Genomic DNA, 487587 nt, shown 5'->3' on the forward strand with positions numbered 1-487587 from the left:
TTTGGTCCAATGCATCTTGCTGCTATTGCTATTGGTTTATTGTCAACTCAGGCTTATATGTACAGCAATTTATTTGTCTTACCTCTTTTCAGTTTTCAATGCCCTGATTTTCAGTTCATGCCTATTCATTAGTGCTTTTCCCCCATTAAAAATCCACTTTTTTTTTTTTTTTTTTTTTTTTTTTTTTTTTTTTTTTTTTTTTTTGTGTGTGTGTGTGTGTGTGTGCCTGTGTATGTTTTTTGGTAACTTTTATTGGCCCTCCATAAAGAAGGTTCTGCTTTTTACATTTCCTCCAGGCCTGACTTTCTACTATTTCTGGCAGCAATGACTGAGCATGTGACACTGCCTTTGTGTGACTGATGGATGTTGTGTGACACAGGTACGAGGCAGAAGTGAAAGGGGAAGGAAACAGAGAGAAATATTTCTCTTCTCTGTTTAATACCTGCACACAACAGAGTCACAGGATGTAGCAGAAAGAGTGGACCCCTGCACCTCTCCACCATTATCTCTGGGAGAAGCTTAAGTACAGATCTGCCATTCATTTACCCTGCTCCCACTCTTGTTTAATTGCAATCCTAGATTATGTGCAGCACACTTGCCTGAATAATTTGTGGAAAACAAAAGCTAATGAAAGCTAGATGAGAAAAAACACAAGTGTCGGGGGAAAAAATTGCATGGTGGGAATAAAACCATCTGTTTAGAAAAATTAAAAGAAATAAATGCCAAAATGGCTCAGTTCCATCGTCAAATGGATATATGTTAACTAGACTTCAGCACTTGTTCAAACTTCTCATTGCAGCAAATGTTAGGTAACATGATGTGCCAGTTAAGTGGCACAATAGTTTCTGCAGGCTGAGAATATCTCTTCTGGACAGCCACCGTGGCTAAACTGCTGCAGAGTAACTTTTGCAATGATAGCAATCTTACGTTGAACCTGACCTGTTAAGTTTATTCAACACAAAATATTAAAAAACACAATTTGTGCAGCAAAAAGTTTCATTGCTGGGTGGTGAAAGGAAAGAGGTCTAAAAGCTCTTCTGACAGGTCACCAGATGGAGTGGGGACACTCTGAGCCAGGGCTGTGCTGCATCCTCACACGGTAACTGAGAGGGACAGCTAAATGATAGATGCCTTGGCTGAGCATCAGGATGAGCCGTTGTTCTCTCAGAAGATCAACAAGAGACCATCATGCATTCTCTGACAGTGGAAGCTGCATGATCAAAATGCAGTTTAAGATGTTAATCAGAAAATGGAACAATAAACCAAAGTGCAGCCGTTCCTTTCACTCCTGCTGCCTCTGCAGCCTACAAGAGTTTTGCCTCTGATTTCAAAGGGAGCAAAGCCAGGTAATTATAATGCTTGTGGCTTACAAAGCCCTCTACCTTGATCAGCAAAGCTCCTCCTCAAAGTGAAGCACTTCAGGGACTTTTCTACTGTCTCCTTCTACAAAAGAATTTATTTTAGAGCATTGGAACATTTTCTATTAAAAACCCCCAAAAAACAAACCAACAAAAAACCCCCACGAACCATGAAAATGAAAAAAATCAAAAACAAACATTTCAAGGACCTGAAATAACTTTATACTAGTCTGTAAAGCTTCTTCACAGCAGCAACAGGGAAATTGCCCCTTTTAAATGATAGCATCATCTTATAAATAGCCCTGCGGTTAGAAAGTGAGTCAGAGATGTAAAAAAGACTTCTTAAAATTTTCTGGTTTAATTATTATTCTACAAAGGACCTTACTCAGAGAAGCCTTTAAGTAGAAGAGATTCTTCAGGTTAAGAATAAGTTTCATCTTTGACTTGAACAGAAACTAAAGAGATTCCTAAAGTTAACTGTGATCTTAAGCACTGTCTTAAATTAGTGGTCAATGAAACACTGTCTCTGTTTAGAGATTTTTTTCCTGGTTCTGTTCCAAATCCAAGATGTATACAGGCACCTATGTGTCAGCATATACATTAGGCATAACAGACTTGGGACATTCTAAAAGGCTTCAAAAACTCAGGTCAATTTGATAACGCAGGCAAAACCTGTAACACAGGTAAACCTGGCTTTACTCATGTCAGGATATTTAAGAAAAAATTGCTGACAATATGGGCAAAAGAGTGCTATTGGAAAAAAATAAAAATAAAATAAAATAAAAAATTCACAAAACAGTGAAATCCTGTGCTTGCATTTTGCCAATCTCAGACAAAGGCAAAAGCCAGTTTTGAGACTGTAAATCCAAGAAAATCAGCAATGTTTTTATTTAAATTCTACATCTACTGGTCAGTTTGAACTTTTTCTCTCCCCAGGGACTACACAGGCTATAGCAATATGACATTCCCTGAATTTTCCTCTTTTGCCAAATAAGAGGAGATGAGAGAGCAAAGACTGAATGGAGCTACAGAAAAATTTAGAATAGATGACCTGGAGACCCCTCCTCGGGTGGATTCAACACCTGAGAGTTCCACACAGGGATTTTAATGATGCAGCAACACAGGTGGTTTCATTTCCAGAAGGGAGATGGGTTACCCCAAGTAGGAAACAAAACCCTGCAAAAATCCAGCATTCTTGTGGTGTACCTCTCATATTTTCTACTCCTTTGTGTCCTGCATCAAATAACTTTGAATATCCAGGTCTCTGAAAAACAATAAATTAGGTTTCTGGGAACCTGTCTGGATAATGCACACACTTAGAACTGAGAAAACTGCCAGCCAGAGGGACCTCGCTGAAAGGCTGAATTTAGGACTGAATTTGTAGAGGGACTCAAGTGAAGACAGCGGAGCAATTTCCGGGTTCGATGCCATATTGTATGCGGATACATCCAAAATCCTTCATTAGCTATAAAATATACGTCAGAATAATCTGTGCAAAATTACAGCCCTGGTAGAAAGGGATGAAATGTGGGTAAGTGTTCGTAAATCAGATGTAGAAATGAAAATTAAAATTGTAAATTTTGACCTGGCACATCCTGGATTTACAAAAGCTATCAAAATACAGCCATCTCTTTTCATTGGGCTGGTTTAACTGTGTACCTTTAAAGGCAGGAAGAAATGATGCAAGTACATTTCTCTTTAGGGTTTACTTAAATTAATATAGCAACCTCTATATCTACATACTTATATTTGTAATTTACTACAAAATTCCTTAATTTCTCATTACTACAAGCATGAATGTGAAAATAAATATTAATATCCCAAAAAGAGTTTCAGACCGGATGTAATGGTTCCTGTGGAGCCATTAAGTTTCATCATTTCCATAAATTCAGTCTCCATGCAATGAGCACTTTATGAAAGGGCATTTAATTGCTTGATAAGATATAGTGGCTCCTCTGCATCAATAATAAAGTCAATAATCTGCATTTTTTAAACCTCTCTAAATATCCACTGATGCAATAGGTTGTTGCAGGATTAGAGTTCTCCAGGCCCACTGGATCACTAATAAAAAATGTTAGAAGCCATTAAATATACATTTAACATGATAGAATTTTATGAGTCTATTGGAGGTCAATGCTGTAAAATTATACACCTAAAAATCCTCCTCAGAAAGTAATTTATGGCATAAAATATGTTTATTAAAAGTCCCTGACTACAGATTTATGTGATTTTATGTGAAGACTGCAATTGAATATGCTTGGGGACCAGTCCTGAGAACACTTTCCATGAAGTTCAGAGCTTATTACCCTACATAATCCCTCCTGGAGTTAATTGAAATACTCCCAAGATTAAAGTTACTCATAGTCAAGAGTATTTGTGGCTTCATGCCCTTAAACTTGTTTCCACAGCTCTCCCTCTGATTCACTGTGTGATCTAGCAAGTCATTAGATTAGCAGGGCTTATCTGAGAAAGGGAACCATTTAATGGGTAAAAGGTAAGATAAAACATATGTTTGCAATGTACTGAGGGGCACAGCACTGCTGGTGCTAATTGTTGCTGTTTTTGCAGCTCCAGTTCATTCAACTATGACAGTGGTAGTGACCAATTAAAAAGGAGGAAAAATGTTCTCAGGTGAAATAGGATATCGAAATTTCTTTGGATCACACCTCAAAAAACTTAAAATTCATCCCAACTCATGCCCTAAACATCTTCCTGAGCTGAAAAAAGGAGAAAAATTTAGTCATGCAAGGCTATTTCTAGAATGTTTTCAGTGCAATGCAGTATTTATGAAAAAGTACTGAATTTCTGCTGAAAATAGTTGTAAAAATTCTCCCGCCTTCTCTGTATCCCTGTAAAAAATGTCCCAAAAGTCCCTCCTTCTGTGCCACTGGGGCAGCTGGTAAATACAGCACACAGCAAAAGCCATTAATGAACAGCTTAATACTGCTTTAGTTTATGGGCTTGTATAAAGGTGGAAAGGAAATGGATAATTTTTAAGTTAATTTAAGAAGCAGCTTGGAGAGTGTACTAAGGAACTGAAACATTCCCACCACCATGGCATGGGAGAAAGTTGACCTCCCAGTAAATTAATGAAGAGTTTATCAGCAGCAGCTAATTTTGCAAGCTGGTTAAGGAGGTGCAGTTTGGCACCCAGGCAGGGAATGGTGCCACTTGGTCGTGTGTGAACATCACTGAAAACATTTTCAGAAGGATGATCAACACTCCTAATGGAGGGCTGCTCATCTCCTAACCTCCCTCCCACTTGTGGCTCAAGAAAACTCCTTAAAGGTGAAGCTTTGGGAAAGAAATAAATCTGGCTGGGTCTCCCCACTGTAACAGTAGAGGATTTGCATATCTGTGTAGGCTTTTCCTCATTCTAAAATTAAATTCTTCTGTGATACAAGAATTTATGTTCTAAGGCCTATCTGCATGGCTTGCCAGTGCATTAGCAGAATGATATAATGGATATCAGGATGATGAAGAGATTTTTGAGCTCATTTAAAGCGAGTACAAAGATACACATTTTTCTTATATTTCTCAATATCTGTCTTGAACAATATCACTATGCTGCCAGTACTTAGGTGTTAACTTATTAAAGACCCGCCAAAGAAAAAAACAAGACAAAAACACAATGAACTCTCAGTACATCATACTTTAGTAACAAGATTTTTGCCACTGAAGAAAAGCAGCTGTGAATCTTGCTCGTCCTGGACTCCTGAATATGTATTTATTTACTACATTTTTGGGGGCTGCCAGTCGCCAGGCAGCAACAACAAAAACATCACACTCAGCAAGGTGAAGCTGAGCCAAGTGTTGGTTAGAACAAGAAAACTTGGTTTTGATAACGTGGTGTTCTCACAAACATTTTGAAGTTTCCTCTCTAAATGAGTATGACTTTTTCCCATGTGCAGCGTGCGAATAAGAGATTTTGGAAGAATAATGCTGCAGACCTGAAGAGCAGGTTTTATTTTGATATAGACAAAAGCCTTCCAGTGAGGTGCTTGGCAGAGCTGTGTTGAGTTCAGCTGATTCCCAGCACAGTCTCTGGACTCTCCCGTCCTGACAGTGCAGGTGGGATGTGGGTTATCCTGGAGGATGTGCTGCCACCTCCAACCTGCACAGAGTGACAGCAGCTCTTGGCCCTCCCCTGAGCCTCTTTGACACTGAATTTTATAGAAGGAATATCTAATTAATGCCCCCACAAAATCTCCAATCTTTTCTGTATTCATAGCTGATCCTTCACCTCAAAGCCGTTGGCAAAGTCTCGAGTGGGTTCATCATAAAACAGAACACATTACCACAAGTTAGAAAAGGATTTTCAAAGGACTTGTGCTGTCACCTGACAAAGGATTTGGGAGACTATAAATTTTACCTCATTCATGTAACATGCTGGGCAGGAGGAGCTGGGTTAACACACAGTTCGGCATGGGCAGGTACCATAATGAATTATTCACCTTTAGGCAAAGACAACAACTACAGGGGGACATTCAAGGATTAAATTGCTCCAGTCACAAGCCAGCATCTGTTATGATTAGGAGTACAGATTTTACTAGAGCAACCAAAGTGCTTATTTTAAAAAAATCATATTTTACTTTTAAGTCAAAGCTAAAATGGAAAATGAGTTATTCAGCAATGTAGGAGCAACCTCTTAGGTGTGAAGACATTGCTGTAGATGACAGCAGGAGCTGCTGAGCTTCCTTCATTTCCAACATTTTCTTATGGTTCTGCTTTGAGGGGTGAAGTTGTAGAGGAGAGGGATTTTCAATTATTGCAGATTTATCATGTGGTTGTCCAGCACTTAGAATAAACGTGGGTCTAACTGCTATACAATATATATATATATATATATACAGTGACTATGCCCAACCCAGGCCTTGGACACCTGACAGATTTCTGACTGCACATCCAGAATGGAGAATGGCACTCCAGAGCACTTGTTAAGAAGGCACTTACTTTAAAGCTGCTATAAATTTTCCCATAAACCCAGTTGTGCTCTGTACATGGATCTCAGTAGATCCACGTGCAAGAAAGATTGCACTCTGCTCTTTGGCACGTGAGCCTTGGAACGTGTTCAGTGCCAAATGTGATTGAGCTTTCTGGGAACAAGATTTACTGTTGCGACTAGGAGGAGAAAAACACAGTATCAGTGGCTGAAATCCCATCCTTCCCCCCCCCTCTAATCCCTGTGTTATTTTCCAGAATTGAGAAATCTTATAATAGGAAGGTATTAAATTTATATATTGTATACCTGGTCTTATATTACTTACTTGTGAAATTTATTAATTCTTATATTAAAGTCACAAAGCTACATCTACACATAGGAATCTAAGGCACAAACCTTGTGAAATATGGTGAGAGGTTTTTTGTTTAACTTTTCTCTTTAACTGTCCCAATACCCTGTCTCTGGGTGCCTGAGGAACAAGTGGTCTTGCCCCCGATTGGTTTTATACCCTTAAGGAACTGAAAATGGGAGCAGGTAGCACCTTCTTGGGTATGATCATGTTGAAATTCAAAGAAATTCCTCTCAGAGAATGAAATCCCCCTTTAGGGAAACAAGTGATTTATTCCTGCATCAGTTAGGAGAAACTAAGAGCACCAAAAACAACAGAAGAAGAAACAACTCACAGTCCCATGGGGACTTTCGAAATTTCTGAACTTTCATGCATTATTTTGGTGGCAAAAATTTTTTTCCTGTGAAAATAGGGCACAGGAAATGGCACAATACAACACCAATTTCCTGGCACTGTGATCTTGCCCCTTGGGTAGGGCTCTTTCATTCCTTTCTGCAGCTCTGTACTAATTTTATACACACACTGAGATGCAAAGAAACTAAGAAATCTATATTTTTCTGCTGTCTCATGTGTTGGAAATGTTGGAACACGGATTTTTGTATTTTTTTAATGGTATTTATTGCATCTAAAATTTTGCTGGAAGCAAAGCTAGGAATAAAGCAAATACAGGGCTTGATCCTTTTTTTACTTGCATTGATAAAACAAAATGTTTAATTTCCTTGACTTCAGAAAAGCTGTTACTTCTTTACATTGACATAAAAGGGAAGAGAACTATGATCACAATAATGGGCAGAATCTGTATTGACAACTAGCAAATAAAAGAGCTCAGCAGTGCAGGACAATCATTTCTCACAAAAATGAAGATAAGAATCACAGTAATTGGGAATGTGTTAAGATTTTGCTTTTTTCACAGAATTTTGGAGCTCAGCAAAGCTGCTGATCAGCACTGATGGCAGAGCAGTGACAAAGTCAGCCTTATTACTTGTGATCTGAGCAAACCTCTGCTCTGCCCACAACTCCTCTGTTCCCTGGGAACAAAGACATTGTTGCATCACAGCCTGCTCCGATGTAAATTACAATTTACACCCATTTACTGTGCAGCAGTTGGTACAAATTTAGGGGTTTTTTTAAGGAGCAGAACCAGAATGGAAAACGTTTTCAACACATTGGAGTTTTGTCAGGAAATGCCTCTCACTGAACACCAAACATTTTGCCCAACATTTCTCTCTTTCTCTCTGAGATTCACAGGCGCCATCGGCTGAATTCCTGACAGGCTGCTGGAGAGCCCAGGACTTCCACGCTGTGCAATGCCAGGGGTGAGTTAAACACACTCTCACACATTCTCTGAGATGGAGCTGACAGATTGAGGTCACCCAAGCCAACCTTCATGCCAGGGACACGAGGACAGAGGGCACGGACCTTTAGCCTTACAGTGGAGTTCAAAAATACAGATATAAACAGATAGAGAAGTAAAGTATAAAGTATATAAACACATACTCAAAGTATATTTTATAACTTCTAAGGGCTTATAAATAAACATGCACTGCAATGCTTGCGTTATGGTGCACATTTACTGAGTTATTTATACAGGAGAATCCTAAGTAAACCACAGCAGAGCTAACGAACAGCAAAATAATCATATGTGTAAATAATGAAGCTGTAGTATAGGCTTAGTAGAAAGGTGTTGAAATGTTATCCCCCTCTCCATCTCTCACAGCACTTTAAGGTTTTGTTTTTTTTTTTAACAACTAAGCATTTCTGAAAAAAATCAAATATTCCTTAAACAAAATAATTTTTCTGATATGGAAAAATGCCTTCCCAGGACCTACAGCTGGAAAGGATGTCAGTTCTGTACAGCATCTTTTGGGAGTCCTAGGATACTCAGCAGGTGTTTTCCCAGGATCCTGAGAGAGTAAAGATGAGTTGCTAAAAACAAATGTTAACTCTGCTTTCTATTCTTATTCTTTACACCCGTGGAAAAGACTTAAACATCTTTTTATTTGTACCCTAAGAGGTGGGTTTAGTGGTTCTGTTCAATCTCTTTGACCAATTGCTGTAGGAATATATAATATCAAATTGAGCCAACCCCTCCTCAGCAGCAGCTTTTAGTGGGTGTCGCTGCCTTGGCCCCACTCTACAAGTCCCAGATTTTCCCCGTGAGCTGACACACGGGGAGCCCCGGACTGGCCTCTCCTTTAGATGTGCCCTTGCCTGAATGAGGCATGCCTTTAAAGAGTTAAGATTTTAGCTAAGGGTTAGAAGCAATTTATATTGATCAAGATGTAAGTTAGGTTAGTAAATGGTAGGTTAATGATTATTAGATGCCCAAGCTAGAGCTAACTGTTATGAGCTTGTTTATAGAAAAAGTGGAGTAAGTGAACCGTCATAAGAACCGGTTGAAACCACTAAGAGCAATGGCCAACACCTGGACTTGGTACCAATCAATCACGAAGCAGGGGACCTTGGATCGTGCCAGAGGGTCACAGAGACCTGAAGAAGACTCTCCTGACTTCATCCTTTGAGACCACTGACCCAATTCGAGACCACCGACCCAATTCAACAGAAGAACTGCGCACACGTGAAGGACTGATACCCTCATTTTAATACAGAGCGGGGATGGGAGGTGCTGGGGTTATGCATATGTACTGTATGTAACAGCTTGGAAAATAAATAGAGAGCAAAGAGCCTTGTTCGGGGCGGCCACGCCTTTCGGAGATGACTCCCGTGCCACCCGCCGGTGAATAAACACACCACTGTCTAACTTTAATTAGTTCGAGGGTCTTTGTCCGTGACTATATCGGTTTTCAATGACTCATGAAGCCACTCATCCTTTGTGCCCACTCCCTGTCAACAAACAAGCAACCACCTCTGAAGAAAACAAGTTTTCACTCTGGTTTCTCTGAGTGCTTTCCAATCCGCGCATCGCCAGCGCCGCTGCCCCGAATTCCGCGTGTGCATCTCCCTGAACCAGCACATCCCTGTGACAAGAACACACTCAGCTGTAAGCACAGGCTGCAGCTGGAAAGAAATGTGTGTTTTGCAGATTTCCTGGCCTGACTCTGAGTTCACTCACCCAGGATGGGGCACACGGTGTGGTTAGGGAGAGCTGACCAGCATAAGCAGCCAAAATGAGATCAGATTCTCAGGGAACCCAGCTGATAGGAACAGTAACAAAGATGCATCCGCTGCATTTTAAAATGGTATATCTCCTCATGGATATTCTGCAGAATAAAGGATTTGGAAGCATCTTGCTTGGGTATGTAGTGAAAGGACAAGGGGAAATTGCTTTAAACTGAAAGAGGGTAAATTTAGATTAAATATTAGGAAGAAAATCTTCCCTGTGAGGGTGGTGAGATCCTGGCAGAGGCTGCCCAGAGAAGCTGTGGCTGTCCCATCCCTGGAAGCTTCCAAGGCCCGCCTGGACAGGGCTTGGGGCAGCCTGGAGTAGTGGAAGGTTTCCCTGCCATGGCAGGGGGGGAGGGGATGATGAGGTCTCAATCGATCCCATGATTTTATGATCAATTTTTAATGTTTAAAGCTTAGATAGAGAGGCAAGGAACAGAGTTGGTACCACCATTGCATCTCGGACTGCTGAGGGTACTGTGGTGGTACAGGGCAGCTGGAATTGCACCTTTAACTGATCTAAGGAAATCCTAGAGCAACGCATTTCCCTTGATCTCTTTATCAATCTGTGAAAATATAATCACACTGATACCCCTCTGTAGGTAGGAGTAATTTCAGCAGATTTGAATCTATTTTTTCCTAATAAACCCCCATGAATCGTTTGAGAAACTGAATTCTGCATCCTCTAATTAATTCTGATTTATTCAAGAAATGTTCTGAAATCAACAGGAACCATTTTTAAGTGATTAGAATGAAGATCTGTTAGACCAGTGAAACGCTGAATATTCAACAATGACCATGGTAGGAAACACCAGCAACCATAAGAAAATGAACCCTAAAACTAGAATATTAAGCAAATTTTGGGAACACTAGCACTGGGAAGAGTTAACACATGGTAAGTTCTCCCTTGTACTTCACCAGGCTGCTTCACTTGAGACGCTCAGATTATGACTGTATTGCTGCCTGCAATGAATGTTACACTCAACTGAGAATATTTTTACTCTGTAGTTGTATGAGACATTAGTGACTGTAATTGATTTGGCATTAGTCTTGCCCAGTTGCTTTTGTTTAACAGATTGCACTGAGCATCGTAAGTACTTGCAAGTAGACATATAGACTTCTTTAAAATGCTGACTTGAGCTGGCTCAGCATGAGATAATTGTTACATTCCTTTACTGTATTGTCTAATTGAAATAATTTTCATGTCTATATAATTCCCAAGTTTTCATGAAGAGGAGATTAATATTAATTTTCCAGTATCCTTAATTTTACTGAAACATGTTTACTTGTTCATTTATTGCTGAGAGTGACACAGAGATAGGACCCAACAAGTCTTTCTCCAACAAAAAGAGATTGGAAATAATCTGAAGAAGCAATGGTCAGTGAAGTGTGTAAAGCCAAGTCTCCTGAAACTGGTAAAGAAAGTTAAGGATGAGATTTGGCTTTGTGGACAGGTCAATATGGGGGTAAGCCTGGATATAATAGGTAGAAATCCCTCACAAAAGCATCTTTCACCTTTCTTGCAATAGGAGTGTTTTCCAATAAGGTGACAAGAGCCTGGAGTGGGAGCAAGGATTGGGGGAATTGATACAAAACCCTTGTGGCCAGATTCAAGAGGCACTGAGTGGCTGTGGCTCCAACTTTTAGGATATACCAGTGAATTGAGCTGCTTTTATACCCACCTGCTTACTGACTGGACTAATAACTTCCTAAAAATAAGATTTCTCCAGATTTTGATACTATTTTTTTTTTTTTTTCATGGTGTTGCAAGTTCTCCCTTTTATTTTTAGGACAAAGCAAAAGATTACAAGACTACCTATGCTTCTGCTGTACTTCTTGGCCTATTTAGATTTTAATCAGGAAATTAAAATAGTGATTAAAAAACGCATGTCATGACTAAAAAGCATAGAATATTATCAAGGGACTACAAAGGCTGATACAATGGAGGGATGAGCTAAAAAAAAAATATCCTGAGAAGTCAAAACTGGCTCTGAATGAAGTTTTCAGAGCAAGGAAATAAGAACAATAAAGTCTCCTTCAGGTGTATAAAGTGGAGTGAAGCTGACAAGAGAAGACATTAGACCATGGCAGGATATTTGAAGGAAGTTAATAAAGAAGGAGGGTAATACAGCTGCAGAATTTAATGAGGTCCCTGTAGTGTTTGCAAGAGGATCTGGAGTTGGAAAGCAAGCAATAATCAGCACGCCTAAGTTTTTCAGAAAGTATTGTGCCTAAAGGCCATCAGGTTAATGTTCAGATTTAATGAAAAAACATACATGCACACACCAGAGGGGTAAAGCACACATCAGATCTCTTCCCACAGATTTCAGTCCCTGCTCAGGGGGAGGGGAAGGAAACTCTCTCAAATCTAAAAACTCGATCAAACAATGCATGAGAAGATGAGATGAAAGAAAGTAAAAACTATGTCTCCTCTTAATAGAATGTACACTTTGATTATAATTTTTTTAAAACAAGTTTCCTTGACTGGTTTAAAAATACCCAACTTTTTTAGGGAGTTCTAATACTTTGAAGAAAATTATTTGGAGTGTAAAAAGACTTGACATTTATATTAATGAAGTTTTATGCTGTGTCTGGGTCTAATCTTCCAGGCTTACCCTCAAAGAAATCAGCCTCAGGAAGAGGAACCCAAGGCTCCTGCAGGCTGTAACACCACAGAGGGAGCTGCAGCTCTCCAAAAGCCCTGGGACTTCCTCTCCAGGGCTCCAAGAATTCTCAGGAGCTGGGGGGAGCTGGACAGGTGAGATGGAAAAAGGATTTCTCTCTCAGGCAGAGGTTAATTGAAGAGGCAGACTGCTGAAAAATATTTGGATTCACAGAAATTCCAAGGCTCTATCTGACAAAGTAAATGCCACCAGAATATTTCTGTCTAGCTTTAATAGGCAGTCCATTTCCTCATATATTAAGACTACTAAAATTACTAAGCCAACACCACATATTATGAATAAATACCTGGATTCAGAGTCCCTGAAATCAATGAGCATTCACTGACAACTGTGGGCTTTAGATTATAAACCCTTAAGGAGACATTGCCTTTTCAAATGACCTCTTATTATGCAGTTAAAAGCAACCAGAGATAAGACATTTTTGGAGCTGATAAAAAGCCTCCAGAGCAATGGTTCTCAAAATTAGAGTTGCAGCCTCAGGTCGAGGTATGAAGAGTTTTTGCAGCAGAGTCACAGCACACTCAACAAACTTAAGATCTCATTGTAAAGAAAATTACTTCCAGCTCTTCTGCTAACAAAGATAACCTTCTGAATGTAAATATCTGAAGCAGTTTGGTTTACTTAATATAGAATTATAGGGAATACCCAGTTCATGATGCTTTCTACAAGAATAAGGGTTTTCTTTCCATTCTGGTGATATAAATAGTAATAATAAAAGAATTGCAAGTGTTAAATATAGGTAACCAAGAAATCAGGAAGTATTTCAGCTCTGTGCCTTTGGTTGACACAGCCCCAAATTTCTGACACAACTCAGAGCACAGAAATGCTGTGAAAGATTACATGATGGGAATGGCTGGAATTCAGGGTTGTCTAAAGAAAATTGACTTTAAGTTTCAAAATGCAGTCTTTGATCAAGGAAGAAAAGGTTTAGATAGGGAAGATGAGATCCTGACACTGGTTTGAAGCTGTGACGCAAAGAAGCACCAAGGTAGTCACAGAGGTGTTTTCTAGGACATTGGGGCTCACTGAAGACAGGTTAAAAACCACAAACTCAATCCTTCACCAAAAACAAGCCTGGGTTCATCTGTGACCATCCTGCTCCCCAGGATAAAGTTTCACTACATATAGGAAGATATCCTTTTAGGTGACTGGTAATATACCTCAAGGACTCAACTGCATAAGCACTGAGCAGTCTATATAGCTATAACACAAGAACTAGAATTCCAACTCAAAAGCATTGGCCTTGGACAAAAGGTATCAGATGATCCAGTCCTTGTTTTCATCCAAAATCTGACGCTTAGTGAAGTTGAAAGATTTTACTCATCCACTGTTTTCACATTATAGAAAATTAATTTATTGGATTTTAAAGGCATAAAAAACAAAATACCTGAATTCTCAGTGCTGCAATGGAAATTCATACACAGAACTCAATATTTTCAGAGGTTTAGACTTTCTTCTGCTGTAGTTCAAGCACTTGTTGCTTAGAAGGTCATTGTTCCCTGGCTTGCAGGGGTCTCATTTACATAGAAATGGAACTGGCATTAAAAGGGAATAAGAGGTGAATTTTTGAGAAAAAGCCATTCTACAGGGAAAATAAAAGAAAAATATATGGAGAAACAAGCAGTTTCTGTGCCCAAATCTGTGCCCAAAGCACTGAGTAACACACTCAGATTTCAACACTTCCCATCAGTCAAGCATTTGGTCCAATATCACTGAACTAAGCTATTGTCATAAAACATAGAAAGGAATTTAAGAGAAATTAGGGAGAGCTGTAAAGAAACAAGGGGAGTAAAGAGACAAACACTTCTGTGAAAAGGGGATGAGCCTGACGAGCAAGTACCCTTACCCTATTCCGCAGATTTTCCAAGACTAAACCTATTTAAGGAATAAAATTATTGCAAATCTGTCCCTACAGTTACTATAGTGATAATGAAAACCATTAAAATGAATATTTGATAAATGAATAAATGAATAAAAATGCAGGGAATAAATGAATGGTAAATGAATGTAAATACTAAATGGCAAAAATTAAATGAATAATTCTCTTAAATGAATAAGTCCGCTGTGCTTCAGTTTGTTAGTGCTCTATACAGATTAAATTCCTCTTAAATGTCATCTTGAAAGGAGTTTACATTGCACCACAATGGCTCTATATACTGGGGGTTGCCAGGATAATGGAAAGTAAACATCTGCGTGTGTGACTTTTCTTGGCTTCTTAAGCACACACCAAAACTGACAATTTAGTTCTTAGTTACATTTTGCAGTCAGTGCAGCCAGTGGCTGGGCAGAGGCAGCAGTATCTTGATTTTTTCCTGAGCTATTTATTTCTCTTATAGCAACTGAGCCTTTCCCATACTGACATTTATTAAACACTGATATTCTTAGCATTGTACAAGGCCCAAATATCAGCATCTCCAGCAGCACAGTCTAGAAGAGGAGGATGAGAGTTGAAGACAGGGATCTAGGAAGATGGTTCAACAAGACTTTGAAGTAGGTCTTCAAAGAAAGAGAGAGGAAGAAGAATTAACAGAGCAAATACTGCGTCTACAAGGGGAGAAATATTCCAGAGCTATATGGATTGCAGACAGAAGAAAAGGAATAAACACACAGGGTGAGGGGAATAAGTGAAAGATGGAACCACATGGTCAGAAAGAAAACAAACATTTGTCCGTGGTCAGCATAACTAAACCAGAAAAGAGTTCCCCAATTCACAGTGCTGACACTGAGAAGTTTCCTCTCTGGAAGTTTCCTCTCTGGAAGCTCATTCAGCCCAGACCCCCAGCTACTCTGGCTGCAATTAGCAACAACAAACTGCTACCTGATCTTTGCTCTTGCATTGGCATCAATATTTTTCTGCAACTGCCCCCTTCATTCCTTATTTAAATATTTATAATGTGAACCTGCTGCTAAAAGAGAAAGCAGAAGTTTGACTAGGGTCCTTGCAGAATCTACCAACTGTAGCTTAATTTTTTTGTTGTTCTTTAAAAGAAAAATGCAACAAAACTCTATTGGGAGATTTTTAATCATTTTTAGCTGGGGAAAATTAAACTGTCCTTATGCTGTACAAGATGTTCCCCTTCTTCCACTCCCCCGCTGTTAAATTCTGAGCATTCTGCAGAAGCACAGGCCCCAGTAATTGAGGAACATGACAGTCAATACAAATAAAACCCCAAAATATACATTAGTAGATACCCCTGAACAGATGAAATAAAGAATTGCCTCAGTTCCTCTCTTTTCAAACCAAAATTCCACCTCTCTGTAAACCAAGCAATGTAAATTCTCCTCCAGAGTCACATAAATCTCAAGATAAAGCTACATACCTGGAACCATGCAAAAAAGGGTGAAACATCCGTCCTACTTTGAAGTGTTGCTGGAAGTTTTAGTTCAATTCTCCTCTCGTCCACTGGAGGAAATGCAGTAAGGAAAGATACTCAGAAAAAAGTCAAAATCATCATGTGTTTCTGATTTAAGCACACCCTGCTTTGGGATTAGCTCTGCACAGCTGCTGTCAGTTGGCCAGTAAAGTAATTTTTTCTGTAAAATTAGTAAAATTAGGTCTCACTGGGGAGTTAAGTTTGTCTTTTTGGTAGCTAAAACCTGTAAACTTTAGTCAGTAACTTTTCTCATGAGGAGATCCTTGTATTTTGGACTTGTTTTTCTCATTCCAGAAAGTGATTCTTTGCCTTGGTGCTTATTTAACTGAATTTTATAACCCAACAGAAGTAATTTGTCATTTGATAATTCCTTCCTATTGATATATTTTGCAGTTTCTGTTCCTCGGTTCTGAAATCAATGCATATTCTATACATTACAACACACAATTCCAGATACAAAATGCAGCATAAAAGCAAGAAAGCAGCCTTATGATGGGTTAACATCTCCTTGTTACGCTGTGAAAGAGTCAGTGCATCCCTGCATTTCTTAGACTTGATGTTTAAAATAGAATTACCAGTTAAAAACAAGATGCTAACTTAACCAGAGCAACTAATAGGATGCTCAAAATCCATTGAACATAAAACATGCTTTTCCCTGTTTCCCTTGTTTCCTTTATCTGCCTCCTAAACTTGGATATAACCAGTAAAACTTGGTATCTGTTTCTCCCTTTCACGATTTATCCACAGAACTAAACTTACACTGCATTTCATACCTTTCAGAATAAATATTAATCCTTCAGCAGCAGTTTTATTTGATTGGTTACCTTGGCATTGAAGCAAAACTGGGAAAGGCATTTTAATAGTTTTAATTCTCTGCACTGCATTGAAACACATTTTGCCCATTATCTTTGCTATCATTCTATTGTTTGCCAATCCCCAAACCTGTTGATATGCCTCAAACAGTTCAACTCCTTCAGTTAAAAAAAAGACTGATTAGCAAAAAATTGTGAAATACGAAGCTCGGTGGGATTGTATTTACTCATTAAATGCCAAAGAGCCATTTCATGCTCCTCGCTCCCTTTCATAGCTATTGACTGAAATGTTGCATCAGTATCAATTATAGGGATTTGAAATGGTGAGAATAGTGGAGAAGCAAGGAATGAGATTTCATGATCACATCAAAGCCATAAATACTGTCATTCTTACTGTCTAATGTCCCTTAAGCTTCATTTAATGGTTAATTGATTGCTAAAAAATCTTTCAGGTTCATTTAATTTTCAAGAATGTGGCCTGGTTAGCACGTTGGCAGAACCTTTTTTTTTTTTTTTTTTTTAACAGCAAAGTTCTACATTATGTGGCATGAATTATAAAGCAGTTGTCATGGAGATGTTGCTAAAGCAGGAGCCTATATGCTGTGTACTTTTTGCAAACTGCAATGCCTGTGTGTCTGCAAGCACCTTTCCTGAATGCCTTGCAACTGGTGCTTGGGGGAGCACCTGGATGGTTCCTTGGCATCCAGGATGTGTGGATGCTCTCGCGCTGCTACAGGCAGGTACCTCCTGCTTCACAACTTCCCCGGCGTGAAAATGGAAATTTTTGTGGTATTCAAAGCCTGCAACGAGGCACTGAACTGAAATATATTGAATTGTTCTGAAGCTGATGTCTTATCAAAGAAATGTATCCTGACACAGAAATGAAACAGGTCATCTTACAAGCTTGGGATCTAGGTCTACTTTTGCTGCTTTGATATATCAATATTAATTAATTTAGCTACAAAGAAGCAGGCACAAAAAAGCAATGTTAACGAACCAGTGCTTGCAATCTGGTGGCTCAAGATTTGCTTACCTCTGTAAGATTTTGGTAAGTAGGTTACAGAACTGTTTCCCTCTGTTTGCACAGCTGTGAAATGGGGACATTTATGCCTAATTATCTTTATAAACTGCTTTAGAGCTTTCAAGATTGAAAACACCATTTGGGTGTTAGAAAAAAAAAACCCACAACACTTCTATCTCATAAGTTTTTCAAAAGTTTGTATTCACTTGTCTCTCTTAAGAGTTGTGCTTTATTTTATATGTTTATCATGTGTGCAGTGGTATCAATCTCAAGCAACTTTTATTCTTGAAGGATCACATTCCATCCTTGAGAATCAGTTTGACAATGTTTTTGCTTGCATGTTTCCAAACAGCACAGACTGGCACGCAGACTTTTTTCTGTAAGACAAGTAGCTCTGGAGGAAGGCTCGCAGTGTTACAGGAACTCGTAACAGATCTTGCTATCATTTGTGGAAGTGCCTGCAGAAGATTCTGGGTTTTCTGACAGGGAAAGCAAGATACAGACTTACTTAAAATTGCTAAGTGGATTGCACATTAAGCATCGAGTTCACTCTTTCGTATTTTCATAAATATGTAGAAAATCACGACGCCTTGCAAAATGAAACTAAAGAGACCAGTTCATGAAAAAATTATATGCTCCATTTACTCTGGCCTCCTATGTACTTTATTTCTTATTAACTCACTTATCCTTTTTTATACAGGAGACCAATGTCTCTAATCTGCACTTCAGTGGGGTGGGCAGCAGGATGGGGGGGGGAGTTGGCCAAAACAGGTATTCGCATTTTCAGCACAGAAAGCACATTCAGAAATTCACCCCACATTAGAAAAGAAATGAACCACACAGAGTTCTGTTGGTTTTTTGTTGTTCTGGATATTTTTCTTTCAGTCTTCTTGAATGAAGAGAACCTCCTTCCTCACCACCTCCACCAAGAAAAAAGAGTATAGAGGGGACAATCCTTCTAAATGGCTTTTGTGGGCAGCAACAGGGAATTTACATGCCCGAAAACATTTTACTGATGCCTTTGCTACTTTTAGAGAGAAGATAAAATTACAATTAAACAATAAACAAGATGAGGTTAATCAACTTTTTTTCCCCGGCAAAAAGCAGAATAAGTTAGAAATGGAGCTGTCAACAAAGGAAGCACAACACCAACTAATGAAATGCTGCCAATTCACCACTAAGGATGAAGAAGGAAAAGTCAACAACTACTGTTGGAACACAGGGGTTTTTTTAGTCTAATTTCTCATCCTACAAAATGATACTTGGAAATAATTGGTGATCTTTCTGTGCTTTGTCATTCACAGTACCCAAAAATGATCCTCATGGCAAATTATGATGTCCTGTTTTCCACATTTGGTTGCAATTTAGGGCACGGTTTCATCTCTATAATGAAATGACCTGGGGTTTATGATTAGAGAGGTGCGCGTTAAAGTACCTGAGCTTTAATTAGGAAACCATGGGACAAAAGTTATTTCAGTGATCTTAAATGAAGTTTAATATCCCCAGTTTGGGCTTACTGTTTGCTGATTTCAGAAGATGTTGACAACTCCATTTGCCAAAATAAATAAGGACACTTCCTCTACTTTCTCTCCTCTGCTCCTAATGAAGACCAACAGACTGGCTGAGAACTGTCAGGAAGCTCAGTAGCAACTTCATCTGCTCTGCAATATTTAGTCTCAAACCGAAGGGTAGTCACAGAATACCAAAGTATATCTTCATTAGAAGTTTAGTTTAATGCCCCAGTGCAATTTTTGTGTTCAGCCTGTTAAAACATTGGTTACAATTTCATTGCACATCTATAATGGAAATTTTATTCTCTAGGTGTGAGAGCAAGAGCTGAACTAAATCAGAGAGAGCCAGGAAACTGTGTTACCTGATGAGCCCTGATAATTACCACAGTTTGAACAGTTGGGCTGGCATAGATCCTCTTGACAGCAGAGCAAGAGAGACACCAACTTCCATAAATTTAATTTCATTTTGTTAGTAGTGCCTCATGCAGATTAGAATGCAATGCTCTGGAATTACTGTTAGGAACTAAGTAAATTTTTAAGCAAAGCTAGCCATTGAGGGTGGGCCCTACTCTTCATCCTTCAAGGCCTTGTTTGTTCCCCCTGTGTCTCTTCAAAAGGATGTGTACAGAACTGGAAAAACAATAAAGTTATTCCTACCATGTGACTGTGAGAGTGAATCATGGTCCTTGTTCCTATTGTGCAGCAGAAAATGGGAGTGTGGGAATGTGTAGAGACATTCAAATAATCATTAATCCTTTTCTACTTGTCAATCAAAGATGTTGTACTCTTGGGGTGAGAATATGTTTGGCTGAGAACAAGCTTTTAGTAAAATAGATTTGGCAGATGCATATTTGCAGATGCTCATGAAAGATGAATCATGACATTTCCTGACAACAAACCAAAATGTCTGTTTTGCTACTTTCTTTCCCTTTGGGTATTGCATCAGCAATATATATAATATATGTATGTGTTTGTGTATAAATCAATTATGGACTAAGAAAGAAAATTCTTGGCTTTCTACATCAGAACACAACCATACCGTAACAATATCCTGGTCACAAGAAAAATGGTGAAGACATCTGAAATAATTGAATAGCTTCTTTTGGTTTGGTTTGATTTGGGTTAGTTTTTTTGGGTTTTTTCCTTAATATTTTCCTTTGAATTAATTGGCCTTGTAAGGAGGATGACTCTGGCTATCCCCAAACTCCCTGTTTTTGTAATATCTACCCATTAAAATTCTAGTAAGCCTTTGAAGTTGAATGCTGCTACCTGCACACTGCGAGCTGTGGCCTCCCAGGTGATATCTACACGAGATCCATCTAGTCTGACCTGTTGCAAACCCAGAGCATCAAATCAATATCAGTGAGACTCACAGAGGCCCTCTAAACAAGGAGGCTACTAATGCAACAAAGGTAGAAATAAATTTGTCATTGAAGGCTTCAGTCTGTTACTAAATTTTATACTACCTTTCTTCACAAGAAAGGATTTTCCCCTAAAAATAAATGTAAGGGTATCAATTAGTTCTTTAAAATGGGTTTAATAGCAAATAACAGCAATGCACCAGGGTAGTTCTTTACTCACAGATGGAGCACAATAGTTACATTTGTCCAAATATTATCTTCCAGGCAGCATCCAGCCTTGGCATGAAGAAATCCACAGCGGCTGTTCCTCTTGACTGCATTGTTCCAGCAAAACATTTATGAAGCCAGTTTTGCCCCACTTTGAAAAGTTCAGCTGCATCTCCCAGAGGAAGCTGTCCTGGTATTTATCGTTTCCCCACCCAGATTAGGGAGAACTGCCACAATCACTGGGGAGAGCACACAGCACCTTGCAAAAATGACAAACCCTTGGTTTGAGCATGGAAAGTATTTCATCAGCGGGGCTTTAAACAGACTGTGTTTGCTTGCCATCACTCACTGTTTTTGTATTCAAATAGTCAGGGCAATCACTGCTCTTTGCAGATGTAATCAAGCTGCAGTGCAGGATTCTGTTTCTGGCTAAGGATGTTTATCTGTTATTAAGTATAATATATTGAAAGTCACAGCAGCGCTGATGGGTCAGCGCAGACGCCTTCCATCATGAGTTACCGAGATGCATTTCTTCAAAAAAAACCTCATAGATGAAATGTTTTCAGCTAGCTGAGGTTAATAAAGATAGGTCCTTCATCATCTCAAGGAATGGAGCCAATAATGAGTAACAGAAATAATACCATAAATCATTCTTTATATAGTAGGATTGACTATTATTTGCTAAAATGCCTTTCATGGTGGATTTGCATGCTCTTGCTCATTGAATGACAATAAGAAAGCAAGGAAGAAAGGTCACAGGGGATGCAAGGAGGTAAGATACTGCCGTGCACTACTGTATTTTATGGCAAGGTATTGATTTACAGGATAAACTACCAGATTGTCCTGCCTACAGGATCAGGGGATGTGGCCAGCACGGGAGTCTGTTCACGTAAGGAACAATCCCCGATCCTGGCGTTTGAACAGGCACAAAGACCTGGGCACTCCTGAAAGGCAGCTGCAATAGAAATGCGTGTTTTATTGCTGCTGGATCCCTCCTGGATGTGCAGGGGTGGGCTTTGCTCACAAGATGGCACTGTTGATTATTGCACACTCCTCGGGAGCCTTCCCCAGCCCGGGCAGCCTCCCAGGAGAAACCACACAGGGTGGACCTCCCTCGGGAGCTGCGTCCCCACCCCTGCGGATCCCCTGCTGCATCACAGGGCTTCTCCAATACCAGAAACCGTCGGGATGAAATGCACAACTCTCCTCTAAATCCCAATATCCAAAAATGTCAGTCTTTATTTTCCTGTTCTTATTAATCTAATGTCAATAGAAAGTATTTATTTTTTTTTTTTTCTTCCATCTTTACAGATGGCTTTTCCCCCGTAGAAAGCAGATACTCTCTAGACTGGTAGGATTCTAAGTGTCCAGCCTCTGCTGCATTTTCTTTAGCAGCCAAATATTCCACATTATTAACAGGAATGGTTATCAATGGCTGTTTGCAATGCAGATATGCTCGGGTAGTTTTGGAGACTGTATTGAGCAATATTCAAACCTTATAGGACCTTTCTCTCTGTGTCCCAGAGATTGCATCCGACCAGACACACTCACAACAGGTAAGAACTGAGGAATTTTCTGTTCAAATTCAGCAGTGATCCCTTGATTACCAGCAGCACCCATAAAAATCGGACAAGTTCACAGGACTTTCACACAGCTCTTACTCAGAGAGTGAGAAGTAAAAGGTTTATCATTGCCACTGAAGATTATGACGTATTCTGAGAATTGCTTAACTGCAGGAAAGCAAAAGAACCTGGGACTCACTAATTTTGTCCAAGTCCAGAATAAGAGACAAGGATTTTTAATGAACATTGACAACTAGGGGAGATTTGTGTCAGTCAATGAGAAAATAAAACATTCCAGAAAGGGAAAATCACATATTTTTCTAACAGCAAGCCTAAGTTAACTTCAAAGACAAAGCAAAATGAGCAACCATGCCAGAAACAGGGAAACAAACCACAGCTGCCAAGACGAGTTAACAGAGCTTTTGGCTGCAGGTGTTCTGACCAACTACAGCGATCAGGGCATGGAGAAACACCCAGGATGAGCTGAGACAAAACTGGCACATTCCCATTATGTAAGAAATGAAGATCAGGAATGCTTCTTTCAAAACAAGAGCATTAAAGACTCTTATTTACCTGCTGTAAAACTGAAAAATGCTTACCCATGCGTTGCTACTGGGTTGTATCCAATAACAAAACCCAATCTTAAGTAAATAAAATTTGCTGTGTTTGCTCTTGAGCGTCACATGCAAGATGAAGCTTTTCTTAAAGATTTGCTGGATGTCCAAGGAGACAATATTTCCTTTGGACATTTAGCAGATGCATTTAACATTATAATAATAGTAAGGATCCATTTCAGTTCCAAAAATCCTCAATATCCCAACAGTCCTTCAATCCCAAGAGTCCAAAAAATCCTCTATAGTCCTCTTCTAGTCCAAATCCTGGCTGAGACAGCATCTGTAATGCAGCCAGCTTTGCTTACACATTGCAGTTCTGACTGCGCCCACAGCTGCAGATCACTCAGGTTTGGTGTCACCTGTGATCTAACACAATATGTGAATACTAAGATACATAGATATAATCTTAAACTTGCCATTTCCTGCCTTGCATGGTTAGTTAAAAATTTGCTGCTAACTTTAGTAAAGAATTTGTATTAAATTGATTTTTTTTCCCCCTGCACAACACAGATTTTGGAGATATGGAAGATTTTTGAAGGACAAGGGAGCAATTTCAATGTTAAATTTTCTCAGCTTGGTGGTAAAGCTATCACAGAACTCTTGTGGTTGATCAAGTGCAAGGATGCTTTTTCTCCCCTCCATTGTCCACCATGTAGCTCTTTCTCCAACACTTTTTCTCATTAAATTATTTTTAACAGAGCAGAGTGCTCTGAATCCGTCTGGGCCAGTGGCCCTGCCTTGATTTTCGTTATTCTCTCTTTTCTTCCCCCTGTTCAGTCACCAAGGCTGCCAAACCATCAGCTATGCCCTTGCCCTGTGAGCATGACAAGGCGTTTTGACCTTGATTTCCTTTCCTTTCTCATTCCTAGAGGTATCTCTAGCCAAAACCACAAATTTGACTGGTGCCTTGGAAACACACTTTTCTACTCCAGACCCTTCTCATCTGGCCAAATGGAAATATGAAGTGATAAACATTCTGGGACCAGGAGGATGGTGTGTGTGTGTGGTTATGCATGGCATGCGCTCTGTCTCCTTGCATAATTAATCATGTTTAGTGATGCTAATAAATCCCACCATAACAGAACATGAGTTGGATGTTCTAGTGCCCAGGAACAGGCTAGCCTCTCTTTAATGGCTTGCTACCACCTCGATTTTATTAGTGTTTCTTTCCCACTCGCCAGATGATTTTCCTTTTCCCTCCTTGCGCAGTCTGTACCCCAGCTCAGGCTGGGTTCCTGCTGCCATCCGTGAGGAGCCTGAACACAGACCCTGCAAGGGAGGTCTGAGGTGCACTGTGGGAGGAACTTGCCCTTGGCTGCTGCATGCAAGACCCACTACCACTGATATTTCAGATGCCCCAGATTATGACCTACTTTACTGTGTATTACTCAGAACGAATGAGTAAGACATTTCTGAGGATGATAGAAACCCGGTATTTTGTGTGGTAGCAGGGAAGAAATTCTTTCTTAAACATTAGATCAATTTTGGAATTCTTGTATCAATGATTAAAATTCCCTGGGGTTCGCCAGGCAGTCTGCTGAAGTACTGAATTGATTTTCATAGGTTACAAATCACATCTGGGGGCTTTAACTGAAATGCAAGGTGCGTGTTCCCATACATATGGGATTGTCTAACTGCTGAAAGACCGAATAGCCTCCATAAATAGATTTACTGTTTGGCAAAATTACAGCATTTGTGGGTAATTCATCCAGTACTGGCACCAGAAATTGAGTTTCCAGCCTATTCTGCAAGCCTTGTGTGGAACAGGCCTGTGAGTGAGACAATCATTGAAGCATGTCCCTGAGTGCTTGGCTGCTATAGCATCAGAGATCCACTGAAGGCACTGGAGCCTTCTCCTGACTTTTATGGGCTTTTCATAACATCTTCTATGAATCAGTTTTCCAGGTGTAAGAGGAGAATATGAATAAGAGCTCTTTCCTCCTGTAATATGTCAGGTCTGTTTAGACTGGAGACCCTTTTATGGCAGATCTGTCTTTCATCTGCAGGCCCCATGCACAGAACGGTTGTTCCCTGCCCTGGAGGGCAGCTAAGAACTACCACAATGTTGTGCTCCAGGTCAAATCACTCTTAATTTATGGAAGCTCAAATGTGAGGATTTGCACTCCCGTGTAGATTAAACTTGCCACTTGAGAAGCAAGTCCTGAAAGAGCAGTGGCTCAGATTCTGAAAAAAAGTTTTGAAAAATGAAATAAATAGGTCAGTGTGTGGAATCAGTTCTTGCAGTAGCTGCATGGCAACTTCATGGACTCAACACTCTTCATTTAAATCTGCATTCATCCATTATTATTTTTTAGTTAATTATGTGACTGCATTAATCTTAGAAGATATCTGAACCCAATGAAATTTCTTATTATTCCCTTTAACACTGGCCTCTTTTTAGCCATATACTGCAATATAATACCAACATCAGAATGGTAACTTCATGAAAGATCAGCACCTTGATCTCTAACGCTCCTGGAGCAAAAAAAATACCATAACTTAAAAAAAACCCCAAAAAACAACAAACCCCCCCCACCCCACCCCACTATGTTCTGTTGCCTTTTTAATCTACAAATGAAAGGCTGAGATGACACCCAAGCAGGAAAAAACACAAAATAAGCATGCTTACCATGCAAATAAACTTCATTAATAGAGAAGACAGACACTTCTCTGGACCACTCAAAATGTTCCATGTGAGTAGATTTTTCTGCTGTTAGAAATAAGGTTTTCTAATGCAATCAGCATTACATAAAGTCATTGGCACCTCCTGGATTGTTTATCAATATATGTGTAAATGAACAGTAGATGTAGAGATTAAAAGTTTTAGCCTATTTTAATTATGCTAAGGTTTAAAACATGGAATATAAAAAGATATATTCAGGCTACCTCATCAACTTAAAATTATGGTTACGTTTCTTACTATCTATGTTTTCCATTTTTTGTGTTAATTAAATGGCCTTCCCCAACCTGTATTTTATATCCATGATTTTAAATTTCAACTGGTGGTAGGAATACAACATTCTAATCGGAATAATAAAAAAAAATCTATATAGTTAGAATACTCAATCAAATAAAGAAGACCAATTAGAAGTTTCCTATCCTAGTTCACTACCAAATACTTGTACCTAAATACTGGATTTAGCTTTGCCCTTGGGGTTTGTATCCATGCCTTCAACAACCTCAAATAGTGAGTTCTGCTAAAATATCTGCAGTATATCTAACAGCCTTGGCTGTAAAATTCTATTTTGGGCCAGAACAAAAATGGGAAGGGGCTTCACAAGGATTGCAGAATGTCAACACACTGTAGTAGCTACTCACAGCTTGGCAGTTTTGCAAAATTTCAGCACCCGGTCCTTTCAAGACTTGCTTGTGGAATGGGAAATGTAATTACAAAATTGAAAGAAGCAAAAGTTTTGCCTAAACCTTATTGTAGTCTATTTCTAATAGAAAAAAATTAAAAATACTTTTTTTTTTTTCCCCCAGAAAACTTTCATCTTGCATGGCACACCTTTCTTGTCCTTATGTTCATTGACGGTACTTTGACATAAAAGTGGCTGACCATATTTGCAGTGAGAATTAGCAGGAGGTTAAGAGAGAAAACAGAGCTCCAAGTCCTTACTGCCTCTACTACCACTGCTCTGGCTGCTGCTAGGAAGGTATGGGGCAGTATATGGATTTTCAGGGCTAGTCCAGAAATTATCCAGCTCTATGGAACTTCCTCTGCTGCCAGAACGTGATCTTAAAAGGCAAAAAAAATCCCCAATTGATATGCTCAGGTTTTGAGAATCACATAATATTTTTACTCTGAAAATAATTAGAAAGTGAGGACTCATGATAAACTCAAGTCTCTGAAGAGCTGATTCTCACTAATCTAAGTATAAATAAAAGTGGCATACAAAATCACTTGATCACCAACGATGTGACTGCAGTTGCCCACCTCTGCCTCAGTATCATGCTAAAAAGGATCCTTTTATAATCTGCTCTTCAAAAATCAGAGAAACCATTAAATAGACACACACACGGGCACACATGCAGCAATCCTACATGGATTATTATTTTTTTTTGCACTTGAACACATGTTCTATGCTCCATCTAACTTGTAAACAATCCAAACTACTCTAAACTTCTACAAGTGTGGGTTTTTGCAGTCTGCTTTCATTTAGCAATAGATCTTTTACAGTAATTGTTACTAATTTCTTTGTACTGTACATAAATACTTTAATGCTTACAAATGAGGCAACAAAGAAAACCAATTTGACATTTAATGTTCCACACAGAAATCACAGACACATTGTCAAGGAATTAATTAAAATTACAGTTACATGATAATGACACCAACAATAAACACTCATATACAGGTAATAAATTAACTCATTAATTCAGCCACAACACAGTTGTAAATAACTATATAAAAATAGCAAACATATTATATCAGAGCTATAAATGTTCCCTGTTTTTAATTCTGCGTTTGCTTCTTTGGTTGTTTCCAAATAATTAGGCTTTAATGGGATGTTAAAATGTAAATTTATTAACGAATCTGTAATAAATTGGTTGGAAATGTCCTAAAAACACTTCAAAAGGCTTCACAGGCTTTTTCAAGGTCTGTCTTACTCGTGAAAACAAGAATCACAAAATAAAAGCATTGGATGTGCATGTATATATATAAATATTTATATATATATGTGCATATATATATATATAAATATATGGAGGCACACACAAATTATAGACATGTATATCTGCAGGTTCAAATGTCTTTCTGCCAAATACATTTCACTGAGGGAAGCAAGAGCAACAAATCCTTCAAACACTTGTAGCAAAAAATAGGCCATGCACGTGAACTGTTTGAATTCTAATTAGCAGTAATTCTCCGGTTTTTATCAGAAACTTTGGGACTGTACTGCAGCCCTTCAGAGGCAAAACCCCCAGCACAGGGCAGCAGCAGATCCCTGATACCAGCTTGCCACAGGAGAACATCCCAAGAGCATCTGGTGTCATTTTGGGTTGCCGTGGTTTTCTGTCAGAAAGAAACCCCATCAATTCATCCTTATGAGACACAAGTCAGGAAGCCCAAGGACATCTGCCCTTTACTCAGTGGCATATAAACACCTTGTTTTGTTTCTCCTGGAGCTGTTTCCGTGGTGTAGTTTTGGAAAACAGAGCTGACTGATGTAGGCAGGAGGTGCTGCAGGTATCCTGCTGCTAAAGCTGGTGACTTTTCCTGCTGCTGATAAAGGAGTATCACCCACAAGCCCACACAACACCTGGATGCTTTATAATCTGATCATTTTAATCCTGCAGCGTTTTCAGTAAAATAAATTTTGTAGGCACGATGTGAATTTGATTTACTGATCCAGTCTTTGATAGGGAACTTAATCAGAGATTTCACTACAGAGCAGAGCAGGATCACATCTGCAGTGGCAAAACCCGTGGCGTGCTCCCAAGCTACCAGTCAGCAATGGTTTTACTCCCCACACACTTATTTATTACAAATGACTCACTGGGTTTTTAAAATGGTATCTAAAATGAAATAGGATATCACTAAGCCATATAAGGGAGATTTAGATTGTCCAGTATCTTTCAATGTAGACCACAAATTTCTTGAAACAACCTGCCCTAGTTTATGCTTAATGTTAGAATAGGCCTGTTAAAATGTTAAAATAAAGCAATGCTTCAAAGTTTAATATTTGGAGCACATACACAGTTTCTTCACAAATATCTTATTTCCCACCTCGTAGTAAAAGTGTGCTACTCCTTAGTAGGACTGACACATTCTTCACTTAAACCATAACCAACTTTTTTCAGTTTTTATTAATCTATAAATTGTCCAGGCTATGCTTTCCTCATAATAAAATGTATTCTGAGCAAGTTAACTATCTCAAACTGCAAAATATGAGCTAGTTTATTGCCATTTCTATGATAAGTATAGAAATCAGTTTGGTACTCGTGAGTTTGGTAGAACAGGTTCATTACAAGAATAGTAAAGTGCACAGCAAGTAAGGATGTGCCATTCTTCCCCTGGGCCTTGTTCTGAAAAACCCACTACTGGATGGTCATAAAGTATTCCAAGGGCGTTTAAAAACAAAAATTAGATTCTGCTTAAAATTGCATTTACTTTGGCTATTCTGCCTGCATGTTTATGTAATAAAAATGTATCTCAAAACCAATAACATACTGTTTTTAATACTAAACTTACCATTTCATTGACAAGAATGACAAGACCATAACAACAGTAAATTTACATGTATGTCTTGTGTCCAACAATGGCTACATTCTTTACAAAAATTGCAAAGTTCACAAAGTTATCAATTACAGATGAATTGGTGTCCAGCTTTTTTACAGCTTTTTTTCTCTCTGAGTATCTCAAAAGGTAACAGTATCAGCTGAAACATAAAAGGACATTTCAATTGTTTTCCCATCTAAATTTGCCATTGTACCATGCCAGCATCCAATACTATACGTGCGTGCAACAGAATCAGAAACAGTGGGTACAGGCATGATTTTTTGCCATTAGTTTGAAAAAGTATTCTAAAACTAATGTATTTCCAGGGGAAAAAAACTCAAAAATGGTATCCGAGAGGATAAGGAGCAATTTTCAAGCTACGCAAATAATTTTCTGTTGATCAATAAGGCTAAAATGATTCCTCTAAATCGAGGAATTTGCCAGTGAATTGTCTTTAAGTGCTCTCCTGATGGAGGCGATGGAAGGGGAAATCCAAAAAACAACATAGATGCCTTTTATCCATAGCAGGGGAAGGGAACCAGAGAGCCAAGCCAGGCTGATAGACTCCCTCATAATTTGCTATTTCAGGTGAAGGGAACCAATGAGCTGGATAGGCCTTAACATAATATTGTCCCAGAGTAGCAGAGAGGGGATCATTAAAGACAAGATGGGCCTTGGCGTGATTTTTGCCAACCCTGTGAAAATACACTTGGCATTACTTGTGGTGAGACAGGAGCTAACCAAATTGCTGATTTTGCATAATTTTAAGGCCCGGGAATATCTACAAACTGCAGCAGAACTGCTGAACTAACAAATGGCTGATTTAACACAATAAATAGCACATAGGAAAAATAATGCAGGAACAGCATCGTAAGGACAGCTGCAGAATGAGGGGGAGAGGAATTATTTGAAAGGAACTTTGCCTCTGGAATATGGAATACTAAAATGGGAAAATATGGGAGTTGGTTTCAGGAAAGCAGTTTCCCAAAGAAACCAGACAACCTCTGTCCTGGGAAAGTGACTCAGCACAAACAGTGAGTGTCAGCTTGGGAAACTGAGGAAGCAGGGAAGAGAAAGCCAGAGGTTCTGGACTCTTGAGGGGATGAAAGAAAACTCAGAAAAATTCCAAGGTGGGACCAGCAGAAGCAGAGCAGCATTAAAACCCCTTGCTGGTAGGAGACAATTGCCATGGAAGCGATACCTTCTTCAGGAAGAGCGTGGTGTGAGTGTGGAGCCCCGAGCTGTGAGCGTGGACTCCAAGGACCAACAGCAGGGTCTGCTGGGCTGGCACAGCTCAAGGAGTCGGGAATGCTTGTCACAGCCACGACTGTGCCTTTCACATTGCTGTGGCTGGATGCTGAGCAGTTTGCTACAGCTGCCCATTACCATTATCATCATTAGAGTTCTCTCGTGAGGCTATTAGAGCCATTTGCCATCCACTGGCAGTCTCTTAATTACCTGCGTATCCTGATTGTCTGTTGTTATTGATCAATGATGGCTTATCCGTCTCACAGTTAAATATTGATAAATCATAGCTGCATTTGGTACTGCCTTGCTTAAATTTATACAAGCTAGTAATCAGGGTAAGTTTTTAAAAGCTCTCCTATATATTTCATACAGTCAGTCTCTTTATTCTCTGTGTGATATGTTGGGCAATCCTTTCTTTCTCCATTTACAGGTCAAATTAGGCAAAACCATTTGCCCCTGTGTATGGAAATCAACCCACACAGATGCTCTTCACAAGAAAGATCCATTCCCAGCTAAAGAGATTGTGATCAAAATTAGAGTTCATTCAGGAAACAGAGAAAGAGAAAGGAAGTGTGAAATACAACTGTAAGAGTCACTGTATATTTCTCAAAGCTCTGGTCCCACTGAGCACTCAATGAGTCAAGAGTTCAGCCCCCATTCCCCACTCACTGTGTTGTTTCAATTTGTGTCATTTTCTCTCACTATCCAATTCTATTTTAATTGGTAATATATTAATTTTCCCCAAGTTGAGTCTATTTTGTTTGGGACAATCATAGTTAGGTGATCTTCCTGCCTTTATCTTGATCCACAATTTTTTCTCCTCTCTTTCCCTGTGATGAGGGGAGACCTCATTGGGGTCTCCAGCTTCCTGATGAGGGGGAGAGGAGGGACAGCCACTGATCTCTGCTCCATGGTGACAGTGGCAGGACCTGAGGGAACAGCCTGAAGTTGTGTCAGGGGAGGTTTAGACTGGATTTTAGGAAAAGATTTTTCACCCAGAGAGTGGCTGGGCGCTGGAACAGCTCCCCAGGGAAGTGGTCACAGCCCCGAGCCTGACAGAGTCCAAGGAATGTTTGGACAATGCTCTCAGGCACAGGGTTGTGAGTGATTCTCGGGGGTGTTCCCTGCAGAGCCAGAGGCACACTTGATCCTCCTGGGCCCTTCCAGTTCAGGATATTCTGTGGTTCTGTGGTTCCTCCCCATCCTGCTGAGGAGGGAGAGGGCTGCGGGTTTGACCACAGCTCAAGGCCAACCCACCCCCAAAACCCCCAAGAGCTGTAGTGAGAGAGTCCTGTTGCTGTGGCTGTGAAGGAAAGGCTTGGATGAGACTTAGCCATCACCTTGAGCCAGATAGCCAAGCTTACTGTAACAACTGACCTTCACCCACTGGCTGACAGCGAATCCATCCAATACTTCAACTAAAAGAAGGACGAATTTTATTTCCACTCACAGGAAATTCTACTGCAAAAGTGCGACTTCTTTTCTGGAAAAAAAATCCTTTGAACTGTTAGACTACTTTTTCCACATTTGCATCCAAACCAATTTCCTTTAGGACAGGAAATCTTGGAACTACAACAAAGAGAAATCAGAGGTTTTTTAATAGTCTACCACTTAGAACAGCTGTATAATATTAAGTACAATTGACACAAAGCATGTCTTGAGAGCAGCTGAAAACACTCAGTGCAGAGAAAATACCACTTTTCTGCCATGCCTTGGTCTCTTTTTTAAATTTGCTTTCAGTCTGCAGGAGAAAGAAGAGAAAAGATTAGAAAAAAATGAGGAGAAAGATTAGAAAAAAAAAAACTGACCTGGTCTGTGGTTTGTCCTATACTTGTGTTATTTCACCAGCCAGCCCTGACTCACCTCTCACTTAGTGAGAAGCTGCTCACTAAGGACCAAATTCCCTCAATAAGTAGCACGGCACTCACACACTGGGCAAGGCGTTCTTGCAGCCATGGTGACAGAGGGCAGCAGCTGAAGATTCTGGGGAATGAATGCTCCTTTTACCTCATGTTTAACTCAATTCGTCTCTTCCCCGAATGCTAGTGGTGAGAACTACAAGCAAGGCATGGGGTGGGATTCTCTGATCAACAGAGGAAGAAGTACTGTCATTAAAGGCCACTGGAATCATTGACTCCCTCCCTGCAGAGTTCCAAGTGGAACTTCATTAAATCTGTAGCTTTGACTACCTTGGCTGGAAATTACAATGCAGGGTTTATTACCTACTGTAGTCCTCTGATGTACATTTCACTTATCATGGATTATGAATTAATAGAGGCATGATTTTAGATAAAGGGATGGAAGGTAAATGTCAGCAGATGATAATATTCTCTGTATCAACATAACTTTTCATGTTGACTCTGTAGAACCTTCCCTTGAGGCTCAATCTGGCAGCTTGTGATTTATGAAACAGTTTAAGTTGTATATTTGATAATCAACTAACCCAATTACTTCAGTCATTATCAATCTTCTTGATAATTTTGGTTTCATTCCAATACCTCTTGGTGCTTATGAGAAGGCTCTGTTGCTATCAAGGGAAAGTAGGTCACATTTCAGTCTGACTGGGCTGCAATATCTGACACTGGATCATCTGCAAGAAGCAGAAAGTTATCAGCACTGGAAAACTAAGAACACAGTCTTTAATCTGTGTTTGGGGCTTTTTGTTTGTTTTCTTTTCCCTCCTCCAGACATCCCCAAGTGATGATGCTATTGAAACCTGGCCCATCTAATAATCTTTCTGGCCATCTGAGTATTTATCATGGCACTCAGTCTTGAGGATGGGCTTGAATTCAAGTTTGCTAAACCTGACAATTTTATTCTAGTTTCTGCAAATAATAATGACAACAGCAATTTTTTTTTTTTTTTTTTTTTTTTTTTTTTTTTTTGGTACAATTTATTATTACTGTCGGGCTTTGTGTCTATGCTGCTTCAAAAAAAAAAAAAATCTTTTTATGTCTTTCTTATTTTTATATTAACAATTTCTTCTTTTACCAGATGCAAACCATTTGATGTTGCTAAGCTTACACACAGCCATTGTTATTATTATCAGTATTAGTAATGAAATCATTATCATTCTCATCACTAAAAGCGAGCTCATTATCTGATAAGTCAAAATTTCCTCCCAAAGATCTTGAGGTATTTTATTTTCCTCATTTATATTCTCAGAAGTCATTTCTTCCTCACTTGCTGGAGATGAAAATGCACCCTCCATAAATAAGCTGCCATTCTGCTCATTATGCAGCTTTGATTATTAATTTTTCTCATCTCCTTTGCAGCCCAAGAATGATTGCATCTTTAACTGGTTTGTGGCTCCCAAAGGATTGCCTGTAAAAAGCAGCTTTTGGGGTTAAGTTGTGGGTTTGTGGGTTTGTACAATGCTGACCCAGCTCCTGAAATCCAAGGGCGCTGGCAAGACTGACAGCTGAGCCAAGACCTTGGGGAAGAATTGATAATAATGACACCAGTGATGAGCTGGCCTTTCCCTAGGGCAAAAGAAAGGTTTCCCATCTTCACACAAGGGCAGATTGTGGGGCTCTTTGGGATGTCCACAGGCCAGGATTTGGGCTTTGATGATCCTTGTGCATCCCTTGACACTCAGAGTATTTTATGGCTTTATGATTCTCCCATGGGCCAGGTGAGCTGCTACACCTCAGACTGGCTTTTCAATGTTCACAATGTTCACTGTGCAAGTGGGTGGCTCTTCTGTAAATCCCAGTTCTGCACAAATACCTGCTAAATCCTTCCCCTGTGCAGAACAGCAACTCCAAGGCTGCTCCTAATCCTCACCAGCCAAATGTTCTAGTGTAGAATACTGACTGTCATCACACTATCTGCAGGATGAGGTTATAGTTTGACTTTCCCTCATCAGGTTTTGTTTCATCCCTCTCTAATTTCTTCTTGACACTACACAGATGATGAGATTTTGGTTGTTTTTGATTTTTTTTCCCCCCAGATCTGTTTATTTGACCTGGGAATCTTTTTCTCCTACACTCTTCTGAAATGCCACTTCATTGTGTACCTGGGGTCAGGAACGGACTTGCCCAACAAGAAGTGCCAGCACATGGAGAGCAGAATATTTGGGAGTAAAATATAATTAGTCTGGGACAGAGGTGGAGTTGCTTTGGTTTTGTTGTTCTGTTTTTGTTCTGCTTTTCGCTCACAAAGAAATATTTCTGATGATGTGGTAGAAAACTACCTGATGTGTGAGCTGTAAGTGGCCTTTTAAAATTCAATTAACTTTATTTAATGGGTTTCATGCATTTGTAATATCAAGGAGTCACATTACTGAAAATTAGTTTCAGTAATGTTCTTCTGATATTACTGCACAGCTATTTGTTGCCAAATGGAAAGAAAGCTCATTACTGGACTTAGTTTCTCACAGAGATATTGCTTTACCCATCTTCCCTCACACGACATAAGATTATGTATTCATGCGTGCAGCTAAATAATATTTTTAATCTGAGATTATCTTGACCCCTATAGAAAACTGAGTTCTTCTGTTTGTTTAGTCAGGAACTTTCACAGCCAGGGAAAGAATTTACATTCTTCATTTCCATTTAATGCACAGTTTAAATTCTCAAATTCTCATTTTTTACTCAAATTATGCCTAGAGAGCGGCATAACAAGGTGCTTTCGCCTGCACCATCCTGACATCAGCCACTTAACCAGGCTGTGGCACTAAGCAAATTTTTCTAACAGCTTCATATCAAGCACTCACCATTTCTTCCCAATGTACTGGGCAAAGATCACTTAGTATTTAATTCAGCCAGACTTTTGGAGGAGAAATCCAGATTGAAGCCATGTCTTGAAAGCTTTCAACTTTGCTTCCTCCTAGAAATAACACAATATTGAAAGGATCTGGAATTTTCATGCAGATCTTATAGGTTATTATTCAGTTCGGAAAAAAAAAAAAGTGGCTTTAAAATGTCACATAAGTATTTTGCCAACAACAGAAATGTCAGCACTATATAAGTAAACTTGCTAAAAATAAATTTAATGCATGGGAACAAAATGAATCCATTTCAAGGCCACTGTTTCAGCAGAAAGATGGAAACCAAGGAGAGATAATTTTTAAGGGTATATGGCAAATATGTTTCATCATCACTGACTGAACCAAACCTGGGAATTCATATTTTCTCTGTGTTTTGCTATTAATTGCAGGCTGGTCAAAACTAAAAAAAAAAAAATATTAAACACAGAAAAAACTATGGCAATTTAACTTTGAATTTATACCTGCTTTAAGTAGAAAGACTGCATTTGGTATGTTATGAATCTTGGTTCATTTCAGACAGCACTGTAGCATTTTATAGATTTTCCATAAAATAAATCATATTTTATATAAAAATATATAACTTTTGCAGTACTTATCTATTTTTCTGTGATGATTAACCTAGGGAGCAAACTATGCTGGCTAAATTAGATACATTGCTTGAAAGCAATCAGAAACAACAACAAAAAAATCAAACCAAACAAAGCTATTTTCTTTTATTCCTTCTCTCACTTTAATTTTCTGGCTTCTCTGGTACCTAGCAGAGAAATTTCTAAGGTTTCTAATTTTTAATCTTACATTAAATTTAATACTACTGTAATATTATAGTTAAAGTCCCAACCAATAAACAAGCAACAACTTGCATTTGTACATTTTCATGACTTTCATGGAAAAAAACATCTGGAAAACTTAAAAACTTTATACTTTATATGAACTATACATACATATTTGTCATGGGAACTCCAATTAAGCATCATCAGCCAGCTCTTCCCTGGAATTTGGATGACTTAACTCATCCCAAGTCAGCTGATGCTTTATTTCCTACTCACATTCATTCACACCAGAATTTCTATGAGGTCAGAAAATATTTAAAGTGACAAAGAAATTTAATTATGAAATAAGGCACAGAGAGGATTATAATTTTTGATTCCTTATCCAAAATAATGGAGAAACTAATCCAAGCTGTTAATTTCCCCTTTTCTCCTGAGACAGACCAAAACAAATTACCAGGGTTTCTACTTATATTGTGATTATAGATTGCAAAAAGTTCTCACCTGCATATACTCACAGCATGGTTTAAGAAATACAAAAATGTCTTTTTTGTTAACAACTGAATCCCCTGCAGGTGATTGAAAAGTTCTTGAAAATGCCGAATTTAGAGACCTTTAAGAGTGATATCTTTACAATAAAAAAACCTTGATATATTTCCTAAATAATTACAATAAACAATGTCAGAAAATTACAAACATTCTTCCCCTAACAGTGGCAATATAGCTTTAGCAGAATTTTAGTTATGTGATATTCTTTTTACCAGTGCAACATGGAAGATTTTTTAGCTATTTATCTGAGTTAGAAATTGTCCAGAACAATTCTTATAAAGAGACAGAGGTTTTGTTAGTGTTATTGAACTTACCACAGGGAACAATATGATAAAAACTCAGAGGTAGGCACAGGAGACTTTGCTCTATTTTATTTGGCACAGTCATATCATGGACATGAGTCTATTACCTTTTGGGAGAAAAGTTGAAAAATATGATACCTTCATAATCCAGGGAGGTGATGGAGTCACCACCCCTGGAAGTGTTCAAGAAATGACTGGATGGGAAACGACTGGGTTCTATGATCAATGAAGACAATCAATAAATTGTATGGCAAGAGCTACAAGTAAACTAGGATAAAAAATGTAAAAAACCAAACGTTTATGCCAAGCAAAACAGTAAACCAATTGTAAGAGGTCATAATTTCACCCACAGGACAGGGAAATACAACCATGGCAAGCATGGCGGAGGAACCCCAACCCAGCAAAAATGCAGTAGTTTTTCTTCCCTATGGAAGAACCACACCAACAAAAACTGTGAGCATTCCCACAGTGGGCTAGGATTGTTTTGGGTACCACTTCTCTTTGTTCCGTTCCTCAGGCTCTGTGGAGCCTCACAGTAACTCCATGGTTACGTGGGGGCTCTGCCTTTGAGGGCAGAGCACAGCAGGCATCTTCCTGCTGGTTTAAAGAGTTTCTTTGCCTTCCACAGGCCACCCTGGCTCATGCAGAAAAGCAGTTTCCTACTGAATACAACAGTGGACTGTAGATCTTGGAGGGTTATTTCCTGAATTCTCATGAACAGCTCTGGGCATTGCATTAATGCCTAATTTCCCTGAACATACACTGGAAAAATTATACTTGCTGCACAGAATAAAGCACTTACCCAGCCTAAAATTCTGAACAGATCTTTGTGGCCTTCCAGCTGCTCCAGATATTATTCCTCTGTGCTCTTCCTGTTCTGCTTTGATATATGATGCTGCACAAGTTTCAGACTTTCAAGTATCATTGATAGATTCAGCCACTTTTAGTTTTTAAATGGCTTTTCTGTCCTTCATTTAAAGGGGCCAAAAAAAAAAAAAAAATCTTGTAACACTCAACACGTGCTAGAATTGCCAGGAGATAAATTGTCTCTGATTTTAAATGTGTATTAATGGGTCAATATTCTCCTTTCTTGCTATATACAGATCTCTCATTAATTACATTGTCACTATAGCTGCAGAATGAATTTGACCTTATTCGTTGAGCACCATGTTTTAGTATTAATAGTTTTTGTTCTTAACAGCAATTGGGAAATACAGCCAGACATGGTGATTGATATATTCCGATTTTTATAGCATGGTTCTACTCATTCAAAAGATGCAATATGGAAGAGGGAATCAATAACAATTTCTTTCTTTAAAAAAGATTTCTTTTTTCTTTAAAAAACCAAACCAACAAACAACCCCCCACATGCGCTTGGTCCTGGGTTTATATAAATTTAATACTGACCTGTAAAACTGATTTCCTGTATGTGTCAAATACAATAGAAAAGACCTGAATTTGAACCATCATGCATCTCTGGGCTGGGGTCATCAGCATAGGCATTTGTTCAATTTGGAAAGTTTTTTCAATAAAAAGATAAAATAAATATATAGCTAAGTGTGTCCAAGTAAAAAAATGTATCAAGCTAAAGGGTAATTTTTTAGAAAGCATAATGCCTTCAGTTCTAAGCAAACAGGGCTCTGGTCTGAAGTCCTGGTGTGGAAAAATAGCACCAATTAACTCATTTTAGTTAGTTGGTGAAATATTTTTTATCAGGAAGAAAGGGAGCACAATAGGAATATTCTGCAACGGATAAAATATGAATGAACTGGAATGTAGACACACATTTTCTCAGGTAATACAACCTTGGTTCACCAAGACATTCCCAGGCATTGATGAAAAGAATACCACAAGGAAAGGCTTTAGGCTGGAGAAAGTAATCACAAGATAATAGTAAAGCTTAACTTGACAATATTACAGAAATGTTTTATTCAGGCAAACCCAATGGAGTTTTATCAGGAATTTCATTCAAGCTGGATAATAATATCAGTGTAACACTTCATTTGAATGGGAGAGAAAAAGAAACAAGGGAAGGTGTCACTAGAATCGTGTCAGTCTGCAGTGTCCTTGGAACCAATTAGGAATCTTCTGCAGGAATTTCAATGACACCAGAAGAGAAATCTATGTGCAACGAGTTACCACACAGACAAACAAACAGTCTAACTTTGAGCAAATTATTTGTCTCTCCTGCTTAAAACAAAGCAGAATTCAGGATAAGGTGAGGATCTGTACCAAGGGGCAGTTCATGCAGGATGACATACAGCATTCAAATCTAAGGCTCAAGGCTGCAGAGAAACTGCTTTCTCTCCAAGAGTGAGTCCTGCTGGCTATTTCCTGCTGTGGCAAAATCAGTGTGTTGCTCTCTTATCCCACATTCTTTAGGAATTGCTAAATGACTGTGTTAGTACTGGCAGCCACTGCCCTACTCTTCCTTTAGGGTCATTATGTGTAAAGGAAATCATGATTGGCAGGGCAGAAGAATTTAAATGGAACAGAAACAGTTTTTTGGTGGTTTTTTTTTTTTTTGTGTGTGGTACTTATATTAGTAGGCTGAATTTATCTTTAAAACTATTAAATTGATTAAAATGTTTATTCCTATACAGCTCATGGTCTTTTTAAGAACTGTGATATAAGGAAACTACACTACATACAAAAAAGCACTACATGCCTTGAGCTAATGTATTTCTGATTTATGCTATTGTCTAAAGCACAATCAGAGAGCAAAGAAATGAGACATTTTTAAGGCTGCTGAGCACTGGAGATGTGCAAACAGCTCTAGGTTATTTAGCACAGTTTTCTAGATTGATATGTAGGGGAAACACACTGTTCAAGGAGTCTGCAGCTCCCACTCATAATTATAACATTTGGTGGGCTACTCTGTTTATTGTAATAAAACAGTCTGCAATCTAAAAAGCCAAAACCAAAGTGAAGCCTCACCCAGCTCCTCTGTGAACAAACCTCTGCCAGCTACCTTAAAGTCCATTTCTTTTCTAGAGTATTATTGTCTTTTGCTTGCATATGTATGCAGGTTCATTGATACATAAAATGCTGATTTCAGCTATTTTCACAATTAAGTATTTCCAGCTCTGTTAGTTAAAAACAAATAGAAGAATTCCAAAAGTGTCACTGTATTAGCATCCTGCATGGGTTTCAGTTCCACATGTTGATAAAGGCCCCCAATCACTTTGAGAACTGCAAAGAAGCTGAAAATTCTACCAAACAGAATGAAGATTAATTTTGACAAATTGCTTTAGTTTGCTTAATGTAAGAATAAAGGAATAGACACTTATTTGAATAATGCTGTGTCCTGAGGACACTTAAGCACATGGAAAAATGTAAATTAGTTTGAAGGACCTGCTTTGCCTTACCTGGAGTGGGGTAGTATTTCCTCTTATAATTGTTATTCCACAACAAACGTTGCCAGGGCTGCAACAGAACACGAGGAAGGTTTTGTTCCCTTTTATGAGGAAAGGCTTTGCAAGGATCAGATGTTGCTGGGACCATGGATACCTAGCTGGGAAATGAAATACTCTTGCATCTCGTGCTATTTAACAGAACAGTGCCCTGTCCCAAAGATGCTGCCCTCAAGGACACTTCAGGGAGGAATAGGTACATTGAAATGAAATTCCAATGGTAACACAGGCAAAAACATTAACTGTAAATCAAGGAATCTGGGTAGTTCAGCCTGCCAGGGGGTCTGACTGGTCTGAAATTTTGTGTCATCTTACCAGATTTATAATTATATGACTGCATACAGAGCCTGACTTGCCATCTTGGATCCATTAAAATATTCAGGGGCAGGATTTTCAACTTTAGAAGTCCAAGTGCCCTCTTTCAGAGTCAAATTTATCCCTAATGGTGCAAACTCCAGAGTGATTCTGCTGACTGACTTGTAGAGCCTTTTCCCAATTGCTCTATTGTAACTGGAATGACTGTGACTTTAAAACTAGTGTAATTGGGAGTAAAACTTGGCTTTTTAAGTCTACTTCTATTTTTAAAATCTTCTCTGTCAAGTTTCATGAGGTCAGATGTGAAGATGAATTTGTTGTTTAAGCTTCTTCCTCCTGCAGGCAAAAAGCTTAATCTTTTTTTTTTTTCTACTGACCTTGTCATGTCTAAAGATGAGTCAATGAATCAAGTTATGAATGATATATCATGAATTAATGATTTATGCCGGGTCAGATCAAATATGATGTATTACTTAGGTCCTTGAGTATTATTGCATATAAAGATTTATCCAAAGTGTCATACAATTGGTCAGGGAGAAAATTCCTAAGTCTTTTTACATCCTCTTGGAAAAAAAGCAACACGAAAAACCCTCCAGTACAGAACTGTTTTCTGACTAGAGAAATCTATCTTGGCAAAACATCTCTGTCTTTGACAAAGACATAAGAAAGAGAGTCCAGCAGTCACAGTTCTCTGCTGGAATGCAGGAGCCCCCCAGCATCCCTGCATTGCTCTTTCTTAGCAATCTCCCTTTGCCTTAGTCCTACTATCTACAGCAGAGGAAAATAGAAAACCTTTAGGTCATAAGGGTGCTGTGTCACTGGCCAGCTGAGAGCCCTCAGGGCCATCATACAACACAGCAATTTATTTTCATGTAAAATTTACAAGAGTGAGCTTTTCCCTCATAAATTTACTTATGGGTCCAGAACAAGTTTCAGCCTTAGCCTTCATTATATTGGTTACTCATTATGGATTCCTAAAAGTACCGGAATGACAAACACCTTCTCTGACACGTTTCTGCAAAAAGGATTGCACTGCAGCAGCAGCCAGTGTCCCCTCTTAAGAGATTTTATTAAAGTAATTACCAGCTTGGAAATAGCTCCTTACATGGGCTGGGCTGGAGATCCCTGGAGTGTGCTGGCTGAGGCCTGGCCATAACTCTCTGCAAAGAAAACTGGTGCAGAAAAGCTGTTAAAAAAAACTTACTAAAATATTATGACAGAAACAAATGTTCCATTAGCCCTCTCAACTTGCTGCTGCTCCCATTCTTGCTCTGTAAATCTGATGGTTTGTGGTTTCTCTTTCCCAGTGTCCTTAACTCTCCTTCCCAGTTACCATTACTAATTCCAACACTACCAGTACTGGGAAGGACGTTCTAACTTCCACCAGGATCACACCTGATGATGTCACCTGTTACTCAGTGAGTTACCCATCATGGTCAGTTATTTATTTTCATTTACTGTACAATTATAAAGTGATGGGCACCAGCAAATGCAACCTGAAGAAAATTAACGTATTCTGAACAGGCTTTTTTTCTGAGAAATGCTAACAGATGACAGAAGAGTTAGGTAAATGTGATTATTCTGACAAGAAAGAGTTTGTCTTATCCTGACCAGTTTGTAATTGCACATGGATGGTGAGGGTCTTATGGAAATAAGAGAAAAAAACCATGAGAAATGAATCATCTGTCAAATCTTTTGGACTGCATTGTGACCAGAAAGAAGTACCTGCAGTCACTTTACAAAGCTGCATCAAATTGCACAGCCTAGAAGCAGTTCCTTTGATGGCCAGCAAAGTAAGTGAGGCAGAATTCTGCCAATCTAAAAATGCACAGTTAGGAGGTACAAAGCTGGTTTAAAAAAAACCCCTATGATGTTGCGACCAGTCACTGAAAATTGTTGCAACTACATCTAAGAATGAAGCATCAGCAAAGTGTGCCATGGAACATCAAGTTAAATTCTTCATAAATTAATAAAAATGTTACATGCCACGAATTTATGCATTGAGTTTTCTTACTGTAAAAAGAATTATTTTAAAAGATGCCTTTTTATTTCAACTGCTACTTTCCCTGCTATTTTATAATAGTGAATGATAATGAAGTTGTCATTTTACATGCAGGATAATAAATTTCCTTGCTATGAATACAAGGCTATTGCTCTCTCACAGGGCCCTGATTATGTTGTGCTAGGAGAGCATGACAACTGCTTTGTGAATGGCACAGTCCTGAAAGTGAACTCAGCCAGTGCTCATTTGAGGGTCACCCTCCTAGAATTTGAAAAAGTGAACTTCATGCGTGGGGGTATTCTCTAATTTTTCACACTCACTGTATAAGTAGCATCTGCACATCAAGGTCTCCCAGCATCTTCATTTCAGTTAAAGCAGTGATCTTTCACTTTAGGAAAAGCAGTGACACATGACATATGTGGAAACTTACTCACATAATTTGACCATCTTTCATACGCAGTCCCACGCTGACAAACACCTGCCTGTCACCCCAGCTGGAGACAAATCCACCCCTACGAACTCCTGCACTCGAGTCTTTGATTATTCAGAGGAAAAACACAGAATTACTGTTAGAAATGTCAACTTGTTTGTGATAGATGCAGATGGCAATCTTTTTTTTTTGTCCTTGTTTCTCTGGATGCCCTATTCCAGTCTGGAATATAACAGCTCATTTCTGATGGGTATTTTTACATTTCAGTGTCTTAACAGTCACAGGGCAGTGACCTTCTCTCACATTACAACCTGCACATATCCATGCAGCTTGGACTGAGGGCAGTTTCTAAACCTAAGTTTCTCCCTGCGTGCTATGTAACAATCTCCACAGGTTTATAATATTAAAGCAAAAGCTTTTCTCACTCATTTTTAGTCTTCAATATTGACACAATATTTATCCACTTTCTTTCACTCCAGATACTAGTTCTTAAACTTCCATTCTAAATTGCATAACCAGGTGAACACTTCTGCTGTTTTAATGTTTTATATCCCTGTATTTTCAGCTTTCATAACTCATTTCTGCCTATTCTTTCCTCTTCATGCAGAAGACACAGAGTTCTGATGGGGCACTGTACTCATCATCTTCCTCTCCCATCAGAGCTGGGGGACACAGGGCACTGTATGAAACTGATCTGTAATATAGAAAGGAAAAACAGGCAACTGTGCAAGGGAGCAGTCCAATTTAAAGTTCAATGCTCGCTGTTAAAGCAACACATGTTCAAATGAAACAGGCATTGGCTTGGCATTAGTACTGATGCATGTTCTTTTTCGGGCAGGAAAACTAACCCCGGACCCGATGGGGTAATTCCTCTCTGGAATTACTTCACTCAAATCCAGCAGAGATGAGTTGGAGGCAGTGACTAAAAACCTTCCTGGATTCCTCCCTGTCCTAGGCTGACTTTATGATGCTCATATCCGCAATCTTCTGTTCTGTTTGTGCTGTATGTTGAGTTGTGTGCCTTTAAGACTGGTTCTGGGAGCAAAGGAGGAGCGAGAAGAAGCGCCGAGTTGGTTTTGAAAGCAGCGTTCACTCCTCTGCATTCCCGCTCCAGACTCTGTGTTCGGCTGAGGCTCGGACAGACTGCGGCACACAGATCTGCTTTGCTCTTAGTTAGTTTTAGCTAGCTGAGACAGAAAAGCTGTCTGGACAGTTTTTTTTTCTTTTTCTTGGGACTCTTTAAACTTGCTGTGGACTGAAAAACCCGGGGGAGCACTGGGGCCTGCACCTGCGGCCCACTGGGGCCTGGACCTCGGCATCTCACTCCAGAATGAGAGGTTTTATTGTTTCATATTATTCATTCTTTATGCTTGTGGGTACTTTGTTGAATAAATAGTTTTTTCCACTTTTCTCCAAGGAAGTTCTTTACCAGACCAGTTGTGGCAGGGGCTGTTTGGGTTTGCTCCCCAAAGGGGCCCCATTCAGGGGTTTTCTCCCAGATTTGCTCTAAACCAGGACACTCTTGAGGTGAGATAGTCAAACAGTGTCAGAAACACTTCCCCTTGTTTGAGCTGAGCTCCAGGCAGTGATCAGCTCTTCCCCTGATGTGAGCTGACAGCCTCAAAGGAGTGATCTGGTGCACAACATGAGATACAGCCCAGAGCCTCTGCACCCAGAGCATGCCCAGCAGCACACAGACACTGAAGCTGAGTAGAAATAAGGTCAATGGACTCTTCAAGGTCACTGTACTGAGAGAAATCTTTGCTTTGGTGCCTTTGGGCATCTGCCTCAACAAAGGCTTTAAGGCTTTTTAAGTTCAGGTATTTACACCCAGCTTACCTGAGAGCATCCATTCCTGTTCTCACCTTTTGGAAGGAAATGGTGATCCAGTTTGCACTAAGGATCCCAGAATCCATGGGGCTCCCAGCACCTCTCTCATCTGCTGGTATGAACTGCTGGAGCTGGTCAGCGGTGCACGCAGAGCAGATTCAGAGCAGGGCAAACAGGCACCAGAGTTGTTTGGGAGAGAGCCAGTCCTCCCTCCTGTACTTCTGGTGCATCAGAACCGCCCTACCAACACTGCCTTTCCCAGTGCCCACCCACTTCTGGCACTGGGGACTTCCAGCCCACTGCTGGTCCCACCAGAACCTGGCCAGAACCTCCCTTAGAGCTCACCAGCCAGGTGCAGAAACACTTCACTGTGACAGCGTCAAATTATTCATCACTTCACTCTTGTGGTTACCAAACCTGCACTTCATGTAAAAAAGCAAATGCCTTCATAATTACATGACCCTATATACCTGAATCCCACATGGATCTCTGTGCTACGGCTGGATGAGAAATACATTTCCTAATGCCATGGCAATCTCAAGGTTAAAGAAATCAGTGAAAAAGATTGGATATATACAGCTCCATTCTCTTGAGAAATTCTCTGTTCTATACCAAGCCTGACTACTTGGAATGCTCAGGTGTTAAATATATTTTTTTAAAAATTTCCTGTTTAGATAGGTCCTTGGTGAGAGGATAATGGTCCCATCTCTTAATCAGAGCCAGAGGAAGATAATCTGTACCCAGGAAAAAACCATTTTGTTTCAATGCCATTTTTCATTACTATTGACTTCCACAGATCTATCAGCAGGAATTGAAAATCAGGGACTTACCTAAAATTGCTGATGTACAAGTGGCTTTTCACAGGTCTACATGGCTTAAAGGAAACATATATTGAAGGAATATTTTTCACAAATTAGTCTTTAACATTACATGAGTTATTCCAGTCAGAGCTGCACTTTATAGGGAATTAGTTTATCAAATTAGGTTAACTATCTAGCCATATTAACAAGGTATTCCTTTTATTTTTCCTTTCAATATGGTGAAAAGGAAAGCAGTTTCAAAACCAAAACCCTACACAAATTGGAAATAAAATTTAAAAATACACATTCTTTTGCAATGGCACTATTTCATTGCATCTCTCAATTGCACTGTAAGCACACAAAAGCCTCCAAGTTCTCATATACTATAAGCAAAAAATGGGATTCATATTTTCATGAGCTAAAATCCACCTTTTAATCTCTAGACCTCTGAACTACAGGAATAAGCCTGATCATCTCAATTTCATATAATCTGAATATCACATACAATCAAGATTTTCAGAATGGACTGGTTTCTTTCTTCAGATAACAATGAGGCTGTTCAGTAACTTTCTTTTATATATTTTAGGAGTCTCACCCTGAATACTGTGCATTTGACCCAAAGTCTCTGACTAGTTTTCAAAATCTATGCTCTCAAAAAAATACAGGGACTATTGCTTCCCACCTGAAAGACCAATTACCTGAATATCTGGCCTTACTATATACCAGCACCTAAAAATGTGGATAATTCAAAATTTGCCTGTCAGTAAATTATCCTATCCCAGCTTCTGAGGTTCTGTCTAGCTGTTTTTTTTCCTTCCTTGCCTTTTTCCTTCCCATTATGCTTTAATGCCCTGGGATACCCATTACTGAATCTGCAGCTTGAGAGGCATATGCTACAGCTTACTGGCAGAACCAATTACAAATAAGAAAGAAAAGCTAACAAAAAAGAAAATGAATATAATTCCAAGCCATTCAGTGCAATGTACATTATACACATCTTCGTATTCCAGTTTAATTTCTGGCAACAATGTAACTGGGGGGGGGGGGGGGGAAGTCTCACTCTGCTTGCACAAAATGCCTCTTACTGAATTCCAGCCCACAGTGACTTCTGTACAAACACTCTCACAAAACTCCAAAAATCATATTCAGAGCACAAACAAATAAAATGTGCTTCTTAATCAAAGTATGTAGAATCTACTTACATTAATGGCCAACGTTCTCTTTTTACTGCACTGTGCTATAAAAATACAAATTGATGCAAAGTAAACTAATTTTGCAAATAAGCTCTTTTATTCAGACTCAACATTCTATAAAGCGTTATAAAAATCAACCTTTCATTGCACATTTCCACATAACATGATATTTATTGGTTTCCAGAAATCACTGCATCAAGTTTATATTATTTCATGGCCCAAAAAAAAAAAAAAAAAAAAAAAAAGGTAGTTACTTAATATTCTGCATTGACTAGCTACCATTTTTGGCAATGTGATTTTAGGACGTGAAAATGTATAAGTAGATGGAATGACAGAGTCATCACTCAGGCGTCTCAAATTCTGTGCCAAGGCTTGATAAAGGTAACACAACTTGACAGCTGCTCTTTTGCATACAAAAGGCAGAAATACTTGCATATTCCATCTGAGGAGGTAAACTCTGCAAGGTGCTACTGCCTAAAAAATACTTTGTATTGAGACCGGCACGGACACTGATAACAGCACTTGAGCATTAATCTCACAGGAACAGCAATGAGGACACACAATACATTAACACACACCTGGCTATGAATGCAATGCTAAAATCTGCCCTGACACAGAAGAATATTATTTTCCACACCTTGCTAAAACCCCCAAAAGAATCTGTTTCAAGTACCTTAACTTGTGCTTGCTCACCCTATATGCAGCCTTGGTTGTGAAGCATTCCCTGAATTCAATAGAGTTCCTCTAGATAGGGAATCACATTCATTTTCTTTTTGTCTCAGAATACCAAATCACAGGATGTGTGATAAGAGTATGTTGCACATTAACTCATGCAAACTGCAAATGGAAAACACAGGGAACTTGTGTTCATCGTATTTGCTCTAAGTATAAAATATTAAGGATCTCCTTATTTCCCCTCTAGTGGATTCATATACTACAAGGTGTTTCAGTTGCTGAGAACATGAAATGAGACTGCATGAAAAAAAAAACCCAAGCAGTATCCAAAACTATTTCAGAATCCTCAGCGTACAGGCTGAAAACACCAAATGTTTGGGAAGTCCTTGCCAAGTATTTTATTTACTTTTTTTAAGGATAGGGCATCAGCAGTTTCTGTAGCAAGTTCACCAAAAATTCAGACCCGTCCACCTCTCCTTGGGTCACCCACACTGGTATCAGGACTGTGCTACACAAAGGCAATGTGGGGCTACAAGGGACACCAATTAAAAACTGGAAATGCTCTGAAAGTTCAGACAAACCCTCAGCATGCCATGTACATGTGCTAAGAGCACTTGGTACTGCATTGCTCAGCATGGGCAGGGGAGTACAGCCGCAAATGGGGGGAAATTGACAGGTCTCTGCAAAACAACTGAAAAAAAATAAAAATTCTCTTAAATTAGTGCCTCAAAGCATCACACTGCACACCTACAGCACTGCATGGTAAAGGCAGCCACTCTAGTATATAATATCACATATATACAGTAACAGTCAGTAAAGGACCTTCTTCCAATGACCATGCTTTGAAATTCCACTCAATCCTATCAAATAATCCAAGAGTTATCAGACAAGGTGCTGTTACAATGTCTGAACACTTGAGAATTGTTCCATAAACATTAAAGGCAGCACATATTTAAAAGGAAAAGAAAGACCAAGACTTCATTTTCAAAGGCTTGCTGAAAAGCAAATCAGAGAGAAACAGTTTAAATAAAACCTTTTTTTTTTTTTAACCAAATGGATTAGGCAGATGAGGAAGCATATACTACAATTACACAGCAAAACTGTTGTTCCATGCCTTTATTCTGATTAAATTTCTTAAAGTAAGCCCTTGTATTACTTCCAACCTGTGAAGGTTTATAAAAGTATGTCTGCATTAATCCAACATTCGTAATAGGTATAAAGTTAATTCTAGATTATAATTCTAGATTACATACTTGAACATACACATTCATATTCTGCCCTGTGGGCTTACTGTATGCTGACTGAGAGACTCTTCCCAGTTAAAAACAAACAAACAAACCAACCAACCAACCAACCACCAAAAAACCAAGCATACAATCTTGCTTGTATATAATCTATGTTGAGAGATTAAAGAAGATAGACTAAAAAGAAATAATTGATCTTCTGATACCAAATCTTTTGGGAAATTCCATGAATAGTGGCCAAACTCTGCTGACCTTGCTTCTGTGGAATAGTACCCTGATAAATAATTATGGTAAAGTCAACTCTGTTGAAAAAAACAGTCCAGTAAGGTCAGTAAGAATAAGGAGAAACATTTTCTTTTTTGCAAATCCATGCAGGTCTACATTTCCTCCAGTTATGACAAGTATGTATGAGCAATAGCAGAAATAACCAGCAGCAGTGAGATTATAATTAGGAAAAAACCAAAGGTTTAACAGCACCATAGCTTTAGTAAACATGCAGTATTATTTAGATATTTTTAAAGCCTGTGCTTCCCCGATGAGTATTCATTATTCTTAGGCACTTTCTAGGCTGAAATATGCATGTTCAAGTACAGGTTTGTGCATGTAGCTTTAGTCCCTGTCATCCTTAATAAAGTAAAGCACTGTAGGACAGCATAATCACACACACAAGTTTGGTATGTAGCCAACATGTAGAGAATGCTGGATGGCTCCTGCAAGGAAAGAGAAATTCTGTTATTAGGCAGTGCCTGTTGTATTTTGTAGACAGGTAATACCAATTCAGATCCTTTGTCTATAATTTCTTAGCCATCCAACTTCAAAACTGGATTCAAATAAACTTCAAAAATTTATTTCAAAACTTTCAAGATTATCACCTTTCTATGCTGCTACTTTTGAGGGCACTTCCTGGTCCAGACTTTAGGGTGAAAAAAGATAGGAAAAAAAATCTGTTTCCATTCAGTCAAGCTATAACTGAAAACCTGCTGCTTGCATGTACTCAGAAGTGAATACTTTGAATTTAACAGATGACGTCTCCTTACACTTTATCCATCTGGATCTGAGCAGGACTTTTACACCACTTTGAGCTCTTTATTATGGTCAGCTGTACCAGGAATAATAATTTAAACTCAAGGGAGGGGAGCTGAGAACTGAATGGGGAACAAAAGGCATGACTGAGATCAGAGAGAGAAAAGAGGGGGATTAACTTGGTTGGCAAATTAAAGGGGAGTTTAAGAAATGCTAAGAAAGTAGACTAGAGACAGAAAATCTGTGGGAATGGCTGAGAAAAAGGTGGTGAGGGATGGGAAATATCATCATATTGCAGAGAGATATGAGAGAAGGTGAATGCAGGAGATTGGAGAAGATGGTGTTAAAGAGAGAAAAAACAGCCAAATGGTTACAGCCACCCACACTATCACTGCATTGGTATCCAAGTAATTTTTATCATTATTATAACATGTAACAGGCCACAAATATGTCTGTATTCTATATTTGAGACGTTTACTTGTGCTGCTGGAGACCCTGTCTCAAATTTCGTAGATTCAGAACTCCAAAAGACGACACCTTACTTTGTTTTGAACACTAATAGTGCTGTACAAGGCTGTTTTCCAAACTCAAGGTCCCAGGCACCATTTGTTCCCTATCACCCACTTTTCTGGGGCTGGTGTGACACTGAAAAAATGTTACAGTGGCAAAGGGAAAGAAAAAAAAATCTCCCACGCTGAATTTGCTTGCTGAGACAGTGACACAGAGGTGCCCACCTCTGAGTGACACGGACAACAGGGCCTGCCAGGGAAATCTGAACTGCTCCTTGGACAACACAGACCAGACATTTTTATAGCATCTAACAGCTTTTAAAGCCAGAATGAGCCATACAGTTATCTTGCCTTCCTTTCCACTCAACACAAGCCACAGTGAGCCCCCAAAGTTTGGGTAAACTTAAAAACTTGGTAAAAAGTCAATGAATTTATAGCTAGACATGTGCTGATGGGCGATTTCCCTCCCTGCATTTTCTAATGCATCTTTTGTTCTCCATCAGCCTCCTAAAGTATAGAGAAATCCCATGACTGGGGAGCAGGGACTGTACAAAAGACCTCAAAAGATGAGGACATTAGTTTCTATGACTTAAAAAAACCCCTCAACTTTATGGCTTGAAGGACAAATCCCTTCATACAAACTTTCCAACATATTATACCTGTAAAGTCCTAGAGATTGTGTCTCAGAGTTTTCGCTAAATGAAATGATGGTTACCTTTTGAATGTTTGTAATTAAACGAATTACAATAATTTAACAACTCAGAAACAGAGGGAGAAATTTGGAGGAGCTGTTTCCATGGAAGAATGAAACACTTTCCCTGTGAGGGTGACCATGCACTGGCACAGACTGCCCAGAGAAGTTGAGGAATCTCTACCCCTGGAAGGTATTCAACAATAATCTGAACACAGCCCCTCATGGGAGGCTTTTTTAGCTGACCCTGCTGGAACAGAGAGGTTGGAATAGATGACCTCCAGTGCTTCCTTCCGTAATACCTGATATTTAACCTTTCCCCACCTCCTGTTGCAAGAACTGAGGTCAGCTGTAGTGCATCATTTCACATCTCTAGACTGAAATACCTTCCTAAAAGGCAAGTGAGGCAGAGCAAAGTGTTTGCTAATTTTCTCACGTAATTATTTACATCTGTGTTTATGCAGATGTATCACTGCAAGTAAATTAATGTTTGCACAACCTTTTGAAGACATAAGGCATTGGTGTGTTTGCATATTCGCACAGGTACTATCTTTCTTGGATGATAAAAACAATTCACTGCCTTTTTTAAGGTTAGTACTCAAAATCCAGCTCCCATGTACTTTCTATTCATCTGACTTGATTGTACTTTAGCTTTTTTATGGACTCTTTGAAATACATACTAATAAAACCTTATTGGCTTTTTATTATCAACTGCCTCAACAGACAAATACTGCAGGCTGCAGGGATTTTCTGGTCACTGTGAGCATGACTCTAGATTAAGTAGCAATCAATGCATTTGTTATACTGTCTCTGGCAATTGATGCTTCTAAAAAGCCAACACATTTTTAGTATCATTCAGGCAATCTGCAAACATACTTCTGCCTTTACACTTTGTGCAACACAGGAATGAAGTCCATCCGGGTATGCTGCTATGATTTACTAACACCTTCCTTTAGCTGATGTTCCACAGGTGGTTGGGCAAAAACTCTTCTGTTAGAAGCACACCAGGTGCTTGGGACCTTAACTTGCTATAAATTCCTTGAAGTCAATAGGTTGGATTTAAAAATAAATGGAAAGATATGGCTCAAAAGTGCTTTTTTTTCCAAAGCTATAATGGTACAAATATTATCACTGAGCACTCACTTATATGTAAGATGTGAACATTGAAATAAAAGCCTACAATCATCTGATTCATCTCACCAACAAGAACATCTGATTGTCTCTGGAATAGACAGACATTTACAATAGCAGTGCTTTTCTGGTGGAGTACTTTGGAGTCTGCTATTTTAGAAGTGGTTACAGAAGGACATCAGCGAGAAAACAAGATAAATATTTTATTTTGGAATTACAGGGTTGAGAAACCATCCATGAGGGATGCTGCTCCCACCAGATTTCACTGATTTTGCTGAGTACACTTTGCTTGCATTAGAGGTGGCTTTGGTGGAACATTCTAAGCATGAGAAAGCAGTTATTAAATTACCTGGTAGAGTTAACGAAAGCATTAATCTCTCTTTTTGGTCTCCTAACGGCACCTGACCCTTTATCATTTAATACCATTGAAGAGGTAGCACTGTAAAGAAATTGCCACTTAATGAACTGTTAGAAGATTGGTCCCTGTCACAAACACAATTCAAGCGTTGCATGCACAGTACACCCCCAAGTCCCCAAAATAAACACACAATTCAAGTGTGGATATTCCAACCACTTGAATCTTATAATAATAAAATCTACACAAACAAGGGGGTGAACCTACAACATAAACAATGTTACTCTCCACAAGTCAAATTCTCCCTCTCTGCACTAAACGGAACTGGTGCCAGCATTAGCAAAAGAATCATCAACTTTTGCTGATCAGATGCCACAGAAAGCTGGGAGATAATGATGTCTGAGCCCATGCAGTGCCACTGAGTGGTGCTGAACAAATTCCCACTGCAAAGGCTGCTGTACAACAGCACAGCTCTGCCTCTGGTCAGGCCTGGGGAGCTTTTGCCCATTATTCAACCATAACTTGTGAAGAAATGTAGCAACAGCACAGCTGTGTGTACCCAGTCCTGGGCCATTGCTTGGAGAGACCCCTTTGCTAAGGACTTTGGAAACAGAAACCCAGATCTGCAAACAGCTCACTTCTTGCTATGTGAACTTTAAAAAGTTTTTCACCAAATTGTGCACTCAGAAATTTTCCTGAAGGCAATTTTTAAACATTAATACGGATACTTTTTCCATTTTTATTGCAACCTGAAATGTTTCCTGTAATGTTTACATGGCAAACTGAGTAACAATACATTTAACATTTCCATCAAATAAATTATATTTAAATTCTAAGGTATCTATATAAAATTAATTATTTAAGCTCCAAACCTAGAATCATTTGAGACTGTAAAACCCAAATAGGGCTTAACAATTTCAACTCTTTATATTATTAAGACCTGCAGTCCTCAAATGTGTATAGCATCCCCTCGGAGGACACTGAACCTTTCACTCAGAGATTACTTTGGCCAAGAGGCAATGGTGTGATTAGAGCCTTCCACCAATGGAAAAACAGATCTGCATTTTAGCTCTGCAATATGCTTCACCAGCTTGTGCATCCACACTTGAATTCCTGGTTCTACAGCAGGGAATGTATGTTTTCCTTGTGATTTTTTGACAACGATCCAGGTCCTATATGCCAGGCCTGATGGAATGATCAAGCCTGGAATAGAGGGTGGTGTGGCAAAGAGGGATGGAATCCCAAAACCTTTCCCAGGACTTGGAGGTCTTGCTTCTATTTACAGCTCTCTGGAAATTTAGAGCTTGAAGTTTTGGGAATGTTTGGTGAAAATCTGTAAGGCCTGTAGCCTTATGAAGACTAGGAAGTTCTTTCATTTAGCATAAACATTCAATGCATTTTTGTACAAGCGTAATTACCAATTCACAGTTTTCAAATAATTTGAAATAATCACAAAAATTTCCTCTCCAAGAAGCATTAGCGAAAACAACTCTTTATTTTCATACAGAAATGGAAGAATCAAAGTTTATCTGTATTCTCAGAACTGAGGTATTTATTGTTCCACAGGAGTAAAGGTGTTCTGTGCATTTCCACACCGGTGCTGGATACCCATGGAAACACCACATCCTTCAACTACTTACTCTGAATAGAGTAAGGAAGAAGATGAGCTTGCTGAAAACATTAAGAAACTTGAGTTTTCTGACCGAGAAAATCTCCCCTGTGTGCACATCTCAGAACCAGGGCTTCAGCACATGGCAGGATGTGCTTGGTACTTCGCAAGATTGAGCTCTTAGTGATAAAAACATATTTTGCATATAAAAATACAGCAGATGTCCTTCCAAAAATCATCTCTGAAGTGTTATTCCCTCTCTTTAGGTTTCATACATTCAGGAGCAGATATTTGAGATATATTGTGAACAGTGCAAAATAGTGTTTTACATTTCTTAAACCACGTGTTGCAGTACCTTTAAGCGCCAGCTGAAGGAAAGGCTGAGAAAGGTTTGATCCTCAGAGCAATTCTGGTCCAACTTGAACTTTTGTTTAGCGAGTTGTAAACAAATGCCTTAGAATGCAGAGAATCCTCTCATTTCTTTCCAGCTAAGGTAGTCTCAAACACATCAAGTCCTGCTTTGAAGTAAACCTGAGCTGAATTGATGCTGTTCAGCACCTCTGACAAGGCTGCTTGAATAGTCTCATTTGACTGATGTAGTTTGCAGCGCTCCAGTGCATCCAGCAGTACTGAAAAGTGGCTGGTCCTGTCATCCAGTCTGTAAAGGATATTTCTGAAAGAGACCAATGGAGAGAATGGTAAAATTTTTACTCAAAAACAGTCCATCAGATGCCATCAAGAAACCCTGAAAGTATCAGCCACAGTTTACAGATGATACATATTCTGCACAGTGAAGCTGACCCATGGCAAATCGAGAGACAAATGCGTATTTATTATGCCTCTATAAACTGAATCTATTCACTGAACTGTATGTACTTACATTGGAGCAGTTACTAAATCCATCACAGAAATCTCACATTCCTCTTTGACCATTCAAGATTTTATTCAAAAGCATGGGCCTAGACCTATCACAGACCTCATGAAGGATTTTGTGTGTCAGATGAATTCCATTTATTGCCATCTGAGAAGAGTTTGGTTATTGCTGTGAACCCTCAGCGCAGGTTTGTTTTTGTTTTTCCTATCTGCTCACGTTATTTATTTCACACTTCAGAGGTGAAATTCCAGCTGCATTGAAGCCAATGGTAAAACTCTCCTTGCCTTCAGCAGAGACTTTATTTCATCAATAATCCTCTGTGGTTTCAGAACAAGAGTAACCCATCTTTAATATCCCATACTAGGGGAAAGAAATAGCACACACAGCTAAACCCCTGTGAAACAAAATCTGTCCTTTACAGTAATATCTGCAAAAAAATTTTAATGGTTTGTAGAAAAACAGATGCAAGAGTATTGTGTGATCCCTTGGAAATGTTACCTGTATGAGGCGTGGAAAGCTCAGAATTCAAAACTAGTCCGTGATTTTAATGGGAATCTTTGAAGCAGGCTATAAATGCTATCCAAAACCAGGTGTAATCATTATACTAATTAGGAGAGCATATAAATACCATAAATCTCCACCCAGGAGCTCCTTTGATTGCAAACATAAGTGAAGGAAATTTGAAACAGGAAAGCTACAGTGATTTGATTCAGGACCTTATCCTTAAATACAGGACAGGTGTTCAGGGCAGGGGAGAAGCTGTTTCATGGAGAACCCAGCAAGAAACAGGACAGCTCACACACTTTGTTAGCAACCTAATGGCACGACAGAACAGGCCAAATGGCAACTCCAAATTAGTAATAAAACTGCCACAGTTATTTACAGAAGACAGATGAACACAAAAGTGCACCTTATCATTCTGTGAATCACCTAACTGCAACTCTGCCTGGGGGAAAGGCAACAAAGCAGCCCAATAAATGACACCACAGAATACCCACAATATTTTGCCATGTTTTTCAGCTTTAAAAAAATGTTTTGAATGAGAGGTAATTTTATTTTTCCAAAGATATGAAATAACTCCTATCCTCATAAAGCAACTTATAAGTCTATGTTTTTACGCCCCCCCCCCCCCCCCAATATTGGGTGTACATCCAAACCCAGCGGTGTGCAGAAGGAAAGATGAGTTTTTCAGCCCCTGACAGCAATACATTCAGACAGTTCGAGGGGTCTGCAATGCAATGCATTGGAGATCTAAAGAGAGGGAAAGGGTTTTAATTCCACAATCCAGACAGTTCAAGGGGTCTGCAATGCCATGCATTGGAGATCTAAACAGAGGAGGGAGAGGGTTTGAATCCCACACTGCAGCAGAAAGACAGTTTAAACAACACGTCATCACTGACATCGACCATTTAGACAGAAACAGGTTAGGAGTACATGCAAGAACAGCTCAGTGGGGACAGAAAGCCCCATCCTGAGGGCAGGAACAGGAAGATGTGGCAATAACTTCCTCAGCTTGCGCTGCAGTAGCCACAGGACAAGCCCCTGTACCCTAACTATGGTGCAGCTCACACTCAAAGGTGTCTCAAGTTATCTCGTGGACTGTCCCAAAGCAGTCTCTGTGATACAGTAAATGAAAACTGTGTATGCTGAGAGCCAGATAAATTCTTGGTTGGTTGCATTTTAAGGATGTGCAATGGGAAAATACTGCATTTTTCAAAGCAGGGATTGATTTTGCTGCCTCAGTTCAGGGACTCCTGCTGAGATCAGTGCAAGCAGAACCAGGCTTTTGAAGAACTCTCCTCTATAGTTCCTGTAGTTCACAGGGAGAAAGAAACCTGCTCACAGCCCCTCCAACACCTCCAACAGCAAGGACAGTGCTAGAGATAATCACATTTCTTTCTACCCTCAGGAGAGATCTGGTTGCTGGTGGCTGGGAGAGTTTGACTGAGCTGGAATTCTACTCCAAATGCCTACAACACTGGCACCCTGATCTGCATTAGGATCCTGCTATTCCTTTAGGTCAACTTATAAAAACATCTTAAGACAGCAACCATCAGCAGAGCAACTTAGAAATTACTTAGAACTGACTTAGAACACTGCCAGAAACAACTCTAGAGAAAGAATTGTCTGAACATTGGAACATCTGGGGACTGCTAAGACAATGTTTGTGGTGGATAGGAACAGACCTCATGTCCCATCATCAGAAGTGCTCCAAACAAGGTACACAAGCTAAAAAAGATAGTTTACCCTGACCCTGATAAGGTTTAATACAGTTTAAATCTAATGCTGTGATTTTTGGAATCACTGGTGATTCCACAGTAAATATATAGGCATGTGATCCAAGTAAAACCAAGTCTTGCTAGTCCACTCCACCTGAATGCAGGGCAAATTAGTGTCTGATGGCAGCTTAGCTGTTTGATGAATGAGACAAGCAGTCCACTGTCTTAATTTTAAAATAATATCTCAGCTTCTGAAATAGTAACATGACTTCAGATTACATAGTACAACAGAACCTCATTTAAATTTTTATGTATGCAAATAATAATAAGTAACATAATACAGCACCTGTTTGTTTCAAATTTTCTGCTAGTTCTCACTGGGATCTTGTATTTTCCAATTACTTATCTTTGCTTGGCAAGCCATGCCACCCCTTTGTTGCATAAAATGATTTCCCTCTTTATACACATTCATAAGAGTCAATTTATATGAGTTTACTTCTTATCTCTGTTGAAGCTTCATCAAATGAAAAAAATGGTCAGTTCAGTTTATTACTTCCACGCCTTTACAAGTCAGAAAAGTGTTTTCATTAAAGATTACACAGGGACTGAAAAATAAACCCCAGCCATTTCATTGACACAAGGTATCACCATGTGCCCACGACAGGCAGAATGATAGCAAGAGATTTTAATTTACACTGTGAAATTCAATTACTTAAACATTCCTTAACACAAATTGGTTTTGTAGCCTACACCCTTGAAACAACAGTTCCAGCCTCTGGCCTAATTGCTTAAGTATCTACCTTCATCTTTAACTATTTATTCTTATAATTCACACAGTCAGCCTGACCCCCACAAAACAGAAAGACACTCCTAAACAGAAAACTGCAATACATTATTGATGACACTGATGAAATTACAACACACATCATTCATCCTAATGGGCTTCTTTCTATGACACATCCCAGTGACCTGAAAAGTGCAACGCTGAGGTAGGAAACCTAATTAATAACTACAGGCAACAACACTGAAAGAGATAAAAGGGCTACAAACAAAACAAACAGCCTCAGCAAAGTAAAGAAACTATAAACAGAGCATCTCCTATAACTTTTATAAATCCTTGGCAGGCCTAGGAACACAAGCATTCCTGATCAAAATAATGCTATTAAATTCTGTTCTACATAACCACAAATAAGGAGGCACTGTAACACCCACCAGCACAGAAGGAATTTAACGAATTCTTGAATGACAGATCACACTAGAAATATATTGACTTTAACACAACTTCAATATTAGAGCAACTGGACAGTACAAGATGAAACAAGATTACCTCATTATTCGTGTCACGAAAAACAATTTTTTAGCTTACAAGAAAATTTTGTCTGTAGGTAATGTACAACACAAGATGAATTATTCAGGCACTTACAAACAGACTCCTATCTAACAGCCCACATCTGAGATTTTGAAAAGCAATTATTAAATCATTAGGACATGATGGTAAATCTACTGTCCCACATGAAAATGAGTGCAGGTTTTCTCTGTGGAATCACAGTAAAATTGTTTAGAGATAAACGTGAGGGCAGCCTCTGTCTATTCCAGTTATAACACAATGTGCTACGACTTCAATATCCTCACAAACTCAATTTTAGAATTCCCTGAATTGTTTTTTCTTGTACTACCCAAGGAAGAAAAAAAAAAAAAAAAAAAAAAAAAAAAAAAAAAAAAAAAAAAAAAAAAAAGGCACACAAGAACAAGGATTCTCTGAATTTCCCTTTCTCCCGATACATAAAAATATCACAAAATCTTCTCAGGAAACAGAGCAAGGGGATTTATAGTGGTTTATTTACACAAGTTTGCACCTCAAAATTTTGCAGTGAACATGCAGAAAAGTTTCCTTTTTTCCTCTGGGATCCTTATCTTTTGATCTCCAATGGGTTCTTCTCCTTCTCTTACTTTGTAAACCCTTTTGGCACCCACATGCATTTTTGTTATCTTACCTATTTTATTTCACAGCAGCATTGTGGCAGGAGGTTTATAATTATAAAGTTACAGCTGCTGGCCATGTAAGATTAGCTCTTATCAGGAGGAAATATACACCCTGGTGTAGTGTCATTACATGTCATCAGGGCTGATCCAGAGGAACCCTTTTTTTGTTGTTGTTTTCCAACAATGCTTGTTCCCTGCAGGACTCAAGGATGGAAGTCACTGGCTCTGGGACCACGGGATGGAACAACACACATGGCCAGGGAAGATGGGCATGTGGCACCCAACCACTCAGGGCAACTCAGCTGTAAATGTCACCACTCCTTCACTGCCCCAAGTCCCCCAAAACCCAGTGAGACATCTTTAAGGATCTTCTGTTTGTAATATGTCGTTCCTAACTTTTGTTTCCTACACATCCTCTCCTTTCACCTTCCCTTAGTGCCCTCGTTTACAGGCTGCAAATGGCTCTACCAATACATATTCCAGAAAGTGATACATTTAAAATCATGTACACTCAGAGGCGAGTGTCTGCCTGAAAGGGATGTATTTGCATGTTATCAGCAGCTGATAAGCTGCAGGTAATCGAGATAACCAAACCCAAATAAAATCTAACCAACTGAAAGGCAATTCAAAGGCACTGTTATGTGACGGTGGTAAACCAGATAAACTGCCCCCTGCTAGATACAAATTTATTTTGAATAAAAACCAGGCATTAGGACACCTCTAATAGAGTCAATTTTAGCAAATGGAGGTTGTGGAAAGTGTGCATGGACAGAATCCTGTTGGGACATTGGACCACAAGGAGGTAATTATTCCAGGTTGAGTACATTTCTGAGAGGTGAGATTTAAACAGGACTTCTTAAAAAAAATTAATGATGATTTTGGCAACTCTGTGAAGTGTCTTGATGCTTGGCTTGACTGCTTGCCAAATAAACAAAGGAAAAAAGAGAGGCCAAACTGGAAGAGTGGTGAGTTACAAGATACATTATCTTTTATTTCCCTACAGTTCTCTCTGATTGCAGTACTTTTGGAAGGTAAGGGATTCACTGTCCTGAAAAACACTAATCTCTCACTGAAGCATCACTAAAGCCTAACCTAACCCTAACTCTAGTCTGAGTTTCAGCTTGATGCACCTTGACAATTTTAAATCTTTGCAAGGGCCTTGAGTGCACCCATAGCCGATTCCAAAGCACATGTGCGAGCAGACTCCTAATGAGAAAGCAAAAAGTCTATTAAAGAATTTAAGCCAAGAAAGGTGGCTTGAGGACTTTTTTATGACCAAAACTCAAGATTCACGGAAAATATTCACTTTCATTTCTGTTCTGAAAGATGTACAAGGAAAGAATTCTTATGATAGTTAAATATCTTCTTTCAACAGAAAAGATTGACATAAAATAAAGCTAACAATGCTGAGCTTGATTTTCTGATAATAGGACTGTGTTCTGCAATGGCTGAGAAAAAAATGAAATACTGAATCTATGGTAACTAAACTTTGTCACTTTTGTTAAATAAACAGTAATTACATCACTTCCTAATTTTTGTGACTTTTGATAGCAAACACTGTCTAGTATAATATATAATATATAATAACCATGAACAAATGGAAGCTGGCAACTTGAGGCAAGTAGCAGATCACAGGAGGACTGATGTTCTGGAACAGCCTAAAATAAGAATAATGGAGCTAAGAAGCCTGACTAGCTTAAAGACTGAGTTTGAGTAAAATCAGGCTGCAATGAAGTATCTTTTTGCCAGTGCTGAACATCAGCATTGCCGGGCACTCACAGGTTTTTTTTTTCCTGGTGAAAATTTGCTGAGTTTAGGAGCTGATTTCTTTCTGGCTTTGGAGTAAACAGGATCAGTAGGTAAGGAGAATCCAATCTACATCTTCAACAGTACAGAATGACTTCACAGAAGTGAAATAAAAAATATAAATAGGATGCATTTGTTCTTCAGAAGTTGAAAGCCACTATTTATCACTACTAAAGAGCAATCCTCTTATTAGGCATTATTTTCCCTAGGGTTTTACAGAAATGAATTAAGCAACTTTATGCAGAAATTCCTGAAGAAGCCACAGAACCCTTTGCCACACAGCTTCCAAATCCTGTATGCAGCTGATGAGAGAATGATGTATACCCCATGGAGATGTAAAAATTCCTTGAAAATCCACCAGTAGTTTCTTTGTGGTTCCTCAGAACAAGGATTTGCATTTATATTTGAAAGAGAGATGATGCATTGAACAAAACTGATATAACTGTATTTTAAAATGTTATTTGCTGGCAGCAACTGGTATAAAGTATTCGTTGTTAAATTTCAAATAATGTAGCTGTTGGTAACAAATGTAAGCATGTTGTTCTTTGAATGATTTATGCTATACTTGCTTTTCAAGTAAAGGAAACATATGCTTGTGTGAATAATTTGGAGGAGACTCTCTCTCTGTATTTTAAGGATGTCTCAGTCTGAAACACCCAAATGCAAAGCAGATGTGCTACTATTTTGAAGAACTTGAGGGAAGTGAATTAATAAAATTATTTCCAAATGGCTCACAGCTGATGTTCTGATGACTTCATAGGGCTTTTTTATTTAGAAATCATGTAAAACATCCTCTTCCTAAGGAGGAATCCCGTCCCCAAACAAAGCAGCATGCAGTGTCCAGTGCTTAATGCAGGAAACTGGCTTGACCTTCATCTCCAGTTCTGATCCTCGCTGGGTTTATCACCCTAAACAACTCGGTGCCACATCACATGAGACCATTACCACAGGTCATTATTGTAAGAGTTAACGAGGGATAAAAGATTATGTCATCATACATAATGCATCTTTAAAGAAATGCCTGAAGTTATATCATTATTACCTTCAGTGGCAGGTACACACCCAAAATTAACACTACTTTTAAGTCCCAGTTAAGGTAATTTTCCTGTTAATGATCTCATCAACACATTTCTAAGCTCTATTGCCTGGGTAATATGTTAGTGGGGGAATATGGCATATTAACTATTAGCCCAATGAATTCCATTTATTTTTGTACTATATTCAAGAGATCTTGGTTAATATTTCAACCATACACGAGTGGTTCCTATCTGTCATGATCAAAAATGTGGATTCATATATTTCTTGGATCTAAAAAAATGTTACCAGTCCTACTGTTTATAATAAAGGTAAAATAATGTATTAAATATTAAGTTTCTGTCATATTTAATAAATGAATCAGAATCTAATACTTTGCATAGCTTCCTGAGATCACGGCAGATTTTTATTTTTTTTCTGGAACTAAATATTCTTGCCCTATTTAGCACCGTAAGTGCAGATCAAGCAAGATCTGCCAGCAAGGGACATGGAGTGGAGCTGCATCCTAACCACAAGACTTGCTGGAGGTTGGCATGAGAGCTCTGCACTGAGCTCACACAACAGCTGTGGCAGGGCTTTTACAGTCAGCATAACAACTGCTGTGAAATGGGCTAGAGCATCCAGTAAGGACACGTATTAAAATAAATGTCCTTTTACCAGAAAAAAAACAACTTTTTTTTTTTTTTTTTTTTTTTTTTTCTTCTCTGCAAGGCCAAGACTATGAACATTCATGGCAAGCATGAGGAATATTATTTCCTGACACATTCTTGTCTTCAGGACAAATGATGTTGGGTTAAATTACAATGTAATAGTATTTACTGGATCACAAACATAATGGGTCTGATGTATTGTACAGAGAGAACTCTGCAAGTGTACAAATCAACCTAATTAAAAAGATGGAAGAAAATTCATGGGAAGTATGCAGAGGAAAAATAAATGAATATATGTAAAACCAGGTTTCCCTTCATATCAGGGAAGTGAGAAATCTGTTTTCAAGCCATGACATAACCCCTGATTACAGAGGTTTTCTGCTTTTGCAGGTGTAATGAAAAGATGTTCATGTTCCCTGTTTAAATAAGCTTTAAAGTCTGCCATAATTACAGCTCTGCAGATGGCTAATTCAGTAGTATTTATGCAGCAAATGCTCTTTAAATAGTAAAAATTTACAAGACAACAAATACAGTCATTAATTCGTGGCCATTACATGTATCAGTGATTCCAAAGGAAAAAACATCTCAATTGCCACTCAGATGGATCAGGTGTTTTGAGTGTGACTATCACTCACTTTATTGCATCTCCTCAGCATTAAGAAAGGGCATAATTCAACATCGTTATCAGTGATGAGAAAAATAATAACCATAGCAGGAATTTTTAAGAGCATTATCAGCCAAGTAAATGCTACTGGTGTGTGCTAGGATAAATGTACTGCTCCACACTTACAATTGTAAAAACCACAACCACACTGCTCAAACACTGTAAAATTCAAAGGAATAAGGCAGAAGAAAAAGGGAAGGCATTTTGGGTGTAAAAATTACATTTGGACAAATGCTCCTCAGCGAGAAGGGAGCTAAACAACAACTGCAGAACTGAGAAACACCAGAGAAGGATTAGACAGGGAAACAAGTAATGCCACCGCTCGTAAGTCCATTTACAAGCTGTGAAAAAAATCACAGATGAAAGGAGTTGCAAATTTTGAAAGATGCAAAATATGGGGGTCAAAAGTCAGGTAGGAAATCATTGCTGTGTCGGAAGACAAAAATGCATTTATTCCAAATGAATGGCAAAATCTGAGGGACGCTGTTCTACAACCAGCACACAATTCTTTCCTTCTCCCCCAACATAATTCTAGCATTGTATTTACAAATTGCACATGGCAGGTAATAGAACATTATCTACTGCTGCCAGTGAAACATGAATTATTTCAGCATTTCCCCCACTAAGGATCATCGACACCGTATCAAATCACTCTGCTCCACATAATACAAAGCAGAACAATAAAAATACTCCATGAATTTGGGTTCAGGTCAGTCAAAAAACATCTCAAATATTACTACAAAGGAGACAGGAATGTTTTCTACTTGAAGTCATAAGTGAAGAATTCAAAATGAAAAAAATCTCCAGAGTTTATACAATGAGACAGAACTACTGTCATCAGTAGAAACTCTGGGCTAGGGTTTTGTTTTATTTTGCAGGTGACATTGTACTCCATGTTTACCCACATTACTGTTTAAGATTAGCAGGATATTTGCATCTTTAATGCTTGTCCTCTGTAAATCCAATGAGCAGCTTGTTTACAAATGGAGATATAATAAAGTCTTTAATTTTCCTACTAAACATATCTCTAGAAACTAGACTCTTAGGGCACGTGCACTTTGAAACCTCAGAATCTGCTGCAGTTCACCAGCAAAGCAGAAATAAATCTTGTGGAATATATGCATTGAATACACATGTCAGGAATGTACATAACAAATCTCAATCTGAAAGGAAAATATTTGTTCTGGTGAACAGCACACACTTGAGTGGCACGAGTTCAGCAGTGATGCAAGTTGCCTTTTTTTGAATGGTACTAAAAAATCTTTTGATCTTTCTTTCATTTTATTATGTCAAACTGAGGGTGCACCATTTATCTTTGCTTACTGCCAGTATTTTGTTCAGTGCATTAAAATGTAGCCATTCGTTGTAATTCTTTAGTCCAATGAAGTGTTAATGTCACACTTGGATATCCGTGATGAAAAGAAGCAAAGTGACTAAGTTTAACTGGTACAAATGAGCAATAAAAACTGCTGGAGGTCTTTGCTGAAGACAGAGATTTCTTTCAAAATCCTTGCTTTTCACCTGCTTACTACTCAATTCACTCAATTACATCTATTAGACAAAGCACAATCACCCCTGTAACAATTCCATAAATAGTGGTGGCAGATGCTTACAGCCTTAATGGACAGGATAAACATGGTGTGCAAGATAAAACTTTTAAAAGAAAGATTTTACACAAGTTGACTTTGATTCTTTTATAAAACTGTTCAAAGAACTGTCAGTCAGGACATAATTGATCCTTAGGCAAAGGTCCATTAAGAAAAAATGCACCTAACTGGAGCAGAAATGACAACCTGAGCCCTTGTACACCTCTTTTTGGCTTTAATTTTAAATACTGAAGGCACAAACTGTGATTTTAATGACTCTTTTAGGTTTGAAAATCTTGGGGGAGCATTCCAGGGGATTCTACAAAACCCTGCATACTTACTACTGGATCCATCTGGTATCAACAGCACCCATCACAGCTGAAAATTGGACCAGGACCTGAAGAAATGTGACATTTTCACTGAGAGTGCAGATCCCCCTGCACTGTGTACCATGCCTGATACTCCATGAAGTTTGCTTTATTATCTCTTTTTTTTTTTCCAATTATTCTTGTGCATTGAAGGGCTCTGCCTTTCAACACAGGGAGAGGCTCTCTGTGAGTACCTAAGAAGTGCACACACAGACTTGACAGATGGATCAGCAAATATAAGAAGCACAACAAAATATACAAGGAACAGGGAGAACGCTCTCACTGAGCCCTGGCAAACACAAGAGTTGAAGTCGGAATTTATGAAATGACCAGCAGGAAGATCCATGCTGTCTTGCTATCCCTGATATCAGTGTTTTGGTCAGTGTTTCTGTAGAGGGGAAGAGCACGCAAAAGGATGACGTGATTAATATTTATGGAACCTTTCTATGGCTCTGGTGAGGCTGACCATCTCATGGAGAGGACAATATGCTTGAATTTTTTTTTTTCCCCTTGTACAGTGCCTAAAGTAACAAAGCCTCTGGTCTTACATTAACCTTGTAGATGCCACTGCTCTGTAGTGTATGATGATCATCAGAAAACACACAGAAGTGCTCCACACAAATATACACTGCCAGAGTGTAAAGCAAGAAATGGCTAAAGGTAAGAAACAAATGGATTTCTACTGATTATTCCATTAAAATAATGGCAAATTATAAATCCAATTAATTATGAGTATTATGATCACATTATGAGGAACAGAGATAAATGAAAAATACCGACAGCAGTCCTATTTTATTCCTAGACATTTATTCTGGAAATAGAAAATCTACCCAGGGTTACCACTGGGAATCAAAGAAATATTTCAGGTACAATAAAATCCAGCAATTTTCTCCTAACCCCAAATCAAGTCCCAGGGTAACTTTTGCAAAGCAGGATATTCCTCAACCTATTATTTTTCATTCTGCCTAAATTTCTGGATAAGACTAAAATACCCTGATTAAAGCTGTACTTGTGTATTTCCAGCTCAGTTGGAAATAGAGATCATGGGGAACACGTGCTGTTGTCAAATTTGCAGTTCAGTGTCAGGAAGTTCAGTTAAGAGAGATGAGAATCAAAACTACAGCATTTACTGCATTGAACAACCTGCCAATGTCAATAATGATTACTTATATTTAGTCAAACATCCTAGTCCAACTATTAAAAAAATTTTAATTTTCCTAGTCAGTTTGATTATATTACTTCTCATTATAGATGCATAATGTATCAATTATGCCCAAATACTGCCCTATGACATTGAGTGGAATGAGGCATTTATTTTTTTTTAAGTACCTACATACAGTGAGAGACTATAGCTATGGGAATGTGTGTGTAAAGTAGAAAAAAAATATATATATATATATATAAAAGATGTATCAGTTCCCCTGTAGTGGAGAAGCACAGGAAGGTGGCAACACTCCTGCAATAAAGAAAAAATCCACCTTTCTTTTTAATTCAAGTTCTAGGACAGAAAACATAGTATAGAACCAGAGAGCTGTGAATTAGGACAAACACAAGGCTAAAAATGATGCCTAAAACTTCAGCAAATTTGTCAAGTGCTTTGATTGAGGTTGAGAATATGAGTCCAAATGGGTATACAGGAAGCAATCATTTTTTCATGAAGAATACGTCCTTTACTGTGCACACAAATTCTTCCTTCAGAAGGCTGTAAATTACAGTATTTATGGAATCTTAATGATCTAAACACAGTTGGAGCCTGAAGGTCAAGGCTGCAAACTGCATCCTAAATTTCTGTTTACAGATGAAGCACAGTATTTATTGCTGTACTGCTTGTGCTGCTGCAGTTAAAGGGCTGCCAGCATTTCCATTATAAACCACTATTTCAGGGCTTTATAACTTGCCTATCAATCTTCTGACTGGGATGAAACATGGCATACAAGGTCCTGGCTGTGAGACTGATTTTTTTGTATGTTTTCTTTACCAAATGACAAAAAGAATAAGCTTAGAGTTTTATACAAGAAAAAAAAAAAAAAAAAAAAAAAGGTGCATCAGGTTTTTCAAGTATTTCTAGTGTTCTCAAGACACAATTACAGCTTCAGAATACAAAACACATTCACATAACTTCATCAACTAACAGAAGGACCTTCAATCCCCAAAAATGAAAAATAATCTAAAGATTTATAGTTAGATGCTCCTTATTTTTTTATTATGCAAACATACTTCAGGATTTAAATGACAGCAAAGGACATCAGCAATCTAAAGGTGTCCTTGATTCTGTTTATCTGTGCAGATTTACCATTAAAGGTAACAATTACACACCTTGGCACCGTACAAAGGTTGTATTCTTTTTAAATGAACATCTAAATGGTGATACACAAGGTGTCCTTTACTGTTGTATATTCCAGATGATGTCAGGTAAAATTATTCAGAGTAAAGTCAAAGCCAATGTTTTCTCCTAGACTTTGAAATCTTGCAGTTAAATGTATCAAATTTAATTACATTGGAGGGCAACAAGTACAACATTTTCACTTCCACAGTGTCTACTCTGCCAGTGTGAAAGCACTTGTGTTCTGTACTAAATACTGTGGAGAGCAGATGAAAAATTTGTTACGTTATGTTTGCATATCTAGTAATTGCATTTTGGTAAATAACAAACATTAATGCAGGCACTGCAAGAATTGAAACATTAGAAGACCTCAAAACCTTCTCCTTATAATCTTAAATTTTGATATAATTTATTTTTACAAATAAAGAACCGGGCCAGATTCAACAATGTTGAATGTTGCTGCTGCAATGCCACACACACATATTACATTATTATTATTAAAGAGTTTTATGTCTCCTTTGCAACACCATACCAGTTTAGACAAGACAGACAACACTGCTAAACATGAAATATTACACTTTATCTAATCCCATTTCGGCTTACTGCTTTATGTTATAAATCCAGTCACAGCAGGAAGGAAGTAAATTAGCCCCTCCCCAAATGCAATTATTCTATTTTCTTTATTACAGCTGGAGGGCTTTCATTCATTGACAGTTTTGAGTTACCCATAACTACCTTGCTTTTTTCTCCCCTTTGCTTTTGTTAAAAGATGACTGCATTTGTTTTATACCATTGCTGCTAACTGGAAGGATCCCTCCTGTGGCTGGAGCTTTCTGCTTTCCTTCCCCACCTCTACCACCTGTCTGTTTGATGTCCACTTTACACGTTCATTTGCGTGAGACACTGGATAATTTTTCCCATCACCTTAAATCAAAGTATGGTTTTGCTGCTTTAGTTGATTCTAAGGAGAGACAGAGACCTGCAGACCTCTTAGAAAGTAAAACATGGGATGACTACGACATCTTAAAACCAACCTGGGTAGTGCAGTTGAATACATAGCAGAGGATAATTCCAAGCAGAGACAAGATGTTACGAACAGTGACTGACTCAGGCCTCCTCATTAACTGAAGAGTACTGCCTTTGACTCGCTGAAACGCATCCAAGAACACTGCTATATAATTAAATATGTTAAATAATGCTACGGAGGATCTTGTACAATTCTGAATCTTCAATGAACTGTACAGAGTTTTAAATAAAAGAGAGGTGGAGCTTGTCAAGCAGTATTAGACTTCAAAATATTTTCTTCTTCTTCTGAAAGCTTCCTGTACCATGACACGTGTTTCTGTCACACTGCCTGGGCTGCCATCACACCGCGAGTCTTGTTAGCAGCGATGTCATGACAGAAATGCTACAGTGCTGCATTCTAATGACCCCTTGCATTGTAATGAGCTAATGTTTTCTGCAGAAAGGATGTGATAGGAAAAAAAAATAGCTTTAATTTTGGGCTTTTAAGGACAGTTCTGCAAACCGAGCAGCGGTGAACTCCATTTCAGCTCGGGCACAGAACGTGTGGAACGCCACGTGCCGTACCTGTAAAGCCCTGGAGGAGCTCGACGGACCAGGAAGCTTTTCTCCAAGCCTTGCAGCACATCGTTGAGCATCCTGACTCTGACAGGAGCTCGCTCCCGGGGGTCATTGGCCGGGCGCATCTCGTCTGACTGGAACAGCTCCGCCGTGTCCCTCAGCCGTGCCGCCACTGCCAGCAGCTGAGAGACTCCTGCCTCATCACCTGGGAACAGGGACAGCAAGACAGTCACCAGTGATTCACACACCACTTGTTACTCAAAATTAATTGCCCAATTAAAATCTGAGCCTTTTTCTCCCCTGTGAGCAGCATGGAACAGGTCAAGGGAAGCCATAGATCACTCTGTGTAACCTCTGATCTGTTTCTCAAAGATCAATTTGGGCTCTGGTGCTTTAGAATCTAATAAGCTGTGAGGAATGATTTTTGGGGTGCAGCTGGAAATCTAGCATTGGAAAAAGCGGCATGCAGGAAGCAATGGTTATAAATCAAGAACTACAACTTTTCCTTCTGAGAGTGAATTTATTCAATGCCATTGGGGGCTGTTGCTCTTGAGTCTGAAAGCCTGTGCTTGGATTCCATAACGACTGCTCTATAGAATACTGTAAAATGCAGAGTTTAATTGAATTTGATTCAACATTTTATAACCTTAGAGGTTAACAGCAATTGTGGAGGGTATGTGAAATTGCTCCTCTTAATCACTTAAGTCATATGCCAATGAGCCAACTTTAATTGATATCCTAATGCATACTCTAATCCAGTCAATAGTTTCAAAACTTTTTTAAACTTGGAGTGTAAACTATTGCTTTGTTAGAAACCCCACTCAGACAGCAAAAGAATAGAAGCCTGCAGCACCCAGGAGCACACCACGATTTCAGTATTTCCCTGCTCATAGTGCAGGAACAGAAATGTGAATTCGAGTACTGTGAATGCACAGCCTCCTCCCACCTGCAGTGCAGGTGAAGGGTGTGGCCTCCTTTTCCAGTGTGTGCTTCATCTTTACAAGCACATGGAAAGAGAAAGCAGAGTCTGAACTTGATAGAAAGTCAAAAGTAGTATCAGGCAGCACAAACATTTCCAGGATGCAGAATTTTTTTTTAAGATTCACTTCGCCTATTGACAAGAAATCCAACTATCCTTAGATCTTTCAAATAATGCCTTAATCAACATAAACCATGCACCTCTACATGAATGTGCAAACCTCAGGGAGTTTTGTACCTTAGTGACTGAGATAATTAAGCCAAGAAAGTGGTTCAGAACTCAAGTTCAATTAATTTTCAACTTCCTTGTCTAAGATACACGTAGAAAAAAATCACAAACAGCAATTGGGGAACACTGACATGGTTTAGCCTCAGCTGGCAAGGAATACCATGCAGCTGCTCACTCACACCCACTGGCTTCCCTGATGGAACAAGGAGAAGAAACAAAAAGTTAAAACCAATGGGTTGAGATTAGAAGAGTTTAATAATTGATATATAATGATGATGACCATAATAATAACAGTAAAAATATAGCATCAAAAAGGGAGAAAACCAAGAGAGAGACCTAAAAGCCAAGACAGACAAGTGCTGAGCAATTTTATTGGGCTGACCACGTTCAGCCTGGCCCCAGCAGCAATCGGCCTCCTTCACCACCTCAGTTTAAAGTGAGCATGATGTTCTCTGGTATGAAACATTCCTTTGGCCAGTTCAGGTCAGCTCTCCTGGCCATGCTCCCTCCCAGCTTCCTGTTATCCCTATCTGGCAAAACATGGGAAATGGGAAAGTCCTCGGGGTAAACACTACTAAGCAACAACTGAAACATCAGTGAATTACCAACCTTCATCTCATCCTAAATCCAAAACACAGTATCAGCTACTAGGAAGAAAATTAACTCTATTCTAGTTAAAATCAGGACAAACACCAACCCATTTCTCAAATGATTCATGGCTGGAGTCTGAAAGGTGAGCACATAATAGGAATGGAAAAGCAAGCAGGTATAACTAAGAAATCCAAGGAAGTGCCTGAATATAACATAATCTCCCTCTCATATGGAAAAAGAGATTTGATATTGGATACATTCCAGCAAAGGAAAAGGAGTTCATAGATCCCATACACTCCTGTCGTTCAGCTGACGAGCACATTCCAATCTGGCAAAACATGAAATGATCCAGAATACACAGAGAGACAAGATGCTGGTGGGAGAGAAACTGTCAGATTTCCTGAGACATCAAGATGAATTTCAACAAGGAACAGAAGCTCCCTGGGGGAGCAGGAGTGAGAGAAGATGGTTTATGTCTGGCCTGGTTTGGGACAAGGTTCCTTTGCCAATGACACTTGACCAATCCACCTTTCCCTAAGCAAAATGGATATCAGGCGTGCTGGTATCTTGATATAAAGGGCTGATATCTCTCTGAGTCTGCAGTAATTGAAATTCTGATCAAGTTAGGTTGATGCCTCAGGAAAATTATTCTTCAAGCATATAAGCTTACCACATTTAAGATACTTGCGAAATATCATTATCCTTAATTTTGTATCTCCAGCAAACATCCTGTGCAGCTGAAGGACTTCCCATTCTCATGTATATAATACAGGCAATGTGCATACCTTACCCTGGGACTCGTGTCCATATGGAAATGTTTAAATTCACCCTGTTAGAGAGAATCCTTTGGTTTCAGCAAAGCACTTCGTATTCTGAGTAACATAAAACTTTTATAGTTTTTATTCTGAATCATATATAAACAGTTGCAAATGTCAGCTTTGCCTTTTCAATAGGGAAGGTGAGATAAAAGGAAAATCCATCTTTCTGCATTTGGAAATGGAGCCAACCAGACCATCCTTTTAAACATAAAAATTCCTGTAAATGCTCTCCCTTGTTCTCCACAGCCCCTAAACCAACTCTGTTTTACACTCTAAACCAGCACTTGCTAGAAAACACACATCCAGGCCCTCTTCTGTGCTTCAGTACAAAACCTGCAAGCATGGGCAGTGTTACCTCAGCCAGCTAAGGACAGAACAGGCATCACAACACACTGAACTGCACCACCAAGGGAAAGTGATTTACACTTTTCTCAGGCTGAGGAGATGGGAATGGAAGGGCAAATAATTCTTCAAGGAAACCCTGCATTAACTAATAATGTCTTAAGCACCTTGTGGTGCTTTTACAGAGAAAATCAAGCACAAGTGTTACCTCGTTTAAGAGAATACAATGCCACATTATTGTATTTTGTGTTCTTTGTCCTTTTGTTTCCAGTGTGAATCATGATGAATCATCTAAGCTAGTTGTTTAGCTGCTATAAAAATAAAATTGCAAACACGGGAAAGTGACTCAAGAGCATGAGCACTCTTGATCAGGGAATTACACTGTTGACTTTCATTGCATTTGCTAAATGTAACTGGATCCTACTCCGAAACAAGTTGCACCAAACAGATATTTTTATAGACACTGAATACAAGAGCCTTTCCTGTGTAACTGATTGCTCTTATGAAAAGCACAGCTAGAGATATAACATTTTTAAATTGTGTTTGTGCCCTCTGTTATGAAAGCACCTACCTACAAGTACTTATAGGAAAGGGAGCACAGACAAATCAGCATTTAAAGGCATGATGCTTGCTTACCATATATGTGAACATGTGTTTCCATGTAAGAGAAAAGGGAAATTGCTTCAGGTTTGGCTTGCAAATTCTGAATCAGCTATGATGTGCTGCTGTATTCACTAGGGAATTTTTCATGGTCTGCAAAACAGGATAAGCGGACCTGGCAGTAGAAAATCTGAATGGGAAAGCTTTTTAGGAAGCACCCTAAAGGGGCAGAAACACAAATCCACAGACATCCTTCGTGCAAAGAATATGTTGCCATAAGCTTCAATTTTGCTACCATGACTGCTAGAGCCCAAGTAAACTAATCTGGTGTTGCTCCAAGTCTTTTTTCAAAGAAGTTATGTTTCAAGAGGAATGTTGTGACATTTTACTGTGTGCATGTCAATACAGGAGCCTGGAGAAGAGCAGGCTCCAGGGAGACTTTATTGTGGTCTTCCAGTACTGCAAAGGGCTTTTATAAAGAAAATCTGGGACAAACTTTTGAAACAGGACAAGGGGTAAGGGTTGTAAACCAAAAGATTAAATTTAGACTCGGTGTAAGGAAGAGATTTTTTTACAATGAGGATGGTGAAACACTGGGTTGCCCAGGGAGGTGGCAGATACAAACATTCAGTGCCAGGCTGGATGAGGCCCTGAGCAGCTGCATCTACTGGAAGATTTCCCTGCTCACTGGGGACTAGATGACATTTAAAAGGTCCCTTCCAACCCAAACTATTCTATGCGTCTATGAAGTTATCAATAACTTTGTACAGAGGTGCTGAAACTTATGGCCTACTAACAGAAAAGAGATGCTCATCCTTGCCCTTCAGAACTAAATGTTCATCCATGGAAAATGCATTTTTCCGTGACTGTTTTTTTAAAGGCTGAAGAAAGGTGGTAATACATATTACCCTTGAATAGATACTGAAGACAAGATGCCCAGTGTCTCATGACAAAAGAGGTTTTTCTGTCTTATGTACAAATCTGTACAGATTTGTAGCATTTTTCATCTCTGTCGCAGTCAAGAATAAAGGGTGGGAACAGTAAAGAGGGAAATTTTCTGAACATTGCAGACAGGAGGGAAGAGTAACTCTGAAAAGCACCCAAAATGATCAGGGAAATACAGTCAAGCAGGTAAAATGATGCCAAGATGAAGAGCAGCAGATAGCTGTAGGCAATGAGCATGCATCCATCAAGTAAATGAGAGAGATATGGTTCTCTATTGATTTTTCTAAGGACAGAGAGTTTAGCCCGATGTTTTGGAATGTATGGGTAGAGACAGGGCTGTGGAAAGTCACAGAGACTTCCCCGGGAACAACTTATTGCAAACCAGATTATTTTAAACTTCTGCTGGTGCTGCCTACTATTATCACCCCAAGTACTTCAGCTGCTGTAACATCTGTAAAACATCCATTCTGGGGAGAAGAAAGGGCCTAACTGATAGGAAGCCACACACAGCTGACACTGCGTCAGCCAAAGAGCTTTAAATCATAGTTCTTGCACTTCTGGAAAACCAGAAAATCTCATCCACCCTTAATTTGTCTTCATAAGCCTCTCCCTCTCAGCCAGTGCCTATCAGAGATGGCTACAAGCTGCTCCAGCAGCCTGTGCTGACAGCCACAAGTGGGGGTCTCACCTCGCCTGCCTGGTGCTGCACAGCCACGATTCACAGCTGGGGCACAGACACCGCTCTAGAAAGGTTTGCACGAGTCCGAGTGACTGGCAATAATAAATGACGTCAGCTTCTACAGCACCCAACAGAGGGACACCGCCAACCTGGCTGAGCTAATTTTTGTAAACTGTGTGGCTGAACTTGTTACTGCTGGGACAGTCAGGTGCAAAGGTACAGAAACGCTTTTAATCCTGATGAGACGCCTGAGAGTCTCCGATATCAACCCTCGACACTTGCTGTAACATACACTACAAGGAGCACAAGTGCTAAGAGCTTTCAGCAGAAAATACAAATATGTTCTGGATAAAAAATGCTTGTATACATAGAAAACACTTCTATACAAATGATTGTGCATTTTTACTTGCATATACAAACAAAGCACTTCTACAGGAGCGCTTAAAAGCACTGTTGGTATCATTCACACACCAGATTTGACATCTTGCCTGCACCCTACCTCAAGAGATAAATTGGATTTTCATAGGATGCAAGGCCAGCAATATATTCATGTATTTGATTCAAGTTAAAATGGGTCTTGATTTTAAATGTATGGAAGGCACAAATCCCACACAACTGCAAGGTGTAGCTACAGAGGATTTTCTAAGCAGCCACTTATTTCTGCATTTGTCTAAAATATCACATCTGTGAGTAGACAGGCAACAGCCTGACTAGCCCTGGGGACCTGGATTTCAGTCTTGGAACCCCCACCTCCCATCATTTATGACCACAAGGTTTCCTGTTAAACAGCAGGCCAAAAGCACAGGCAAAAAAAGAAATCTCTGCAGCCTCAATCCTTCCTTTCAGATAAACCCAAAAGCAGTGGTTTGTATCCAGGAGTTCAGGTGTGTGCAAGGGGAGAGAACACATGTCACTTAACAGCCTCTCCCCATCTTTCTGAGGAACAGGCCAGAGCCATATGAACGTGCTGAGGATGACACAAGTTGCCATCCACACTATCCTGAATGTAAGAAATGGTCTGTGAAGTGCTGAGTAATATCCCTGGGAATTTAGCAGAGTTAATTGTAGACACCCACCACATTACAGAGTTAAATCCCTTAGAAATGCAAATAAATGCAGTATTAACAAGTATCAAGGTATACACAACTTTTTGCTAGTATATCCAGGAGATTGCGAACAGTGACTCAAATATTTACACAAAATTTAACTTGGAGCATGTGAGAAAACCCAACGGGTAGTAAAATCTGTCTTCAAGGAATTGGCTGAGCCAGATCCCAGAGGCACAAAATTAAGCCTAATGAACAAATATTTTCCATGTCATGCTGATTTACCTTCACCTTTTCTACATTTACAGTTTGCATTGAGTTGGAGAAGGAAACAACTTACTAAGGTATTCCAACTTTGAACTGGAAAATTTGGACAACGTAAAATCTTTTGAAGAATGAATAAACTCATGAGCCACATAAAAAAGGACAACTTCTCATTCAAGTAACTGAAAAAGGACCATTGTCTTAACGCTTTACAACATGAAAATAAACTGTTCTTTTATACAAGTCAGAGACAGACAAGACATGAAAGCCACGAGAAAAATCATTAAACAAAACTCCAAAAGTGAACAGCTGGGAGAAAATTTACCCTGCTGGCCCTACAGCATAGGAAATAATTTTCTCTCCCCTGAAGTGGTAGAGATAAATGATTTAACTGAAGTTAGAGAAAAAAAGTCAGTTTAAATCACCGTTTCCTGTTACTCAAAATAAAGACAGAGGATGAACAATAGACAGTATCTCGTGTTCAGCTGAGGGAATACCAGCTGAGGCACACTCTTCATTTCATGATCATCCCTTGCTGTGTTTAGGCTGAACTAAACCAATGTTTACGTGGCAAAACAGAGCTAAAATTACTTGTCTCTTTAGATGCTCAGTGATTCCAGTCCAATACTTGCCTACTGACTCCTACATCTTTGGAACGATGGATGGCAAAGATTAAAGAAAAGGTATCATACTCCTATGAGTATGTGTTACAGAAAAGTGGTGCTTTATAGTGCAGGGAGTGAATGAAATGCAGGGGTAGCACCTCAAGATTGCAAAAAGTCATTACATTTGAGATATGATCTTACAATCAGCTGAAGGATATGTGAAGTTTGGGTGTGATTTTAAAGAACTTATTTCTCTATTTAACAGATCAACTTGAGAGTTTCATATACCTGTAAACAGAAATATTTTTCAAAGGCCTTAGGACACTACAGGTAACCTGTGTTGCTTAATTGACAAAGTAACATCAGAAGAAATCTAAAAACTTTATGGCTTTCTTTAGCAACAAAACCTGCATTTTATTCAGCATTATGTAATGACACTATTTAACTAGTAAAATCACTGGCTATTATTTCAAGTATTGAAAATAATGTATCAGGGATTAGATGATGCTTTTTGACCCCTGTATTAATGGAGAACAATATTCCTCTAATGAAAATTACCTTTCAGACTGTTCTGGACTTCCAACGCGATGTCGAGGGCATTGAACGGCAAAACCGGGTCAGTGGCAATTTGCAAAGTCACTTGTCCTGTTAGCTGAAAAATACAAAAAGACCCCAAACCCAGTCAAATTATTTCCATCAGATTTAATAGCCAGCAGTTGTTTTGGATTAGCACATGTTTTCATTGCACTGGATTTTCAGGGAAATGTGATTAAAACCCCTTAAGCACATATTTATGAAAAGGAATACAACCAGGGCCAGTATCTTCCTATACAACATTACAAAATGTTCAGAGAATACAATTTATGACCACACACAAGAATTCTGTGTGTCTTCTCTGGACTCAGGATGCTGCAGGATTCTCTGAAGGACCTTTTTGCTTTGTTTTCAAATAAAATATCTCAATACTCTAAACATGGGAACGAAGTTTACAGTTTTACTCAGTTTTCTGGTCTTAGCTGTTGGATTTTGAGAGTTTTCATGACTAAAATAAAGCATCACAGACATTAATGGTCAGAAGATCAAGCCTAGGGATAAATGCAAGCTGACCTGAAAACCCACTGCCTTTTGAAGTGTTACGTGACAACTCGAAGCACGCAGATGTACAACTTCCAGGCTGGACAGAACACTGCTCTCCCTCAGGAACAGAAATTCCCCAAAGAGAACTCTCAGTCCACTCCAGACTAGACGACAGCATCTGTCACAAAAACTCAGCGGCATGAATGCTTCTTTTTGAACAGCTCACAGATAAGGCAGGGGCTGAGTGGCCTGAGAGCTTTTTTCTGCTTACAGAAGGTCAGTTCTGCAGCTCGGGGCTTAGACATGCTACAGGGGCTGTGTATAGAAATACATCTTTCTGCTGAACTACACCTAGCTGTGATTAAACAGAGGATTTCAGTCTCCAGGCTGCCAAGTCCATCACTGTTCATGGGAGCTGTAAAAACACACTGACAAAAACATGCAAGAAACTTCCATTCATCTTTTTCATATCTTGATATTGCAAAAAGGGAAAAAATACCTGTAAGGCTGTGCTCTAAAATGGAATGATGGCTGCAGGTGACGGTGACCATGTTGATAAAAATGCAGACTGAATAGAATCGTATTGTACAATTCTTTCCAAGGTGTTGAGGGAGCAAGAGTAATATCTACCCTTCAAAAGCAATATGACAGATTCTGTGCCAAAAGTAGCATTTTAATTTTACAATAGAAAGTAGTGGGAAAAGACAACAAGCCTCAGTAATATTAAAAACAATAGCGGAGCAATTGCAAAGGAAAACCATCTCCCAGGAAAGTGGATGAAAGCAGGGTAATATCAGAAATACAAGTTTTTTGGAGAAAGATTAATAGAGCCTCACAACATTTCTCAGAAAGCACCGAAGAAATGACCTGGCCACAGACTGGTTTGAGGGAACATGCTGTGTATCAGACTGCAGCCCACACCTGAGCACAGGTGTGCTGTGAAGCTATGGACATTTACCTCTAGAGAAAACAGTATCACAGAAGGCACGAAGTAAAAAAACTCTACCGTATATAGACAGAGAAAATACAGGCAGGAATAATGTTATGTCAGGCCACTGTCAGGAAAAACAAAAGAACTAAGAGTGAACTTAAAGATAAAAAATACTATGTCTGGACAGCTGTGTTGAAGTATTACACAGTAACTTCTTATGAAGAAACTTCCCAATTCCTCAGGCCATCAATGCTCAAAGGCCATTACATTATCTATCAGTGATTATACACAAAAAGTGTAGAAAGTACTAAAAAACAATGGTCTAAGAGACATCAGAGAGGTATTAAGGAAAGACAAAAAAATAGAACTGTTAGGGCAAACTAAAACCTGTACAAGACTGTACCTAAACCAGGTCCATATAATCCAGGCATAAGCAACTGTAAAAAAACCTGGTTCTAAATATCCAAATACCACACAAAATCCTTCCATGTCCTGGATGGAACTCTTGCAAGATGTACTACCCAGAGCATGGACACCCTGTGACAACCCTGTGATAAGGTTCCTACAGATAAACGACTGTGACACTGAAATAACATCCCAATGAAAAGCAGGTGTTCTACACAGACCCCACTGATACCCAGGACAGCTCTAGAGCACACAAAACACTTAAATTCTTCCTTGACAACCCATTTCTGCTACAGCTTTCACTAAATGGTAACACACATATATATATATTCAAAGGTATTTTAGGAAGAGACATCAACAGTTAAACCTTGCTGCTGATACTATACAATCTGTTACCACAACGTTTAAGAACACAAAAGCAAGGGGAAAATGCTTCTTTTGTGAAGCAAGAAAGTAGCATTTAACGAGGACAATAACCTACTAAGCAACTTTCCTTTTTATCATTATCTCCTGTAGAATCTGGCTTCATTTTTATAAATTCTTGCCTTATTTGTGTTTTTTCCAAGGAATTTTAGTTTGCTTTCAACTAAGGCAAACCAAATCAGTTTTCTTTTTCCTATTTCAATAAAGTGATACCATTCAAAACTTATGACTGACTGAAGCACTTTTAGAAATTTTACAGTCTCTGTCTAACACTGCAGACATCTGTGTGTTAGCAAACAGGCAGCAGTGGTGTTTATTAAATCACGTACTTCGTGGGCTAATCTGGAAGAAATCAATCATGTAAAGGAAAGCTCGGAGCATTGATTTGAACAGAGTAAGTAATAATGCTGCAGAGGCATATATCAAACCCACATAAGGCAGCAAGACAGAAAAGGCTACTGATTTCTTATTTATAGTCTTATTTTTGGATATACCATTCCCCTGAGCGCAACACTGAATATACATGGAAAATAAAGACAAGCTTTGGCCCCCTCTTCCCAGGTGAAAAATGCATCAGACTGACTACTGAATTATTAAATGCAAGAATAATTTAGCAAAGAGTAAAGACAACCATTTTCTCATGAAGTGAAAAGTTAAAGCAGCATGATTGGTTCTATTCCCCTACTGAAGTGGTTAAAACACTAATGACAACTTCTCGAATAGCATTTATACACACATCATACACACACTAACTGATGTAACATTTACACAGTTATAAAGTCTAAGAAAAGCTCTTGGAGTTCAAATGCTAATTTAGCCCAAAATTATTTTCTTATTTAAAAAAAAAAAAAAAAAAATGAGTAACATTTCCACTGCAGTTGGCTGTGGGAAAGGTGCTTTTCGGTAAATGAAAATTTATTTGATGAACTTCCAATTACTTTAAAAATAAGCACTAATGTAAAATGTAACAATAATTGTAGAGTTATACTGTATTTGTTCCCTCTGAGGGTGGGCAGGCCCTGGCACAGGGTGCCCAGAGAAGCTGTGGCTGCCCCTGGATCCCTGGAAGAGTCCAAGGCCAGGCTGGATTTGTCCTGGAGCAGCCTCGGACAGTGGAAGGTGTCACTGCCCATGGCAAAGCTCAAAGATTAGTTTTAAGCTCCCTTCCAACTCAAACTATTCTGTGATTCTATGCGTGCTGCAAAACAAATCTGAATATTTAAAATAGGTTTATACAAAAGTAACATTATTTCAAGGTTTTTTATTTTAAGGCATAAACATCTTTGTAGAAAGGAAATAACTGCTGTCCCTGCCTTTACTTCTCTGACACTGTGTAGATCCCAAAAGATAAAAAGAAAAACCCCAAATTTCAAAAAAATGCTGGTGTTATGTTGCGTCGTGTGGATGATTCAGTATCACGTGACATTTCCAAATGATGTTGTATGTTCTTTTTCCAGAGTTTTACAAACTATTCCTTCAGGAACTATGTACTCTTGCAATTCCACCTATCTGTGAGCCTAATTTGACTATAAAAGCCAATTTTCAGGAACATCAGGTGGATCCACAATACTTTCTAAAGGTTGGTGACATAAAAGAAATACCTGGATTAAACACACCCAATATGTTCCTCTATATAAATTATTAATATACTTTACAGTTTTAGCAGTTTTACAACGCAAATAAGGAAATGAAATAAAGTGGAGTTTGGGGGGATTCATCACAGGTTTGGTTGGGTTTCTTTGCATGCCACAGCTGTTTTCTCAGGGAGTTAAACTCAGTGCTCAAGACAACTTTCCTCCTCAAACATCCAAGCTAGCAACATAAAGCACGTCTACTGGCATACAAATTTTATTTATTTATTATTTTTTTTAACCAGGAATACTTGAAGGCCAGGCTAGATAAATGTGAAAGGCTCTCACACATCCAGTTTTGCTTTGGGGACTGAGCCTGCCTTGCAGGGACAGCAGAGCTGTCTGGTTTTACTGACAAGGCAGGGACGGCCACCCATCCTCCACTCTGCCCCAGCAGCGGAAACTTGCGTGAATAAAATTAAAACAGATTTAGTGGGTATGAAGAGATGAAAATATTATGCGTGGAGAGAGATCAGTCTGCTAGAATAAACATCAGCGTGCAGGCAGTTTCTGTAACGCTGAAGTTTACACGCCAGTCTTGAGGGGTCTTTTTTGGGGTGTTTTTTGTTTAGTGGAATTTGAAACTGTGCCAGCCTGTTCTGTGCAAACCTCAGTGGGTGGAAGTGCTGAGCCTTTAGGACATTTTTAGTTACATTAGGAGCGTTGAAAATCTAAACAGACATCTCGGATCTCTTCATATGGCAAGTTACTAACAACATAACTTAAAAAATCAGGTAAACTGCCACGTTTATCCTTCTGTAAACACTGTCTTCAGCAGTGCCACACTCCAGTTCTACCTGTTGGAAAGAATTAGGCTCAGCTTCTTGAAACCTGAGTTTTTTGAAGCAGCAACTCCTTTGAATTTCAAGCCGCATGCCTCTGCAACATACTTTTAAAATTTTATCCCATGCATGTTAACAACACTTTACTGACATCTGTGCACTTCCAGAGGAAAGCAGCACACACACACGGCAGCTAATCCACCAAAACCTGGACAAACCACGTGAAAGGAGAGGTAATTTAACACAGCAGTGTGGTAGACCTGTGCAGATTCTCAGCTACAGACTCAACATCCCCCTGGTCCCTACGACTGCCCACTACAGATCCAAACAATCCTGGGTTTTTTTCAAGTCATGTTTGCCCTCACACCTGACACTTCTCCCTCCATACATTACCCCTGGGGTTCATGGATGAGGAAAGAAACCGGCAAAATTCTGTGCTGTTTAGGGGGATCAGTAACACTGTGCTGAAAATAACACTTTTTCCCTCTTTTCCCTTCCCTGAGGTGAGTGGAAAGGTTTAACTTTCATGACTGGCTGTTGCACTGTCGAATCTCAGCTTTGGAGAGTTCTTTTGCATCAAGGGTCTCTCTTCCCACACATACTGATGAGCAGAGTGACCTGCTGAGATCTTCTGACATTAAACCAATTATAAACAACAGCTTCAGCCTCCACACCCATGTAAATAAGGAATGAATATCTGCACATATTAACAGCCCCCCTCAGAACCAGTTTTAGTAATCTCAAATGTTAAAATAATCAGCCTTCCTCACCTTCTCCCCGCATCGAAACTGAAGAAATATTTTTATTAATACAGGCAAATTTCATGAAGATGCTTTCTTCTGGTTCCCCCTATCTGCTCAACTTCCTTAATGTTATCAGACTTCCTTAATTAAACATGAGAAATTGAGTCTATTTAAAGGAAATCTGTAATTCCCTGGCAATAACAATTTCAGCACCTAGTGTTACCAGATGAATGGCAGCAGTCGTGAGACTCATGATAATAATGAGCATTTTTAATGGTGGGATCTCAATTTACTGCAGAAAAATTTCCTGCAGGATCAGTCTACACAGCAGGTTTTTTATATTCATCACCTTCCAAAAAAGTTAACTGAGTCATACAAGAAAAATCAGAGGCAGGAACACGAGAAAACAACCAGTTCTTTGACCCTCTATCTTTCTGAAAATGACATTCCCATGATAAGGCAAAGAAATAGAAATCTGGCCATAAACATGCTTGTTTTGCATTAAAGCTGTCAAACTTCAAAAATTCATTTTTTTAACATATTCAGTAATACCATGTGGCTTTGTTTTTTTAATTTTTTTCTTCTTTCCCCTTACTGAAATTTACCTTGGCAGCAGGACGTGTATTCACACCACAGATCAAATGATATTTTGGGGCACCAGACACTGAATGGAACACACTGCATTTTAGGACAGTAGAGGGCTCTCTGAGAAAGGACTGTGGAGAGTCTGTGCTACAGTAGGTGAACCAGAGCACAGTAATTCATAAGAAATACCTATTTCTGAGCAAGGAAAGTGTGAGGTCTTGCAAATATTAAATACTTTATTTCAACACACCCCCCCTGCCCTGGTCCCAAAATAATTTAATATTGTTTTATTTACTCTTAGCACAGAAAATATTGATTAGGAAATAAAAGTGATTGTGAATAAAACATGGACTTTCCCTCCCTTCAGGTATCCAGTGCACAGCAAGCAGGACTTGACTGTTTGTATGAGGGTGGCACACAGCACTAGGCATCCCCAAAATTACACATGAAGATAATCCAGAACTATGGTAGCTTGGGCTGGCTCTGGAATACAGATCTCTATTTACATGATCATACACTATCATTTCTACATGATTCATGATGAGGTTCTGAGGCACTGATAAATCAAGGTCAAAAGCATCCTTTTAAGTGATTAATTTGCTTAAAATCTAATTTGTTGGCTAATTTAGTAATATACAGCACAAAGAGCAGTGAAAGTACATTTTGTATGGATTTCATTCACAGCTGGGAGTGATCATCCATCCCACTACTTTCAGTTTCTTGCACAAAAAAGGAACTCCTACTGATCTCTGCTTTGCTTTTTTTGGGTACATGTTGAAATTACTGCTTTTCAAATTATAAGTATGTGGAGATATATATATTTTTGTGAATCCAAATGCAGTTATGTGAAATTCTGGCTATCATGGTGTGATTGATGGGGTGGTCCCAGGAGTTGGACTTTGATGATCCTTGTAGATCCCTTCCAACTCAGGATTTTATACTATTCTATTAAAAAAAAATATTTTAAATTGCATTAACTTATAGTAAGGAATGATTCCCCATGCTCTAGGTTGTAACTCCTTGGTATTATCCAGAGTTTCTTTCCACTCCTACCTTCCATCCACGTCATGCTGCTCCTCACACAGTCAGAGCCTGGCCCATTTTTGGCAGTTCTCGTGCTCTTGTTACCGCAGGGGCAGAGGAGAGGGATGATTAACTCACTTCCAAGACAATGGCTTTATTGAGTTAGGCTTGGCACTGTGTACATGAACCTGTGTTCAACCCAGTTTGTTTGGAGCTGAGGCAGAGGCACTTTCTGTCTGCACAGGTTACTGCTTACACAGCGAGCCATGAAGTCAGCCGTGGAGCACATGAATGTAAGCAGCAATAATCTCGAGGTGATTTTCTAACCATCTATTTCATATTTATGCATGTCAAATTCTCGTGGAATCTGCATGCAAAGATGTGTTGAATCGACTTCTAGAAGGGCTGCCAGATTAAAACCTTAGGAAAAGGAGTTAGTCAGAGTTTTCCCCAGCATGCAAGGTTGTGAGCATGCAAAAAGATGGAGCAGAATGGTCTTTGCAACTCTTGAGCTCTGGCTGAGGAGGCCACACCCTGACAATACAGATCTTTACATCTTTACAAACCTTCATGCTGGATTTCTTATAGAGAATTTTTAAAATCTGCTCCAGTGTTAATTCTCTTTTAGCTCCAGTGTTAAAGCCAGGTTGCTCTGGTTACCAGCTGTGGACTCTGAGGGTGACAAATACTGAAAAGTTTGCTTTAAAGTATAATGATCTGCACGGAGCATTCCCATAAACCCAGATACCATCACTGCACAGGAAATGACCTCTTAGATTCTTTCATTCTCTGCCCATCTTCAGGTTTGGAAGAGGAGAGGGAAGCAGGGCTGGATCCTTTTTAAAGAAGCAATGTTAGCTGCCTGGAGCTGGCTACAGGCAGTCCTGAGGAAACAGATTTAGCTATTGTTCTGGCACAAAGAGAAACATATAATGAAATATGAAGCAAAATTTATCTCCATAGATCAGTGAAAGATCTCCAATGACAATGATCATGTACAGAAATTGCATCTTGGACAGATGTTAACTAAGAGATGTAAACTTAAACCAAAACTACATCGCTTGCTTTTCTTTATTTGCATGTGTAATAAAGACATCTGCAGGGTAAAACATGCAGCTAGCTATCAGTGCACATGCCTGAGCACAAGAAAATGCATCTTATTCTTGTTATAAAGGGAAGTTTGAAGTACAGAAAGTAAAAGTCCTCTCAGAGCAACAGATGAGAGGCGTCAGTGCAGATTCCTGTGGACTGGTATGAAAACACAAACCAGGCTGTGATTAAGAGCCTGGACACCATGATCTCCTATGCTACCAGACAGCCTTCCCTGAGTTTGCTCCCAGCTAATGAGCATCATTCCCTTTCCCTGCCTTCTGTGTGTGCTTAGGACACCAATCAGGATGTTGGCACAACCAGCCCTCCTCACCCACAGGATAATCGAAGCACAGGATGATGGGACTCAACAAGATAATTGATAATTTTGTTAAATTTCCAGACAGTTGGCTGGGCCCTGCTGGTCTCGGAGCCTTCCAAGGCAGACAGTAATGACTTAAAGATAAAAAAAGCAGCAGTGCAAGTCTGCATTTAATCACCCAGGTTCATAAGGGTTCTACACAGAGATCAGCCCAGAAAACTCTATGTTGCCACAAAGCCCTAATTAATCAGAGCATCTCCTCACACTCTTCAAGATACATGCATGAACCAAGAGTCTTCCTGAACTGGAAAAAATCCCAGGATCACACAGACAAGGACATCCAAGAACTTCCCAAGTTTCTATTTGATCTGTGAAGCCACTTCTTCCACTGCATCTACAGGACTCGGTCTGAAACTTGTGGCATTGTTAAAAACTAGACAATAGTCATCAAAGGAGTGTAATAATAAAGAAATCTGCAATAGGAAGCTTCAACCACAGACTTCAGTTTAGACCTTGATATCATCTTTTTAATCATTCTTCTCTTACAGAAATGGATTTGATTTAATTGAACTCCAAATAAAATGTCTCTAATCATACTTCATCAGCATGCAATTATTATTCAAGGGAAACCATATGTACTATTAAGCACTCTTAATTAAAATAATGCATATAATCTACTTCAGCATGGAACAGTCATTCTCCTTGATGTTCATTATTATTTTTCTTCTATTATTGTGACAATACATTTTTTTCCCTACTTTTCCTCTTCCATCTCAATTTCATTTATACACTTCTCCAACATTAAGGATCACGATATCAGGGCACTGAGATGCAGTAATATACCACCATCCTTAAATTTGGCATCACATGACCTTCAAAATGAGTCAGACCTGACTACGGAGATTGTGAGATGAGGATGAGGAAATGCTGTCAGAGGAGCCTCAAACTACACTCTGTTTAGCCCAAACTTTATCTGCAATTATGTCTTCTAAGTGGCCATACTGAAAGAAGAATCTATGCTAGGCAGCAGCCAGTCCTTAGACAGAATTTAAGGAGAACCAGGGACAAAGAAAGAAACTGAATTCAGAAATTGAAACACCTGAAGAAAATCATCCACAATGGGTTAAGGAAATAGCTCCTTGAGAAACTTGTCAAACTTGGACAGTCAATTCAGCATACTCAACAGAATAAACAACATGGAAAGAATAATGACATTATGTATTAAAGTCTCACTACCCTCTCAAGCTCAGAAAAGCTGAGATATCTAATAGGTACACACAGAAAATATTGCTCTTTTCTCTCTTGCCATCCCTTGATGCAAAGGTACAACAAATTTTTTCTCTTAGGTCACTCTAATCAGTCAGGATTGGAGCCCTGGCAGTTCATTAAACACGACAGACAGTCCCTGAGGGAGAGACACCAGTGAACCACAGTGCTGAGCATCCCAGAGAAGCTGAAAATACATCATGCTGCACTACAGAGCTCATAGAAAAGATCCATCAACATGAAAAGGCACATTCTACCTCAGGGGAGAATTCACTGGGGCTACCCCCAGACACCAACATTTGCTGCAACTTTCACAAAGAGGCTTAATTTCCGTCTTAGGCAATTACTTCAGTTAGGGTTAGAATCTGGTCTTGGATTTACTTGCATAGGATTTACCACGACAGAAAAGTATTTAAGCTTCTTACTAGCATGAGAATTCAAAGGCGGAATTTCTGTGTATTTTTTCCCCACTGTTTTTCCTATCTGAAAATTCAGTCTTCAATGTAACTAAAATAAGAAGTAATCAGCTGACTTACAGTAATAATTTTACATTTAAACCTCAACAAGAGCTCTGTAATTAAACAGTATAACTTCACAAATAAAGGTGGGGAAAGGTTGCTTGTTGTATTTTAACAAGAAAACATTAATTAAAGATGAATGTGTCTGGGCCTGAGCAACCTCCCCTCAGGCCTGGGGGAAATGCCAAGTCTGACAAACTCTTTGAGTCTTAGGAAATCCCAGGTCAGTTTGATGAACTTACTAAGGTATTTTATAATTAGCTGGCACGTTCCTGATACTACCTTTTTATCTGAAAAAGAAACTCCCTCATCTTTCTAACTTGTCCCTTAAAAACACTGATTAAAGATGCAATAAATAATCTTTCCCATTACAGAATATTTATAGAAAACAGAAAAAACTCGGATCACAGAACGGCCCTTAAAATTCATAAGGAACCCTAGCTGTAAAACTCCAGGTATCTGAAGGTAAAATTGAGATTTATTAGCACATCTGGGTCTGTAATTATACACCTGTAACTAAAATCATTAAATTATGATGGCCATTTCATTCCACTGTATCTGCAGGTGGGTTCTGTATTAAAGGGGCAAAAGGCAGCATGATCTGATGGAAACAGCAAATATTGCACAGAGAAGCACTTTTTAAAAGAATACGATCTGCAGGAAATGTTACTACTTGCTATTCCAAATACAAGGACAACAAGGGTGAAGATCGGATCACTTTCGTGAAGGTTAAGATGGAAAGGAAGTAGTGGAGGAGTCTGAAGAGTGAAAGAGATGGAGTCTGAAAAAAGCGAACTATGTAGAAAAAAATCAAGTTGGAATTTGCTGCACAACATCAACAGGAACCTGGGCAATGTCTGAAAGAGGAGAAGGCAAGATTAAAAGCACAGCTGAGGAACATCATTTTGACATAACACTATAGATGGATTACAGGAGGAAAAAAGACTTGCAAGGCAAATATGCCAAATGAGAGACAATTACAATGCAGAGAAATGGTTTGATCATGAGGCCAGGGAAAAAAGGACAGAATTAAAAAAATGCTATAGAATGAAAATGTATCAGAATCCTAAAATGTCCTTTAGCATGCTGTAATGAGTGTGCACTCGGCATAGTTCCCCCATATTATGCAAAATTCCAAATAAATTGACCCCCAAAGTGAAAAAATGCTGTGGAATATGGCCCAGAGTGAGCAAATAACTTAGTGGGAGCATCCATAGTGATCTAGGCATGCACGTGTATAAGTGAATTACTCTAAATTCTGCTGTTTTTCAGCACTGAGGGTCACAGTCAGGGCTGTCCCAAGGGAGTCTGGAGGCACCGCTGTGTCCATCCATTCCCAAATCTTTAAATTTTCCAGAGAACAGCAGACTCCAGACACAATATTAGATTAGACCACTATATTATGCTGATTTATTAATATTTATTTTACCTCCAGTCCTCCAGCAATTCTCTGCACAAAACCCTACATCCCTGAGACAGAGGTTAAACTTCACTGAAGACAGAGTTAATTTTCTGCTTACTCTGTTTAAGTAACAACTGACATTTGCAAAAGAGGGGATATGAAGGGGGGCACAAGAACCATCTAAGTTGAAGGGTTTATTTGTGCAGAATATTACACTAAGGGAGCCCAGTAGCTATTAGTGATTATTAATCTTCATTTACAATAATAGCCATATTTAACAAAAAAAGAATAGGCTATGCTGCAAGTCATGCAAAAGCCTTTTTAATTGTCAGCCCTGCTAGTCTAAAAAAGCCCTCACCCTATTCATTCAGTTATCATTCTGTAGCTTATAATTAAAGTGCTAATGTATATCAGAATTCTTTGATCTCAAAATAAAGGATTCTTTTACCAAAGAAATTAAGAACACAGTAGTTACAGGAAATTCAAGTTTCCAAGTAAAAATTAAAAGAAACAACCAAAAGTGATGTAATTAAGGGAAAACTATTTCAATTTAACAAGAGAAGGAAAACTTTGCAAGAAGTAATTTTGGATTGTGGAACAGTTCATCAAATAAAGCAGCAGAAGACTTTTCTCTTTGTAGTTAAATGCAACCTGGAAAGAAAGGAAGTGAGCATATTGTACCAGCACAAATGGACTAAACGACCTCAAAGTTCTTTAGTTTAATCTAATGAGCAGAGATAATTCATAAATCCTGAAATCTAACTTCAATTAGCATGAGTTATCATAATGGTTCACAGTATCTCATCCATGGTATTTTATTTTCATTCTGAATTCACATTTGAGGGGAAAGAAAGTCAGCAGCATGTCACAAAGTCTGTCTAGACAAAAGCAAATAAAAAAATCTATGTGTACTCATCTGCACTACCTACAAGCATCACTCTAAACACTGAAGGTCAGCAGAACTCTTTCCACAGTCTTGTGTTTTACTGCTCAGTGTGACCAAAACTTGACTTGAAAAAAAAACCCCAAAAAATCTAGAACTAATTTTGGGTTTCAGTCCGCTAAAAAGAATCCTCTTGCATTACTGGGGATGTTAACGGCAGTATGTGTTTCCCCACCTCAGGTTAGCTGGCAGGTTCTAAATAAAGCTGGTAACTAAAAGGGATAGACTGAGCAAGAACCCACACTGCTTATCTGCCAGTGCCACCAGTCCCTCTGAAAATGGATGTTGAGCTTTGAAATAACCTTTCAAAAGCAACTATTAGCTCAAAGACATGCACAGGCACCAGGAAACCTTGGCTCTTAGTTCTGCTATTGTCATCCCTTCCCTCACTATCTCAGGGACCGTCTCCGGAAAAGTGATCTTATTTAACTTACAAGGGTTAAAAAAAAAAACCAAAAACCTCACCAAAGCCTAATTACATCCCACTGCTATCAAGCTGCATTCAGCTTCCATGAGCTTTGGATTAGGCAGCTCAATACATTTTCTAAACATATTACTGTGGTTGTTTAGCAGTGTAAAGGATGTGTTTTGCATTTTTCTCTTCATTACCTTCTTTGAATTAAAACCACTAAGCCTAGCAAGAAAAGCAACACAACTCAGTGGACTAAACCAACCAAACTGAAAGTGAGAAAGAGCTTCCTGCTTAACATTAAAAATCTCCCTATTAAACCACATAGCTCAAGATCATCTTAAGTGTTGCCTGCATGGACAATAAAAGCAAGATTCCTAGGCTGCCTTTTGAGACACTTTGAAAACTAAGATTATTGGAACAGGCAGTAAATTTAAACTTATTAGTTGCTCATTCTCAAAGTCACACTTCAATAATTTTATTACCTACCTAGTCGTTCATACAAGAACGGAACCTTGAAAATCCACTCCAACTTAGGCAATTATGGTAAAAATAGTCCAAGAAACACAATTATGGATTAGAAGAGACTGCAGGATTTTTCAACAGTATACACACTACCCAATGATTTGCTGTGTTTTTCAGAAAATAAAGGAAAATCATACATCCAAAAATTACAAGTTTATAGAACTTTGCTACTGAGTTGCTTAGCTTAAGTTCAAGTAGCTTTGAAATGTTCATGCAAAGAGTGAGAAGAATGAATGGTCACTTTATTTTTTTTCTTCTCTAATTAAGAAACATTTCAATGAATGAATAAGGCTCAAAGTCAGGTTACAAAAACAATTTCCTTGTGTAAGTCCTAAAGATTGCTTAGTTTCCCTCCAAAAGGGTTGTATTACTTCATGTGTTCAAATAAAACTCAAAAGTTGGTATAAATAGTTAGCTTAATAACAAGAACGTGTTTAATACAGTTTCTATGAAAATTCAGGGAAGTGTCCAAGCTGAGAATAGAAATTTTTAAAAAGTACTCTCCTCAACTCTTACAACCTTTGGTTTTCTTTGCCTCTTCATGAAAATAACAAGTGCCAGCCTGTAAATCAAAGGACCCTATTTCTTTCTGTTTACTTTCCAATTTTTCATGACTGCTTCCATATTTCTCCTATGAGTGACAGACAAGACCTGTGTTCTGATGGAGAAAAAGCTGAGCTCTAAAGTAGAGTTCTCAGGTTAATACCCTGCCAACAGCCTCCAACAGAAATGCACGGAGTACCTGGAAAAGACTGTGGACAAACAAACCCCAAACAAAAAAAGAAAAAGCAAGCTTGCACCTTAAACTGTTTACAGAGAAATTAAATTTCCACCTTAAGCTGTTTACAAGGAAATTAAATTAAAACAATCTTTCACAGTGTGGGGCTATTTTGGAGGGAGTTCTTTATGTGTTAGGTCCCTTTGAAGTTGCTGTTTAAAAATTAAGGTCAGACTATCTGAGGGTCCGGAACACAACTTGCAAGTAATGTCCTGAAGACAAACGTCATTATGCAAGGTATTATATACTGCAACCCTCTGAAAGCAATTTACACACCTTCAACTGATTACACTTGACAATACGAAAGTAGGAAGAAATAAAGGGGAATAAGAATATGGAAAATGCTCATTAGCACCTTCTTGAGAGTTCTGTTACAGGGCACCCTCAGGCACAACCAAGGAGCCCAGCTCCGGGCCTGACAGTGGAGATGTTCTGCAGTGTCACAGAACATTCACAGCCAGTACGAGATGCTGTAGGCAAGCAAATAAAAAAGACAGGCAGTACAACCAAGTTACAACATCTGAAGTCCCCAAACATGAATTTGGAGATTCAGTCTCCAGTAATATGTACGGTGATTTCAGTCTAATTCATGTGTAATAGTGAACTGCCTTTCCTGGGATGTTTAGGACGTATATCCAGCAAATGATCACTGCCAAGGTTTGTAGACTAATGCTGGATAGCAGTGGGGACTGGGACAGTGGTAATTTGGCCAATTACATCCTTTCCTTAGAAAAGCTCTAAAATGTTCCACTAAAATCCCCCTTTCTTAAATATGATAAAAGGCATGAGGATATAAATAGCTTTCAAGGAGATACCAGAGAGTCATGACAAGGGTGCATTTTAAGGTAAAGGAATAGCTTTTGTTGTTCCTACAGTATTCCCACAAGACCAGATCTACCTCTTTGATTTACATCAGGGAAGCAATTCAAGCAGAAATACACAAAACTTGAAGGTTTTTAATTAAATGAAACATATTTCAGAAGCATATGTCACAGCTTTTCTGAGTGATACACTAAGGTTGCATTCATTCTCCATTGATTCAATGCAAGTTTTTCATTTTATATATGCTCATAATTATCTTTAATTTAGATGTAAGCCTTAATAGTAACTAAAACAAAGAAAGCACAAGCAGCAATACAATCATCCTGCTTCCAATAGTGACACCATGAACATGATAGAATATGAAGAAAGAGACTACAAGTCTTTAAAAAATGTTTCTTGATGACATCTAAAAAAGAGCAAAAAACCAAAACCCACCCAGCTGCATGCCCATTAGGTTTATTTAATAGTTTCTTACTGAGCAGCAGAATTATCCCTAACCCAAGACTAGGCTACTGGATAAAATGTCTCTACAGAAGCGAGACAACTGAGAACCCGTTCTACTGAAAAAGCATGAAATTTTTGCTATCATTTCTGCTTCCTTTTCTCTCCTCCAAATGACAGAGCAGAATAAAAGTACATAGCTGAACTATAAGCAGGGGGAAAAGAGAAAATATTGAACGTACTGATCAAACCCACACGTCTCCTTTTTTTGAGCTCCTCACCAAAACTCTCACTTTCTTGTTTTGGCTTCTGATCCAATTTGGAATATATTGGGAAACAACTTTATGCACTGTAGTATTTTCTAAGGGCTTTCTATTTTAAAAACTTCATATAAATTTGCAAGAATTGATCTCCGTTCTTAAAAGCCCACCACGAAATCCTACCAGCAATTTACTGCGGATTGAAACAGAAGATGAAAAGTAGATCATTAACAACAACATATCACCTGTTTCTGGTGAATGCACAGGATATTAAATGGGACACAGATTTATATCTCTTTATTTTGGAACTAGAGCTCAGTTTTTAAAACCACGCCACTGCCTTACGTAATCGCAACACAACTGTCCAAAGCTTGTCAGCATTTGGGTGCTCCTGCCAACATAAGAACCTGCTTTCTTAGGCAAGCAAGAAATTCATTTCTTTTGTCAGGACACGAGTGCTGAGTGAGACCACAGTCAAGGCCTTCCCGTTCACAGGACACATCTGCCAGCAGGACATTTATGGGGGCTGGAGGGTACCAGCCAAGCACCTTTATCAAGGCCTTCACTCTCCTGCCCTATGGCCTGAAAAATGGTGGCTGTAGAGGCACCAAGAGCAGAAAAATTGCAACTTTCAGAGTTTTGCTTAAAAAAACCAAAAAAACAAAAGACCCAAAAAAACCCCAAACCAAACCAACGAAAAAAAACCAGGCTGAATTTCTTTTGTGACACCTAGTCAATGAGAGACTGATAATTTTTAATAACTCTAAGAGATAAAAGCATTTGCTGTGGATTCAGATATCGGCCGTACCCAAGTATCTCAAGGATTATTTTTCTTTGCTTCTGTTTAACTAAGAAATACAAATGGCTCTGGAGTATCCTGGCCCTTCTCCAGCAAATACAGATCAATTAAAAAATATGCCAAATAACAGGAAACAAAACTTGAAATTGAATTTTCCCATTAGAAATGTAAATACCCGTTAATTGCACTCTGTAATCTGGAAAAAAAAGTAACCTCTCCAAGGTAGACTATAATCAAATATGTTGTAGAGTTCATCTTGTAACACCCCATGCCATGGGCAGGGGCACCTTCCATTATTCCAGGCTGCTCCAAGCCCCATCCAACCTGGCCTGGGACACTTCCAGGGATCCAGGGGCAGCCACAGCTTCTCTGGGCACCCTGTGCCAGGGCCTCCCCACCCTCCCAGGGAACAATTCCTTCCCAATATCCAATCCCAACCTCATCTCTTCCAGCTGACACGCTCTTGCTTCCTTCTTTGCTGCTATGACCGTGTTTTGTGTTTGTTTACTTCTGACACATAGAGAAGAATGCTGCAGTATTTCTGTCCAGGGTTTCCTCGTTTCAAACCTCCAGATGTAAGCAGGAGTGAGCCAATTTTCAACAGAAAATCAGCGGAAGAGGAGCCTTTCAAAGAAATACAGCAGTATTCTTAGTGGGGTAAAGAACAGTCGTGCCAGCATTGCACTGCCTGTTTACCATAACGAGGCCAAATGGGAAGTTTTGAAAACAAATTTTCAAAATTTTTTTTTTTTTTAATTGAATCATATAAAATTTTCCAGTGAAGGATGTTTTGAAGTTTTGAAGTAAGTGAAATTACTAGGTTTTTGGTTTTTGGTTTTTTTTTTTTTAATTTGCTACTGTAGCAAAATCTACTTCATATTTGGACTACTTAGTTTGGGGTTTTTTTCACATTCAGCTGTTTTTTAATGTGGGTTTCACTGATATAGTAGTGCTGTCTGGAGCAGCAAATAACCTACTAATTTAGGATCAGGCTTATTTTAAAATGAAGTGATATAAATGAAGCATTTAAAATGCAGTTTCTAATAAGCTGGTTTAGATAAGAACTTGAAAAAATATCTATATCATACTTTATCTGGAAAAAGAAATTGTTAACTTAGAACACAATTAGAAATAGTTCCATATTGCCATATAATTGGTTCTCCCCTCTCCAGTGAGATTTTACTGTGGACAGAGATTTTCTTCCTGCAAAAGAAGGGGAACACAATGCAAGATTCCCAACCTCATGTGGAAAAGCAAAAAAAGAGATGAGGCAGAAGAGTTTTGATTAACTCGTTTCCTCAACATTCAGCATTCAGTCCACTACATTATGCAAAACACCTATTGAGTTACAAGGAAGATTTTAGATTTTTTATCTTTGGTGGTTTGTTTTTTTTTTTTTTTTGAAACCATGATACAATGTCATTACAGTTTTGGCACTTCAGCATAAAAAGAAATGTTTCATTCTCTTTGCCTCATTAGGATCTCATATGAGATCCTGTCAGCTGCAAGTTTGTTCAGTTTATCTCAAGAAGAAAGGAAGAAAAAAGCTTTAAATTTCCCTTAGATATGTCAATCAAAAGCAATGTACTGGCTGGAACTCCAAGTTCAGAAGAATATTGTTCATGTCAGTAGAGACAGAATCTTTCTGTGGGCCCATTTTCTTCATCACTTTTAGAAAAGATGATATTTATGTAGAGGCCCAACCTCGCTTTGCAATTACCCCAAAATCAAACTGTGCTGTATAGAGGAGTTCAGTCAATGATTCCATCACGTATTTCTCATTATGTGCTCTTTTCCTGGCTGAGAAGTATTTTTTCTAGGACCACAGTTTCACAAAAGATAAATAGTATTCAAATTTGAACTGCCCAGGGAGACCAGATATTCAATCTTAAAGCATTTTTTGGCTATGTGAAAATTATTAATTCCAAAACTTCTGTGATTTAACTCAGGATATTCTGCAGGCTGTGTTCATTTAAATTCAAATTTAATCCTTCCTTTCCAGTCATGTAGTAAAGACACACTCCTGTTCTTGTTCTTTCATGCAGCTCTGTTTTTATTGTATTTGCAGCAGTTGCTAAACAGCTCCTCAATATCAGATCTTCGATTCCAACAGACATACCTGCCTTGATGTGCTCATATAATTTTATAATCTCTTATTCATCATCATGTTGCGCTTTTTATATTACAATAGAGCTGTTAGGAATGGCAACTGTTAATACTGGAGACTGCATGAGTTATTAGTTTTTATGCCAAGATAGAAGTATTGATTGAGGGCAGAGCACTGCTGTAGGATCAAGGCTCTTTCTTCCAGAAGGAAGTTCCCATGAACTAGCTGAAGAGGAATGCAGAAATTCCCCGGAATTTTGCAGCACTGTGTACTATGCTTTCACCTTTTCATGCAATGTGACCTCTGACATAGCAAACTAACTGCATTTCACTCTGCTGCCATTTTAAATAAAAGCTAGTGATGAAGCAGATATACAAAATGTTTTTTTCTCACTCTGAGTTCAACCCTTCTGCTTTGTATAATCTGCTTAGTGCTGATGCTTGGAACAGGTGAACTTCTGGAGTCAATTATTAAAAACATGTTCTGTGTGCTGGGTAACCAAATTATAAACCACTAGACTTCACAGAACTGGGCATAAAGCTCATTTTCAAACCTTTCCAGGCTCATGAATAGTGTTAAAGAAAAAGCCTAGCAGAAGGCATCCACAGAGAACAGAATGGAATTGACTGTTCCAGCTGGAAAGGACCGACAAGGATCATTGTGTGTGACTGCCTGGCCAACTCAAAGCTGACCAGGGTGAAGAACGTTTTTAACGAGATTGTACAGATGCCTTTGAAACACTGACAGGCTTGGGGGAGCAAGCACCCCTCTAGGAAGCCTGTTTCAAAGCCTCACAACTCTATTGGTAAAGAAATGCTTTCTAATATCCAGTGTAAACCTCCTCTGGCACAGCTCAGCACCATTCCCACAGCTCCTATCACTGGAGGTTCCCTTCAGCCTCCTTTTCTCCCAAAAAGACAGCCCCAAAGCCCTCAGCTGCTCCTCAGAGGACCTGTGTTCCAGCCCTTCCACCAGCTTTGTCCTCCTGGGGACAGTCCTTGTCTTGAATACCCAGAAGGGGAAAACAAAACCCTTTAAATGGCTGTTTAGAACAATCTCTTCTTTGTACCTGATCACCTGGCTATAGAGAATTATCATCTGGCAGTGCCATTCTAACCAAAACAATGCACTCCTGAATGCACAGCTTTCTGTTAAAAAAAATAAATATTAATTTCTCTTTCATTTATTCATGTAATTTCGCCAATTACATAAACTGTGATTATTTAACTACAGCTTGTGGCAAGTCACACAGTTTGCAAAAACTGAAAAGCACATAACAAAAACACTGGAGTCTGAGTAACTAAAGAGCAAACCACGCTACAAGTCAGCCTTGACTAGATTTGTGTTTAACTCTGAAAAGGAGCTTTCTTAAACATAACAGCACAGGAACTATTTTTTCTTGAAGTACTGAGCAACACTAAAGCTGCGTTATGAAACCAGTTCATTAGTGCTAAATAAAAACAGTGGTTCCCTAATAAAACTGGGAGATGCAAATCTGCTTTCATAGAGCTCAGTTTTCAATAACTCATCATAAAGATTGCCAGAACTAAAACAGGAAAGCATTTTTAGGAATTTCACTAAAGCACATACTTCCCTAAATGCCAAGTAATGCATATCCCTTAGGTTTTCAGCAAATATTGTCCAAATGGATTTACTAATCTGAAAGCGTATTTACAAACCCCACAACAGATTTATACAAACCATAACAGATATGTAAATCATACCAATAAAACCTAAATAAAGTTTTGATTAGTTTTTGATTTTTCCCTGCACTTTGCCAGTACAACCAATAGATTTAGTTCTAAATCACAGTTTTGGGGCTCAGATGTTAGCATCAGAATTTAAAATTACACACACAGCCCTTACACATTAACTCTTAATCATGTTCTATAAATTCCAATCAGAATTTCTACAGTGAGTTCTTGAAGTCCAGATGTAATAATGAGTTTCATAAAAGGCTCTGTAATCTGTTTCTCATGTTCTCCTTCAAAGTTCAAAATAAATCATATTCCGTCCTCCTCAGTTGTTGGGTTTTTTTTGGAAAAACAGCAATTCGTCATTATATGGAATGTTTAGCCACAAGTCTTCTACAATTCTACTGGAATAACATCAACAACAGATGCAGGAAGGACTATTTAAATTTAAGGCATGCATTTTAAGTAGATCTAGGAATCAACCTGCCATAGAACTGGTGTGCAAAGAACTAACCCTCCTCAGGCCAATTTTAACACCCTTTCAGTTCAGATTTCAGAGCCTAACAGGAATTCTGCTGCGGCAGGAATAACCCCTGTGCCACGTTCCACATGCACTTCTCACTGTCATCCTTCCACAGGCACCAGAGCTCGTGTGGCAAATCAGACCTGAGAGCTGAAAAAAAACCAAAGCCTGGGGCAAAACCAACAGCAAACCCAAATGATTACTCTTCTGTCAGGTGGAACCCAACGCTGCTCACTCCGTGGCAGCATCCAGCTTGGCTCAGGGGAACTGGGAAACCACAGAGTCAGCAGCGTTCAACTGATGGAGAGGTCTGGTGATCTTAATTATCACATTAGCTTCAAAACCTTTGGAAAATCCAATACAACAGCAGGTGTTAAAACTTGGCATTCAGCTGGGAATTTGATGGGATATAGGTGACAGGAAGGGAAGAGGCAAGGAAACAGAAGTGATGTAGCAAAGACAGGTGGAAGAAAGTAGTTCTTGTTACTTTAAGAATTCCTTACTCTTCCCGAGACACTTCTAAAAAGCAGGAAAAAAGTTGAACCGACAACTTAAATTCCAAAAATGTTCCTCCATGGTAAGATCAATAGATTATATTAAAAACACAATACGTAACAGTGAAAATTGCTACATTTTCTTTAAGTACTTATATAAATTGCTTTACTTCAACAGTATTTATATAATTCCTTATATTACATACAGGCTTCCTATTAAAAACTCATTTGCTAAATCATCTCATGACAGAGCAGTACCCAAAAATGAAAGGTCATAGTGTGCTGAGCCCCAGGCTTTGCCCATCCAAGGGAATGTTCTCCTTATTTGAAGTGAAAATAAAGAAAAGAAAAAGGAACTTTTTCTCCATATTGATTCAATCAATTTTGCTTTTTAATGACACTTAAAACTTCTGTAGCAGAGCACTTATTCCACTAAGTCTAATCAAGTTTTTCAGCTGCATAAATCCAAGTATTTAGCCTTTTGTCTGCAGAGTGCTCCTCTGCATCCTTTTAAGCCTTGGGACTGAATTCCTGTCTCAAGCACGGCACAGAGCTGGGGGACTACTAACAGCATCCAGAATATGGTTTATAATTGAATTCCCAACAGGTCTGGCATTCACAAAGCCAAAAATAGACATTTTATTCTGAAATATAAAGAGCTGGATCTGCAGCTGCTGCCTCCCAGTTTGGACCTGAAAATCCAAGAGTGCATCTGCACTTAACAAGCTCAAACACTTCATGAGCAGATAAAAAAACTGACAAATAATTTTTATATGGACCCTTCATGTCGACCATTGTCTGCTGTACTGGGTGAAGCCAGAGTGAACTTCACTGAAGTACAAAGAACCAGGACCATAATCGAATTTTTGGGCTCATCTGTTTATGTCAGGTGCATTTATCTAACAGAGGGCACCAGTCAGTAGTTTTAAAAAGGGGAAATCTGAATGATTAAGAAATGCTGGCACCTTGTCAGATGCCACAATGTTATTAAAAATAGATTCCTCAAAATGGTATCTCAATTAAACACCTTAGAGAGGAAAGTAAAAAAAAAAAAAAAAGTAAAAATTACACTATCTTCACCTTTGTGTTTTAAAACTGTTATTAAAAATTAGTAATACAACCCTTTAGAATCATGATATGTTGCAAAAATGAGCTAATTTGAGAAGATGGTGAAATTTTTGTTGTTTTGGATGCTTTGCAAAGCTGTGATTAAATGTCTGCCAGTTTGCCAGAGTCTACAACTGTCCGTACTCTCTTCATTAATTTAAAAAATAAACTGTGTTACATTTAACATATCTTATAGAAATACAGGAAACATCACTGAGTAGATCATCTTTAGTAATATCTTTTTCCAAGTATTTCAATTTCATGAAGTCTGTGTGTATACACAGCTCAAATAAGCAAGCAGAATAACTTTGCCAATTAACTGCTTTGAATAAATTGCAAAAAAATACCCCAGTCAGATGGAAATGTGTTGCTATTTACTTGGCCATTTAGGACTTTGAACTGTTTTGTCACAAGAAAATTAATGTTATCTATTCAGAGTTTGACTGTTCTAAAGAAGGAAGCACCAAGTGTGGATGGATCACATCTGATGGTAGCAAAGTGGAGATTATTTTGCTGCTAAATTATCTGTGATAATTCAGAACAGATTAAGTAGAACTTTGGCACTCTCAGAATATCATCCAATATCCAATATCACCTATTACTGATATATCTCAGCAGCAAAATAAATGGGCTATTCTTTCATCTAAGGAAAAGACAAGCGCTCTCTGAGACTGAAGAATTATCACATAGCTAAGAAAAAACTACTTTTTTATGAATGACTTCTCAAAGTAAGCACCATTCAGGACATACAGTTTTATTGATAACCTGATTTTGAAGAAATTTCTCTCTATTTCTACAGTCATATCAGTTTTAGATGAGGAAAAGGCTGCAGCATACTAGAATATACTATTCCATTACCCCAGAACAACTTCTATCCTTCTTCCCTTCTATCCTTCTGAAATGTTGTTTTTCATTTATTGGCTACTGGATTCTTGTCCTGAAACACTTTAGGTTGAAATGCAGTACTTTGTAATATTAGTTTAAATTTTGAACTAAAATTATTTCAATAGATGATACAGATGCTGCACATTTTAAAATCAATATTATATGTGCATGGCTGGAATTAGGCTGCAATTTATGAAACTCCCAGCCATTAGTTTTACAAGAAGGTATTAAAATAAAAGATAGCTTCATAGCTAGCATATGATCTCTGCTTATGAAATAGAAATACCATTTCCACTGTGGGAAGGTATATCTTTTATACTGCTTTGGTTTCATGGTTAGCTTGCTACAGGCAAACCCCAGCCCCTGGCCCAAGGAACTGCTGGTGGGTGGGGTGATCACTCCTGTTGGTTATTAAATCTCATTAATGGTAACGCACAGGCCTGAATCTCTTCTGTTGGACTCCAAGGGAAAATGGGATTGTACTTGAGCATGTGAGTCCTGAAGGCTAAACTGACCCTGCTCAAGAGGAGTCTGATTTATTTATCCCTCCTCGTTATCCCGGTGGGAATACTCTTCTCTGCTGTGACTCTGGAAGCCTCCAGGCCCACTCAGCGACCTTCAGTAGGAATGGACTCAAGAACGTGGGTGTTGCTTTTCTGCACCACATCCTTAAATTCTTTCAGTGTTGTTAACACCTCCTGTCTGGGGTAGAGGGTGAAGTGCTTTTCCAACACCATCAAACAGAAATCCAGGGAAACGGAGACAGACTATTCCCTACTGCTCAGCAGAGCCTTTCTCTTCTCAAAGGTGTTGAACAGATCCAAAACCAAACCCTGATGCTATTGCAGGATGATCTCTTCCCTTGTCCCTACTCAGTTTAACCATCCCCACTCTTTCTGACGCATGGTCTTCAGCCCACAGTTCTCCGAAAGCCACTTCTAATTTTGTAATTCTAATTTAATGTTCATCATCTGTTCTGAAACTAACATTAAAAATACTTGAGTGTCTCAGCAAACTGGCAACACTCTCTTATTGACTTCACTTGTAACAAAACCAGCTCTACAAACAAGATGTTCTTGCTGGGATTTTGTAGTACCTTCATGTACATTGTTTTTTGACTCATAATAAACTTTTTAAGTATAGGCTAGTTTTGTCTGACAACTTCTACACTTGACAAAATTTTCTCATGTTGTCCAGCTGTATTTGAAAAGACAGCCTTCATGCTAATTTTGCAATCCTTCATTTCATGAGATCTATTTAAAAACATGTAATCTTGCTTTTTAGTGATACCCAGTTGAACTGCCTGCATATCAACATATTAGGAGACAGAATAAAAAAAAATAAAGGACAAGGGCAGAGTACAATTTCATGGCCAGGATTATGATACAAAATCATTTTTAGGATTTTTATGACTGAGAATACACCAGGCTTGTCACACACAACCAGTTAAAAAATCATTTAGAGTAAGAATTTCAAATAAAGATTATCTGCCACTAGGATCAGCACATCTGATGCTGTGTTCACAGCACATCTGCAATGAAGGCATCGAAGAGCAGAGATCTGAACCAGGCCCAGCCACTCCTACTGGTGCCACACAAAATGAAATGCAAGTAGAGAATTTCATGGTGCTGCACATTGAAATCTGAAGTTTCAGCTGTTTCTGGTGGCACTTGACCAGGATTTAAGGGCTAAACTTAAAAAAGGGCAGACATGAGTTTGTGCTTAATTTATACTTTAAGGTTCCTTCAGGAATCCCATCCTTCAGCTCAGGAGATAATATGTGTGTTCTTAGGAGTTTTTTCCCTAGACACACATTTCTTATGCACTGTCTAGATGTTTAATTTTTTAATTTCTTATCCTTCCCCTTCTGGATGGCTACAATCCCAAGAAATGCTCAGCATCAGGAGCACGGTTGCAGAAAAGTTCAGCCATCACTTGGATGCCAAAACAGGTGTCCACATTTAAAGACATGATTAAAACCACTCTGGATTGGGCTAAGTCTCCTAAGGAAATCTGTTGTTTTAAAATTCCTTAAGACAACCCAAAGTCTTGAAAATTTGGTTTTGAATGCAGGACTGAGCCCATGAAGCAAAATTCAGTATCTGTAAGCTTCAGCATCTGCAATGTGATCGTAGCTATGTAAAGGGACGATATAAAGAAAAACATCTCGAATACACTGTACAACTGTGAGCCAGAGGAAGTTATAAGTATGGTCTAAAAACTAAAACAAACAAAGAAACATCCACTTGAGCAGCTGTATTTCCCCAGGTCTTCCTGCAATTTGTGTGCAAAACCAGCTAATTAACTCTTAGTACAAAAGCAGCTATTTCCATCCCTTGTCACTTGAGCATATACTAAAGTTCCACTGACTTTACCTCACATTCACTCAAATGCAAACTGGAATACACTAAATTAAAAAAAAAAAAAAAAAAGAAAGAAAGAAAAAAGAAAGTAGTTCTTACATTACTGTTAGTAGAAACTTCATGTTTTAAGAGGCATGCACTGGGGAAAAGAACTGTCTGATTTGACATCTTTGTCAAAAGATCTGTAGACAGAAAAGAGAGCTGCTACAACAGACAAGGTACTTTTAGAGCACCCAGAGGAACTATTCCTCTAGAATGTTGGCAACTTCTTTAAAGAGAAATTCATCTTCCTTGTAAAGCCACCAATTCAGTACACGTGTGTCAGTAACAAATGCCTACGGTAGTAGTGATGCTAAAGAATGGATTAATAAAATCAGAGTCTGATGAATTCCGTAACTAACTGTGTGAAGAACAGGATAGTGGGAAACAGGGGAATATTCAAATAACCCCAGGCATACTCCTACCTATTAGAAAAGCAAGCTTCGAATTTGTTTTTTTAAATTTGTTCAGATTTAAAGTTGTTGGATTTAAGTGGTTGAATACAAATAAAATTATTCTATGATTCCATAAACATATGTGTGGACTTTCCTTCAAAAATGCACGCACTTGTCCAATTGTTTGACATCCGTCATAGCAAATGTGTATTTTTTGAAATAAAAGCAAAGGATGTACAGTAGATTTTTCTCATTACACAATAAAAATACACTATTGGACAAACCGAAAACAATAATTTGACTTGTGCAGTAAATATAAAGTGGCTTCTTTGTACAGTCAAGATCACCAACCAGCAGACAAAACCTCCCCTCAAAAATAAGACATCTCTCACCAATTCAGATAGAGCTGCAGTCAGATCTGAACCAAAACAAGGCACAGCAAGGGTAGGAATTGCTGTGAAAAATGTAACTTCTTTCCAAGGCAGGTAAGTCCCACTAACACAGGCACTCATGTGGCCTCAGTACAGAAAAAAGAAGAAAAGTTCGGTTGGTCACAGCCAGTAGCTGAAATTTCAGCAAATCCCAAATATTTGTTGTATTGCACCTTCAGAAGTCTAGCTACAGCTTCAAAATGTTCCAGTCTTTGTCTACAGCATCAAACAAATCAGATTTTACAAGTTCATTCTGTATTCAGGTGAGGAAGTGGTTACTCAGTTACTGTAAGCACCGTTTTTGACTCATTTTCCTGTATATAAAATAGGGATTAAAGAATGCTTCCTCTCACTCCTACCTATCTTCTTTTGCTTATTCAGATTGCTGTAATTTGCAGTAAAAAGTGTGTTCCATGAGATGCACAAACAACATCAATCTTGGCTTTCTATCCTAAGATTTAGGATGATACATTATGTATCAGCTTATGTGTTTATCCTGTGGTTTGATTGGATCAGATTGAGCTGACATATTTGCTTCTTTCACTTAAATTCCAACTCTAGTTTGAAAAATGATGATTTCTTTTTTCCCCTTTTACTGACAGTTGGCAGAAAAATCTTGAGAGTAACCAAGTACAATTTAGGTCTGAAAGAGGACTTCAGAAACTAATGGTTTTGAAGAGCAAGCTGGCTAAGAAACATTCTAGCAGATGCCAATGATAACTTTTTTAAAGAACATACAGTCTTATTGCAACATCAAAAATACGTAAGGAATGTAGAAATAATTCTCTGTTTTCAGTCAGAGAACTGAACAGGTAAGAAAGTTCACAGACAATCCACGGGGATAGTTTCTACACATGCCATGCTACTAATGGCTGCTATATTTTTTTGTTGATTTTTCTCTTGTTCATTGAAACCACAGTTCCTGGTGGTTGTGATATTTTCACAGTTGTCAGAGTTCTCTAAGCTGAAAGCATTACATTCCAGTGACTCAAAAAAAAAAGAAAAAAGAAAAAAGCCCAGAAACAATCTTGTAATACCGGAGCCTTGACATCTTCCCACAACCTCACATGATATGTCACAGGAGGAAATGTAATTAGTTCTGTCCTGTAATAATTCTTCCATTTTGAAGGAAGCATATTAGCATATCAGCAGAAAAGATATGGACAATTTCAGAGGGTCGGGGAATAGAGCTGTTTTTTAATACCTGACTTAACCAAGTGGTGTTGTGCTGGATGGTACAGCTGGTTCATCAAATTTTTACCAGGGGTTCTGCAATTTCAGTTTATTTTTATTACCTAGTCTTTATCCATCAGAGCTCAAGTATAAAGTGCAAGAGTCCTTGAGGCTACTGGCTTTTAGGAACAAAGAGCTACTGAAAAATTCCAAGCATATCTCCCCAAACTAGGCTGGAGCAGATAGAGAACATGCTGTCTGGCCAAACACAGTATGACTGTCTGTCAGAAAACCTCCTGTCTTTAGCAGCAAAGCCACCTCTCTCACATCTAATGATGAGAAAATCCCCAGAGAACTTTTTTTTTTTCCCCCTTTTGAATGTTGTTTACATCCCTATTCACCACAATTAATAGAACATCTCCTAAGTTCCTGTGCCAGGTTGTATCACCAGATTTGCTCTTGTTTTTATTGCTGCTGACAATAGCCACAGAATAAAATGCACACAGGTAGAAGGGAGTTTTCAGCAGGTTTGTATTTATCCTCTGCTTGAACTGGATTATATGTTCTGTCATGCACAAAGGCTAAAGGTAAAACAAAGAGTCTCACTTGTGTGCTTAAGAGCATATGAGCTAAAGCAAACCACTCCTATGAAATAAGGGTCCCTGTGCTGCTTTGCAGGAAAACACAAAGTTTGGGTTTGTTTGTGTTCATAGTGTCACCACAGACAATAGAGTTGTGCTTTGAACAGCTCAAACACCATCAAACCATAAATACCAGTAAGATTCTCAGAGCCAGTATATGAGATGTTGGTCAGAAAAAAAAAATAAAGGCAAATTATTTAACTTAGGGAGGAACTACAGCAACTGGCACATTACACTGTACCTATGCTGCTCCATCACCTTGGAGCAGATTAGAGCTTCAAAAAAACCATGAATTGCTGCCAGCTGTGGGAGGAAAAAGAGAAAAATTAAGATGCCCCAGGTCATAGTGCAATTTCTCAGCCCAAAACCCATGTTTTCACGTGTGACAGAGCACACAAATGGTACCCTAGACATTTCTGGTAGATGCACAGCAAGGTCAAACTCCACATCTAAAAATTCAGTATCAACAGTAGATTGTGAAATATGGATATTGGTCAGGCCCCCACCTTGGTCCTCACTTCATACACTGAGACCTGTTCTTCTGCTTTAACCTCATTCAGCATCTGTCACCTACCACAGTCCACAGTCCTGCTCGTTAACTGGGGGCTTGAACAAGTCATTTTGAAAGAAGAAAATCATAACATAATTCACCTCCAAAAAGACATGAGAGTTCTGCTGGTCTGTGCAGAACTCATGCCTTTGATGAAGAGACTGAGAGATGATGGGCAAGTCTGGCACACGCGGCTGAAGACAGGAATTTTAAAAATTACATCGAACAGAATACATCACTGAAGAAAGCTAACTGGAGAAATTACCTGTGAAAATTGACACTCCAAAGTGCCACATTTTCGTGATGGAAATCAGAGCACACGGGAAAAGATTTCCAGATAGCACTCCACACAGGGATGGGGGAAGGCTCCCATATATCTGCCTGGACCTTGCAAGGACAAAGGGTTTTCTGGGCTGGGCTTGCATATGAGACATTTTCAGGAGCATCACACTCTGCTCAGTATTTCAGATGAGTTCTGTACACATGAAACAAACTCTTTAACATTTTAGGTGCTGTAACTCTTGATTGGTGTAAAATTGTGTCTCTGCTGCTCAAACTATTCTGCCAAATCCTTTGTCTCTACACAGAGGCAATTTCTAAATGGAAACAGAAAACACCTCAATGGAAAGTGCAGCTGTAGAAATGCCTCGATGCAGAAGCTATTGGCATGCCCAGGCACAACGCCACAGAGCTTTTTCAAGAATGATCTGATTCCCAAAAGAGCGCAATATAGCAGGGATAACACAGGAATATGAATGTACTCTGTTGAAATATCTACACCAGGAGAAATACACTGTTAGAAATGCCTCTGATAAAAACTCTGCCACACAGACATTCTGTTCACAGTACTAGTCTACTGTTTCAAAATCTGCAAAATCCCAAAAGTCTTTTGGATTTTAAGAGTTTGAGACCCTCATGTTAATTGAGATATGTTGCATTATCTTGGCATACAAAAAAACCCCCAAAAAACAACCAACCAACCTACAAAACAAACACCCAACAATGGCTTCCCCCCCAAAAACAAACTAACAACTAACAAAAAAACCCAAATAACCAAGCTCATTTGCATCCACCATGCAGGAAGATTAAAATACTTGGCAGAGGTAGCATGCACCAAACCACAGATTTTCATTTTTAGAGAGATTACAGAGAAAGAAACTACCAAAGTTATGGACACCACAGCAATTCCAATTTGAATGAGTGTTAGCTCATTGTATTAGAGAACTAAAGGGACTAAACAACAGGTAAATGGGAATATATATCCCTTCCATGCTTCAAGGGAACAGAACAGTATGATCCTGTCAGAAAATGCCTCAAGTCAACATTCTTGTGCCGCACCTGGTCAAAATGTGAATTTCATTTACCAACAGTCCATCAGTCTCTTCATTCTATTTGCATATTTTTCATTCCATCTGCTTCAGGAAGAGAACCTGCCTGTCATCTCCTTGGAAGTGTTTATATTTAAAAAAAAAATTGAAATATCACAGTATGTTACACAAAACCCCCTTACTTCCTCTTGAAATGGAAACACTCCCCCCACCTTGCTGTTTTGTTTAATGTTTAGAAGTAATTGCATTAGAGTAGTTCTTCTTTATGCAATTCCATAATTGGAGTGTAGAATAATCAGGTTCACTAATAATTTTCTCAAGAGTTATCTGTCAGCACCCATAACTCATCATAAAACCAATCACGTCGCTTCTGGCGTGGCTTTCATGACTTTGGTGCCTGACAGAGTAAAAATCTGACAGAGTAAAATTATTATTAATAATAATAATAACAATAATAATGAGATTATTTAATGGCTGGTCCTGGGTAAGTGGCTCCAGTGGCAGCCCCTGTCTCAGGGGCTCAGACCTGCACGATCCCAGCCTTACAAGGATGCTCTGGTGAGCACACAGTGGACATAAAAGCATTTTCCAACTGGTTAACCACTGAATTGACTGGTTACCACGAAACACTGCGCTGAGTAACAGGGATGAAATTTATTAAAAAATAGCACATACTTTTCTGAGTGTGCATTTGATCAAAAGGGAGTTTAATCTGACTTCTGGTCAGGTGGGAAAATCCCTTTTCTGCCACACAGTCCTCCATTTTAATACTGGATATTATGTACATTAATATATTGCAATCACAAGGTCTGTAAATCTCACATAAGATACCAAGTTTTGTGCTGCATCACACTACTCTCCTGAATGTTTCAGTTCTTTGCCACTAGGAAGCTTACAGATTTTTCTCTCTTTGAATGCTTCAGATCAGCATGGCTCCTACAGCAACCCACCCTAAATCCACCTTTTCAGTGCCAAGATCTGAATATGAATTGTTCTGACAAATTAGATCTTCTAAGCACTCAGATTACAGATCCATCTATTTAATAGCTGCATTTCTCTCATTCATTTTTTTCTGCCACATTCAGCAATCTCTTCCTTTTCAAAATGTCCATGAAATTAGGGCACCCACTGGTGTCAGAGAGCACAAGGCACAGTTAGCTGATAATTTGTATTTACACCAAAACTCGTGTAAAAAATGACATTGAAACTTTTACACTGTTATTTAGTATCAAGCCATATAAAAGGATAAAACCTAAGAAGCACTAAAATCCTATTTCCCTAATGGGGATGAAGGGCTTCAAACCAACATAAGTTTTTCCAGCACCTGAGTGGCCATACAAGCAAAGCAGATTGCAATTGATATGCAGTGAAAAAAAGAACAAAAAGTTATCGTTTCAAATGTTTTTATAAGCCATTTCTGAAAAAAAAAAAGCCAATTAAAATTACCAAATGTTAAACTTACTATATTTCAATATTTAATTTCTCTTAACATAAAAACCCCACAGTTTTGTGTGAAAAGTCTTTTGAAATTAAAAGATAAAATTTCTGAAGCAGGTATGACACCTGCTTTACTTGCAAATGCAGTTGGGTATATAAAAAGTCCTTCGGCAGGCACCCACTGAGGAGCATTAACTTCTAGCTGAGGACTGGAAATTCTAACTACAAGATAATTTCTCACTAGTTTTGGCTTGGGTTTTTTGGTGGGTTACTTTTTTTTTGTTTTGTTGTTTTAGTTTTGTTTTGTTTTTCCCCCAAAAATGATTAATGTTTTATAAAGCTAGAGATTTATAACCTTGTGAAAAAATAACTTGGTCCCATCTATCACAAGAAAATATGGAGATTTCAGACTAAAGAATAGAATTAACAGTGCTTAGTTAACTAACTAAATTATAGCATTTCCCTTAAATGCTGAGGATGTCACTCCACTGCTACATATACCAACCATCTTTATAAAAGCTTCCTGGTCTGAAAAGCAAAAGGGAAATCCAGTCATATCCTACTGCATCAATCTCCATCAAGTTTTATCAACGAAAATTGTAAAGCTCAATGACACTATTTAAAATAATATGAAATTATTTAAACAGAAACAAAATAATTCAAGTCAAGTATCTAATAAATATTTTTCTGCGTTGATCAACAGTATAGAGCAAATACTAAATTACAGATTATCTGGATTACACGTGGTTCATCACACACTATTTTAGTAAATCACAAATTAACTATGCAGTAAATAGTCACACAACTATTTCCCTCAGACTCTGAAAAGAGATTTGATGACTCTTTTCAGCCACTTTGCTATCACGGACGGCAATTCCATTAAAAGGGCTTCAGAGAAGACTCTTTGTCTGGTGCTTGCACCTTAAATGTCACATTCTGATAGGCTGTAAAATCATGTCTAAGATTTTGTGCCCTTTTTTTTTTTAATAATCAAGCAAACAGACTACAATTTAAAACAAACAAAGATCAAGAAACCCCACCACAACCCCAAGACCATTCAGCGTCTGTTTTGCCAAAGATGCTGAGCCACCTACATGTTACATATACACGTGGCTGATCTTTGTGAATTTACTTTTGTTGTGACCAGAAGAAATGATTCAACAGCAGCTGCTTTTTCAAAAGCAGCTTTGAATAAAGAAGGAAATCTGTGAGGCCTGTGGTTTGTAAGAAGTTGCTGGAAGTGTATGAACCCATTAAGTTGTGTTCATTTGTAGAAACAGTGCTGAGCTGACAGAAGCAGCAGCACTTTGGAGCAAGGAGTAATTGTGATTGTGTAATAACTAACACAGAGGGAGCATCCCACTGGAGCATGGCAGGGGAGTCAGAAAACGTCAATTCTGGGGGCATCCCCACCATAGGGAACTCTCCAGAATCACAGGACGGGTCCCCTTTGCCATGGGAACACCACAGTGACAGCTCACAAAACCAAGGACCTGTGTGGGAAGGTGCCCTCAGAGTGCCCTCCCCACTGACAAAATACACTGCAACAGATGTGCTATTTCCTGCTATCAGCTGGGGCTCAGTGCCCTGCTCTCGTGCCAGGGAGTTGAATGTGAAACATGAAAAACACAACTGAATCACACAAAAAGCAGCATTTGAACGTGGAACTGCTTTGATCGCACAAGTCGACCAATGGAAAGAATATTCCCAATGTGGATCCCAGTGAAGAGAACTCCACAAATTTTACCTATGTTCAAAGGGTTCACAGGAAAAGAAAAACAGATTATATTTCAAAATTATTAGCAAATTAAACAGGGAAGTATGTGTAAATGAGATCTCCATTCCTCTTACCTTTGCAATGGTCTCGTGCAGGCTGAAGGAGGGATCCAGCTCTTCAGTTTTTGTTGCATGTACAGGATAAAGGGCTTCAGAGAGAAAGCTGGAGTTCTGTGAGAAAGAAGTAAGGGGCTTTTTAGGATTCCACACTGCTTTCCTTCTTCAACTGGTTATTGAATTTTGTTGGTAGATTGAAATATCCTTCAAATATTTCTTAAATTTTGAGGATTATGAAACTTATTTCACTGATCTCAATAACAGATTCCAAGCTCCCGAAAAAGGCAAAGACCTCCGAAGTCTTATGACTTTATTTCTGGAATGGCAGTTGTCTCTGTAATTATGCTTCCTAAAGCAGCTAAAATTTTGCCTGCGGGGAGAAAAAAAAAATATCCGCACAGCTTTATCCTGAGCTAAGCAGCAATCAGACATTTTATTAACTACATTATGATTTAAGTCTTCAGAAGAAATGCAAGAAATGCACAATAATCAAGGAATACTCTTTTATCTTCTGCACCCATCCTACTTCTCTATTCAGTAATACCATCTACATAATAAGGAATTTTTGTCAATTCCCTAAAATTATACACTTTAGGTTGACCACTCTTTTAACACCAGACAATCTTAATATATTGTCTGTACAGAATGTTCATCTCTTCTTGTACTGTAAAAAAGCAAGACATTATTTGCATATTTGTTGTCACAAGGAAACAAAAAAAACAATACCAAGGAGTGGACTGGAAAAAAGGCAAAGCATTATAAAATAAACCTCTAAAGGTGTCCAGATGCCTAAAACAGGAATTATATTACATTGCTGGTAAATTTGCTTGTTAAATTTTTCTACAAATTAATGCCTTCATGATCAATGTTCTATCAGTATTTCCATGCATTTCTAGGAGATTATTTCTGGTAGCAAACTCCCACCACTTTCTTAAAAATATATATATATATAATTAGCACTGCACCATATAAATTTTTGTGCTTGGTGATGCATCTGTGTGTTGCATAACTTGTGACAGAAGCATCACAAAAATAAATGAAGTAATTTTTTTCTTTCAGAATTTTTTTTTTTTTTTTTTTTAAGATCTCAAGGAGAAGATGCACAAAGCCATTTATCACAAAGATAAAATACACACTTCAGCATTAACTCATAACTATTCATCTTTGTTCCAAGCCTGCACACCAGTTTACAGAGCTGTGTCACCTGACTGGGGGGCTGCTGAGGAACACCCTCCTTCTGCTGTGGTGGTGGTGCTAATGCTGCTCATCATCAGTCGCATAAATACAATCCATAACTTAGAGAGAACTACATTATTTATACTCAATGTTGAGTATCTCACTGTGAATCAGTGCAGGGAGCGACTACCAAATTAGATTTGCGACACAAGGTCAGATTATTGCTCTGTCTAGACAAATATCTCTTTTTTTTTTTTTTTTTTTTAAATCTAAAGCCTGGTGGATCAGCTGCCTGGGAAGCTGGGCCAGGTAAACCAGCACCTCTGCCTTTGGGAGAACTCATCACAGACAGGCAACGATCAGCAAATGAGTCAGAACAACTTGGACAAGTCACGAGCTGTTTTGGTCGTGAAGGAATCAAGACCCTGCTCACAAAGATCTTGAAAAGGATTGCTGTTTGAAATAACTTGCTGACATCTGAAATCATCTTGCTGTGCACTTGTAAAAGCAAATGTTTAAAACAGCTGTGGCCGCTTTTTTTATTTTTTTTCCCTCATGAAAGGCTCCTCCATAAAGAACTGCCAGAAAGGCCAACTTTGGTTCTCTTGCCTTCTGTTGTTTTTCGAGCACCATGCTCACCAGAGGAAGCTGCATGAGCTTTCCAACTAACAGAAGCCCACTCAATCCAGGGAGCACAGGGCAGAGAGATGAGTCCAGATGATGTTCCAAGAGCACCTCTCAGCATTTAACAGCAAGAACAACACCTTCCAAGAGCTGGCAACAGAACCACGCTTCTCTGTCATCCTTTCACCAAGCTCACAACAGATGAGTGCTTCATTTTGGCTCTTTTTTGAACCTAAGCAAATTTCTAGTAAATCACACCATAAGAAAGACTTGCTAATCCAAAAACATTAAAACCAACTGTATTATTCTTGTCTGCTTTTCAGCCACAGTAGGAGGTACAGCTGCAGCTGCTGTCCTCGTTCCCTCCCACACTCGCCTCCTAAACACAAACCATCACCTCTGCCCCAGCCAGGCAATAATATCACCCCAACCTCGTACAGAGTCCTCAATGTATTGAGAAGATGGCACCAAATTATAGAAAAACCTTTTCAAGGTCAGACCACTGTGCAACATCCTAAAATTTAGGAGGCCCAACTTCCACGAGTGCTTTGAAAATTTTCTCCTTTGCTTTTCATTGTGTTCTGTTAATTCTCCTTTAAGTTCATGGCTATCCAAATGGATTAAGAGCATTTTCCCTTCTGATATGAAGTTATGCTTTCATCAAATGAACTTTACAATCTGCAAAGGATCACCCCAATAATCCTTGAATTCCCAATGAAATAATTTGTATCTCTGTGAGCTCTTCAGAAGAGAAATGAACAAGCAAAACATGCATTTGGAAGTGAGTTTCCGAACCATCCCTTTGTCTCACGTTCCTTTTTGAATGATCAGTTAACCTGGTCTTTTCAATACTCATTTAATGAAGCATTCTGTGAAATTAGAACGACATTGATGTTCCACTTTTCAAATAATGGGTCACTTCTGATTAAACTTCGATTGAACATTCAACTTTCAATCTTAAAACAAATTGCCTCCTTCTCTTTTTAATTTGAACCCAATTTCCTGCTGCCCTCAGGTCTTGTGACAGTAATTAATTGATTTATGAATCAATTAAATGGAGATCGAAAATGTAGGCAAAATCTCTTAAAACCCCAAATCTGGCTTACTCTTGCTTATTTATGATGGACATTGCACTAAAATTCACTTCAGATTTTCTACACTCATTTTTCTAACTTAACTTAACCTTCCTCAACTAATTAAGTGAACAAAATGTTCTACCTTCTAAAGGTACTAAATTTGCCATCCCTTGTGTACTGTCTTATAACATACCTTCAATTTATATGCCAACTTTCAACCAATGCATTTTAAATCACGAATAAAATCCCACAGCACTTCTGGTGATTTAATGTAAAACAATAAATACCAAGACAGGCTTTAGAGATTTATTTTGCTGTCATTAAATAAAAAAGTTTAAAAAATATCAAATTTTGTCACACATTGTCTTAGAAGTGGAATTATTTCTGTAAATACATATGATTATTTTTTACTAGGCCAGGACAATGATGAATTCACAAGAAATTCTGTTTTCTTGACTATTACTTGAGAAACAGTAAAATTACCAGTTAGAGAAATTGTGAATTTATGTACTCAAATTATGCAAGTAATAATTCCTTAATATGCTCTCATTCCATATCCAAACCCACTGTTCCTAACCTGGTGGATAATACACAAATATCTCTAGAATTAATTTATTTTTTTTTGGGGGGGGTGGGCGGCGGGGATGGGGATGAGGGGAGGATTTTTTCTTGTTTGTTTGTTTTGAAAGTAACAGGCAGGGGAGATTTCTCCACTCAGCAATAAAGATGCTCAATCTGAAAAAACAACCTTTAGATTAAAGTTCTTTATCCAGTTTGACTTCACCCTTTTTAACACTTGTCAGAACTGTCCATACTCAGGCCATCATTGCCCTTCAGCACTTCACAATATTCATGGCATCAATTTTATATTGCACAGGAGCCAGAAGAAGGCACCAGGAAAGGTACAAACAGAGAGGAAGCAAGTGAGAGCAGAAATCCTCCTGAAATTTGTACAGGTAGGCAAGAGGTATAAATGTGCTAATCTTACACTGCTAAAGCCTGCAAGGCAAATACACAAAAGAAGGATGGGAGCCAAGAGGAAAAATGTTTATTTTCTTCATACAGACCAAAGAATAATGTCTAGAAGGTGAGAATTTAGGGGTTGCTTTTGCTGTATCAGGACTGACACTATGCACTGTTACCTGTCCGATATAAATACATGCCAAGTGTGTTCCATGAGCTATTAACCTGTTTCTTTCTGTCCTTCTGCTTTTTTGTAATACAACAGCACAAAAAGTAGAATTGCAGAAAACTGAAGGATACACACAAACATGCAGTGTCTGGCCACCGAAACACAAAGTAGACACTGCACATCTTCAGAATCAGCCTGGGCACAGGTTCAGCTGGGAGGCTGAAGTCACAGAAGGCACGCTCTGAAGTTGTGCACTGCCCAGAACTATTACCCAGAAACCCAGGGGCTTCGCAACTGCATCAGGACTCGTCTGCATCTGGATTCAACACCAGTGCCAGAAAATTGTCATAGCATGATGGAGAAAGCCCAGTCAGGAGAAAAGATAAAGAGAGAGCAGCAAGGAGAACAAAAACTCCTCTGAAATCTGCACTGCAGGCTCTCACTAATTCCTTCTTCCATTTTCCCTAAGTCAAGCAATTGGTGTCCTGGCAGAAAATATACAATTGCATTTCTTTGTGAAAGAGTTGTTTCACCTCACCTAGGCTAAAGGGCCATCTCTTTCCCTTTTTTTACTGCCTGGCAGGGTGGTTGAACAAGAGGTTTGACTGTAAGAAGGATCAAAAAGACAGTAATGGAAAAGGGATCTCATAGAATAAAATATGGCTTATCATCAGCTGTCTGGATTACTCTTACTTTGGGAGGGTACTGCAGACTGAAGCAGATTTACTGAAAAAGTGGATTATGTAGAATAGAAGAGACTAAAACCAAAGTGTGTTTTCTAAAGTGTGGGTTAAATTGAATTGATGAAATAATAACAGGCATATAGGATTTCTCACCAAGAAAGGCCCATAGGGCTGCAAATATATTGCAGAATAGAGCTCCTGCCTCTCCATCTCACTGGCAGGCTGGCTTTACCATTTCTAGCAAATGCTCCTGATATCTAACTAAATATCACCTCCCAAATCCACAAAGGATTACAAAATTATGTAAAAGTTTGTTTCACTGATGCAAAAGACATAAAATAGGTCCTTTAAAATTATCTTTATAAAGCAAAGCTCTGCAATTGCCACAGCCTAACACGTGTCTTCAAAGTGAGAATGCCCCTACTCTGGAAAACAGGCATGTCAGATGGAGTTTCTGACAAGAATCTTTTCTTCTGTATTTTCACCATTTCAGTTTACTGAAGAACTTTCAGAAAAGAAACAAAAGCACATCTATCTTCTGTTTGAATATTCTGGTGAAGATGTGCAGTGACCTTGCAATGCCACCCATTGCTGGACAAAATGAGCAAGGCCAGCCAAACAAGTCTTTACAGAATATAGGAGAGGCAGAATTGGAATCACTGCTGCACAAGTTATTTTATTATTCAACTCAACTGCAGCCAGAAAAAAACCCAGCCAACAGTCATAAGGAAAAGAATATAAGCACATTTCTCTCATCTCTTTTAATTTAATGTTTTGTTCCTTATGTTAGCAAGTGAATTGAAATAATCACTGTAAAGCTATAAATTCACAGACTGCAGCACAAAGAAAGCAACTTTTGGGATGTCAGGATACTTCCCTGGCTTTATTCCTCTGCAGTTTTCTCTTGGTGCTTCCTACACTGAAAGCAGAATCAGCAGTTTAGGTAGGAGTGGCCCAAGTCAGAAATCTGGAATCTGATATAGGATCTTCCCCAAGTTTCAGAACTTAGAAATAGAAGGCTCGGTAAGATTCAGCATATCTAAGGGAGAACAGCTTTTCTTGGATGTATTGTGTGAAGGGTGCAAGAACATTTTGTAACATCTTATGATCAACTGTGAGCATTCAAATTATGCAGAAACATCAAGATCCAGGAAGATCACCCTAACAAAGTCCTGCTGGAAGACATGAATCCCAGTGACAATGTCTTTCACAATCAAATATTATCAATGCTTTTATTTCACTTTTTATTCAATGCTTCTTATTTCCCACTTTTATTTCTAGTGCTCAAAAAACAAATTTATTACACTGAATGAAGACAGCTAATGTTAGACACTAGACAGATACTGTGTAGGTGGGAGGCTCACCACCTTGCAGTAAGAATAAAAATTGTCTTTTGCTAACAATAATAATGTCTTCAAGACAATATTTATCAGAAGCATTATTAACCAGCTCTTCAATGTCCATGATAAGATATATCAAATATTACAAATTTTATCAGCGAGAATACATCACTGACCCAAACCATTGCTCTTTGGCTGTACAGTGATCTTGCTTTTTTTCCCCAAAAAAGACCAAACTGAGTGGCACACTACTAATATCTATTGGCAGAAAACAAGTTGTGATATTTCTGCCAGGCATTCTATGATTAGATTTTTAGTTGGTCAGTTGAATTCAGCCACTCAGAAGGACAGTGGTAAAATGTTACCATGAATGCAATAGGCCGTTTTATTCTCCAGGAAGAACAGAGAGTTCCGTGACATCTGCCCTTAGATAATACATATTTTCAGTAACTAGATGCCTCAAACAGAAGCAATTAATTGGCGTCTAAACAAATTTTTCACATTTTCCCATATCCCATTGATCCTGTTAACTCCCAGGCTGTCTTTCTTCCACTGACTTCCAACGATCCTCAGCCAATTCCAAGACACTGAGGAGCCTCTGAGAGAATCTGCAAGGACAGAGCTCACAGAAACAACATGTACTCATGCAGTGTGAATGGATGCTAAAGAAGCTGTGTGATTTTGATCCCATAAGGCAAGTTTACATAAAGCTTCTTACCCTTCTGGATGCACTGTGTGATGTTTGGGATGTCAAAGCACTAGGATTTGTGAGGCCAGACAGAAATTTTTGGAGCAGAGTAATGTATCCAAACTGATGAGGACATCATCAGTTTCACTAGCATTAGTGCAATAACAAAGATGCTCTTCCATGAAATTAAGTAGCTAAATATTCATATTATTCAATAAAACAACTCAAGCAATCAGTCGAACATCAAATACATTTTGTCTTGTAAAACACCGAGCCATTAACCTTAACAATTTCACCATGCTCTCACTACCAAATTCGACTCAATTAGCATCCAAAGGAACAGATGGACTAATGAATTAATGAATTATTGGTGAGTACTACACTAACCCCTGACTGACCTGAGAAATTAGAAAACACTAATTTATGCCAGAGACAGAAAAAAACACATTGGTCAGGAAAAAAATCAGTCTGAATAAAGAAAAGCAGAGCCATTATAAAGACAGCATAACCCATGAGTGAGAAAGGCAGCTGTGGTTTGGACCCACAGGCAGTCCCAAGGCAACCTGCTGGGGATTCCTGGAATTATTCCTTGTTACACGCTGGCAGTTCACTGCTTATCCACAGAGACAAACGAAACCTCTCTTCACCGTGACACAACCAACTCTCCCTGCTACACCTTGCTGCCCACGAAGTTCACAGTTAATAAACTCTCTCAGCAGCAAGTGCAAGAGCATCAAACTCTCCAGAGGCAGCTCAGGAAAGGGAATGCTGGGTTCCCAAGCAACTGTCCTGAGGCTGATATGCATTCGCTCCTTTGCAAAGACTTTCTGGTACACTAAGCACACCGGTACTTTGATTCTTTCATACAGGCATGAAACATCTCCAGTAACTCCCCATGGGCAACTACCAGCCGTGTTATTTCCCTAAAAAATTTGACATGTATCAGGGAGTAAAGAGCAGTAGAACAGGGAATGAGGGGAGCCATGCAGAGCTGTATTTTCAGATGGAAAAGCTACGGAATCGCAGATCATCACAGCAGCACACTGCTATTATGCAAACTCCCTCCCAGTCTAGATGTAAGAGGAGAAACGTGGCTTCTGCTCGGGGTAAGAATCTCCCTGGAATTACAGACTCAGACAACCAGTGCTAAATCTCTGTCAAGGACATTCACACAAATGCCACAGGCCCTGAAGTTCTCTGTTGAGCAGCTAAGCACATCATGTCTCTGCATACTGTCTGCCCTGATCCCTCCAAGAAAATGATGCTGTGATGCTTCTAATGGAATTTCTTGATAAACATGCTTGGCTCTGATAAATTAATTGGTACTGGGCAACACTTAATCAAGAAGGACATAAATAATAATGTAAGATAAACAGCAGAACATTTACCAGAAGGGCCTGGTCAGCTGTAGATAATCCAAGCAGTCAGAAATCTCAAGACTATGTACTTGGCTGTACTAACTCTTTCCTGGCTGGAAAGGGACTGGAGGACACACCAGAAGTAAAGGAGAAAAATCATCTGGATGTGGAGCAAAAGAGAGATTAATGCTGTGATTCAAGATGGTGAGATAACTGCATGTAAAATACAGAGCTCCAGAACTTCAGAACATAAAAGTGGATTGACTTTAAGCACTGGAACTGTTTGAGCAGTGATTACATTACTGACACAAAACCAGCTCTCAACAAAGCAGGTCAGACTACTCAGGTTTGCTTTCAAGGTGCACACACAAGTACAAGGTTGTATTTGTGAAGATGAAACTGTACCACAGATGGTTTCTTTCCATTGATTATACACATATAGATGCATTTAAAAACGAAATGTGTTTGGGGTTCAAACACCAGTTTCCTGTTCATTTTAGAACAGATACAAGGCAGATGCACTGAAGAGCACTCCAACAGTGCTCCTTCAACACCAACAGAAGAACATCAAAAAGACAAAAGCAGCTTGCAACATGAGAGTTATTTTTTTTTTGTAAACTAGACCCTAAGTGTTCTCCATCAAGGACAGTTCCACTGTTTCTTTCTCATAACAAAGAATTCTTGGAAAGCTTTGGAGTTCTTTTGAGAGGAGCGCATGATGTGTCAGTCTAAACACGTAAATACTGAAATCAAGACACTGCAGTAAGCTTCCTCCCAGAGTAATAAAAAGGAAGAGAAGAGGGCAGGACAGGGTGGGAGGGAGGATGCAGAGGCTGATGGTAAAAACAACCGAGAAGCCACACTCACTGAAGAGTTAAGATTTAATGCCCTCTGTTTTACACCAGTGTGGGTGAAAATCACTTTTAAGGGCCCTAATGAAAGTTGAAAGTTACCTTCAGAAAGTTATGCATATTTCAACAGAAATAAAAATCATTATGCATTCTCTCTAAAGAGGATACAATCTCAAACTGTCAAAATTCTAAACTCTTCCACATATATTACATACAAATGCCTTCTATAAAGAAACCTCTTTTCATTTTTCTTCTAAATTAGCTTAGTGGTCCATGGTATTACACTACCTCAGTCTAGCTTGTGAATAATGTGACAGGTAATTTTTATACTTCTTGCCTGTACTTAAGTTTGAGTGAAGATACGGAAAACAACTTTTATGATCTAGGTGTAAAAGTAAATGTTCTGTGAGTCCTGCATACCCAAACGTGGACCTCTGCTATGAAATGTTTCACGGTGATTATGTGTCCATCAATAAATAACAACAACAAAAAGAGTAAGTTGTTCGTTTTTTTTAAAATAATGTGCATGTGCAGCAGTTTTGGGTGTTTTTTTTTTCCCCTGAACAAAGTGATAATGCTAATGTTGATGTAACTTACCACATTATCACAGACTCTGTGTTATCAGATAGAAATTATTCTGTAACAGGATGCACTGAGAAGGATGAACAATACGCAGATAACATGGGGAAATCATCCAACTATAATTTTAAAAAAATGGATTCCTCATCAAACTGTTGACTGCGATGACACAGAAATGGATGGTAACAGTCAATTTCCATCTTGAAAAAAGCTCAAAGTACACCTGTACCGGCTCAAGTTTGCAAGTGATGGAGCTCAAAATGCTGAACAGTTAATGATGTTTGAACTATAATACTGAAGGAACAATCAAATCTCTGACTGAAACCATGGAAAACCCAGTTTATATTTTCTACTATAGAAGCCACAGCAAGGCTCTTTTTCTCAGTCTGTGTTTACTTGTGCTCCAGGACTTCAGCTATGCTATAAACTGTGCTATAAAAGAAGTCATCAAAAGAAATTAACTTGTAACTAAGGGGTTGGACCTTTTCCCTTCAGGGAAGAAGCCCAGTACTACCCAAACACAAATCTTTTAAAAACTACATTTCCCTGTCCCCTTTCCTGAAAGACAAAAGGCCATCAGAATGCTGAGTCTAGCAGAGCAAACCACACTTTAAGGTGCTCCATCAAGAGGAAAATTAAACACAGAAAATTACAGAGATGATGCTCCAACAGAAAGAAAAACAATGCAAATCTTAAGGAAATAAGAGAGAGAAGTCTGAGAAACAAAGGTGAGCTGCAAGTGACAGGGCAGTATTTTCTATTACACAGGCACACAATCCATGTATACCCATTCAAAAATGAGAACTGCTATGAATCCAAATAGAAACTGAGTGCACATCCTTGAGACCATACAGCACCATATCCAGTGCTATCAGAATTATTCCTAATTTACAATCAGGTAACCAAGAGCTGAGCTTCAGCCAAGTAAAGATTATTTTGTTTACAAAATTAAAACACGACAGGGGAGGAATTTGTATCTAAGACACCAAGCAGAGTTGTGATGAGCAGGCACTTTAGTCTGTTACAAGAATGCATTTTCTATCATCATGGAGGATGTGTATGTGTTCTACCTGTTACACCATTTTGTGGTTTGAAGAAACATTTTTATGCAAACAGGACTAATATTTTCAAGAGCACAGAAGCAGTCCACACATGGGGAAAAAAAAAATCAGTATGTACTCACCTGTTCCATGTTGTTATTTCTGATGTACCAATGCTCATACAATCGAGTTATCTGACTCATATTCAGCTTTTATGTAGTACAGAGAGTGACTAAGACAAATCTTTGATTCAACAGCTCTCAGTTTATGCTACTCTTCCTTGTTGCTGTAAAGCTGAATATGTTTGTAACACTATTCTCTGCTGAGGTGAGGATTAATACACTAATCGTGGCTTTCAGTAACAGAGAAACAGTTTTGAAATCAACATTTAGGTTACCCTCTGGAGACTCTACACAGTCAATTGGATGCACATTAATCATTATCTTGAACAGCGTTAAGTCCTCCTGAAAGCAAAATAATCAGCAATATTGGGAAAATCTGATCAGCTTGTCATCTAACACATTACTCATCAGGATTTGACCCTCATGTGGAGGAAAAGCCAGTGCACCAGAGATAAGGAGGAGGAGGAGAAGAAGAAGTTGCTTTCTTCAGCAACTGCAAGACAATCCTTGGAAATTGGGGCAATCTGATGTTTTTTTCTACGTGAGGCGCTCATCCAGGTTTACTTACTCTGAGACTAAAATTCTGCATGTTTTCTGCTGGTGAATAAATGAGCTTCATTTCACCCAGTGCACTTCTACAGCAGTGGCTGCATTCTCAGAATGCACTTTACTGGCTCACAGACCCAACCATTTGCCAGGCAGATTTCACCTCCCCGAGGCTGTGGTTCACTGTATTACGTAATTCCAAGCCAGACAGTTTTACTTACTCTTCTGGCCTAAATGTTTCCTCTTACAACTTTTATTCCCTCGTATTTACTCCTCAGGTTCCTGTCAATGAAAGGTTTTTATAACCTCCTCTCTGCGGACTGGCATCGCTCCGGCTGTGTAAGAAATGCATTTCTAAAGCTGACCTGGAGCTGCTGCTCTGGAGGAGGAAGAATACAAGCACAGGTCTTGGGCTTTTTAACTCTAAACCGGTTTTTCTCAGCTGTGGAACAGCATCATTTTTATGTGACACTGCACGCTGGCTGACAGGTGGGTAAAACAAACAACTGATGTATATTCCAAAGGAAGAGTGATTCCTGAGCAGGTCACAGAAGTGAAAGGGAGAGAAGAGGAAACCGACCTGGCAAAATGATAGCCTACAAAAGCACATCAAAAAGTCCATTTCTGAACCTGTTTGCCCAAAGCTTGTTTTGCAGTGAAGCTGACAAAGCTGAGGCGCAGTTAAAAAAAGCTGAATGGAAACAAACATGCAAAAATCCCTCCCTGCAAAACAACAGATTTTTATCAGCCCCTAACCTGCCTAACAGAAATTCCTACAATGTTTATTAATATGGCTGTCAACACACAATAATTTTGTCTGCCTTATAATATCTGTCAATAAACAGAATCCACAATAAACAATGGCAATAAACAGCAAAGGATAAACAGATTGCTTGTTTGATAGAACATAGGAGAGACAATGAGCTTATCTTTTGGAGGACTGTTAACAACCCATACAATAAATAACAGAGATATAGCAAATAATCCAAATTCAATCATCCTGTGTAACTTCACTTTTAGGGAAAAATTCCATCCTCTTGCCAAGAGAAGTTTACACATTTTGCCAAGCAGATTTATTGCTCACATAAAACAGATCTCATGGGAACAAGGTCTCCTACAGTCTGAGAAGTGCAGTATGTCTACTTCAAGACTGCAGATTACACTTACCAAATTTATTCCTAGAAAATTATTTTTCAAGAAGGACAAAAGTTGATTTTTTAACGAAGAACCAAATTCAGAGTGTCATGTTTAAGCAAATGCAGAAATATTGTCTTTTATGATTTTAATTAAATTGATGAGTCATTCTGAGAGACAAAAATGCAAATTTACAAGGTTAACTGAACATGAAGGATAACTCTGGATTAAAGTAGACAATAGCCAAGGGAACCTTCAGTGTTTATATTGTAAATGTTGCTGGGAAACACTTACTATTTTGATATTCTGAACTTTGCAGATTCTTTCTCATGCTCTATAGATTGTAAATGCACAGACCTTGAATGAAAACTATGTGGAACAGCTGCTAAGTGACAACAAAAAATTCCTTTGGACCACAAGCTTTCCATAAACACTGCACTCACACATGTTCTGCGTTCGGATTTGCCTTACAGCCTTTTACCTTGTGTTTAATCTGAAACAGAAAACTTTGCCTGATAGATGCCACGATGTTTAGAAACAGAAGTCTCCTTACTTATATAAATTCTTGATTTAATCTATTTTCATCTACTCAACACAACAGCAACGCTCCCTCTTTGGCACATCCCTGCTTTGTTTTGCACATGTGAAAGAAAAGCATATTAGCATGCGGTGTCAGGAAACATTCCAGCTCAAACCCAGCCTCAGCTTTGCTCCTCAGCTTGGAAAGATGTGTACAAGGGAGATGAGCACAGTGAAGAGAAGAAAAAAGAGAAATGAGGAGAATATGAAGTCAGGGCATCACTACATTTGCATGAAAGCACACACCTCTTCTCCTGCCTACTGTGTCTTGAAATACGTAATGCCCTCATGCTTCCTGACCCTCAGCTCACCAACTGAGGGTGAGTTTGAGATGTCCAGCTGCAAATAACCTGCACTATTTAAGGTGGAGGAAGGACAAACCCTCCTAATAATTCATTTGTGTCCACTTCCAACCTGAACTCCAACCAGCATTCCTTCCACCTAGCTTGCAGAGAATGATGGACTGAAATAAAACATGGTGTCTGGAAGATTCCAATCAAGCATACAGATCTTTACCAGCAATGTTCATCCTAGAGAATCTTATTTTTCTCATGGTACAAAAAAGGATATAGAGTTCATTTTGAAGATTGTCACATCCTACTGTGCAGTAAAAAAATACACATTGACACCTGTTTCCTCTATGTTGAAAACAGTCTGAAAAGTTGGGTTAGATAACACGTAGCCTATAAAACTATCAGCAATATTAACATTTTTAACATAACATCCTTCAATGTGCATCTGTTTCTTTGAATACCATATCTCTACAAAACCAGTCACTGTGGTAATCCTCTGAAGACCTAAAAACCTGCACTTAGAGGAGATAAATTTCCACTAAAACAGGATATGTAATTCTATCTTCCTGCTATTTTCAGTTTTAGCCATAGCTACCTCTGATGCTTTGATGTCCTCATAGGAAAACTGCGTGGCAGGTACTCCGAGGTGGTTGATGAAATAATCTGCATCTCCCTGTATCTGCACAGAACTCACATTGGATCCTGGACATTTAGCCTTTTCCACACAGCTGAAGCTCTGGCTCTGAAAAAAAACAAACACAAATCAAAGCTCTTCTTAATTATTTGCAGTCAGACTCTCGAAGACTTGTAGCAATACCTCATTCAAACAGCATTCTTTGTGCTGAAGCAGCTTCAGCACAACAGAGAGTGAAGTTTTGCTGCAACATGGCTGAGTATTTCAGAGGACAAAGAAACTGAGATGGCTGCAGAGGCAAGAGAAGAATCAAGGCACATGAAATGTCTCATGCTGGCCAGAAGATTAGAAGGCATCATGGTGCCTTTTGGAAGATTTTGAGATCTTTATTGGCCCCTAGGGAATCATGGTTTTTTTCAGTTAACAGCATGCTCTGCCACAACAAAAATCTGAATGAGATTATCATATTGAATCTATGATGTGTCTGTGAAATACTGGCAATGTAAAGAATTTCCCACAGTTGCAAAGAAGGGCTTAAGAGAAAAACAGAATTAAAATGCTAAAGATACATAATACTCCTCTTCTGTGTAAGTAACATACATTTTCTGCGTATTCTTAAAACAATTCTTGTCGGTTCTTAGCAACAGAACTGTAATAAATATGGAAACTGCAAATCAAGCCCAGACTGAGTGTTACATACTTGTGTAGGTTTTAAATATATCAGGTAATTAAACACTTAATAAACAGTAGGCGTAAAGGCTTTCAACATCTATTATAGCAAATAAGCTATTTAGGTTTCTTTTCAACAATATTAGGAAGTTGAAGTATGGGAGATTATTTGCATTTAGCTAACAGTTTATATAGTATATCCTAACTTCCTCACCTCTACCTACAAAATTACAGGCTTTCTAAAAGAATAGCCTAAGATTGGTCCTACTTTAATACAAAAATACAGCAAATTCTGTATATTAAAGTCGCCGAGGTTATCAGGAAAATGTTAGATGGAGACAAATCTTGGTATTTTCCCATTTCAAAATTAGCATAATTATTGCTTCACCATTTCATTTCAGTACTATGAAGAATGCAATTGCGTATTACACAGTTTAAATAAAGGCTGCAGAGTCTCACAGAAGACTATTTTAAAATACCTTCAAGAAATAGCTTCCATTTCATAAGTAATTTTGAAAGGTGGTTGTATCACTTTTTTTTATCTGTTAAGCATTTCTGCTCCTGCCATTCTTACAATCATTCACAGTTGTTCAAGGTCTGTCCAAAAAGTTCTAAGAGAAATGGCAGAAACCTTAACAAATTCATTGGCAAAGGTGTTTTTAATAACCACACTTGTATGTCCTACAGTCTCTCTCACTCCAACCCACTGCATAGCACACATCCAGGCAAACAGCTGTATTTATGAATTCATGCACAGATCTGTGTACAAGATCCACTGCTCCTTCCAGGAATTGTAAGGCATTTAAGGATCACCCAGTGCCCTACACTGCAACATAGATCAAGCCCTCCTCATTTTATACTGCCCACCACAGCTGGTCAAGTTTCATAAATAATGAGTAGCCTTTTCTTCCTTTAATGTTTAAAGGCTCACTGAATGATGTGAAATTGTGAAATACAGCTTTTGGCAGTTAATTCTGAATATCCACCAACCCCCACTTCTTCCAGCCTACCAGGAGCTGAAGAGATGTCTTCCTAGAGCAACCATGAAATTTAGGTTTTCTTATGCATGAAAGTTTATATATGAAATGTTTACAGCTTTGGTTAAGATGACGATAAAATATGGTGGTTTGGGGGTTTTTACGACCATCCTTGACGGTATAGGATTAATATTTTTATGACTGCAATGTTCAGTTCAATAGTAGAGCATTTTAAGAGTTTAACTGCTTTATTCCACTTCCACTGTTCTGACACACAAGCCCAACAATAAATATTTAACCCAGCACCAATATAGGAGAATGCTTTACATGCTGTGCTCTTCCAATCTGTTTTTATTGTTATGCAGACTCCACAACACCAGCATTCTTCAACTCCTTGGTAACAACTGCGAAGTTCATATAGGGTGTTTTGCATTCATTAAACAAATATTTCCCCAGTCTAATGCACTTAAATGTTCGACAATTAATAAAACTAATAGAATTAATTTTAAAAAGGTCTTTAGAAATGTATCTAGAATAAACTATTAGCAACACACAACTAACTCTAAGTTGGTGGAGTAGCCAAACTACATTTCTTCAGCTGGTTAACTTTACAGGAGAAACACGAGCTGGCTGTGTTTAGAGCACTCAGCTGCTCAGGCTGGGCTCCACTGTGGAGAGGAACTGGAGGAAACCAAGCCACTGGTGAGCCAGGAACCAAGGAGTGCTTCCTGTCACTGCAAGGATTCACAGGTTATTCATCATCGAAGAATTTTATTTCTCTGAAGCTCATTTTGGCCTTTAGCACCATCTTACAGGATTATGTTACAAATTTGAGTAAATTAAGAGTACCATATGGCCACATATACGTTTAATTTGAGTTAATGTCCTAAAATAGCTCTGACACATTTGAAGTATTTCATTGCAGATCTCATTAGTTAGTGCTGTTTACCACTTTACTTGACTCCAGCTTAACTTAAAACATTACTACCTTTTGAAAGTGGATTAAAATATCTAAGGAGCTTTCAACAAGGCAAGTGAAAAATGAACATTTTTTCTTACACTATGTCAGTGAACCCAGCTTCAGAACTACAACGAGGAAGCTTATTCTTCATGAATAATCAATCTCTATTTCTGAGCTGAATCACCACCTGTGTCAGAGACTGGTGCAATTAAGGACCTGAGGTATAAGATGAAGTAAAATTTTCTAAAGAAAGAGCTACAGATTTTATTTAATTCATCACAGACCTTGTAAAAACGCAGAAAGCAGGAGATTAGCATCTTTATTACACTAAATATGTAAATTAACAACAACAGGTAGCAAAGCCCAGAGAAGCTGCACAGCAAAGGACTCACAGGTCTGTCTCTCACCCATAAACACCTGCTACACTCTGGCATACAGATCATTACAGGCAGAAGGCTTGTTGGTTCTTAAAAAAAATATTAATAGATGACTGCCAAAGGCTATTGAAAAAAACCCATGGAGTTCCTAGGAATTGCATTAATTCTATGGCAAGCACACGTCTCTGTTTTCTCCCAGCTGACTATCAGGTTTGGCTCTAAACATCCTGTTCTGCTCTTTTTTGATTGATTATACATATTGCTATTGGAGCAATTCAGCTCTTCATCAAATTATTAGGGAGATTTAATATGGCATTTTGCCTTACAGACCTCAAAGTGCTTTTCAAACCAACTAAAGGCAAGCAAGGTACATAACATTTCTGTCTTGCCCAATATCATAGAGCAAAACAACTACATAAAAATTAAATGCAAGGCATTTCCTCAATTTTGAGCCTTATCAAGCTGAAATGGTTCAAGTATGCGCATGAAAATAATTCTAAATTATATTCACTTGTTCTTTTTCTGTGTAAGAAAAGAAAAGCTAAATGTGCTGCTGATAATTAATATGCTATAGAGGGAGAGAGGTTGTGGTTTAAATAGCCTGAATGTTACACACCACTGATGTGATGTATTTGCCTATTTATATAATGCAATCATTTGATTACCTGATTAAAGCTACACCAAGAAACCTTATGAGGTAGAGTAACTAACTTGCTGCATTTAATTGTTATATTAAGAGCAAAGTAATTAATTAAAAATGAATAAAATGTTGGTTCCTTAGTTTCTTAGCAATTTTTCCTTCCTGCTTATACATGTTTTCATTTAAGCATGCATGAAGCCTTACGGAAAATATCCAAAATATTAACATTATTAATGACCTTTAAGGACAACATGAAGACTGGTGAAATTCTGTAGCACTGCAAAATCAGTTGCAGAAAAGAGGAATTTAAATCTCAGAAACTGCCCCTAGTTTGGGTTCTTCAGGACAAGCGAAGTGAGAGATGCTTCTTGCACACAAACACATTCCACTGAAAGGAACTTATCACCAGGGAAAAACAACTCCCTCAAGAATTGTGTTTATGGAAAGTCATCAGGGACAAGGAATTCAGCACCATCTGAATCCCTCTGATACTCAGGGACAGCGCAGGTGATTCTCAGACTACAACTACAACCCCAGGGATCAGGGTTAGACATTTCAAATTTCTCCACCTCCAAAGTACCCCATGTTTTCAGACACAAAAGCTCCACACCTGGAAATTCCAAGAGTAAACAGTTTTCTAGGCTGTGCAGGCAGGTAGAGCTGCATTTTCACAAGAAAAAACCTGCCTTTTCGATAAACCTCATGGCTTCAAAATAATTGCTCTTTTAAAAAGCCTGCAGGTGTTCTGCATGACAGAGAAGGCTTTTTTTCATCCAGAGGGGAAGAAGAAACTGAAAATGGTGACAAACACAATACTTTCAAAAGGTCAGGTCAAACCAAGATTAGCCAAGTCCCAGTTTTGATATTGTATTCAGATTTCTACTGAACCAAGGAAAAGTCAGTTTACCTGAGCAACACAAGCTGCCAAAAGCAAAACTACAGTTCTGCCTTTCAAAATTGCGTGAAGCAATTTCTGCATTTCAGTGGTGCTTCCTAAAAAACGGGAAATTACAATACCAGTGGTTATAAAACAAAGCATTGAAAAATATCTATGCTTGGAACAAAATATTTAAATATATTGTTATATGTTGTACTATTTTGCAAACTGGAGTTATTTTTTATTTTGTTTACAGCTAGAAAGCATGAGACAAACTTAATCCTGTAATTCTTGTTCAAGGCTTTGGTTTCTGTTAAGCAGTATTTGCATACTTTTAAATATTTGTATTAAAAAAAAAAAAAATTACCATCAGTGTAGTCTTTATAATAAATGGTACCTCACAGAACTAAATCACATTTTAGATGCAAAATTTACATCAAACTGGTAGAAAATACAAAAGTAAGGTAGTAAAAATTATATAGTGTAAATTTAATTTTCTATCCTGCACTTTTTCTACATTTAACTTTATCTACTGACAGTCTTTCTCTGATTCCTGATGCTTGTTACGTGATTCTGAATTACATTTATCCTTCCTATAACAAAATTGAAGTCCCATGCCTCATTGAGTCAGATGTACCTGTAGCCAATGCTCAGTACAAACTGCTAGGAATTTTAATGGCTTTTTAAAGGAAGGTAAAAATCAAGCAAGTATGTTCCCATTTGCTAAGAGAATTTCAGAGTAATCAAATATTTAAAGCTAAAGTTACATAGCATGAATTATATAAGTGGCAAGACTGCAATGGGTTGCTATCAGCAGTTCCAAGTATCTCAGTACCTTAAAAATTTAGTTATAAAGTTAAAAAAAAAAAAAAAGTTGAGAAACTGTTGCACACACCTTTGGTAGCTGTGTTTCTCCAAAGTCTGCATTACCCCAGAAAATACTGCATTACAACTTCTTCCATATTTTTCCATCAGCACAGGAAAAGGCAAACTCTCCAACACTTTGGGTAAAGTAACTTTCAAGACTGAATTTCCATGACCACAGGCTCAGCCTCACTATTCAGTGAGTTACACTTATTTCAGGAAACTGCTCAAAATTGTACTCCATCACGATGGACAAGCCAGAAAATACTCTATATTAAGAGGGAACCTGTCTCCACATCCAACACTCAAAACTTCGGATGCTTTTTTCCTCTACAGCTTATGCTTTTTGATCTAGTTTTGGATAAAAAATATTTTTGAGCATGCAATGGTTGCATGTGTAATTGAAGAACGCAGTCAGTCTGTTTTCTGATTATGCAAAAAGGAGAACTCCCCTCGACTTAATGGTGCTCAAGCTTTTTCTTGCTTTTATTCAGTAGTAGGAACACTGGTCAGTGTTACTTGTCACATATTTGCTGAGATACTGTGAAACCAAGGTTTAATAAAATGCAAATTAATTTGGTCTAGTATAAAACACTAATAATCTGGGACTTAATAAGAACTGCATGACTTCCCCAAATGTTTTGTGCTGTTGTTTGTTCCTAATATAAAAGCATTGCTTAAGTGGGTGAAAAGACTTGACGAGGCCTCATTTTCAACAGGTTGAAATTTGTACTCCAAGCCGTGGCTTGTAAATCATTTTAAATGCTTGAAGGCATTCTCATTCTGTAATATGTAGAGTCAGAAAAACTGTGAACCCATTTTGGTGTAGTCTAACTTTGTGATGATCAGGTTCTGCCATGCTACTCATTTTTGGGACTCATCGTTCAAACCCTCCAAATGGATATTAAATAATTCATGCCAGTGAGATTACAGCCCTGCTTCTCCATACCCCCCAGGAGAAAAAAGAAGACAGATGTTACTTTTCACTCTGAAGGGGACAGATATGTACATTCACTCTATTCTTTGAGGGGCTGTATTTCAGGATCTCCTAAGTATCCCAAACAGGTCAGTCATGGGGAGGTTGGATGTCACATGAATATGCAGTATCACTTTGCTCACTGGTCTTCAATACATCAGCACAAAGAGAAAAAAACTGGGAGAGAAAGCTTCTATGACATCATTTCCAGAAGAAGTGAATTAAGGCTCACCTGGTAAAGCAAACCATAAAGTGAATTTATGGGGTTTTAATGACCAACACTACCCCTTCAGTAGGCACAGCACACACCTGCAGGAGACATAGCTCTCATTTATGGAACCAAATGGCTCAAGTTACCCCAGAGCTCCATCCTTCTCCTGGAAAACAAAACAAACTCAAACCACACCACACACGGAGTAAAATCTGTGCTGATATGGCAGCACCCAATGTTAGAAACCAGGCCCACTGCTGGGTGTAACATGGGTACTACAGTTGGTATCTATTCTAATTTACATTTCCCCAGCTATCAGCATTCCCATGCCATGCCTTTGAGCTCCAGAGAGCTCAGGATCTGAGGCACTTCTACCAGAAATGTTTGCCAGAACCACTTGCCAATGTGCAGATGGGCTCAGCAGACATCCCCATGAGCTTTACCATAAAGCTGACCCAGAGGAGCAGATCCATCAGCTCTGCAGGGATCAGCTGTCTGCCACCCTTTCCCCATGCAGGGGTTTGTTTCACCCAGCTGAGATCTTCAATCTGCTGTTTATGAGCATGACATAAACTCACGTTTCACTAGGAAAAAAAAATAAAGGAAAATCACTGATCCTTGTCCTACGAGTGAACATATTACATGTCTCATATTCCCTGCTCCTCCACACCCATTCCCAATACCCAATGCTGTATCAGATCTTTTAAGGGGTCTAAGGATCCTCTGGAATCATCCTGCACACCTCTAACAATGCACACAGAGGTAGGACAGACCCCAACACCCACTATCCAGGTAAGAGGCACACAGATATAAACAACCATGGCACAGCCAGTGCAACAGTCAGGTTTTTTAAACTGGCAGAGAAATTTGCCATCAAAATCTCTGACTTTATTACTGTAATCAAAGACTGAATTTCAGTCATAATAGACACAATGGAAGAAACTTTTTATGGCAAAGAACACCAAAAATCATTAATTCTTTGGAAGAACTCCCCTGACATACGGGTAAACTATGGCAAATCTTCCCTGGAACAAGCCCAAGGAAATTTACTGCTGACAACGCTTTACCTTGCCCTGAAACCTGCAGTCTGACACTGAAACTTCTTAACAGCAACTATGCATGAACAAATCACCCCCTTCAAGCCACACACAAACCCCATTTTTCAGTCTTTGAAATGGAAAGTCACTCCCACCACTCCATACAGACCATGAAGGTCAATAAACCACCATCATATTTTTCAACTAAAAACCCTCTTCTGGACTTCAATGGGAATTGAGCAAATGGTATAATAACAGTATTTGCACTTAAGATATCAAGTATCTGTAGAAATTGAATTTTTCAGGAAGTTAATCACAAAGCAGATTTATTAAAGTGTGTCAGCACCACAAATGCAGGTCTCCAGGCTCCACTGCGAGATAAATTAAATCATCCAAAAGATGTCAAACTATTTTATTTTTACAGCAGTGGGGTACTGTAATACTCTTTTCCTGACTGGATTCTTCCAAGTTTTATCTACTTAAACCACAAGAAAGCGTCCTTGGTATTGCCTCTGTACAAAAAAATATAGCAGTGAGGAAAGGAGAAGAGAAAAACCTAGAGAAGGAAAAGCCATTTGGTCAGATGACTTTTTCTTTCTGGTTTCCAAAGGAAGTTCACTTGAACTTGGTTTCAAGAGCTATGAAATATTAGGGCTTGGGAGAAGAACTTCAACTACTTTAATAAAATATGTTTTTTACCAGGATGTGGTTTAACACTCTGTTTTAACATGAATCTGATCTAGTCCAAGTAACTTTGAAAAGATTTTCAACGAAACACACAGTAGCCAGCTACTACACAAAAGTCATCATACATCTAAATGATGTGTTTCTTTGTGCTCTGAAAATGAAGATTATTATTTGAGAAAGTTCTAAAACCTAAGTATGGCATTGAACAGGGATATTGTAATTTCTATGTACTGTTAAGTACTAGAAAACTAAAAACACATTTAAACTTTGTTATGAAAATGAGGCATTTAAATTATAAGGTTTCAGGGATATGCCACTGCTTTTTCACAGTTAGCAAGGAAATCACAGAAAGGATAATGTATTTTATTTCAGAACTGATTAGCAGAGTTCTACAATACAGACAACTAACTGATAGTTTCTAATTACTGCACAATATAATCTAAGAAAAATATCTATAACACTATATTTCAGGTTTCATCCTCCAAATTTCAATCTTTAAAAGTTAATTTTGAGGTAGTAAAATTGAACCTTCTGAAACAATACACACAGAGTCTGCAAGGGAGAAATGTTTTCACTGCACAAATTGAGACAACAAATTGACAAATCCAGTGAAGTGCATTCTAAAACTATTTATTCTGGTAAGGAAGACTAATGAATGCTACATATCTATATCTATATCTATCTGAGAATATTAAATAATACAGCATCTACATGAATTTTCAAAGGTGTGGATTCTAGTAAGCAGTGTGGGAAAAATTTACTTCACAACCCCATACATTTTAATGGACTAAAGCTATTGAATCCCATAAACAGGAGCTCATTTTTCCCTCAATATTAAATCTTTCTCTGTGCATTCCACCTGCCACAGTTTGTATCTCTGGCCTCACTGCCATAATTGCATATGCAAATAATTGTATGGCTAGGAATAGTCTTCCTCAGCTCAGGAGTTTTATTCATAGATACAAGATCAAGTGTGCATTTGCACAAACACACAGACAGACACATGTTTTCAAATTATAAACAGCCTGGAAGCTCCAGAACATGATTTTCATTGTCCTGGTTGTTTAGCTGTGCATGGTTGGTATTTATATAAGAAATCACATAGAAGAACTCAGATGTATTTAATAACATCCATTCTGCCACAACTGAGAGTTGTGGGTCTGAAGCCAAATACAACATTTATATTGTCTACTTTCTCTTTTTCTTTTTAAAATAGGGAATATTCTTATACTGAGATCAGTCGCTTTCATGTGAGTGGCAATTTTCTATCCACTAAATAATGAAGGTGTTGACTAGCACTGAATTTACTGCTTCTGTCTGAAAAATGTTGGTAGAAAAAGCTCCATTCCAAGCTGGTTCTCCACTGACATGTAGCACCTCTGGAAATTTATCAGTCAGTTTGTGTAAACTGGAAATCCATGATTAATAATGATCCTAAACCAATGTTTTTATAGTGATTTCCAGAGTATCATTAAAGAAGTTACATACAAGTCTGTGCTATCTTTATAAAATGAACATGGAATTCCTTCAAAAGATTAAAAATTATTTTCATGACACAGAGATGTGAAAAAAAATATGACTGGCATTAATTACCCTCCTTCTAAATCCTGTTTAAATCAATTATAAGTTCATTTCATCTGGAGTTATTATCGATATTAATCAATCTACAGTTACAGAGGTCATTGCAATTCTCCTTTGTAATGTTGATTTAATGTTATCTCTCTTTTAACTTCTGGAACATCCTTGGCTGCCAGATTTCAGAGCCCACAGCTCATTTTAGCTAAGATACCCTGGATGTTACTTTGGGTACCCTGGGCTTTGTTGCCTTATGGCATCTTGAGACTTTACAGCACAATTAATTCAAGCTTTTTCTTCATTTTCCTGACAGGATGCCATAGGATGCCTTAATAACTTCAAATTACAGATTTTGTGCACACTTAAAAATTTAATATTTACGTAGCAAGACAGAGAAAATTACCTATATTGTCTTCTTCCATTTTTATGATTTCCTATTAGTTAATCTGAAAAACATCAGTCGTACGTTAAAAACTAATACAAAATCCACTTCCCTTGCTTGTCTGAGACACATCAGTTAATTTAAAACACCAAATTTCATATTAAGTTTGAGGAAGATATATCAATTCTCTGAAGTTGATATTCAGTGTGTAATTTTCTTTTGTGTATAATGATAGCTTTTGTTCAAAAGGTAAAAAGGTGACTGCAAGGAAGAATAAAGATCACCCATGGAAGAAAGGGAAAACAAACATTGCTCTTTAACTGTGGTGGCTTCAATAAATGAGAGAAATTGTTCCAAATTATTGTGATAGAAGCACCATGATAGAAATCAAGCACAGATCATCTGAGTAAGTTTTATAATCGTGAAGACTGGAAGCTGAAACACATCAGAGAAACTTACTTCTGCAGTAGAGTGAGGAGCTGGATCAAATAATTGCTTGAAGCCCCTGTAAGTTTGGGTTTTGTGTCATCAAAGGTGCTTTACACTTTGATTTGGATGTACAAGCTACCTCATCACACCTCCAATTTAGCATCTGTGAAATAAAATTCTCAATTCCTTTATTAAAAAAAGCCAAACAACCAAAACCCCAGAGAAACCCAAACCAAGTCAACTGCCCGGTTTTTTTCATTTGTAACAATGATCCATTAATTTACAGGGAGAAAAGATTTTATGTGATTTTTTTTGCCCACCCTTCAGAGCCCCAAATAAATATACTATAATAAATAGAATAAATAGAATAGAATCGAATTGAATAGAATCGAATAGAATAGAGTATGTTCCAAGGCACCCTCAGTTCTGAGCATTCAGTTCCATTTTAGCTGCACAGGCAACTGTTATGCAACCTTACCTGAACATATTTTGTAAATAAGATTTACGATACTTCTGTTTGGAGTTAATTAAGTACTTTGAGTGACAGCTGCAAATAACTACTGCTAATTGTTTCAAATAAAAATCTAATCATTACACAAAGCTTGATAAGCAAGCCAAATGCAACAGACAAAATGCAAGAAATAAAATACAGCATACAAGAGAAGTTTTTTTAAAGTAATGAATTTAAAAGCAAATGTGATGTTTTGTAATTAGCACGAAAGACAGAAATTTAAAAACATCATACTGCTACAGAGTTCTTGTACTCTATCTACTATGTCAGCCTATACCATATAACATTATATTCTCCTTTGTTCATAAGTTACTACTTGCTATAGATTTATTTTTCAGAGTTAAAATTACCATTACCATCCTCTTCATCCCAACCAGAAAGAAAGAAACAACTTAAAGTATTTCTGTTTTAGCTTTTTAAATGTTTCCTAGTAGCCTAAATTCCAACTTTTCTACTGAATTTCAACATCCTTAGGTTTTGGTATTTTTTTTGATAAAAGCATGACATTGAAATTTGCTAAATTTACAGGATTTTTAAAAAGTATGCTGGTCACTTTTCCATTTCATGAGAGAAACTTTCAAACAATAAGCTAACTAAATAAAAGCTTTTGAGTATCACTGAGATTTCAGATATTTATTAAATAATTAGCAGTAAGAGAAAATGTGAATGAACTAAGGGTATATTTTCCACAAATATTTTGATATATTTATGGATTTCAAATTGCAAAATAAGTAGGTAATTTTGAAACTTTTAGTTAGCCAGAACTGCAGAAACTGAAATCCTTTCCTTGCCTGTCACAGACAGTGGAAACATATGAAACATCAGGAAGATCACCTACATCCTCAGTCTCACAAACCCACGAGCTGTTTATTAATATTAAATATTGCTCTCCTATTCCATTCAGACACAGAACACAACATTTTTCTAGGAGTGCTCAAAAGCCTATGGAAAAAGAAAAAAAATCAATAGAAATAAATTAGAACTGGATGTGCAGCTTTTTAAAAACATTCAGAACTAACATTAAAAGCGATCATTCTCACGTTAAAATAAAAAATGAACATGTGAAAACTGAGAAGAAGCTAGTTCCCAGATTGATTTGTGTTTGTTTTTAGAAGTTTCCCTTCCAGTGCTGAATTACCCACTGAAGGTAGTACACTGAGCCTTTTTTAAGTAATTATACAATCATTATCTAATCAAGACAAGGATGATGTGCTACAAAGCAGAGAAGCCAGCAGCTCTTCTAAACCTCCTTTTGAAAGAAAAAGCATTTAAAGTGTTAAAAGAGAAGGCTGCAAAGCAGATTTTGAAATCCCTTTCAAAGCTCTGTCAGAGACAAAGGTTGGAGCTGTGTGACCTTTCACTGCCGAAAGAAAGCTTCTTGCAGAACCTCCAAGAAAACTATTTCTTGCATTTTGGCTTTTCCTGACATCTGAGGTTATCTGCTGTAAAATTTTCTCTGTTCTCTTCAGTGAAGTCCCATTCTGTGTGCACTTCAGGACAGGAGGAATACTATGGGAATTGCGGCTCTTTGACTCAATAAATAAAAATGCCTCTCAACTGCATTACTAATTAAAACCTCAGGAATAATTCGGAAAATACAGATATTTCTCACATATAATCAACTTGAAATTGCTTCTGAAATTTCATATTCCCTGTTTACGGTGTCCCAAAAATCTCACTTCTAGCTCTGATTAGTCTTTTTTTTTTTTTTACATTAGACAAGACACCATCACCAGAATCTGCTTGTGGCAAGTAGATGAAGAATGAACAAACCAGGCAAACCTGAGAACAGTTCAAGTTTATATTTGTGATTATTCAAACTATCACAGTTTTAAATGGATTTGGAATAATTTTCCTCACACCTGGTTTCAAAGAATTCATCAAAGGCATTCTAACTTCTTGCCAATAAATATGCCTACGTTAAAATTTTAAGATGTTTCTTTCCTTTTGATGACTGACATTAACCAGGTGAGGTGTTTGGAGATTTCTTTTCTTTTTCCTTCCCAAATTTGAATATTTCTTATACAGGTATGCCTAAATAAGAGACACAGAAGTTCAATTAACAACCTTAAATCAATCAAGCTTTTGTTTTTCACATGTAAGAACTGTTACTGTGACAACACTAACGTTAAAGGGGTGACAAATTTATGGAACATAAATATGCCCAATCACCATAATTTTGAGTGATTTTTCAACCTGAACCATAGAAGACAAGTGAGAGTCCTCCAAGCATGTACAAGGGTCCATGTTGAAAGAGAACTTCCAACCTCAAAATCTCCCAGAATGAGCAGGAATTCCAGAGTCTTCCCTGCACCCACTGGGGCTCAGGTCAACATTTTCACCTCAGTTATTGGCTTAGCATTCTACAGAGGTACTTTTACTCTTCCTGGGAAAAAAATATCTTAAAAAAAACACCCAAACCAAAACAAAAAACCCCAAAGAAACAACCAAACCCCCCCATCCAAATCAAAAACTCCCCCCAAAACCCCACACCTTCCCAGGTTTCTACAGGCCTTCAGTTCTTCCCACTCCTCTGACTTCTGTGATCTGCCCAGTACTCTATGAAACACTCACAATTTTACAACATAAGAGACAGAGGTACATAATTTAAAAATAAACATCTCCATGCTTGTCCAAAGAACAATCAATCACAGCTCCAAGGCACACTGAGACAGGGAGCAGAAGTGTGTCAAAGAGCACCTGAAACCTTCTCCTTCAGAGGATGTCAGGTTCAGCATGCTCAGAAATGCCATACTGATACTTCTGGCAAGGTTAAATACATATGGCATGACTGAAAATAGGTCACCTTTTATATTATAAAAGCAAACAAATGGTCTGCTTTTCACTACACAGGTGTTGTTTTTTTTTCCAACAAGGATCTGCAAACTAAAGAGTAAATTGTGCTGCACAAGATTTTGTTTCCTTTTCTGTGACATGCAGAACTAAAGCCAATGGCTGCACCTGTTGTGGACCAAACAACATAACACAGACTTAAGTCTCACTTCAGTTTATACTAATTTCTCATCAGTTCTGATTTAAAGGTGCTTTCTTTCTTTTTCGTTATTTGGCCTTACAACTAATTTTTGCACATGCATTTCCTTCCTATGGGTTGTTTGTGTAGTACAGCTTATACCTATTGAGTCAATTTAATTTCATCCAACAACATTGTTAATAATGATGAGAGAAACATCAAGAGAAACTTTTCAACTATTTCTGTTTATGTAGAAACTTTAAAATATCCAGAGCTCTCAATCTATCTTCTTCTGTAAGAACTAAAAGTTTACTTTTAAACTCTGCACATGAAAGGTTTTCTATCGCTAAGAAAACATCTTTCTATTATCATGAAAAAGTCAATTCTGAAGGGAAATAATCAAGATGAAATTAAACAAAGGAATATTTAGACAGAAGAGAAGTTAATTTTCCAATACTGTAGTCTGGCTAAAATGTCTGGAAGGGAAAAACTATTCCCTTACATAGTACAGCTCATTATATGAGACAATATTAACTAGATTGAACAACAGAAACCCTGAACCAAGCCCCATTTCTGCAGCAGAAAAGGAATTACTTCCCTACCCCAGTACTACATTAGAAGGTAGTAAAAATGTTCAGATTTATTCAGCTTCATTCATAATGGCTATCAAAGTAGACATTTACATTTCAAAAAATAGAAAACTTTTCTGAAAATATACACCACTTATACCTCTGTTAGAAATCTGTGTAAATAGGGAAGGACATGGAAGCAGAAGCTTGAGTCATCAGGAACAAAGGAATTTTATCAGATCCCCAATAAGATCACAGCTGGAAAACTGGTTCATTATTACATTATGTCTTGCTAACAAACTTTCCTCCAGATTTAACACCAATAGTACTTTCATAACATCAAAATATATGAGTAGGTTAAATTACTCACTGTCCAAATCTGCATTTATGTATTAAAATAATTCAATTTGGAAGAAGAATGAAAAAATATTGAACAGCGGAAAAAGCAGCATTTTATCAAAAGGAAAACGTGGTTACAAGATGCAAAACAACCTCCTGCAAATCAGATCCACCATTAAATATCCACAGCATAAACTTCACATTCTCAAGTGATTTTCTTTTGTTCTCAACACAAATATAAAAAGTAACACCAGTAACCAAATCTAACACTAGAAGTGATGATAGGTTAGGACTGAAAGCTCATGGGGAAGCAACAGTCTTCTTTTTTTAAGGCATAGAACAAGCAATTCAAATAATCATGTCTTTTCTTATTTACAGCTACTGATATACGACACTGGGAGATCCACTATTAATGGTGACAGTGTAAAAAATTAAGAAACACACAGAAGCTGGAAGAAGTGAATCGATGCTGACATTAATGTAAGACTTTTTTTTTTCTTTAAAAATTAAGAAATAATGATAGTAACATCTATGCAGAAGTTTACCTCTGTTTTTACTACATAAAGAAAAGAGAGCTTTCTGTCAATAACACCACCTTCAAATGTAGAGATGTTTTATGCCTTTTACTCCATTAGTGGAAACAAATACTGATAAATAGCATGGAACAATACTTGGCACAGTCATTTTTAATGATCAACTCGTTCATCAATAGCTTTAAATCACTCTTTTCCTTGGAAGACAGGAGCAGTAAGTTTTGTTGGGCTCAGCAATAACAGCAGACCTGGAGTCTGACGGTCACACAATCAGTTAAAAGAGAGCAGCAATGAATTTATGTTTCATAGTAACTTTTTTTCTCTTTGTGACATGTCCATTATAGAAAAAATCATTAACAGCCTTATTTACAGAGAATGAATCCCAGCCTCGAACAACCCCAATTTACCAATGACACTCTGCCAACAAATGGTGATTCACCAACTGAGCAAGTGAATTAACCATCATTTTCTGTACAAAATAACAGTAGACAAAAATATAACTTGGCAGTACTTCCCTCTCGTTAATGTGGACACTAATTAGTTATATAAAAAAGATTTGAATTAAATATGTCAAGGTCTCAGAACTGTTTGAGTTTCTCTTTGCTTAATTAATCCAAATATTTAAATTAGCTTCTTCGAGTAATTTGGTGTTTCAACCAGAATCCCACAGACAGGCATATAAAATTATTATTTGCAGACTGCTTATGTAGCTGCCTTTTGAAACCTGCAACTAATATGAAGATATAATCCCTTTATAAAAAAACCCATTCTTTAAGAAACATGGTCTCTGTTAATTAGCCAAGCACTTATTCTATTCTCTGATTGCCAGACCTCACGTAGCAGACAAGTTATTAAGTTTCCTGATTCTTCTTTTCATTGTTAAGTTTAGAATATCCATACAAATGACATTTCAGCTAAAACTTCTTCCCTACTTTTCCCAGAAATGAAGAGGGGGGGAGGAAAAAAAAAAAGCTATTGTGGAATGCTACAGTGATTATCAACTGTCCACAATTTCATTTTAGGGAAAAAAAAAACATTTCTGTTCTAACCTATATTCAGAGCTCACACAAATTAAAATGATCCTTTACTCTTGTTGGAATTTTTAAGCTCTTCTTTGCAACCTGCACCACCTGGAAGCAAGAATCTCATGTGAATGGACTCACAATTTCTTCAAGATGAGATGAGCTCCAAAAAGTCACACCTCACCCCGTTTGCACTGTCATAACTTACAGGTAATCTGTAATTACATTGTCTTCCTGGCAAGTACTGAAGTAATATCAATATTCTTTATAAGCAGATCAGTCTTCCAGAGAAAATCTTCTGGACACATGGGAAATAGTGAGCACCCATGGGAACAAACAAGGATCTGTGCTGGGCTGTCCCATCACTGTCAATACATGTGACATGAATTCAGAAATCTAGCCAGCATTTGGAAGCAATAATTCCTATAAATCTTTTTTAATGTCACAAACTGTGTGACAGTTATATTAATTACAAATAATAATATCCTACAGAAGAGATAGCCATACAGATAAAATGCTTACAGGCATTTTATAATTCACTTTTTAAATGGGGCTTTATAAACATGCAGAAGGGATGCACTCTCAAAATTAAAGAATCAGAAGTGAGGTGGAAGGTGGTTACTGGTTAAAAAAAAAAAAAAAAAAAAAGACTACATTCTAGTCACGTTTTATTAATTAACAGGTGCAAGGCTGCTAAGAGGAGCTCTTCCCATACTGCTGAACAGAACACAACTGCTCTTACAAGAATTATAAAATATTGTTTAACATCACAGTAATAAAGCAGAAGTTTGCTTCCTTTTCAAAACAGAGGGCATGAATATACTAATATGGCATTTATTAGGATGGAAGAATCTAATAGAGTGACAAATAGATAATAAAGAGACTGCGGCAAAGCTCCAGACAATTTAGTTTTGAGATCACTGCCATGGATCGTGTCGCGGAATCAAAGAAATAAAATGAGAAAAAAACCAAATAGCTCAAGGACTTAATGTAATAAACTTATTCCCTTAAATGGAAAATACTTGTTTTAATGGAGCTAGAACTACCAACACCACTAGGTTAACAAAAGGCTAGCAACTTTTCAGGACAGTATTTCTTGCAAATACAACAGCTAAAACTGATAATAAAATTTGAATTGTCATATCCATAACACTGGAGACTCACATATATAACATTATAAATAATTTTCCACAAATGGAAGCGTTTTTCCCTCTGAAACTATGCTGCATAACATTTTTCATAATACTTACACAGAATAAATCAGACTCTTCCCATGAGGAAATTACCACTTAAACACTGAACAGAAGAAGTGGTTAAGACATTGCTAAGAAGCAATTTACTGATATCATTTCACTAACTTAGTTGAACAATTGCCAAGCCAGGTCAGTCTTAAACTGCATTTAATCCAAGATGCAGCTCTGAGGAGTGTTTACTACCAAATGCTTCAGGGGCAAGTCAAAGAAACATCAGAATAAGTATTCATTTGGCGAACTTACAAAAAAAACCATCTAAAAAGCATAATTTATGGAAGTGAAACTGAACTCCATTTTACACATACCACTTCAAACTGGTTTTGTCATTTAGAATGTGCCTTACACAATTTTCCATTCGTGTAAAATATTGCAATAAATTCAAAAACCTCAGGAACAGCAATAGGGTCATTAGTTTCAGGCCTACGTGCCCTTGCAGCAGTGCAGCCGTGGAATATTCTGACTGCAGATGAGCTGCACAGGCACTGCTGAGCTCGGAACCTGACACACTCACTTTAGACAGCATTTATTATGGCAGGAGCAACACTCTCCCTGTGTGTCATGTTACATCTGGTAAATATACAGGTTTAAATGCAAATTGAGAAACAGCCTGGAAAGACCTGATTAGGATGAGAAAAAATGTGCTCTCTGCTGAAGAATAACAACCACGTTACTTTAAAGCTGCCAAAAGGTAAAAACGCTGTAGGGCATGCAAGCATGGCCAGACTTTGCCTAACAAATAGGTGAAGTAAGTTATCCCTTCCAATCTCTTAATCTATTCTTTTTTAAATTAAAATTTGACCTGCTTACTTAAAAAAAAAAAAAAAAAAAAAAAAAAAAAAGGAAAACGGAAAACCATTCACGTGCATTTGTGAGGTTAAAATTCTTTAACAAAATAACCACTTAGTGCTGTCTAATGGTCTTAAGCAGGTCAACCATGTAAAAACCAGACGTGAAACCAAGTATTTTATTTCTAACCTCTGCTGCCAGCTGCTGAAGAGAAGGGGATGCAACAGGGTGTAAAGTTGAGTTGCCTGTGACTGGATTATGGAGGCTGACGTAGGCCACAACATTTCTGTGAAGAACGCTCCTGAGATCCTACAACACAAGCAGAAAAATGGTCTCTACTGTGCATCATTATAATTAAGGCTGGTTTTGTTCTTTTTGCTGCTTCTAGAGGAAAACTACACCCGACATTTCCATCCTCTGTGATCCCCCAAGTATTAGTTAACTACTGCTTCTTACAATATTCTCTTATGAACTTCAAAGGATATCGGAGTGCTGTTTCTCTATACAGCAGAAGTTATAATTCCATTTCACACATCATCTAAAGAAAATGCAAACAGGTCTGGGAGGAATTAAAAATTGCTACACTTGTAAGGCCAAAAATGAAAACATTACACACTGTGAAACAATATGATGGCATTTTAAACTTATGCCTGACAGAAGACAAACTTCAAAAGCAATCATTATCAACAGTTACATGCACTCACATATTTAGAGACCAAATTCAGATTTGAATTGCATAACTTTCCCAGTGTTTTCATTTTATTATTTTTTAGACTACAAAAATAGCATGTACAAACGGTTCCAATTATTATCTCTTTTTTAAAAGGATCCCCTTTGCCTTCTCAGTAATGAGTTCCTCTTTGCATGAAGTGGCTCTTTATATTGAACAGAAGGGGTGTAACACAATTACATCTGATGCAAAGCTGACTTGAAGTGGAACTAAACAAATTTTGCTGCCAGCCTGGATCTTTTCAATTTGATTTTTTCAACCCCTCTTGTTTCTGAAGAATAATCGTGTTGGAAATATGAAATTTCAATGAGGGCTAGCTGCTTCTTAGGCACGGTAAAAAGCAATTAACTCTTTATTTTATCTACTGTTTTAATTCATTGAACCATTAGAGCTGGAGAAGCAGCCATGAATTTCTCTCCCTAGAGGAGCGCCTACTCCTTTAATTTATGACCTGAAGTCTCTTTTAGCCATGTACAATCATCAACACTTTGTGGGGTATTTTCTTTCAACCAGCTGATTCCCATTCTGCTGAAAATGAGAGCCCAAGGAATCGTCTGTTTCGGATTGTATCCAACTCCTTAGCACAAATCTGTGAGAAGTGAATCAGCGCTAGCCACGGAGACTCTTCAAGGTTTTATTTAATTAATGCACACCATAGCATGGTTCTCTTCTTTCTCTCTTAATTCACTTCTCCCCACACTAAGCCTATCGATGAAAAATTATTAAACATTAAACTCTCAAGAATGTGAAAAAGCTCTTTAAGCTCCTTCTGTGCCTATGTAATTTTTTGAGGTTTTCCTCCCTCTGTCCAACCCTGGCAATACCCTTTTACAATAAATTAGGGAGGGAAATCAGAGGTGCTGTATATGCAGCCTCCACAGCCATGGCAACGTCCTGCCACCTCATTATTCCCAGGAACAGCCTCCATAGACGTTTTCCCTGGATTTGCTGCGTAGTACACGAATGAACACAGACCTCAGAGACCAGACAATGAGGCCCTATTTCCACGTGGTAACTTCACATTGTTTCCACGCCTGCAGCAGAAGGAATCCTCACGTCAGTCTGTGAGTCCTCCCCAGATGGTTTTACCTCAGCCCACTCGTAGGAGCCGACGTTGCCCAAGGCTGTTCCTCCCCAGGAGCAGAAGAGCAGGGTCCTGTCAGGCCTCCAGCCCCTCTTCACCTTTGGCATCAGGGCTTGGAGCAGGGCTGTGATGACAGCAGTGCTGCTGGCCCAGCCTTGCCCACCATAACCCCTCAAGCTGCTGTGATGGCTTCCAATGATGATGTACCTGTCTGAAATAAGGAATTAAAAAAAAACAACAACAACAACAAAAAAACCCCAAAAAACAACAACAACAAAAAACTTTTTTTTCCTGGATACTCAGATTAAAAGAATTGCAAGCAACCCTAAAAATAAACTGTATTAGTAGTGTGTAACGTCAGTAATGCAACACAAAGCTGTCAACGAAAATGTATATGATGATAGGCAAGACAATCATACAAGAATTATACATAAAAATGTGAGTACTACTTTAAAATGAACTAGTAAATAAATATATGTATACAGTTTTCTAAATTAATCCCCATGCCCTTGCCTTCCTTATCTGCTTATTGCTCTCTTTCTAGATCTGATACTGACCATTTTTACAGCCAGGACTAGGTCATATAGACAATCATGCTCACAATAGAGTGTTATGAAAAAAACCCAAAATAATAAGCAGGAAATGATCTTCAATACACATCAGCATTTAAAAAAAAAGGGAAAAAAAAAAAAAAAAAAAGGTGTGGCAGTACAATAGGAAACATAAATAAAATACACAAAGTATTAGTACTCCCTCACCTGGAAGATTGTGTTCAGTGCTCACCACCCTATCTCAAAAAAGACATGGCAGAAACAGCAGTGGAGCAGCTGGCAAGCAGATTAGAGATCAGGACTTAGCCTTCCCTGGAAGGAGACATTAAGATACCTGGACTGCGGGTTTAGAGAGAAGACATGGCAGAGGGATAGAGATAATGAATGATACAGAAATGGTAAGTCACACCTAGTAGCTGGGTTAATGCTGGAAGGAAGCATTTTATAGAATGAAAAGCAAGGAGTTTCAACCTGAAATAGAGAATATGCCTCTGATTACTCACAAAAAAACCCCAAAACCAAACATTTTTTTCCAGAGAAATAAAATTAAATCTTCATCTCCCAAGGCATTATACCTAACCCTAATACCACTCAGAAGGGAAAACAACCCCTTATTTTACTCCAGAAGGGATGATGCGTTATGAAATGACACGACTGACTGGTGTGACTGAGGCCTGTCAAGAAGCCAAAGCAGAGTTGTTCTGAATGTTAAACTATTAGACATTCTGTGCGAGATGAATCCACAACCCTCTCTGAAGGATTGTTTACTGGTTTTGCTCTGATATTTTGTATAAAGTCTTCTGGCCCAGATCTAGAGGCGCTCTCTCCCTATTTCTGGATACCAACAGACAGCAGAAGAACAGTTCTCAACAGTGAAGAACAGTGATGCCAGACCCACAGCAATCCCTGAGTGTAATTTGGGCTCCAAAAAGTGCAAAAGTTTTCTTTTTCTTTCTTTAACCAGGTGAACTCATTGACTTGCTGCCAGTTGATCACAACGCAGCAAGAGATAGTTGCCCACATTTTGCATTTGCTTATAAAATTAAAATATCTATTTGGTGATAGGTTTTGCAGTGACTGCTGCCTGGAAACAAAATTAATGGAACACTTTGATTATAAAAGCATTCTCTATCAAACTGGAGTTTTACCAGCATTGTTCAACAAAACATTTGAACGTGTTGTTTAACAAGGAATCAGAAATGCTATACAAAGAGAGGATCTGTTATGTACCTATAACACAATATTTTAAATCAGCTGCTTGGGGGTGTGTAGATATGGGAACAAGACTTTCTTTCTAAAAACAGATATGCCAAGTGTCAATCTAGACTTACATAATAATTTCATGTAACAAAGTGAAATATAAATCACATAATTTGGCAACTTGTGCATTGCACCATGAAAGACTTAATTATAGGCTGCACTGACAATGCAAAAACATAGGATCTTCAACTCATTCAATGACAGGAATTAGGAACCAAAATGAATGGCCTTACACACCTCTAGGTCATTAAAGGAAGTGCCAGTAGCACACAGGGATCAGACAGGATCAATGCTTGCCTGGATAATAATTTCTGTTTAGCCTGTGAACAGATGATGTGAGAGGAGCGAGACTTTATTAAAATAATGCAGGATATTTTGATGGAGAAGGAGCCACAAGCATCAACTTACTGCTGGAGATGCCAGCTGAATGAGCAGGGGCAAAACATAACAGCTGGTGCCCCCTTTGAAATTCTTCATCTTTGCACATCTCTCCCTCAAACAGAGGCAATACCCTAAAGCAAATGACTACAGGAAAAGCATAGGAGGAAGGATGGTCATGCTTGCAGAGGCAGCAGCTGTCCTTTCTCAGAATCACATGGCAAAAAAAAGAAAAAAAAAGAGAAAGAACTAGAGATAGAGAAAAAAAATATCGATCAGATACCTTTGAAGATGGTAAGATAGGATGGTGTTCAGGTTAGTGATGGGCTGGACAACAGGGATTTATGATTAAAAAGAGTCTCTTTATCCTGTCTTTTCTTGTTAAACATCCCATCTGAAGATGGATAACATGTCCAATAGAGATGTAAGATCAGTGTTACGTTTTTCTGGTTTTAAAATGCTACCAACTATCACATTTCATCCGCTCCTAAATATTTTAACATTTTAGTTACACTTCAGATGCTCGTTCTTACTTCCTCAGATCTAATGCCAGCCAAGGTCACCATTACAGAGATGTGCTTGTCTATATGTCTGTGTCAGGTGGATTTTAAGCAAAAAGAAATAAATTCCACCCTTGGTGATGCCCCGCGCTCTTTCATTAAGCACTAAAGATAAATTTTGCCTTCTTTCTGCACTTCTGTGAACATAAAGGTGAATATTTAATGTATATGAAATGAGCAAAACCCCATCAAAAATGACAGAGAATCAATGCCATGAAAATAGCAAGATTCAAAGCAGCTGAGGAGGAAGGAGTGCAGTGTCAAACAGGAAGGGCAGAGAAAGAAACAAAGGTTTAACACTGATTCTGTACAAAATATTACAGTGCATTAGACATTTAACTTGTGCCTCTACTAGGGGACAGTTGTTATGGCTCTTGTTGAGTCAGACATCCATGGGACAAACTGCTGCCATCTGGGCACTGCTACTGACTTATTTACATATCCTTAGATTCCTAAAGTTCAGCGTATACTGGCAAACCTCCAAAAAGTAGTTTCTGATTAAAAAGGTCATAATAAGATGAAAGGTTCAGGTACAGAAAAGATAGAGGGCCCCTTAAACAGAAAATGAAGCACGTTTTTAAATATTTTTCTTGCCTCTGTTTCACAATTCAGAAGACAAAACGTCTAAACATGGCAGTTTCTGCCTTTCCAACTCCATGACAGCTATTTACAAAACATTAATAACAGCAGACTGCTAACTTCAAGTTCTTGAAGAAAATTAAATCCTTCATAGAAATTAAATTCGTTTTGCTAATTGTTTCCTCTGTTGCTTTAAACAAACAAATAGTCTGGTGAGAAATACACAGTTCTGCATGCACAAAACTAAGTCGTTATTTCACTAACAGGAATAAAATTTTCTTCACCTTCTTCATTCCATTACTTAAAATATGAAATGACTGGCCCACCTCCTAAGGGACTGTAAATAAATTTCTATTCTTTCTTCATAACCTAATAAAGGAGTATTAAGGCAAGCATGATGATGTTTTGATCATCTGCTCATCAGGAATTGTTTACACTATTTAAGAAACCAGCAACAGCATTCATTCACGCTGCAGAAACCCTTCACCTTTTGGGTAAATTCACTACCAAAATAATCTCAAAATGGTCCTATGATATCCTGATTATGAGATTATTTGTGTACAGCATCAAAGGACAGAGGGGGGCTGTGATTTATGTCCCAGTTGCACTTAGAGCCTTATTGCTTAACCATCAGACATATAGAACAGTAATTATTATTCATAGAATTGTATAAAACCAGCTTAAGGCATAATTGAGACACAAAATAAGGTTGCAGCAAATGTTAAAACCATATTAAAATTAAAACCATAACACAGTTACTTGGTACAAACTACTGATACTCTCGGTGGTCCATCTGCAACACGTGCTGCTTGTGTAAAAATATGCTTTTTGTAACTACAATATCCCCTTCAGCTCATTCTCTGTTTAGCCCCCATGCTGTCTTGTCATAAATCACAAAATGAGTACAAAAAAGTCTTGCTCTTTCCTCTGTATTAGTGAATTGTCTGGAAAAATAGGATCCTGATCCCAGCTATGACTCCCACCCATCGTGAAACAAATAATCAATACAAATGACAAAGGGATTCCTACCAGGAAATACAGCTCCTTTTAGGTATCCAATGACATTAGAAATTGTCTTGTAAGTTGTGACAGACTGAATGTTCAGGCTGATTGTTTTTTTACCTGTTAAAAGATGAAAAAAAGAGAAAATGTTGAACTTAGTTACCCAGCCAAGAAACATACAAGCTGAAGATATAAATTCCACATACATTAAAAAAATTAAAAATAAGAAGGTTAAAAAACCCCAGACCTGAATAGGAACCACAGATTAAAACATGAAATATGACATTATTTTCTTAGCCCCATTTTAGCAGCACGTTTCAAAGATGGAATCTCAAAAGAGATCTCAGCTCCTAGAGTTAAAAGATCACTGAATTCACTCAAAAAATGCTGCCAGAATACAACAAAAAAAAATTTAAAAGAGCAGGATTTACATAACTCTGTGATAACAAAATTTGCCTTAATCTTTCTAGGTTTTTCTCACCTAATCCTTTACCTAGGTCAATCTATCAATAACATTCACAAAATTATACCTGGTTTATATTACATTTTCTTCTGGAGAAAAGCCCCTGTGTTAAATCAGATGGGAACAGTCAGACCTCCCCACAGCTTTGCCAGCAGAGCCTTTGGGGATGCTCTCGTGAACGTATGCCAACAGGAGCCAGGGTTTTTGGGTTAGCTGGCACCAGATGAGGAAATGGGGCAAATACAAAGGCAGAACAATTTCAAAAGCTGCTAAAATGTAAGGAGCTTGCCAGTACTGCCATGCCAGTTGAGACAGTAGCACAGAACAAAGCCAGAGTAGAGCGAATATCTGAGTTTAAAGAGATTAAAAGAAGGTGGGACACAGCAACAACCCGAGTTCCTGCAATTTGTGACAGTGGAAACCAAGCAACCAACCATGGGGAGCTGCTGACACCTTCCAAATGTTTCATTTGCATGATAACAGACTGTGTTAATATCAAGCTGGTCTGAAAGGTCATAACTTCTATCTGAGAGAAATGAAAATGTCTTTAACTGTTTGAACTTAAAAAATAGCAGTTGTGTGACAAGAATCAGTGCCTGACCCCAGACCTGCAGGGAGATTCTCCTCCACCCATGAATGCTCCACCAAAATTAAAATATTCCACAGATGATTCTGCTCTCTGTGTCCCAGGCTATTATCCCACCGTGGATCTATTAGTAACAGTTTCTGCCCAGGCTTTGTTTCCTGGAATGCACAGAATATGGGAGAGGGCAGTTTACTGCAACGTGTGAAACAAAACCAACACATCACTACTGTCCTTCAGTAATAATTTCGTAAATTTACTTTAAAATTTTCTAAAAATAAAATACAATATATTTTAATTCACTAGTCTTTACTGGTATTTAAACAAAGCAAGCCAACTGCTAGCGGTTGCTTAAAAAAAATAATTAGCAATAGTTATTCTATTTTTTTATTGAGAAAAAACCTCTTCTGTTATCAACAGATGTGTCTCCTCTATGACAATTCTGGCTTTGATTGAACGAAGCAGTAAGAAAAATGCAAGCCAAGCAGTTAATTAAAAATAAACCCTGGCACATGACTTTGAAACAATCAATCACAGCATGTTAATGTTTTGATTTGTCACGTAATCAACTTTGCTCTTCTGATGTAAGTCACTGTAAGATTTTTTAATGCCATGTAAATGAATCATGTTTGTTCAATAAATCCACAGATATTATTTTAGAATTAGAAAAAAAAAAATTAAAAAATAGTCCAAAGGATTCCAAAAGAGTCTTTTAAAACAAGTGAAAACAGCTCAAGCCATCTATGTTGATTAAGCAGCTTAAATTTCATCTAACCTATGCAAGTTACTTCTTGCTGCTATTTCTCACCTACAACCACCCTAGAGCAAATTTATTCTTCTTAAAAAAAAAGAGATTTTAAAGTCAAAACTGATTTCCTTTCCTTTTCCTACAATACTTTAGATGTTTGTTCCTTTAGGCCCCTTCTCAGACAAAAAGAAGATAAATCCTTTTGAAGACAACTGACTTCACTGTTTTTCTTTAATCAACATCAGCTATCCAGTCTCCAACTGACAATAAAGACACAGAAAATTAACTCCTGGCAATACCCATATTCTAAAATCAGATACTTGAGCTAATAGTCATGTAACTCAGTAGTCAGCTTAAGTGACTTAGGCTTAAATGCTTAGAACACCAGATGAAAAGGCTGAAACCACTCTTTGGAGTATAGAGCAGAAGCAAAATTTAATCCCCTCTAAACAGTTCTGACAACAAACCTCTTGCCCTAATGCTGTATTTTAAGGATCTTGACAACTTTCTCCTTTTTTTAATTTTTTTTTCTTCCCCCTACATTCTCTGGAAGGCTATGAGGCGACTTTACCTTAACATTACTCAGGATACATTCTCTTTATGTACGCTAAAAGCTGCTTCTGGAATAGAAGAGCGCAAACATATTTACTGTTATTTTTTAAATTTATTTCTTTCCTGATTTGGAATTTTTAAATGATCTCATACCAAACGACTACCTTCTCCTGTCACATTTACATAGTTATTTTGAGAAATCCACAGCTATTTTCCTTCTCATTTAACTGACAATTTTAGTACTTCAGATGTGAAAAACCTTCTATTTGCAGTAATTATGTTAAAAGAACATCAGTTAGGCTTGTTTGCTTGTTTCTTTTTTTTTTTTTTTTTTCTTTTTGCTTTTAACTTTGTCCCAAGCTCATGCATAGAGGAGTATGAGCTTGAGCCTCATGTTCAAACACATTGGTTAAACGTTTGCTTGAATCCTAATCATGCTAAACACCTATCATAAGATAGTTTTCTGAACATCTCAGTATTGGATTTTATAAAGCATCTTTAGGGACTCATGTTTAAAAATTGGGCTCATTTGACAACATTTTTGCTAATCATTGACAAAAAATTCTCTACCTGCAAACTTAACTGCAGTATAGAAAACTCAAGTATTACCTGAATTCAAGGTTTTCAGCAGAATAACTCCTGGATCATAAAACACAAAGTTATTTCAGTAGACTGCTATACATTAAATAACTTAAAGTAATGCAGTAATGCAGTTTTTGAGACACTTCCTGTTGAAATCAACATCTGAATAAATATGAATCTGTCTGAAATCCCAACTGAACTGGAGAATTCAAACATCATCAAACATCCATGCTCATGTGACTTAGGGGACACTAATTCAGCTGAAGTAATCAGCATAAAACTGCACTTGACAATACAATTCATGTCGATTTGAGTGGGAAACCTTATTTACTATGCATTTTATGACAGTTTTCAAGTTCGAACTCAGAACTTTAAGTGAAGAAATATAATCATCACACGCATCACAGCAGGACTCACAAAAAACACTACATGCAACATGGTATACACAGAAAAGTGAATAAATATAAAATAGTATATACTTAATCATGTAAATAATCTCAGAAAAATATTGTGTGGTACTATAAAATTACATATGCAAAAACCAATACTGAATCTATGCAATGTACAGTATTGTTGAGGCATAAAACTATTTGTACAGGAACATGTCAGAACTCCTAGACAGATGTCCTTGCAACGAAAAGCCTTCACTTTTTTTTTTGTGTATAAACAATACATGATCTAAATTGGATATCCCTAAAATTCTTCCCTAATTTCTACTTGATTAATCAACTATGTTGCCTACTGACAACTTACTCTCCTTTTTGAACCAATATTCATAGATCTTCGCGTCTCCAAGCCTAATCTTAGTATTAAGAGCTAATGAACAAACTCCTTGGTATCTGAACATCTTTTTTGACCTACAATGAGGAATCCAGAAATAAAACTCTTCAGATGAAGAGTTTTTGAAATAAGAAATACCTAGAATAAAGTCCTTTAAGGAGGCTCTAAACTAGGATGGCCTAATGTGATACAGAATAAATGTGTCACAGTCAACTTCAAAGAGAGCTGAAAACGCTTCAGATGGTATAGCTGAATTTCACAACCTCACACTACTTTCACTCTTTACCTGCTTTATAGCAATCAAAAGCAAAGCATCACACAGGATAACACTGGCACAGGACAGAATTCTGAAAATATATCTTTATAACAATTTTACAATTCTTTACAATATCTTTACAACAAGTTTACAATTCTGGTAGATAAACTCTCAAGGCTTCAGGTGGGAGTAAAGGGAAGATACATAAAAAATGCTTCATTCTTTGAATGAACTGTTTAAAAAAAGAAGAGAATTTAAAGTGATCATGAAAAAAAATCTGAGAGGATTGGTATAAATGTCTGTAAGTTTTCATATACAGGATGTCTGAATTAGATCAGAGTTCCCTATTTAACTTGTTCCTCTTTCAAATGCCAGTAAGAGACATCTGCAGAACTTTGTTATATTTCTGCTGTTATGTACAATGACTCCAGATTTGGTAGATACAGTAACACGCACTGCCACACAATCTGCTGGCATCGTTCTCTATTTGCTTCCTTGGATTCATGTTTAGCATGTCCAAATACCCAGAAATTATGGTATTGTTTGCATATTGATATCATAGTGTGAGGTGGCCCAGCCGGAGTTTATTAAATATGGCAGTCTTTATTTTCTCTGACAGGTAGCAAACTACGAAGGAGAAACACATATAACATTATCACAAGGCTGTAGGTTAACAGGAGGAAATATATATCCTTTATCACTCCTTGCCCTTCCTCTGACTGAAAAGAAGACAGGCTTGATTTGCACTAGTGCAGCACTTGGCGGAGAATTTTATTTATCTTGGATGGGAATCGTATAACAAGGAAAGCAACAGACTCTTCCAATTATTCCTTGCGGATAATTAATGACTCAAATTTCACATGATCAGGGTTGACTATGAAGTCAGTATAATGATCATCTGACATGTGGAACTACATAAAATGTTCAAATGTCCTACATTTGATGTTCAAAGTCCTACAGAAATTTATTTTGTTGTGCTGCAAACCTTTTCTGTACCAGTCAGTTCTGGTTTTCTGTTCCACTCACCCATTTTGTCACAGGAGGTAGATTTGTTTGCAGCCTAAAACAGAGCTCTGCACTGCAGTCACTGTGATGATTCACTATTGATCAGTGACTGTATTTTGTAGACTAAAAAAAAGGTTACGAAAGATCAAAAGACTCTACCGAGAAAAGCGTTTTGATCTGAGTAATTTTACTGTCTGCAGCAGAATGCTGGGAGTCTTTGTATACCTGGCTCTATTACTCACACAGTGTTTGATATCATTCAAATTACTTAAACTATTCATGCTATGGCTTTATAATTTTAGAATCTGAAGTATAAAAAAATTACACCTATTGCACAGGAAAAGGGCATTAGGAGGAGGTAAGAAACTGGATGTTGAAGTGAGATCACTTGCATTACACTTCCTCCCAAGTGAGCTTGTTTTGCTCAGCCACACCAGGTCACACCAACTGACCATCGAGCCCTTATCTCCAGGACTGACCAGCAACAGAAATGTGGAGAAGAATGGAAGAGCAGGATGAGCCACAGAACAGGATGTCTCCAGACACCTGGAGACTGATCACTACTGAAATCCTGGGATCTTTGTCATCTTCTCTCTTCTCAGACATTAATCAGGTTGAGCATGAAAACCGACACTTAAAGCCAAAGGGAAAAATTACACACGTAACACTAATGTGTTTAAATACCAGAATTGCCATTCAAACCAAAATATATGGTCATTAGTGTCAAAAAACTCTTTGTAAATTAATTGCCCTTAGATAGATTTACATTAAATACTCAAGAGTGTAATTGAAAAGGGGTAATTTGTACATTACTGCAATCTCCCAAATAGTGGGAAACTTAACAGCAAAGGCAGTTCACTGTACACAGCAGGACTTTCTTCATTTATGTTTATAGGAGTGTTTTAGTTTTACAACACCCTTCACAATGTTCTAGCAAATATCCTGGTAAGATTTTACAAAAAAAAAGGAAGCTTCAAAAGTTTACAGTCCCTCTATAGAAGTTCACTCTGAAAATTCTTCTAATTGCCTGTCTTTGAGAAAAAGTTCATGGGAACACAGAATTTCAGATTGATGAGGATTAACAATAACATACCATACCAAACGAAAAGCAAATCTAATTACTGACTTCATCTAACACAAAATTAACAGCTTATTTCAGTTCCCTCTATTTGCTTTGTAGGTCCTGAGCACTCAATCTGTGAGGGATGTTTGCCTCCATCCTCCCACTCCCTCTTGTCACATTTTGTCTCTTGAAAACTGCAAGGCTAAGGGGAAAAAAAGCAGCAATGTGAGAAAACTATATATAAATGTTTAATCATTACTGATGAATCTGCTGTTCAGCTTTTTGAAACATAATGATGAGAGAATGATGATCATTTTATCCTAACAAATTTTAAGCCAACCAATCATCTGAATTGCTCATTCACCTCTTTTGACAGATAAGTGATGAGTCCTACGTCAGAAGTGAAATCTCTCTTAAGCTTCTTCAAATCAACAGGAAGACTGCAAATTCAACCTTCACTCTTCTCAAACGCATTGCTGTCCTCAGCATTATCTCCCCAGCTATTACTAGTCTTAAATACTTATGCACCATCTCTTATCATAAGACCAGTCTTTCATCTCTTACATTAAGGCTGCTACTGAACTCTTTGCTCCAGAACATCAGCAGCTTCACTATTCAAGGAAAAATATACCATAATAAATCACAGAATTATACAAGGCTTCTTCTTATAGTCCATATTTTCTCAGTAAATTTAGGCTTTTTAAAAAAATCCCCCATGGAGTACTGTGGTTCAGAAGCTTTACATGAAATCACACACAAGCTCTTGTGTTCACCCAGAGTAAACCAGCCATGGACTGGCTCTCACTAGACTGCTGGCTTGGAATATTCCTTCTTTTCAGAAATTCTCCTCTCACAGAATTCCTGTCTTCTCAGGGAAATAAAACAGACATGCCACACCTGTCACAGAAAAAGGAGAATAAGCTGCCCTTTAGGGTGATTCTGTCCTGCAGCCTCCAGACAAAGCTTTCCAAGAAACAGACACTGTGCAGCCTTTTATCTTTCTAAAATGAGTGTCATTTTCCAGCCCAAATTCAGGCTTTGCTCCAGGCATTTCAGCTGTTGAAAATTCCTTCAATACTAACTAGCTTCATGCATCCTACCTGGAATGGTTAAGCACTTGTTCCTTCCAAAATGTCCTTTCCCCCTTTTCCACTGGTTGTGGGGACAATAACTTTTAAAATTAAAAGTTCATTTTTTAAATATCTATTCAGCCATGCATGGAGAACAATTGTCCTGCCTAACCACAACAGCTTAAGCCATGAAGCATGAGGTCTTCTGCCTTCCTTTTTAGTATGCATAACTACAAATGCTAACATAAATCATAAAATTAATCAACCTTTTTAATGACTTGTTGTACTGTACTCCTATTCCACAGTATCTTTCCAAAAGCAATAAACAAGGGATACAGCACATGATAGTACATTGGTTGCCCTTAAAATTTGTTTTTACTGTTATCATCACTGTGTGTAGCACGGGATACAGTGGCTAAATTAATTTGCCTCCTCCTTTCCAAGTTTACAGTTTCAAAGCAATTTATTTAAAAGGGCATTATAACGAAATTATAACCATTTTTTCCTGGTGAAAGGTGGACAGGTACAAAACAAAACTGAAGGCTATTTACTGAAGAATTATTGTTTAAACATGCACCTCATCTAGAATGTTCCCTGGCAGATGTTCCTTCGCTGAAACACTGTGCAGTATCTTTTCTGCAAGAACGGTGTTACTTTTTTTTCCCTCCTATATCAGCAATCAGTGTTTTCAAGCAATAATCTGTGTGACTTTGCTAATGGCATTATTTCTAGGGAGATACTACGAATGCATTCATCTGGCTCTACTCAAGGTATTTTGATCTAATCATGATGCCTGTTTCCCTGGTAAAACTCAGAGAAAAAGCCGCCTGAAGCTTCAGGTAACAATACACTGTTTATTCTATAGAATAGACAACTTAAGAAAGACAGAGACACATTTAGAATTTAAGTATTATTATTCCAGAAACAGGAAAAAAAGCCCCACGGAATAACATAGCTATTACTGATGCCTTGATGTTAAAATTATTAGGAGTACAGCGAGGCCTAAACCAATCATACTGCAGCACTAACAAAGCCTCCCTAGTGATGGCATCCACACAGAGGAGGTTCCAAGTCAATATTAATAATTGGTGCTAAATGCCTTCTATTTTTTTTTTTTTTTTTTTAACCATAACTTCCATCTATCAGATTTAAGGAGCATAATTTTTAGACTGTTCATAGCCCCTCCTAGAAAGCATCTAAGCAAAACACACCCATAACCAGCTAAACCTCCTGGTTGTACAGTTGTAGAAAGGGGATTTGGAGTCCGTGAGGAACGTTCCGTGGGTGAGGTGTATTTGAAGAGCATTACCTGCAGCTGGTACTTGGAGGGGTGTACACCTGTCTTTTTGGGCAGTGTCCTCAGGAAGGGAAAGAAGTTTTCTGGCAAGCACTGCAGAAATTGGTTGTACCAACAGTGTTGTGAGGTTCGGTCGATGTTGCCTGTAGCTTCCATCTTAAACAACAGAAAGGGAAGAGCAATGAAAAATTAGATTTCCCTCCTTCATAAAACGAACACAAAAATGGAAATCTCTACCACACAGCTTAAAGCAACTGATTTAGATAAGCAGCTCCTGTTTTGTGCTTACAATAATGAAAAAAAAAAAAAAAAAAAAGGCAAAAAGAAAGAAAAAAGCAAGCTTCTTCAAGAACATGTACTACAAAATTACATGTACATATTATTATATCTGGGCAATCATTCCACAAGAAAGAAACTGTTAAAAGTCCAAGCAGATATTAGAGTGTGAACTAGACACAACAAACTAAATTGGTGTGTAGTTAAAGGAATCATTGAAAAACAGAAGTACTGATGGGCAAAAATTTCAAAATCAAGTAAAACTGAAGAGCTGAAGGAGGTCTGGAATAAGAAGGTACTAAACAGAGACATTGAGTGGAGAAAGGTATGGATCAGAAAGCATCAGAATACTTCATTTGTAGTTGAAACATCTTAAACCGACATAGTGCAAACCTCTCAATATCAGCAGTTTCATGCAAATATTAAAATCTCCCTCAAACTGAAAAAATTGAGTTTCCATACCCATGCCTGTGTAACATTTGATCATGGAAAGGTTTCAATGAGACAATGAGATATTTTGGGAGACCAACTACAGAACTGGGATGGGGGGAGAGAGCCTAACTTCGTACACAGAAATGCCCTGAAACACCTCAGAAATAAACCCTGCTTTTGTCAGCTATTTCAGCTGGCCTAATAGGGGGATCATCTCCTCCCATGGAAAGCAGGAACACTTTTGGCAGACGAAAAGCCCACCATGGGAAAGGAGGGGAGGTCGACAGCCGGTGGCAGGACACGGCTCTAGCACAACCTGCAGCACCCTCGAAGCCTTACAATGCCCCTGCAGAATGAATCATGTGCAAACCTGCCAGAAGAGGTTCAGAACACAAGGCCTCTCCCCGAGACCTCTGTGAAACAAACACCACGTTTCCTGTCAGCACCGAGTTCTTTACCTCCCAAAAGCATCCTTTAAATCCCGTGTGACTGCAGGCACAAAGGGAGGAAGCTATCAGCAATCAGCAGCACGTTTCAAATAAATTTCTATAAAACCACTACCAGGACTGTTGTTACTGAACCACAGTATAAAGAAAAAAGATTATAGACATATCCTCAACTTTTCTTTTGTTCTAGAAACTCTTTTATAGTATACCTTTAATCCTAATGTAAAAATTGACCAAAGCTGTATCATTTCATAATGGAAAACCAAAAGATTTTTTTGACCTTTAATACTCAGTGGCAAGGTGATCAATGTTCCATTTGAAAGAATCAGACAAATTTTTAGGCGGAAAGGTACAGCTGGCTCAAAATATAATTTAAAAAAAAAAAAAAGCTTTCTCTCATCAAAGTTGATCTGAGATTCATGGCAAAATCAGTTTGGTCATCCTTTGAGTTTGTTTCTGCAATCAAAAAGAATCCTAAAAAGTCCAACAGAGAAGTGCAATTGAGACGTTATTTTCTGTCCAGTGTTTGTCAATCTGTAATTCAAGACTGAATTACACGGGCAATGAAGCTCAAACTGTTTCAGATGAGAAAAATCTGTCCTTTCTCCAGTTACTCACAACTTGGGCTTCACACCTGAATAACCTGTGAAAGATACACTTTCAAGAACAACTTACAGGAGAAACCCCTCCATATTTAAGAATGAATTATCTCACAATAGAAGATGGAGTTTGAAGTACGGGAGAAAAAGGGGCAAAAAAAGATCGATAGGCAGATTTAAGTTATCTGGGCAGATTTATCTGGAAGAAAAACCGTCTAATAGGAGGAATTCATAAAGACTTGCCTAGGCAGGTGATAAACTCTCTTAAAGTGAAATCTTTTTAGAGAAAAGCGTAAGCAAACATCTGTCAGGAATGACGCAGATATAGCTGATGCCCTCCCTGAGGGAAGGTGCTACATTAGTTGACTTCTTGACATCTTTTCCAAACCTAATTTCTATAAAGTTCTCTAGTAACTAAACTTGATGGAAATATTAACAGGGAAAAAAAAACCTCACTGTTGGGATTAATGTTAAAAAATGCTTAAAAAAAAAAAAAAAAAAAGAGTTCCTTTCCCTCTGCCAGGCATTTATTAATTGCCATTTGTTAAGGAGGTGAGGAGAGCAATGTGCATCATGACCAGATTTCAAAAGTGACCAACCTCTCCAGCGCACATTTAAAAACCTGGAGATTTCCAGGGCTGCTAGTTAAAGCCTACTAATTCAGGTTTAAAATACTCATGGGCTTTGGTGCTGTAGTGACAGTGAAACAGTGCAGTGTAACTTCATAAAGAAACCAACACATTGAAAGAACTTGGGGATTTTTGCTGGCACTTTCTCTGCTGGATGCCAAACCCTTTGGAACACAGAGCGCTTTCAGGATCTGTGGGAACAACAAATGCTTCAAGGATAATTTAAATTTGACATTTTGCTTGTAATGAAATTTAGTTTTATAGCATGAAACTCTTCCAAGAAGCAGAATTCCTTCTTCTCTGCAAGTCTAACAATGTAATCATGCCAGGCCTAGAACCACTATTAATTTCAGAAAGTCCCCGGAGAGCTTACTGTAAAGCGAGAAGAAAAATACACTAATCAATTACTAAGTTAATTTTAGGAGCACAGAAAGAGGCAAACTTTATAAAGTTTCTGCACAGAAAGCAAGGCCTGAATTTCTACTTCTGCAGTGTTCTATGTGTTTTATGTTTTCTTTTTCAATGCAAGCATAAACCTTGAGCATCACTTCGCACCGTGCTCAGACTGGGACACACTCCTGCAACCCAGCATTTCACAGCGCTCCATCGCTTCACCTCCTGGTACTGACAACATGCCCTGAGATTTCTGAATTTGATAGTGATACTCGTGCACCATACCCCCCTCAGTTCCGAGCAGAAGTACAATTTTATCATCATTTCGGTGACTTTTTTGAAGACTGAAAAATCAGAGCGTTAGTCACAATGTCATACTTCTCTAGCCCAAAAATACTGCTTCACCCACAGCTTCCTCAGTATTATGCAAATAGTCTTTTATTTGCAATTCTCTAGGAAGTTTTGTGTTCATATGAATCAACTTTCTGTTCATGTTTGTTTAAATTTCAGCTTCAAGGGAGATTGGACAGAACACTGTATTTCATCATTAGATGTTTATTCAAGGCACCTTCTGCCAGGATCAGATAGAACAAAAAGTTAACAACTAAAACTGCCTAAAAGGTCTGCTGACAGAATTCATCAAAAAAATTCCTTCTATCACCTAAAACACTGTTTTAATGATGTTTCCCCAAAAATACAGACAAAAAAAAAAAAAAAATAGTCTGACTGAACACCGAGCCATAATTGTACGTACCCAGGTCTTTGACTTTCTGCTGCATTAATAATACAGCAGTATTAGTTTTGAAATATCTGAAGTGAATGGCTCATTAATTTTTCACCTTAAGCTTAATAGAAATTTGACAAACAGCTCCATGCTGAAAATAGACACTCCAAGCAGGACTCCAGAGCACGTGATGGGAATAAATTGGAGCATAAAAGACAGAATAGTGCGCGTTTGGTCAAATAAGATGGTTCTGTCACTCCATTGCCTGAAGTGAGCAGTTAGTGCAATGCATTCCTGTGGAAGAGGCATTCTTACATTTGTTCATTCCCAGTGCACATTCTGCACTGTCCTCTGTCAGCACTTGATCTTGCATCAAGCATGACAAACCCAAGGACGTATAAACTGACATGTCACAGCCATTTCTGTTACTCGTGCTTTGAACGTGTACACAGCTTCCCCCCACCTTTGCTGGTACCATTCAACAGCTGTTGGCTCCCACTGGTTGTCCTGCAGCCAGCCACAATGATCTGTTTATATTTCTCTGAAAAATCAGGTTATCTGTGGTTTTTCTGGCTTTTATCTCACCGAAGATAGAAGCTGAAAGGAGCAGTGCAGCAACAGGAAGGCTCTGGGTAAAGAAACTCACACCACGACTAATCACCATGATTTTGCTATGCAGCAGTTATTTGATTTAATCTTTGGCTGCAGCAGTTTACAATACTGTCCCCATGTCCATTTTTTACTCTTCTAACTCAAAAAACCAGCCTTCAATTAAGCCTACACATCCCACTTAACCTCTGCTAGAAAATGCACTTACCTGCTACACCTCACAAAGTCACTGACATTTTTTGCCTTCCTAAATTTTCCCTTTGAACAAAGAAACTCATTCTAGCTGTTATTTCTTGCTGAAAGTGGATACAGCCAGAATACTGACCCAGAAAAACTGGCGCTGTTCTGCCAGCAGTTATGAACAGGAAATTCTGGGAAAGCACTCCCCAACTGCTCACCAAAGTCACATAAAGGTTTTTCTGTGTATTAAGTAGTCAAACAGAGACTTCTTCCCTTAACAATAATAGTGCTGAACACTCCAAGATGTTTAAAATGGAAGTAAGAATGGATTTTATTAATGGCAAGGAGAAGACCGTAACTTCAGACTTTCAAATATCAGCAAGGAAAAAGAAAAAAAAAAAAACAAACAAACAAAAACTGGCACAGAAAAAAGTTCCCCAAGGGGAGCAGAACCCGGGGCAGGTGCCTGCAGAGTAGAATTGGTAACAAGGAGTTTCCTGCTATGTCTTTATTCAGTTCTCTATGAATTATCCACTAAAATTGCAATGTGGAACATATGCCAGTTTTGAAGTGCTTTGCCTCACTAGCCACTGGTGGAAATATGGAAGAGAGGAAGAGAAAAACATTTACTTCTCTCTCGATTAAAAAAAAAAAATTAAAAAAACAAACTTTGAAATTCTGCAACCAGGGATTTTAACAACACAAGAAAGGCTTTTCAAAGCACCTTTTCAGGCAATGGAGCATGAGGTGATGAATCACAACAGCACTGTGTGGCAGCTTGCATTTCAGGATGCAGGGCCACAAATGGACAGGGGATGCTCAAAACTATGTAGTGATTGGAGATGTGGGTGAGGAACACGGTTGTGCCTGTGAAAGGTTTATGCACATTTAGAGAAAACACAGAACTGAAAGGCAATGAGCATCACCTGGAAGAGAAACAAGCCACTGAGAGTTCTCAGAAAGGATCTAAAAAAGATTTTTCAGTTTTGTCTTAGCATTGCTGATAGTTAAAAAAAATTCTTTAAAAACACTTAAAAAAAAAATCACATTCTCATGACTTTAGGAGCTAACAAAAAGTTTTAAAGAAACTTGAAGACACCTATACCACCTGTGATAAACTCCCCAAATAATTATAATAATAATGCATCCATTGATACATAGAAAAAACCCAGAAACCTACAGAAATACTGGTTTGCTTTACAGAGTATATTCAGTGTATTCTGTTTACACAACATTTTGCCAATGGAGTGGATGCAAATCTGTGTATGCATTACTCAAGACTGTCTCTTTAAACAGATTTCTGTCATCCTTAAAAAATAAACCAAAATATTCTATAGTTAAAACAGAAAAAACCCAAACCCTCCACAGCTTGCTGTCATCTTTTTCCCTCCCTCATAAGAAAAGTTGCTTAACCACCCTGAAAGACCAAAAAAAATCACTCCCCTCTCTCTCACTGCAAATCACTCTTGTCTTAATGCCTACTTAATGTACTTTAAAAATACTGTCACTCTTGTTTCTTTTTCAGCTACACAGAATAAAAAGCAGCGCATGTATTGTGTAACAGCAAAACTGCTTTGACACACTGATGCAAAACCATCTCATTAATTTCCCTTCTCCTTTCTGAGAACATTTGATAAAACAGCAAGAATAAAAAGAAAACCAAACAACTTTTCACAATACCCTCACCATTTTGAATCCCCCTTTCCACTTAGCTCATTGTAGTGGCTGATAATTAAAATGACATAGAAGTGGTCAAAATAGAGCGACACTATGTAACATTTCCACACCAACTGACACGAAGTAGAATTTTTCTTTTTTTAAGTATCCTGCAATTGTGTAACCACTAAGTCGTAAAAAGGAAAGAGCAGTTCTACATATCACAAATAGCTAAAACATATTTTTATGTTCGACTAACAACGGAATGCAACAGGGGAGAAAGCATAAGACAATTCTCAGGTTTTCCTGCGTTAGCAAATGCCTCTCTCACTACTGAACTGAAAGAAACTCTCTACCAATAGACAGCAGGGTTGGCCACGTGAAAAACAAAAATTTGCACAAGATTTTAACAGTGGTGGTAGATATTTAAAAGGGTTGACAGAAGTCTTATGGGTTACAAGAGAAAAAAGAAATACCTCTCAATGCTTTTAAAATAAGCTTATTTAAAAAAAAAATCCAATAATCATAACTTTAGGTTTTTGCACAACTTATTGTTTGCCATCCATAGTGAATTCAAACCAGCATATTCAATACTTCAGTTATTTAATTTTGGATTTTATTTGAGGTATTCTTAACAGCAGAACATCTGCTTAGTACCTTCTACTGTTGTTAAATTCAAGATCATAGGTATGACCCACTGTAAGGGGGGGTGTGTGGAAATAATCAATGGTGAAAAGACTGGAAACACTCAGAACCATCAGCCATGTAAAAATCTGACCACAAACTGCTGCAACCACTTTATCCAAGTCCTAATTTGGATAATAATTTGATATCTCTTACTTTCCTAAAATATGCAGAGGTATTAATCCAATGGAGTTCAGCAGAACTACTTGAAGCAATTGCTCAGATGTTCAGAATAAGGGCATAATCCAAATTATTGAGTACCAGATACATATTTGGACTTTATTTTTTTTTATCTTTATCTTAGGGAAAACTGCTTCAGGAATCCTATACCTGCAAGCCTGTGTGTGAAATATACCTATTTGTCGCTCCCAGAAAACACATTTCCAGACTCTTAGCTATAGGATGTTCTTGAACTGAAACCTGGAGGGGAGGTCCAGTGTGTTTGTGTGTGTCTGTGCAGGAGGGAACACAAATCAAACAGATGAACTAAGCTTGGCAGAGGTGGATTTTAAAACTGATATATTACAGAACATTTTCAATTCCAGTGCCAAGCACATTATGGAATTTGTTATCAGTTCCAATGGGAAATAATGAAAAAAAAAATCTCTCCATCCTGATACAGGCAGCCAAGCAGGACCATGGAGTCACAGCAGAGAAGAGGGCACACAGCACCTCCTGCATGAATTATGTCTTCTATTAATTACTTCAAGAAATAAGGAACTCCTGGCACATTAACAGGGTGGTCTTGGAGCCTCATGAACTAAACCCTGGTGATGGCCTCCACAGACAGAACAAACAACAAATGTGGAAATGAGACTCTGATACAGATTTCCTTTCCTCCAGTGATGATGGAGACTAAATATAGTAAAATAAACATCTTGCTTTATGCAAAATAGGTTTGCAGCTGCCAGAACACACATCAGGTAACATCTACCATCCTTGTTCTGATTATGAACAAGCACAGATTCCTGTTTACTCACAATAATGAGATTTATTGTTATTAAAAATAATAAAAGCCCTACAGCACTGTGCAAGGAACGGAATGGAGATAGAAAATCTGTAAGAAAACACTGAAAGTGACAGCTTTAGGATGACAATTATTTTGTTTATAGCATGCAGTGAACATTACACTGACTCACAATCACATGCTGCCTGTACATATTTGGAGGACGACATGAAATAAAATTGCCTATGTTATCTGTAGTACAGGATGCTTTTCTTACAGTGATAGACATCTCTGATGCATTCCACCAGATTTGTTTGAAACCACTGAAAGCCACATTTTGGCTTCACCACAGTTTAATTGTGCCAGCACAGTTGTTTCAGGAGCCATATTATGAACCAGATCAGCAGAGTTTAAAAATCAGTGGTCTTAAATAAATGAGCAGAGTGAGAGGTTAGCTGGGATGAGGATATGGAAGGCATGGCTGGAATTCTTCCAATCCAACCAAAAGCCTTCTATTCCCAAGCCACAATTCCATGTCCTCTAGGACCCAAAGTCATTCAATGACACTTAGGTATGCACATCAATTCAAAAGCTTCTTAGAGATTTAAAAAAATAATTTTTCTCTAGGTTGTTTCTTTAAGAATTATAGCATACTTCAAGAAAACCATTTAAAAAAAGAAAGCCTCTAATATTCTAGCTGAAAATGATAAATAATTAATATGCATCTGCTGTTTTAGCAGTTTAAAAAAGCTGCAGTGTTAATTTTACTTGCATGATATTAATGTCAAAAAATTTGTAAAAGAAGATAAATCTACTAATAATGCATGTCTAGCAATGCAAAATATGTTAATAACATTTAGCTTTGTTTTGGTGGAGCATGCAATTGGAACTGCAGTGATGCTAATTTTCCCATTAAATCCTGACTATATGTATCAAAGGCGTGGAAGAAATTTTTAAAAAAATTACTCTCTATCTGCTTTTATCTTGTTCTAAAGGGCTTTCAGCCAATCAAAAGAATACAGAGAAGAATCAGTGGTTTTAAAAAGCCAGATTTCAATGGGAGTGTTCCAAGCCCTCAATTCATCTTTATTAATCTTTTGCACTCAAGATCAGATAAAGCAGATAGATGTGGTCGTGTACCAGTGATAATTTGATTAAAATTACTGAAGAAAAAGAAATATCCTGGTAAATCAATCTCAAATGACAGTTTTCTGAAATGAAGATACAGGTGTGCACAAGACCCCTATTAATCCTGTTGATAGTATAGAGAGGAGAAAGAGCTCTGCTCAGAAATTCCTCAAATTCTGAATCTATGGAAATCCTTGTAACACATATTGGTTTATTTCTTGGATTACAGAACAGAGGCAAACAAACCATAATCTATTTGCAGCGCTCCTCAGAGATATAAACACTGGCATTTAATTTACTTAATAACTTGCTCATGTATTTGCAATGTTTTATTATGTTCATGCTGACTCGTGCTACTGCTGGATTCAGCTTCAGAAGGCGATTACAAACACCCAGGAGAACTGGATTTTATTTTGTGCACAACAGCACATTTTCTGTGAGTATTCATTCCAAACTCCAAATGGAGTCCTTGGCCCTAAATGATTTCTGAACCACTTCCTGTAAGGAGCTTTGCATCCTCAAACGAGCTTGTGTAACCTGAGATGAGCATGAAAAATTAATAGTTTTTTTCAAATAACAGAGGTGAGGAGCTGGTTAATGTTTAGGTTAAACTCACTGAAATTCAAGGACAATTTGAGTCAGGAAGATCAAAAGCAAAGAAAATTTCTAAGAAAAGAGAAAATAAGGCAACATCTGAAAAAAATAATTCTGTGTTGAAGAAAGGCAGAGCAGCAGCATCATTTCAGAATATTGCATTTCAGGCCATATTTTAAAGTACAAATCAGTGATAAACATATATTACTACACATATTTTTAAAATATGTTACTTAGGATTATTTTTCAAATTAAATAATAAAAACAAGATTTCCACAAACAGTGGATATTATTGCAAATTATAGTTAGAAAAATTCAGCAGAAGATAAGTATATTGTAATTTTAACTGTTACTTCAAAGTAATTTTTAAAAGTGTTGGCAAGGTTTTTTTCTGGGGGAAATAAATAATTTTTGTTAACATATATTCATATAAAAAATAATGTAGGAGGAACCTGTTCGTAGTATTTGGGATCTCAGGTTTTTAAACAGAGAATGACCTGCAAAAGACCAAATGCCGTAACAGAATAAAAAACTTGGAAAGACAAAGAAGAGAAAATAGTGCTATAACAATGAAAAATGAACATGGAAAACAATAGGAACTTTACGGACCAAACCCAAAATATTTTAAAATAGGCATCATGTTCTAAATTTTTCTGTTTCTACATGTATTGCTTTGCAGAAATATTGCATTTTAGAAGCAAGATATTAGCAGGGACGTTCCACAGATTTCCCCCATTCCCTAGGCAGGCCCAAAGCGTTGTTTATAATGAACCCAAATGTGTTACCCTGACTCATTCGAAGTCCCTTCCCCTTTTAAGAGGAATAAAAACGCCAGACTCTCTACAGCTCCCTCAAAGAATATTCCCTTCCTAGCTCAGGTCTTGCCACAGGATTCGAAGGACACTGATCCATCCTTTGTTCCTTCCCACAGTGTTAAACGTGCAGAGCTCACTCAGGTCACAGCCGAAGCAGGAAATCCATTCCTGACTTTTTTTCCTATTTCTACAAAGAGCATAGGTCAGAAGAATCCCAAAAGAGCGGTGGAGGAGAAATCAATGGTTTCATTTTGACCGTTACCCTGAAGTGTAATGGAATTTAAATGATACCCAGAACAACATAAAATTTACAAGGACAGAAATGCCTATGCAAATCTTGCTCTTCATAACAACTGCGCCTTAGCTAAACCACTGAACACAACTCTCATTTTCTTTGTTGTTATAAAAGGCATCACTGCTGAAATACAATAAGTACTAGAAAAGAACTTGCAGCAAGTAAATTGTTTTCACATTTGAAACTGCAGAGGACCTGGCTGTTCTTTAAAAACATGCAGGTCCATGGAAGAGAAATAAATCAAACTATGTGCAAAAAACTCTGCCAAGAAGAAGACCTGCTTATTCTAAAGGTTAGTACCAAGCACAACATTCCTTGCTTCATTTATTCATCAAAGTTACAGATATTTGCAGTGGTGGTATCTTGACAGCTTCATAAATGTGGACAGTTCTAATGAACATCCTGCCTTTCCACAGCTTACTATTAAAATTTATTCTCTTCTGACATCTCCAAGGACTACCTCTGTCTCTGAAGAATGGGACCTCAAGGTTTCAAAGATCCACAGCATCCACATCTATCAAGAAGACTTGTGACATGCGTGAAGTTAGATGTACAGAACTGTCAAAATATTAGGGACTCATAATTTGTGTGTGTGTCTGGTTATTATGGTAAAATCATCTCATACAGGCTTCTGTTTCAGTAATTAGCTGGACATCGGGAGGAATTGCTTCACTGGAAGGGACTTCCCATGGGGAAGGTGGGGTCACCATCCCTGGAAGTGTCCAGGAATTGGCTGGACATGGCGTTCAGTGCCCTGTTTATTTGACAGGGTGGTGAATGGTCATGGTGAGTGGTCAAAGGTTGGACTCCATGATCCTGGAGGTCTCTTCAAGCCTAACTGGTCCCGTGACTCTGTGAACTAAGTCAGAGTGATGGCACAGACCCTACACAGACTATTATGGCCTGCAGGCACAGGGATGTGCTCACACACATGCACACCACACCCTGTGTCACAAGAACCACAGAAATCTCAGCTGCCAGTGACATGTTTCTGGAGAGCACAGCCTGGGCACATCAATCTTACCTGTCAGCAGAGTTCTCATGTGCTATTGCTTCAACATAAACCTCAACAAGATTTTTTTGCAATGAGAAAGGCACAGCATCATCCTCCTACATCACTTAATCATTACTGGAAAGTTCATTCAGCACTTGTGTCAAAAGATGTTTGAGAATCTAGCCCTCAGTGTTGTCTCTGTTCTGACTGTATTTACTGTCACAATTCAGTTCCATGGGGTTTTTTGCCTGAAGTTACTCAAAGACACAAAAAGCTGGTGAGCCACCACCACAGCTCCACTGTAGGTAGTAGATGCTTGCAATTCCATCATGTTGATAGGTAAAAGCCCCAGGAAATACACAGAAATATGTTCCACTGAAGAAACACAAATAAAAAGAACACGTGGTCTGTTTCAACAACATGAGTTAAAGAAGTTATTTTCATAAAAGGAATGTGTCACAAGTAATCATCACTTCCATTTCCTTCTCAGTACTGGTAGATATAAATAGATGCCACATTTGTAAATTCAATTGGCACTGTTTTGCTGAAGTGACAGATGATTCATGTTGTGATTGCCTCTACACCATGTAGCACCATTCTTTATTGTCACAGGTACTGTACTTCATGCAAGACTGCAAACTAGCATTTGCAGCTTTATAATAAATTATTTCCTGTCAATAGTGATGTAAGAAAGTTGCAATTTGCCCTCAAGTATCTGTTTGCTGCTCAAAAACAAATATTTAAAGCCCCTCAAAGATCAAATATGATTTTCCCGTGCAGTCAACACTTCATTCCCAAACCTGGTGCATAAGGACACTTCAGTCAGAGAGACAGAAGTGGCTCTGCGGTTGAGCTGTCCATCACTGCTCATTATAAGGCAAAAATTCAAGTACCCCTTTACACAATTTCAGGCTACCAATTTCACTCCCTGGAGTTCAACTGCAGTAAACAAGTCTAATATTTAAGTAATAACAGACCGGAGGGCAAAAGTACTATTTTAGGCTGTAAATAGAGTTGATATTTTCTACTGTGCTTTTACTTCATTTGTGGCTTTTGCACAAAGAGCAATACAATAATTATGTGGAAAAGGTATTTAATGCTGTGAAACAAGCCAGAATTTACTACATGAAAAAGCATGAGGTATTGCTTTGCTACAACTCTGAATTAAAATTAAATTTTCTTCAATTTCAGTTTAATCTGGTTAAGCAATTCAGAGTCCTGATTATCTCTAAAAATGAACTGAAATTGCAGCTCAGAATGAAGCATGGAGAGGGAACTTGAAAGATATTCCATTACTTTCTTGACAGTCACCAGTGCTCAAGTGAAGCCAGTGGCTAAGATAAATACATTTAAATTAGGAGACACATATATGTATAAAGGACTGATGCTTGCACTGATTTGATAGAAAACATACAAATGAAGGAAACCACTTCTTTTAAAAAAACCAGTCCCTTGAGTCATTTCTCACAAAAAATCCAACCCTACTTATGAGTAAGAGTTGAAAAAGTGGCACTGACTCTTGGAAAGTGTTAATGGGCTAAGAGAAAACACAGAAAAAGGAAACCTGAAAAAAATCAATCTCCCTAGTTATTTAATATATTAATATGAATTTGCTAGAGGCTATTATTTATCTTCCTTACAGAATGCTGTTGTACATATAATTGGACAGTATTAGACCTGTATTGATGAAACTTCATGTATCTATAAACCTATATAATTTAATGACAAAATTAGGGTTTTTTTACCTATGCAAATTTGTTTAAATAATAATTTTCCCATCAGTGCTTATTGAGCAGAATAAGGTATTGCCTTAGATTAATTGGTTTAATTATACTTTCTTTAAATTTATTCAATATTTTCCTGTCTCCTACTCTAAGTAAGTAAATATTTCAAATTTTGCTAGTTAACCTCTAGCTTAAGCACGTTTCCTCTATGAAAGGTGGTCTTTTTCTACCACTGCTTGGAAACATACTAAAAACTGTTGGTTCCCTGTATTCTGGCTACTGAATTATAAAAGAGAACAATTTTCTTTTGTTCCTAGAAAGTCAACAAAACACAAATCTCTATAAGTAACCACCAATACAATTCAATTACTGTTGTGGGGTTTTTTAATCCTTGAAGTCCTTTATATTGATGAGCTCTTTAGGCTCTGCATGGAATCACATTTTTCAAGCTGTAACTAAAAATGTGCTCTATGAATGATACAGATCTCGTGCCAAGGATTGATATTATAAAGTCATTCCACTTAGATCAAAAGCTTCTTAAAATCATCTTTTGCTGTGTTTCTCAGAGGTTCTGGAATAAATTTGTGGGGTTTTTTTGACAAGCATTGGCCACATTCAGTGTGTGGTGGAACTTGCATTAGGAACCTCAGTTCTGCTTTCTCTGAAGTATTTCCAAAGGGAATTCATTGAGACAAAGGAGAAAATGAAACTTATTCAACTCCATACTCAGGGCAGCTCCTGAAGGACACAGCTGATGTGGAAGAATTCCTGCAAGGTAAGAAAGGCTATAGTGTATCCTCCCCAAGCCATTTCTTAACCATATACAACTGAGATACACAGATGGCACCTTTTGCACAACCTGCCACAAACCTCTCTATTCCCTGAAGCAGAAACTATTTCCATTTTTATTAATATATATTATATATTCTTATTATGGTCAGATAACTTGACACTCTCAACAGCCAGCTACCTGAATGAGAGCTGGCAGCAGGCAGCTGGAAATTTCCTCAGATCAGAAAAGCACACAGTCCATTGAATAATCAAGAGTCTGAAATAATTAAGACTGATTTCTGAAACTCTGAGTGCCTCTTTAGAGCAACTTCTATAAATACAAACCCCTCATTAGCTCAAGTGTTGCTCCATGAAGTTTTACACCAAGGATACTTCCAGCTGTGGTGCTTCCTGTCTGCATAAATTTAAAAAGAACAGTGAAAGCTGCACCAGAGGATTCCACAGGTTGGCACATGCAGCCAATCTATATGGAACACACCCACAATTAATAACCTGGAGGTATTTGTTTAAAATGCAAAATACTAGAAAAAGTAATTCAGAAGCACCAATGATAATCAAGACTAAATGAATTTCCAGTATGTACTTTAAAATTAATTATGAGCTTGGTGGCACAATTATTTGGCTTGGATTATGTACAAAGTCAGTCTTGCAATTACAATTGATCAGATTATTCTGCCCTAAAATTTCACAGAAGTCTTTCTGATAAGCAGCGTACATGTGTCTTGAAATGGCAAGAAGAAATTAAACTATAGGTACTATGGATTAGTTATTGTGGCATTGGCCTTCTCCACATTGCTCTGGCAATTCTTTAAAAGTGAGGTTTTTTTGGTTTTTTTTTTTTTTTTTAAATTAAGGATAATACACAATATTACATTAAAGAACAAAGTCACAGTTTGGCTTTGTGAAAAGCAAAGCTGCCTCTTCTGGGATAAGGACTTGGCATTAAACTGTGAACTCTCTTGTCAAATCACAGATTGATAAAATTACTCTAATTACCTCAACTTAATAATTAGTGATAACTCACTAGACCAATAATAATATCAGTCAAACCCTAAAGCAATACCATTACAGTAAATCTTTTGGCAGCTACCAACAATAATCTTTGAGTGCCAAGAGTAAAGCTGGGGCAACTTGACTGGAATTGCACTCATTTAATTGCCCTATCCATAATTATGACAGTGACTTAAAATAATAAAAGAAAAAAAATGTATCCACAAACTTTTCAATTTTCCTGAAAATCCCCAAGAGACTGAAGTCAGTAAACCAACTTTGCAAATCCCCAATTCAACAAAAACCATTATACCTGTATTTACTGCTCTGCTCAGGTTCATTACAAGGAAGTAGTGTTATTACAGGCTGTAAGAAAAGTGCAGGATTCAGATTTTATAAAGTAACCAAACCCACAAAAGGCTCAATGTTGTCAGTGAACAACCTCATATGTGTTAAACTACACACCCAGCACGATCAACAGAAAGGCCAATGTCAATACAATATAAAACACAGGGAAAATCAGATTGGCCAAGGATTACATCCCAGGGAAGTGGTCAAGAAGGAGATCTATAGAGAATTGTCTGTCAATACTGGGTCCTAAATCACAGAGACAGAATCTCTGTAGTATCTTAGCTGGAAAGAGAGAGAACATGTGTGTGATCCAGAGTAGGATCACGTATTTAATCCCAACGACTATTTTAAGGAAATAATACTTTAAAAACAAAGGCAAGAAGGGATCTATGGATCCACGTGAAGGCACAGCTGGAACTTGGCACTCAACCCAATTCTCAGGCGACCTGTTCCTGCCATGGCTGTTAAGTGGAAAGAGAATCTCAAATTAATTCCAACCCCATTTTCATCACTAATAATCCAGCACTTAGAGAATTCAGCTTTCCACAGAACTCTGCATTTAGCATGTAATACAAAGGATTAGCACACAGCTCCCCTGTGCACATTCCTAAATTCTGGAAGGTGCCTGTAACTGCGCTTAGGACACCAAGATAAAGAAATCAGGAATTCTAGGGGAGCTGCCACTCTTTGTGAATATGGATTAGAAATGAACTGCAGGAAGAGAGAGATCTGTATTCAGTGGATCTGCAGCTAGAACCTGTATTAACACAAATGGATTTTCACCCTTTAGAATCGTATGAATGAGTTTTTAAGCAAAGCTCAGAGTTGAGTCAAGCTTATTTGACAGACGGGCTAATAGAAAACATACTGACAGTGGAGACTTTTCTTATATTTATGCCTTTTCCAATTTAAAGTCCAATCTAAAAGCTCTCTTAAAAGCATTTTATTCAAGTAACGATGGTAAAAACTGTTGTCAACGCTTTTACAATGGTATCCACGTGGAGGAAAGGAATTCAAGATTTCAAATTAGTGCAAGTTTCTAGTTCATTTCACTTCAAAGACAAATCATCCAGACCTACCTTAAATTGTGTTATATAGTCACCTTCCTGCTTGCCATGTGTTCAATTTAGGAGGAACTCTACTTAAAATAAATAAATAAAATCAGATTGCATAACTTCCCTGTAATAGCTAGAGTTTCTTACATGTCACATAAATGTTTTCCTAATTTACCTCTTAGCAAGCTTTTTTTTTTCCTCAGTTCTCCCTTTCCTGTTGAGAGGCTGTCAGGCTCTCAGAGTTTTAACCCAAAGTCTCTCAATAATTCATTGTCCATTGTGTATTTCAGGAGGACTCAATGGAACATAAATTTAAAAGATAACTCTTGCCAAGCACCTGACCCCAAACATAAACATTCTATTATACATAAAGACAGTTAATGCTTTTTTTCCAGGTATTACTGTACTATCTTGTGTTAGAAGATCCATACAACCTGAATGTGTGTTCACAGTCACAGGATCAGATCATTTATTACCGTAAACTATCAAAATTTTACTGCAGTCACTCTACACCCGCTTATGGCTTACTGAAAAAATGTTCAAATTAACATCATCGGGTCAAGATACTAAAAACACAACTGAAAGTGTGTTATTTAGCCTAAAATATTTCAAGGAATGTTTCTTTTTCAAAAAGTATTTTAAATGATATGGAGTTGTTAATCATATTTCAAAAATTACTCTGTGGTTGATACTCAGGCAAGAACTCCATTATACTTCTAAAAATATCAACTGCAGTGAATTATATTACAATTATAAATATGTTTTGCACTTCCAAAATCCAGCTTCTTTTCAGGTTGCTTTCAAATGGCAGGTTCAGAGTAAAGCTGGAGTTGTTAATTGTTTTGCAATACTGTGCAGAGTGACATATTGGTATTACTCACACTAAATCTGTGTGTGTTTTTGAAGCAGGATTTCAAGCAATCGAGTGCTAATGTGCAGCGCTAAAATACTTTCCTACGTTATCTGTGCTCATTATTAGGATGAATTACCAAGCAGTTGCTGTTTTCTGGGTTTTCTTCCAAAGTAATGTTACTGAAAAATAAAGGACTTGAATAAAATATAAGTTAATACAGATGTCATTGGTGTTTTTTAAAGAACTTCATCAACCTGTTCTAAAATTCACACACTCAGAAGACACTGAAGCATTCATTATGCACTTATTAATTAACATACTTAATTATTATTTATTAGAAAATATCAAATACTGCTGATACCAAAATTATTTTCTTTTCATTCCTAGGAGAAATGGAATAACGTTTCTCTTACATCAAATTTATTACAAATTAATAACATCACTGTTCCTTATGTGGTCAGGAGCTATATATACCCTTCTCATAAATAGGCAGGGTTCTTAATGAATGGTTTACAGATAAAAAACCAGCTCCAGTGGTTAAACAGGACCAAGGCAAGGTGTTTAAACACTGCCCAAAATGTGAGATGTGGATCTCTAAAGCTGCCCCTTCCTAAAGCAAGGGATTGAGTTTATGTTGCACAGCCCCACTACCAGCTCTAAGATTCCCTTTCCTCCAACACTTGAGTTCAGCATCTCTAAATAAAAACATACAATTTACAAAAACAACCCAGTAAGATTTTCTGCACAAGTATAAAATACAAGTCACATTGAGATTAACAAAATAATTACTGCTCTTGCATTAGAAAAACCATTTAACTATATAAAAATTATCATTTCATTCATAATAAATACATGTATTGGGATAGCAGTTCACCTCTAGGATAGTATTAATAGTATTATTTCTTCAAAACAGGAATAAAAAATAGCAAAATGTTCATAATGACAGGCTAAAAAGAGCCATCTCTCCCTCATGTCTTCCAAATGGTCACAGGAAGAAGTTTTAAACACAAACAAGAAAGCAGAATAAGGAAGGGCAAAATTAACCTTAAATTTTCCTTGCTCAGAGGCAGGCTAATTTAGACAGAGGTTTGGCTGCTAACGAGATCCAAAGGAGTTTAGCCAGGTCTGAGAGATTACTGTCCCTCCCTGAATTAAATACTGCAGGCCCCCACCAAGAGATGGATGGATGGATGGATGGATGGATGGATGGATGGATGGACGGACGGATACACTGCACAATATTTTACACTGCTAATGGTGAAATAAGTGTGTGTCTAAAACCAGTCAGCTGTAGACAAAAGAGTGTCTGAGCATTAGACTAAAGAACAAAAATCAAACAGAGGTTGTTGCAGTGCATCTATCAACAACTTCTTCAAAGGGAAAAGAATGAGCTCCCTCTGTATTTTATTGGGATTTTACTAAATCTTCACAGGAAACAGAATGTAATCCAAAGGGAAGACAGACCCTGTATGATAATAGAGAAAATAATATAAGCAGAGGTAATGACAGTGGAGAAGGATGTGTGGACATGCATTGGCAAATTGCATTAATTCCCAAACACCCAACTTCAAATCATTTTCTGAAATGCTGTTGCACCAGCTACACAGATGTGACATTTTTTATCTCTATTTACTTGACCTTGAAGCAACCCAGAGGTGGAAAATTACGACAAAATTCTGACTCTAAAGTCAGCAGCAAAAGCCTAAAAACTTTAAAATGCCCAGAACTTTAGACTGTATCTCCCGTTCTAAGAACTTCTCCATTATTTTTAACCCAAAAAAGAAATGGCAGGTGCTTCCTGAAATTTTCACTCCACAAATTAAACCTTGTGGACTAAGAAGCTACTCTGTTTCATTTTTCATGAAATACAGTAACAACCTTTGCAAGCACTTTTTATATGTAACACAGTTGGTTTTATCAGCCATGATTTGGAAGAAGGAACAGATACTCTCATGTCAATTTGGAGCATAAGACTTCACTCTCCAGTATTTGGGCTTTTATAAAATGTACCCCAGTTTTCCAGTGGGTACATAAGGGCTTGAACATATCCGAATGACTAAAAGGACTTCTGATAAACACCCCAGGCCTTCTAGAGTGCAAATTTTTGTCTTAAAAAAAAAAAAAAAAAAAAAAAGAAAAAGTTTAACAGAAGGCAATAGAATTATAAGTATAAAACTATAAGTATAAAATTAACATACTTTCGATTTAGCTTCCTGGATAGAATGTGTAGAGATCTGAAGGAGCCAATTTCTTGTCCTTCAAGCAAAGTAACAAAGGGCAACAAAGATTGCAGTGAGGAAGAAAAGAACTTGAATTTTCAATATTATGTTGGTACAAATACATGAAAAACACATGCCCTTGACATGCTCTAATATGTACCAATGTCATGACTGGACATTTAAAAGCACTCATTAATGATCAAGGTTTTCAGTAATTATATAGGATTTCCAGTATTAATAATATTCTGTAGAACTAGTACACCCACTAGCTCTACTCCTTAATTAAATCTAAGCAAACCCAGAAATATGTGGATATGGTTTTGAAAGGCATCTTTTAAACAATAATAATGAAAATAAAGGAAGTATCCAAGCACACATATCACCTGTTTTCTAATCAAAATTGGCTGCTGTACCCTCACATACACATAAATAAGTTTTCATCCCAAATAAGCAGAGTGAATACCCTACATGAGGTACATTCACAGCTCAGTTATTCAAGCACACAAAGTCTCAGCTGGACTACTGTTACAATTGCAAGCCCCCAGACTAAAAATTCCAGCATTTGGGTAGAATGTAACAAAGGAACTGAAAAAAGGTGGGGAGGATGTCATCTATAGCAAGCATTTAACAGTGGGAACATTATTGTTTTCTTTATCAACAGAAAAATAAAAGACGCTAGATGATAATTCAAAGAAAATGACTGATGGAAGCATAAGAAAAGCACACCATCAATGGAACACAGAAGTCACTGGCTTGATATTCTCAGCCCTGACATTTCTGAAGCTGTCCTTCCACAGGAGTCAGGCTTTTCCTTCTCTCTTTAGTTCAAGTTCAGAGATGCCCTGTGAACTGAACTTCTTTCCTGGATGAGCAAGTCACGCTCTGCAATTAGAACATTAACAGTCTCTCCTTGAGGACAATTTACTGAATAAAGCTTAGTTTTTGCAAACTGCACATGCAAGATGCTGCACAGCCACCAGCCTCAATCAGATCAATGGACTGAAGAGTCATCAGCATTTTTTAGGAAGCACTCCACCACAACTGGAGCATCATTATCTACCAGCACTGGGAGGGCAATATCAGAAGGCAATATTAGAAGCTGCAACGTGTATTCCCTCCAATGCACTCCATCCAGAACTGACTTCTACATCTGAGACAAAGGACAGCACCAAGGAAGGGAGAACCTGAAAGAGAAGTAGGTGAGATTGATACACACTGCCTAAACATACTGGAGTGCTAATTACCCCTTTTTGCCTCTAATTAGTCTCACACTCAAATCACCACAGACACAGTACTGAAATTAGCATCCAAACACAGTCAGAAATGCAATGTATGGGCACAATTACAGTTAGAACAAGAAAGGTAATTCAGCTGCAAAAGTGCTCCTTCAAGCCTTAAATCATACTGAATATTGCTTGGTAAATTCTACTAATGCTGTTCAGTAGAAGCTAAAAATAAAACATCCTTTACATCACTGAAATTTAAGGCCAAAGACTCTTTCTTCTACCTTATTTAAGAATGGATAAATGAAAAAATACATCAGCTTTTAGCTAAAGGGAAATCCATGTTTTCATATTTGGAACAGAAACATGCTCACATCAAAATCTAGTCTAGCACACATTAGAGCCTCAGGTCTGTATCTGGATGTTTTTTGGGTATTTATTTAAACATAAGTTTCTTTTATTCCCTCTGCTTTATTCTTTTTTTTTTTTTTTTTTCCTGGCAGTATAAGAATTTCAACATGAGTTTAAATCCAGCATTACAAATGACACGTGTTTGAGTTTGAGGCAATTTCTATTACAATAATTGCCAAAATATTAAACCTCTCTCCTCTATAAATATTTTTAGCAAGTTAACACCAGTAAATTTTCAATGATTTCTGTGTCATAAGGACATCTCTTACAATTCATTTATCTTCAAAGAATGACAGAAACAATGAGATTGGAAAGGGCCCACTGGAGGTACAACCTCAAGCAGGGTCCCCCAGAGCACAGTAACTCAGGATTGTGTACAAGCAGCTTTTCAGAATCCAGATTTTAAGATAAATTATCTATTTTTAAGATTTGCTTTAATTAATCACATAAAGCATTACTACTGTAATTTCCACTAACAGTAAAAAGAGCATTTCTGCTAAAATGCACTCATGTCTTTACATTCACACAGCAAATAAACCAAAAGGAATGCAAAAGAAAAGCAGCATCATCCAATGGGCAAAAGGAATGAATCCAGGAATCAGTTTGTGTCTCTTCAACCAACTTTATGGTTGGGAAGGACATTTTACCTCTGCATTTCCCTCCACAACTCATAAAAACAGGAGCAGTAATAGCTCTTCTGTATAGGAATTTTAAATCTCAACATTTGTTCTTGAAACATGTGACAACCAATAATTAAGCATTAAACCTGTCAGAAAAAATGACATGGAAAAGTCAATAAATGTCCAAAATCAGTTTTTTTTCCTGTACTTGAAAAGCTTCCTAGATAAACTGTGTATGAAATGCACATCAATTTGCTACGTAGGTTATCCATTAGCCTTTAGAAGTTTTTCTTAAGAGACTAAGAAACAATAATTCCAACAATTTAATTCTTCAGTGAACAAGCAGTAGGTGACTGGAGTCCCGCTGGAAGACAGGGAATCTGGGTATTGCAAAGCCACATTTAGCAAGGAAAAACCAATTAATATGATACCTGCCTTCTTATCACACCCAGTTATAGGGCTATTAGTGCATTAGCTCAGCTATGAACCGTTCAGCTTTGCTGCACTGGCAGACCCAGTTTAAACAAAGCAGCTGTAAAACATCTGTTCATCTGCAGATCCTGACATACAGAACTGATTCAAACTGGTACACAAGCAATCCAGTATTTCAGAAAACCCAAGTGATGAATCTGACTGTCAGAAAACTACTTTAACCATGAGAATTTGTCCTAGCCAGAGCAATAGAGGCGAAAGTGGAAATTTCCAAGGCTCTGAGCAACTTTCCCGTGCCCGGAGTCTTGAGCGACAAAATGAACAAAGCGAGCACAACTTCCAGGAGTGACAATTTTCTTTCCTGTTGAGATACTAACCCTGAACACCAGTGACTGTGGCACCTTACAGAACACAGTGATGGTCACTGTAAATGACCTTGCAGAAAACCTCCCTGCAGCTCTGCACGAACCCTGTCGCACAAGACAATCATGAAGACTTTTCTGAATGTTGCAGCAGATAATAGAAACACTACTGGACCTCAAGGTTTCTTTCAGTCTTTCCTCTTTGTCATCATTTCTCAAAACCTAATCAGATGGTGTGACTCCTTCTGCACTCTCAAAAACTGCTTATGAGCTACCAAGACCATTCCTTAAAGTCAGGGAAAAAACCAATATCATTAAGAGTTGCAGAGTGTGTCGGATAACTGACTAATGTATTTCTCACATGTCACTTAATGAAAACCCTAAAATTAGATTTGATCCTGTCATCTTCCTCATTGCACAGCACTGTCTGAAAAATCTCCTTTAATGCCTGCAATGTAAAGGCTGTAACAATATAAGTACCCACATTTCATCCATCCAATTCCCTCTTTTAAAGTCAAAGCACACAAAACATTCACTGCTTCTTCCCATTCTGACAATTACTGCTATTTTTATCCTTTAGATCGGGACATGAATGAATACTTGCCATTGTTGTAATTGCATTAGATGGTCATGCTAAATCAGGTGAATCAGTCACTTCTTCCACTGCTAATTACAACAGGTGTCACAGAGGTTCTCCCCTATTTTCATTTCAATGGCCGCATACCACCAACACACAAAGCACCTCCTTCTCTCTCCTCACAAAAACTCAAGTCCTGAAACTATGCATCAAGAGTGAAGATCAGGAATCATACAGCACCGCTGATAATAACAGTTGATTCAAATAATATAATATAAAAGTTCCTTTTTTTTCCCAAAAGGGGAAAAAAAAAAAAAAAGGCTGAGTTTTAGTTAAAATGAACATCTCATTCTGTTGATTAATGTTTTGGGTCAGAATTTAACAGCGGAAAAAACTGCACAGTTCAGGCCGTGCTTCTTCTATTTATTCCAGTAATTTGTTTCCCTTCCAATCACACAGACACCTTTTCCACAAGTGTTGCACACATTCTGCACTTCTCAGCTGGGCTATAAAGGAGAACACTGCAGCTCTGGGGCTTTCTGGCTTCGTGTCACAGTTCCCAGTTTCCAGTTCTTTTAGGCCATCCTGCCAGAGCTCACTTACGCTGTTACTTAATACCTGTGTTGGCAAAAACAAACAGCTGCCAGGCTGAATTTACTCCAAATTTTATATACGCTGATACAGAATCACAGCTCAGGTTGGAAAGGACCTCTGGAGGGCACCCAGCCCAACCTGCCAGAGCAGTGTCAGAGGAACCAGCTCAGGAATAGCTTTTTGGGGATCTTCTCTGGGAAAGAAACTCTCTGTGCAATCTGTTCCAGAGCCTGCCCACCCAACAGCAAATCTGGTGTTCACAGGGCTCAAATACTCAAAACACAATGAAACCAAAGAAAATAACAATGAAAAACCAAAGACAGGATTTTTTTTCATCTTAAGGCAAGACAATACATGAAGATGTCTGTTCACAAGCTGACCCATGGTGAGGTGTGCACGCCAGGAGAGGAACATCTTACGAAATCACAGCACCTTCCTGCGAGTTTCACTTGTCCTTTTCTGCTCCAGAAGAACCATCAGGGAATAGTTTTTGTAGCAGCTTCTGTGGATGGCAACTCTTGTCTAATTTTTTTTTTTAATCTATGAAGTTGAAGGAGCAATTGAGACAATGTATTTTAATAAAAAGAAGTCCCAGAGAAACAAAGCAGGAAGAACCTGACCCAAAACCAGGAAAGACATTAAAATTCAAGAATGATCTCTGCCAGGATCACAGAGATTTTAACTTAGAAATGAGTATAGATTTGTGTAACTAAAAATTACTTTATCGAGATTTATGATACAATTTCTATGTCTTTTGCAGTATTTTTACATATGCTTTAGGATTTGTAAATCTATTACAGGATTTGCAATTCGACTTTTCATCTTACAAAGCAAATGAGAGATGTACCTAAATCTTATCTTAAAGCACTGATTCCTAAATCAGGGCTTCAGAGTTCGCAATTACAGGTCCATTGGGTAAATCAAAAGGTAAACCCAGACTGTAGAAACACAGAGGGAGGTTTTCTTTTAAGATGAAATTGCTAAAAAATAAAAAAAAAAAATAAAACTGAAGCTGTAACTTCTGGAAAGCACTGCTGACCAGACTACTGCTCCTGCCTAAGTCCTTTCAGCATAGCTCGTTACCAGGCTTTGGTGTGTTGTATGAAAAAACAAAAAATGCATACAAAGCAAGAGTGATGCCTAGCAGTTATGACACCCGTTTAAACTCCATGCATGCTTTCCTCATTTGTGATCTCTTTTGGAATTTATTTATTTTTTAAATTTATGTATTAGACAGCAGTCAAACTGCACTTTTAGCTGTACTCCCCTCCAGTATCTTGATGCTCAGAAGGTAATGCCTTCACTTGAAAACCAGAAAACTAATATGAAAAAAGAATTGTATCTAATGACCTAAGAGGACTCCAAAGTAAAATCAATCAAACACATTGATAGTTATTTACCACCTATAATTTTTGGTACTACTGAATTTCATGCCATCTACCCCACCCCTTTAAAAAAAAAAAACAAACAAAAACCAAACAAACAAAAAACTCCAAACAAACAAAAAACCCCAAACCAAACAAAAAACCAAAACAAACAAAAAACCAAAACAAACAAAAACCCCAACAAACAAAAAACCCCCACCAAACAAAAAAGACAATTCCATTAAATGACCCAGATAACATGTATACAGCTCTCCTTACACGAGTCACCTGATGTTAACTCAAGACATTTTCCACTTATGCTATCTTTGCAAAGATTGCATTCTCTTTCGGGGGGACTTTAGAGACATTCCCTAAGAAAGTCCATACCAGGTGTTGTATCTCATTTTTCAGTGGATTAGCACCACATTCCACTACTGGCCCATCGAAATATTTTGCCTCTTACCAGCAAAACTCAAAGACATCTCTAAGGCAGCAGTTTTGGGAGGGAGCACAGTAACCTAAAAGGGAATTAATAGTTTTACCTCACCTTTACACCTAATTTACTACTACAGCAAGGAAAATGGATTTTATATCATGCAAAAAGTACTACTGCCCAAGTTGTGACTGCAAAAGGCTTGGGAATGTGTGGTTCAGTTTTTCCAGAGTATGCAAAATACTGGTGAAAATCCCTTGCAGTCCTGGATTAAACCAGGCTTGGCAGAAATCACTCAGTGAACTAGCTGAAAGACCACTGATGCTTGGAAATCAAGAAAAAAAAAACCAACAAACCTAGGCATTTAAGAACATGAGTAAGCCAGCTGTTCTAAAATTAGTCTCTTTGTTATGAACATTATACCAGAGACTGTCACCACGTATCAGCTTCAGCTGACATATGCTAGAAGAAAAAAGAAAAAAAAAAAAAAAATTCCTTCCAAGTTAGGCAGCAAAAGCCAGCTAATTTGTTCATTATATATTTTGTAAAGGGTGGTCCCTATAGCAGAATATTTTAAATAAATATGCAAATCATTATATTATTATTCAAAAATATCTATGACTTCAATGAGGTTTTAAATAACCCAAGGGGCTTCACTCTTTTTTTGTTTCATTAACTCAACAGACCCACCTGTCAGTTATGTAAAATTATTATATAAGAAGTATTGAAAGTTACACACACTTTGTGCAAATGCTTTTCTTAATTGAAACCAAAACAGTTCTCAAAGTTTCACACGTTTATCAAAATCATTCATTATCTGGTTTTGCGTATGAAAAACACATCAGAAAAACAACAGGCTCTGCCAACAGTTTCTCACTCTGGCATTGTACCCATCACACAGCAAATATTGACTGGCACCACTGCTGTCAGGAAGATCCAAGAGCACCTAAGAAACCCGTGTGGTGAGCTGTGACTGCCTCCTCGTCAGACACACTCTCAATTTTGTGAAATTCCCTTGTATTGCACAGCTGACCCTTGGCCACCTCTGAGTGGTTTTTTTCCAGCACTATCCCCTTCCCAAAATGAAGCTCCCTGTTTTCACAGAGCAAACACCCAAGCATTTGAAATTGTTTCTGCAGAGGAAAGAACACATTTGGATCAAACCTGATGCAGTCTCTTACAGAAAGGAATCTCGCACTTTGTACCAGCAACAGTAAATTAATCTAAAGCCCCCTAAGCGTGAAGTCCCCACATCCCCAGCGATGCTGAGTGAACTTTAGGAACTTGTCTACACTGGTTCATAACATCACACCTAAAGACCATCCTGGCAGAGGAAGCTCCACTCATCCATAGATCACCACTGGACGTGATTCCTCAATTCTTCCCCATCCAGGAAACTTTCCAAGGCTACATTCTGTCGCACCTAAGGAACCTTCATCACCCAAACTGCAGCAAGGGTGGTTTGTGACACTGAGCAGTGTGATGGGTGGAACAAAGAGCTTCAGAGAGCACTAGCTGGAGGAAAATGTAAATTCACTCATCAGGGCAAGCCCTGCTGGCCTGGGAACCCTGAGTGACGAAGGAGCTCGTGGATGTCACACTGAGGTCATAAAGATCTTAGAAAGTTCATGGTGATGGGAAGAGGTTCATGAGGACATGATGAAAGCAAGTATCATCTCTATCACCTTCAAGAAGGGGATCTGGGATCAGCCATACATAAGTCATGGTGAGGGTGACAGATCAAATAATCTTGGAAATAATTTCCAAACCTATGAAGGACAAGAAGCTCACTGGGAGTAGTAGGAAGCTGAGAGTCACAAAATTCATTCTTGAACAAAGAAGACTTGAGGAGATTTGTGTAAATAATTGATGGAGGTGTGGAAGACAGGAGCCAGATTGTTCTCCAGTGGCGTTCAGGGAATGGAGGGGCAACAGGCACAAACTGAAATACAGGAAATTCCCCTTAACATTAAGAAAACCCCCAAACTATTTTATGGTGACAGTAATCAAGGACTCAAAGAGGTTGTCCCTGTGCTTGGAGATGCTCAAAACCCAAATGGAAAATGACTCAGGAAACTTGCTCTAGGTTTAAACAGGTGCCTGGTCCTTCAATGATCTCCTCAGGTCCCTTTTCAAGCTCAAGTAGTGTACAATTATTTTCCCCCGTGTCCCCTTTACTGACATCAGGACCAGGGACATCCCAGGAACTCTGTGATCCACCACACCCTGGAGCACACTGTCACTGAAATCAACCCCTTCCTCTTTCCCACCCACACCACGTCTTCCCAGTTCCCCTGGGCAGAGCATTTTTCTGCAATCTAAATCTAAAAAAAATTCTGCAATGCAAATCTAAAAAGAAAATAAACCCAAACCCAAAAAACACCCAACAAAACCACCTTTGAAAAGCACAAGCAAAATTCTTTGGAAAATTGGGCAAACCCAACCTGTAGTGAATTACCAGTGTCTTTTACAGCTCTGCAGATGAATACTATTTAATATGATAGTACTCATTTATGCAACAATGAAATATTTTCCCTATCTCCATTACAAGATGATTAGGTTTTCTTTTGGAAGAGTTCCTACCTGTCTGAAAGTAAGAAAAGGTGCTATTATCTTTTAGATGCAGCTGCTGGATATAGTAAAGCAGTGGGCTGGAACAGAGATCAAGTCAAGTTAGAGATGGTTTGGCTTAGTCTGGCTTTCAGTATTTGAACAGCACTAGGAAAAAAATTCAGTTATAAAACTAATTATATCTTTAATTGCTTAAACAATCAGCCAGCTGACTTTACAGCGTTCTTGCTACTGTGCAGGTCTACTTGCAGGTGTTGTCTACAACATGTAAAAGTTACATTGTGGTATCCCAACTTCAGCATAGCACTGGGAGGATAAAACACCACAGTAATACAGACACTTACAAATGTATAAGAAAGATAGGCAAGCTTTAGAAGGAAGCATAATTCCATTTTTTAATATATATATGTGTGTGTGTATATATATGTATATGGGTACATATACATATATATGGGTATATATACATACATATACATACACACAAACACACACACACACACATATATATATATATGCGCTTTATCTTCCTGTGAGGGCTATCTGTTCTGGTACTGACATTTTTCCCTTTTGGACAGAATTATGGTTGAATCTGACCAGAGTCTGCACTTTGAGACAGGCATGTTTTTGGCAATTACAGCACCGTTAGTAATTATGCACAGATAATAACTTACCAGAAATGCTTGTCTTTTTATCTGACACGACATCTTAGCAGCATGCTTGAATAAAACACAGTCCTCTTCAAAAATTTGCTTTGTACATACAAAATCAATTAGAAAAAAGCACAGCTTACAGTGAATGGGGTCCAAAATGTTCAAATCGTTCAACCACACCACCCTTTTACCTCTTCTCTATATTTTACCAACTTCTACATAGAAAAATTCAGTTTTTAAAAGAACTTAAAACAGAAATTAACGTCTGTTAAAAATCTCCTTTCTACATACAAAACGAAATTAACACTTAATAAACCACTAAATGCAGCTTAAATTCACAAAAAACATTTTGCCACCTGGCATTTCATTTAATTGAAGTTAACTCTTCATTGAAAAATTAACAGTTTTAAATCTACACACTCTTATTTGGAGGGAATCTTAAATTCTGACAAGTATCATGTTTTTAGAATTCACAATATATCACCTGCAATGGAAGAAGACTCAACTGTTAGAAATACAGGAAAAACAGGCATAGCACACTGAGGTTCTTCTACTATAACACTACAAATCAGAGTTTTGGAGCCTACAAAACCAAGAAAAAACACAGTAAATGCCAGAGAAGGGTATCAAGTAGCAAAGAACTGGCCACAGAGTGCATGGTCCATCAGAAGGAGCCTTCCATCCCAAATTTATGCAAAGACAACCGATTTCAGCCAGACCCTGCAGGAGCAGATTCCAAGACACCAGCTGGGTTCACTGCCAGGCAGAGATGTTTGCAGCTCTGTGAGCACATAATAAATCAGCTCAACCTGCACAAATTATGCTGGGTTAAAGTATGTCAGTAAAGCTATGGCAGGATTCACTTCAATCATGACCGCACTCAAGATTGAAGCATTCTAAATTCGCTTGTGAGTTGGGTAGCTTCTAATCTGGACTCCATTTAAAAATGTTATTTTTGCTGGATGAGAGAAAAAGCAGCTTCGCTGGAAAACATTCTGTAGCGAGTCACAGCTGTTTAGTAGTAGTTTGAAACTGTCTGAAATGTCGAAAACATTGAGAAGTCCTCTGCAACTTACAAGGCATCAGGAAGAATTTAGTCATTATGTTTTCCACTGAGCTAATTTTGCAGCATAGGAAGTGCTGATTTGTTGTTTTCAAATAATCTGGTCTTCATCACTTGTACGTTCCATTTCTCTTATAAATTCAAATTTTTTTAATAACTTTCTGCTTGAAACTGAGAAAAGTTTTGACCATATGTTTCATGATGGCATTTGCAAAAGTCAAATGATAAAAACAGTGCTAGCAAGCTATTCCAGTACCATTGCCAGTAATTTCTCTTCTCTTCTAATACTCTAATAAAATCAGAACGTTTTCAATTAAAATGTGCTTCCAAGAAAAAAATATAGGCAGCTTCATACAAGATAAAATGATATCTGATACGCAATACAGAGGTCCAGACGCTAAAAACATGAGAGCCTAAAATATCTCCACGTCCAACTAATTCTCTCAGTTTTAAATACATGCAAACCTAACTAAAAGCCAGACAGGAGGAAAAACTAAAAACTAAAACCCACAAATCCAAAAATCTCAGAGCATGCAATTTGATACTTACATAGAAACTTACTTGCTTTATTATATCCTGAAAAATCTCAAGAGGCAGATCATGGATTTAGACACCTCTTGAACCAGTAGTGCTACAGATATTATTGAAAATCTGCTGAAATTCTTACTTATTGCTCATTCATTATTCAAAGGCCACTATTTTCCAAAGATTGACCTCTCTATTGCATTAGCACTGATTTTTGCTCATACAGAAAATAACAGTGTATCAGATAGAGCAGTGTAGTTGGTCTGATAAACTCTGTGCGTTTTCTGTGGCAACCATTGAAATTATGTTGTAAGCTTAAAATAAAATGGTCAAGAGTACATGTAAACATACATACACACACCTAAATTGTAGTATCAAACTTTAGCTTTTCTTTCTCCTCAGATTCAGTCTGTCCTCAAGGAAAATCAAAGCACGGTGCATAGAAGCCTGACTGTAGACAGTCATTTTACAACAAATTGTCATTGTATTTCATTTATCTGATGTTATTAGCAGAAAGCAAGCACAAGTTTTGAAAAAGGAAAGAAAAAACTCATTCCCAGAATCATTTCCACAGCCGCAGAGGCAAGCATAGAAAATATATCCTTGTGACTGTGTTTTGTTCTTGAAAAGAACAGACAAACCAGGGCTGAGGACATCTTGTAAAAAGTCACAGTGATTTATAACAAACCATTTTAGAACATATGTTGCATAAGCATGGTTAAAACCATTACACAACGTTCTGTTTTCCAGCTAACTTCTGCTCAGCTGCTGGCTTCAGAGGAGCAAAATATCTTGAAGTGAAGGACAGAAAGGACAAACTCAGATAGCAGGCAGGGCACACCTAAACCTACAGAAACACAGGGCTGGCTAAAAAATCAACAGGCACACCCTCCCATCCCAGCAAGTACCCACTCACCCACACTCCAAGCAGTGGCAGCAGTTCCCTGTAGCTGCTACAGAAGAACTGGCTACGCTTAATTAAAGAATGGCACATTTCTAAAGAGGTAAAGATCAAGGGGGTTTTATGATGCATACTGGGTGTTTAAATTTTGTGCAGCTGAGTGTGGTGGGTAAACCTTGGCCAGCTTCCAGACCCTACCAGCCTCTCATTATCCCTATCCCACAAGGCAAGGAAAGTAAGATGGGAAAGATCATTGATCAGGGTAAAGACAGAGAGATCACTTATCAATCACCAGCTTGGGCAAAACAGGGTCAGCAACTGCCAGTTAAAATAGATTTGGATGGTGAGAAACAAACCCAAGAAGATTAGAACAGCACTGCCACCCTGCCCTTTTCCAGGCTCAGTTTCACTCCCCTGCCCTTCCAGGAACCTTGTTCCTTTTTAAATACACTTTTAGAGGCATCACAGACTTTGCTGATGGCCTCAGCTGTGGCCTGCAGTGGGTCAAATCCTTAACAATTCCTTGTCTTTCTCGTCCCTTCCTCTGAAAACAAATCCTATTAGCAATGTTTGAGGAATGCTCCTGTCAATTCTTCTTCTGTCTGAATAATTCTATTCACAATTCTTGGGACATTGTGCATTTCCCGTGTCACTGATTTTTTCACCCAAATTCCTGTAATATGGCTCACACGACCAGCTGTTAACCATAACCCGAACCACGCACGACTTCCAAACACACCCCTTTTTCTTACTGTTATAACCTCTGCCTAACAACTCCCTAAAACAACATTACACTTCAAACTCCAGCTGATACCATAAGATTGTATTTTACAGCTGTTATATTTCAGCATTTCTAAGCTCACATTATTTTCTATGATGCCATCTGAACTCTTCATGAAATAATTCCTATTCCCCCTCTGCACAGATAGGGATTCTATTATGAGGCACCTTATCTCATGGGCAGGGTTCTTAGTGCTTATCACAATGCCACTTTTCTATTTACATAGCAGGATTGACAAATAGATTCTATCCATATTTTTGTTTACTGAGCCATTTCCTGTGTGGAAACAAATTTGATTTGAAACAGCTCTGAAGTCTAGTGATGGAGAAATCTAATATGTGTCTGCCATACAAAGGTGGGTGAAAGGAAGTGCAGCAGTCAAAAAGTCAAAATGGAAATAGAAAAGTAGATGGGGAAGGCACTCAAGTTTTACACTATTCTTCCAAACTTTATTTGCAAGACAATCGTTGCCACACGAGTCTCTTATTTCCTCATCAAGCTTCTTAATCCTGTATGATTACCTCCTTGAGTTCCACCTCCTGGATCTATTTCATTTCAAAAGCACGAACAGAGAAGAAAGATTTCTAAAAATGAAGGACACTAGTCTTTGGCAGTCAGAATCACAAAGACAGAAATGATGCTCCCAAAGGATCCTATGATTTTTTCAGGACTGATATGACTTAGGATTGGAAGAGTCCTAAGAACAGAAGAATTAAATTATGAAACAGAGCTGCAGAAACTTCCACATAAGTGCTGTTCACTTCCCCTTCTCATCATTACTTTTTCCCCTTTGTTAAACAGAGATCAATAAAATCATTCTACTTGTAGGTAGTTGGCATCTCAAACCCATCCTCAAGCTATCTCTATACATTCGAGATGATTCATATGCAGAACTGCAGCATTTAAACTTCATGAAACAGAAAATGTGAGCTGAAACCTCATGAGAACTCCAAAACTCTCTCTGAACTATTACATAAATCCCACTTTATAATGTTGTCAACTTTTGAGAAAAGATCCGTAAATTATACCATTTCCTGAAGACTTTTTTCCAAGGAAAAAACTGAAGCATTCCAGTAGTCTGATACCACTGAGAAATCTGTTTCCAGACTAAAAGAACTTGAGAAACAAAGGCAGCAGGATAAAATCCAAGTTTCCTGCCTTTTATTCACCAAGTACAAGACTAGCTTTGGATCACTCACCAGGAATTTCCCAGTAAACGGGAGAATGCTGGTAGCAGCAGCCCAGAGATTGTGATAGTAACAGCTCTTCTGGCAAAGTGTGAAGTGCAGATGGTGTCAAAGATATGCCAATAACTTAAGCAGGAGCTTCCACTAAAATCTCTTGTAGTGCTTATTGCACTCTGTGAATCAAAGTGAAAGGGGCAGCCCCGGCTCTCTGGCTCTTTTATTCCACACAGAGCAGTTTAACCAAGTGCATCCCCCATGGAAAAGCCTGCACTCCACATGAATTTTTGCCTGTCCCAGGCATGAGCTACTCCTAAGCAAGTCAATTCAGTCTCACAGAAGCAAAATCATCATCACAAACACAGGAATTGCTTCCATCTGATCTCCCTTCCAGTGACAAAACCATAAAAAAAGGGTTTTCTCAAGTATTCCTCTGAGATCTTTCCAGCTCATCATGGCATTCAATGATCAAAATATAAATGATCTTCAGCATGATAACCGGCTCCTGCTTATGAACGTTGCCCAGAGATTTAAAACCACAGACAAGCCACACTAAGGCTTCTACCAGAAACCATCGATGCACTTGTTACACCACCGTCCATATTATTAAGCTTCTCTTTCCCAAAGTGGAGATTGGAATGCACACTGCAGATGAGATCATTTACTGACAGAAAACTAACACATAAGGTTTAAACACTGAAGTGGCATCTTCATGATGGTGTATCTGTTTTAATTAGCTTTACTTTTCATGTAGGGTAAATAAAACATTAAGGAGTCAGCCAGACAGAGACACCACAAACTGTTTTTCAAATAGCTCCATGAAATGAGCAAGAATAAAGCTTGAAGAGTGTTATATTTACCTCTGTAGCTCCCAGGGCACTTTTAAGAACACTGGGTCAGGTACACTGAGACACTGAGAAAATGTGCAATTTCTTTCCCACTGAGCTGTCAAGGCATTCATGCTGTGAATAGCTAACACCATTCTTTGACAACCAGGCAAATATTTCTATTTTCTGCCGTTCTAGGCGTGACGTATCTCCACGTTGCCTCAGTTGATTTAGTGCCAATTCAAGTCAAACTTTAAGATGCCTGAGCCAGTAACCGGACAAAATATTCCTGATGAAGCCTTGTCACAAACCTATAGACTGCTGCTTAATACATTTCCAAATAGTTAGATAGTAAAAAGGGCTGTGCAGCTGAAAAAGCTGCAGAGAAGCTGAACACACATTCACTGAACTGCCACAATGTTGGTTTAAGTAGCACATCCAAGTCAAATGTGCTGCTGCTTCTATTTATTGTTAACATTGCTTCAAAAAAACCTGCGTAAAATGATATAAGATGATGTTGCTCTCTGAAATCAGTTCTGTATTTCCCATCTTTCAAAAATACATGTATTTAGAGGAGCATAATTAATTACCAAGTCTACCTGGGCAAGGCCAAATGAACACATATAGCTCCTGGGGAGAGTTATCTATGAGTCATGCAGGACGGTATTGATGGGCCATTAACAGAAGATAGTCTGGAGGGACGGGGCACGGGAAACAGTGGTGCACAACAACATTTCATGTAGATGGTGATAGAATACATACTTTGGGCACATTTTACATTGTAACCTAGGACATAATCCACCCCTTATTCTATGACCATCTACATTATACCTAAATTAATACATTCTTACAGCTAGATAGATAAATATACACATATACAGAATGAAACCCTATACTCAGTTCTCACTTAAAATTAGGTCTCCCTGTGGTACACAACGGGTTTCCCCATCTTTCTGCATTACCCACCAAGTGGAACCAGGTCCTTGAGCAAAAACAATCCCACGGATGGGTCTGCCTTTGCTTGATGTGGGATTAATCCAAACAGTTTTTCCTAAGATGCCTTTCATGTGTACCACAGGGACTTTATCTCCATCCACTGTGTGCAAGGGTTCAGACTGGGCAGGACCAGCTCGATTGATTGACCCTCGAGTGTTGACCATCCAGGTGGCCTTTGCTAAGTTCAGTTCCCAATTTTTGAAAGTCCCCCCACCGAGCGCCTTCAGGGTAGTCTTAAGTAACCCATTGCACCGTTCAACTTTCCCGGCAGCTGGTGCATGATAAGGGATGTGATATATCCATTCAATGCCATGTTCTCTAGCCCAGGTGTTTATAAGGCCGTTCTTGAAATGGGTCCCATTGTCTGACTCGATTCTCTCAGGAGTGCCATGTCTCCACAAGACCTGCTTTTCAAGGCCTAAGATAGTATTCCGAGCAGTAGCATGAGGTACAGGGTAGGTCTCTAACCATCCAGTGGTGGCTTCCACCATAGTTAGCACATAGCGCTTGCCTTGGCGGGTTTGGGGAAGGGTGATGTAGTCAATCTGCCAGGCCTCCCCATACCTGTACTTCAACCATCGTCCACCGTACCACAGAGGCTTTACCCGCTTGGCCTGTTTGATTGCAGCGCAGGTCTCACAACTGTGAGACCTGTGAGATGTTGTCCCATAGTAAGGTCCACCCCTCGGGTCGACCGGGCCCATCGTAATGTTGCATCTCTCTCCCCTGATGACCAGACGCATCATGGGCCCAACGGGCTAAGAATACTTCTCCCTTGTGTTTGCCAGTCTAGATCCACCTGTGATACTTTCACCTTGGCGGCTTTGGTCCACCTCTCGTTGTTGTGATGCTCTTCATTAGCCTGACTCTTGGACACATGTGCGTCCACGTGTCGAACCTTAACGGGTCAGCTTCTCTACTCGGGCGGCGATGTCTTGCCAAATCTCAGCAGCCCAGATGGGTTTCCCTCTGCGCTGCCAATTGGCCTTTTTCCGCCAGCGGTTCAGCCATCCCCACAGAGCATTAGCTACCATCCACGAGTCGGTGTAGAGATAGAGTCTTTGGCCACTTCTCTCGTTCGGCAATATCTAAAGCTAGCTGGATGGCTTTAAGTTCCTGGCAATTTGACTTTGATCCACCTTGTCCTTCAGTAGCTTGTGCAACTCGTCGTGTGGGGCTCCATACTGCAGCTTTCCATTTCCGGTTAGCGCCTACAATTCGGCAGGAACCGTCAGTGAAAAGGGCATATTGTCTTTCAGTCTCCGGTAGCTCGTTATACGGTGGGGCTTCCTCGGCACGTGTCACTTGTTCTTCCTCTTCTTCAAAAGATAATCCAAAAGTCTCACCTTCAGGCCAGTTAGTTATAATTTCTAGAATCCCAGGGCGATTCGGGTTTCCAATACGGGCGCGCTGTGTGATGAGGGCAATCCATTTGCTCCATGTGGTGTCAGTGGCATGATGCGTGGAAGGAACCTTTCCCTTGAACATCCATCCCAGCACTGGTAGTCGAGGTGCCAAAAGCAGCTGCGTTTCAGTGCCAATTACTTCTGAGGCAGCTTGAAGTCCTTCATAGGCGGCTAAGATTTCCTTCTCTGTGGGAGTGTAGTTGGCTTCAGATCCTCTGTAGCTTCGGCTCCAGAATCCCAGTGGTCGGCCCGAGTCTCCCCAGGCAACCTTCTGCCAAAGACTCCAAGACAGGCCATTGTTCCCGCTTGCTGAGTAGAGCACGTTCTTCACTTCTGGTCCCGTCCTCACTGGGCCACGGGCTACCGCATGAGCGATCTCCTGCTTGATCTGGGCAAAGGCTTGCTTGCTGTTCAGGGCCCCAGTGGAAATCGTTCTTCTTGCTTTGCGGGTGACCAGGTAGAGAGGGCCTCACAATCTGGCTGTACTCAGGAATGTGCATCCTCCAGAAACCTATGGCGCCTAGGAAAGCTTGTGTCTCCTTCTTGCTGGTCGGTGGGGACATGGCGATGATCTTATTGATGACCTCAGTGGGATCTGCCGGCCGTCCATCTTGCCACTTTACTCCCAGGAACTGGATTTCTTGGCCGGTCCTTCATCTTTACTTCGCTTAATGGCAAAACCAGCTTTCAGCAGAATCTGGATGATCTTTTCTCCTTTCTCTCAAAGACTTCCCCTGCTGTGTTCCCCCATACAATGATGTCATCATGTACTGTAAATGTTCAGGAGCATCAACCTTTTTCCAGTGCAGTCTGGATCAGTCCCATGGCAGATGGTGGGGCTTGTGTTCCACCCCTGGGGCAGTCGGTTCCAGGTGTACTGTACGCCCTTCCAGTGAGGCAAACTGGGCCCTGCACTCTGCTGCCAAAGGAATGGAGAGAGAAGGCATGGCAATATCATGGTCGCATACCACTTTGCTGCCTTGGACTCTAGCTCGTGACTGAAGCTCTAACATGTCTGGCCAGCAGCACTTAGTGGTGGGGTGACTTCATTCAGAGCAACGGTAAGCCACAGTCGTCTCCATTCTCCCCACTGGACTTACTCACTGGCCATATAGGGCTGTTGAAAGGTGAACGAGCCTTGCTGACCACCCCTTGGCTCTCCATTTCCGAATCATCATCTCATGGATAGGAGTCACAGAGTCTCTGTCGGTGCGGTATTGCCGTCGGTGTACTGTTGTTGTGGCGATTGGTACCTGTTGTTCTTCACTCTTAGTAGTCCCACAGCAAGGAGTCATCTGAGAGACCAGGCAAGGTACTCAGTTGTCTGATGTCTTCTGTCTTACAGCAGCTATCCCAAAAGCCCAGCGATATTCCTTTTGGATCTTTGAAGTATCCATTTCTGAGGTAGTCTATGCCAAGGATGCATGGGGCCTCTGGGCCAGTCACGATGGGGTGTTTTTGCCATCCATTCCCGGTTAAACCTCACTTCGGCCTCCAATACAGTCAGCTGCTGGGACCCTCCTGTCACTCCAGAAATAGAAATGGATTCTGTTCCTACATACCTTGATGGCATCAGGGTACATTGGGCATCAGTGTCAACCAAAGCCGTATATTGTGTGGGTCAGATGTGCCAGGCCATCGGATCCACACAGTCCAATAGATCCGATTGTCCCTTTCCTCTACCTGGCTAGAGGCAGGGCCCCCCTATTCCTGGTCATGGTACACGTTGCTTTCTTCCTGTAAATATTGTTCCTGAGGTCCCTTCAAGTGGATCAGTCATATCATTCTTCTTATACTGTCTGGGGTTCTGTGCCTTTGAGACTGGAGCCAGTGTTGGCTCTAGATGAGCTCTTCGTGGTAGGTGTCTCTCTCTTCAGTTTCACTACCCGGGCTGCTAAGGAGGAGGTGGGTTTTCCATCCCAATTCCTCATGTCTTCTCCATGTTCCCGAAGAAAAGACCAGAGGTTACCCCGTGGAGTGTATCCTCTCTCCCTGGCTGGTGGGTACCTGCTCCTAATGGCAGAGACTCTTGTTGGTTCTGGCGAGATGTGGGTAAATTTCTTCTCCTTAAGTTCCTTTTTTAGTTTCTGATGGCCCTCTTCAATCAAGCTCCGGACTTGCTCAGCCAGCCTTGTTTCCACGGATGAGACATGGGTACGAAATGGGGCGGTGACAGTATCCCGTAAATTCTTAGTTTTATTGACCAAGACGCCCACCTTGTCCTCACCTTCCCTCCATTGCAGCGTTGCCAGGTACGGGAAGTACATCTCTGGTCCAAGCCGTGCAAATCTCAACCACATCTGCGATGTGCACTGGACATCATCTGGGCTTTTAGGAAATCTCTCGTCTTCTGAGAAAATGATCTCCAGCACAGCCAATTCCCCTCAGGCAATCGGGTACCTTGTTCCATGTGCTCCATTTTCCTTGGTGCACCTGGAGGTCTTCTTTACAAAGGTATCTGTCCCTCACACTTGTTAGCAGTCGCCGCCAGAGGCTGAGAGTTTGTTGGGTTCTCCCGATCCCCTGGTCAATGACCACATCCCGAGACAGCGATCCCAGTTGCCTGGCCCACTTCCATCCAGAATGGTGTCATTGGCTGCAGCGTCCCAGATGCGGAGCAGCCAGGTTAGGATGGACTCGTTGTCTGGCGGTTGAATTCCCTCCGCAGGTCACGCAGTTCACCCAGGGATAGAGAGCGGGTGATGATCTCTGGCTCTGTCTCTTCTGCTGGGTGCGAAGGTCCTGCCACATCCTCATCAGTCATTATGCGGACTGATTTGCTCTTTGATTTCTTCTTCTGAACAGGGGCAACTGCCACTGGTTTAGGTTGTTCTGCTTCGGTGACAGTTTGTGTGGAGATGCTGATGGCACTTTTGCTTTCTTTCTCCTCTGTGGACAGCTTGTGTAGACACTGACACTGTTGCTTTGTTTTGGTTCCTTTCTCCTCTGTGATGGTCTGAGTAGATGCAGAAAAACTGTTGCTTTGTTTTTGGTTCCTTTCTCTTCTGTGATGGTCTGAGTAGATGCAGAACTGTTGCCTTGTTTTTGGTTTCTTTCTCTTCTGTGACAGTCTGCATAGATGCGGTTCCTGTTTCCTCTACGACAGTTCGTGTAGACACGGATGCCGTTGTTTTGCATTTGTTTCTTTTTCCCTCCTCCTCAAGGAGACGCTGCACCACCCCCATGTAGTGTTTGATTTCTAAACATGGTAGCAGGCCGTGCAGAGAAGGGCAAAGCAGAACTAACAACAATATATGCTGTCCTTGGCACCTAGAGAGAACTCAATACTTTTGAAAACTGCTGTGCCATACCTAAAAGACTGGAAAAAATCATTCTTTACCCCTCCCCACAGGGGCTGGGTGCGATTATTGAGAGCCCCAGATGTAGCATTCTGGACCAGGACAAGAACACAAAATAGAGTATATATTCCGAATGATGCTCATTGCCTCAGAGGTTATCATACAATAAACATAATAGACCAATACAGCAATTCTGGTACCATACCCTGGTCTACACATGAGCATTAAGACCGGCAAATACTGCCCCATGTGTGGGAAAATGTAGAGAGCTAGGTATAAGATATATGAAAGCATGTTGAGCATCATAGCGGACAGCTGTTTCTTTTTCCTCACTACAAATTGTAATTCTGACTTTTCTCAGTACCTTCCTGCCCCACGTTGGGCCCAAAATATATGTGCTGGCTTGAAGGCAAAACCAGCGAGAGACTCCAAGTCAGAAAAAACAATTTAATAGGAGAGGAAAAAAAAAGTAAATAAAATAAAACACATGCAATGGTACAAAAGATCACTGACAGAGTCAGAATACAACCTGAAACCGTGGTGGTGGCAGTCCAGATGAAGTGGTCTTGTTGAAGCAGTGTTCTTGCAGAAAGGTCTGGTAGCTCTTGTCCTCTGGGAATCCAGTGGGTAAGGCTGCCTGTGCTGTCCCAAGGCCCCGATTATATCCAGGTGGGAATGCTTGGCTCCTCCCCCTGGGCGGAGCATCTCACAATGGACTGATATCATTTTATCAGTTTTGCAATGGGTCCTTGATTGCCTATTAAACAGAGATAGCTCCTGGGGAGAGTTATCTATGAGTCATGCAGGACGGTATTGATGGGCCATTAACAGAAGATAGTCTGGAGGGACGGGGCACGGGAAACAGTGGTGCACAACAACATTTCATGTAGATGGTGATAGAATACATACTTTGGGCACATTTTACATTGTAACCTAGGAACATCCTATTCAAGTGATAGTAGCATACAGATACTATAAACGTTATTTTTTCTTAATAGTTTAAAAATATAAATATCTAATTACATTTCACTTGCACCTACTGACCAGAAGTTTTCACTTCTGATACCAAGAAAGAGGAAGGCAGAATGAAAGGAATAATTTTTCAGTGGGGACAGATCTTGTGGAAAATGCTCCGAAACCACTGGATCAGTTCTTCACAGTTTTGGGTTTTGTTTGTGGGATAAGAATAAGCAAGTAGTAATAATGGTTCAGTATGGGAATACTCAAATACAAAACAAAATAAACTATTGAGAGTGCAGACTTTGTGCCAAGAGTTTAAAGCACTTTTGAGACTGGATTCCATCCTTTAAGCCACGCTGCATTACACAGTGTTTCCTTACCCAGAGCCTCTATTTCCAGCAGGATTTGGTTTAGTGTTTTAACTCCCATATTTACAATCTACAGAGAATCAAAATGCACATGAAGTGACTAAGGGCTGAGCAGTACTTACCGATGCTGGCATAACCAGGCGTGGACGGATCTCCCCCGCTGTTCAAGGAGACAATAAAAGCTTTATCAGCGAGGTCTGCAGTCTTTGGTAAGTCACAAGGATCAGTGTAAAGGAGAACACCACCAAACCCTGCATCTTCCAGCAGAGAAAGCTGAGGGAACAAAGCAGCACAGGTGACCATTAACAACAACAGTGGCAGAACACATCATTATGTTTTTAATTACTGCTGAGATAGAGGCTTTCCCACGCACCACGTTCTCACCACAGATCGCTCTGTACCAAGCTGCACCGCCAAAGTGCTCACAGCAACTTAAGAGGTCTTCCCATGACATAAACACCACCCTGAAAATGCCTCAGTTTTGAAAATAATATCACTAAAACACCTTGAGTTGACCTTCCCTATTTTCCATGATATTAGCTGTAAGATGTTCTTGCTTAGTTTACCTCTTCAAGGGCACAGCACGTACTGAATGTTTGCCTGCACTGGCATCAGCCTTCCACAGGATTTCTGGACACAGTTACTCTTCAGTCAAGAGAGAAAACAGGAGTTCACAAAACATTAAAAAAAAAAATAAAATTAAAAACTTCTGTCTGTCTTACAGAAATGTTTGGATCTGCCCCCTGTCAGACAAACAGCTTTTATTTTCTCTCATTAGAACATCAAAGCTTGAGTTTCCAAAAATCCACCGATCTGGGCCAGAACATCCGGCAAACTTCCCCAAAGTCCAGGACAAAAGCATCCAATTACCACAGCCTCCAGCAGCGTTTCTGATTGGAAAGCATCAGGTTTTTTCTTTCATAGAGAACTGAAAAATAAGGGGATTTCATTCCAAAACAGACAAAATCAAAGGGCGATGTGGCAAATACTCCCATGAAATGGGATGACCTTTCAGCATAATGCTCTGCATATTTGGAATTGACTGAAGACTACTCACTGATACAAAGCTATATTAATTTTTCAGACAGAAAGTAATTCGGGTATTTAAGGATTATCTTATTCACTTATTCACTGAGCTGCTCTGCTGATGACTTTCTAAATGGTCTGAAGAATGACTGCAGGTATACGATGTTCCTACACAACTCTGATTTCACAGGAACTTGAGAACTTTTTACAAAGCCTCTGTTTCTCTGTTCAATTGTCCTCCTCCGTCTATATTTTAGAACCTTCATTTTTTTTTTTTCCTGTGTATGTATATAATTTTCAATTTATCCCCTAGCTGCTGGTATTAAGGAATGTTTATGCACAGTTCTTTGTGGCTTTACAAGTATGTAAATTACATGAATATATGGCATTCAGTTTGAGCCTCATAAGCATTTGGTGTTCAGTTCTGCTTTACTCAACAGCTAAGACAGAAAAAATATAAAAATAGCAGCCTACTATTTGCAATATTATAAAAATAGCAAACTTCTATTTGCCATTTCTGTAAGTAAATATATCCAATATTGTGATTTGCTAAGACTTTAACACTCATCTGAATTCAGACAGGCAGATGCAAGTTGAACCTGTTACTTGATCCTGCCTATCTTACTCAAACAAGCAATCCACAGATGAAAAGAGAAGTCTTTGAGAGAACCCTACTCAGAAGAATAGGAGAGCGAGACAAGGTGATTAGCTCAGATGCTTTAAAAAAAATTACAGACCTCAAATGTAATGCAGGAATAGGGATTTCCCAAATGGTAGGTTCAGTTATTATTCTTTTGTTCTGTTTTCAATTCAGACAGGATTTGATTGCACAAAAAATAGGGTGGGAGAACTAGGGACACATCATAGCTAAATCATGTAACAGGAAGGATTTAAAATAACAATTTTCCTGCCTCCATATCCAGTATCTTTTTTATTAATCCCTGGTTTATTTAGTAGCACACAAAACAGGAAATACAGATGCTCTTCTTTTTTATTTTAATGAGAGTTTTAAAAAACTTTGTACTTAAAAAAAATCACTATTAAATCCCTCAGTTTCAGTGAGAGAAAGTAACTACACATCTGTTATTTACAAAGTGCAGCAACCACTGCTGCCATGGCTACAATCTCTAGTGAGGAGTTGTGTCATACATGTGAAATTACAAAACAGCTTTCAGATTTCAGCTATAATTGCTGCTTTTTAACTTTACAACAGTGACAGCACAACTATATCAACAAAAAATGTGCATTGTTGATTCCATTTTCATCTTAAATTTGCCAACCCTTTACCAGCCATAAATTGTCCGAGCACAAAGAAGCCAAAGAAGGTACTGCGTATTTTTTTACAAGACAGAAGATTGTAGATTAATTCCTTCAGGTAAACCAGGGCACATCTATTCAAATGAATAGATTATTTTAGATTGCAAATCCATACAACACCAAAATCTGTTCCTTATGATTTTGGATGTATGCATTGTTCCTCTCCCAAAGCCATAAACATCTCAGAACAAACTGGAAACAGCAGAACCCTTAAAAACAGATGCCAGTGCCCGCTGTTAACCCTTTAGTTATTTATGGCTGCTTAAGTCCTCAGTTTTTAGAGTTACCTTAAAAAAATGTGACTGTTTCAATTCAGTATATTAAATCACCCCATAAAACATTCTGGACTCAATTTAATCTAATATGAGACACTTGCTGCTTTATCAAAGGCTCTGTCGTGTACCTGGGGACAGATTAGCCTTGTAAACTCTATACACCACCAGGCACCATTAAATTGCCTTTTAAAGATGATATGGCTGAAGCAGTGAAAAGATGGATTGCAACAGTCTAGAGAACTTAGTTCGGCTCTAAGGGGAAAACTCAAAGCTGCTTCTCTGTTTTAACTGCACCATCTCTGATGTGGCAGAGGAAACATTTACCACTGACACACAGGTAACATAGACCAGGTCTCTGCTCCACATTTCAGGCAAGCTTTACTGTGGGACTTTGGCTACTGGCAGGTATTGGGTCCAAAATAAGCAAGTTAAGCTTGACTATTGGCTGAGGAAAAAGAAAAGAAGCAACAAGAAACAAGGGCCACTACCTTTCACAGGTGGCTTTAAGGTGTTTTAGCTCACCTGAGGCCAGTGTGCACCTGAATGAACACTTAATTGGGGGTCACATTAATGATCTGAACACAGAGCAAACCTACCAAAGAGAACAGTCTGAAGCCTCTGTGAATCTCCAGCATGATGCATAAGAGCTGCCCATCAATGACTGGTGATAAGCAGGGAAGCAATGCAGCAGGTTCTGGCCTCGAGCTCTGTTTGTTCTCTTCCACCTGAGTGCAAAGTCTGACTCTCTGAGGAGCTTTTCCCCAGGTCTCTTCTTCTCAGCTGAGACCACCCTTGCACCTTGTAAGCACCAAACAGCACAAAAACAACCAGGTAATCAGCCTTCATTATTTTCCAGGAACTACACTGGACTGGTTACCTGCTAACCCCAGGGGCTCAGAAAATTAAAAACATGCACACTGAGGCATGGAGCTGTTCCAGCAGTACCCTCGCTGTCCAGCTGAAAATGAAGTGTGACTGAAGCAGCACTACTCTGATGTTCTGTCCATGGGAGTCACATCTGGGGCTGAGTTTAAGCTGCCACTTCATGGGCAGAGAGCAGAAATCACATCACACTTTGGTCTCACCTGGATTACAGCAACTACAAGTGCAGAGACAGCTAAGGAAGGGTTTCCTACACTATTCTCTCACTGCAACTGAACAGCTTAGATCCTGTTTCCAGAACCTCTGATCCAGAAAAACCCTAATGTTTAAAGGTAATGAAATAAGCATGGCATATTTTCCCTCCCTTTCGTTGATTCCCAGCAATGGTTCTGCTTACAAATAATTCAGAAAGCAGCAATGCAAGATCAACCAACAAGGGGCATCACAACACAGTATATTGCTAACAGTGATGGTTAACAACGCTTATGAATGCAGCAGGGAAAAAAAGAAAAGAATATGATGCAAGTAACTGTGGATTATATCAACTTACTAACTGCATATTAAAATAGCTTCTCATTATTAGCAGTTCTCCTCACCATATTTGCAAGCGGTTCCAAAATACGGACAAGCCCTCTGAGAACCCCCTGTACAGACAGTTCTCCCCCTCGTGATGTTTACAGCATCAGCAGTGCAGTTTGTGCTTTATGAAGTACAACACCAGCCCTGTTACTGACAAATATTGCCTAAGTGCACTTTCTAAGCTTGTCCATTTATGTGTCCTGATCCACAGAAATAACTGAGCCACTGATTAGTTGGCACAGAAGACTTATTTCACAGGAGGAAGTATCTCGGTATATTCCCTGCAAGTTTAATGAAAATGGGATACTGAGCAGACAAGAGGCAGGTGATGTTAACGCACGACTGAGAAGGCATTTATAAAAACTGAAGAGCTTAATCCTTAATGGAAGGGGGAAAACACATGGAAGAAATCAAGAGATAGAGTGACAGATGTAAAGGAATACAGAAACTTGCCCACAGATGAGACACCACAAAATCCAGCCTCAAGAAACAGAGCTATGAAACACCTGCTCACTAATCCATGGAACAACCTGTTCTTTTAGTGACTGATACATTATTTAAGATAAAGCAGTTCAGTACAAGATACATTGGCTTACAATTCTATATAGCAAGGGACTTTGCCATCATGGAAGGTTCCATTCTTACTCCAAACAAGTAGCACTAACAGTGTGTCTGGAAAACTTGATTTAAAATGCAGCAACTTCCAAACACATTCCACCACTTGTAGAGAGATTTTCAAATCAAATTTAACGCTGGAAAAAAAAGTGATCCAGATCTCTTAATTTTACCACAGGTTCCATGACTGTTACTAGAGTCAATATAAATCCAGTGGCATTTTCTTATGTGATCTAATTCTGCTTTCAGCTCTATTACATAAGATTTCAGACTTTCAACCCTTAGATAACAGTAAACAAAACAATATTAATCCGCTGCACAACAGTACTTAAGAGTTCTCTTCTATCTTGTTATTTATCATGTACTATGCCAGTGTATTTTACAAGTCTACCTTTCAAAAGTACACCTTGATGTCTGAAGTCAAAAGTGCCTAAAAATGTAGTTCTCATCATCAGAAGTCATTTATCCGAATGGATTTCACACTACTGAAAGTTCATCCTCACTCCTGTACACAAATAATCATATTAATAGATAACATCAGGCTGCTCATTGAAACTTCTCTCAGGTTTCTGAAGGCTTTTCTGTATCAAAAATATGTCTGTGTCTGGCAAAGTAACAGAACACTAAATAAAGAGATAGAACATTCTTTAGCTACAAGCACTTACAGAGTCTTAAGGACATTTTTTTAACACTTAAAAAGGCAGTTTACACTACTTAAATCTCCTTAAATCTGCACACAAAATTGCAAAAATCGTATTTTACACAATGACTGCCTTAGTGTTAATGACATCACAGTTCATTAGACAACAAAGGCCTTCAAGTGTCAGCTACTGACAGCAAAGTTAATTTGGGATCATGTTATTATTCTAACATACAACCTCCTCCATGTACCTTTAGGCCAAAACTCTTCCTCTTCCTAAAGGCAGATTCACAATCTCACTGTTACTACAAGTCCACTCGGTGTTAACAAAGCAAAACATGGACACCTCGTAAAATAAGAAACAATATCCTGTTTGTATGTTATCTCTATCTAATCGTGATCCCCTATTCTCCGTCCCTTCCAGGTAAATCTCACAAAAATGCATGCAGAAATTTATATTCAAAGCCATCATACATATGGAGCGTGGAAACAAAAAAGAAAGAAAAACTAATCAGTAAAAAAAAAAAAATAAACCCTGTATATCAAAAAACCCACAAAAAAATATATGTACCTAATACATATTACTCGTAGTAAAATCAAATATAATTTTTTTTTTTAAAAAAGCTCCTATTGTCATTATACTTCAGTGCAATGATCAGCATTAATTAGACAAATAACAGTAATCCGTTTTTACCTGCTGCATTTTTCAATTCATAGTGCAATGTGCAAAAGACATGGTTCATTAATCTGAGACACAGCTTTACTGGACAGGTTAAGAGTTATTAATTATTCTTTTCTACTGAAGTCCCAATTAAAATCATGATGCTCTGAAAGGATCTTCCATCTCATTTGACTAACTGGCAGTATGTAAAATTATGAAGCAAGAGCAAAGGTGCATTTAAAGTAAATGTTGGAAGATCTCACTGACACAACATCTTTTTATTTCCGTAGCAGATTGTGTAGAAAAGTAAGATTTAGATGCTGTGGATCAGATCAGATGCTGCCATCCTCTCAATTACCTATTATAATACAGAGCATCTGGAAGTGGTTGGGTAACGCAAACAAAACTCAAGGTGGAAAAAACCCACTTAAGTACACATATCTTCATTTATATACCACTCTTTTAAATTCTTAGCAAGTTTTTAACAAAGAAACCTTTGGTTTCACCTCATATTTTTAATACTGCACTTGATGTTTAATAATGCTCCAGGATTCCCCATCACAAAGATCGATGTTCAAAGGAATTTGGTGGCAAGACTCTGAAGAGCTTTTGGCTTTTGCTGATCGACCCTCAAGGTGCTGTGCCAAGGCTGTAAAAGGGATGGAGGATGCAGCCAGTTTAATGGGAACCATGAAAAGAAACACACCTTTCCTTACCTGAGGAATGGCATCGTTGTTGTATGGAACAAACAGGGCTGGGAAAGGGATTAAGCTGCGTAAAACTTCAAACAGCTATAAATGTATACACGGTGGTCTCATAAATGACAGGCTATTGCCATAAAGGTCTTAGAAGGGGGAAAACATATTGCAGTGGAATTTATCAAACTATTCCTGCCATAGAGTGACATATATAGGAACAATACAAAATCAAAGAGCTGCTCTGTACCATGGCAAGACCTTAAGAATTTGATATAGTGACTACCAGACAAATGATAACATCAAGTGCACTTATTAGTGGAAAGAATCTGACAAGCATATCTAAGATTTTTTAAGAGATTTTCTGCAATCACTTTCCAAACTCTAATTGGCTTTCACAATTTTCAATTTTTTCCCCTTTTTAAAAAATATCTAGAAAGCTATTTCTAGGGAAGAGAGAGTCTCCTTGTAGTTCTTGGATGTCCTACAGAATGCGGGAAGAAAAGCAGAAGGGAAAGGTAAGAAACTTCAGGATGTTAGTCACAAAAATCTCCCTTTGATCGATGGAGCTGCATGGCAGTGATGAGTAAGAGTTACTTAGTACATCAGTTTACAATCCATTGCACTTTTAAGTATATTTCTCTGTCAGATAAGTGCTATCCAAGGACAGTAAATCTCTAAATGAGCACTGGCCACAAGCTTGTTGTGTGCTGGTTTGACTGGAAATCCACACACTGACCTCTGGACAGCTGTGGCAGTTGAGGAAAAACCTTTGGAGCCTTTTCCCCCCCACTCTCTCTAAAGCAAAAATCATCTTGGTTTAATTCTGTAATCCTCACACAGAAAAAAATTTAGCATCCTGCTCCTACATGTGGTATTAAGCTTATCAAGAACTGAATGTTCTGTCCCACACTTTTTCCTGTTTGCTGCCTGCTCATCTTCTACACAGTTTTATCAAAGAAAAGTAATTTGTTACACATGAGCAGTTTTTAAAAATGGAATTTTTCACAATAGGATATTTGGACAATTAAACATAAGCCAGATATACTGCCAGTTCCCTGTACTAGATTTCAGCAACTTTTAATACAAATTGAGTGCATATTTTATTGCCAGATCTTGCTTACCACTGCTAAGAAATTCACAATGTTCAATCTAATTAAAAATGAAATTGAACTACAATTCCCTGGAAACAAGGGCTGATTGGACTCAATAAGCTTTACTTAATTTATTTCAGAAACAAAATATTTAAATTGCTTACAGTCCAGAAAAAAAAAGCCTCATTATTTGATGAGTATATAATACAAAGCTTTTCATATTGCTTTTGCATTCCTACACCTTCAGGAAATACTACTCACTTCTAAATACGCATGTAGAGGAACACTGTGTGCATAATAAGTATCATTAAATATTCAGTAAACATTAAAAAGGAACAGGCTGGATGAACGTCCAGATGAGCAACCTCCAGAAAGCCAATAGCATTTCCCTGTTCACACTGAAGCTGTTGTTTCTGATTATGTTTATGGTTATTCCAGTCTATGTTTAGACTCTATTACAGAGAGAATAAAGCTGAAGATCCATCATACAAAAAACAATTACACAAAGATATAATTATAATCTTGCTAAATCATCAAGAATAAAGCGATTAGACCCTTTGTTGGATTTTATGCATTCTACCCAACTTTTAATCCAAAACCCACTGAAACTGCCAAGAGAGTCACAGACCAGAGTCAAATCTGCCAATGTCCCCTTTCCTTCTTTTTTCTTGTTTACTTGTTTTCCTACCACTAGGAAAATTAAGTAAGATCAGCAGATCTGATTTTCAAGCACAATTCCCAGCACAGGGCACTTCTGACCCAGAAAGCTGAGGTGTCAGGCTCCCCTCATCCTTCTGCAGGACACAAAAACCACAGCACCATCCCAGCTCCACTGCGCCAGCAGCCACTCTGCTCACCACAAACATTTGGGGAACCTACTCCCAACCTCGGGGGGCTTTTCGACTCTCTGCTGTCTTTTTCTTCTCACTCTTGACGCCAGCAGCAAGCTCCCAGGCAGGAGAACCCCCAGTCACAGTATCACAGAATGGTTTGGGTTGGGAGGGGCCTTCGAGCTCATCTCATTCCAAAGCCCCCCGAAATATCAGCAATAAAAAGGGAGAAGATGAGCAGAGAGCAAGGGAAATGCCTGCTTTGTATAAACACCCCTGACTGTGCCTCATATGCAGTGTAAACTCATAACCTTTGATTCTCACTGTGGTCTTTTTTTTTAACTAAAATGTAAATATCCTTGGGGTACCTGGAATACATATTTTCCAGTACCAACACTGGAAGTTAGCAGTGCTGAAATGAAAACAGCCCAAGCCATCCTCCTATCTCCAAGACAAAAGTAAGATTATGACTTTTCTAGCTCCAAGAGTGCAGCTGTTGCATGGGCTCCACCAAGGTGTCAGCAGATGCCCTCAAAAAGCACAGCAATCAGTCAGAGATTTGCAATTAAGGCACATTTGCTGCCCAGAGTAATTTCATGTCAACTGTTAGGTGGTTAGCTGCCTTCACTGGACCTGTGCAAAATCAGTACCTGTTCACTTATCTTATCATTCTCACAATTCTTATCGAATTACCAGCATTGGAAAATTCTAGTCTTTTGGTTTTTTGTTAAGTTCAAAACAAAGTACAAAATACTCCGTGCTCAACTCTTCCCTGGTCTATTATGCTGCATCCAGGTTTCATGCTTTTAAAATAATGCCTTGAATGTAATATAACAGTCTCTTTTAAAACTGCATAACATTGTTATATATTTTTAAATTTACATTTTATATAATTTTATGTTTCCAAGTAGAACATATAATGATATAGTGTGCTACACATAAGCCTCAGGCATATCTATATACCAACTAGGAAAACTGAATATTATTAATTGGTTAATTAATATTTTAGCTTCATTTATGGAAAAGAGCAGTGTTTAACTACTTGGTTAGCATGCCTTTAAGTAAATCAATACTCAGAATGAACTTATTTATCTTCCTTATTAGAAAAACAGCCACAAACCAGGAGTGATAAAAGAAATGATCGTAAAGAATGTGCCCCAGTGCATAAAGTCATTTCAAGAACTATAAATATTAAAGAAGTTATTACAAACCTTAGCAATAAAAGTTTTTTATACATCAACAGTACTGATTTCTGCTCCTAAGCTCCCCTAGAAATTCCAAAATTAAAAATTAGGTTAATCTTGATTTTGTTTCCTCACTGGCATTTCAGAAACTAGAATTTTTTCCAGAAGAACTTATTCATGAACTGTGCTGCTCAGGACATATCATGAGTGCATCTTTCATACTGAACATCAAGGTTTAAAGTGGAATATGTAATAAACTGAAGCACCACTTAATGGACGACTCTGGTACAGCAAAACTGCAGGCAATCTACACAAAAGATACACCAACTGAAAAAGCCAACATGTGCAGCTTTTGTGTCTTCCTAGGGCCTTTCTTTTTCACTGCTTTCCACTCAGCACATCAGTAAAACAGAGCTCTGCCTCCTCCTGTGACCTACTAAATAGCCCATTTCACCAAAATGAAATAGTAGAAAGAGCTACATGAAGGAGGTCCAAGGTTGAAGCACTTGATGAGAACAGGGAAGGCAGCTGGATTAGTTTGGCAGTCACAAAGCACTACAAAGTCATTCATTCACCAGCAGTTAGGGGAAAAGAAAAAAAAAAAAAAGAAAAATCCAAACCAACAACCCCCAGCTCCTCTTCAGTAACGCCAGTCTACAATTAGTTCCAGAACATCAATCCAAAATTATGTCCTTCCCCTGTCTTAAAAAATAGAGTGAAAAATATAAAATGTGAAAAATAGGTCCAACTTTCTGTCACTAAGCTTTTTTTCATGCAGGGATTAGGAAAGGAAGCCCACAATACAAAACAAGGTCACACCAAGGGTGGTTAAGAAAGATGTGGTAGTAAAACCCTTGCTCTGTCACTCTTCTCAACTAGGTCATTGACAGCACATTACTTTTGTCTTTCTCTGACAATTTTTTGGGGAAGGAAATACCAAAAGAAAATAACTTTTGAAGCCTTGTACATTAAAAACACAGTTCCCTCCAATGGGCCCACTGAAAAGATTTAGCACCACTTACAGCTCCTAGAACTCCACTAAACTTTCTAAATGACAAACAGAATGTTGCAGTTGTAAGATGAATGAAAAAGAAATACAATAAAGCTCATGATCAATCAACATCTGTTACACCACTGTAACTCCTAAGACAGAACTTGCAGAAAAAGTCTTTAAAGAATACACAACTTCACTCTGGGGGAACAGAAAAAAAACCTGAAAACCAACACAAAAGCGAACAAATGCCAAACCAAAAGCCTCCATCCTAAAAACCCAAATAAAAGCTCCATCTCAACATGAAGTTACACTACAGGACCATGTAATGAATGAATGGTGTGACACAGAATGAAGATGACACTCACAGGCCCTTGTGTTTAGCTCAGGAGAGAAATGTATAGAAAACCAGGGAATATTTACAAGTCCAGAATAAGCATTTTCTCTTGCAATAGGTTTGCAAAAGAGAAGGAAAAAAAAAAACCACAAACAGAAATTTCTCAGCCATGAATTTCTTCTCTTTGCAAAGTGACTTCCAACTAAAAAGGTGAAAAAGAAGACAGTTCAGTGTTACAGGGCAAGCTTTTGCATCGCTTATTAACGGAAAATGCATCTCTAGCCATTCTGTCTAGAAAATTGGTAGTTACTGAAATCCTCGAGCCTAAGCCTGCATTTAACTTTACACAAACACCCTCAATGTCAATAAACCTTGATTGGTAAGAAACTCAAAGTCAAGCTTTCTGACCTTTATTTCTTGATCTCCTCTCTTAAGTTACAAGTGATCAGATGAGAGGAAACTGCCTCAAATTGCATCAGGGAAGTTTCAATTAGATATAAGGAAAAAAATTTTCACCAAAGGTGTCATCAGGCATTGGAAAAGGCTGCCCAGAAGTGGTGGAGTCACCATCCCTGGAGGGATTTAAAAGACATGTGGATGTGGCACTTGGGGACACGGTTTAGTGAGGTGTTTGACCAACAGAACTCAAGGATCTTGAAGGTCTTTTCCCACCTAAATGATTCTGTCATTCACTGTGTACGAACCTAATTCTCTCGGGGGATGGAAAAATAATATACACATAATTGTTACAATTCCTTGATAGTAAATGCTAAAGATTAATCCTAAAATACACAAAGTACATAAAGATAGTTAATTGTACAAATAGACACAATTTAAATAGAGAAACTAATTAATATTCATCTTTCCAACAAGGGCCTGCACAGTTCTGTTAAGATACTTAGAGCAGGATGACAGGAGTTTAAAATCAATTTTACCTTCTTGAGTTTTTGCCAGCATCTATGAAACTGTCCATTCACACAAGATTTGTGAGGAGAAGGATCTGTTCACATGCCATTCCATGAAGATACTGAGTTGAAGAGGCAGCTCTGACAGTAAAACCCTCCTCTGACACACATCAACTCTTTGCTCCCAATAAGATAATCCTTGATTATTAGAAAAAAACTTAAGATTTTGAAGGCTCTCTTAGAAATAATTAGAATATATTAATTTCATCTCACAGTCATTGATGTAAAGTTCCAGGTTTACCATTTAAGATCTTTTCTGGAACAAAATAACAGAGATTTCCTAGAAAACACTCTTTTGGAGGGGCATTGTTATATGTTGGATTGAGGCTTTTTTCCTCTTCAAGCTTAATTAAAGAACAGGATTATAGCAAAGACATTTTTTTTCCCTATCATTTACAAACATCTTCAGAGGCTAAACAAATCATCATGCAACACACCTTGGCCATGAGACACCAACCAGCTGTTTATTAATCTTGAGATCAAGGGGGAAAAAAAAGTCTCTTTCTATTACCCTTAAAGTGTTAAGATTAATGTTTAGCATGCAGGTGAATTGCAGAATTGCATCAGTTACTCTGGGCTGTTCAGATTTAGACTGAAGCTGGAATATTTTGTGTATCTTTCTTTTTTTTTTTTTTCTTTCCATCTCATAATAAATGGCAAAGCACTAGCAGAGATATTATATACCTGCTTTCCAGTGTCCAATTCTATATCAAGAAATGTTTAAGTATCTACATAGAGGAGCTCATCACCAAAAGCTATTGCAGAGATAAACAGACTCAGAACTGAAATACCCCATTTCACAGAACAGTCATGATTATAATTAAATTGCTCCAGACATATCCACCACTTCAGGGAGTCAAGACACCTCTGACTGCCATTTCCAGAAGAGGGATACCAAGGGAAAAAATATTACTTCCTGCTTGCTTTGCAACCCATCCTCTTCCCCTGAGCACAAGCCGTGCCAAGGAAGGATATCAGGCTGACAGAGGGCATTTCTTACATGATGTTCTCACAGTGAAAGAAAGGAGGAGACATTTTTCTGGTCAATAAGAACTTCTTGACAGAAGACTAAGCAGCTGATCAATCTGAATGAGAGGCTGTGTGTGCACTTCACCATGACAGTTCATGGTGACAGGATTTCAACAATAAAGGCGCCATGCGATGGCCGTGACCTTATTGTCACGTGGGAGCTTCACCTGATCAAACACCACCCACGGCTTCTTCTGCTGAAGGGGAATTGTTCTGTAAAATGTACTGTGCAAGACATTTAGGTATGCTTTTTTATAGAAAATAAAGTGAGTTTTAATGTGCTTTAATGTAAAGAGGTGTTTTTCTATATTTTTTCTGGAGACCTCACTGCATCAAGTTTATCTCTTAACTGAGAGTGAAGATCTGTTGTATTAACAGTCAAGCTAATTAGGAGATGAAAACTCAGGTTTTCTCGAAATTAAATAACATACTTGTAGGTTTATTCTGAACAGAAAAAGGGAGAGATAGGTAAATTTAAGTTACTCTTCCCCTGTTACCATTGCTTTCACCAAGTATTGAACTATTCTGCACTGTTGGCAGGTCAGAAGCAAATCTTTTTTCTGAATTTTCTGCATACCTTGGAATGACTCCACCTTCAAAGGAAATTAAGCATGTTGAGTGACAATGTCAGATTTTGTCCTTGCAACTTCAAGTGAATCTGTACAGTGCACACATCAAACTTCAGTCAGGTATACTTGCAAATAATATAAATGAGTAAACTATCATCTAAATTTGGAAGTCATTAAAATATTACATTTTTCGTAAGGTTCATTTTGCATCTCCAAAGAGTTCAAGTTTTGCAGAAAAAGCACATAAGGAAACAAAAGGCATTTGCAAACAGATTCTATTGTATGTACAAAGGTCACATCAAAATAGATTTCTATGTATGATAGTTTCACATACATTTTTTTTTAATACCAATACCTTAACCTTTCCTAATTAGCTATTTTTTGATGACTAACATTACACTGAAAAGGAACAAAAATTTAAATTAAATACTCTGTAATGAAAACTGTACTTTTCCCACATGCTGTATCACACTTCCAACCCCTCTGCGCTGAATAGAGCAAACATCTTTTAAAGATGCTTCCATAAATGTGAAGTGTGAAGCACAATTCAAATAATGCACCTGGACTCCTCACAGGTATTTCAAACCAAGAAAGAAAAAAAAAACATTCTGCTTGGAATGGGACTGCTCTTAGGCAGGAAGAAGAGGCCAGATCCCAGCTCTCCTAATGCATTCCAAATGCCTCCCTTGCATCTCCTTTTTAAGGAACACTGCAGCACCTTAGCATGATAAGGAACAGTAATTTCTACACAGATGCTCCAGGCTAATTAATTTCTAATGTTTCATAAAGATTTCTTTAGCCTGTAATCCAAGAATGGCCTGAACTAGCAGATTTGGGCTTGCCTTTTTTCCTTATACTCCCTAATATGAGAAACAGGAACGGGACTTGCCCAGGTGGTTAAGTGGATTAAATGTTATCATTTTTCCTCTGAGATTACAGTGGAGTGAAATGTACCTGACTGAAATGAGTTGTCAGGTCAGTTCCCCAGCGGACATTTTATAACATAAAGCCATCACATATAACTGAATACTGATATAAGAGGCAATACAGTCAATTCCCACTCCGGGGAAAACCAAGATTGACTCAGAAGTGAAATATATGCTTCCATCTCATTGAAAGGGAGGTCTCTCTAGGTCACCTCAAGGTCACCTCTGAGGCTGTGTGCTAAGAATTCTTGTGTCTGCACAATAACTGACAGTGAGAAAACAGAAATAACAGGTTCAACTGTCAGTGCAGGCACTCCTCCAAGCCTTCACAAAATGCAAACACTCTGTCCTCCATCTAAAATACTACCTGTAGCTACACATAACTAAGCTGCCCTGACAGATCTCAGCCCATGCACATCCTGTGATTATTCACAGTTACAAGGCTTTCCTGGGCAGCTTCATGAGAGTTTGAGTTTGTTTGGTTAAGGGTGTTTTACCTGATGAAGAGCCTGATTTTTAGAGAAATCTGAAGTATACAAGCGATGTGAAATTTGAAACAAATAAAGAAAAATTGCACTAGCTATTATACAGCACATTAAGTCAATCAAATAAAGTAGCCCCCAACTTTTTACATTAAGTTTCCAGTGACTTTGATCATGTGATTTTTGTTCTCTTTCCCAATGGCCTAAGGAACTTCAAGAATATTTTTATTTGCAATAAAAATAATATTTATATATATATAAATATATATTAAAAGATATATTAAATACATCTATCAAAAAGCATGCCAACCAATGCTTAAAAAAACCCAACAAACCCACCAAAAAAAAAAAAAAAAAAAAAAAAAAAAATCAATTACCATGAATGAACACAACTCCAAATATGGATAATAGCTCTCAGAGGAGTATGTTCAATACTAAAATAATACTAAAACAAAAAAGCAGAAATAAAAACCCCAGAAGACAAATACAAAAACCAAACTCACTTAAAAACATGAGAATGTAGCAGGATAACAAATAAAGGAAGCTGCCATGTTGTTAGGCCTAGATCAAGAGAAAACATAAGTCTAACTTTGTTGAACATGTTGTTTGTAAATTATTCACTGAGACCTTAAGAGGAAATTAAAATGCCTGAGTTCTCATATTGAAATGCACAATCTTCTCCTGTTAAGTGAAAATATGTTCACTGTGGAAGAATTGCCTTCTGCACAGAAGGTTAGTTTAATGTTTTGGCAATCGAAACAAAATATTCCAAGTGGTTATTGCTGTACTTGCAAAGAGGTTGCCAATTATATTTGTAATGATGGACTTGGTGTTTTTCTTTTCAAATTCATGCACAGGCATCAAGAGGCCCAAATGGTGAAGAGTGAAATTTTGACTTTGGTGTTGCATGGCATTATACAGGCAAAAAGAAAATTAAAAAATATAATGCTAAAAGCCATCTCTTCCCTCTCCAGGGAAAACATGCAGTCATATACTTTAACCATCTATGCTCCACAAAATCCAGCTACAGACAGCCTGAAAGAAGCCCATAATTTTTATTATTTTCCCAGGGAAAATAACAAAAATTTCCCATGGGCTGCTTATTACAGAACGTAAAATATAAACCACTGGTTCCATGGAAGCAAATGAAAGGTTGGATCTCAGCATCCATCAAGTCCATTTTTCTACTCAGAGTTCTGATCATGTGGCAAATTACAGGTATTTGAAAAGGCAGAATTCAGATTTTCACGCAGAAATTACAAATACTGATTTTGTGAACCAATTCTTAGAGCTGAGTCTTTAAAGCCACACAGAACCAATGCAAAAATCAAACCAAGGTCTAGATCTGGCTCTATATCCCATATATATACAAGGCATGAAAATCATTTCTTCAGTTGAAAAATCTATGAAATCCTGGTTTATCAAATAAAACACATTCTAGGAATAAGACTATTTACTTCTATAATCTCTTAAGTTATGTTTTACATTAATACTTTATTCAAGAATTGTGACTTTTGATACCTTTCAACCCAGTTTCTCAGTTCACAGATACGTAAATAAACTGATTATTATGAAGCATTCTGAAATGAGAAGACTTAAAAGAGCATAAAATGTCAGAGAAGAATTGTAACTTCTTAAAAAAATAATAAACCAGCAGCTACTATAGAGCATGCCATGCAAGTCAAACCCACTACAGAATGAGGGCAGTACTTATACAACACTTCTTGCCTTTTCCTCTGATCACTGTTCCAGAAAATATCAAATATAAGCAGGATGTACCACGCTGGTCTCTGCCCCTCCTCTGCAAGGTTGCTGGAGGGAGCAGTTCTGAAGATTTCTGGCACTGCTTCACCCAGTCCAGCAGTTGACACTTTGAAAGAACCTGCCAGGCAGATCTACTCTGGCAGGAGGAGATTTTATATATTCACCCCTCATCCGTACTCAAAGCTCCTGGATCTTCCATTTTATTTTCCTCCTTTCTCAGCTATAGTTGAAATGCGCTAGAAACACATGAGCTGGGAAAAGTCCCAGACAGATGGGCACCCTGACCATATATGGGCATGGCCAAATATGGGCACCCTGACCATATATGGGTGCACCCATACATGGGCACCCTGACCATACATAGGCACACCCAAATATGGGTGTCCTGACCACATATGGGCGTGCCCAAATATGGGTGCCCTGGCCACGCCCAAATAGCATCCTGATAATTTGTCTGTCAATGGCCCTTTTGTGAAATCCAAGCTCAGCTAATGCAAAAAACCAGCTCAATTCGCAGCTTGGGTTGGAAAAAATTAATTCCCTACACAAGCAACAAAAAAAGGGCCAAGACCACTAGCAGAAGTATGCATCTGCAGGAAGAGCAAATTAAAAAGGTTTGGATTTTCTGAAGGAAAGACAAAGTGGTGTTTCCCCTTGCCCGGCACACAAGTAGCTGCCCATGTGTGGATTTAGGGTACAAATGAGGCAATGGATATCTTTGCTCAGCTCTGCTCCAGAACTGTTGCCTCACAGCAAATCCACTTTACTTGACTTTGCACCACTTATCAGGGCATAGTATTCACACAGCACATTGGATGATAGCATTTATTTCTCACTTTCTAAGGGCTTGATAAAATACAAAATTATGCTCGAGTTTCACACCTCTAAAATCAGACAAGGGCTTCTGAAGACGCCACAATGAATTCTTTATGAGTCAGCCATTGTCCATCTTTGAATGGAAGCCACTTAGCGTCTCACTCAATTTTACTGCACTAAAAGGAGGAGACCTCCTATAACATTGGTCAGCCTTTCCCCTCAGGAATTAGCAATCCATTATGGGAGCTGACTAATTTTTCAAAAGATGCATTCAATATATGCAGCGAATGTGCAATTAAACAGCCTGTTGAGGATATGAATATTTAGAATCACTTCCCCAGGAGAAATAGGAGCATTTTACTGAAGAGAACAGGACTATGCACTGAGTCAAATCGGGAAGAATTCAGCATTTGATTCACCCAGCAGGACTTCAGAAATTTCTGTATCGACACAGAAGAGAAAGAGAACAGGAACTACAGCTGGGAACACAAGTAAGTCTGCCAACCAGCAGTGCCTTCGCAAAACAATCAGGGAAAATTGTGTGGCATCAGAAATGCAAAATAATCGATACCTGCTTTTGGTCATTAACTTACATTTCCCCTTGTTTACTCTGCTAATAGCACATCTCTCCTTCCATGCAATCAAATGCAGGGGTTTGTAAGCAAAAAGGAAATGAGTAATAACCAGAAGTCCTTTTACTGATGCAACCAAAATGTTAATTACTGGAGAATATTGACAAGTTGTGCTATAATTATGCTTCCTTCCAGACATCAATTGCTTTTCTCCTACCCCACCCTCCATATTCTTCTTACTGCTTACATGAGCAAATTACTTTTTCCCATTTATACTGTAAAAAGTGAAGTGAGAATTCCCTCTTTAATTTACTGCAGTGCACTTGACTAAGGGGATAAGAGAGCAAATTTTTGTCAACTATTTCATTCTCATGTGGACAGATACAGATTGGATTTATAACTGCACTAGCACTGTTTCACTTTTAGGTGGCACAGGTCACAGTACATCATCCCTCAAATGCTGGATGAAGTTGGAGGAAAATTGACATGCTCAGCTAAAAATTGTTCTGGATATGAACAGCCTTCTAGGAACCGAAAATGGGAGCTCAGTGTGACTTGGTCCAACCAGGAATACAAAGACACTGCTTGCGGCTTTCTCTTTGACTGCTTTTTAGTCATCAGCTATAGATTTCTCAAGTCAGTAGGACTTGTTGATTTTCTTTCCCACAGTACCTCACACTGAGGGGAAAACGTATCACAACTGGTACGTTCTTCCCCCCCCCCCCCCCCCCCCCCATGTTTAAACTAAGTTTACCAATAAAGAATTATAATACAACTTCACGATGATTCGTTAGGTGATAAATCTGCGCAGAGAGACTTGGTTTTTTAACTCAGGTACATTTCCTCAGTAAGCTGGGGTGCATTTCTTAGTACACCCAACCCAGATCAGATCTATGGTATGGAGACAGGGTGTCTCCAGGCTTCTCTAATTATTATGGTTTGTTCTTTCTGCTCAAAAGGAACAAGAAAGCATTGCTATCAGTCAGAGTAGGAGGAACGTAACTGAGAAATGTGTCTACCCATCTCTCAAATGTCTCACTTTTCTGATGAAGGAAGGCCAATGGTCTTTCTTTCAAACAAACATAAAATTTCTCTCTATTCACTAAAAAGCAAAACAGTTTATGCATGTTTCCATGAATCAAAACTCAGAAGAGGCAAACAAGTGACTGAAAGAATCATGCAAAACACAGGACTGACGAGTGTGAAACCTCAATTACATCAACACCTTTCTGGTATAGACTATTGTGCAGTGTTTTTGAAGGCCTAGGTAGAATTTGTTTACATAGGAAGTAGAGGAGAAATGCAAAGGGAATCTTCTTCAGACTGTGTGATATCTCACAGATTAAAGAGGCTGTTTGAGGAAGGGGAAGGTTAAGAACATGAGTACACTAAATCTAGTCTTTGGAGGAAAAGAAAAAGGATAAAGGATAAAAAAATAAAAGCAACTCACTCAAAGGAGAGAATCTCTGATAAATTCAGGACAGACAAAGGCTAAGGAAAGGACCACTAAGCAACTGCTACTTCCTTCAAGACAAAATAAGAACTAGCATACCCTGTACAAATATAAAAAACTGGCCAATTAGCAAATTCTGCACCAACAATTTTAATGAATCAACCTGAATTCAGTTTGGACTACCAAGAGAAATTCTCATGCTTTTGGGAATTGAGATGAGATTTTAGAGGATGGTAAATTATAGAAAACCTGAAAAACAGGATGCTATTCCAGTGGATGTTACTAGATAATCCCTTCAGATCCAGATCCCCAGGTATAGTTTTATGTGTTTCTATAATTTTTATTTATGCTGCCTATATCTGTGGCTTGACTTTTCAAGAAGGGCTTTAGGAAGGGATATAATATCATTAAAAGTCCCATAGCGCTCATATAGGGAAATGTGCATACACAAAGACTTTAGGAGCCTTGGAAAAAATTCTACCATCCAAAAAAAGGCCACAAAAAACCCCAACCAAAATAATGAAATGCATATAAAGTGTTTATGTTCCCTTAAAATCGCTTGTTTTTTTTAACACGGCTGTTGTTTGTACATATACATGCAGACACTGTATATATGTATATAAACATGCACACACATATATTTGTCTATCTCCAGGGAGGGAGGAAGGGATGGAAGGAGAGGGCAGGTCCTCATTAAACGGTGATTTACAATGCAAACTATCATCTTCAAAATTGTATGTGCTAGCCATAAAAAGTGCCAGAGGGAAGGAAATAAACAATGTAGGCATTGTAGAAAAGCGAAATTACTTTTTCCAAAGTAAACTTATTTCAAATTAACACAATTATTAAATTGAAACCTTTTTGCAAATTGCCTTTATTCTGGGAATCTTTAGTATTTTCCATTTAGCAAACCCTTATCTATAAGGGCCTGCCAATAACTTCTGCATAAACATCCAAGCCTCCACGTTCCTAAACTTTATGACAGCTAGAAAGCAATTTTATGAATATTTATGAAGGTAGTAAATTATTAAAATAAATATAGATATTTACACAGTAGAACAACATCTTCATTTAATGGATATGGAAAAAATGTTAATATGTGAACATTTAAAAGATGAAGTGGTTTGGCCTTCAGGGCTTTTGTTACTCTATTAAAACTTAATTTAGGACAAAAATTATGGCTTTTTTCACAAATTGCAACCCCTAAAGATTAAATCATTATCAAGACACACAACATTTTTCAAAAAATGAATCCGTTAATGACATTTCCAGAAGCTGGATACTGAAACCACTGTGCAGTTCTCCCTGAAAAAGCCTCCTCTGACGTCTGCATCATGCCCAGAGCAGTGACACACACTCAGATGTGCTCTAGGGCACAGGAACTGGGAGCTATTGAGGTGCTTTAGCCAATCTTTCTGCCACCACACATTTTATACGATTAGAATACGTTGTCTACAAACACAGTGGGCAGCTCAAGGTGCTCTATCTCAAGAAGGTGCTCTAAGACCACATTGCTTAATCACTGGTAGCTAACTTCACCATCTTTTCACCAGCCACATTTATGGATCCTCCTGGTTCAAGGACATCAGGAGTCTGCTCTGACCTCCTGTGAATGGCTACTCAGCCTCACCAGTGACCCCACTAAGCTGAGTTCCACCAAAACACAAATCTTCCTTCTAGCCAGGACACCAGGAGACAGTCACCTTCAACCTCAAGGTGTGAGAAAACAAGTGTTCTTTTTATGGCAATTCCCTCCAGAGGCTGTTCCTCATTTCTCTTCTACATTTGCCTCATTTCAGCTCTCTGCTTAAGAAAATTTTTGTTCTTCCTTAATCCAGCCCTCTCTTTACTCAGCAGCAATCCAGATCTCACAAGTGTCCCAGACGAGTCACAAGATCCCTTCAGCAGCAGTTGAAACAATTTGATTTTTTTCCTTCTGTCGGTTTTTCAGCACTGTGAATTATCCTGGCTAATGAGACCAAAAGGACTTAGTTGTGCCAAGATCCCTGTCACACGAGCACTCCCCAGGGTGCCCCACAGCTCAGTCTGTCTTGCTAGAGGAAATTGCGACTCCAGGTGCTGGTCATAGTAAATTCCTGAACCTTTCAGCTACATTAGAAAAGGATTCTGCCTTTGCAATACTCTTACTTGCTCCTTGAATCATTTCTACCATTCCTTTTCCCCCACTTTTTACATTAATCTTATAATAGAGTCTTGCTCACTAAAAGATCCTAGTGCCCTAACAATGGTAAAACCCCTTTCTCAAACACCTGCTCCACTCGTATATATATAGCTAGATAAATATATATATAATATATATATATTTATCTAGCTTTTTTTCCCCCTTTTTTTTTTAATCACAGCAGTGTTGGTTTGTTATTTTGCTTTGGGTTTTTCCCCCCAGAGTCAATGCTCTTGTTGATACCTTGCTATAAAGGTAGGGTCCACCTACCTAGGAAGGGTTCTTGCTCTTTATAGCTGTAATTTATGATGTGGCTGAGGTAACACATTCTTCCTTTGAAAAGGTCCAGTTTAAGGGATTGGGATGTGTCTCTGTGGCTCTGGACAGGTGCCCACTGCCACGGCTGCTGCCCCTCTCACCCTGCCCAGAAACCATGTTCTGATCCAGTGGAACAGAAACACAACACTCCCAGTGAAATCTGAAAATCATATCCAATTACAAAAATAACTCCAGGTCAGATTTCTACAAAGCTTGTTCTCACAAAGCAGCTTAAATTTATGAACCTTACGAAATTTAATCAGAATTACTCATGTTTAAGACTAAGCTGCATATTTTAACAGCACATTAACTTCAGGCTTTTCTGCATACTCCAAATTCTCTGTACATTCCAATTTCAAATTACTCCAAGCCCTGAACTCTGTTGTTTTCAGTGTATAAAGATATGAGAGATGGGCACAGTCTGAAAGACTGAAAGTAGAAGCTCCAAATTATTTTCAGCCTTAATCCTCCCCCAATTTTCTACCTTATACAATTTCTATAAAGTAATCCATACTGCAAAAATGCTGTCATTTTTACAACTATTTTTCCAAATATTCAAATTTCCATCACTTGGACTTATTTCTGTAAATTAGCCCGTTGAACATGAAGCTCTTTTCTACCAGCACATCCTTTCTCTTAACGTGATGTAAAGACAAAAGAAATGCTGTTCAGTTTTCGTGGTGATTTTTTTTCTGGCAGCAGTAGTTTATTCTTTCTTTCAGGTTTTTTCCAAATGACTCAGTATAGACAGAAAGAACAGTCAAAAAATTTTAACAGGCAAATTAAATACACAAAAGGGGGAAACAGGAAAAAAAAAAACACCACATGAAAAACAGCAGTAAAGAGAGAAAGACAAAAAGCATAACTGTTCAAGAGAGATACAACTGAAAAACAGAGACATAATTAGAAATTGTTATGAAGATGGAACCTCAGTGCACGGTCTATAATAATAAGACTCGAATCCAGAGTGAGATACTTGCATAATATAAAGTAATAATAATGAAAAATTAAAGGAAATGAACACATGAAAAAACCAAGCTAAATACAAAAAGTGGAAAGAAACCCACTAAGTATATATGTATATATAGCCACAGCTCTCTGATAAACTAGTGCTCTGTTTTAATGCGATGTAAAACCAAGCACATGGAAGACAGAGATAAGGAAAATATAGGGAGAGGGAAGTATCTGCTCAAACAGAAATGTGAGACTCAGTAGCACAGAAACATAAACATTAGGGGGGGAAAAAGATACAAAGAGTGGATTCAGCAGAGAGATACTGGGCCCATTTAAACCAGCAGGACTTGCAGTTTAAGGCAATATTTCACATCAAATATTCCTTAGGAAAGAAGAATCTACTTCAGATAAACTTTCTACACCTTTTCTGATAGTTACGAGCAAAGTAAAGCTTACAATTACTTCACTGCCAAAAAGACACAAATTTTGTTCTAAAAAAAAAGGTAGTTTACAGCCTCAAGAAAAAGGGCAAATTTTCTACCTGCGTGAGGAGAACACTGAAAGTAGGTTTGGGGAGCTGTAATTTACCTGAGACCCTGAGCACATGTTCAGAGTCACTCTCCTGATCACACCACACTTTGGTTTGTGCTGAGTAACAGACTCTGGATGTGCAAAACTGATTCTTTTGGAGCACCAGAAATGTAAGTAGTGCACCTCAGCCATTAAACAGCACATATTTGGGACCAGGCTAGAGGCAACCCACTCAAAAATTCCTGAGATGTGCCTTGTCCTCAGCGCCTCTTGGTTCTCCCTTCTCCTTCAGGCTGCTCAGGCTGGTAATTCAGACACAGTGAGTGTTCACAGGAACACAAATTGGTAAAAAGTCCCTCTCACAGACAGTGCTGTTACAGCAAACTGTACATCTTTATCAATCCCTGCTTTATGAGCCCTGATTGCTGTTTCTTTGGCTTTGTCAGCAGTGAAATGCAGGATCAGATCTATTGCTGGAAATGATGGGCAACAACCCAGCCCCAGCAACGATGACTGACCTTTCACGGGCGTAATTAAATTGCATCTAAATAATTTAAATAAACAGCTAGAGCTACTCAGTTGAAAATGGCATTTTTATTGAGACAAATCTTATTCCTATAGAAAAAACATTAAGTGGTTATTTTCTGAATCTGTGTTGAAGTCCTGGCTGTGCTTTCCACGGCCAACAGAGCAAGTCCCAATTTACTTAATTGCAAGATCTGGAGTCACTGCTCTTTTATAATTGCTTTTGTGGATTGGGAATGAATTGTTTAAGCATTTACTGAGCTACTATACTTCCTGTCTTTTCTGAAAGTCAAACCAGCATTTCTGTTTATAAGATATTTGCAACAGAAGGCAGTTACTGGACATTTAGAGTTTAAATGTGGTTTATACATTGAGTCTATTATGTTTAGTGCAAAAGTGGATTAGTGAGCTCCTGCTCTGCGCTCTCTACCAGAGCTGGAGTTGGAGAAGATGGATACACATGCACCCATGCACACCCTCCCCAGACACAATCCCTTCTGCTTTATTATTTCTTTCAGTGATTTGTTTGTCAAAAGGCTTCTAGTACACCCAGAGAAAATACAGCAGAGTACTGGGGCACTGCAAGATATGCAGCAAAATAAGCAACTCTAACACCTAAAAGGCACTGCAGAGTGACACTGCTGAGTACTGAGGAAGAATGTGAATGTCAGTAAATCCTGACTTACTGGGGAAAAATGGGAAACTTTGGTTTTGTATTTTGAAACTGAGAAAAAACAAAACCAAACCAACAACCTACCAAATGAATAATTCAGCTGATATGTAACTAACCTTATAGAGTAAAGGTGATTGTCCGAGCTTCAAAAGTGCAATTTTTTTGGTCACGTTTGTGATGGCTTGAATCCGGATCAGGTCTTCCATGGTCCCATACTGGACATCAACAAGCTCTGCCTGCAGAGAGGAGACAAAATTCAGGCTACAGCTAAGACCACACCTCACTGAGGGTGCTCCTTGCACAGAAACAGAGCTGTCTGCACAAGCACAACCATCTGAGCAGAGTCCTGCAATTGCCTTACCCCAACTTCTAATTAGCAATATCTGTAATAGCAAAGACCTTGGAAGTTCAATCTGACAATTATTTTTTTTGTAGTTTTAATCCAAAAAATTCATCAGCTATGATGAACTAATGAACTATCCTCCCTTCTCTTTTTTTTCTCCAGTGGTTATAAGAGATGCTGATTCTGATGAAAATTCCCCCTATGAGCTACAGGAATTCATCTGAAACTGTGTAAGGGATACCAATTCACTTCTGTTTATTTTCTTAAAAATAATCAGAGTCTTGTAAAGTATTTCAGGAAGTGAGTGAGTATACTGGTCACTTCTGAAAACACACAGATAACACAAACCTCACCAATACACAGTTTTATTTTGTGGTCTCACATGACTGCTGAGCAATCTTATCTAACTACTGAAGAATTTTCTTTTAATCCATTAGTTATCCAAGCATTATATTCAGATAACTACAGTGATAACAGATGATGCTCTGATGTGTATACTTTTATATTTATACATATTTTTCAACTCATTTAGAGTCACATTGATATAAAAGTGCTTAGAACATGAAGACCTTTAGCTCTTCGGTTAGGACGCTGCAAGAAAATACAGTGCAAGTTCTAAATTATTATTAAATGTCAAACACTGGCAGTAATGGAAAAATATTTTGAGATGAGTTTTCAAGTATTTTTTAAATATATAATTTAAGAATGACCAAAGGCATTTTTCTCACACATTTGTGGTAATAAATTCTGGTGAAAACAAAGTAAGAGGATAATCAGTCTTGTACATTACTATTTTAGAATGTTATGAAGCTCTCATTGGGGACATTCTGGAACCTCTAAATCCCTACACAGTGCTCTAATAAAACACAAGTACAAGAAGACCCAAGAATATTACATCAGTGTTTAAAAACTGATATGAGAGGAGCAGTACAAGACTGAAAAGTTTTCTCTTTCAGTTCAGTTTTGTAACTTAAGTAAAGATTCACTGCCAAAGGCAACAGTTCTGATTTTGGGTCTCCCTACACAAACTGTTTAAATTCTAGCAACAGTTGTTCTGGATGTGTAGGATGTGTGAAATTTTAGTAGATTCCTGAACATAGGTATTTTAGGAAAGTATTTACCCTTAAAAAACTGTGTCTGTATGAGTTTGCGCTCAACATTCAAGCTGAAACCATACAAGAAACTTTGCCAAGGTTCCCATCTTATTAAATTCTTCTGATAGGTTTCCAAGTCTGTAACATGTCATCAGTGCTGTGCAAACCAAGCATGTGCAAAGGCCAGCCAAAGTTACAAGACACTTCTGAACAGGCAAACATCAGATTTAACACCAAATCACGAAATGCAGAACAGGAAAACTCGCACTTCACACTGTCTCTTCTGAAATATATGGGGGGTTTTGATATCTAAAGAACTAAAAAATTATTGAGACAATAGAATTTTTTTCCTGTGTGGCCACAGCATTTGAAAAGTAGGATAAAATCAAGTGAAGATTTCATAACAGGGAAAGATATTTCATATTTTACCTAATCTCATGGCTCCACTTTTAAAGCATTAACCTCAGATGCAGCAAGGATATTTACCAGGGTGCTTAAGTTCATAAACTTTTTCCTCTTTCTGCAGCTCTCATTTTTATTTTAATTTGTACCTACACATATGTCATCAGATACAGTAATTATTAGTGTCTCTTAAGTCTTACAGCTTGAGAGGTTATGGGAGGTTATATCTAGGTTGATTTCTAGGGATATCTCTATCTAATTCCTTTGGACACAACACCTTCCTTACCTACCCTCCAAAGCAAAAATTAGGGCTGTCGTTATTTATATTTGAGAAAGCACACTGACTTTTCCTGAGGCAAAATCAAAACCAAATATGTAAGATAATGAAGTATCAAGCCATTTGCTTCTCCAGGATGCCTGCGTGGAAACGAGCTCCCTGCCCATCTACATTCATGTGCTGCCTCTCTGCACATCCCTTTGGCTGCCTGCTTCTCCAGGGTGCTATCCACTGCTCTGTAAACAACAAAACTACATGTTTGCACAATTATTAATGCGTTTAGCAACTGCCCTTGGATGGTCTTTGTTAATTTACGGATGCAAACTGCACCTTCAAGAGCGGCTCACTGGTCTTTCCCAAGGCGACACGTGCTCAACGAGAGGGAGGCAGAACAGGAGGCCCTGCTAAAGCACAGCTCATTTTTTAATTATGTGGAAAACAGAAGCTGACTCCCTGCTGCCTCAAACACTCTGCAAACCATGTGCTTTGCTTCAAATTTTAAAAGTTAGCCCCAATGCCAGAGCTATTAAGTACATTCATATATTGAGAGTACGTGTAAGAAATTGCACAACGAAGGAGCACCTGGGTGTAATGTAACAGGGTTTTGTGGGCTTCCATCACACGTCTTCCACACAAAATACAGGTATGTCAAAGCTCAAAGGTTATCACATTCTGGAAACAGCATGTATAGCCTAGCACCCAGAGGTCTGCACAGTTTATAGCATCTTTAACTCCAGCTTAAATGACAAACAAATATTGAATTAAATCTTCTCTTGAGTAAAACTACACGCGGCTGGCCAAATGAAGTCATTAACTCACTGGGAGAGCCTTGAACAAAGTCGTAATATTTTGGCAATACAATCCAGAAAGTAATAGGTACACATTAAATTATGGAAACAGTTATACAAATTATTCTTACCCCTTTGTTTATTCTGCACCCGAACACTTAAGTAAAATTTGTAATAAAAAGCAAAATAGTTTGCAGTATTAAAGAAATCTAATCAAGTACAGTACAGCAAAACAAGCTCAGAGTAGTCAGCTTTGGTTTTATTTATTGGACGGGGGCTCAACTAATTGGGACTCTTACTTCTAATTTAAAATAAAATATTGAAATAACACAACCTCAAAATAATGATGAAGAATCCTATTGAATCCAGGCCTTCTACCTTCTTAATAATCCACTCAGAAGCTGACAGACCATTTATGATGCATGAAGGCCTGTTTTAGTCACAACATTCCTAATACCTCCAAAAATGAATAAAGATTATATTTCCTATTATTTCTCTTCTCTGTTTTTAGAAATGCTTACAACATCACATAATCCCCATTTTACACAATCAAGCTTTTTGAAAAGCGGAACACCCCACTCCCAACTACCCGTATTTGATAAACCGCTTTCCTGTGGTAGGATAATTCTGCTCAAAAACAAAAGAGAACTCATCCTTTTATCAGGTGCCGAAAAAGAGCACTTGTCTACTTGGTTTAGCTATGCCACAGTAAATCCTCTTACCCTAAAACTGGGAAACTGCTAAAGAATGAGTTGTTTTATCCATCTGAATTAGGTACTTACTCCTCAAATCGTTTCAAGCTACGCTGTTTGAGAGATAGGACTATTTAGGAACAAATTGGGATGTGCATTGTGGAGTTCAGTAGTATTCCCCCATGCATGAAATGAAGTAGGGGTAGGTAATAAAACAAACATTTTTAGGAAAAGTAATTATTTTATGTTAGACGACTTATTAGTTTCTAAGTCCCGAGATGATGCTCAGTGAGCTGTAAACATTCTATCTTAAAACTTCTAAGAGAATCCCCCCAAAACAGAAAAGATATACACTCGGAAAATGCCACAATCAAGACAGCTATCGATTTTCATCCTAATTTCTTCTACTTAACTCCAAAATGAAACAGAATAAAAGAGCATACTTTGTCCAGGCATGGATGACAGAGGAAAATAGGTCTTGCAAAGGAAAAATATGAATAACTATATGAAGCAGGTGGCAGCTGGGGTCTTGAAGATGCTGGATACTGTTTTTAAACCTTGCTTTCTTGCAAATTCTGAGGCAATTAAAAAAAAAAAAAAAAAGGTTGAAAATAGTAACAAAAATATGATTGTCTTACCACATTCTCATCAGTCCTCTTGACTGAGGAGAGGGGTTTAATAACAGCATTATCCATCTGTATCCAAAATACTGCCTGAGAGGCAGATTTGTGGCTGATGTGTCAGGGGCACGCAAGGCAGCAAAAAGACTCAGGGAAGAACCCATGGAGGGGAAACAAAAACAAAATCAAAAAGCCCAAGACAAAACTCAAAGGTGGTACACCAAGGAAGGGATGTTTCTCACAACCACCAAGATGAGGATGCAGTCAGTGCAGGTAAGAAAGCAGCTCTTAAACTGAGCTCTTAACAGCTTGGCAGAAAACAAACCCAAAGCAGCACACAGAATGGCTGTGGTGAAAAATCTTCTCCTCTTCATGTCACCTGTTGGTAGGGATACAGTTCAGTAACCTCAAATGATGAATGTATTTTATCAAACACCAAGCTCCTGACCCATATTAATGAATGGATTCTGCACAAACTGATGGGGAACTCAGGACTGTGGAAGCTGCAGGTATGAAAATGACACAGTCAAGCTCATATTCCTCATAGTCTCACATTCACAGTTCTTGCCTACCCACTCAGAAATAGATTCCCTAAAGAAACTCCAAGTATTGAGAAAAACTAAATATTTAACATTAAGAAATACTGTTCAATCCTTAGAATTAGGACAATTTCTCCAAAAGCACACACATAATTCTAGAAGCATCAACCCTCAGTTCTGTGACTTTTCAGCCTTACTACATCCCCTCCTTCCATCCAGGCCAATGCCCTTCATTCGTCCTTCAACCTTCAGCCACTCTTTTCAGGTTGTTCACAAAATAAAGGCAGCAGAAACATCCCATGCACAATCAATCACAATTAAATAACCTTCAACTAGTCATCCTGCCTAAAATAAAACTCCAAAATATATTTGCAAATTGTATCTGAGAAGGCAACAGTCTGCAATCATGGCATGAGGCGAACTTTAATTAAACACATCGCTATAATTTATTTGCACAGCTCTGAAATTGAGGCTGAAGGCAGCATTCAGCAGAGCATAAAAGTAAACTCAAGCTGGTTGTAGATCAAAGCTGGACATCAACAAACGTGAAGAAAGCTGCAAATATAAAACTAGCTGATCTTTAAAATTAGAGAAAAGGAAGAAAGAGAAGGGGAGATAAGGGAGCTGTGCCAAATCCTTTGTTGGTGTAAACTCTGTTACGCTTTCTGAGCAGGGTTGTTCCCATTCCAGCCAAAAGCATCCTTCAATAATCAGGGAGCCACAGCTGCCTCCCTGTGATTGCCACCATGAGGGTCCAAAATACCCATACATAACTATCTTTTATATACTTACTATATTTCTACAGCAATGTTAATGTCCAAAGTTGTCTTTCAACCTTTTCCCTTCACTTGGTTCCAGACAGAAAGGGTGGCAGAGATGCTGTCTAAGCCCATAAATTAATTAATTAGTAATAAAGTAAAAAAAAAAAAATAAAAAGTAATATATCTGGATTAACTGAAGATGATTTTTTCTCTGTTACAAAACTAAGAGATGTTTCTGACCAACAATGTCAGGGAAGATTTAATTCAGCGAACTTCAGTCTTGCTATGTGTTTTACCTACATGCCCTGCTCCTCAAAGAGATTCATGATATCTTTTCTTCCTGGCTGCTTTATAGAGGATTTCTTTTCTTTGCTTCAATATTCCTGCTCCTACAATGGAATTCTGGAGCATTTCAATACGACTCACAGTGTCAGCTTACAGTCAGAAAGGTTTCTTTGTGTCTAGGTTTTGTTACATAAAATTGCATGCTGCAATACAGTGAGAGCTAAAGCTGTAATTTATACTAAAACAAGAGAAAAGAAGATGTCCCTGAACCCCAGTTTGGGGGAGTTTGGCCTTGCAGACGGAGTTCAGCCACATCCACATTCCATGTTCAGCGTTCCCCCTCGTCCCACCTGTCCAGCTCACACAGCCCCATCACTCGGGGCGCTCCTGCAGCTGCTCTCACAGCTTCCTTCTCCTGTTGCAGGACCATTTTTGGAAAGACACCGAGGTTAAACTTGTTTGCTTCCCTGCTTCCTGCAGTTTATTGCAAGACTTTTTTCTTACCAACTCTAAGGGAGACTGAATCAAGATCGAAGCCTTTTTATAGCCCACAGAAGAGAGCTCCTGCGTATATCATGGCTAAAGAGCCCTAAATAAATCTGAACTGACACAACTCAGTTCTCTCCTTTTCTTTCCACTTTATTTTTTCTTATTTTAATTTTCATAACCCCAACTCTGTTCCCAATCACATTCTCTGTGTTTCCCAAAAGGCAAAACTAGCATTTAAATATTACTTCTTAACTCATGAAGTCCAGGAAGGTACCCAAACAACATATTAGGGTAGGTGTTTTTTTTCATATTTTCTAATTGTATTTTCTTTCTAAATTTCTTTACTACATTTTATGTAATACATACAAATTAGCTTTTCAAGTTTTTGACATAAAACATTGTTATTTTCAGACACATTTAAGTGATATTTACTTTTTTAGACCCTCTACGAAAAATGCCTTTTGTTACAAAAAAGTTGAAGGACATAGGATCATTAGATACCTAAAATACTATCAGAAATATTATTTCAAACTTTGATTAAGCAGTGCTGACTGACACTTCACTAGGGACAAAATTTTAAATCCTAGTTATTCATTCTTGTATGTGTTTAATATTATTTATATCCCCCCCCTTTTCAGGAGTTAACTGCAAGGCTATTTAGTAGCATTAGTCCCTAAAGCATAAAGCCACATTGCTCATACTTTCCAAAGAAAAAAGAGTAATCTGTATTTGCCAGCCTGCTTGGTTTAGCTTATTCAGAGGTAATTATTCATGCAAATATACATTTACAAATTACATAGACGGAGGATAAACTAAACAAAACAGAATTACTCAGCTGTGATGTGGTATCTTAAAAAAAATAAATCGTAAGCTACATATGTACACAGGAAATTACAATGGTGAGATTTAAACTTGGCCTTAAAATTTCCAGTGAAAGGGGCTGATGTCAGAATCCAGTGCCTTTGTGTCTGAACTCAACAAATTCTCAAGGCTGGGTGGGAGTTTCCTTGGCTTCTGTGAAACACAGGGAATGAACACAGGACATCCAGAGGCTGCAGAATGTTCTCCTTCAGTTGTCTATATCCCACTGAATTAAAACCAGGCATTCCCTCCTAGAGCAGCTGCAAGCATCAAGCCTTTAGAGAAGAAGCTTGGAGCTCACAGAAGGTGTCTAAAAGCACTTTATCCACAACCAGGCTCCTCAGGACAGCTGTGACAGGGATGGATCCACCTCAGCTGGGCAGGACAGGGACCAAACTGAGCTGGGGGAGCTCCCTGCACCTGCTGGGAGGCTCAGCGTGAACAACAGCAAAACATGAGCTGTACCCACACCCCCAGGGCAGTAAAGGCATCTCCTGTCTGGAATATCAGCTGAAAAGAACATCTTGTGAATGCAAACACCACCACAGGCAGAATGTGGGTCAACGGGACTGAAACACTACTGTGTGCTTCAGAATCTAAGCAAAATCAAAACATTTCATTTTATAACATACAACACGTTTGTTATTTTAATTCCTTGGAGACAGGTGTTTCAGCTTTGTCCAATTGTTTCAATTTTAGACTCAGTTTGGCTGCATCAACACAAAATGTCCAGAAAACAGCCCACCATTTTCAGTGCTCCAAGTAGGAATTCATGATTCAGAACTGTGCTGGTTTTGGCTGGGGTAGAATTAATTTTCTTCACAGTGCTGTTATGGGGCTGTGTTTTGGATCTGTGCTGAACACAGGGGTGATAATGGAGATGTTTTTGTTATTACTGAGCAGGGCTTGCACAGAGCCAAGCCTTTTCTGCTTTCCCTGCTCCAAGTAAGCTGGGAGTGCCTGGGAGGTGACACAGCCAGGACAGGGGGGCCAGACTGACCAAAGGGACATTCCAGATATATGTAACAATAAAATAGACATCTCCCTCAAAGAAGAAAATAATCATTCATATGTACAAGAGGAGGTCATCCACTGCACCAAGAGAATGCTTGAACTTTCAAAAATGTCAGGGAGAACTCTATTTTCTAGATTGTAATAAATGATCTTTCACAAAGTACTTACAGCTCTTGCTTGGCCAAACATCATCCACTTCAACATAATCAGGGAGATGCCCAACCATGTAATGATGCAAACACAAATCTGAGTGTTAAAGCAGCATTTGAGCAAACAATTTGAAGAAGCAAATATGCAGTTGAGAAAAGGAAAATTACAACTTTCCCATCTCCTGTGAATTCTGTTGTTTTGAGTCATTGCACAGATTTATAGGTCTCTAAATTACATCTGTAGAAAAAGGACTGGGGAAAAATAATTTCTAAAAATATATTCAGATGACAAAAAAAGGACTCCAATAACAGCAGGGATTGTGCCTGAGTAATATCAAATTCAAGTGGCCCAGATGATTGACCAGGACAAGTATATAGATACAGAAATATAGCTGTACCTGAGAACAGCTCATCTCTGTGATTAAACAAGAATATTTTTCTGGTTTTCAACCACCTAACATTTTGGAAGAAGACTTATTTCACAAGAAACAAGTAGTGTGTCATTCATGTGTCACAGGTAATAAAACTGTACAGGGAAGAAAAAGTTCTTTTCTGTTTCAGGCTTTCAAATTTTGTTTTTAAAAGTGCACTTACGATTTTAGAGTTGATGTGCATCCTACACTGCACAGCAACCCAAATGTTTTACATGGCAGCACCGTTTGGCTTTTCTTTCAGAAACAGCTAACCTCCATTTCGAAAATTTTGCCTGTAGCAAAATTAGTAGTCCACCTTTATCCCATGTGTTTCCAAAGATTAGGGTGAAGGCTCTCCTGAGTCATGCCAAATTTCACACAGATATTTTGAACATCCATCTCTTAAGTGTAGGCAGAAACCACACAGAGATTTGTGAACTTGGTCCATGTGCTCTCAGCAGGGATGGAAAAACCTGGAGAAAACAAGGAAATCTCATGCAAAAGAGAGATTCTTTTTGAGGGGGTCCCAGTAAACCACTCATCTTGTACAGTGGTGCCTCAAAAGAAAAGCTGGAAAAATGTTTATATCATCTAAAACATATGGGAAAGTGTGAAGAGACTCTGGAATCCAAACAGCTTGATGGGAGGAATGAGGAACCTGCCCTGACACCATTTAATTGATTTTATTGCTTGAAGCAAAAGCTTTGCCATCAGCGCAGCCCACCCAGAGCTCTGGAGCTGGACAGAGCTTCCCTCATCTTCCACACAGCCTGGAATTCAGGCCAGCCTCTTTCACAGCAGTACAGAAGCACTCAGTATTATTGTAGCAATACCATTAGATGGTTCAGTGCCCAATAAAAGCAGTCAGGGACATTGTTAGAGAACTATCAGGTATCAACCAAATCTGTGCTCAGTTCCCTCTCTTCACCTGTTCTGATCCTTCCTGCCCTGGATCCTGAACAATCAACAAAAAGAAACTAGAAACAGGGAGCTCAGTGCGTGCTCCCATAATTCTGATTCAACCACGTATTTCCCTAATGATCCCATGCTCTGGTGCCTTTCCTTGAGTTTAACACACGAGACAAAGAACACACAACAGCCACCATTAGCAATGTCACCACTTTTAACTTCTGAGGAGGGGGTTCTCTCCATATTTCTTCAGTGGATTACATTTTTGGTACCTGCTTCACCAACATTGTTAACCATCTCCCTACACAGCCTGCAGAGAAAGTTGAACAGCTGTGAAAGTTTACCTCAGGCAGAGCAACCCTACAGCAGCAGTAAGATCATCAGGGAAAGACCTCAATTCAAAGAGTCGGTATTATCCTCAAAATCCAGAGCCTAACACTGTCCACGCTGATGTAATTTCTCATCCTAGATTTCAGTTTGTGACTTTACACGATTATAACGTTCTACTTTAGCCTTAAGACATAAGAGATTTAGCAGTAAAAGGGCAACACGGACAAAAACACAGCAACATTTTCTTGAATAAAATGTTTTATCTTAGAAAAGTTTTAGAAAACGGATGCATTAATTCTTTTTCCAGCAATGTAAGATTTCCAGATTTTTCCTACTAATTCACTCCCTAAAATATTCCCCAGGTGTGCCTGGCAAGCACTGACCTGCAGCAGGAGATCCATCCCTCTCGGATGAGAAGGCAGCAGGAGCTTTCTTGCATACTTAAGCAGCTTTGCTCTCCTGTAGTTGCAGCCATTGCCAGACCTCTTCCATCCTTACTCACCCCTGTCTGCCCCTTCCAGGCACCAGGGTGAGGCAGTGAATCTTGCAGCAGACAGGACTAACTCTATATGGTAACATAATTCAGTGGAAGGAAGATAAATTCCTTGAAGTATCTTCTTTCTCACGCACACCTACTCTCGGGCCAGTCACAACCTGGTGATTGATGAGGCACCTTCCCTTTGAACTGCAGAGCTCAGGAACACCAGAAATAATTGTGAGAATAAAAGCGATATAGCTCAGAATTAATTCACATTAAGGCCCTCTTAATGAATGAGATAAACACTGTAACTAATATTCATTCCGTGAGGTTAGACATGAGATTTATTTATATTTCGTGGGAGAGACAGCACATCAGAATAAAAACCCAAAAATGTCTAAGAGAGAAGACAAATGTATTTTCAGCTCCATTTGCTTTGCACTGTTTTTTATTTACTTATTTTAAAAGAGATACTTCTCTCCTGGGATTGCAGTTGGTAGGTGGAGGCCTAAGTGCTGTATTTCCAAACAGATTTAAAAGGGAATTTCTGAACAAAAGCTTTTTCTCAGGACATTTTAGTCCAGCTAGTGAAGAGGCACTGGCATTTTGACAGTTCCCATACACAGCCAATGCATTTCTGCCAACAGCACCTGGATACCAAACTTACATTTGCCAATGGTTGCTGCCTAGTTTTTTGGGGTGGTTTTTTTTGCTATTATTTTTAGGTTTTGTTCTTTTTTACGTTTTTAAGAATTCAGTTCTTATACATATTTTTCAACCAGCTGTATCACGGCAGCACTTTTTTTATTTTTCCATCCTGCTCTGAAAGGCTTCAAAAGTTACCTGCTTCAAAGGGTTCCCTCTGAAAGTGGTCTTTTTTTGGTCTTTCCTACTACCAGGGCTATGTCCAGATTTAGAACATTCCTCAAAGCACTCTCTAGAGAGGTACATCCTTTGCTCTTTATTATCCGTTTTTTTAACAAATATATCAGCCATGCTGCAGTTCTCACCAAATTATTCTTCTAATGACAGCTTTATTCTTAGTTTAGGTTACATTTAAAACCTCTCAATGATCCTTATGCTTTTTTTTTTTTTAAGTAAGAACTTATTTCCACTCTTTCACATGCTCAGAAGATTATATTTGGACTTTATATCACCACATCCTAACAGAGATAAGAAATCTTCAGACTGGCTTTGGATTTTATGTGCTACTTTCATTCTGAAATATTAAAAAATATTTTAATGGTGAGACAGAGACTCTTATAGAAAAGCATCCAGTAAACTCAAAGAAGAAAGTGCTTTAAGATTTTGACAAAATGTTGTCCAATGGAGACTGTAGAAGTTGTACTGGTAGGTAGAGAGAACTCTTAAGACAAAACACTGTTGAAGCTTTAACTGGTAAGATTTATCACACTGCACTGAAAATTAAAATAGATGCTGCTGATTCTTTTCAGCTTCCAGCTGTAATTCACGAGACCCCATCATTATTTAGATATTTTTGTCCAATTTGAAAAATAATCAAGTGAAGTATGGCAGAAGAGGTGATTTTTTTGCCTTTAAAAAATCTATTTTATTAGAGCAATTGTAGCCCATATCCTCATGGATGCCTAACGCCAGAGACTGCCAGGGTCAGAGCCCTGTGCCCATGCTCCCAGACACACAATGTTTATGCTCAGTAAAATGGAACCTGCCTTCAACTACAAAAGCTTTTCTATTGCTAATGTTCCTGAAGAGATTTTAGGAATTGCTTCTCTTCCTGAAAAACAAACTTAAAAAAATGAGAAGCAGCAATAGTTTAATCAATATTGTATTTTACAGTCACTCATAACTACTAGAGAACTGAGCAGCATTTTAAGCAGTTCTTTATTGTTCATGCATGAAACTACATTTTCCTAAACAATAAAGTTATGTAAGTAGTTTTAGGGACAAGGATTGAGTATTATATAAATACAAAAATATTTTGTTATTATTCTCATATCAGTCGTAGTTGTTTCTTATGATGTTTTTCTCATACTAGCTATTTTTGAAAAGCTGGTATTTACTTAATAGTCCCTCTGTTGAAGGAAATTTTTGCTTTTCTCAGCATAAGCAGGATTCCTTCGAGGCAGTTTTAAACCTCTATAATACTGGAGAAATTTAAAAGAAAAAGATCCCAAAAACCCAATCCCAAGAGCTCACAGCACAAAAAGCTTTTTACTTGAAAATTCCTCGGAGTAGAATATTGCCTTTGCAAAATTAAACAGCGAAGAAATCGCAGGTATGTTATTGGTAGGTTCACATTCACTAAGAAGGTGAAGAAGTTGTTAAAAAGAGAAGATGGCACTACCTAAGAAAAACACAACTTGGGATTTGGCAGAAAGCTTCCACCTGACCTGAGTACATTTGTACTGAGGTTTGAACCAAACACCATTAATAAAGAGTGGGGGTGGAAAAAGCCTGACTGGGTGGGCACCAGCCCAGGTATCCTATACTGAACTGCAGAGGTGATGGCAACTCAGTGGGTCTGATCATACCATAAAAATTAAAGGGAAAAATACTCCTTGGAGACCCATGCAATTGCACAAATTTCACTGCTATTCTTCCACGCTGACTACTAACAGACAAAATTTAACTCTGCTTACAAATGATGTCATTCCCTTTTATTTCATTAGGAATTCAGCCGGCACTAAAACCTGAAAAAGGCAGTAAATCCTCTTCCCAAGCCCTCAGGGTTTGCACCCTTCAGTTTTTACCATGCAGTTGGAATATAAATAATTGTTATGGTTCACCACTGCTCCCTCTCTAATATTGTACAGAGGCTTTACTAAGAAATGCCTTCAGCTGATTCTGTGCAATGGCACGGAAGTGCTCAGTGATCTGTTACGCCTCTGGATACCAAGATGCCTCACCTTTTGCTTTCTTATCATTTAAAAATTCTCATTAATTATTAATGGCATTATTACCAAAATGCCATTACTAACGTTTCATTAGCAGAAACATCAGCACAGCATTGACTTGCAATTATGAAACAGCAAAAGGCTCTGCAGCAGCAGCATTTGCATCTTTGAAACCCTGCCCTTCAATGACAGAAAAATCTTCCAGCAATATTAATCGGGGCTTTGTGCATGATGAACTACTATTATTTTTAGGGAACTGTACAACTTTATTTATTAATGGATATGTGATGTATGCCAGAAAACTGACAGGATGTTCTGCAGGACATCTCTTCAATGATCGCTTTTGGAGCCCTCGCCTGCAATTTTAAATTATATAACCTTCACATTGCATTTCACAGCCTTCCATATGTAATTATAATAGAGTGGCAGCTATGCTGTAGTTAATGTTGAATGTTGTTTTCTGCTTAAAGGTCAAGTCTATTCTAAAATCCATATTCTTAGTGAGATTGTCTTGAGAATTTGCTGTGCCTACTTGGTATGCAGAGCAGTGGTCTAAATTATGATTATTTGTGGAAGAGGTTTTGGAGAAACTCTTCTATAAATAAGAAATAAATAAAGCTGCATTAAAACTTCTAAATGTTACCCAAAAATCACATGATTCTTCTCATTTGTGTGTATGTGTTATTCAACCTATAGCCCCAACCATCTGCAAAACTGATTTCAGTTGCTAGGGATTCATTTTAGCTAATGCATGTCTCTTCAGAGAAGAAAACTTAAAAAAATGTTAATAAAGATAATAATGAACTAAATTTGGCATGCCTAAAAGAATTAAATGCACACATGCATCAAGATTCCCTCTAGCTTGGTATTTTGCACCAACGTGCCATCAAAAACGATTGAAAGACTTAGGAAGAGAAGCTGTGATTATTTAATCTAAATTAAACACACTCTCTGCCTTTGGAATTCAAGATGTGCGAGCGAGCACGCTGCAGAAGGCTCATTTAGAAATTTTGCCTGGGGATAAAAATAACCTGGGAAGATTTTAAAATTTTCAAAAACCAACCCGCTGACACCGATCTTAATTCTGAAATATTGTGCAGGAAATTACCACTGATTAGCTGGAGGGAAGAGAAAAGATAATAAGGGTGCACTAATCACATTTCCAGCACAACGAAACCGAATCAAATGAAAGCAAGCTTTGGGGTCAAGGACTTCCTGATGCACTGTCCCCTCCAGAGGAACTCCAGACCTTTTGGTGCAGAGCTGGAGATAAAGAGAGCTGCTAGTGCTGGCAGCAAACAGGGCTGTAAACCCGAGCACAGAGGGGAGGGCACTGTAGGACACACTCCTGGCAGGGGTGGGAAAGGTGAGAGGAATGGGCAGTAGAGGAGAGGAAGACTCCCACCCTCCTGAAAAGGACCTGGGAAAGAAGAAGATGGGTGGGGAGAGAAGACATCTAAAGACAGCCATAAGAAAATGGGATATTGGATAAGAAGTAAGCAAACTCCCCTCCTTGTGAAAGAGGATCTGACAGCAAAATCCAAGTCCTGCTTCCCTTATTCCCCTCTTGCCACGATTGAAGAATGGTGGGAAGATGAGTGAGTGAGCTTAACAGATGGGCTTGTACCTCCCAGATTGCTTCAGGTTGCATTAATCTCTGCAGTGGGTTCTCATTTAGTGAGAAAATGTCACCAAAACAAACGAAGCGGAGCAGACTGGGACGTGGCCAGCAGATGCAGACAATCTCTTCTGCATGGTGTGGGCAGAGGCAGGCAGGCAGCATTCCCACTCGTCTGCTCCCTGCAGCCCCTCCAAAACTCATCAAAGATACCCCTGATTGGGAGTAGGAATGCCTCAGATCAGCAGGCATGGAAACAGAGAAATCAGCAGAAAGTGGGCATGTGGATGATGGCAGGGAAGGGAGGGGACATGGCAGAGGAGTCAAAGCAGTCAGAGAACAGGGACAGAACAGTGGCCAAAATATAAAACAGTCAGGTGTTAGGAGAACTGCCTTGGAGATGAGCACAATTCATTTCTGCCCCTAAACCATCAAATAATCCCTGCCTGCATGTGCATCTCCATTTCAAGAACACGCCAGTTGCTCTAGTCTTGCATCCTCTCCAGGCTCCTGAACCAACACACTCCTTTCGGTACATGAAAGGTCCAGGAAAGAAACACGATGGTTTGCTGGGCTGGCTGAGAGTATCCATGAGTGTGGAAACAAACCCCAAACCAGAAAAAAGGACCAGCAAAGGAACCAACAGGGATTTGGTGCATTATTCCAAAAGAGGCAGAGTAGCGAATCATGAGACAATGCCATACAACAGAGCACACCAAGTACCTCACTTCAAAGTATGAAAGCAGACAGGATTGCCAGAAGTTCCTTTACACTTCCATGAAGTAAAGCGTGAATAAACTGAAGGTGAAAGGAAAGCGAGGAAAACTTCAGGTCACACAAACATAATTTCAGAAAATGCGTGAATACAAAGCAAATACCATTTACATTTTGCTTTAATTAGCCTGTCCTTGAACGTTATTCCAACACACCAACCATTACCTCTGCTAGGACTATTTCCAGTGGCTAAAGAAACAGTGGAGGGAGCAGACAAACACTGTGTTTGTTCCAGAAGCTGCTGCACTCGGCAGAACTGACTGAAACCAACTGTGCAGTGCCCCGAGTGCCTCCCCGGCTGCTGCAAGCCCGAATGGAGCCCTGCTTCTCCTTTGGTGCACCCAGGGATCACCACCACCCATGTCACACATGGGCTACTGCCACCATTTCCCAGTGGGGAACTGAAGGGGGACGCCAGATTTTGGGGGGGTCACAGCCCCCGCTCATCAGCTCTCGCCGGTGCTCCCCAGCTCAGCCCCTCCTCTCCCCAGGGACAGAAGACCCCCACAGCTCCTGGATCCCAGTGCTCCAGGAGGCAGGAGCAGCACATTCGGATTCACCACACCACCCTCACTCGGAGACTGGCTGGATACCATCTGACAATGCATTTTGCTTTAATGCATAAATTTGAAGCAATGTAATTTCCATTTATATGTGCACCCTGTTGGCCAGAGCAGCTTTCCTGTTCTTATCGAGCAGACAAAAGGTTTAAGCTCTATAAAAGGTGGCTGATATTTAAGTTTTAATAAAAATATACTTCAGGTACGCCATTCTTTCCTTAGGCTGACCTAGACTACAATATATTATTTACATAACTGCTGCAATATCTATTTCAAAACCGACTCGACAGCCCTCTCCAGAACTGTAAGCTGCCCTGCCTGTCACCATGATGGGTAAACACTGTCACCTTTTCACAGCCCGGTGAAATATAGAGGAGTAGTAAAGTGCACCATCCATCACAATGGCATTAAGTAGGTTTTTGAAGTAGATTTCAGATCACAAATGCTCACATTTTTACTCACAAATGCTGTTTAGACTGTTACCAGAAAGCACAAATTGGATGGCTCATATACAATGGCTGTATGATGAATGGACATGACAGGTGGTCAAAGAAAATGACTCTTGCTGTTCTACAAATAACCTTGTCAACATCAAAGTGGAGCTGCAGCTCTGCTGGTAGCCAGATGCAATAGCTTAATGGTTTTATTTGCTTCAACTTCTAGCAAACCAAACAGACAAATGAGATACAATGAAGCAGCAGCATCCAGGCAGTATTAGCAATTCAGCCTGATTAAGTGACACATAATAGGAATTTTCTGCTAAGGATGCGCCACATTTGAAAGAGAATTATTCAGGTTATGAGTAGCTGTTATAAAAATATCTGTTCACAGGAAAACCTTCATGATTTTGCAATCACAAACCACTGCAGGATATTCAAAACACACGACTCGTAGTTCCACTGCAAGCAATCAAGTCACCTTCTGATGGCTGAACGCAGCAACAGCCACCACCTGCTACTTCTCATTTAAAGTTTTTCTACTTCCATTAGTTTAAATAGTAGAGATTAGTGTGTAGGCTTGAAAGTCAGGAAGGCTAGATCACTACCAACTTACCAGTAGCCTAAACAAATAGGAAGATTTCCCTTTAAAGGAAAAACTCTAGACATAAGGATGTTTCAGGTAGACTTTTTCAAGAACAGAAGAACACATCTTGAGTTTTTTAAGGGTGCTGAGGTATCTCGAAGAACTGGCTGTAAAGAAAGTCATTCTTTGGCACCAGTGCAAGTTTGGAGGTTTGCCAAAGCCAAGGTCCAGCCCTTGTGATGAGGACAGTGCGTGTGGGCATCATTTCTGCTGAACTCATAAGAGAAAACTGCCCTGGAACAAAATGGAAACTGGAACACGTGCTGCTGGGAATAACAGCAGTGGCTCTTCCCGGAACATTGGATTTCCTTCAATCTGATGAATTTGTTAGCAACACATTGACATTCATGGAATGAAACCCAAAAGGTCACAACCAATCTTCTCTCTGATTAAAGTTACTCTTACTAAGTTACAATGAGAAAATAATATTACATATGGAGGTTTTAAGTGATATGAGAAGGCAACCCCATTCATTAGTAAAAGTTAAAGTGTGTATCATGCAAGTCAGGACCTCTTCTTGCCTACTTCATTTGGTTTTCAGCAACAGATTTGAAGTGGACAGAGCCCCAGAATGGAGGCTGATGAGACTCAGCATGTTTAGAGTAGGCATATTTTAATATTAACATGTTCACATATATAACAATCTTTTCCTTTATAGTCTATAAGTGTTCTAAGCCATGACCAAACATGTCTTTTAAATAAGAAAGAAGCCATGATGAAAACTCCCCAGCATTAGTGGAATACGGTATTTTTAAAAGGAGGAAGATTACAATAATGCAATTAACTGTGAAATTGCAATTTTTATATTTCAGATGTATTTATTAAGATTTATGCTATCTCAGCTAGGAAGGTAAACAGAAATGATGGTCCCTTTGTGCACTCTCAAAATATTTAGCAAGAAGCTAAAGGAAAACAGACAGTGAAGACAGTACACAAGAAAAAACAAGATAATACAATATCTTTTTTCACTTGGCAAGTACCAAATCCAAATAGGTAGAATGTTTTTGCTGACAAAACTTCCTAGAGTAACTACAGTACGACAGAACTACAAATTGGTGTTTTCAAGAGGAAACAGAGCAGATGTGTCAACTGAGTTGTCACAGAAGAAATTATGTGAGATCCACAACCGTAATTCAGAGGCTCCAGGTATTAGCCCAGCACTCCCACCAGCCTCATCTTATCCTTCCTACAAGCATCCCTCAAACCAGTAGCTCTCATACATCAGCAAAGGTAGAGGGAGATCCTAGACACAGCTTCCAGATTTTTACACACAAGCAAAATGCGCCAATTCATAAACACAGATACTTAAAAAAAATATATCCACAGAGATATATGTGAGTGTATATCTGTATCTATATAGATCTCCTATGAACTATTTGTATAAATAATGTTATATGGTTAATTAAGATAAGTACGATTGGCCACACCATAATTCACATAAATATGCTTGTTTTAAGGCTGGGCATTTCAGCATATTATCAATTGGATTTGAGACCTTAGAGGTCTTTTCCTACCTACATAATTCTATGATTCTACACGCAATTTTCCAGTCAGGTTCAGCAAAAGCTGATGTCTCCTAACTCTATTTCCGCACAAGTGACAGAGACAAATGGCCACGTTACCTCAAGAGTTCCTTTGGCAGAATAAGCTGCGTAGGAGTACAGGAGGTCTTGACTGTGAAGTGTTTTGGGGTCTCTGCTGCACTGCTGTCCACTCGGATAAAAGCACTCCCCGCTGTTTTGCAGAGTTACTGTGTTTGAAGAAGGGCCTGGCAGGTCAAGCAGAACGGAGTAATTCACCAGCCGGACATCTTCCAGGCCTTGGGAACGCCACTGACCCAGGATTTTCACTGCAATGTCTGCATCATCTTCCCTGGGGAACTCTAACAAATCTCTGGAAAAAAAACAACAAACGCACACAAGTAAACATAGGTTTAGTTTATTTCCCACAAGGACTCTTGTACCTTAGCATGCATCAGTGCACGACTTTATTAAAAACCTATCATCAAACATGCAAAAAAACCACACAACTTTCATTTTTTTGCAAATATTTTCTCACCAAGTACGAGACAAAGGCAACTGCTTTTTGGGAAAATAGAGTAAGAAAAAAATGTATGTATAGGAAACGCATCCAAATGAAATAAAGAATCCTACAGAAATTATCACAGTAACTGTTTAAAAATTCGTATGTCATTTGCTGAACAAATTTCTAAAAGAGCATAAATTTAACCCATCTTTAAACATGAAGAAGACAATCTGAAGTAACATCTCAAGGTCGTCAGGAGGGGCATGATGCTGAAAATTTGTTATAATTACACAGTTATAATTACATGTTTGGCTTGAATTCATCAAGGAAAGCAAATTTACTAAGCAGAATGGAACTGTTCCCCCAAATGATGTGCTCACTGCCAGCGAGTTCTTCACATTCCCTACCTGCACTGAAGGATTACCTGAGCCACCAGCTTGGCCAGCATAAAAGGCAAACCTGGGAATTATTTTGCTGGTATCCACTGATGGGTCAGTGGGAACTCAGGTTGGTCTGGGCTTGTACCACTGGGTTTGCATCACTTTCAACACTGGCTGGCACAGGGGCAACAGGGTGAAGGCACCAAAGGACCATCCTCCTCCCCAGCACGTGCCAAAGGATTTCAGATGCTGAAACTATTGCCATGAGAACTAAGGAACAACTGAAGGCTTTCCCTACTTTTGCAGGCAAGCAGTCATGTAAGCAAAGAGGGACACAAATAAAATTTATTACTCAAATAAAAGCACTACCCACTTGCAGCACAAAAAGCTTATGGAATATTTGCTGAATTTGGTGAAGTTGGGGTTTTTTTGGGTTTTATTTGTGGGTCTATGAAGCTCTCAGGGCTGAAAAAAAGTCTAAAGATCATAGATGTATTGATTTCCAAGCACAGAGATACTGACACTGCCTGAAAGTCTTGTCCACAACTTTCTCTTCACAAAAAGGCCACTACACAAGTGCTTTAAGGTCCTCAGCAGAACTTCAAACAATACCCTTGTTTGATAGGTATCTGAGAATCCCACCAGGTGCTTTCCAGGTACCCCTGCAATATCCAAACCCAGTGCTGCAGTTGGAAAGCTCCTGGCACTACTCCCAGAAGGCTCTGCACTGTCCCCAGGGAGAGCCCCAGCAAGCAAAGCTTGATGGAAGTCAAGCCTAAGGGCTCGCTTCTCCACCCATCCTGTGGCTGAACATTTGAAAAAAATGAACATTTACTGCCTAGAAAACATCAAGGCCTTAAAAGAGCAGAAAGTGAAGTTATAACACCCATCACACCTAACAATGGCTCAAAAATTATATATTCCATTCAAATGCCTAACGCCCATCATCACATTACATGGCGAGAATGATTCTTCCAACATGCAAAAGGCTTTTTTTTTTTTTAATAGACATTTGTATAAATGTGCTTTTTATAAAATGTATTTGTTCAAAGCAATATTGTTGTATCCCAGGCTGCATTGCTCCAGCGAGGCTGTTCACACACAAAAGTTCAAAATCTTTACAACAACACTGGCCTTATGCTGGGACTTCAGGGATCCTGTCAGGAATAATATCTGCCTTGTAGATTTAATGTTTTTAAATTATCTAAAGTAAGTGCTCAAGCAGTCTACACCACACAGATGACTTAATCCAATCTGCAGTATATTACAAGTTTCCAATTTCATCTCCAGTGCCTGCTAATGCAATGACATAAACTTGGGCAGTGCAGAAGTACAAAAAGTTGTTTGATTAACACAATCATTAACAGAATATCTACATCTCCCTCATGTGATAGAAAAATTAATAGAATGAATAAGTAAAGAAATTTATCCCCAGCCCATAGAGTTATGGCACATTGCAACCAGAAGTATTCAGTCACAAGAAAAGGAATCAAGCATTAAAAGAGGAAGATACAATAAGCAAATTGCTCCCTTACTAATAGAAGTTACTTTCCACTTCATAACTAAATCAACATGTCTTTGAAACTTTTGTGAAAACATATCTGATTAAGTTACAGAAATGATCCCCATAATGTCTTTATAGCATGTTAAAATCTAATTGTAAATTATGAGCACACACTGTTTTATAATAAATCAGCACATATTAGACTACTTTGATAAATCTTATGAACACTACAGAAAGGGTTTTCTTCCCCAGACTTACTACAATAGCTGACTTGCATTTGCCTTTGTTGCTGACTGCATCAAGCTAAAGTCAGAGGTAATTCAACTCATTATTTTTTCACATACTAATTTTATGACAAGTAAAACGCGCAACACCAGTATTTCCTAAATCCAACCAAATTCAGAAAATTGTCAAGTTTGGCAGTTAAGCCTGGAAGAATATCAACACTTCACATGCACTTCACAGTCCTTTACAAATGCTCAAATTATTCACTTCCTAGAACTTGCAGGGCTCAGAGGCTCCCAGCAGTGGGATTTCAGCAGAGGAGAGGAGCAGCCCCTCAAGATGAGGATATTTCCCAAGCAGCTGCATGCTCAGAAAAGAACCAATACCAATGCAATTGCCAGTTTCCATTTACAGCACTGCCTCTGATAACTTCAGCCAAATTTTTGACTCCCTTTGGTCACATTAAAAAGATACTTTATTCAGGTACTTTTAAAGGATCATTCAATGGGAATAACCATAAAGTTTATAGGCACATCTCTGTTGCTGCAGATCTACACAATCCAGCCAGTGGAGCCACCACAGACAGAAGAGTTGGTCTCAAGTCAGAATCAACACTAATAAATGTAACAAAGCTAGTCTGAACATTCCTGTGCCTTTATGGGATGCTCTCAGAGATTTCCACAAATTCCTGACCTTTACTTTCTAATACAGTATTGAACTAATCTACATCACAACAGGACATAAACTCACTTCTTGAGCATTGTCCTCCATCTCAAAATGCCTGGATCCTGAACTAAAAAAAAAAAAAAAAAAAAAAAAACCACAGGTAAAATTGCACTTAAAACCCAGAAAGTTCACCCTACTTCACTTGGATAAGGTAGAGATTCCTCACTTTGACGTGGTGAAATGACCACTACTGGAGATAAAGATTCAAAGTCCTAAACCTAGAATAATAATTTTAAATATGTTGAAGATGTACCTGTAAGAAAGCCAGAGGTTCTGCAGCTTCAAAAGGCTATTCTTTACCGGACGATTATGAAAGACAAATGAACACACACACAAAATATACAAACTTCATTTTCAATTTGGTAACGATGGGGAACGCAGACCTGCCGTGCCTTAATGGGAAGTCATTTGCTACAACAGCACTTTTTGACACAGCTTGCCAAAGGAGAGAACAAGGTACTGCGAAATAAGCCAGCTGGGACACTGAAACACCACTCAACAGACACTGAAAAATTACAACAGGTCACTCTAACAACCAAGAGATGGAATAATTTTACTGTATGACACAATTACTTCTCAGATAATCTTATTAAATTGCTATAAGACCCCATGAAAAAAAATCTGGAATTGCAAAAGGATTCTACAGATTCAATCTGAAAAATCTACAGGGACAAAAATTCCCCACAAACACGTAAAATTTCAAGTGTGGTTGGTTTGGTTCCTTTTTTTCCTTTTCAGATTTACCACTTGTACCTGCCATGAGCCTGGGGAACTGGCCTACCCTTCCTGACCTACTAAGAAAAAATAATCTGAATTCCATTTTTGGAGTTAGATGTTTAAGTGCCTTATTCCCATATTTCGACTGTAAATTTCCACGATTTTCTTCCAGATCACCGAAATTGTTCATAAAGCAACTACTGCAATTTTAGATAACAGCTAATGACAAATGCGATTTTGGAATTTTTACAGATGGAATTTTCAGCTGAGTAGCTGCTCTCAGATCCTGTGAGTTGCAATGACTGCTCATATTTTGTAAGGCTGGATCAGATCAAAGTGTTCCCTTGTCTAACACGATGCTCCCAACAGTAGCTGGTAGCAGATAATCACAAAAGAATGCAGGAAATGCATCACGTGGGGTTATTACATTTATAGCCTTTCATGCAAATGCCTTTTTTTAAAAAAACAAACAAACAAAAACCCAACAAACAAACAAACACCCTCACAAAACAACAACAAAAAACCCTCAAACTTTGTGCAGGCTGAGTTTTAAATATGTTTACATACGTTGAGGATTTCAGAGCTCGTTTCAGTCCATTAAGAGCCGAGCTGTGGCACCCGCACACACCGACTGCTCAGCAGATGCACCAGCATTTCCTACACTTGCAGAAAGAGGAGTTATTTGTGTCCATCACACACAGCATGCACACACAGGAAACACTCAGGAAATACCACCAGCCGAAGCCACATCTGCTTCAATTTTAATTACATGTTCCTGTTAATTAGGGCACTCCACCAGGCTGGTCTCCCACCTGCCCGGTTGGATTTCCCATGGTCTGAACTGATGGCCATAAATTTGCTGCTCCCAAAAGATAGAAATAAATAAATTCGGGTCCAAGAGAGGATAAATATTTATCAGGAGGTGAGAGAAACATGCTCATGGTACAAAGAGCTGCATGCAGGATCCTGAAGCACCTCAGGTTCTTCAGGTGACATTGCAAGGTCACCAGCTTCTGCTGCAGAGAGCTGATCTATGAAATGTCCTCTGTCACATCTACCATCAGTCTTCATACATTCTGGATCCCTGCTCATTCTTGGGTAACAAGTTACTGCTTTTGCCATCTAAGGGAATATTTACAGAGCTGCATCTGCACCATGGATTTTACATGGGCCCTACAATGTACATTTTAACATGCTTTAACATAAAGAAGTACAATTTATGATTTTAAGGAAAAGGACTATGATTTATGGCAGATTTTACTTCTCACAGACATAGATTAATTAAATTCACGAAAACATAAAAAATACGGAATGTCAGAAAACAGAATGCCGGCTCTAGATTTGGTTGTGCAGTTCTCTGGCAAAAAAAAAAAAGGCTTTGAATTTTACTTTTTAAAAAACTTTATGTGTACTGTGGCTTTCAGGCATTTCCAATAAAAGTGTCATAAGCTCTCTCTTTAGAAAGTCATGCTACGAGGAAATAGAGAAATACTTTTAAATGAAACTTTATAGCATTTCTGCTCTGTGTTTAAGTGCACCTGGGTATTAGCCTTTCACAGGGGTACCTGACTGTGTGTATCTTCTCCTATCGCAGTATAAATTCATGCAGAACTGCTCCAGGGCAAACCTCTCATTTTCCTGAGAAGCCCTTTGCCATGGGATTGAAGAACACTCAGATCTCAGCCTCTGCTGTCTCCCAAGCTTAGCTATTTTTGTGCATTTATATTTTTTTCCACTACAGGACTACTGAGTTTACTGCTCCTACCCATCACATCAGTCAAATGCCTTTTATATTTTTTAAATATAAAACTCATTGGGATAGTTCAAATCTCACTTTCCAACATCATGGTGCAAGCCAAACTTGCATTCACGGCAGATGGTGGAAGGCATTGAAAAATTACTGATTCCCTCACTGTCAGCTCCACAGTTTATTGGAAAACAAGCAGTTCTTTGTTCCTCTACACTAAACATTGCAAAGTCATGAATTGGCCATAGGTGAGCTTTCCAAAGCTTTTTAAGGGATCTGGATGTCAGTTACGTGACATTTAGCCGGCATCCAAATCTTCCAAATACTCCAGAACATCAAACGGCCAATATGAAACAAACAAATCAATCAAGGGGGGACAGGTAGGCAGAGACAGAGCTAGGAACAGAAACCAGACTGGCTATTTACACTACACTTGTGGCTTCAGTTATCAAAGTCTTTTTTTTTTTTTTTTTTTTTTTTTTTTTTTTTTTTTTTTTTTCCTTAAAGCACTTGCTTTTCTGTGACATGCACCTTGCTCAACTACCTAGTGTAGAGATGGATGAGAATGTCATTAAGCATTTCTCTCCCCTCATTCCGGAAGCAAGTTAAAAAAAACAAAACAAAACAAAACAAAACAAACACCACAAAACAAAACAAACAAACAAAAAAACCCCGAAAAAAACCCTTCCCCAACTGCCCCACCCCAAAAAACCCCAACCAACAACAACAAAAAAGCCCCAGAACAAAAACAAATCACCAAAAACCCCACATACAGATGGTACTCACCATCCACTTTAAGAATAGTAAATGAACCACAGAACCCTTAACATGGAGAATAACAGCTCCAGTCCCTCACATGGATGATTTCAAAGACCCTAAGACTTAATTTCACAGAAAGAGGAGCAATACACTAGCTTTTACACTGTGTACTTCAGCTCTAAAAAACTCACTGCCATGTTCCACTGTTCCCTTTGGTTACAAGAGTGACACATTTTCCTTTTAGCAAAGCAAAATTTGCTTCTCCCTAACACACAACTTCAAGTACTTACCACAAACTGGACTGATCTACTCCTCATTTATTCTATTTATTACAATAAATGGCTTTCAACAGATGAGCTGTTGGTAAAAAAAAAAAGTTCTTTCAAAATATGTACACAATGAAGATATCTATATAGGAAATCTCTTTTATTATTATTAAAGGACCTCTTGTTTGAAAGATAATCTCTCAAAATGATGACGCTTTCTTTCACAACCAATAACGTGCCCACAACTACAGTTTTCTTATTAAATTTCCTAGTTGCTAAATTTCAATCAAGATACGGGTTTTCCCTTATGGTACAGACGACTGTGTGCATGCATAACAACACAAACCGTATCCTTTCACAATTCCATCTAAAACATTTTAAATAAGCCGCATGCTTTAACCTGAACCTTCATTTTGGACATACAAGGATGTCTTAGCCTCTGTTTTAAACAGAGCAAAGGGAATATATAATTCTATTCAAAGTTTATAGATCTAATATAATGAAGGGTTTTACTCTGTTTTCTCCTAATGCAAGAGGAGCAGCAGCTCCAAACAGCTGTGCCCTGCATTTTCCAGCAGGTGACAATGCCGAGGGCGATGTCGAGCCACAGCGGAAGGAGGACGGGGAAAAGACAATCCCTCACCTTGAAATGTTTGCATACAACCCTGCATTCACTGGCAGAGCACCGACCCAGCAAAACTTCACAATGATATAATCTTCTTTTCTTCCCAGACCACAGGGAATATGTCAGTGTCTCAATAAAATGTGACCAGCTGCATAATCAAGTCCAAGTGGTTCCTTTTACTGTCGGAGACAATTAGGTTTACTTCCAGCAAGAGACCATTTCTGTGTGGATGTGAATAGCAGTGGATGGTTCTTTTTCTATACAGAAAACCTATTGATCAAAATAAAACCCTTGAAATCTTGCTTTTTATACAGGAAATCTGATGACGATTTAAAAAAAAAAAATCTCAATACTGCTCAACTGGCAGTATTTTATTCCTTTCAATTGTCAATCATTAGATTACACTGTGTACTCTAAAGTAATTACACTGAATGTGTCATTCTGATGACACTGGACATATTGGAACTGTATGATTTAACCCTTAAATAATACCCCAGTTCTCGAAGGACAATAAAGAATTAAAGTAACATGCTAACCCAAAATAAAAAAACAAAACAAACAAACAAACATGACAACTTAGCAATGTTTAGAAAAGCTACCTATTATTTAAAGATTGAGGACCACTTTGAATAAGAAAAATCCCCAAATATATGTTTAATATTTTGAAAAAATGTAAAAAACTCTATTTTCTTTCATCAATTTCAAAAGGTTAACCTTAAATACAGGAAAACCTAAGATAGCCACAAGATGATGCCATGTAACCTTCCTGTTACCAGCCTCATTTTCTTATCAGTATATGCTAATTTACCAGTGCAATTCTAATAGAACTGCAAAGATTCCTAGATGATATGTCAGCTTGGATCTTTTATTTCAAAAATATTTGGAAGTTCAGTAGAGTGCATTGGTTAAAATGAAAACTGCAGATTAAAAGAAAAAAAGGAGAAAGCATAAAATTCCATCTCCACATGCTTATGTAAGAAAAGTGTTATCACAAATGCCATATCACATGGCTTAGTTCTGATAATCTCCATCTCACCAGCTGAACTGTCTCTCAGATGCATTTGTTTTTATCTGAAAACACTGACAGCTTCCAAGTGACCCTTCAGTTCTAATATACAGCTGAGGAAATCAGCACTGATAAGCAAAACACTGTCCTGAAGTTATTTACACTGTACCACAAATCCAACTGCTTGTGGATAAACTAAAAGCTCTCTCCAAAGGAGCAAGCATAAAATCTTATAAAGACAGGCTTGGGATGAGGCCATGGGAGATCATCTGGTCTGAGGCAGGCTCAGCTCACCCCACTGCCACAGCAGGCATTTGTTTTCCTGCCCTTTTCCAAAGATATAAACCTCTTGTCCATCCTAAATAATCACCCTCCTGTATTTAGACAAACAGCATTTTCTCCTTTCCCCCACTCATGCTGAGAACAGACTAACCTTTCTCTCTCTGCAAGTGTTTTTCACATACTTAAGGATTGCTCTCATGGCCTTCCCTCAACTGATCTTGTCTTAAAATCAAATTTCCTCAGTCTTTTCATCCATTTCCTAACAGCTACTGCTCCTGAAATCTGCAATTGCCCTCCCCAGCCTGTCCCCACTCCTCCTGAAGCAGAAGCCCAACGAAAGGCCACTGTGGATATGCCATTTGCACTGAAAAGGAAAGATTAGTATCCAATTATCCTCTGCCTCCATAAAATTCAATTATTACCCTTCTGCTGTCCTTTATTTTGATTTCAGCTCCGTACCTCTCCAGTAAGTTCATCGACTCCCTAGCTCTGCTGACCTCAAAGGGGTCTCATCATTTCATCACTCATTTGCTTCCAGAAGGAACGGTGCTGAATACATCTCCATGAACTGCATAAAACAGGTCAGATTTTCAAAGTGCTGAGAATCCACTGTTAAAAATGCAGTCACCTGGCCCCCACCAAACCAAAAGTTCTCCAAAAGATAACTAAGCTTAAGTGCTAGACTTCCAGAATTGTTCTATGTGCCCCACACCAGATTTCACTGTACACCAGTGAGGACGGGAGAAGGATAAACCTTTTAAAGTAGGAAAAACTCAAAGTATTTGCTTGCTCAGTTCTAAGCCTCTACTGATGTCAAGTCTGGGGCTAATCAGAGATTCTGCTCCCAAAATCACCACTCTATTTGCAATGAGAATCCAGAAAGTCTGCTCTCAGTACAGCAAATCTCTTGAAACCATCTGCACAGTCCACTTCAGGTCCACACAAAAAGGTCCTTTCTGTCCCTTAGAAAAGGTTGATCTACCCCAGCAGTCTCAGTGAAGTCCAGACATCCCTGAAGGACACATTTATAACACTTGGGTGTACAGGGCAAAATGCAGGTGTCACATAGCAGAGATTTCTCGAAAAGTGATAGGAAAGGGACCTGACCCGCTCCTTCTCCTCCTCTTTCTTAGGCACGTTTCATATGCAACATTCCCTGCTGACAATGGTACGTCCAAGAGTACCTCACTTCTCCCAAAGCCATCCATTTATCCACATTTCCTTGCCCGTTGCAGACTTCCCTCAGACTTCTGGCCCTTGTCTAGCTGAAAATAGAATAAACCCCACAAAGTGTCCCCAGAACAGCAGGTGCTGGTTTCAGGGTGTAATACTTACACTGTCTGACTCACTTTCAGCCTCTCTTATGACCTAACAAAAATTTCAAAGCCCAGTTTTAAGCAAACAGAGCACAAATAAAAGACCAAGACAACAGCAATATGCAGATATTCAGGAACTGGAATCCAGGCTGAAAAATGCCCCCTACTATTCAGCACAATTTGATGTACAATCACCTGAACTGCTCACTGCCAGGACAAATGGATGATGGCTCAACACAAAGGCCAGAGTGGGGTGGCTGTTTTTACACAGTAAAAGTGCTCTAGTGCAAAGCTGCAGTGTCAATTAAATCTTTGGGAGGAAAAAAAATGAAAAAGCAGAATTGTTATATAACAACGAAGAAATTCTGTACATTTTTTTTTGTCTAGCTTTCTGCAAATACGAGTCTGAGTTTGTTTTTAATGTGTTGCGTTAAGGAAGCCAGAGGCAGACATGAGAACACAACACAGGATTCAAAGATTCATCAGCTGAGCAGGTTTTTACTGGGTACTCACATACAGAACACAGTCAAATTATCTCCACTGCAGAAAAAAAAAATATATATATTGTCGTGGCCATGCTGCATTGCTTCTCACATCTACTATGAAGACAAAGTCATCTATTAAACTATCAAGTAGCTGGAGGAATTGTGGGAGGCAGATGGGCTATTATTAGCATGACATGACTACTGGTATTCTTGGTAACAAAATACCCACGTGGACCATGCAGACACAGCATTTCACCCCCAAGTTTCTAAAAAATCTGTGACATTAACACATATGACACACTCACTGACATATAAAAAGGATAAATATCACAATGAAAAAAAAACAGTTAGGGGTTCAGAGTCTAAATATATTCAATCAAGCTGAATCAGAACATCTTCAGATTTTTAAGCAGGGGACAAGAAAAACATCAAACCACAACTTTTGCAGTGTAGCCACAGTCAAAACTGTATGAACAGGGTAAAAAAAAAAAAAAAAAAAGAAAAATAGGAGCTATACCTGAAGCAATAGGCACTACAAGAGGTATCTGTAAAGTCTGTGCTTTGGGAAAACTGAAGATAAATTGAATTTTTGTGTTTTATTAGAAACCTTCAGAAAACAAATCTACCTTACTTAGCAAATGCAAGAACCCAGTGAGTTTCACGGCAGCTTAATGCACATTGTGTCCCTTCTTCAACTTCTTCCTCCACTCACCCCCAAAGTGGTTCAGATTTACAGCCCATATTGTGCCTGTTCACTGGCACTTTCACTGCAGGCAGGATTCTGCCAGAAAGAGAAAAAACACGGCAGGGAAAGACTCAACAATTCCCCTGCATTTATTCCTCAGAGCAGCACACTGAAATAACCAGTTACAGATTTTGCACACATTTAGCTGAATGAACTGATTGAAATTGTCCAAGTGCAAATCCACACGTGGATGTTATCTTGAAGTAGTGGTTCTGTTTAACGAAGAGTCATTGCAGGACTTTCTTTCTGCACATTTTCTGCTGGCCGCAGACACTGCCACAGGGTGTGTCCATAACTCCACAGCCACAGAGCAGACACACCTCACACAATTAAAATCATACCCAAGGAAGCTCTTTTTAAACCAAAATATATATGCCTAAATTTAGATCAATTCCTTCTGTTTCTACCAGAGCAGACACAAGGACAACTAGGACAGCATTCACTTCTGAATCTTGGTTAGATGCTTCAGCAAATTACCGTGTATTGAAACTTCACTGCACAAGCCACAATCACGATGAGACCTAAGCAACTTGGGGTATGTTAGAAGGCAAAAAGGAGAAGTTCATTATTGTGAGTCTTGCTACTGAAGAAAATACAATCTGGAAGTGAATGCAATACACTGAGTGAAACAAACAGTGGATTTTATTAAATCTGATCTTCAATTAAAACAAGTATCACAAGTGGTTAAGCTTTAGAAACTTTTTTTTTTTTTTTAAACTCATTGTAACAGAGAGCACAAGGGAAGACGCTAAGCATATTTTTGGTGAAATTAATAGTTTTGCCAACAAAATGCAATATTGGCTGTGATATTTATATAAGCAATATCTTCCAGAGCACCGACAGGATTTAGGAAAGCAAGAAGACTCAAGCTTCTCTTTGGAACTGCATGTGGGATCATCTTTTCTACAGTGTTTGAAACAGCAAATTTCCTTAGCAGTCGGTGGAAATGCTGTATCAGTGCAGAGTCTGCATATCCACAGAGGGAGCACAAAAAGGCTCCAGACACCCAAACATGTGCCAGTCGCTGTGAATTAGGATAAAGTTTGCTTCTGTATCTTTCTCAGTGACCTCTCCTCTGTCAAGACTGTCAAACCCTGCCTGTACCTCCTCTTCTTTCCGAGGTTTTGTGATTTGCTTTTGGGATGTGGGTGTGGAGGAGGGTCACCTCACGTCACACACATTTTTTACCATTCTTGGGAGCTTTTCTACCGCTTCTCCTCACCATCCTTCCCACTGCAAACTGTCCTTTGGTTACCCCAGTCATTGATGGCTTCACATCTGCTCTCCTACATTGCCACATTTCACTCCTGAAATGTCCCTTGTCAGCTCCAGCCCACTATTCCCCCATAACGCATTCCTCTGTGTGCTAAGCTGACAGGATCAGCAAACAAATAATATCATGCATTTGAGCCTTGGGACTGAAAAAATGACTGATGAGCCAAATACACCTTGAGTGGAGAAAGAAAGAAAGAATTCAACCTGACAGGGGAGCTGGGCCACGTATGCCTCCCCCAGCCTTTCATCCTGCATATCACACGAGAAACACTCCAGAAACATTGGCTTATAAAAATAATTTACTCACAATATCCAGATGGCGAGTGGGGAGAGGAATAGCCTAGCTGCTGGAAGTGTTTTCCCACCTTGTATTCAGATTTTAAAGTTTTAGATAAAAGTGATATCACTTGAGGTGACTTGGCAGCCTGCACCCACAGTTTGTTCTCTAGGCTAGCATGAGGTACAAATTCGTATAATTTGGGTAAAATCTTTTTCTACCTCAATAATCAGGTCCTAAATTTTATTTAACAATATTACTCAAAGCCTTCATGTGTAATACAGCACCTTTCTTTAGGAGGATCAAATACCATCTTATTTAAGGTTTGGTTTGTTAGGGTTCTGTGAATTTTTTTGGGGGGGGAAGTTATTATAAGACTTTGTACGATTCTGTTACACAAAGCAGATGTGAACATTTAGAGAGATGAGAGATGGAAAATGAGAATAATCTTGCTCTGCATCATCTTCCGTTCACCTTGGCCACTAACATTAAGCAATGTGATTTAATGACACATTTATACAAAGACAACAACAGCTTTATAGCTTACTATACACTACATTGCTAGGATGCATTTCTTAAATCATCAACAAAATTACCCTCTGTAGCTATGCTTTTAGTCTACCTCTCAGCAACTGGAAAGATTGAATTAATCACATTAACCACAGCCAAGATTTCTTTTTTACTTTTCTTAATGGATGATTAACATTAGAATCTTAGATCCATATTTAGACATATAAATAAATAAAATCTTGAATTAAAAATGATGAGCACTGAAAATTAGGTCACCTACGTAGGAGCTTTATTAAAGACTTAAGTACAGTTGAGATTATTTTCTCCTCGCTTAGAACATTTTCCCATGGGAGACTGGCAAGTCCATAGCATCAGGCATTTCTAAGGACTAGACAGTCCCCAAGTGTTTCACCCTCTTCTACCCACTCAGGTCTCAGCCCTAAGTCTCAAGAGCCCAAGCGCTCTGCCTTCCAATATCTGCTGCCTTATCAGCACTGCAAACCCACCCAATAAACTCACCCACCTCCAGCTTCCCCTAAAGGGATCCTCATCCCAAGCACTTCCCTGTCCCTCTGCCTCCATCTGAAAATTCCTGTTTGTTCAGCTCTGCTGATGGAACAACACACCCACCTCATTCAGAACAGTCTGGGGGGATTATTTACACAATTTAAATACTATGTATTTGTTAACTGAGATAATCCACTGGATGAAAACATATTTTTCTGCAGCCAGTCTGCTCCCTAAGACTAACTGCAATTTTTTAACAAGCCACCATCCAACCCAAGTCCTCTTCCAGCATTTTTCGGGCACCCACAGTAGGCAGTGGCTGTTCTGTTTCCTGAAGTGAAACCAACACATCAAAACCTTCTGGCTGAATGGGCCTGACCTTTGTAAAGCAGTGCTATTAATAAGATAAAATAAACTGCAGGACTCCAGCAACCAGGTTAAAAACTCAGTAAAGAGCCAGGAGACGACATGAAATGAGACTAAGTGGTCTGAGCGTAATGAAGTAGACGATATCCTAAAATTGAATCAGCTTCCAATAGCCAAGATCTGCTTTTAAAATACAGAGATACATCTGCATTGGCAAATGAAAAGGCAAAGAATGTATTTAAAGGCAGTCAAAAGCACACTTTCTATCCATTCGTATTCCAGAACAATGATGCATGAAATAATGGCTGTTAATATACAGGTCTGCACACGCTGCCAGATTAAGGATAAACCCTAAGCCAGACTGACTGCAAGAGGAAATACCTACTTTTCTTCCTATAACTGTGTGGCCTCTTACATGAACATATAATTGTAAAAACAAATTTTCACAACTGCATTTTCTTAGTGCAGACGTAGAATACATATACATAAACCCCCAGGAATAACTGGTAATCCGTGCACATGTGTGTGCACACAGCATCAGCTGCTGGGACTGGAAGGAGCCTGACACCTGCTTCATCTGCTGCCGCTATTTTCCTGTTTAAAGCAGACTGCAGAACACCAGAAGATTTCAATGCAACCCTTGATGACAGCAAGATGTTTGGAACACAACCTGCTTTCTCTGCCCCAGAACACTTGTCGCTGCAGCTCCACTTGTCTCCTGCCAGCTGCAGCACAAGCCCCAGGAGACTCAGCTACCCCAGGCTGCCCCAGCCTCATTTACCACAGCCTGGCACAGAGACCCACAACAGCTTTTCAGCTGCTGTCAGATGATTACAGGGGAATTTTCAGTAAAAATAATAAAAAGAAAAACAGCTTTCAAAAAAAAATCAAGTATCTAACAAGGTCAAAACCTTAATGTAAACTCCTAACGTGACAAAATTACAGGATCACCTCCCATACACTGAACTCTGTCTCTCTGGGTTAACTACAGAGCAAAGCTGTGCCCCCATACTGAAGCCCCCAAAGTTGTGGTACCACACAAAGGGTAAAGTTTAAATTTATCAAAGCCATTTTACATGCTATCTTCACACTCATCAGTTCCATAATGTGACAGAGACATTCACAGTACAAAACCCCATCAAATGCTTCCAGAAATCACAGCATTATTGCCATATGCTTCAAAAAGCCTCTAATGCAAAACCGACTGTCATTCTTTTGCAGTGTTCACGGGAAATTATCAATTCAGAGATACTAGTTTCTACCAAAAATACATTCATGAACCATTAATGTACAAAATTCTATTATGCAACCTAACCAGTATTTTGCCCACACTCCAAACCCAGATGGATCACTGATGTACAAAATACTTTCTTCAAAGTAGCCTCCCTCAGCAGACAACTACTAAATTCTTAGACATCTTCCTTACATAACTAAAACTGGAAAAATAATACACCCAAAACCATAGAAGCCACTTACATAAAAAGCTTTAAAGAGCCTGAAATAGACTGATAGGTGAACTTAATCTGATTACCCACATCCAATCAAGGATTTCATATTATAGTAAGTTGGATTATCAGATAATTTCTGCCAACTCTAACATTAGAAACATTGATAAAATGAACAGTTGCAGTTATCAGCTAACGAGTGCATTGTTAACGTGGCATCACACATATAATCACAAGGAGTCAACATGTAATTTCTTATTTTTGAGAGTGGGAGACTATCAGTAACACAAGAATTTTAACACTGTATTTTTATTTTTTTTTTCCATCTCCTAATCCAGGCACAGGAAGAAGTGGCAACTGAAACATTTAGAAGGGTTTTGGGATCCTTGATTGTCTCAACGCTTTTATTCCTTACAATACTCAGCACAAGTTTAGCACATCCCCCCAAAAAGGTCCAGTCAGTGCTTTAAACATATAAAATACAGCTGAAAGCAATTTCAGACAGAAACTGGAGAAGAGGAGCAAAAGCAAAAGGCACAACATGCTCCCAAGATCCCACTGTGCATTACCAACTCTCATTTTAGGCACATCCATATAATGTGACCAACTGTCTGCAAGATTTTTATAGGATATTACTCAGACTAGCAAATAGTACTTGAAATGTCATGCGTGGTTCATAGTGGAGCCTTTTCCCCAGCTTTATCCCCAAATTCCTATAGAAGTGCCTACAGCAACAAATAAGTTTCCAGCCATGTAAATCTGTTTTGCATTTAATCTCAAGTCTTAGCTCCTGGAATACTGTGACAGTGTCAGATTTTCAGCTTTTATTAAAAAATATTTTAGCTGTTAGGATTACAAAGGAGAACGTAACAGAAATGAACCAAGACCACTCAGCAGTCAGATAACAAATTAAGAAGTATTCCTATTTAGACATAATTACTTTCATTGCTTGAGCAAGTAACAATAGAAAGCAGATGAATCATTTTGCCTTGTGGTGTTGACAATGCTGCTTTGTGCAATGTTATAAACAAAAAGTTAAGGTGGTGAGACAGTCGCACAGAGGGACACGGTCTTAGGAGTCTTTGGTCAGATGTTTGCCCGCACTGCCAGTGATGAGAGCAGCTTTGGGACCACCACGGCAGGGTCCCAAGAGCAATGTCACCCACTGCCAGCCAGCTCTGCTGCCTTTGGGCTCCCTTCCCTGGTGGCAGCTCAGAGGATGCAGCAGGCACGGAGCCACAAGAACGCATTCAATACACACGGGGTTCGGATGCTGCCAGGAATGGTTGCGCTCCCCTGGTCTAGCACCTGAGCTCAGTGAAAATACAAGCAGTATTTAGAATAATGTTTTATTCCCCTACACCTCATGCTTGCTGGACAGCTGCTGCATGCCACACCACAGGAGCTGTATCTCTGTAAAAAGAGGAGAAAACCAAAGGGGTCTGGAGCACTGCAAACCCTGCTTTGATTTACACTGAGGAGAAGAAAAGGATATAATAAGAGATGGATAAACCCCTCTCACTTGCTGTAATATAAAGAAAATTATTCTAAACAACAAGCCTATTCTGGAAAACCCCTAGGCTAACAATTTAATTTCTGACTGCAGGGATATTACCTTGTTAAATCAACGCTCAGTGAAAGGCTTTTACTCCTCCCTGTAAATGCAATCTCAGTCCTTCCCTTTCCCACTGTACTCCTGCCACCAGATGGAGGGCACATCATGTGGCACGAGCAGGGAAAGCCACAACCCTTCCTGTGGCTCTTGACTCATTCCAAACAAATAAATACAGTCTAAAGTCAGTGTCTGCACTGAGGCTGGAGGGAGTATTTGGGCCAGCAGCACGAGGACGCAGCGAGCGGCCCCACGCACGCCGCTGCTGGTGGAAAAGCCATACAGCAGTAGTTTTACGAGGAATAAAGTCATTCATTTGAAACTGTGCTGAGAATATAACAGTAATTTATGTAGTTACCACTTAGAGCCTTTAGATTAGGAGATGATAGCCAGCCAATGCAAGATTTATTCTTTCAAAAGGCATTTCTTTCTTGAAACAGAGGGCAAGCGGAGCGTACAGTTCTGTTGAAAGCATTGTATATGTTGTGAATAAAGTTACTGCAGAAAAAGGAAAAACAGTTTAACTCTTCAGCCAGCTGCTATAGCATGACCCTGCTAATTTAAGACACAGTAAAGCAATTTCGATGAAAGCAAAAATTATTACAACGTCAGTGAGAACTCAGATGAAAATCGGAGTGAGAAAACTTCTATTCATGTCTGGAAAAGTCCCATCTATTCCTTATTCACCCAGCCTTTGGAACTGAATTAAATGTTTTCTTCTCCTGTTGCTTCTGACAGATTAAGCATTCCAGACCTGCCTATAATTAATTTTGGCATGAAGGTAACTACCCTTGCACAGTCTGGAAGACAAATGAAGTGTCAGAGAAAGGCACCCCAGAGTAATTTGTTTCTCGCCTTATCTATAAGAAACAGGTGTAATTTTTTAACAGGTGTGATAGGACAGCACTAGACAGTGACTCATCACTAGCCAGCAAATGAAAGTAAGAGAAACACTTTGAGACCTATGTGTGGGGAGGAAAATATAGAAATCAATTAGTAAAACCAAACAATCTGATGCCCTGCCCAAAGCCCCAAACACGCCTTAGAGGTGAGCATCACACATCCAAGCCACTGTGGAGGTTGAGGATCTGCCAGGAAGCAGCCAAGGACAATCCTGCTGTTTGGAGATCCTGTCCCAACAGCTGTGACTGAAACCATCCACCCAGCTCCAGGACTGGACAGCCTGAAGCAAGTCAGGGACAGATCAGGAACACGACATAAACGATAGTTTGGCTTCCCTGACCATCACCATTCACTGGTGCCTGCTAAGATTATGAACAGCCTGTCTTCTGGCATCTCTTCCCTTTGGAATAGCAGGGAACCTACACCCAAGGTGAGGCAGCAAGAGGGGTGACCCAAATTCCCACTCCTTGTTTCTCACTCCCAGAGAGCAGGCTGCCAGCAGAATAAAAAGCCACCAACGGGGAGAAGGCCACACAGGAGCAGACTGGGCTCCTGGGATGCCACTATGGGATTACCAGGGAGAGACGCTGCTGTGTGAGGTGGGACGTTATTTATTAACACCAAAAGCACAAACCTGTCATCCCCAAGCTTTCCTTTCTTGTTTACCTCACCTCTCCCCTATCAGCTTAAATCCTGCTATTCTCTCTCTCTTTTCTCAACTCCAGATTACTTTTGGTTGTCTTATCAGCCTCCTCCAGACTGATAGTTTCAAAGGCAGATATATCCTCGATGTGTGTGTCTGACAGCTTTGGCCTCACTTTTTATGACACTTGTGCTGACAGCACATTGCCACCACAGATACACACAGCTGCAGCAGAGCAAGCCCAAGGACTCTGCAGAAGAGACAAAGTTTTCCTTTTATATGAAGATTTCCACTGTGACCCTTCTACTAAATACAAATTAGGAGCCCTGTGAATTTTATACAGTCAGAATGTGTTAGTGAGTCAGTCAGTAGAGATCCAAAAGGTGGGCAAAAGTCTCAATTTCAGTCAAAAACTGAAATGGGAATAACAACTGAGTATTATTTAAAAGGTGATACCCATCCTTTTACTCTTCAAAATATAATTTTTCAATATTTCAATCAGCTTTTCCCTGAGCAGAAAATAAGGGAAAACCATTGTTTCCCCTCTCTCTCTCAGAATCACCTGGAAATCAAGGTCAATCACATCAAGGCTCTGACACACACAGCCCTTATTTCTGGACTTGGTGAAATTAGTGTCTTCCTGTCTGACACTCCAGCTAAATCCAGACTCCAACTTCCAAACCCAGGAGATCGAAGAGGAGCTGAACAATCAATGTCTGTTACCATTTTAGCAGCTGTGAGTCCCAGTGCTCCTCATTTCAATTCAGTAGTATCATCCCAACACAAACTAAAAAACACACTTGGCGAAAAAAAAAAAAAAGGCACCCCAAGCCCCACAATGAATTCAATGAATTCACAAACTCTGCCAAAAATGTTAATAATTACTCCAGAGTAAACAGAGAGTGAAGCAAGAATTCAGGAATATCAATATGTCATCAAAAAGTTGTAAAAAGCATGGCTCTCTCAATCCAACACGAAATTACTTTTGTTGCCTATGAAGTTCAAAAAAGCATCATCAGAAGTCAGGCAAGAAGCGGGAGAAAAGAAATTACCAAAATCTTCCTGGTGACTAAGAAGTCTTCCAGAGAAGAGCCAGAATTTTACCGTAAACATTTTCAGAGAGCTTTCACAGAGGCTGTAAATTTCTAAAGCTGCCAATATGACAAATTCAATACCACTGATTAGATATTGGAAAAAGAAAATTTAAAAAAAGTTTTAAATAAGTGTACTCATTTAAAGTGGTATGAACACTAAAACCAGAAGAAAATAATACTCTTAAATACACACATATAAAGAGGAAGAGATTAAAACTGGAAGAGGATATGCAACAACCTAGCCAGGTTTTATCCACCCCACGTTAACTTCAAATTTCCATATTACAATGAGGGCACATCAACTAATAATTATACATGTGTTCTGCTCATAATTTTCCAAGTTATTCACTTGAATACACCAGATTCATTAAACCAAGTGGTTTTTTGTGTTGTTTTTTGTTTTGGTTAGTTTGGGTTTTTTTAAATTAATAATTTTAGTGTGGCTAAAGGCAGGAAAAGGAGAGAAAAGATTTCTCATTTTCAGATTTATTCATCACCAAAGGTAGTTCAGAAATTATGTTATCAACTAAAAAGTAAAATCAAGTCTCTCTGAAATCCACAAAATTCTGATGTGTATGGATAAAAGGATATAGTTTAAAGAAAATTTCAAATGAGCGTATAAAGGTTATTTCTGTCAAAACAAGCAGTCTCATGGACTGTGCACTCCGTGCATGAGCAAAATATGCAGTAACTTCTCATCTGCTTTTTAAGTAATCTGTTTGAATTTAAGCTGAATTTAAATGGAATATGAAGACATATCTGCTGTCTTTTTAAAATCAGCAGTAATAAACCAATCACTACCAATTCAAAAGGGAACAGCTGCTTATTAAAGGAATACCACAGAAAAGGTTGGCAATAAAAAAAGGTTTGTTTCATTAAATAATTTTCTGAATTAAATTATGATTCTACATCATCTTCAATCCAAGTGAAAGTAGAGGGAAATAGCTGCACCAGTATCATTAATAAATAACTAAGTTCTGGAAAGAAATAATTGCAGGAACTACGTGGATCAACAGCTTCCCACAGCACCCAGAGTAAGTCTGGCTTTGGCTCTGAAAGATTCAACAAACATGAAAAGGTTTTGAGTGAATGAAAAGCAATAACTGGAGTCTACAAGGGGCAAAACTCTCTTGTGACACAAGGCCAAAAGTTTTCTGCAAGGAAGCATCTCCAAGGCTTCCAGTGACCCTGTCAGTGCTGCTGCAAATGGTGCAAAGGCCACTCACAAATGGCCTTTGCAAATGGTGCAAAGGGGATCTCACATCTGCCACCACAGGAAACTTGTGCTCTTTGCCCTCTCCACCCAACTAAATGCCACGTTTATGCAAAATTATCACAAAAACGATGGATGAAAACTTTTTTTTAACCCTCCTTTAATAAAAATATTGCGAAGTGCAGCTAGGCAACATTTAAGAAGAAATGACGCGTTTAGGTGCTCAATGAAAATATGCATTTGCCTCACCAAAAAAACCCTCAAATTTTTTTAATTTCTTTTTTTTGTTTGTTTTAGGGGAGTGAGAAACACCTCAAGGCATAATACAACCATTAAGTGAGCCGCAATTATTGACTGTGAGTTCCCAGAGAATGCTCTGCTGCGTTTGGCACTGGCACAGAACAGGAGGCAGTTTCAATTACATGCCTAATCTGTGAAGTTCATTGATCTTCAGAAGCGGGGCTAAATCTTAACTGGGAAAGCTCAGATGATGCTGAAAAGGTCTCCCATTTACCTTCTTGCCTTTTTGTTGCTGCTGTTTTTAATTAATTAACAGGGTTATGGGTTGCTGTCCATGCATTTTATAAAAATTGGCATGGTTAAATTATGAAATACACATTTCAGTATTTTCTTAATTTCTCATGTGAAAAGTACAATATTTCAAAGGTGTTTTCTGTTGACACAATGTAACCTTTGCACTATATTTTCAGCTTTAAAATTCTTAGCCAATTTTTGTTTGAAATCAAAGCACTTTTTCAATGAGGAAAATGAAAAATTGGCTTGAAGAGAGCTTGCTCTGCTATCACACTCTCAGAACCCACCTTCCCATAACTGAAATAGAAATTACAGGTATAATATATATTTATAGATATACTCTTTCATTTATCTTACACATAATACCAAGACACATGCTCACTGGGCCGAATTTACCATTGTATCCAATACACTGCTGCTGTTGAAAATATAAATTCACATTTTCTGGAATATAACATTCTGTATCATCAATGTGATGAAAGTATGAAGCGTTATGAGTATGTAAGTAGGAAAAAAAATATTGTCAGTTTGGAAGTCTTAATTTTTCCTCACTAATTTGGGGATCTTTTACCCCATAGAAGCCCACTGCAATGGAGATGCCTCCTGTGCTGCTACAGCCACTGCAGTTCTTAGTGCTGACAACAGGGTTTGTTTCCCTGTTCAAAGCAGCAGCATTGCAGTCCATCTTTATGGATTTTACAGGGATGTTGATTCCAGTTTAATGAGCATCAGAGAGCATCTGGCAATTATACCCCCGAGGAAGGCGAACTGATAAATCTGCAGACCTGCTGCAGCAAGACCGGCGAAATCCACTCGTTAAAAACAGCTCTCAAATGGTCTCTGGCGCTCAGAGAAAAGTCTACAAAGAAGGAGCTCCTATGTTACTTTGAAAAATGTTAGTAAGACACTAAGTGCCACGCCAGAACAAAGCTCTGATGAGCTCCGGTTCTTTTCTCAATCAGATTTTCCCAGGAGCACAGCTCCTCATGGAGATGTCTGGCAGGAAGGGCAGGATCTCAGGTAATTATGGAAGGAGTAAGAAATGGCCACCACAGTTTCCAGGAGGAAAAGCTGGTAGAAAACGCCCGTAAGGACCAAGGCAGAAGGGTGTTGTCATGTCAGCTAGCAAGGGTGTCATGGGAATTGCTTTGGTTACATAGAGTTCTGCAATCCTGGGAAAAACATACCATGGAAGAAGCAAAAATGACCCGAGTTTTTGTCCAGGGTTGACTGATGCAGTTACATGCGGGAAACTGAGAAGCATCTGAAACTAAACACTGACCTAGTGCACTGTGTGAGTAGAGTTCAAAGACATGGTGCTCAACAAATAAAACAGGAGAATAAAAGCAAACAGCCCTTTTCATCCAGCAGCAGTAAAACCAGAGGGCAGAAAACGATGCTAAATCGCTTACGCTTGTTGCACCAACAAACCCTGAGAGTTACAAAATCTGCGTCTCAGGGTAACCATTCCTATGCAACACGTGGCAAAATAACTAAGTGCTGCCACCACAGTCAATTTGAACCCACAAAAATGACTGACCCTGGGAAATGACGGCTGTGTGAGGACTACAAAGCCAGCAGAAAGCAAAGCAGTGCGCAGGCACTACTGTGTAAAAGCAAAGAACCAGAAGGGCCTTGGTTAAACCACCTAAATACAAGTATGACCCCAGGTGACAAAGAGAGTTCCATTATTCTGGCGGTTGTCAAGCAGCTCCCAGTGCTCTTCCAGGGCTAAGCACAGCCTCAAATGTAAATGTGAGCTGAGGACAAAAGTTAGAGAGCACATGTCTGGACAGCACAATAAGGCAGTGTGAGAAACAGCTCCATGATGACCTGTTTGGGATCTCACCCTCCTCTGGGCTGCCTGAGCACTTGAGAGCTACACAGACAGGAAAGGCAATAAATTTGGAAAATACAAAAACAATTTTAAGTAACTTCACATGTTAAAAAAAAGAATCCTTATTTTTAATCAAATATGAATAAAGTTGTTTTAATGGAAAAAACCCACCAATTTCTAATGCTGAATAGATACAAATTATTACAAAATTTCTTCTACCAATTTCAGATTTAGACTGTGCAGAATAACACATTAAGAGAACTTTATGGTTCTTCACATTCTTAGCCTGGGACTCCAACTCATTTGGTCCCTCTTACTCAAATTCTTTTCACACCTGTCATATGCAAGTGTAAGATTAAAAAAAAACCAAAAAACCAAACAACCTTGTCCTAGATGGGGCAGAGGTTGTTGAGCACATTTCATTGGGCTCATGTAGACTTTTGTTTCTAACCACATTAGAAGCCTGTGTTGGCTAAGTAAATTTTAAATATCACTACTGCAAACATAAACTTTGCACCATGCATCAAACTGACTGGAAGGATTTAACAGGATGCAGAGTTCCACGTATGCAGATGTTCAAATACATAGCTTTTAAATAAAAACTCAGTATTTACTGTAAAAATAACAAACCAAGAAGTAACAATTGTTTCCTGTTTCAATGAAAGGCGTGTCTTGAAACAAATGAGATTAATTCCTGATATCAAGCTGATCAACTGAATTAAACTTTCAAGAATTATTCTGTTACTCCAATTTAAATCTCTCTCCTAGCAGCAATTCAAATATTAGTTCCATAACACCTCTGTAAATACAAAAATTCCCAACATCTCAGCTGTCTTATTCCTTCCAATAATCCTGTGCCTGAAAATGCATCTGGGGTTTTAAAACACAAACTTACAAATAACCCAAAAGAGCTCAAAACCAAACCAAAACCTTAACACACCTGAGATGCTCAGAGCTAAGGCACTTCCCTTATTCCCCCATCCCACTTATTTATGAGGAGCTCCAGGGCACAGTGTGAAACATATTCTGGAAGCAATTACAGTTTCAGGGAAGCTGCTGTTGTGGAGGAACAAAATATTTTGCATTTACAGTCTCTTCAGTCTTCTTTAACCTTCAAACTGCTTAAAAACCCAAAGACAATTTTTACTCTGCGCATTCCATGGCATCAAGCTAGCACATCTCCAAAGCTGAGAAAACATATGCTGTCAGCAAAGAACAAAATGATCTCTTTGATACTAATACCTGTGATAGTAGCATGATAATAACTATGTGTGACAACTTCTCCCTGCTCTCAGAATAATTATGGCTCTCCAGAACTCAACATCTGCGTTACCAGATGTTACTGTCAACCACGTAAGCAAAAGCACTGCAGAAACCTGGCCAGCCTCCAGAGCTTTAGTCTCAGTACCTCAGCAGATGCAGGTGGTTTTCAGCAGTCCAATATTTGGAGCACCAAGCCATGCAAATCCACTTGTGTAAACGAGAAAACAGCATCAGCAAATAATGCATCATACCCAAACAGGCTCAGTGCAGTCTGGGACTGACATTTCTCCCAACCCAAGGAGCACTGAGATGAGATTTAGCATGTCTGACACAAAAAATAGTAATGTTACCACATGCTTCTGTCTGAAAACTCAGTTTCATTAAGTCCTTTTAACTTTAACATTGACTTTCACACACAGACAGAATACTTGCCAGCTGGATGACACACGAGCTATTAAAAAACAGGCATGGGCAGCAGAATCCTAAAATACCATCTCAAACCCATAAATCATTCACTCTTAAGACATAAGTGGCATCTTAGCACCAATCTCTTCGCCTGAACAGGATGATTTACATACAGTGCAGCTTTTATGGAAGAATTTTTCTTCTGTCTACGTTCGTCTAAACTGCTGCAATCTGAAATCAAATTATCTTCAGCAGGGAAGCAATCCAAACTCCAGCTGAACTTCCTAAGTGAAAAGAAACATATTTAAAATGGAATTAACTGTAGCCAAAGGGTAATAATCTTCCATAAACGTGCCTGAAGCCTTTGGATGCTGAACCTTTATTTCACACACCTTAACTATTACACTAACAGGTTTATAACTGAGTAAGAAGAAGTCGTCGTCACTCTCTACTAGTGACTCCTTCAACATTTTGCTTCCACAACCAGGGAGAGATGAGCCTGCCCTACCCTGTGTGGCCAGGCTTTCTTCTGTTTCTCGAGTCAGCCTGGGACATCCCTTTCCCAGAAGAGGCTCGTGGAGGGCAGCTCTGCTGCTGCAGCATCTCTCCAGCCCAGCACTGCTGAACGTCCAGCCCCTCTTTTCCTCCTCAACAACCCGCTGTGGATCCCTAGGGCTGCATAAACATTTTGGGAACCACTCACCCAACACACTGATGGGCACACAGAGGGTGTTGCTACAAAAACAGATGAGCTTTTCCTCACAGTTGCCCCAAAGCATTTTCCACAAGCAGCAAGTGGAGTCTAACGTGCTTACGCAGTTTATTTATAAATTAGGGAGGTGTGAGTGGAGGCTTAAACGAGATGTAAAATACTAACAAGAACAGAATCTGTCTGCTAGATCTCAGCAGAGCTGTGCAGGCTGAGAGGTAAAGCAAAGCAGGTTTCACAGCCAAAGACTGAATCCAGTATTTGGTACTTGGACATGAATCTCTAAAGGGTAGTGAATGCATATCATCCTAAGTGTTCAGACGCATAATTAAGTCAGAAATCATTAGGGCCTTTATGACAGCTCTACAGCACTAAAAGTCAAGGTTTCCACTATAAAACTTCTTCTTCATGCATGTAAAAATTAGCTGTCAGAATTATTTCTAGGTTCAAATATGTCTCATAAGCTCTTCACCTTCAAGCAAATTAAACTGAAGTGCCCAATCATTTTTAAATGGCATACGCAGTAAGTTCCAGGGGGGTTGCAGTCTGATACTATTTTGAATATTCAGCCTTTTAACTTGAACTTCAACAATTGAGGTTTCCTTAGCAGCGGTAGCTTCACCCTCTCTTCAACTCTGTGCTCACAATTTTCTCATTTTCTACAATTATGGCAAAGGCTGCATTCAAAATTACAGAGCATAAGCTACACATGCAGGCATTAATTTTTAAGAAAACAAAGGCAGTGTTACTACTGATTATTGGCATTTTAGTGGCTCGAAACAGAGGAATCTGAGTTCAAGGCTCCAGAACACCAGCCACTGTATAAAAAGCAAATAAAATCACTCACCACCCCAGAGAGCTCCCAGCTGAGACACCTGATAAACCAGATTTTTTGAATCCATATATTCATGGTCTCCAGTTATTTTGGTCCCTCTACACACAGCGGTACTTCTTTTAAAAAAGATTTCAAAAAACAAGTGCGTATCAATGCTATAAATACCCTAACTCAATCTTGCTGGGGCTTGTCTCTAAGAAACTATGAACAATCAGGAATATTTTATTTATTTATGATTTTAAAAAATAATTCCAAGTGTGTTATTCCATATTCCTCAAGTGTGCCTAGACATGCTAGATATCGCACCTAACAAAATTAAAATATTGAAATATTCCCATTGTTAACCAGAAATAATGAAAATTTAAATAAAGCAGCTAAGTTTTACAACTGCAAATTAAGAACAATTCTGGAGAATTCAGGAAAAGAAGCGCATAATAGGACACCTGAAAAAAGAATAATGAAAGGTTTTAAATCTGCTGTGAAAGAGGACGTAATTAGGTAAATAATTAGTTTTTCATCTAGAGCATTACAAGGGAAGCTGTACACTGTAGGGGCTCCCTTTCAGTGGCATAGCCAGGGAGAACAAGAGCATTTAAAAAGGATACAATTTACCTTAGTTCATCAAGTGGCTTTATCCTTCTCTAAGAAATATGGCCCTACTTTCATGACTGTCAATATACTGCTTAAAATTATATTTATAATTAATTTTAATTCTGAATTATTTTTATTAGGGTTTTTTTTTTTTGAGTTCTTTCTGACTGGAGCCACAGTAATTTGCTGAATTACTAAATCGCTGAAGTGCTGAATCTATATTTAGTCAACTAGTCCCTTCTGCTCAGATCTGCCAGTATAAGAAGATGAGAAAAATTTCACATTATACTCATGGAAAAATTAATTTAATGTATTTGATTATTTCTTTAAAGAAAGGTCTAAACAGCATTAGCTCAGACTTTTTCATTCCCAGTGCATAATAATATTCGTATAATAATTCATGCCTGTCTTTTGTTTAAATTTTTGGTTCTTTTTTAAGGAAAAATAAGATAATGAATTTGATTAAATCAAAACATTATTATAGAACACACATTCTGAAAGGCAAATTGAATACCATCAAGGAGCTTTTCTTGTCTTCATTCCATCTTCCCTTTCCCTAAATAATTAAGCCTTCTCTGAAAATTCAGACTTTCAGCTAAAGAGATAACTATTTAGTGATGCTGTACTTTAACATTTGCATGTATGCAAGGCTGGTGAGAGACAGTATTTCCAGTGGGTATGAAATTCTTCTGGTAAAGAGGGAAAAGCAACTAACAGCTTTGTTACATTGCCTTCAAGATCAAACCAGGACCTCTCCACGGAGCTTTCCTCCATTTCATAAAATCAGAGCCACATCATTACTTGTGAGCAAGGACTCACTGTAATTTTCCATATCTAGTAGAACGTGGTCTCTCTCAAAGCTAGTGTTCAAGTAATGCTGTAAGTAAAAAACATTTGATTTTACTGTGTTCCCAGGGTGGTTCAAACACTGTCTCAAACCCGTGCTAACAGAGATCCATCAGCTCCCTCTCAGCTGTAATAACAAACCAATCTTGAGCACACACAAATGTTTCCAAGGTTTCAAATGCTGGTGTGGGCAAAATAAAATAAGAGCTTTTCTGGCAAACTTTAACAGCATTCACAGCTGAGGAGAAGTAAATACATTGTTTGTAACACACACACACAAAAAAAAAAAAAAAAAAAAGAAAAAAAAAGCATAAAGACATCTCCTCGCTATCTGGCAAGGAACACTAATTCTCTATTACTATCAAGTCATCTCTTTAAAGGATTACAAACAGTACTACAATATATTTTTGATGCTTCTGGAATAGCTGCCCCTACAATTCTTGCTAAGGTCACACTTTTTCTTGTAATTTGTCTTTCTGGTAGTTTTATGAGGCACTATTTACATCCTGTATCACAATCTGGCATTGAAAACTAAAACTATTTGTGTGTGGCTACAGGAAATCTTACTGCAGTTATTGCCATCCCTCTATGTATGAAATTGCCTTCCTCTCATCCTAGAAAAAGAAATGATTTCTCCTTTGGGGTAATAGATCTTCAGTTACTGATGGAATATCACCATTCTTTTCCCAAAGTCACTCTTCACGAGTGGCACAGCAGCACGTAACAAGTACCTAACACTCTTCCTTAGATAAATCTGTTTTCTACCTCTGCTGAACTGAGTCACATAATATAATGCAGCCATAATGCAGTATCTAACACAATAAATAAATAGAAGATGTTAAAATGTCTTTATGCACCAGGAGATCCAGTATGTAACCAATGCTGAAGTTAATTCTTTTGGGGTAGCCTGGGTTATTCAATAACTGAATTTCAGTGCAAACATTCTGAATTCTTTGGAGGATAATACAAATTTGGAGCAAGTGTGTAAGGAAACCATTAAAGAATATCCTTCTATGCTAACAGCAGGAATGCCAACCGCTCTTGTCTAAGAGGATGCAAACGGGACCAGATCTCAAAGTGATTGACCTGTTTTGGAGAAATCAAACACATGAGCAAAGGAGGATCACACAAAGTCTCTCAGAAGTCAGAAGATGCTGGTGCCATCACCCCCTTTGCTGGGACAGGCGTGCCCAGCCCAGCTGAGGTGCCCTGGGAGAACCCTGGGGGTTCCCCGAGGCAGCGCAGGAAAGGTCCCTGAGGAAAGGCAGCAAAGCATTTAGGTCTGGTACATACAATTCCACAGTCCTGCTGGGAAAATTCCAACGTTCCCCCAACGCAATCTGGGAAATGATCAGTTCTGCCAGTGCTGGGGAGGCAGAGAGCCCAGCTGGGCAAAGAAGAACCTCCCACTGAGGAGACCCAGAGCTCTGGAGCACCAGGGCACCTGGGGGACCCTCTGGCAGGGCCAGCCCTGTGCAGGAATGTCGCTGAGGAGTCTCTCACTTACCTAATTTGAGATAGGACAATTTGATCTTTAATGTCAGTCTTAATTACATTAAAGGAGGGGAAGGGATCCAATCTTACTGCCAACATTTAATACTGGTATGACTCATCCTGAACCGATTAACTGTTTCCCACACACAGAAACCTTTTTAATGTCAAGACACACTGAGTCAGGAGGAAATGAGAGAGACAGAAGAGAGACCCAGCCCTCCATGAGCCTCATTCCTCCTCAGGAGTCTGTGATCTGTACACGGCTGCCGAGGCAGCAGCGCTGGCAAAATCTGGAAAAATGGAGTTAGACTAATCCAGGCAGGATGCAACAAAAGCATGTAAAACCAATTTCCAAATCCACAAGACTAAAGGAGGATTTAATTTATTTAGTTTTGTATTTCTAGAATAATACCAAATGATTCTTGTTTTAACAGAGTCTGCTTCTTAAAAAAAAAAGAACTGCAAATCCCAGATAATGCCCAGCCTGTTCACAGTGCCATGAACAACTCCCTGTGCCTTCCAGGAGCTCTGTGACAGCACCCGGCTCCACCCCAGCTCCTGCAGCCACCAGAGCCCAAATCCTCTGGTTTAGCTCAGTTTGTTAATCAGGACAGACTATTATTATCAAGCCCTCTCAGGCATCCAAGCAAAAAAAAAAAAAAAGGCATTAATTCAAGAAGTTAGTCACAAATTTTATTCATCACCGTGTGCTTCAATACAAGCTCTGAAAGGACTGATGAGACACAGAGATCAGGGGAAAAAAACCAGAAATCACTAAATCATCTCACCTCACCTTTTCTATGCCACAGACATATTTTGCCTTGTGTTGAACCCTACGACAGTTTGGCTATAGAGCATCCAACAACAGAACAAAGCCATAAAGGAATTGGTTCCATGCATCAGCTTTTCTGTGCTGTGTACTTTTACTTGTAATTTAATGCTGGATTCCTCCCCAGGTATCTATTTTTATGTGGAAATACTGCTGCACTGTAATCAACTAACTTCATCTTACATTCTGTATAATACCTATGTCGATATGAATGAGATAAGTCCCCCCAAGCTATATTTATATATAAGGACTGTGTCCTTAATAACTCTCTGGGCATTTATAATACAGCCACCATGGTACTTCGAGGTTTTACCACTCCAAAGGAACTATGAACACCAGAAATACTTCTGGCACTGGGATTAGGAGGCAATCAGGCTTCAGCCACAACCACAGGGAGAAGTGGAATATATGACAGCTTTGAGAAGTGCTATGTAAAGGACAGCAATTCAGATATTATGCTAAATTCACATAGGCACAAAACCCCATATAGAAATGGACAGGAAGTAGATATGTTTCTGTCTGTAGGAAACAGCCTTCACAAAAGTTATTAAATTTGTTTTTGAAAGAACCCACACGTTTTCCACAAGAACAAAATGAATACCTGTATTAACACCATGCCTTATCTATCTCCTTAGTACATAAACTGAATAATTTAGAAACAATATCCCCTGCAGGGTCTGTGCTAGGATCCTGAGGAACCATGCAGATGTAACTTTTTTTTTGTCACTGGGTTTAATTTTCTTAAATAGTTTGCAGAAATATTAGGAAAGAAAAACAGGCATTATTATACAGAAAAAAACCATTTGTATATTTTAGGTCACTATTTACACTGCCAGCAACACAGCAGCAGGTTCCATTTGCCTTGCACTAAAAACATGTCATGAATAATTCAGCTCCTTGCTTCGTTCCCTAAATAGTTGACAGGGAACAGAAACTTTGCTCATGACCTGTATGGCCTTTTTTGAAGCCTGCCTATTTATTTAATAATGCACATCACAAGGCCCATCACCCAGGCTGGCATTTATTAAAAAAAAAAAAAAAAAAAAAAAAAAAGCATTCAATACCAATTACTAACAAATGACCATGAAACAAGTGACTTCCCAGAGCTACCACCTTTTACTCGCAAAGAGCACTCAGCCAACTATTTCAATAATTAAATGCTCTCAATCTGCACTGCATCAGCCCTGGACAGGAAACAGATTCCAGAAGCACTGGGAACACCTTCCAGCCTGGCCACAACTGTAACTGTAAGTATCTGAGCTCTCTGCTAAAGCACAGATGCCCTGCTGGAACAAAATAAACAAATTCCATCAAAGGCACATGAGCATTTTCATAGACTCCTCACACATTTTTAACTATTGATCCTTCTCACTGTCTCACCTCTCCAAATTTTCATAAAGTCCTGGGCTTCTGCAGCCTGTGGGCTTCAGTTAGTTACCTGAAATGGCAGCAAAATGGGATATTGCCTGGAGCATCACACCAGCACTGGACTGCTGAGTCAAGGTAATGTGCTTCAAAATTCTGGCCATTTCATCAATTCTGTATTACAAGAGAGGATTACTGCAGGAGTCTGCAGCCATATCCCAACTTCCACTTCCTTGGAAAGATGTTCCAAACCACTTTCTTCCTCTAGACCCAGATCTCAGAAGAATACTACAATTATTTGTAGTAAACAAACTCCTGTCTGTAGAGCTTTCACAAGCTTCCTGGAGAGAATTCAATCTGCGATGGGGTCATGACCCTTTCAGCAACAGTGACCTTTCTCCTGAAGCCTCACACAACTCACTTAATTAGCCAGATGGCTAATGAAGATTGAGCACCCATTAAAAAAAGGAAAACAAGATCTTCAAGTGCTATTTTTAATGCTCATTTTTTGTTTCTGTTATCTTCTCTACTCTGTTAAGTAACAAATCTTCACAAAAGAGAAATAAAGACTTTAAATTGGTCAAGGATTAGATATTGCTTTGTGGGGAACCTTCAGCACATACACCCCAAAATTCCCCAAACAGGAACAAAAATCACGAGGTCTCCAAGAAAAAAGATTTCCCAACAATTTTGCTTCTGAGCTATTTGAACACTCTGTTTTGATAGTGACATTTCAATTCACTTTTCAAGTTTTATGCTTCCCTAAAAAGAAAAAAGAATGGAAAGAGAAAATTCTGCCTTACTGGAAAATTACAGCCTTTTCAGCCTTGAAGAAATACTCATAAACCAAGCAGAGTATGAGCCGGTATTTTAACTTGAACAGGAACATACGTAAATTGGTGGCAACTGGATGTGTCCAAAGGAAACATCAGTTTACATGAAGGATGAGAAAGGAAACACCAGCTTATACGAAGGATGAGACTTGAAAACGTATATTTAAATATTAGCCATTAGTGAGACTGAGAGAAATCAGACATACACACAGAGCAGGAGGCATTATTTCACTTCTCATCCACAAACAGTACTCTAGAAATTCAAAAAAGCCTACTTATTTAATTTTGAAAAGTCTTATGTTCTGCAAGTTCCAATACTGCCAGGGAAAGCCCTGACTTTTCAATGCAATCCATATTTGTTTCATTCCAGAAACTCACCAGCGTTCAAAGAGAATTGAACTGAGAATAGAAGCCCCTTAACGGAAGACTATGGCAGAACACCACCATTAAAATTGATTATTATTCAGACAATATCAATTTCATTATCCCTGATCGATCCTGAGCAATGTTCCCCAGCAACCCTCAGTTACAGATGCTGCATGAACAGTAACTTAATACGGTAAAATAAATCGCAGTTAGTTCAGTTCAGCAGTCTGACTTATCAGGCTCCCAGCAAATAGCTGTCATAGGTGCTGATGGTAGGGAACTGCCTGTCAAAGCAGCATCAAGAAGGGCTGAGAAAACTCCTTCCCCTCAGGGCTTTGGTAATTTGATTTATGTCTATAGGCAGGAAACTAATTGCTGATTGTTGTTGCAGTGCCTACCACGGAACCACAGATTCCATCGAAAGGCTGGATCTCAGGAGTATGCATGGACTTCAGTTTTACACCGTGCTGATGAGAGATGAACCCTTAACAGGAACCTGCTTGGTGATTCAGAAATTTTAGGGACCTTTGCAATGCCCTCTGCCACAATCTCCTCCGAAATAAAGCCCACCCTTCTGCCCACCCTTCTGAGAACACTGTAATGCCAACAAGTTCAGAGCAGACACAGGATCTTAAATGCTTATAAATTTGTTCTTGTTCTTTGGATATATTATTACCCATTTTCAGATTTCTCCTAGACTTTAGGAGAAATTCCTGCAGTTGTTCAGGCAATTAGGAGACACTCCATGTGTCACTAATTAAATTGTTAAGAGGGTTTGTTCTGTAAGGTTTTCTCCTCACTGTCGTTATATGCATGTCCCTGGGACCACCAGCAAAAATTGGTGCTCCTCCTTGTAGTGAATTGCAAGGACTGGACAGTGAAGGACAATTTTGTCCAATTTCTTTACCCTGTGGGATTTACCAAATGGAAGCATGTGGCCTACAATAAAAACTGGTTGTCAACTCAGCAGGCTGTGTGGGTTTTTTCCTTCAGATTCTTCCTGATAGGAAAAATGTGGTTAAATCTATAAAAATGATAGATGGCAAAGTAAATAACTTTTTAGCTTCAAAATACTGCCTCTTAGCCAGCATTAGTGTCAGAGTTGCTCAGCAGTCTCCAGTCAAGTATTTCTGTTTTTCAGGGAAAGTCAAGATCAGAACCTATCACTCAGCAGAAGTTTCTGAAAATGGACGGGTGTTTGAAATCCATAGATGTTTCACCATCCATTGCAGTTTGTCTCTGAAACAGAAATGATCCCTTGAAAATCTGAGCTTTTCAAACAGCACCAGACACCAGACAGGCAAAGGGGAAAGATGTCCTGGAGCAGCCCAGCTGATGGAATGGATCAAGGCATCACCAAGCCCTCCTCAATCCCTCTGTTACCCCGAACAAGCAGGAATGTGGAAAGCCAGACCTTTAAAAAGCAAATTACTCCCTCAGCCACGCTGGCACAGCTCATTTCATCATCTATTAGGGAAAGTAGCACTTGTCACCATTCAGAATTGCTGTTCTAATTGGGACTAAATTGCCCCACACTTTAAGCAGGATGGTAAAGAAGCAGACAGCTAATGGCCATGGAAATTGGTTCTCTCTCTAAACCCTAACCACACACCTCTTATGAGGACTGTGAGGCAATTGCAGCAAGATGATCTTTAACGTAGAATAAGTAAGATTATGCAATTCAAAAATAAGTGATTGGAGCAAAATTCATTTCTACTTTATGCCTATCAAAAAACGGTGTCACTTTTTCATGGAAAACACGAGGCACTGTACAGCAGCAAGACTAGGCTGTGAGAGATAGTAAATTTATCAAGGGACTTATTACTTATTATGCTGATTTGGCATAATGTATTTTATTGATACTAATTCATTAACATATCACACTTATTGATTAGGAAATCAAACATGCATTGCTCAGGAAAATTATTTTAAGTCAACACTACGTACTCAATTTACAAAGGATGCCATTATGATACAAAAAATCAGATTTCACTGTAAATGATCTCCCAAATCAAACATCTAACAATCAATATATTTTTATGGTTACTGTTAAAAAAATAATCAACTGAAAGGAAAAATTGTTCTCAGTGAAACACATGGTGGACTTGAAACCCATCCTTTTAATGAGGAGTTAAACCATAAACTAAGATAGTTCTTCAACAAAGAAAAGGAATATTATAAGCATATGCTGCAGCTGACCCTAACAAGATCAAACTTACAGGTCCTTCTCATGCCTTATATCAATATAATGCATCTTTTTTTCATCTAAAGGAAAAGAAAGAAAATTAAAAAAAAAAAAAGAATGAAACCAAGGAAAACCATAAAAATGACAAGCCTTTCTATGAACACCTCTGAAATACAGATATAACCTTTTTTTTTTTTTTTTTTTTTTTTTTGGTTTAAAAAGAAATTGTATTTGACATAAGTGGGAATCTGAAGCCTAAATTTATCAAGTCTCTGTTCCACAGATAGCACTTGGGTCACACAGGGCATCTTTCTTCCACAAAAGACACCTCCCCATGTTCCCAGAGCCATTCTTCAACGGGGAGGTGGCAGGGGAATAACTGAGAACTTTCTGTTGTTTGATATTACTCTTATCTCCTTTCAAAAGGGGCTTTGTACTTATAAATACACATTCAAAACTATCATGTGAATGAAGAGAATCCCAAGTGATTCCACAATGGGAATGAAACAGATCCAGGGAGCTCCTGGTCACATGGGAATACACCAACATTAATTTCCAGAGAGGAAGCACGCCTAACTAGATTTAATACCTGCATCTTTGATAGCAACACAAGAAACACCTGAAACTGATATCAAGGAGGAAACAGGATGAGTTCCCACTGAGATTTGCTTTTTGCAACGCTCTTTTCAGCTGCCGGGGTAACAAAAAACCCCAAAATTTGTGTACAGGGGACAAAACTGATGATGAGTGAAGTGAGCAGGGCCTAGGCCAGCACAGGTGGAGCTGTTAATTAACAGTAGCTGTTAACAGGAGTAGGCACTAAATGGGTTGCATTTACACTAAATTAGAACCCCAGCAGTCACCAGAGCCCTCCTTTCCTCACACCTTCCTGAGGAGGCTCTGCTCCTGCAGTGATTCCTCATTCCTGCCACAAAAGCAATCCACTAATTCTCTAAATTTCACTCAGTCCAAATCTCCAAAACTCCAACTCTCCAAGAAGATCCAGGCTCTCTTTGCTCCCCAGGCATGGATTTCACAGGCTTTACCCAGGGAAAAGGTTTGAAGCCCCAAGTTTTTAACAGTACTGAGTACAACTGATCAGTGAACAGGAAACGCTTGCATCTGGAAGCTTCTCAATTCACTTTGAGAAAAAAAACCAAGGAAAAGTCCTTTTCTGACTGCACTGGCACTTTTGTCCCGTGGCCATGACACACAGGAGAGCAGCCGCTGCCTGCTCCCCCGAAGCTCTTTGAAGAATTAAGCTTAAGTTATGGATGGCAGCAGACACCAGTGACAAATCAATTCTTGCCAGAGATGGATTTGGGAGTTTCTGCAGGTGATATTACCAGCTGGAGTAAGGAACAGATACGCCTCTAAAGGACAGTTAGTTACAACTGGATGTATTATGAAGGGATTTAAACCTCCCTATTGCTCGAGGGGCGGAAAAATGATAGCAAAGGAAGCATTTGAGTGCGAATACACAGGATGAAAAGCGGAGTTGAAATGTAGGAGCTTCCCTGTAGACTGGCTGGAGAGCAAAGCAAAGATTCTTCTCTCTGTGCCCCAATCCCAGTTTTAATCATGGGAAGATGCATCTAAAAAAAACCTTGTGGATCTGATAATAACCAAGCTGTACAATTTTGGAAAGTAATTATTGAGTAAAGCTCAATAAAGCTACAAGAATTTTAAAAACATGAGAGCAATTAGCTCATCTGATAAATAATGCACAGCCACAGTTGTCATTGACAACATGACTGCCTGTTTCTTTTATTCTTATTATTCAACATGAATCTTTGTTTATCCCTTTAATTTACAGAAGCTGACCCCAAAATTACAACCTCCCAAAAAATTATGTTAGCCCCACACTTTCCAAATAAAATAGGATTGTTTCATTTTTATTTGGTTTTGGAGCAATAAAACTGAAATAACTTTAGTTACATCATACAGAGAGAGAAAGAAAAAACAGGTGAATTTTCAAAAGCAGAGAAGTGATAGTAGAAATCTGAGTGTCATTTTAAAAAGTAGCTTTAACGAGTCAGATCTCAGTGAAAATTATGTATATTTTCATCGCAAATTCAGCAGTGTGCTGCTCACTGAAACTGGCAGTGGCCTTTCTGCATTTTTGAAGGTCTGCCTCTTCTGACCTTCAGCACTTATTATAAACTGTAGAGGCTTGCACATCTAAATGCATCAATCCCTTTGGAGGGCAGGGCCCTTCCCAGTGTAATGATGGTATTTTGGAGCTGCAGACATTCCTCAGGGAGCAGGGCTTGAGGCACAGGTCACTCCTCTCCAGCCATGCCCGACTGACACGCTCTCCAAAAGGGCTCCAAGAACTCAACCTCAACCCACCTGTCCCACGAGATAACCTGCTTTCTGCCTACCAATTTAATCACCTTTATCCATCTCTTTAGCCCTGCTAAGTTCTGCTGGTTATGGATATAAACTTAAGCAGTGCCCAAAATATTCTGTGTTTTAACTTCTACCTCTTTTGGATGCAGGATTTATGCCCTTTTCATACCCACCCTGAAGTATGAGAGCCAAGTTACACCTAACTTGAACTTAAATTTTGTCATGTAACTTCCAGAAGAAACTGTGAAAAGTTATATTCATGGCACAAATGTAATTACTGGATTCCCATCAGCCCAGTGATGTTTGCAGAATCATGAGTGATTTTACCAGATCCAAATCTGCCTGTACTGTGGAGAAGATTGTTTCTCTTTAAAAATACATATCTGAACAAATGTAGTATTCACGTTACTGAACTGCTTGATTTAACTGATTTGACTGAATCCTATTAAGAATATTGGTCCCTTTTTTCATTTTTGTCCCAGTTTAAAATGCAGCGTGCTAGGTGAGGAAAAACTCTTCATTTTTCTTGTGGCAATTACTTTTCCCCTTCAGGCACCTCTGACAACTCATCTTGAAACCTCTGAAACATCAGGAATGAACCGATTTCTACCTTTTATCATCACCAATGCAAGCAGCTCCCTACAGGGGGTGGGGAGAGATGCTCAAAAAGGCTTACAGAGATAATGTTGATTCAGGCTGCACCATTGGTGAAACAACTTGGCCAAGACCAGTAATTACAACTGTGCTAAATTGCATAGAAATTCTGTAGCATTCCCATTCCATGGGCAATATGGTGCAAAGCTGAAGGAATAAAAGCCAACACACTGAGTTTTCTTACCTAATGATTTCTAGTATGTCTGCTGGGGAAAAGAAAAAAACCTTAACATGGAGCTGGGGTGATGCAGCCAGCCAGGACTGGACTGACAAGAGGAGCCCACCAGGGGCCTCCAGTGGAGAAGCCACTCAGGAAGACCTGAATATCCCAAATCAGCAACCCATGAATACCAACTCCAGGTATCTACAGCATCACAGAATTGTTTAGGTTGGAAAACACCTCTAAGATTGAGTCCAACCATTAAGCCAGCACTGCTGAGTGACAAGGTGACTAAACCATGTCCCTAAATGCCACATCTACACATCCTTTAAATCCCTCCAGGGATGGGGACAAAACTACTTCCATTTCTAACAGGGATTGGTAGGCAGGCTTCATTCAACTCACAGAGAATCCAGTCCAAATCCAAACAAAACAGACACAAGTTCCCTGGAGCACTTCTGCCACCTCTTTAGTAGCGCAAAGGGTCAAATCCTCAAAGCTTCATCCAGCCACGAGCAGATTTCAGAAAGCTCCCACCCTAGACCTTGAAGCACATTAAGGTGATGTCTGCTCCAGCACTTTGATTGGCACCTCTGTGCCTCTTAAAGAGATTTTTTCCCTCCTAATTCCTTTACAGGACTGTTAGCAAACTCCCATACCATCTGAACCTGATCTAAGGAGTAAACAATGAAAATTAAATTAATGTCACGCTCAGTAACATTTAGAAACTGCAAGCTAAGCAGCTGCCACTTATTCCTAGGAACTCCAAGTATTTTACTGAAGGAAGTCTTTCAATAACATACATTGATTTTGTCAGGTTTGGGCTTTTTTTTTTTTTTTTTCACAAGCAACAAATGTTGCTTGTTCTGTACTTGTAGGCCAACACACACCCAGGTTTCACTGCAGTCACTCTGACTCCTGCCAAACAGATGTGGAGGGAAAGCAACTGAACACAACATGGGATAAAAGCTGTCTCAGACCAAAATGCTGGGTAAGGCAGTACCCTAAAAGCATTGATTTCATATTTATATACAGAACTGATAGGTAGGCACAGTAATATTCAACTGCTTTTACTGAAATCATACCATTAAATGGAAAAGAAACACAAATATTAAGAATTATGTTAAAGGATGGCAACTACCAAAGTTTTTTACGTTTTAAAATATTTATATAATTAATTTTACCTAAAATCCAGGTTCTCACTAGTATCCTAATGGCAAACTGAAATCATTTGAGAAGGGTTTGGAAAAAAAAACCATTAAATCATTAAAGGGTTTTAAAAGAGATGGTTTTAAACCCCACTTTGAAATAACAGAATGGCAAGTGATTCCCAGTCCCCTAACACAACGTACTGAAGTATTATCCTGAGTCTGACAGACATGTCAGCAATTTGCTACAATTTGTGTAATACCCAAGGCTTAGCTTACAACAATACTTTGGTTGTGACAAAGCCTAATGACAGAATTCAGTTCAGTTTACCCTCTGAAAAACAAAGAAGTTATCTTTTTACATTAAAAAAATCAACATTTTTTCACGACCTCTACCCTTTCCCATTATGAAAATAATTAGATTTGTATGAAGTAGAATCAGTTCAGTACATGAAAACTGTCATGAAACCCTTCATATTTACTTTTTCGCTTGAATTTAGTAACAGTGTTGGCTCAAAACCTGGTATGACCCATTACAGGATTTAAGACTTGGCTTAGCAAATATAATAAAAGACAAATACTGTTAGAACACCCCTGTGGTTACCTCTGATGTATTTCTGATCTACTCAATAACACCTCTTTGGAAGACCACGACAACAATCTTTTCTAACTTCAGGTATGTGAGTTCTGCTGCTTCTGAACTGATACTGATCAAAAAATCTGGAATACATTACCTTTAACATGAAAAAGGAACTTTGCATTCCAGAAGCCAAGAACAAGCTCACCTACCCTCCCTATATAGAAGTAACTTTAAAAAGTTGGCAGGAAAAACTATTTTCTTCTACACTCACTGCTACAGAAAAGTGATTATACTCTGATATAAAGTGCTATAGAGGCTTGTCAAAGCAGTGAGAGGATTCCACAATTCCACATTGAAAACAGGATAAAGTCAAACCCAGTCAAACCCAGATATTTTACAAAAATTTACATTCTTAAAACAGGTAATAAAGAATAAAAAAAATAAATCACCATCTTCCAGAGTGCAAAGGTCCATTTTTCCATCCTAAACCCATAGAGAATAAAGGTTTCATTTATCATATAGAGAAAAAAACATCAGTTAGAGTTCACTTTTGTGCCAAAAAATTATGGGGATTTCTCAAAGCACCAAATATTACAAAACATCCTATCAGCCTTGCTTTTCAATAGTGTTATTTGGCAGTCAGCTGGATCTAGGACAGCTGTTCTATTGTCTATTTTTCAATTCAATTTGAATTATCTATGTTTTTCAATTCATTTACATTAAAGATAATATATTTAGCAATAGAACATTATTAAAGCAAAACCTATTATGATCAGCACAAATTTGCATTATTAAAAAATGAGTTTTGTACACACTTATGAACACCTCCCAAGCATCATGATAAAACAGAACATTAAAAAAAAAAAAAAAAAAAAAAAAAGTCAGGGTTTGCAAATAAGATTCCACATTAAAAAAACCCAAGTGAAGACTTAACAGTGGCACCTGAGAGCATTTAGACAAGAAACCTGCCAAGGTACGTACCTGTAAATTCGTTGAATATTTTCAGCTTTGATTTCCTTGAGAATTTCATGGTAGATGTGAGGATTATTTGGTTCTTCAGATGCTGGGGGAGAAGGGCATTTCTTGCGTGCATAATATCCTATCACAATTCCAAAAATAAATAAAATCAAAGCAGTGCAAAATACTTTGAGTATCTGAATAAAGCTGCAGCGGTTGCTCTTTGGTGCCTGTCTGGTGTAGTGGGAGATGTAGTCGGGGTCTTCCTGAAGCCTCTGGAATCTTCCCTTTGGAGAAGAGGAAGGCTGGATGGGCTCCAGGTCGAGGTCAGGGCTCTGTGAGTTCCCCAGGTGGTGCTGGGCTGCACTGTCCAGTCGGAAATGGTCAAAGCCAGGCTCCTCCAGCTCTTTTTCCATGTCCCACTCCAGTTCCAACGCTGTGGCTTGGAGCTCGTCGTTGTCAAGGTATGGAGAGTGCCCCTGTGCCCTCTGGTCTGCATTCACCTTGTGATAGGCCATCTTTTTATCTATTAAAACAAAATTTAAAACCTAAATGTTTGTTTCTATGTGCACACATAAACAATTTATTTATTCCTTATAAACCTGAGAGAACGAAACAGAAAATAAAGCCAAAAAACCTGGGTTCTCAGCATTTCACTGTCTCCATTTCCATTGTCCTGTCTACTGTAGGATCAGCAGTCCCATGAACATTCTCATGGGAAATATATTGTAAGAACATGAATAAAAGGAATTTAAAAGTGCCAATGGCAAACTGCTGAAATTATCCAATTATTTTGTCAGTCCTCAAGATAATATTAAAAAATTGAGTGAAGGCTCAGAGTTTCCAAAACAATTATTTGTTACCTGAAAGTAATTTTAAAGCTTAACAACTGTGTGCAACGATTTCATTTCACACACCGTACAAAATAATGCCGCTAAAATAAAGCTGAAAAGCTGGAAATAATATGAATTGCCTCATCTGATTCTAAACACAAGGAAATGATAAATTAAAAAAGAAACTTCAGGGTGACACTGTACTTACATATCAATAAAAGGCTTCCATTTAGATGGAGCATTCTATTATTTATAGGTATTTTAAATGCATAGCTCCTGAATGACTGATGAATTTACTTAGAAATTGTCCCAGCTGTTTTGCTCCACTTATTTTTCCCATTTTAATGAATCAAAAGCACTGCCAGGTAAGTATTTGTAACAAAATCACTCTTTTAATAGCAAGGCACAACTGTGGCACTTCTAGATATTTCTATGGAAGTAGAAGCCCTCTAAAGGGAACTCTGACCTCCAGTACAAACACTCAAAGTCAATTTTCAACAAATCATTTTTGACAGACTGCAACAACAGGGTGCTTTTTCCCCCACACTCTGACAAAAGCCATTCCAACACATAAGCATCTGTAATTTAGGGCTTTTCAAACATCCGACTCACTTCTCAATTAGAATAAAATGAAGATAAAGATATGGAACCTCTCATTGTGATGGACACAAGACTGACACCTACAACACTACATTATCACTCCATTTTTGTGTTTTAAGGCATTTTCACTCTCCAAGACTCATCTCCAAGTAACATTACCAGATAATAGAGCAACCCACTGTAATGGCAAAGTGGAATTCAGCTTTTTGAAGCTCTCTGAAGAGAGCAAACCGCTTGCAAGCTCCAATATAATGAAACAGCCTATCGTCCCCTGAAGGCTATCTACCTCTATACAATACCAATTTACAGCTCTTATTTTCCCCCTACAGCCATATAAATATCCCTCACCTATAACTGTCAGACAGCCTGGGAACAGTCAAGAGAGCCAAGTCACCATTCCTGTCCCTTTGCAAACCAATTCTCCCCCTGCACTCCAAACTCTTCCATATGTGGCGGGAGCAGCAGAGCTTAGAGGGAGATGAACTAACACCTCTTAAATTAGCATGAAAGCCTGCATTATTTATTTAAATAACAATTGTGAATTTAGTCTTTAAATTCCAGTGGAATCCACAGATGGCTGCAGAGTCAAACAGCGGCAGAGCAGCTGTGGCTGCCCTCTGTGGACTCTGTGAGCCCAGCCCTCAGGTGTGCAGGATGCTCTGAACTTCAGCACCATGTTCCCTAGGGTTGTGAACCACCTCGAGGTCTCCCAAGGGAGCACTCTGCCTCTCCATCCAGGTTGTTCAGGAAGATATTTAATAATGCCAGCCCCACAAATGATGCCTGCTGCTCTGAGCTTCCTGCCAGGCACCAACTGGACATCAAACCACGTATTAATATTCTTTGGAAAATTGAGATAACTCATTTTCAAGCTATTTATCCGCCCTTTCACTCCATCTCCTCTTCTGTTAGTGGAAGGATTAATTTGCAAACCATCAGTGACAGAGATCACTGCTACGTAATATCAACTGCCCAACAACCTCATCTTTCCAAATCCACTTCATATTGCTTTTTATTAGAAATTAAAGACTGATGTTTTGTCCTTTAAAGCAAAGTAAATCATCCCTGCATTTCATAAACACATAATTTTGGCTCTAGAATTCCTGAAGTCATTTAACTCTTTTAGCCAAATAAGTAAACCCTTGGCAGGTTACTACAGCCATAAACCAGAATTTAAGTTTTTCAGATGCAGTTTCATGGAAAATATTAATCTTGCTGAGCTTATAAATGTTGACCATTGCTTATCTGTGGTAGTTAAATTTTCCCTGTATTTATGAAAATATTAAAGAAAAGTGTATTATTGTTCAATGGAGTGTATTAATAAAGGTTATTTAAATCTACATATAAATACATAAAAAAATACATATGGAATTTCTTGAAATGGTTATTAATACTTATTATGCAGATGAGTAGTAACCCCATTCCACCTCCTTGCATGTCAGCAATTCAATTTTCATTCAAAGCACCAAAACCAGTTTCCTCACTTCAGGAAAAAATTCCCAACAACAACAAACACACAAGCAGCTAAACGACCTAAAATAAAAAATCAATATTCAATTCAGCTTTATATTTGAGACCAGTCTTTGGAGTATGGGACCTTATTAGCAACACACATCCTTTAGTTAAAGAGTGCAAAGAATGCAAGAGTAGCTGCAGTTGTTAACTTTACTATTTCCACCAATATCTCTAAGCTCATTGTTTCAGTCTAAGGACACAGCACAACTTACCTTGGAATTGGAAAGGGAAAGAAAACATTGCATATTCACAGCAATAGTGAATTGTGACCAAAAAAAGACTATAGAAATACAGAAAAAAATGATGTCAAGAAAACACCACAATACTCTAGTTCAGTCTTCTCTATAACACAGACCATAAAATGAACATATTTCCGAAAGACATTTTTGAAAACTTCAGGAGATAGAAAATTCACCCCATCTGCCAGCAAGCTGTTTCAACATTTAATTGTTGTTAAGTACATGTTTTATTATAAAGATAAAAGAGCAATCCAAAATGCCAGAAGTCTGAATATGCACCAAGTGAGCTTTAAAGCCACTCCATAGGGACAGCAAAGGGGATCATAAACTCTGGAATACTGGACAGAGCCAAGCTGATGACCAATAAAGCTGATGTACATTTCTATATTTCGACTGATTTGTGGGGAGAATGTTTATAAAGAGGTATCAAACCAAAGCTAAATATCCTTTCAATTAACTGTACACAAGGAATCAGGAGAGTCAGCTTTATCAGATCGTTATTGCCTTAACGAGCCCATTTCAAAACTCTCTGCCTGTGTTTTCACCTTAAAAATAACACATTTACATCCTGCCTGATAGCAACATCTTGTTATGGAACCATCAGAAACTTCTTTTCTTGACAACTTTCCCTGCTTCAATCCCTTATCAGCAAAGCTTTTGAAAACTATAGAATATGATCTTCATTGAAGGTCCTGCTATCCCCCAGTACCTCCCCATAACAGAAAGGGGAGTTTACAGGAAAGATTTGATTTCATGAAATCAACAAGGAAAGAGAAATATGAACATGCTACCGTAAATTCTTTGCGGCTGGAGCTGCAGTTGTTAAACGCAGCTCATAAATAGCTGAGACAATTAGCAAGCTCACGCACAGCAGGAAGTGTGGTCAGTGTTAACGGGCTGCCCACAGCAAACCCTTCTCAGGCCACTTTGTGCTCAGCACTGAAAAGGCAAAATTCACCCTAAAGGAACTGTGGCCTCTTTGTACAGTCATAGACCCAAAATTCCAGGGTAGTTGGCTCATCTCATTTGGAAGGGGTCTTTCATGTTCATTTTCCTCTCAATATCTTCTATACAGAGTGCTTTTCCTCTAAGTCCTTGGAATAATTTTGTCCCTAGGAAAACCCCCAAAGCAGATGCAGTATCACCTGTTAAAAATGCTTATCATGGAACTCAACACCCACTGCACTTGCAAGGCTTTAAAGTATGTATGACAACAAATTAGTATTTTGTTAAATGAGATGATGCCAAGTTTCAGGCCTAGACAAATTTCTTCAGAGTCATAAATCCCTGTTTGCAGAAGAGATTATGATGCCCTTGTCAACAGCAACATTACACTACCCTGTAATTCAAAAATAAGAATGTGATATTTCCATCACCGCTGCCTTAATTTTGTGCAGTAATGATTTCTCCCTTCTCTCACCTTTGGGATAAGGGCTTGGCAAGCAGTTCAGTTACAGAAGGACAATTAAGTACCTTGTCACTCCATAGAGCCACCAGAAAAAAACAAACGGCAACACTCACCAGTTGTTCACATTTCACTGAGGATGAATGCAACCTGAAAGAGTCAACAGTGTTGTAGCAGAAACACCAGAGAGATCAGACTGGAGAAAGGTCTGTAGAACACAGCTAGGTTGAATCTAAAGTTGTCTCTTCATTAATAAGTCCTTTTTGGCACAGATGAATGATACAGAGTGTTTAACCTCTCCAAAATCTCTCATTGATTTTATTATACCAGGAACAGCCATGTGGACCAGGATATCATTAATACCAACACAAAGTACCACCACATGACAAGAACAGGGTCTGTGGTGCACCCTGACTGATAAGACTCGTGCACGACGACATCCAGCTGGAACAAGAGTTAATTTGCCTATGACCAAACGCATCAGCCACCTGAGCTATAATATCCTGGGCCATCCAGATGTGCCTAGGAATGTGGATATATCTGCCTGCTACCTTTTCAGAATCTCTGAAATCCTGGGGCTCGCAAAAACATTGCAGGAAGCTTCTTCTTCCCCAGCAGACAAGTATCGGGTAACAAAAAGGCAGCCTTAGCTGGTCTCTAATATGCTGGGCATGTATTACTAACACAGACCTTTCCCGTTCTCAGACACATTTGGTTTGCAAATACCTATTTGCCTGAAACAAAACACAGATATATTTACTGACCTTATAGGAGCTAACAGCATCTGTGATATATGCAGAGTTTACCAAGGAGGTTTATTAAAACTGCAGTGTAATCAGATCAGTATAAATGGCTCTGTTAAGGAGCCTGTGCATTTCTTGTGGGACGTGCTGGACTGCTGTCTTTGCTTTGCTTCCAGGACAGCTCTTCCCTCCCATTAGGGTGGGAACAGCTCAGTTTTCTCACTGCTCACTCTTTTTCCTCATTTGCAAACATCAAGATAACCATGCCAATCAAGGAGAGCGAAGCCACACACAAAACAATCATGAATTAATAATTCATTTTTCCACTGGAATCAACACTCAGATCCTGCTGTTCTCCTTGAGAAGGGCCCTAGATAGGATTTCAGTGATCCTGAAAGCAAAGAAGCAGATGGAGAATCTGGACTTCCAGGGCTAGTCGGGATGTGTTGTGCACGTGCGTTTACACACTGCTCCTAAACTGGGCGTAAGTAGAAGTAATTCTGTCCCACATCTCTGTTCATTGGCACCAGGCCCCAGCCCCGCCACCTAAATCGTCCTGTCCAAACTACATCCCCACCATTTACCTTCCCAAAATTCTGCCCAAGCTCCTGTCTGTCCCACCCAAAGCTCTTCTTCCAAAATGTCCATCTTTCCCATTTTTCCTCACATTGACTGTCTGTACACTAAGCTAATATTCAGTTTGTCTGCATAGATACATTTTTCCAACTTCAAGGTTTCATCAATAATATATTTTGCATTACATCCCCCCAGACATTATAATTGCCTCTGAAAGAAATAAAATATAAAGCTTTACCAGGATGAAAACTATTATTGGGGCATTTGCATTTAAGCTTATACTTGAATTTGATGTGAAATAATATCATTGTAAATGGTGTTTAACTTGAAAATGCTGACAGCAATAGCTGTACTAACAGGCCATAGAAGTTCTTAAGAAAGTTAATTTTATATGACTCATTTCTGCTTCAGAAATTTTTACATTGCCAGTCTTTGGCTTGGGCACATTTCACTTTAATATTTTTCAAACTCTTTTTTCTCTTTAATTACAGTAAATCCCATTTAAATTATTATTTAAAAAAATAAGTCATTTTAACTTCAAAAATTTGGAAACTGCACACTTGCAAGCTACTACACTGTAATAAAGTGTGCTAGTAGGAGTCTGCTATACTTCAAAAGATGCAAACCAACATTGCAAAGTATGATGTTGTTTCAACCCATATCTTGGAAAGAACAAAAAAACCACAAACCAGAAAAAAAAAAAACCAAACCCAAACATAAAAAAACCAAAACCCACAACCAACCAGTCAACTAACAACAAAAACAAACAAAAGAAAACCAAAATCAAAAGGTCACTTTTCTGGATGAGCTACAAACAAGAAAAACAGGAATCTGGCCTCATCATAGGCATCAACTCCGTTCCAGACTTTAAACAATCCTTGACAAAACCTTGCAGCGAAAATATTAACACATTCTGTTTGGGGGAAGAAAAACAACCAAACAAAAAAAAGAAACCACAACCCATAAACAAGCTGATGACTCTGGAGCATCTGGGATACAATTTTATCTAAAACTGGTCCAACCTCGCTGTCCCAGCAGGGTCATCCCAGAGGACACCGCACAAGATTGGAATCCAGATGGTTCTGGGGTATCTCCAGTGAAGGAGACTCCACACCCTTTCTGGGCAATCTGTTCCAAGTGCTCCAGTTTTCAGAGTTTACGATCAATTTCTCAAACTTTGCTGGTTATTACAGAAGACAAATCTTCCTGTTAGCAATATTTCACATGGAAATCAGAGATGCAGAGGAAATATGAAGCCCTCACGTCTCATGTCAAGAGTAATTTTTTAGATAAAACCAGACTTTAAATGATATATTCAAAATATTGATAGACACACACAAAAATGTTCCTGCTTTCACCATCCTGTGCTATTCTAACTTGCTGTAGAAAAATAGGCCAGTAGTTGTATAAAAAAAATTAAATCCTTACTTCAATACTACATTTTCTAGATTTTTTTTTTCTCATTTCTTGCTCAGTGGGGTTTTACTCAGTTTTATCAAGTTCAACAATGACAGGGAGCCCTTAAAAATAATATATTATATAGCTGAAGATGGCAACATTTACAATTTAGCTTTACTGGAATTTTACTACATTTTGATAGATGACAGCTTTAATGATTCTGTGCATGGTTTATGGCAGAAAACAGTAAGGCAGTAACATAATTTTTCTGCTCTTTTCAACGATCTGCATCCAAAGAATTCAGAAAACAAGCAAGTGTACTTCATAATCACGCCAAATTTATTTTCTGGGTGAACTCTCAAATGTTAAAGCTCAAGTACACGGAGTGACGTTGCCGTGGCAACTGCTACTGCAACCCAAGATGAGCCCATGTTTGTGAAAGCACACTCGTGTCCCCCGTACACGGAGCCCCGGACTCCTGTCAGGAGGCAATGGAGCTGCGCACGCATTATCAGCCCTGAGACTGCTCCTGGCCAGGCCAGGGGACATCTGCTGGAGCCATCAGGCTGTAACAATCCTGACCGTGATCTGTACGTACGGAATCGTGTGGGTGGTTACGTTGGAAAAGACCTGTAAGGTCAGCGAGCCCAGCCGCCAACCCAGCACCGCCAAGGCCACCACTACACCGTGTCCCCACAGCTTTTAAACACCTCCTGGAGGGGTGACTCCACACTGCCCTGGGCACCTGTGCCAGGGCTTTCAGTGAAGAAATATTCCCTTATGGCCAATCTAAACCTTCTCTGGTGCAGCTTAAAGCCATTTCTTCCTGTCTCTCCACTTGCTAGCTGAGAGAAGAGACAGACATAAACCCATCTGGCTAAAACTCCTTTCACGGAATTATAGAGAAGAAAAGGTCTCCCCTAAGACTCCTTTTCTCCAAACACCACCACCTCCCTCAGCTATTCTTCCTAAGCCTTGTTTACTCCTGCTTCTAGGGCCTAAATGAGAAACCCTTCATTTGCCCCAAGATGTAATGTTAGAAGATTTAGTGTTCCTATAGCTATAGGCGGAGTAGAGCAGTAATATGTTTGGTGTCCTTTGACCTTTTTTTTTTCCTAAATCTCCACTGAAATAAGCTGTCATATTTGAGAAATGTCAAGAGTTTGGTCATTTGAGTCTGCCTGGAGGTGTAATTTTGTATGGAGTACAATTCCTGTGAATTTATCAGAACATGTTTTTTCACACATAGTCAACATGGTGTGACATTCAGCATCCTGAATCCGCCAATGTCTACACGGTGAAATGAGTTTATATTTCTCTTAAAAAGAAAATCCGAGACATGTTAGTTCAGGTCAAGAAAGGAATCCTCAGTGAATTCCTGAAGATAAAAATTAAAGGAGGCACTCCTTCTTTCTGCTGTTTCCTCTGTACACCTATCTTTTGGCAGTTCTGCCACAAGTTTAACATTTGTGATGAAGTACATCTACACATAAAGCTTCACGTATCAGTAATGTATGTGCTTTCAGTGGCTCTCCAGAAGAATTTCATACTTTTACTACAGCCCTTCTGGAAAAAAGCGACAAAAGAAGTCAGATCTGATGCTGTTTTCAGCCAAGTCCTACCAACTGTGATCACATCCTTGGGAGAAGAGGCACAGCTGCTTAGCCCATGGTTTCATCTTCAGCCTCTCTTTGGTGGTCTCCCAATCATTATTTAGGGAAATCTCTCAGCCTTGCTATGCTGTATGGAGATGAGGCCATTGCAAGAAATAAACTGGAGAAGTCCATTATCCTAAAGACTACCTCAATTCTCAGTCTCTTTCTGGTCTGGTCATTTTTGACACACTCAAGCTGACAGTCAAACTTCCATATATGCACAACTTGGCACAGACTGCCAGTAGACTGAGCTTATTAATCCTGTTAGTCTATACACACTTTCCAATTAATAATTTCTTAGAAAGCAACCATAACACTTCTTGACCACTTAGAGAAGAGCGTGATACACACTTTATAATCAAAAAAAAAGAACAGATCAGTGACTGTAGAAGAAAAACTTCTCATAAACGTTCTTTATACCTGGTTGTGCATAGCTATTACAGCTTATATTGTTTACGCTGTAGAACTTTTTGAGTTAGAGCCATTGAAGAGAAGCAAAGTGTGCATTATGACAAGAACAAAGAGGACATATTCAAGAAACATATAGCTTAGTACACTGAGCTAAAGGAGGCTATATAAAGCTTATAACTGATGCTTAGAGGTATTGCAGCAATTCCCTTCTAAAGTGGGAACAGAGCATCAACAGAAGGGCCGATGGTTTCTGCTAATTCAGGTCTATACCATCAGCCAAATGTGGGCTGATGACCCTGTAAGACGCTGGATACCCGTATCCAGGTGCACACCCTGGACAAGACAGACAGCGATGTTTGGGAACTTTCAACAAAGTAATGGTAATCAGAAAATGACAATCTGCTGACAGCAAGAAATGTTAACAAATGCCACAGGAAAGCAGCTGTGGATGACCAGTCACAGAGTTCGCATACTGGCTTAATATGTACTATTGCTTCCTCTCAAATTGTCTTTAAAAAGCACCATTAATCCAAAATACCCCAAGGAACAGTGCCAAGAGAAGGCTAAACCTTCTGTCCCTGCTTTCAGCTATAAAGCAGAACATGTCCATGCTCATGTCACAGTAGAACACGTTACAGTCTATTAATAAAATGGGATGATACATCAATTACAATAGTGGAATTAATTATGGAAAGTTACACTGAAAAGTTGACAATTCACAGAATCATGAAAATGTTGGCTGGCAGGGACCTCACAGGGTCACCTGCTCCATCCTCCCACACAAAGCAGGACTGCTGCCAAGAACAGATCAAGTCATCTCATCCTTAAGCTGAACTCATCCAACATTCAATCACAGCTAAAGGGTTCAGTATAAACACAAATGTATGCCATTGCACTCCTTTTCTTTCCTCTGCTGCCAATACATCTGTTTCTTAGTAAAAATAACATCAGTATGCAAATATAAAAACTCTCAGACCTGTAATATAACCGGTTGTTAAAATTCATACAGACATTTTTGGTCTAGAAAAAAAATACAATACAGAAAAGAGACAGAATTGGAAAAAGAAATGAAAAGTCTTAACACACAGACATAGGAGCCATGGCATGAAAAATTCATTTCCATTAATGAGACGTGGTAGTCCCCAGGCCAGCGCCCTTTGTATGTGAACCATGTTAATCAGATTGTATGAGCATTTGCTGGAAACTCCTGGGACAGCAAGCAACTATAACTATAGAGCAAGCACAGCAGATTAGCAGCTTGCTAAAAGCTGCTTGACTTGTAACCCTTGAAGCACAGGAATGATGCAGGTTTGCCAAATTAGTGATAAATTAAGCATTTTATTTATATGTACCGTATTTGTTGCAGCCTTTGATGCAATCTCCACATCACCAAAATGTGGACCAAACTTCCTTCTCAGGGGCACCTCTACATAAGAAAGCACAGAACAGACACACACACAGAATCATAACACAACTGCATAATGTGCCATCGGCTATCAGGATGTCAGTTAATTACTCATTTTTTCAATCCTTTTTTAAAATGTATCAAGTTGTGACTCTGCTTCACCCGGATACAAAGGCTGTAGCTGCCCTACAAAGGGCTTGGTCTGAATACGACCAAAAGTAGTGAGTTCCATTACCCATTTTCAGACTTTTTTACAACATTCCCAAATATAACCATTACAGGCTCATGCCCAACGCCCACCACACTGAATGTAAAGACAGCAACCCACCAGTGACCATTGTGCCACATCTGTGTGTAAATAACACATAAATGCCTCCATAAATCTCTTTTGGACCTGTAATCCATTTCTATTTTTCCCTTACTTTTAGATCCCGGAAATAATCAAGCCTTCAGTTAAACAAATTAAATACTGTGTGCTGTTTCAAAACCATACTGGATTTTTACCTTCCTCTGCTAAACTTAGTCCAAAATAATTGCGGAGAATACAATTATCTACCACAGTCACCATCTGGGACATGAAAGCAATCATTTTAATTATTGCTATTGTAACTTGGGACCCACAAAGACCATTTTCTGGGCTACATATGGAGTTTATTTTTATGGATTAATGTCAAAACAGGTGGATGCAACATATAAAAAGGCAGTTGGCTAAATGCCCATAAACTTTCCTACCTAGTGCAGACTACTACAAAGAACTGGAGAACTGAATTTTATATCAAAGCTGGTTGTTAAGCTGCTGGGTGATTTCAAAAACAAAATCAGCACTGTTCTAAAGTACTTTTATGTATCATTGAAGTAGCTACCATTGAAGTAAAGAGATGACTTTCTCATTAGAGATACAGATTATCAAAAACTAGTAATTTTACTGACTGTATTGGGAATTTTGTTTATGGGAAAAGGAGAACACTTTACTCTGGGCACTTTTATTTGAGTAGATACCTATGAGGATGCACCTCTAAGCATAAGCCGTCAAAGTTAAAATGGATTTATCCAGCAGAGCAATCTCGCAGAAAAGAGCAAAGGAGGACTGCAATCTAATTAAATTAATGAGAACCAGAAAAATAAATACATAGGAAATGAAATGTAGAGAGGGTATTAACTTAAGAGTTTTTGAATATAGCACTGAAAAAAGCTACTTAAATGCCTCTGACAATAGTCTGAATCTGGTTTAGCAAGGTCAAAAATGACTGCAAAATGGGTAAGAAATCAGAAAACTTACATAGCATGGTAGTAAGCAAAATCTTCTTAGAGCCATATCACAATTTTGGCTTCCCACAGCTGAATGAAACCTGAATGGACTCCCATTTAATGAGCCCAAAAGACCTGAGTCATGAAGGGGAAGTCTTAAGATTATAAATGAATGCAACAGTCGATGGAATTCCCAGGCTACAAGTGTTTGAGAGGATCATCACTTCTTCATCCTGACAAAATGAACTCCTCCTGTGGGCTGCAGAGGCTGCTTAACTCTCATCAGTATTAAAAGAAATCAGTTCAGCCAGCTCTCCCAAACTCTGAATCCAGTAGAACTGAGTCAGCAGTAGCTTTCCATCCCACAGCACACCTTGAATTATGAGCTAAAAATGATGATTGTTTTCTGCTTTGCTTCGTTGTTTAAACCTGTAAGATGGCGATCATCAAGATGTCTCACTATTTACTTCCACTATTTCAATAAATGATAAAGACGAATTCTGCACTAAGATGAGCTCAAAGCCAGTTTGTTGGCCAGTTCTGCATTTTGTAAGCCAAGAGCAGCACAGCCCATCCAATCAGCAGGGCTTCCCAGTAGAGCTGGATGGTAGTGGAGCAACACCCCAACAAACTATAACTCACCCACCATCACACCTGGATCCAATGGACTTTTCCAAAGATGTCCATGACCACTATAAACACACTCAAATAACTTACTGAGGCTGGGGAGAATGCTCTTCTACTACCTGATTAGAGCCAGATCTTATTATCCTGCTTCCATGCAGGTTTCACATCTGCAGATTTCTTCTCTAAATTAAAACGACACCTTGCTTTTTGCTTGACAACATGCTCCAACCTTAACCCTCTGAACATTCTAATTGCTTTAAATAAAATACCATTATGGGTTGAAAACAAACAGATACCTGAAGTATTTAAGCATTGAGATTTTTTGGCAGGCGTACTATGAGCATCCAGACCTACTTCTTTTTTAAGGTCTACCTGCAGCATACTGCAGAGGATTGAGTTAAATCTTTTAAAAGATAATTATACAAGTATTGAGCTAAATGAAAAACAAACATACGTGACCTTATCAGGAATATTCTAATAGTAATGTTTATCCACAGCAATGATCTGGAGTAAGTCTTCATCCCATAAGGAATATGTTACTATTGAAAGTAAAAACATCTTTGCCATGTTTTGAAACAAAATAATTAGATTTAGAGAAAATATGCTTAATTACACACAGAACAATCAAGACTGACTGCTTGGAGGGTGTGAGTCCCTCAGTCCATCTGCTGAGTACGTTCACTGCTTTTTTGGCACTTCCTTGAAGTCATGAAGTGAACACACAAACACACAGAGGTTAGAAACGTTTCAAAATCATGTAAGCAGATGGTGATACAGCAGGTAATGATTTAATTACACAACTCCTAGAACATGTTTCCAAAAAAAAAAAAGAAAATACCCAAAAAACAGACAGAGGAAAGGAATTAACAATGTCCAGCCTGATCTTTTAATTGCAGTGCAACAGCTTTTGTTGGCACTGATTTTCCACCCATCTATCCTGCAGCTGGAAAGAGAAATAAACAAGAGGTTGTACACCATGTTTTTCTCCTAAGACAACATTTAAGACAGAAAAAATAAAAAATTAGCATGACAAAGTATAAGTTGTCCTTGTAGACAAGAAAATAACAGCAACACCAAAAAATAAAACTTATCTTTAGTTTTGCAGGTACAAAGAGGTCAGAAAGATACACACGCATCTGTTCTCGCTACTGTGCAGAACTCTGATACTTCTGAAGTGTGAAAGCAAAGAAGAAATGCTGGTCTTATTAATTTTTCATTTTATACAGAAGCACAGAATCCCATGGACATGGAGCAGTGCGATATAGACAAGGTATCAGAATTGAACTGAGCAATTAAATGAAAATGAGGGAAAAAAAAAAACCCGAAATAAAAACAAACAATCCCGCAGCCCAATATTGTGTTGTCTACTTAACACCTATTCAGGCTGAAAGAGAAAAAAAAAAGCTCTCCTGAATGCTCTTATGGCAACTTAATGTTTTAGACAAGGAACTGCTGCCTTCAAAGAGGCTGAGGATGACAAGACAAACACCAAGGTACACAAGGTTCGACTGGCGTGTTAAGTCAGTGCTGCTGAGTCATCCTAACCTAAGGAATGTGAAATTACATCAGAGATGCATCACCCTTTGCATTATTTAAGGCATAAACTAAGCCATAAAAGTGTAAGGAAGCAAAAGCAAATGAATTGGAATAACCAGCAAACTGTCACTGAGACTCAGCACGTTCCAGCCCCTGCTGGCATTATGGGATGATTCTAGTGAGACACTAAGATACAGGCAGAAAAAAGGAGGGTTGGGAGTAGGGTAGAATTAATGGTTGTGAAATTACCCCAAAATAATCCAAGTTTATACACAATACTTTAATTTTGTCATATAACAGTATGTTCTGTCCTTATGGAAAGGTCAAATGGCTTTAAGAGCCCAATATCTGAGTAACAAAGTGTAAGGAGTAATTTATATATATGTGCATATAGACATGTATAAAAGAAACATCATAAAAATCATTAGTTGAATTTTTGGGTTATTTTCATTCTGACTACAAATTCCATAATTGGCTGCCTAACTGGAAGTAAAAAACATAGGCTTATGATTTAGGCAGCTCATAACGCAAACTTTCATTGTATTATTTTTTTATTAGTTCCACTTCTCAGCAAACTCCATAAGGAAATGGAAGTTAGGTGCTGGATTTTATGATATTATAAAATAACATATTAAATATTACTTAGCGTTAAATATTGTAAACAAGAAAGATAAGGTCTCTCCAAATTGTACATCCAGTCAGTTCCAGCTTGGGATCAACTTCTCTCTTAGAATACACAGCAAATGAAAAACCAACACAGCTTCCTGGAGTGTCACCTTGTCTATGTTACACACTTATTTTTTCCTGTTCTTTACTGAATAGGTAAATGGTGTAAAAGAAGAGAGGTGAAGCACTCACAACTGCTTCCTATAATTTTATTTTTTGATTCTCACAATTTATTCCTCTATAAGTTAACAAAATAGAACAGAACTATCACAAAAGGTCACTTGGATGTAGAAACATCAAAATCCCCAGCATCATTCCAGCTAGGTTTATGATGTATAGCTTGAAATGCTAAATAAACTCAGAAAAATATATTAAAATAAACCTCATAATGAAAACAATAATAAATACCATATAATTGTGTTGTGCTTCTCACTTGAAAAGAAGTTCAAATCAAATTTTAATAAATATGACTTATGAGTTCAGAGTCTAATAGTGCATTTACCACATAAGACAATTACATATTTTTTTAATTGAATGCTGTTTAATGAAGCTTTACCTTACTTTTCAGACTACCTACACAAGAGCATTTTGGAAAAAGAGTCTGAAGTCAGAGTCTAACTAAAATCCTTTGCATGTCCTATGCAGTTGTTGTTTGGGGGTTTTTGGTTGCTTTTGGGGTTTTTTAGGAATAGCTGAGGGTTTGTACACAAATTAACCACTTTATTAAGCATACATAAATATACATGCACACAACTATGTATGTTGTCTGCGTTTTCTATAGCTATATACAGAATAAATTGAAGTTATTGTCTGGTATTTTTTTAAAAAACTATACAACCACCAAACTACGTCTGTGGCAACAAACACCTTATTAGGAAAAAAAAAAAAAGCAGTAAGAACTACCAGGTTTAAACATATAGTAGTAAATAATAGGCTTCTGACTATTACAATTACTCCGAACAGCCCTAAAGGTGCAGTAGGTGGACACATGAGGAACGGGCTGAGGACAGCTCTTGCTAGAATGGCAGCCAACTAAGAAACAACCTGCTCTGTCCTCCAGTTAAAAAAAAAAAAACAAAGCAAAAAAAAAAACAAAAAAAAAAAGAAGAAAAAAAGAAAAAGAAAAAAAAAAGAAAAAAACCCACACACAACCCAAAAAAACCCTGCTACAATCTGAAGTGTAAGAGATGCCCATGTTTATCTGAATATAAAGACAGACATGGTAGATGCAGGTACCCAGTGGGACGTGGCCATCCCTACAGCAGCAGTTCAGTGGCTGCCTCAAGGCACCCCTGCCCAATACTGAGCATCAAATTGAGTGAATTTGTCTCAGAAAAGGAGCAGAAAGGAAACAGAGCCAGCTGAACTGTTTTGTCCACCATCAACTGCAACGGGTACAGTGCAAATGAAAATGCTGTTGAGTTTTCTGATGAACGTTTATCATCCAAAAGTTACGTCATGGCAGTGAATAGAGGTGAGCAGCCATGAGAAAGCTCAGATGGAAGAAGAAAAGACAAAAATACTAAACAAGCTCCTTAAAAAAAAAAAAAAAAAAAAAAAAAAAAAAAAAAAAAAAAGAGTTTTTTTTAAAAGCTCCCTTGAATGCGAAAGACCCTACAAAGAGTAACAGGCCAGACATACCTGATAACTCACACAGACAAGGCAGGCCAAGGAACAGCCAGGCTCAGCCTCAAACACCACCAGCAACCACCATCCCCAACTCTAACTGGCATTGAAATCTTGCCAAGTTGATTGATGCGTCCCTTCTGATTTACTATATACATTTTTTTTTTGGCTCAAAAGAGAAGTTAAACAGGCAGAAGAGAATGATGTGTAAGCCAGGAGATTAGTTTTACAACCGATATGTTGAAGTGAATAATTTGTACTTTCATTAACAGAAGTAGGCCATACGCCGGAAAAGTCATTGGATTCGCTTCACTGGTGAACTGGAGCAGCAATATCTGATTAGAAAGCCTCAGCAGTTCAAAAGTCTTTAAAGACAGGTCCAGTAGTTATACAATTAATTTTTAATGGTATTGTTCTATCTGGGAGATTTACTTCAAGTGCCAAATGGGTTCCCTGAGGTGAAGTATTAGCTTTAACAAACCTGACACATCTACAGTCTGTCTAGTATCTGCTTAAAATACTATTAAGAAGTTTATGGGAAGATGTGCTCCCTGTTTGTGCTTTCTTCTTCTCCAGCAGTTATCAAGGTCTTATAATACATCCACAATAGGAAACATTAACAGCAGTAAGTTGGGTTTTATGGTTTGGCTGGGGTTTTTTGACAATTTGGAAGGCCTGAAGGTTTTCTAATAGTAATACTCATATAAAAATGTTATGAAAAATTGGGTTTTCTTCCAAGTGGATTATATGATGACCCTACCTTTTGGGAAAAACAAAACCAAAAAACCCAAGGTTTTTTATTCTAAAAATAGAAATGTATCATTTTCAAAAACCATATCAAAAGTAATCCCCATAAAACTTTTTGTAACTTTTCACTGTTTAAAAACTGAACAGGGCATAGAAACTAAATTCCTTCCTCTCAGAATTCTTGCTAAATATTGCCATTAACAGTGGGGTTTTTTTCATTACAAGTCACACAAGGCTCAAGCAGCTGCTATTAAAACAGAGAACCCAACTTTCAAATTTTAAGCACAAACAAAATAAAGCAAGATTTCCTTCTTTTTCTCAGAAATATTAATATATGTTACATTTGTTATGTCAGCACAGATTTTTATTCAGTAATCCAACTACAGCAACAATGCTGAGATTTTATATGGAAATTCAAGGATAATTCAGAATGCTGTTTAAGTGTATACTTCCAAAGTACTTTTGAGTACTTTAAACTTCTGACTTCTGTACAATTAGAACAAACAAATTGCTGTAACATTGCTACATGAATATGGTTTTTTGAAAAGGCAGCCTCTATTCTAAAAATGTTTTTGTCTCCAGGGAAAAAAAATCAACCTTTCTTCAATAAAAGAATATGCACATGAAACTACTGAGCTGTATTTTGCTACTGTATTTCTACTCATATCACAATAGTGCGGTTTAAAAATAATCAAGCAGACCTCCAGTTCCTATTCTGAGTAGCAGGATCCTTTTCTATGACCACAGCTTCATGACATGAAAGCAGAAAGGAGCAATTGCTGGAAACCAGCATTGCAGGGTAGAAAGCTTTCACTCACATCTTTTGGTAGTTAAAAAACCAAAACAAACAAACGAACAAAAACAATCACCAAACTTCAATTCTAAAACTAGGACATTTATGGAAGCAAGGAAGTCTGTTTCCTTCACCCAGAGTGCCTTGGCTGACTCATATTTCATGGAGCAGCTCTGAGAGAGATGGAAAAGAGACCAAGCTGAACCCCTGCTTCAACAAGAGCTTAGTAAGGACAATCAGATTAAGAAGGAAAATTTTAGGGAATCTCCTCCAAAAAATATTTTGAGAAATGAATGCAAAAAATCACTAGCAGGTAGCATTGCTAATAGTCAAATCAAATTGTTATTATCTAACACAGTCTCATATTTTCCCTTTTAAATAATAATTGCTCCAGCACTGTGACTTTCTGTTTCGGCAACAGACAACCCAGCACCAACCTCACAGGGCATTTTTTTAATCCACTTTTTTCCCCCAGAGAAACCATTGGGAAGCAGCTGATCCCTATTCTCGGTTCCATTTCTTTCCTTTATAAAATATGTAAATGCTTACCAAACTTACATTTTTGAACAGCTGTACATTTTACAGTCAGCAAACAGAAGTTTCTCACGGATAAAATGGCACCTACGCCATTCATGGGGGAAAAAAATCTAATATACATGAAAGGAAAGAACATGAATAACTGAATTTTGTGTTATTTCTACTTCATTGAAAAACATTAAGAATTAAAAGTAGAGATTCACGGTACCAGAGAAAGAATAAAAAACTAAAAGATGATTCTAAAGGTCACATTATCTTAACAAAGTGCCACTTTCTGACAGTGTGACACTGATATGGAAATAATATACTCCATTTACCAGCAACTGCTTTATGAGATTTGTGCCCTCCACACTCTAAACAAAGAAATTAGTGATTTTCCTCAAAGGTCACCCTGTGATTGTGATATTTCACCACTGCTGAGGTGAGCAGCTCCAGTGCTCAAATCCTGTGTTCAGTGTTGGGCCATTTACTCCAAGAAAGATACTGAGGGGCTGGAGCATGTCCAGGGAAGGGAACAGAGCTGGGGAAGGGCCTGGAGCACCAGGAGGAGCTGAGGGAGCTGGGAAAGGGGCTCAGCCTGGAGAAAAGCAGGCTCAGGAGAAACCTTCTCACTCTCTGCAGAAAGCAGATTATAGCCAGGTGGGGGACGGTCTCTTCTCCCAAGTCACAAACAACAGGACAAGAGGAAATGGCCTCAAATTGTGCCAGAGGGATCAGATGGGATACGGGAAAAATTTCTGCATGGAAAGGGCTGTTCAGCACTGGAACAGGCTGCCCAGGGAAGTGCTGCAGTGTCACCCTCAGAGGGATTTAAAAGAAACGTAGCTGTGGCACTTAGAGACACGGATTCGTGGCGGCCTTGACAGTGCTGGGTTAACGGCTGGACATGATAATCGTACTAAAAATGTCTTTTCCAGCCTAAACAATTCTATCAAAAAGGCATCATTTGCCAATAGGTATCTTGGAAACTTCTGATCTGGGCCCTGAAGCAAGTCTTAAAAATGTCATCAAAACTGAAAGAACCTCTCCCCAGATGCACTTTTCTGTGCCATGGGACAAATTCTGTCTCTCTCGCAAGGCAGCAGGCTACAGCATTCAAGTCACAGATCCAGAATTTTTTATTCTCTCCAGAACACGGCTATTTGAAGAAACGTTATCTCCTTTGAGCAGGCAGAAAAAGCAACAGCCTCCATTTTCCACGTGCTACTTGCGTGCATTAAAAAAAAAAAAATACAGACAGAGAGGCAGAAATTAAAACAGCAGCTCCATCCCTGCTGAATGTGAAATCCTGCACATCAGCCTAAAGATAGCCTTGTTACATAAGATACACCCAGTGCTGGTTCATGGGAACTGTTCCATAACAACAGACCATGACAGCCCATTACTTAATGTGCCACTGAGCTGATGCGACTCAGATAATAACACGCAGGGAAATTTAACGCTTCCCAGCACACGCTCTTCTTTCTACAAGTGCTCCTTTCCAAACCCTCACGGCATAGCTGGCCCGCCAGCAAGAAGTGGACCTATATTTAAAGGTTATTCAAAGGGCAAGAATCAAGAAAATAGCAAAGATCGGCTCTGCAAAGCTCAGTAATAAAACCAGAAAAATATACAATAATGCGCTGACATTTCTATATAAGATGTGAAATTAAAACAGAGATGAAAAGATGAATAGAAAAGAATTCAGTGAACCTAATGCATGTTTTGTGAGTAAGATATGTCTCCAGAAGTCGTTCAACATTCTGACCTTATCAAGCTTTTCAGCTTATCCAGGCCTGTTAGAGCTGTTTAACACCTAAAGAACCAACTCACTGGAAAACTGTGAAAGCAAAGCATCTCACAGGAACTTGCTTACCAGTTCGCTGGGAAATATTATTGCTGTGAAAAGTGTAATAAAATGACATTCCTTTGAATATCTCCCCTCTCTAAATTTTTGAGGATTAGTGTTTTAATGAAGCTCTCTAGGAGAAAGAATCTCAGCAGTTATTCAAATATATTATTTCAGTGAAATGATTTAAATTCATCTGTATACAAAACCCTAACACTGCCATAACATGTTCATGTAGCACAAACCATGATCTTGCCGTTCTGCTGCTCAGACTTACACCAAGATTTTACTGGGCTTTATTGATCCTGGCACTTGTAAACTATGAAAATTTGTGGAGGGGGAGGTTATAGATAAATCTGTCAAGGCAGGATTCCCATGGCAAGGCCTTGTAAACAGAAAAAAAGAGTTATGCCAAATGTTGAATGGAAGAGCCCTAGAACTGATGGAGAAGATCATCTCCCTCCCTCGACCTAAGCACGAGTCCATTATCTCAGCAATTTAACAGAGCCTCCATTCTCAAGACAATTCAAATCCACCTCTTAGAATAATGACAATATTGCAATGTGTAACCTCAGTCTTCCTCCTGACTTACATTCCTTCACACTCGCTCCTCTTCCATTCCCTTGTTTTGAGAAATTTGTTAAGAGCACATGAAAATTTGTGGAGAAAAACAGAAAAAAGGCAGAAATAATTATTTCCTTCATCCTTGGTAGCATGCTCTCCCTTGGAGGGATGAGCTGCTGTTTCAGGGGCTGCACACATATTTTGCATCCAGTTGCCACTGTATAAACATGCAAACTGAAGCATCCAAATGCTACTTGAAGGTATCAGCAAATACTGAGCTCTACACCTCTTTTTTAGTTATACACCTTCAAGAACCTAAAACTAAAGGCCTTTTTAATGGATTCTTTACACTTATCTCATAAGCTTCAGCCCTTTTCTTTTTCAAAAGCAAGCTGGCAACACTTACCTATCATTAAAATGAGAAGAACAAATTGATTAGCAGTTCTAAAGTAGATTAATTTGAGATAATCAAATTGAATAGAGTAGGTAAAACCAAAAAGTATCAAGACTTCATTGACGTGATACTGATCATATAAATATATTCTCCTTTAATAGGTAGTACTAATAATGTTTTTCACCAAGTGAAAAGGGTATTATTTTTCCTGAAAAACTTTTATACCTTATTACTGCAATCACTTTTTTAATTTCATGCTTCCCTAACTTTATTACTGTTAATTTTACTCACTTAATTCTATCTATTTTCTACCATTCACTAGGAAAATTGACAGAACTTCATAGGTTTCTGATAAATAAAAGTTAAATGGCTTTGTGAAAAAGGATATTTATGTGTGCAGTATGCTTCTTACCACTACTGGAAGCCTTCTGACATCCTACAATATTTATCTCCGCAATTCCCATAAAAAATCCTGCAGCCTCAGAGCAGAGGCCGAGGCAGAAGGAAAGCAGCAGTGCCTGGCTGTGACCCAAGGAACAGCCCCACCCACTCCAATGAGGTTTTGGATCACATCTCTTGCAGAAGTCTTCTGTCACTGCTGACTGAAATCCAAGCAAGAATTCATAAAATGTAAGCCACAGTTGATCAGCATCCTGCACTTCATCATCTTTACTGAGAAAATGATTCTTCCCCTCCAATAACAGGAATTTTTTTTAAGGGAGAAAAGAATCAACTAGGAATTGTTCAAATTCTCCTGTGATTTTCCTGTCAGGTTACGACTAAGTAACAAATGTGGGACTTGTCGTTTAAAACAAAAAGAAAAGGTCCATGTCAGCCAAACTCCTACATGAAAGTCAAAGATGAATGTATTTATGTAGAATTCTCAATACCTTTTTCCTTTACTGTTCCCTTAATATTTGCAAAGTGAGGTTACAGAAGAGCTGTAAATCAGTGCTCTTTCAATAGCCTAATGCAGACATCTTTCTCGTATGTTTTATGCCTACTGGTGGGCTATACAATGAAAGCCTAATGTCTATAACTGAGAAGATATTTATATTCATAATGTAAAGAACTGGAGAATGAGTCTTTAGAATATTGTAGCTTTCAGTCATGTTGGCTTTAACTCCTGAATTAATACTGGATTATTAGAAGAAAACTGCTGTATTTCCCTTTCATCCTGTATTAGCATGACAGTGGAAAAAATACACTAAGGGACTGGAAAGATGTTATTGCACTGTGAGTCCTTATGGGTGGATTGCGGTGCATAAATGAATCTTTTCAGTATCTGCAACTTTCTCTGATGGCATTTTCCAAGCTTCTCTACTCAAAGCACCCCTCTAAAACAGCCAAACTCACTGTTCAATACTATCTGGCATTGTTTCACAGTTCTAACTATAAATTATACTCTCCACAAGCAAGACAGATTAGAAGTATTTCAAGCTAAATGGGTGTAATGAGATACCTTTCCACTTCCATTTGTTTTTATACGATGAAATGAAAAGCTAAATACTATAACCATAGCTCTCTGATATTGCACATTCCAGGTTATGCTCATTTGTTGTTTACTTCAGAAATAAACACACACAAAAGAGGACAACTGTTTAAAGAAAAAAAACAGAAAAACACCCTGAAGGAGACTATCTTAAGGTTTTTTCTCCTTGAAACAGGCAATTCCCTAGAAACAAGATGACTTTGTGAAGCTTTTGTTGTGGCTAAAAATGCCCTTCTGTGGGAGCACCCTGACTCAACCATGCCATCCACTGGAGCTGATTATTTAGATTTAGATTTAGTGTTGCTTTGAGTTCTTACAACATTCAAAAAGCAGCTCAGCCATGTGAGCTGTCTAAGTATTACCATGAATCTCTCTGGAGCAACACAGCTGAATTTTTCACAACCCTTTAAAACATTGCTTCACAGAGTGGAAAAGTAAAACCATTTGTGCTCAGCTTGCCTATGAAAGGATGTTCCAAACTTTTTTGGGTTTTTTGTTTTCTCTCGTTTCTCCTTAAAACATGTTTTGCTTTCAGTAAAACACCAAAAAGACTTTATGGATTAAACCATCACAATCTTGATTAATGCAAGTGATTAAAGGAACTGTCTTGCTGACCACAGACAGCTGACAACCTTCCACCCCAAGGCTGCACCTCCCAGACAGCAACAATCTCTCCCTTCCCTGAAGTGCTGCCTTCTGCCTTTCATCTCTGCATCCTGTGATATCACTTTAGCATTTGACATTGCTTAAAACCTGACTTTTTCCCTGGTAATTGAGTTGTATAATAGTCTCCCTCCCTGTCACCTTGCTTTCCACACACCACAAATATGTGCATCCCCTCAGAAACAGAGAGAGCCACCCAGCATAGCTGGCTAATTGATGATAATATTTTAATTTGCTGGAATTGAAAGGAATGGCTGCACAGACAGCATTACCTAAACCCACTAACTGTGACAGCATGTGAAGGACCTTGTGTCCCCAATGGCACACCTCTGCGTCAAAGACAAGCAGAGCAACAAACATCTTATTAAACAACAAGTGCAGAAAAGCAAAAGGCAGGAGCCTCCAGGGCCATGTTAATTATCTCAGGGTCGAAGTGGCTCGGAAGCTGTCTCACAGACTCCAAGGCAGTCAGATGGCAGTGCCAGCGCAGTGAAGTCCCCAAGGTCCTGCAGTTACAGCACTGTCATATTTCAAATGACAGGTAATACTTACGAACACGCCAACACTAACCTCCTCAATTATACTCAATGTCAAGGTTTTTGCGCTGAAGGAAGTGCTAATTTTCAACATACACACTTGCTGACAAAAGGTACTTTATCAAAGAAGGGAGTTTAGGGTATCTGCTGCAGATCCTTTTCGACACAGTGGGAATTCTGTCCTCCGTGCAAGTTCTCCAAGGATGAAATAAATACTGTCCTTAGTCAGGCACACAAACATCACAACATGCTGTGTTTGCTTTGCTGACAGACAGTGCCTTTGCACAGAAATCTCACTCTGTTATTAACAGCAGCACGGACAAACAAATATTCTCTTGGTTTTTATGGGAACTTCCTCCAGAGGAAAAGGTCCAAGTGAGTGTGGGCTTTCACAATGCCGCAGATGCTCTAAGAAACAGGGCTAAAAATCCTCCCCCAGCCCCCCGGAGCAGCCATGCCTGCACAGAGCAATTCCAGTGCAATTATCAAGAAAAATGTAAGCACTGAATTTAAAGAGAAAGACATTTGAACATGCAAACATGATTCCTTGTTTATTCCCATACTTGCACTTCGCAGACTTTAACTGAAAATGCAATTAAATGAACTTGATTCAACAGTCTAGAAAAGAGACTAGGTGGCGGAGATATGGCTACGGGTGAAGGAACATGGTCTCATTAGAGCTTCCTCGCTGCTCAGGCAGCTTCTCCCACTTGCAGTCATTAATATGAACTGGAGACAGATTCTGCTGTGAGTTGCACCAATTTAAATCCAGAGCAACTCTTATCTGGCCTCCAATTTGCATTAATGGTCAGAGGTGGCACAGTGAGATGAAGCACAATGTAGGCAGCACCACATTCAGGAGGAGAAGGAGCAGTACCCCAGCAGAGAGGCTCAGAATTTAAAGGGACACAGTGCAGTGTAAAGAGGCACTAGTTGGAAACATTTTTTTTCAAAAAAAAAACCCCTCCTAATATTAAAAATAACATTTAAAAATTACTTAAAATTATTATAGTTACTTGCATTATTCTGACTTTTTTTTACTCATGTACAAGAAGTTTCAATGGCTCATCATGGTTACTTTTGTTAACATTTACAATGCACTAATACAAACACCCAAAAATGCCATATTCCTGCAGAACATGCCTGAATAGCATTTGGCATTTTAGCAGTTACTTGGTCAAATGTTCAGACTAGAAGAGTGTTAGATCTCCTCTAGTTTGTCTTGTCACACTGTGGAAAAACAGAAAAATTTGGTTTTTACTAGGCAAATAGGAGCAGCAGCACCCCATTTGTAACTGATGCAAACTGAACTGTGGCTACACTTGGAACTTTTAGTGCCTCATGTTCATGCAGGAATTCCTGCACAGCCCTGGGAGGAAAGCTATGACGTCCCTGCAGCTCATACCCAAGAATTCCTTCATAATGATTCCTGAATTGCCCATGGTAACAAAGAACCAGCAGCTGGGATGTGCTGAGGTATTAAAATCACAACGAGATCTTCTTAGTCCTTTACTAAGTGAAAGAGTGAAAGAGTTAAGGAAAACACAGCAAAACGTGATATTTGTATACCTGCATGTGCATTTCCAAATTTATGCAGACATTTTTCAGCTGATCTGACTGATCCTCTTCAAAAGAGCTGCTGGAGTAATAAACCCATACACACTTTCATGAAAGGGAATATTTCAGCAACACAGGTTGCATTTTTTGGCAACATGTCTACAGATCCAGAGCTTGAACTTTGTGCTGAGCCAGCAGATGGATTTCATAAAGCACCGTGCTCTTGTACAAACAAAACAACACCAACCTCTCTCCCAAGTGTCACTAGTCCAAGAAGAAATTCGCAGGTCTGAGACTTCCACGTGCCCAAACTAATAACATTCAGTATTCACAGGGACTCCTGAGAGGTCTGGGATTACGTAATGTCTGACCACTCAACCCTTTGTCAGCACTTTTATGCAGAATATAAAAAATTCCCTACATTTGCTATGAAGAACGTGGACTTCTAAAGTCAAAAAGGTAAACAGGCATCATACCTTAAAATACCAACACATAATTTCCTCCCAACCTTGGTTCTGATCAAAAATGGTCCAAGTAACTCACAAAAATTAGTTTAGACAACACAGAAAAGAAAGAAAAAAAAAAGAAAATAGATCTTCTCTACCTGCCATTTTGTTATTAGAGTAAGAACTTTGCATTGATCTGGCTTGAACTGAGAAGACACCTCTTCATACAATTTAGATGTACAGAAGAATTACAGAGTTGTTCACATCCTATGCTAAAAAGATACTTATGCTGTAAAGATAAACACGAGAAAGAAAATTTCTTTCTATCTTCTAGCTTTGAATAACTCAGGGTATGTTCAAGTCAGTAGCAGCTTTTTTGGGGGGTTGTTTTTCTTGAGTTTATTTTTTTTTAATATGGAAGCTGAGGAGCTAATACCACTCTAAATAGTTCTGAAAATGTAAAGGTTATTCTGGTTTAGGGAATTCAAATAAGCCCCTTTTCTCACTTAAAATCTAATTTTCAAGCACTGCAAAACACTGGGATCATTAACAGGAGTCCAAGAATTCCCATAAATTTTAATGAAGAACAGAAGTATCATACTTTTAAAAAATACATTGTTGATAGTTTCACCTAACTTTCATACTTCTGTTTTATCCAATATATATATTATAAACCTGAAACTGCTACATACCCATCTACAGAGGGGGACAAAAAGTTAAACATCTTTAAAACCACACATTTCTTGGCAGATTTCACGTACACCTACTATATCTCAACAAAATACATATGCATATATTACACTGACAGGTAATTTTACATGCTGGTAGACACTTGAAAGGTTTTGGTTTTTTTTCCTGTATACAAACACAGGTTTCAGTACACTAAAACATCTGATTTTGATCCTATTAATCATACTATTTTACTAATCTCTGCAAGAAGATTAAACTCAATGGACTGAATTTCAGGCAGCCAGAGGTCAAGAATAAATAAGGGAAAACCAGTGTTTCTCTGTTTCCACTAGAGTACTGAAAACATGGCTTGGTTTAGGTACCATAAAGAAATTTAACAACAGAAGTGCTCTAGATACATCTTTATCTTTGATTTTAAAAATGCAGGTACTTCAGAGATACAACAGCTTTGGCGACATAAAAGCGCTGATCTTACAGCAAAATGGGAAGAGCAGTTTAGCATTTTGTGCTGAGAGCTCCTGCTGTCCCTGGGGAGCACAGCACCAAGGTTACAGGTGCTAAATCAGCTTTACAGGGCCATATACTGTGCTGCTGCAGCCAGCCCAGAGAACCTAGCACAGGATGCTGCCTTACCTGCAGGCACACCCAGCTCCCAGGCTTCGGAGTAAAGCGAGGGCTGGGAGAGCCTGGACACAGAGAGGGGCTGGCACACTGCCCACACAACCCCACCACCCCAAATATGCTAAATCTGCCCTTCTTTACTCAGCAGACCTTGGTGTTCCCCATGAAGGTGACTTAACGCTTCTGAAACAATGGGCAGAGACAAAATCGAGATTAATATCTGAAGACCCTGCCCAAAGATTTAATACAAGAGGAAGTAAAAAAAGCCACATTTCCAGAGCCAACTGTCAAATCAAATCCACACTGCCAAATTAAGTTTCTCCACACGTGGCATGACTTAATATTTGTTCAGTTCTTGTTCCAGTAACAACCCCATGGAACAGAAGCCTTGGAGAGATGAAATTTGCTATTGCTGCAGTGGAAGCCTAAGTTATCTGGCAGCCTTGCACGACCCTAAATCCTTCCAGGAGTATCAGTACACCAAGTTTAAAGGCAACTTTCTAGAACATGCAGGAAATGTTTCTGCAGAAGCCAACAGTAAATGTTAAAAGAATATGCAGTGTGGAAACCAGGATATTCCTAATGCTGGATGTTGATTTTTTTCTAAGGATTCAGTTTCCACAGAAGAAAACAAAGAAATAACCCTAAGAAAAAGGTACTGTTTTTCTCCTAGTAATTGCTACATAAATCAAATTACATTTTAAAATGTGTAAATGTAAATAGACATTTATTTTCCTTGACCTCCTCAGGCAAAAACCCCAGCCTCAAAATTCAGCGATTCAATGCAAACCAAAGATCCCGAGGCCAATAACCTTATTTAATTCCACAGCAATAAAGACTTTAATACATGCACAACTATTAAGCAATAAAGACTTTAACACATGCACAACTATTATCTTTTTTTCATCTCAACTCAGACATGCTCACATGAACTTAGGTGATTTTATAACTGGGGGCTGCACTGTTTGCTCATTTTTCCAATGACTATAGTCACGATTCAGTCAACTCCCTCAGCGTCATCCCAAGATATTTAAAGGATTGATATTTGCCCAGCACTTCTTTCACTCACAAACTGTCTGACCTATAAGAACAAAACACATCAGATCTACAAGGCAGCACACAGGAAAGTTAAACTGGGCTGGTTTGCACTGCAGGAGCAGCAATGTGGAGAAGGGAAGCTCCAAGACCATCAAATCCCCCAAAGGCAGAAATTTGGGTTATGAATTCAAAAGCACAAAACACTATAGCCACCTTTGGCAAAAAAGGATATTGCATGTTTATTTTTATATATATATATATATATATATATGTATCAGAAATAGGTGTGTGCACATATATACATACAAAAATATATTTAAATAAATTTATATCTGCTTCCAATAGTTGGGCAAACCAAGCCAAGCCGCTGCATCATCAGCCTTCAGTGCGTTGGACCGTGCCCATCCAGGACTTTAATTAGGGAGGCTCCCAAACTTTGTTTGGAGCAAGGTTTCTCCTGAGAAGGCTGCACTTTGATAACGATCCCTATCACCATCACTAAAGTTCAGCACCACTCAGCTGCTAAAGCTTGAAATGACTGTTTTCTCCCAAGGTAATGGACTTAAATATTATTTAGGCAGAAACAGATTCTTTCCTGCACACATGTGATGGAAATAATCTGCAAGTACTTTCATTTAGAATGGCTCATGATGTAAAATTATTTCAGACTGTGGCTTCATTCTAGCATAGTATAAAAATTTACATTAAAGCTGACTGAAATATTTGCAAGCTGTAATATCATTCCAGTACCAAATCTTATCAAATCAAACCCACTGCAAAAGAGACTGTTCCCTGATTATTCACAGAAGCAGCAAGCCATGGAAAGGTATTGTTGATCTTACAGCCAGAGGTGTATAAAATACTTGCAGCAGATGAGAAAGGATGTCCTGCATGCAAACAGCTTTACCTCTCCTTGTTACAAAGTCACAAAGAAATTCTTCATATTTTACAGGGTTTTCCCTCTGACAAATATGTCCCTTTTTTAGCAATAAAACATAAGTCCTTTTATAGAAAACCAGGACATGGTGAATTGCTCCAAGTATAACAACATACCTTTAATATTTACTATACAGCCACTTAACTGAATATCCAAACATCTAGTAGGCAAAACCCAACATTTCAAGCATCACAATTAACATTTTAACTCTTCCACATGTTCAAAAAAAATTGCCTTATTAGTCAATGGAGGCAACCTCAACACTAAACCTATAAATCTCCTTCTAATACCGAGAGTTTCAAACTTAACACACCCAGAAGAAATCACACACTTTTGTCATGGAGGAAGTTTGACCAAAGTTGCTTCAGACACCACAGCGAAAACACAGTTTGCGTAAATCTTGTGCTCTGACCTGTGTAGATGACAGCAGTCCCTTCTGGATGGGCTGAGGACAGAAATTTGTATAGCTGGGTCAGGACCAAATGGGTTTATTTACTTTAATACAATCATAGGCCATACAACCATTAAGGTTGGAAAAGAACTCCAATATCATCAAGTCCAACCATTAAACAAGCACTAAAACATCCCCAGGTGTCACATCCACACCCCTTTTGAACACTGTGATTCCACCACTTCTCTGGGCAACATGTTCCAGTGCTTGACAAGCACTTTAAGTGTAAAAAATTCAAATATCCCAAACTGAGACATTCCGTGTTTCCTTTTATCCCTCTGACCAGAAATGTTTGTTTAAGGGGTTGTTTGACAGATGACCTCACTAAAGACAGTCATTACCATTTATCCTCCCTGGTTTCTATGAGAAAGCTCAACTGAGGGAAGCTTTGCATTTTGCTTTTGTTTTATTTTAAATTTATTCTGTTAGTAATCAACTCCTTGCTGTCAGCTGGTGGCTGCAGAAGAGTTGGATTTGTAAGAGAGGCAGCAAGACAAGCTCAAGCCTGTGACAGGCAAAGCACAGCGATGGCTGGGAGATGCAAGGCTTTTACAAAAAAACAGAATTATGTTCCAGCAGAGAACTTAAACTTTTATATCTCCTAGCAATTTCTCAAAAGGAGTAATACTTATATAAATGTAACAGCTGCCCACACAAGAATTAAAGCAGCGATTGCCAGCACATTTTACTTCATCTATAAAGGTGCACACAAGGCAGCAAAAAGTTTTGTACATGTATTTCTCAGAGAAAAACTCAGCCCAAAAACAGCCTTCTGACTTCTGAAGACACTTGCTGTTCCTGGAGAGCAATCAGGCTTTACAGCTTTGGGAATAAGCTATACATTATGTCCCTGGAAGCCAACACAGCATCAGACAAGTGATCCTGTGGGTTTCCTGGGGGAGTATAGGAACACAACAACAAAATCCACTAATCAGGAGCACTGGAATTTGACAGAGACAGCACAGCTTCCTCCCACTAGTGATGCTGATTGATGTTTTCTGTACCAAAACTGTCAGTGACTAAAGAGGCTTTAACATGAAGGAGCCTTTGCAGCCCCACTTCCCATTATCTGGGAAGGCTGGCACTGACTGACAAGCAAATCAAATATCACAAATGATCGACATCCCTAAAACAAATTCAGAGGTGGGGCATCTTCTGAGTGCTGCTGGTGGGAGCTGTTTTAGCTCCTGGTCCAGTGACTGGCTTTGCTGCACAGCTGAGGGGACAAAGGGCTCCGCTTCACTGCTGGCACTGCTGCCCTCACTTCCCAGCCCAAGGAGACCAAAAATAAGTGATGCTGGCATGGCTCCATGAGGCAGTGAACATATATTCTTGATGTAGGATGTTGATTGCTACGCATACTGGCATCATGGAAAAGAAAAACAAGTTGGAAAAAGGCAAAAATTGATCTGAAACCAGAGGTGGAACAGAAAAAGCACAAAATTTATCATCTTTGTCATGTCACATTTCCATCCCTGCCTGGTAAACACACTTGTCACCTCCAGTGCCTTTTCTCTGCTTTCTGAGCACCACTTGGCTTCGCCTTCTCTGAGAAAAACACACAAGCAAGAGATGAGAAAAAAATTATTTCATGCTTTTTATATTCTCTGTTCCAAGTGATGGTCCAACCCTGAGGAACTGTCTGCAGAACCCTAACCCCTAATACTGCACAGACAGCCCCATCCCACAGCCAGCAGAAGCTCAGGTGTGCACATTTCAGCTCAATCTACAGAGATCCCATTCACAGCACAATCAGCACCGTGTGGCAAAAGTGCTTAAATCTCTTGGGAAAAGAGTCACAGTAGGGGGTGTGTTTTGAGTGAGGCTAGCACACCTGTTGCAAATAGAAGTGAGATTTATACTTGCTAAAAGTCTAGTCTACTGAGGAATAAAATAAATTTAATATTCAATTAAGGAAACAAGAGCTTACTTTTAGTATAGATGAAGAGCATGACGTAAACCAGAGCATCCTGCCATCCATCATGCTTAGGATGGTTTTAATGGATCTTTAGAAACGCTTATGGAACCTATGAATTTCTGGGCACTACTTTGGGATCAGCAATAAAAGAAATTCATTCTCTAGTTACCTCCTAAAGCAACTTAGCATACCATGTGTGATGAAGAGTTATAGTCTGCTTGAGAAAAGATACTTAACTCCTTACAATGCAGCAATAAAAGATGCCTGATCAGAGCTGAAATTTGAAAGCTTTGAATTTGATGGGCTTTGAGAATACCCCTTTGCAAAGTATCATATTTTTATTCTTTTTTTTTTTCCTGTTCATAATGATTGTTTTCTCACACACTTTGTAAGAAGACCATACAGGCAGAAAATATTCAGTATTTCTTTTCAATTATGACAAATTTCTTGAACCATTTATCACAGTGGAAAAACCTAGGCAAAAAAACCAAAAAAAACCAAAAAAAACCACAAACAACAAAAAACCCTCAGCATAAATTGCTTTGCACTATCTGCACCTCAAGAAGTTATGTCCAGAATCAGATATGAGGACACCTGCTCAGGACATTTTTTTGTAGTCAACATGCATCCCCTTCAGTACTTGTACCCACACACCCCACACTCCCTGTTTTGCTCCAAGGAAAAATCCTTCTTCCTCTGCTGCTTTAACCTCTCCTCATATTTACTATGCTCTAAAGAATTTTAATAAATATTCCATGTCATATCCATAAAGCAAATAAAAATGATTAACTAACAGTCAGCACAAATGCCTCTAAAGCAGCATGCTCTCCTCTTTCATGCAGGATCATCAAGTTCAATACCATGATAAAGGTTAAGTTTATTAAGCATTAGAGAGAACTGAGTTCTCATCATTCAACCCCTCCTCCCCGCACCCCCCTTTTCTTTTTTTGAGAAAGTGCAATAAAAGGAGGTGCACAGCTAAATGGTGACCTTTAGAAGTACTGTCTTCCTGTGGGAAGAAATGTGCTGTATTTGATTGTTACCTTTTAGAAGATTAATTAGTCTGGCATGCTAATTGATATTTTTTGGTAGGTGAGAACAATCAAATAATTGGTTTCTCTTTAAAGGAATTATGTAATAAATGCAATCCAATGAAAAACTGCACTGCTCTGTTATAGAGATATTATTTGTTTTAGGTTTAAAAATGTGTCTAAAAAAAGAGAAAAGCATCCATTCGAGTAAAGTTATCTGACAGCATTATGTGGCACAGCTTTCTCAGCCAGCAAGTTCTCCACGGACTTAAATCACCAAAGCAGATACATAATAAAGGTCTCCTGTTCAACAGGATGACAGATGTCAGAAAGCCTCGGTATTAGTGAGCTACAGCACATCTCAGATCTGCATTACTGCCATTGCTGCCGTCACGCAACTTCCACACAAACACAACAGCACTGAGTCTGCAAAGAGCCAGCACTGCTACAACTGCTCGTGCTGCCTGGCTTTTACCTGTAGGAGTGTCTGTGAATGCAGGCATTACAATCTTTCCCAAGCCTGACCCTCAGAAATCCCACATCGGCGTGCACGCTCGCCCTGCACGCCGCGGACCCTGATGGGGACACGGTGACAGCGCTGCCAGGTGATACACCATGGAGATGTCACAGATTGCTGTGTCACCCACAGCAGCCAGGCCACTCCCCACCACCCCGCCTGAGCTCCTGGAACACAAGGCAGCCAAGCAAGGGGGGTCAGCAAAGCCCTGTCGCTCTGCAGCCAAGCCAAATTACTTCTCATTTGTGCAAACACGGCTGTCGGAAAAACCCTTCTTCTGACCCAGAGACGGGGCTCCCCAGAGGCGTTTTAAAGACTTTTATTCCATTTTCAGTCTCATGAGAAGCGTGAGATGGTACAGATGTTACAATTCAGGCCATCACAACTATTTCCTCGTTATAATATATTATAAGCATTTTTTGGCATATCAGTTTTCGCCACAGCACTGCTAATGCTTCTAAGCCAGTCATCTAAAAATACCCCACGTGTGTCTGGACACAACGGATCCTTCATAGTTCTATTTCACCAAAATATCTGGTCTGTTTGCAAGGCCATTATTTGAAACTTGTTTCTAGTTCCATTTCTCTCTCAACAATGTCTGTCCTATTCCATGGCATTTCTAAGTCAGCCCACCTTCTCTCAGAGTTTGCACACAGATGCACAAGGCTATGTGAGCTTTCAGTCAGGCTTTGAGAATTCCCTACAAATCCATTTCCCACACAGGGGCAGCTCCTGTGTCCGGCAAACCCAGAGGAGCGGAGCAGGCCTTGGTGTGCCGGTGCTGTGAATAACCCACCCCACGCTGCCCTCACCTCAGGGACTGCCCCACAAATAAGGGCTGAGTCACACAGTCACTACCTCCTCCCACAGCACCAGAACTGTCCCCTACACACAGTGCACAGTCCTTCGAGCGGCTGCACCAAGGCTTATTTGCCTTGTACCCAACTTCAGGTGACACTCCAGCTCTCACCACATCTGTCGCAAAGCTACCACAACTTGGACCTCTTAAATTTTAAGGCTCCGTGGCAACACTTCAAAACGCCCCAGAACAAGCTCCTAAATGAATACAAATTAGGTGTTAGAAGGATGACACCCCACATAAATGATGGAGTCTCTAAAACCCCAGTAGATGATGTTTTTCTCAGTATCAATCAGCAATTCTGGAAAGGACCGCAGGAGGCTCAGCCCAGATGCACGCAACCAGGAAGCTGCTGAACTGGGAGCGGCAGCGAGAGCTGAAAGAGAAGAGAAAAACTTGCCTACCTCAGTCAGTCTGAAGTAGTTTAGTAGTTTATTGCTCACTAATTGCAAGCTGGGAAGAGGGATCAACCAACCAACCTGATCCCTGGTGCTGACAGAAATGAGAAGTACGAGGATTTAACTGTAATATCTGGTCTTTCTAGTAGCACAAATACAAATCCGTTTTGATGAACTTTATCAGACACCACAGGTCTCCTTGGACTTTTCCTAGGAAAGGTCACGAATTTATGGCCAAACCTGTCCAGGTGCCTCTGAACAGTTTGGGAAGGAGCGTGGTGGAACCTGTGAGCCAACAGTTCCCATTCTGGTGTTGCACAGAGTAGGAGGCAAAAACAGTATTTGAGTTCAGAGACTGAACTAATTAATTTGTTGTTATTTTTGGAAGCCAGTAACAGTATTAGAAATGAATTATTTATTAAATGAGAGTGCCCTTCTTATCTAGGAAGTGTTTGTTTCAAAGGACAAGAGTGTCTCAAAACAAACCTCCCAACAGAACCCTAAAGCACTTCTTTTACCAGAATAGTGAACACACAGAAGCACCAGCAGCAGAGACACACTCCCCAGATGATTCCTTCAGCCATGGTTTATGGAGATCAGATGGAAAGAGACGAGGGGAAAAGGCAACCGGAGTTCAAGTCCAAACTATTTATATGCCCAGCCTAGAATTCTGGCTGGAAAGCAAAATAACTGTGCACAAATTCAGGGGTGATTTTTTCGGTTTGGTTTGTTTGGTTGGGGTTTTTTGCATTTCTTTCAGGAAACAGCTCCAAGGCCACGGTTGCTCAAGCATGGCAAAGCAGCTGAGAAATGGGTTTTTTTGGTCTTTTGATAAATTCTCTTCTAAGCAGGCTTTTGACTGCTGGGCTCTCACTTTCTTGGCTTTGGGAAGCTCAATCTAGACAGCTTTGTTGACAAGGAATGGCAGAAAGCAAGCAACGCAACAGGACAAGGAGGGGGACAGTTCCTAAATAAGAGGTATGCTTGCATCAGGTACAAAGGACAGGAATGTATATTGATGACTTTTAAACTAGAATTATACTGACATTATTTCACTCTCTTCGTAAGTGGAAATGAGGAGTAAGATTAATTTTACAGCAGCAGATTTTCCCCATGACTTCAACAGAATTAGATTAAATTAATGTTTCAGTTGTGCTTAATCTAAATTTTTGTCTTCTAAGCTGTAGGCAAATGGTTTCTAATCACTATTTCTGTACCATCTGATGTTAAAGGTTCATCAATTTTGTTTCCCACCAATATGATTAAACTCTTATTCAGGCAAGAAAACATTGTTAGTAAGGAAATCAATTTCTTCTAAAACTCTCTCATGTACTTCAATTTAATAGATTCTTCAACCAAAACAGGATAAAAAATCACTGGTCTTGGAGTTATTTTCTAGCTTTGTGCTGAGCTGTGAGATTGTGGTGTTTCTCCTCTCTAATTCTACTTGTCCCAGACTAGCAGCATACCGGACAATAAATCTGAATTTCCTCCTACACAACTCTTAAAAAATAAAGAGCTGTTAGAACCATAAGCTGACAAACAGTGCAATTTTAGCTTATTTAATGAAGGACAGAATGAACTTCTGCACTAGAAAATGTAACTCCAATTAATATCCAGAATAAAACACCCTGTGCTATTATCAAAAAGCCATAAAACATCTGGAGTTAACAATAATCTGGCTGGAGAGTACGATATATAACAGAAGTGAAATGCCTTACTGCCGTTCATCATTTTCCATCTTTACAACGCTGCTGCGCTCACAGATTAATTACAGATATTAGATAAGCAAATTGTATCCCGATGCCCTGGAAGGCTGGCACTCCAACAGCTGCAAGGGCAAAAAAACCTCATTAAATGGGTGAGATCCTTTCCCTGCCAGGTCTGCCAGCACCTGATTTCACAAGATCACTCTGCCAGGCCTTTACCTTCAGCTGTACTTGTGAAATATTTCCCTCCATGAGCACCTTATGCATTCCAGCTCGTGTTAATAGGTGAAGGAGTTTTTTGGGTGAGGCAAGGGGAATTCAGGGGCTCCTGACACTGCTCTCAGACAAACCAGTAAATAACCTGCCAGCAGCACAGCCAAGAGGGAACTCTGCCATGTGGAGTTTATTTGTTTGGTTTGAAGGTACCAATAACCACATTGGAGGACAAAATCAGTTTGTTACATTAATATCTACTTAATTTAGGGTAAATGCACATTTTAATGTGAGGCTCAAGCACCACAACAGGTCCTGAAGCACTACTAGTACCCAAGCTCTGGTGGAGAAAGCCCTTTTCGAAAAAACCAACCAGCACAGGATTTCAACCCCAGCCATCAACCCTGGTGTAATGCCACAGCTTTTCAGAACGTTACAGATTTTGGGGCCTTTCCCAAAAAACACATCTGGTTTGGGAAGCAGGGAGAAGGGACGTGCTCTCCCCCTCTGCCTCCTTAGCAGTCACCCCTTGGGCACAGCTGGAGCCTGATTTTAAGGGAGCTGGCTCCAGCAAGCCAAGTTCTGAGTGGGAAGGAGAGTGGAGCACATCTCTCCAGCCAGTCCACTCACAAATGTCCCCTCTGCACTGCTGAAGGGGCGCGGACAAGGACTCTGTGTCCCCCTGTGCTGCCCTGGTGAGGAGCCACCTCTGAGCCTCACACAAGCAAAGAACAAGGTACGTATTCACAAAATGACAACCCACCCCGGCCTGCTTAGCAACAGCCTTCCTCCTCTGCGAAGCATTAAGAATATATTCTGAGCTACTTTCAACAGCACCACACCTATATGATAACATATTTTATTCCCTAGAAAAATAAACTCAGCCTCCAGCAAGGAGGAGTTTGTAGCTCACCAGCAGACATGGGGTTTTGACAGCTGACTGTCAAACAAAGGTTTGACAACCAACCAACCAAAGGTTTGAACAAAAGATAAAATATTTGTGTGGGCCACCATTTCTGCCAAGAATTTCAATGAAAACAGCATTGTGAGGAACAGCAAAGACAGAGGGTAAAATACCACAGCCTGGAAGCAAAAGAAGGCTGCAGACAACAGGGGCCTGAAAGGAAGGGGAAACTAGCAGGAGATGTCACTAGGCATAATTAACAGCTAGGCAAGAAACAACCAGATTTCAGAGGAAATCCTCCTTCTGTAGAGGTTTAAAGGTGACAATAAAGCTTAAACTGTCAAAAGCATTTGATTAGTATGTTACAGATGGAATTTAAAACTGGCAGGTTAATAATGAAGAACTCCCCATGGTACCTGACTCCCATTAATGCTTCCCCTCCTTTACCTGGACCAATCAACCTAAATCCATAATTTCCCACCACCTGAGAAAATACAGCTGCTGATAAACAAACAGCTTTTCCTAGAAACAAATTAAATATTTATGCCATTCTATTACGATGTAAACACTTTGACATTATTTTCTAGCTGTAGATCAGTGCCTTCATTGCAAAATTTAATCCTGCACTGTTCCCTGAAAACTGCTTAAAAGTATGTTTTAGAAACTGTTCACAGAAGGTAATAAACCATACTCAGAGCCATGTAAGACTTAAAATCATTGTTCCAGCCATTTTAATACTGAAAAACAACGGTGCAGAAGTCAATCAGCCTTTGCTAACACCACATATGCCCTTCCAGTTCCTAATTAGCTGATAATACTCCAGGTGCCTGTAATGCACAATTCAAATGCCTTGCTTACCAAAGTATTTAGCATTCCACAAATAAGTCTTCATACCAATTAAATCCCTTGTTATTATTAAAATGCTTCCATACTGTTGTAATAACACAGGATAACACAGCCAATGCTACTCTAATCGTGAGGCTATTCTTTGAATAATTGTGGGATTTATGAGTAATCATTGCTAAGGATACGCCACTATTCAGTAGAGACTATGAAAACCTAATAATACCTTTCAAATAAATTTGATTTATGTTACAGTATCTTTTAAGTGTGGCATGTACACTAAAAAAAATCTTCCCAAGCCAGTGAGAAGCAGTATTTTATAGGGCAGTAATTTACTGTAGCAATTCCACAGTAATTTACAAGCACAGTAATTTAAAAGTGTACATAGACAACAAAAATCTATTTTTCTTCTCAAGATCTGAAAATATTGCTAAATATCAGGTTCTAGCCAAGAGAAGATTATTATTTCTCATTTCCCCTACAGAAGGCAAATTAAGAGAGATTATTTGCTCACAGGAAACTTTCAGGGCAAACTCAGGAATGAGTCCAGATTTCCTATCAAATAAACCAGCAAGTCCAGCACCTGCATTGCCTCGACAGAAATATTTAACAGCAGCGGCTTAAAGTTTAGTCCAGTTCTAATCTGTTTTGCTGAATCTTTGTACAGTAGGAGAAATACTTCACTCATCATCAGAGTAACTAAATCCATTACTTATACAATAACACACAAGCCCATCTTATTACCTGAGGAATTTATCTTACTTTTACCTAAACAAAAGTCTAGGGAGCTGCAGAGCAAGGAGCTCCTACTATCAAGATTAACATTTAGAAACTGGCAGGAACTCTAAGGAAATCAATAAGACTTTCAGCAAGTAACTTGACGTGATCATCTACTAAGTTTGACTAAAGAACAAAATTAAAAACCAGCCACTACTAAAAATCTTCAACGTAGAATAGAAACAGAAACATTTTAGAGAATTATTTAATTATCAACTTACATATATGGAGACATTTAAAATTATTTTCACACACAGGACTAGTCAAACCTGCAGAAGTCAGTGTAGCAAGATAATTTCTTCCAGGCTGAATTAGCCTCAACATTCCTTCACCTGTAGCTAATTTTATACCCCTCCTACCCAAATCCATCCAGCCTTTTACTTTTCACTCCTGGGAACAGCTGAGACAAGTGTCAAGGAGGTCTCCACGTGTTCAGCTTCCTCCCCAAGGAGAACTGGCAAAGCTTCCAACGTGGTACACGAGTTGTGCTCTGCCAGGGCGGGCAGAATTGTCATTATGGGATGCACAAGGGAAAAATCAAGGAACAGCTACTGGGATCAGCACCTTGAAGACACACACACACCCCTTTTGGAGATGTCTGGAGCATTTACTCAGCTTCACCAGCAAGGGTTACACTCGCATTCTCAACAGCTTGGGAAGTTCCATGTTCCCTGCATTGTTTTAAGAACACCATCTCCATGACTGCCTGGAAGAGTATTTTTTTTTTTTAATTGCCTGTCTGTGATGTTAATTTCTAACACAAAATGGAAGTCTGAGGATTCTGCTAAGCAGCAAAATATCATCTGACAAAGAAAAAAAAAAAAAAAAAAGACACAGACAAGCACATTAGAAAGAGATTATTTGTAAAAACTGTTCTCCAAGATATCAATATTTATACGTTGCATACAAAATATAATAAATACAAACAGAGAAAGGAAGTGAAAAATCACAACAAGCTGCTACAGATAAACAAATCTGTTTATTTTTTCCTTCAGAAGACACTGGTTACTCAGGCGAAACACTCTTTTAGCAAACCATGCCAAAAACAGAAGCCTAAATATTCCAGAGATTAATAACAGCTAAAGTGTTGCTTTTGGTCTCCTGCCCAGTGAATGCTGTTCTAAAGGAACAACAATATTACAAAGCCAACCATCACTACACAACATTGGACTCCACCTCCTCCCTTTTTAAAAAGCAAATTACCCACACACTAGAAAGAGACATTTACGGATTTTATTAAGTATCAATCAGATGGACAAAGCTCACCCAAAAGGCATTAGAATCGCCAAGTGAAGCCAGGCAATTCCACATTAACAACAGCATCCAGCAGCATCATAAAGGAATTTATTACAGAAAAGAAAAAGGAATCTTGGCACACAGATATAGCTCTAGACAATTAAAATAGTAAGATAAGAACAGATGTGAAAAGCTCTTCAGAAAGATAGCTGTTCTCAACAAGTCTTTAATGGAAAATCAAATTCTTATTTAGTGCACCCAGAACACATCACTAAATACACCGTACATGAATTGACACTGTGCCTCAGGGGCAGCAGGTTACTGCTAAATAACAACAGGATTTCCACCCAGGGCAAAGGCCTCAAATTGCACAGTAAGTACCAGTTCACAGAGGCTTCATTGAAACTGGGGCCTCAAGTGGGGAAAAAAGAAAATCCTCATTTTCCTAGAATGTTGAAATTGTGTTGTCTGAAAGCTGAAGGTTTGTGTTCTGACTTTGATCAGAAGTTTTCCTATAATTTTCCCATGTATAGATGTGCCATGCACTGTACAAGCAACTTGTAGCACTCTTCCATTTTTTTGCAGCATTCTTACAAAATGATAGCATACTAAATGTTTTGGGGTTTTTTGCCAAACATGTAAAATTGAGGGGGAAAATACGTGAATTATACAAGCACCTTTGCATACATGGAAAGTATTTACTTTAGCAAAGCAAGTATCTGAAAACATCAGATTCCAACACATTTCTTTACATCCAGGTATCCAGGGAATCCTGCAAGCTTTTCTTTCTCTTCTGTTGTTTTATTACATGGATTCTTTAACATGTGAGTCAAGCAAGCAAAATTTCATTAAACTAGTGAAGAGAAAGGCAGAGGCACAAAATTGGTACAGTTAGAAGGCTCAGATTAGTAACTTATGACAGCCAATCTGATTTTTTAGCGGCAAAGTAAGTACGGAAGATTGTATGTCTGAACTTTTTCCTGATGATTCATTAATATCCTTGCTCACATATATCCGAATTGTGCTGTCAGCATGTGCCACATTCCCAGGCAGATGAATATGGGAGCAGCCCTACCTTTGCATCCACAGAAAAAATTCCACAGTGCTTGAGAGTGATCACTTGCAATGAAAATCTTCCTCATTAGCCATTTTTACTGAGCAGATACCACTTTGCCTCATCGCCGGTACCTCTGCCTGTCCACACCTTTGACTTCCCATCTTGGAGTTAAAAGATAAACAACCTTTCTCTGCCTTCCAAGCTGTCACTCCGAAAGCCACCCATGGGCAAAATCACAGCTACAGCAGGAAGCCATTAAATAAATTAAGTGCATGCCTCAACCCATCGTTTGAATCAATGTATGTAAAACATGGGCAGAAAATAATACAATAAACTGTTTAAGCACCCTTATCTTAATTTACATTTACTTGTCTAGTAATTTAAATTACTTTTTTCATTTTTCTGCAGCACCTGGAAGAAATCATTAATATGATATTTAATTTGTATATGCATTACAGCATCAAACAAAATGTGCAGGAGCAGTATGCCAAACACAACACCTTGAAAAATTTAACCTAATTTAACTGCGCTGATTTTTTGGATGAAGTGTAGATCTCCATTAGGAATCCATAGGCAATTTCACTTTAACCAAGAGCTTCACAGAGGAGGAACTCATGAGATGAAGGTAAAATATACGAAGAATAACACAGAGTGTGAGAACACAGAAAATATTCCTTTGGGTTTTGCTTTTATCAATGCAGTTGATAACAATTAAACCTCAGAAGCCGCATGCCTGAACAACATGGTGCCATTTATTTTGATTCCAGTTTGGTTTTTTTTCATGTGTAAGCCACCAGCTTACAGGCAAGCCCAAAAAACTATCCATCTCCTTGGTAACAAACTGAGCCCAGCTCAAGATCTGAAAAGCACTTCATCCCCTCCTGTCCCCTGGCCAGGGATGGCAGCTGAAGGGGCCCTGGGTGCCACCACCCAGGAGTTTCATCTGGAGACAGGTGACAGTCTCCGTGTCGGTGAATGGGACAGCCAGGCATTCCCAGGTGGAATTATCAGACACTTCTCACAGGCAGACCCACAAATACGCACCAAAGGATTCTGTCATGGTTCCACTGCCCTAATTCCAGTGTGGTTTGGCACATCCCACATCCCAGCCACTCCAAGGCTTGTCCAAAAGGACAATTCCCACTCCCTGGTTTTTCCCTGTGGATCTCTGGTGTTGGCTGTTGACGTCCTGTGCAGTGAGTGATAGCTGATGAATATCTCCCTAACTGCATGATGTGAAACTGGATGGAAGGAACCTGTTATTGATGGCACAATGCAGTATAATGGAATTTTATACAGATCTTATGGATTTCTTCACCTACAAGCATTATTTCAGAGAGAGGTTTAAGCAAGAGTCAACCTGACTTCTGTTTTTATCTCACGACTATGACAATATAATTAAGCTGTGAATGATATATCAAAGTGCCATACACAAAGATGAATTGACAGGAGTAATTTTTACTGCTCAGAAGCCTTTGGTTTCATATATCATAATATCCTGTAAAGCAAGCCCATGACATCTGCTTGACTGCAAAAGCAATAGCTCGGTACAAACCTCAATTCATCCTTCAAACAGGCATTTGTGCTCCCTGCTCATTACCACCACTACCTGCACAACTGCAGTTGGAACCTGAATCATTCATGATTTCATTTCTTTATTAACCGCTTACCACAAACAGAGGGGATAATGTGCCATATTCCGGTATGGCAGTGTTTCATATGAATGCTCAACAGATGTTTTGCTTCTTTTGAAGGTGCTAAAGAACAGAATTTGGCATATTGGTGGACTTGGCAGGACTGGGTCAACGGTTGGATTCAATGATCATAGAGGTCTTACCTTAAATGATTCTGTATCTGGCTGGGAACCAGACAGGCCTCCTCTTTTTTTTTTTTTTTTTTATTAAATTTTTAGTAAACAAAAAGGAAGGGAAGATTTGTATTCAAGCTCTCGCTGCTTCTCATTTCACTTCTTCAGCTGGAGAGGATCTTAGTTTTTTTACCTACAAGAATGAGAACCTCATTTACAGCTAGGATCCTAAGGCACTGCTGTAATGCAATTATTATTATCATCACCATCACTATCAGTCCAATCAATCTGACTGTGTGCTTCTAATGAGTTCGTGTCTTAGGGCAGTTAATGTTCACGCCACTTTTTTGGTGGGTTTTTGTTGTTAAATAACCATTCTTTGCAACAAATAAATTGAAAGCTTGATCAAAAAAAAAATTATTATTTACAGAACAGCTATGAAAAATCTGATTATAGCAAAACATTATCAAGAAGAGCAGATTAACCCAGCTCGTTTGAGGGGTGAATTGCATTTTCTGGGTTAAGAGATATGACTCGGCCAAGAGGCAATTTCCTTATATCTTCGCTTCTTCTGTAGAAGAATAAAATAATTTCCTTGAAATAAATAAATTATACAGGAAAGATTAAATACTCTCCCACAGAGGCCATGTGTAGTAGGAATGCTTGCTATTTAAATGGCTGTTTTGGCAAAACCGAAATTAGGGAGATTTGTTTCCTGCACATTCCTGTGAAACTCATTCCTGTAAACGGCCCCACCTTCCTCTGAGAACACCAGGGACAATCCTCTCTTGGCCATCAGATGCCAGAGAACTTCCAGCTTGAAAAAAGAACCCAGACTTAATTTGTTCTTGTCTGACAAAATACTCTGCTACAGAAGTCCCAGTTGTGAATAATCACCACTCCACCACATGAATCAGTCCCTTGTGTATGGATTTACAGGGATGGGCTCACTGTTAGCCGTGCGTTCGCAAGCTTTGCATTGAAGCCACCATTTCCAAGGCAAGAATATAAAGAAAAGTGAAGGTGAAAACTTTTTCATTATCTTAGAAGACAGCCTATTACCTATATCATTTTCTCAGATATCCATCCATCCACACCTAATGAGTCCTATGATTTAGTCAGAACACATCCATAAAGATGATTCATGGCTGCTATGCAGCCACTTGATGTTAATAGCAAAGCTGATGTCTTAAATCACAGCTGTTTCCCTTTGATAGCCAAGGGGCAAGGCAATACTTTGGAAAACACAGGGAAGAATTTATTAGAGCAACTCTACAAAAGCAACATTTACAAAAAAAATGAAAAGCAAAACATCAGGGTCGAGAGTATTATAACCAAAGCAATAAATAGTATCAGATACTGTACAGTAATCTGCATATGTTAATATTGCTAAAAGTTTACTATATCTAGGTTAAAAACCTCTGTATTTGATTTTAACTTTATCTGTAATCATTTCTTGCTGTTCCACTAGCATGGCAACCTGTATAGCCTTAATAACATGAGGCAAGTAAGGTGTCATTCCTTCCTGTGTTAGTAAGCCTTTCACCACAACTGAGAGGAGTAAATTTCAACAAAACTAAGTCTGATTAAGTTAAATTAAGGTCTGATTAAAGTTAAAGGGATTTGCTGATGTTTAATTATATTGATTAAGGAACAGATAACACAGTATGTTAAGCGTACCAGTACTAAGCCAGAAAGAAACACCAAATGACTCAGTGTCTCCAGGAAAACTACTTACACCCCTCAATTTTAGGTGGTTACCAAATTTTGCTGGATCACAGAGCAAAAAGGGGTTTACAGAGCTGAGTCCCCTCTACAACTCCCCACTCACAGGCAATTTCATTCAGAAACATTTAATTTATGGCTGCAGACTTTGGAGCATTAATGAATAATATAATACAGCCAGGAAGAAAGGACCACATGAGTAAATTTGGCCTCACACAAAAGATGACAGTTAGGCACAAGATACCCATCAGCTCTTGGAAATCTCTTAGTAGATTCATAGATAAAGAGATGTTGCAGCATCAAGCTCTGCTGAGAAATGGGTGCATTTTTAACTAGAACCAACATTCCTTGACATTTCACTTGCTTTCAGCAGGGCTCCAGTTGCCTTACTCATCACTATTAAAAACACCTAAACATCACTATTAAAACACCTCAGGATTTCTGAGAAAGTAGTGAACAGGCTGTGATTTTACAAAGCACTGTCTGGTTCCTGCCTCCACTCTCTTGGCCAGTAATTTTAACAACAGAAACATTCAACTCAAGTTCCCATTAACAACCAAATGGTTATTTTTAACAAGGAATAAAACAATTGCCAAAACCGGGAAAAATACGGAGACAAGAACACGATGTGCATACACCCAAGCATAGTGGAATAATTGCATAGATTAAGTAGGTCAACTACAGGTATAGATTTCTTTTAAGATGATCCAAAAAGGCATGAGAAATTGCATGTGAAGGCACGCTCCAAGAGAATTCCCTTCCCACATGCAAACTGACTTGTCTTACTCAAATCAAGGGAGGCAAAACTGAAACTACCTACCCTAAGGAGCTTCCACTGGAAAGCAGCTCCTATTTCTCAACTTGCTCGCTGGAAAGTCGCTGTGGAATAACCGGCGTGACGGCCGAGCACATGTCCCACAACTACTTCTTCATGATCTTTTTGTCAGGTGATTTGTAACCAGGAGCCTGGATTGGATAGGAAATTACCTTCTTCACAGCTGCTGTCTGGTGTTCTGCACTGTGAGGAGCTGCTGTTCCAAATACAGGAATACACAGCAACTGGTGCTTTCTTCACAGGGAGCTCTGAAGGTTTCCGTGACTATTTAGATTTGCAATGTGATTTTCAATACAAAGCTAAGCCAGTGTATCCAAAACAAAAAGGTGAAAGAAGGTCAAGAACTGCTCTGTTAAAAACAAGCCTTCCATTTCAGGAGGAAAGAGGGGATACTTTCAAAAAGAAAAAAGTCTCTTGGGAAGAAAATGGAAGAAAAGTTTTGGAAACCGGTGGATCAGTTTGTTAGTGGGTTTTGGTGGAGGACATAAGCAAACACATGAACACACATGCAGATTTCCAATGGAGATTTTTAATTTGTGAATGTTTTCAGCTACTGGAAGTCTTTTAACCCTCTCATTACCTTCTTCCTAATTTTTAGAAAATAATTTTAAAACAGAGAAGATGGAATGGAATCAATGAGGCTCAAGCATGCCACCAGGAGAACATCTCATTTCTGGACGTGCTGAAACATTAGGTTTACAATGAGAAACTGATGGCAATCCTAAATAAATCTTATGTTTTTCCCTTAACTACATACATGGCTCAAAAAGGAGGTGCTTCAGCACACAAATTCAATAAAGCCCCTGGAAATCTGCATTTCCCAGGCACAGGAGCACTCACAGACCCCCTGACTGATGGCAGAACCCCAGGGAGGGGTCTTAATCTGCCCTGTGAATCCCAGAGTGGAAAAACACAGATTCCTGAAGGCACCTGCCTCGGGAAAGGAAAGAAAAATTCAGAGCTGGGGAAAGCCTCTCTTTGCCCCACTCCATCACTCAAAACTCCTCTCTGAAGTAAAGCAACACGGAGCCAGAGGCAGCAGAAGGAACGCTCCCTCCTCCCTACCTGAGAGAAGCAGCAAGGAGACATCGCTGTCCACAGGATTTCTTGTTTGAAACCCCTGCATGGCAACGCTCACACACAAACTGCTGCCACCACGGCGGGGTGGGAGTCTCCTGACGCACAAAACCCTGCCTGTGTTGGCAATCCTGGCTCAGAGCCTCCAGGTGAAGGAAGAACACGATCTCACAGATAAGAATATGTATTAAATACATATTCCCATGTATTTAATACATATTAAATGCACAACTTCCCATGGCTGGTGAGCTCCCTGCTCCCATCTCCACCCGAATACCAAAATCTGTGGGTAGTCAGCAACTGTAAACATGGTTTAGAGATCACTGCACATGGTCTTATCCGGTGTTAATGGCAGCATTGTTAATGCAGGAGGAAAAAGTGACTGAAACAAAGCAAACTACTAAAGAACAACCTGTCATTGTAAATTAATGGGCTTTTGGGAAGATCCAGGAAAGTTCCTGAAGTTTCTTCCTCCTCTTTATAATGTCATGCTCCTAATTTACTTCATTTATATTAATAAACACTGGATTACACAACTATTAATCTAGTTGAGAACTGCACTAAAGCTCACTAAATCTGTCTCTAATTATTATGATTAATGGTGCAAAATGATCAGCTTCTCAAATTAACAACCTAAAGCAACTGGTATAGGATAAAGGATATTTTTCTTCGTGAACAGGTTCTTTAGACTTTCTAGTTAATGAAATCTTGAGCAGTCCATTCAGTAGTACTACATTCTAATTCATCGTGACTACCTATTTACGTAGATTTGCATTGATTATGCTGCCATTATGTGTTTATTTAAGATTAATTATTTTTAAATTGCACTAAAACTCCGTCTCATGCTTAGTATAACACAACAGATAAAGATCTTCAAGGGCTGACTGCTTTAGCCTTACTCTTTTTAGCTCTGTATCCAGATATTGTACTCTATTTCTTCTTTTTTATTACTAGTCTGGCTATTCACCAATACTAATTTTCAAAGGACAAGTTCTCCATTTAATATCTAAGCTTTGTGAAATAGTGTCCGACACTTCAAATTAATTAACAAATTTTAAAAAAATAATACTACAGGAATTACTGTTATTACTGCATTCCTCCGTTACTTCTGTGATTACTACTCCAAAGTCTGTTATTTTACGGCGGTTTTTAAAGAATGTTAAAGCAATCTCATCATGCAACCTAAGTTAATTAAGAGAAAGAAACTATAAGGAGAATCTTATCAAATCCAAAAGGAAGTATCACGTATTTTCAGTTCTGAGATCCTTGGATTTGGGTTCCTACAGTGGCAGTTCTACCCAACCATCACTGAGGACAGCTGAGCCAAAGTCAACTCACAAACAGGACTAGAGAAAAGATGCTGAAAATAACAAAATAATGGTAAGATCATCCTTTACCACCCTCAAACTAAAAAAAGCTTCTCCCACCCCTTAAAGACAAAGTAAGGACCAGTCTACTACACTGATTTCCAAATGGGAAGACAGTAAGTCCCCCAAGCACCAGGACACTGTGTGAGGACTAAGAAGGAAAGAAAGCCCTTCAATAACATTCAAATGAATGGCAGCTTCCTTTGCCATCTAAGACACACTGAAACTTCTCTGTCTTCTCTCCTAAACAAGGATTGATAACTCTTCCTCAGTGCATTTTCACCAGGAGTCATTTTTCTCCAGTGTCTCTCGTCAGTAAGGCTTTTATTTTTTTTCCCCGTGAACTAAAAAAATGAACAGCCCTGCATGGAAAATTAAGCCCTGCAGAGCATAATGAGGAACTTTCCCACAGCTGCAGGGAGCCTAAGGGATTTTTCATTAACAATTAGTCTTCAAACTGTATAGATACGGTCAGTGCCATGGGGATGAAATGTGTGCCTCAAGAGTGGCAAAGACAACTGGTGTCTCTACTTTGTCCTTCCCCATCACAATCCATTCCTAGGACAACTGGAATATTATTTGACAATGTACTTCTCTTGCAAAGAACCAGAATAACACCTATGTTTTTTTATTTCTCCTGCCCTTGTCCTATGGTATCAAAATGTGCAACTCCATTGTGACGGTCTTCTACTCACATTTCCACTGGGAATTTTTTGTGGGCTGTGGCACCTGGGAAACTTGCAGTATGCATTCAGCAGATCCTCCTGAACCAGACATTGACTGCAGCCCTCCATAGCGTTGTCCCAAGGCAGACGCCACATATTTCACTCCTGCTTCTGTATTTGTAGTAAATTTATATCCTTTCAGAGGAGCCTTTCTCCGATACAGGATTGAGAAAAAAATATAGAAGTGCTACTTTCAAATAAGGATTGAGTAGCTAACAGAACCTAAAACACTGTTGGTAAAGAACTTGCTCCCACTTGAAGATTTCTCTTAAAATTTTCAAATTACATGCCCAGTTTAAACAAGTTCGTGTTCATTGCTTCTGTCATCATCCAAGTTAATAACATTCATTCTTTAGCACACGTGAGTAACCAAGGCAGCGAAGATTAAAAGGGAAAGCCAATATCTGAAACAACTGGTTTGGCAGCTGCATGGAAGAACAGGAGTGGTTCAACCACGAAATTCTCACATATGAGTCTGGGAATGCCCTGCAGAGGACTGCTTAGGACATACTACTGGCTGGTGTGTGGGAAACAGAAATACAAGACTGTTTCAGCATGAGAGGTACATTTGAATGCCCTTCAAAGCAATTGTGAAAGCCACAACAAAATACACTCAGATCTGTTTGGAAGGTTATTGGGAAATGGCAAATTACTCATCGCTGCGTGGTTTTCCTTCTGCTTCCTTGCTCGGAATTCCGGAGCTTGTAACTAACCTGAAAGATCTCAAAAATACTTCTAAAATCTGAAAACCTCACTAAGTACACCCTCGACACTACTGCACTGTGATCACCCCTCGGTGAGATGAAATGTGAAGATAAAAAGTGAACAAAAACTCCTTTAAGTGAAGGAATTGCACTATATCCATAACTAGAAGATATAACTGCAATTTTAAGTGATGGGATATTGCTCTCTGCAGGTTCCTGAGTTGCAGAGGTGAGAGGGGGCATGGGGGAATGTTGCTCCTAATGCTGGAAAGCATCTAACATAATGCTGTAATTAAGCCTCATATAACCAATTTAAATATTTTAATCCATCTTTTTTTTTTTTTTTTTTTTTTTTTTTTTCCTTTTGCTTGACTAACCCATTCTACGGAATATGGTTCTAACACTTTTCCTCTGGGGAAAGAGGTAAAAAGTAAATTGCCAGTTTTACTCAGAGGTAATTGGGCTTTACTTTCTTTCTGAAACTATGGTTTCCTTCCCTTACTGTATCAGCAGAACCTGGAAGAACAATTTAATCACTTCTGTGACACTCTGACTAGTCCTTTCACTTACTTTTCCTGAACTTGTAAGAAATTCACATTGCAATGAGGAGTAAAACCACCTGAATTTCATCTGCTTTCATGTCTCAACAAGAAATTTCATACAACTCTATCCATCCAAAGTAACCCTGCAAAGTCTTGGGGGTTACTGATGTGTTTCTTAGCTCAGAATGAATCAGGAAGAACACACAGACACACCTGCAGATATCCCAAAGACTAGAAAATTGTAGTTTGCGTCTATGCAAAGCATAAGATAAGAATAATTTGTGAAGGTTTTCATGTGTATAGGATTTCCCAAGGCTTTGTGTGACAAAAGTTCATAAAACACACTTATGCCTGATGGCACCTATTATTTTCTAACACTACCACTCACCTCTCCTCTGTTCCCACGAATTTTCATTAAGGCAAGAAGAGTCAAACACGTAAGGAGAATTTCAGTAGTAGCTGATTGGGTAAAGGGGATATTGAGTTGCAAATATATTTGCCCCATTAAGACTATTTTACTAATGCCACAGTGAAATGACAGTAATATCAGGTACCACTTCTGGAATGACATTCTTGCTCGTGATGGCTGTTAAAATTTGTCCCCAGAGCTAAATTTCACATTAGCAATTAAATTGAGGGGATATGGAACAGGAATGTAAAGAAAAAAACCCAAAAACATACAAATGCTGAGAAACCCATTTAGATCAATAAACTTTAGAGTTACTACTTTAGTCATACCAAAACCTCCTTTTTTTATTTCGTAAGGCGTTGCTTTTATGTAGGTGCCAGGCTAAAAAATATTATCCATAGATGCCAATGTAGCATGCAGGCATTGCTGCTGTATCAGGTTTGGATATAACTCCCCAGCCCACATTGCAGAGAATTCAGGGAAAATAGAATTTACTGCAAAGACAATGCCACACTGGGTTTCAGACCTCTGAGTGAATGGGAAATACACATCCCCACCAGATTCCTAACACATTCCATACAAAGTTCTCGCTGATTGTAAAAAGAAAACCACGATTTAAAAAAAAAGTCTCTAGGGTTCTGAATCAATACACTCCAATGATGTAATTGCACATGTCCATGTTCTCTACAGATAAATGAAAAAGGATCCATTTTGTTCTCACATCTGGGAGCCAATTAAGCCACATTCAAGACACCAGAAACTGCTGTGACACACAAAGTCTAGGACCAACAAAACCTTGAAGACTTTGGAATCTGTTCACACTGAGAAAAGTCAGTGCAAAGCTTCTTTTAAAAAAAAAAAGAAATCCTGCTAAATTACATTATACAACTGTACCACGTGCCCACTTCTGAACAAAGAGAACTGTCAAATGCTCACTGTAAGCTTCAACACTTCACAAATAGGAATTTGCTTCTGAAGACAAAGTCTTACATTATTTCCTACCTTCAGCATCATACTCAGAGTTTTAAAACACACACCTTAGGCATCCCAAAGTCAGGATGAAAGGAAGCAATACCAAACCACACATAAGCCAAACAGCTTTGAAATGGACAAGGTTTGCAATTCTCCTTGCAGAGAGAAAATTACAGTCCTTAAGATAGAAACTGGTTAGATAAAGGATGCAAACAGTGAAGGATGGAAAGAGTAAGAAATATCTCCTTGGTGGTCGTAATCTGCATTTTATACATCCGCATTCATTTGAAGATCTTACTAAAACAAGAGCCTGCTGTGAGAAACTAGATTATAGAGTAATGTAGATATATTTTAAAAGAATAACAACTAGTTTTTTATAACCACCTTATGGCATGTAATAGAGTTTTACCTATTAGAAAAAGCTGGCAAACTGAGGATCACACAGAACAAAAGTTCCTTGCAGGTATCTCCCTCTTGTCACACACAGCTTTCTCAGGTTCTCTGTTTATTTTATTTTATTTATTTTCTTTATTTTCTCTATTTTAAGTATCCTCCTGACTTGAAGTTAGACTCTTGTGTTCCACCTCAAGCTGCAGGTGAAGATTATGGTCCACCCACAGTGAAATTCATAATATACTTTCTCATCAGTTAATCAGAAATAAACATTTTTGAAAAAGGTAAATCACTCTTACTTTTTTTTTAAATAAGGCTTTCTATTGTTCTGACACAATAGAGAAGAAGTCCTGCAGCATTGTTATTGCCACACTTCCAAATCACAGGTCTTGAATTCTCTGAATAGGACACTTAAACATTCCCTCTCCACCACCACAAGTAACGCATTACTGAGATTTTTTTTTGAGGTAGTTTTTTTTTTTTTCAGGAAGCACTGGTTCTTAAAAAAAAGGCAAGACATTTCTCAGAAATGCATTCTAAAAACCTCTCTAAGAGCTATCACATGCTGGAGAAGCTGCTGAAGATTCCCATGTGAGCACTATAACGCTCGAGGTGGGTGCTCTCTCCCTTCCCTTCCATCATTCTCTCCCTTCCCTTCCATCATCCTGCGGGAGAAAAAGGGTGGGGACTGGTGGGGAGTGAAGGAGAAACATTTCCTGAGCATCTCTAATTACAGGCACCACTGTCCTCAAAGAGAGGTTTAATTGGCCTCATTCTTATTTTAGCCTTTTCAGTTCACTCATATTTAACAATTACTGAAAGACATTATGCTGTTGGTCTTGGAATTATTTTTAGGCACCATTAGAAGCCTGGCCTAGGCAAAAATTCTTAATTTAATTTGTCACAGATTGAGTAATGAAGTTATTCAAGTAGGAAAGACTCCACACTGACAAAAAACAGAGGGGAAAGTGACAGCTCATCAAGTCACACACCAAAATCTCCTACAAACCTCCCACCAGTGAGGAGGTGCTCAGGCTCAGACAGCTCAGGTTCACTGCGTCACTCCTGCAGTTTTTAAGGCTACCACATATCATCAGCTTGGAAAGAAATTGCAAATCTGCCCCAATTCCTGCTGGGTTTGAGGTGTAGAGTGCTCCTCTACACCCCTAAATAAACCCAAAACAACAGTGCCATGCTGTAGTACCAGGAACTATTTCTGGGAGAGATTATGCAGGTTTTGGACCAGCATGGCCCAACCCTGGAGGAAATTATTTAAACATACACAAGATAATCCTAAAGACTCAGCCTTCCAGAAGTAAGGTGTTCTCTAGAAGCTGTGAGTGCTACAGAAAGCTTTGTACACATAAACCTTAACATCATCTGCATGAAGATGATGACATCTCTCATAACGGCTAAAGAGAGGAGACTGAAGCAGGATATAAATACTGGGAAACACAAAGCTCCACAAAGCATCCCAAAGCGCCACACTTCATATCAGGAAAATTTTTACTTAATGTGAAAGCCTTGTGTGCTGCCAAATGGTGCCGTAATGGACAGTGGCAGAACGGAATGGGATAATGCTGGAAAATTCTGACAGCCTTATGCAGAATTCAATATATTAGCAGAAATATTTGGGTTTAGTTTCCTGCCATCCAAATTACTACGAAGATGTAGAGGCAAATGAAAAACATCTTTATGCCAATGACAGAAAAAACTTCTATCTTTATGCCTCAAGAGGATTTTAATTGATTTTTTTTTTAATTAAGCCATGCTAATTCAGAGCTACAAAAGGCATCCTGAATCTCTTCTTTAAAAGTAAAACTTTCTAGTAGATCACTAAGATTGTTAAAAATGCTGCTCATCGAAGTTATCTATTCAGTAAAACAAAAGCTTTTGTCGTAAGAATTAAAAATTTGAGGTGCAGGTTGTTTTAGCAGAAAAATTAAAATGAAAAGATGAGTACCATAAGAAAAACAAACCCAAGAACTTGTAATTTCTTTGTTACTCAGTACTCCGGTTCAGGTTATTATTGAGATAAAGTTCCACTGCAGATTTATAAAACGTCACATTTCTCTTTTGTCCATATATTCATGACATTTGGTGGCAATGCAGATTATAATCTAAGTCTGGATTTCCTCTTGCATTTGCCTCAGTAGGTCCCTTCTCCTCAATGCTGGAAAAAATTATCTCTAAAATCTGAATTTGCTATGACTAAGTGAAAGTTGGACCCGTTTCTTGGTGATGAGTGAATGAAAAGCACAAATGCAGTCAGCTGGATTCAGGTCTGCACACAGTTACTCTATGGCTGATCTTATCTCGACTTAATCCGCTTAGAATGAGATTTTAAGATGTAAAAACACCACAAAGTTCTTGAAGTGGAGTTTTACTTGCTAAGAGTGATAGGGTTTGGGAGTTTTTTGTTTTTGAACCTGCTATTTTTCTGCTGCTTTCTCTCTATATTGTTATTGTCACCTTTGCTTTTTTTTTATATTCTGTGTTTACTTGTACCAATGAAATAATACAGTTCTAGTCCTTTCTTTATTGTTATTTCAGATGCTGCAGAGTGAAAAAACCCACAACCATGACTCTTCTAAGCATAGTTGCTGTCCCTTATCATGTGTGAATGAAAGAAAGGGTCAAGGATACAGACAACAGAATCATAGAACAATTTATGTTGGAAGGAACCCTTTGAGGTCTAGTCCAATGCCCTCACAATCAGCCCACAAAGTTCATTTCGGTCAAGCACCTTGAAGGAGAGTTTGAAAACTGTGAGCAATTAAATTCTGCTTACATTCTCCAAAAAGCAGAAGAAATACTATAGATTATTTGTTCCAAGACAAGATATCTCACAGGATAATAATAATAATAATTTAAAATCATATTCCCTTTAGAAAACAATCAAATACAGGACAGATTTCTGTTCAAACAGGATGAAAACACTTCCTTGGCCTTTGCTACCTTGGCATTTTCTGAAAAACTCGAATCTAATAAAAACTTCTAAATGAATTAACAGGCAAAGTTACATGAAGCTCTGAGCAAGACAAGAAAAGCCAGCAACTGCATTATACAATGCTACAATTAATCATTAAAACTGAGCAACATTTAATATATTTCCTTTGAAGTGCAGTGGTATGGGAAAATCCCAGTGATGGAAAGCCTGGGGTAATTGCAGCGAGCAGGTGGTTTAGCCCCAGGAGCTGGAATCAGGAAGACCTTTGTATTTTCATTATTCCTTCTTTGTAAGACATCAGAAGACAATGTCTTGAGTTAACACAAAGGAACATCAAAGTGCAGGTATGGTTGTGCTGAGGAGGAGAAAAACAGCGCAGAGAACCTCAAGGAGTGCCAGCAGATCCAGGAGAGGCTGGAGCCACTGGCCAAGAGGATGCTCTTACAGGAAAGCCAAAGACAGTCAAGCCCCAAAACACAAGGTGATTAAACCAGTCACTTTCTGTGTACATGAATAATGCTACTTCTCTGTGCATGCCTGGAAATCACCCAGAAGTTTGAGAACATCCTCAGTGTTTTCTAAAATATGATGATGCATGTGACTAATAGATCTCAAATATAGTTTAGAATTTGGGAACTGACTGAGAGAGATACATCCTTAAGAAATAAGCTATGGAAGACCACATGACACAGAGATTCCTTTAAAAACTGTCATTGGAAAAGTTACATTCCTCCAGAAGTGCAAGTTACTGCACAAATGACAAAAGAGCTTCCAGCTAATGAGGGAAATATGACTGAATTTCCAAGGAGGCTTTACAATGGCTTACAGGAGATCTTTCATTAATATTTACATCTGTGACTCAGCTCTGACAACCATTATTTCTTCACCTTCTAGGTGAAAAGGAGATTCTTCTAAATGGCATCCTCCTGTATTTGGCAGGTTTATGACACTCAGGGACATAGTTTAATGTGGATTTGGCTGTGCTGGGTTAATGGCTGGACTTGATGGTTTTAGAGGCCTTTGCCAGCCTCAAATGATTCTATGCTCAGAAAACAAAAAAATCCCATGCAGGTTGTGATGTGACATAAATTAAAACAACTGACTATACATAACTCCATATATCATTTTCATATATAAGGAGAAGTTCTTGACTTTAACTAAGATGAAACTTCATGAAACAGTAATTACTTTAACCAAGATGAAGTTTTCAGGATTTTGATGGTTATAGATACTCCAACTTCTCTCTGGAAGCCGAAGGGAAGTCCATTCCCAGCAACAAGCCCAGGGTACACATATCTAAGGGGCATCACAGGGAGGATAAGGAATGTGTTCAAATATTTCATGAAATTAACCTCTCTCAGCTTGCAGGCATTTTCTGCAGCTGTACAGTTGCTGAAATTTAGAAACTAACACCAACGCTTATGAAATTTTTACTTACGTGATGAAAGACAAAAAGTATAATCTATCATACGACAGATTCACTTTCACACTGTGCTGTGGTCTTTTCCCTTTATCCAGGCACCCTTCAGTTAGGGAGCACTGCAATTCAGTCACCTGCTGTAGCAATACCTGGTGAAAAACAATTGCCAGAAGTGATGCTGGTGGGATTTTGGTCAAAAAATTCAATTAGAGGTTGAGCAGGTGCATTTTTAACGCCTGTCTTCTGGGGTGCAGTGACCCAACAGTACAGTCTTCATCTGTGTAACAGCAAAAAAAAGTCCAAAGGGATGAAGCAAAAATGCCGTACAGAAACCACACCAAAGAGTAAAGAGCTGGATTTCAAACAGCTATTTGCTATCTGGATAAAATTTGTCCTTTAAATGTCTTTTCAAATTGAAAGGGTAGACCACTACGTCTTGCTGGTGATGCTCAACAAACCAAAAAAGCACAGTACTTTTCTCTGGGCAGAGGGAGACTCATTTTTTTTTGACTGCAGTTGATAACAACCAAAAAAATGCCTGTCAACCCACCAAAAAACTAAGCTCCAGCTGGACAATACTATACAGTTCTTGATAACTCAGTAAACTACAAGTGCTTCACGTGAGTAAGTCTGCAGCAGGACTGATATGCAGCTGGATATGATTCCCAGTGTGAAATTCAAGAGAAATACCAGGACACTTGCAGGGATAAAAGGTGACAGGCAATCTTTAAAAATAAATCCAGATTTCATCCAAAGACCAACACAACGCAAATTCACATAAAACAATGTCAACCATTAATTCTAAAAGGCAAAAAGCGCAAAGCAAATGACAGAGGAGAACGAAAATCTGAACCACTTCTGTGGTGCATCATGTGCAGAGAGCATTTGAAACACTTCAGGATCTCTCTGCAAGTGGATTAGGAATTACTATTTCATGAAGTTCCCCACTACTTCCTCCATCAACCTCTTTTGCTTCTTTACACTGTCCCTGTACTCTCTCTAGCAGAGGTAGCCATCTACCCACACAAAAGCCCTACAGCAGGCCAAGATGCTTTTTCCTCACATTGTGTATAAAAGCAGCCTTTTAGTCACACTGGCATTACAAAGCAATCCAGCATCTAGTTACTCTCTTCCCAGTCCTTTTGTCATTGTAACTTCAGACATGCTGGCTGATGCCATCAGCTTTAAAGACCTCGTTCCCCAGGTTGTCTGTGTGCAGTTTATAAATCTGCTTTGGATTATATTGATTTACTAATTGACCAAAACACTGGATTATACACTCTGCTGGAGACTTCACGCATTAAACAAAGTAATTGATAAAGACAGCATGCTTTTTGGGCTGATTTTTCTAGGATTTGATCTTTTCTAGGAACGTACATTTCAAATCAGTCCTTAATAGCAGAAAGAAATAACATAAAAGAAAAGAAATGGGGAAAAACAGTCTTTGAAAGCTGTTATTTGCTACTGGAGGAAGGCTGGCAGAGGCAGCAGCAGGAGCAGGGGCTTGACTGGCAGCAGAGACCTGATCAATGCTCACTATCATGCAATCAATGGAAATTCATTAGGTAACACCCTCAGCAGCCCAACAGAGGCGCCTGCAGCGTTCCCCAGGAAACAGAGAAGCAAGCACCTATCCATCAAATCCCTGGAAAGAGCAGTTTATCTTCCATCCCTTTGAATATACATCTGTTATTAATCAATAGCTGCTAGAATTTGTGTCCCCTCTCCTCCAATTTTTACACGAGCTGGCAACTTTCCTGTGACTGAAATAACCCAATTAATCTTCCAAATAGAAAGGCAACTTTTTTTTTTTTTTTTTTTTTGACAGGCAGATGTTTGACAATCGATCTGAACGAAATGAGGAAAAGGGGAAGAAGCAAGTACAAAATAAAGAAGCACATGTGATCTCACGGTCCAGTGCTGTGAATAGTTCATTGCTCCACCTGCTGTCGGGCTCCCTTTCCTCTGCAAAAAGCACGTTCTCCGTGGCTAATGCCAAACACAAAAACACTGTACCTACAGGGAGCCTCACCACACGAATCCATGACATTAAAAAGGGCTAAATGGACTAAAAATGCACAAATGTGCAGGCAAGTCAGAAGGAGACAGAACATTGATTTATGTCTTAAGCCTCTTTTCATTGCGATGTAGAAATATAAAAGACAAATGAGCAAGGATTGCCACATGGGCTTAGACGCATCTTTGAAGGAGATCTCTGTTGTCCAGAGAACAATAAAAAAAATAATGCTACAAAAGAACACATTCTACACTGCAACTATTTCTTACCTGTATTTAAACAGTGATTGCTATTCCTACCAGCAGGCCACATTCAGTTAATTTTTAAACATTTTGTAAAGGAAAACCAACACCAATCTGACTTTGCTTTTCCTATAAGCCCTTAAAATCCTGTTGTGCAGCCCCTGTGTTCTCCTGACACATAACCGTGGGCCCTGCTGGGATCAGCACGCTCAGAGAATGCCTGATGTGAGCTTTCACCTGCGTGGGGCTTTGAACAACCTGCTCAAGTGGAAGGTGTCCCTACCCGTGGCAGGGGGTTGGAATAAGATGATCGTGAAGCTCCTTTCCAACCCAAAGCATCGTGTGATTCTGTGTGGCGCAGTCCCAAGGACCACAGCAGAAAGAGGGAAGGGATCTGAGTGCCCAGGCAGGTGCTTCTCTCACCTGGCACCCACAGTGCCCCCCAGCTCAGGAGGCTCCCTCCATCCCATCAGCCAATTATCCTCCAGAAGCGCTCTCAGAGATCAAACACATTCAATTCCTGTGGCCAGAGGTGTGGGTTTAAGTGAGCAAGAGCATTAATTTCAGTAGCCAAATTACATGTTCCACTGCAGCTAATGAAATCTGCATTTCATTAACTTTTCTCTAGGCCACCCATAAGTGAATGTTTAAACTGAAAAGAGCTGCAACTCAGGTAGGGGCACAAAGGTACGAATATAAATAGGAGATGTATTGTGAGATCCACTGCAAAACTGCTTATGAATGTAATGGCTCTGCCACTGACAGCTGTTAAACAGTGGAAGGCCAAAAGGGCTTCTCTGAACCTTTAGCAGTGAGAGAAGACCCTGAATTTAGTAAAGCATTTTAAATAATATCACATACTTTTAACCTATGATTGTTCTCCTTTAAATCATCCACAGGAATTTTTCTTTTAAGAAGCTATTCCCTTTGTACAACTATGTTATTAAATGTATGAGCTGGATATCCTAACTCTCTGCCCATCTAATCTCTTATACTTCTTCCATCAACCAAAACCTCTCTGAGCTTCATACACATCCCACAACAGCAGCAATGTACCGACGTTACCACAAGCAGCACCACAGTTGCATCTTAAATCTGTCATCCCTGACTCCCAAAGGCCTCGCAGTCCTGCCCTGCTCTACATTTAGCTCCGTGCTTTCAGCTTTCCAGCCAGTGATTCAGAGGTATGAGAACAGCTTTAAAATCCCAGGACTGTAAGCAAATAAAAAGCCCCATAAGACAGCAGGTTCATGACCCTTAGAACTGCAGCATCTCAGCTTTTGGCCTTTTAGTCATGGGTTTGATTCTAATCTCAGCCCCACACTCCACATATTTGCATCACAAATCTTCAACGCGTGCCCACAATAACAATCACTCTACAAGAGCTTATTCTCAAACACTCCATTCTTGCATTCAAAGCACATGCCCACCTGAATCCAGCTTCAGATTCCAGTTAATAAGGTGTGGTAAATGAGAGACAACCTTTGTTTGCAAACACTTAACATCTTCTGGACAATTATTTCAGTTATTTATTATTAGCACAAGTTATTTGGCTGGTTTTAAATATATCTTAGCAGCGTATCTCTGACTGAGAATACCAGCCTGCAAATAATTCAGCACTGTCAAATTATTCCAATGAACTGATTATTCCAAGGAATGCATTGTAGTTATTAATATCACTCCAGAAACAGAATTGCTTTTAATGCCTCCGAACCCCCTTATGAAGAGAGGAGTTTATGCACTTTAATCTAAAACTAACTGGCAGCCAATTTAGACATCAAGAGCATCCCTTTTCCAGTACATTATATTCAAGCACAAATTCCACTTTCCCCATGCTTCAACCTTTCAAAAATACTATGGCTCCATCAAAAATGTTTTGTTCAAAAATATCACTTTTATAGCTAAGTGTGAAATGACACAGTTACTGTTAAATCCTCTGAAATCCTGCCCACTGCCCATAATTAGAAGGAAGTTCTTCCTCCAATATTATGTTCTTATTTATAAGAACCACACAAAACACCACACTGCTTTTCTATACATCAGAAAGAAAATTTCACTTTCTCATTGTAAGAAAGTTGCCTCACATTAGAGGTGCATCTCAGTGATATATGCAGTATTCAGCCAGCTGAATGCCCTGGACAAATGTATTAAGATCCACTGTACACTTAACACTGCATCAAAACCCTGGTAACTATAATTACTCTTATGAACTTCAGAAACAGAAAGAATAGGCTGAGGGGTTTCTTCCCCGGAATTTGTTTCATTTGATAGCAACACCAAATTGCCTGTTGAATTCATTTTTATCGTTTGTCAAAACCGGCCAATGATTCTCTTTGTGATTAAAATCCACAATTAGTCCGAATTCTCTCAGAAATTGATATTTTTTTCTATTTGTCACTATGATTACCATGTCTATGGTTATGAGGATTTTCGCATTTCCCTTCTCTTTTACGTTCTACAAGCAAAAAATTCTGCCTGATCCAAAGAATGTCAAAAACTTGAGGAGTTGAGACCTTCCACATGGAAAACCAAACCAGAGAGAGATCCAACACCTTGCTGCAGTTTTAGGAACTGCACACACAAGGAGGGATACACACCTCTGTCACACTTTCCCCTCACTAGGGCAGCCCCTTGTCATCAGGCATGGAAAAAATTCCCTGCTCCATCCATCCTACACCCACGTATTTTATATTTATCACCGCACTTTAAGATCTTTCTGTCACACTTTCAGTGGTGGTGGGTTTGCTCCACCTGTTTTATTTCCTTGATCCAGCAAAGTAGATGAAAACCGGAGTATTAGTTTCAGTTATCATGTCTAAACTCCAATGCTTGGTCAACTCCTTCACTTCTCCCACTGACAAGATTGCAAGTAGGACTGAAAAGGAAAAAAAAAAAAGGAAATTCTTATTTTAATCCAATTCTTCTGAATAAAATTTGCTGTCTATAGAGAGAATTTCTTTTTTAATATAAAATATGTGAAATTATCCATTCTGTTTAATGGGTCAAAAGTGTGGTTTATGGATAGGCTCCAAATTTTTTTCAGATTAACAGCTATTAGTAGTCTGGATATTCCTGGCAGAGGCAAAGAACAAGAACACTTTTTCAATAAACCTTTGAGATTTCTGAGAAATAATCACCATTCATCCAAAGGGTGGCAGAACTTATGCAGGTGTCGGGGTTTGCCATGAATTGACACCATTTATCCTCTCAAGAGACCTTGCTGGAGCTGTGGAATAATGACTAAAGGCTCATGGTAATTAAGAGATCTCCAGAAAGAAACTGAGGAATTCTGAACAGCAAAACAACTGGGGGAAGCAGAGACTGCAAAAAAAGAAAACCATCATTGCTGAGGGAGGCCTAGAGAGGAGAAAGCAACATTCTCACCAGGAGAAGAGGGATGTCATGAAAGTAAATTTTCCAGATAAATGTGTTTTAAGAGAGAGCAAACAATAATATATTTATAAAGATGCATATTTTATGACTACATTTATCTCCTCACTCTGATAAGGCTGTTTGGAAATGTGAGATACAAAGCACAGAGACAAAGGATGTGCAATTCTGAAGTGCACATAATTAGCACTTACCACCTAAAAAAAACCCAAAACACTAGAGATGCAGGAAACTGGATTTTGTTCCTTTATATTTCCCTGTATTTTTAATAGAGTGTCCAAAACCCTGCCCACCAAGGGAAAGCTCTCAACATCTCCTCTTCTCACTTTTGGGAAAGTGAGGATGAAAATTGATGAGGCTGAAAGAGCCCCGCACTAACAACTTACTCCTTCTTATATGGTCTCAAATCCCACTGTAAAAAGCAATTCTGACTGCAAGTAGCTTGAAGAGGCACGGAAAGTTAGTTAGGTGAAGTGGAAAACACCCTGGGAAAGGATGCAAGCAATGTCAGACCAATGTAATTGTCACTTTTATAAAATCTTTAAGAATCCCCTGGTCCAATTCCGAGCACAGGTAGTTGGATTTGAAAGTGTCTCCAAAATGAGATTCTGGTAATCACTGAGCTAGAAGGAATGAAATGGAGGAGATTTCTGAGCTGGGACAAATAGATTTCATTCATCTGGACAGTCTATACTCAAAGACCAAATAATTCTGTATAAAATGCTACCTGCCTAATTCTAAAATATATTTCTTCCTGTCTATGGAGTTGCACTCTGCAGAATATTTTAGATACTGTGTGCAGACCAGCAAGCCCAAAATCCATGTAGTGCTGTGTACACCTCATTTCCCAGTTTAAAGTTCATTTTTATTTATTCCAACCTTCTGAATTTATTAGGCAGACTCAACAAATAATGTCCTACAGCACAGGGTCTTATTTTTAAGGTTAATTTACACTATTAAACACAGAACCTAATAGTCAAAATTTTCACATGCTGAAAAAATTACTCATTAAAATTATTTAAGTGAGAGCAATTGCAGGAGTTTCCATGGGGAGGGGGAACCAAAAAAAAAAAAAACACCCCACACAACAAACTGAAAAAACACCAACCAAACTAAACCACCTAGAAAATTAGAAGCTGCATTTGTGTTTCCAGCTGAGAATCAAAAGTGTAACAAGCCAAATAAAATCTTTCAACTGGTTACTCTTGGCTAATTGGCAAATACCATTATGGAATTAAAATTAAGTAACTGTACTTTTTTTTTTTTTTAATTGTGAATCTGACCCGCTGCTGTGTCTGAAGTCATTTTGTGTTCCAGCTGGGCTAAAACTAACCCCAAAACGTGCAGCTCTACAGGTGATGCACCGGCCCTAGTTCCATGTGCTGCTTCATGCGACAAACCACGGATTTGTTTGGTGCTAGAGCTACAGCTTACTCAAAACTTCTGGTAGTGGGAGGAAAGTACCAAACAACAGGAAGTCAAGGGTAAGGAAATAAATATATATATATATATATTAAAAAAAATGGACCTTATTTCATCCCAGAAATGGATGCTCAGAAATATGGGCACATAAAGTCACTGATACCTTAGACACACCTGGCCTGTTTGACACTCTCCTGGGAAAATAACCCCTGCTATGAATGGCAATGAGGACAATCATTTTTATTGTTAAAGGATTTGGAGCCATTAAGGTATTTGCCATTCTTACTGCTCTCATTTTTAGTCTTTAGCCTCTAGTGTGCCAGAAATTCAGTAAGCTTCTCCTCCCAAATAAAATCTTATCTACCTCTCTGTAGACGCAGTCCACATTTTGACTGGAGTCCTGAGCCGTCACTCTCTAAAGTAATTACGTAACAGCATCAGGCTTTCATTCTGTCAAATTCCTGTTTCATACCTTTTCAAAACACGCCCTTCTGGTCACCAGCAGCTGGCAGAGGTAGCTGGTTAAATCCAGAAAGCAGCCTGGGCTCCATCTACTTGGAGCTGCCAGGGTGTGAGGTTCAGCAAAGGGAGCTGCTGTGTGGGGATGGGACTGCTCAGCCTTCTGTGGGGACCAACTCCAACTCTTTTTTAGGAGTGCACTCCATCAAGAAGCACCTCCAGGATAAGCTGGAAAGGTGCACCCCTGGTGGGGTCCCATCCCTTGGAGCAGCACCACCAGCTCCGGCTCCTGCTGAACTCTCCTGGGAGCCGCCGGGCAGGCGTTGCTGGAGGCAGCGCACCGATGGCAACAGCCAAACACAGCATCCCATCCTCCAGAGGACACAAAGAGCTTTTATCCTCACACACCAGCCAGGCTCACTCCTGCTCACAGCCCCTCTGAAGGCCCAGCACCAGGGAGGGGACAGTTTTCCCTGGAGTCAGGATCATCATCCTCCTCATCACTCCTTGGCTTCCCTGGCTGGGCTGAAGAGGTTAAACTTCAGCAGCTCAGGGCTGCTCTAACCTATTGACAATTTACAGTTTTGCTCACCTAATTTGTTCCACTACTCACAAAAGCATGCAGTTACCTTAGCAACTACTACATTATATTTTATCTCCAAGCTGCAGAGCTTTTCCTTTCCTAAAAACAAACCCCACAAGTCTACTGATGCCGCATGTAACCTTTGATATTAGTCCCAGCCATTTCAGGAAACAAAAATAGGGACAAGTGTAATGAAAATAACAGTCTCACTTCTAAAATCTATTTAACTTTTCCATTTATGAACAGATTTTCTTTGTAGATTTGTTTTAGTTGACTCCTTTTTGTGTTTGCTATTTTTCTGTGGGTTACAATTTGCATAAAGGAAATTAAGAGGACAAGGAAGAAGACCAGTTTTGATATAAGGAGTGAGCTAGGAGAAGACATATTAAAGAATCAATGTCATATCTTGAAAATTGCTGCAGGAAGAAACAAGTGCCTTTAGGCCACTGAGGGTCTTTACAGAATGGACATCCAGAATGAAAATACATCTATTTTTATAGGACCAACCAAGAGAATGCTGAAGGTTTTTCTAAAGTGAAAGACGTGTTTCTCTGTGAACGTATCTAAAAGAAAGAATAATTGTACTTGGAAAACTTTTGCAGTTTGTTATGCACCAGCATTGCTCCTGGGCACCACAGCTTCCTGCACCACACGAACTTGCATTCCAGTAAAACAGATCTGTTTTGAGAGGCGTGTTGTCATCATGTCACACGAAATGATGTGGAGACACGTACACAAACACCGAGTAACCTGGGACCTTCACACTGCCCGCTGCCAGATCAACCAACCCTGGATCGAGACGTGACTTCCACTTCTTGAAATGTTCCTGTGTTGTTTCATTGCACAGGCAGGAGGGGAGGGAAATTAAGAGTTTTCCTCCAAAAGGAATATATTTTTGGGGACATAATTTTCTTTCATTTAAATCAACCAAAAAAGCACAGACTGCATTTTCTCACAGATGTAAAAACTATTAAGGTTTATCTTCAGGGATAACTTAAGCTAGTGAACTTGTTGAGTCTTCTGATTTCAGCAAGTTACTGATTTAAATCCATAGATCAGGGCTTAGACTCAATTTCTAATATATTATTTTAACTACCTTTGAAGTTAGGACTAATCTTAAATACTGTCTTGAGTTAATACTTTAATAAAATAACTTCTGCAAAGGTCTTGTACAACAGTGTGTGATAACCTTTTATAGCTGTGACAGGATGTTTGATTTCCAGCTCCCTGCTCTACAGTGCCCATTTGTGCATATTTGAATACACCACAGAAGGGAGCTTCTGCTTTCTGCCAAAGCTGGATACCTTTCAAAGGTTAATTTTCCCATTAAAGGTAGATAAAATAAAAAGCAGCTGGACAGAGAATTTTTCTGGGCTTTCCTTTTCACAGGGAGTTATTTTTTTTTTTAATCAAAAAGGCACAATATCTTTACAAAGTGACAAAACTTTGCGGGAAGCCACCAGTACCAAGTTCAATCCAAACTGACAATTTTAATCGCAGTTAATTAAGTCTTGGTAGGGAAGTAATCTAGCATCCAATCAGTTATTAGTAATTAATCCTTCTGCAAATCTCACTGAGGATGGGTCTGGGCACTTAAGCTCTAAGTGGTTTTCCAGTTTACTGACCCTACAAGTTTACTCCTGCCAGTTCAAACCCCACTACTGCAAATTCAGGCCATCTGAGAGGTGTTTTTTTTTTTTTTATTAACCTCTAAAATCCCTGGGTGGGTCCACAGACTCTGAGTCTGTGGCCACCAGGTTGCCAACACCTCTGCCAGCTGTAAGTCACTGCCTCATTTCAGCTTCTCCCCTCTGCTCTCTCCCCCACGAGCACGGCTCCAGCTGAAGCTCAGCAGGGCTCTGCTTTGAACCTGCTCCTTCTGCGGTGCTGGAGAAGCCCCTGAGGCTGGCCAGCCGTGGTTACCTGCCCAGCTCAGCATGGGGGGTCCTACTGACTATTTCTGAAACCACAGCTGCTCTTGAATGAGGATTTATTTTTTTTAATAACAGATACAACCGTGACCTTTCCGTTTAACACCTGCCTTCCGATACCCACAGTCCTGTTCTGCCCCCAACACCACGACTCGCTCTGATCAGAGATTTCAGAGGAAGACACTGAATTCCTGTCTGCTGGTGTCTATGAAAAATTGTGTTACACACTTTGTCTCATCCCCTAATTCACCCTGTTGCCATGCGCAATGCTCTACCCCCAGCACAGATGTAAAATGACTGACTACACATTAATCCCATTTTGTCAACTTGTCCTTTACCTACATCCCTTTCACCCAGGGAGATGCAGAATGAAATGTTACCGATAGGTAAGGCTTCATGAATTTACTCAGTTGCCTTCTGCATTAACGCTTATTTAACTTAGTGCATAATCTGATGTAGCTCAAAGGCAGCAGGAAACCAGAGCAGTGCCAACACAGCACTAAAATGCCTCAGTACTTGTTACACCCTTTCTCTTACACCACTCAGCAGACAGAGCAAACCTCCCCTGCTCCAGCTCGACAAAGAAGCGCTACAGCTTTGATCAGCAATATTAAAATTGCCACCACATTCCAGTTTAGTGTGGATGAGTTCCAGTGTTGTGGGAAAAGACTCACAATGTGTGTGACAACTTGTCTAGGCTGCACACAGGCGCGACCGGCACATATAAAATGAGTTACAGAAATGATATGAATTAAGAGTCTTCTGTAATTTCTGCCACTCGTTCTCTTGGCATAATGCAGCACCATGCCAGCCATTAAAATTCATAAAAACAATTCATTGCCTTTTAATTTTTACATATTTATGAGCACTCATTTGAAATGAAAATTATTTTCTTATTGACACTTTCTTCCATCTTGACAAAAAAAAAAAAAAAAGAACAGTTTTGAACATTAAAGCCTAATGACTTCAATATGTTTTGCAGATATTAATCATACTTGGAATGCCACAAAAATGAAGAGACATTTATCCAAATCCAAAATACAGCAATCAAGTAATTAAGACACCTAATCCAAAGCCAATAAACAATATTCCTAGCAGCAAATGCAGTGATGTAATTATAGCTGTTTTAGCACCTTTGCCGAGTAAGAATACTTCAACCACAAAATAAAAATTAATGGCAACCTCAGCTGCTAACACAAACAGAAACAACACCCATTTTTCAAAGAAAGCAGATGTATTTTCTTAGGTTAAAAATGCACCAAGCATATTCTGTGACATCTTCTTCACCTTTATTTAGAGCAATCAACTTTCTTTACGGTACTGTATATGAGATGGTAGACATGAGACTGTCCAGTGAATTAGCACACAACTTAAAATGACCGAACTTTACAAACCAATTCATCAAAGAAAGGGGAAAATCCTCCCTCTGTCTTACAAAATAAACATGAAGTTGCAACATAAAAATTGGGAGAGACATGAAAGGCACAGGAGCACCCTGACAGGGTAAATTAATTGTATTCATATTAACATTCGCCTAAATTTATCCAGCATGATTCCTTGATAACGTTTCTGTTCTTCATTACTTGGCTGTGACAAGAGGAGATGGATGCTGGGATTGCAGCTTTGGAGACCACAAAGTGACCCTCACCCTGTTTGCTGGAGGAGAGGGGAGAAAAAGAAAAAGGGAAAGAAAAGCGGAGGCACTAACAGCCACCTGGAATAGAAAAGCAGCCGTTTCCTCGATACTTTGAAGAACACAATCCTTAATTTCTCATCAACTCCATTAATGTCGAGTGCCTGCCCAGCCTGCTGTTAGGATTTTAAAGCATCCCTGGCGCCCATCAGCATTCCCCTCCAGCACCAGCTATGCAACTGTATTTTGTCCTAATGCACTGGACGGAGCCCGGTAATCACAACTCAGAAGGAGCAGTCAAAATCTGTGTCCCCTGCTCCAGCAGGGCAGAACCCAGAGCTCTGCAGTCCCTGTCGTGTTTTCACAGCACCCTCACGCTGGTTTCAGCCCCAGGCAGTGCTGAGGAACCAGCCACCGTGTCCTGTGATCCTCCAACCACACATTCCTTTGCCTCTACACCCCAGTTTGTACCACACACGCCTGGTTCTGCTCCAAGTACACACTGAGCTGGAAATCAAGCTCGGCATTGCTTACTACTGTAGTGGCACGTGGGTTTTATGCAGATTTCACACAGTATTTTAAAAGTAAGGGTTCTAAAATGTGCTATTATATAAACCCAGATGGATAAAGCTTTCAAAATAAAGCAGATGATAAAACTGCACGGAACGTTTGATAAAATATTGACATTTCCACACCCAAAATTTGTGAAGCACTTGGGAGTTTCCATAACTATTACAGAGCTGGAAAAAGAACCTGCCAACAACAAAAGAAACAACTCCTATGCATTTTACTGTCTTCATATAGGTACACATATTGTCAGTTTTGGTCTAGAATCTTATCTGATCAATGCCTTTCAAAAGTTTTCTACATAAGAAATAGTATTTAAAAGGATTTTTAGGAAAAAGTTATTACTGGGATTGTCAGGAGAATATATCTCTATTTTCAGAGTGATTGTGCATATTTCCCTTTGCTTTGAGAAAGAGAGGATCATTAACATTTAAATTGAAGTAAATGAGACCAATTTCTACTCTGAAGGGCCTGCAAAGCAGGAAACATGATCCAGCATCCAGCAAACTGGCAAATCAAGTCTGTTATCAGCACCTCTTGAATAAAAACCCTGTGTAATGTTGTGTACCTGGCACGAAACACTTCTCTCAAGAGAGGCACAGCCCACAGTGACCTTTGAACAGCCAAGTAGGTGTTAGAATAAAAACAGCCTTGAGATGCTCTGTAGTAACTTTACGTTTACAATGTGTATGTCAGCACTGGCTGTGTTTTAGGAGGTTTAGGAGGCTGCATCATTAAAAATAACACTGAGCAGTTCACTCCTCACTGTACTGGCAGCACCTGAAATAATCCTGAACCCAACACGGCACAAGAGGAAAAACTGGAGAAAGGTGAAGAAATGGTTTTCATTTTCCCAGACGAGCCGGGTTTCAACGCTGCCACAAACGCGCAACATCCTGGGAGTCCGAGGAGAGTGGGATCCTGCAGGGACACGTGGAGCAGGGCTGCAGGGCCCTGGTGCATTACTAACGTGACAACAGATCACTGACACCCCTGTTAGGATCCAGATGTGTCACCCGAGGCTCAGGTTTAGAAAAACACCCTCTCATTCACGCACCTGTCCTTCCCAGGGACAGGTGCCACTCGGCTGCAGCTCAGTGGAGCTTCAGCACTTTAATATAAGGTGTCACATTAGCTCTGAGCTGTAACTGCAAGCTGAGTCCCTAAGGAATAATCTCTTCTGTGAGCACTTTCAGAAGCGCCTTGGGTAGGATTAACTTCTGCCTCTGAACAGGGAAAGAGAACAAAAATATTCTGCCTGGGAAAGGGACTGTAAAATACTGGTTTGTTATTCTTGCTCTTAGAATCTTGCCGTTTGTAATTTACACTTTTATTACTGTATCAAAACGTGGAAGATAAAAGTTGAATGCCAGCTGCAGCCAGGTTCATAATGAATAACACTTCAGAGCCCTAATGAGTGTTAACACTCCCCTAATGCACACAGTGTACAACAATCATCTCTGTAGTCAGATTATGAAGCTTCTTTGACAAAGTCTCGTCTCTCTTCCCTCCCTCCAACACAACAGCCAGGCTCAAAAGTTAGGAAGGGAAGGACACACCAGCATTCCTATCAAACAGATTTAAAAAACATATTTCAAACTTCAAATAGTGCTGGGGATCTGCTAGAAAAAAAATGGGAAAAAAACAGAGTTAGACTGCAATACATGCTTTCATATTTTTTACACCCCGATATTGCCAACAGCAAGATCAAACTGTAAGAAATAATGACAAGCTACGGCTTTGTCATTTGTGTGATAGGTGCAACAATGGGAATAGCAAAGGAGTCGTTTTTCATCCTATTGTCTAAGACTTGGTTAAGAGGGAAAAAACCACATGGGTGAAAAGACTCAAATTTCTTTTTCAACTGGTGGTGTGGCAGCCAAAGAGACCTGCACCAGCATGGGTGGGGATGGAAGGAAGTGTTCAAAAGCCACGATGGACAGGGCTTGGAGCAGCCTGGTCTGGGGGAACGTGTCCCTGCCCATGGCATGGGCTGGAATGGGTTGAGCTTTACAGTCCCTTCCAACCCAAACCTGCCCATGGTTCTATGATCACTGGAATGCTACAACCTCTTCTCCCCCAAGTATTAAATTATGGAAAATATACCGTCAAATAAGGATTAGGAGCTCTTTGTATTTTTTTTTTTTTTCCTTGTAGTGTTGAACTTGGAAACTTCAGGCTATTCCAAATATTTATAGTTCACCATGCTTCACAGCTCCAAGAGCCCGAATGGACAGCAAATGCCATGCAATCATACAGAGACCTTAGTTATCATCCATTTTTCTTCTTTCTCTTTTCTCCACATTCATTAAACCTTTAATTTTTTATAGAGAGGATGAGAATCCTTACTCCAGAAAAAAACATTTTATTGTTGCCTCTTTCAGAATTTCAATTGTCTTTTCCAAGATTCATGACCCATTATAGTTTTAAATTGGGGGTTAATTACTGTATCGGATGAAGACTGAATCGTCCCTCTAACTTCTGTGCAGTTTCTGGGCTTCTACCAAAAAAATTAAACAATTTTAACTTTTTTTTTTTTTTTTTTTAAATGCATGAATCATTATTCATCACAGAATCATGGAACTGTAGAATGGTTTGAGTTGGAAGGGATGTTAAAGGCCATCTAGTTCCAACCCCCTGCCATGGGCAGCGATACCTTCCACTGGACCAGGTCTTCGGCAATATAAGCACAGGAAGGAAGTTAAGAATACAGCATTTCACTGTTGATCTTTTGTCTAATATTGAATACCCACAAACTGTACTATTTCTGTAAGCAGGAAGTCCTTACCAAAAAGGAAGTCTCCAGCTCCCAGCTGTTTTTTTTCCAGAACTAGCTGCAAATCTCATTTTTGCAGTTAACCATGCAGAGCACTCCAAACTCAACTCAGAAGCCTCTGTTAGAGCAGTGGATGGAAACCAACAGCAGTACAGAACCAGGCATTTCTGTAAACACTCACTACCAAAATAAACATATTTCTGCTGCTTACTGGTAGACAGAAGGACGAGAGCAGCATTCTAAGCCAGGCAGAAACAGGAGGTTCCTAGGTAAGTACAATGGCCCGTTACAGACCTGGGTTACTGCTGAAGGTTTTGAGATGCCAATCACTGTGTTTCTGACCAGGGATGAAATCCCCAATGCACTGAGCCCATCATTTCCAGATATTTCCATATCCTGTCAGCACTCACACTGCTGCACTGACGCTCCTGACAGATTCCTGGTGATCTATTAGGAGTTTACTCCTGCTGATTAAATGCAAGGCAGCCAGATAGCAATGCAAATTAGTAAGCTGGAAGAATCATTAGAAATTTGATTTATTATGGGGAAAACGACAATAATTTCAAATAGGACTAATAAAGTAGTTAAAAACACATTTTCACTGTGTCCTAATTTCAGTTAATTATAAAAAGACTAACTGTCCAGAAATATTAAGTTTTGATTGGAGAAAGGGAAACTTTAATAATGGGTAAAGACAACATCTGCAGGATGTTGAACTTTTTTTAAAGAAGACTGACCTTATTAAGAAAGAAGTGATTTGATATTCACATGGAAGTTAAAACCTGCCTTTAATGATTTAAGACTGAAAGCTAATGGGCACAAAGCTGGCTATATAAAAAACAGTAATTATACAGTTATCATTATATATAAAATGACTAATAAGATAACGCTTGTGTTTAATAACATGACATGGATACACTGTCACAATGGCCTTAGTAAATCAACCATAACCTATTCTAAATTATTTCTCTTTGGCTCCTTTTCCCTCGCCACCCAACAGCTCTGCAGAGCCCCAGCATCACTGACTGCAGCTGAAAACATCAGTTACTCTTGCATGAAATTGAACTTTATGAAGAATAGGAAGTTACTGATGATCTCCAAATTCGGAAGCATAATAGAAATGCTTATCTTTATACTTGGCATAATTTAAACATTTATACACTAGTAATTTAAAATGGCTGCAATGCCTCACAGTTACGGGGTTTACAAATGATAACTGAACAACCCAGGAACATTTAAAATTCTGCTTTTTCAAATGGGCTATCTCAGCATTCTGCTCCTATTCTGCTCCACGGAATATAGGATTTTAATTTTCTCCTATTACAGTAAGCAATCATGCCTCTATCAGTTTTCCATTTTCACAACAGATGTGCATATTCAAAGACCTAAACGTACACTTCCCAAAACAAACACCAAAGTCAAACCAAGACAAAAGAGAAAATATGGCCAATTATAACTTTTAGCCCATATATGCCGTAAAAACCCAAAACAAGAACAAATGATTGCTATAAACAGCCTGTCAAACAGAAGCATTCCAATAGGATAAACATGACCTTTTTTTATATATATACAGTCAACTGTAACTTGCCTTTTTCAATTGAATGTTTCAGTCTTATATTTTGTATTTAATAATGTATTTCAGGACTGAAAGAGTCAATTTTTAAATTCATTCTTTTTTGTTTGTTTGTTTCCCTGGAAAGCCAAACATGGGTCAGTGAGTGGACCGGACACTCCCTCTTCCAATTCTGAATAAGAAATACAAACAAGATAAAGTGAATTAAATGAAATGCAAATTATTTTACTGCAGACTTTAAGAGGAAGAATTCAAATATGATTGTCAGGACAAACTCGTTAAACAGATTTAGCAAAAATTTAGCAAAAACAAATGTATGTTTGTGCTTATAATGTCTGCAATCTGTTGAAGTGTATTACCGCAAGTCAGGAAAAGTTTTAAAGCTTGGGTTCAGGTCAAACCCTCATTCTCAAAGATTTGTGTTTGCTTATCAACTAAGAATTTCCATAAAGGAAAACAAGATGACCATCACAAAATTTCAGTGGGCTATTTCACATCTGGCCAGAAATAATTTAAAGATACCAGCTGGGTTTCATCATCCACTTAGGACCTGTCTGCACTCAGAGGCAGCAAGGATGAAATGCCTGAACACAGCCAGAATCCCAAAAAAACAAAAAAACACCAAAAAGAAAACAACACAAACTCTTACTTTTTAAAAGCCTGAGTTTTGAAGACTGAGATTTGATTTGGACTGAACTCAATTACTCAGATTTTAGCAGAGCTGTGCTGCAAACTGAGGCTGCTGCATTTTTAAAACCCTGACAAATATCTATATACATGAACCTGCTTCATCAGCAATTTTGTTTCTTTTCCAGGGATGCTGAACTCTGCTGAAAGAAGCCTCATTCCAAGACTTCAGCATACAGAAAACTCCGATTTACTTGCTCCCAAGGCAGTTTATTTACTAAAGACTGGTACAAAATTAAACAATAAATTAAATCTGAGCACAAGTTCATGATTGGGTTTAAACAAACATCTGTTTCTGAGACAACAGAAAACCCATTTTATTTTATTTTATTTTTTTTAAATATCTCTTTCCAAATATGAAGGTGATTTTTCTTTTCTGCATCTTTTAGCTTTGCTGTAATTGCAATAAAAGATGCAATCCAGTTCAGATGGCTGCAGCTGACACCAAACTCAGGGGGAAAAAAAAAAAGGAACAATCCAAGTTTCTTGAACCCAACAGATGACAAACAGACAAAAGCCAGGTTTTATCTTCATTCATTTGGAGCACAGCAGGAATCATCCACGCCACAGAACTGGGACACAGACCTTAAATCCAGCAAAATGTTTTCTTTTGGTCTGCATTAAAGACAAAGCAATAAAGCAAGAAATAAAGCTACAATTTTACATAAATAAAAGAAACCAGGGAACACAATACCCTCAGGCTACATACATCTAGACACTAAGACTCCTTCTGGTCTCAGAATCAGTTTGATTTTCCTCTTGCATTTGCGCAGATCTAAAGGAAAACCTCTTCCACCTTTGCAGACTCTGTTCAGGAGAGGTTTGGTGACCAAGGTGGATGCCTGGAGAAATAATAGGATTATTGCCTGTGGATGTTCCACTAACTTCCTAGGTTAGGAGCACAGCCATGTATTGGAAAGGCAGAACACATAAAGCCTAAGTTCTTTTTAAAGCTGAATTCAGTAATAAGCTAAGTTTATAAACAGTGGTGAACTTTAAGCACTGCTCTTGTGCGTGTAACCACAGAACGTGGGCACCAAGGAGCTGTACAACCCTTCCTTGCTGCTCTGCTCATTTGTCTCTGTCCTGACCACTGGGAGGGGCCCAGGGCAGGCAGAAAGTGTGCTCTGAGCGCTCCTGATTTCTGGGAATGGCTGCAGGCAAAGCCAGATCACTGCCCTGCCCGTGCACGCACACATCCCCACCCAGCGCCCAGCCTGCGACGGATTTCAGGTCACACATCAGTGAGCTCCCGTCCTTGCACCACCACGCAGTGCTGGGGCAGGATTTCCAGATGTGCAACCTGTAATCTCTGATCTCCAGCTGAAGAGTGCAGTGGTGAGTGAAAGAATGGTTTATGGAGCCCTGAGATGTCCCTGAAGGATGTGAAGAGCCACCTTCAGCAGAACCAGATGTCAGCACCTGCTGCTTGCTGACTCCAAGACATCCGTGCCAGCACTAGAGCTCACCTTAAAAATATAAAATGCAATGATATCGCAATAAACAAAGCAATACACTGCACTTCCAAGCCAAATTTCATCTTTCACACTTAAGGAGGACTGTATTTGGGATAATATTTGATTAAAGTAAATTTAGGGGGCTGAATTTTTGCCCCCAAGATGTTTGAAATCTTACAATATTTAGCATTTCCATGAGTCCAACAAATACCAAATCATTATGCTAGACCAATTTCCATCCTCCTTTAAAAACAAACAAACAAACAAAAATCAACCCACAAAACCCTCCCAAAACAATCCCTGCAAATACTTGAGAATTCATGTATGCAGCAAACAGATATTTGCATTATAAAAGGAGTTGGAAATGCCATAAAGCAGAATAAGAAACAACATTGAAGTGATACATGGGGAACCTTCCACTTCTGTATCATCTCTGGAGTGTGCTTAGAGCTACTCAGTCTGACACTGAAGTTTAAAGCACAAGATGAAAGAAGAAGCATTCACTTCACAGCTGTACACAGGGCATTGAAGGAACTAATCCCTCCCTCAACCAGAAACCTGCCACATGGCACGGGATGGAGGGAACATCCATAATTACATCCAGGCTCGCATTCCAACCTATTTTATCACCCTGTTATTAGTACAGTGCCTTCAGCATTTTGGATGAATGGCCAAGTGGGCGTTGGAAAAGTCTGTCTTGAAACAAGGAACACCCTGGGGAAGGTGGAAACCTCCTCACTGATTTGAGGCTTCTATCAGTGCAAAGGGATGTGCCAGGTTTCCTAACTGACCACAACTGCAGCACAAATGTTTTCTTGGGCAAATTATCACATTCATTTTGCTCCTCACTCTTTCCCAACCTTTCACTTCCTATCCTATCCTCTTGATTTTTAGCTCAGCTTTTTCAATCCCCACAGCTTAGAAAAGCCTCCTTTTTGCACAGAAGACCTTGGGTTTTTTTCAGTTTCATTCGAACACCCTCCTCCACCGTTAGAAATGAGCCAATTAAACCCACAAAGGCCCTTGTCAGTAGTCCCTGCGATATCGATATGGTATTTACCTTCCTAAGATAAAGGCACTTGAGAACTATTGACAGAGTTTAACCCTGTGCTGTCTGGAGAGCACGGGCAGCTCCAGCTGCTGATCTCAAATGAGACTTGAGGGTAAAAAGTGAAGCAAGCGATTTGCACAAAGCAAGACAAGGGGCAACCCAAGCCCACAGAGAAAATCTCTTGTTCGACCAAAAATTGAGAGAAGCCCTTCTTTCTTAGCCCATCTAAGTCTCCAGAGTGCAACATAGCACCGAGCTTTGATGGGTGCAAGCTGCCACTTTACTCTCTCACTACCAAAAAGGACCTCTCCCTGCATGTAATCATCCCGAAATTCAGTGGCAGACATCTATTGTTAGAGAAGATACCATGCTATAGCAAGCACAAATTCCCTCCAAAGCAAAAGCCAATTAATTGCATGTCTTACAATTTGCTAAAAAGAAACAAACAAACAAAAAAACCCAATATTTAATTGCTTTTTAATAGAAAATCTTTACACTTTTTGCAGATGATTAGGTTATTTCACAGTTTATTATAAAACATTTTCCGTTATCATTAACTGAAAGTTAATAGTTTTCTGGCGTGGTGGCTGGAGTGTAGTAACTGCAGTGACACACCAACATGAATTTTAAGTTGCTGCGTACGGCAGCAGTACAAATCTGACCTGCCAGCCAGAAACAATAGACAGAAAAATCCAAGTATATAAAAATTAGAGCTTACATTTTTCAAGGTATTGAGCTTCCCTTTGTCACCAGAATAAATGGTAGAACATATAAATGGAAGAACTTTCCTGGAGTACAAGGCCTAAATTAAATGGCTAAAGGGTAACTGCAGTTCTGGGTTCAGAAGCTGTTGGAAGCTTTTAGAGAACTGGGCACTTCAATGATTCTTTTTCCCTGTGAAAACTGCATACATTTCACTCTTTTTAGAGAATGAAAGCAGACAAAAAAGTATTATTCAAGTTCTGCTAGGGCTCTTCAGAGAACACAAAATTGGGGATGGTGCAGTATTTTACATTTTGCTGAGAGGGCTCTGCAGTCAGATGGAGATGCCACCCCAGTCCTGCTCTGTAAAGTGAATGCAGATGCAAGCTTTGATTTAGACATTCAGTCCTACATGAAAACATTTAAGTCAGAACTTGCCACAGAAATCCTTCAGAAACCGCGTGATTGTTCCGTGTCCTTGAAACTGCCACAGCTGTCTGCCTCACTGAGGTCCATCCCAAAAAACACCTGACGCTCACACAACACATTTTGTCTCTGTGTGCTCTTAATAGGCTTCTGTTTACCTGCTGGAGTGCAACCTGTCAGCTTGGCCACCTCAAATGCCTGCAAGCCTCAGTGGTATTTGTTTCCATCCCTTTTGCTCAAAGCCAGGCTGAGCGAAGGCAGCCAGGAGGGTTCGAGCATCAATACGCCCCTGGCAGACACTCTTGGAGGGAGCAATTTCCTGCCGAAGAGTTGGCAACAGCCACCGCAAGCTGCCCCTCTGAAGTCAGCTTTGTCCTACTTTGCTGAGCTTACTTTTTCAATAAGAGGTCACAGTCACGTGCACAAAGTTTGAGAAACTTCCGATGCCGTGTATGGTAACACATGGCTCACCACAGGGTGAAGAAAAGAAGGTGAGAATTTAAGTAAAACTACCAAGCAGGATGGGACAGAGGTACTTCCATCCCTTGCTGTAACTGGGAGGAAAGTACAGTATTTCTCAAGGGTAGTCTTGGGAGTCTCCTTTAAAGAGCTCCTTCTAAGCCCTCGGTACAGCTTTACAAACATCCTTCCTTTTAATACCAACACATCAACACAGCGCTTGGCACTGGGTTCACTGTATCTCTGCACTGAGCCAGCAGCACTCATCTGTCCCAGCACCACACTAATTCCCTCCTTGTTTCAGACATTTGGAGGGAAAGCACAAAGTGCTTTTGGTCCCCCAGGCACCTGCTCAGCACTCAGAGAGCCTCTGTTATTTCTGTCACCGTGGTGAGCTGCCCTCCACTGTCCTTCCAAGGGCCAGCTCTTTGGAGCTCTCCAACCCAACCCATCTTTCCCTTTGTAGCTCCAATTCTCCTGGACAGGGAAGACTATCTCTCATCTGCCTCAAAGCAGTGTCTCCTCAAAGTCCATCCTGGATATGAGAAAAGAAAGGGAGCTTTACATTACCCTGCCTTCGAGGACACCTGCACTCGAGTTTTACTGCGGTACAGCCTGTATTTCCAGTCACCTGAAACAACTATTTCTGGGGATCACCTACAAACAAACCTCATGAATCACATGCAGACCAACCACCAAACAACACATTTGGCTCCAGGCCTTATGTGGACTGGAAAGGTGGTCTGCATTTCTAGTTCTGTTCGCAGCACATCCTGCTGTGAAATCCAAACTTCTTAAAAGCTTTTCCTTCTCCTCTGCAGCATCTGAGTAAGAGCTCAGTGGGACATGGAGCCACTGATTTCAGAGCAGATCTGAATTTCTAGGTTACTATTTTAAGCCTGACTTAAAATTTTTACACTAACAATCATCATCTAACAGCCCTGGTTTGAAAAAAAAAAAAAGCAGAAATAAGGTTCCAGTCTTTGTCTCATCTGGCCCTTAAAATTATAATTCTTCCACAACAGAGAAGTTAATTGAATTCCAATTTTAAATGTACCTCTAAGACAAGAAACACACTGTACACATTACAGCATCCCATGGCGAGAAAGAGTCTTTGATAGAATTAGAATTTGCTTTCTTGCATTTCAAATGCAAATTTCTCTGGAGATAGCTAAAAAAAAATCTGGTAAGAAACAAAAAACTCTTCAGCAATAAAATATTTTTAGTACATAAACAAACCAAAATATTCTCATTTGCATATGGTGCATCTTCATCTCTTGTGACAGTTTTTATTTTTATCCTTTATGACAATGCTACTGACAAACTAAATAACCAGAAAAAGCAGGCGACATTTCTGATGCCAGATGCTGAAGATCAATAGCTATTTCCCAGAGTTTATGGCATAATTAAAATTTGTAACAGGAATAATTTTCTCTTCAACCCCTCAGGCTAAGTCTAGAATTATTGACTAAGTCTAAGTTATGTAGTGTAGCATTTGTTATTATGTTTATGGATAATATAAAAGATTTTATGCTTTTTACATGTAATCTCCTAAGTGTAGAAACAGTAACTAGGAAATAATTCTCTCTGTCAGGAAAGCAGGCGTTAGAAACATTTTGTTGTTCAGGTATGCAGAAGACAGTATTTATACAATTATCTGCTAGTTAAGCTGTGCTGCAGTTTACAGGAGGTGGCCACAATGCCCAAGAACTACCAGAAAACTGAATTTCCAGCAGTTTACAGGAGGTGGCCACAATGCCCAAGAACTACCAGAAAACTGAATTTCCAGCCCCTCAGAGCTCGCAGTGCCTCTGTTCCATGGAGGGGGTGCCCGGTCCCAGAGTCACTGGTGCTGCCAGGAGCTGGAGCAATATATGGCAATTTAAATTAAATTTACTGCCATATGGGAATGGCTGTATATCTAAAACCCAAAAGGTCTGCCTATGCCTTCCTCTACCCAAGGCATACAGACAGCAAAGAAGAGAGCAGAGCTGATCAAGGACAACCACACATCACTTGAGTATGGAGGGAGAAACAACAATTCTTCTAACACAACCATTCCATGGCTTGAGTTTACTGTAACTTCAGACTATCAGGTCAGATAGACTCAGTTTATAAGTGAAAAGATAGATTTTTTTTTTTTGTGAGTTTTTGTGAGCCCTAAAAACTCATCCCTGGGCAGTAGAAGAGTAACTAGATTATTTCTTGCTCATGTCTCAATCAAGGCTAATAACAACACAAACCAAATTAAACCCTCTTGATACCAGTGCAACCCCATTACTTTCCTTGTATTTTCACAAATAAAGCAAAACTAGAAAGTTGGTAAACATTTCTGCTGATGAGGCACAAGAACAAATACAGTCTGACTCAGTCCCTCTTTGCAAGGCTAGCAGGAATAAAATGTGGTAAATTTAATTGTGTTATGAAGGCACAGAAAAATCTGAGCTTACACAGACAGCAGAAATGCCACTTTTAAAAGCACCATTTGAAGAAAAAGATTAATATATATACAAATTGACAAAGCCAGCTATTATGCCTAGCACTATGGATTCACAGTAACATTCGGGCTAAAAAGCACAGCTCCACTTTCTATAACTGTCTCTACAGTGATGGATTTGGTTAACTTTAGCTTATGCTTTTTCTTCTCCTGAATGCTAAGAAGAGCTTCAGGATATGACCAAAATATAACCAGAAACTGGAACAAGGCAGAAGCAGCTGCAGCAACACTCCAAGAGAGCTGACCCTTGGTACCAGGCAGGCCCAAAGGTACCTCTGGCTCTCCACCAGCTGAAACATGAGAGTGGACTCTAAAAAGCCCAGAATTTTAAAATTGGAGTGAAAAGCTCCAACATGACACAGAACATGCACATTTTTCTCAGGAGGGAAGAAGATGACAAGTCTCTGAAGTTCACTGTTGGCTTGCAGTGACTTCTAGCCACTTGCCTGATTTACATGAAGTCAATCTTTCTTGCTTCTCTGATTGCTGACTAAATGCAAAATGAACAGATTTGTTGTTATTAGTCTCAGTGCTATATATCCCATAACCAGGAGACCAGGCCTTGAGGGGGGCAGGGGAGAAACAGAACCAAACAAACACACCCCCCCAACACAAAACCGAACACTCAGGAAAAAAAAAAATCCTGAAGATCTGGATCAGAATAACATAGCAACAAAAACCGAACCTCGCTTATCTTTAAAAAACACATTTCAAGAACTCACTGCAAGACACGATAGCATTTAGGACACTGAATGGTGGTGACCAGTGGAGATGCTGGTTTTTTCAAGAAAAGGAAGAAGACAAATAAAATGAAACCTCTCACCATCACCACCTTTTCCACTAGGACTGGGGAATGAAACCCCTGTACGGAGATGGAAAAATTTCCAGCCACTTCCAGAAAACTTCCAGTACTTGAAGGAGGAGGGAAAAAAGAGAGCTTGTCAGGACCTGCTATGAATGCAGAGCACTCTTTAGTTTATGAACTAGTTCATATCTGCATAAGAAGTTTACATAAAACCAGATTTCCTTTGCCTGAACTGCTCAGACCACATTGATATTCCCTCTGCGCCAACCTCGCTCTTTGCTTTTCCCCAGTAAGTGACTGACTTTTAGAAAAAGAGGTGCAGGAGCAGCCAAAATAAACATAACCCTTACCACACACACTGAACAATGATGTATTGGGGGAAAAACCAACAACTTCCCTTGGATCGCTTCCCTGGAGTGGCAAACACTGAATCCGACAGACGCTACTGCTGACAAGGGCTAATTCCTACATTTGGTAGAATTTCAAAGTTTAAAGCAGCTTTATGAGGAAAATTTTGCAAACACTTTGCAAACATCATCCTTTTGCTATATATCTACTATGTTTTCAATTTCAGTTTTACTTATTGCAGCAAGATGTTGCTATCTTGTTTCATTTTCATGCACGCATATTAGGATGCAATCATCTGCAACCCACCTTTAAGAACTGGAAAGGATTGCAACAGCAAAACAACAATAATACCAAGCAGATTGGGAGAGGAAAGTCTTGGGCTTGATAGCCAGGTCTGTGGTCAATTCTCTGCATTGCAAACAGATTCCCTCTTATCATGCTTCAATTTATGCAGTTTTCTCAGATTTAATATGCTTATATTAGGGATAATATTTGTGTAGAACTGAAATCTCAATTCCTCATTTCTGAGCACATATAAACTGGGAAATGAAAGCTAAAAAAGCCCAGGTATTCCTGTGATAAAAGAGTTAAAAGCACCCTGAAAATGTTCGAATGACTTCAGCTGAAGTTAAAAGAGTGCTCTGTGCTGTTCCAGCTCCTGATGGCTCTGCGGGACTATTTAAATCTTGTATTTTTCACAGCACCAGGATAGTGATCAGAACATACTTCTCCAGCTCTCTAGATTCACCACTTTGAAATGAAAGTCAAAAATCTACAGGAGGCAGCAATAAAATGAATTATTTTAAATTACCTATTGTTACTGTACCTGGTTGGGGAATAGAGCCAAGCTGTGCAAGAGATGCTGTCACAGGAAACCCTTGCTATTATCATTCAAAAAGAGCCAAAAAGGGACCCAGTGATGTTCTGTGAGTAACTGTCCAGAGAGCAAACCTCGAATCGCAGGGCTCAGGTCATCCAACACCAAGGGGAGAGGAAGCACTTTCACAATGCACCTTCAGAATTGCCACTTTTTGTCAGAGAAGCCCCCAGTTAATAATTGCAGCTGATTACAGCATTCATTAGCGTTATTCAGAGTCCTGCTCAAAAACACCAACCTGAAAGAAAATTATTCACGTAGCCCAGCAAGCTGGGTAGATCTGGTAGCCAAGAAGCAAGAAAGACATCTGAGACTGAAATTTGCTTCCTGGGACATTCCCTTCTCAACTCCCAGGGCTCCACACAAGCACACCAGGATCTTTATGCAGGCTCTTGATATTCTCCTATCACCTTTCTCAGCAAAAAGTAGTAGCTGCTTCTTTTAGACCTGGTCTGTAAATATTTCATGAGACTACATATATATTGATCTAAAAATCAACATCGGAACACAAGAACAAACCCTAAGGAACACACGCTCAAAGCTGATCCAAAGCCCAGATTAATTACAGACGCAATCTGAATTTGCTGGGAACCGCTTTTAGAAATAATGCAGTTGTTTAATAATATGTTTATATAATATATATAATGAAACAAGTTACAAAAATGTTTAAGTTATGTTAATAAACAGCACACGAGGGAGCCCTGAAAAAAATACCAAATTTTTCAGGATGTTTTATTCATAATGCTCATATGACTCCTCTCATTCTTGCTCACTTATTTGTGCCTCTCAAGAGCCAAAAGAACAAGCTGCTTTAACTTGAACTTCTCAAATCAGCTCTCTCCTCTGTGGGCCAGAGGCAAGCGTGGATTACACACACTTAGCAAGCCAGCAAAGCTGCTACCATCCTCTAGCAGCACAATACAGTGTAAAATCAATTACAACTCATGTACAAAGTCATCAAATTAAAGTTTACAGTAATTGCATCTTGTGGGGCTTATATTGTCACATTCTCCAGTAAACAGTACTTAATTCATGGCAAGACTGAAAACAACAACTTGTGTGAAGGGAATGGATCTTGACTCTAAAAGCAAAAAACCCAACGACGACAGAAGAGGGAATAAACCCCAACCACCACAAACGTAGAAGGCACTCCCAGTGAGTTTCAGCGCGTTTCCGAAGGGCTCTCAGCGCGCTGCCTGAACCACGAATCAATCTGTGGCTGGCAGTCAAAGGCCCATTGTTCAGAGCTTTGCTCTTTTCACTTGTCACACCCCGGCTGCGGGAAGGCGGCTCTGAACCACTTCCAGCAGCAGCCAAACAACAACGGAACCAAGAGTTAATTTGTTCTGCGGGCTGACTGTACTGGGTGCAAAACAAAAATGCTGTGACGGCAGAGCGACCTTACATTTACTGATTGACCAGATGGCGAGAATTACTGACTTATGTAAGCCCCAAGCCTCCTTCCCCATCTGACGGCTGCTGGGGGAAATCAAATCAAGGGCTCTGCATAGTCTTTAGGGCTCCATCCTAATCATCAAAACACCATTAGAAGAAAATGCCGCAGGGAAAGGCAAGGAGGGAGCAGGACTGAAACCCTGGATCCTCAAAACCCATTTATTGGTTTTTTTTGGTTTTTTTTTTCACAGCAGAACTGAAGCCATGAGTACAGCACAGCAAGGTTTGTGCACCTGCTGCCCAGGCCGTATCTCTTTTGCTAATGAAGAAGTGAAGCCAGCCTCCAGGGCTGTCAATCTGGCACCTTTAGTAATTCACACAAGCCTCAAAGTTCTCTAAAAATAAATAACATGAAAAGGAACCCAAGTTGTCTCGCTAGCAGTGGTTTTGACACGTATCTTGAGTAATGTTAATCTCTGCACCTTTCTTTCCCTAAAAAGTGCCAGCTGAATCACCAATTATTTGGGACAGTTTCTAGAAACAAGCACACATGGAAATAAGGTTGATGGCAACTGAAAAAATAAAACTGGGTGTGTGCATGTGTGTTTGCACACATAGAATTTTTTTTTTTTTTTTTTTTTTTAAAAAGCCCCAGAATTACCGCACAGCCCTAATTCTTGTCCCATTTCCATTAATGCAAATCAAGAGGAATTCCATTTGGCTAAGCTCACTCAGGCTAATGGAGAAAAGGCACGAATTAAGCCAGAATCACAATCATAGTTCCCAAAAGACCTGTATAAAATACAACGTGCTTGAAAATATTTTCCATCACTTTTATTTGTAGATTATATTGGCAGAAGTGACATAACTCCCACATACAACACAAAAAATAAGATTGGAATTACACTGGATAACCTTCTGAACAGCAAACCCCTGTAACCACAAGTCAGGTCCTGAATGAAGAAAGAGAGAAAGAAACAAAACCAATTCTTTCATTACCATGCCTAAAATGGCATTCAGACCTGTACAGCACTGAATATTCCTGGTGCTTTATTCTATATTAAAATCTGGATCAAATTCTAATTTGCCACCATATGTTTTCTGAATACTTCCTACATAATTATTAACATACAGAAAAAAAAAAAAAAAAAAAAAAAAAAAAAAAAGAGAGAAAAAAAGACAGTGGAATAAAAGTTCTCTGTGAACTAAACCCGCTCCAGAATTAATGGAGTTATTCCCTATTAAATATAGAAATCCGAGACACACATTTGAACCCCTGGATTACATGTGTGCATGCATATAAAGAATAACTTCAAGGGAAAAACAATAACACATCTTGTCACTGACCAGCAAGCTACCACTCTAGCTCTCTGGAAACCTTTTGCAAATTTTACAGCAGTTTAAGGATTCTTGCAAAACACAAAGTAGACACAAAGCTCTATCCCTTGTATGCAAAGCATGAGAAGGAGGCCAGGAAGAAACTGGTAAAGTCAAGCAAAAGAAAAACATAGGTTGAATGTCAGGGGGAAAAAACACACTGAATGCTAAGAAGATAAAATAATGGAATAATTCCTCAGGGTGATAATATTTTCTGGGATGTTAAAACAGCCTGTTGAAAGAAAAAAGGGCGTCTGGGAAAACATTCTTTCTCAAAGCAAAAATTTGACATTAATGTTGCAAAAGAAGGACTAAGCAAGATTTATGAAGTGTTGTGCTCAGGATTCTACTGAAAATTTAAAATACCTAGGACAGAATACTCTGCTCTTACAGTTAGTCACACAAGTGCCCACAAGGGTTGTTTTACATGCATGTGTTGGTGTAACCTCAGCACAAGGCACAAAAGGGAAAAAAACATAAAGGCAACAAGCTGAAATAAGCCACAAATGCCAAACAGAAACAATACCCTTCATCTCCCTGAGTCTGCCATGCCCTGCTCACGTGCAACAGGCAGGAAAATTGTGCAAAATAGTTGTGCAAAGCACCTCCTACCCCAAAAACGTTCGCAAAAGGTTTAATGAAGCTACAGAACAGCAACCTCAACGTCCACAGATCGCCTTAAATTGAAAGCAGCCTTTATTGACAGCACGGTGCCAAATGCTTACACAATCTTATCAGACCTTTCCTTGCCCTCCTAAATGCAAGCAGTGGAGTTTTTTTAATAATGCATTGCAGTGATGAGTGATGTGGATTTCCTCCTTTCCCCAAAACACACGCAAGGACAAGTCCCCTCGCGTGGACGCGCTGCCGCAGCCGGCAGCAGAACAAGCTCCCACACGCAGAGCAAGGATGCCCCAGAGCTCAGACAGCACAGCATTCCACATGTGCTTACCTGGCAGGGCTGCACTCGCTGCACTGGGCTCATCCTCTCCCATTTCCACAAAATTACAAACTCCCCTGAGAGGAGCCGGGCTGTTCCAGCCAGGGGACCTGGTTGTTGCGCAAGCTGTGACCTCCTGACTTTGCACTGTGGCGCGGTAACCCTATACCTGACTTTCTTCTGGGAATAATCAGTATCCTGCTTCCTGAGCTACCTGGGCCTGCCTGACCTGTTTCTCTATAAACTGACATCATATCCTTTGATCTGCTTTGATTAACATGTGCTTCGGGCAAGGCTGCTTTGTCTCCTCTTGGGCTCTCCTGCTCCTTCGCTCCCCACCCTCTCCTTTCACTTTCACACAGGCAGCAAGATGAAGGGTATCTCGGGTGCCTGGCACATCTCTGGTTCGTGGCAGGTGTTTGGGAAAAAATGCCAAAGGCCACAGAGAGTTTGCAACTGCTTTTAAAGAACCTGTGAATCTGCATTGCGTAGGAAACCTAAGCATTAGCTACCAAACCAGTGCCTGGGATGGGAACTTTGCAGCTCTCCACCGAAGACAAAATGATTGCTGCCCATGCAGAGCCCACGGGCAAAATCTCTGCAAAGAACCTCAAACCCAACCCACCCTTCCCCAAGGAAAATGCTTTCCTTCAACACTGCAATTTCAATATTGTTTTGACTGTTTAACAAAAAGGGCTTCTAAACAAAACAAAAGGTTGTTTTGCTTGTCTTATCCTTCCTCTCCAGCACAAGGAGACAATCTTATCCAGCCACACTCTCAGCTGAGTTCCAAGAAAATATTTACTCTTTTCTGCCACGTAAATCAAATAACAGGTGTCTGATACATTTGTAATCAATTTGTTGACAGAGTACACCTGTCTCTCTGCCTTCAAAGTTAGTTTTATTTCAACATCTACATTTGCAACTGCCAATGACAAAAATCAAAGAGAATACACAGCATTATTTTAAAGGAACAAACAATTGCAACTTAAAAAGAGGTAATTAGCTCTCCCCGTGTTAATCTCCATCTGGATTACACTCAAAATGGTCTAATCAATAGCGTTAGAAATTTTTTGTAATCCAGAAGCAATTAAGTCTGTTTTTAAAACTAAAATGGATTGTTTTTTCTTCTCTGTTTTTGTTTTTTAAGCACTGAAACAGAAATGCAGAGGGTAAAAACAAAAAGATGGGTTTTTCAAGATAATTCATTCAGGCTAGATAAAGCATACTTTCAAGTAGAATTTCGGAAACAAACTATGCTAATTCAAACAAAAATCTCATTTAGGAGTAAGAACATCCCCACAGGCAGTACCACCCCTCAAGGTAAGCATCACATAAGCCAAAGTAAAAGACATTTATGTCCTGAGTTTTGCTATAGAAGGTAAATCAGACATACCCCAAACCTCAGTCATCAGAACAGTAAATTCCAAAAGAAGTTCTCACTTAGTTTGCAGAAATGAAGGAGTTTACAAGAAAATCCTCATGCTTTATTCTCGCCTGATCATTCCATTAGTTGGGTTAAATCGACTGCTCCACAGTCAGAAAAGGCTCTTTACCAAGCAAAGAGAGAAGAAAAATGAACTTAGGTTTGAAATTAGGCCTTTTTTTACTTTATTTCTGTTAGCTTAGCTGAGCTATTGGTATGTATTCCCCCATAATCAGCTCACGGCCCAAGATGCACAGTCAGTGGTTCCTACAATTCACCAGGCTCATCCATCCTACTGACATTTACTGCCAAGGAGCTGAAGCTGCCCCTGGCCAGCTCAGGGTCAGTGCAAGGAGTGAGACTCCAGCAGACACCTGGGGAATCTCCCCAGCTGCTCTGTGACTCCCAGTTCCAATGCTGAACATCATCTTTGAATTAATTCAGTGAGTTTTCCCTGGAAAGTACCAGGGAAGCATTCCACTGAAACATCCGTTTGGTGGGCGGAGGTTTTCAGCTCAGCTCCAGTGCAGCTTTCCTCTGCTCAAGGACAGAGACTAAATGAAGTTATTTTGGTGTGCAGAGAAATGAAGAAGTAAGAACTTTGGTGGCTTTGTGTTCACCTCAAGAGTGAAAAACCAAAGTGGCCTTTCCTGAAAGCCTCTGTTAGGACAGCTACCAGACAACAACTGTGCAAGAGCAGACACTGAGCCTTTATTAAAGGCTCTATGTCTATTCCTGCTTTTCAACCAGGTCCCTGTGAAGAAAAGAGGTACCTAAATTGCACAATCCCTTCCTGGGGACAGCAGGGGAGAACATTCAGAAACTCCTCCTTGACCACCAAACTTGGGGAAGTCAAAGACTTGGTGCTGAGCTTCTATAAACAAACAAGTTTGATTTGCTCTGTTTTTGAAAGACACATTTAGGAGAAGCAAGTTTATTTATCAGTGATGTTCTGCACTGCAAAGCAAAATATATTTGATACTTAACTGATGAGAGAAACATCTAAAGCATTTCTGCCCTTGCCAAATATCAACTGTCCATCTCTTGAAAGAGAAATCCTTAAATAACCTACGTTAGTATCACTTCTGACCATGGGAAAATTCACAATAATTAGTTTTCACCGTCACTACTGTATTCTATCACGTGTCGTTCCCCCCCCCCCCCCGCCCCCAGCTCCATAAAGAGAGCTACTAATTCCAGAGAAAACGGAAGTCTAAGGCAATAAAAATAACTCTTCTCCTCAGCTACTGAGTACCAGCACTTCCTTCAAGAGTAAGGTTTTGATTTTAGGCTTTTAGCACCTACAGAAGGATTTTGTAGTTTAAGTTCTAGCATTTTCTCACATCACCTTCTGTTAACTCTTAAATATTTTTAAGAATTCAAGGGATGAGAGTGATAGTACTGAAAATACTTCTTCCCTTGAAACAAAGCCTACAAGTGGGAATAGCGCAAAAAGGACGGAAACTCAAGATTTTTCACACTCCCTCTCCCAACAACGACTGATGGTGAGAAGTGGCTTTCTTGCTTTTATGTTCTCCTAGGACTGTTTGTTGTGCTCAGTTCTCTGCAATGATTTAAATGGAGTGTTTTCCAAAGGAGTAGCTCTTAATTCACTCTCCCTCTCCAGAAAGACCCGAGTGTGAAAATGCAGTGGCTTTGTTCTGCTCCCAGGGAAAAAAAAAAAGTGATTCTGTGTATTTACTGCTCATCAAATACAATATTTCTTAGTCTAAAGAGTGCATTTGTCAGTGAACAGAAACGTAATTTGTTGATTGTAGTGATCAGGGCTAAGAAAGAGAAAATTCAGTTATTATTCTGTGCATGAAGCCATGGCAAGCAGATCACTGCATCATCCTGCTGGCAATAGGGATGACCATAGGTCTAAATTCCATGTCATTAGAAACAGAGCACACACCACTAATAGTGCTGAGAATTGACAGAGAATATTAATTTTGGCACAAGTAGAGTAGACGTGCAAAGCTAGAGAGGCCCTCACAACTGAAAGCCTTCAGAAAAGCAAAGATTTCCTCTATGAGCTGGCCCAAGGGCTTTCAGGACCCACACTTTTACTCAAGAATATTGTTATTTTATACAATTAATGCAAACAAAGCAGTATCACCAACAGCTAACACTGCTGCTGTCATTCTCTATTGGTAACATGCTTCGTTACACTATATACTCTGCAAAGGGAACAAAAATACACATTTTGGGGTTTGGTTTTTTCAAAAGAATATCATTCCAATGTTTCCAAAATGTGAGTAATTAGACCCATTTATTACATATGAAATTGCAGAGATAATAAAAATATCTAGAACTGAAACATAACAACTGTGACTATGCAGAGTTCCCCCACACAGTTGCTACGATGACTCTGACCCAGGCTCTCTGAACACTTGCTCCTTGATAACCACGTGTTTTAAAGTGTATCACAGGACAGAAGCAGCCAATAAAGCTTCTTGCACTGACTGTCGGTCTGGCTTGATGAGCTGACAGCTTTGACAAGACAATAATAACAAATATTTCACTTTCAACAGGTGCATTTCAGCAGGAGTGCTGGGAGTACAGGGACAGTGCCAATCCTGTCTGCCTCACTAAACCAGAGGGGCACAGATTCTGCTATTTCTGTATTGTTGGCACTCAGGGTTTTTTTTGTTAGTGCTATTTGTTTGTTATTTGTTTGTTTTTAAGAGCAACATGGCTATTTCATTTATCTGATGAAAAATGGTACAGCAAAAGGAACAGCATTATTTGGCTTGCCTCTAAATTACAAGCAGTTGCTTAGGCTACAACCTCAATTAAAACAGGAGATGGGAGGGAAAATATTTTCTTCCACAATTAAAGTGGAAGAAAATTAAAACAGAAACAAAGGCAAGGATAACCAGTCCCAAAATCCACAATGAAAAAGGTTTTCAATGTCTATGCAGATGATGCACTTAAAAAAAAAAAAAAAAAAAAAAAAAAAAAAAAAAAAAAAAAAAAAAGAAGAATGTCAGCAGCAGAGACCTTGCACAGACTGCACCGAGCAGCAAGCAAAGCCCAGGAAAGTCTTACTCCATCATGGATGAGAAGCTCATCCCACATTCCTCATCTTGCCCAAGTTTTATTCCCAACTCTAATTGTGCTAACCACTTTTTCAACACTTACAAGGATGCTGTGGTGCTGAACTTCAGACAGATGCAAACATCACCGCTTCAGAGCTTAGTGAGAAACAAAATATATTTGTTCCCATTTATTTCTGAGCATTAATCACAGGTGATTACTACTGAAGGACCAGAAAAGGCTCCCAAAGACCACTCTGACCCACAGCTCACTGCTGTGGACTGAACAGAATTAAGATTGAGGTCTTCCAGACCCCAGAGGAAGTGTTTTTTTCCCCTTTAGCCACTTTGCTGGGGGATGGTTGCACAGAGGAGCAGCCTCCTCTTTCAAAAGCACATCCAGCAAAATGACTGACGTGTTGTTCAAGCTCTCTCTAATCCCTTGCTGAGCGAGAAAATCACATGCCAAGGGAATTTATTAGTATGCAGAAAAAAGAAGGATTCATTATTTTTTGTTGTTTTGTTAATAATGCATACATTATTTTCACAATACCTGATTTATGGGTAATTGTTCTGTCTCTCTGAGACTTACCAGTCCTGACATGATTGATAAATGTAACACAATTTGTGACCTGCTTTACCTTTATGGCCATAAGAAAACTCAACATCTCTCCACTCTCAAAATCCTGATTTGAAAGGCTGAAACAAGACCAACTTTCTTCACCAGAAATATTTTTTCCTCCAAAGAAAACAGGTGCTTTGTCAAAATGTAATTTTTGAAGTTCCTTTAAATTCCACTTTCTAATCAGTTCCTGCTCCTCAGTTTTCACTCCCAGAGCTTTAGTAACCAAACCTCGAAAAAAAACCAAACAAAAACTGTTAACAATCAAAATCAGCAATGGCCCCCTGACTCACTTCTAATGTTTTATACTTCCTAGTTAATGAAAATAGAGGTCTGTAGAAAATAAATAACAACTCAAGTTTCAACAGCTTCAGACTTCAGCAGCTGAAGGATGAGAGCACAGAAGCCAAAGCTGCAGACACGTTACTGGGAAGTTGGTTTGCAGAAAGAAAAAGTAAGGATTAGTTTCTCCTGTTTCCTTTTAATTTGGTCTTTTCTGTATTCAACAAAATTAAACTCCTGTAAAGGTTTGATGCACAGAAGATGCTTTTTAATCTGAGGCTATAAATGATAGTAATGCAGAGTATACAAAATATAGTAAGAACAATTTTCCCTGCCCTTTGATCCATTTGATCATTCAGGAGAACAGCAGAATTAAACCAATGCTTTTTAAAGATGCTATTTGTTTGACTCAAAAATCTCTTCACAATTTATTTCTACCAGCCCTACTTTTGATGAACCTTGTAGTTATAATTGAAAGCAAAGGAAAAAATGCATGACAAAAGTAAGCAGCTTAAAAAAGGAGAATGGAAGAGTGAGGGAATGAAACAAGTTTGTCACAAGAGAGCTCACGTTATAAATGCTAATATGAACTCCATCTTGCACAACTAAGAAGTAAATCTTACAATTCTAGGATCACATTAGGAAGCACAGAGTCTAGAAACCTAATACAGGAAATCAAAAGCTGATAAGCTCTAAAAAGAAAAAGAAAAAAAATAACCATTTTATCCTTATTCTACTCTCTTAGAAAAAGCACCTTTTCAAAAATGGGTTTAGATTTTGGCAAGATGAACACATCTCTAGATCCATCTAGCACAGCTGGGAAGGGCTGCAGCTAAAGTAGGTCAGCTTGCATTCCAGGCACATATGTAAGCTTTTATAACAAATTTACTATATGAAATACAGCGATTTAATATGGAGATGGATTTTCAAGCCAACAAAGACTTGAATGCTGAAATATCTCCTACCACAGCAAATATAGAAGAGCCAGGAAGAATCTTATGAGTGAATCTTCAACCACTAAAGATGGTTCCAACAGGAGAGCTGTAAAACACATATATATGTATATATAAAGATATGTATCTATGCATATCCTACAGAGAAGCAATACTATGCTGCAAAGGACCTCACTGTGTGGGGCTGCCCCATACAGTTCCTGCAATGCCACGAGCTGCAATCCACACACCCCATCAAGCAGAGCCTGGCAAACAGCTCCAGAATCCAGCAAAGCAACCAAACTCTGCCCTGACACATCATCCAGAGGCTAAACAGGGTCTCTGACAAATACTTCTGATCACACCTATGGACAAATGAGGGCAAAAACTGACCAGAAAAGCCTCTGACCTGACATTCCCACACCAAATAAATATTCCATTTATTACTTTTCTAGACAGCAGACTTGCTGCCCTCTTGTGCCACGTGTGGTTGTCTCCTGAAGCTCTGGTGAGCCATTCCCTTCACTAGTCCCACTGATGCCTTTTCTTTGATTCTAAAATTAAGAGCCAGACACGGTTAAGGGATAAAGGGTATTTACCTCGGTATTTAACAAGGATTTTTGCAGGGCAGTAACTGGCCAAGGTGGAACACACTGAAATCCACACACAGAGTAGATCGCACATAAAATGTTACAGAGCTTGCAAATTGGCGTGTCTGACAAATACACCCTAATGAGAGGCTTGAATGACTAGTGTTACATCCGCCTACCCCAAAACACCTCCCCAGATGAGTTTAATCCTATTTGTCATGATGCAAACTGCAAACTTTTAGAGGGGACCTTGGTTTCTCAATACAGCGCAGGATTTTCTGGCCTCCAAGCCACTGGGAGGCCTTTGGGATGTTTGGTCTTCTGGCCTAACAGGATACCAGAACTACGCTAAAATACCAGATTTAAGGATTTACAAGTATGCATGCTAAGGGTACTGAGAATACATAAAAGGCGTATCAATAAAAGAAAACGCAAAAAACCATCATGGCATCACCACAGTAGGAAGGTAGCCAGAACTTCCTGCTACATCTCAGTTTCCTGCTACCTAAAAATAGTGAATCAGCCCCCGCATGGGCACACACAGGAGAACAAGAAGCTTTCCTAGAGCTGGCAGGCTGTAAGGTGAGCACAGGCTCCCTGACCCAGCTGCTCCATGCAGGGCACACGTCCAGCTCAGCACAGCCTCACCCCCATCGCCTCCTGGCCAGTGACAGCCCTGCACATCACACCTTCCCACAGCCCCCTGCACACAGAGAACCCCTCCTTAGTCTGCAGCAAAGCACATTTCATTCGTTTGTAACAACCAGGCTGCAAAATCAGATGGGCAGGCAGCGGGACGACACAAAGCCAGGCTGAGGTTCTGGCCCAGCTCAATCCGAGTTGGGCTCCAGACTGAATAAATTCCTCCTTTTTTCCAAACTGGTTGTTAGATCAATTATTTACCATAAGTAACTCCCCATACCAAGCCTTTCTAGCATGGAATAACACTCTTCATTGCTGTTTGCATCTCTGAATCAGCTTTGCAGTACTGCTAAAAAGCAGGAGCTCTGTTGTTCCAGAGAGAGTAAAGGCAGCAACATCTTATTCTCCCCAACCAAAGAAGGGAAAAAAAAAAAACAACAAAAAAAAAAAAAAAAAAAGGAGAAAAAGAGAGAGAGAGAAATTGTTTTTAGATTAGCACTGTTTTCCATTTCTCCCCAAATCCACAATAAAGTTTTATTTTTCCCAATTTCAGTTGCAGCACTGTACTCTTAGAAAACACAGCTGTTGGCTTGGTATTTGCTTGTGTGCAGTTATTGCTTTGCTTTCTGTATTTTCACATGGATTTCTTAAATACAGAAGCAACATAGGAAATGAGATCTAAAATCCATCAGTCATGACCCCTTTTTTTCCTGTTGTACCATATGCTTTAATCAATAAATTGTCTCCGTATCTCAAAATGGATAGGCTATTATGTAACACAAAACAGCACAGAAGCCAGAATGAAAGATGAGAAGTTAATCTTGTGTCCATAATTAACAAATCAGAATCTCACTTGCATACAGTGCTCATGGTACACACAAAAAAAGTAAAATCTTTTAATTCTTGTCTGCTCTGGGTTGAACTTTCCATGACTTTTTGTGTTTCAGTTCCATAAGAAATGAAGCAGCTCAACAGAAACTACTACAGTATGGGTCAATAAAAGAAGATTAAAACCCTTGCAAAAGTAAGTTGAAAGTGTCAAAACCAGATATTTAAAGCATCACAGTGTAAGTTTCCTTAACCAACACTTCAATGTAACCAATGTTTTAAAAGATCAGTAATACTGAAATTTCCTAAGACAGCAGCAGGCATTTCAACAGAAATCTGAAAGCATTTAATGTACTCCACTCACATTCCTTACTAAAGCTGGACAACAATGATTTGAAGTTTAAAATTATTCCATTTGAATTGCAAATAAAAGAACATGTCTGATAACATTACAGAAGTTGGTCGGGTTTCCTTCAACAGAAATGCATTGTACAGACAGAGAATAATACAAACTGCCCACAGTTTAAAAAAGGAAAAAAAAAAACTTACTTATTGTCTTGGTTTGAATTATAAGTATTTTAAGGTATTTTGCTGTCTTAGAATCTGCCATAGGGGAGAAAGCAGCCAGCAATCTGGACATCTTGAACGTGAACACAGATACATCTTAAAATTTTAATTTTTTCCTTCATTGACACAGCAGATTAAAGCACAACTTCAAGGCTTTGGATCTGAAGTTTCTGTAACACCAGTGCAGTTGCAGCTCTCTCAATGCTAGTGGTTAAATTTGGATTACAAGTCCATCCACAGGCAATTACAGGTACAGATGATGAGAAAGAGCAATCCTGCCCCAGACCAAGGCTGCCCTGAAGAATACAAGTTATCACAAAATGCAGTCCAGAGCGGTTTATCCAAACTTTCCCATGAATCATCATGAGCTGCGAAACATTTCTCAATACCCTGTAGCAAACTCAGGGCTTGTAATATGAGTATAAACCATTAAAAAGATAAATAGTAAGTCAGAAGTTACAGCTTACAAGAGCAGGAAGGAGAAAGACCATTTTGTTAATGACAATGGCCTCAAGGCTTTGGCTATCCAAACTGGAACATTTCAAACCTTTCACCTGATTTTCTGAGGATCTCCAGTCACAAGGAAGCTGTTCCACAGAGCTGGCTGCTGCTGCCTGGCCTCTGGGTGTTTGCTTGGGGACAGAGAGGGAGAATGGAGTGTGCAGGAAAAAAAAAAAAAGCTAGATGAAAATACGAATAAAAATCATAATATTATTCCAAGTCTGATAACTACAAAGCCAGCGGTAAATTTAATGGGTTTCTTTGCAAATTCCATCAATACACTTCCATGCAAACACTGTATTTTGATAGCTGGTCAGGTTTCAGAATATGCCAAAATGCTCTAAAGTTTCAGCCTTAAGAACAATGATTAACTAAAAGCTTGAGCTCAACAAGCAAAAAGGGAAGCAAACATTTGGCAAATGACAATTGCTCTTGCCGGTAAGAGGTGTTTGATTTTTTTGTTTGCTTTAAGAATCCCCAAGATGATACAACTGTAGATAAACACACACTTTAATCTCACATTTGCCTGGCATAGGAAATGGGCACAAAATTTCCAGGGAGATCTTTTCCTGTTTCCTACAGTTTTGACCTCACCATGAGGCACCAAAGTTGTTTCTGAGAAGCAAATGTGCAAACAAAATTACCGTCTCTGGAAATGTTCAAAATACACCGGATTGCTCAGGCTCTGCAAGCCAGTCGCGCCTTTCTCCTTAATAATTACCTCCAAAGAAAAGAAAAATATTTACTGGATCAATATTCACTTGATGACAACAGCCCTTCTGGGGTGATGCTCATGTACTTTCCCAAAAAGTCGTCTGGGGAACACCAAATTAACACCACTTCCCTACGTACAACCCCACTGCAGCACAAAGAGACACCCACCCCTCGTGCTGACACCCATGTTCAAAACCCATTTGAATTGTTTAAGAACGACTCGTACAAGGTCACATCTGTCAGAATCCTCAGTGTGTTCACAGCCTGGCATTATTTTTGTGTAAGAAGTGAAACAAAGCGGATGCGTCACTTCAGAGCAATGTTTAACCACAAAGGCTTCTCCTCAAGGTTGCAATTATAACGCGAACCCCAGATCATCTAATGATAATTTTCAGAGGGGTCGTGGACTAAGAAAAAATAGTTTTGCCTGGAATTAGGTCTAAGAGCTCTTAATTTTAGGCAAATCTCTTCCTAGACAGGGCTCTCATCTCGAAAGCACAATAACTGCATGGGACAGGAAACACGCATTCTTTTACTTGAAGTAAAACGCTTGATTTGCTTCTATTCCTCCCGTGTTTCTCTTTAGAAGTATGAAATAGACAGAGACAAAACATGCAAGATACAAATCTAACCCAGCCACGATACATATTGAGGATAAAGTGTGCAAACCCTCAGAAGTCAGTCTTTATGAGCTCAAGAGATGAGCCGGTGTCAACTCGGACGCAGTGACAGGGGACCTCAGCCCATCCTCCCAGGTTGCCAGGCAACCGTTCCTGTATCCTTGGCTGTATTCATCAGCCATTAAGCACCATCAGGCTCCCTTTCTTTCTTTCCTCCCTCACCCAGGCTCCCACTCTCAGAGATGGATGAAAGGGAGGGGGAAGTTAAACAATATGACTTTCTTTCCAAGCAGAAGCAGCATTCTGGGTTTTAATAGCTGATAGGTTTTAGCCAATTCACACAACTCAGACAATTGCTTTGTAGTGAAAGGTACAGCGTGATTGCGAGGTATGGCTGTATTAGGAAGAGGGTTCTATTAAAAGTTGACATTAATGGACATCTAATATTAGACAATGATGATCTCATGCTGACAGTACTAAAGTGCCCTTTGGATTTGTAAAAAAAAAAAAAAAAATAAAGCAACAGATGACAGGTTTTCTAAACCCAGAAGAATGGCATTCAACATGAGGAAGCGCTGCTCTAAATCATGTCAAGATAAATAAAAACCAATTGATCTCAGAATCAGAAATGTGCTGTTTTTAACTTATTCCAGGGAAACAAAGCAGTACTTCAACCACTGGAGGTACCGATCCAGTCCTCAGTATCAGTGCAAATACCACCCCACTTCTGGGGCAGTTGTCTCCGTGCTGTTCTCAAGCCATGGGTTCAAATCCACGGGCAGGCACCAGCAGGGCAGTCCTGCAGCCCAAGCAGAGCTGGGCAGTGCAAATGAAGGTGAAGATTCCTCTCCTCCCAGCCCCAGGCTGGCTGCAGCCACAGCAGCTCTCACTCAGCTCCTCACACAGCAGCCCAAGTGTCCCCCGTGGCACAAGGCAAGTGGCAGGGCCATGCTGAGGACACAGGGGAGGACACAGCCCTTTCAGCTGAAGCCCACTCTTGTATCACCTCACGCTGCCATCAGACAACCAGCAACTACTGAATCTGATTCGGTTCTAAAGTCCCTGACACTTAAGGGCAAATGCTGGGCCTTAAAATCAAATACATAACTGCACAAACTTTGACAGTGAATATTTCCAAATTACTGTGCTCCTGGGATGTGGGTCTATGTCTCATGTCAGTGTCCAGCCCCAATACTGGGATATGAAGTAGCAGGTGGTCCCTGTGATGTCCAGTTACATTGGCTAAATTAGGGGCAAGTTTTGTTGAAAATCAAGTTTTTTGAGTACAGCAACCCCACTGGTGTGAGGTTCATCCACAGACACAGCAGGGCATATAGAATCAAGAAGTTCCAAACACTGGAAATTACCCATTCTGAGTGATTTCAACGAATGAACAAGACATGCTAAACATTCAAATGAGGTACAACCACGATAAAGGACACCGAGTTGAGGTTATGAATTCTTAGCTGTACTCACAGGTAACTAACTGGTCATAAAGTTTTTTAAAGAATTCTTTTCTGCAATGATTTCACAAACAAAACAAGCCTGCCACAGCAAGTTAAACAATTCTGGAGGAGAAAGGCTAAAAATATGCAGTTAGAGGATACATTTTCCATATACATGAGAAATCAAAGCATATACATACATAATGAAAGCTGTAGAGTGCTGAAAATTAGTCTCTGGTTTGGCTCTTACTTTCCTACAGATATTTAATTACCCCTTCATCATTTTCACTGTCTTGCTCCCTATACCAGGAGTATGGTACCATGAAAGGAAAATTAGGAGGAAGAAAAATGTAACTTACCGTTCTACCAATTTTGTTTGCAACTGAGCTCCCGACATACAGAAGCTCAGAGCTGCAGCTTGATTTTCAATTATTTATACTTTGTTGCCTTTTTAATTTCATATTTTCCATTCAATTAGAATGATCTCTCCTTCATATGCATATTCAATTTTCAGACAAAACCAGACAGTTGCCAAGGCAGTATGGAAGACACATAAGCATTCATGCCACTGTCATTTCTTTTAATTACTGAAGCCATACTCAAATTACTGGCTTATGCTTACACTTCCTTTTGACTAAATTTTAAGTTTGGCAACTTAAGTTCTTAAAATACTTTCTTTATTCTGAGCACATGATATCCTCACATTTCTTCCAAGCTGAATAAGAACCACGATGAGAAGAAAAGTTAGAAGAGGTGGGGTTTTTTTTCATTTACCTTAAAGCCAAGATGGGATCAGCTTTGTAGAGACTTCGTCATGAAGGCATATTCTCAATCTGGCCTCTACACTAACTCTCTGCAAAAGAGGAATACATCACATTTTATAATACCATTCATTGAAACAGAAAACTGACCATTTGCAATGATACAAATTGTAAATATAAATAGAAGATGCATTTTCCTGACACAATAGCAAAGTAGAACATATTTCAAAGCATGATGGTACTTAGGAAATATTTTTCCTACTTAGAGAAACAAAATGTCTGCCTAAAATGTTAAAATCAATGTCCTTGTATCCAGCAAGGTCTGTTTCCTTAAGCAGCTGACTCCTCAGAAGGGAATTTGTGGTGGCACTCCTGCTGTACTACAAAACACTGGACAATAAACAATTGTTTTTGTTATCCATCAGTAAACAGGAAGTGTTCTTATTACAAAGAGAAACAACACTGATATTATGATCATTTCAATTTTTCCCCTATTTCCCAGTAGCAACCTCATTATCACCCATATAAATCTCCCTCCTTCTTTAATGAAATTCAGTTGTCAGTGTGTTCCTTCCTCAAGCAAAGCAAGGTGGTTCAGTACATATTTAAACAGTCTCTGTGCATATCACTGAAGTTCAGTCGTAATCAAGGCTTATAAAGATTCCACAGATTGCTCCACTAATAAGCTTCCATTGCTACGCTCCATAAATTATGAAACAAAGGGGGAAAAGGACCAATAGCAACCAAGTTTTGTCATAACTTTCTGTAAACACAACCATATCAGTAAAGAAGTAACCAAAAATTAAAAAAAAAAAAAAAATTAAAAAATATAGAGAAATGCACTGTGTCTGTTTAAGGAAAGGCTCAGTGCCATGGTCTGGATCACTCAGTGGTGTTGGGCCTCAGAGGTCTTTTCCAACCTCACTGATTCCATGACTTTTTTACAATGTTCAGAATGCAGAACCCAGCCAGCTCCTCCATTACTCCATTTCTGAGGACCACAACCAGCAGTAATCCAAATAAACAAAAAACACACTCTACTAGCAGCAGTTGCATCTCCCAGATATTTGGCTTTAATATAAATTTTACTGATTTTACAGTGAAAGCAGGAATAGAAATGTTAGACGGGGTTGCTCAGAGCTTTGTACAGTCAAGTAAAACTAAGAGAAAAATACCAGCCCTAAAGAAAATTCATGTTTTGCCCTTCAAAAATCCAGTCCCCCCTTCACAAAGGCAGTTGAAAATGAACGGCAGCAAAGCACCAAAAATTTAAAGTGAAGGATGGATTTACTGGGTTCCAAAAACCATATTTCCTTGACAATCATAAATACAATATTGTACAATTCTTCTGCAAAACAACACCTCTAGACTATACAGCCCCTGTAAGCACATGTTACATTCATGGTCTGACTGGGCAAGACAAAAGGAAGCTGATAAAAAACAACAAAAAAACCCCAGTCTTTTCCCTGGACCAGAAAAAAAAAAAAACTTATTTGCTCACAGGTCTCAGATAAAAGCTTCACGTTACAACATTTTATCTTTCTTACAGTTTTACTGCTGGAAAGATGAACTATGAGATTAAATCCAACTTTCTATTAAGCTCTAGAGACAGTCACATGCCATGCAACTCATAAGACTTCACAGTTTGGACACAGTAGTAGATATTGAATATATGAGGGAAGCATTTCAAAAAGGCATTAACACTAATAGGGATTACATATGTGTATCAAGGGAAGAATAGCTGCTAAGTTATGACACTACTCAGTCCTGACCCAGAGGTACAGAAAGAAGCTGTCTGTGTAATTCCACTGAATTCTGAGAGATTCTCCTAAATTCACCCACTTAGAAGCCTGATTTTTTTTTTTTTTTTTTAGTATTTACTGGAGAGGAAAAGAAGGGAGGGGGGGAAAAAGTTAAATCATACACTAATCACTCAAACATGGTTTTGTTTTACCACTTTGAAGAACAAGTGCAGGGACAAATTTAGCAGACACAGAATGGGGGTTGTTTTGTTTAGTTGAAATTCACTGGGAAAAAAAACTCACAGTGAATGATTCCACAAAAACAGCACCATACAGTTTTGTCCTGTCTCTCACATTTGGACATGCAGAACATTTTTAAGTTTTTTCTGTCACCATAACTAATAACTGCAGGCTCTCAAACCCCTATACCTCCTAGATATACAGCTAAAAAGGAGCAAAACAATTTGTTTGTTGACATAGTAACAACAAGATTCAGAATCAGGGAACCGAAAATAAAAGGTCATGTTTCAGTTTTACCAGCCAGAGCCATTTATTTCATTAGTGACCACCTTCCTTGGCAGTAATGACTGTGTTCATCGTCTACTTCCGAAGTTTTGTCCATGCCACCTATATGTAACTTTTATGCAGCTAGCAAAGGTACAGATAATGACTCTGAAGTAATTTCAGTAGGGAAGCCTGAGGAAAAAAATTCCTGTACAGAAATCCTGAAGAAATTTTTCTCTCCTCAGCAAAGTTTATATTTGAGAAGCTCAGTATTTCTTGCTAGTAGAGAGTATTGCAAATTAGAGCAGAAATCCCATTTCACTTAAAATTGTAATTCCTGCGTATCACAAGAGGCTCAGAATTCACTGGGTAGAGAGGGCAGGGAAAGGAGGGAGGGATACAAGGATACAACAGCTCTTGGATTAGATGATGCCACTTTCAATCCATCATCACATTTTCTTAGATTATGAAAATGAATTTTTCCCAGTAGTACATTTTATGCTTGACAGATTACAGATCGGTTTACACATTCACAATCTGAGCACTCGGATTTTACAGAAGTTCAGGTCTTTTGAGACCAGCATTTGTTATATGGTTTGACATGAGTCAGGAGGAACATTCTAGGAGACAATGCCAGAGACAATTTCTGGCAATGAAATGGGTAAAGTCACAAACTCCTTAATGATCTCTGCAGCCAGCCTGAATTTAACACATTCTCTTTGACTTTACAGCTGGCTCTGAAAGGTCATTAGACTATTATATCTACTGTTATGTAGAGCAGCACCATACACATGTAAAGTTTCTATAGCAACACTTTCTTAATTCACTCTTTAAGCAAAACACCAATTAGCTTTTTATTATAGCCAATTAAAAAAATCTGCACACTAATTGACAACCTCTCTACACAGAACTTAAGCTTATGCAGAAGAAAATTGCAGTCAAATTTTTTATGGTAATAGCTTACTTCCTATTCTCGCCTCTTAAGAGAACAGTAAATTATTCAGGATCGGGGCTGAACATTTCTTTTCCAATGTAAACCATTTAGACACAGAAGTAACCTATCCTGATATGCCTTAAATCTGAGGAGACCCTGAAGATTACAGGTTTCAAAAAGGCAACAGAAATGTAATCATCTGACTTATTTCTGCATTGCAGGGAACTGGGCATTGGCCCCTGCACCTGGAGATCATGCAAGAGACAGCCAGCAAAATGTTTCTCTTTCAGAGCAGCCAAGCACGTTGAGCCAAGTGAGAAAAATGGCAAAAAAAAAAAAAAAAAAACAGTACCAGAAGTCATATTTAGCAGGGCAGAAAAGACATTTTAATTTCTTTCTTAGTACTCTAGCGCTGATCTTCTCAGATGCCCTCTGCACAGCTGGTGATGACAGCCTCTTTGTATGTCACTTCGAGTAGCAAATATCAAGACATATTAGTCAGAAACCAGTCAGTGAACACAATATAAAAGGGAATACAACATGATGCAGAGTATCAGGAGAAATAATCAACAAGAGAAGTTAAACCACCCTTTCTTGTAAGATCTTCTGCAGGAAGCCAAATAAAAAACATCGTTCCCCTTACAGTTCTTCCACGTGAGGCGCCGGGATTCACCTTACTAATAAATAAATATATACACACAGAGTGAGGTGGCAGATGGCTCCTCTGACAAGCTCAGCGTGCCCCAATCAAGAATTCATGGTGCTTGAGGTATCAGTAGGTCTGCTGATTCTTAAGGACACGCCACAGAAACTGCTTCTATTCTCACCCACTGTCCCACAGTGCAGCACTGACACAGAAACCTGAGGCACCTCACAAGTTACGTGGGGAAACTAAAAGAGTTTCCCTTGAAAGGCTGACAAATAGAAGGAGGGGTTAGAGTGCTCTTTCAAACCTACCCCTGTAGAGGAGAGGTCAAGGTCTCCACAGTTGTGAAAGAAATCACTGCGCGTAACCTTGGAGTTGCAGCGTGCAACAGGTCTGGATACACGGTCAGGGCTCTGCAGTACTCAGGGACACCAGAGATAAGGGACTAGAGTCAAGCAGCACAGTTACAGGCTTTTACTGTCAGGTCTTAAGAGATGTAAACTCCCAAAGGCAGCTCCCTGAGCTCCCACGAAACGGGAGCATTTTCAAGTTCCAAGCCTTCCAAGTGCCCACTGCAAGATCCAGAGCTCTGCAGGGAGACTGCCTGAGGCCAAGACACAGTGCACAACGCTGCACACAGAACAGGTAAATTCAAACTAACATCATCATTTGCTGTCCCAAGACTCCGAAAATTTCTCCTCCAGCAAAACCTTGTGACCAGCACCTCACCAAGATATGGTCAGTTCATGCACCCCTGCAGGGAACATCACTCCCTTCCCTTGAGGGAAGGAGAGCAACCCATGGCCCAAAACAAGACCTGCCAGTCACAGTGACGCAGAAGTGAATACTCAAGAGTACCAGAGCAACCAAATAAGCTTTTTCCTTTTTTTTTTTTTTTTCATTTTTTAAAATTTTCTGCATGGCCATCTCAAGCCATTTAATATTTCAGCCAGTCAGTCCACTCTGCCCAGTTAAATATTACACAGACACAGAGTGCATTCAAGGAGAAGGTTCAGGGCAAAGTTTAAAGGTAGCTGGTACTTATTGGCAGCAGGCAGGATCCCCTTCAGCGGCTTTCCAGGAATGCCCATTCCCAGGATCAGAAAGGCTCCAGCTGGTGCCAGTCACTTTTCAAACCCATCAGCACGGGGTATCTCTTTCCCGCTGTCTCCCCCGACGCGCTCTTCGCCCAGGCAGCCTGCCGCGAGCGGGCACGTCCATGTGGTCAGGTAGCTGGTGTGTGATGTGAAAACCCTCCGGGGAGTACAACAAGGGATAGGATTTCTGGCAGTCTCAGCCCTGCCAAGAAAACACCTTGAGTGGCCTCAGATATGAACCCAAGCCAGCTGTGCAGCCGTCCCAGCCTTTGTAAAAGCAGTTCATAAATCAAGGAGATCGGGCAGGTAGAAGCTTCTCCCCCGTAACTCCTCTTAGTAGGATCAGCGTTCAAAGCATCTTCATTAAAAGAGCAATTTGCACATCCAGCTGCAGGTAAGGACACAGAGCTACGTTCCACTTTAAGAGCACAGAAAAAAACCAATTTTTTCTTGGATTGACTTTTTTTTCTTTTACTGTTTTGCAGGAGAGCTGACTGCAATTAAACTGTCTTTGTCTAAGTATAAAAGCTCATTTCTGTTATTTCCAAAGAGTAATGGGATGGCTTTGTTGCTCTTGTAAATTACTCACCCACTGTTACGATCTACCATAGAACTAAAGCAAATTAAAACAATTGCTAAGGCATCACTGAGAGCAAAGATTTTCAACATTTTTGAAAGATCCTTTTTGACTCCTTTCATTTACTTTTCTGCTTTTGAGACACATAAAACACAGAAGCATGATTGCAGTAAATTTTGATAACTACCACAGATTTCTCCCACTCTCTCAATGAAGGAAAGTATTTCAGAAAAACCTTACATCCAAATTTATCTTTTCAATTTCTGCACAATCCCGTGTTGGCAATAATATGCACCCGTTACACTGGATGATGCCGGATGATGAAAAGAAGAATTTAAAGGAAACCGTAATTTTCCTGCAATGTTTTTCAACCTCTGAAAAGAGGACTTCTCAATCTCAAGCCTGGACACAGAACCTGAAAGCAAAATTACTGCACAAAAGATAACTTTCTTCCTTCACATCTTGGTGAAAAAAGAAAAGTATCAACTTTATGACCTGCTAGACTTCAATAATCTAAAATTACTACCCTCAAACCTAAGAAAATGCAGTTTTATTACTATTTCAATAATATTTCTATATAATACATTACATATGTTTGTTTATAGAAAATATTATATATTATATTAATGTTTGAAGTAACGGAAATGTTATCCAAATAATACTAATAACTGCTCTAATTCTTGCTATCTTATTGAAGACGTATAGCAAGATCCCTGCCTTGCAATCAGATCAAACAGTTAATACAGAAAGGATCTCCTTCCCCCCCTTGTGCTTTCACAATTTTATCTTCTAGAAGACTGAAAGTTATGGGTAACTTCAACAATATTTATAAAACTCTAGCCCTAAATTCCCAATTTCCACATCTGTAAGCTCTGAAATCAGGAACTCTGAGTAAACAAGTGAATATTATGATCACTATCAAGCTCCTGAACCACAGCATGACAGAGAAATTACTGTGTCTAACTTTCATAAAGTCTCCCAGAACTCACACTTTTTTAAATCAGGCAAAACAAAAATAAATACAATGAATCTCCAGTCCTGCTACTGAAAATGGCCAGCTCATATCTAAAGGATACAATATGCTGTTTTCTATTTTACCATTTTGAAATTAATTTAAAAGACCTAAATTAAGACGGAAAAGAAGGAAGCATATCCAAGGATCTCACCATCTCACAGTCAGGAAATTCTGGCCAATTAAAACAGAAACAAGCACTGAGGAAAATACAATTAAATGCTTCCATGGTGGAGTAACACTGTTGAAACAATGCAGTCTATCTCCTTCTTTCTATTTCTTTCATCCAAACCTTTCAGAAAGCATCTAGACAGAGTAGTTCTCACATCTTATATTAGGGGTGGAGCAGCATATATTTGTATTATAGGCACGAGAAAAATCAATAGGTGCAATTGAGATCTCAGCAGCACGTGCGGTTTGATGGATACACTGCTCTGAGGAGTGCCAGGGGACAGCTGGGAATGAAGGAGAAATGTCAGTGCTGCCACCAACCCTTCTGGCACCTGCAGCACCCACTCTGCATCGCTGGGGTCACCCAAGGGCTGGAAGAAAGAGCCACTACGAGCCACCACATGGGGAGAAACAGGGAACTTATGCTGGCCTTTTGCTTTGTCTTTGAGATAACAACTCCAACAGTTTGCCTTGACATATTCAGATAAAAATAACTGAATATCTACCACTCAAATTAAAGGACACAGATGGCTGCTTTGAACTGAAAGAAAAGGCCAAGGACACCAGCTTCAGTTACAAAGTCCCCTCAGAATAAGCAGAATGTTGTACCTTTGTTGGGTGGAAGGAGCTGTTATCTACCTTCCCTGCTCCTAATGGGATTCCCTGGGGTCTCCTTTGCATCAGTTTCAAAAGGTCAGTCTTTGTCTCCAAGCACTTCTTGTCAATGTTAAAGCCACATTCTGCTCTTAGATACTGAGATAAAAGAAGTATCTGCTGGCTTAGACCACCACAGACTGAGAAAAAGCCCCACTGCAGTGTTTCAAAGCAGCAAGTGCATAACACAAGGTGACCAAGGGAAGGAAACGTTCTGCAGGAGAACAAAATACCTTGCTGTGATATACTCACTGACACATTTCACTCTCAGCCTGGTCCAAAATGCACTAAAAAGCTTGCGGAACTTCTGTTGATTTTAACAGGTTTGGGAATACGTCCCTTACACCCTCTGAAATTATATCAGGAAAGTAGTATCAGTTTATCAGGTTTAGTGGGCACACACAACACATTTTATCTTTAAGCGTCTCTCCTTTAAGGAAAAGGAAGGTTCACATGCTCAGGGAATTCAGACACAAGAAATAAAGCAAATAAGAGGGAATACAGATTCCTCAGTGGGAGAGCAAAGACAACAGGTTCATCTTCAAAAGGCTTTGTATTTTCTCCCTCAGCATAAATTAAAAAAATACAGATAATATACATTTTATTTTTACTTGTATTCTCATCAGGAGTCATCCCAGTTGGAAAAGAAGGTATTTCTCTCAATATAAATAGATTAAACCATAAAAAAGTAGCAAAAAGTCAATTTCCAGACTTTATAACTATTTTCATCTAATAATTTGTATTTTGCTACTGCTAAGATCTAGACCTCACAAAAAACAGGTTTATATAGCATGACTATAGATAATCATCTGCCAACATTTTAATTAAATTCCCTATATCAGCAGACTACATAAATTGGAAGTTTTATATATATATACATTTTATTTCAACAGAAACATTGTGGAGCCCACAGTTTTGGTGGGTTTTTAAGGAGAAAAAACTAAACCACACATCTCCATCTTGCCCTAGCGCACAGCTATCAAAATTTCCAAAAATTAAAACAATTTTTGGGCCATGAGCAAAGGCTGAGCTGCTGTGTGAAATATGCTCATCGCTGTGGAATGTTCAGCCTCCATCCTCCAGTTCTGTCCTGGTTGGGATGGGAGAACTCAGGGCCTCCATGGGAAAAGGTGACTTTGAGCACTCAGCAAGTTAAAAACCTCCTCCTGTGTGCAGGGAATCACAGGGAGTGTGAGGCCAGGACAAGGCAATTCAGCCCTGGTGCCAACAGAGAGTATGGAGATGGTTTGGGTACGTTTTCATCTAATAAAATGTTTTGTGGTGTAGAGATGCACCAAGGAGTAAGCAACGAGCTCGCTGATCCAGGCATGTTACACGCAACAGTAGCTCAGAGCTGGGTGCTAATGAAACCAGACTGCACTCAAGACGCTTTTCCTGAATTATGTTGGGTATTCCTGCCCAACCCCAAACTGTGCTCCCTCATCCCATCCTCCAGGAGACACCACAGTTAAGTCATGCCATGTTTTCACAAAGGGGGTGGACAAGGAGAGCCTCTTGTTCCCCTCAGAAGCACTCCTGAGCCTCAGCCTCACCAGGGATGACCCGGCTCCTCCTCCTCACTGCTCAGGATCAGGAGCACTCAACGCCACGGATTCACCAGCAGAGAAGATGCAAGACCTGAGTCTGGCTGGAATTCCGTGGCTAGGACATGCCATGGACGTGGCACCTTGAAGGCTTGAAGGCAAAACCAGCGAGAGACTCCAAGTCAGAAAAAACAACTTAATAGGAGAGAAAAAAAGGTAAAATAAAATAAAATAAAACACATGCAATAGTACAAAAGATCACTGACAAGAGTCAGAATACAACCTGACACCACAGTAGTAGCAGTCCAGATGAAGTGGTCTTGTTGAAGCAGTGTTCCCATAGAAAGGTCTGGTAGCTCCTGTCCTCTGGGAATCCAGTGGGTAAGGCTGCCTGTGCCGTCCCAAATCCCAGATTATATCCAGGGAATAGGGAATTCTTGGCTCCTCCCCCTGGGCAGAGCATCTCACAATGGGCTGATATCATTTTATCAGGCTTGCAATGGGTCCTTGATTGCCCATTAAACAGAGATAGCTCCCGGAGGCAGTTACCTATGAGTCATGCAGCAGGGCACTGATGGGCCATTAACAGAAGACAGTCTGGAGGGAGGGGGCACGGGAAACACTGCCCAACCTAGGTTCAACAGCTCATGTAGATGGTGATAGAATACATACTTTGGGCACATCTTACATTGTAACCCAGGACACACCTACATCCCAGGTCTACTCCTGTCCAGACAGGTCTCTGACTCCTCAGCCTCAGTCCATAGGCACCTTCTGGCCTTCATCCTCCTTAGATAATCCTGGTTTAGGGGTATTCGTGGTTTAGGGGTATCCACCTGGTCAGCCACAGCACTCGCAGCCTGCCTTCTGTCCAAGGTGAGAGGGGAAAAATAGGAGCGGATTCGTTTTGAACAGTTCAGCTACACTGAGTTTTGCTGACTTATTATTGGTCAGCATATTTATTATGCTAGATATAAATAAAACATTAAACACTGTACTCAAAATATCCAAAATAGACTGCAATTCTCCTACTTCCTGAGCAAATTAAATGAGTTTTCGCCCCAGTAGTTTTTGCTTTTTTTATTATTAAAGAACTAACACATGGAAAAGTCATGACCATACCTAAACTATGTCTTTTCTAGGGAAAAAAATAAAGGGAATAGCCATGAGATGATACGAACAGACTTGCACTACTGCTATAAGCTGAATTCTCTGCCATTGTTGCTGTTGCATTATTTTGGTAATCCAATTAACTTCTGATGTTGTCAAATTCAAAATCAGAATGGGTTTGCACAGTGAGTACTTATACACAGTAGTAACACAATTACAACAAATTCTATTAGCCTGTGCTGTTAAATACTCTCAAAGGCCAAGGGTAAAAGACTTACTTTACAGCAGTGATTATGAATTCCTGTTGTCCAGGAGATAAGTATTGCAGATGGTGCCCAACAACAACAATAAATAATTCTGAAACCTCATTTTCTTGCTTTCTAAGTAAACCCACTGCACTACTGCAACGTATGTTTGCAGTTTGCTGCCAAACTTAGCTACGTCACCAGCAAGCATCAATAAAGATCCTACTGATTTAAGAGCATGCATTGCTAAAAGTCAATGTTCCAATACATGGGACAGAAGTGACATCAGAATTGCAAAATCCTAATTAGCTGAGCATCTGAACCAAAAATCCTATCCTAAGCCACTCTACAAAAAATCATCTTCAAAAGGAGAGCAAAGTCCAAACAGGGCAGAACAGATAAATTGGCTAATAATGAGAAACCAACGTTCTTGTTCATGCTTGCAGAAAGAAAACAAAACAAAATCCTAATATCTGCACCAATTCTATTCTGAAATAATTTCTTTAACCACCTGCAGATCTACCTTGCCTCGTTGAAAGGCCACGGAATGAATGATGACTTGTACTTGTTGCAGAGGCCAAGCCTGCCTGTGTTGAGTAAGTCAGGAGCAGTCCCAGTGGAAGTGAAAGGTACCGAGGTGCTGTGGAGGGCAGGTCAGACACAGCCACCAGCAGCAGGGTGATTGAGGACGCTGCCTGACAGCGTGTCTCTGAAAAGATCAGGAAAGCTCTGATTGCCTATTATGCATTATTAAGACACAGATCAATAGAGAAACCTCCAGGGACCACTAACATGCGCTGCACGTGTGATTTCACCTTCTGCAGACACAGGAGTGAACTGTGGGAGCTGGTTCCTGCAGCCCTGGCTGGGGACTCTGGACAGCCTGAGCCATGACACATCTTCCTCCAGGAAGGAGGCTTCCCTCCTCTTCTACCTCACCTTCTTCCCCCCTCCTTTTTATTTTTTTTTTCTTTTTCCTTTTTTTTTTTTTTTTTTTTTTTGTGCCTACTAAAATTCAAGCCATCACACCTTGATTTGTGCTCCTCCAGCTACATCCACTGCCACTAAATTTCAATTTAAGCATTTTAGGGCAGAAGCTGGGCTGGGAGATGGGCTTGTATTCAGGCAGCAACCAAATGCAAAAGGTGGCAGATTCCCGTTGCAGCCTCTAAACATTACTCAAAACACCAAGAGTAACCTGTTATTTTGACAAGTTTTTCAGCTGAGGGATTGATTTTAAGGATCAGAGAAGAGAAACAGCTCATTTCTGAAGGATAAAAAAATAAAATAATAGGAACTCCAGATGCACAGTAATTTTCTTCACAAGACAGGAATACTGCTAAAATTATCCTAGCTACCAAATTATATCCTTTTTCTTGAAAACCTGAAGATAAAGGTAATTTCTGAACAGTAGCATATGTCATAGATACATGTACCAGCACCACTCTGAGCCTCACACCACCTCGCCAGCAGAGCTGGGCAGATTCAGGTGATTTACAGTAAGCATAGTTAATAACTTACAATAATCATGCTTAGCATCAAGTTCAGAATGAACTGCTGCCAAACTGACACATGTGGCTATGAAAATTGATAGCTTCGAAATTTGTTTCAAGGTTCATGTACAGAAAACCTCGCCAGCACGCACAGAATTCAGAAGGCTTTAAGAACAACAGCACTCTGCATATGACTGAAATTAGTTAATTACCTGAAAATCACCCACCCAGAAAAAAAAAACTGTCTCCAGCTCTGGCGATTGCCTGTTTATTTCCAGCACAGAAATAACATTATTCATTGTGGCAAGGAAGGATAACGGATTCTTTGCACCTTTTGAAGGGTAGAAATAAGTATAGAGAGTAAAGATAAATCACTCATTTAAAACAGGACCTTAAAACTTTTTCACTTGCAGCACCCATACAACTCCGATATGATTCACCTTCTGCCCAAAGTTCAGTGATCCTTACTATTAATTCATACATTAACCTGCCACAGAAAGGTGTTTCTCCTCCATCCTCTTGGATTTATTCTTCTAGATACAGAAGAATGCACACTATGAGGAGTTGAGCTCAAAATCTTACCAGAAAAACAAACAAACAAACAAACAAAAAAACCAAAAACACCAATAAAATAAAAAAGCAACATAGGTTCTGAACAGTGGACACTAAAGGAAGAACTGGCAACAAGACAGAATTGGCAAGAGTGAAGTAAAGTAGGAATTATTTTCACACAGCTTCCACGGCAGCCAGTTCAGTCTATAGGCTGGATTGCTGAACTATCCCTGCATGGCATCTGGCTCCAAACGCCTCCAACGGCCAGATTTTGACCCTGTGGGTTAAAATTCCAAACTTCTCAATCCAGGGGCAGATGTTTCTACAGATTTCTGAAATGTGATTTCATTAATTCACCAACAATAAACACGAAATCTCACCACAGCACGCCTGATTTAGGGGAAATGGAGTTCAGAGAGCAGCAACTGTGACAAGAAGGGCTGGGGAGAAGCAGCAGAGAAAACATGGAAAGGCCAAAGGAAAGAGCAGAAATGGACTCAGAAAGCAGCAACACTCATGGTCAACAGTATTCTCCAAAAGGCTCTTACTGCAGAGCCTAAAATACTCCAAACCACTGATTTCTCCTGCTCCTCTGGAAGCACAGGGACACCATCCTTACAAGCTGTGCATCCCTCATCCTCATTGAATGCAAACTACTCGTGGTCTTGCTCTTTCAAAGACTTCCAGAAGAGCATTTTACACATCTCTAGGTCTCAGGCTCACTGCGAGGTGCTGGTTAACTCTGTGGGCATTGCATGGCTGATTAGAGTTATTCAGCCTGCCTAGAAAACTGAAATAAATAAATAGATAGATAAATAAATAAATGAATTGCAGAGTCGAGCACTGAACAGCCACCAGTTTGAAACACAGATATATTTATTATTATTTAATCCATACATAATTCTGTGCTCTAAATTGATGTAAGCGGGTATGCAGTTGCCTTGTTCTTTACTTATCAGTACTCTCCTGTGAGAAAAAGAAGCAGAAAACCTCACCCAGTTGCATAAAAGCTTGAAGAGAGCCTACTGAACCAGAAGAAAAACTCTACCATCTTAGATTTAACACACATATACCACAGAAAGCTGAATCAACATCAAGGATGGATTAAGTGTTTCTGAATGGGATTCTTAGGCATTAAAAGGGAAAGCGAAGTGTGGGTGAGGACACAGAGGAAAAGAGAAATGTGAAGGACAGTAGGAAACAAAAACAACTCGGAAGTTCAAGTCCACAGCGAGAGGGGATGACTGCTAAGTATAGCAAACCAGCCTCATGGAAATAAAGACTTCAACTGAGACTAATCCTGTGCTTGAGGTAAAACAGACTGCACAGGATTGTTATGTGCAACAAGATGGCGTAAACCAGCACCACAAGCACATGGTTGTGTCTGAACACTGTGACACACCATCATCAAACTCTAGATTCATACCTCACACCTTCCTACAATTATCACAGTGCAGTTTACTCTCTGCCTTCTATAGTTTGAAACTGCTGATGCTGTTTAACAAACTTCTGCCCTTAAACAGCATTCCATTTCTCCATAAAATATTTATATTAAGCTTCTAGCACAGGTTCCTGCTCGGGGTCTATTAAGCTCTCATGAAGAGCTGAGTCAACGTGTCCTGTGCTGAACCTTTTAAACTCCCTGTTTATTCCAGGTTACATAAAAACAGAAGAAAACTGGAAGAGAGGGTCACACTTTCCAGTTCTCACTGAATGAAGCCGCAACTGATATTGAAGAATAACAAATTAAATAACATGAATGCAACAGAAACTTCTTTTAAAAATGTTGTTCATCTCCTCAACCAAAAGCTCCAGCAAATGGAAGGTATTACTCCAGCGTGCTCTTATCCCATCCATCTCCTACACATCATCCAAGTTTTGTGCCAAATGAGATCATTCCACTGTAGCCCACACCTGCTGCATAATTGATTGTTTTGACATTAAATGTTCATGCACAGAGGCACACATCACAACATCTCTGCGAACATGGGAATGTGATCTTTGAGTCGCCAGCCTGCCAAAACTTCCACAAAAGTCAACAGCAGTTGTGTCATGAGAAATATGCCCAGCGTTCCTGGGTTTAAGCAGATTCCATGAATTTCACAGCCTTCAAAAAAAAACATTCTCTGAAATTCTTCTTTACAGCCTTATTTTCCTTGAAGGGAAGCATCCACGACCTCCCTGGCGGAGATCATTTGAACATAACCTCATGTTTTTGCTGACATTTGGCTATCTTCACCCCCAGGCAAAACACTACAGAAATGTATATGGAAATTGCTCAGCCAGTAAAGAATCTGGGTAGCAATCCCAGCTGTCATGTGAGAAATATAGAAGATTAAGAGTATCTCAGCCATTTATTAAGTTATACTTCCTTGATATTAAATTAATCACGAAGACTAAAACAGTCTTGCTGATGTTTTTAAGACGAGGCAACTGAGCTGTATTTGATTTTATGGTTTTTAATTTATCTGTGTATTTGTGATGGTTCTACTGCAACGCTGAGCAGAAATGCACCTGGGCAGTCACACCACCCAGGAGTGCCCACATCACAGCAAAATTTGGGTTCTTTTGCCATTTTTTTTTGTCCATGCTCTTAGTTATTGGACAAAACCATAGTAACTGAATTTCCCAGACTCAGATTCAATTAAACAGTGTCTTAGCTATTGCAACAAGCACAACGGCAGTTACTAGAATTTGATAAAGGTGCTTCAGCACTAGAATCCTTTCTGTTCTTACTACCTGATGTTTAGAGGCTAGACAAGTATCACACCCTGAATCACACAATCATTGTTAGTCACACAGCACTTCATTCCACAGCAAGCTGGATGCTACCAGGAAAATCACGTGCTGCTCAAGCACTGAATGAAACTCACTGCACTGGACAGAACTGCAAAATGTGTACAGCCACATATTCCATATCCAGAGCTCTGCCATTGTATGGCACACTGTGAACCCTGGAAACAATGGCATGATAGAAAATAATAGATTAAAAATATAATTTGAAATAAAATTTGTTACAATTTCAAACTTGTAAAGGAATCAATAAAAAAGCTTACCACAAGAGAGCATACTTGTATATAGAAACCACTCACCAGTTACAGAATTCCAGCAGAGGAATTTAATTTTTTTGTTTGTTTGTTAATTAAAAGATGCAGCTAACCTGCATACCATCATTGAAACCAAGGACTTTTATCAAACTGAAAAGCCCAATTAGCATCAGTCCTCTCTGGATGTATAGGCTAACATATCCCTCATCAGCTCAATGAAAACCCAAGGGTGCCTCTGCTCTCCAGAACTGCAAAACTAATAAACAATTTCATTTAATTTGAAACAGACTACACTGAAATCCAGTTTACCTCAGAGTAACAGTGGATTGCATGCTTTTCTCCAGGGCACACGTGGAAAAGTAAGTATTAAAAACCTAATACATGAAAAAGTACATTGAAAAGACTTGCATTTGCAAACAGAAGAGAATGACACATTTATCAAATTCCAACACAGCATGCTCAAAATCTCTTCTGAAATGCATTAAAACATGTTTCTGTAACAGCCTATAAAGTATATAAATATTTCCCAGGTGAATTAATACAGTATCCCAAAAACAATTTTTGTTGTTAATATTATTTTTAACAGGCTATAATGAACTGCCAATCTACTATCCAATTTTTTTATTCTGGTTGTTTCCATCACTACCAAAAGGGCTGTCCAGTGCGAAAAAACCCTACAAACTGGGAAGAGAATTCACCATTTTACAGGGGAGCCTTTCATCACTGGAAAGAAAATGCCTTTCCAATTCCAGTGCTACTTCTATGGCTGTGCTTCAATAACAGAGCTGTTACTGCACAACACTGCTCAGTGTTAAACATTAGGTCAACCAAATACACTTTTGGTGCATCCTTAATTGCTGCACAATCCAAATGCACACGTTGCTTTTCTTCAACAGAGGGGGAAAAAATCAAAATCCCATCCTACAGATGGGATCATCTCACTGGCAGAAAAGCCCCTATATGTTACAGTAATAGGCAAGAATAGACAGAAATAAGTCTTGGGTGCACTCTGCAAGTTTTATTAAAAGGGATTTACCATCAAATAAATGGTGACAACAATGTTTTTCTCTACAGGTTAGACCTAATTACTATAACTTTTAAAACGGTACTGAGAACTAACATTTGGCTGATGCTGCCAAATGGAAACAGTAACTTCCCAAAATTTGGTTTGAAGTACAATTCTCTCTAGATTCTCTTAAATCCTAGTACGTGAGTCAATGCTTTTAACAGGATCAGGAAAATCAGCCAGGTCACTGGGGCCAAGATCAACTGAGCTACTCCACAGGGAACTGAAAGATTTGTATTTTCCTATTCTTCATTAGAAAGAAAAGAAACCACACAGGGCACAGAACACCCATGCCAAAACAGACTACGAGACACATACACAAGAGCAAGGGAGGGAGAATCATCAGAGAAGCACAGAATGGTTTGGGCTGGAAGGGACCTTAAAGCCCACCTCATTCCACCATGGGCAGCGACACCTTCCTCTACCCCCGGCTGCTCCAAGCCCTGTCCAGCCTGGCCTTGGACAGTGCCAGGGATCCAGGGGCAGCCACAGCTTCTCTGTGCACCCTGTGCCAGGGCCTCCCTGCCCTCACAGGGAAGAATTTCTTCTTAATATCCAATTTAAACCCACTCTCTTTCAGTTGGATGCTATTCCTCCTTGTCCATCGCTCCATGCCCTTCTCCTGCTCTCCTGGAGCCCCTTGAGGCACTGGAAAGGGCTCTAATGCGTCCCCAGAGCCTTCTCCTCTCCAGGCTGAACAACCCCAGCTCTCTCAGCCTGTCTCACAGATGCTCCAGGCACTGCAAACCCTTGCCTTGCAGGAACCAAATTGGATCTGCCAATCGCAAGATAATAAATCTCATTTCAGGTGACTCCCAAAGCATTGATGTCAATGTTTCCTCAAAGGTTTTGGGTCTCATTAAAACATAAAACCCCAGCCACCACCAAACACAGGAAACAGTTTCACTGAACAGCTCTGACCAGCTCTAATTAAGATATATAAACTCTTACAGTCACACGCCAGCTTGGTGTTTATATGAATAACTTAAGTATTTAATAGATACCTTCACTTTTAATTACCATAAATGTCAAGAGCTTCCTGTAGTATAAGAGCTCCCCAAATGTTTCAATGATTTTTGAGCTTTATCTGAAGTGGTTAACTTTAGGATTTTGTAATGAAACCAACCCTACAACATTTTAAAAATTAACAACCTTCGTGCCTACACATTTTCACCCTAAAACATATCCAAGGACCTTCACTGAATAATAGTGCCTCTTCTCACACTTGACATTTATTAGCCATGATTTTAAAGTGAAGAGTATTTAATTACAAATAAAGGATCCCTGACTTTGATAACTCTCAAGGAACTGCTAGGCATGAAATAAAATACGATGCTGGAGCCTCCCCTTCAACTTTGCCAAGTATATTTCTTTCATTTGATAATTCCAATAGCATAGGCTGATTGTCAAAGTCTAATTTTAGACTTAATGAAGCAGTAAAGGTTGGGGTGATGAAAAAGAAGCTGAAACAATAACAGTAAAAACACAGTCATGGACTATGACGATCCAAGAAAAATTTTCTGGCCAATTTGATTTGATTGTGTTAAACAATGACAAAGTACAGAAGCAATTAGAAATCACATCCAGTATTAGCAAGTGACTAAATGCTGGTTAATGGCATTTTATGCTTCCTGAAGACTGGCAAACTTCTACCCCATGTGTTTTAAACAAGAATTCAATTTTGTCGTCAGGATGGTACTTTTCCTTTCCATTTAATTGCGGCCAAATCATTTCCTGAATTTTATCTTGCTACTGGCTTTACTATTACAAAGCACTATTAATACCAAAAAGCTTTTATGAAAAAGTTGTTCACATATATTCCAGCATTGACAGTGACACAAGAAATTAATATGAAAGCTCAATGAAAGAAGACTGGCACATGATTTTGGAATAAGCATATACACTTATTTTGTATATATATAAATTTTGAAACATACTAATGGAACTGCTAATGTCTGAAGATATCCCACCCCCCAAAACTGAAGGCCACTTTATCAGGCCAGAAGAACCACAAAGCCAAATTGCTCTGCATGTTCTGAAGAGCTTAAAGCCCAGTTTTTGTAGCATTTTAAAATACACCAACAAAAAACGGCTTTGAATTGACAAAAACACACATCACACACACACAAAAGTGCTTTATATCAGTGTTGAGACTAACAGTTATTCACAATGGCTCAGCTGAACACTGTGGCAGGGAGTCCTTCTTGAGATGAAATTAAATACACTCAGCCTTAACATTTCATAAGCATCTTTGTATTCACCAAGGGTGCATAATGCCACGGCCACGAACACACTGGAAAATGTGGAGCCAGAACAATACTTAATATAAATGCTCACAGCCAATTTCCTCAGCGCCTCCAGATAATAAAAATACACATCTGACTGCTAACACCACAAGCAAATCCAAATTACTATCATGCTCTAAATCAGATCTTCATGTGGCTGTGGAAAAAAAAAAAGAGATGGGAGAATTTTCAGAAGGCACAAACAGAAGTCAGCAACTTAAAGCCCTTTCTTTAACCTTTTCTTTCAGGTGCTGCAAAACTCCTGAAGAATCTCTCCTGGCCTACCCCCACAGGTTTTCAGACAATAAATTACCAGGAAAAATTAATTCACAGGAGATCTTGCAACAGCTTTTCCACTTGGATATTACTGAACACAAACAGTGAGCACCTGTCTGTACTACCTCCTGTGACTAAAAGTCAAACCCTATAGATTTTTTGTGAGTACCAAGAAAGTCTCGTGTCAAGTTGTCTAACAGAAACCCAGGTTCAGCCAAGGCTCCCACGGTCAAGCTTTTACAACAAGTGCCCATACAAGGCAAATCTTGTTTTACTGACAATCACATAACACGTGGGAATGTCTCAGGTTGGGTCATTGCCTTGGTCACTCTGACTCTTTCAAATATTAAATTCAGACAAAATTATCTGGCAAGAGATACAGCAAGCTCATATTTATTGCTCAGTTTTAGTTTTGAAGATCAAATTCCTTAATGATCTAAAACACCAAATTAAATTGTCTTTTCACAAGTACTATAATCACATATAAAGTAATCCAAGAAAGTTCACTCATCACACAGCAAGGAAAATAGGAACAAAAAAAAGCAGGACTACAGCTGGACTGCTCTTCTATTGAAGCTTTGTGCAGTGCATGATCCTTCAAACTCTGACACAGGCAGCAATTACAGTTCAAGTTTAACATAGCTCCTTTTACTCTGCTCTCACCTTTAAGCAAATTCCTATTTCAGCGACGATAGGTTCATCTTTTATCCCTCCCTTCCCCACAATGTTCAGAGATAAGAGGATTTATCAGAGGGTAGGAGAGGCATTACATTTAACGTTGGCTTAGAGCAAGCTCTCCACCCTTCTCTATTCTCACCTTAGTCTTGCTCTAAACTGTACATTCATCCACAGAAGGGCTGCATTACTCCTGTCCTGTGACCCATTACTTTGGATAAGAATGGAATAAACTAAAGATAGGAGAGGGTTTCCCTGGCACAGACCAATTTCAATATTCAGAGTAAAATCTTAAAAGGATGAAGGAGTCACAGGAATGCATTCAATGTAAAAAATGGCTGGGCACAACGGTAACACTACAGCAAAGCTGCTTTTCCATGTCTCTGCTCAGATAATCATGATAAATATCAGCATTTTTAAAAAGGTAGTGTTAATTGCTTGTAATTATGTACACGTGCTGGACAACGACCGCGAGATCACAGTGGACTTTCTGTAAAGAGGGGCTGGTTGCTGCACAAGCTTAACTCACCTGTGCTCTAAGCACTGCTGTAACAAGGAACAGAATCAATTTTTTGGCAAAAATCTAATTCTGAAATTGAGTTTCTCTGAATATTGCAAAGTATCATATTTTCTAAGCCTCCTCCTCCTTCAGCCATCCCCCTGATGCTGACAGAATTTGGATTAAGGGTTCTTGAAATCTTTTTCCAAACGTTTACCCAAATTTTTTTTTCTTTCCCCTTTTTTAACATCAAGAACAGTGAACATGCTTTTAGTAAGCTCCTTTAAATGTTACTAGTAGAAGTGTTTATTTTCCATATTCTAGCAATATTTGCTCAATTTGACCAACTGAGTTATAATACTGCGCTCTAAAAGGAATGAGACTGGAATCATAGGAAACAGTCTTGTTTAACCAGAGTCAAAAGACCTTGTCCCACTTGTAGAAGAGCATTTTCAACGTTTTCTATCCCCAAAAACATCAACTTGTACTTGTATCTACTGAGACAGATTGCCTGGAGAACAGCAGAAGGAGCAGCACAGTCAGAGCATCAAGCAGCAACACGTGCACCGTGGCACTCACCTTTGAGCACCACCAGCTTCAAACTTGAAAAGAACCAAAGAGAAAGCAAAGGTCCCATGTCCCAAAAATAAGAGAGGGTTTTGTTTCTCTGTATTTCAGAATAATTACATGGGAGCAACTGCTGGATGTGGATGGCAAAGTGATACAAGCACCTGCATGTGGAGCATGGAAAGGTAACAAAGAAATTTCTGCAGTTGTCTGAGGGAATTTGCAAGGGAAGTGTTTTCATCCAGAGGCAGCTTTGCATCTCTGACACTTGCTTAGCAAATTTGCCAGTGATAAGCAAAGGGAAATTAGCCAAGAATTGATTTATCCTTGACTTTAACAGGAGATCCCATTCAACCAGCAGCAAGGCCCAATTTCTCTATAAAAGGCTTGTCAATTATTCTTGACCAGGTCAGCCTTATTCTGTAAATCAGATCATTTAACTACTGTCTTGTTCTTGCTTCTAACTTCAAATATCAGTTCAATTTCCCTGCATTGCCACTGCTTTGCATAAACACTGGGCAAGTTTTAAATATTACATATTATACGACCACATCCTCTCAGTGCCATTCGGACTCTTTAATTACTAACAAATATAAATAATCTGTTGAAAATAATATTGTATGCCTAGCAAATTAAATATTTAACAGTTATTTAAATTCAATACTTTCAAGTCCTGCAAATACTGAAATTAGTCAAGTAAAAAAATGGTTTTAAACTCAAGCACTGGAAACGCACATTTTGTGCACTTCATTTCATTTTATAGTTTCTAAGAACTATTACAATTTTTAATAAACTTGTATCTGGGATTTGAAGCCAAACACTGATGCTCAAAAGGCACAAATCATTAACTAACAGACACCCAAAGTGGTAATAAAACATATTCCCCGGTGGTATATTGCAAATGGGCTGTAAAAATTACGTTTTATTAATCCAGCTACAATTAAACAATAACAGCTGCACAACTTGTATCGCAATGCCCCACTTTCGGGGAGATGACAAATACTGTTCATAATTCATTATATATTGCTGATTGGCTAACATTTTTCTTAGTCCAGTAGGGATGTCTCTTGGGTATGATTGCTTCTCTTTATGATTGCAGACTGAGTTCTCCTGGTATCTTGGGGTTTGCAAACGCTACGAGTCCTCTAAGATGTTCCACATTTCAAAGAGAATGATAAATTTCTGCTGAAGCCAACAAAACTAAGCAGCACATACATATAGACAAGTATCTGGCTAACAAGTTTTTAAAGTGCTACTGACAGCTACTTACTCTTCTACAATTAATAATCAGCATCACAGCATCCATCTTTTTCTTGGGATAACACTGAAATGCTTGCCAGGTAGGAAGTGAGAAGCAAAAACAAATACTAGCTAAAATCTAGCTAAGAAATGTACACAACCCCCCATTAATTTTTACAATGAGAAATAGCAGCTAACAAAATCATCCTTCTTCGGAACGAATATTACCATGCAGTAGATAAAATATGGGCATCATCCTGCTTCTACATTTTTGCCATGTTCTAAATATTGGTCTGTAAACATTACAGCTGCTAGAAAAACATTACAGTAAGATAAAACCAGGATAATTTCTGCAAACAGACACAAAGCCACACTGGGTCAAACGAGTATGGAATATAACAATCAAATATTGGCATTCTGCTGTGTACATCACACCATCTTAACTACTCAGCTTCATCAGGATCCTGATGGCTTCAGCAAATCTGCTTTAGAATTCTCCATTTAAATTTAATTTCAATGGAAATGCTGTCTGCAGCCCACAACGTTTTTAATTAACTTTTACTCAATTTCTGACAGGTTTTTTAACCATACAGTAAAGACAGGCCTGACCCCTACCTCAAAGATCACACTGAGCTCTGCAGCCTTGCTTTTGTCTGACTAGACAGTAACTGTTAGATGGTCAACCTCGTGTAAAGTCCGTAATCTGAAGAGCACAAAACCAACAAAAAACACCTTTCATTTCACATCCTGACACTACAAAAATAAAATAGTTGGGTATGTCTGACAACAACAGTACTATCCATCGTGAAGGAAATTAATTCTACCCCAGACAAAACCAGCACACATCCGAAGCCTGGTTTATCCTTGTGTGTACTTTAGGAAATTATTTACACGTATACAAGTCATCAGGACCGATGCTCATCCCTCAGTGAGACCAACACAGCCAGAGAGAATCCTCCACTTCTTGGCACCATTCTGACCAGTCCTTACCAAGGCTGAGTGCAGAGAAACAAGCAGCTGGAAAATCCATTTCTCATGCCTTACTGCCCTTCCCCTAGGAGCCCTTTTTCTCACATATCTTCATCCAAAGAAAAAAAAAAAACATGGTCTTTGTGAGGAAGTAGGCGAAGGTTTGCAAGGTAAATGGATGCCTACCAACTCAAAAGGCTGCAGGACAGACTAGATATTTTCTGCTTAAAGCTTACAGTCTGAGAGCAATAAAAAATGGCTTTACCAGACTAGCAGCAAAACAAGGATACTCCAGAATTTAAGCAAGATTTCCTCACAAGCAAATTTTTTCCTCATTCCTTTACATCTTCCTAGATTAGGCAGGCTTGTAATTTCTCCCCTGCTATTCACTGCATTTTTCTTTGCTTTCACTAACAGAGCATCTCAAATGCAGTGACAACAATATCAACTTCCTGACTTACATCACCTCATATTCAGTGGGAAAGTGACAGAACATGAAAATCTATTTTTAAAAGGCACATGGAAAGCTAGTAATGGCAAGCTGTCTTCTCCTTGTTACAGGCTTATTGTCAGAGTAGGAATTACCATTCCATCTGGAAAAAAAATGCTGCTATAATAGTATTGTTTACTTATAAAATATTAGCAACCCTTATTTCTTGTCATATTATATTTTCTAGGTAAAACTTTCAGACTGACAGTTCATAATCACTACTACAGAGAATGACTTCAGAGTGCTCCTTCTACGACAGTTGAAATAATCCTCGACTTCTAGACACAAGAACTGGGTTATGAATATACTTTCATCCCAAAAAATCCAAATCTCACACTTAATCTGAAGATCTGTAAAAGTCTTGATGTAGACCTGAGCCAGGACCTTTTCTCCTGATGAAACATCACTCCCTCTCCTTACTGAAATTCTACTAAATCCACCAAAAAGGTCTATAGAGATGCGACAGTCTCTACTAAGCTTGCAGCTGTCTTCAAATCTCATGCACACTGTGGCATTTTCAAGATCTGAAATGCACATTTTGAATGTTTGCTGTTGACCCAAGGCAGCTTCACAGCGTGGTACATCTGAGGATGGGGAGGAGGACAGCAACAGGCTGCCTGTTTGCAAAGGCTCTGAAGGAAAGGACAGGACACTTCCAAACATGTCTGAGTCACAGAGAGAGAGAAGGAGCAAGGGAAAAAAGCATTTAGGAAGGAAAAAAAAAAAAAAAATCACACCACAACATTGATTTTTTACTCTTTTCAGTGAATTCATTAATTCACTGACATAAAAATAGTCACCTAAGAATGTCAGAAGAATGCACAGTAGCAACTTTACTCACCAGCTGAGTCCATCAAAACTGCATTTACTACTTGCTGCATGAGCTTCACTTCTTCATAGCCTTCCTTCTAATATGGTCAAATTGTTTAATCAATAGAAGACTGGTAGCTGGCATGTGAGTGGGGGTGGTGGTTTTGTGTGGTTTGATTTTTTTATTTATTTTAATAAAGAAATATGCCAATAGTCACAAGTTGCCACTTCCAGGCCACAACACTAAATTGACCCACTTGAAGGGTTTTTGGTGGGTTTTTTGTTGTTGTTGTTTTTAGTGGTTTTGTTGTTGTTGTTTTTGGTGGTTTTGTTGTTGTTGGGTTTTTGGGTTTTTTTAATTCTGTAATTTCATATTCAACCTTAAACCAATTTCAGTATGGAGTACAAGAAGACATCATAAACTTAATACACAAAATCTATATAAAAAAGTGCATTCTGAACTTGGAATCATTTGGGAAGAATGAACAGAACCCCATTTTGTGCACACTGTTGGCAGGTGGTAGAGGAGAGAATTAGCTCTTCTCTTCTTAATTTTCCAGTAGAGCAAAATTTTCTTAAAAACAAGAACCATCTTTAAGAAGGGGTCTACAGCTTGTGCAGACCCTGAGCCTGCAATCCCACCCTGGAGCAGAAAGCCCAGACACATTGCCTGTCAGGTTCCCATGCCAGGTCCAATGTTCTGCCCGTTGCTCTAGCCCAGGCTGAAAGGCACAGACTGCCCCCAAGTATGCATTCTTTTCAAAAATTCTCACTACACAGAACATTTACTTTCACCACAGAGTTTACCATTACCTTGCTTGCTGCTCAGTGAAGTATTTTTAAAGGACCTCAAGCGTTACAGACACTTTCCATTAAGAGAAACGTTTGGAAACTTCAGATAAGCTCGGGGGGGGGAAAAAAAAATCGCATAGGACCAAAATGTAAGAACACCCAGCAGGCTCTGAGACATTAGAGCAGTGTGGGTTCCCGAATTCAGCTCTTAAAGAACCCAAATCCAACAATAATGATCTTGGCACAGGGCATTTCCTGCAGATTAATGACCAGCAGGGAGGAGTTGATGGCCCACAGCGCAGCCAAGGGCCATTAACCCCAGCCAGTCATTAATCCCCAGGAAATGCCCTGTGCCAAGATCATTTTCCTATTCCAAAATGAAAAGCAGCAGAGACCATATAGGTTGTTTTGTTTTGTTTTAATGAATGATGCTATTCAGCTGTTATCTCCAGGGTGTAACACCTCTGCAAGTTAACTTGCCATGGTTTAACCAGGAGAAGCAGAGTGCAGAGGATGGACAAAGCACAGGATCCAAGCAGAAAACACTGGTTGTACGCCAGGCTGACAGCAATTAGGGGATGGCTGCAGTCTTGCTCCTTGCTCAGAAACATGAAGTGATGAATCACTGTGTCATGAGCAAAGATGTTGCTCTGAGATGCATTTAATCGTTCCCAACTGTGCTGCTGAGCACACTCAGTAATAAAACACATTTTGCCTTGTCCTTGCACAAAACTAGGATGTTGCTCTAGAGCAGTCAGTGCCATGGACTGTGTAACACTCCACTGAAGAAAAAGGGTAATCAGTACTGCTCCTGTCACATACATCTCCTGGGAACTCATGCAGCCCAAAGATCACATCCCAAAAAAAACCCTACCACAATAACACAGAATAATGTCTGATTTGCATGTAGAATTTCATAGGAGGCCTGTTTATAGCATGTAACTATGGATTAGCATAGACACACAGTAAAAGAGAACAGTAAATCCATGTTTACAAGCTGACCTGTCATCGTAAACTTCAGTCTTCCATTAACAGGCAATCTGAATGCTTTGCTATGGTTTGTTATTTTTTTTTTTTCAAAATGGGTTGCAAATCAGATGGCTGGGGGGGTTCCCAGTGCACCTCGTGACCAAAACCAACTCCACAGGTACAGCTGGGATCTCATAAAATAACCCTTGTACACCGTGGACTCCTGATGGATTTCACACAGTCTCTTCCAAGATTAACATTTTGAAGGTAAGAAACTTGCACATGGAGAAGGATTTTTCCAAGGGCACCAGGCGAATAGCTATCCTTGAGATACTGAACCTTATCAATGTGCTGAAATCCATACAGCCTGTCACCACACTGGCTGGGAAGGCAGTGTGCAGGAGCAAGCACCAAATTCTCCGAAGTACATGCTTTTAGGAACAGTTTTGTATATTGACATTATAGGGAATGCAGAGAAAGGAAGTCTTATCTATAAATTTAGCATATCACTGGGTTATCATGACTGCAAGTCGCTGTGCCTAATTTTGTTGGTCTATAATCATGCAATTAAAGCTCCTCACTAACAGCATTATCACTGCTTTAAATACCAATATATCACCAGACTTCAGGTTAAGAGACTTCGTTCTGTAAATACCATCCAAGTGTTTTATAAATTAAATGATGTCTTGGCTGAAAAAAAAGACACAGCAGAACAAAAGCCTTAAAAAAATATTCTAAGCAAGTATTCTCCAAGAAATTTCAGTATTGTCTTACTTGTGAATTGTGCCCTCTCTAACTCAACAGTCTACAGCTTCCTCACATGGGGAAGCAGAGGAGCAGGCACTGATCTCCGCTCTCTGGTGACAGGACCTGAGGGAATGGCATGGAGCTGAGTCAGGGTAAGTTTAGAGCGGCTGTTAGGAAAAGGTTCTTTCCCCAGAGGGTGGCTGGACACTGGGACAGGCTCCCAGGGAGGTGGTCACAGCCCCAAGCCTGACAGAGTTCAAGAAGCGTTTGGCAAATACTCTCAGGTACAGGCTGGGATTGTTGGGGGGTCTGTGCAGGGCCAGGGGTTGGACTCGGATCCTTCGGGGCCCTTCTAACTCAGGATATTCTATGATTCTATAAACAACTCAAATAGTCCTAAATAAACAAACAAACAGTTCTCTTTTCTCAGAAGCTCATCATGTTTCTCCACATTGGCAGTCACAAATTCACCTGCTAACTTAGTGCCTGTGAAAGACACCGCTGCTCAGATTTTTAAGCTGAGTTTAGAGTACAGAGTATCTCTGCAGCACAGCCCCTTCCTAATCTGCAAACTGTCATTTTCAAAGACAAGGCCACATGAAAATGGATTTTTCTCTACTAGGGATGGATTTACACGTTTATATTCAGTAGGAAACAACTGTGCACGGTTACCTGCTCCTACAGTCCCCGATCCTATAGAAGCTAACAAGAATCTCCTTCCATCCAAAAAAAGGAGCACATACAGTACTTTGGAACAGTGGGCTCCTATCAAGTCCATACGTGAGCAATGATCCCCGCACTCCTCTAACAACTGCTTGTGGTCCTCTGGTTATACCTAATCTACTGGAAATAAAAATACATCATGAAATGATTCAGGAGGGACTGGGTAAAACCAGCAGTGCTTTTCAGGAATTTGTTGCCCAGCTGCTACAAAGGTCAGCTCCTCCAACCTGTTGAACAGTTTGATCCATTTATTCCCACAAGGAAAAGCAGAGCTGAACGGTTTTCTGCATCAAAACCCACAGTGTATTAACAGACACCAGATTATCCACTGTTTGTCCACAGAGTGCAGCAGTGCTCCATAAAGCAATACAAATAACACAACATAACTAATTCAGCTCCTTGCCCACAGAAGTAGCCACGTGTCACAGCAAGCCAGACTCAAGCTCCATAAAATGCAGTTTTGAGCCTCTTGCCCAGTCTCCTACAGATATATCAAATTGGGAAAACAGAAAGGGAAAGGTGAAAAAGTACATTATGATGAATGAAAGAGACCAATCTAATAGAACGGAGAGGAAAATATGTTTATTTATGCTGATACAAATCTAACAAAACTTCACTGATTTTGGAAAAACAACTAACCAAAACTATATTATTTGTTCATACACAGTATTCAGGAAAAAAGGCAATGCTAAGATGAAATGAATAATTTTGATTAAATTTGAAATTTAAGCCTTACTACTAAATTAAAGATTTTAACTGAACACAGTTAATATTAATTAGATATTAATACAGGCAAGTGTTTCACAATAACCAGTCACTATTTAGCACGGACTTTCTGCCCTAACTTTTTGTAATGAATACTCTCAAGCCTCAAGAGAAATAGCTCTTTTTAGAAAATACTACGGCCCCAAATAAGAAACCAGTTATTGCCTCAATATGTAATCAGCATACCAGAACACATGCAAGTTTTAAAAGATGAGTGTAATTTTTTTTAAAATTTGCTCAAAAAGTTAGAAGCGCAAGTTCCAGATTAAACTTAAAAACAATATATACATATATATTCCCCTGAAGTCATTCTTGAAGCTCCTCTGATAGTATAGAAATAAAAGAGAACACTTCTAAAAGAGCTCAAGATCTGCTCTGACCTCTGTACTGAGCAACCTCCCAAGTCATCCTCAAATGAAGGAAAGGTTACATGTTTTTGCTAGTTGGCAAGTGTGCAAAGGCCTACAGGTATTTGGGGTACAGGTACTTTGGGGACAGGTTTTCCATCCACACATCACATGCTTTTGTCCTTTAGCCTGAAGTTGAGAGACAAGAAGAGAGGCTTTCTTCTCGTGGTAAAAAGAAAATCACTTACACAGAAAATACAAGAAACCTGATTTTCTCATATATATCTGTAGAGGCTTTTAAGAATTCCATGAGCTCTTCAAGAAAAGCTGTTTTCTTAAATATTACCTGTTCTCAACTATTGGTAATTCAGTTCTAAGCCTGAATGAGACCAACCAGTTCAACGACGATCACTGCAATTTACAGAAAAGTGAAGAGATTGTTCTCAAAACTAACAAGGAAGGCACGCACACAAAATTCAACCCTCTACACAACTACTACAAAGGCACATTGTCCTGCCTGCAGCTTTTACTTTGAAGGTCAAATATTCTCCAAGTCATCAAAGAAATTGCTCTTCAAAAGGTGAGAATAACAGTCTCTGTGTACAAAAATGTTCTGCCCAGCTATTTTGTGCAGAGAGTCCCAATGATAGCCTTTTCCATCCCTAGCTGGGAACTGCAGGCCAAATGTCATGCTAAGATAATAACTGGCTGATTTAAAAATATCAAGAAGCAGCTTGAAAGTGAAAAACAACTTTCAGAGGATGAAGAAATGGCAGCGTTTCCATACAACTGTAGACCAAGATGATTTAGGGCAGAGAACAAATTATTTGCGCCATCTTTGCTCCTCTAATTTATCAATCTGTAATTACTGTCATTGTCTTAATTTGTACTGGTTGTAATTTGTCCAATTAAGGAAGAGGCAGATGCTAAAACCCAAATTACATAATTACAAATGTTACAGATGTGTATGCTCCAGTCAGTCATGGTCCTCAGAGTGGACAGCCTCTCTTAACCTCTGTGGAGGCAGAATTCCACATCCTTCTAGTATTTTTCCCCATAAACAAACACTAATCAACATGCAAAAAAGCTCCCAACTAGAGAAATTGCTCCATTGTGTCAGTGTTAGTAATGCTGACTCTTAGTATACAATTCTCTTGAGCAGTTGAGAAAAGTTAAATTCAACAGGAAAAAAAAATTTAAAAATTAGTATTATACTGACCCATGCATTTCCACGAAGTTTCCACAGTTTTTCCCAAGCAATTTTCATCTCTGACTGTGGAACTCAAAGTTTTCACTTGACCCTTGAGGTGCTGGCTCTCAGGAATGGCTGACACATGCACACCTACACCCAGGTGCAGGTTTTTGGAGGGAACACAATAAAGAGCTTACGAGCCTACTCCTCAGCACTTCTCCCCCACACCAACACTGTCACCATCCATTCACATCTCTTAACTAACATTCTCATTTTGCATTACTGATTTGGGTTTATTTAGCAAGGATCAATGAATGCTTGAGCTCTCCTTGATCTTACTTCCCTGCTATGAAAAGCAGAAAAGCTCAGAGACTGTTTCGCCTCTCCATCTCACCCTGGTTACTGGGCACACAGGAAAATTCTGGGGCTGCACACCCTTGTTTACAGCTTACAGTTCTCCAAAAGTATCTGGGATGTTCTTTTCCTTTCTCCACCCACAATGAAGAGGGAGTCAATGCAATATCCCTCACTCCTCCCATATTTCCACAGTGAAGTGATTCATTTGAGAGCAAATGCAGAAGAGGATGCTCTTCTCCTGGCATTGCTGATAGAAACAGATTGAAATAGGACTGAAGGACTTCCTGTGGTCAGAGTAGCACACTTGTGTTCGAGCTTTCCATCATTCTTGGCTGGTCTTTTAAAATACGCTTTCAGATACCACTTCTCCTCCCAGTTAAGTTTATAAATAACTCCCATCCTACAAAACAGAAATACAGATTTTTGGAAGTTCAGCAGCTCAGAGGCATTTGTAACTCATTGGTTTGTTGGATTGGTTTTGCGCTTTTTTTGTAAGCCATTGTAAATCCATGGATAATTCCACTCCTTAATACCCTGTTTTCTCACAGTAGGGACAAAGGTCATCACATATTTTGTCCTGAAATATTTTCATTACGTGTCCTTTTTACTCCATAAGTAAAGCAGTTAAAGAGCCCTGCAGGAAGACACCTCTGGCTTTATTTACTTTCTTATTTATTCTGCAGCAGCCAGACTCATGCCTGTTTGCACTGTTCCTGAGAGCTGTTCCTGCTAAAAGGTAATCTAATTGAGCCAGAGCCTTCAACACATCAAGCAGATGGCCATAAATAATGCAAAGATGCTGAACTTAGTGGAGCCATCACAAAAAACATCCACACCAGTCAGTCCAACTTGTTAGAACATCTTTAGTCCGAGTCACGCTATACACGTCTTTACAGCTAACTCAGGAAATTCGAGATTCATTTGTCAATGCAGCAAATTCTTCTTTGTCCATCTGTAAAGCAAATACTGTGTGCACTTGTAAAGCCCCTAAAGTTCTGTTTCTACTTACACTGCTTTGAAAACTCATGCTGAATACATAAACCGGGAGTACAGGGTACTCAAGGAAAAAAAAAAAAAAAGGCCAAACCCAAAAATAAAACAGACAAAAAAAGCCCCTGAACCTGTGCATTTATTACACTCCAGATTATCACTTGAATGTTCAAAGAACGAGATTTTTTTTTTTTCTTTTTTAGGACAGCGATCACAGCAGTGTATGATACAGGAAAGGATTTGTTTGCTTCAGTGCTAACTTCCCAGGCTGCTGTCTGTCAGCTGCTCAGTGTGGCTCCTTGTTTAGAAATTCTGGATTTAGGGGGGAAAACAAAACTCTGAAGAAAAAGGACAAAAATTGGGACTTCTATTTTTCCACTTTAGCTAATAAGAAAGGCAGCAGGTTTGTATTTCCCATTTCTTTACCACTTTCTTCACCTATTTATATGTGTATGTCTCTGTAGCACACTTTTAAGAGTGGCAAACAGTCCTACAAAATTTAACTAGCATGTCAGAGCTACTTCTGATTTTATCTTTAAACAAATTTCAAAAGCAATCTTTCCATTTGAATAAAAGCTTACTTAGCTCTTTTGCAGAGAAAAAGCCCAAGGAATCGTGCATCTCTCTCCGCTTGCAAAAGACTTTATACACGTATAAAGATAGTTTGTCTTTAAAAATGAAACACTACAGGAGCCATTTAAAACCATTTCACCACTTTTTAAAATGTATGTTTTCATAATCTCCTGCTTGTACAGAAAGCTTACACGTAAAAGAAAGTGGAAATTCATGTCATAAACATCAAGTCTTTCAGGTTTCCACCAGCTACAGAACAAAAACAGCCTTAAGTCGTCAACCACCATTTACCCACAGCATTATTTTAAAGGAAGTTTGGGATCCATACTTTCAGTCAACTCAAGCACGAATCATCTCAAAGAGAAATTACAAATACATTAAGCAGGCTCCATCTCTAAACTCCACCCTCCAGCAGAAGCAGCCAGAAGTAAACCTCTGGGAGAACTATATCAGTCTACCTCTCAGCTTCAAGCAAGCCCACAAAAAAATGTGAGATTTAAGGGAGCTGGGAAAGCATTGAGAAAAAAAGATTAGCAGGAATGGCAACACTAGGAAAAATAACACAGGAGAGAGAGACAGCTGATGCAAGTCACTCTTCCGTTTTACAAAGTAAGAGAGGCTTCTCATTAGCTACTGAATTTCAGATATCAGATACATACAAATAAATTTATTTCACATACTTTCTGTAATTACATAGTTGCTTGACACACCATATATTGCCCCCCACGAGTTTTCCTCTCTCTCAGAAACAGATCTGTCACTCTACCCCTTTTGGGGTTTTTTTTGGAATTACCAAGATTGTTGCTGTTTGGGAACAGTTACCATCTGGGAAACCATACCGACATAATTAACCAATATAGACATAATTAACCAATTTCACTTTCAATAAAACAGCTCCAAGTGCAGCCAAATCCTCACACCGAGAGAAGCAGTGCCAGGCTTGCTTTGCACACCCATTATAAAGCATCCCAAAGTGCCACTCTTAGCAAGTTAAGCAGAAAAATTTGGCTTTTGTTAACTAATATGTGTTTACATTTATTTATATATATATGTATCCTATATGCACTGTGTTCTTAAAGGAATGCAAGGCAACATGGATCGAGGAAGAACACGAAATTGGTTAAAAAAAAAGAGAAAAACAGAATAACTGATGACTGTCTGCACAATGCCCACTTGCTTTGGTAGTAGTACCAGAAGTAATCTGCATATTAATTAAGCCATGACTGAAGTGAAGCCCATTAATTTTGCCTGCCACAGATGACTGTTTGTACTCGTTTTCCCTGCCATAAACTCTGCTTCAATGCTGCTCTAAGTTACATTGCAACTAAACAAAAATCTGCTTAAGGGGGAGAATAGCAAGTGGTTGCCTTTCAAGGAAAAAGAAATGCCTTGCAAGAAAGTTTTCTAGGCCATTCTAGAAGAAAGCTCCAGAAAGGGAAAATGAAGGCACAAAATGGGGAAGTAAATGTAGATAATTCTAAACAAAGAACACCCACACAACAAACACCTACAAAACATTTTTTAGCTACTTCTAATGGGTATTATTTATTTGCTTTTGCTTATTCTTTTTACATACTTAAAATACATTTAACGAATTATGCATTTTATTTCTTACAGGGAGGTATGAGTCTTGTCTAACCTTTTCCTTGAGATGTAACTAAAGTGCATCTCAAATGGTTTTGTCAGTTTTCACACATTATGAAGTTCTGGTAGTCATATGAATTCTGCTAATATTTAGCTAGGAATACACAACATAAAATTATTTCAGTATGAATCACTTAGCACTCCACATAAACATCCCTGATGTTTCACATTTACATCCTCTACTTACGGCTCTTAAGCTGCCAAGCATATGGTTTTAGACAAGATTAGAGACAGATTTAGAGAGACACAGGGTACATCTATCTACACCACCTAACACCAGTATTACTTAATACCACAGATACTGAAGGAAAAAATAACCAAGTTTTAGCTAGAAAATAACATGCCCTCATTAGAGTACCTAGAGAGGCTCACAACCCTCACCACCAACCCCTTTGCAGTTCCTCCTGCACCTGGGGACATATAAACCACTATTCAGCAGTGTGTGAGAGAAGCGGGAGTCTGGAATGGCCCTCCAGGACCTGCCCATGACCAAGCACAGCCTGGCAGCCCCATGCACCACCAGGAAGCTGTGCTGGGCACTTGCACACTCCCAGAAACCTTGGCAGGTGTATCACAGAGCCCTGAGCTGCTGCTGTCCCTGCCCCTGTAGAACACAGGTCTTATGCCCAGGAGTGGTGTCAAGGTTTGGGAATGTCCAGCCCACAGCAGGCTTTCTAACTGCATGCCCTCTATGCAAAATACTGAGAGAGTCATACAGACGGGACACTGAATAAATGAGGCTGTAGATAAACCTCTGTAAATATCACACCTGCACACTGACAGGTATCACCATGCAATGCACTTCCTAAATATTTCAGAGGATACTGAGTCAATTCAAATACAAACCAAGACTCAGTTCTGTGTAGTACATGGGAAAAGTCTCTCCTGCTGCACCCTCAAAGAGCAGTTACAGCTTTTCCCACCAGGGTCACGCATCTGCCTGCCAGATGCTGAGCAAGTGCTTTGACACTATCTCCTCACCCTCTGCCTGGAGGAAGGTCCCCTCAACACAGCAGCATGGGCTTTGTTTTAAATTTGGGTGAATCCTCAGACACTGACTCCTGTCAGAGACCAGTTGGTTTTCTCTCCAAAGATTTTACTTGGTTTTCCTGGGCAGCCACAGTAAACCCGGCAGTGCTTCAGCAGTTTCCTTTCCTGTGCACAAATAGCAACCAAGTTAATCATTACCTACCCTAGCAATAAGTTACAGTTTGAGCAGCACCAGCAGGGAGAAAAGGAGGGTATTTATACCCTACCACATTAAAAAAGGATCTTAAACCTTTAGAAATAACATGTGGGTTCAAGGAAGCTATAATGTTAACACCACCAACAGTTTTAACCTATTTAGACTTGAAAAGCACTGTACTGGCACTCAGTCCTGAGACCCCCAATGGATCCATCTCCTTTCAGTGCTGGTCCTGTCCCCCATTGCTCAACCAAGCACTTCTGGATTTCACAGCCCTGGGCAAGAAGCAGAGAAATTCAAGCAGCCACTGAAGCACTCCAAAGCTGGAAACCCAACATCGTGTTCTTGAAATTTCCACCAAATCACCACAAATTTAAGCAACTTTAATACATGCAGAAAAGGTAACAGTACTGTAACACAAAATTTACCACTTGTTTTGATGACCACATAGAAAATGATCATCATTAAATCAGCAGGCATTACCCAAAGTTCTCATCGTCCTGTGAGCAGGTGGCAGCAGGTAACAGAGCCTGGGTGATCTGATTCAGCTCAGTTATTTTTTTATCCCCCTTAAGGCCTCTTAGCAGCAGTTCAACAGAGTTTAAGAGAGAAGGGACACACAATTTCCAGACACCACACTTTGAATCTGTGCCGGAATGAGTAATTGGATGGAAGCTTAGAAAATGAAAAATACCGAGCCAGCCTCATAGATCCCTAATTGAATGCCCCACAATGGCACAAGTTGGGCAAGTCAGCCATAAATTTTTACACCTTAAGCTTTCAAGTGGCAGAATGGAGACTTGGGAGATGTGTCTGGTTCCATCTATCCATCAGGCAGCTACAAGCTGCGTTAGTCTAACACACCAGGAAGATTCAGCCCAATGAGACAGTAAATTGATGCTGCTCTAAAACTCTAAAGCAGCACCAGAATCAACATTGTCCCTTGTGTGGTACCCACCACTTCCCTTGCTAAATCCTGAGCTCTCAGCATTCCCTTACCACCCAGCACAATAAATATCCAGCGCTGCCAGAGCACACAGAGCAGCACTCCCGGTGTGCAAAACAAAACATTTCACCAATCCACACCTGGAGATTTATGAAAATCAGTGTCAGAGTATCACTGCAAAATGTCTTTTTCATTGTCACATTCCCTATTTCTGTATCCCTGGATACAGGAGTCAATTATTCACAGGGTTTTGTTCATTCCCACTGCCCAGCCTTTCAGCAGAGGCACACTGTACCCTACAGCACTCTCTTCTCTGCAAGTCAGGAGTTTTCTTTTGTCACAGATCATCTTCCACTACCAACCAGAATGCATTACCTTGTTCTAATGATATTAATGTCCAGGGCAACTGTATTTCAATACTGATTTTCCCAACAACTCTAAATAACGTCGCCCTATTAATAAAATGCTCATAAGGCCAAATGTATCTTCCTTAGGCTAACAGTTACAATGATTACTACTATCTACAGATCCATAGACCAATTACCCTTTATTTAACCACAAGGGTTATTGTACAGGCAGCTCCAGAGAAAAATAATTTCCTTCACCTAATTATTAAAAAAGCAAAACCAACCAACCAACCAACAAACCAACAAAACCACTTCAGTGTTCCTGTATGCAGATTTTGTTTTATAGATTTTAATCACAGAATCAGGTTGGAAGGGACCTCTGGACATCTTCCAACCCAACCTCCCCCACCAAGGCTCTTGCAGGGGGTTGCTATATTCACATGTCACACCCACAAACCAAGGAGCATAAGCCCACTGACTTAAAGTCTGATATTGAGTTCTTTTACAAGAGAAAATTCAAATTAGAAAATAACCCGACCGGTCACTGGTGGCTTTTGGCACCCTGCAATGATTTGATTTATAACCATGATTTCATTACTAAACCTCAAGTAAACAAGTTACTTTCTAATTACCTGGGGTATGAACAGTTGATCCTCTCCTGTGCCACCCCCGGGAACTGATCACTCTTTGCGGGGGCAGAGGTGATGATGCTCACCAAGAGCATCCTCTTATCTGCCTTGAAATTTTCTCTGTCATCCTCATCCAAAAATGCACAGCTCACCTGTGCCCCTCTGCAGACGATGCTTAATGCCATGTTCTCTTAAGCTTAAATGTTCTACTAATCAGGCACTAAGGAGTTATGTTCAGGCTGATTACAGGTGATTAACAAACATGAATTGCACTCAAGGAGATGAGTTACTGAACTCCAGCATGATCACTACTGCAGCTAGAACAGATCTGTCCTTCTGCAAAAACATGTCAGTTTTGACCCTTTACCCTGTAAAATCATCCAGGCATTGTCACCTCTTTGACAGCTATCTTTATGAACAGTACTATGTTAAAGAGCCAAAATCCTACCACAAATCATCCAGAGTTTTTATTAAATAATGCAATTTTACAAATTACCTCTTTTTAAATATCTGAAACATGCTTCTCAATGATTTTTTCCCCTTTACTCTGAAGAAGACTCAATTATTACATCAAAGAGAAGGCTAATGTGAAAATTAAAACAGAAAAAGTAAATTAAACAGGAAACTTGAAACAAAAAAAAAAGTTCTGGGTGGTAATGGATTACATTCCATTTGTTTCCTGTGAGATGAATGGAAATATGGAGACCTCAGATTTTTTTTTAAAAAAGTGGTTTATGGGAGTAGAAATCAACCTTCTGGCGTAATTCTCTGGTGAGAATCAGGAATGTTGGAAGCTCACTCAAACAGTAGCAGCACTAAAAGAAAAAGATTTCCTGCATGGGGCTATAATCCTTGACTTTATTCCATTGGAGTCAGCAGCAAAATTTCCATGAGCTTGCTGCAGCCCAGCTCAGAGCGCAACAGCCAGACTCTGGATAAGGAGTTCAGGGAGCAGGAACAATCAGGTGCACCTGCACCATTAATCTGCCTGCAGATCTGCACCCTCACAGTTTTAATAATTGATTTTTCTCTGATCTTTATTTTTGAATGACAGCCTAGCAGTGGACTGACATTCACACTAGTTCAAAAAGGTGACTACTTAGCTTCATAAATGCTAAAAAATAAATTTATGGGAGAAAAAAAGTCTTATATAGTATGTCCAGTATTTTACAGAAAGGGCAGTGAGGAGTCAGCAGAGAATAGTGCCTGTCACTCCCTCTGCAATTACCATCCCTGCCAGAGTCCCATCAGCTTAAACACTCCAGGGCGTTGGTGAGAATCTTTGCTTTAGACACACAACTTATGTCATTTATTGACCAACAGCGAATGAGTCAGAAACTTAAATGAAAACCTTGAGAAATTGATATTACCAGCTTTGGAGTTAAGGAAGGAAGAGGGTGGTGAGGCAAACTGCACAATTTGTAAATGCATCCTGCAAAGTATGTAACTGCTTTATGATGCTCAAGTATCAAATGCACATCAAGAACAAAATAAATAACAGTCAGAAATAACCTTTATATATTGTGGTGCACACAATAGTGCCCAACTGCTGTGAAGAGACTGTGTGCAATTTTAATGTATATAAAAATCTGTAAGTATTGGTAGTATATTTATCAATATGTACCTAGTATATATTTTTGCAAGTATGTCTGGCAGTTTTTTTTTTTTTAATCTTGGATTTTTTCCTCATTTTTTAACTGTTCTTTCATCACTAAGACATACAAAACCGCTTACTTCTCCAAAGCCCTTAAAAATCTTAGAAGTTCTGAAATACTTGGGTCTTTGAATAGAAAACGAATAGCAGTATTTTAATAGACAGAAAGCCAATCATAAACAGTAACTGAATCTGCTGGATCAATTGCACAGATTGGTCATTAATCAGAAGACTACATCTATTGTCATGTTCATAGGATTCTAATAGAGACAAAAATAAAAAACAGGCTGTGCAAGGATCTTGATTAATTACCCTTTTTACTGACAGTTCCAGCAATACAAATTTTATTTGATGCCTTTCAATACAGCCCTCCATCAACATGGTAGTGCTTCCATTCTTGTATTTTTCGATGCAGCTCCTCAGCGAAATGAGCATTATGCCTTTAATTTAAACAGTTCTCCTCCTTTAAACAGTTCTCCTCCAAAGAACTGCAGAGGAGCAGAGAAGCACAGTGGCTTTAACACCATCACCACAACAGAATTAAAAGTTCCTTGATGGTGTAAAACAGACTCAATGAGGCACTGTCAAGGTGAAGTGTTTTTATGTGGAAGCAATGTTACACTGAAAGGCCAAAGTTTACGGCCACTGCTTGAGGAACAATCAGTTGTACCCTTTGAACCTTCTCAGAATTGCTTGGATTTACATACTTTTTTCCTTTTAAAGGGTTTTTTTTTTTTCTTTTGAGGGTTGGGTTTTTTCTTTTGTTTTCAATGTTATTATTACTCTAAAATTTAGACTCAGGAACAAGTACAGTCATTTTGTTACATCTTCACAACGAATACTCAGCAGTGTTCTTAAGGAAACTAGTCAATGCAGAGAACACTTGCAGATTTTGAGGGTGTTTAGAGAGATTTCTAGCAAAGTTTTGGCTTTTTGCACTAATTCCTTTCATATAGGCCAGTTCTTTCAATTTTCCTTGACATGGGGCAATTTAAAACGTTTAACTCATCCTACAGCAAGTTCTTAATTACTCAACAGCTTAATAAAGCACATTTTGTACACACCAGTACATCTGCAGCACTCAACCAGACAAGACCTAAGTTCTGAGATATGGTGTGAATTTCACTTTACCAGAAATATTTTTTCTGGGGTTTTGGGGTTTGTTTTGTGTTGTTGTTGCTCAGTTCTGTTTTATTCTCTTGCTTTATTTCAGCCATTCAGCTTCAGAATGTGCTGCCAGTCACTGGCTAGCAAGTAACCAGGGGCTCAAAGCACATTCCATAACCATTTCTGTCTATTTCTGGAACGGGACACAACTCTCCCTGTCAGAAGGGAAGGGTGGTCCTGGTGATGGTCGTGGTTTTGACACCAAAAAGCAGCATAAAGACTCACAAATACCATCATCCTTCAGTTGAAAGAGAAGCATCATAGCAGGAACACTGCTAACAAAAGCAGACAACTCAAGCAGCGAAATCAGACTTTGCTTCAGCAAGACAAAGGCTGGACTGCCACACAAGAGCAAGAAATTCTGGCACAGAATCCACTGCATCTCACCCAGAGAAACATGTTTTAGCAAAACAGAGAAGGGTTTAGGAAACCAAGAGAGAACCTTTCTGATATTCCAAGTTTTAACATGAGCTTTCACAGTAGTTTCCTCAGACCTAGACAATGACTTTTTTACTTATTTTTTCCAGCCTGCTGCGTATTCTATTTTTAATATTCAAATATAGATGGTGTGACGAAGATGTATGGTCTGAGTGTATGGACCTGGGTATTACCCAACCTTTTACAAACTCCACTCCAGGTACACTAGACATTAAGCAGGTGAATAACTTGTATTTAGTTTCACTGACAACCACAAGGATTATTGTGCTCAAAATCAAACACTGCTTAAGAGCTTTTCTCACTGCAACTAAATAAGAGTTACTATCATGACCAAAAAGCATCCATAGCCCCTGCCTTCCTCCAGATATGAAACATTTTACAACAAACTAAGTAAAAACTGCCACAATTTAACAGAAGTTTCACATGCTTTAAACTGGATTAACGTCACTGGGGGGAAAAATTCACAAAGCAAATAATTCACACAGTAACAGTGATTATAACATCATTTCAGAAGCCTTTGCCTCCAAATGAAAGTGTGCCACTGCACAAACAACTCCACAGCTGGTTGGGTTGGAAGGGACCTTAGAGCTGATGGAGTTCCACCAGCCTGCCAAGGGCAGGGATCTCTCCCAGCAGACCAGGATTCCACCAGGAGCAGGGTTTGTGAATGTGAGGCTGCTCCTCTCTGTCCACAGAAGGTCTCAACCCACTCAGTGTTCCTGGGTGGGTAGTCTTGAGCAGACTCCCAGCATAAATCAGCAGTGAACCTGACTTACCTGGTGAATAAAACACCCTCCTCTAAGATGCACAAATCTTTTACTGTAGCTGATAACAGGGACAGACAGAGCTCAAAAGTCTGACTGCTTTCGGTCACCTTATACCTTATAAGTTAATGCATAATCCGTTGTAACTGCCTCTTCCTTTTTTAAATGTACAGAAGTACAGGAGATTTTCACCTTACCCCTGGGTAAACAGATCATTGTTTCTAACTGATTTGCAAAAGTAATTCTGAGTGCAACCATAAGCATCAAGAATATTTCATTTAGGCAGCGTTGAACTGCCTGATATGAGATAAGCTTGATGAAACAATCGACACAGATAAGAGCAATGTTATTTTGGTCAGTGGCATAAGGAAACTGTCAAGAGAATTAATCAGCCCAGTGGATTTACTGTAAGGCAGAACCAAGCTGCATTTGTATTCATTCCGTTATTCCTTGAAGCAAGTTGCAGGCTAAAATCCCAGGTCAGGAAGAGGCTGAGACACCGGGACTGCCACGGTGACACCCGTCCTTGGGGACTGTGACCCAACACCACAGCAGCCTTCCCATCAGCTCTGCAATACAAGGACAAAGCCAAAATAATCACTTGCACAGCTCAGGTAAATTGATCACTGCACGCCAAATGTTCCTAATTCCTCTCTTCAGACTACCAGGAACGTGTGACATCAGCAGAAATGTAGCATTTGGTGACAGAAATCACTTCCCATGACATTTCAATCATGCTGCTAATAAGTACACAAGACCAAAGCCCTGATTATTCAAAGCCATTTTCTTTATTTTTACACGCTGAAAAATTCAGTTTGTTCCATTCAGCAGGGCAGAAACACCCTTCCCCATTCAAAGGACACTTCCACCCATGAGGATCCTTCCGAGGTCCCTTCTCAGCAGAGGAAGCCTCTCTGCTCAGCTCTGCTCCCCATTTTCTCGGGAGTGACTAATACAAAACCGTACCACTGGTAACCATCTACTTTCCAGTGACAGCCACATAAGCCCAGTATATTCAGGGACAAAAAGCAGCTGCAAAAACACTGACCTGCTACAGGAAGGGCAAAATGATTTGTTCCCGTAACAGAATTAGGCTCCATCCTACTTCCCAGCACCTTTAAGTAATGCAGGGCACATTTTTTTTCCTCCTTGTAAGAATGATCGATGTGTAATGTGGCCAGAAATGTTTTCTGCTGTTCTAACTGCATTTTCTTTCTTACCTCACACAACACTTTGTCCGGAAGGGATGGATAAATATTTGACATGGCATCATTCCCAATGCTCTCCCACAACCGAAAAGTTTTTAGAAGATTAAATGTTTTGTTTTCCTGTGTAATAATTAATGAAAAAGGTTGGGTTTTTTTCCTGCTTCTGTATTCATTTTAATTACAAAACAAATTACGTAATTCCACACGCACAAAAATCCTCTGACGTTATCTTACTGGCTCTCCCAGCAAGGATTTGAGTATGACCAGGATCACAGCTAATGAAGTCAGCACTAAAACCCCCACATAATCTGTCTGAATACCCACAAACTTCCATATGGAGTAAAAACAAATCATTTTTATGATTGCATTCTGACACAATTAGGAGGACTATAAAAAGACATAGACTAAAAAATAACTGGGGTATTATGAAAATATGTCAAGTGGATGATGTGGCACTAGGATGGGAAGAAGCCAGCATGAAATGCAAGCAATGTAAAAACATACCTTTGTTTTTATTAATGACAAAGTTTGTGCAGTGTACTTAAAACTAGCTACAAAACTATGTGGTACTGAAATAAAGACTTCAAATCTGCTGGGCCTGCAATCTGTCACAGGCTAAACTTAAGACCAAAGATTTGCAGTTTTTTTCTCTTTGTTGGCCCATTAGTAACAGGCCAAAGAATAAAAAATGTCTAAGTGGGGAAAAAAAAAAAACCAAAAAACACCCAAACAAACAAAAACAGCTTTTTTTTTTTTTTTTTTTAATAAATATAAATATTGTAGTTGAATATAATGCATTTCCATGCTTTCAGTCAGAGAATCACAGAATGGTTTGGGTTGGAAGAGACCTCAAGGCTCGTCTCATTCCAATGCCCCTGCCATGGGCAGGGACACCTTCCACTGGCCCAGGCTGCTCCGAGCTCCCTCTGAGCCCTTTCAACCTGCAGAAGGAAACTGGAGCAACAGGAAGAGCTTGGAGTTGTGAGCATGGTGAGGATAAGACACTGGTGAGACACTGAAAGAGCATTCAGTCACCTTGCAAGCTGAGAAATTTGCTCAATTACAGAATCATAGAATACACTGAGAGTTGGAAGGGACCCACAAGGATCATTGAGTCCAACTCCTGGCCCTGCACAGGACACCCCAGGAGTCACACCCTGTGCCTGAGAGTGTTGTCCAAACACTCCTTGAACTCTGTCAGGCTTGGGGCTGTGACCACCTCCCTGGGAGCTGGTCCCAGTGTCCAGCCACCTTCAGGGTGAAAAACCTTTTCCTAATACCCAGCCTAAAGCTCCCCTGACTCAGCTCCATGCCCTTCCCTCAGGTCCTGTCACCAACCACCAGGGCAAAAGGATCAGTGTCTGCCCCTCTTCTTCCCCTCATGAAGAAGCTCCCGACTCTGATGAGGTCTGACCTTGGTCTCCCACATGAACAGACCAAGTGACCTCAGCCACTCCTGCTACAGCTCCTTTAAAAACCCTTCACCATCCTCACAGGCTCCTTTGGACACTCTCTGATAACTCTGTAACTCCTATTTTGTGGTGCCCAAAACCACACACAGGACTCAAAGTCAAGTTGAGTTTCTGGAACAGACGACACAACGCTCAAATCTCCTGCTGGAGAGCCTAAAGCAGCAAAGCTCTGGGTGACCCCAGCCCAAATTTTCCTTTCCTCCTTCCCCCACACAAACACAGAGGCCCTGTCACCTCTGGATAGGGGGATGGCTCAAAATCAGTAGTTAACATCAGATGCTCATACTGCTTTTACATACATGCATTGCTCTTGTTAGTCATCTGAGGACTACACTAGAAATTTCTTCCCTGAAATGGTTTTAGGCTTTACCCTGGAATTAACTGTCTCTATAAAAAAAGGAAGCATTAAAAAAACATTTAACAGCTGGATACAACATCTGCCTTTCCTGAGTCATTAGTACTTAAGAACAGTTAATTTATGAGACTACAAGGTTACAGGGACTGACAAAAGAATCACACTTCTCTCTAATTTAAAACCTTGTCTGTCAAGTGGCCCAGTTGTCTTTTTTTTTTTCCCCTCGGTTTTTAAATGTAAGCTATGCCAAAGGGAAAGAGCCATCAACTCCTCAATATTTCAGCAGCTTTGTCACAATAATGGGCCATTTTCCCTTGGACTCCAATTTATGGAGTAATATGATTTTATATAGTATTTTCGTATCTCAGATTCATGCTCACAAGGTTTAAAATATGAACCTGGAAGGTTAAAAAATAAATAAGAGAAGCACAAAAAACTGTATCTTGTGTAATATACACATGAACTCCTTCTTAAACACCAAAACTTAAGGCAGTCTCAAGATTTCTTTGGGATATGGTGAATATTTTCTGAGGATGTATGAGAGGCAAGGCAGTTCTTAGTCCCATGCACTGGTTTCCTTACTTTGAACACCTGAACTCTGATCACATAGTGGCACCCACAAAAATCACAAACCATTTGGTAATTCAGCAATGGTTTAGGAATATGCACTAATTTTTTACTCATTAACAGACTTTTAATAGCATCCATTTTCATATGAAAATTATCATCAAAATCCCTAAGACTGTATGAAAAGGTGATGTGACTCTTGCTTCCAAAAAATAAAAATAAACATAATTCTATGAAGAATAAAAAAACTGAGCCTGAAAACTGCAATTTAACAATATACCCCCAAAAATAATTATTTTGAAACAGTCCAATTACACACTCAACAGAGAAGTATTGGTTCCAATTTAGAATGAAGCATCTCTGCTCTCAAGATCAGAATATTATACTACTGTTGAAACTCCTTCTCTGCCAAAAGTAAGACATTCAAATCTTTTCATTTCATGGTTTGAAATCTAAGTTTAAAAGTGGTTTGTATTTTTTTCCACCCTTAATCCAAGTTCTAATTACAGTGATGTAGGCTTACACCTTTTACAGATATTTCATGTATCAGGGACTGTTAAGAAGATATTCTTTCAAGAATGATATTGGCATGTAGGTATCTCGGCATGAACAAAAACAAGTTTTACAAAATCTGGCATCAAAAGTTAGAGAGCAAAGAGAGAACCAAACAAGTTTTACAAAATCTGGCATCAAAGGTTACTTCTGCAGAGAGCAAAGGAGATCAAAACCTCATTTGCACACCCACACTCATCCAAATAGATAGTTTTGAAGAAATGAAAGAAGGAGGGCATGAAGCATGTAATGGATAAATTAATGCTCAGAGGGATGCAGGGACCCACACAGAGCCCCTTTGTTCCCTCTCCATCCCGTGAGTGTCCCTGGCTAAATGGCCATGGCTCGGATTTCAGTGCAGAACTGGGACCTGCATCTGGAGTGAATTATGGCTCAAACTCACACCTGATTTACCCTCACCCAGAGCAAAGCCTCTGCTGGCTCAGGCAGCAACACCACTGTCACACCAGCACTGCCACAGCAGCCCCCAGGTGGCACACAGGTGTAGCTGGAGCCTCTCTCACATCAGACAGCAGCTACACTGCAATTAAATCCAGTCTGGGAGCTGCAGGAATACGTCCAGGAAACAAATCACAGCCTGCCCCCAGACACAGGGCATCTCCTGCACACCTGGGCTGCAACAAAACTCATCCAGAACTTCAGCCAAGAAGTTCTGCTTCCATTCCTCTACCCTCTAGCAGGCTCTGAAGAATCAGGCTTAGCTTCAGTGTCAGTCCTTCTGAACCAGCTGCAACTCATCATGTGATAATCCCATCTTCAATTGCTAAATCTCTCCTTTTCAGTGCACATTTCCTTGTGTTAAGCCAGTTATTCACCTGTGGCTCCCTATTCTTTCAGACTTTCTCAAGACTCGCTCCTTCAACATCCAGAATGTGTTTTTTCCACAGAAAAATAAATAGTTGCCATCACTCCCAACATTTTAAACTGACAAACACATACACAGGTCTGAGATGTATGTTCTAACCCACATATTATACTGTAAACCTGTCAAATCCCATTTTTCAGCCTCTGAGGCATAGGGGGGGAAGTGTTAAATCAGGTGTTAAAAAGTTGTATATTCTCCTATGGCGGGAAGTTTCATGCCAAAATCTAGCACAGGGTGCACAAAGCTTTATAGTTTTGTTAACAAAGCTGTGAAAACAACTTTCTTCCTGGTGAAAATTGTGAAACACTGACTGTCTTCACATCCTTAAGGCTGACTTGTGTGAACCATAGCTTACAAGAGCATTGCTCTAATTTAATCACAGCCTACATTAATATATATAATATATAATTATTATTATATATAATATCACTATAAGCTACTTAAATTTGTAAGAATGAATGCAGCAACACCAGGTAGATTTATAAGGTAATTGAAAGAACTCTGAATTTCCATTAGAACGCCAACTTTTGTTTCGCCTCTGTGTTCCTGCTTTTCTGCTAACGTGCACCATGCTCTGATTTCAAATTCTTCCAATGCCCAATTAGAATAGCCCAGACATGATGCAGTGAATAGGAAATACTGATTTAAGTCATATGTGCAACTCAAACGTATCAAGTTAAATTTTTAGAGTTTCCAAATCCTTGTTTCTGTTTTTGTAATTTACACTGCATGGGGAAATTGTTTTAAAACCAAATCCAGATTTCAGAAGTATATTGATTTTAGTATAATACTCCGTGAGCTCTAAAATATATTTAACTGGTGTGCTTACACGAGTATATATATACATGCAGAAAATGCCCTTAAATCCACACTTTAATAACATTTCCCTAAAAATCACAGAAAATTTAATATTCTACAATTACATACAGTAGAGGTGCTATTCATGTTTCACTTTTGGGAAGTGAGCAGAAATTAAAAAGTCTCCACCAGTGTCACTGAGAGACCCTGATGAACTATATTAACCCTTGTAGCCAGAGGCCAGGGTAATTCCACTGCATTCCTGGAGAATCTGTAATGCTGTAGCATCCACTACAGGCAGGAGCTCGACCTCAACACTCAGCACCCTGACACAGTAGAGATACCAAGGAAGAGAACTTCATTCTGCAATTTCTTCCATATTATTTAATGAAGAGTTCAATAATCAACCTCCAATTCTATTTATAATTTAGCTATAAATGGCTATATTTGAAATTATAGGTATAGTTCTACTCTTATCAGTATTTCTCTTCAATTAAAAAAATGAAAATACCAACTCTAAAAATCAGTGTTTTCAAACTCAACTAGTGCGATATGGGTGGTACAGAGAGCACCAATATCAGGAGATTTGAGTGAGACACACAACACATCTCCACAGAGCACCTTCCACATGGCCATTGACTTTGTATCAAAAAAAAAAAAAATTACCTTTTTGTCTATTTTCATCTCAGAGAACTTTGTTTTCTTCCACATCGTATCTTGACCACTGTTTCAAACACCCCATCGTGTCTTTCCAAGTCTTCTGTGCCCTGAAGACTCCACTAAAACCATCCCAACCCGACCTGTCAGGTGGCTGAAGGGGCTCACTGGAGAGGAGTCCAGCTCCCAAACGCTGCCATGATCAGCCAGACAGCAAGTACAGTCAGTTCATCTCACAAAAACTTAATGGAGTGTATGGCCCTGGGTGCTTAATACAAGCACTGTCAAGGCATCTGAGCAAGAAGTCTCAGCTGTCAGCGCTGACGAGTGCGCAGAATTATTTGTCACACTTGCCCAGATCAGAGAGCAGTGGAGTGGTGTTTGGTGACATCCCCACACATCTGCACACTCCAGCCCCACATGCAGCCATGTGCTTCCCCCAACTCACTGGCAGCATAAATGCAATCTTTCTACAAGGCACTGTGGCTAAAATGTTATTCTTGTATGTAACTACACAATCCTTTCTTTTGCTCAGTGCTTTACCTCTTTTAATTACACAGCCTCTGGCTTTCCCTTCAAATTTTCTGAAAAAGACAGAATGCGAGCCCCTGAAAAATCTCCAGGTCATTAACTACCATAATTCATGACATCAATATGTCATATTAACCAGCTAAAAAACTAAACTGATGCAGCTGTTCTACAATATAAAAGCTTTATCTGGATATTTCTTCTAACTCTATCAAAAAGACAATCATTTATTATCTTTCAGCACATGTGCACTCATTAACAAAGACCTCCAAAAAGCTAATTCTTTCCTGGCTGGTGTTTACACACCAAAGTTCTCATCTTCCAGAGCACTGGGTCTATGTAGCCTCCTTCTTAAGGATCCTCCTACACAAGAGAATGGGACCTTAAAATTCTACTACTATTCCTCATACTAGAAAATCATGTTTTTCACTTATCAACATCTATCCTGCAAAACCACATTAACACTGAACAGGTATAACCACAAAGGTGCAGATTCCATTATAAACTCATCAATTACCTGAAACTCAGATAAAAATTGTTCAAAATCATCAGTCAAGAACCACAAAACAAACTACTTTGGACAAAAGCCAGGCACAGGTGTTGATCTAGTCCTAAAATCTATTATGAAACCTCAAATAAATTTATTTAGCTTATAACCTTACAACTGCATTGCACTACAACACACTTCACAGTATCATTTTCTGTTCCATCAGCCTGCTGCAGCTTATCAAATCTAATATGCGAGTTATTTTGGACAAGTATCCTTTTATGGAATGATTCTTGGCAATAAAGCACAGTAGAGATCAGGTTCTCAATAAAAGCCTCTTGATGTTAACATAATGCAATAGCAGCCTCACTAATTTACATCACTGCCCAATGAATTCCCAAGTCAGACATCTGGGGTTTTGCAAGGGTTTTGCCAGAAAAACATAGGTGGGTCTGCATCCTCTGTGCTCCTGTTCAGAGCTTTTGCCTGCCTGGTGTACTTATAAAATCAGCTCCACGGATGATGGAATTTCTCTTCTGTTTGTACAACACCTTGTAAAAAGAGGGGCCTGCGCTGGACTAAGCCAAGTACTCTTGATTTTCCCACTACCTAAAAATATCTAAGCTTTTATTATGAAAGCATATAGTGTCAAGGAGTGTTTTTCAGAATGTGTGTAAGCAGGCTATACATCTGTAACGATCAAGGAACATTGCAGCCAATTCATTGTCTGCTATGGAAGATAATGAAGTCCCTAGAAGTGTTATTAGTTTGCAATATTTCTTCAAATTGAAAGGGAGTAGATTTAGATTAGACATTAGGGAAAAACTCTTCTGTGAGGTTGGGGAGAACCCAGCACAGGGTGCCCAGAGAAGCTGTGGATGCCCCTGGATCCCTGGAAGTGTCCAAGGCCAGCTTCCACAGGGCTTGGAGCAACCTGGGATAGAGGAAGGTGTACCAAGTTGTGGCATCACAAAATTAGTATCATGAATTTGCAGAATTAAGGCCGAGGGAGCAGAAGGAGATAAAATTAGAAATGAATATGAGAAAATTAGAATGACTATGAGACGACAGTGTATACAGTAAAGGCAGATGCTTTCTAATTCACAGCTGAAAGAGCTTTACAAGTGAGCAGCTAACCTACTTAATGGGTGCTCAAAAAAGCCAGCACAGACAGCATTAAATTTCATTAACTCATATTTTCAAAGAAGTTCTGTCACTATACAGGCATCAAATCATGTTTTGAATGCAGTTAATCAGCCATACAGTGAGAACTGAGAGGGACAACCACAAAAATAAATGCAACTATTTCAAAAGCATTTCGTTGTAATGCTGGTTTGGAAAAGGATCTATGCTTAAATTCTGTTCACTGATAAGTGAACTCCTCCCAACCTAACCAGTTAACAATACTGTATCAGACCTCCCAAGGAGGTATTATTAACTCAATATCAGAGACCAAGGAAGAAGATTACAACATCCTAATTACACGGATACGCGTAACATCAAATGGGCCACGATAATCACACCATTCAACAGGAAACTAAGAAGGTTAAACCACTAGCACTTTAATCCAAACTGAAATAACAAAATCAGCATGAAGTTACAAATTACAAGACATCTAAAGGTAAACACAAACCACAGATTTTTGTCGGGTGCAAACACAGAAGTCCAGCGGCTGCACTCTCCCACCCGACAGATGCTGTCACTGCCTCTGCTCAGCACAGAAGGAGCAGAGCTCAGGGTGAGTCTTCCTCAGCACCTGCCTGCAAGGGCCCCACAAACAGCACTAGGAAAGATAGGAGTCTGAAATCACACCCCTGTGTCCCACGTCCTATTCCAAATCTCACAAATTCGTAATTACTAGGGCATCAGGGGACAAGAGTAAGAAGGAATGGTTTACCTTTAAAATGAGAAAGCAGTAACTAAACCAAGTAATTTCTTCCACTTTTCAATATCCTAGTGATTTCTGAACTTTAATCAGCCATTTCCTTGCCTAAAGTTTGCCATCCACCGAAAGACCTGCTTTAGAAAGGAATTTTCAATACCCTGCGGGACCAAAGTGATACATTTTAGCCCATTTCTTCTTAATAAATGTAATGATTTTAATCAAATTTGTTCAGAGGACAGAAGATTAGTTAAAGAAGAGAAGTAGCTGGAACATTAAATTAAGGTATCATTGGGAATTAAAAATTTAATTTTCTGTTATTATCAGTGGTATATTATGAAAAAAGAGCATAGAATATGCAATTAATATGCAACACAATATGAACAGCATTTGAGAAAAATGAATTAGATATGTAGGACAAAAAGGGATGAATTCTTAAACCAAATTCAATTTGCTTTACTCTGTTCAATCTTCCTATGGGCCTCTGTTTAAATATTTCCAGGTCTCTCTTCCATGGGAAGAGCCACCACTAAATTCTGATGTATTTTAAGGGGATTAGGGCTCATGACAGGTAACCCAGTATATTTCCTACACAAATCAGCTTGTTTTTGAGCAGCTGGCTGTATCCCACATGGAGCCCCAAGAAAACAAACAGTTTTTAAGCCAAACAGCAGAACTATGCCATTAATAAAAAAGTTAAAATATTCTTAAAACATAAACTAAGCTCCCAGGTCATCTAAGGTTAAATTGTGTTATTCAGGGTTACTAACCAAGGCACAAAATCATATTTTCCTAGGTCACCCCCTGTTCTGTGTATGGATATTTTGAGGGAGAAGAAAAGAGAAGAAGCAATGTCCTGCCAGACACGCAGTATCTTTCTCCTGCATCAACAAAAGGGAATAGGGAAACATCCAAGAAAGTAAGACAAATATTCCCCATATTAAAGAATATCCATTTGATTTAAAGGCATTTGCATTTACACTTACTTGAAATTATTTCTTCCCGATCAAGACAACTAAGACACTGACAATTTTCTTGATTGCAGCATTTTTTTGTGTAACTCTAATATTGCTAAGGATCTAATTAAGTTTTCCTTAGTTAAGTCTGGTTCCCACATAGGTTCTGAATTTACAGGTATTTGAAACTTTGGAAATAGGTAGCAAATATAAAGAAAGGTTCAAATATTTAGTAAATCCTCTCAATTTCAAAAGACAATTATTACTTTGTGTCAGTTCTGAGGCAAAAAAAATAGCCCCAAATTTTCTTCCATGAAAAAGGAAACTTAATGAGACACAGCTGTCAAAGAAATTCTGGAAACTGGCTAAAATATCCACAAAGAAATAATGTGCAGCAAGAGCAACAAGTGTTGAATACCACTCAATGCCAACTATTTACTGGGAGATTATCCTCAGGAGTTCTGCTGCAGCTCAGGGATCAATGATTTTGTACTTAAGCTTGTCAAGTCATAACATTGCATCCCCTGCATCACTTCTGAGTGATAACAAACAAGATGCAATTTCAAGAGTCTTGTCAAGAGTCTTCATGAAGGGGGGGCTGTGAAGTACTTTTATCAGAGACCAGCTACAGTACATACTGAAATACTTAAAAAAAAACAAAAAAAAAACACTGATACATTTGTAAAATTCCAACTGCAGAGACTGGGGTTTGTCTGAAGTTACCATATCAGTTTCATGTTCTGAAATAAAACTTCAGACACTGGACTTAGGTCACACAAGCACACAGCTGGGACACCAAAGGGGCTTGAAGATAAACCAGTTTTTGGAACCAAGGTGACACTGCCCTCATATAGTGAGGATTACTTACAGGCTTGTATTCATTAACTTCCAGCACAGTAGCTTTGGACAATTCCCTGTTTCATGGCTCTCAGGGAGAGCCACAACTCCCTGTAAATTCTCATCTTCCTCCTCGTGGTCAGATGATCTAACCAAGCATGCAAGCAAGAAGACAAGACGATACTTAAATCATATTGCCAAAAGTATTTCTCAGATCAGAAAACCTAAGTTAACATTCAAAGGAAGTCCTTAGCAAACAGGCAAAAGATTTGACCTGAAAATATGTCCTTTATTTTGCTGCTGTTAGCCTGATGTCTCCTCTTTTTCAACTATGTTACAGGCATCAATACATTTCTATACATTCTTTACATGAATTCTTGGGTTAAGTCATACTTTACTCCTCCTCAAAAAAGATCAATAGTTCTGATTATTTTTTTTAATAAAGGTAATTATACACTGCAGAGACATTATATTGAGGAAATCAGATGGCTCCAAAGACTTCAAAAGCAAATTTCAAGCCATAAAGCTTTTATTACTGTAAAGTATTTAACTGTAATTTGCTTTTACCTTATCCCTTACTTCATTACTGCAATTATTTTAGATTATCAAATTTAAGAGGAAAAAAAAAAGCAGTACAGTAAAACTGGAATCGAAAGGCAGCAAAATATTTTCGGTGATTTAAACTCTGCTTTTGAAATTTGTATTCACATATGAGCTGGTAACCCAGGAGTGAACAGGAAAACTGCAGATTAAGAATATTTTTCTCGGTGAAGCACTTTTTCAAGGAAAAATAGAGATCTTCCGAGATAGCTATTCACTGCTTAACTTTTTTAATTCCTTACTCCTGTAGAGAGCTATAAAGAGGCATGGTGTGTTTAACTGATTAGACAAAGATACCTGCTTACTCAGCCTAAAGAGAGTTTAAAACTTTCGCTAAATCCAGCTCTTAGAACTCAGATAAGAAATACTGAACATGTTATGGTTTGAGAATAAACCCATACATGGACACTACTCATTTTAAACTACTGAAGAGAGTATTAATTGGTGTTGGATTCGCAATACAGGTGTGCTGCTGGAACACAAACAAGCACAGATCACGCAGAATGAAGGACAGGCAGTGATTTTGAACTGTTAATTAGAGACAAAAGGGATATGAGAGCAGAGTGGACAAAAATGAATGTGCTGATTTTGAGAAAAGGAGAAAGCTGCTAGAGCAAAGCATCCAGAGTAACAACTCCCAGTAAAGCCAGAAAGATGCAGTTGGCAGGATCAAGTGTGTTCATCTCCCTTGCCCACAGAAAACCCTGGGTTGGGCACTGGCCATCAGGGAATCTTTCTGCAGCACAGTCTCACCGTGTTCATCACACACCAGCTGCATCCCCATCTGGGAGAAATATCCCAGAGCTCTGTCACTGGAAAGCAGCACCAAAATAAAGCAACAGCTTCATTCAAATAAACTGTGTAACTCCCATTACATTAGAACCATAAATTAACACACAGAGCAGTAATATCAGCACATTTGCTATCTGGAGTTTTGTGGAAGATGAAAACTGACACCTTAATGGGAAAGCTTAAGATGCAAGAAATACTATTTAGTAACAGTGTGCTTCTACAGTTCACCTCTATTAAACTTCAAAGCCACCAGAGCTTTGACCCAAAATATCACTTTTTCTACTTGTGTTTTCCATGTATCTTCTACTGCGATGATATTTTCAAGCTTCAGTAAAACCATAAAACAAAAAAACAAACAAAAAAATATCAAGCCAAACAAAACTTAGAAATAAATCAAAAGTTAACCTGATTCTAATGCAGCTTACCACGAACTGTAACATCAATTAAACCCCACTAATATTAATGAACTACAACAGAAAAAGCAAGAAAAAGAAACTTCTGGCTGTATCCTCTGTGCAAGAGGGAAGTTCAGATTGAATTGTGCAGCACAGCACACTAATACAACACTGCATCAACAAATGGGGTTGTTTTGAAATAAAATCCTTACAATCAAACACACATTGAACTTTACTGATCCTAATATTTCAAGACATAGGAATAATGAATTTTGTTACATTATCAAATGAGGCTTATACACTGTTACTTCAAATAAAGTCAGTATTTTAGAATTCAGAACGTAATTTCCAAACACATCTAATTTTATCTCTTATAACTAAAGGGTCATAGAAGAGTAGTTACTAAGCACACTAATGACATTGATGACATTTTAATACAGTCACGATAATTACGGGAATCTTACATGCAAAAACAATGGACTAAAAAGCTTCATTGTTTCAGCGTTTAATACAGAGATCAGATTATTTCTTTCCTAAATTAATCATCCCAGACTCACCTGTAAGGAAAAGAAACTTTTTCTGCCTACAGGAACATGAAAAATACTCCTGTGTATACATGTATGCCCTCCTCAATAAAGTAATCCATATTTATAGGAGCTGTTAATGATTTCTTCTTCACTCACGCATCAGTTTTCCTTACAGAGCAGCAAGAGAGTTAACTTCATTCCACTAGTTTTTCATCAGAGGAAGAATGAAAGGGCACCATATGAAATCTGATCTACATTTCCCATCTTTCTTGTGAGGGCTAAACCTACATTTTGGGAGGTGCAATACAGCAGCTGCAGATTTAGGCTGCACTTGGGAGTCACCAGGTGACCGTGCCTACCTGGACTGCTGAATCAATCACACAGCACTCTGTCCCCACTAATGGTGCCACTGAGCCTGGTCTACTTCCTCCTGAACACCAGACACAAGGAGAAACCAACAGCTTTAGGAGTACACTGATACCCACTGTCCTCTGTATTTTACTCAGATATTAAAACTGCTTCATTACTGGTGATTTGTGTGTTTGTGTTTTTGTTTCTCTCTAAACAAACATTATTAACAGATCGTTGTCACCAGCACACGCACATTAAATAATTATGAACTCCTATTTTCAAGAAGGTAACAGCGCTGTTAAGACAGCTTTGTAACACTAGTTCTAAGTTCTTGAGCCAAGCCTAATAATGCACTATTTTCAAAAGGCATATCTGATAATATTTAACAGAGTAAAACAATCTGGCAACATCCCCTTCTTGCACACACACGTACAGACTGACAGAGCACATCCCTCACCAGCCTGGGCCCCTGAACCGCAGAGACATTTCAAGCCAAGTTGTAGATACATCTTTTCTGACAAGCCAGAATTGTTTGTAGTAGGATCCCTGCTGCAGGTACGTGCACACAAAACAATGTGACCAGAATGTCAATGGGAGATGTATTGTAACCCCCTTCACACCAGACCGTTTCTCCTCCAAGGAAAATATCACCAAGATTAGAAGGTACAAGAAAATGGCTCAACACTTAAAAAAAAGACAAAAAGTATTCATTCTAATAAATCCTTAAAAAGAATAAAAATTACAAAACACAACCGGTTTTCTGAAGGGATTTCATGTTCAGCTCGAACTGTAGGCTCCAAGACTTCATGAGCCCTTATGTAAACGCAGATTTATTCTTGCAAGTTACAGTTCTCATCATTGTCCAGCCTGTGAGACACAAATAACGGGATTCCATATTTTCAAGTGTGTGAATGAAGAACAATGGAGACTAACTTGATCGGATTTCTCAAAAAAAAATCTTTGCCAGACTGGAAAGCATCGATTTGCTCACATTTTTTTCACTATGAACCCTGTACCAAAGCTCCTCCTCAAAACAACAAACAAAAGAACTGCTACTTCTCAATCAGAATTTCAGAAGTAAAAAGAGAAGCTCTGCAAAACCATTACTGCTGATCCCGTATGGAAGGCATTGACAAATTCTGAGATAAGACTATAATAAAACAAACATTGCATGGATTAACAAGCATTCCAGATTATTTTAAAAAAAAAGAAATTAAACACTCAAGAATTACTTCCTTTGCTTCAAATCCTAGACCACCACTGCTATGACTCCATCAGGTACATTCATGTGGGTAAGGACAGAAAACCTCACACCACAAGTGGCTTCAATGGCTTAGTAAACCCCAACCTGCCATTAAATGAAGACCAAGAACGCAGCACCATCTGACTGCTGTTTTAGCTCAGTGGTCATTTTGAACTTAGCATGTCAAACTCTAACACAGGCAGCCCAGAAAAGGTTCACAGGGCCTTTCCCACAGCAGGTAAAAAGAACTCGTTTCCATTCCACAGTGTTTACAGCATAAATTGATCTCCACGCCACAAGACACTGAAGATGATGCATCAAGGACAAATGTAAACCAAGCAACTTTAAAGTGTTTTATGTTGTTACCTATTTTTCCGGTTAATACGAGATCTTTACATTGGTACATTACTGTGTCTCAGGCCACTGGAGCTATACTGCAGTTTCTTTACTGGATTGCATTATATTTCTTCACACTTCCTATCTACTTTCAAATTTAAGCAAACCCCAGGGAACGCAGCCATTCCGTATTTTTGTTGATAGTTTTGCTGCTCTACCCCCATCTCTCTCAAGAGAGCTTGTTAGGTGTAATACCTCTAAGAAAAAGGTTTAAGCAACAGTTTGTTCCCAATCCTGAGAAAAGTAAAAATAATTTTAATTATGTTCTCATTTCCATGCCAGGCCATCTTCTTTACTATGACATCCAACTCTGTTCTGCACTGCAACAAATTTTGAGAAACAAATGAAAAAACATCCCTGCCTCCTGAAGCTTGGAAGGCAGTTTTATTTATCCAACAGTAGGTATCTGAAATGCCTATCATAAAAATACTATAAAAGCAGTTGAAGAGGTATTTCTTGGAGCAAAGAAAGGCGAGAGAAAAATCTGCAGTATAGCTTGAAGACAAGTCTTCACAGCTGCATTTGTCAAGCTTCAGCTGATTCTGAATACATCCATCCAGTATAGAGAAAACCAAATGAAAAACAACAGATAAAAGAAAGATGTCAGGCTGCTTCTGTTGGGTTGAAGGAACTAATATCACTATAAAAGCTATCCAACAAGGTGCTCTCGCTTCTTATTGCAAATGTATTCCTACAAATACTGCAGAACCACCAAACTAGTCAAAACTAAAATGCAAAGTGCCACATCTCCCGTCAGCTGCCATCTCTCTTCAGTTCTGCCCCAGCCTTTGTTTTACTTCTACTCATGTTCCAGTACGTACCTGTGAGACAGATTTTTCTGTGTTTTAAGAGGAAAACAACTAATGGATAAATGACAATGTGAGCAAAGACATAGAAAATTAAAACAATTTAGGAAGTCTGAAGAGGAATGGAAGGTGTTTACTGCTTTCACTGTAAAGGGAGAAAAAAAATACACAACATTTTGGGGTTTTGACACATTTCTAAATGAGGGAATGTGGAGAAGTGTCAACTTATGCTTTAAAGGAAAAGTTTTACAGTGATTCACCAACAAAATTGTCTTTCACATGAGGCAAATTGCGCTCATGAATTATATTTCCAAAACACAGTCTATCATTTTCTGAATGACAGCCACCATATAGCTGTTGACTAAAATGGTGATAGTTCTACCTAGGATAAAGAATAGTTATCCAAAGAAGTCATATTTTGTAAAAACAGCAGCTAATACACAGCTTGTAATAAATATTACTTGGTGAACTCACAACAAATTCAAAAAGTCTGCAGTGACAAAGTCAGTGACTCCCAGGGCAGTGTTTTAGGACATCAAGCATAGCTGATTTTAACAAAGAACACAGGTGGACTTGGAGGAGCCAAGGTGAAAACAGCAGGAATACACAACCTTCAGAGAGAGGCTTCCCAAAAAGCTGGACTTGCCTACCTTCAACCCCTCAGTCCTGTCTCTCAACAATGCCCTGAAAAAGGAGGCTTGCCAGTTCCATTTTCTGCAAGCCACACTATTGGATAGTCAGCTTGCTGAAGGTGAAACCTCTGTTCCTTTAATTACAGTATTATTTATTTCCTGTGCAGGTGTTTTGTTTGGGCAGGGGAGCTGGGATGATTTTTTTAATCCGAAATTGTTCCATTTCTTGGTTCTAGCTTTAGCTTTTTGTGAGAATAAAACTATTGCAAAACATTTATCTCTGTGGAAATGAGCTCTCTTCCCTAACCACACTGAGATGCCTTGGAGCACCAGAAGTGTTCATCCGAGGATGGTGAAACATTTTGCTTTGAGCAGTTCTGTATCCATGCATATAAACTGAATCTCCAGCAGGTGAGATTCATAATGTAGCTGAAATCCATCAGAGCCTTGTCATCCACATCACCGGGATAGGTATGGTTTATTCATAAGGGGAGAGCCACATTCTTTCTAAGAAAATATATTAAAAAAAAAAAAACCCTTACAATTGACAATATGTTACATAAAGGAGTCTCTTAAGTAAACAGCTGGAACAGCTCGATTTCCTGATCACTGATCAGTATTGCTGATCACATTTAAATGTCACTCCAGCCTAGCATTTGTGCTTGATCCTGCTTCCATTAAAACAAATGTCAGAACTCCCAAGAAGATTATCTCCTTCATAGGCCTTAAGGCTATATGAAACACTCTTTTTGAACTCAGATGTGCTAGAATTAGAACAGCATAGTCCTAAAGAATTACTAAGTATACTGAGAATACCACAAGGATGCAAAATATGGCACCTCTTGCCCTGAACTACAGCAGGGTGTGAAGCCTTTCAGCTTCCGTCTATTCTTTCATTTTTCAAGAGTCACGTGAGAAATAATGATCTATACCTTCACTGGAAATTTGGTTTTGCACACTGGATATTTAGCAACCAAGAAATAGTGATTATGCTCCCCTGCTTGAAACTAAAGGCTCCCTTCATGCGTCATACAAGAGAGTCACTAGTTCTAATTTGCACATATGGAACCGCTCATGCCTGCCTTTGTTCTAAGGCATGCAGCCTCTGCAAAATCACAGAACTATTGACCTGAGTGAAGTAGACAAGGCAGGCCCTAAATTCAATGCTTCCTTAATTAGGCTTCTGAATTTTTGTTGCACATTCCCAAAGCTTCTGCCGTAACAAACTAGACCTCAATGTCTCCTTTCTTCAAGAAAAGGGCTTTATTTTGGGGCAGCAAGGGCCACTTCCAGCACTGCACCTGAAAACATAAGTACAGGAAGGATTAATGCTGAGTACAAACTGAAACACAGCGGAAACACACAGGTCTGGTGGGCTGGAAAGAAACTCTCAATTGCAACACGCATCACAGCACAACCAAAACAGATGTTCTACAGCAGCATAATAAAAAGATGGTTAAAAAAATGTCCTTGTGGGTTTTGGAATTCTTGCTGTAATCAGGGCAGCATGTCAGCTTAGAAGGGTTGCACAGAGAATCTCTTCTGATCAAACCCACGGAGTATTTCCAGTCCTGCCCCATCTGAGCAGTGCATGGCCAGCGTCCCTCCCCTTCCAGCCAACACAAGCCTCTGTTACAAACTCACACTTAGAGCACTGGTCAGTTAACAAATAAAAATAAAAACCCAAGAAAAAGCCCAATCAAGGCTAATTTGTAACACTGTCTCATTATACAAACCCAGCTCTCCACCCACTGCTGGGAAAAAGAAAACTGCTCAAAATTCTCATCCTTGAAATTTACAGTATGCAGTTGTCGCCGGATTAGTTTACACCAGCTGCAAAAACTCATCATCTGTAACAAGAGATTCTTCTTGTGTTGGCACAGACCTTCTAATGGTCTTCAGTCCTCACAGAAGACAAATATTTCACATGCAATTTTCTTTAAGGCAAAGTACACAGCATTCCATGTCAATTTTTAATTTTAAGATAAATACTTTCACTTCCAGTTTGCTGGAAGCAAAAATCACCAGAAGTATGAGCCTTTTATGAGTTTTGTAAAATAAACATGCTACTCTAGAAAAGCTGTTCTTTGTTTTACAAATGATTCTATAGTTCAGTGGTATTTCCATGGCCAGTCATGCACTACTGCAATCAGAAAAGATGAATTCATCCCTCTAAGGAATTAATGCAATACTGAAGGATCATGTTATGGTCTTCTAATTACTTTATGGCACCCTACAGAGAGAATCAACTTTGAACAGCAACACATTTCTCTCGATGAAAACATTGCTCATGTTTTCATGTATCATTTCAGTACGGCATGTCAGGCTGTCACAATCTACCTCCTGCATGCCAGTCGAGCTTTTACAAATGTTAAAAATCGTAATTATTATACTTAATTCAAGAACATTAAGCCAAAGTCTTTCCCAAAACAGTGGAAAATAAGGGAATACCCCCAACAACAGATGGTGGGGGATGGATGGTGTATTTGTTCCCTTTATAAGAACACATCGTGCAAAACCATCGCTCTACTGGAGACCACTGGTACTGCTGACAGGTTTGCATAACCTGTTTCTAGAGCTACAGAAGACACAGAGGAATTGTAATCAGCACCCATAAATTATAACTGCAATTCTGAAAACTGCCCAAGGACATACTTATCAAATGGAGCCAATACAATTAACACAATGGCAATTCATTGATTTTCCTTACAGTAATTCCAATCTATACACAGGCACATCATGAACTTGGAAACCAATTCTGAATAGAATTTCAAACACTTTTGTTCTAGGAAATGTTAAAAAAAAACCAAACAAACAAACAAAAAAAAAAAAAAAAAAAAAAAAAAAAAAAAAAAAAAAAAAAAAACCACACCAACCCTAGCTGTAATTATCATTATTTGTTGCTTAAGCTAATACTACAATTTCATAGTGAAAGCTCAAAATGCTGAGCTGGCAGCAATCAAACCATTTCACCACTAAGCTGCTCCATGGCTTTGTTCCTGTATGGTCTCAGCGGTTTTCCGATGGCTAATCTCAGACCATCGTTAACATGTTACAGCTAGAGGCCATCGTGAGAGAATGATCAATTAAGCACACGATTAGCAATTTTCTTTGCTCTGTCCAACCCCCTTAAATTAAGTGATTCAGGCTTGACCATTGTGTCTCAATGAAAACGAGTAAAACACATTTAACCTCATTACTCCTGTTTGAATAGCAAATTACCGAAAACCAACTCATTCAGCCACGGCAATGAGGAGCAAATTGTTTGTTAGTATTGTCTTCTCCACATGTCCTTTCCCCTGCGAGTTCTATTACATCACTTGCAATTTACAAAGCAACAACACAAAACACTTCAGAGGACACCTGATGGATAATAAGGGTTTTGTAACATCGAAAAGGGGGCAGCTGAAATTAAATTCTAATAGATTTAACATTTTCACTTGCAGTCTAAGAAACGAAACTGGTGCAGAAAGATACAGCTCTCAGTGCACTTCCCTATTCCCCTCCTCCTGGCTGAATAAAAAATAAGCTTACAGGAAACCTGTACTAGCAGAACAGGACTGCTATTGGTTCACTTCCAGGAAGGGTTCTCATTGGAACAAATGCTCTGTGTATCCCTTTGGCTCTTCCTAGGCTCATTCCCAACCTGCAAGTTCCTTAGTGAACTGAACAGACACATTTCTCTCTTTTTTTTTTTTTCTTTTTTTTTTTTTTTTTGCTGAGTGGAGATTTTAGACCATCTCCCACTAAAGTTATTTTCTAGCTCATGGCAATGTTGCCAGCCATGACACTTCATCCACTCATCCACTGCTTGTAGGGACACTCAGCACTCAAGAGCAATCTCATGATTCAGATTATTATATGGAATTAATTCCCATATATGCCAACAGCTGGGGCATCTGCACAATCATGGATCAGAGTATGCTCAGCTCTTAGAAGCTGGGACACATCAACATCAGTAACATGATCAAACATGGCTGAGTGAAAATTCAGTGAGTGAAAGTCTACGCTTCTGCAAATCTGCCAAGTCATATTGAAACATTTTTGTTCCAAGGCGTTTCGGGAGAGTTCTGGATCGGCCTCTGCAGCACTGCTTTACTCCTAAATGCATGCCTCATTTAGATGTGAAATGCTACAGATTTCCACTTAGATTTACCTCAAAACAATTTACCAAGTCAAATGGGAAGGCGGAGTTTGGGGAATGAATAAAGCTGATAATGATGAGTTCTTTATTTTCCTCCTAGTTTTCCTTCCTTCTATCTCTATTTACAGTAATATTAACTAATTACACAAATGTAACAGCCTTGAACTGTCGGATTCACTCCTTGAGACTGTGTCATCTTCCACACTGCCAGAACTCATTTTCTGTCCTTACAGTTTCATATCCTAGGGTTGTTTGGTTTTTTTTATTCTTCTAATACAAATAGAAGAACAGCAAGATTGGGCAGCCCACTGCTGAAAATACGGTTTTAGAAACTTTAGAGCTTTGTCACAGACTTTGTACTACCATGTAAACAAAACTGTCCAAAGTACAAATTAAGGGTGTTCTTTGGAAGTTCTAGTTAACAAGTTTTGATTTCTAGTTAAAAGAAGAAAAATTAAAAGTCTGAACTTTCAGGAAATTCAACAGTTACTTCAAATATTAATTTAAAATTTTCTTTCAGAACAAACTCAACGCATTCCATTCTAATTAAGCAAAATGTATACCAGAACAGCCAGGTATGAAATATAATGCATTCAAAATGCTTAAACAGGCTGACGAATATGTATACACCAATGCAAGTAGATTTCTGCAGTGCTAAAGTAGAGCTCATCAAGCTACATCAAAATCCCAGGTGAAAGAGGAAAAGAAGCCAAACCTGCGTGCAGGGCAGGTGACACCATAAATTGTTCTTGTTTTCCTTACAGAATCAAATTCTTCCCCATCTTCCTAGGAGTTTCCAGAGTACAAAAGTGACAGCAAAGTAATTTTCTTCAGTTCTCTTGTTTTTAAAAAGCTGCTAAGAGCAATAGTGATAAAACGCAGCAAGTTTTTTTTCATATGCTATGAAAAATCATTGAAAGAGGGATTTTTAGCTGTTTCTCAGATTGCAAAATATGCGTGAACTGCTGCTGAAGAAACCTTTTAGAAATACAAAACCATCACAAACCAATTCTTTCTGTACGGTCTGCTTTTTTGTTCAACGTAGTGGAAAGCAGTAATCTCTTGTCCTATTACTATGTGCAGGTTACAATTCCTAGACATCACAGAAAATGCAGAAAGGACAAAAATTTCTCTTAAATGTAGGTCTGTCTTCAGAAATCTTCAACTCCTATTTAAAGGATCACAGGTATTTTCCGGATGTTAATGAAGTTTCTTTCACAGCAATATTAGTAAAACATCGTATTTTTGATTGCAGTCTCAAAAACTGAAGCTCAAGGGAAAAATAACTAAACCAGTTTTGTTAGATGAAGTTTAGATACTTTATACCTAAACCATCTCAACTATTTCTTATAACAACATTTCAACAGATACCCAATCTTATGCTAACACTTTTGCATTAAAAAGGGATAGACTGATATTGCACATCAAGTACACTTATCCAGCCAGCAAATACGTAAGAAAGGCAACTTTGTGTTCTCCTCACAAGCAGGAGAATGCACTATAACCATCGAACATAGAGTGAATGAGTGAGAAATTATAAATATGGAAGAAAAGTACACTATCAACCTTAGAAGTACATATTCTTTAGAAACAAATAAAGTCATTATTCATATTTTATGTGGCTACTACCATGGCACACAACACTTTGCAAAGTAATTACCATAATGTGCAAATACTTCTATAGGAGAAACTACAAAATAAATCTGGTTTTTAGTGGTGTTTTCAAGCGTGGATTATATTATGCAGCTTCTACACACACTCATAAAGTAATTGGTAAGAACTTCTAATATTTCATCCTTCACAGGCACTGAAAAGTCAATGTTATTTAACTGTTGCACAAATGTTAATAAAAAGTCATAGTTCCAGGAGCTTACCCCGGGTCAACAGAAGGAATCCAAGAACCAAAGTTATTTCCAAAGTCCAGACAAGAGATCTGAGAGAGAGAATAACAAAGGGTTTGTGACAAAGCTGACACGGAGTCCTCTGAAAGGTGCAAAATCAATTGTGACATTTTTCATTTATTTGTAAATGCCTCTTTGGCAGTATGCTCACTCCAAACGACAGCTGACTCTTATAGAATAGGGGAGGTGATGGTAAAATAGAGGAATCCTGACAGTTGCTTTAATGAGATTCTGAATTAGGATCACTCCACCACTTTCCCTCAACAAGGAGTGTGCCCTTCACTTTCAATCTTATATCCTCCAATTTGGAAAGCATTAATCCTATGAAAAACTCAACTCGGCCTCCTCTAATCACCATCATAGCTCTTCTTTCCACCTCCTTCACCATCTCACTGACATTTATGTACGGAGTCCACTCACAATTTAAAATACGTATAAGTAGCATACAGCCAATTAAACTTCAAACTGATGGCGTTACTTTAATCAAAGTCTAGTTGCAGTGTGTGTGGTGAGGACAAGAATCTTGGAACAAACCTCAGTTGATATTAGGATTTCAAACTCACAGAGCTTTCCTTCCAGCTCTAGGAATTATGCTGCTGGAAGTGTCCAATGCAGGAACCTCTGATGCTCACATTTTCTTTGTAACAAAAATAAATAGGGAAATCTGTAACATGACAGGGAACTCGCCTTGCAAATTTTGAGAGAATAATCATTCTGGGAACAGAAGCACACAAGGAATTTTAATAAGGGCAACAACAGGCAAGATGATACCACCTATTTCAGGAAAAGGCCACTGGCTTGAGGATCCAGTGCTTGAGTGAACTTATTCTGACATAACTCTTATCTGACACATTCCATCCTTATGTTTTCAAACAATAACACATTTTTTGTTGTTCAAACTCATTTTCTAGTGCTAGATCACCTATCTTTCAATGAAACTAGATGACAGCACTGAATATATCAAGGTAGCCTCAGGCTGCTCTGAAATTAGTATTTTATCCTCTGTTAATATCAGTAAATCATTTGTATTACAATGATAAGGTTATGTACGAAAAACATAAACACACACAAAAAACCCATACAGGCATTGCTACAAGAAGCCTGAATCCCAACTCTTCTGCCTGCTCTAGCATATTCTGAAAGATGAAGCTGGTGAAGGCACAAGAGAACAAGTCTTTTGAAGAGCAGCTGAGGATGCTCAGCCAGGAGAAAAAGAACCTCAGCACTCTCTACAACCAGCTGAAAGGAAGCTGGGCCAGGTGGGGTTGGTCTCCCAACCAACAAGCAAAAGGACAAGAGGAAACTGCCACAAGCTCTGCCAGGACAAGCTTTAGACTGGCTATTAGGATAAAATTCTTCATGGAAAAGTGTGTCACACCTTGGCATGGGTGCCCAGGGAAATGACAGAATCTCCAAGGCCAGAGGTATTTACAGGACATGGCACTGGAGGACATGGGCTGGTGGAGGGCTGGGAAGTGCTGGGTTAGTGGTTGGACTCAGTCTGATTCTAGGCCAACAGGTTTGATTTCTCAGCCTTCAGAGAACCAGCAGAGTAACCCACGGCTCAGCAAAACTTCCATTTTTCATTTGATTAATTTGTTAAAAAAAAAAAAAAAAAAACACACTCAAAACTTTTTGAGAGTATTGTGGAGGTTTCCAGAAGAAACCTTTTTGGCATTTTCAATTTGAAGATGCAGACTAAAGGTGTAACTTTGAAACCTTTTTACAGAATCTTTCCTGGTGTATAAGATCATTATGAGTCTCAATTGATGGAATCAAAGACTGTGATTCACTTTCAGTATCAAGTATTCTTCTTTCCTCTGAGATACACTCTTTGCTGAAACTCTTTTAAATTAGCGTAACAAAGCCCAGCACAACATTAAATCACCTCCCAAGCACATCAATCTCAGTTAACAAAGAAGAAAAAATAGTGTACACTTCAAAACAAGTCCTCTGGAAGTTTCTTCTGATTGATATCAGATCTCTTAAGTTAAATAACCCCTCATATTTCATTCCTAGAAATAAACAGTTACTCCTAGTAACCTTTCCCACTTGGATGGAAAGCACGAAAGGCCAGATTCTGGCCTCTGTTCTGGTAAGGGAGTACCAATGAAAAATAATGAAGTCAGCACGCATTTGGAAAAAAAAATTACTTTTTAGCTCCAAGGAAGGTTGCTTTATAATTCAGACAGGTGATCTGGAGGCACAGCAGAGCAATAATGACTAACATCACATACTAGAGGGAGTATAAATTTTAATGATATCACTCATAAAACCCACATTTTAAAGGTTACAAAACAGAAACAAGCTTACAAAGAAAACACATAAATCATTCAAGGTGTCAGGTTCCTATTCCTTAGCTATTTTAAGAACTAACAGCCTGTCCATCACTAAATAAACTGGAATACGCTGTACTCATTTATGCAGGACTGGAAAGGGAATATACACTAGAGTTCAGCAACCATTCACCTCTACAGACTCTATTCTTAACAACACAATAGCAACAGCTATTTGTAACTTCACTGATTTATTCATTACTCGACAAAATTAAACAAAAACACTAGACTAAATTCACTTACATCTAGACAAGATCACTACAACACATAATTAGCACCATAATTACATGGACACCTAATCTAGGGACACTAATGCACTTCACTGTTCATACACACTTCATTTTAGGCCTTAAATATGGGGCATTAACAGAGGATTAATGGGGCATTCCCATCAACATACCAGACCACTTTCATCCCATGCAGATGAAAGAGAAACAGACGCCTTTATTATCATTTTTAATTACTGTAATTGGTCTGCAATTGCAACTGCATCTATTGTTGTCCCTACAGATACACACTATGAACACAGAACAATTCAAATGGCTGGTTGGGAAATGGTCACTTAGGGCCAATAAACCACTGTGAACAGTGAACTTTGACAGACCCATCATTCAAATCCACAAATCACTTTTTGAGCTGGGTTTTACAAAAATGAGATGTCGTTTGGCTGAGTGGTCATTTCTCTTAGTCACAGAAGCTGGCACCTCCATTTCACTGACAGTAACCTCCACCTCCACAACACAAACTCCCTACTCCAGAGGCTCCCTTCTGGGAGCAGCACCCAAGAGCCAGGCTCACCACAAAAAGCTTCCACTTCATAAGGCTTTCTGCATTCCATCTCAGAGACCAGGCCTTCAGGATTTGGTTTTCAGACCTCACTCTGTTTTTTTCTTAATATCATTTTATATTTGAGCTGTTAAACGGATAACCGAAAATTGATTTATTCATTGTTTTCAGAAGTAGACACACATTGAAAGACACCTGAACAAGGTCGTTTTGCCTTGCTGCAAAGTCCAACAAGATTATCAGTAAAAACCTTATCCAAAATCCTCCCACATCAAACAGAATACTTCTGCTGGCTGGGTTTAATACTCAATGCAGGTTTGGGATCTAGTGTCAATCCAAATCGGAGTGCAGCAATCAACCACTCAACTCCAGAACTCTCCCTGGCAACACTCACGGGATTTCAAACTGCAACCTCGCATTGGAAATCTCTGCATCCAATTACCACTTATCAGAGGCCACCAATCTCTTAAACTTTAATGGTTAAAGACAACTCAGTGTTTGGTTTACAAAGGCAATAAACACCTTAATGCTTTCAGTAAGCTGTTTGCCTTAAACTGTGTTTTTAGTTCTGGAATCTTTTTCCTGTAGCTCTGGAGGAACTTTATTTAAGTAAACCGCTAACCTATTATTTTTCCAGTCTTTGTTTTCTCTAGGAAATTATTTAAGAAGAAAACCCTCGAACAGTGATCTCAGCATTCATACAGCACTGAACTTCAGATACAGTAATTGCATCGCTGTGAGCTATGACGACTTTCCCATGGGGGAGAAATGACCTGGCAACTCAAGAATGACAAAGTCAAAAGTAAGGTAAGCTGGGGGAGGAAAAGGATTTCCCCCCAGGACAAGATAAATATAATTTCTCACAGCAGTGTATATGTCTCTTAAGCCTCAGGTGGTTTTAAGTTAATGAGATTAGTTCCAGCAGGCAGTGAAATCCCAGGATATAGGATTTATATTTCAGCAGTTTTCACTTCATCCAGCAAGCACGGTGGAGTCAATCTTTGTGTCATTTTGTTATTGTCCTGGTTTGGGTCTTGTTCTCAGGCTCAAGCCTGGCTAAAGCACCTCATAACTTTGACTTAAAAGCTTAAGCATCATGTAAAGAGTGTGTTTAAATGTTCAAAAGGGAGGAGAAAGGCACCAGGCTTAATCTGTAGAAAAGGATTTTTTTGTTTATCTTTTCAGATGTGCTTTTATTCAACGGAATTTGTTCTTGTACTTGTACTAAACCAAGGTCACAGGCATTTTTATCCTGAACACACAAAAAGCCCCCAGAATGCACTGCTCTAAGAAACACTGCCTTTAAAATATTTACACCCTAAAAAGATGGATGTTAACAGGTTTGGATGACTGGCCAGTTCAGTGTTCTACCTGCTCAATGATCTCCACCCAGCTTGGTAATAACCAACACGAGCTCCTACCCAGTGACCACTCAACTGGATGTACAAGCTACAGTTTCACTCCAGCCCCAGATCTGCTCACAGAAGAAAAAATCTTCATTCCTTTATACCATTACAAGAGCTGTAAAGCAGAAGACTTTTGGAAGATTAAAAGAATAAGGAAAGAAAATGAGGTCAGATGATAACACTGATTTCCACTAAGAATTCTTCCACAACCAGACCAATTTTGACTTACAATCACTGAATAAGAACAATTGATAATTTAGCTTTTTTTTTTTTACACTCTAGATATTATTTTTAGCTGTGAATTTAAGTTTAACCTTAACATCACCACTGTAAAGAAACTGCATAAAAATCTAGTGTTGCCAACATGCTTTAGGAAACTCTTCTCAATCCAACAGGAGAATGACCTTTACTCCTTCCATGAAAATGTGCAGACATCACATCAAGAAAATGCTCATATTAGTTCCAGGCTTCTTTCCAAGACAGTCTGATTAAACTTCATATCCAGAAAGCACACAGAGGAATTATTTTTATTGGGGTAATTTAACCTCAAAATACAATATGAACTCTATTAAAAAGACTTTCAAGAATGCCCAAGTCCATTACAGGGAAAGCTGGGTTGAGTTTAGTTTAAACTTATAAGCCTGACTTAACACACCCACACAGACAGTGTTTGAACTTTTTTGTCGGTTTTATTTATTTATTTCTACTCCTGAATCTGCCCTCCCATTCTGTGTCAAAGCACTACCACGTTATCAATACTCTTCATCCTGTCCAGAGATGTCCTTCCTTCTTTAGACTTTAGCTTTCCATAACCAGGTGTTTTCAGTTACATTCAAAAAGTTCAAGCATCTCTTTGCAAAAGAAAGTGAGTTCCAACATATCTCAGAGTGAGGAGTGGCCAAAAACCCCAAGTTAGGAGACTCATTTCCTTTTTCTCTGGAAGAACCTCAGCTGGTACAAACAGGTAACATGCAACTAAAGAGAGACAACATCAGCAAACGAATCTGAGTATAGAGTCCACAAACTGGCTTCTGGCCAGAAATTTCAAAATTCAATTCAAAACTCTGGAACCTGATATGTTGGATAAACACCTGAGCATCCAGTATCCATGACTAAGTGGACCGGCTGTAACGTGGAAAAATGCAGCTACATAGGGATGTGTTTATTTCACACACAAGTGAAATAAAAATGCATTTGCCTGTAAGACACCCAAATGTTTGCTTACCTGCAAAGTAAATATGCATTTGCTGTCCAGGTAAACCCAATGAGTCAATGAGTATTTCCACACGTGCGCAGATCAAAGCACGCGCTTTTCAATTAAACATAACACGCAAATATGAATTCCAACAATATGAAAATGAGCTACCAGGGTAATTACTCTGGAAGTACTGCAGTTATGAGTGTCATCAGAATGCATTATGCTCTGTGCTGGCAAAAGAATTATTTTATAATGGGTCAGAGAACTCCTTTCCACACACTTTAATAATCAGTGCACAAGCTTCAAAGGGGGTATCTATTTTAAATCTCTGCCATCATTTCACAGACGGTCTCTGAAAGAAACAGGCCCACCAGAAAAACACCTCCCAAAGTATGAAAACCAAGTGCATTACCTTAAAATGTTTTCAGAAGAAAACAAAATGCAGCGGTTTGCAAGTACTTACATTTCTTTTAAGGTCAAAAAGGTCAACTAAAATGAACAATTCTCATTTCTTCCACAATTACAAGTCAAACTCATGCATAAATACCTGCCACAGGAAAAAGGTCTTAAAAGAAGTGTTCATTAATAGATGTACAATAGTTTAGATGATTTTTGCAGGAAAAGTGCAGCTTTGTCTTCTACTTTAAATAGCTAATGCGTGTTCAAATGGCCTTAATCTACTCTGACCAGCTCTTTAAAAAGGAAAAGTCTAAATGCTTGCTTTAACCTTACCTTTCTCTTGGTCACTTTTGCTACGTGCAATTTCTTTGCTGAAAGAATCATTGCACAGAAGTTCCCTTAGAGAGCCTATTATCAGCATTTGGCTGGAAACAGCCCAGAAGCATTAAGCTTCCTGAAAAGCAAAAATGAAAGAGTCAAGCTCTAGCTTCTCACAAGAGCAAGGAAAAATGGCCTGATTTTGAGAACAGCTTGCTGCACCTCCCTTAGCAATTTTACAACTGCATGTCACAAGCTTTGGATGCTCTCTCCCCCATCCAGAGGGCCACACATCCCTAGAGCTGGTTGTATGCAAGTAAGAACAAAGTTGTGCCCTGACGTTTCATTGCCGTGGAGCAGATGCAGCACAGAGCACCTAAACCAACACTGCTGCTGCAAATAAAGGGACAACTCATCCAGTTCTGTCCCAGAAGGTGTGAAGAAAAACTCATGCCTAGCTGTGTGTATTTATCTTCTCTATTCTTTGTTTCTTCTTCTTACCTACTTGTTTCTCACTTAATGTCTGCAACATCAAAAGAAAGCTATTACCCTAGAAAATTAAAGGTTTTACAGAAGAAAGGGAGGAATTTAATCTCCCCTCTAAAAATGGTGGGAAGAGCATATATACTTACAGAGGCTACACACAGACACACTTTTGAGCAGAAACAAAGTAGTCTTAATATAAACGGGGAAATATCACAGAGTTCAGTGAGGAAATTCCACTTTGAACATAAGCATAATCCAGGAACTGCAACTCTGTCTGGCCTGGGATAGAGCACACACTGTCAGGGTCTGGCAAAACTGAGTGATCTGAGTGCTGCTGAGAGAATGGCAATACTAAAAGCTTCTCAATTTTGGTTGCATTGCAAACATACTAAAGCAAGGCTACTTTTGAAGAAGGGAAAAAAAAAAAAAGTCAAGGCAATAAGACATCAAGTTTGAAGTTATCTACTCCCTGAAATTTCTGCTCCTAAATCAAGGAGGTGCCTGAACATCTCAGGGAAGAATGAGCTTCCTTCTGCTGCAGGAGTGCAACCGATTAACCTAATGCATGGATGGAGCCTTGTTCAGGAGAGGAAAAAGATGCTGGCATCAGCCTGACGTGTAATGAAAGCAGACAGGCTACAAAGTTTAAGGAAGTATGAAAACTTTATGAGACAGTTCTGTGATTAAAAAGGAGATAATGAAATGGACAGAAGTTGTCAAAAAAATGTTTCATTTTGCTTTGCTTACTGAAATAAGTATTGATGGATACATTCCCAGCTTCATTGCAGTAAGCATTAGATTAGGGCTATTGAGCTAACTCACTGTGATGCATCGCATGACAGCAAGAAAAATTAAACAGTTCAAGCTGCGATCTTGTCAGCTCTCAGAAGGCTGGCAGGACTTGAGTGATCTAATAGGGAACTTCCACAGCGAGCTGGGAAATACAGCTGGGAATTCAGCTCCTGTTTCTGCTGAGCATATGTTCAGCAAACTTGGTTCTGGAGGCTGGGGCTTCACCCAGGCTTCTGACCATGGAGATCATTAACAAACACCAGTGGCACCTTTTGCATTTTAATCCTCTCTCAACACAGAACAGCTCCAGCTTACACAGCTCACACAGAAAGGAACAAAAAACCCAGTGCTTTTGGGGAGCCCTTGAGTGGACCTGCTCAAGTAATTTTATTATTTTAATGACAGGTAAGACCTTTTTTTGGTTAAAAATCAGGGCAGTTATGAAGAGAGTGGTCCATCAACCTTCCAGCAAGAAATGCCCTTCACTTTCCATGTCGGCCAGAAGTGCTGCAGCCTTTTCTGCACTGCAACCACCAAGTGGCTCATAAACAATTACCCACAGCAAGATTTCTGAACCACCAAAAATCTCCCCTAGAACTGCTGTGTACACTCAGCGTTATCAGGATGTTGCATATCCTTCATTAAAAGGACCACAGAACCACATGAAAACAACAGATGATTTCCCCTTTCCCTGCAAGCCTAGGGGAGGAGCTTCCACACACCAATGATACATTCCAGTTGTTGAAGAATGGTCTATTTTAAGTAAGTGACAGTGTGACAATGCTCTGCAAATGTTGTACCAAGGTTTACCTTGTCATATTAAGATGACTGTGCAGATTGTACCGGAGGAAATGAAATGCTGCTACAGTTCACTAATGGTTTTCACACCGTAGATTCCAGTAACGTGCCTTGGTCGTTTCACAGGACACAGCTTACGTTAAGTCTTGTGTACTTGCTTGCAATAGGTTCACAACCTTAAACCTCAAAAACAGGCAACATAATCCCTTTTAACACTGTTATGTAAAAAATACCACATGAACATTAGCAAGAGTCCTCCAGAACAAACTCGGGCAAGCTCTATTTTTTTCCTGTTTTCAATTCTTTGACCACCCTCATGCCACTGAGTTTTCATGAGGGACTTCATCACTGTCACAGAGTACAGTATAAATGTCCCATTTCATTACAGTGGAAAAAATTTCTGTGTCCAGCCTTAAGCAACCAAACAGGGAACATGACTTACTTTTGACATGAAGAGATTGATAATTGAGTTTTTAAACTGTACCTGGTGTTTCCCTGATCTTCACTTCCCACAAAAAAGGCTGAAAATCCCCATCTGCAAATTGCTAAAAATAATCAGTTGCAAGATGTGACCTTGGATAAAGCAATGTTAAATTGACCAGCAAATTTTTTGGAGGCATCACTGTTATTAACTTGCAATTTTTTTATTTCAGTCTGCCAGTGATGCTTGGCAGGTTATAATTTTTCATTTTCTCACTTGGCTGATGCTCACTCAAGTAGGGTTTATAGAGATAGTGGTGGAGAATTTTTGCAAAGATTTTTCCCTTTTCACTCAATCACGTCAGGATTCAAACACAAATTGTCTCTGTGAGGTGGGTTACCTCTGTAACAGGACTACAGACAAAGATCTGGTCAGTATTCCAACGGCAGTAACAGTTCTCCCCTCATTTGGAACTCGTGGGCTCTCTCCAGTCCATTAATGGAGAGCTGGACAACTGCTACCTGTTCAGTGCATTCCCATCAGGAATGATGCGGCCCAACTACACTTCTCTTTTAATAGTTAATACACAATAGAAGTTCATTTTCCCTTGAGGTCACTGCTCCTTCAATCTTATCTTTTTTAAAAAACACTGATCCCTTTCAACTAAGAGTATTCCCCACTCATGACTAAGTTTCTTTGCCTCCACATCACCTTCCCACTCTCTAATCATTTCCTTGCCACTGATTTAATGCATAAAAACTGTAATGCACAGCTCCTCCCAGTGATCATCCCAGAACAACACTTCCTATTTCTTAAGTGCTTGCTGAAGTTTTTTTTTTCCCCCCTTTTTCACTCCAAATATCATCTGTTTACGAGGAAAATGTCCAGAATACAAACATCTGACTGAACATAAACAGATCCAAAACTGTGCTATCAATTAAGTTGTTCTGCCTTTGGTGGTGAACCAAACGCATCCTCCTGCCAGAAGATCCATTTTGTGACAATTCTCTGACTAAAAATACCTGCTCCCCCCAGCAGCTCTGATCAAGGAGTTGTACGTGACATGCTGTGAATATTTGCAGCGCTTTCCTCATCATCATAAAAGTTTTTTCTATTACTACTCTCCTAGTCAGAGTTTGTGTGAGAAGGTAACAGTGAGGGGAAGTCAAAGAACAGATTAAAGCCTGCACACCAGAAGCTTCAGTCACCACACAAGGCACCACCATCCATCAGAAACCCCAGTTCAAACAAAGCTGGAGACACTATGAGGTTTTTACTACTGGATACAGCCCAAATGGTATTAAAACAGTCTGACAAAACATGCCATTGCCTTCCTAATTATCCATTTTTAGCCTTCCTACTCAAGCCATGCATATTCAGTACACAGAAGCAATCACTCACCTGAGTGCACAGATAAACAAGCTCACGTGTATTTATCTTGCCTTTCTCCTTTTTAACTGTATTTTCAAGTATTTATTATCTTAGCAACTGTGTGAAGAATGAAATACATGGCAAGATTGCCACTGAAAATAAGCTTCGTCATACAGTCAAGATTAAAATTTTGGCTGATAACTACAGTGACATAGGAAGGTTTCTAAAGTCATATGACTGCACAAAACTATTAACTCAGATTTAATTCACTGCATTTTATTGCATTTTCTGAAGCACCTTTAGAAACACAGCATAACATCACTCATTTTATTGGCAGGGAACTGAAAGCACAGGAGAGAAAAGCAGCATTGGCCAAGGCCACACAGGGGAAAAGTGTGGTTGTATTTTAATAGTGACCAAGTCCCACTTCTGCTCTGATATTCATATTCTAGACATTTTCCTTGTGAACAGAAATTTTTAAAGTAAGAATTAACAATAAAAACAAGAAAACAACCATTAAAAAACAAACCTCAAATACAATTCTTCAAGTGAGACAATTTCCCTTCAGTTCATGACTACATTTCCAGCAGCTACACAGTCCAGAGAACAACAGATAATGTTCAGGAGCTCCCCAAGAGCCTATTCCCAGCCTTGACAGAGCTCCTAGTTTTGCGATTCCTGGCTTACAACCCATGGAAAGTCACTTTTAACATCTGCTGCTCCATTAACACATCCACCAACACCATGAAATCAGCAGAGAGCACAGGGAACTCCATCCTCAGGGCATCCAGCAGCCTCCTGGGAAGCTGAAGCAGGTAAGGAATCTGGCTGCACAGCATCCATCCTGCTTCACTTCATGGAGATGCAATGCTAGTCCCACCATAGAGAGTTTGCAGAACTACAGAGCTTCCACTCAGATAAAATTCTGATCCTAATATTTTTTTTCTCAATTAACTTGGAACTAGGTTGTTAATATGTATTTCAGTAATATATAAATATGCTATTATAAGTTACTTTTTAAACAGGGTAATTTGGGGCTGGGATTTTACATTTTTTTATTCACCTCTCAAACTGGACTTGTTCCAGAAGCTGATTAACACTAATTTAGCTCTGTTAGTGACCACTCGTGCCAGTCAAAGCATATCATGTGATGAAAGGAAAACACAAAACAAAAAGGGACACAATTGAGTTGTATTAGTCAAGGCTGAATTTCTCAACACAACACGGCAAAATGCTCAAGTCTTTCCATGCATTTCTTTCCACTAAATTACTTCTCTTAAAAAGTACCAAATCTGCATCAAGTCTGACCTCAGGTCCACTGAAGTCCAACAGCTGACACGTCTGGAACAGACATGAATTACAGATGTGAGCAGCTACAGCTCTCTAACAGCTTCTGCTAGCCAAAAAGGAAACAAAATTTGATGTAGTACTAGGTAGGAGCTGAATTTTAGAAAAAAACAGCCTTCAATCTTTATGCACCTGCCTAAAGCTAATAAACTCATGCATAGATCAGGAAAAATCAAATTCAAATAAACTATTCATGAATCTTTGTTACTTATACATAAGGAATCCAATAAAGAAAGCTACTCTGGAAGCAAAGAATGCAATATAAATGTGTTCCAGCTTCCTTGGCTGAAGGTTTTTTTAACCATATCCCACCCCTGCTTTGCCCTGTGGCAACATGTTTCAGTAACTCAGACTTTTCTTAGCAACTCATTATTGTACAACAATCTATTCTGCATATTACATTCTAGCTATGCAACAAGACAACAAAGAACCCACTTTCTTCTCCTCAGAGCATCTTTTACTATTAAATAAAAAGAGTTCTATCATGTCGGCTGATGCAGGACAACACAAGTTTTGTGCTGTCACACCGCTGTGGCAGACTCAGTGTAAAAAGCCAAATGCAGCTCTCAGGTCATCCCAAATGCATAAGGAACATGTCAGAGGGGCTCAGCACATGGGAGAGTTTGGGCTGTCCCCATCAGCTCTTGACCTTGGACCAGGAAAAGTCAGCCCAGAATGTTAAAGCACTAAATGGACAACCCTGATTATTCCGTATTTTGTTCCAGCCATTTGTGTAGCATTTACAGTCACCTGAGTTTGCCAGTGACTGCGGATCTTTATTCATGACAAAAAGCAATTATCTCCTCACAAGAAAGTGAAGTCTTTGAGATTTCAGCAAACATTCTTCATTAATTTCTTGAATTAGCAGAAGAAAGCATATAATCACAAATATTAATGCTTTGCTGAGCAAGAGCCGTGACGTAAGCACTGGGTGGCCAGCTGTAAATCCAGAGATCTATGTTTCATTGTCCCCAAATTAGCTTGATTAAAGCAGTCACTACAAAAGCCAAGCACCTCAGGTGCTTCCTGGATCAGTACCTGCTCCAGGTAAAGCCTTTTATTTTGCCTAATACACCCACACATCCCCACCCTAGAAAATGGGGCTTAAAACACTGTCAGAAGCAACTTAAACAAAAGAAACAAAAGTTAGTGGCTGGGGATGAGGCGTAAATATTGCCTAGAAAGACACAAAGCTATTAAAGAAAACAATGTCTTTTAATAGTATTTAAAAAAAAAATCCAACATTAATCTAGAGTTAATGAAGGTAAGACCAATCTTAAAAAAAAAAAAAATACATTTTCCAACAGTTTAACTTCAATACACTCATTGCAAAATCTTGCATATTTTAGGCTGCGTATATTTATTTTGTTCAAGTCTAACCTGCTATCCACTCCACCTCACACAGCCAAGTGAGAACATAAACACAAGTACTACAAAAATGCTAAGTCTTCAAAAATGTCTCCTAGAAAAGGTCTGGAAATCTCTCATCTCAACAGAATCTTAGATAAACACTGAAACCCTCTTTATTTCATATTGGTGTTGTTATTACAAAGCCCTGACAAACCACACTCAGTACTGAGTCTGCACAAAGTACTCCTGATTAAATTATTTTTCATTGGCCCTTCCTTTTAATTTTTAACCTGCTGCAATAACTAACAAAATACAGCAGAGAGCTCTGCAGAATCTGATTAGTATGCCAGGGTCAAAAAAATAATGTTCTGAAACAGAAATCACACACATTGTCCTGCATATTATTGCCAGTGCCTATAGACTATCAGAAATTAGGTTTTAAGCAAAGCCCAGATTGAGAAAAGATTACCAGGCAAGACTAAGGTAATATTTATATTAGCTTCTGTACATTCAGGAACTTGTGAGTGCATACAGAATGTCCCCAGGAGGTTCCTAAATCTAGATTTCCATCAGTGAATAATTATTCAGGTTAATCCATTTCCAGATTGCTTTTTATTTGAGAAATATCTACCCAAGTTTCCACTCAATACCAGGAAAAGGGTCAGTGTGCATTTTAAGGTAGTTCCTGAGGCACATCTCGTATCACTGCAAGGCAATTTCCTCCACAGTTTCAAAGAAAATTCTGTTCTTTCGCCCCGCCACTTTTCCTCACAAACCACTATAACCTTTGCGTCAATCAGCAGTCAACTATTTAAGCAGAGGTACATTCACAAAGCACATTGCACAAGATAATCGAATAAAAGTTTCTACATGGAATTCCTCTAAGGCAAGAGATAAACAATAAATGGATTAATATTCCCTACAGGGCACAGTAATAATGATCCACAAAGTTTTTCTACAGCTTTTAGTTAATTTATTCTAGAACCAACAGTGGAAATGCAAGCCTCTAACAGAATAAAAATCAAATTCCCACTAAAGTACTTTAAGATCTAAGTATCTTGACAGTTTCCCTTTAAATCACATTTATTTCAATTCTGAAAAACCAAATTACTTTGATCCATCTCTTACACTGACACTTTTATGCCTTCTCAGGACATCAGGGATATTCAGACTTTTGAACCAGTACTTAAAAAAAAAAATTCACTAAAGGTCAAGAAAATTTTTCCTTTTTCTTTTTTCTTTTTTTTTTGGTAACTCTTCCATCTCATCTTTCTAGGAACTGTCATTACTTAAATCCTTTTAACCAAAACAAAGAAAATGTCTCCATTAATCATAGAAGGAATTTGACTTCAAAACTGAATCACACAGAATATTTGCTAGAAAAGGGAAAGAATTATTTAGGCTTTGCCACTTAAAAGAGATTATAGATCTAGAAAGCTATTTTATTCTGTAAAGGAAAAAAAAAAATAAGAAAAAGAGCAGAAAGTACTCCTTATACATCAGTACTTTTTTTTTAAAAAAAAAAACATATTTCTCTACTTCTCACAAGATTAAGTTTTTTCAAGTTTCTCATCAATGCTTGGATGAGCAAAAAACAGCAAACAAAAAAAATCTGCATTAGGAAGCAGCAACAAGAGCAAGTATTTTACTTACAACCATTCAACTATAATTTGATATTTGCTAATGCTTTTTCAATTCCTTTCAAGTACTGGAACACAAGCCTTTTACTGGAAGGAAGGCTGGAGAACAGCAGAGAATTTCACCCCACCCTTCCAAAGGCTGTCAATCCCTCTGCTCTGACACAAAATACACACAGACAACTCTAGCAAGCCCTGATCTATCAAACATTTCAATCCTAGAGTGTGTAAGAGAGAACTAAAACCTCTTTCAAAAGGGACTATCTCAGGTTACTCGCACATAACTTGAAATAACAATTCCGTAATTCTTCAAACTCGCTATTTCCTAAGAAATGCGTATTCCCTTTAATACACCTCAGATCCCTCCTAGAATAGGCACTCAGAAAAATTCCTATAAATATTCTCTACAGCCTTTCTGGAAACTGTTCACAAACTCAGAAGCCACAAGCCTATCTGATCAAGATTGTACATATAAACTTTTCATTGTCTACATGCATCAGTGTGTAACTGCTACATATGCGTAAATATGTATTTCAGTTCAGTTCCCTGTACTCACAAGTACATCAATAATTCTTATGCACAAGAACCATCTTTACATTACTCAAAAGAACAAAACAGCAGGATGCTCCATTTTACAAACAAAAAGGAACTGCAAAACAATAACTTTACCAAAAAAACCCAAACAAACAAAATTTGTGCCACAGAAGTATCCTACCTTGGAACACATATTCCAGGAATACTTTTGCTTCTGGGAATTTCTGGTTCTGAACTGCTGGATCTTTGAATATTCAGGTTTGTTGTTGTTTTTTTTTTTTTTTTTTTTTTAATAACTTGAAATCTTTTTTGTTTGGTTGGTTTTTCCAGCAGAGCAGACACATTTTGCTCTAGAAAAACTGAACCGTTCTTAAGAACTGGTTAGCTACTGAAACTCATGTAAAACACACATGCAAAGTTAGTGACTTTACACTTTCAGAGTTAATCACCCACTCAACTTCAAAATCTACTCTTAATTGCTGGCATACAAAACACACGAAGAATGAAGTGTGTACAGAATCACTTTTTTCTATGGTGGAGTATTAACAGTGCAGAAAAGCCAGCCAGACCACAGGGGAAATTAGTATTTATCCACAAATACGCTTATGAAAAACAGCTGTTAGAAAACACAAGGAAAAAACCACCCTTTTTTGACTGAGGATGAAAGCAAGAGAACATGTCCCAAAATAGTCATTTTCAAAGCATTACAAGTAGGTGGATGAAGCAAGTGAGAAGAAGCCACAACTTGGCAATCAAGAAAAGCTCTTTATTTCAACTGCATAGTCTAGTAATTGATCAGGACAGAGAAGCAATTTTTATTTTTCCCTGGAAGTACCACATTCTCCACAGCCTCTTTGCTCACTACATATATTATTTTCCCTACTCTTTCCACGAAGACAAAAATCAAACCATCTGGCTCGCGCCAGACATTTGCCCATGTTGTATCTGTTTTTCAGACAGCAGACACTCATCAAGCATCTAATACGTGTGATTAGCTGGTAGGAAAACAAAAATTCAATTTGACTTAAAAATATCTTTGCATTTGTTCTCATTCCATCCCAGGAGAACACTGGATACTTCTGCATACTTATCTGCAGCTCAGAGACTGAATAACCACCGCTTGAGCATGCTGAGCGTATGCTCACACATCATCTCTGGGCGAACGCTTTGGCCTGAAAACAAAACCAGGCTTCTCCGAGTATCCCAGCATCTGCCTCTCTTGTGGAAGCACTTATATAAATAATACTGGATAGGCTTTATCCTCAGTTGATACAGTAAAAATATGCAGTAATGCATCATCCCGCTACCAACAGAAAAATTCCAGAGGCATGTTTCTGTCATCATGTAACTATCTTCCCCGTTTCATCCAAACTTTTTGGGTTTCCCCCATTAATGCATGGCGGCAGTGGCTGCTACGGCTCCTCTTACAGAATGGCGATGAGGGCACAACTTCCTTTTATAGTTAAAGGAAGCAAAAGCCTGATCAAGCCATTATTTTCTTCCACAGGTATTGTCAGAGTCCTCTAAATGGGGAAATCCACAAATATTTTATTAGGGTCCCATAGCTCAGCCTCAGACAGAGGCTAGAGCCAGAGGCACAGTACATTCCATTTTTACACACAGGTGACCCTCAAGGTTCCAGTTTCCACCTCAGAGGGAGCTCCTTCAGGCAGCAGATGCTCTGCAGTGGTTCCCACAACAACTGCAGCATCAACAGGATGATTACAAAACTCTCGAAGTCCCCAACTTAATGCTTTGTTTGTTGTAGATACAAGGTGTGTATCTACAGCAGTTCAGTATTTTTTTTCCTGCTCTCTAATTACATTTCAAATATTCATGCAAGACATTATTTCTGCGCCAGAGCTCATACGGATTTGTTCCTACCAAAACAGTACTAAAACGAAGTTATTTGAAGCAAATCACCATGAGGAAAATACGCTTTTTAACATGCCCAAATATTGTCCAAAAAACCCCCCAACAACTAAGCAAGGGAATAGTGAAAAACAATTAACTAATGTGGACAGCAAAACAATGTAAATGCCTGCCTTTAGTCTCACCCAGTGCGATGTTTGTGATTCACAGATGTAAATTTCTTGGAACACATTTGTAAAAAATTATGTTTAATAATTTAATGTGTCAATGCAGCCTGCAGCGCCCACCTAAAAGTTCCTCTGAGACTTCACTAACAAATTCATTTTTTCTCATGATTGGCATGACCACTGGATTTCAAATTTCATATTAAAAGACAAATAGGAAAATTAATCATCTGCCTACTGTTTTTCCCAGGGGATTTTGGATCAAATTTAGTGCCAATGAAGCATCAAATTGACTGCAGAGAACCAACTGTGGTGGTGATGAGCTGTGCAAAGGTGCTGAAGGAGCTGGCTTCTGTCACCAGGGGACTGTTCCCCACCAGCTTCCAAAGCTGGAACTCTGAAGACTGGAAGAGTCGAGTCTTACAAGGCACAAATAAAGACGCAGAAACTTGAGATCATTCAGTGTCACCTCATTCAGGACAACTCTTGCCAAAGTACTGCACAAAAGAAACTTTAGACAAGCAACTCTTGCCTGCACTTGGGAACAATCCACGTTATACAAATACACTGACAAAGGGTCAGTGTGACTCCACATCTCTGCTGGCTTCAGTCATGACACAACCTGGGATGCTCCACAAGAGCTAAAAGCATTCATTTCTCTTAGACAATCTGGAGCAAAGCAGTTGTTTCAAAGTGTAAAACTTCCTCGAAGCCCCGCGTACAAACACCATCTGCTCTTTTGTGAAAGGTATAACATTTGAAATAACATTCTTTTCTCTCCCTCTTAGTACATTCCATCATGAAGAGAAAACTTTATTTATATAGAACCCACAAAATGAAGTTCCATAAAAACAGGAACATATGGCCAAATAATTCTGAATGGCACTTAGCATATTCATCCATAAAATAAGAACTATAATGGATAGATAAATACACCCAAGTCTACTTGGAAATTGTCAGTATACACATGGTTTTCTGCAAATAATTAGATTTTTTTAAAAAAATTTCTCACCCATAACTCTACACAGATATTTCACATTGCAATTTTACTAAAGTTAATCTTTTCAAACCACAAACTTGGCCCATGACACCTTATATCATACATATTAGCAGCCTAAGCCAGTGCATAAAAGAAGAAAAAACCTTATATTTTATGAAAGTTAAATTTTTACCACCATTGCAAAGGTAAAGCTTGAAACAAATTTAGGTAATCTCTAACATGAATGGAAATATAAAGTAGAAAACGCAGAACCTTTTTCCTACTTGGAACATAAAAATAAATGCCTAAATGTAAAAACTTAAGACAAGAATAATAACTTAAAAACAGTCCTGAAGGAAAGTATGAATTCACCTACTTTCTGCTATTAGTAATGAGAAAAACAATGCTTGGTCAGACATCTTGGTCTTGCACACTCACTGCTGCAGGTTTTTCTGTAATTGCAGCATTCAGAATCATCCATCATCCAGCTGTTTCTAAGCAGTTAAATATTCGTAAGGAAGCATGCAATCAAAATAAGTGGCTTAGAATTTGTGGACTGAGCCCCAAAAACCTCCATTTTTTCAGCCATTTCCAACACCTACATTGAGAAATACAACAAATAGCCAGCCTTCTCTTCAGCATGTATCATGAAACTTTCTGGATACTTGCACATTATCCCTTGAGACAAGAAGCATAATCACCTTCAGACTCTCGAAAATCCTTCCAGCTGCAGACTTTTCCTGCTGTAATTGCCGCAGTTTTATAACCAGCTGGTCCTCATCATATACATGATTTGGTTCACCAAACCACACTCCCTCATCAATCCCCTGGTCATTGCTTCAGTATCCGCTGGGATTTAAGAAAAAAGACTGGTTTCACTGAGTGACGTGCACTTAGCTTGGTCCTTTCCATTTATTTTGATGATCTCTCATCATATTGAAGGCTGATTCCTGACATGTTCTCCAAAAAGCTGAAGAGTTTACACAAGACAGGCGTATCTTATTTGACTTGTGCTTCAACTCGACTTCTGCTCATCCTGTCAAAACTGTGCAAAAGGGTGGGTGTGCTATTTTGATGTTCCATTCTTTAATTTCTGCTCATGCCGCTGTCATGGTTTAACCTCCAGCAAGGGGGTTCAATCCAGCAACCCAACCCCACACAGCCACTCCCCCACAGTGAGAAGGGGGAGAGAATCAGAGAAGTGAGAAAATCCGTGGGCTGAGATAAAGCCAGTTTAACAGGTGAAGAAAAAGCTGTGCATGAAAGCAAAACCAAACACTGAATTCACTCCCCACTTCCCATGGGCAGGCAGGTGTTCAGACAACCCCATGAAAGCCTGGATCCATCACACCTGAAAATGACTTGGGAAAATAAGTGCCGTCACTCCAAATGTCCCCCTTTTCTGCTTCCCCAGCTCTGTGCTGAGCACAACACCATTTAGTCTGGAATATTCCCTGGGTCACTGGGATCAGCTATCGCAACTCTGACCCTTCCAACTCCTTGTGCACCCCCAGCCTCCTCACTGGTGGGGTGAGGAGCAGAAAAAGCCTTGGCTCTGTGCAAGCACTACTTAGTGCTAACCAAAACATCCCTTTATTATCAACACCATTTGCAGCACAAATCCAAAGCACAGCCCCATTCCAGCTACTAGGAAGAAAATTAACTCTATCCCTTGCAAAACCAGCACAGCTGCCTACAATTCCACTAAGCCTAAGAGCTGAAAGCATAGACTGCTAAAGGCATGTAAAACTGAGCACAGGAAAAACCTCAGAACATTCCTGCTGCCTCTTCACCGCAGGAGATAATGCATTATAACACAGATTTCCCCCAAATCTCTGCAGGATCTACAAATCCCTCCTTGCAAAACCTCCAGTAATTCCCCCACACACAGTATGTTCTGTTACCACCCTGTAGTATTCAGCAGTTTTCTACAGCAGCCCAAGTGATCTCTTCTATGAAAGTTACTCAATGACAGCAGGATTTTTTTTTTTAATTTCACCTTTCTTTCAGATTCTGAACTTCAACCACCTTATTTTCCACAGTACTTTCATGGAAACTTGTAAGGAATCTTAGCAACTGGCGTGCTAAATTAGTATTTAAAATGGCCAAGACCTCCTAATGCAGAAAGTGAGCATAATAAGACCTTTGCATTGCTAAATAATTACTTGCCAACCCAACTTTGCAATCTTCAGTACAGTTAAAAACAAATTCTTGTTTTAGAGTTCTTTGTTTTGAGGGTTGGACTATATAATTTCCAGACATCCCATCCAACCCTAACTATTTTGTGATTCTGTGATTCATTGTCTCCAGGCATTTTGGACATTTAAAAGTCTTCAGTTATCCATCACTTCTGTTCTAATTTCAACAGCCTCTTGGGCTAACCATATTTTATTATTGTCTTTTTATGTAGATGCAGGTATTTAGATACAGAAAAAAATACTTTGATCATCTGCTGTGACTTGTAGAGCACATGGACACATGTCCTCAATTAAGTTTTACTTAGGTACATCTTGAAGGAAGATTACCGTATTTGAATTAAAATTTTCCTTTGATGAATATCCTACCATAATGTGCAACAAATTACCCTCTTGCTGAAGATGCAGTTTTCATTTCTACTGCAAATGTGTCTGGCTCATATTTAAGCCACAGGATCTTGATATCCCACCATCTTCTGCTTCATCACAGAGTTTCTGTTCACAAGGCACACACTTTAACACTGCACTCAAGTTCCTCCCTTCCTTTCTCTTTGGTAATATTTAACATATTGAGCTCTTGGAATCTTTCCCTCAGGAGCTATTTTCAACCCTTATTCATTCTTACAGTTCTTCTCTGAAGTCCCTTTCTCTACCAACCTGCTTGAAGTATGAACAACCAAACTTGACAGAAGATTCTTGGAGCGATCCCATTAGTGCCAAACGCTAAGACACAGTACATTTCCTGCCCAGTCATATAGAGGTTGGGTCAGACTGCAGCTTTTCTGTAAGTTCTCTCAAATTAATCTGTATTTACATGGAAAACAGTTAACTGAGAAGCTAAAACAAGCAATCAGGAGAAAACTAAAGAACAGACCCAACAATTCTACCAGTTCAACTTCCCAGATGACTGTTGGGTATATCCCCCTCCCTACATATGTTTGGGAGACATATCCCTCTGATTTTCAAGCAGAAAGCCCAGAACAACTGCATGACTGGTGAATCCTTTGGCTCAGGATAAAGGTGGAATGCTGTGCTTAGCAGTGTATAGAGCTAAGCAGTCTGAATTCAAAGTCAAGGCTTACTGAGGTCAACAACCCATGTCAACAGGGTTGTGTCATCAATTTTCGACACAAGTAACAGATCAGTAATAAATAACAGCATCTTTTTTTTATTCAGTTCCTGCACCTATTCTCTAGTTCAGATACTCATAAAGAACTGCAAACACATTTGTACAAGAAACCAGAAGAAGCAGTGTTGGTGAACCTTCATTTGATTACTTCTTGACTATGCTTTCAGATACGCACACAATCCTGGTATTTTTTCCTCTGCTAGATCCCAACTGACCAACAGATCCCACGGCAAGAAAATGGCTGAGAAAAAACAACTGCTCGTCTGCACTCAGTCTGGGCTGTGACAGGTGTACTTGATTATCAGTTTTTTGGAACTACACAGGTACTGGAGGATAAACAGCAACCTTCGCTGCTTCCCTGCACAGCAGCGTTAACCAGACACACACAAACTGACAGACCCAACTGAGGCGTGCCTGAGTAGGAACAAAGTGCTGGAACATGTTGCTAAGTCTCTGAGAACATAATGCATTGCTTTCAACTGATGACAGAATCACAGAACTTCCTAGGCTGGAAAAGGCCTCTAAGTACATAGAGTCCAACCATTAACCCAGTACTGTCAAGCCCAGCACGAAACTGTGCCCCCAAGTGTCACATTTACACATCCTTTAAATCCCTCCATTCTCCCGAGCAGATTGTTCTAGTGCTCAACAGCCTTTTTCTGCAAAGAATTTTTTTTCCAATATCCAATCTGAACCACCCCCCAGGCAGAAGCAGTTTCCTCTTGTCCTTTTGCTTGTTACTCAGGAGAAGAGACTGACCCCCACCTGGCTAGAAACTCTTTTCTGTCAGAACACGGAGTTACTTACTGGAGGCAATTTCCACATCAGTATCTGCTCTATCCCACAGCTGGAGATAATGCCTATTTCATAGTTGGATTAATTGCAAACTAAAGCATGATCTGCACAAAAATGCAAAACAGGATCCCAGTCCTACCAAATTTTAATTTAGAGCCATTTATCAATGATGTCCGCATATTACATTGTATACTCCTAAAGAACTCATTTATAAATGTATTTATAATGCACAAGTTTAAACACCAAAGCAAAATCACAGGGGAAGAGAGGGTTAGAAAAGAACAGAACAGAAAAGGCATAACCCTGCCAAAGCTGCGTTTAAGCAATTCTGTACTAAAGGAACGCTGGCCTGGCCAACAAAATTATGTTTAGAATAGAAAATTCAGAGCCACTGAAAAAGTCTGAGGAGGATTACATGTGAATCACTAAGAACTTCTGAAATAAATCTGTTTATTAAGGGGAAGATAAAACACTTTGAAGGTCTATTTTTGTCTAGTTTGTATTCATAACCTGAGGTTACTTAAAAAAGGGGGAAAAAATAATAATGCAGGTATGTACCACAGCAGTGACAAGCAAAGACTTCAGCTATGAAGATTAACAGAGTGGGAAGTCATATGATCCAGCATGACTGTGGGAGCTGCTACCAAAAAACTGCAGCTTGTGATATGCATGTGAACCACGAGCATCTTTCTATTAACTTAGACAATTCTGACTTTCTTCCCATTTAAATCTTATTTTCTGCTTCAGATAAACAACCTGGACCCAACTCTTGAACGAAAAGAAAACCAGTTTTCCATTATCACAAACCAAAGTATTGCTTTGTTATCAGACAATGTGATCTGTTAGTACAGTTTCAGCCAGCACTTCAGCAATGTAAAACTCTCAATTTTAAGGATATGAAAAAATAAACCTCTGCTAAGTTTAGATAGACACTAAAATCAAGAAATATCTGATGAAGCTTGGAAAAAAGTATGTTTCTCTGGGATAATTTACTGTTTAAGAAAATGTTGTGTGTGCAGCTCTAGAGTTTTTAATTAAAAACCTCCAGCTGAAAAAAAAAACCTGCTAAACAGATCAACAGATTGTTCTTCGGCTTATTTCAGGTGATTAACTTTATAGTAGATTATTTATACAGGTAAGACATCTACTAGGAATGTGATCCATGACCAAAATTCAGAAGACACCCTTCAGTATTTTGATGATAGCAGAGATAAATGCTGCATTATGGATGTACTGGGACTCATACAAGAGCTCTTTAGATTAAAATTCTAAAAATACATACAGTATTGCTTGATATACAGGACTGGCATCGTTATGGTTTCAGTCATCTAATGCTTTCCATATGCTAACCACTGAACAAATAAATTTGCCTGTAAATGCAAGAAATATGTACCAAGTAATAAATAAGCCAAAGATGAAACAGGCTGCTCACATTAGGGTTAAAAATCCAAATTCTTCATTTCTTCCCCGAGTACTTCTGTCCTGATGACTCAGCAACAATGCTGCAAGTTTCAGCTGAAGTCAGCAAGATGCCTCAGCGCTGTTTTGCAAGTGTCAACTCCACACTCGTTGTGGAGTTAATTACAATTTTGAGGCCATGTCAGTTACAGGAGACCTGCCGAAGTCAAGGAACTCTGCATGGATGGAGAAACCGAGACACTGAGGACCACGCAGAAGGACGACGACGACAATCACAACGCTGTCCTAGAATGAAACTTGCAAAATTGCCCGGTCGCGTTCCTGGTACCCTGAGCGCACCCCAAATCCCGAGGGGTGTGCGCCCTGTCATCCCGAGGGGAGCGCTCACGGCTGGCAGCAAGTTTTCAACATGTGACACAGCTCACCGTGCTTTGGGGGCTCTGTCTCAAATACTTAAAAGCTTTAAGGAGCCAGCACACCGTGCAGTTTCTAAACTCAGGCGAGACCACGCTCGCGTCCCGTTTCTCAGCGAACAGAAAGCCAAGAGCAGAACACGGAGCAGCTCCACGCGGGCAGTGGGAAGCAGGGATGGAGAAACAGCGGGAGCGCCCGGGGGCTGTGCGGGACCATCCGCACGGCGCATTTACCTGTCCTACCCCAAACCCAGCCCGGAGCCCCCGGAGGAGCAACCGCGGATCCTTTTATTTCACCGAGTTCTGAGCAACTTTTAGGGGGGGAAAAAAAAAAAAAAGCACGCACGGAGCGGATCGAGTTCGCCCCCGCGCTGACAGCCGGGCTCCGCCGCGCCCGCGGGGTCGGGGTGAGGAGCCCGGGGTCCCGCCCGCCCGAGCCGGCGTTACCTGCGCTGCCCCGCGCCGTGCCCGGCGGTACCTGCTGCCTCGCCCGGCGGTACCTGCGCTGCCCTGCCCGATGCCCGGCGCCGCACAGCCCGGCCCGGCCCGCCCAGGGAGTTTTCAGCAGCCGTAAAGCGGAGCGCGCCCGGCCCCGGCCGTGAGGGGCCACCCCGGGGAGCGCCCGCGGGGCCGCGCCGGAGCCGCCGAGCCCCGAGCGCCGCCGGGACGGGATGGGACGGGAGGGGAGGGGGTTCACGGGACCGCGGAATGGTTGGGCTGTGAAGAGCATCTTGTTACAACTCTTGCTCCGTGGTCAGGGACACCTTCCACTAGAGCAGGGTGCGCAAAACTCTGTCCAGCCTGGCGCTGAGCGCTGCCAGGGATGGGGCAGCCGCGGCTTCTCTGGACAACCTGTGCCAGGGCCTCAGCGCCCGCACAGAGAAGAGTTTCTTTTATATATCTAATCTAGCTCTACCCTCTCTCCAGCGAAGGCTATTCTCCCTCATCATCCCATTCCATCCCATGTCGAAAGCCCCTCTCCCGCTCTGTTAGGTCTGCGTCTGAGGTTTCCTTGGAGTTTTCTCATTCCAGGCTGAACGGCCCCAACTCTCTTTTGTACCGTTTGGCAGATAACGGTGGTGTTCAAGCCTTGCTTTACATTTTTAGGGGGGAAGGGGGGGATGGATAATGTCTGATCTGCAGCTTTTTGTGCCTGTACAAGTTAGATCCGCGCAGCCCCGGAGCTGGGAGGGGAGATGAGAGGGGATGAGCGCACCCGGGGCCAGGCAGGACCCAGAGCCGGGACATCCCTGCGCATCTCTGCGAGGCTGAACGTCCCGGCACTGCGGGCACGCCTCAAACTAATGCCAGAAGGATCGAACCGCACCAGAGCACCGGTTTGCAGGTGTCTGAACTGCTGCAATTACACTGCTTTCACAAAGCCTCTCAACAGGTAAACTCTGATCTTGAATGCGCTGTCATTACAATACTGTCTCCTTAATAAAACAAACTTCCCCGACCCAGATTAATGACTTAGTTCTGCTTGGAAGCATTTTCCTGTTAATTCTCTCCCTAAATCTACAATTTGCCCTGTAATCCCGGATGCTACCACACAAGGTACAGGGCTCAGCTGTTCAACAAAGGCGGGAGAAGCATCACCCTGATAAATTTCACTGTCTGAAGCCGGTGTTTGTTTACAATACTGAAGTCAGTATTGTTTACCCTGAGGGAATTACTGATAAAAGTGTCCATTTTAAAAAGGAGAAATATGTCCAGCCACATTTCCCAGAAAGACATTTATGAAAGAAAGAAAAAGAAAGAGCATTTAAAATGTTTTCTCTGCTGAATAAAAACTTCTATTGATATAAAGGCATCTTAGCCCAGCAGCTGCTGCAGAAAACAAAGTCTTCCAGAAGTCTTCCAGGCATATGGTGCATATATAAGCAGACAGAAAAGCAAATTTCAAGCATTTATAACAGAACTGGCTTCTGCTAATAAAGTATTAATGGGGAAGTCTGGCTGGACTGCTGTAGCTCTGAAAACAAATTTAGGGGAAAAAAAAGAAAAGTAACATAGTCACTGAAGAGCAGGTGAACTAATCTACAGTCCTCATTAATAAAGTACTTTTTTCAGCATTAAGAAGTAAAAACAGCTGCAGCTGGAGGTGTACTTTTCTTGCCGGAAAAAATCTACCAGGCTTGTAGATGTACAAACACACTTACTTGGAGCATGATTCATCAGTTTTTATTCACAATTTTTTTTATCTTCTGCAATAACATGTTATAACTCTTCTCTTTCCTACATTCTTCTCTTTTCTATACCACCCCCAGGTATAAGCCGTGGCTATAGACTGCTTTTGTTAGTCACTCCAGACTTTAGGATTTTGTCCTGTGTAGCTTAAGCCAGTCATGCCCATTCAGTAAGAAAGGCTGAGTTTAAAAGTTTAAAACAGATTAGCCACCACCACAGTTTCTCATTTCCTTGCTTCAGCTGTGAACTACTTCTGGATAGTCCCAAACTTGGCACAAGTGAGCTGAGACTGCAACAGAGAAATCATCTCCAAAAGCAAAGTGCACCAACCATGACTCCACATGCTTTCACAAAGGGCTCCAAACTCGTTAGGAGTTTGCTAGGAAAGCTGTGTGGAGTTTCATGACTCTGCTCCATCTTAGTCAGAAATTCCTGGACAGGTCTCTTAATTACTAAGCAATAGCCAAAAGTCAGTCAAATACAAAATTCCATTAACTTTTTGCTAAAACCAGGCGTGCTTTGCTGCCCAGACCCTTGTCTTCCTGCTGCTGTTTTAAGAATTCCTCCCTTCCCCCAACATTTTTTGCCAAGGATTGGCCTCATCACAGATCACAAGCAAAGAGCATTTGCCGACCTCGGTACAGAGGACCAAAGGGAAAAGAAGTTTGAGACAACTGGCAAGGATTTTTTTTTTTTTTTTGTACTGAATCATGACCACACACTCTAGAAATCAGTCAAAAAAAAAAAAAAAAAAAAAAATCAAGTGGCACCCCAGCATTTGGGGAAACTGAAAAATATTTACACTATGAAGAAAAAGAAACCTCCAAGCAATTTCATTTTGCAAAAACTTATTATGACCTGACTAGAAAAGAATATGCAGGATAATCAAATACAAACTTAAAACCTTCTCTAGAACTTTTCTGAAAGGAAACAGCATGAAAGCTGTACATCCATAGAACGCTTCAGTATTGGCACACATTTTTCCTTATCAAAAAAATATATCAGGGAGTTTGGAAATGGGTACAGAAACATAGAAAATTGAATATCAAGTTTAAAGAGACTTCACTGACTTGAGATACTGAATAAGGCAGTTTCTAAGTTTTTGCTTTACAGAAAGTCTAGCATAGAATAACTTGAATTGGAAGAGACTCCCAAGGATCGAGTCCAGCTTCTGGTTGGGTTGAAAGGAATCCATGTGATGGTTTTAACTCCTGACTTTAAATGGCTGTTTATAAGAATAAATTTACTTTGCTTCTGGAAGTGTAAGTTGGGTTGGTTGGTTGGTTTCTTTTTGTATTTTTACCAGGCTGCAAAGTGAGTGAGCTTCAGGCATTCTATGCAGCAGAAGTGCCACCTCGTGGCTCCCTTAATCCTTGCTGGGTTTGATGCTGCTTTTTTGGGTTACATTCGATTTACTAACAGAAAAATCTAATTTTAAAGTGAGTTCAGTCTGCGATTCATATAAGAATGATCCTACCTGGTTGCCACGCTGGTGGACTGACACTGTGAAGGGTGATGTCCTCTCCCTTGCTGGAGGACACTGATCACTGTCGTTGGCAGGACTATTTATTCTGGTGCAGGAGAAGGAGAGCATTAAAACTGTAATTTTAAAGGTCTGAAAGGGACCTACAGTCCTGCACCTTATCGCCCATTCCCACAGCATTTAATCAAGGAAGGTACTGAGACCAAGAGGACTGGTAGGCATGCCTGGAATGTCAAGTCCTGCTACTTTACACAGGCTAAAGGCACCGCACATTTAAATAACAGAAGCCCCACTTGAGGAAACAAGAAATTAAATACCTTTAAAACCATCTGCTAAATGCAGTTTGAAAGTCTAAAATTCCTTTTTATGGGCAGTCTCTGCCTTTTATACTGAAAAATTAATTGGATATACGTATTTTTCACAACAAACCCACGATTCAGCAAGAAAATTAATGAAATGAAGAGACAGTTGGAGCCGCTGCCAAGAACAGTCATTTCAGACCTAGCAACCTTGGAAAATGACCTTTTAAATAATGAAGTTGGAAAAATAACACTACAAAGAAACAAAAATCAGCGTTACCTACCTATAAACCCTGCTAATAGCAGTAGCTTCCAAAGAATGAAGACATTAAATGGATCATGGAAACTCACTAGAGCTCATGTTCCTGTATCAGGCATCCTAAGTGTTGAATTGCCTCGATGCACCTCCTAAGGTAACTCCAGGTTAGCTCAGGGTCGGTTTCTACCCCTGTACAATCAAATAGTCTGATCCAGAGGACAGGAGCACATAGTTGTACACCGTTAAGAAAGTGAGAAGATAACAAAATTAAGCCTAGAAGGGCTCCCGTGGCTTCCCCAAGTACTGAGGAAAGGATAACTAAACAAGGAGGAATGCAACATACTTAGACAAGCCATTAATTATTCATCATCCCATAAGCAGTGAAATACCTCCCTAAAAACGGCTTTTAAGCACACATACTTTGCACAATTGGAAGAATGTCTGATTCATGTTCAAGTACAATTTAAGTAGTGCACAGTGATGCAAAAGAACTTCTGTGGTTCTGCAGCGCATCTGAAGTTTTTCTAGTCCTTGATCCGTGCCTTACAAAGAATAACTAGCAAAAGCAGGAAATTCTAATTTTTGTCCAAGCTTAAACTAGAGCATGATTATTTTTTCTGTAAAGGAAATTACTCCCTACTTAATCGCATTTTCTTTTAACTTTGAAATCTATCATTTTGAAATGAGATGGAAGTCCTATTTCTTCTCAAAGTTTTCCTGCAGTGGGTTCTCCCCTCCTTTCCCTTCCCACTCAGTAAAGCTGTATCCTTAAGCTGCACAGCATAGTTCCCCAAAGTCTGTGCAGCTCTCTTGGTGCTGCAAGGAGCTTTAACGTCTCCTCAAACCTTTTCGGGCTGAACCCCAACTTTGCCTGACTTCATAGGAGAGATGCTCCAGCCCTCTGATCTTTCTGGGACTCACTCCAGCAGCCTCAAATCATCGTTATGTTGGGGGCCCCAGAGCTAGACACAGCACTCAGAGAATCCCAGACCTACTCATTCAAGAGATGTGAGCGGATATAATCAACATTCCTCATAAGCAGGACTCTACAACACCCAAAGTCGTTTCACAAGAGAAACAGTTACTATGATGAAGATTGTAGAGAAGACATGCTTCTTGCTTTTTTCATTATTTAAAGAATAATCACTGGTAGATTTTAGGAGGTTTTTGTGAATTGAAACAGAAAATGAGAACAGGTAGAGAAGCTGAGCCTTAATCCTCCAATTTAATTTTCTTTAATCTTGCTTATAGAATATATCCTCTTTTTTAACTACACTTTTTTTTTTTCCCCTTCACCAAAGCCTGGCCCTTTCAGATCCTGTTACACCTTTTTACCATGAAATACATGCCTTGCTGCTCTCCAGCCAGACTTCCCTCCCCCCTCTCCAGGTTTCTCCACCTCATGCTCGATGCCCTGTTTAGGCTTCTAATCCAGGATGGCTAACACAGCAAAATTGGAACAGAAGCAGAAGACAGAGCATTGCAAGTGGCCCTTTGGCAACCTGCAGGGCTCACGCTTACAGCAAACACTCTGCGCGCAGGTAGGGTGGCGAACACAACATTAAGACTAAATAAAAAACAATTTATATTCTCCCCCACTGAGGTCTGAAGCTGGGATAGGTAATTTGTTCCAAATGGGGGAGGAACACTACAGACTACAGTGCCCCAGGCTTTTCTGGGTCTTGATCGTTCAGCTCATCCCGGGGTTTCTTCGAATAACCTGACCTCCAGTTGTTTTTGAACAAGAGAGCTAACTGCTGAAGATTGTGGAGAAGATAGAAAGGAGACAACCCCTAATTACTGGTTGATTTCATCTGGAGCTGCATTATAGTCAGTACTTAGCAAGAAAGGAGACTTAAAGGAAACAGCAATTCTTAAGCCAACACAAACATCAGCATTTTTGTTCTTTATTAGCTCAAAACATTTTATTTAAAAGCAGCAGGGCTAGCAAAATAAGGAACAATCTAAAAAGAGCCCCTGTTGGCATAGACAGATTCAATTTGCTGTGATAAAAGACAAAGACCCTCAAATCTTGCAATGTATCATTTGCTTCCAAGGACAGTAACGTATAGCCTATGATTTTAATGATTGTCGTGCAACTGATCATTTTGAGAAGCACAGGATGAAGTGCAGTTAAGCCAAATGTTATCCTCTTACCCTTCCAGAGCACAGGGTTTCATTTAGGCTGTTCAGGTAGAGGTAGTTTTGAGGGTTAGTAGTAGATTTGGAAGCTTGTTTGTAGTTATTTGAGCTCCAAGACCTCTGCATAATTTACACTAGTTCCCATTTCCAAAGCTTCTCAGAAACTTTAAAACAGCATATACACTTTAAATGTTCAGCTTAAAATAAAGCTGCTACTGGGTCCAGTTCTGACTTTGCATATATCAGTCCTTTTGAATCAAGAAAAATTTCTCCTGAGAGAATCTTCTTTCACCACTCAAAATAATTATATTGCCACCATTCATATTAAGAGAAAAAGATAGATGGCCTTTACCCAGAGATGCTCTGGTGTGCCCTTACAGAGTTAATTGGAGGACTGACATCTGAAAGAGCTCTCTGTCTCCCAGGACTCATTTTCTCTTTATTCATACTATACCAGCCTGAAAGACAGAAACATTTAACAGATGCTCCCCAGACATGCATTGTTTTTCGTAATATTTTCACGCTGTGGTACAGCAATCCTGCCCAAAACCTCACCACAAGCAGCATCCTGAACATAAAATATCTACTGCCAGCAGAGGAAGTTGTCTGTTTCCCTGTTACCTCAGAGAATTATCAGTGCATACCAGGAAACAGTGTCAGATATGCTCATCGGTCACAAGTAATTACAGATCCCTATCATCATTGTTTTTCCACACAGTCACCTTATCTCTGACAAGACACAAAAAAAGCTTCCACTGCTGTGGGAAGGATTGTCCCAAGTTTGCTGTCAGAAAAATAAGAAAATGATGTATAAGAGCCCAAATGTTTTTACTCTTGTTTATAAATAGCAAGAAATCTGATTTTTTTTTTCATTACATCAAATGTAAACTTCACTAGCTTTTAGGCACCTCTTTACAATTGTTTTTTAAAGAAACATATAGCATTGCTTTCTTAATGTAGCTTTTGGCAGTTTGTTGTAAGTATCTAAATAATTAAAATCACATTCCAATGTAAGTCCTCATGAGTGAGGACTTTGCCCAGTGATCCATCAGGAGAGACACTAGAGCACAGTGCAGTGCTTCTCTATAGAGTAATCTAATTAACTATGAATTGAGTGACCATATGGAACCATCAGTGATGGAGAGATGCTATAACTTGGAAGGAAAATTATCACAAGAGTCTAAGACAAGGAAAGAAGGTGCAAGTTATAAGAAGAAATCTGCCTAATAGTCCAAATATTGGAACAGAAGCTGTTTAGAAGGGGAGTGTGTCAAGAGAAAGTCCATACAAAGAAACAATAACAAGTTATTATAATTCTGAGGCACTTAGCAGAAAAACCATCACAGAAACAGAAGAATTTAATTTCTTTCCATTTACTACCAACTGCAATGGCCACATGCTGTTCTGTGTTTGTATTTATTGTGTATTTTTGTTTGTGCCACCAGAATATAAGCCCTTCCAGACAGAGCCCAGCTGTTTGTTTGGCACAAACTTCCCTATTATACAATTCTGGGTACACTTAAATAGAGGGGCTGTACATGCTATGTTAATTCTCTCCCTGAAGCAGACTAATTAAATCAAAACCTGATAAAATGGTGTTAAAATTTTCACTGAAATCAACAGAATCAAGGGCATTTCAGTTTTAACCCTCCAGGGGACCAGTGTGTAAAAAACAGAAATATTTTAAAAACTGTGATTAGAGCCAAATCATACTCTATGAGTAGTGACAGAGTTAGACTTAAGTCTTGGTGCATCTGGTGGGAAGCTGCCACTCAACTCATGCTGCATCCTGTTGTCAGTGCAGTGCTGAGCACTGAAATCAGCCTTATGGCTCACATTGTAAGTCCATGGTAGAGTTACTTTCAGCATAGATACTGCTGGGTCATCCCCTATTTCCATTCCAGGACACCACAGTTTTTACCGATTCACAGAGCAGCACTACCCACAGCAGGGACCGTCCATCCCACTGCACCTGGGGTTGTTTCCTTGCCCCTGCTTACACTTGCAGGAGCTCGCACATTCCTGATTCTGTTGATGTTATGAGGCCTGTTCCTGCCATAATTCAGACTTAAATTCATTCTTAAATGTCTAAAAAGCCTGGAGACCACCCAAGGGCTGTACGCTCTTTGCTGTTTCCATGGCATTTTCTGGCCTGTCGTGTGGCTGTACCCACAGCAGAGCAGGTTCTGCTACATACAGATCCTCTGTGGAAGAGCATTGATAGAACTTCCATTTAAACCTGTACCTGGTCTTGTGATCCAGCCAAACCTTCTTAAAAAAAGTTAAAATACATTCTGACACTGGGTTTCATGTCCTTTGCATTAGCATAAGAGACTACACAAGGTACAGAATGGAAGGCAGCTCACTGCTGATTCAAAGGTGGCTTCAGAGAACGTGTTAATCCCCTGTCAGCTCTACAGGAAAAACATTTACATGAGCTGCTATGAAATCCATACAGTCAAGCTTTGTTCTCTAATTTGGTGGCTGTAATTCTTCACTGTTTCACATCCCCAAGGGAGTCAAATAGTGCAAACACTGTAAGATAACTGAAAACCTAAGAGGGCACTACAACTTTATCAAAACCTTATCTGCACCTGTCAGTGCTGCCTATCTGTTGCATATAGTAAAAGCAAACTCAAGCCAGTAAAACACCCAATGCAGATTAAAGTGGGTACTTCGGGGGGGGTTTGTTTGTCCAAGGCTTACACTTTCTTTATGGCACATCTCGTACCTGATTTACTTGTCCTAATGGACTGTAAAGGGTATATTATTAAACCTTTTAATTTCAAGCACACCTCTGTGATTGCAATTTACACGTGACTGAATCCAACTTGACCTCTTCACACTACTTCTGTCAGTGCATGGGCTGCAATTCCAATCAGGATAAACAAATCAATAGCAGGGATCATTGCAGAGACATGCATGCCAATTTTACAGGTAAATCTTGCCTTTTTAAAAAAAATTCTGGGCTGAAGGGATCCAAGAAAGACCATGTGAGAGGCAGCACTGCTTCAGTACCTAGCATTTTCCTTTATTCTCATTTCAGCTGGTAATTTGGGATTGGTAACCGTTTTAATTCCCATGGCCAAAACTTTTAAAATTAAGGGTGATTAAGTTACTTTTTAAACAAAACAACTTGCAGACTGCTAAGGTGGCAACATAAGTAGAATGAAATACTAACACAGGCCTGAAGATGCCATCATGTAATAAATAGCTTTTCACTGCTCTGGTTCACTTTCATACTGAGCATCAGTGCATGGAACAAGACAATTTGGCTCTGAACAGTTGGGGGTTTTTTGAAATGTGATGGTATTGCTGGATACCTCCAAGAGTAAAAATGCTGTCAAAACAGCATACAATTTGAAGTTCATAAGTGACAGAAAATGGATGGCTCATCAACAAAAATGTAATTTCTAAGAATAAAGACAGATTTTTTTTTTTTTTTCCTTAAACACTACTCATGACTCCAAGGGAAAAATTCAGTGTCTTACAGAACTAGCAGGGGATAGCAGCAAGGACAACAAATGTCAAGTTAAAGTCGATGTATTTGCTGGTGTGTCATTTAAACAGTGCCTGAGGGATAATCCCAGCAAGACGGGTATTTCAACTTGGTTTAGCAGCATCCCTAGCTGAGGTAAGAAAGTCTAATCACTTTATTAGAACAACAGTGGCATTAGAGGAGAATTTGGGAAGAAGTAGCAATAGTCAAGTTTTTTACTTTTTAAATTTTTGTATTAAGATTTAGTGGGACAACTTCAGCAACCAGCTTGAAGCTATGGATGTTCATGATTTCAGCAATTAGTATGCCAAAAGGCTAGCTGTGCAACAGACTAAGAAATGTACTGTTCTTGCCCATAAAAATACAGCCTGTATTTATGGGTTTTACCTCTTATGTTTTAAAGATGACAGTTTTCTTTTGCTCTTTAAATGTTTTAGAGCAATACACTCTTTACCCCCAGATATCTTCATTCCTTTCCAAATAGTACCTGGAACTCAGATGACACATTAAGATTCATGCAGTTTGACCTTCTTTGCCTTTCCTGCAGAGCTCCACTGGCTCTGACTAGCAAAGTTTGGTACACAAATAACAATTTTCATCACCACTTGGTTGCTTGTTAGGATTAGCATGAATGCCGTGTTAGAGGAGAAGTGTTGAAAACAGATAGTTATACTCATCAACTCACATTGAGTTTATACTGGCTTTAGCATCTTTTGCCATCTAACCAGCAGAACACACAGCATCACCAGCTTCCTTTGTAGTGCCACATTTGATTTGCTTCTATGCAGTGAGAAAGAATTACTCCATAAAATGAATAATAAATAAAATGAATCCAGCATTGGTCTTTGACATTACACTGATAAGTGGAGACTCTCCCTTAGTTAAAAGCTGCTGAGTGATCAGAGCACCCTGGAATTGGAATGTCAAAAATCTGCCTTCATTTTCCTTCGCAAGCCACATGCCAGTTTTCATACTGAAAGTGGTCATCTAGGACCACACAGTGCTCAGAGCCCCATCCAGCCAAGGACGGGCCCAAAATCCTTAGAATACAAAGCCTGAAGAAAGTACTAAGAAAGCATAACATATAGAGACTGGGAAAAAGCAGAGGGTTTTCTGGCTTTCTCTCTTCCAGGACAGTCTCATACCATGTGTTCTTGGGGATCTCTTGACATCTTTTGCAAAAGTCAGGACTGCTTGAAGAATATACCCACAAAAATGATTCCATAGCATGCAGAGAAAACAATTCAGCACCAGAATGTTTGATATCTATGATTAAGGAAACTTCCCTGTCCTACCATCCACGAGTCACAAAAGTGGGGAAATCAGCCACTCCTCTACTTCTTGGTGCAGACCTGGTACACATTACACCAAGGTGAGGTGAACCCATACCAAGGAGTCTGTTCAGCTGGTCTCGCTACCTCCCTGTGATGAGACTGACCACTTAAAGCTCTCAAGTGCATTCTGTTTGCAATAGCATGCACACACTTGTGAAAAGGAAAGAAACAAGTCTCATATCCCATTGATTTGTGCCTCCTCACACTTCTCTACCCAAAGCTAAAGGGTTAGAGGCAAACAGGTACAGTAAGGAGCTGTTTTATAACTGCAGCATAACACAGGACGTGTATGTGTGGAGGGAGGAAATGTCCAAGCCAGAGGCAGCTGCCGTTTTTCCATTAACATTTTTCCTTATATTTGCAACTTTCTTTACAGGCTTTGAATTCACCCTCTAACACCATCACTCACTGCTAATACCAGACACTACCTCTACAGCACATTACAAAATGTGTCATATCTAGACAGAGGAAAAAGGTGCATTATTTGCCCTATTTCCAACCTTTATTGCCAAGTTATCTGATTTACCTTTCAACAATCTAATGACAACAGTATTTTGGAAATTCAAGTGTAATTTATGTAACCTGGGTCCGTTATTTAAGGAGTCAGGAAGTGACCCTGTTACACTGTTCCTACTTTATGTTTACTCCATATCTAATGTTAAGAACACCATTTTTGCTGAAAAGTCAAGAGAAGAAATCCCCCAGGCTCCAATTCACTTTGCTCTCTTCTATTAGGTCAAAAGGAAGTTTCAACAGGTGCATCAGATTTTGACATAAAACCTCAACTAGATTATCATCCAAAACTGCTGTCTGCCATAACTGCCCAGAGCTTTATCCAACCAGATTTTGAAAAATCTTCACAGCTGGAGGTTATACAACTTCTCTGGGCAAAATCTTCTTGACTAGCCTAACAATGAGAAAGTTTTTCCCTTAAATTCAATGTAAACCTCTGTGACTTCAGTTTATGTCCTTTGCCTCTCAGCTTCCTGCCATGCAGTGCTGTAAGAGCCTGGCTCTGTCTTCTTGGTAACTTGCTCAAAGGCTGACAGGTCTCCCATAGAGCTACAGTTTCCCTGTACTCAGTCAACACAGGATACCATGGGACTATGGTTTACTTTATGAGATGCAGCTCTACACATCCAAATTATACCTTTCCAAGAGAAAATGCAGCAGTTTTATAAAAAAACTAAAAGGCACACAAATGCGGTGCTAAAAGTAGAACACCCATCTCCTGGTTATCCCAGTATCTCAGGCATAAGACTGCTCTGCAAGAACAGCCACATTCACAAATAGAACAGTAAATCCTTAGCAGCATTTATCTAAATACAGAAAAGCATATTCCATACAGAAGTTTAGCAACAAAAACAGAGAAGGTCTGATTTAGTAAATCCAGTTTGCCTTACTTATTATTTAGCAAACACCTTCTACTAAAATCCTACAGTTTGTTGACAGCAATCTGAAATGTGTTGAAGTAGGATACACATACAGAATGTCTTATTTACTAAAGCAGAATTATTTTTAGAAAAGCTGAATGTAGAACAAGCTACATCTTGCTCTAACTTACAGCTGAGCATCCTGTTTACATGCTGATGTCCGTGTTTACTTTTTCAGTTACAGGAAGCAATGCCAAAAGACTTGAAATAATTTTGCCTCCTGCTGCCTATCAAGTTATTTCACTCCCGTAGGAAACAATGGATGGGGGTCAGGTTAACTCATGCAGAGAAATGCAGAGTTTCACTGCTCTAAGACAATGCCATTTTCACAGCTTTGCTGCAAGGATTTGCTTTGCCAGGCTTCTTTGCACAATCTGTCTCTCTGAAATATGTACAACTTCCTTCTGGCACTTTTGCTTAGAATATTCTTTAAATTATTTTTCCTTCTCTCCGAACCTTGTTCTCTCTCTTACAGTACTAACATTTTCACGTGATCTGCCCTCTATTTTCAAGCTGCAGTCTTAACACATCAGTCAAATGCAACAGCAGTTTCTACTTTCTATTCTGGCATTTTCATTTTATTTTATTAATTTGTATCTTGAAAAATAGGATGGCTGGCCTTATAGAGGGTTAAGAGGAGGAAGCCAGGACAGTTCTCCATATGAATCTCTGTGCAAGTGCCAGCTGGATTTCGCAGCCCTGCGCTCGGCAAAGCACAGAACAAGAACGCTGTTAGTATTCTTAGAGTGCTCTGAAGAGGAACAGGAAAAGAGAAGAAAATAATCTTACTCTGTACCAGAAAGAAGTGCTGGAAAGTCAAAGAGGAGAATTCAAACTCCATCCTCCCCACAGCCCATAATCAACATCACTCACAGTCACTCTCATGCATCAGAGTGACACTAAAGGTAATAAGCTGTATGTGAAAGAAGGGAAATACTGAAGAGGTGTTGTTGCAGCGCATCCCCCTTTCCTTCTGCTCTCCATTCCCTCCAAAGCTGAACATTACTCCCAGGATACTGAAAATACCTCTTGCTGAACCTCTGCCCAGGAGGGGACCCACCATGCACCCATTCCTGCCTCTTGGGACATATTTATAATTGGCTTACAGCAAATACACTCTTTCAAATAACCAGAGGTCACTTAGTCTCTCAGTTTATAATTTAATGGCTAATTTAGCTGACCTTGAAATCACTGTTGAGGAGCATGAGGCAGCCTCAACCACAGACACAGCCCTAAAGCCCAGACAACGTTGGGATGATATGGAAGTGTTAATGATTCCCTAATATCTTAGACAGGTGATACACAAAGCTCAGGGTCTCTGGGTTGCTCCTGTGCATACAGACAGGTTAATTCAAACACCACAGAGTTTTATTAATACTCTGTCAAGAGCAATTAATATTGAAAACAGGTCCAGAGCAAAACCAAACAATAAAATCTCCATTTTCCCATTGTGAAGAGCAGCTGTGTGGGGGAAGCAGAACTGGAAACAGTCCTGACCGTATTTCCTCTACCTGCCTCACTCTGCAAGTGGACACATACTTACCCCTGCCATTGTTAGCATATCCCAAATATAAGTGCAAGAGCCACTGCCAAGTGGGACAGTAACACACATGAGGAAAATCCTCCAAATTCCAAGGTGATATAGAAAAGTAAAAAGCACCCATTTCTTCACTTCAGGGGCAAAACTGTACTTCACATGTGTGATGGACTGAATAACGCTTCATCACAAGAGCCAATTTTCTTCCAACTCCCCTGCAGCTCCTAAAACATAGATCTTAGTTTTGTACCTGGTTTGCTAAATGGCTTTCCCTTCTATTATACCTTTAAAAATAAAAAGCGATGATAAATACATAATTTCATGATTTACTGCACTCACCAGAAGGTAGATATTAGGAGGACTGTTCTCACTTAAGAAATATATACTGAAATAAAAATAATCAAAAAGCCCTAAACAAACACATCACTCATCCTCTTCCACACAGAGAGGGTGGATATTTCTCATGGAAAACAAAAAACAGAAGAAAAAACTAAGTAGTTATTAATATGGAAATAGTCTAAAAAGAACCCCTATGACTTATGGCAACAAAAATCCTTAAGACAGTTACAGCTCACATAGATTAAATTTTAGTGCTATGTAGAGTAAAAACATGAGTGGTAACAAAAAGTTAGAACAAAACCCACACGTAATCCAGGCATTGAATCAATAAAGTAATTAGGATCATAAGCATTCCAAGAAAATTAACAGTTTAGCATTTTTCTGCCATGTAGGACTTTGTCAGAGAGATATAACACTCTTAAAAAAAAAAAAAAAAAAAAAAAAAAAAAAAAAAAAAAAAAAAAAAAACCTCCCAGTTCTGAATTCTCACTTTGCACTTTTCACTGCTTTGCTGCCTGAAAGGCATGGTGAGTGGGTACAGCTCCTTGGCTGTACTCCCTCTAACTCCCTGGTTTATCCCCACCTTCAAACACATCCATTCAGGAGCATCTGTAAAACAACCATACAAATTCCATTCCTCTTAAGATACTCAAACACCCACCTCCATTCTGAGAAAGGGTCTTCTCCACACACTGACAGTATCCTGGATGTCTCACTCTCTTCAGCCTTCCCTCCAAACCTGCTTTGTGGCTGTGGCTCAGAGCTTCACCCCTTCCCTTCTCACCCCATAGCCCTGCTTTTGCCCCTCTTTCTGGAAGCTTCTTTCCAGCAGAGACTTGTGGGAATGCAGCCCCAGCTGTAAACTTCAATGCTCATTGGATGCCATTGATTGCCAACTATATGTAGTTCATGAACTCCCAAATGAAAACTCCTGGCTGCAGTTACCTGAAGGAATCTGCATCACCAGGGCTCATCCTGGGCTTGGGATGCCAAAAGAAAAACACCTGGCCAGGAAAGGACCCCATCACTGGGGCTGACCCAGGACTTGAGCACACAAGGAGTGACTAAAGCATCAGCTGATGCTTGTTTGATGCTCATCTTTAGCCTCCTGATGGGCCTCAAGTCTGAAAAAAAAAAAAAACCAAAACAAAATTTAGGCAACTGTTTTATTAATTCTTGTCACTAAGTACACCACTCCCTGTCATCAAACATGCAGGATTGCCTCTTTTGCAGGAAAGGGCTGTGTTTGATGGTGCAATAACAGCTGTGCAATTACATGCTGTCCTCTCCAAAGCCACATCCAAAGTTCATGATGCCACCTTCGCATTGCCTATGAAATGCAGGCTAGAGTTTGTGTTAGAAAGTCCAAGAATCTTACGTGCATCTGAATAAGGCTATGGAGAAATGAAATTTCCCCACTGGTAAAGGGTAAAGGTCCCCCACTAATTTCAATATGTCACAGAATATATGATGCCTTTTATTATAATGCAGCAAGAATAAATTGCAGCCTTACATTATCAAGAAGAGACAATATTACTTGTTCTGGAGCTCTCTGCCTTTCAGAGAGGAGTGTGCTCTGAAATATTGTCACTTTTGTTGCTTCCAATATGTTAGCTTGGAAAGGAGATCACAGAAAGAAGATCAGGCCAAGACAAACATTTTACTGCCCTTTTTTCCACCCTGATTACAATTGCTTTTGGGTTGCTATCAGTAAATTTTAGTATCTCATACCAGCCAGATCAAGTTTTTTATTGGTCTCAGTGTCCTTACAAGATTCAGACTTTGATGAGATCATATTTCATTTTCAGCTATTGCCCAGCTATTGCAGTGTGTTTTAATTGAAAATTAGCAATTGTTTAGCCATATTTTGTGTCACACTGCCATCGCTGCATCCCTAACCACTTCGTAGACTCAAATCATAAGGTTTTATTCACTCATGTGCTTGGTGCGATGGGAAGGAAGGCATAAACCGGGTGTGGCTGTGCAGAGCTATGGTACAGCAGCCCTGGAAGCAGCCCTGTGTCCCTTCCTGTGTCCCTGTGATCTCCCTGTGTCCCAGGCTCCAAGCCCCAACCAGGCAGCCCTGGTTGTACCCTGGGTGTGCTCCGGCCTTCTCCAGGTTCTAAATGAACCTCTCCCATGGAGAAACTGTGATTTACTTTTTACTTAGTGCTGCCTACAAAGAGCCTCTCAATTTTTAGTCCATTAACAAATCTTTCCTGGGATCTATTAACATGTCACTATGGAATGCCTTTTCCTTCAAAGTTTAATACCTCTTAACTCTCTCTTAATCACATTGCTCTACTCCACTTCATAGCCTGGGGCTTCAGGGAACCTTTGCCTTTTATTAGTACCCATATACAATCATGTTGTCATTCCAAAATCCAGCACTGCTTTGGGTTTCATAAATTCTTATCACTTTGATTTACTTGGTGTGTCCGCAGCTCCCCGAGAAGGGAGACGTGCAGGCAGGGCAAGGAATGAAATATTACAGTGCAGAGCTGTGCCAGTGCATTCTTTTGCAGGGAGAAGCTGCTCCTGACAGGAGACACTGTCCCTTCTCCCCTGCAGTGGTGGCAGGAAATGTTAACTTTAATATTGGTTTGGTCAAATCCTTGGTACAACCCCTGGAGGTATTGAAAAGACGTGGAGATGTGGCACCTGGGGACATGGTTTGGTGCTGGGCTTGGCAGTGCTGGGGCAATGGTTGGATTTGATGATCTTAAAGGTCTTTTCCAGCCTGAGTGATTTTGTGATTCCTGTTCTGGAAGTTGGTGACAGCTGACAGACTCCCATGCTCATAGCTATCAGCTTCCAATGAAAAACTGACTGCTCCTGCCTTGGTACTGCCCCATGAAGGGGCATCTCTGCTGCCACAGCCTTGTGAGGGTCACAGCGTTTCTGTTTTGGCCCATCTAGAAGCTCTGCTGACTGCCTGGTGAGGGAGGGAAGGGACTACCTGTCTGTGACCCATTTTCAGTCATTTGTACCTTCAGGTGAGGAAAAAGAATACTAGAAGTCCTTCCTAGAAGTGCACATTTAGATATCTGTTTTATCTCTTGTTCGAGGTGATATTTTTCACTTTTTAAAGGTGCTTGTGAGTGACATAAGAAAGTTTCAGTGTGATAAAGCTGTGGTCTCTGTTTGATAAATCCTTTATTTATGTCACTGAATTCATTACTGGAGATGACAAAACTAAGATTATGAATTTTGTAAAAGCAGCTCCTGACAATTCTCATATATTTTTGTTTTGTTTTTTTTTTTCCCCAATGCCATTTCTACTGAGAAGCATATTATCATGCAATTTAAGGTGCTATAGTACCAGGAACATGAACAAGATGGATTCACCAATTAAATGGAAACAAGGTCCAGCCTGACATCTCTAAAATACAGCAGATCCCATCATAGCCACACGCTTGTCTCCCTGCTGTTAGAGATTTGTCATTTGCAAGGTACCTGGGTTTCGTCTCAGCATCACGTCAAAGAATCTGAAAAATATCTCATCTCTCTTCTATTAAGATACCACCTGACACCACCTGCCTTTTTTTTAGAGTAGCCTCCAAGTAGGCATTGTCTGGGGGTTTTTAAAGCACTTTTTGTCT

At 39.2% G+C, this 487587-nt stretch overlaps 1 protein-coding gene across 8 annotated transcripts; it reads right to left on the minus strand.

Moving 5' to 3' along the window:
* Positions 1–53865: 53865 nt before the first annotated feature.
* Positions 53866–484859, minus strand: NAALADL2 (N-acetylated alpha-linked acidic dipeptidase like 2). Of its 8 annotated transcripts, none has more exons than XM_040074857.2 (17): positions 484647–484843; positions 453857–454027; positions 445299–445357; positions 381933–382011; positions 283197–283698; positions 242199–242469; positions 223338–223457; positions 198459–198609; positions 157418–157561; positions 149034–149126; positions 144682–144887; positions 143052–143171; positions 124178–124324; positions 110380–110475; positions 76746–76839; positions 69097–69295; positions 53866–54671 (listed from the first exon to the last, which is right to left on the minus strand). In XM_040074857.2, the coding sequence occupies exons 5-17, from the start codon at positions 283688–283690 to the stop codon at positions 54473–54475; spliced, it is 2334 nt and encodes a 777-aa protein (XP_039930791.1). In that variant the 5' UTR covers positions 283691–283698; positions 381933–382011; positions 445299–445357; positions 453857–454027; positions 484647–484843; the 3' UTR covers positions 53866–54472. The 8 variants fall into 8 exon arrangements, with proteins under 8 accessions (XP_039930791.1, XP_039930792.1, XP_039930788.1 ...); XM_040074858.2 differs by lacking the exon at positions 453857–454027 and adding an exon at positions 469071–469272; XM_040074854.2 differs by lacking the exon at positions 453857–454027.
* Between the last annotated feature and the right edge of the window lie 2728 nt (positions 484860–487587).

Source organism: Hirundo rustica, chromosome 10, assembly GCF_015227805.2.
Source record: "Hirundo rustica isolate bHirRus1 chromosome 10, bHirRus1.pri.v3, whole genome shotgun sequence".
NCBI lineage: Eukaryota > Metazoa > Chordata > Aves > Passeriformes > Hirundinidae > Hirundo > Hirundo rustica.

Coding starts and splice junctions, on each gene's coding strand:
- NAALADL2 (XM_040074853.2), bottom strand. CDS start 322,442: ATGTTGAGGCTAATTCAGCCTGGAAGAAATTATCTTGCTACACTGACT. Junction 143,172..144,681: donor GCTCCTACGAGTGGGCTGAG/GTAAAACCATCT, acceptor CTTGTGTTGTAG/GATCTCAGGAGCGTTCTTCA. Junction 54,672..69,096: donor GCTCCTCCAGGGCTTTACAG/GTACGGCACGTG, acceptor GGTCTCTTTCAG/AAATATCCTTTACAGACTGG.